Source organism: Entelurus aequoreus, linkage group LG19, assembly GCF_033978785.1.
Source record: "Entelurus aequoreus isolate RoL-2023_Sb linkage group LG19, RoL_Eaeq_v1.1, whole genome shotgun sequence".
Taxonomy (NCBI): Eukaryota; Metazoa; Chordata; class Actinopteri; order Syngnathiformes; family Syngnathidae; genus Entelurus; species Entelurus aequoreus.
This window is the reverse complement of record NC_084749.1, coordinates 28559056-29119055: the sequence shown is the minus strand read 5'-3', so window position 1 is coordinate 29119055 and position 560000 is coordinate 28559056. Positions and strand designations below refer to the sequence as shown.

Sequence of the window (560000 nt, the reverse complement as noted above, 5' to 3'; positions counted from 1 at the left end):
AACCGCATGGCATCATATAACAAGCAACAATTCTTTATAAAGGCCTTTTTGTCCCTGAAGAAATAATTGTTTTTAAATTTCAAATGCATGTGCAGAAGACCTTAACCCAGATCAGGGCAAATAACAACCCGCCAGAGGTTTCCAAATATTTTTTTTTAGTGCAGTGCTGTTTTCAAATAACATAAATCTTGCACTCTCGAAAGTATTTCAATGGTTGGAATCTGCGCTTTTGATGGATATATACGAGTTATTGAAACACAGGTGTCAGGATCAGGAGCAGATTTATACAACAAAGTTGTGCGGAAAAGTGATATTATATCAAATTGTAGGTGTTTTTAACCTTTGCGTTCATATTTCACCGTGTTTGTTGCATTTTTGTTGTGTTTCGCTTGGATTGTAAAGATGTCCATCGAGGTGGTGTAAGATGTAAAAGAAGAGCGACGTTCAAATGTTGTTAATATTCAGTGTTTTATCGTTCATAGTTAATATTTTAAATCCCACATTCTTTATTTTTGTGTACATTCTGGGCGTCTCATTCAGTAAAAAAAAAGATGCAAAATTCCATTCCAATTTTTTGATGTGGCCTGTCATAACGTTTTTAGGCATTTATTCAGACATTATTGTGAGTTGTCGTATTAGTGTTTCTGAAAAAAAGGGACCCAAGCACACATACTGTGCAGCAGATTTTTACAGCTAAATATATATATCCACTATATTGCCAAAAGTATTTGGCCACCTGCCTTTACTCACATATGAACTTGAAGTGCCATCCCATGGAATTGTCCAAAATGTTTTGGTATACTGGAGCATTCAAAGTTCCTTTCACTGGAACTAAGGGGCCAAGCCCAACTCCTGAAAAACCAACCCCACACCATAATTCATCCTCCACCAAATTCACACTCGGCACAATGCAGTCCGAAATGTAGCGTTCTCCTGGCAACCTCCAAACCCGGACTGGTCCATCAGATTGCCAGATGGAAAAGCGTGATTCATCACTCCAGAGAATGCTCTAGAGTCCAGTGGCGACGTGCTTTTACACCTTGCATCCGACGCTTTGCATTGGACTTGGTGATGTATGGCTTAGATGCAGCTGCTTCGGCCATGGAAACCCATTCCATGAAGCTCTCTGCGTACTGTATGTGGGCTAATTGGAAGGTCACATGAAGGTTGGAGCTCTGTAGCAAGTGACTGTGCAGAAAGTCTTTGCACTATGCGCTTCAGCATCCACTGACCCCTCTCTGTCAGTTTACGTGGCCTACAACCTTGTGGCTGAGTTGCTGTTGTTCCCAAACTCTTCACTTTTCTTATAATAAAGTTGACTTTGGAATGTTTAGGAGCGAGGAAATTTCACAACTGGATTTGTTGCACAGGTGGCATCCTATGACAGTTCCACGCTGGAAATCACTGAGAGCGAGCCCCATTCTTTCACAAATGTTTGTGGAAACAGTCTCCATGCCTAAGTACTTGATTTTATACACCGGGCCAAGTGATTAGGACAACTGATTCTCATCATTTGGATGGGGTGGCCAGATACTTTTGGCTATATAGTATATATATATATATATATAATATAGTATATATATATATATATATATATATATATATAATTATATATATATATATATATATATATATATATATATATATATGTATATATATATATATATATATACACTACCGTTAAAAAGTTTGGGGTCACATTGAAATGTCCTTATTTTTGAAGGAAAAGCACTGTACTTTTCAATGAAGATAACTTGAAACTAGTCTTAACTTTAAAGAAATACACTCTATACATTGCTAATGTGGTAAAATGACTATTCTAGCTGCAAATGTCTGGTTTTTGGTGCAATATCTACATAGGTGTATAGAGGCCCATTTCCAGCAAACTATTACTCCGAGTGTTCTACATTGGCTCAGAAGGCTATTGATGATTAGAAAACCCTTGTGCAATCATGTTCACACATCTGAAAACAGTTCAGCTCGTTACAGAAGCTACAAAACTGACCTTCCTTTGAGCAGATTGAGTTTCTGGAGCATCACATTTGTGGGGTCAATTAAACGCTCAAAATGGCCAGAAAAAGAGAACTTTCATCTGAAACTCGACAGTCTATTCTTGTTCTTAGAAATGAAGGCTATTCCACAAAATTGTTTGGGTGACCCCAAACTTTTGAACGGTAGTGTATATATATATATATATATATATATATATATATATATATATATATATATATATATATATATATATATATATATATATATATATATATATATATATATATATATATATATATATATATATATATATATATATATATATATATACACACCGGCCCCCAGACACATTTATTTCTCTCAATATGGCCCCCGAGTCAAAATACTAAAGTGCCCTCCTTTAAAAGTATTTGAAAATGTATTTTTGTCTGTTCTTTTATTCTGAATGTGTACAGATAGAGCATAAGTGTGTCATCATGTTCTTTCAATGGACATCAAGATAAGCTGTTTGCTTAAAAATGTTTTTGCCTTGAAGTAAAAAAAGCCCCTTGCAAATGTCCATCATACTCACCTCAGTTAGAATACCCAGATGTTCATTTAGGGGAGACAATTATTCTAACCAAGGCTTGTAAACATTCTTCTAGAAGCCTATGAGAGATATTTAAAGAGACTCTCTCTCTCTCTCTTTTGGATTTGGCCTGAGGCAAGAGTTGGACTATTGACGCACAACTCTTTGAGAAGTTGCCTTTGCTTTACTTGCTCACGAAGAAATGTTACAACTCATAGGCAATAAAGCCAAATATTCCATTTGATACTGTCATAATGCACACAATGACATATACATCTTTGTTTTGGTCCTTTTTGAGGAAGTGTGTGTGTCACTTCACACTTCCTTCTTTTGTCCCACAGTGAAACTAAATACCCATTTATCCTTACCAGAGATTGTTTTCATCCTATTTCCAGAACCTGGTCATTTTGGGAAGGTTCGAAAACTAAACAATGCTGAGAGAGCAGGCTCTGGTTGCCCGTTTGATCCCTCTGTATGGATTGTTAAGGAAAAAAGAGGTCAAAATATTGTGTAGAAACCTTAATTACTTTAAAAGCCAGTACAATTTTTTTTTCAGCATTTCTCTCGTCTCTGTTCTTGTAGTACCGAGATGATTTCTAGTGTAGATACAAAAACAAGATGATTGCATGATAAAAATAGGAGGATAAACCATCTTGCCTGTGTGTGTGTGTGTGTGTGTGTGTGTGTGTGTGTGTGTGTGTGTGTGTGTGTGTGTGTGTGTGTGTGTGTGTGTGTGTGTGTGTGTGTGTGTGTGTGTGTGTGTGTGATTTTGCATTCTAGTGCAATCATCTGCAACAATATTTCCCGACCTTTATCATTGAACTCAGGGTTTGCACTTGAACTGGCAGCACGTTGTGATTGGTCGACTGTGCATGTGATCCAAGTTTGTGTCTATGTGTGGGCTAATACATTGCTGAAGTATATCTGGTTTGTCAGTAAAATACATAATTAGGCTTTACAAGCTATTCTCCCTCTCAAATTATTCCTTTTATTTTTCTGTCTGGCTGCCACTGCGCATGATGGGCCTGATGTACTATAGATTTGCATGTGAATGTATTGAAACACGTGCAAACTTGATAGCTCATGCAAAGCTGATCTAAGCTTTTGTGCAGAAGATTGTGTTGCTTTAATTAGTAAAATAGAAAGGGCAAACCGTTTAGCGTGTCTTAATGAATATGCGGACTATACAGGTATGATGATTATTAGAACACCCACAATACTGGGTGGATGTAATACAAATATAATAATTTAGCGCTTGCAATGTGATTTATCAAGATTGTTTTTCTGTCTAGAAAGTACGTGCAAACTGGCACAGTTACGCACAATTGGCTGTGAGGCGCTCGCAATGCAAGAGAATATCCAGTTTGTGTACGTGTCAACATATTTGGACTGTCAGAAATAGAAATATTAGACGTATTGTCTGTTCAGCAATATCATTTTTGAATTTGGCTGATTAAAATTAATTCTATTGATTTGTTTTGGTGTCTGCCGAAGCTTCGGCTTGGGGTTGGTTTTCACATAGGAGATATCTCCTATATGAAAACCAACTGTTTGCAAAATGCATTTTCTTGCTTCCAGGACCTTCCAAGTGTACCTTTTACGTGCTAAAAGTAGGTTCTATGGTAGGGATCGCACATCCCCTGGTCTGAGGTCAGGAGTCATTCCAAAGAACTGGTACTATTTGCTTTTTTAACTCTCAGAATCTTAAAATGTTGAACTCTGAATCTGCTATTACACCTATTGAACATCTCAAAATGTGTATTAGTCCTTCACAGACAACTTTATTTCATTATTGACTGATTTCCTAAGATGGAATGACAGATTTGAGAAACAGGAATGAAAGTAACAGTTTTTAGCATATATTAGCAAATACTTGCAATTTAGCCACATGGCATCTATGCTAATAGCATGTTAAAACTAATTACAAGTCAAAATTTGAGTTACAAGCATCCCCGCCATTAGTTTGTGTGACAAATGTGACAGTGAACCCAGTACAATCCGACCAAAACATTGGGTCTTACTTGCTAGCATTAGCTTATAGCTAGAGAGCCACATAACTTTGTTTTTTTAACTATTGGAAATGAGAAAGTAAATGAAGGACAATGCTGAGAAGAAGAAGAAGAAGCATATGATATGTATTGAATTAAACAAATACATCAAAAACGTGACTGAGCGTATCGCCAATTCGCCAAAGCAATTCGAGCGTATCACTGCTAGTCTCCACCATACTGAAGCAGAATGAATAACGCCAGCCGAGAATGTTAAAATAAAATCTAAACGGCAGACATTTATCGATGAAAATATAGAAAAGCTGATGATGGTGTGTTTGACGGAGAAGCAGCAGAAAGAGATACCGTAGAAGTCCACTCGCCAAGGTACATAATGTACAATATTATTACACTACTTCGTAAAACTATTACCAGCATGTTCTGATAGATTTGTTTTTCTAAATGTTAGTTTTTACTTTTAGAAGGCATCTTACATATTTAATTTGTTTTGGGGGGCCAAGCACCAATTAAATTGATTGATTGAAATTGATTAATTTCATTTGGCGACGTTGATTTGAATGTTTTGAGTTGAGAGAAACACGAAAAAAATTAAGCTCGTAAATTGTATACAAAAACATTTGAAGTTGTGGAATATTCCAAGTTTTTCAGAGTGTTAAGACAACAAGACTGTGTAAAACCCCGCAGACTCAAGTGTAATTTTTTAAATTTTGTTTTACTTTTGAAGAAAATTTTAAATATAGGAAAAGGAATAACACAAATATGTAAAAACAAACTATACAATATTTTAATTATTACCTTTCATGGGTAGTCTAATTTGAGGAAGCTAAGACAGGCAACACATGCTATTTTTCCAGTGTTCACGATAGTTTAAATTCATGTTTTAAATTTGATTAATTGAATATACAATCAGGTCAATGTGAAGGACATTTGGCTAATTAAAACAAATTATTCTACTGTTGATTTACTGTGCATGTATGCAAATGGAACTAATTTGGTGAAAGTGACTGCGTATGGTATCAGATCCAAAATGTTTATATTAGATCTATCTATCTATTAGGGCTGTGAACCTTTGGGCACCACACGATTCGATTCGATTCAGAATCGATTCTCGATTCAAAATGATTCTCGATTCAAAATCCATACTTTTAAATAACCTTTGGTGCCAGATCTAAGATTAACTAAATTCCTCCATAAAATAAGATAAACAGCTGTGATACATTTCCATCCATCCATTTTCTACCGCTTATTCCCTTCGGGGCCGCGGGGGACGCTGTAGCCTATCTCAGCTACAATCGGGCGGAAGGCGGGGTTCACCCTGGACAAGTCGCCACCTCATTGCAGGTGATACATTTCTATATTACTTAAAAGAAAACTGGTTTTGTTTAATAAAATTGTACCCAAACATTTAATAAAGTCAAATACAAATAAGGCAACAAGAGAAGTATCCCACACTTCTCTTTTCTAAAGTAAATCTGTAAAGCAGATATGGGCATATACATCAACAACATAATTCGCCTGGTTGGCTGGACAGGACAGATTTGATATATATTTTTTAAATACATTTTTCTGAATCGTTTAAGAATCGTTACAAATAAAAATCGCAATTCATTCGAAAACCAATTTTTTTATACTCCTAAATTTATTAAGCTGTCATTCTCTGTCAGTCATGTATTTATTATGTATCGTATAGTATTTCTTAAATTATAGCAATAACCATGTCACCCCGTCTTATTCTATTATATTTTTCTAAGTTCAGTTATGTCATACCGTAACTAGAGACTTACATGACGAGCAGCTATAACGCCTCTTGCTGCTTTGTAGCAATACCTCCATCATCATGTCTGTCCTCTAATCTGAAATAATTTAGAGGACAAGAGAAAGAGTGAATACAAGCGACCTTGACCACCTTTTGTTTCCCTCCTTTTCATTTCTCCTTGAGCAAAGGAGGCAGTAAGAAGAAGATGAAACATGGATTTAATTTGATATGATGCCCCTGCTCAGGGAATACTCCCCACTCTTTTTCTGTTTTGGCCTTGCTATCTCCGCAAATTGTCTTCGGTTTCTAGCAGAATAAAAGCTGCCCTTGGAATTAACGGCTTGTTTCTTCATTTCTATTTACATGAAATTTTAACATGATCTGCTTGGAGATCATGGTTAGCTTTTATGGGACAGACTGCAGCTGGTATTGCTTTAAAACTCTAAATTAGCGTCCGTTGAGATTAGCGCACAGTCTCGTCATTGTAGAGATGGATCAAAGTGTATACACTAAGCTTTCTCTTCTAGCCTTTAAGAGCTCCCTCTGATGCGTTTATTGCACAGAAACTAAGCAAACACTGTATAAATGTTTCAAATAAAGTATCCATTTCTTCTGTTGACCTTCATGGGTTCCCATTCATGTGTTCTCCCAGCGCCCAAAGACCCTGCAGAGCACCAAGTCCTGGGGGAGTAGATGCTATCCCACAAAAATGTTTGAGCCTCAACTCTCTTATGAGAAAGGATGGATCAATACTCTCTTCTTTGTGTGGACCTGCAGCCAGCAGATAAATAGTCAGGATCCATACAGTGGGGTGTTCTCAAATGTATAACAGCGCCATGCACTTGTAATGCAGCACTCTGAAAGAATAGCGAGAGAAACACTCTGGGGAACAGCAAAGAAGAGATTAGGGAGCATAATATTAAAGCACAATATGTAGTCCTTTTAACTTCCAATGACAATTTTAACAACCATTCTGCGCTTGCAAGGAGCTGAGGGGCTTGGTGGTGGTTGCTACATTTAAACAAGTGACTACATGTTTGTGCCCATTTGATGAGGATCAGGACCGGCCCCTAGCTTAAACACTCAGTGATTCCCAAACTATGGTACGCGTACCACTCCATCTTGTGGTACACCAAAGAACCACTTGATTCAAACATAGTGTTTTGGTTCAAACTTTGTGTAATGTTGCAGAGGCCAAATATATCAAATATACTTGTTAAATAAAACCTCTGCCTTGTTTTTAATGAATATTTAAACCTAATACGCTTCTCTATTTTAATGTTGGTCAATATGGTGGTACTGGGAGCGCCAAGTGATTTCTGAGGCGGGGTTTGCATGAATATGGCGACCAGTCACTTCAGAAGCTGATAATCACTGTGGTTATTGTGCTGTGCAGGTGTTTGCTTGTTTCTACTTTGATGGACTGAATTGCCGATACAATTATACATTGTTTCAGCGGTAAGTCAGCACGTCCTTTTTAATAGTTTTAGTTCGGTTTGGCAGCATCACGACAACGTTCAATCAAAAGCCCGTAGAGACAATTGCTAATTTAGCATTTCTTCGAACGCCGTTGTCTTGACCGATTTCTAAATCTTCTGTACTGTTTAAGTTTGTCTTGTAGCCGAACATTTTCCCTAAAGATATAATGTCTGCAGAACATTAGTTTTTTCATAGTTTTTGTATATTTTGGTATTTTGTCAACTTTTTACATTAAGACAGAAAGCGGCAACTTAGTTTTGAATGGGCTTCACTGCGGCAGGAGATATTGAACACTTTTCTTTCCTCAACCTATCAAACTTTTTTTTATAATCTTTTCATATGAACTTTGGACATCATCTGGAGTATAAACATGTGATTATTGAACATATTGGTTTGAACTGAACTGTAGTTGCCAATGTAGTTTATTTGTTTAATGTGCATACGCAGTGTTGCCAACTTGGTGACTTTCTCGCCAAATCTGGTGACTTTCCACCTTCTCCCAGCTACTTTTTTCTCAAAAGTGACTAGCGACGAATCTATATAAGCAAATATAAGCAGCACACAACTATTATTTTGAAAAATATTTTGTTTATTTATTGGCTACACTCTTCTGTAAGGCGCAAGTGTACACATTGAAACATGAACTTCTCACAAAGGTGCTTGTGTTGATTCACAAAGTTAACAAAAGAGAGTGCCTGTAACACGGCATACATGTAAAGCGACTTTGGGTACTTAGAAAAGCGCTATATAAATCCCAGGTATTATTATTATTATTATTATACAGTAGCCGACTCTCCTGCGCCAAATCGTCTTCTGCGTCGCGCGGCAGTCGAGCCTTTTGTGGCCCGTTAGTGGTGGTGGATTTCCGTCCTGTGCAGAGGCTGTTTACTTTATCGACTTCAACCGTTTTCGGCTTTGGAGCTGCTCTGTGTGCGTTCTAACGTTTTTTTCCCATGACGAGGGTGAGTCCATAATGCACTAAATGGCTGACTGAATGATTGTGTGAGTGCATTTGAATGAATGTGAACAATTTAATTGGTCCACCGTGACCCATTCTGCAATTTCATTGTGACAAGGCTTAATTTATGGGCGGCATGTGAAGATTGTGAACCTGGAAAAATCCATGAATTAGCTTTAGCATTGTACAAAGCACAGGGTTCAAAGCGTGGGGAAAAGGTAGCGGCTTACAGTCCCGAAATTACGGTAGTTTTGTCACATTTAGATTATTGTTCTGTTATTTGATCAAATATCACTGAAATAAACTTAAGCAAACTGCAGGTTGTTCAAAATAAAGCTGTTTGTGTCATCCTGTTTAGGACGAGTGTTAGACAAATGAATTGCCAGTTAACTGTAAAGGTCAGGCTCAAATATTCTAGTCTTAATTTTATTTGTAAAATTATTTTAACAATAAAGAAAGCCAATAATATTTAACACCAAACTGAAATTTTTCAGTGATATATTAATTAATATTCCACGCGTCAGTCAACGGAAAGACGTGTTTTGATACCTCCTCTAAAGTGTTTTGAAATTGTATACCCCAGGAAGAAAAGCTGCTGCTGTTGCAACAGCTATTGAGGATCCTAATAAACAAACCTACCTTTACAGTCAGTGTGTTACAAACTGTCTTACGTTGGACCCCAGATGCAGAGGGTGAAGCAGGCAGTGCACGTCAAAAAGGCTTCAATACCAAACAGTAATAAAAGTACAAAGAAAACACTAAGCAAAAACTAAGGGCGCTGGTACAAAAGGTGGATACAAAAATATACAACGTGCTCTAGAGTTAGCAAGCAGAATAAAGAAGCGACCAAGAGGTTAGTAATTAGCTTAGCTAGTAGCTTCGGGGAGACGCAGGGGATTCGAAATGTAGTCAGAAATAGAAACTGAAAAAACATAGAAAATTTAGGCAAAGGTAATCCAGATGCAAGTAGCAGCTATATACATGAAGAAAGATCTGGCGTCTCCCAGCTGCAGGTGTTTGGGTTAAGTAGCCCAAGTACCAATTAGTGTCTGGTGCGCTTAGATGTACTGCCCCCAGCTGGCGCGATGGCGTTTTCACGCAATAACAGAAACACAAAAGAGGTAAGAGGCGGGGCAACAACACACAAAATGGAAACACATGAGAACGTAACACTGTGTTTATGTTGTAGTGCCGTCTGTTCTTGTTTTTTGTTGTTATTCAAGGTTTAATAACTGGCAGGAGGAATTATTTCAACAATTCCACACCTCAATGGTAGCCCGTGAGTGTGCTTATAATATAATAATAAAGTCCACCATACAGACCGCTCATACTTGTCAAACAATACAGACTTCAGGTGTCAATCAAGTCCAAGTATAGAACAGATTACCAAGTGTGTGCTATTCAACCTGCACCTTATACTTCTTCATTTCTAGTGAAAATGATTACATTCACACAACAATAAAACACTAACAGTTACATGCTTCGAAAATAAGATTACGGATATACAGTAAAACCTTAAGTTAAGTTAAAAAAAATTGTATAGTGAAGCAGGGTCCTTTATAAGAATCAATATAAATAAGAATAATTGGTTCTAGCCTCGACAAAAGTCCCTATTTTAGAAAAAAATGCACACTTTGAAGACACTATAATGTGTACTGTATTTTTCGGACTATAAGTCGCAGTTTTTTTCATAGTTTGGCCGGGGGTGCGACTTATACTCAGGAGCGACTTATGTGTGAAATTATTAACACATTACGGTAAAATATCAAATAATATTATTCAGCTCATTCACGTAAGAGACTAGACGTATAAGATTTCATGGGATTTAGCGATTAGGAGTGACAGATTGTTTGGTAAACGTATAGCATGTTCTATTTGTTATAGTTATTTGACTTGACTCTCATGCTAGCATGCTAACATTAGCATACTAGCTTTTTTTCTCTCATTTTGCAGGTATACACGTAAGTCATTTTTGTGACTTGACTCTCATTATATCATGCTAACATTAGCATACTAGCTTTTTTTCACTCATTTTGCTGGTATACACTTAAGAGTCATATAGTTTGCTACTTCACTCTACCTTGTTAGAAAGCTAGCTTTTTTTTGTTTATTCTCTTACCATAATATGTTACGTTAACATACCAGGCACGTTCTCAGTTGGTTATTTATGCGTCATATAACGTACACTTATTCAGCCTGTTGTTCACTATTCTTTATTTATTCTAAATTGCCTTTCAAATGTCTATTCTTGGTGTTGGGTTTTATCAAATAAATTTCCCCAAAAAATGCGACTTATACTCCAGTGCGACTTATATATGTTTTTGTTCCTTCTTTATTATGCATTTTCGGCAGGTGCGACTTATACTTCGGTGCGACTTATACTCCGAAAAATACGGTATATATATACTGTATATAGGATTCAAGGAGTTTTATTTGTCATACACATTTGCACATATACGGGTCGAAATTTGGACTCAGGTCCCGGCAAGTATTAAGAAAGGCAGTAATAAATTGGCCATAAAGGAGAACGGTAATAAATAATAAATAGAAAATAACATAAGGTGCTTAACAAGAGGAAGGACCGAGATGAGTTGGCTAAAAACGCGGTGTGGAATGAGTGTCCCGGTACTGCCTTCTCCTTCATTGTAATAAAAGTCCGCTGTGGCCTCTTTTTCGGTCTCATCACAAATTAAAGACTTGCTGCGGAACAAAGCCCCCTTCGCTGATACAATCCTTGAACTGAAGGGGCCGCAATCCAGAGCTCAGTGGCCTTGTGGTTAGAGTGTCCGCCCTGAGACTGGAAGGTTGTGAGTTTACCAAAGATTATTAAAAAAAATGGGACCCATTACCTCCCTGCTTGGCACTCAGCATCAAGGGTTGGAATTGGGGGTTAAATCACCAAATGATTCCCGAGTGCGGCCACCGCTGCTGCTCACTGCTCCCCTAAACTCCCAGGGGGTGAACATGGGGATGGGTCAAATGCAGCAGACAAACTAGTGTGTGTGTGACAATCGTTGGGACTTTAACTTTAACTTAACAGAGGCTAACTAACTACAACACTAGCTCAAAGCGGTTGTCTAGCAACCCGAAGTATACAGCAGAACGATGAGAGTTTGGAACCATTTAAAGCATTTCTGATCACACAAAGTGATCTCCAAAACAGGCTGACAGCTCTGACTGGCGCAAGTTATGACAATTGTGGAAATAAACACGTTAGAAGTGCCCCTCGCCTTCCAAGTTCTTTAAAATGGCTAAGCCTGTGTGTACAGGATGTAACGTAGGGGGCCCGCCTCTTCAAAATGGCTGTGTCCACGAGTACAGGAAGTGATGTCATCAAAATGGCAGCCCTTGATGGCTTCAAGCAGCATGCAAAATGAATGAATGAAGCCTTCGTACGCCGAGACATGGTTCGCACACAGAGGCATTTGGCGCGATGTAAAGGTTTATAAACCGAAAAGGTCGCAAATAGAGGCGTCCGTAAATCAAGGTTCCACTGTATTTAGTCATGTTCAAACATATGTACACATCAGTGGCGGGCATACTTGCCAACTCTCCCGAATTTTCCGGGAGACTCCCGAATTTCAGTGTCTCTCCCGAAAATCTCCCGGGACAACCATTCTCCCGATTTCCAGCCGGACTTAAGGCACGCCCCCTCCAGGTCCGTGCGGACCTGAGTGAGGACAGCCTGTCGTCACGTCCGCTTGGCCAACCAAAAAGTAACCACAAAACACTATACCGTATCGTGTTCTGTGGTTACTTTTTGGTTGGCCAACGGTTTACGTTGTTTTGCGCACCCTAGCGGCAAGTGTGGGAGTCGGTTCTGAAGTATGAAGTAAAGAGACGTAACTTCGTCACCTCGCCTGGTTATTGACTCCAACCAAGAATATTACACTGCCCATACCTATGCTCCTTCAAAGGCTGTGCTACTGGCTGGAAAGCATTGCACTTTCAAATACAACAATGAGTAGAGAGGAGTGTTATGTGTGTATACGTGTAAATAAATGAACACTGAAATTCAAGTATTTATTTTATTTATATGTATATATATATATATATATAATAAAATACATACATATATATATATATATATATATATATATATATATATATATATATATATATATATATATATATATATATATATATATATATATATATAGCTAGAACTCACTGAAAGTCAAGTATTTATTTTAAATGTATATATACAGGTATATATATATATACAGGTATATATATATATATATATATATATATATATATATATATATATATATATATATATATATATATATATATATATATATATATATATATATATATATATGTCTTAATTAGATTATCCAAAAAATAGTGCTCGATACCGTGGTAGAACGCAATACATGTATGTGTGGGAAAAAAATCACAAGACTACTTCATCTCTACAGGCCTGTTTCATGAGGGGTTCCCTCAATCATCAGGAGATTTTAATAGAAGCATTCACATACCATGGTTTATACAGGGCACAGAACGGGTAGGTACAGGCAGGCGTAGGGGCGTGGTGATTGGCTCATGTGTTACCTAGGAGGTGTTTCCGTCTGTGACGGCATGCTGATACAATTTCGCTGCGCTTGTTGAGGGATGACAGGTCTGGGCGGTATATGATAAACTGTTTCTCTTTTAAGCATAGGTTGCATCTTTTATTACCACTGTTGTAAGGTGTGCTGAATGCAAGAATTTGCCATGTTATTGAATATTTAACATTATTGTCTTTGAAGTTCCAAATGTGCTTGCTGAGTTCTGTAGTATTCCGCAGGCTTTGGTTCCTGACCAAGCAATCCCCCCCCCCCCCCCCCCGTACCAAAAAGCACTTGATGAAAGCGGATACAACTTCACCCTCACCTATGAACCCACGCCAGGAAACCAACCAAAAAAGAGCAGAAAACGAAACAACATTATCTGGTACAACCCCCCATACAGCAAAAACGTCTCAACTAATATTGGGCACAAACTCCTCACTCTGATCGACAAACACTTCCCCAAAGGCAACACCCTAAGAAAAGTATTAATCAAGAACAGCATTAAATTGAGCTACAGCTGTATGAACAATATACGACAAATTATTTCAAATCACAACAAAGAAATTACAAAGGGGCCGTCTGCCCCTAGACAGAGCGACTCCAAAACCAACAAAGGCTGCAACTGTCGCAAGAAACCTGATTGCCCTCCACGGGGGGTGCTTACAAACATCAGTCGTTTACCAATCAAAGGTAACACGCAAGGACATTAACACATCTGACACGTATGTAGGATTAACCGAGGGAGAGTTCAAAGCTAGATGGAACAATCACAAGGCTTCTTTCAGGAACCAAAGCCTGCGGGATACTATAGAACTCAGCAAGCACATTTGGAACCTCAAAGACAATAATGTTGAATATTCAAAAACATGGCAAATTCTTGCATTCAGCACACCTTACAACAGTGGTAATAAAAGATGCAACCTATGCTTAAAAGAGAAACTGTTTATTATATACCGCCCAGACCTGTCATCCCTCAACAAGCGCAGCGAAATTGTATCAGCATGCCGTCACAGACGGAAACACCTCCTAGGTAACACATGAGCCAATCACCACGCCCCTACGCCTGCCTGTACCTACCCGTTCTGTGCCCTATATAAACCATGGTATGTGAATGTTTCTTTTAAAATCTCCTGATGATTGAGGGAACCCCTCATTAAACAGGCCTGTAGAGATGAAGTAGTCTTGTGATTTTTTTCCCACACATACATATAAGAAATACTTGAATTTCAGTGAATTCTAGCTAAAAATATACTCCTCCCCCCTTAACCCCGCCCCCGACCCCGCCCACCATTTTCTGGCGCATTTAAAAATCAATAAACCCGCATCAGCTATTAAAACATATCTTATGTGGTACTGTCAAAATTAAAATAGTAAAAAACATTTTTAAACGTGAAAAAATAAAGAAATCAAATATCTGAACTCACATCACCGGGACAGAGGAGCTAGCTTCTGGGGTTGGCTGACATGGTCTCACAAGATGTAGTTTCTCTTTAAAAATCCTTCTTGAAAATGGCCTTGCAAATATATTTGTTGTCTTGTCTAATTATAAAATATGCAGACGAGGCGTGTTGGCTGACTTCTTAAAGTTTACTCCACAAGGTGCTCATCAATTATATCCATGGCTACATTAACAACCTAAACGGGGCTACTGCGCATGTTCTTCACTACTGTGGCATTCTGGGTAATTAAGTTATTATGTTAACTGGCTTATAACATCACTATATATCTGCCTTAGGCCATCTAGAAGGCCTTACTGACAACAACGCGTGATCCGATTGGCTATTGCAACTGTCTATCACTGTATGTCCCCGTTCACTTACAGTGCACAGACGCCAGCATTGCTGAATCTGAAGGCTCTAGGCAGATTTGGTACAGCATGGCAACATAAGCTACCTGAATTCTGATTGGATAAAAACTCTATAAACTAAAACAACAGCGCTGGAAGGAGCATAATATGACATGAAGAAAATATGAATACTTTTAGATATTTAGGGAAAGTAAATAAAAAATTACTTTTATCTTTAATTATGATCCTGATTTCTGGTTATGTTAGGCCAGCAGAGAAGGCCTTGCTGGCCCTGATGGCACACCACTGGTAAACATAGACCGAGGAGTAGTGAGCATAACCCAATAGTTACAAGGTGGGCATCTCTTCAGTGCCCCAAGACAAAATGAGGTATAGTTGCCTTGCTCAAGGGCATCTGGGCTGTGACTATTTCACTTCACCTTGTCTATAAAAACCTGCGAAGAAATTGTCAAGAAACTTTATGCACTGCTAATTGGCCGTAGCTCATTAGTGCTCTCATTGTCATTCACAATAACACTGCACCACTTTTCACACTGCAGGGTTTGTACTCCCCAACTGGTTCAGATATTTAGACTGCTTAATATCCGCAGGGCCTCTGCGATGCATCTGTGGGTGTCTCTGATCAGCGCTGTGAATAGTTCAGACATAGCAATCCAAAAGAGAGCTGGGCTGACTTGCTGAGCAAACACGCACTTGCTTCTGATCTTGAATCATTTTGGCAAAAAAAAAAATATTGCATGATAAACTTGCCTTCGTTTTGTACAGAATTTAGACATATTTTGATTAGGCTCACAGAAAATCCCAAGGACTGCAGTTGTGATGAGATGAAGTTTTCATTTGTGTGTTTATAAAACTCCCAGTACATTAAATACAGTGGAGAAGAGGGGCTGCTGGGCACTTGTGGCAGCGTTATAATTAAATTATTTTATGATTTATAACTTGTGGGAGGTTGTTGGAAACCTCATTGCCTACAGTCTATATTTACAACCCTCCCCACATTTCATGTGCACTTTAGCACCAGCCATGTTAGTACCAAGAAGGACGGTTTAATTTGGCCACGGTATGATTTGGAATTGTAAATGGTAAGCTGTAAAAAGTGTCTGTGTCTTAAAAAGTTTCCAATGTGGAATGTTAATAGCAAAGCCATGGTATTTTAAAAATATGGCCAATTTTTTGTATCTTATCGATGCCAATCCATGAATTGACCGCAGTGTGTCTAACTCAGGGGTGCCCAGATTTTTTGCCTTCAAGGGCCAAAGAGAAAATGTGCCAGTGAAGTGAAGTGAATTATATTTATATAGCGCTTTTTCCCTAGTGACTCAAAGCGCTTTTACATAGTGAAACCCAATATCTAATAATAAAATAATAATAATGGATTCGATTTTATATTGCGCTTTTCTATTATTAGATACTCAAAGCGCTCACAGAGAAGTGGGAACCCATCATTTATTCACACCTGGTGGTGGTAAGCTACATTTGTAGCCACATCTGCCCTGGGGTGGACTGACGAAAGCGAGGCTGTCAGTTTGCGCCTACTACTCTATTGGATCCATACCCACATTTGTATTATCACCCAAAATTAATATAGAGAGTTGAAACAACATAAGAAAAGGTGTATTACATTTTAACAAAAGTGTAGATAGAACTATATAGAATTGAATCATATGTGCGCTGTATCAAACCTTATCGAAAATTTTAGAATAGATCGTTTTTTTAATCGTATCGTAACCCATGTATCTAGATGCGTATCGAATTGTCCATCACAAAGAAAGGTACAACATTAGATTGGTAGTTGATGGCATAATAACAGTGGCATGTTTAATAGTTAAAATGCATATTTCCATCTGATACACCATCAATAGGGATGGGTACCTTTCACATTTAAACCGATATGGTAGCAAGTCCCGGTACCTGGGAATCGATACTGTTACTAATTGCTGTACTTTTGTGTGTTAATGATTGTTAATTGTTTAAAAATTAAATAACATTTTATGTAACATTCAAAAAATAGCTAATTATAATAAGTGTGCTGTCCAGTTGTTATATCTTGTTTTCTTATTACATTTTTTATCTGCAAGTACTATACGATGGACTTTGCATGCAGTTGCACTTTAAGACGTTTAGATGGCAGTCGTGTATACAGTATGTTTCCTAGATAGGAAGTAGCCAGTGTCAGAGAGCTAAACATACCTAGTCTTATTTTGCACCCCACAAAGTCTTTACACTGTAAGTATTGTACTTATTACAGATTGTTTGATAGTAACGTGCATCTTAGTTGTAGTTTCAATTACCAAATCACCATGTAACATCACTAATGCTGATCAATTGCATGTACATATATTAGCATTAAGGTAGTGCAAAAGTGTAGGGTTACTTTACATTTGAGCGTTTTCTATCAGGCACCTGATAGAAAACACTATTTTCAATGCCAACAAAGCATTTTCAATGCTTTGTTGGCATTGAAAATTGCAACATTACCTGGAGGCAGTTTGGTTGAGTTGGCTCTGAGTCCTGCTCAAGTGATTTAGCCGATTTTTAGTCTGCAAATGGACATGACGTCACGAGCAATAAAGGTATCAAGATATGGCACCATTTGATTTTACGTGAATGGATGCCCAGTAGTACCAACGGAATTAGGTCAGTGCCTATAAAAGTACTGAATTTGTCTGGTATTGTCCACCATGAACCCCCTACTTATAATTCCTTCATTAAGGCAAAGGCTCCAAGTATTAGGCTGCAATATGGCAATATTCCATCTTGTTATATTTCCATCCCAGTAGACCCTGTGTTCTCATGCTATCACTCAAGACTTCAAATCTGTGTCTCCAGTCGAGAGCACAGCCTGTGGAAACTTCACATGAATTAAGTAGACACAACTAATCAGTGACCTTGGTGAAGGAATACTCACTTTAACTTCTGGTGGGTTGTACCAAAAGGGTTGTACAAAGGCCACCATGCATAAAACCAAACTCTAATTAAGCAAAGTCAAAAGTCAGTTTTGGGTTGTAGTATTATTTGGTGTCCCTGGGACAGAGTCAACTGTGTTTTGTATGCTCGTTCCTGTTAGTTCTTGTTTCCCCAAAATGTGTTGTATAATAATTCTGTTATCCGTTTACTCCATTGAGTTCTTTTTTCTATGTGCTCTCATTGTGCTAGTTCACAGTCTAGTTTAGTGTGGCTTTGTTACGTTTCTTGTTTATTGGGTTGCTACTTTGTCCTAGCGACCATTTGTCACTGTTGTTTTTTTGTTCCGCTTCTTTTGTACCCACGTCTTGTGCACCTTTAGTTCAATACATTTTGTTGATCAATATTTTTGTGGGTCCAACTATTCGGCTTTGTCGCCTTGTGACACATCTAGCTGGTGGTTTATGACCATGATATGCTTGGTTTGGTACAATATTGCTTAGTTCTGGAACATTGGTACTTGGGGTTGTAGCTCAGTGATCCCTGGCATCTTCACATCCCTTAATTTCCCTTGTGGGATTAATAACATCTACTGATTGGACACACTGTATTTCCCTGATGGGCAGAGCCTAGATTTATTGATTGTGAAGTACATAATCCAGGCTCCCGTCCAGGGGTTCAAAGAATAGTCTTTCAAATGACAGTGTTGTTTATTTACTTGTTTGCATGTGCATGGGATGTGAGTTAAGTTGTTTTAAAATCAGGCTGGTTTCTGTATTGCAGTATGTCTTTCATGCATCTTTCATTTGTCTATGGCGAGAGAACAGCACTGTTATTAGGACAACATTAGAGCCCAAATTTTAAATAGCTCAACATGTCATCAGTCGTTGATCTTTAGGGCTCTACTCAACATGTCATACATTTGTATTGGCCTATATGTTTATCCAAATTTTTGTTAACACATATACCTTTCATACTGTCCTATTTCTGCAGTATTGTTGCACAATGTGTTATAAAGCATGTTAATATAAAACATTTAAATATAAAGCATATTATATATATATATATATATATATATATATATATATATATATATATATATATATATATATATATATATATATATATATATATATATAATACATAGGCCAAAATGTCTTGTCACTGCCGTTTACAATAAACATTATTAACTCTCAACTACGTCAAAGTAATGCCGATCAACATTTTCCATTCAATTTTTTCCATATAAGTATGGATTACTGAAGAAACCTGGATCGGTGACGATCACAATGTAACAAAACCAACTATAGACCTGTTTCCTTACTTAAATGATTGAAAAATGGTTTAACAACAGATTGGACAAATTCATTAACAAAAGTGAAATACTTGCGGACAGCCAATACAGATACAGAGCAAACATCTCAACATCGATGGCATTAATCGCAATAATGGAAGAGATTACTAATGCAATGGTGATAAACAGTGTGCAGCTTCAGTGTTTATGGACCTAACTAAAGCATTTGACACAATTAACCATACTATCTTTGAACGGTATGGAATCAGAGGGTTGGTCTTGAACTGGGTAAGAAGTTTCTTGACCAACAGGAAGAAATATGAGAAGTTAGGCAAACACATGGGACCAAAATTGTTTAATCTCTATACAAACGACATTTGTAAAGTTACAAAGAACTTAGAGTTAGTACTATTCGCAGAAGACACGACTGCGTTTTATACAAATAACAGAAGAAATAAACAAATGAAAAAGATGGTTTGACAAACACAGACTATCTTTGAATCTTAGTAAAACTAAAATAATGCTATTTGGTAACAGTAGAAGAAAAAGTAAAAACAAAAAAATACAAATAGACAGCATAGACATTGAAAGGCTAAAATAAATCATATTTTTAGTTGCTGTAATAGATGATAAGATGAACTATGGACCACAGTGGAAACAAGCCTTTTGGCTTTTTGTGCCATCCATTTGCCTTTTTAAAGCATTACATGGATTCAATTCTTTAAGATGTCAATAAACTTCTCAATCAATCAAAAACTGGAAATCTCATAAAATATATAAACCATAAGGTGGCAAGAAAAGTGTCAATAATGAATAGAGCAAAAACATTTTTAGACCAAAAGTCACTTACTATTTTTGCTAGTGTTACCATATCTGAGGTTATTGTGTAGAAATATGGGGAAATAACTACAAAAGCATACTTTATTTACTAAACGAGTTACAAAAAAAGTCAGTTATAATACATAATGTGGACTATCGAGAACACTAAAACCCTTTATTTATTGAATCAAAATATTGACTTTCTATGATTTGGTGAATTTGTAAACAACTAAAATGATGTACAAAGCAAACTATAACCTGCTATCCAAGAATGTACAACAATTATTTTCAACAAAAGAGAAGAAATATAACATTAGGGAACATTTTTACTTAAAATATTTGTTTGCACTTTCAACACTTAAGAATTTCAGTGTATCAGTATGTGGAAATAAACTATGAAATGGATTAAGCAAATAAATCAAACATAGTACTAATATGATCCAGCTCAAGGCACTGTTCTAACTCCAAGTGTTTACAAATAATAAGTATCCTGATAACTATTTACTATTTATGTATTTAATATGTATTTACTTATTGATTTGTCTATTTATTTATTTATTTACTAATTTATTTATTTAATCGCTGTTGTGTTACAGATGAGTACAAACAAATGTGTATAACATTGTGATAAGCTCTGATTCTTCCTACTCATTTTCGGACATACTGTAATGAAAAACTGGAAATATGTGATGTATCATATTGTATTTGTATGCGTGTATGAAATAAACCAACACCATGACCATAATGTCGTTTTGTGCTGTTTTTTCTTCCACTGAAATAACATTTATTTTTCTGATCTGAGAAAATAGTACCTCCAGCACATAAATAGATGCTATTGACTGCCAAGTCCTCAAGAGCATTATTTTTTATAGTTTCCATTTTTTAAATGATATTCAACAGATATTTTGAAGCTCAAAATAACCTGTGTAAATTAAAGATGGCACGGGGATTTGGAAATAGCAAAACAATTGGATGTGAGAAACGTAGGGATGCAACTCTTACAATTACAGCCACTATCTACTGTAGGACTTGAACGTCATTTAATTTCCTTACAGCTCAATTAGTTTCAAATGCACAGAGTGATATCTCTTGAAAGTGTTTGTACTAAAGTCCCACAAAAGTAATGCATTCTTGCACTTATTGTCTGGCATTTTGATGATGGTTGCTGCATCATTGGACACAAAAGGGTCAATGACATTGAATGCAAACTGTGGGTTCAATTCCCACTCTGCGACAAAGTGAGCTCGGATAGGCTCCAAATGAATGTGTGTTGTCAATCAACGTCAACATAACACCTGGCACATATTTGACTATAACCATTTAGTCTCTAAATAGATACGTAAGCAAACTTGATCAACATAACACAGCATTAAAGCCACATATATGAAAGACCCATCTGTGAAATATTTCCTTTTGCGGTAAAACTTTTCCAAATACAATTTCCCACTTCCTACACACTTTAGTGCAGTGTCTAGTAGCAAGTAGCAAGTATGGGCTTTCTGTAGTTACAACCTCAAGTACCCTTACTCCCATGATACCACCTGGTAACTGCTGGGGTAAACTGCTTCTGAAAGGCAGTGATAGACAGAATGAGGTGAGTTGCATGGGGGCTTCATGCATAGAAGCTACAATATTAGGTACGCCAATAAAATGCTTCTGTCAGGCAATCTTTATATTTCATTGAACCGGCATTCGGTCAAGGGTATACAGTACAAATCTTCAAATTATACATCGTTAAAAACCTCTCTCACTGAATTTATGAATAGTATTTATGTGCCAAGCAGGAAAAAAGCAAGGCAATACATTATGTTTTAACTGCTTTTGTTAGCTGATTAGGTAGTTAGCAGATTACCAAAAATACAGACAATTGATAGATTGAGGAAATAATGTTGCATTGCTCTTGAACGGGGCTTTCCAGATCCGGCAGATGGAGCTGCGGTGCAAAACAGCTTGGTGTCATTTGATTACATTTTTACTGGAATAGACAGTAGCGCACAATAACTCAGGGTACATTCCACTGCAGGCTGGGATGTCCAATTGGAGATGTTTTGTCAAATCTGTTCTTTTTAGTGGCCGTTCACATTACAGAATTTTTTTTTATTTCCAATGTGAATGCAATCTGATCCGCATGTGGTCATCACGTCACAAGCACTGCAGTGTTTACGAAAGTAAACATGGCTTCTACTCTGGTCGGTTTCAAAACTCAATCAATCAATCAATCAATCAATGTTTATTTATATAGCCCTAAATCACAAGTGTCTCAAAGGGCTGCACAAGCCACAACGACATCCGCGGTACAGAGCCCACATAAGGGCAAGGAAAAACTCACAACCCCAATGGGACGTCGATGTGAATGACTATGAGAAACCTTGGAGAGGACCGCATATGTGGGTGCCCCCCCCAACCTTTCTAGGGGAGACCGGATGCAATGGACGTCGAGTGGGTCTGACATAATATTCTGAAAGTCCAGTCCATAGTAGATCTAACATAATAGTGAGAGTCCAGTCTGGCGCATTTGTGGCAATTTCAAGTATTTTGTGCAATCAAAGTCAACATTTTCTGAATCAAATTATTGCACATAGAAGATTAAGAAGGAAGAGGACAAGTATTTTGACTCTTGCAGTTTTACAGGATATTTTGCTTCGATGTCTTCTTGATGAGCGTGTTTGTGGACGAGCATTCGAAGACAGGAGTGGTAAAACTTTCACGTGAGTTCCTAAAGCACATTATTGTTTTCTGCTCAATTGTTAACAATTTATTTTGTAACCCTCTATTTTTTAAAATAATTATTAGGCTTATCGCTTTTAAATGAATGTGACCTGAGAGCAGTAGTGTTCATATTGAGGACGCATTGCATATACTGTATATCCGATTTATAGCCACATACGAAAGATATGAAAAGTTTGCACAGTTCACTCGGACATGAAAAAATACGATACAGGTCGCAAATGGGCAAAAACATCAAAATTGACCTGCAGTGTGAACAAGGTATGCTGATTAGCAAAGGCACTGAGGCAATACGTAACTTCAAGTTAGTTTGTAAAGATAAAGAACATTAGATAAAACCTGTTCATTGGATGTCATGTAATTCTGAAGATGTTCTAAATATTGTGGCTGGTGAGTGTGGAGAAGTAAGATTTTGGAAAATGATCAAGCCACTTTGTGTGCAAAATATCAAATGTTTGCAGGAAATTGGGTGTGCGGCCTTTTCTATGTCCATAAAAATTACCAAATTTTTTATACACTGGGTGATGGGGTGGGGGGTGGGGGAGTGCTGGAGTCCCAGCTGCAATCGGCAGAAGGCAGGGTACACACATTTTATGAGTCCCTGTTTTTGCAGTATATTTGATTAGTATTAATTTTTTTAATCATCCTGACCCAAGCCTTTATAATAATATTTGTGATTAACACATGGTTTCAAATCATTTGACAAGGTTTATTAGGTTAAACTGTTGGTAGGTTAGATTTATTTATTGGATATGATCAAAATCAAGAGTAAGATTACTAATTCAATGTTAATATTTGAGTGGGCCTTGGGCCCCTCTGTAGTGGAAAAGTTGGGCCTAAGGTCTAAAGCTTAAGAACACCTGATATAAGCAATACATGCAATTAATAAAACACCAATCACATGCACAAGTTTAATCAACCAAACAGATGCTATGAGTACATGCCATCAAAGATACTTCAAGATGTGTTCTGAGGCTGCCTGCCTATATTACACACCAATAATACTACACTATACTACAGGGGTCACCAACCTTTTTGAAACCAAGGGCTACTTCTTGGGTACTGATTAATGCGAAGGGCTACCAGTTAGATACACATTTAAATAAATTGCCAGAAGTAGCCAATTTGCTCAATTTACCTTTAACTCTGTTATTATTAATAATTAATGATATTTATCTTTGTGGAAACACTCATCATCTTAATGATTTCTCACAATAAATATATATAGAAACAGATAAATATCAATATGCAACACTTTATTTTTATATTTTCTCTAAGTGCACATTTTTCAAATTGAACATTTTCAAATGATCACTTCTAAGACAGTCTTGTGAAATCACAATATCCCATTTTAACTAGCTAGCCACTAACATTTTTTAACAAATCATGAATTACTTTGCACCATGTTTGTACAAATAATAAGTCATGTAAAATACAAAAGTAAACTCTCAAATTTTTAAATCATGTCACACTTTGAACTGGACACCAAATCTGTTATCTGTTTCTTTGTCAGTTAGTGGGAAGCCTGGCATTTCATGCTGTTAACTAGTGTGCTGTACTCTGGTGTGTAACTTGACACTGCAACTCTGAGTGAGTCTTGCAGATGTGCATCAGTGAGGCGTGTTCTGTGTTTGTTCTTGATGAAGTTCATGTCAGAAAAGGCTGATTCACAAAGATAAGATTTTTCCTCATTGTTTGCGGAACCTTCTTAATCTTTTGGACATATTTTCACAGCAATCTGGCCTTAAGCTTAATTATAATACATGTAAAATGTTAAGCATCGGAAATCTAAAGGGAACGTCCTTTCGTGCCTGTTTTGTGGACAGATGGACCAGTTAACATACGTGGTGTTGTTGTCCCAGAAAATCTGGAAGATCTAGGCTCAGTAAATTATGATAATCGACTAAGAAAACTGGACAAAATTATGCAATTATGGAAAGGGAAATCCCTAACCTTGTATGGTAAAATGTCTATTGCCAACTCGTTAATTATTCCTCAATTTATTTATTAGTTTTTGTCATTACCAGCTCCATCACAAAACTTTTTTAAGATTTATGAGCGGAGGGCCTTTGATTTTGTCTGGAACGGCAAACCAGAAAAGATTAAAAGAAAGGTTTTGTACAAAGAGTATGAATATGGGGGCCTGAAACTTCTCAACCTTGAAGCTATGTGTCTGTCTTTAAAAGCATCAATTGTTCCAAAGATGTATTTAAACATTGAGTGGTACACAAATGTCCTGTTGGACAAAAAACATGTACTGTATCAAAAGAAATTGTATCATTTTTTACAAGTGATCCCCTCCCAGAGAGTCTGCTGGGAAACATGGCGGGGTTCATAAAGGAAACAATCCACTCATAGTGGTGTTTTCAATTTTATGTGCCAGAAAAAAGAGACGATATTTTGCAGCAGTTAATATGGATGAACTCTAATATTGTAATAGATGGAAAGCCTTTCTTTTGGAAAAATATGTTTGAAAGAGGAATCATTTTTGTCAATGATATTATCAATGAGAATGGTAAAATTATGAACTATGATGAATTTAGAGCTATGTATGGTGATGCTTGCTCAAGCTTTTCATTTTATCAACTAACTGGAGTAATTGGGAAAAGATGGAAACAAATAATTAATTATGGAACTACTAAATTATTAGTTTGTAAACCTCTAATAAGAAATTCTAGTTGGCAAAAAGGAACTAAAATAAATAGAAAAATATATAATTTTTATTTAATAAAGAAATCTTTGAAGGCTGCCTCACACAACACAAATGGAAAATGGGAGGACTTTTTTGACTGCCCGTTGCCATGGGATGCCATATTCAAACTAATCTATAAAACCACTATCGATGTGCAAAATCGTTATTTTCGAATTAAAATTATTTATAACTTCTTACCCACAGGTAAGGTTTTTTTTTTTTTTTTAGAACAGGCCCGCGGGCGACTCATCTGGTCCTTACGGGCGACCTGGTGCCCGCGGGCACCGCGTTGGTGACCCCTGCTATACTACAAGAAATGTCAGTCAATATGACTTCCATATCCCTTTTTTTGTTCCTGCTGCTCTGTGAGCATGTGTGTTTTATATTACTCACATCGCTGACAAGCAGATGGATGGTTACTGCTGCAGTCACCACATCACACCATTTTCTCACTATAGTACTGCTGAGGTGAACAAACGATGCTGTCAATGTGAAAATCAAATAGCTAGCTTTGCAGCAAAGCTGAGCAACGGCTGGCAAGAACCACTCCAAATACTTAGTGCCCAAATTCACAAGCACAAATCGAAAGTTGCCATGGATGAGATCCTAAATTAATGGGAATGTGACTTTGCATGTTCTCCCCGTGACTGCGTGGGTGCCCTCCGGGTACTCCGGCTTCCTCCCACCTCCAAAGACATGCACCTGGGGATAGGTTGATTGGCAACATTAAATTGGCCCTAGTGTGTGAATGTGAGTGTGAATGTTGTCTGTCTATCTGTGTTGGCCCTGTGATGAGGTGGCGACTTGTCTAGGGTGTACCCTGCCTTCCGCCTGAAGCAGCTGAGATAGGCTCCAGCACCCCCGCGATCCCGAACGGGACAAGCGGTGGAAATGGATGGATGGAGGGTGTGCAAAACTGGAACATAAGCGCCCTATAATAAAGGAGCTGGTCGGATCTCTCGGTTAGGTAGCTCGCTGCAGTCAGCCAAATTTGTAAATACATCGATTACTGATATCTACTAATCGGTTTAATAACCGTCCATGTCCAAATAGCGATGCATCTAAAAATCTATTGTTTACCCCATCTCTAATGTATAACCTCCAGCAAATTTGTTGGCAGTGTAAAGACCAATGTTATAATATATAATGCTATAATGTAAAGTATATAATACAATACGATCCCTGTTTTTTTCTGATATCTGACCAATATCAATTTCGGATCGGACATCTCTAAAGCTTATAGTATTGTTACTGTATATTTGTTGAAATGCTGTGCTTTTTGGGGTTACTGTTACAAAAGACAGTCAAAACATTGATAAAAAAAATTCCAAAAACAACAAACTGAAAAAATAAAAACCTCAAAGAATCACAATTTTTGCAGAAAACTTCTTTTAAAAAGCTGCCCAGAAATCATGAATATTAAAGGGGACATATTATGTAAAACCAACTTTTCTTACATATTTGTACCGTTTTTGTGTATTAGGGATCTGCATAATGTTATGATCCGCTGCCCGGATCATATTCTGTTGGTTTTTGGACTCCCTCAGTTCCTGTTTTTTTTAGAAATAAATCATTTCCTACCTGCACGCTGTGTCCGAAGTCCGTCTGCATCCTGGGAGAACGAACCCCGCATCATCATGCGACCCGGTCGTCACAGTAGGAAGCCAGCCTGACTGACCGGAAAAGGCTGGAATAAATAGTGCTCTGATTAGTGCTTGGAAAACAGGTGAGCGTCCCGAACACCAATCAGAGACAGGTGAAAACAATAAGCACCCATGAAAACAGAAAACAAACCCAGGGGTGCACAAAAACAGGAACTGAGGGAGTCCAAAAACCAACAGAACATGATCCGGGCAGCGGATCATAACACATAAGTCCAAAAAATTTGGAATCAAACAATGGAGACATGGCGAAGATATTTATAAAACAATCTTGTCCTTCCTTCATACTTCCTCCAAAGGAGCCATTTGGAATTTGACCTATAGGCCATTGCTGACGTTAGCAAATATCTTCATATATGGTAGAGATTTACCTGAAGAGCTTTGCACGAGTCCACCATTGTAGCCCGACATTATAGTCAATAAGGTATTTTTTCTTCTTCTCTATCCTCTTGTTGTGGGGCAGGCTGGCTCCTACATGCACGTGCATCCTCCGCTGTTGCCATTTTTAATACAAAGTAGCGTATAGTTCTAACTTAGTAGCCAGTAGAACCGATATGGAAGCATTAAAAACTACAACATGGCTGATGGGGAGAAGTCTTAGTCGAAGTGAACCCACGTGAATAGCGGTTGAACGACGTTGTGTAAAACATAATTTATGCAAAATATTGACAAAGAACCAGCATTACATGTTATGTGGAGCACATGGAAGTATTTTAAATGTATAATAAATCATACTCTGACCCCTTTCAACTGCAACAATCACAATTAAAGTTTACAAAATCCTATAGGGGCTAAGTATAGCACAAGCACCAGCAAAAAGTATTGACATTGAATAGCTATCAAGCTGTAGTCCAATATTCAAAATGTCCTTGTCTGCCTGTAATTTATCCTTCCTGCCGCTTTTCAAGCTCCTTTCACCTCAACGAGACTCATTTTCACTGCTTTTGTATTCTACCACTGACATTCTCATCATCATTAACATCTTCTCTCTGTAATCAAAGGCTGTGTAACACCAGAAAACAACACAGTTTAAGGATATGGACCACTTACAGGACTGAGGCAATTGTGCTGAAGTCACATATTGGTAGAATGGACAAAGTGGAAGTGCTCCAGATTTTCTGTTCATGCATAATTCCTTGGCGTTTATCCCCGCTGTCAGCTTTCCAGCGGCACCACTGCTCTGTTGAGTAAAACTACTGTATTTGTGTGGTATTTTTTCCACTTGTAAAATGGGCTTTTTCTTCTTCTAAAGTAGAAGTTGCTGTGAAGAGACATGTTTACACCTCTGCAAATCGGATACGTGGAAACCACGTCTTAAGGGGGGGTTCTTTCAGGCTATTTTTATCAGTTTAAATGTGACCACACACACAACAGTATGAATGCTTTTCTTAAGAGCATGACTTTAAAAGAGAGTCATTATCCTGTTACGTAAGTACCACAGTCCCCACATCTTGATGATGGATTGCTTTGAGTCAGTTATGTGGCACCCATGCAAGGGAACCACAGTTTGGACAGAGAGTAGTGACTGATAAAAGTTCAGAAGTCCTTGCTCCATTTTGTAATATCCTATTCAGTCTACTAGACGGGGTGTAGCAGGGGGGAAGATCGGTTCGAAGGAGGTTTACAGAACAGAATCTGGTAATACAAGGTCTGGTGAACAGAGAAGGTGAAGTCAAAAAGAATAGAGGTTGTATTCAAAGAATCAACTGGATTTAAGTGGGGTTACTGCAAAGGGCATAGACTGTGAGAGCTGATGGCTGAGCTGAAGAAGGCTTGATTTTAGCACCTGGTTCTGCATGGTAATCAAACGGGGTAAGTGGCAGCAATTAAGTTCTTGATGCATGGCAGGGATATTTAGCTAAATTGTTTTGGGGGGCCACATTTCGAGACAGCTAAAGACCAGGAGGCCGGACTTCTCCCGTCACCATTAGTCTTATTCTGTACATTCCAGGGAACCAGCATCCTCTACAGTAGACAATTGATTATGGTCTATTTATTTTGTCAGTTACAGGAGCAGACTGTTTTTTAGGGACCTTCTGCAAAAAAGCTAGTCAAGATTAGGACTCGTGTTTTTCAAAATCTGAGGTTTTTTAATAGCCCAAATGATGAAAAAAAGAGGACCTCAAATGGAACCTAGAGAAACGTTACAAGTATAATGAAAGAAGTTGAACTAATGAATACTGACTGCATCTGAAGTAAACAAGCTACAGCAACATCTTACTTGCATAAATCCCATTACGAAAAAACAAATGTAACTGCCAAAAAGGAGAGGAATTAAAGGGGTGCCTTGAGGAATGCCTCAGTTATCTAGATCACAATTTAGGACACCGGTGTTCTATGTTTTCAAGCAAAGTTAAAATGCCAATGCAATAATCTGCTAATGTGTTTACAGTGGTCTAAGTCCCTCAATACAACAGGAGCACTCTAGTGTTTTCTACAAATTTGCTGCAAAAATGTTTTTCTCCCAAGTTTTGAACTGAACTCGGGAGCTCGTATGGTGTCATTCCCAGGCTGGATTTGGCCCCCGGGCAGCTAGTTAAATGGGTTTCATGTATGAGGTTGTCAACAGAAAGTCTGACTTCAACGCTGTCCTCTGAAGAAAATACACCCTTTTTTAAATTCGACTTTTTTTTATTTATCTTTAATGCTGGATTTTATTCTAATAGAACTGCTAATGACGGTGCTTCTGAAGGCTATTTTTCTTTCTTTATCACTCAAACTTTGAATATTTAGTTGGCCTACTGAAGGAAGCTTGGTGGCTCTTGTTCCTCATGCCAGTCCAATATTATGTTGCTGCTCCTTAAGCAGACAGCCTGCCTGCAAGGCTCGGCTGTGTTTGGTGTTCCCAGTGTGGAGGAATAGAAAACGGAGGAGGAGGACAAAAGAATAGAGATAAATACAGGTGGAGAGAGATGAATCTTTGCTTCATTGCTGCAGGCAGCTGTTGCACTATAATGCCAACAAACAAACCTCTTTCCTTGCACTTCATCTTTCAGATTAGTCTGACACTTGAGCTTTTCAAGGTAGGAAATCCAGAAATCTCAAGGAAGATAAACACCCAAGTGTGACAAACGAAAAGAGATGGGGCGTCTTTATTTTTGAGAACATGACGACAGAAGCTCAGCCGTCGCTCGAGCTGACGTCGACTGCAGGGTTTTCTTCTTTTCTTTTTGTGAATGTTTGCTCTCTTTCCTCAACTCACCTAAAAACCCTGAGTAGGAATGAGCAAAAGAGACTAAAGCATTGTTTTGTTTGCATGTTGTTGGCTGCGGACCAAACAAAAAATTCCCACAAAAGATTGTTTATTTACCAGGCGAAAGCCTATTTACTTTTAAAACTCCAACACTAATTAAATATTCCCAATGGGCCTGATAAATACAGTATGCTCTGTTTTGTATGAGCATCAATAACAATCTGTATTTGATTATATCAGGCCATGATCTATGATAATGTATGTTTACACTCTGCAGCTATGGTACAAATCTGGTTATGCGCGGTCTTCTCCTAGTAGCATTTTATCAAATATTTCTGATCACATTTACAGCCTTTTAAACTTCAAACTCCCTCTCCGGTTTTTACAAAGTTGAAATGTGTCTGAAATATTGAGACAAAGTCACAAACCAACACATTTTCTGATGAAAAATTGGACCCCAAGTTTCTCAGACTACAGTGGGGAGGGGACTCATACTGTATAGCCCCATTTGTCGCGGTCTACCTGACACATGAAACATGACAAATTTGGGGCCTTCACTATCCACTTGAGCCGCCAGATCGCAGTACAGTGTTGAATTCCTAAAATATTTTTGTGGCAATTCCAACTTTGACCACAGCTTAAGTTGCTATGTAGAGTGACACTTTCCATCATTTTCAGCAGAATGCATTGCAAAATGTAACCCCCCTCTTCCTCTCTCTGTTTGGTTTTATGAAATAATACTCATTAACTTAAAATTGTACAGATATACTAATTTTTGACATGAAATATTTACATGAAAAAAACAAAAACTACATTTTAGTATGATTAAGTGCATGGCTGAACAATAACTTGATTGTGGCTCTGGTCTGTTCTGTTCCACACAGACAGCTTCTTCCTGTATGGTTGAACTCAGTCAACCTTTGTGAGTGAGAGCCTACACAGGCTTCAAATGTGGCTATGATATCACTAATAATTATTATAGCAAAAAAACAACAACAACATGATTATTTCTGACCACAAAACAGATTTTTGTAACAGAGTTGCTATTGTGACCACTTACAAATGTTATGTTAACAAGATTAAAGATTGTAGTTACTATTGTACGTTTAATTACTAATGTGTGGCAGAGACGATGTGCAGCCAGATACATCTCTATCCAAATGGCAGTATTTTTTTAGTTGTCCCGACTAAAGTACACAAGGCTGGAGAAACCAGAGAACTGAGACGTTTTTACCATATACAGTAAAAAGGAAAACATCTGGACAAGTCTGAATGTCTGGGAGAAGTGGATGCAGGAACTGAGATTATGTGCCTTTTATGTGCATTCTCTTCTGTTCTCTGCAATAGGAGCCATTGTTTTGTATTTTACCCCATTGTAAGCCGCCACATGGGGACGGTGTGGCGCGGTTGGGAGAGTGGCCGTGCCAGCAACCCGAGGGTTCCTAGTTCAATCCCCACATTCTACCATCTTCGTCACGTCCGTTGTGTCCTTGAGCAAGACACTTCACCCTTGCTCCTGATGGGTCGTGGTTAGGGCCTTGCATGGCAGCTCCCGCCATCAGTGTGTGAATGTGTGTGTGAATGGGTGAATGTGGAAATACTGTCAAAGCGCTTTGAGTACCTTGAAGGTAGAAAAGCGCTATACAAGTATAACCCATTTACCATTTACATACTATGGACAAAAGACACTTGGCCATTACACCAACAGGGCCGTCATCGGGCTGTTAACTTGAAATATGGAGTGAAAAGACGTAGATTATGGTCACTATTCACGATAACTGGGGGTGGAAGTGGCTTGAGGAGGTGGAGCAGGTCATCCAGAAACAGGAGGGTTGGTGGTTCAAACCGTTTCCTCCATCCTGGTCACTGCTGTGACACTTCACCCACCTTGCCTCCAATGCAGCTCTCACTCTCTGTATAAATTAAAGTTAAAGTACCACTAATAGTCACACACACACACTAGGTGTGGTGAAATTACCCTCTGCATTTGACCCATCCCCTTGTTCCACCCCCCTGGGAGGTGAGGGGAGCAGTGAGCAGCAGCGGTGGCCGCACTCGGGAATCATTTTGGTGATTCAACCCCCAATTCCAACCCTTGATGCTGAGTGCCAAGCAGGGAGTTAATGGGTCCGAGTACAATTAATGTCTGTCGGTGGTTGGAGAGGCTGTTGGCCCAAGTTGGCAGGCACTGTCGCTACAAATAAAACCTTGGTAAAAGTGACAACGTGCACAAACCTAACTGCCGTATGACTGTCGTTGAATGAGTTGTGGACCGATCAAGTCTTCCGGTACCGCTCATGTAGCGACAGGCAGGTTTCCGTCAGTCTACAGATTTTTATTTTTTTATTCTGCTTAACGATTTGGTTGTTTAGCGATTCTCTTAGTCAGGGGTCTCAAACTCAATTTACCTGGGGGCCACTGGATGCAGAGTCTGGGTGAGGTTGGGCCGCAAGAAAAAATGTCTTAAAAAATATATTTTTAAATGTCTTTATTTTTATTTTCAACACAAAATAAAATCAAACTATAAATGAACAAAATGAGAATGAAGTAAATAAACCAGTCATAAGTAATAATAATAATAATAATTTGATTTCTCCAGTCAGCAACAATGTATACACATACTTACTGTTCACAGCAACTCCCCTCCTCCTTTTTGATTGGTCATGTTAAACGCCTATTGTCTCCTGGTCAGAGACAATCTGAGACAACATTTTATGTGTCCCTTCTGAAGAAGTAAGAGTCTTTTGGAAAAATGAATCAATATTAGTGCATTTTGTAATATACATGTTTTATCCTACAACCTATTTAACAACAACATTACCATTTATTATGATGTTATGTAAGCGTGTCATAACCATGATCTTTAAAAGGGGAGCTGCACTTTTTTTCTTTTTATTTTGTCTATCATGCACAATCCTTATTAGAGACAAGAACACATATGGTTTTCTTTTTTATGCATTCTAACTCGTAAAAAAACACTAGCAAGAGTCAAATAACAATGGATACAATCTATTCCGCCTATAAAGTGCTCTAAAAAACATCCCAAAACCTCCATCAACATTTTATAATCACGCTGTAAGTATATGTGTAATGTAATTACATGAACGTTCATAATAACATGTAATATTTACATATTTTGGTCAATTTAAGCATACGGCGGCTATTTCCTATTTCCTTCAACAAAATACAATAACTACTAATTATTGCAGACCTCATGAGAGCCAACAACGACTATTTTGGGACACATGATAATCCAGAACCTTATATTTTTGAGCCTGAATATAAGGAGGACAGGCTACAAGATTTAGAAGCTGAGTGGAAAAGTAGATCCATCAGGTAGCACTATTGCAAAGTGCTAAAGAAGAAATACAAACTACAAACATAATAAAACAATTACTTACTGTACAATGCACAATCCTCACGCAGGTAAAAAAAAAAAAAGTGGCCGCAAACGAGCGCCATTTCATGTCTTTCTCACTATCTCTGTGTCTAAGTTGAATGTCAAAGTTGACCAACTTCTCGGTTTATAGCCACAATCTTCTACTACACAAGTGTGGGAAATGATTTATAATCCAGCACAAACTTTTACCAACTCGGAGCTGATGCAGCAGCTCACCGGCTCAGTAAGTCTATAGCTGCTCACAGTGCCGCTAAAAGTAGTTCCTCTGCATTAGCACTTGTAATAACAATATCGCTAATACTTGGTTAATATGCAGGTCACGGCATATAAATGGGAGTGTTGTTGGCGGTTTTTGGATGTTTTTTCAAAGTGCTTTTTGGGCGCAATAGAGGACTTTCATCACATTGTTAGCCACCTCGCTGTATATTACAACTTAGAATCTATAAAAAAAGACACTTGAGTTCTGGTCTTACATAAGGATTGTGAATGACAGGTAAAATTCCAAAAAAAGATTCAGTTCCTCTTTAACAACACATTTAAAAAAAACTTGATGTCCTTAAGGATATATTATTTAGATAATACTACTTTATATGATAAAAGGTAGCTCATTTATCGATTCGCTGATGTCATAGTGCCAGTCGCGAGTGTGATGCCCTCACAATGTGATAACATTTGTGTGTATTATATTTATTTTTAAATGCACTTTACTTCATAAGGAATTATATAATGGGATATTCTGTCTAAACTTTAGACTCTAAAGACTACTCTTCTTCAGAAGGGACACAGTTCAACTTAAACAGGTCCCTCGGAATGGCTCTGTTAAAAAAAACACAAAAAAAAACAACCAACTGTGTTAACAGTGAAAAATCAGAAAGTGGGAGAATTGCATATAATCGAAACACTGGCAACCTGTTCTTAACAAGAACTGGTTTTCGATACCCACCCCTACTTATCACCAGCAGTATGTGACTATGGAGTAGATGAACAATGGGTTTTTCGGTGTAAAACGCCTTGGTTGTCCAGAAATCTAATTACTTAATAATAATAATTATAATTATTACAATTGTATCCTTACATGATTCCCTTAATAAATACATATGGAGGAAATTAAAGAGTTGGTCCCATCACTTTAGAGCTGTCACAGCTTCCATCACTTTAGAGCTGTCACAGCTTCCAGTCTTTTTGGATTTTTGTATATGGAAATTAATTATATCATTAATATTGGACAATAGATCTCACAGTTTCCATTCAATTTCATCCCAAAATACTTTAGTAGAGTCAAGGTCACATCTCTCAAATTCATCCAACTAACTAGAGTTGGTTTAGCTATACCAGCTCATACCAAAATAATGTATTCCCTTAATGTAAACATGTCACTAAGGAAATGAACCAGAAAAAGCTTGGTTCAAGTGTCACCTGCCCTGCGTCATTGCATTGCATGCATGAGAAGAATGCTTATTTCCTCGCAGGGTTCAAGTTGGTGTGAACGTTGCCTTTGGTTGCCCCTGACGCACACGCACATGCATGCATTCGCAAAGGTTCAGGTCATTTCCACCTGAGCAGTGAAGTGTGTTCGGTGTTCAGTTCAGGGGGCTTCTATTTCAATGTTTAAACAGCCTTTTCCCTCCCTGAAGCCCTTATCAGCAACTGGCCTTCCTCAGGATGTCTGCCAGTCCTGGCCCAGACTCACTCACACACACACACGCACACACACACACACAAAACATGCACGTGGTGGAAAATCTTAGTCATAGTTTAATTTGCTGTTTTCCTTCTAAAGCCATGTTAGTGATGGACATGTAGTAAAAACTCTTGAAATAGCTTTTTTTCATCCATCACTCTGGTTACACTGTGTTATCAACTGACTTATATACAACAATTATTTAAAAGGACTTTTTTTTTTAAATGGTCATTTGCCAAGTGCTGGTTTGTGGAAATCTTATTTACCATATTTTTCGGACTATAAGGCACACTTAAAATCCTTTCATTTTCTCAAGAATTGACAGGGCGCCTAATGTACATACTGTATTTTTCGGACTATAAGTCGCAGTTTTTTTCATAGTTTGGGGGTGCGACTTATACTCAGGAGCGACTTATGTGTGAAATTAACACATTACCGTAAAATATCAAATAACATTATTTAGCTCATTCACGTAAGAGACTAGACGTATAAGATTTCATGGGATTTAGCGATTAGGAGTGACAGATTGTTTGGTAAACGTATAGCATGTTCTATATGTTATACTTATTTGAATGACTCTTACCATAATATGTTGTGTTAACACACCAGGCACGTTCTCAGTTGGTTATTTATGCGTCATATAACGTACACTTACTCAGCCTGTTGTTCACTATTCTTTATTTATTTCAAATTGCCTTTCAAATGTCTATTCTTGGTGTTGGGTTTTATCAAATAAATTTCCCCAAAAAATGCGACTTATACTCCAGTGCGACTTACATATGTTTTTTTCCTTCTTTATTATGCATTTTCGGCCGGTGCGACTTATACTCCGAAGCGACTTCTACTCCGAAAAATACGGTACTAATTATAGGCTGTGCTTAACGACCTCGAAGCAATTTTATTTGGTACATGGTGTAATGATAAGTGTGACCAGTAGATGGCAATCACACCAGAGATATGTGTGGACTGCAAGTTGATGTCTGTTAAATAAATGACGCAAGCAACTACCCCTAAGCAAGCGAAACAAAAACTTTGATGTTTCATTGAGAATATAGAACATTACACACGGCGCTCTAAAATGTGTCAAAATGTTTTAGTACGACTTTGGTAAGCTAATAAGCCACACCGCATGATGGAATGCAGAACATTACGGCTACCGTAGTCAGATGTACTGTGCTTCAACATACGGATATTATTATGGTGTGTGCATAAGGATCTCAAAATGGCACCTCTTAGAAGACGTTTTACATGCGTTTTGTGTCGCAATACTATGTAAAACCAACTTTTCTTACCTATTGGTTGATGACATTATGAGGTCTGTGTTGACTAAACAGTGAAATGCCCCATGCTGGGTTTGCCACTACCAGGAAAAATTAACCATATAGCGTTTTTGAAAGGGGCTGCAGGAAGTGTTACACATTCTTATTTGTTCCAAACAGCTTTATTATTGATCTTTAACGGCAAAATCTATTTGATCTAAACGTTTACAACATCATATTTTACTACTGACGTATCTAAATTCAAGTAAAAAAAAGTCCAAGCCATGATCATGTAACCCCCCCTATTGGTATTGTACCTAAACAATCGCATAGAGTGTTTATACGACGGCCCGGCCCTGCTAATATCTCACTTGTAACCCTGCTACGGTACTCATATATACACGTACCAGTAGAAATTCTCGTCAAGACAGAAGATTGGATGATGCTTGCCCTCGCCAAAACTTCCTAAAAGAGTTATGCATTCAGGAAGTTATTTTTCAAAAGTGTGCATATGTGATGCGCCTGGAAGCAGTGCAAAACAAAGTGAAAGAAGAGGAAGTTAAGATTGTTGGGAGCATTTTTTAAATATTTACATCCTCCTCTGTCTTTGCTTGTTTTTATTCTGCAGGCAACAATTTAGTAGCATTTTGACCAAATGGGAATAGGGTGGAAAATAAAGTCTCTTCACATCCTTCCTTGGCATTCTTAGTGGGTAAACCAAATGATCATTTTATGTACTGGTGTTAATTGTAAATGTTAATTGCTTTACTATCCAGTCCTCCAGGATTTCATATGTTTTCTTAGCCCAACTATGCCTGAATTCACAGCAGCATTTTTTATTTTTTTTTTGCAATTTCTGTGTCTTTATTTTTTTTCAACTGCATTCCATCTGTGTATTATGTTACTAATTTGTAATGAATGTTATGTGAAAGCTATTTCTATGACAAATATGTTTGGCTTAAAACATTTTAACAATGCAGGTTAATGATTTTTAAACTCTTACATTAAATATCTCCCGTGCACAGACACGCACAAGCACATGCACAGTACACTCACACATTATCTGAGACGCAGACAAACAAGAACGCCTATTTTGACAAATGTAATAACTAGATAACTAGATCAACATTTTTGACCCACAACCCGGATCCCATTTTTTTGGCCTCAGATCGGATCTGTTTTCGAGTCCCGATTGGATACTATGACAATAGATTATAGAATTAAAAATGTGTTACACCAAGTAACTCAAGTTAACACATTAACACATTTGTATAAAGCATCCATCCACTCATTTTCTACCGCTTATCCCTTTCGGGGTCACGGGGGGTTGCTGGAGCCTATCTCATCTTATTAAATTTAAGACTGCGAGTATTGCTGTAAATCAGATCCATCCATCTTCTTCCGCTTAGCCAAAGTAAGGTCATAGACTTACTCCCTGAGTTTGTAAACAATAACCCAAAAATACATATTGTAATAATAAGAACAAGAAAATTATGCTTAGCCATTCCTTTTCCTGTAGTTCTTTAGTGATAATAACACTTGGGAGAAACTTAGTTTATTTACCGCCATAGTGGTGAGGATTGGTATTTTACAAGCGGGTTCGCACTGTGAATAGACAAAATTCGAGCCGGTGTTCTGCAAGACGCGCACCCTCCTGGAAATTATGCAACTCCTGCATGTGTGTAACAATGAGTTGTGTCTCTCTGAGTGGACGATAAACATATTTAAGAATTCACATAAGAATAATATGGCGCTTAGAAGCCAAAACAGAATTAAATGTTTCCTCTGCTAAGGAAAGTATATTGTTTGTCTATTTTTTTCTATTAATGCTGTGCTAAAAGATTTCAGTGTGTATAACTACTTTTTGAGCACATTCAACAATACTGTAATAACAATAAAAAACATGATCATTTTGGTCACAATAACCATAATACAACATTTTTATACCAGTACATCTCTAAAAAAAACATACAAAGTACCAAAGGGGGAAAAGAAACAATGACTTTGCAGCGCACGCTTTCTTTGCCCGAGTTGTTAGCAGGGAGGTAGTAATTTATGCAAGTCGAAAATAATTGCGGTGATTGGATAAAATTGCAGAAACGTGAATTGCCGCAAATTCCTGGATGGGTGGACTATCACTACATTGGCCTGAGTCCAACTTGCAAATCTTCACACAATTTAAAGAATCAGAACTGTGGCTCCACAAGTAGCAAAATAATAGAATATTTATGATTTTCAGTCACACCATCTGAAATTATGGTGTGTGTGAACTTTTAGAGTTGCCAGTAGAAACAGATTTTGTGTTCGTTTCACACTTTCACCCACTCAGCGTTGGAACATGCAAATATATCAAACTGCATCTGGCAACAGTTAGTGAGTTACATCTAAAAACGGCACAGTTCTTGTCTTGCAGACAGACATAACACAACGTAACCTAATTTGATGACTGAATGATTTTGGCCTGCAGTGACCACTTACAGTACCATTTATCATAATTGAATTCAGAAACCAAATTTACTTATTCAGCAGATGGTTTGTCGATTAATTGTGTCTTGCTCCAATGTTGAAACGTTTGTGAGCTGTGTAGTTGAAAAAAAGCATGTTTTGTTTTCACTTGGTCGTAATAAAACATATCCACACTGAACCCTGGGGTGCCAGACTATGACTAACACTGAACAGCTGATATACAGTACAACACTTTCAGCATGTTCTTTGTAGGATTGCTTACATTTAACTTCAGGGAAAATCCAAATGAGCCCAGGTTCTTGCCTCAGACACTTGACTGAGCACAAGCATACTTACGCACTAATTTTCGCAGTGCCTGCCAACCACCATGTGGTCTTTTTGTACTCAGGCAATGGGTCGATAAGAGGAACCCAGCCACCTGCAAGCTCCTCTCACATGAATTGCACCAGACTGTTTTAAGTAGTCTTTTTTCCACAGTCATGTGCTTTCTTAGGCTGCCTGTAAGCTTTTGCTTGATTGTATTGAATGGTCAAACCTCACTTTTCCTTTTGCTAGAAGTAAAGGTAGCTATTTTATTTCACTTTTATTTTCAGAATATTTTTGTGTAAATAGGAGAAACTGACTTTTTTGACTTACTCTTTTAAAAAGATTGTTTGTCGCTCTTATTTTCCAGGAAATGTCCCTTATTTTTACATGTTGACCAGTATAGCCAGGCATGGGTGAGTGACTTGGTGTGGAAAACCCTGACATAATGTTCTCAGTGCAGAACATGTGCCATGTTTGTGGAGTGTGTTACAGTGGTACATACTCCATTCCAAGGCTCTAGGTGACATCAAATTATTATTTTAATTGATTTTTTTTTCTAATAGCAAACAAATTGAAATTAAAATAATCCAGTAATTAGCTATGTTTACATGCACAACAAATTTAGCATCATCTCATTCACTTTTTGTGCCCCACACGATTATTTTTCTGCCGTCATTGTTTATGCAATTATTATTTTCATCAACTTTTTTTTTTACATTCGTGTTCAGAACTATCAACAATCCTGAGATTTCTTAAAGTTTCTAACAAGAAAGTTGGTTCAGCAACAGACACATTCTGCTTCCTTCCCGCCACGTTTGCTGCTCGGCGATAAACATTTGGCAGTCTGAAATGCAGAAACACATCACACTGATGTAGCAAACATGCGCAGTGAAAGTGATTTTACTCCAACCACGAAGACACCGTTCTGAATAACGGTCGGCATAAACCACCCTTCTCGTTCGGAATGAGACTTCTTTCTGAATGGACTGTATTTGACTAGAATCTTTCGTTTGTCATGTTTATATGGAGCATTTATAATCTCACGGGGCCTTTATTTTGATTATTTGTGCTCATGTATACATGGTTATTGTCACCATTAACTGTAAAGAGAAATTTCTAGTAACATCTTAACAGTCATACTTTCTTTGCTGGCAGTTACAGGTAGGTTAGGTTAAATTAGGTAACTTAGGTAAAAGTTAATCTGTCCTTAATACATGTTTTTTTTTTTTTTTAACTTGTCCACGTTTTTAGCTCTTGGTCAAAGGGCAGTTTAGCCTGTCTTTTGGTGTTAAGACCATGCATAGTGTCAATGACAGACCTCTGCATTGAATTGGATGCTGCAACATTTGGATTTGTTTAACCACAAGCTCGATGTAATCTTATTTTATCTCACAATATGGGGAAAGATTCAATAAAAGTGTGACTCTAAAAGTCCTAGGGGTTTCAGATGGGCTCTGATCCCCGCTGACAGGAGACAGTGCATGTGATCGAAAAGCGAGAAGCTTAACCCCCTGGGCCACATTACACCCTCTTTCAGTTGGCTGCACTAGATGAAAGAGGGCACGCTGATTTTATGTGTTGGATGTGCAGGCAGGATTTAGTCACAAAACATTCCTCATGCACGTCAACAGTTAATTTTAGAATACAAAACTGGATTCAAGAATAAGTTACATACTGAACATTGAGTCTTTTGGCCATGCAAAGTTGTTGAATTGTTGTACATGTTCAACACCGCCGACTATTACTCAATACTGCATTAAGCACAATCTAATATTCAAAGTTGAACACAATCCATTATGTAATGCTGGCTGATGTCCAAGTTGTTCTATTTTTAAATCAATGTTTCCCACAGGAAACGAACAACATAATTTTGTTCCAAGAACCTATATCAATAATACCGCCAATGTTTTTAGTTTATTTTAACATTTGTACCTCTCATACAAGTGTAAATTGAAGTTGTTTAATTATAATAAGTACAACTAAAATAAAGTATGACTACTTTCTGTTACATGCCTGTGAATATTGTCATTCATTAAGGTCAATGTATTCTCAGAACATTGACTTGATAACAGCTGGACTGTTCAGATTGTTTTAGAAGCCATTTTGCCTCTCCTCATTACTTCATGCGCACAGACTTAGATAATGGAGCTGTAGTCTGAGGGTCTGATGCAGGAGCATGAATTGATGAAGCCTGTTCAAATGACAGGCAACACGACTTCTAAGACAATCTGAACAGTCCAGTAGCAATCAAATCCATGCTTTGAGGATACTTACGTGAAATAGACGTGAAATCTAAGCTGTGTGCAGAGCAATATTTTTACCTCGTGCCGTGGTATCGGTATCCTAAGATTAATATGTGTTGACTGTCAAAAAAAGATGCTAGTCCCTTAGATGCTCAGAGAGCTAAAGTCTCAGAAGTTGTTTTGTGATGTCATGCTGGACAGTGGCTCGAACCCCGAGGTTTTCTTTGATTTTTAAGGTTCCACTGTCTTAATTTAAGTAATTTCTAAGTCGTCCCTCCATTTTATTCTGTAGTGTCATTGTGCACTGCAAATCTAAAATTGGTTTCCGGATTGTGCCTAATAGCCAGAACCAAACTAGACTCAGGCATTACTTTAAGTGTGCCACATAAACAAATGAATATTTCATGTAATTCATATTTCTATGCACCCTCCACTCTGCCTTGTACAGAAACTGCGTCTTTGCTTCCAGCCTGCCTTAGGGTTTTCTTTTTAAAAGTGATCTACACATTCTTCTAGTTGGAAATTACCACCACTTTTCATTCTGTGACCGAGCAGGAGACAGTGTAAATGTAGGACCATTAGCCTGGGCATCTTATTTAAAGCCTGTTAATTATTTACCTCATTTACTCCAGGAACCATCAGGGGCAGTCAGGGTTTAAGCATTAGACTACTTTCTGTTATCGAACTGAACATTGACATATTGAGAGTTTACTCATTACATAGAGATAGTATCTCCAAGAGCCAATGTGATGCCTTAAGAATTTGTTACATGTACAGGGAGTTGTGTGTCAATGTAGACATTGCTGCCTGAAAGTCCTTCAGTTATAATTAAACCGGTTGGCGAATGCTGGTTCATAATAACACGCACACGCACACACACTCGCACACACACACACACATCTATGAATGAACATGGTCATGTCTCTCCTGAGGTTATTTGCACTTGAGGAAAACCTCATCTTTCTGAGAGAGCTTTACACACTCACATCTACCTCTAGAAACACACATGTTCCACTGACATAAATATCAAGACATGGCTCGACACGTAGAGAATAATCTTTTGAATTGAAACCGTCTTAAAGGGGAACTGCCCTTTTTGGGGGGAATTTTGCTCATTATCCACAATTCCTATGTGAGACAAGAACGATAATGTCTGTGCATTCTAAAAGTAAAAAAAAAAATGCTGGTAAGAGGAGGCTAACAATGCAAGTAATAGGGATATGATTTATTCAACCTATAAAGCATGCTAAAAAAAAAACAACCTCCAACTCTGTTTTATATACATGCTGTAAGTATACAGTATATGTAATGTAGTAACAAGCACATCAATGACAGCATGTAATATTTTGGTAATTTTTTAAGCATTTAAGCCATAATTTCTTTCTTGGGTGCAATGATTTTACAGAGCAAATAGCAACGAACGCTACTTCCGTCAACAACAACACAGAGAGCACTTTCTATGTTTGCTACGGCTAATGTCAGACTTTGTAAGAGCTTTGGAGCATTATCATGTCGCACTATTGCGAAATGTTTCAAATAAGAATATAAAACAGTGACTTATAATGTCCGCTCTCACTGGGATGCCGACTGATGGGATGGTTGTATCTTACAGCGGTGGTGCTCTCCTTGAGCTGCTAAATTCAGAATCATCCTCACTCCTCAGATAAATATGCTTCCCTGCAATGTTGCTATGGTCTTATGCTGGGTTCCATTTGTTGAGAGCCATATAGTAATAGCGCTAATGATATTGGTAGCATGCAAAATTTTAAAGTTGACCAACTTCCCGGCTTAGTGCTACAGCCTTCTACTATACAGTTGAGATCCATCATTTATAATCTAGCATTAACTTTTACAAACTCAAAGGCAATACAGCAGAAGCAGCTCAACAGCCTTCTTCTCCTTTTTTTTTTATGGCGGATCGCAACCAACTTTATTAGAAGCTCAAGCTAGCTAGTAGCTTGTTACTCAGTAGTGGTCAGAGGAGCAGTGTGAGCAAGGTGATGTGTCACGACACCAGAAAATGAGTTCCTCAGTGATAGTTGTTACAATAACAATGTCGCAATAGCTTGGTTAATATGCAGGTCAGGACATGAAATGAAGGTTGGTTGGTGGATTTTTCGATGATTTTTTTATAGCACTTCATAGGTGTAATAGATGAATCCCAATCATACGCATTGCTAGCCGCCTCCTACTGGCAGTTTTTCACTATTAAAAACCCACATGAAATAATTGTGGATGAAGGCCAAAATTCTCCAAAAGTGCAGTTTGCCTTCGAATCTCATTTCTTCGTCATCCTTATGATTATTTAGGTGAGTCTACGTCGAAAGGCATTTTCTGTTCCAGTCTGACCCAGTGCACAAAGCAATTAGGTTCACAAAGGCATGGTTGGTTGGGTTTGGTGTGGAAGAACTTGAGCGCCTTGACTTCGACCCATTTAAAGACATATATGAGTCTGACCTCACAAATGTTCTTCTGGATGAACAAAAAAACAATTTCCCGCGGACACACTCCCAAATATTGTGCTGCCATGGTAGATCCGTGAATGAAAGCAAAGATATAACGTTGTTTCTACACTTTCCCACGCCCCTCAACAACTTCTGTCAACACCTCCACCCATTTCCCACCCATGTCGTTTTGGTTCCCTCCCCTCTTTTTTCACACATTTGGTCTGCACTGCAATGAAGACAGACAAGGTCTGATACTGATACTGCAGGTGTGGAGCTATGTGGCAGGTGAGAGGTCTACCCTTCATAAAATTATTTCCTTATTCTGACTCCGACCGTCCAATTTCATATCTTCTCACCCTATCAGTACCTTGACTGCTCTTCTCGTGATCATGTAAAATTTCATTTTTTTTCACCTTGCATGTTTTCCTCCAGACATCACCTCCATCTTTTCTCACTCCCTCTTTTACTCTTTGCTGGGTAGAGAATATAGGTCATGTGTTGCCTGGGATGAGTGAGAAATGGTGTGAAAGAGAGAATGGCTGTATAATTGTAGGTGAGAGATGTTTACTCTCACAGCTTTGGGAGGTGCCTGACTGCAGTACACACAGTGCAATAAGTGCACATTCTGTACCATTTTCTTTTTCCCTGAGTGTGTTATGGCCATGTATGTTTATACTTATGTGTGTCAGGTTTGTGCAACTTGAATCATGGAACTCTCGTACGGCAAAGATCAATAAACTGTGAAATAATGGTAATCACTTCCTGTCTGCTTTGCAGAATGGGCAGTGTGTACTGAGCTGCCATGGTCTGATATTTACACACCATGCTGGTGTGAGGTAGGCTCCTTATCACATCAGGAGGTCAAAGTAGGTCTGTGCGCTTGCATGTACACAAGTCTTATCTCATGGTCAAGTGTGGGAGAACTTGCTTGTAGATGTGCAGGTGGGCACATCTACATTGCATTCTCAACATACTGTAGATTGGTATGGTGTAGTGGTGTAATTGTATGGCTTCATTGCATACCTCGGTTTTAAGGCCATAGGGGAACCAAATGCAAAATTTAAAACAGTTTGATTTTTTGTTTAATTATTTTTGAAATGAAGCTAGAAAATGCACTTGCATAAAATTGTCACATAAAAAATACAGCATAGTCGAAAATGTAGTCCATGACTAGAAGAGGTGCATCACAATTCTGAATGTACACTTCCTGTCTCTCACTTGAAATGTGTACCAGGTGGGATATCGGTATGGAACTTTTTATTCAGTACAGCTTGGTACCGTTGCGAGCCGAATACAGTATGAATACATGTGTTTTGATAGACTCCTGGTAGTGAGACAAAACTATCTGAGTAATTTTGCATGGCATTAAAGGAATCTATAAATACTGCATATTATATAATAATAATAATAATACCTGAGATTTATATAGCGCTTTTCTAAGTACCCAAAGTCGCTTTACATGTTAAAAACCCATCATTCATTCACACCTGGTGGTGGTAAGCTACTTTCGTAGCCACAGCTGCCTCGGGGTAGACTGACGGAAGCGTGGCTGCCAATTTGCATAATGTCTACATTATGTGCACTGCAAAGGATTTGCCACTTGCCAAGACTTAAAATTGTATTTATGAAAATGTCCCTAGTTTTAAAAGCAACTTACTTATTTTTAGTCATTGAAATTGATCATAAACATAATTTTAGCATGAATAATTGTATTTTGTTTGTTCTAGTTTAAACATTTTAACATTGAGAACATAACTATTCAAATAAGATATTTTGGTTTTCCCCGCATAGAAAATATTGTTTAAAGATTCTGCAACATCCGCTGTCAGATGCTTGATTTAGGAATTGCACGTTCAATAATGCTTATTTTCAGAATAAAATACTTATTTTATCTTAAAAGTCCTGCTCATTTCTAGATATACAAATCTTAATTAAGGAAGTCTTATCGAGTAAGGGCCTCACCTGCCATCATGGAAAGAAAAAAAATGTAAAAAGAAAAAAAAATTATTAAATTGTTATATGTATCCAGTGATTATACTATAAAGTTATTTTCCATTCAACTTCATCAGTTTTAGATTATTTTTATTCAAAATCGCTGAATTTTCACATTTGCCGTTCAAATACTGAGAAGAGACGGTGCGGTGATCAGCAGCCAGTTGAGGCACGTCACTGCATTGTGCCTCAACATGGATTGCGGACTCGGCTAACTGCTCGCCTGCTGTGCAGTGAGACCGTATTGCTATATGAACTATATTATTCATTTCCATAGTTTAGTTAGCTGAGGTATATAATGTACAGTGTATTTTGTCAACAACTGTATGTGTGTAACGTATTTCTTGTGCTGAGTGATCATAAAACTGCTGCGAAGACACACTGGCTGAGGCTCGCCTCGCAGTGGCCCGCCTCCTTGTGCCGGTGCACCCCCGCCGTAGAAAACGGGGGGCGGGGGTCCATGTTATATCAACTAAAGCCCACACTTAAACTTTCCACGTGCAAGATTGAATCTGTTGTAACCTATTTTTATGGGCTTTCCTCTTTGTGATGTTAATTCCTGTTACACGCTGTTATACAGTATATGCCTTGCGCTCTTATTTTGAAGGCGCTAAGAGCGGAAGTGATGACACGTTGGAGTGGAGCGGAGGTTTTTGAAAGAAGGTAAATAAAGTGGTCCTCGTGTAAACTGGAGCCTCCGTGTTTATTATTTTGTAGTTTCATACAGTATATGTGACAATCATTGGTACTTTAATCTTAATCTTAATCTATATGCAACATTTATAAACCCTCGGTTACACTATTTAAAAAAGTTATTTAATAAGAAGCCAAAAAGTGCAAAAACAATAATGTTCGTGTTGGAGGAGTTGTGAATGACCGCAGGGCCACAACATTAGGTACACCTGCAGACTGCAGCACGGATTTCATATTTCATTCATTCACAACTCCTCCAACACGAACATTATTGTTTTTGCACTTTTTGGCTTCTTATTAAATAACTTTTTTAAATAGATTCAATCTTGCACATGGAAAGTTTAAGTGTGGGCTTTAGTTGATACAACACTCCCGTCAGGGGGTGCATTCTACGACGGGGGTGCATTAATCCAGCACAACAGCGCGGCATGGACTTCATTTATAAGTAAAGGTAAGACCATAATAACATTTTTTTTTATTAAATATGCTTTTTTGTGTGCTACAGTTTGTATGTGTAAAGTTAAAGTTAAGTTAAAGTACCAATGATTGTCACACACACACTAGGTGTGGTGAAATTTGTCCTCTGCATTTGACCCATCCCTTGATCACCCCCTGGGAGGTGAGGGGAGCAGTGGGCAGCAGCGGCACTGCGCCCGGGAATAATTTTTGGTGATTAAACTCCCAATTCCAACCCTTGATGCTGAGTGCCAAGCAGGGAAGAATGCTGGTATGAGCTTTTAAACATAACCCGTTAACTGCTGCCAATCAAATGGTGAATAAGATACTCTTTAGGGTTCATATGTTTGTAAATCTGACTGTGATGAAGTCAGTGCCTCACCAGCCATGAACCTCACCGCACGTCACTGGTTAGATGTAAATATAAACGGAATACAATGATTGGCAAATCATTTTCAACCCATATTCAGCTGAATATGCTACAAAAACAACATATTTGATGTTCAAACTGATAAACTTTTTTTTGTAAATAATCATTAACTTTAGAATTTGATGCCAGCAACATGTGACAAAGAAGTTGGGAAAGGTAGCAATAAATACTGATAAAGTTGAGGAATGCTCATCAAACACTTATTTGGAACATCCCACAGGTAAACAGGCAAATTGGGAACAGGTGGGTGCCATGATTGGGTATAAAAGTAGATTCCATGAAATGCTCAGTCATTCACAAACAAGGATGGGGCGAGGGTCACCACTTTGTCAACAAATGTGTGAGCAAATTGTTGAACAATTTAAGAAAAACCTTTGTCAACCAGCTATTGCAAGGAATTTAGGGATTTCACCATCTACGGTCCGTAATATCATCAAAGGGTTCAGAAAATCTGGAGAAATCACTGCACGTAAGCAGCTAAGCCCGTGACCTTTGATCCCTCAGGCTGTACTGCATCAACAAGCGACATCAGTGTGTAAATGATATCACCACATGAGCTCAGGAACACTTCAGAAACCCACTGTCAGTAACTACAGTTGGTCGCTACAAGTTAAAACTCTCCTATGCAAGGCGAAAACCGTTTATCAACAACACCCAGAAACGCCGTCGGCTTCGCTGGGCCTGAGCTCATCTAAGATGGACTGATACAAAGTGGAAAAGTGTTCTGTGGTCTGATGAGTCCACATTTCAAATTTTTTTTGGAAACTGTGGATGTCGTGTCCTCCGGACCAAAGAGGAAAAGAACCATCCGGATTGTTATAGGCGCAAAGTTGAAAAGCCAGCATCTGTGATGGTATGGGGGTGTATTAGTGCCCAAGACATGGGTAACTTACACATCTGTGAAGGCACCATTAATGCTGAAAGGTACATACAGGTTTTGGAGCAACAAATGTTGCCATCCAAGCAACGTTACCATGGACGTCCCTGCTTATTTCAGCAAGACAATGCCAAGCCACGTGTTACATCAACGTGGCTTCATAGTAAAAGAGTGCGGGTGCTAGACTGGCCTGCCTGTAGTCCAGACCTGTCTCCCATTGAAAATGTGTGGCGCATTATGAAGCCTAAAATACCACAACGGGACCCCCGGACTGTTGAACAACTTAAGCTGTACATCAAGCAAGAATGGGAAAGAATTCCACCTGAGAAGCTTAAAAAATGTGTCTCCTCAGTTCCCAAACGTTTACTGAGTGTTGTTAAAAGGAAAGGCCATGTAACACAGTGGTGAACATGCCCTTTCCAAACTACTTTGGCACGTGTTGCAGCCATGAAATTCTAAGTTAATTATTATTTGCAAAAAAAAAATAAAGTTGATGAGTTTGAACATCAAATATCTTGTCTTTATAGTGCATTCAATTGAATATGGGTTGAAAAGGATTTTCAAATACTTGTATTCCGTTTCTTTTTACATTTAACACAATTTCCCAACTCATATGGAAACGGGGTTTGTATATTTTGTCAGCTCTTTTTTGCAGTATAGTGGAGTAGTACAACACATTTTACGAATTAATTCCCTAAAAATAAACCAACAATTTTGTGTATAGAAACTTGCATGCATAATGCATGTTGTTTGGTCGTTCCCTGTAGAATCACCCTTGATGCCTTTTTAAAAGCTTGTGCTTTGCAGCAGTGCTGCTGTGAAAAGCAATTTCTAATCTGCACAGTTTACAGAGCACTGTATTTGGGTTTTTCTATGACTGTGACACTGAACTAGGGCCGATCTATTAAGGCCACAGTAATAATCGTCATTATTTTTGATTGATATTGTAATCACGATTAATTACTACTCAGTGGCCTAGTGGTTAGAGTGTCCGCCCTGAGATCGGTAGGTTGTGAGTTCAAACCCCGGCCGAGTCATACCAAAGACTATAAAAATGGGACCCATTACCTCCCTGCTTGGCACTCATCATCAAGGGTTGGAATTGGGGGTTAAATCACCAAAAAATTATTCCCGGGCGCGGCACCGCTGCTGCTCAGTGCTCCCCTCACCTCCCAGGGGGTGATCAAGGGGATAGGTCAAATGCAGAGGACAAATTTCACCACACCTAGTGTGTGTGTGACAATCATTGCTACTTTAACTTTACAGGATTATTCATTAATTTGAAAACATGAGTATTTATTGTACCACCAAAACTCAACTTTAAATATAGTAATAAAACAACAACTGGATATAAATTAGTAATGGATAAACCACAAACAGTTAAATAATAATAGCACTAACAATACATTTGAACACAATAGCAATATGAAAAACAATATAATTCAGTTTTTCCATTTTAATTGTTTTTAATTCAGTTTTTTTTTTACTTTTACACTTATTTTACCACCATGTGCTTTTTAGGTCAAATACAATTTAATAAAATGTTTGTTAACTAAATGCAAAAATCCTCACATGTATTGGTGATATTTGGGCAATTTTGACCTGTATTTTAGGTCAAAACATAATTATTTTGTAAATGTATCAATAAGCGCTTTGATTACATAATGCCTGTGCAAGGTACTGTTTTGAAACCTTTATTTTGTTCGCCCTGTTGTGAAAGGGGTGGGAGTGTACTGTGCTGTTTTTCTCAGCTTGACGATTAAAGAGGCGATTCACTTAAGGCTGCAAAAAAAAAAAAAAAAAGAGCGCCTCTCAAGTTGCAACCATTGTTTTTTTTAATTTTTTTTGCAACCATTGTTTGTATATTGATATTCATCAATGATGGCGTTCACAACACAAGCAGATGATATAGGTTTATGGATTGTTTTTGTTAGCTATAGCCTCATATTTTAGTTGGCGTTTAAAGTGACCGTCTTGACAATGTTTAGTTCAGGACGAGGGGGGTTGATTGAGCACTTTATGTCAACTTCCCTGATATTATTTTGTGTTTCTCAGCGAATTACGTTTTATTGGTCAATTATGTGACTCAGTCTGCATAATCACATGGGCTTATTTTTTTGTTGAGTTTGGTGATTATTGATTAGTAATACTAGCAATGTGTCAAATAAAATGGAACAACCACGTTGAGATCGAAAACTTCTAGTGGACATGCTCTTTTTTCACTCATTCGCTCCTCATCCGTTTCAAAGTCACAAGCTCCGGAATTTGCATGCATGTTGCACGGCCCAATAATAGTTTTTTTTGATCGTTATATTTTCATTATCATGAAAAGCCATAATCAAAATTAAAATTAAAATTTGATTAATTGTCCCAGACCTACACTGGACTATGGCCCTCTTGACACTGCACACCAAATCAGATTTTTTTTTGCCAGTCTAAACGCTCCAAAGTGCTTAAAATCTGATCATTTGGCATCAGATTCAGGCCACATCAGGAGGTAGCCTGAATCCGATTGGAATCTGATCTCTTCAAATGTGACTTCAGTCTAAACGCAATGAGACCTAAATGTGATTTTTTTCGTCAGCTTTGGGCGAGCTATGTCACTTGTGTGAGCCGGAAAAACGCAGTCGCCAGCGGAAATGGATATTTCATCACAACATCCGGTTTCGGTTTCTATTTAAAACGACCACATTTTCGGTACATGACTTGTCAATAGCGCACAAATAATAGGCTGGATGTAATATATGAATATATATTTTGATTCCGAAGAAATAGCGATTGTTGAAAACCGTAATTGACGCTGTGTTACGGTTGAAAAAATAAAGCTCCCGTAGATCTGCGCTGATGTCCGTGTCTCCTCTACTTAACAGCCATAAAAAGACTACAACACTCCCAAATATATTACACTATATACATCCATTCATACATTATATTACTTTCATCTACTTTCACGTAAAAAACACAATTGTTTAAGGTGTTGCGACTTTTATTTTATTTTGTAGTAGCAGCGACTTCCTCCCGTTCAACTTCCTTTGTTTTTACTTTATCGAAGTGCGCATGCAAGTGACGCCGGGTCTACATTGGGGCCCGTGCGCATTTACACTTGCAGTGTAAACAGTCAGCTGGAAAAAATCAGATCTGAAAAAAATCAAATTTGGGCCACTTTGGCCTGCAGTGTAAACGTATAGTCTCAGACAAGTTTCCCCTCAAATGGCTCATTTTCTATGACCAGGCTTGTGTTCTGATAAGGGTTTTATGTTGCGAATTCTTGTACCGGTCGTGCATAAGTGAGATCAGCTGAAACAATCAAATTAATAAGTGTACATTTTTAGATGTATTTATGGTGAGCTTTATTGACGATATGATCTGAAAAAAAAGAGTAGCGATGTGACGTTCGCAAACAAATTTAGTCTTTTTAACGGCTTTTTTAAGTGAACGATGAGAACAGATTCCCAGTTGTGAGCCATTTTTTATGCACATGCAAATTTAGCGTCTGCAATTGCCCACTGTGCACATGCGTGCCCCCCGACTAGCAACTGGTCTAGAAAATAAACTTAGCATGATTTGGGTTAACTTTTTTAAATACAATTTTTTTTATAGATTTTTACTAATAAAAATATTTATGTTTTTAGATATTATTTTTTTAATTACATTTTTTTCCCTTTATTTTTTTCTTATTAAGATTCACTTTTCGGGTTGACTGCACTACCGTTCACAATCATGAGAGACAAGAAGACAAAAACTTTTTTTTTTTTTTTAGAGATGTCCGATAATATCGGACTGCCGATATTATCGGCCTATAAATGCTTTAAAATGTAATATCGGAAATTATCGGTATTGGTTTCAAAAAGTAAAATTTATGACTTTTTAAGATGCCGCTGTACGGAATGGTACACGGACGTAGGGAGAAGTTCAGAGCAGTTGCGTCTTCCAGTCATACTTGCCAACACTCACAATTTTCCCGGGAGACTCCCGAATTTCAGTGCCCCTCCCGACAATCTCCCAGGGCAACCATTCTCCCGAATTTCTCCCAATTTCCACCCAGACAACAATATTGGGGGCGTGACTAAAGGCACTGCATTTGCGTGCCGGCCCAATCATATAATATCTTCGGCTTTTCACACACACAAGTGAATGCAAATCATACTTGGTCAACAGCCATACAGGTCACACTGAGGGTGACGTATAATCAACTTTAACACTGTTACAAATATGCGCCACACTGTGAACCCACACCAAACAAGAATGACAAACACATTTCGGGAGAACATCCACACCGTAACACAACATAAACACAACAGAACAAATACCCAGAACACCTTGCAGCACTAACTCTTCCGGGACGCTACAATATACACCCCCCGCTACCCCCCACCTCAACCTCCTCATGCACTCTGAGGGAGAGCATGTCCCAAATTCCAAGCTGCTGTTTTGAGGCATGTTAAAAAAAATAATGCACTTTGTGACTTCAATAATAAATATGGCAGTGCCATTTTGGCATTTTTTTCCATAACTTGAGTTGATTGATTTTGGAAAACCTTGATACATTGTTTAATGCATCCAGCGGGGCATCACAACAAACTTAGGCATAATAATGTGTTAATTCCACGACTGTATAGATCGGTATCGGTTGATATCGGAATCGGTAATTAAGAGTTGGACAATATCGGAATATCGGATATCGGCAAAAAAGCCATTATCGGACATGTCTAGTTTTATTGCTTTCTAACATATACAAATTGGCTCGTTCTTGGTGGCTAGCAATGCAGCTAATGGGAGCAATCAATTCTACCTCTAAATCACTTTAAAAATCCATTCAAAAACCGTCAACAATACTTAATTTACATTCCGTAACCTGTATTATAACCAAACTGTAGCGACATTTGTTATTGTAAGAGCCAACACAGAGGAACTCTTTTTCTAGCGTACTAACACACCAGCGTGCTACGGTATTAGCCCTAGAGGCTGACTACGGCAAGAGATAAGCGAGCTTCTACGTCAGCACAAAACGCGTTTTGAGTTTGTAATGCACAACACAATGCTATAAAACACCAATCTGTACTGACTGAAAAACATGAACAATCATATTACACTGTCTGTAAAATATTAGCCCACATTTCAGGTTTTTTTTGTGCACAGCTAGCCATCAAGCATACAGTATGTACTGTAGTTGTAATAACAAGCATGGCGTGCTGCGTATACCATGATCAATATAAAGTGACTCACCTGATGGACAGTTGTCTCTTTGGTCCAGCTGGCCGAGGACATTTTTTCCCGGTTAATTAAGCACGTACTCCATTTCTGTCTAAATAGCTTGGCTCCAAGTTCCACATTTTGCAGCTTTGATTCACTTTCACCTCTCTCTCGGCTTCCGTCTGCTCCAACGTCTCACTCTTCCTTCTAGAAGAAGCAGGAGAAGCAGTAGTCCATAAATTCAGATTCAAAAAGATAAGGTTGTCAATCTTTTTTTTCCCCAAAAATAGTTATTTTCGTTGTCTGTTACCAAGTCTGCCATGATTAGAACACACTTGCGTGTTTTTATCCGGACGGGGTTATTGCCAAAAGTCAGACGTGTAATGCTAGAGAAACGGAAATAGAGTCAAAATACGATAAATATTGTACATATTACATATTGTTATGAACGTGTCTGTTACTACATTATATATATACTTGCAGTGTGTATACAAAACGTTATTGGAGGGGTTTGAAGTTGTTTTAGAGGGCTTTAAAGACTACAACGGTGACTCCCATTAGCCGCATCTTCCAAGCGTTTTTTTAATCATCTTTAAAATCCCCACCCCCCAAAAGAAAGACGTGTATTCTTGTCTCTCATAATGCTTGTGAACGATAGGCATAATTCAGGAAAAAAAGTGCAGTTCCCCTTTAAGGAGCAGGAACAGATTTAGACAACGACAATGTCGGGCTGACCATGTATACCTTGTTTTTTTCTGCACGTATATATTTTATAGCAGCACACCATATTTGTCTTGTCCAAAGTGCCTGCATTCTTTAAATCCAAAATGGGTTAAACAATCCAAAATTAAATTATTGGACAGAAATGTTTGTATTTATTGTCAGTTACACACTAAGGTCTGATTTACAAAAGGTTTAAGTGTACTAAAACATGTGCAAACTTGATAGACCACGCAAAGCTGATCTACTAAGTGGATTGCGTCTCGTAAGTGAATAGAATAAGGCGTGCAATCCATTCTGCATCTCTGTCTTCATTAATATGTAGTCTATATGCTGATCATCAAAACGACCACAATGCTGGAAGGAGAAAATGCAATTATATTATTTAGTATGCACATTAATTGCATTCATCCGACCAAAACATCATTAAAAAGCGGTAAGTGTCATAAATATTCGCTAAAATAGACGGTTACAAAATAAATAGTTGACAACAGAGCAGAAAAGAGGTGAAAATAAAATGTTTTAGGAACTCATGTAAAAGTTCCACCATGCCTCCTCTTCCTTCTTAATCTTCTACACGCAATAAATTGGTTGTTGCAGTAAATTGGTTGTTGCAATAAATTGACTTTGATTGCACAAAATCCTTGAAATTGCCACAAATGCGCCAGTACTGAGGCCGACTAGAGTGGAAGCAATGTTTTCTTCCGTAAACACCGCATTGCGTGCGACGTCATGTTCGCATGCGGGTCAGATTGCATTCACATTAGAAACCACATTTATTTTGTAATGTGAACATCCACTAAAATGATCCGATGAGACAAAAGAAATCTGAATTGGACACCCGACCCTGCAGTGTGAACAAAGCCTTAGTATTTTTTTTATTGACGTTTGTTTTTTCACATAATATATGTATTTGGAGGTTAATTTGTGTCTTTATTATAAAACCTTTTTTGACGATGAATTTATGTAACTGAATTTTTTGCGTCTGAATTTTGTGAACTTTTATGCTGACAATTTCATTGAAAACAAATTTGTTAGCAAAATGCGTGTGTTAAAGAATTCAATCTTTTAAAATTCGGTGTATAAAAATTCAGTGTAATAAAATTGTGTATAACAATTCAGTGCTAGAAAAATGTGTTGAAAAATTTGCAGCTTCAAAAAGCTAGACTCACTTAAATTAAGACTGAAGCAATCGATCCTGTCTCAGACTCAGCCAATGAGGTGTCAAGTTTATAGTCACGTGACACGGGTCTTGCAAAACAGCATAAAAAAGGCAGTTACCTGGGCTACCTGGGGATAATACAACATAATTAACATTTTATTGCGGTCGGCTGGATATTTTCAAACTATAGAAATTCCAAAGGTTAGAATCTTTTATAATCGAGCAAGAAAAACAAATATGCAACAAACACGGCAAAACATAAACGCAAAGGGTAAAAAACATCCATATATTTGTAAAAATATAACTGTTCTGCAGAACTTTTTTGTAAAAATCTGCCTCCGTCTGACACTCGCTGCTTCGTAAACAAGCCCCGCCCACTGTGGCCCACTCTGTTCGTGCCGGTCTGCATGAAACAGAGCTTAGTATGTCACTCAAAAGTGCAGATTCTAACCATTGAAATCATTTAGTTAATTTGAAAAACTCCATAGCCGCATTGAAATGTTAATTATGTTGTATTATGCCCAGGTAGTCAAGTTAACTGCCTTTTTTCTGCTGTTTTGCCAAACCTGTGTCACGTGACTATAAACTTGACACCTCATTGGCTGGTTCTGAGAAATGATCGATTGATTCAGTCTTCCCTTACCGGAAGTGAGTCTTGCTTTTTGAAGCAGCAAATATTTCGACACTGAATTTTTCAGCCCTGAATTTTTATACATTGAATTTTGAGTGTGAATGTTGTCTGTCTATCTGTGTTGGCCCTGCGATGAGGTGGCGACTTGTCCAGGCTGTACCCCGCCTTCCGCCCGAATGCAGCTGAGATAGGCTCCAGCGACCCCCCGCGACCCCAAAAGGAACAAGCGGTAGAAAATGGATGGAAGGATGGAATTTTTATACACTGATTTTTAAATACACTTATTTTTTTACACTGAATTTTTTTACACTCAATTTTAAAACACTGAATTTTTGAACACGCATTTTGCTAACACGTTAGTTTTCAATGGAATTACCCTAATTTGATGTAAAAACATTTGCTCATAAAATTCAAATGCAAACATTTCAGTTACATAAATTCAGTGTCAAAAAAGGCTTTAAAGACACAAATTAACCATATTACTAACATACTGAATATCCTTTATGATAAACTTCTTGAAGTATGCATTTTTTGTGTCTTAAGCACAGCAGTGCAGCCCTTTAGTGGTAAAAAAAAACCCAAGAAAAAAAGTGGTGTCAAAGATGCACTGCATGACTGATTCTAAAATTCTCATAAAAAATGGTATATGTTTCCTGCTTGTTTGAAAACATAACAAAAGGCCACAGGTAGGAGCAAGATAACATAAGTGTGCAGTTAATGAGAGTCTCCATGGTAATGCACCGTATGGTACACGCAAAATCATTTAAATAAGGCCACTTTACAATTGCACATGCAGTCTGAGTAAACCACATGCAACATGCCCACTAATAGTACATACAATTTTATAGATTGCACACAATGTTTAGCACGAGATATTTGAATCTTAGTAAATCAGGCTTTAAGTATTTATTTTTAGTAATGATGTCACTTGAAACAATGCGTCAAGATGCAATGTCGAATTACATTAGTGACATATTTTTCAAATCAGTTTATTACATCGTGCAAGATTCTGACAACGCATCAGAATCAGATATTATTGTTTTTCACATCCTAAATTAGGTACCAACATATCTTCTCAACTCTCATCTCTAATTTTCAGGCACTGCTCGTGAGTGGCTTTGCATACTAATAAGCAATAGTACTTACTTCACTATGTTCATGGAGCTCCAAGGAGGAAAAGAAGCCTCGATGGCACTAGAGGTCCAGCTAAGAGGCTGGCTCTGTGCTCCACTTAATAATGGATGGCGGGTTACTTCCTTTATTGCTAATAAAAGCAGGCCCTCGTGCTGAATAGCTCAATAGGAGCGCAGTAAAGGAAGATGCTCACATTCTTTTGAGGAAATGAGATATCATGACATAGACTGATTAGTCTGAGAGAATATGGATATTAACACCAAGTCAAAAAGTGAATCTCACATATTTTACAGACTCACTACAGTGCGTGTGTGAAGTATGTCAATAATTAATTTCTTGATTCCTTAATCATTTCTATAGCTTACAGCTAATTAAATCCTCAAATGCAGTACCTTAAACAATTTGATGTATAGTACTGTGTGATTAGATGTACAGTGCATCCGGAAAGTATTCACAGTGCTTCAATTTTTCACGTTTTGTTATGTTACAGCCTTATTTCAAAATGAAATAATTTCATTTTTGTCCTCAAAATTATACACACCATAACCTATAATGACAACGTGAAACATTTGTTTTTAGAAATGTTTGCAAATTTTATAAAAATAAAAAACAAAAAAATTGCATGTACATAAATATTCACAGCCTTTGCCATGAAGCTCAAAAGCTCTGGTGAGCTCTATTTCGGATGAGCTCTGTATCAACTGATCATTCTTGGAATTTTCCTACAGCATAATTGGAGTCCATCTGTGGTAAATTCAGTTGGTTGGACATTATTTAGAAAGGCACACACCTGTCTATATATAAAGGTCCATACACTTGACAGTGCATGGCAAAGCACAAACCAAGAATGAAGTTGAAAGAATTGTCTGCAGACCTCTGAGACAGAATAGTCTCGAGGCACAAATCTGGGGAAGTGCACAGACAATGATTTGCTGCCTTGAAGGTCCCAATCAGAACAGTGGCCTCCATCATCCATAAACGGAGGAAGTTTGGAACCACCAGGACTCTTCCTAGAGGGCCGGCCGTCTAAACCAAGAAATCGGGGGAGAAGGTCCCTAGTCTGAGAGGTGACCAAGAACCTGATGGTCACTCTGTCAGAGCTACAGTATTCCTCTGTGGAGAGAGGAGAACTTTACAAAAGGACGGCCATCTCTGCAGCAATCCACCAATCAGGCATGTATGGTATAGTGGCCAGACGGAAGCCATTACTTCGTAAACATTTGCTAAAGTGTGCCTGAAAGACTCTCTGACCACGGGAAACAAAATTCTCTGGTCTGAAGAGATAAAGATTCTCTCTTTGGTGTAATTGCCAGGTGTCATGTTTGGAGGAAACCGGGGAGGGTAAGCAAATACCATCCCGACATTGAAGCATGGTGGTGGCAGCATCATGCCGTGGGGATGTTTTTCAGCAGCAGGAACTGGGAGATGAGTCAGAATCGAGGGAAAGATGAATGAAGCAATGTACAGAGAAGTCCTGGATGAAAACCTACTCTAGAAATCAGATTGGGGCGACGTTTCATCTTTCAGCATGACAATGACCCGAAGCAGACAGCCAAGATAGCAAAATAATGGCTTCAGGACAACTCTGTAAATGTTCTTCAGTGGCCCAGCCAGAGTAAAGCTTGAATCCGATTGAGCATCTCTGGAGAGATCTGAAAATGACTGCGCACCGACGCTTCCCATCAAACCTGATGGAGCTTAAGAGGTGCAGCAAACAGGAATGGGCGAAACTGCCCAAAGACAGGTGTGCCAAGGTTGTGGCATCGTATTCAAAAAGACTTGAGGCTGTAATTGTTATCAAAGGTGCATCAACAAAGGCTGTGAATACTTATGTAAATGTGATTTCTTAGTTTTTATTTTTAATTACTTGGCAAAAAACTGTTTCATAGTCATTATGTGGTATTGTGTGTAGAATTCTGAGAAAAAACAGTTCTCAAATTTACATCCTAATCTCCCACCTTAAAGGGACACATCTCTTGCTAAAATTAGAAAGAATTTGGAAGCAAAATTTGGCAAAGTTTTGGATGACAGCAACTGGAAATCTGCATTAATACAACTGATCCAGTTTAAAGTTGTCTATCACACCTACTTCACTAACTCTAAACTTTCTAAAATGTATGCCAATATTGCAGAAAAATTAAATAGATGTCACTTGACTCCTGTAAACATGACACACATGTTCTGGTCCTGTCCCTGTCTGAAAGCCTACTAGACTAATATTTTCAAAAAACCTTGCAGATGCACTAAATTTGAAGTTGACGCCTTGTGCAGAATTGTAGACTTAGACTTAAACAAACTTTAATGATCCACAAGGGAAATTGTTCCACACAATAGCTCAGTTACAAAGGATGGAAAGGATAAGGATGGGAAGGATAAGAATGAGAAGGATAGTGCATACAAGGGCACAAAAAGAGTTTGAAAACAAAAGGTATAAAGTAAACTAAAAATGTACCATAGTAGCAATATAACATACAGTATATGTAATATTTACATATTATATATACAGTATATAACATATACTGATATATTATATATATATATTATATATATATATATATATATATATATATATATATATATATATATATATATATATATATATATATATATATATATATATATATATATATATATTATATAATATATACAATATATAACACATCTCAATTACCATGTACAATAATATAAAGAGTAGATCCAGCAGAAAATATAAATTATAAACAAAGAGAGGTAGCTAACATAGAAGCGGTCAGGTAATAGACAAATATCATCTATTTTTTTATGACAAGTGATTGTACAGCTGGATGGAGTGCGGAATGAAGGAATTATTGAATCACACAGTGTGGGAACGAAGCTGAAGTAGCCTGTTGGAGTGTGAGCTCCAGCAAAACTCCCCCAAAATTAGGCAGGCTTTTAAGGATACTATCGCCTTTGCATCTTTCCTAGCTCATAGAAGGATTTTGTTACAGTGGAAATCACAGTTTGCCCCCAATAATCTGAGTGGTACACCCAAACAATTTGACTTCACCTTGGGCTGTATGATTAGTTACATAGCCAAATTAAAGACACTATAGGACAAATCTGACACTCACTGTTGACATTGAACATTTTAGATCACCTCAATTCCCTTATTTTTTGTTTTGATTAATTGACAGTGACACTTCTGAGGGTTCCTAGTTCGATCCCCGTCTTCTACCATCCTAGTCACGTCTGTTCTGTCCTTGAGCAAAACAATTCACCCTTGCTCCTGATGGGTCATGGTAGGGCCTTGCATGGTAGCTCCCACCATCAGTGTGTGTGAATGGGTGAATGTGGAAATAGTGTCAAAGCACTTTGAGTACCCTATAGGTAGAAAAGCACTATACAAGTATACCCCATTTACCATTTTACTTCTCTGTATGTTTTTATTTTTAGTGCGTTTGGGTATTTTCTATCTGCTCGTGGTGAAGAGAAAGGCTGTGGCAACATTTATCCGTTTTGCAATATAACTAAAACTATTCATACTAACTAAACCGTCCCATGTGTAATGTCTGTAGAAGAGTTTTCATACATATTTCTATCATAATGTAATTAGCTAATATGCTAACACATTTACGAGTGTCTGTGTTAGTATTATTAACTTACAATGGCATTCTGTTTGTCTTGTTTCAGTTTCATAAAGTCACCAAAACTCCACCGTGGCGTTATTGCGTCTGTTTAGCTGATAGGAGAGCTATTCCGCAGCTAGTGGGTCCATGACGATGACTTGGGGGGCAGCATGGCATAGTGGGTAGAGCGGCCGTGCAAGAAACCTGAGGTTTGCAGGTTCGCTCCCCGCCTCTTGACATCCAAATCGCTGCCGTTGTGTCCTTGGGCAGGACACTTCACCCTTGCCCCCGGTGCCGCTCACACTGGTGAATTAATGATGAATGAATGGTGGTGGTCGGAGGGGCCGTAGGCGTAAACGGGCAGCCTCGCTTCCGTCAGTCTACCCCAGGTGTGAATGAATGATGGGTTCTCACTTCTCTGTGAGCGCTTTGAGTATCTAACAATAGAAAAGCGCGATATAAAATCTAATACATTATTATTATTATTATTACTTCTGTTTTATTTGATTTGCCGTTTTACGACCGTGTTAAAGGCACCATTTGGAAAACAATTAAGGTATGCATTTACACTAGCAGTTGTTACTATATTATCCTCTCTAACTCTTATTAATCTACTTGTTCAATTCATTTTAATACATGTTTACTTTCTGCTGTAATGTGGTTGTAGCTAGCTGGCTTGTTCAACTTTTCTAAGCACTTATTTGTTTCTGTTGTTAAAGATAGCTTAGCTATCAGTATGCTTGCTCCTGGCTTGCTCTTGGTGTGTAACATGTTTAGCCTATAACTCCAATGATAATAACACTGGATAATGATACTTAAGATACCAAGAACTGCAGTTTATTTGCCGTAATGGAAGTGATTATTATTATCTCAGTGGAGCGGGTTCACACTGTGTATTGTGACACACTTAGCTGCTAGCTTCTTGTAGGGAATCAACGTTTGTGATCGATATTAAAAGGCACTAATCGGCAATGGCGAAAATCACAAAACTTGCCTGATACTGATCGGTGCCCGATCGATCAACTCATCCCATCGTGTACGTATGCATCGTAAGGAACAACTTTTGTAACCTGTCTTGAAATGGTTTTATTATAATATCTATGCGAAAAATACATACATACCACTATGGCGAGATACTGCAATATATCGCAATATGGATTTGAGGTCATATCGCATATCCTTACTTTTGGATGTTGCACAAGCTACTTAGTCTGGCAGTGCCTTTCAGCACAATTAATTGTTGGGCAGCACAAATAAAATTACATACTAATATCTTATTTCTCAAATAATGGAAATATTAGTCATTACAAAAGTAGTCGTCAGAAGCAGCATTACAAACAAGGTCCAATCAAATTGTGGCGTGATAATACAAGTAATTGAATGTGTTACATCTCAGGAGTTAGTTTAACTAGGTAGTGTTTATAGCACACAGGAACACTTGTGGACATTCCTGCATCGTTCAGACAGCAGTAGGATTTATTGTGTCTGTGATAAAGCCCTGCGGTGTGTATTCAGCTATATTTGAAATTCAGAACAGACAAAGAAGGTTGGATAACTCTGCTAGAAAAAAAAAGCAGCTCCGGTGCATTTGTTTACTCCCAGGCCACAACTGCAAAGACAATGAAATATGTCTTTTCAATGCTCATCGCTCAAACCGGGCTGAAATGTCAGCCTCATCTCTCTCTCCATAGGACAGCAATTACTTAAGTTGATTAAATGCAGAGGTAATAAAAGTGTTTGTTTACATGGGGCGTGAATTGTTGCTGTTTTAATGAATCGTCTGACCGAATGTCAAGCATAATCCTCGTTTTTTCTCTTGGAAATTAAATTTTGCAGCGATATGCCAGCTTTTCAAATACGATTGTGACTTGAAGTGACGGTTTCGCTGATATTCAGGAGATCAAGGAATCAAGGATATTGCGACAATAAGCTTTTTTGCATCATTATGCGTCTCAGCATTCCAGTCACATTTTGCTCAGCCACACTATCACATCTTTTCTCAAGTCAGAGGCCTCCCTCCACTCTCATATATTTTTCCTCATGTAGAACAAAAAATGAAAACCTTTAAGCCTGCAAAGACATACATCCTATGTATAATGTTATGTAGGAAACTTTAGTTTGAACAATAGAAAGACACATTTACAGTATTTTATTTCAGTGTTTGAGCATTGTTTTTGATACTGTGTTATTTTCACATTGTTAAGACATGATTAACACATTGTTTAAAGATTTTCTGAGGTTCCAACTATGGATGTCCAATACAACTTTTTCCACTTCTAATTCATTACCGATATTGGAGTTTAGAGTATTGTGCTTATACTGATATTAATCCCATACGACACAGGTATCAAACTCAAGGCCCTGGGGAGCGATCAACTCTTTATCTTTCTTACTAAAAGTATTCGTTCTTTAATTTTTGCCCAAAGAAATGTTGCATGTACTGCATGTGATTAAATGTTTTTTAACTTTTAATATTATCTGATCATGCAACAAACATTATATTAACATATTTGTTTGTTGAAATAAAAATAATTACTCTGACTCATGATTTTAAAGCAAGTTATCCACCAATTTATGCGTAAAAAAAACAAAACCAAACACATCTGCAATTTTGTACAAACTTTTATTACTATTTTATTGATCAAGTAAAATGACCAAGATAACAATGGTAGTTATGAAAAACACTAACCTTATGACAGATTTATAAATATGTAATGGAGTGTTAATTGGTTTTTGGTGACATGAATTCGTTACTTTCATAAGCACCGACCGAACTCCGTTGGTACTACTGGGTAGCGATTTATGTCAAATCAAACAGTGCCATATTTCGATACCATTGTTGCATGTGACGTCACGTACGTTTGCAGACTTGTCACGTCTGGTTGCAGCTTGTCGCATCCGATTGCAGACTAAACACAGGCTCAGGGAAACAATCACTCAAGCAGCACTGGCGGCGGACTCAGCCAAACTCCCTCTAAGTAATTCAACGTTCAACACCAAAAAAGCAAGTATTCTTGGTAGAAAACGCTCAAATGTAAAGTAAAGCTCCACTTTTTCAAAATGCGCTGGCTTGATGCTAAAAGTAATTTATACTGAATATGACATAGACAGGTTACTATTAGCATTAGTGGTTTTACATAGCGATTTCAACACATCCAATTTTGTTAATGAAAACTACAACTAATATGAATGTTACAATCAAACAACTGGTGTATAATAAGCACAGTACTTATAGTATAAACACATTGTAGGGCTCAACATAACACATTCAGCTTAATGGAAAAAACTACTTCCTCGTTAGACAACATATAAATAGCCTACACAGTCCTGTCTCGGAAGTTCAAATGCATTGCAAATGAGAGTCAATTGTAATTATAAATAATGATAAATGGGTTGTACTTGTATAGCGCTTTTCTACCTTCAAGGTACTCAAAGCGCTTTGACAGTATTTCCACATTCACCCATTCACACACACATTCACACACTGATGGCGGGAGCTGCCATGCAAGGCGCTAACCAGCAGCCATCAGGAGCAAGGGTGAAGTGTCTTGCCCAAGGACACAACGGACGTGACTAGGATGGTAGAAGGTGGGGATTGAACTCCAGTAACCAGCAACCCTCCGATTGCTGGCACGGCCACTCTACCCACTTCGCCACGCCGTCCCCATTTATCATAATAGCTTATTTTTAGATGTTACATTGAAAAAACACATGTTATTATCAAACAATTAACATGTATTTACACACACACACAAAAGTACCGAAAATGTGTACAATTGAGTACTGATATCAATTCCCAGGTACCGGTATTGATTCCCAGGTACCGGGAATTGGTATCATATCGGTTCAAATGTGAATCGTACCCATCCCTATTTTAATGGTCACAATCATTCATTAACTTAAGCACATGATGTGGACATGTTTGTTACTGGACACTTTCTAATACGCTTCTGCCTTGGAGACTTTGTATCTGCAAGTAATATGCAACGATAATTATTTCAAAACATTTTATATTGACAAATGTCATGTTCTAGACTGAAATATTGTTCGATTATAGTCATTACATACAGTTTGTCTAGCTTGTGTGCTATTTTGTGCTGAGCTGTTGTGTCTGCTATCTCATAACAGCCTATAGCCTACCACAGTAATTCTCAAACTGTGGTACGTGTACCACTAGTGGTATGCGGGCTCTATCTAGTGGTACGTCATAGATTTGATTCATTATTTAGGTAAAGTGTTTTATTTTCCTATATTCAAACACACTGTTAACACTGTGTGTAATGTTACAGAGGCCAAAAATATTAAATATAATTGTTAAATAAAACTATAGTGCTACTCTATTTTAATGTTGTTCATTATAGTGGTGAGCTAAGTGTTTTTTGAGGTGGTACTTGGGGAAAAAAGTTTCAGAACCGCTGTCCTACCACCGTGTTTACTTTTTGTAAATGACTTCATTAAAATACAAGAAAATACCGCACTTGTGTGCTTATTGGAGGACGTTGAGCTGTTTGCACAAGTAAACACGCTGCAGGACTGCTTGTACAGAAGCTTATTTTGCAAATTTTAGGTGAAAGCCGATATCATCCGTCACTTCTTTTTTTTTTGCTTATAACGGACTGGTTTCGAATATCAATATCGAATTGGGACACCCATAGTTCCAACTCAAAAAATTGGACAAAAGCCACTAACTAATTAAAGGCCCTGTGGATTATTTGGCTGCTGCATAATGAAGCCCATCAACAGAATTTGGTTTCTTGTTGTCTCAGTGAGATTGAGCAGGCCAGCTGTTGTGTAGCGTGGTACTCTTGTACAGGATTTGTACTACATAATACTGATTAAAGATGTCTATTATAAGAAGTTGAAGTAGAAAGAATTTGACAGAAGTAAGTGAAGTATATTAAACAAGAGTGTATGAGAACAAGTGGAATAAAATATGTGCACTGGTGGTCTATGAGGGATGTAATAGACTTCCAATTGATATACAGTACATTTTGCACTGGAACTTCATTGACCAAGACAAAGCTCGAATAGCTTGTGTGTAGCAATTACATTTAACATTTCAGACAAAGCATACACGCTGACAAAAGGTAATAATAACATTGCACGTACCACAGCGTTACCATAACAAGTCAGTCACCCATTAAAGACTGCTACTGGGTAAATTATAGGTTGTGTTAATTAAATGCTGCTAGATTGGCAGCGCGTTACAAAGTTAATTGAGGAATGAATAATGTTTACCTGTCAGAATAAAGGCTGTTCTTCAAGTACTTTAGTGGCATGCTGTATAACACAATAGGCATGAGCTTTAATTTGGAGTAGACATGTTAGCTATCACAAGTTTGCTCACACATGCACAATGTTGCTCGTGTTGGAGGAAAATATTCTTGTTTGAATGTTAATACATAGGGCTGATTTTTTTTTACTATACCTTCTTACAAAGAGTTACCAATCAAACTAAGCAGTCTGTGACTTGCAGGGTAAAAACTCCAGATACAGCGCAGGTGGTTCAAGCACAACCAATAACCACCTACTTTGTTGTTTGCAGCAAAATCTAACTACAGGTTTTGTAAAAGATAACAGTGTTTGTTTCAAATGGGAATGATGCAATGTAATAGTAAAAAAATATATAATAATTTGAAATCATTACTATTATGACTAACTTTACCTCAGTTGCCAATGATATAGTTCAAATACTGTGGTACCCTAGGTTTTTGTTAGTATTTTGTTCCAAAAGGTCCAAATCATAAAAAAACAAAAGGCAATTTTCCCATAAGAAATAATGTAAATTCTATTTACCCATCCAGACAACCAAAATATTCTTACGGAGAGAATAATTATAGTTTTATGTGAAGGGAATAAGCGGTAGAAAATGGATGGATGGATGGATGTAGAAAACAATGTGAAATACATATCAATGATGAACATTAAAACATTATTTTAACTTTCATAGAAGGCTCTTGTTTGCGAAGAGGGCAATGAAAGGAGAGGAGCGAGCTTGACGAACGGCACCTTTGTACTTTACTACGAGTACTTTTTTACATTTTATTGTGTTTCACCTTCTTTATCAAATTGCTGGTACTCACAACTTTCTTAGCCCCCAAGGTGGGTTATTTTGCAGTTGTACTCAATGAAAAAAAGCAGCGAGAGAGTCATCAACACTTGGATTTCTTTTCGTACTGACTTCTGCAGAATAATATGTAGGCAACCAACTAGTTTATTTTGTAAAATGTTTGGCCATGCTATAACCAGTGCTCTAAAAATTACATTTAAAAAGTTATTAATTATAGTTACTTGTTACTTTACCAAAAAAGTAAGTGAATTACTAACATAATTACTCTTTAATGAATGCAATTAGTTACTGAGGAAAGTAATTAGGTCGTTACTTAAAAAAAAAAATCTTTAATTATCTGGCATATGCATTTGAAAGATGTTTAATATAAGAACACAGTGTGCGGAGTATGTGCCTTTAAAAGGCGGGGCCTGTTACCTAATGACGTGTGACGTCATCGAGGGTTTCAACGTAGCTGTTTTTTTAGCTTTAGCTGTTAGCAGCGCACTTTGTCAGCTTTGACACCAGCTCTTTTGAATCTTTTCACCGGATTGTGTTACCTCTGCTTAGTAAAGAGATTGAATGTGCTTAGATGGCTGTTATATCTTCTTGTCAACAAACGGGGTATATTTTGGATGGCAAGTTTGTCACTTCAATCATTGATCTGTTGTTCAATATTCCAATTGTGTACTAGGGATGTCCCGATCCGATATTTGGATCGGATCGGCCGCCGTTATTTGCCAAAAAATGCATATCGGCAAGGCATGGGAAAATGCCGATCCAGATCCAGTTTTTCAAAAAAGTCCGGTCCGTGTTTTCCAACGCACCGATTTCTGCTGCTCCCTAATTTACGTTCCGCATTTTCCAGCACACCTTCAACACATACACAGGTCTGTGTCCTAACCGTTAAGACGGCCATGTGAATTAAAAGTTACCGGTAAAAATGTCAGCTGTCTCTGTGCGATATAGTAAATGACTATATGGTGATATTCGAGTATACCTTCTCACACAGTTGCTTTTAGCTGCCGGCATTACACGACAGGCTCTTCCCACTCCTTCTTGTGTCTCCTTCTCACAGACAGACAAGCGCACCTTTTACATACGTCACATACTGTCACGTCATATGTCACATACATATACGCCCTCGCGGAGCAGAGAGGTAGCAGCATGGCTAAAGTTAGCTGTGATGCTAGCGCAGCCGTGCGAGCGGTAATAATGAAGGAAGAATTAATTAATTCCCCAAAAAACAGCAGGGGGTCCATTGTCTGGCAGTGGTTTGGCTTCAAGTGGGAATATGTCGAACAGACAACCGTAATTTGTCAAGTGGGGGGCAAAAGCGTTGCTATAAAAAGTAGCATTACTGCTAATATGTAGCATCATTTGAAAAGTCCCCTGCTAGAAAATGAAGAGTGCTTGAAACTCCGCATGTCAACATCTCCATTGTGTATTATTCAAACTCACCTAATTCAGCTGGCTAGTTGTTATCAAGAGTACTAAAACCCTTTTCAACATGAATCTGACAATTAAGTAGGCTAAATAACTTTAAACTTTAATACATGCTCGGATAAGGCCAGTATCGGCCAGTATCGGTATCGGATCGGAAGTGCAAAAACAACATCGGTATCGGATCGGAAGTGCAAAAACCTGGATCGGGACATCCCTATTGTGTACGTGTGCGTATGTTGTTGTCTGTTGTGTCACCGTGTGATTATGCCTCTTGCTATTTGATATCAAGTTACTTTTAGTGCAGTGCTGCTTGTTGATTTCACTAGTAAAAATATATTTCCTGCATTGAACTTGCTGCACTTATGACGTTGTCTTGTCGTCGACATAAAACCACATCAAAAGTAGCGTGCCATGTACATCAAGCTATCGCTAACGGCGTTGTAATGGACTTAAAGGTGATTAATTAGATTACTCGTTACAAGTAAAAGTAACAGCCTTACTAACTAAAACTAGCTATAACCGAGACGGTTTAGAGAAAAATTAGGGAAATTTATTTCGGTCGAAAAGTCACAAGTTACATTACCAAACATCTTTGACAATGAAGGCATGACATGATTGCAACAATCCACATCTTGTGATATTAATTCGCTAAACTGGTAAACACAAAAAGTGTCTGTATGAAGGTTCTGACTCAGTCTTTTCGATTTTTTTAAAATTCTAAACCCTTTCCTCTTTAAAATCAGAATCATTAAAATGATCGCTTCAAATCACACTCCTCTCTCATGGTCCGTCCCATTTTCAAATTACGCAATAAAAATAACATGATTGGAAAATGGCCTCCAGTCGTTTTGTCGCTTACGTCAGCAAGCAATCATGACAGGTCTGACTGGTTGGCTAGGCCTATAAGAACAGCTGATAGGCAACACATCACAGTGGTCAGAAGACTGCAGATGACAGTAGAAACATGTCAGGTAACAAATCCATTTAATATACCGAAAATACTGTCTGACTTAAAAAGTATATAAATAAGAAGACCTAATGAACCTTTTGGAGCAGCAATCATGCAGGTTTTGGATCTACAGTAAATGTGGGCGAGCCAAAAAGTGTTTGAAAGTCAAAAGTCTGCCATCAGAAAACAAAGCCTAGAATTACTACCATGTCTGCTTAAATGGGAATTGTATCTGTATATATAGTTTTATGGCCCATAACTATGAAGTCACTGCCAAAATTTGCAGCATGATGATGTTGATATGATGAAAGCCAAAACTACCAAACTGAGCTATAGCACATATCACAGGGAAGTCGCAATAATACATCCACAAAAATATGGCTCTAACTGTTTTTAAGAATTGTTAATGTAACCATTGTGCAATATTAATCAAACTATCTGTGCAATACTATTGTATATATGCAAACTAAATGTACAATTCAGGATACGTTTTTTTCAGTTTTTATTCATTTAACTATATTTAAACTGCACTGCGGTAGAAAATGGATGGATGGATGGATGAATAGGATTTCACACAATTTTGTTGTACTCTCCACAACAGGGATAGTCAATTAAATTGTTTTGAGGGACACCTTTCTATAAAGCTAAGGACTCGGGGGGTCGGACTTCTCCCTTTACTATCAGTCTCTCTTTTGTGTTTTCCAGAGAAACAGCGTCCTTTACAGTAGACATTTGGTTTTCCATCCATGCATTTTCTACCGCTTGTCCCTTTTGGGGCCGCGGGGGGTGCTGGAGCCTATCTCAGCTGCATTCGGGTGGAAGGCGGGGTACACCCTGGACAAGTCGCCACCTTATCACAGGGCCAACACAGATAGACAGACAACATTCACACTCACATTCACACACTAGGGTCAATTTTTTAAACTATTTATTTTGTTTGTTTTTAAGAAACTGCTGTAAAAATGTGAGTCTCTCACAAGTTTATAGAACTGAACTCACAGGCCACCAGTTGAATAGCCCAAATTATGAAAAAGGGAGGACCTAAAATGGAACCTTGAGGAGCACTACTACTATAATTACAGAAATTAAACGAGTAACTAATGATTGCATCTGAATAAAATAAACTGCAGCAACACCTTAGTTACTTAAATCACATTACAAAAAAAAACAATGGTAACTGCCAAAAATGCGAGGAACGCCTATGTAAATCCCAAATTTGGCACCAGTGTTGTATGTTGGCTAACAAGGTTAAAATTGAAATTTTATTGACTGGCCATAGTATAGTTTGCACATGCTGTTTAGAGTTTGGTATTTGTTTCTTGGATCCATTACCTGCATTGTTAGCTGCCTCTTGCTAGCGTTTATTTATGATTTAGAATGCATGAAAAAGGGAAATACATATGTGTTCTTGTCTTACATATGTATTGTCAATGATAGCCAACATTCCAAAATAAGGTGCAGTTCTTCTTCAAGTTACTGTCCAGGATGATGCTTAAATACTTGACTTCATTCACTTCTTGGATGATTTCCTTTTTAATCTTGACCTGGAAACGCATGTGGATACAGTTTTTCAACGTAAAAAGTCAGATGGGATGACTCGAGCCCTTCAGAGATGTTCAATAAAGCCTGCATCAGATGGTCACCTGCCAGGCTGGCGGTGTCATCAGCGTACACATCTGGCAGTTAACATCTGGACAGCAGCTTGGTAGGTCAATAAAATATGTACAAACGTGTATATAGTGAACAACAATGGACCTAGAACAGACCCTTTCCGGTACGCCCATGCTGTTTGCGTTAATTTGTGACTTCGCCCCATTGATCCTGACGTATTGCTGCCTCAAACACCCCCCCCCCCCAGATTAAATAAAAATAATAATGTATTCTAAAAAAAATGTGTTACCTCATTAGCTGAAGCAGGGGGTGAGGAGTAGGGCTGCACGATTTTGTGGAAAAAAAAAACTAACGTATTTTTCGGACAATAAGGTGCACTTAAAATCCTTTATGTTTCACAAAATATCGACAGTGCGACTTATAAGTCGTGTGGACCGCAGGTTGGTGTCTGTTCAATAAATGACGCTAGCAAGTACCCGTAAGCAAGCAACACCAAAACTTTGATGTTTCATTGAGAACATAGAACATTACGCACAGCACTCAAAAATGTGTCAAAATGTTTTCGTATGACTTTGTTAAAAGCTACGAAGCCGCACCGCGTGATGGAATGCGGAGCAAAACGGCTACCGTAGTCATGCGTGCTGTGTTTCAACATACGAGTATTATTATGGTGTGTGTATAGGCAGCCCAAAATTGCACCTATTAGGAGACATTATCTGGCGTATTGTTTTGCAATATTATGCAAAACCAACTTTTAAATATAAATATAAAGTAGCGTACAGTTCTAACTTATGTCTGTCAGTAGAGTCGCTATAGAAGAGCTAAAAACTACTGGTACAACAAAGATGAAGGGTAGAAGATGTTGTCGAAGTGGAAGCATGTAAACAAAACGGCCCGAAGAGACGGTTAGAAAGCGACTTAATAATCAATGCAACATTTTGACCAAAGAACCACCATTACATGTTATGTAGACCACAAGAAAGTGTTTTAAATGTAAAAAGAAAAATTATAATATGACCCCATTATTGTGCCTTATAATCGGGTGCGCACTATGGCCTGAAAAAACGGTAATCCTGTTTTTTTCTCACCAAAATTGCGATTTGGTTTGCGATTTTTATATTTCACACACACAAATGCATAAAACGAACGAGTGACGGAAGACATGCTACTTTTAGACTGTCAATCAACATATCCTTGTCTCAAAGTACTACACATAAGAACAATATGCAATAATTTCCTCTAAAAAATATTTGGCTTTATGCAGACAGACTTAGGGCTTTTGTCTACATCACGCTCATAAACTGAAGAAGTAATCAATAACAACTATACAGTATTTATAATGTAATGTAATCATGATATATAATAATAATAATGCAAGTAAACATTTATTTATTTATATAAACTTTTACTGAAGAATTGTTCACCATAGTGCTGTAATTGGAAGATAAATAACTTTGTTGTCCTAATTAAATAAACAAACAATAACATTAAATGGACTTTCATTTCTGTAAATAAAAACTAAACGTAAACACATTTTAAACATCTTTAAGTGTTTTTTTTTCCAGTAGGAAAAACTAATGTTTTCTTTTTTGTTTGTTGCTATTACGTGATCACAGCATTCTCTCTCGTTTGTCCGTTTTGCTGGCATCATATTGGTAATTCGCAAGGCTCTCTGTCTGTGCTTCCTGTGCTTCTAGCTGAGTCGCTCTCTGCCCACCGAGACAAAAATTGTGAATGAATGAAAGGAGAGCTCACTGCGTTCAGTTAATTCTTCTGTTATATAAACATGCTCAGGTGCAGAGAGCGATGCACAGAGTGGGACGTCTTTCTCCCTTTTAGAAGCGGCAGACGAACAAACGCGAAGCTCCCCCAATCTGATTGGCGAACCTGACTGTCACTCAAATGCTGGTGACGGCAGAGAAAAATAATCGCACCAATTTAAATTTTAATGTTGATTCGATGTCAATTAATTGTGCAGCCCTAGTGAGGAGCCCCTCGCCTTATGGCTGAGATGTCTGAGATGTCTAAATAAGTACGTCAACCTCGGCCTAACCTCAAGATGCGGCCAGACTGCAAAACCCTGCAAAAAGAGGCTTCCAAACATGCGTGCAAGCTTATGCCAAAAAGCATGAACCTTATAATTTGATTCTTTGCCATTATAAAACATGAGTAGGCAACATTGCAACAACATGTATAAACCAAAAAAGGCAAATCTAATCACAGGTACCCTTTAAACTAATACCTCTATACCAGTTCTCCACTATTACAATTAATCAATACAATAGCTAATTTTCACCATTATCATTGAAAAGGGAGAATTTCCTGCTACAAATTGTGCAGTGGTCCCCACTCCATGAAGTATGTCCATTCAATTCGGCAACTGACATGAAAACACAGTCAGTTCCAAATATTGTATGGCAAACACTTTGCTTGATAGTGTTGATGCTAGTGTCTTTGTGCGTGTTGTCTCGGTATACAAGTGCTCTTGGACATATGCCACGTTCTTTCAACACCAGTACAGAGGGCATGTCAGCCGGGAGGATCGAAGGAAAAGAGGTGTAATGAGAGTGCAGTTAATAAGCTCCTACTGACAACAGGGTGTCATTAAATGTCATCAGCATAATTATTTGGAGGCTATTTTGAAGAGTAAACTACTAAATCATCGGAAAAACGGGCACTGGCAGTAGTTAATACAGAGCAATACAACCCCCATCAGGCACACATCAAACATAAACACATATTCAATTTTGCCTGGGCCAGTCCACCAGGAAGTAAGAAAATCATTAGTTATAATGGTCGCCTCTGTACAAGACATCGAATTAGCCTCATATGGTGACATAGTGCAGGCTCGACAGATGACAGAGCAACAGGAAATGGAATTGGCGAGTGCAGGCAGCAGACAGGAGGTAGGCGGTTAGACGAGAGAAAGCGAAAACAGGGGTAGGCTCAGGAGTGGCATCTGTACACATTCATATCTCGTACATGCAGAATAGCTTTACTGTTAACTTTGCCCCGCTGTCATTTTCACCGGGGTTCTCTATCTAATTAAGAAAACATGCATGCATGAATGCATTATGATATCTTGTTCACACGCTGTAGAGCTGCACGAGCAAACATGAGCTCATCAGTGCGCAAAAGGGTCAAACTGCAAAGCAAGGCCAGCAAAAATAATACTGTTTTTATACTTTATCACAGTTCTGACATGGGCCCAGTTAGTTATCTATGTTTATCTTTGTCCTAACATGAGAATGTAGGCAGCTTTGTACCATCGCTAACTCTCAGCCTGAAGAGGACACTAGCAAATTCAAACAATAAAGGTTGCATTGTTAGAACAGCTGCATTTTTTAATGAAAAAACGGTGGGCACCAACCACATACTGTAGGTTGGCAACATACTGGGAAAACAAAAAGCGTTTTTGTATTTTCATTCATCGTCCAGTGTCCATCTTATAAACTGCAACTTCTCAACCAATTTTAAGTATTCAGCAAACGCAGCAACATATCACAAGTCACATCACGGTCTGGTCAGCTGTTGCCAGACAAAAGCTAATGATGCCAATAAAATAATTAGCATATGCCATTGAAACTTGTTCAAAGGACCCATCTAATATCAGAATCACAACCTTTATTGTCATTATACAGCAGAGCTATTCAAGTGGCCGGAGGGAATCCGGCCCAGGAATGACACCATATCATACCAGTTCAAAACTTGGGAGACAAATATGTTTGCAGCAAATCCGTAAAAACAAAAAGAGTCCCTTTTGTAGAAAAAAAAGAATTATATATATATATATATATATATATATATATATATATATATATATATATATATATATATATATATATATATATATATATATATATATATATATACACACACATATATATGTGTGTGTGTGTATAAATAAAGTCATACACACACACACACACACACACATTATAAAAAAAATTATATATATATATATATATATATATATATATATATATATATATATATATATATATATATATATATATATATATATATATATATATATATATATATATATATATATATATATATATCCCTACATACATATCAGAGTCCCCCCCCCACTCCCCCAATTTTAAATCTACATGTGGCGGTGGAAGCGTGACTAGGGGGCGTGGTCAATGCAACATCATCATATATTTTGCATAATTGTTGATGATGCATATATATATACATAAATATATATTTAATAGGGGTGTGGGAAAAATCGATTCGAATTCGAATCGCGATTTTGACGTTGTGCGATTCAAAATCGATTCTTTTTTTTTTTTGTAATTTTTTTTTTTTTCATTAATCAATCCAACACAACAATACACAGCAATACCATAACAATGCAATCCAATTCCAAAACCAAACCCGACCCAGCAACACTCAGAACTGCAATAAACAGAGCAATTGAGAGGAGACACAAACACGACACAGAACAAACCAAAAGTACTGAAACAAAAATTAATATTATCAACAACAGTATCAATATTAGTTACTATTTCAACATAGCAGTGATTAAAAATCCCTCATTGACATTATCATTAGACATTAAAAAAAAAACAAAAAAAACAATAGTGTCACAGTGGCTTACACTTGCATCGCATCTCATAAGCTTGAAAAGACACTGTGTCCAATATTTTCACAAAGATAAAATAAGTCATATTTTTGGTTCATTTAATAGTTAAAACAAATTTACATTATTGCAATCAGTTGATAAAACATTGTCCTTTACAATTATAAAAGCTTTTTACAAAAATCTACTGCTCTGCTTGCATGTCAGCAGACTGGGGTAGATCCTGCTGAAATCCTATGCATTGAATGAATAGAAAATCGTTTTGAATCGGGAAAATATCGTTTTTGAATCGAGAATCACGTTGAATCGAAAAAAAATCGATTTTGAATCGAATCGTGACCCCAAGAATCGATATTGAATCGAATCGTGGGACACCCAAAGATTCGCAGCCCTAATATTTAATATATATATTTTTTATGCTAAAATTATTAAAAATAAGTCTGTGTTATTAGTAATTAGTATTAACATTTTTTGTTATATTTTGCCGTATTTTTTTAATAATTGTTGTTATTAAACAATGTAACACAGGCTGTATACCAGTGGCAGCGGATGGTCTTTCAAGTAGGGTAAGCTATTTTTCAGCTACTCTTTAAACAGGAGTACAGTCTCCAATAACAGATAAAAGATATAAAAATGCTAGATTTTACATAGAAAACTTCACTTAAAAAATGATAAATATCTCCATATCAAAAGGAACAACGGAATGAAGTTTAAAAAAATCCTTTGGCAGTGTTTTATGATTCAAGATTGAGGATTCGCTCAATTCGCTATCAATAAAAAAGGGATTCAGCCCAGACAGATCATCCAATCATCATGCGGAAGCCCGGCGACCCCCTTTCAAACACTCTTATTCTTCCGCTCAACGTTTGTGAGCGGGACAATAAGAGTATTTATCCAATGATTGTCTCGTTTGGCTGCAGCACTGTGACGCTACCACGTCTATGAAAAAAGTTGCGTAAACTTTCGACAAAGCAGCTGATTCTAAACAATAGTTAAACGCATCCTAACGCATTAATTAAATGCAAACACAAAATAACATATTTGACCACTTTTTTATATTTTAGGGGAAGCTGAACTCCCCTTGCAGTCTTTAGCAATCGCCACTGCTGTATATCTGGCATTACATGTTAAAACAACGCCGCGGGTAAGAGAAGTTGGCAAGTCAGATCCATAACTTCAGGACAGGGATTGGCTCTAAAGGCTGGGTGGGTCTGGCTAGAGTGCAAAGCAGAGCTGTGCGCGTCCCACCGCTGGAAAGCCACCGCCCCGTCGTCCAAGCCACCAGCCGCCAGAGCAAAGTTGCGGCCGCGCGGCAGCACCTTGCCATATCGCCGAGGCTCCAAACACTTGCGTGCGTCTTGCTTAAGATTGATCAAAGTTTTTCAGTGGCCCCATTTTCTGCGCATTACTAGTCAATAGTGCTTGAATAATTTAGGCGATATATAAATTCATACAATATATTACTTATTAAAAATCCTCATTTTTAAGGTGTGGCGGCTTCAATTTAGCCGTGGCCCCGCATCACGATCAGACAGATATGGGGAAACCCTGTATACATACATACATACCAACATACACACACACACACACACATATATATATACACATATATACCGTAATTTCCGGACTATAAGCCGCACCTGACTATAAGCCGCACCAGCTAAATTTAGGGGAAAATACAGATTGCTCCATATATAAGCCGCACCTGACTATAAGCCGCAGGGTTTTGATGTGTAATTACCGTAGTATATAGGGGTTCCATAGGGGTACCACGGAGGGGATTGTCGGGACAGAGATGACTGTTTGGGAACGCAAAGCGTCCCATTTATTAACGATAAATCTTTCAATCATTCAATCAAACTTTCACATCTTTGACATGGCGAACAGCATTCGTGCAGAGTACAAATAATACAACGGTGCAAAGTAATACAAAGTGCTCGCCTGTACGTTATCAAAATAACCAGCCTACCGGTATATGAAAAGTCAGTCTTTAATCATTGTGTCATCGTCTTCCTCCTGCGTACTAAAACCACCGAAATCCTCTTCGTCGGTGTCGGAGAAGAACAGGCCGTAAATAAGCCGCACCGTTGTATAAGCCGCAGGGACCAGAACGAGGGGAAAAAGTAGCGGCTTATAGTCCGGAAATTACGGTACATACATATATACACATATATACATAAACATATATATACAGAGGGCTTGCAATTAAGTTGGAATTAAGTTCCAAATAAATATTGATAAACTTTTAATCAAAATGTTGTAGTGACACTGGCTGCATTCACACCGAAATAATATGGATGTTTGTCCAATCATGTTTCTTATTGTGATTTTAGTTATAAGGGCAAGTCCTTTTTTGGTGAGCTTATCTAAAGCTCTTCCAATGCTGCCCAAATGAAACAAGAATCTACTGATGCTGTTAAGATGCTCATTAGGGAGGACTTTAATTAAGTGAGTCAACTTTTAAAATCCTCGGAGCAGCAAAGGTTCTTCATTTATTCTCTTGTTACAACTGTTCTTTTTTCTCTAAAGAGTATTTGGATTTATTCGTATTCTACTAAATCGCCAATTCATATCTCCTTCCTTTTTTTTACCTTTTTATCTCTCCTCCCCTTCTTCTCATTATGTACCTTTCTCTCACTCAGTAATGTTTTAATTAAAACAAGGTTTGTCATGTGTCCCCAGTATATAATTGCAATTATGATCAGCGTTTTTCAGCTCCCAAATTGGCTAATTAAGCCTTAAGGACAATTGAGCTCCAATCCCATTAAGTTCCAGGAGAAGTCTGGAATGCCTGTGTTCTTCCTCTCTTGGGACAGGAAGGACGAGCGGGTTAACGAACGGTTGCCACAGTAACAGTCACATGGTGTGACATCCTATGCAGGGCTGTCAGATATTAATCTCTAACAGAGACAACAATTGTGTTGCAGATCATCACTTCTTCCTATTAAGGTTGATCTGTGAAGATGGGGCAAAAGCCAAATAGAACTTGTCATACGACCTGTTTCAGCCCTTGCAGGTAGCAAGCTGTCAAATTGATTGATGACTTTACAGCCAGTGCAGTGCTTGCCTTGTAAAGGCCTTGCACAGCGCGGCATTACCAACACAGTCGTACATGCGGTTAACACGTCGGTCTAACAGCCATGTGATTATAGGTTTGAATCTCTGTTCAGGATTCTCTGTGTGAACTTAGCATGTTCTTCCTGTGCGTGTAAAGGTTAATTGCACTCTCACAATTCCTTACTGTATCTTTAAAAACATGTTATAGCATACTTAACAACGTATGCGAGAAATGAAGAGTGGGTTAAAAAAATCAAACCTCCATCACTCATATGTTGCATAACAGTAACTGAACCACTGAAATTATGCATCATTAATGCTTTGAAAAATGCATTGCGGTCAGCATTTTATCTTCTGCTCTCATATAGGGCAGGGACAATTGTCTAAATTTTATTAGTAGCATTAGTCTCCATATTAGGACGTTTTACATAAACCCGGAAAGGTAATGACTATTCTTGCTAAATTGCCTCCTATAATATTTCCCTTTTATGCAGCACCATGCTCACTGTATATTAAAATACATTGTAAAATCAAGCAGGCTATGTTTCTTGTTCTCTGCAAGAGGAACAAAAGTTGCCATTCATTTTGATGGGTCTGACTAGTTCTATGAATGGATACAATGATGTACTACACCTGTTAAACTATTATATAAAGTACATTATTTCACATAGTTTTGACATGATTTCATTTTATTTTGCCATGTTGTGTTATTTAAGTTGCTAAGCAAAAGCATGATTGGAATAGCTCAATGTCCAATAAATCTGTCATCAAAGCTTTAGCCTAAGTAACTTGGAAATGCAACTTATTTGTCTTTTTTTTTATATATATATTTCATGTTTCAAATTATTATTCTTTTTGATAATTATTGCTGCTTTTAATTAATTTGTATATTAAATTGTACATTAATTTATTTTCTCTTTTCTGTAGGCTGCAGAGTTGTCGATGACTGACATCCCTGCGTCCCACGATGGACAAAAAAAGTGGTGAGACTTTTTTTTTTTAAATAATGACTGTTGGAAATATGAATAATGTATGCAGCATAATATATATTTATTTATATGCTGTATCATGATGCATCATATGCTGTCGAGAAAAAAAGTAACTTTCTGTTTCTTGTATGGCCTAAAACAGGACAATAATCTATATGTTTTGGTGTAATCACTGCATGATAATTACTTCCCAGTAAGTAATATGGTTTTACATACCAGAGCAATTTGTTTTAGCGCCATCTGTACAACATGTCAATTGGATTTAAACGTATATCAATAATAATGTCAATCTGCAAATTAATCATGAAACATTGACAATGTTACTGTTCTATTCATCCATACCAGCCAATGGCTTTCAGACCAAGGCCAGTGAAGGTGGTGTTCAGAGAAAGCAACTGCCCTACTCAGTGGAAACTCCATATGGCTTCCACCTGGACTTGGATTTTCTCAAATACGTTGATGATATCGAAAAAGGCAATACCATCAAAAGAGTCCACATCCAGCGCAGGGTCAAGGGCCCACCCAAATTCAGTACTTTACCCAGAAACTTCAGTCTCCCAGGGCATGGGATCCGGCCAACCCCTAAAGACAGCCAGTGGTCTGGGACATCCACCTTAGGACCAAAACCTAAATCACGGTTAACAGAGGTTCACCAGATCTCTGAATTTAGAACAAATGAAGGAGGAATTTTGAGCCGGGGGACAGCTAGTCAGGGAACTAGTGTCGTTGCGGCTAAGGTCAGAGATGAAGGAGTTTTGGGGGCCCAGGGAATTGAAGATAAAACTATGGGCACTCAGAATCGCCCAAACCTGCTTCGAGCATCAAGTATGCCAATCACATTACAACAGCGGAAAGGTTCTGATTCAAGCAGTCCAGATCGTATTGTTGGAACACCAGAGAATGGCTCAACCGAAAACATGTTTAGAGCATCACCAGATGTAACAGAAAGAAGATCCGTTCCCCAAGAAAGAGTGGGAATTCACCAGCAGATCACAGTTGCATTAAAACGAGTCAGAGAGCTTGAAGAACAGGTCAAAACAATTCCTGAACTTAAAGCTCAGATTTGTTCACTGAGAATGGAGAGAGAGAAACTACTAAGTCAGCTTCAGTCTATAGAAAAGGCCCACATTTCCACATCGTCGTCTAAAATGGCTCTGTGTATTGATCCTGGAATAAACACCCAATCACATGCAACCAGACATAAAGAAGGTTTGAATTTGTCTCTGACACCACAAACAAATATACATTTGGAAACTTCAAAACATTTGACTACACAGCCACTAACTGAGAAAGGGAGACAGGGTATCGCACAGGCAGTAAATCAGAGATTGGTGAAAAGCTCATCAGCATGTGATGACATTTTTGAGCAGAGTTCTAATATGAAAGCAAATTTTTCAGACAAACAAAACGAGACAGTAGGTAGTCCAGTGGAACATGCATCACAGGAAGATGATAATGTAGTAAAAGGAGGGAATTTTGAGCGCCCAGCTAGTGACCAGAATTTGCATGATAAGCTGGTAACCCTCGAGGCTAAACTTCTTCAGGCTAGAGAAGAGCTGGAGAAAACTAATGGGCTGTTGAAAGAACAAATAACAGAAAACAAAATGAAAGAGGAGCGAATACTTCTAATGCGTGAGGGAGTTAGAGTAGAAGTGTCGCCAACGGAAACACAAATAAGGCCAAGAAGAGATAGTATAGACACTGGAACAGAGACTGAGAAAGTAGACTATTCCAACCAGGAGACAGAGACAGAAATACCTGGTACAGTTGATCAAGGAACAGATACTGAAAGAATATGTATTGAAGTGTGTGTCTCCAAATCAAGATCTGGAAGTATCGATCAGGGAACAGAGACTACCAGAGTAGACACTCATGACAAAATGACAGAGGTTGAGCCAAAATCTGCATCTGTTGGGCCCCAAAGGCCTATAGTCAACAGCATGGAACAGGGTACAGTAACTGAAAGAGCAGCCACTCAGGATCAGGTGACTAAAACACTAGTAGCCCGTAGGGTACACCAGGTCTTAGAAACAGAAGGAGAGACAGAGACAAACCATCCACAAAGACCAAGGGCCAGCAGTGTTGACAGAGGGACAGAGACAGAGAGGGTGGACACTGTAGACAGGGTGACAGAGATGGAGGTCGCACAGAGGATTGACCAACATACTGAGACAGAACTTGAAATACCACAAAACAACAAACCATCCAGAAATACTGAAGCTGATAGTCAGGTGAGAGAAAGTCCAGGCAGCCAGAGAGGTGAAGTTGATACCGTGGTCAGTGAAAGTATAAAAGACAACAATAGATTAAATGAAGGAATTCAGAAAGACCATGAAGACAATACAAATATGGTATTGCAAGTTGCTGGTGGAAATTATGTTGCAGCTAAAGAAGGTGTAGTTGAACAAACTCTGAGTTTAGAATTTGTAACTCAGCCTGAACCAAGTACAAGTCCAACAGGTGAAAATACAGAATCGGAAAATGAAATAAATCCTTTAAAAACTAACTCTGAATCAGAAGCAATCCCAAAAAGTCTTGAATTGCAGAAGGTTGCACAGACAACAACAAATACTTTGGATACTGCTACAGTAGCATCAGAAAGTGCCAATGTAAAGACAGAAGTTCCAGTAAGACCTCAAAGAGGTCGTAGGCCATCAGCAGATCAGGCACAGCAGACAATTTATCAACTTCAAACTGCTCCTGTTCGTCCCCGTAGGGGTTCTAGTGAAACTCAAAGTCAGCAGTCAAAGACAGTCAAAGAGTCTCAATCCCCAACAGAACTCTCTGAACCACTGATTAAACATGAATCGCCATCCCTGGGTCAGTCTGGGAACAACACCACACTACCATCTAATGAAAAACAATCTCAATCACAACCTCAAACTGAGATTCAGTGCTCATCTCTAATGTTTAAAGAGGCTCAAACTCGTCCCAAATCAATTCAAGCCCAGTCTAAAACTATAACTCCACGGGACTCAAAGGAGCTTGAAGCACCTAATAGAGCATCTAGTGTATCACAATCTTTAAGACGTGGATCTGGAGATAACCACACCGACCCAAAACGCCAGGGATTGGGTGAGGTCCAAACTCGGTCTCGAAGACGTTCTGAAGCGAGTCAATCCCTTCAGAAAGACCCTGAAGTCCGGAAATTACGGAGAGGCTCTAGTGAAACGGCACAGCTTCGGAGATCTGGTGAAGCCCTGGCCCCCCGCCATGACATTGTCGAGACGCAGCAAGTACGCAGAGGCTCAAGTGAGTCACCAACCTCACCTGCAGCTTTAGGTCAAGTTGTAACTCGGCTAACAGGGCTTCTGGGGGAGCAGTGGGCTCAGCTGGGAAGCAGCTCTGGAGCTCAACAGTCGGCTAGCCAGCAGGAGAGCCCCGGCACACAAAAACAGACGGCCGGGAAAGGAACAGAGGCAGGAAATGCAGCATCGCCCAAGCCTGTGGGGAAAGCTGCAACCACAGGGAAACCAGCAGGGAAACCTGGCCCTTCCAAAATGAGCTCAATTCAGAGTCAACTGGTCAGTTCCCTTAGTGTTCTTTCTGCCTTCTACTCACCAGGCCAGAAATCTGCCACTGCCAACAAGCAGCAAGAACAAAGTAAGTCTTTTTTTTAAAGTACATTCAAACATTGGTCAAAGTGATGCAATTGATAAGTTGCATTCATTCATTTATAAGAGAGTGTTTTAAAGGGGACCTATGACGATTTAATCTACATTTAAAACACTTCCTTATGGTCCAGATAATATGCATTTCATATGTGTCTGAATTAAAAACTTTTGATCAAAGCCGAGATTAATTGACAAATGAGCATTGATAAAAACTAATTAGCATTCTGATATCTGTAATGTTCCTGCAGTGATGTATCATAAATATTATACACGAGCCTCTCTTCGATGCGTAAAAACACTCTTTATATGTGTATTTGTTTGGACAGTTTAACAATTTAAGTGGACCCCGACTTAAACAAGTTGAAAAACTTATTCGGGTGTTACCATTTAGTGGTCAATTGTACGGAATATGTACTTCACTGTGCAACCTACTAATAAAAGTCTCAATCAATCAATCAATCAGTGCAATGGAGTGACAAAAGTGCACATATCAAATAAGCGATGCATTTCTCTCCTCCCTTGACGTCTCACAGTTCTGTTCATGGCTTGGAAGCTGGAGAACAGACTTGCTCTGTGCTATTGCACGCATATTTTATGTTCTGTGTTAATCTTAAATTCAGTGTTACAGCACAAAAGCTTTTAAATGTTTGTCTGTGGTGTGATCTACATAAGCTCTTTATCATTTAATTGTTTGTAAAGTTATTAATTTTGATTATGGTTGCAATTTACCAACATCTAGTCTTTTATATATCCTGCTAATAAAGTTTTCTTGTATTGGCAAAAGTAATCGACGAGAACTCCTAAGGTCTGGCTGCCTTTGAAGTCATTAGATTGCATTTTGATTTTGTAAACACAGTTGATTAAGTGAAAGGAAAGTTGAAATCATTCATCACATTATATGAAAAGACAATGCAATATATTCTAAAGTATGCTCCGACATCCACCTGCTGATGTTTTCGAAGTGATACAGCATTGATAAGCAATGGGGGTTGGTATCATAAGGGTTGTCAGAAAGCAGATCAGCAGCTCTTCAACAAATAGATGCAATTAATTTACAACATGATTCTAACCAGGACCCTCTGTTCTCTATACCTGTCAAGTCCTTAACATTTTAGCATGTTCACCTAACTCGCATTACCATGTTTTTTTTTAACAAATTTATCAAGATTTGCATAAACACACTTCAAAATCTTGTATAACATTTTGCCAGGTGGTAGAGGATCAGCTCCATATTAAATGTTTTATTTTAATTTCCTGTCATCAGCGTTTTACACACTTGTTTGGCGCTTGATAAATAAGCAAAATCTGGGAACAAAGAAGGAGTCTAAGATGGGTAAAAGGATGTTGTGTGCATGTGTGAAGTGACTGATTAATGGACGAATGGACTAACAGAAAAAATGTGTTTTGCAAACTTTTAAATCAGCCTGTCTTTTCATTTTCTGCACTACTCCCCAGGTCTCAAATCTATTATGAAGAAAAATGGGGTTGCTGACAAGCAGGGGAACAAGGGAACCAAGAAAAACCTGAAGTTTGTCGGGGTGAATGGAGGGTAAAATCACTTTAATCAGTGTCCAATCTGTGTGTGATTAATAGCCTAATGTGGGTTGCCCTATTGTGTTTATATGTCTGTAGTTGTTTTTGTGAGAGGTTGAGCTTGTCATTCTCTTATTCTGTCAACAATATTGCATGAGTACACCCAAACAGTTTATTATTCCTAACTGACTGCATTCCCTTGAATTGTCAGGGTTTGATGTTTTACATTCTGCTCCTTTATTTTGGTGTGTAGTACTCAGTAATTTCTCATTGCGAGAGGATATATTCGGAACAGGCTTTCCAGTTAAGGCACTAAACAAGCGAGAGATACAAATACAACACAAGCTTCACGCTGTTTTAGACTCCCTGTCATCTCTCCGTTACTCACAGATGCACAATAGACTGCACACTTCTGTGAATTGTGCCTCATAGCTGATACTACCATTGTCAAAAGAAAGTTTACAGTTACACGTGTTGCACGATGTAACTGAATGATGGCTCAATCTCACATAAAAAAACAAACAAATGTAAATTAGAATATGCTGTTTTATTTGGTTTAAAACATGTGCTTAAAGGAAACAATAGATGCAGATGTTTTTCCTTCATGCCAAGTTGAATTTTAGTTTAAAGCCAGTTCATGTGGCAAATACCGACTGGCAGCAGCAAATGTCTATTTCCAATTTGGATTCTCAGGAGCTGCAAAGGCCAGGTCATGGCATGAGGTGGTCTATCTCTAAACGCCCTAAAAAAATATCCCTAGTCAATCACAAGATGATTACGAATGGAGCATAGACCTGCAATTCAGACCAGGCCTGTTGCATAAAATGTAGTAACTGCATGTAAACTACTACTTAACAGCCACTTTGATTGTGTTTTTGGGGGTTAAAAGGGTACAAATAGATGCCTGGAACCTGGGGTGGAGTCCCCTTAATATATCTCAAAGTGAATTATATTTATATAGTGCTTTTCTCTAGTAACTCAAAGCGCTTTTACATAGTGAAACCCAATATCTAAGTTACATTCAAACCAGTGTGGGTGACACTGGGAGCAGGTGGGTAAAGTGTCTTGCCCAAGGACAAAACGGCAGTGACTAGGATGGCGGAAGCGGGGATCGAACCTGCAACCCTCAAGTTGCTGGCACGGCCACTCTACCAACCGAGCTATACCACCCTATAAAAGACTTTCTCCAATAAATTCCTTAGTGAAGCAAATCCACCACAAGATACAAATCCCGGTACCTTTCTGATGATATTACTACAAGTTGTGTTGTAGTAGTAATCGCAGTGGTATAAGTGGTCTATCCATCCATCTATTTTCTACATATATGTTGATGACGAACGAGTCAGCTGGAGCTTATCCCACCTGATTTTGGGGGAGAAGTGTACATGCTGTACTAGTCACCAGCCAATAAAAGGACAGATACAGTATATCAGTCCCTCCAGGAATTCACAATGTTGTGACCGCGCCAATTCACGCAAATCCAACTAATCCCTGCAAATTATGTGCAGCATTGCAGTTTTGTTCGATGCCTGCCGCAACCTCCCCACACATTTTGGCCAATCAGTCACTTTCGCCAATCAAATTTGTCTGAGTGGCGTTCAAATGCCATGTCAACTAATTAATTAAACTTTTGTTTATTTCTTGTATAGCAGGAACAGCAACTTGTAACAATGCATCAACTTTTTATTGTTCAAACGTCACAATTGTCATACTCCGGCACAGCTTAGACCTACTTTTGGTTTCTATGTACAGCGCTAAGCCTTCTCGGTAATGTAGTATATAAACAGTTACCAACACACCAGCGTAATAATTTCCTAGTTTACATGTATTTATATGTTTATTTAAGCGTTATTTATCTAGAATGGGGATTTAACAATAAATTGTGTTAATGATAACCACGGTAAAACTAGTTAGTATTACTGTTTTAAATTAATATTTTTGTTAAAAATTAATATTTGTATACTCTTGTACTTTGATAAACTCACAGACTGACTAGTGCCAGCTTGCTAGCTCAAACGCTAACATGAAAACAAGAGACATTAACATATTTTCCCAATATGAAACAATATACCCCAATCTAAACTTATATAAACACATTGTTGTCTGAGCAACTAAGCTATTCAATTATGCACCTTGAACCCAAAAGCTCTGCTCTCTAAGAACAGAGTGATTGTTCGATACTCAGAATACGAGTGTTTTTACAATGGGTTCAAGGACCGCTGAACAGAGTAGGATGCCACAACACACACCAGAACTAATAATAACAATAGATTTGATTTATTACGCAATTTTTATTTCAATGAATCTTAAAGTGCAACAGGACAAACCAATGTTTAAAACAATAAAAACTAAGCCATTAAAACAGATAAAATACTAAGACTAAAACTATCAGTGAAGCATAACTAATACAAAACATGCAAAGTAGTGGGTTCTAAAAGTGTGTTGATTTATTGTAGTCACTTAAAAAAATAACTTGGTCATAAGATTCCAGTGTATCTAGAAGTTATTTTTAAGCACATTCAAAAATATTGCGATAATTAATGATAACCGTGATCATTTTCGATAAGATAACCGTGATATGACATTTTAATATTGTTACATCCCTAATCCAGAGTAAGACAATTGCTTGGTTTTAAATTACGTCACTTCTGCCTCATTAAATAAGCATGGTGGTCAAGCCAGCGTCTGTTCTGTGCCCTGCGCTTGCGTTGTTTTTGGTTGTACAAACCGTTCAAATCGCAAAAAGGATGAAACTTTATTCAGAATTCCTTGAGAGTTAATCAAGAAGGGCGTAAGAGTGCAAGATTTTAAGAAACAGTGACGAAAAATGTAGCATGCACCCAGTCCAAGGGAGCAGATTCGAAGAATAAACATGTTTACGGTGAAACACATTTTTGCTACGAGTGTTTCGAAAAGCACCAGCTCGGCAAGTCTAAATAAAAGAAAGCAAATGTGAACATAACCTAAAATAGTTAAGATTTTACCAAAGGCAGCAATCATAAATGAAGCTTTCAGCACATACACAATGTTGACATCTATAGTTATATTGTGATAAAGACAGGAAAAAACATGTGTACTCGTAAACGGCACGTGCAAAAAAAACATTACTATAGATGCAAAGTTAAATCATGAAATGCAACCTTACTTGAGCAAAAAGGATGTATGATTTACCCGGGAAAGTCTTGATACCAATGTCTTTGACCCAGCCACACACATAGAAGTTATAGACCTCCCTGCTTTTCCGACTTTTCATCTGTTTTGTCATGTAGAATGATGTCTGTCGCACAAGATAGTTTGACTTGTCTGGGAATGTGATCGACAGATAATCCTTGATATCACTCGACAAATTTTTTTTTTCATAAAGTATAGGGATTTATTCCATTGCGTAGTTTGATTTATTGCTCGTATCTGCTTTTTGCAGGAAGATCTAGGTCGTTTGTGTACTCAGATAGTTTGCGCACAACAGCAATCTTGGCTTGGTTGACCACCAGAATTTTTCACTTCCAAGAAGAAGTCACGTAATGGAATACAATTAAGAACAGATTTTCATTTGCAATTCTGACTGAGCAAAGAGGCAACATTTAGTCAAAACAGATGTTGAAGTGTGATGACAATCTCATATTGCCTCTCAATTATCAACAACAATTATCGATAAAGATCGCTCACAACAGTTCACAAATCCTCTTATCATGCGGGGTAATGTGTTGGAACATAAATTATTGTTCAAGATGGACAAACACTTTTCAACTGTAAAATTAACATGGATAATGTCTGCATAATGTCTGACATGTCTGGGAGCAGACCATTCTGTCGTCTACAAAGGTGTAATTTCTGTAATTATGATTATTACTGTTATTAATTATAATTAAAATAGTCCAGTCATTTGACAGGACTATATAAATGTGCTTTTACTGCCATTTAGTGTCTACTTCTAAGGTATGTGCAATATAAAACGAGTAAAACATCAATACAGCATTTGATTTCCAATTTTTGTTGCAATCCTGTGCTTTTTATGTTAAGGTTACACTAAAAACAATATTGATTACAATTTCATAAAACAACAAGTTAATGTAACAGTATTGGGGGAAAAAAATGAAGCCTCGAAACATCGCAACTTTTGCTGCAATTTTCTGAAAAAGCTGTCACCAAATACTGTAAGGCATTTTAGGCCGCCACGATCACAAAAAAAGACAACGTGATCGAAAAACAATTCAAATACATTTTTTAAACCTATGGACCATTTGAGAATCTCCAAATACCGTGCATGGCTTTGGTATGTGGGAAGAAGTTGGAGAAAATGGTAAAGTTATTTAATTATTATTAGTTTTATTTTTAAAGCTGACATTCTGTTCTCACCTGATACCCGCTGGAATCCAGAATATGTTGTGGCTCCCGAATGTCTCATTGGTGTAAACCCTAAACCAAATAACCATGAATCAGTTGCACTCAAAATAAGACTCACAGGAGGTGCCCTCAACACACTCTCGGTCATTCACGCACACACACACACACACACACACACACACACACACACACACACACACACACACACACACACACACACACACACACACACACACACACACACACACACACACACACACACACACACACACACACACACACACACACACACACACACACACACACACACACACACACACACACACACACACACACACACACACACACACACACACACACACACACACACACACACTTGGCAACCTCCCCAGCTGCTTGTATCATTAGCTTTTTTCACTGAACAAGGCTGTGTTTTGTTTAACAGTGCACATGTGAGCACGTAAACATACCTTAACTAGATCTTTATTCATGTGTCTCACTGTGAAGGATGTTTTGGGTATGTGAGCCAAGATTGTGTTGAACAAGCATCTTGTTGTATATCCAAACTTGGCTCCTGTTGACTTTACGTTGATGGGTTCTATATTCGTTTAAGCAGATTCTGTGTCTCAGTGATGTGGTCATATGTTCAAAGCCTGTACACATGATTATATTTAGGAAAGACACATAAACTAAGCCCATGCCAGACAAAACATTATATGTCCAGCTAGATTTTAAAAGGAACCCCTGTGTTTTGATAGGTTGCCGTTATGATTTTTACATCCTTTTTGCCAGGTATGAGAGCACATCGAGCGAGGAGTCCAGTGGAGATGAGAAGGCAAAAGTGGATGTCGAAGAGGGTGACAGCTCAGAGGCTGAGGAAGAAAGAGGCAAGGAGCCTAACTCAGCAGAAAAGCCTGAGGAGGGAGCAGATGCACAGGAGAAAGATGCAGAAATCCTGTGTGGCGAAGAGGGTGCAGTGGCAGCAGAAAAGGAGAGTGAAAAAAAAGACCTGCTGGACCGAGAGAGCAGCCAGGAGCTCCTGGAGGAACCATCTGCAGGGTGAGATAGGAGAGTGAAAGAAGCAAGGCATTCAGCTGGAATTTTTACGGTGGACTTCAAATATTTTTGTAGTCATTCCAATTCCTGATTCTAAATAGGCACTAAATTATTGTTTACCTTGGCAACTAAAGCAATACCTCTTACCAAATTACTACTATTAGCAAATATCATGTTGACCTTTCTAATTGAGAAGGCCGCGTGATGTGTGAAGTAATGGAGGCCTCATACGAGAAGCCTGTTTACACACAGAGTTGCACTCGGTATTTTTATACACTCATCATAGGCATAAATTGTATATTGTTTTTGGCATATTGTTGATTATTTATTTGAGCCACTTTTTTCGAGGGTGGAATGATTGTAAATGTACAATTGAAATTGGGTACACGTTTAAAATTATTGTCAGATTAGGATTTACACCGAGTCTAAATGTTTTTTTTGTTTTTAGTCTATTTCATACAAATTTCAGAGCATGTTATGCAAAACGCAAATGTCCACTGCAGAGGATGCTGGTTCTGGGCAGCATATATACATTATTTACCCGACTATATTAAAAGGTGGTGAAGGTTTCCAGAAGAGGTTTACCAAAATTCGGTACTTTTATAAGTACCCACCGAAGTCTGTTGGTACTATCGGCAGTGGCGACTGTTGGTCTTTAAAATAAGAGAAGCTCATTTTCAGCTAATCTCTAAACACAACTACAGTCTTAAGTAACAGATAAGATATAAAGATGTTACATTTTACAAAGCAAACATCACTTAAAGGATCGTAAAATTCTCTATAACAACTCGAATGAAACTTAAAAAATGCTCTGGCAGTGGTTTATACAAAAGTATTTCAAGATCGGCAATTTGCAAATTTTGCTATCAATCAAAAAGGATTCAGCCTCAGACAGATCATCCAATCATCATGTGGAAGCTAAGCGTCGAGGCCAGCCGAAGCAAAGCCCACTTTCCATTCACTTCCAGAGATGTTGAGTGTCCGATGGGCGGGAAAAAGTTGAGCATTTATCCAATGAGCGTCTAGTTTGGCTGCAGTTGAACAACCCACTTTATTCTTCCCCTTTGAAATCAATGGACCCTCAGCGCCAACAAAAAAAAGTTAAATGCATTCTTGTGGATATTCAATTAATGGAATGGAAATCCAAAAGTACATATTTGACTACCCATTTGTTGGGCTTCCCTTACAGTCTTAATGCAATTGCCACTGGATTCATGTAAAATATTGGTGTGATATTTCGATACGTTTGTTGCACTTGACATCATGTCCGTTTGCACCCGAGGCACTGGCTTAAGCACTTGGTTTGAAAACAATCAACACTCAGAGCGCACACAGCCAGACTGCCTCTAGGTAATGTTACAATTTTCCATGCCAACAAAGCAAGAAAAGACACTCAAAAGTACAGTAAACGTCCACTTTTCAAAATGCTCCATGCTAATTTACAATGGATTTGCCATAGACATGCTACTGATTAGCATTGTGAGGCATGATTTATAATCTAAAATCAACATTTACCAGCTCAGAGTCGAAAGAGCAGCTCACCTGCTCGATATGTCAGCAGCTGCGTAAATGCACTTAAATTATTAATTTTTTGTCCTTAAAGGGAGAATGCACTTTTTTGGGGAATTTTGCCTATCTTTCACAATCATTATGAGAGACAAGAAGACAAAAGTTTTGTTTTTTTCTCGCTTTCTAACATTAAAAAACGGCTTGTTCTTGGTGGCAAGCAATGCTGCTAATTGGAGCAATCAATTCTACCTCTAAATCACTTCAGAAATGCATTCAAAAACCGTCAATACCTCATTTATGTTTTGTAACCTGTAAATAACCAAACTGTACCGACATTGTTATTGTAAGAGAGAACATTGAGGAACTCTATTTCTAGTGTACTAACACACCGGCGTGCTACGGTATTAACCGTAGAAGCTTACTACGGCAAGAGATAAACTAGCTTCTACATCAGCACAAAACACGTTTGAGTTTGTACTGCAAAACACTGCGAGTGTCTGAAAAGTATTAGCCCACATTTCATGTTTTGTTTGTACAAAGCTAGCCAGACAGTGTATGTACTGTAGTTGTAATAATACGCATGATGTGCGGTGTGTATCATGATTGATATAAAGTGTGACTCATTCGACGAACAGTTGTCTGTTTGGTCCAGCTGGTCGGGAACGTTTTTTCCTGTGGATATAGGTTAGCACTAAATTTTTGTTGAAATAGCTTGGCTTCAAGTTCCACATTTTGCAGCTTCGATTCTCTTTCACCTCACTCTCTCGGCTTCTATCTGCTCCAACGTCTCACTCTTCCTTCGTGCTGGCTTCTATAAGCAGTAGTTAATCCTCCATAAATTCAGATTCAAAAAGATAAGGTTGTGAATCCTCATTTGTCCAAAAAGTAATCTTCGTTGTTTGTTACAGAATCTGCCGTGATTAGAACACACTCACGTGTTTGTATCCGAAAGGGGGGATGTTGCCAGAAGTCAGACGTGCGCTGCTATGGAAATGGAAATAAATGTGCCAAATAATTTGTTTTGGCAATGATTAAAATGACCAAATAATGATAGAAATTGTACTTATTACAAATTGTTATGAACATGTCTGTTACTACATTATATACAGTATATACTTGCAGAGTGTATAAAAAACGTTGATGGATGTGAATCCCATTAGCCGCATCGTCCAAGCGTTTTTTTATCATCTTTAAAATCCCCAAAAAACAAAAAAATACATATTTGTTCTTGAATGATTGTGAACGAATTCCATGAAAAAAAGTGCAGTTCGCCATTAAAGTCTTCCTGTATCCGGGGACTTATTTTCTGAGATTGTAAAAAGTAAAAAAACAACAAAAATGTTTTTGTGATAATAGAAAATCGATTAATCACTTTAGTATCAATCATTTACTGATAAAATACTAGGTATCAGTGCTGTCAATATGTATCGATCGGCCCAACACTGTTTACATTCAAGAACTCTAGCTAAGCGGTTAGCATGGCTTATTGTAAACTCATACGGTGTGTAGTGTAGCATGTTTAGCTATTCCACATTTTCCAGTGATGATACCTCAAAGAAACATAGTTTATTTGCCACCATGGAGGCAAAGATTAGTTATTTAGAAATTGCACTGTGAAGGGATGTTAGCTTCTGGCGAAAATACTACATTATGTTAAGGACGCCTTTGTTCGCTTGTCACTGTCAAATTTGCGGGAAACAACTAGAATGTGTAATGAACATGTATTACCAATAAAAGCTATATTGTTGGCAAAATGTATATCATATAAGCCTACACAGAACAATGAGAACTAAAAAGAGAATTGTATATTTACACTAGTTCTCATTTCTCAACACATTTGTTGCGTTAATGCAGAACATGGAACATTGTGGAGTCTTATACACTTTAGGATTTTCATTTACTGTACATGAATTTGGGTCAGCAGAAAAACATTGTGGATATTCCTGTATATAAATCACTTATCACACATCCCATTGACGTTTATATGAGTCATTAGTGTACTTATTTGTGTTTATAATTTGTTTTTTTTAATTTGTTTAGACTTAGTAATAATATCTTTGTTCCACTATTAACTCTACCCTTTGTGACTTTGATGGATATCTTACCACCACATGTCCTCCACTTCACAATATATTCATGATCATTCTCAACACCAAAACTGGAAACAAAAACTCTCCAGAACTTGGCTTCCATCAGGATCGACTTTATTGTCCCCTCCTCCCTCCCTATTAGAGAGTCAGCACATTGTGCATTCATTTTTCAACCTGACAGCATCCTTGTCAGCTCCCATCCTGCCACATACTACCTTAAGTACTGTATAACTATAGCCTTGCTGGTGTACCAATCAAACTCTTGCGTAACCTACAGCTGGTCCCCGCTATGGTGCACATTACCCACATTCTCAAGAACCTGCCTCCCTCCCAGTCAAACAATACAGGATCCTTCTTTTCATAACCTTTCCACGGCTTAAACCTCTGTCCTCATCTATTCAACCCGTACTTTCTGTTGTTCTTCAAATCAAATGTATTTTTAAGTTGATCAACAACTTAACAAGTCTAATATAATGTCTTCTGCTCTTTGATTTCAGGGAGAAAGTTGACAAAGGATTTATAGATGCCTGCCTGTATGTAAAAGATCGTATGGAGGAGGTTACATCTCCAGATAAAGAAATGGTATGCACTACTGTAAGTCTCCTAAAGTTAAAGTGCCCTTCTAATGCTGACAACATTGGCACTTATTTTATAGTTCTGGACCTAAAAATGATGTCTACAGGTAAAAGTCCCATCAAAATAGACACAGTTTCAGACCATTTTGAAATGCCCACTTTTAGCTCCAGAATGTGAGCAGCCCTGCATTAGCCTGCTGATGTCACCTACAGAAGACTGGACGCAATTTCATATTGTCGAATATGTGTTTTGGCAGAATTTTCAACACAAATCATAATATTTATATGCAGATTTTAAAGGAATTATCAAATATTCATGCCAGATGCATTTTTGCTGGTTGGAGCAACACAACTACAAAAGGGTCAGCCTGCATACATTTCCAAATGATGGGAATATGAGGAGTGTATGGACCTCTCCAGTCAAACTGAACCGCGCAAAATGGGACGGACCAAGCAAGAGGAGTGCAGCCATCATTTCAATGATTTTATTATTATTATTGTAACCCATCCATACATCCATTTTTCTACCACTTGTCCCTTTCTGGGTCGTGGGGGTGCAGGTGCCATATTCACATATCTTTACAAAGCCAAAGAATAAAGAAAATAATTAAATAAATTAAAAAGTAACATCATGATATAGTTCAGTTTAACAATATTTATATACACTACCGTTCAAAAGTTTGGGGTCACATTGAAATGTCCTTATTTTTGAAGGAAAAGCACTGTACTTTTCAATGAAGATAACTTTAAACTAGTCTTAACTTTAAAGAAATACACTCTATACATTGCTAATGTGGTAAGTGACTATTCTAGCTGCAAATGTCTGGTTTTTGGTGGAATATCTACATAGGTGTATAGAGGCCCATTTCCAGCAACTATCACTTCAGTGTTCTAATGGTACAATGTGTTTGCTCATTGGCTCAGAAGGCTAATTGATGATTAGAAAACCCTTGTGCAATCATGTTCACACATCTGAAAACAGTTTAGCTCATTACAGAAGCTACAAAACTGACCTTCCTTTGAGCAGATTGAGTTTCTGGAGCATCACATACAGACATTACATTACAAATCAGTACAAATCAGTTCAAGCCCACCTAAAGCTTCAAAACACTAGAGCGTCAAATGCAAGTAGGTTATCAATGGGTTCCATCTTTTTTAAACAAATCAGTATTAAGATTCAATTTTGCCGTTATTTTCTCCATTGTATACATACACCTTAAAGGGGAACGTTGTATGCTTAAAATGATCAAAATACGTAAATATTACATCTGATTATAAATTTGCCTGTTCTTCATTACATATACTGTATACTTATGGTGTTTGGATGTTTTTCAGGGGCTTTATAGGCAGAATAGCGGTACTCCCATATGCTCCATTATAAGCGGACTTTTGATCGCATTTATGTACTATTTAGAATGCATAAAAAGAAAAATATACATAAGGATTGTAAATGATAGGCAAAATTCCAAAAAAGGGCAGCTCCCCTTTAACAAATCTCTCCTCCCATTGTCCTACTGTTAGAGCAAGTGGCTTATACCAAGATACAGTTACCTTTTTTCTTGCAATCAGCACAAGTACCCTTAAAATATACAATTTGTTTTTACTCATGTAGTCATCAGGGAGTGCTTCAAACACAAAGATCAGGGAGTCCAGGTCAATATATTTGTGGAGAATCTTATTTCACCCCAATTCTCTCACAAAATGTTTTGAGTTGTGGGCACTCCCAAAAGATGTGGGTGTGGTCTCCTATCATTCCACACTGCCTCAAGCACAAATTAGTTTTCGTCCTGTCAAATTCCGAAATCAAAAGCGACATTTTAAAATATCTCACATTTACCTTCCAACTAAATTCCTTTCATATTGGACTGTTGGTCAATTTGTGACCATTTTCACAAATTTGCTCCCACTCTTGTTCTTCAATCACAACATTTATCTCCAGTTTCCACTTTTCCCTGACACCAAGAACACTCCCTGATTAAACTGATTGCAAATACTACAGTTTTTTGTTCGCAATTTTGTTCTTTTGAGATCTTCAGGAAAAAAAATTCCAGATACATGGGTTGCTTTTGAAGAACAGGCTATTCTTTATGTGACATTAAATACTTTCTAAGCTGGAAAAACCTAAAAAAGCTCACTGCAGTCAAATCAAATTTCTCCTGAATTTGATTAAATGATTTCAGAATTCCCCCTTCAAACAAATCATTTATAAACTTGAGGCCCTTATTTCCCTATTCCCGGAACCGAGTATCCGACCTGCCCGATAAAAAGTCTATAACTTCAGAGATTTGTGTGGCTCTGGATCTCGACTGAGGGGATTGATCTTTTTTCTAATAGTACCGACAACTTTTGGGTGCAATTCATTTTAGGTATTTGGTCCATTTTCCTTTTGAGTAAAAAGCTAAAGCTTGCAGTGAAAATTCAGGGCATGAACTTTGTTCTAAAGTCAACCAATTGTTTACCCTGTGTAGTTAGGCTGCCCAATAGTATAAACTCAAGTCAAATGTGAATCAAGAGCAAAATCTGTGGAGAAACAGAAAGAAGAGCAGATTCGGCACTCAAACAACTAGAAAAGAATAGTCAGCCACTCGTACTCTATTTTGCGTCCTCTTCTATTGATGTTTTCCTCAGGACGCTTGAGGAAATGCTGAAAGAGCATTAGGGAACAGGCTATGGTGTCATTGGAAGAGAAGATAAAAGAGCAGGTATGTCCGAAAATAGCGATACGTTTATATTTGTTTTTTGCTCATTATGTTAATGTTAATCAATTTTGAAGTATTCATGGACCAGGGCAACAAAAACAAGCAATTAAGTCATCAATATAAAAGGTTTGATATTCCTTTATCCACACTGTTTATACTGTATGGGGAAATGTGCTCCACTTCTGTAGAGGGGGCAGCATATCAAGTCTGGTAATGGAAAGGGGGCGTTCTAAATAGTTATCGACCTATTACTCAAAAACTAATGGATATTATTGGAAATGACTGCCAGGTTCATTTTCAGGGGGAAAAATACCTTAAGAGAAATTGTTAGTGAAATTTCTGTCCTCTGGATGCAATGGGTCTTTTAAGATGTACAAATACTCCAATGAAAGACAGTTTAATTCAGTAGTCGATGTAGATTTACAAGACACGCTGTGCTGGAAACACTAGCCAGGTTGCACTTGCTGGAAGAAGATGTCTTGTCATGCTCCTTTCTTCACTAATTGGATTTTTGCAAATGTAATTAAAAAACGAATGTATTTTGAAGACAAAGCTTGAGCCTTTTTGAGAGGAATAATGTGCAGTAATATGGTTTACTAAGCAGGTTAATGACCAGCTGCTCTATGTAAAAAAGCTTTTTTTTTTTTTTTTTTAATACATATGTTTTCTCCCATTCCTCTGCTCTCAGCGTCAGGTTTTAGTGGTCCTCTATCAAGAGTGGTTCAAAGTTTCAAGTCAGAAAACCTCGCAAGCAGACACGGTCAGATCATACCTGCGCCAAGTTGGCTTAACCACACCCACTCTACTGCCGTATGTCGTCAACCTGACGGACGGTAACGGGAATATGGCCCTCCACTACAGTGTATCACATTCAAACTTCCCTGTGGTCAAACTTCTGCTGGATACAGGTGGGCTGCCTGTCACAGCACAGACAATTACCAGTTTGTGCCCGAGCACACATGCCAACCCTCCCACTAAGTATAAAATGTGCTTCTATTCAGGTCTTTGTGAGACAGACAACATAAACAAGGCGGGCTACACTCCAGTGATGCTGGCCGCACTCACGGCTGCTGAGAGTCCGGACGATTTGGAGGTTGCACAACAGCTGCTGCGACTTGGTGACGTTAATGCACGCTCAAGACAGGTGCGGTTCATTGCAACTCACATGCAGAGTGGTACCTCAACTTACGAGTACCTTAACAACTTACATGTCATTTTAAATAAGAGCTGTCTCTTGGCTTTTTGTTTTGCCTTAAGTTCAGGCTTGTGAGCACCCTTTCAGAAAAAAAGAGGAAAACTGATGAAGAAAAGAGGGACATTTCTATCTGCACAAAGTGCTGTCACACGAGCCCTGAAATACATTTTTGAAAATCAAGACTAAATTTCCTGCAATTGGGTGTATTTCTACACGATATTTTACCGTTTTTTTTCTCATCTACCAACCTCTTTTGGCTGTCCTTTTGACGCTGACATGTTCCATGTAATGTACCACAGAATGTTTTGTTTTTTAAGAAGATAATTTACTAACATTATTATCATTGAAAATGTAATGTAAAATTATATAACATGCATGCAAAGAACTCAGAAAGCGTTTCCCTTTTGGCAACTCTATCCCATAGCCACGCCCCCTCGGATAATATACTTCTGGTGTTGTGACCTCTGTTTACAGCCGTCATGTCAAAAATATACCCTCTCGCTGGCTACTAATAAATACTCTAGAACTACAACTACAACTAACAGTGTTCAGATTGTAATCATCCAAATATGATTAGCAACAAAGTAAAAACCCGGCAATGTTGTCACTCGCAACGCAGGCGACAAAAGCTAGCTAGATGATGTTAACTCTGCTAACAAGCGAGCTTGTTTCGGCGCCCCTGATTGTCTTCCTGTCCTGCAATTCAGTGCGGCGTGTAGGTAAGAGGAATAGTGGGTACCTGCGGCTGTGGCGAGCGTTCTACAAATTTTGTTTGGATCTCATGTTTTTAACATTTCATTGAAAAAACACGGAAGTGATATTTTGACGTGAAAATTAATGTTTAAAAACGCATTTTTGATGACATTTCACATGTCTGTAAGTAAGCCAGTAAAGTTGTATATGTAACAGGGTCTGTTTGAGCAATATGAGTTATTATGATGTTACACATTGATATTCCTGTTACACAAGAAACTTAACCGGTGAGTCAGCATTGTCAGTCTGAATCACACAAACTTTAGCCAGCATCTGCGTCATGCAGCCACACACGCCCAACGAACCTTTATCTATTAAAATATTAAGAAGCTGCAGATGCTGTGTTTGACATATTTCAGTTCTGTCTCCTCCTGATTAAACACACTGGACGGTGGAGCACTACCGAGCAGACATTGCTTGTTGTCAAGTCCGGTCCGTCACTCAAATACGTCTGTGTGCAACATAATCAGAAGTTTCCTAGTTCCTATTGATACACACCAGCTTGTAGGAAACACCTACAAAAGTCTGCTCTCCAAGGTGAACGCTGAACAATATTATTATTATCATGTTCGGGTTGCATAATAGCGAGAGTTGTGTTACCAAGATGCGGAAGGAAAGGCAGGAAGCAGCGTGCACGTATAGGTAGATTTAATCCTTCTTCAAGCGAGGCAAAAATACATGGAATCGTGCTGCTGGAAAGCGATCGTAAAGCAAAGCACAAAAACTTAAATCCTTTAGCAAAGCTAAGTATTAGGTAGCAAACCTCACATGTCAAACAGACAAATAGCAACAAACCTAAGCAGTAGCGTTTAGCATGTAGAACAAACACAATAAAAAAAACATAAAATACCGGCGCCGAGTGAATGGCGGGATCAAGTATATAGGGGGGCGTGACTAGTGTAGACAACAGGTTGGGACACTAATCACTTAAAGGCAGGTGCAGAGAACAGTGCTCAATAATGTGTCACGTCATAGCAGGACCACACACACAGGAAGAGATAACCAAAAAAGGACCACTAAAAAAAGAACAAAACACTAACATAGGGAAGAATAACAACAAAAACAACACAGGTCATAACAATTGCATTATTTCATAAAACTACTGTAGTTGTTGGTAAGTACATTCTATTATAATGTTTTTCACACAATACTGCTCACTGCTCCCCTCACCTTGGGTCAAATGCAGAGAATCATTTTGCCACACCTCATGTGTGTTTGACAATCATTGGTACTTTAACTTTAAATTTTTTATCCAAAAGTTTTTCTTTTAAAAAGCATTTTTATTGTTAAAATTGTGCTGTTTTGGGATTCATTTTAATGGGCAGGACTGACTGATTAGATATAGGAGTGATTTGAGTTACTGCACATACAATGCGGTAGAAAATAAGTTAATAGTTATGATCAATTTGTTTTTCTTAAACACACACAAGATATTTACATGCTATCTGACCCAAATTTAGTTACATACCTAAGGTCACATTTCAGCTAAGTCACATTTTAACTTCTCTTTAAACAATACCAGATTTTGTTCAGTCAAAGCAAAAACATATATGACCTAAGTTACAACCAAAGATCAAATTATAGAATTATCTTCTTATAGACTACCAAATTCACAATATAATCAATATTCAGACATTGTGCTACCACATTAAGATTTAATCAAAGTCACTTTTCTACTTTGTCCCTCTTTTGAGCCTTGTGACTTTTTTTTTTAAACCCTCCTGCATACTTGGAGCTTCACTTTTTATTTATATCTGACTCTTCCTCCAGACGGGTCAGACAGCGCTAATGCTCGCTGTGAGCCACGGGCGCCTTGCCATGGTGAAGCTGCTGCTGAGTTGTGGCGCAGATGTAAACGCTCAGGACGGCGAGGGCTCGACGGCCTTGATGTGTGCCAGTGAGCACGGCCACACTCACATTGCCCGCCTGCTGCTGGAGACAGGTCACTGCGACACCAGCCTCACAGATAAGGTGCCTTAACATTGACTTTATCACGACTGCAAATATGATATACAGTCTTGGTCAAAAGTTTACATACACTTGTAAAGAACATAATGTCATGGCTGTCTTGAGTTTCCAATAATTTCTACAAATCTTATTTTTTGTAAAAGAGTGATTGGAGCACATACTTGTTTGTCACAAAAACATTCATGAAGTTTGGTTATTTCATGAATTTATTATGGGTCTACTGTAAATGTGACAAAATCTGCCGGGTCAAACGTATACATACAGCAATGTTAATATTTGGTTACATGTCCTTTAACAAGTTTCACTGCAATAAGGCGCTTTTGGTAGCCACCCACAAGCTTCTGCCAAGCTTCTGGTTGAATTTTTTTACCACTCTTCCTGACAAAATTGGTGTTGGTTTTCTGACATGGACTTGTTTCTTCAGCATTGTCCACACGTTTAAGTCAGGACGGAAGGGAAGGCCATTCTGAAACCTTAATTCTAGCCTGATTTAGCCATTCCTTTACCACTTTTGGCGTGTGTTTGGGCTCATTGTCCTGTTGGAACACCCAACTGCGCCCAAGACCCAACCTCCGGGCTGATGATTTTAGGTTGTCCTGAAGAATTTGGAGGTAATCCTCCTTTTTCATTGTCCCATTTACTCTCTGTAAAGCACCAGTTCCATTGGCAGCAAAACAGGCCCAGAGCATAATACTACCACCACCATGCGTGACGGTAGGAATGGAGTTCCTGGGATTAAATGCCTCACCTTTTCTCCTCCAAACATATTGCTGGGTAATGTGGCCAAACAGATACATTTTTGTTTCATCTGGCATCACATGGACAAAGATAAGACCGTCTGGAGGAAAGTTCTGTGGTCAGATGAAACAAAAATGTGTATGTATGTAAACTTTTGACCAGGACTGTATTAGCTGTCAGATGATATAAAAGCCAGGCTGTGCTGAAAGTTACAGTAGTCCCTCGTTTATCGCTGTTAATTGGTACCGAACATGACCGCGATAAACACATTTGCACGAAGTAGAACTATTATTAAAAAGTCAAATGTTTTCATTGTTAAAGCATAAAAAACTGTTTACAACCTTCTAAATACTTGTAAAACTTTTTTAGAGCGCTCTTAAGAGGAAATAACACCCATATAGTCACCTTTACACTCATTTCAGTAGCCTTGGGTGTGTTCTACCCTAGATTACAGTACAAGCTGGTAGCCAGGAGGATCCTCCAAACGTCATTGCTATGGCTGTCACCCAGCCACTACAACACTGCCACGATATGGAAATACTTATTCACATCCTGGTTAATTCCTCTAAGTTAGGACGGCTTTCATGTGTTGAAACCACAGGTGTAAGTTGTCCTGCAAAACAGTCGCACAGCTATGATCATTACCTTTGCGGTTACTAGCATTCCGTCTCGTTAGCAATGCCTGTCCTGCATTGTCATTCCACATTGCTCACGCCAAATCTGTGTCACTGATTTCAAAGATGAAGTGCATCTTATATCAAGAGAGTTCATCTCCACTTTTCCCAGACAGTTGTTGAGAGCTGATAGCTAGTCCCACTGTTTTGATATCAGATATAAAGTCTGACCAATGTGGAGATGTCTTATTGATGAGGCAGAAGTTGAAGATGAAGTTCATCAAAAAGTTGTTCTGCCAAACTTGAGATTGCCACGGTGAAGATACAGTAGCGGCAAGATTAGCCGCTTGTGTTGTTGTTCAGTAGTTAAACCAGAAAGGGAAGTACTGCTATCTTTATTGATCACCACAATATAATCATAAAAAATAACAAATACTGCTTGATTATATAATACATAAATACAACTTAATTCAACACCTACTTTAGGCCAAAAACATGTAGAATATGCTTTAAAAAGTTACTGTACATTTCAAAGTTTGAAAGAAGAAAAAAGCCTGTGACGTAGTATATTTTAAGTGCAATGGAATATGGAGCGAGGGAAAACTGCACTCCTAAAAATATTCCACTATTGTCAACTAAACATGGGTCTTATTCTTATCCTGTGGGAGTCAACAAAACCCAAAACAGTAGTTTATGTACAATAATCCCACATAAACAAAAGTTTTCATGGCTTCACACATGAATTTTCTTTCTTTGACATGCATTATACAGTGTCTGTGCATGCATTAAACATGTACAGTAAACAACTCAAAAGATCATTGCAACATCTTAAAGTCAGCAAAAATTATTTCACCCCCCAGAGAAAACTAAATTATTTGGATCTAGCGAAGTAAACTACATTTATTAATAAACTGATAGTTTTATGATAATTTATTTAAATTATCCTTTAATTGGCCATATTTACTGGAATCATCACTTAAGTACAGTGGTGTGCCATCAGGGCCAGCAAGGCCTTCTCTGCTGGCCTAACATAACCAGAAATCATGATCATAATTAAAGATAAAAGTATTTTTTTATTTACTTTCCTTCAAAACGTATTCATATTCTCTTCATGTCATATTATGCTCCTTCCAGCGCTGTTGTTTTTAAGGTATAGAGTTTTTGTCCAATCAGAATTCAGCTAACTTATGTTGCCATGCTGTACGAAATATGCCCGTGGCCTTCAGAATCAACAATGCAGGTGTTGGGCACTGTAAGTGAACAGGAACATACAGTTGAGCTAGCCAATCAGATCACGAGTTGTTGTCAGTAAGGCCCTCTAGATGGCCTAAGGCAGATATATATTGTGATGTTTGAGCTAGGTAACATAAGAACTCCATTACCCAGCATGCCACAGTAGTGAAGAGCAAGCGCAGTGCCACGATTAGCCAGCAGGATGTTTTTGATGAGCACCTTGTGGAGTAAACTTTAAGAAGTCAGCCAACACGCCTTGTCTGCATCTTTTATGATTAGACAAGACTACACATATATTTGCAAGGCCATTTTCAAGAAGGATATTTAAAGAGAAACTACATCTTGTGAGACCTTGTCGGCCAACTTGGAAGCTCGAATGGTTTCTACAGATTGTGAGTTCAGATATTTTATTTATTTATTTTTTCACGTTTAAAATGTTTTTTGCAATTTTAATTTTGACTGTACCACATAAGACATGTTTTAATTACTGATGCGGGTTTATTGTTTTTTAAATGCGCCAGAAAATACCCAGATATGTTAAAGTTAAAGTTAAAGTACCAATGATAGTCACACACACACTAGGTGTGGCGAAATTATTCTCTGCATTTGACCCATCACCCTTGATCACCCCTTGGGAGGAGGCCGTGCCTGGGAATCATTTTTGGTGATTTAACCCCCAATTCCAACCTTTGATGCTGAGTGCCAAGCAGGGATGTACACTGTTGGTGGTGGTTCAATGACCAGTAGTGCGTACATGTGTTCCTGTAAAGCAAGGGTGTCAAACTCAAATACAGAGTGGGCCAAAATTTAAAACTGAACAAAGTCGTGGGCCAAGGTTGAACAAATTAACCTTTTAATAGGGACCCAAACAAGTTTTGCATTGAATATTGAACAAGCAAGGCTTATATAACTTTATAGTGACATGCAAAATCGAGTTTCAAATAATAATAATAATAATAATAAAAATATATCAATGGCATATCAAATACAATTTAAATAAAAATGTAATGCCTCTTTTCTATTTGCAGCCTTCTGAGGTAAATATCAACATTAACTTTTTCCACAGGCTGTTACATTTGAACATAAAATAACAATGAATAAACCAACCATTCAGGACTTTAAACTGCTCAGTTTGCAACACACTGATCTAATCTGATGTGCCCAAGCCAGATACCTGGCATCTTTTCTTGGATGCTAGTTCATTAATGTTGGGGCTTAGGCTTTGAGCTGAGGCAACCTTCATTATCGAACGAAGTTGTTCATCAGTCATTATATCTTGTAGTCCATCCGGACCACAGTCTTGGGGGCGTGCCTTAAAGCCACTGCCTTTAACGTCCTCTACGAGCTGTCGTCACGTCCGCTTTTCATCCATTCTAACAACGGGCCGGCCCAGTCACAAGATATGAGCGGATCCTGTACGCACAAACACGTGAATGCAAGGCATACTTGATCAACAGCGATACAGGTTACACTGAGAGTGGACATATAAACAACTTTAACACTGTTACAAATATGCGCCACACTGTGAACCCACACCAAACAAGAATGACAAACGCATTTCGGGAGAACATCCGCACCGTAACAAAACATAAACTCAGTGTAACCTGTATCGCTGTTGATCAAGAATGCGTTGCATTCACTTGTGAGTGCGTGCAGAAGCCGCACATATTATGTGACTGGGCCAGCACTCGTTGGACTGGATGAAAAGCGAACGTGACGATTTTCGGGAGGGGCACTGAAATTTGGGAGTCTCCCGGGAGGGTTGGCTAGTATGAGAATTAGCGGTGAATGCGGTGTTACCGTGGCACCGCCGCTGTAAATAATCGGCGGGCCAGCTCTAGTGTTAATTTGATATCGCCTTAAGGGCCAAGTGAAATTACACTGCGGGCCGGCCCGCGGGCCAGAGTTTGACACCCATGCTGTATAGTATTTCTGCAGTAATGGTCATGTGGTGACATCAATTATGGTATTTTGAGAGGTAATCATTGAAGTCGGACATCACTGAAATGCTATCCTTTACATGCATAACTTACTCAGCGGCCTAGTGGTTAGAGTGTCCGCCCTGAGATCGGTAGGTTGTGAGTTCAAACCCCGGCCGAGTCATACCAGAGACTACAAAAATGAGACCCATTACCTCCCTGCTTGGCACTCAGCATCATGGGTTCGAATTGGGGGTTAAATCACCAAAAATGATTCCCGGGCGCAGCCACCGCTGCTGCCCACTGCTCCCCACTGCTCCCCTCACCTCTCAGGGGGTGATCAAGGGTGATGGGTAAAATGCAGAGAATAATTTCGCCACACCTAGTGTGTGTGTGACAATCATTGGTACTTTACTTTAACTATAAATAATCTAGTACACAGGGAAAGCCTACAATTTAAAATTATTTAGAATGCATAAAGTATATACCAGATGTTTCGAACTCCGAACCACTCCGGAGTATAAGTCACCTCAGTCAAACAAATTCTTCCTGAAAAGAAGAAAAACATTATATGCTGTACTATAAGTCACATTTAGAAATAATGTATGTTTCTAATTTATTTTGATGTAACTTAACACATTGACAGTATATGTAAACTGTAGTGATATGTGCTGGGAATGCATATTACGTGGGGGTGCAGGACGGACCTCTATCTATGTAACACCACTACTGTTATGCCGGCGATTGTAAACAACCGAGCTAAAATAAAAAATGTTCCAGTCATAACTACCCAGTGTATTATACATACGAATAATACTTCATAAACTATATCAGCATACTTGCCAACCCTCCCGATTTTCCCGGGACACTCCCGAATTCAAATCAGCCTTCCCGGTAAGGTCTATTCAGGTGTACTGGAGAGGAGGCTACGCCGGATAGTCGAACCTCGGATTCAGGAGGAACAGTGTGGTTTTCGTCCTGGTCGTGGAACTGTGGACCAGCTCTATACTCTCGGCAGGGTCCTTGAGGGTGCATGTGAGTTTGCCCAACCAGTCTACATGTGTTTTGTGGACTTGGAGAAGGCATTCGACCGTGTACCCCGGGAAGTCCTGTGGGGAGTGGTCAGAGAGTATGGGGTAACGGACTGTCTCATTGTGGCGGTCCGCTCCCAGTGTCACAGCTTGGTCCGCATTGCCGGCAGTAAGTCGGACCCGTTTCCAGTGAGGGTTGGACTCCGCCAAGGCTGCCCTTTGTCACTGATTCTGTTCATAACCTTTATGGACAGAATTTCTCGGCGCAGTCAAGGCGTTGAGGGTATCTGGTTTGGTGGCTGCAGGATTAGGTCTCTGCTATTTGCAGATGATGTGGTCCTGATGGCTTCATCTGGCCAAGATCTTCAGCTCTCACTGGATCGGTTCGCAATCGAGTGTGAAGCGACTGGGATGGGAATCAGCACCTCCAAGTCAGAGTCCATGGTTCTCGCCCGGAAAAGGGTGGAGTGCCATCTCCGGGTTGGGGGGGAGACCCTGCCCCAAGTGGAGGAGTTCAAGTACCTCGGAGTCTTGTTCACGAGTGAGGGAAGAGTGGATCGTGAGATTGACAGGCGGATCGGTGCGGCGTCTTCAGTAATGCGGACGCTGTATCGATCCATTGTGGTGAAGAAGGAGCTGAGCCGGAAGGCAAAGCTCTCAATTTACCGGTCTATCTACGTTCCCATCCTCACCTGTGGTCATGAGCTTTGGGTCATGACCGAAAGGACAAGATCACGGGTACAAGCGGCTGAAATGAGTTTCCTCCGCCGGGTGGCGGGGCTCTCCCTTAGAGATAGGGTGAGAAGCTCTGTCATCCGGGGGGAGCTCAAAGTAAAGCCGCTGCTCCTCCACATCGAGAGGAGCCAGATGAGGTGGTCTGGGCATCTGGTCAGGATGCCACCCGAACGCCTCCCTAGGGAGGTGTTTCGGGCACGTCCGACCGGTAGGAGGCCACGGGGAAGACCCAGGACACATTGGGAAAACTATCTCTCCCGGCTGGCCTGGGAACGCCTCGGGATCCCCCGGGAGGAGCTGGACGAAGTGGCTGGGGAGAGAGAAGTCTGGGCTTCCCTGCTTAGGCTGCTGCCCCCGCGACCCGACCTCGGATAAGCGGAAGAAGATGCATGGATGGATGGACTCCCGAATTTCAGTGCCCCTCCCGAAAACTGGGGCAACCATTCTCCCGAATGTCTCCCGATTTACACCCGGACAACAATATTGGGGGCGTGCCTTAAAGGCACTGCCTTTAGCGCCCTCTGTCACCTGAAACCTTCACCCCTTAACAGCTGCATGCTGTCCAGGCGTCTGCTTTTCCTCCATATAAACAGCGTGCCGGCCCAGTCACATAATAATGTAGCATTGGACGGGTTTAACAATGGTCTTTACTCGAAGATGTCAAGAAATGCTGACACGTAGTATTATATTTTAACTGGCTTGATAATGATGTTAATTTCAAGCACACACACACACACACTCACACACAAGCAAATGCAAGGCATACTTGTTCAACAGCCATACATGTCACACTGACGGTGGCCGTATAAACAACTTTAACACTGTTACAATCTCAATCAATCAATCAAACAAATATGCGCCACACTGTCAACCCACACCAAACAAGAATGACAAACACATTTCGGGAGAACATCCGCACCGTAACAGAACATAAACACAACAGAACAAATACCCAGAATCCCTTGCAGCACTAACTCTTCCGGGACGCTGCAATAACATCTACGGCTTTTGGAGGTCTCAAGGTTGGCAAGTACGTATATCAGTGATTGTCAAATTGTGCACGGGGGCTCTGTCGAGTGGTAAGCCAAAGAATCACTTAATGAAACATTCAAACAGTGTTACTGTTCAAACTGTGTGTAACGTTTAGTTGACAAAATATTAAATATTCTTGTTAAATAAAACCTCTTCTTTGTTTTTAATGAATACTTAGGCAGACTACGCTACTGTATGTTAATGTTGGCCTCAATGGTGGTACTTGGAGAGCCGTGTGTTTTCAGAGGTGGTACTTGGGGAAAAATGTTTGAGAACCACCGCATTATACAACAGCACACAGAAACAACGGTTTGGTTATGTTAATATAACATATTAACAGTTCTTCAACAACATAATAGCATAACATACCTGGGAGACTGAATAGGCTAAATTGACATCGAGCAAGTTCACGAAACTCTGGATCTCTTTCAACATCACTTGAATCCATTCACTTCTTCCTCCTTGGTGTCAAACATGAGCAGCATATTGTTATCACAAGCTTAGAGCGCCCTCCTGTGGCCATAGCAGGTAGTGTTTACTCCTTGCTCCATGTTTGTCAGTGTGAAATAACGTTTTAAACGTATTAAATTGTATGCAGTTTCTTATATAAATATAAATCGCAAGACCTGCCAAACTATATTAAAAAAAAGGTGAATAATAGTCCGGAAAACAGTAGAATAACTAACTATTAATCAATTAAATACATTTTAAAAAGGCTTACTGCTACATTTTGTTGCTCTGATTAACCTTTTAATGAGTGTGGTGAATAAAAATTTAGAGTTTTTGTACGGCTGCTGCAATAGATCACACATGGCAGTGTGTATGGCAGCTAACAGTAGATATTTTCTTTTATATCTTTTTTTTTTTACAATGCACACATGTTAAAAGTGCAATTTAATTCAAATTCAAACAACTTTATTAATCCCTTAAGGGGCAATTCATTTTGAGCAGCAGGTTGTCGTGGTTCACAAAGCCTACACATGGCCCACAATAAATAAATAGTCAGAAAATACAATTTCAATGTTGATGTGCATTTATTAGAAAAACATATTCAGTCAGTTAAAAATGTTTCACTCAGTTTTTGCAAATCATGCTTCAAGGGCAATTATGCCAATTTCAATGATTACCTTTTTGCGTAGTACTTTTGAGGATAATGGTTTACAGCTAATTTAGTATCTCATACATTTTTTTTAAACATTGTCTAAAAGTTCATTATTGCTTGGTTGTATTCCAGCAAGGATCACATACAGAAAAATAGAAAAAAGCAGGGGCCACTTTCATACATTTTGTACATCAAAATCAATCAATATATGAAGAATTAAGGCGCAAAAACAGCAATTTTGAGCTGTGAGTACCACAAAATAGTTTTCACCATTCTCTGCCAAGAGGTAAAATGTAATTTTCAAAGAAACGTTGTTTGAAGTTGTTTATGCTGCAAAATTGGTACAAAATTATCAAAATTCAGTTTTTTTTGTAAGGAATGTGCATTTTTCAAATTGAGACAATAATTGTGCTTGTTAGAAACGATTAATTTGCAACCAGCATCAGCAGGATGGCTTTTCCATGAAAAGCTCCACAAAAATCAATGATTTACTACAAACAAGGAAAATAGATTTATCAGTTTTCGCGTCTTAACTCTTCATATGCTAATCTATTGCAGCAAAAATCTGCTGAAAATGATGAAAAGTGCCACTCTACACAGCAACTGACGTTCTCAAAGTTGGAATTGCCATAAAAAAATATTTTAAGATATTCAACACTGTACTGGTGGCTAAAGTGGACAATTCACTCCCAAAATTTGCCACGTTACATGTATCAGGTAAACTGAAATGAATGGAGCTATACGATTCCCCTTCCTACTGTCGTATAATATCTGATCCCTCCCCCTTGAGATATAGAATTGTTTTATTATTATTATTATTATTACTTATTTTGCCAAATACAACCTTTTTTAGGGCTTTAGCAAAATCGAAAACGTCCTTTTTGGGGGGGTTGCATTTTCTTTCTTAGTTTTTGGTGTTATTATCTAATCAGGGACATGTTTATTTTTGTCTGTAGAATGTGTCAGGTGCCAATAAAAAACAAGCCACGAGCTAAAAATGGAACCCGGGCGCGCACACCCCTGTTGTACACTTTTGATGGTTTGGCACATGAGCTGAATTGAACTCCTGAAATATCAATGAATGAATCAATTAAAGTTTACTTACATAACCCTTAGTCACAAATGTCTCAAAGGGCTGCACAAGCCACAACAACATCTTTGACTCAAATCCCACATCAGGGCAAGAAAAAAACTCAACCCAATGGGCACAATGAGAAACCTTGGAAAGGACCACAGATGTGGGGACCCCTTCTTGGGTGACCGGTGCAATGGATCAATCAATCAATCAAAGTTTATTTATATAGCCCTTAATCAAAAGTGTCTCAAAGGGCTGCACAAGCCACAACGACATCCTCAGCTCAGATCCCACATCAGGGCAAGAAAAAAACTCAACCCAATGGGATAACAATGAGAAACCTTGGAGTGTAGTGGAGACAAGTCAGCAGGGCAGAGACGTCCCCAACTGATGCACAGATTAGTGGTCCACCCCAGGTCCCGACTTGGAACAGCTAGCGCATCCTCCATGGTGGCTGATACGTGGTCACCTTATAACCTCTCCACGCAGGAGAGGGTGTCAGAGCAGAAAAGAGAGACAGAAGATCACCTGGTCTAAAAAGGGGGTCTATTTAAAGGCTAGAGTATACAAATGAGTTTTAAGATGGGACTTAAAGGCTTCTACTGAGGTAGCATCTCTAATTGTTACCGGGAGGGCATTCCAAAGTACTGGAGGCCCGAATAGAAAAAGCCCTAAATCCCGCAGACTTTTTTGGGGCTCTGGGAATCACTAATAAGCCGGAGTTCTTAGAACGCAGATTTCTTGGGGACTTATGGTAGAATACAATCAGCAAGATAGGATGGAGCTAGACCGTTTAGTATTTTATACCTAAGTAGTACAACTTTAAAGTTGCATTTTAAGTGCACAGGAAGCCAGTGCAGGTGAGCCAGTATAGGCGTAATATGATCAAACTTTCTTGTTCTTGTCAAAAGTCTAGCAGCGGCATTTTGTACCAACTGTAATCTTTTAATGCTAGATATAGGGAGACCCGAAAATAATACGTTACAGTAATCGAAACGAGACGATATTACGGAGATGAAAGAAGGCTGTTTTAGTAACACTCTTAATGTGTGACTCAAATGAGAGAGTTGGATCGAAGATATTACCCAGATTCTTTACGAAGTCGCTTTGTGTAATTTTTTGGTTGTCAAATGTTAAGGTGGTTTTATTAAATAAGTGCCGGTGTCTAGCAGTAGCGATAACCAGCATTTCCGTTTTCTTAGCGTTAAAATGCAAAAAGTTGTAAATGGGTTATACTTGTATAGCGCTTTCCTACCTTCAAGTTACTCACAGCGCTCTGACACTATTTCCACATTCACCCATTCACACACACATTCACACACTGATGGCGGGAGCTGCTATGCAAGGCACTAACCACTACTCATCAGGAGCAAGGGTGAAGTGTCTTGCTCAAGGACACAACCAACGTGACTAGGGTGGTAGAAGCCTGGGATCGGACCAGGAACCCTCAGGTTGCTGGCACGGCCACTCTTCCAACAGCGCTACGCTGCCCCTGAAATAAAGTAAATAAAACAACTTTTGCATAAAAGTTCGCCCTATGACTTCCTGTTTCAATATTAGAGGGGCGACGAGAACAATTATCTTATTTTCAAATGCAAATGTTAAGAAATAGAATTTCAGTATATTGAGATGCACCTGTGCTTTATATGTAATTGTGTCATAAGAATCATATTACATTCATATAACCATAATTATTTGTAATCTGCAATATTCTTTGATATTTACCAAGAAAGTATTGGCTGTGTAGTAACAGGCCTAAAACAGCTCAATGCTGCCACCTCATGGAGTAAAATAGCCACTGCAGTTTCCTTTAAAAAATATATATTTTAAAAGAAAATTGTGTTTTATGCTGTGTGTTTGCTCCAGAATGGACAGAATGCTCAGGAAGTGGCAGAGGGAGCCTCTCACCCAGACATCGTGGACCTCCTTAAGGGTCCACGGCAAGCATGAGCCAAGGAGACGTCTTCTCCAAACCAACACAGCTCATCATGGAGGAAAGCAGGTGCAAAGATAGCTGACAAGCCTCTCTCTGTCTCTCCCTGCATTCAGTATGTGATGTTTACCTGGAAGCCGTGCATACAGCTCGCAAATACACACCCCCCCAAGACCCGAACAATGCACGGCTACATTTCTTTTCCACGGCATTATTTTCATAGATAAATGCTGCATCTGCCAGGCCACTCAGTGATGGTCGCCTTGATTGACGTGGTCACGTGACAAATGAGAGAGCGACATGTAGCCAGAGGGACACTTGGATTAACTGCTGCTGCTTCTTCTTTATAATACTCTTCAATCAAAATAATAAGCACATGATCTACCTTTTAAATACGTATAGATATATATGTCAAATATTAACTTTTTTTCTCTCCATTGACATATGCGGACATAAGCCATTATTAACAACACATCCGACAACACCATTTTTTTTTACTATTTGTTATTTGTAATCTTTTTTGTGTAAATAGTCCTGTTGATGTGTAGGGGCCTATAGCTCATATACATAACAAATAATAGGAATAATAGTGATAAAGTAATATAATCCTGGTAGCATTTCCCAACACACATTTGACAACATTCAGTGTCTTATTTTTTAATTATATGTTTTCCCCCCACAGAAAAAGAATCACTGATGCCTCATTTTAACGTTTAAATAAACAAAGTTCATATAGTTATTAGTTACAGAATGGAATACTTTTCTAGACATGTTTTTTAAGTAAGAAGATTGTATTGTGCAGATGTTACTGCATGACAGTCGTGAAGCGAAACTTAACAACAGTATGTTGTAGTACTGTCTGACACCTTCAAATATTATATTTGTCTCCTACGCCTGTTTATTTTGTGAACACAAAACAATGCAAAATGTATGTCTGACTGGCTAATACATTCCCAAACAGCAGTTAGAATTATATACATACCGTACACACACACACACACATTATATATATATATATATATATATATATATATATATATATATATATATATATATATATATATATATATATATATATATATATATATATACATACATACATACATACATATATATATATACACATACGTATGCAGTAAGTCTTTTACACACATTTCTATACCTGCTTATACATATACTATTATGCATATTTACACACACACGTGTGTGTGTATACATATACACACACACACACACACACACACACACACACACACACACACACACACACACACACACACACATATATATATATATATATATATATATATATATATATATATATATATATATATATATATATATATCATACGTATGCAGTAAGTCTCTTACACACATTTATGTACCTGCTATATACATATACTTTTATGTATATATACATATATACACACATATATGTGTGTGTGTGTGTATATATATATGTATATACACACACACACACATTAAGTTAAAGTTGGGTGTGTATATATTAAAGTTAAAGTGCCAATGATTGTCACACACACACTAGGTGTGGTGAACTTTGTCCTCTGCATTCGACCCATCCCCTTGATCACCCCCTGGGAGGTGAGGGGAGCAGTGGGCAGCAGCGGTGCCGCGCCCAGGAATAATTTTTGGTGATTCCAATTCCAACCTTTGATGCTGAGTGCCAAGCAGGGAGGTAATGGGTCCCATTTTTATAGTCTTTGGTATGACATATGTGTATATACATAAAAGTATATGTATATAGCAGGTACAGAAATGTGTGTAAGAGACTTACTGCATACGTATGAAATATATATATATATATATATAAAATACAGTATATCACATAGGAGCTGACTTAAAACCTAAAAATCCCAAGTATAGTTAAAGTTGACTGTTAATGGTTATGAGATGATACCTTTCTATCATTCATATAGGGGTGGTAGGTATGGAGTTATGGTTATCTAGCAAGCCAATACTCCCCCAAAATGGCCAATTGTTTATAATTATTATTAGTCTCCTATTACAACAGCAGCCAAGGCAAAATAAGTCTTTTCGTAAAATTGCATTTTTATTCTCCAACTGTAATAGATATCTACTGTCATTCTGTGCTTCGTAACATTTGTGCTAATATGGAAACGTGTTAGACGTAAGGAGTTATTAACGTACGTCAAGTGTGTATGCTAATAATTGAAAACATATACTGTGAATACGAAAGTTATTTTCACACAATCACATAAATTGCACATGATGTACAACTCAAGACATTTTTTGTCAAGATTTTTTTTGTGCAGCAAAGCATAGAATTTGTTATGTTGTGTGCCATTAGGTCTACTGTACATGGAAATATGTATATGCTTAATCCAGTATGACCCAGATGTTACAGTAAGAAGGGTTTTGGCCAAACATTTGAAATGATATGGATAGCACGCAGGGTTAAATATATATTTATGTGTTCCTGTAATGCCAGCCAAACATGTGTACATGCAGCATTGTGAAAACTATATAGCCTCTACTGTCAAAACAATACTCTCGACAAATATGAAATATTTATTCTAAATGATATATTTTTTACCATATAAATAAATACACAATATATAAATATATATAGATTATATATGTAGATTATATATACAGTATATATACATAATATATATAAATTATATATATATGCATATACACATACAGTGTGTGTATATATACAGTATATATATACACACATACATAAATGTATGCATGGACGGTTATTCCAGGGGTTGAAATTTGGACCTGTCCAGTCGATGCAGATCCAAGATGGATTGACAGGTAGCAAAGTTTTGTTCAGGTGCCAGATGCTAAAGCTATAACAGAAAGCTATATTGAACTTATAGAAAAGGTTGACTCTAACGGAGTCAAATATAAATAATTGTATTATCTCAGCAGGTTTATATGTTGGAAAACAGATTGGTTTCAAAATAAATATATACAAATATGCCCTTTTGTCTGGTTTCATCATTTTGCCTATTTTTTGCATTGCTTTTTAGCTAGCCAAATATTTGTGAAAATATATATATTTGTGACTGTCTTTACTTTATGACAACACTTCCTGTTGTAAACCAACAATCCTTGGATGTATTTTACCTTTAAGTTTGAGTATTTATACAACAACTCATTGTTATAATGCTGTTACTTGGGAAGGAACAGCATTCTGTGTGTAATGTTACATTCGGCTAGTTTCAAGCGTGACCCCAGAATGCAGACACGGCAGGCATATCGCAGGTAAAAATTTATTTAACAACAACAACAACAAAGAAACAGCTGAGAAGTGCACAGGAAGCATAGGTTTTAGTTACAAAACATTGCAACACGTTGAGGAACACTGCAAAAGACTGCAACAATGCAAAACACAATGATGCAAAGCAGAATTGATGCATTTAAGTCAAGAGAGCAGAACGGAGCTGGCATATAACGCATCCTGATTGGCAACCAGGAACAGGTGTGTCCTGATTGCCAATCAGGGTCAGGTGAGGAAGCCATGGCTAAGACAGAAATGATGGCAAAAGGAGGCAAACAGGAAATTAAAAAAATAAAATAAGAGTGCTGTACAGGGTAAAAAACACCATATCAGAAACTAACACCAAGTGTCATGAGAGATCATGACATGTGTGCTATTACAAATAGTTTTTTATTTGATTATTTGATTTCCAATGTTACCTTGGAAAATTAGTGCTTAAAAGGGGAACTGCATCGTTCACAATCATTATGAAAAATCATTATGAAAAACATGACAACGGATGTATTAAAAAAAACAAAACATTTAATAGTAAATAAAGGTAAATAAAAGAGCCAATGGGAGGTCCTCTATTACGCCCATAAAACCCAATAAAAAACATCCAAAAAGCGCCAACAATACTCCCTTTACAATTTGTAATGTGAATATTAACCAAGTATTAGTGATATTGTTATTATAAGCGCTAACGCAGATAAACTATTTATAGCGGCGCCGTGATCACGAGCTTGCGTGCCTATGTTGACATGATCCACTGGTGAGCTGCTTCCTCGTTTCCTTGCTCATCAAACTTTCTTCGAGATCATAAACTTCTCCCCTGGATAGTAGAAGAACGAGGACGTGTTCCGACAAGTTGGTACACTTTGACAGCCAATTTTAGACCCGGCAATGGCGACTACGACACAAAAAGACGCTTGAAAAGATCCCCCTTTTCTTCTCCATATATATAAACATCCGAGCAGTCTGCCTCCTAATGACAGCTGACATTGCACAGTAAGTGATGTTTTATGTTTTTTGGCTCTCATGAAGTCTGCAGTGACCACTAATAAGTGATGATGTTAAAAAAAAAAAAGGCAAATGCTGTGATGCGTTTTTTTAAATGAATGAATGAAATAAGTTTATTTCGGCCATAAAATCAACCCTCAACCAATAACCATTTTGTGTGACAGTACAGTACAAATTATACATATATAACAATCATACACATTTACACACAAAAAGAAAAGAAAAGAAAAGAAAAAGCATGACCGAAAAAGGAATAGGCTGAAGCCAAAGCTTATATTTGCCTATCCTATACCTTCACTGAAAATAAGAAAAAAAAAAATCAATGGGATGAAAGTAATCGTTGCTATATTTTATAATTTTCAATTATTTCACCTTTCAATGTTTTCTTAAACCTTAACAAAGAAGTACATATCTTCAGCTCATCACTGAGCTTGTTCCACCACTTAACTCCTAAAACTGAAATACATTTGTATTTTGTATTTGTTCTTGCTTTACATATTTCAAAAACCAATATCCCCCGTAAATTATAGTTTTCTCCTCTTAATTGAAATAACCTAAGAATACAAGCTGGAACGCTGTTGTTCTTTACTCTAAACATAATGTCCATTGTTTTTAAAAACACAATATCTGAAAATTTTAACACATTAGAACTTATAAATAATGGATTGGTATGTTCATAGCAGCACGCTTTGTGTATTATTCTAATGATCCTTTTTTGAAGTTTAATTATTGGGTCTACGTTTGTTTTATAAACATTTCCCCAAACTTCAACACAATATGTTAAATATGGAAAAATAAAAGAATAATATAACATATGCAAACATTTCTTATTCAGCATGTGTTTTACTTTATAAAGAATAGCAATGGATTTGTATATTTTTCCCTTTATATATTCAATATGCGGTTTCCAACATAATTTATGATCAATTATTATTCCCTAGAATTTAGTTTCATATACTCTATCAATTTCCACTTGATTTAATTTAAATTTTGCTTCACAGTTTGTCCTTGCACCACTAAACACCATAAACTTAGTTTTCTTATCATTTAATGATAACTTATTAATATCAAACCATTTTTTTAGCTGAATCAACTCAACCTCTATTATCCTCAACACTTCCTTCAAGTCTTCTCCTGAACAATATACATTTGTATCATCTGCAAACATAATACATTTCAATTTATTAGACACTGAACAAATATCATTTAAATATAGTATAAATAACTTAGGTCCCAGTACAGAGCCTTGTGGCACCCCACAAGTTACTCTTCTTGGCTGTGATTTAGTCTTTTTAATTTCCACATATTGAGATCTATTGCTTAAATAACTATTTAACCACTGTTGTGAAACACCTCTTATGCCATAGTTTTCCAATTTTTGCAGAAGTAAGGAATGATCGATTGTGTCAAAAGCTTTACATAAGTCAATAAATACTCCAACGGTGTGTTGCTTCTTTTCTATTGCTGTAGCTAGGGATGTAGATCGATTACTCCTGAAGCCATACCGCTGATCATTCAGAAGCTCATGTTTGTCAATGAACTTATCAAGTCTATTTACAAATAATTTCTCAAGAATTTTTGCAAATTGAGGTAGTAGAGACACAGGTCTATAATTTGAGACCATGTGTTTATCACCATTTTTATGAATTGGAATAACTTTAGCAATTTTCATTTTGTCAGGAAAAGTTCCAGTTGATAAAGATTTATTACATATATAAGTAAACGGCTTCAGGACACAATCCACCACCTCTTTAACAAGTGACATATCCACGTTGCTACCATCGACAGATTTTTTGTTTTTAAACTTTCTGATCACTTCTAACACATCACTTTCACAAACTCCACCAAGAAACATTGAATTTTTAATGTCAGATACACGCTTTAACTTTTTCTCATCATTCATATTAAAATTAATATTTTTTGCCAAATTTGGGCCAACATTCACAAAAAACTTATTGAATTCCTCAGCTATTTCTTCTATATTTCCAATAATTGAGTTGTCATCTTTTATCAGATAAGCTGTAAAATCCTTTTTACTAGATTTTTTAATCATTGTATTAAGCACATTCCAGGTTTCAATGATATTATTTTTATGTTTATGCAGCAATTGTTCATAATAGTTTTTTTGTTGCAGCCTCATGATACATGTCAATCTGTTTTTATACTTTTTATATTTGTCCTCATTTTCTGTTGTTCGATGTTTAATAAATTCCTTGTAAAGCCTTTTTTTTTTTTTTTACAGGCTTTTACTAAACCCCCTGTTATCCATGGTTTCTCCCTCTTTTTAGTATTTTGCTTATATTCTCTCAATGGACAATGACGGTCATAAAGTGTCAGAAATATATCCAGGAATGTATCGTATGCTCCATTAGTATCCTCCACAAAAACATTTTGCCAATCCTGATTTAAAAGATCAGCCTTGAATGCCTTAACTGCTTCTGGTGATTTTATTCTAACAAAGTTATTTATTTGTCCTTTGGTTTGTAAGTTTTGCTCCTTGTTCATTTGAATCACTGTAAAGACAGGCAAGTGATCACTTACATCAGTCACTAAGAGTCCACTTTTTCTATTCCCATCAAATACATTTATAAAAATATTGTCAATCAGTGTTAAGCTGTCCTTTGTTATTCTGCTAGGTTTTACAATTAGTGGAAAAAAACTCAAGCTAAACATAAGATGAACAAAATCAGTGGTTTTCATGTGATCATTAAATTTCAACAAATCAATGTTGAAGTCACCACAAATCAAGATCACCTTATCATTATGTCTTTCATATAACTCAAACATTTTCTTATTAAATTGATCAATGCATGATCCTGGAGTTCTATAAATACAACTAATTAATTTGTTTTTGGATCTTTCAACACTGATTTCAATAGTTACACATTCCATCAGATTGTCAATAGCAGTTGTCATGTCAGCAATCAGCCTACATTTGAGAGAGGACATCACAAACAATACAACACCCCCTCCCCTTTTGTTCATCCTGTTTTGCCAAAACATTTCATATCCCTCTAATCCATCCAGTAATTCCTTACTATCACTCAACCAAGTCTCTGAAATTGCTATTATTGTAAACCTTTGCTGTATTTGTTTAAGATACTCTTTAATTTTGGAAAAGTTACTGTAAAGACTCCTGCTGTTGAAATGAATCACAGAAAAGCCTTCCATTTTAACATTTGAATTAAACTGTTTGTCAGTATAATACTCACAGTCCACATTAGAGTCCTGATAGAAGTGAATATCTGGGTCAATGTTATTTTCTAACTCATAGCATTTATGATCATGATAGTCAAAAGACTTGAATTTTGTGCAGCTCATTTGTTCTTCCATCATGTTGGTTGTCCACACAGTACACAATAAACAAGGAACATTTCCCCACTATTCCACTTGTTTATCATCATCATCTTTTTCATTGATATTGTTCAAGTTCCTTCAAGTCTCTGACCACTAATACCCTTGCTTGTTCTAGTGGACCATTCAATCTAATCATTACTTTACAGTTCCTTGTCCATGTGTCCTGGATTCGCTTTCCCTTTTTCAAGATCCTGGCCTGTCTTGCAATTTCTGCGTTTCTCTTTGTGAGATGCTCATTTACATATACTCCTGTGCCTTTCAATTTTTTTCCCAGCTTAAGCATTTCAATTTTATGTTTTCTACTCACAAAACGGATGATGATGTTGGATCTGTTGTTTTGTTTCAGTGGAATGGTGTAGCATGTAGCTATACTTGAACTGCATACAGGAATTCCTTTGTGATTGAAGAATTTGATGACTTGCTGCTCAAGCGTGTGCAGTTCACCTCTTGGTGCACCTTCTCCCTCCTTGTCACCTGCTGTGATCCTTGCATAGGAGCGGTGGCTGGTCTCAAGCCCAGAAATCACCAGGTCATCCATCCTCGAGTACTGCTCTAGATCGTCCACTCTTCTTTCAAGTTCTTCAATCTTCTTGTCTTTGTCTTTGATAATTGCCTTCAGCTGCTTAATTTCATCAATTAAGTCCAGAAGGCCCGTTTGCTGTTTTGCTACTTTACTCAGTTCCTCTGACATGAAATTCAGAGACTTTTTCACCTCCTCCATTTCTTCTGCTAACTTCTTAGTCGCCATTGTTTAGTGAGGAAAAGTACTTTTAGAATCCAGTTAATCTTTCAAAATACTTTCTGTTTCCAGGCAATCCAGTATTGATGGTGTGTCAGTGCATTGAAGCACATGTCATCAAAAAGTCTCCAACAAGTCCAAAATCCCAAAATCACAAAATGAATGTGTTATGGTTTGTATATATATATATATATATATATATATATATATATATATATATATATATATATATATATATATATATATATATATATATATATATATATATATATATATATACACACATAAACAATTATACTGTGACTATTCTTACTAGTGTGTCAATATATATATACACATACATACATACATAAACACACACACACACACATATACACACACACACATATATATATATATATATATATATATATATATATATATATATATATATATATATATATATATATATATATATATATATACACACATAAACAATTATACTGTGACTATTCTTACTAGTGTGTCAATATATATATACACATACATACATACATAAACACACACACACACACATATACACACACACACACATATATATATATATATATATATATATATATATATATATATATATATATATATATATATATATATATATATATATATATATATATATATATATATATATATATATATATATATATACTACCGTTCAAAAGTTTGGGGTCACCCAAACAATTTTGTGGAATAGCCTTCATTTCTAAGAACAAGAATTGACTGTCGAGTTTCAGATGAAAGTTCTCTTTTTCTGGCCATTTTGAGCGTTTAATTGACCCCACAAATGTGATGCTCCAGAAACTCAATCTGCTCAAAGGAAGGTCAGTTTTGTAGCTTCTGTAATTAGCTAAACTGTTTTAAGATGTGTGAACATGATTGCACAAGGGTTTTCTAATCATCAATTAGCCTTCTGAGCCAATGAGCAAACACATTGTACAATTAGAACACTGCAGTGATAGATGCTGGAAATGGGCCTCTATACACCTATGTAGATATTGCACCAAAAACCAGACATTTGCAGCTAGAATAGTCATTTACCACATTAGCAATGTATAGAGTGTATTTCTCTAAAGTTAAGACTAGTTTAAAGTTATCTTCATTGAAAAATAAGGACATTTTAATGTGACCCCAAACTTTTGAACGGTAGTGTATATATAAAACAATTATGTTACTATTAATACTGGTGTGTCAAATGTGGCTTTTGCAACAATTTCATTTGTTGCTCAAGATCAACAAAGTATTTATTTCACTGGTGTAAAATATATTCACTTTTATTTTTAATTCCATTTATTTATTATATTTGCTGCATTCATTTATTTTAACATTTTTAATGGTTTTATTCAATGTTTCGTTACTTTCTTATACTTTTTATTTACAAAATACATAATTCAAAAAACAATTACTACCAGAATAGCCTAAATAACATTGGACCTTCTTGATTTCGTTATTTTAACTACTACTTTTAAGTACTTTTTATATATGCTGTACGTCAGTTGTGAATCTTTGTTGTAATGACAAATCTAACCACAAGATGGGAGTGTTACAACGTGAATCCCGCCCACTATGCCACTCCCACAACTGGACAATTAAGATGACACATTTCCATATGAATGTATATTTTGTGCAGTCTTCTATTCAGACAAGAATCATACGCAACATTTAACAATAAACAGACATCAAGTGTCCGCTTTCACTACATTGAGTTGTTGGCCATCGCTTGCTTAGAATTAAGGCACGCATTCCCCAAACAACTCATTTGACAAAGTTGATCTGAGTACACAGGAATACCTTTCCACAACAACCAGATGGTTATTCATCAGAGCGAGGAGCGTGATCTACTCTGGACTGAAGTGGAGAAGAGGATGTTAGTGCTGTTATTTTTTTTTAGTTTCATCTGCAGTGATTGCATAAACACATGCAGCTTTCTAACAAAATCACTACTTCAGACACAAGAGAGAGGATGATGAGTCCAAATGAGTCCTCTCTTCAAAACAGGGTGCATATCTTCACTCCTGTGCTTGATTAATACTTCTAAGTAGTGCATTATGTCAGAAAATTGCACCAGTGGTACACTGATATTGTATAAGAATCATTTTAGATCCGTTATTCTCAAACTGTGCAGTGGTATGCCAAAAAAAAAATCACTGAATCAAATATTCAAACAAAGTGTTACTGTTCAAACTTTGTGTAATGTTACAGTGGACTAAAATAATAAATATACTTGTTAAGTAAAACTTCTGCCTTGGTTTTAATGAATATTTAGGCCTACTATGCTACTGTATTTTAGTGCGGTCGTTATGGTGGTACAAGTGTTATCTGAGGTGAGAAAAGTTTGAGAACCCCTCTCTTAGATGTAACCACACAAAACCTGTAGCGTCAGTCCAGATGACCAACTTTTCACTAACTTTATGTATTTTTTGCTCCTTAAAAATAATATGGCAGTCATTTCCTATCATATACATTTTTTTTTTGTACTATTAGAACTCCTTTCCATTACCAGACGTCATCTACTGAACTGGAGTCCATTTCCCCCATAGACAGTGTGTATAAAGACATGTAAAACTAATATTGTGATCACTTGATTGCATTGTTGCACTGCTCCATGATAACCACAAAAACGTTTTTGAGCAAAAAGAAAGAAAAAAAAAAGAATATCAAATAATTGCCATTTCGGACTTCCCTGCTCTTCCAGCTCCTCCTCCTTCCATAGACACCATAGCCAGTGTTTCCTCATGCTATTTCAGCATTTCCTTAAACATCTTCAGGAAAACATCAGTAGAAGAGGACTCAAAATAGCTTACCTTCTTTTCCTCTTGTTTTTGAGTGCCGAGTATGATCTTCTTTTTCCGTTTTCCCACAGGTTCTGACTAAGGATGTATACTGAGTAGAGATGTTCGATTAATATCGGACTGCAGATATCATCGGCCAATAAATGCTTAAAAATGTAATATCGGAAATTATCGGTATCGGTTTCAAAATTATCGGCATCGGTTTCAAAAAGTAAAATTTATGACTTTTTAAAATGCCGCTGTGTACACGGACATAGGGAGAAGTACAGAGCGGCAATAAACCTTAAAGGCACTGCCTTTGCGAGCCAGCCCGGTCACATAATATCTACGGCTTTTCACACACACAAGTGAATGCAAGGCATACTTGGTCAACAGCCATACAGGTCACACTGATGGTGGCCGTATAAACAACTTTAACACTGTTACAAATATGCGCCACACTGTGAACCCACACCAAACAAGAATGACAAACACATTTCGGGAGAACATCCGCACAATAACACAACATAAACACAACAGAACAAATACCCAGAACCCCTTGCAGCACTAACTCTTCCGGGACGCTACAATATACACCCCCCGCTATCCCCTACCCCCCCCCCCACTTCAACCCCGCCACCCCAACCCCGCCCACCTCAACCTCCTCATGCTCTCTCAGGGAGAGCATGTCCCAAATTCCAAGCTGCTGTTTTGAGGCATGTTAAAAAAAATGATGCACTTTATGACTTCCATAATAAATATGGCAGTGCCATGTTGGCATTTTTTTCCATAACTTGAGTTGATTTATTTTGGAAAACCTTGTTACATTGTTTAATGCATCCAGCGGGGCATCACAACAAAATTAGGCATAATAATGTGTTAATTCCACGACTGTACGTATATATCAGTATCTGTTGATATTGGAATCGGTAATTAAGAGTTGGACAATATCGGAATATCGGATATCGGCAAAAAAGCCATTATCGGACATCCCTAATACTGAGTACTGGTATTTTAAGGTACCGGTTGCTAATTGGGTAGGTCCAAGCGGACCGTGAAAATTCTGGACTAATGATACTGCTCTCTGTACTTACTGACTGTCGTAGTTATGACATGCACGGCTGTCACATTAATTCAGGTGTCATCGCAAAGCATAAAAAAAAAGATACAGCGGAACAGCCAATGGGAGTCGACCTTATACCGCCCCTCTTCCGGGAGGAATCATAGATTTACAGTTAATCTGAATCACGGACACATTCAATGTTTGCTAAAAACAGAATCTAAATGCGGAAAGTTGCGGAAATTGTCGTAATGTGACTGAGATGCTATCATTGAGAGAAAAAAGGGACACTTGACAGACACTCACCTCCATGGAGCCGTGCCAGCCAGGGGCCAGCCCTGCACCATGCACCCTTCTGGGGCCATGCAGGCCGTAGTCGAGGAGCACAGGGCAGACGTTCCTTCCAGGGTGGATGTTTTTGTCGGGGGTAAAACACTTCACTTTAGCCGTCAGTGGGTCTGCTCAGCTCCGCTTTCCGTTCAGAATTTGAGGCCGCTGATTCGTGACAATCTGGTTGCTTCATTATTTGTTTTGCAGGACGCAACTAGACCCGTTCATCACTCTACTGCGCAGTGCACGCGCTACCTCTCTCTCTCTTTACTCGCCCACTCACTCACTGATGTCACTCACACATTGCCATTCTCACAAACACACATACGGTGCTCTCATATGTTAACTAGCTCCCCTGCTGTGCACATGTAGATATATAACATGTACATACATAACATGTAGATACGTAGACGCGCACAAAGCTGCTTGGCTTGATGCCAAATATTAGCGGAGTTAAAACTGCCCAATTAGCGTCAAATAATGCAAGTGAAATGAATTTTGTAAAAAAATTGCTACAATTTGTGTTTTACCTGCTACATGTCTTATCTTTGTACATTTATCCATATTTTTGTTTTTAGTATTTACTAAACGATTTATTTTTCTTAAAGCACAGACCAGGAGTGGAAACCATAAATCATGAATAATTTCAATGTTTATCTATCAATCAATCCATCCATCCATCCATTTTCTACCGCTTGTCCCTTTTGGGGTCGTAGAGGGGTGCTGAAGCCTATCTCAGCTGCATTCAGGCGGAAGGCGGGGTACACCCTGGACAAGTCGCCACTTCATCACGGGGCCAACACAGATAGACAGACAACATTCACACTGACATTCACACACTAGGGCCAATTTAGTGTCGCCAATCAACCTATCCTCAGGTGCATATTTTTGGCGGTGGGAGGAAGCCGGAGTACCCGGAGGGAACCCACGCAGTCACGGGGAGAACATGCAAACTCCACACAGAAAGATGCCGAGCCCGGGATTGAACCCAGGACTAGTCAGGACCTTCGTATTGTGAGGCACATGCACTAACCCCTGTTCCACCGTGCTGCCCATCAATCAATGTTTATTTATATAGCCCTAAATCACAAGTTTCTCAAAGGGCTGCACAAGCCACTATGACATCCGCGGTACAGAGCCCACATAAGGGCAAGGAAAAATTCACCCCAGGGGGACGTCGATGTGAATGACTATGAGAAACCTTAGAGAGGACTGCATATGTGGGTAACCCCCCCCCCCCCCCCCCTCTAGGGGAAACCGAAAGCAATGGATGTCAAGTGGGTCTGAAATAATATTGTGAAAGTCCAGTCCATAGTTGATCTAACATAATAGTGAGAGTCCAGTCCATAGTGGGGCCAGCAGGAGACCATCCCGAGCGGAGACAGGTCAGCAGCGCAGAGATGTCCCCAACCGATGCACAGGCGAGCGGTCCACCCTGGGTCCCGGCTCTGGACAGCCAGCACTTCATCCATGGCCACCGGACCTGTGCACCCCCCCCCCGGCAGATCAACTGGTCTAAAAAGGGGGTCTATTTAAAGGCTAGAGTATACAAATTAGTTTTAAGATGGGACTTAAATGTTTCTACTGAGGTAGCATCTCTAACTGTTACCTGGAGGGCATTCCAGAGTACTGGAGCCCGAATAGAAAACGCTCTATAGCCCGCAGACTTTTTTTGGGCTCTAGGAATCACTAATAAGCCGGAGTTCTTTGAACGCAGATTTCTTGCCGGGACATATGGTACAATACAATCAGCAAGATAGGATGGAGCTAGCCCGTGTAGTATTTTATATGTAAGTAGTAAAACCTTAAAGTCACATCTTAAGTGCACAGGAAGCCAGTGCAGGTGAGCCAGTATAGGCGTAATATGATCAAACTTTCTGGTTCTTGTCTAGTCTAGCAGCCACATTTTGTACCAACTGTAATCTTTTAATGCTGGACATAGAGAGACCCGAAAATAATACGTTACAGTAATCGCGACGAGACGTAACGAACGCATGAATAATGATCTCAGCGTCGCTAGTGGACAAAATGGAACGAATTTTAGCGATATGACGGAGATGAAAGAAGGCTGTTTTAGTAACACTCTTAATGTGTGACTCAAACGAGAGAGTTGGGTCGAAGATAATACCCAGATTCTTTACCGAGTCGTCTTGTGTAATTGTCAAATTTTAAGGTGGTATTATAAAATAGTTGTCGGTGTCGAACAGGACCGATAATCAGCATTTCCGTTTTCTTGGCGTTGAGTTGCAAAAAGTTAGCGGACATCCATTGTTTGATTTCATTAAGACAGAGTAATTTAATATAATGTCAATAAAGCTTTTTGTTATAGTCCAATCTAATCCTTGATTATGGCAGACTATATTTAATATGGAAAATTGTAAACTGTTATTTGAGTGCAACAAGAAAAGCCCAATGTGTTTAATGGCCTTTAATTTATTTTTTAACCTTCTAAAATTGTACTTTGAGTGCAATAGGAAACATATGTTTAATGTATTGTAATATTTTCTGTTAAAATAAAGTTTTCATAGTTTCCTTTCTTTGGAAAAGTAACGAAAAGTATTGATATACATTTTGGTACTGGTACCAAATTATTGGTATCAGGACAACCCTAGTACCGACAAATACCGATACGGGTATGGTATCGATAAAATCTTAAGGATATACATCCCTAGTTCTGACCAAGTCTATCTCCCCTCAAAGGTGCTCCTAATTTTCAAAATCGCATGTGGCTTGAGCCTCTTCCATTATTTTATGCAAACTCTGACCAAAACCCTTTTTCTTAAAAACAATCTCTGAAAATTAGAAGATGCTACCGAAGCAGTTTCGATGCCCTGAGAATACAATATTCTGAAGAAATGGGACTTGTCACATTATGTTAATGTTTTAAGCATGTGTGAAATAAATTAAACATACTAAATTGTGGCTCTGGTGGAAATTAGTGCACCCTAACATGAGTACATTTATTCTTAATTAGATCTTTCAGTACAGAACATACTTTACAGGACAGAAACTGGTACATATTGTGGTACATATTAGGTAAGAGGCAGAAAGTGTAACTGTCTCATGTTATCATCACACGTCTATCGCATAAACAAATACAGTGCAGCCCAACATTTGGTCGAATTGTGACATTAAAATCAACCGTGAATTTGAATTGACTCCATTCCTCAGAATGTTGAATTGAAATTTGAATGACAGGATTTGCAATTCAGAGAAATAACTTTATAGTCAAGTAGCATGAAGAATTTGTCATGTTCAACAAAGCGGTTGGCTGCTTTTTTCTTACACTTTGGACCCTGCGGCCTATAAGATTGTGTGGCTAATTTATGGATTTTTCTTTACTGAGGGCCATAATAAAACGTTTATAAAACAAACAAAAAACAAGCAAAAACACTGAGAATGTGTTTTATTGTTTATCTATTGGACGAGTTTGCTCACTGCATGTGCTGCCGTGTGCTTCCATTTACCACACTGCAAAAACTGAAATCTAAGTAAGATTAAATATCTCAAATAAGGGTGATATTTGCTTATTTTCTGTCTGATAAGATAATTCTTCTCACTAAGCAGATTTTATGTTAGAGTGTTTTACTTGTTTTAAGGGTTTTGGTCCTAAATGATCTCAGTAAGATATTACAGCTTGTTGCTGAGATTTTATGACCTATATTGAGTAAAACATGCTTGAAACTAGAATATCAACTGATGCAAAGCTGTGTCATCAACACTCACAAGTATAAAACTACTTTTTTAAAGTAATAATTTCTCACTTCAAGCATTAAAAAAAAAATCATGATGCCGAGCGCATATCATTATGTCAAGATAATGACACTAGCATTTACTTAATTTAAGAATATTTTTCAACATATTGAGGAAAAAGGTCTCTTTTTTTCTACCAACAAAAGTGCACTTGTTATTAGTGAGAATATACTTATTTTAAGGTATTTTGGGGTTCATTGAGGTTAGTTAATTTTACTTGTTTTGGAAAGTCTTGACAAGCCAAATTTTCTTGTTCTATTGGCAGATAATTTTGCTTAGTTCAAATAAAATACCCCTAATTTTTGTACTTTTTTTCTTGTTTTTGAACACTGACTTTTTGCAGTGCAGTAGTGCTTTGAACATGAAGTACAATTGCCTTTAAGTCTTCCAGCCATCCAAAGCGTTTCTACTTGTATGGCTTCTTCATTCATAACTCCAAGCAACGTTTGTAAGTTTTACAATATAACTAAAACGGTTTATACTTACTAAACCGTCCCATGTGCGATGTCTGTAGGAGTGTGTTCATGCATATTGTATGTGCTATTGTAATGTAATGAAGCTAGCGTTGTTAGCATTAGCTAATTTGCTAATACAAGTGTCTGTGTTAGTATTATTAACTTACAATAGCCTTTTTTTGGTATTGTTTCAGTTCCACAAATTCCTCAGTTCACCAAAACGTCACCGTGGAGTTATTGAGTCTGTTTAGCTAATTGGAGAGCTAGCTTACACAGCCAGTGTGTCCATGACGATGACTTCTGTTTTGTTTGATCAGCCATTTTACTGATTGTTTGGAAACAATTAAGGTATATAAATAAGCATGTACAAAATTTTTTCCGCGTAAATAACTCATTTCACAGCGTATATATGTGCGGCTAATATATGGAAAACATATTTTTTCCCCCTAAAGTTTAGTGGGTGCAGCTAATATACCGCTATATATATACACATATATATTTAAGAAGGAAAAAATATTTCCCCAAATATTAGCACCTGACAATGTTGTGAAATTAGTCATTTAGACAGAAAGATTTTGTAAATGTTTATTTACATACCTTAATTGTTTCCAAACGACGTCTGTAACACGGCAGTAAAACTGCCGATCAAACAAAACAGAAGTCATCATTGGACCCATTAGCTGCGGAAGCTAGCTCTTTCATCAGCCTAACAGACTCTATACCAACACAGACACGTTTGGATGAATTTACGAAACAGAAATACAAAAAGAATGCCATTGTAAGTTAAGAATTTGATAATCTTACCAATGTTTGTAATGCTTGTTATGTGGTAGGTCTTTGTATTGCATGTCTAAGATCTTACTTTTTTCTGTATGTTTTAATGGATGTCCTGATCTTGCTGGCTGCAAAAGAGTACTAATAAAGTAACCCAACACAGCCACTTGTAAATGTGTTAGCATATTAGCTAATGCTAACAATGCTAGCTTGATTACATTACAATAGCACATACAAATATGCTTGAAACCACTCCTACGGACATCACACATGGGACGGTAAGAATTGTTTTTGTTATGTATACAGGGGGAGTAGTGTCGGCACAAGGGGGCGATGTCGTTCTATGATTTATTTTATATATACACAATATAATATATATAATAAAGAAACAATACTAACAGATAAACTAGAGAAAGGAGTGTGACCAAAAACCCAAGAGTGTGTATGGTGTAAGACTAAGTGTAGGAATTAATTGTTGAGTGTTACCAGAGTGATGAGTGAGGAAACCGACAAATCCAAAGGGGCTAGGCAGAGAAGGTCCGTGTCCAAGCGGGAGGTCGAGATCCAAGAGGCAGTCCGGGAAGCAGGGGGAGAAACGAGGAATGACGAGACGCACAGCTCGACACGTGGAACACAGGCAGAGGGACATCAACAGAAGGTTACGTTCTGGCCACGGATAGCAGGCTGAGCAGGCTCTTGAAGGCAGGACCTCTCATTAGCGCCAGGTGCGCAGATTGCCGGTGAATGATTACAGCTGCCGACTGCTGCAGGGCGGAGACGACCCTGGAAGTGCGCGGCCATGGGCGCATTACGAGCCGCGTTCCCAGAGGCACAACAAGCAGAGCGCAAAGATGGCCGTGACAGTTTTAGTTTTATTGAAAAACTAACAAATGTTGCTTGGAGTGATGAATGAGGAATCCAAACTTGAGTAGAAACGCTATGGACAACTAGAAGACATTGTCTGTCGAAAACTATTTGTTGAATTCAAAACATTACGGTCATTAGCGAAGAAAAATCTATAAATTAGCCGCACCTTTTTATAAGTATACTTGCCAACCTTGAGACCTCCGAATTCGGGAGATCGGGGGGGGGGTTTAGGGGGAAAGAGTATATTTTTAGCTAGAATTCACTGAAATTCAAGTTTTTTTATATTATATATTATTTATATTTCTTATATATATATATATATATATATATATATATATATATATATATATATATATATATATATATATATATATATATATATATATATATATATATATATTTATATATATAAAATAAATACTTGACTTTCAGTGAATTCTAGCTATATATATATACACACACCGTATTTTTCGGACTAAAAGTCGCTCAGGAGTATAAGTCGCACCGGCCAAAAATGCATAACAAAGAAGGAAAAAAACATATATAAGTCGCATTTTTGGGGGAAATGTATTTGATAAAACCCAACACCACGAATATAGACATTTGAAAGGCAATTTAAAATAAATAAAGATAAGTGAACAACAGGCTGAATAAGTGTACGTTATATGAGGCATAAATAACCAACTGAGAACGTGCCTGGTATGTTAACGTAACATATTATGGTAAGAGTCATTCAAATAACTATAACATAAAGAACATGCTATATGTTTACCAAACAATCTGTCACTCCTAATCGCTAAATCCCATGAAATCTTATACATCTAGTCTCTTACGTGAATGAACTAAATAATATTATTTGATATTTTACAGTAATGTGTTAATAATTTCACACATAAGTCGCTCCTGAGTATAAGTCCCACCCCCGGCCAAACTATGAAAAAAACTGCGTCTTATAGTCCGAAAAATATTATATATATATAAATAAAATAAATACTTTTCAGTGTTCATTTGTTAAAACATATACACACACATAACACTCCTCTACTCATTGTTGTATTTGAAAGTGCAATGCTTTGCAGCCAGTAGCACAGCCTTTGAAGGAGCATAGGTATGGGCAGCATTTGTGAAATTGAACTTGCAGGAAAGGAGTGAGTTTAGAGTTGAATTGTCCATCCTCGTTCTATTCTCTGTCACTCGTCGTCGCCATGACTGCCTCTTCTTTGTCTCCTTGTTGTGTGTGCAGTTGTGCACTCTCCAAAATCTGTAGATGTTATAACGTGACTGGGCCGGCACGCTGTGAAGGAAAAGCGGACGTGACGACAGGCTGTCCTCACTCAGGTCCGCACGGACCTGGAGGGGGCGTGCCTTAAACCCGGCTGGAAATCGGGAGGAATTCGGGAGAATGGTTGTCCTGGGAGATTTTCGGGAGAGGCACTGAAATTCGGGAGTCTCCCGGAAAATTCGGGAGTGTTGGCAAGTATGTTCAAAGCGTAGGAAAGAAGTAGTGGCTTATAGTCCAGAATTCACCGTATTAGATGTACTCCAAAGTTCCTGAGAGAAAGAGGAAGTCAAACCAGCAAATAAGGCAAGGAAATGTAAAATGCACGAGCACATGCAAGAGCGCCTCATTTGAATTGCAGATGTCTTGATGTTTCTCCATCTGCCGCCATCGAGAAGATGAGCCTTCCTCCTTGGGAGACTTTTTGGTAATTATCCGCTAATGGCACTTGGCCCGTCGACTCCTCCTCAAGTGCATATAGGCCTTCACACACGCACACACACTCACTCACCCAGATAGTAGACTCAAAAGCAAACGGTCTATAAATGCAGACAAACACGCGCAGGAAGACAAATAGATACACCAGCAAACATTAGTAAAATGCTAATGACACACATTATGCACGTAAAAACACACAAACACATACTTGGAAGCACAACGACAACGGTGTGTCTCCGCCACTCCATCTTCCCCCCTGGCTAATCTGTGCACATTTATTATCCAGCAGATAATGGAACTGTCGTCCAGGAGGCAGAGGAGGAAGGTGACAGAGACAACAGAGATGAAGCCGCCAGTTCGCTCGCTACACGTTAAAACATCAACTTTATTGCAACTTTTTATGACGCTACAAAAGTCGTGTTTTTAGCTAGGGTCACCTGAGCTGTGAGACAAAGTGACAAAACAGGTGAAGTGCTGGAGAGGAATAAATAAAACGGCTCCAAAGGCAGTGAGCTTAATTGCAAAATAGTAATGAAACACTCGAGCTGTTTTGTGTAATTGCTGCTCTCGTATAAAGAAATAATTAGCATATTAAATCCTGAGGTGAAACATCGGAATAAATGTTCAATAAATCTGGTTCATTAAGCCAGGATGAATGCAAAACCACAGCTTTTTTTTGTCACTAAGACAGGGGTGTCCAAACTTTTTCCACTGAGGGCCGCACACAGAAAAATTTAGCATGCGGGGGCCATTTTGATATTTTTAATTTTCAAACCATAACAAAATATATGGATTTTTTTTTTAACCTTTAGGTCTCAGTCATTAAAATGTTAAAAATAAGTCAAATTATTATTATTTTTTTTTAATTTAACGCTTACAGTAAATCTCTATACCTCTATATCAACTCCAGGTTGATAAAAAGTAAAAAACAAACAAAGACAACTTTTTTTATAGTAAAACTGTAAATATACAGTATTTAGTAATTAGAGCTCTAAAAGATCAATAATGCAGGACACCGTTAATTTTAATTATTTAATATTTTTGAGTAATCACAGTGAAAATATTAATAAAATCCCACTAAATATATTTGGGATCCAAAAAGTCCCCCACTCATAAAGTGATACATTTTTATTAGTTTTTTTTTACTTTCAACACTTAAGTTCCGAGATCTACTTCAGATATATCTGTCGATTTTAAGTTTGAACTATTATTTTGTTTGTTTTCATGCTCTTTTGTCAAATAAATATTTGATGTTTTTATATGGCAACCACACAATATATGCAATATTTTTTTCCACATAAAACATTTTAAAGTGACATTTTTGAAGTAATTGGAGCCATGAATAGGTCAACAATTCATTATAACATAGATTTTTTTGTCTTTTTTTTTTCGAGCAATGGCAAAAAAAAAGAAAAAGAAAGAAAGACAAAAGAAAAGAAAAAACAGCCTGCATGGCAGCTTTGTGTCAACATTGCAACTTTTTCTCGTTAGATTTCACCTCATTCCACTTTTTTAAATGTTTTTTTTTAATTTTTGCAATACTATCAATTTTGCAATTTTTGCAGAATGTGTGGCAGGCCGGTAAACAATTAGCTGCGCGCCGCAAATGACCCCCGGGCCGCACTTTGGACACCCCTGCACTAAGACATCTAACCAGCAGGGGCAGCAGAGAGCTGAATTTGTGGGTTATGTTTTTGGTTTTATTCTATTACTTTATTGTAGTGGTTCTCAAAAAACATATTTTCATTTTTTTTTATCAAGTCCCACTTCAGAAAACACTTGACTCTCCAAGTACCACCATAATGACCAACATTAAAATACATTAGCGTGGTAGGCCTAAGTATTCATGAAAAACAAGTACAGTCGTGATCAAAAGTTTACATACACTTGTAAAGAACATAATGTCATGGCTGTCTTGAGTTTCCAATAATTTCTACAACTTTTTTGTAAAAGAGTGATTGGAGCACATACTTGTTGGTGACAAAAAACATTCATGAAGTTTGGTTCTTTTATGAATGTATTATGGGTCTACTGAAAATGTGACCAAATCTGCTGGGTCAAAAGTATACATACAGCAATGTTAATATTTGGTCCCTTGGCAAGTTTCACTGCAATAAGGCGCTTTTGGTAGCCATCCACAAGCTTCTGGTTGAATTTTTGACCACTCCTCTTGACAAAATTGGTGCAGTTCAGCTAAATGTGTTGGTTTTCTGACATGGACTTGTTTCTTCAGCATTGTCCACACGTTTAAGTCAGGACTTTGGGAAGGCCATTCTAAAACCTTAATTCTAGCCTGATATAGCCATTCCTTTACCACTTTTGACGTGTGTTTGGGGTCATTGTCTTGTTGGAACGCCCAACCTCCGGGCTGATGATTTTAGGTTGTCCTGAAGAATTTGGAGGTAATCCTCCTTTTTCATTGTCCCATTTAAAGCACCAGTTCCATTGGCAGCAAAACAGGCCCAGAGCATAATACTACCACCCCCATGCTTGACGGTAGGGTTGGTGTTCCTGGGATTAAAGGCCTTACCTTTTCTCCTCCAAACATATTGCTGGGTATTGTGGCCAAACAGCTCAATTTTTGTATGTGTAATATTTTTGACGATGCACAATTATCAACAGTGATACTCCATATACAGTCTATTATCATTAGACTCCTGATGGAGCCCACGCACCACGAGTGATACACGTTGGGCTGTTGGATATATCGAGTTTGTAAGATGTATTGATATAGTTTTAAACAAGATATGAATTAAGATAATATCGTAATATCGATATAATTTATTTTAGGTTAAAATGACCAAACACCGCTTATTTGTTGTGTTTCTTGTTCTCCCCCGCCCCCCTCCACGGGCTACTAAACCCCTCCTCTTCCTCCTTCCAAGACGTGCTTGCCTGTATAAGAACATCCATGATTGGTTGGTTGTTTACTATGATGAGTCACGATTGGTTGAGATTAAGGCAAAACATTAGGGACAGGCCAATCAGAGGCAAGATAGGGCGGGTCATGGAACCAGGAAGGGAAATCCCAAATGACGACGAGAGAGTCGTAGAAGTGAAGAGGGAATATTCAAGCGGGCGATTTATATATTAAAAAAACTAGTGGAAGATGGCAGAGGGATTCTCTTCTTTAGATGTTTCTTTTAGCGACGTAGACGACGTCCAGGAAACCAGCAATGCATCTACTTGGCCACATTTGGACAAATGTATGCGTCTGGATAAAACATTCATTTGAGTTGTTTACCATGTAAGCCCAAATCAAAACTGTTCTCCAGTTGCCAAGCCGAGCATATTTCGTACGAGAGTGCTGCCAAAAATGTCAAAGTGAGGAAGATCATAGCCGCACAATTAAAGGCCTACTGAAATGAATTTTTTTTATTTAAACGGGGATAGCAGATCTATTCTATGTGTCATACTTGATCATTTCGCGATATTGCCATATTTTTGCTGAAAGGATTTAGTATAGAACAACGACGATAAAGATTGCAACTTTTGGTATCTGATAAAAAAAAGGCTTGCCCCTACCGGAAGTAGCGTGACGTAGTCAGTTGAACATATACGCAAAGTTCCCTATTGTTTATAATGATGGCCGCATGAAGTGAGAGAGATTCGGACCGAGAAAGCGACAATTTCCCCATTAATTTGAGCGAGGATGAAAGATTTGTGGATGAGTAAAGTGCAAGTGAAGGACTAGTGGGGAGTTGAAGCTATTCAGATAGGGAAGATGCTGTGAGAGCCGGGGGTGACCTGATATTCAGCTGGGAATGACTACAACAGTAAATAAACACAAGACATATATATATACTCTATTAGCCACAACACAACCAGGCTTATATTTAATATGCCACAAATTAATCCTGCATAAAAACACCTGCGTGTTTGTTATGCTAGCTCCTAGCTCCTCTGCTAGCTCCTAGCTCCATAGAACACGCCAATACAATTCAAACACCTGATCAACACACACAATCACTCAGCCCAAAAGACCGTTCACCTAACCCAAGGTTCATAAAGCTTATATATTTTTAAAAAGTTACGTACATACGCAAAAAAAAGTTGCGCACATACGGTCAAGCGATCAAATGTTTAGAAGCCAAAGCTGCATACTCACAGTAGCACGTCTGCGTCTTTGTCATCCAAATCAAAGTAATCCTGGTAAGAGTCTGTGTTGTCCCAGTTCTCTACAGGCGTCTGTGTATCGAAGTCAAAAGTCCTCCTGGTTAGAGTCTCTGTTATCCGAGTTCTTCCATCTTGACTGCATCTTTCGGGAATGTAAACAAAGAAGCGCCGGCTGTGTACTGTTGTTGCTGACTACGTTCGAAAAATACGTCCATTTCGCACCGACAACTTTCTTCTTTGCTTGCTCAGCTTCCTTCTCCATAATGCAATGAACATGATTGCAACAGATTCACGAACACAGATGTCCAGAATACTGTGGAATTATGAAATGAAAACAGAGCTTTTTCGTATTGGCTTCAATGTGGAAGGCATACCCGTGTTCGCCGGTCTACGTCACGCGCATACGTCATCCTCAGAGGCGTTTCGAACTGGAAGTTTAGCGGCAAATTTAAAATGTCACTTTATAAGTTAACCCGGCCGTATTGGCATGTGTTATAATGTTAAGATTTCATCATTGATATATAAACTATCAGACTGCGTGGTCGGTAGTAGTGGGTTTCAGTAGGCCTTTAAGTAAAGTCACTTACTTGGCGCTGACCGGAACGGTACGTGTGTGACAGTCCATTACATCGTCCACTGGGAATTAAAAAGTGCCTGCAAATTAATTTTTTATCTGAGTTTTATTTGCACAGCTATGTTATTTATTTTACCTAGAAATAATATTTTTCCATTTTATTAATGTTATGTAATTCTGTGCTACTTAAACAGTTTATTTTGTGTGCTGTTAATACCCATCTTGACTAACTGGGTTAATAAAAGTGCCACTGACTGTTTACAGTACACTTGTCATTCACTTCAATTTCACTGAATCTCACTCAAAAATTAATATCTTTATATGTAGACTTTCACCGAAACATATATCGAGATATATATTGAATATCGAGTTTAAGTAAAAATATATCGAGATACACTTTTTCGTCCTTTTCGCCCAGCCCTAATACACGTACCACAGTTTAAGAATCACTGCTTTGTTGTATTAGTTTGGTACTTAAATTTTCATAAACCCCACTTTTTGAAAGTTTAATTGCATTGACAATATGACAAATCCATAACTTGATGCAGTGGTTCTCAATTATTTTCTGTTATGTCACCCTTTGGGCATATTAATGTTTTTATGCCGCTACCTCCAACCCCGAACTGAAATACAGAACTATTAAGAACTTTATGATATTTATTTATGTGTCAAGATAGTTGTTGACCAGCACTTGCTCCAAATAAAATGGGTTCTCCAAAACAAGATTCACATGTGAATTGTGATTCCTATTTAGTCTAAATCTACTGTATATCGATTCATAGTTTTCAAGAATTAATTTAAAGAAAAATTAAATATTTATATACTGTACATACATACAGTATATATATATATATACATATATATATATATATATATATATATATATATATATATATATATATATATATATATATGTACATATATATGTATATATATATTTAAATATGTATATATATATATATACTATTTAGTCTAAATCTACTGTATATCGATTCATAGTTTTCAAGAATTAATTTGAAGAAAAATGTAATATTTATATACTGTACATACATACAGTATATATATATATATATATATATATATATATATATATATATATATATATATATATATATATATATATATATATATATATATATATATATATTTATATATGTATATATATATATATATATATTTATATATGTATATATATATTTATATATGTATATATATATATATATATATATATATATATATATATATATATATATATATATATATATATATATATATATATATATATATATATATATAGTACAGGCCGACATTTTGGACACAACTTCTCATTCAATGCGTTTTCTTTATTTTCATGACTATTTACATTGTAGATTGTCACTGAAAGCATCAACACTATGACACCTGGGAAGTGAAAGCCATTTCAGGTGACTACCTCTTGAAGCTCACCGAGAGAATGCCAAGAGTGTGCGAAACAGTAATCAGAGCAAAGGGTGACTATTTTGAAGAAACTAGAATATAAAACATGTTTTCAGTTATTCCACCTTTTTTGTTAAGTACTGTACATAACTCCACATGTGTTCATTCATAGTTTTGATGCTTTCAGTGACAATCTACAATGTAAATAGTCATGAAAATAAAGAAAACACATTGAATGAGAAGCTGTGTCCAAACTTTTGTACACACACACATATCTATATATATATATCTATATATATATAGATATATATATATATAGATAGATATATATAGATATATATATATATATATATATATATGTCCTTTAATCTTAAAAAAAATATAACAAAATTTAAGCGACATTATTAGGCCATCTCCGCACTTACTCGCTGTACGTGTATGACAAATGTACACCTGTAACCAGTTTTATAAAGGTGTTACTATAATTCATATATCAAATAATATATTACCAAAATCCGATCCAATCAATCTGAATTGAATGTTCACCCCAGGAATCGAAATCAAATCAGTAGTTCTTGTAAGATTCCCATCCCTTCCAAATAAAGAGCTTTAGACTTACTGTATTCACATTAAACCCAAAGGATGTCACTTCCTCATATTTCCCGGTCAGCCTGTAAATTAATATGATCACTGCTGCCACCTAGCTGGAGGATCGTGTATTGTTCAAGCATGAAATAAGCTGGTAATATCTGAAGTGGCCTGGCCTCTCGTGGCCTCTCTGACGCCTCGTCGAACCCATCCCCATCTTTAACTACCCAAAGCTGGTGTTCATAGGTGAGGGTAGGAATCAGAATCAGAATCAGAATAGTTTTATTGCCATTGTTTGAGAACGGGTTCACAAACTAGGAATTTTTCTTGGTGCAATCATGCAACATAAAACACATATAACACATATTTGGTAATAAAAAGAGCTGTAACTGAGCTATCAGATAGACTTAGAAGGAATTCAAAGAGCTACTGTTAGGAGTTATTGTTCATTTGCCTGATGGCCGAGGGGAAAAAACTGTTCAGGTGGCGGGAGGTGTGGGTCTGGATGGAGCGTAGTCTCCTGCCTGATGGGAGAGGTGAGAATAGTTTGTGTCCAGGGTGAGAAGAGTCAGCTGTGATCCGACCCACACGCCTCCTGGTCCTGGAGGAGAACAAGTCCTGGAGGGATGGGAGCTTGCAGCCAATCACCTTCTCAGCAGCACGTACGATGCGCTGCAGTCTATTCTTATCCTGGACTGTGGCGCCGGAGAACCACACTGTGATGGAGGAGGTCAGGATGGACTCTATGATGGCTGAGTAAAACTGCACCAGCATCTCGGTCGGCACCTTAGGTTTCCTCAGCTGCCGCAGGAAGTACAGCCTCTGCTGGGCCTTCTTGATGAGGGAGCTGATGGTCGGCTCCCACTTGAGGTCCTGGGTGATGGTGGTGCCCAAGAAACGGAAGGAGTCCACAATGGGGACGGGGGTGGAAGAGTCAATCAGGGTGAGGGGGATGGTGGGGCTGTGACTTTCCTGAAGTCCATGATCATCTCCACTGTTAGAGTGACCAGTAAATCTGCGAACATTTATCCATGAAAATATGGAAAAGCTGCTGACATTATTATTAAATTACTCCATTAAACTGCTGTAGTTGTTAATACTACATTTCATTGCATTGTTTTTGACACAATATTTCTTATTTAGAAGTATACTAGTATACTACATATTTTATATGTTCATGCACCTTTTTAAATTGTTTACATTTAAAATGATCTCTATACTGTACACTTATATTGTTACATTATATACTATATTGTAATCAGGATGCTTTGTGAGCCAGCCCTGTTCTCTGCTGGAAAATGTTGCTTTGTACTCGACATGCTGCATAGCTTTCCTTATGCTTTTCCTTATCATGAGTATTACTTGCACTTTGCCTGCTCTCCCTGCATCCTGGGGTCCAGACCAAGACAACTACTACTGATTGCGGATTTGAGGCAAAAAGGAGAAGCATTCCACAGCAGACTGTTTTACAAATTTAATATATCAATATATAGAGATATTTATGAACAGCTTGATTTCATAGAAACGTGAGTGAGACCATTTTGGCATACAGTACAGATATTCCATGTAAGTACATAAGTTGCTAAGGTTTTAAACTTCCACAGCCCTTACTCCCACCAACCCACCAACAAATTAACCCCAGACTGTCCTCCTACAGACACAGAACGACAGAAAGTGAAAGCATACGGAAGCACAAAACAAGGCACCAATAAATTAAAAGGACACACCCCCTTTGAAAAATTCACCCACAACAACAACAGAACCTATTCAAACAGAATTAAATACAGCATCGAAACATAAAACTCTGCAATCCTGTTAAAAAGCAAACGGAAGAGACAACAGGAAAAAACGTCAAATAAAAACACTTTGGCAGATTATTAATTTTTAGTTACAATCAAGTAGTAAAGAAATCCAGTGTTCTTGTGTACAAATAAATTCAAATAGTCTACACTTGTCCCCCCCCTGGAGGTTTTATGTACATTTTTTTATTTTTCTTTTTTTTTTTTTACAGATACATTTAAAACACTATCAAAAAGTTGTATGAAAAATTATTTACAAGTCATAATTCCAAATGGACCACCTCACCCCCCTCCGCTCCCCTCCTAAGAGCAACATCTCTTTACACAGTGCAGAAGGCTTCTTGAAAAGTTTTTGTGCAACAAACAGCATAAAAAAAATGTCCACTGTAGGATGCATGGAGCCCCCGACTCTTTTACTTACTATAATTCATTACATGTTTTTTTTTTTTGTCAAATTGGTAGAAAACAGAAGGTAAACATTGGAAAATCACTAACATAGCAGAAATAAAGTTCATTTCATGGTCCAAAATGTGGCGAGTGTCCTTTCTAAGTGCTTCCTCGTTGGGAAAGAACCCCTGTGTGGGTTCTTGTGTTTTTGGGATTGTATACCTTGATGATAGCGCTAGCCCCTGAAAAGCAAAGATGTCGATGCTCGGGATGAAAGATGGGACGGCAAGAGAGATGAGGGTCACGGAAATATGGGAGCATCGAAGCAAGACTAAAAAAAAAAAAAAAAAGGAATAAAACAAAGAAGATGCTGATGTTGCGTTTTAAGGGTGCATGCAGTTAAGATGTGGTGAACGTGTCAAAGTTGTCAGAAAGCATTCAGTGATTGGATGATCTGCTTGGAAGACTGACTGCAAGAGTGCAAAGACCACAACAAAGATGAGCAAGTGGGAGAATTTTCAGACCTGGGAGCAAAAATCAAGAACACTTTAGAATTAGTATTTGGTGTCATTAGAAAAACTTACGTTGACAACTAAAACTAAAAAGTTATGTCCAATCAGTAAGAAACTGTTAACTCGGGGTGTTGGGATGCGAGAGTAGAGTGCAGCAAAGCAGTGTCTTACATGGGAGTTTAAACTAGACTTTGTGTGGCCCTAAACAACATTTTGTTAGTGGCCCCATTTTGGTTTTGAATATTACATATTTATTATTATTAACATCATTAGACTTCTGAAGGGCCAACAACCCCTGGAAACCTAACCGCCCCACATACACACACAGTTTGTTTACATGCATGCGCTAAACAACTAATTATAGACTTAACTGACTCTTTAAAACACATCTCCAAGATTTTGTATAGAACAAAATGTGATAAGGTTTTTAACTTTTCAAAGATGGGATTATCATTAGTGGATAATAATACATTATTATTATAATTATCATTAGTCCATCTACTAGGGCGGGGGTCAGCAACCCGTGGCTCTTTTTTGCCGCCCTAGCGGCTTCCTGGACCTCTTTCAGAGATGTGTGAAAATGGAAAAAGATGAAGAAAACAATATATTTTCTGTCAGAGAACAAACATGACACAAACCTTCCTAATTGTTAGAAATCCCTGTTTATGTTATACATGCTTCACTGATGAGGATTTGGCGAATACTAGTTTCAGCAATACTTGAACTCATCGTAGTTTGTTTCTATGTACAACTTTCTCCGATGCTGCCACAGAAAGACGTGTTTTATGCCACTCCTTCTTTGTCTCATTTTGTCCACCAAACGTTTTATGCTGTTCGTGAATGCACAAAGGTGAGCTTTGCTGATTTTATTGATTTGCTGGAGTGCTTATCAGGCATATTTGGTCAATCCATGACCGCAAGCTAATCCATGCTAACATGCTATTTAGGCTAGCTGTATGTACATATTGCATCATTATGCCTCATTTGTAGGTATATTTGAGCTCATTTAATTTCCTTTACCTATGTCCTCTGTGTATTAAATTTATTTTTGCATGTCTCATGACACATAATCTGTATGTAATATTGGCGGCATTTCTCATAGTTGTGTGCCATGTTGTTCCAGACCACAGCAAACGTTACCCAGCGTGCAAAGATTGTAATAAATACATTAATAGAAGAGAGCCTGCCGTTTCCTTTAACTTGGACACACACATCTATACCTTTGGCCATTCTGAGCCAGTCATTTCCATGTGAGAAGTCTCCATTTTACTAATGTTTTCCAATGTTGCAGAAATGTGTAGAATAAAAATTGAAATACAACATTTCTGTCAACGAAGATTGACAGAATCTTCGTTGACAATATATTAGCCTACTATATATTGATAGTAGGCTAATATAGCTAATATAGACACTTACATCATGTGTTGCCTTCATTATAACAATTTTATTTTTTTGCGGCTCCAGACACATTTTTATTTTTTATTTTTGGTCCAATATGGCTCTTTCAACATTTTGGGTTGCTGACCCCTGTACTAGGGAAACTAAGGACACCTCTGTTTCAAACTTTAATCAAGGGTCCTTGAACGCACCACAATTATGTTCGAGGAGTTGCAAAAATGAAACGTAAACATGCCACAAATATATACGTTGTGTGTGATTGCTTATGACGTCTTTGTTGAGCCAACCAGGGTGTAGATTGTGTTACTAATTCCGCAATTGATTTGAATAACCTTACAATTGATTTTATCTTACCTTTTTATGACATTGTATTTTATTACTGATGGATTAAATGGGAAAAAAAACTAAACAACTTTAAGTATTTACAAAAGCCCAGGCCATGATCATGTGCTCTTCCTGTTGATTGTGGCCCTAAACAACAGCACTTCTTGACACAGGGAAGCTCAATCTATAATTAATAATAAATATTGTTGAAAGTCATCAATAGGAGACATGGTTGTACGCATGATTTAGTATAATTGAATCCAGGAATATTCTTTAACACATATTATCTCATCAAAGGATGCACGACAAGTTAGAGAAGTAATGTGCCGTATCAGCAGCGATCGTGTTTACTCGCTCTGGCGGTTCAAAGTACCAGTAGAAAGTCATCGGGGCAATTACTGCAATATTCACTGGGCATTCAAGTCGATCCAATGGCTCTGAAACATTTCTGCCGCAAGAAAGAGGAAGGAAAAGTCGCTTTTCAAATAGTTTACACTTCCCCGGCTCTCAAGCTTGGAAATCTAATCAGAGCTTGTTTCATGTCTGAGGGCTTACTCGCCTTTTTATACAAAACATCGAACTGAACAGTTAGTGAGAAAGCAAAGGATGGATACTTTTCACATTTGAATCGATACCGGTACTTGACTTTACTCATGTTCAGTACTTTTTATGTGTTGATAAATGTTCATGTGTTTAATAATACAATATTTTTTATTCTTTAACATTTAACAATTAACTGATAACTGTAGTGTCCAGTTGTTATATCTCATTTTCTTACACTTCTGAGTCTCATTTGCAAGTATTATAGTAGTAATTCCAAGACGTTAGATGGCAGTAGTGTACAGGCTATGGCAGAGCCGCGTATAGAGAGAGTATGGCCAACTCGGTTTCAAAGTTGGTAGCAAACATGGTGCCCTGTAGAGAGAGTACGCCGAGAGGATCTTCAAATCAGGGGTGTCCAAACTTTTTGACTGGGGGGCCGCTTTGGGTTAAAAAAATTTGGCCGGGGGACGAAAGCCGACTGCATGCAAAGTATATATATATATATATATATTAGGGATGATGTTCGAAACCGGTTCTCCCGGTTGTTCGATAAGAAAAGAACCGATTCCATGGACTCAAATCCCTTTTTGAGAACCGGTTCCCTTTATCGAGGCCACTATAGTAAAGAAAAAGAGTTGGTTCTTTATTCGAATCCCTGGGAACGAATCCCTTCCCACAGGAAATGCCCTGTGGGACGGCAATGTTATGCCCATTTGATTGTAGACTCTTACTGACACCTTGTGGCGATATGAAAATACTATGCGTCATTCGTTGGGCACTTCCGGGTTGGCGACGTCTGTTCAGTTCATGAGACAATTGAGAAGTAAACAAGTTGTGTTAGCTCTTACAAGCCTTGGAAAAGATACGTCTGTAAGTAAACTGTTTAACTTGTTTATCTAACTCAATATTAAGGTGGAAAGTGGTTAAATTTGATACTAAAATTTTTATTGAAAAACGATTTTTGTGCACTGTTTCAATGGATGTTTTGAGGACTTAAAATGGCTGCCAGTCGTGTATTTCCACCATCGAAATAGTTTCAACACTCAGAATTTTTTTTTGATGATAGTACTGTATATTTGTGTGAAGCTAATATTTACATATTGTGTATTAAATTTTAGTATGTTAATTGAATCACATAGCTTATACATTTGTCATTGTGTGTATTTCAGTAAAAAAATAAAAATAAAATAACAGTCCAGTGCAAGACAAAAGTAAAGATAGGAAAAGAAAGCAAGATCAACAACAATAAAGAGCCTAAATAGATTAATCTGCTTTGGAACTTTATTAGACGTCTTGGATTGTTTGTTAGCTGTCTGCCTGTGTGTGTAGTTAGTATGTTCCAATAGCAGCAGAAGTGCACTTTTTGGAGAGCTGTATTATTTTCAGTTTTGTGCCCAAGGGACGGATTTTATTTAACACTATATTATTATTTATACACCTATAGTGATCACAGAGACAGGTTTTTTTTGTGTTACTGTATATATTTGTTTTTCTGAAAAATCCCACTTAATATACTTTGAGTAACAACAGTCAATATTTTTTTATTTTTATTTTTTTAGGGGGGGTAACAGTCAATATTTATTTATTTATTTTATTTTATTTTTTTTCTTATAAAACCAAATATTGTGTTTTTTTTCCATATACAACAACCTATCTGGATTCGATAAGAGAATCGATAAGGAATCAGTTCGATAAGAGGATTCGATAATGGGCTCGAACTCGATAATTTCTTATCAAACATCATCCCTAATATAGATGTGTGTGTATATATATATATATATATATATATATATATATATATATATATATATATATATATATATATATATATATATATATATATATATATATATATATATATATATATATATATATAAATGTGTGTACGTGTGTTTACATATTATAATAATATAATGGATGTACAATTATTATTTATAATAATTAAATATTGAGAGTATGTGAAAGTACAACTCCTACCTTCTTTACTTATGCGACAACCTTTTTAAAGCTTTGTAATCCACCAGAAATATCAAGCAGCTAAAAGTCAAACATGGATAAGTGTGGAGAGAGTGTTTTGCATTTTTCCCATCATGCCTTGCAATGGAATTAAATGGGTGTAATTTCACATTTTTTATGGGTATGGGAGTTTTTTTCCCCACAAACTTCAGTGGGCAGGTTGTGTTATGTGTGACTGTGTGTGTTGACTTTTTGTGCTGGTGGAATTTTTTTCTGCACAATGACTAGGAAAGGTTGTTTGGATTGGGTCATATAAGTAAATGCTGTGCTTGTGATGTCAAGAAAATACACATCGTGGACACTGATTTCAGTTTATCACACTGTCCACAAAAATGTGACAATTTGACACCTGTCAGACCGCTGGATATTTAAATTTAAAGGTGCCATATGTAATAATTTAATGTCAAGTCATCATTAAATGGCCCTAATATGTCAAAAGGCATTAATAAATCATGTTCTTTTTATAACTGATAACGGTAGTTCAGCCGGGATATGCTCATTTCCAAATGAGATTTCCTGCCCCGTGGGCCACATTTAGTTTGGACACCACTGTTCTAAATGTTTGGTCAAAGACCCCTCATGTGTCAGGGAGTAGTCTTTGCCATTAAGCTGGATTTAGTCTTTTGTTGCGCCCTGAAAAGTGTTTATACTGTAAGTATGATATTTATTATGCACCTGCGGTAACGTGCTTCTTAGATGTAGTTTTCATTACCAAATTTGGAAGTGTTAAAAAATCCCCATGCAAAATCGCTAATGCCAATTAAACAGTAGCATTTTGGAAAGGTGGCGCCTTACTGTATGTTCGAGTGTTTACTATCAGGCATAGTTGGCTTTGTTGGCATGGAAAAGTAACATTGCCTAGAGGCAATCCGACTGAGTTTTATCTGAGTGCTGCTTGAGTGCTTGTTTCGGCACCAAGTGTATGAGCCGGTCGAGTCGGTAACCAGACGTGACATTACGTGCAAAAAAGGTTTTGAAATATAAAACTACCAAATTTGGTAACCATTCCGATGTAGAGCAGATAGTTGATAGAAGACTATGGGAGTAAAGGTCTATGAAACCAAACGTTTCACTCTGAGCAACAGTTGACTCATCCTCAAAAAACGGTAGGAGTCAGCACTTATCCCCATTGCATTCTGTCCAAATATCAGATAATAACAATTTCATCCAACTACTCGAGTTATTCGGTATTTTCTTATAATTGTTGTATTAATTATGTTTTTGTACGTGCAGCTTTTCGTATGATTCAGGTTTTGATTAATATCTTTGCCACAATTTTTGGAAAGGAAAAAAGTGAGTGTGAAGCACAGTGCTGAGAAGTTGATGATATTAAAGAAATTAAAGAACGGAATCATCAAAAACATGACTAAGCGGGTAACTAGTTCACTAGTTACAGCTGCGTGAGCCAGCTCGTATGACGACTGATTTTAAAATAAAAACAACTTTCAAAGCATGTCAATATTTACGTGCAGTAGCAAAGGGTTGAATATGTGCTAAAACAAGTCATGCTAAGAAAATGAACTATGAAAATCAATGATGGTTATAATTAATACATTAATTGGCTTACTGCTCAGCCTCATAAGGCTTCATAACGAATGTGTTCAGGATCACACTTGGTTTCAAAAGCTATACTCTTAGCACACAGCCCTTCCCTTGGCCTTAAAGGAGAACTAGGACAGCACTTAATTGAGGTAAACACGCAAAACCGAAGGTCAATAAAATGGATCATGGGGAGAATTGGCATTCAACTTGCATAATAGGACTGCAAAATAAGCCACCATGGGGTCAAATAAAGTTGAGTGCCAGCACTTTGATAAAGAAGGTGAGACAAACTATTGAATTCAGTAAGTGAAGTGAATTATATTTATATAGCGCTTTTCTCTAGTGAATCAAAGCGCTTTTACATAGTGAAACCCAATATCTAAGTTACATTTAAACCACTGTGGGTGGCACTGGGAGCAGGTGGGTAAAGTGTCTTCCCCAAGGACACAACGGCGGTGACTAGGATGGCGGAAGCGGTAATCGAACCTGGAACCCTGAAGTTGCTGGCACGGCCACTCTACCAACCGAGCTATGCTTCCCCGTAAAGAACTCTCAATTCCTCATTTGTCACTCATCGCCATTTTTGCCAACAAGAGTTTCTGATAAAGTAAAAGTTATGTTAAATGTTAATTTTCTTTGTCATGTATGTTTTTGCATTGTTTTTTGCATGAAAAACTATAATTATGATAACTCATTATCCTTCTATGCCACATCAATATGGAATGCACCCCCAACAGGTGTAAAAGAAAGTGCATCTCTATCATCCTTCAAAACCGCACTAAAACACCTCCAGGCAACTTCAACCCTTGACTAACACCCTCCCCTTTCCACATCCCACCTCCCCGGATTGTAAATAACCAAATGTAAATAATCAAATGTATTTTGTAATGTATATACTTGTTCTTATGCTATCTGAACTCACTATGTTCTCTGCTCGCTGTACATATCCTACCAAGTCAGACCTACACTGTTTCAATGTCCATTTCTCTGATGATGCAATTGTTGATGACTGAAGTGCTGTTATCAACCAAACCCTCCTCATCCCACCCCCTGGATTGTAAATAATGTAAATAATTCAATGTATATACTCTGATGATTAACTTGTGTGATGACTGTATTATGCTGATAGTATATATTTGTACCATGAATTGATTTACGTGGACCCCGACTTAAACAAGTTGAAAAACTTATTCGGGTGTTACCATTTAGTGGTCAACTGTACGGAATATGTACTGTACTGTGCAACCTACTAATAAAAGTTTCAATCAATCAATCAATCAAATTATTCTCCATGAAATGTGTTTTGTGTTAATATTTAAATCGTATTTACTTTATTTCTTTTGGGAAAATTTATTATTTCGTTTTTGTTGTACATTTTGGAACAAACACCAAGGTACCACTGTATTCCATTTTAATACTGTATATAATATATATACACAGTACAGGCCAAAAGTTTGGACACACCTTCTCATTTCAATGTGTTTTCTTTATTGTTATGACTTTTTACATTGTAGTTTGTCACTAAAGACATCAAAACTATGACACCTGTGAAGTGAAAACCATTTCTTGAAGCTCATCGAGAGAATGCCAAGAGTGTGCGAAAAAGTAATCAGAGCAAAGGGTGGCTATTTTGAAGAAACTAGAATATAAAACATGTTTTCAGTTATTTAACCTTTTTTTGTTAAGTACATAACTCCACATGTGTTCATTCATAGTTTTGATGCCTTCACTGACAATCTACAATGTAAATAGTCATGGAAATAAAGAAAACGCATTGAATGAGAAGGTGTGTCCAAACTTTTGGCCTGTACTGTATGTCAGTTTTCCTAATATTTGACTTGTTCCTTGCCTCGATGGCTGAGAGGATGTTGTTCTCAAGTACAAATAAATCTTATATCTTTGTACTCGATATGTGATGTTTAATTCAATATGGCGCTTTATTGTGATCCCATGATACTTGCATTGTGCACTACTCCACTTTACTTTTATTTTAATCCTTAATTGGCTTTCCACATTCCCCGCCTTCAGGCTTGAACCATCATCTACAATAGCAGCGGCGCAGACAAGCAAACAGAAAGTAAATAAAAACACTGAGTGAGAATAAGCAAACAACCTCAAGTTCATGGTAACCATGTGTGCGTACATCTGACGCCAACACGGAGGATTACTCATAATTGTTATTTTCTGCCTTGCTGCGTTTTGCCTTGAAGCTCCAGCCTCTGGTGGAATAAATCCTTGTAGTCACATCAAAAAATAAAATAGCTCCTTTCTTACTCTTCCACCCTAAAAATCACCTGCAAACAGCCACACCAATCCCTACCTTGTCATGTTCACAGCTTACTTCTCCTATATTTAGCTTTGCTTCTTAAGGACAACACGCAAAGTAGAGATAGAGGTGCAGTGCCGGATCTAAGGATTTAGTGGCCCAATTTCGGCCCTTAATATTACTATTACCGTATTTTGCGGACTATAAGCCGCTACTTTTTTTCCCCCAGTTTAAACCGTGCGGCTAATAAAACACTGTGGCTAATTTATGGATTTTTCTTCACTAACAGCCATGATGTTTTGTATTCAACAATAATTTCATATTACACTGACAGAGACACAGAAATGGTGTGTTATTGTTTGTGCTATGGGACCATATTTTGAACGAGTTCGCTCACTGCAGGTGCTGCGAGTTGAAAATGTACTTCCTGTTTCGCTCCTTGAACCGGAAGTAGTTGTCCATAGCATTTCTGCTTGTATGGATTCTTCATTCATCACTCCTAGCAACGTTTGTAAGTTTTACAATACAACTAAAACAATTCATACTTACTAAACCATGTGAAGTCTGTCGGAGTGTTTCTATGCATATTTTTTTACGTGCTATCGTGATGTAATCAAGCTAGCGTCGTTAACATTAGCGAATATGCTCACATGTTTACAAGTTAGTATTATTAACTTACAATGGCATTCTTTTTGTATTGTTTCAGTTTCGTTAATTCGCCAAAACGTCATCGTGGCGTTATTGAGTCTGTTGAGCTGATTGTAGAGCAGGGGTGCCCGCAGGTAATTTTTTAACGGCCCCACGGCACATTTTAAAAACACGATTGAAAATGTTTTAAAACGTAAAAAGTGGTATAAAAGTGCAAACAGGTGAAATGTAACAAGAAAATGTTGCAATGTTTACTCTAATAACACGAAGCTGCCATGCAGGCTGTTTCTTTCTTTAAAAAATAATAATGTATCAAAATCAATGTCATTATGAATTATTGAAGGCTCCAATTACGTCACGTTAAATATTGCACTTTGAGATATCTTTTGGGGAAAATGTAGCATATTTTGTTCAAAAAGGAGATTGCGCTTCTCAATGTGATTCAAGATGGAGTGCCAAACCCAAAAAAAGTAATCCAGTAAATGTTTCAAAAATGTTTGAAAAGGTAGCACATCCCAAAATTAAGACTAGTAGGACAAAATACTCACATTTCACTTGATTTATTGCTCACATCAAAGCATATTTTGTGTTTGCCATATAAAAAACTGAGCTGTTTTTTTAAAGAAGGGCCTAAAACGAACAAACAAAAAACAAACAACAATAAAACTTATAATTGACGAATAGATCTGAAGTTGATCTCGAGATTATTGTGTTAAAAGTAAACAGTAAAAAAAATGTATATATTTTTTTTTTTAACACTTTAATGAGTAGTACCCTTTTGGATCTCCAATAATTTTAGTGTGATTTGTTTTTAAGTGTCATTGCTCAAAAAATCAATGGTGTTATGAGTTATTGACCTTTTTAAGGCTCAAATTATTATATAATCTCAAATATTCCACTTTAAAAAAACTATTGGGTGAAAATATTGCATTTTTGTGTTTTTTCCATAAAAAAACTGGGTTTTCTTTGACAAAAAGAGCATACAACTTAAATATTTAGAAACATATTGAAAGATAGACCTAATGTTGATCTAGAGATTTAAAACTTGAATAATAATAATAATAATAATACTGAATAATGACACATTTTCTATATTTTTTTGACCAAAACCCTTTGGGGTCCCCGGGATCAAGCCTGAGTGGAGGCCTACATGTATATTTGTTATACATATATTGTATTGGTTTTTAAAATAACAAATATCAAAATGGCCCCCGCTTGCTTTGATTTGTCAGTGTGCGGCCCTCAGTGGAAAAAGTTTGGACACCCCAGTTGTAGAGCTAGCTTCCGCAGCTTGGTCCATGACGATGACTTCTGTTTTGTTTGATCAGCCGTTTTACTGCCGTGTGACATGCACCGTTTTGAAACAATTAAGGTATGTAAATAAACATTTACAAATATTATTCGTACTGGTATATTCCTGCGACTTATGGTGTAATATATACAAATATATTTATTTCTTCTAAAATGTGATGCATGCAGCTTAAATACTGGTGTGCTCTATACCCCGGAAAATACAGTAATGTTACCATTGGTCAAATTGACCTCTCAAAGCCTCCAAATGTCACTAGTAATACAAATAAACATTCAACAGTGCTGATGTAAATTGACATGAACATGGTCAGAGACTTTCTGATCATGTGGCTGTGGCCCCTAAACAATCGCATGGTGTCTTCATGCCAGGAGTCAGCCCTGCAGATGTGATGAAATAATCATAAACCTCTGACTAAAATGGCATTTGAGTCCAGTAGAAACCGGTCTAATGTGTATGCACGAGGATATGTTGGTTACATATTTTCAAGAGCAAACAAACAGTGGAACCTCGATTTACGAGCCCCTCATTGTACAAACTTTTTGATTGACAAACCACATAGCGAATAAAATACACTTTGTGGTACAAACCTTGTCTTCATACTTGCCACCCTTGAGACCTCCGAATTCGGGCGATGGGGGGAGGGGTGATTGAGGTGGGGGGTGGAGGGGGCAGATTTGAGTTGGGCGGGGTTTGGTGGTAGCGGGGGTGTATATTGTAGCGTCCCGGAAGAGTTAGTGCTGCAAGGGGTTCTGGGTATTTGTTCTGTTGTGTTTATGTTGTGTTACAGTGCGGATGTTCTCCCGAAATGTGTTTGTCATTCTTGTTTGGTGTGGGTTCACAGTGTGGCGCATATTTGTAACAGTGTTAAAGTTGTTTATACGGACACCCTTAGTGTGACCTGTATGACTGTTGATCAAGTATGCGTCGCATTCACTTATGTGTGTGTAAAAGCCGCATATATTATGTGACCGGGTCGGTACGCTGTTTGTATGGAGGAAAAGCGGACGTGACGACAGGTTGTAGAGGACGCTAAAGGCAGTGCTTTTAAGGCACGCCCACAATATTGTAGTCTGGGAGAAATCCGGAGAAATTCGGGAGAATGGTTGGCCCGGGAGATTTTCGGGAGGGGCACTGAAATTCGGGAGTCTCCCGGGAAAATCAGGAGGGTTGGCAAGCATGCTTGTCTTAGTGTACGAACTGTTCATCCACCCATTGTGCATCTTGCAGCGTGGCCATTTTGTGCCCGGCAGCACACTCACTGTGGACGGGCTGATCGATCTCTGGTGCTCATTCAGTCAGCATAATGCTGCTGTTAGCTACTGTGCTACTTATGTGCTTTTTACATGATTACTTTTTAGCCTTTTTACTGCATGTTTTTAGTTTTAATAGCCCGATATGAGTCCAAAGAAAGCAATAGTCAAGTGATGTGTGGTTTAATACAATCAGGAAGTATCCAAACTGCCTCCTCCAATCTCCCCCGACCTTCCCGCTGCGTAACAAAACTATTTACTGACAAGGTAAAGTGGATTTTAGTCTTCTTCCCTAATAATTGACTGCCAAAGTTAAGGAGTTTTGGGATTTCCAACAAGGCTAGTGACAGTGTGTGCGTTTTGGCAGTGCGGCTGCAAATGAGCAGCTTGTTGTTGTTTTGGCGTCATTATTAAATAGAAAGTTGATCCATCACCCTCTTGTTATGTTTGTTTGATATACTAAAATATGGACTATTGTTCAGGCTGTAACCCTCATTTTTACATTGTTACTAATTTGCTTCAATATACAAACTCTTCTATTTACAAACCAATTAAGTTCATAATTAGAGGTTCCACTGTAAAAAAATAAAATTATATATATATATATTTATAAAAAATGAGGAATTAAAATAATCGAAGATGACTTTCTCTGATAATGATGTTAGTTTGACAAAAGTCAATGTAAATGTGAGGACTGAGAGCGAGAGAGAAGAAGGGGCGGAGCACAGACTACTACACTAGGATTAGCGGAAGTAGTAGCGCCTACTGGTAGTAGCAAATGTTACTACAGCGTGAGAGGTAAGATTTACGGCTTGTACGTGTCATCCCTGCTCCTTAGGAGGCAATAGTGTCTCCTCTGCGCTGAGCCAGGCCTCATTGTGGAGGTGCGGATGGGGAGGGAGGAGGGGGTCAAGGTGAGGATGAACCCCCTCTTCAGGGATAACCATCATCCTCCAGACTGAGTGCCACACGCTGAAAACAGCAGATACAAAATGTTACAAATGCAAAAAAATAAAAATAAATAACGTTTACCTCCACCTCATTTGACCTTTCTCGTCTTTGTCCTATTTCTGGCTCTTTTTATTTGAGGAATGCTTCATGCTCGCCTTTGGCTGCAAAACAAAGCTAGCCTGATCTCTCTCTGCCTCTTTGACATGCCACATAGTGCCACAAGGTTGGTAAAATTAAAACAAAAAACCTCTCTGCCACCTTCTTGCCAGAAGCCATTTTTAAGTTATTTTAAAAATGACTCATCTGTGTGTGCACCTGCAACTCTGCTGTGTTTTTCCAGCCTGTCATCACACCAATGTATCTCAACGCATTCGCCGCCTTCCTCGCTGGAGCAGCACAAAGACATCTGGGTTACCATGCCAACTGATCAAAGCGCAAGACCCCCTTTCCCCCCACCCAATATTCTTTGTGGCTACCCTTCCCTACATGCTGTGCTACACTGACAACAAAAATGATACGAAATAATTGTCCTTACGGAGACTTGTGTTTCCACTGATTGTGCTTCCTCTTAGGGTGCACCCAGCACCAATAGGGTCATGGGGGCAGTATACTGTATAGCTTCCAAAAACTGGAGTTTCTACAAACCCCGTTTCCATATGAGTTGGGGAATTGTGTTAGATGTACATATAAACGGAATACAATGATTTGCAAATCATTTTCAACCCATATTCAGTTGAATATGCTACAAAGAAAACATATTTGATGTTCAAACTGATAAAAATTTTTTTGTTGTTGCAAATAATCATTAACTTTAGTATTTGATGCCAGCAACACGTGACAAAGAAGTTGGGAAAGGTGGCAATAAATACTGATAAAGTTGAGGAATGCTCATCAAACACTTATTTGGAACATCCCACAGGTGAACAGGCAAATTGGGAACAGGTGGGTGCCATGATTGGGTATAAAAGTAGATTCCATGAAATGCTCAGTCATTCACAAACAAGGATGGGGCGAGGGTCACCACTTTGTCAACAAATGCGTGAGCAAATTGTTGAACAGTTTAAGAAAAACCTTTCTCAACCAGCTATTGCAAGGAATTTAGGGATTTCACCATTTACGGTCCGTAATATCATCAAAGGGTTCAGAGAATTGGAGAAATCACTGCACGTAAGCAGCTAAGCCCGTGACCTTCGATCCCTCAGGCTGTACTGCATCAACAAGCGACATCAGTGTGTAAAGGTTATCACCACATGGGCTCAGGAACACTTCAGAAACCCACTGTCAGTAACTACAGTTGGTCGCTACATCTGTAAGTGCAAGTTAAAACTCTCCTATGCAAGGCGAAAACCGTTTATCAACAACACCCAGAAACGCCGTTGGCTTCGCTGGGCCTGAGCTCATCTAAGATGGACTGATACAAAGTGGAAAAGTGTTCTGTGGTCTGACGAGTCCACATTTCAAATTGTTTTTGGAAACTGTGGACGTCGTGTCCTCCGGACCAAAGAGGAAAAGAACCATCCGGATTGTTATAGGCGCAAAGTTGAAAAGCCAGCATCTGTGATGGTATGGGGGTGTATTAGTGCCCAAGACATGGGTAACTTACACATCTGTGAAGGCGCCATTAATGCTGAAAGGTACATACAGGTTTTGGAGAAACATATGTTGTCATCCAAGCAATGTTACCATGGACGCCCCTGCTTATTTCAGCAAGACAATGCCAAGCCACGTGTTACATCAATGTGGCTTCATAGTAAAAGAGTGCGGGTACTAGACTGGCCTGCCTGTAGTCCAGACCTGTCTCCCATTGAAAATGTGTGGCGCATTATGAAGCCTAAAATACCACAACCGAGACCCCCGGACTGTTGAACAACTTAAGCTGTACATCAAGCAAGAATGGGAAATAATTCCACCTGAGAAGCTTAAAAAATGTGTCTCCTCAGTTCCCAAACATTTACTGAGTGTTGTTAAAAGGAAAGGCCATGTAACACAGTGGTGAACATGCCCTTTCCCAACTACTCTGGCATGTGTTGCAGCCATGAAATTCTAAGTTAATTATTATTTGCAAAAAATAAATAAAGTTTATGAGTTTGAACATCAAATATCTTGTCTTTGTAGTGCATTCAATTGAATATGGGTTGAAAAGGATTTGCAAATCATTGTATTCCGTTTATATTTACATCTAACACAATTTCCCAACTTATATGGAAACAGGGTTTGTACATATGCGCCCCAAAATATGATAATTAGGTTCTGATTTGTGCTCCCTTTTTGTAGCAGTGTGACAAAAAGTTCACACACATGCAGGTTCTAGAAAGTGGAACATTGTGCTGTCTGTTGTTTTTCTTTGGTGACTTTGCCAATAATAGCCTGGCCAATGAATCAATATTAGATAGCACTGCAGAATCAATGGGTCTAAATGAATAAGTGATGTGTGTCAGTCTATTTTTCCCCATAAGATAGGCCTTGACAATGAAAAAAACATGTAAAAACAGACAAACATTGGAAAGGAAGTATGATGTCAAAAAATGTGTCATTGATTTGTGTGTATTATATGATCATGGTAGCATGGTATAGGGCTTTCCTGTGTAAGTATTTTCAGTTATTACTGCAACGTGGGAATGTCCTCGCTCTCATTTGCCACTGGATAACATCGGCGCCCCCGAGTACCAATGAGAGTTGCTGTCGCTGATGCCGCCCCCTAGAGGGAGCGCTATGAACGGCTGACTGTGGCTGCCACTCACTGCTGGGTAGACGTGACCGACGGACTCGCTGTGTCGGCCGATGTGGATCTCGTCGTCGTCGTCCTCCGTGGTCTTGCGGTAGACGGGGTTGTCGAAGTTCATGCTCTTCGTGTTCTTGCGCCGCCAGTTTCGCCAGACCAGGTAGGCGCCGGTGCAGAGCAACCCGATGACCACTGTGGCAAGGATAGGGACTGCATGTGTTTAACACACACACCACAACAAACACACGGCGGGAGCGTTAACACAGCCCAGGGGACACAGAGCGGCACTTTAAGCACTCAAACGTCACACACACAACTTTTGAGGGCTCATTGCTTTCTTTTTTCCCTTTTAAATACAGTAGGAAGGGGATTCATATTTACCTGACACATGAAACGTGACAAATTATGGGGGTGCCTTATCCACTTTACCCGCCAGATGGCAGTAGAGTGTTGAATATCTTAAAATGTGTTTTGTGGCAATTAGAGATGTCCGATAATGGCTTTCTTGCGGATATCCGATATTGTCCAACTCTTAATTACAGATTCCGATATCAACCGATACCGATATATACAGTCGTGGAATTAACACATTATTATGCCTAATTTTGTTGTGATTCCCCGCTGGATGCATTAAACAATGTAACAAGATTTTCCAAAATAAATCAACTCAAGTTATGGAAAAAAATGCCAACATGGCACTGCCATATTTATTATTGAAGTCACAAAGTGCATTCTTTTTTTTAATATGCCTCAAAACAGCAGCTTGGAATTTGAGACATGCTCTCTCTGAGAGAGCATGAGGAGGTTGAGGTGGGCGGGGAGTGTAGGGGGGTAGCGGGGGGTGTATTATGTAGCGTCCCGGAAGAATTAGTGCTGCAAGGGGTTCTGGCTATTTGTTTTGTTATGTTTATGTTGTGTTACGGTGCGGATGTTCTCCCGAAATGTGTTTGTCATTCTTGTTTGGTGTGGGTTCACAGTGTGGCGCATATTTGTAACAGTGTTAAAGTTGTTTATACGGTCACCCTCAGTGTGACCTGTATGGCTGTTGACCAAGTACGCCTTGCATTCACTTGTGTGTGTGTGAAAAGCCATAGATATTATGTGATTGGGCCGGCACGCAAAGGAAGTGCCTTTAAGGTTTATTGGCGCTCTGTACTTCTCCCTACGTCCGTGTACACAGCGGCGTTTTAAAAAGTCATAAATGTAACTTTTTGAAACCGATACCGATAATTTCCGATATTATATTTTGAAGCATTTATCGGCCGATAATAACGGCAGTCTGATATTATCGGACATCTCTAGTGGCAATTCCAACTTTGACCAGGGTGTCAGTTGCCATTTAGAGCGACACTTTCTATTATTTCCAGCAGACTGCAATGCAAACAAATTAACCCCCCCATTCCTCTCATGGAAGATGCACCTAGGAATGGAGCCATATGAATCCATTCACTACTGTATTTAATTAAATTCGAGATCACTTTTTATGAAAAGTCAATGCACTTTAATTAAAAAAATCTTGTTTGGAAGCTAAAGGTAACACAACAAGTTTCATACTAATACGCCATCATTTCTAATAATTACAGATATTGTTCAGCATCTACAATATCCAATCAATATAGTTAGTGACCAGTTAGGTTAGTCTTGGTGAAATACCATCACCTTACTATTTGCAAAAGGACCTGCAGGCTGAAAAAGTGAATCTCTACCTTGAAAGAAAGAAAACAATAAGCCGTCATATGATACAACAATGTATGCACATATGCATTCACCTTCAGGCTACATATCAACTCACAAACACAGAAATATCAATGCACATTCATTCATCATTATTATTCAGTCCCTCCAGGAATTTGCAATGTCGCAGAAATGTAGCTAAACCCTGCACATTTATGCATCCTGATCATTTTATCCAATACATACAAATATACCGCAAATTCGACATTGACAGTTTGTGTCATCATTTTGACGCAGGTTTACTTACATTGGACGATGCAGATGTGCACTTTTATTTCCCCCTTTAGTATGTTGTATGTTGAGATAATGGCTTCAGCCATCTTCAATTGCACAACAACACCAAATTTTCACAATACAGTGGTACCTCAACTTAAGAGTGCCCCAACTTAAGAGTGTTTTGAAATAAGAGCGGTCTCTCGGCTAATTGTTGTGCTTTAAGTTGCAAGCAAACATTTGATTTACTAGCATCCCGCCATTGGTCAGCTTAGCGAATGTCACAGTGAACCCCGTAAGATACGACCGAAACATCTGGTCTGACTCACTACCATTAGCTTAGCTAGAGATCGACATAACTTTGGTTTACAACCATTGGGAGGAAAAAAGTGAGTGACGAACAGTGCTGAGAAGATGAAGTGGATGATATTCCTTAAATTAAATAAACACATCATTAAAAATATGCGGGTGCAGCAGACTTGGCGAAGCAATTTCAGCATACACACTGCTAGTCTCCACTTTACTTAAGCAGACTATGAGTCTTACTCCAGTTAAGATTGTTAAAATAATATCTAAAAGGCAGACATTTATCCATAAAAATATGGAAAAGCTGCCGAGGGTTTGACGGGGAAGCAGCTGGAAGGAGATATTGAACATTATTATTATTGTCAGAAAAACTGTATGTAAATTATCAAAAAACTTTCCGTTCTCTTAGTTCCCAGTAAACAGATGAAAGCTGTCTTTGTTGCACCAAGTCAAAGGCTTGGAAAATTACATTGTGTACGATGGGAGGAGAAGGGAGGGGGTTTATCTATTGTGATCCAAGATTTGCCCGAACTCAATCCAGGAACAGCCCAAGCCCGAGGCATCTTTTTCTTTTGTGTTAATGTGACCAAAAACAATGTTTGTTTACATACCCCCATTCCTTTAGAAACAGCTGATGTTATGTAAACAGGGAATATCCAAATAAAGGAGGAGATGTGAACCTTTGTCTGGCAGAGCATGGGTGACACTGTAAGAGGTTACAGGTCGACACGTTTCTCCTCAATTGAGCCAAATTGAATTCTGTCTGTTTATTTCCTTGCTTCTTGTCTTGTTTAATAGATGTCATCGATGTTTGAACCTGACAATTATATTACTTGATAAAACTACTGGAGTTGTTGTCGTATATTCTATTACATTTTTTTTGTTTTATACAATGTTTGTCATCTAAAAGTTCCTTTTTTTCCTTTTTATAAAATAAAATAAAACAAAACAAATACATTAATTAAGTTTAATTAAAATTGTGCCATTGTTGTCGTATATTCTATTAAATTTTTTTTGTTTTATACAATGTTTCTCATCTAAAAGTTCCTTTTTTTCCTTTTTATAAAATAAAATAAAACAAAACAAATACATTAATTAAGTTTAATTAAAATTGTGCCATTTTCATAGGGCCTAACACTAATGAAATGTATTTGAATTATTTTCAATGGAAAACGCTAATTTGAGATACAAATGTTTGGAGTTAAGAACTCAGAATTAAGCTCGGAAGTTGAGGTACTGCTGTACTTCAGAAAATACACACAATTCATATTATGGTATCCTAGAAGGCACATTCACTTGAGAAACTTACAAGAGAATGTTACAGTCATCCCATTTGTCAACAAATGTTACAGCTAAAGCTTGCGTAAGATGTTTGCATGGATTGTTTTGCAGCGTGTGCAACATTGTGTAAACACAAGCAAAGTTATTGCTTGACTGCTACTTTTCAAGCACAAAACATGCCCAGAGTCACACAAGAGGTGAACAATGACTGAAACTGTCCACATTGAGATCCAATGCATGTACCATAACTTAAAAATAAAGTGTGAATGTGGAAAACGTAACTGAAATTAGTCATTCTTGTTTGTCTGCTTGTGTGAGTACGCATGCTTCTCTGTACTGGGATTATTAGTGAGTATGTGTAAAAATGATCAACATGTTGTGTTTGTTGTTTTAATATTTTAAACCCACCCCCAACATATTTGTCCTAACAAATTGGTAAAAATCACAAGCTAATGCAATGTTATTAAAAAAATATTTTGCCCAACTTGCGCAAAACAGGTATTTTACTGTAATGTCGGCAAAACAAAACAAATTCTGCAAAATTCTGGAGGAACTGATTAATAAAATACAATGCAATTGAACTTAAAGACACATTCACACCACCTGCATGGGATGGAAGAAAACAGTTCATCATTCTGTAATTAATCATTGCGATCCTGATTTAAAAATGTTTCCACAATAGAAGCGTAAAGTCTGTGTTTAGGATGTGGTTTCTCATTTTAGACTAGCCTCTGCCCAAATCAAAGACTATCTTAAGTAGAGATTGGTACCTTTTACATATAAATCAACACGGTACCATTTCCCAGCATCTGGGAATCCATAGCGGTACTTGTGTGTGTTCAAATGTATTAATAAATCTTAACTCAGATGTTTTTATTTATCCAACGTTAACACTCAGCTGTGCAGTCCAGGTGTTATAGTTTGTTGTCTTACACTGTTAAGTCTCAATAACAAGTGTTTTATATTATTCTTAGCATGAAGTTGCAATTCCAAGATGTTAGATGCCTATAGTGTAAATGCTTACCCAGGAAGTAGTCTTTGCCATAAAGTGTTTATACTTTTAAGTACTGTATTTATTACACAACAGCTGTTTGATTGTAACTTGCATCGAGGTTGTAGTTTTGATGACCAAATTTGGAGGTGTTGAAATTGCCATGTAAAATCGCTAATGCTTATCTTTAGCATGTCTATGGCAAATCCAATGTGAATTAGCATCAAGCTAGCACATTTTTAAAAGTGGAACCCGGCCGTACTTTTTAGTGCCTTTGTAATTGTAACATTACCTAAAGGCAGTCCGACACAGGGCTTGACTGCTTGTATCCTAGCCAAATGCTCGAGCTAGTGCCAAGTTTGAAAACTGGACGTGACGTGACGTGCAAAAAAAGTTATCGAAATATGACACCGTTTGATTTTATGGGAATCGGAACTCGGTAGTACCGATGGACTTCGGTCAGTACTTTTACAAGTACCAAATTTGGTACCCATCTTTAATGTTTAAGTACAAGTAGAGTGGAAAATCAAGTTGACTTTATACGCTTAATTGTGTTTCATTGGGAAGGGACAAGCGGTAGAAAATGGATGGATGGATGGATGTATCCATTAAACCATATCCAATTGTATTTCCAATTCGCAAAGTATGTGAAAATACAGTTTAAACATCACAAAATGTGTGATGCCATTTTGAATAATCCACTCCAGGTGTTTTCAACAATTTCTGTAGATTCGGGGTGGGATGACATCACCATGGGAATGATTCTGCACTCTGACCTTATCAGATTAGTCATGCTAAAATTAGAATGACATGTGCTTTCTATCATTGTATCATGATGGGGCGGTATAGCTCAGTTGGTAGAGTGGCCTTGCCAGCAACTTGAGGGTTTCAGGTCCGATCCCCGCTTCCGCCATCCTAGTCACTGTCGTTGTGTCCTTGGGCAAGACACTTTACCCACCTGCTCCCAGTGCCACCCACACTGGTTTAAATGTAACTTAGATATTGGGTTTCACTATGTAAAAGCGCTTTGAGTCACTAGAGAAAAGCGCTATATAAATATAATTCACTTCACATTTACAAACCCTATTTAAGACATGAACACATATGTTTTCCTTTTTTTAATGCATTCTACGTCATGAATAAATAAATAAATAAAAAGGCCTGAGCAATATGACCTGAAAATATAATCTCTGATTTTCCCCTGTTTTTTAAGGAAACCAATGAATACAAACGGCACAGGTAATTAAAAACAAGTTTTGCTTTTATTTGATCAAAGACTATTAGTTTAAATGACACTGCATACACTGAATCATACTCTTAACTAAATTCTAATGTGTATAATGTTGTTTTTAGACCAAAAATAAATTTGACTTTTTATGCAATCATTTTCAAAGAACTATATTAAGAGGTTCCTCTTGGAGGCAATACTTCTGCTTGAATAAAATACTTGTAGCATTGTATATTGCATGAAAATAAATAATAATCTCCAACATTGAGATTAATAAAGTGTTAACCTAAAACTGCTGTTTTGAATAAAATAGTAATGTAAATAAAAATGTAGTATTGTAAATTGTATGTAAATAAATAATCAAGTAAAACATTGAGACAATTATATAATTTTATTAGATAGATAAACTCAAGCTTTTCCCCGAAGTGTCCAGGGCTCTTTGTTAGTGTGCACAATGTTAAAGACAATGCACACTGCATTGCACATCTATCACATCACTATATTGATGATGAAATGTGTTATAATTCCACAAGAGTTTTACAGCAGCACACACGCGTACGAGCTGTCTGGTTTAAAAATGTGCAGAGCGACTGCTTTAGGGATCGTCCTGTGCATTGTTCTCCACACTTTTTATGGTAGCCGGTGTAAATAATTTCGCCACAGTAAGATGCTTCTTAGGTGGAGTTTTTGTTGCGGTCTTGTTCGCCTCGTAAAGGGTTGCATTTCCCCCACTCGTCCTGATGCTGTTTCAGATGCTGGAATGAGTTTGTTGTGCTGCTGCCTATTTTAAAGAAACGTTGTAGCGTGCAGTTACTTGTTCTACGGATGTTGCTGCAAATCTAAAGCACTGGCAACACTTGTCTTTTCTTTGGAATAAACGTATTGCTCTCATTACCATTAGCCATGGTGTTGCTAGGCTTGTGGATCTCCGCGAAGGAAGTAGTGAAGTGAAATGTACTATATTTTATATAGCTCTTTTCTCTAGTGAAAGCGCTTTATATAGTGAAACCCATTATCTCAGTTACATTTAAACCAGTGTGGGTGGCACTGGGAGCAGGTGGGTAAAGTATCTTGCCCAAGGACACAACGGCAGTGACTAGGATGGCAACCCTCAACTTGCTGGCACGGCCGCTCTACCAACCGAGACACGCTGCCAAAAGATTTTTTTTCTCCAAATTGCAACAAAAAACTCGAATTTATCGATTAAATCGATATATCGCCCAGTCCTGTGAATAAATAAATAAAAAGTCTGCAAACAATGGAGTCAATGACAACTCTATTCAGCCCATAAGACTCTCTAAGTTAACATCCAATACTCTATTTACATATTGGGACCTGAATATTACCCAAAGACAAACTATTTTTAGTGGCATATTGATAACAGTCTGAGAGCTAACTATAGCTTATGCTGCAGCATTGATTATAAATCATGCATCTCATCTGGATATTAGGAGGATTTAGCCATGAATCTAGAAGTTGTTCATCTGTGACATTCAATCCATACCCGAAGATGGAGACAAACACACGACAACTGAAGACAGTGTTTGCAGGCAGCAACTTTTCCTCGTTAACCCTTTGTGTGCATCATGATTAATTATTCATCTAAACGGGAAGACATGGACATTGTATCAGTCGTCATCGCAGTGAGAGCAGACATTGTACAGTAAGTGCTAATTGTATCATGTTCGTAGTTTGTATTTCTTGTTTAGCACTTTGCATGCTTAGTGTTTCACTAAAGCTGGATTTGTTTAGCACACGGCTTTGAAAATGTGTAATCATGGTTGGCGCTCACAAAGTCTGCATGATTTACATTGTTGTTGATGGGGAAGGATCTGTGGTTCCTACCTCTACGTCACACCATCACGTGTCTGGCTTGCTCATCATCTCTCAAAATGGTTTGAGAATCTCTGTGCGATTGAAACTATTTTGATTATCTACTTACTCACAATCTTTGTCAGTCTAAATCAGATATCCATAGCTTCGATATGGAGGCTACTGGTTTTTCCATTCTACTGGTACTCTAAGACTACTTGATGATGCTGTTCAAATGATGATTGAGAACAGAGTGCTGGTTCTCTGGAGTGTTAGAGATGAGCTCAGTCTCCCCCCCCCCTAATTACTATGGGTACACTGCAGTACCTGTAGTGGGAAGATAAAGGCATGTGACATGAATAGTACAAAATGTGTCAATAAGGAGGGATAAAAAGATTAACATGCGCTAATATGTCCGTCCATAAATTAATTCCCATCCATTGAAATTGCTGACCGACTAAGATGAAACCCTATAATAATCTTTGATACTCTCTCTAATGTATGTTCATTGGATACAGAAAAACAAAGAAAACACATCAGCTTTTGCCACATTTGGAACATTTTACTCCAATTAGAGAGAAACAAACTGCAGACTTTGTAAATGGTGATTATAGTAGGCGGGCAGATTCCCCTCGAGGAAGTGTGGGTGGGCGCGGTTCAATAATGGATGGCAGTGCAGAAGTAGGGTACAGAAATCTGGCCCTTGTAGACCTGTGACAATAATTAGTGTTTCAAAGCTGCCAAAAATGCAGAATGAGGGGATTTATTGCCTCAATGAATAGCACGAGAAACAGATGAGCAGGGGTTAATAATCTCGGGGGTTGTTATAATGAACTGAGCTGATATCTCAATTGTGGAGAGGAGGGAAAAATAGCAGTACAATGTTTGAGAGCTGCCATTGTGCTCAATATTGGAGATGCAAGATGTTTCAGGCATATGCTGATCCTTTAAGGCCAGCAGACTTCTCACTTTGAGTCCATGAAATTGGACTTTCACTTTAATCACAGCGAGTGGAATAGAGAAAATACTACGCCTCATAGGTTGAGTGACTGCTGGAAACGCCAAAGTATTTGCACACCACCTGCACATTGGGATGTGGACTTAAAAATAACAGTTTTGCTCCCATTTTCCACAAAATGAAGTAACCATTTATGGTGGTAACAGAAGGCATTAGATTAGGCATTCGGATATACAAGTGAATATTTGACTCTTGTGCAAAGGTTTGCTTATTCCAGCAATTAGATTTACAAGGTGAAACTAATATATGACAGATTAATAACATGCAACTCAAGATATTTCAAGCCTTCTTTTGATGTACCTTATTTTCCGGGCCATAGAGTGCACCGGATAATAAGGCGCACTGCCGATGAATGGTCTATTTTCAATCTTTTTTCATATATAAGGCGCACCAGATTATAGGACGCATTAAAGGAGTCATATTATTTTTTTTTTTCTAAATTGAAAACATTTCCTTGTGGTCTTTTATTTGTCGGTCAAATGTACATACTTTCTTAATCCAGCACATGACCATTATGAAACAGCAACACAGTATCAGTGCAGTGTCAATTACCTATCCCTGGTATATACCCTATGGCTTATAAAACGGTGCGGTTAATTTATGGATTTTTATTCGCTAACGGCCATGTTTTATATGCAACAAATAGTTTTCATATTACACCGACAGACACTGAAAAGGTGTGCTATTGTTTGTGCTATTGTGCCATCTTTTGTTCGTTCACTGGAGATTGAAAATGTACTTCCTTTTTCGTGCCTTGAAACGGAAGTATAACAGTCTACAGCGTTTCTGCTCAGAAGGATTCTTCATTCATCACTCCAAGCAACGTTTGTAAGTTTTCCAATAACTAAAACAATCCATACTTACTAAACCGTCCAATGTGTAATGTCTGTAGGAGTGTTTTCATGCATATTTGTACGCGTTTTTGTAACGTAATCAAGCTTGCGTCGTTAGCATTAGCGAATATGCTAACACATTTACAAGTGTCACAGTGTTAGTATTATTAACACACAATGGCATTCTTTTAGTATTGTTTTAATCTCGTAAATTTACCAAAACGTCACTGTGGAGTTATTGAGTCTCTTTAGCTGATTGGAGAGCTAGCTTCCGCAGCTAGTGGGTCCATAAGGATGACTTCTGTTTTGTTTGATCAGCCATTTTACTGCTTTTTACAGGCGCCGTTTGGAAAAAAATAAGGTATGCAAATCTATCCATCCATCCATTTTCTACCGATTGTCCCTCTCGGGGTCGCGGGGGACTGAAGCCTATTCCAGCTGCGTTCGGCCAGCTCATCGCAAGGCCATATAAACATTTACACATATCTTTCATACCGATATAGTCGTGGTCAAAAGTTTACATACACTTGTAAAGAACATAATGTCATGGCTGTCTTGAGTTTCCAATAATTTCTACAACTCTTATTTTTTTTGTGATAAAGTGATTGGAGCACATACTTGTTGGTCACAAAAAACATTCATGAAGTTTGGTTCTTTTATGAATTTATTATGGGTCTACTGAAAATGTGATCAAATCTGCTTTGTCAAAAGTATACATACAGCAATGTTAATACTTGGTTACATTTGGTTACACTTTTGGATGGATGGATGGTAGCCATCCACAAGCTTCTGGCAAGCTCCTGGTTGAATTTTTGACCACTCCTCTTGACAAAATTTGTTGGTTTTCTGACATGGACTTGTTTCTTCAGCATTGTCCACAAGTGTAAGTCAGGACTTTGGGAAAGCCATTGTAAAACTTAAATTCTAGCCTGATTTAGCCACTCCTTTACCACTTTTGACGTGTGTTTGGGGTCATGGTCCTGTTGGAACACCCAACTGTGCCCAAGACCCAACCTCCGGGCTGATGATTTTAGGTTGTCCTGAAGAATTTGGAGGTAATCCTCATTTTTCATTGTCCCATTTACTCTCTGTAAAGCACCAGTTCCATTGGCAGCAAAATTGTTCCTGGGATTAAAGCCCTCACCTTTTCTCCTCCAAACATATTGCTGGGTATTGTGGCCAAACAGCTCCATTTTTGTTTAATCTGACCACAGAACCTTCGTCCAGAAGGTCTTATATTTGTCCATGTGATGTCAGAGGTTGGGTCTTGGGGGCAGTTGGGTGTTCCAACAGGACAATGACCCCAAACACACATCAAAAGTGGTAAAGGAATGGCTAAATCAGGCTAGAATTAAGGTTTTAGAATGGCCTTCCCAAAGTCCTGACTTAAACGTGTGGACAATGCTGAAGAAACAAGTCCATGTCAGAAAACCAACACATTTAGCTGAAATGCACCAATTTTGTCAAGAGGAGTGGTCAAAAATTCAACCAGAAGCTTGCCAGAAGCTTGTGGATGGCTACCAAAAGCGCCTTATTGTAGTGAAACTTGCCAAGGGACGTGTAACTAAATATTAACATTGCTGTATGTATACTTTTGACCCAGCAGATTTGGTCACATTTTCAGTAGACCCATAATAAATTCATAAAAGAACCAAACTTCATGAATGTTTTTTGTGACCAACAAGTATGTGCTCCAATCACTCTATCACAAAAAAACAAGAGTTGTAGAAATTATTGGAAACTCAAGACAGCCATGACATTATGTTCTTTACAAGTGTATGTAAACTTTTGACCACGACTCTATATCGATATGAAAGATATGTGTAAATGTTCATATGGCCTTGCGATGAGCTGGCCGAACGCAGCTGGAATAGGCTTCAGTCCCCCGCGACCCCGAGAGGGACAATCGGTAGAAAATGGATGGATGGATAGATTTGCATACCTTATTTTTTTCCAAACGGCGCCTGTAAAAAGCAGTAAAATGGCTGATCAAACAAAACAGAAGTCATCCTTATGGACCCACTAGCTGCGGAAGCTAGCTCTCCAATCAGCTAAAGAGACTCAATAACTCCACAGTGACGTTTTGGTAAATTTACGAGATTAAAACAATACTAAAAGAATGCCATTGTGTGTTAATAATACTAACACTGTGACACTTGTAAATGTGTTAGCATATTCGCTTATGCTAACGACGCAAGCTTGATTACGTTACAAAAACGCGTACAAATATGCATGAAAACACTCCTACAGACATTACACATTGGACGGTTTAGTAAGTATGGATTGTATGTCAACTTTTGACCACGACTGTAAATCTGTGGCTTTAGTCCAGTGCACCTAATATACGGTATGTAAAAATATTTTTTTCTTTTAAAATTTGGTGCGTGCGGCTTAATAATTTTTTTGTACTTAGTGTGTGGAAATATAGGAGTCAAAACAAAAGCGTATTTAGTTTTGTTCAGGGTTTTTCATGTGGTGGTTTTATGCACTAAGCTGACATTGTTGGAGCTCAAATAAGAACTTAAAATAAAAGCAGAACTACAACACCCCTCCCCCCAAAATCAATTTTCATTTGGCCTTTTAGCTGCCTTATCCATTTCAAAATCTGATTTCCAGCAAATTGACAATCTGGGTTCAAGAACTGGGTCATGACACACGATGGATTGCTGTGGGAACACACTGTAGGCTCAGAGTGGCTTTGTAGCCGGTCAAAATGTGATGAGAAAGCATAAACTGAATTGCCCACATGCTGGAAACCTTTTAATGATGACATAAAGTGAACATTACAAAGGCCACCAGACTGACTGTCCTATAATGGCTTATTCTTACCATGGGCCTGGGGGCTGTATTATAGAATAATAGCACAGCGTTTTATAAATATGTTTCTGCTACAACCCCTAGATGTTATGTCTTTAAAACCACAAATTAAGTCATATTAATCCAGCAGGTGGACTCATCAAGACTTTTTAAGTCACACTCATGCACACACACACAGATACACGTGACTATCACACAACAATCATAGAAGAAGCCAGGAGGGAAAGCAGGCAAGCAAAAAAAGCAAACAACACAGTTAGAAGTGGAGATAACTCACCGATAGGAATGACTATCCCCAAGACGGCGACTGTGATGTTGTTGCCTATGAGGTAGTGATCACTCGCAGCTGACAAGGAGGAGCAAGAGAGAAGGAAACACAACTTAGCCCAAAGTTCTTTTCAAACACATCCCCCAAGACCTTGCTAGAGCGAAATAAAAGCATGTTGCAGCAGGGAAGCATCGTTTTGGAAACGTGTGCAATAAACTGCACGAGTGATGGCAGATGTTATCATTTTATTCTAAATGGTATTTTTTCTTTCATTTATTGCATGCTTCTTTTTTTTTCTAAATTTAGTCACAAAAATATAGTAATGTGCAAAACTCTTAGGCTACCACTATATGTATTAGGGGTGTCCTAATTCGACTTTTCCACTTCTGATACGATATGGATATTGGACCCTTGAGTGTTGACCGATACTGATATTAACCTGATACGATCTACGTATCAGGTTATGTGATTGTAAAGTGCATCTTAGATGTAGTTTATGATATTATTTTGTAGGGTGGAATGTTAGAACAGATTTGATCAAATGAGTTTATTCAGAGTTAGAGACCAATGGTAGGTATGAAAAACGCTAAACTTATGGCAGATTTATGCTTCTTAAGTGGAGTGTTGATTTGTGTTTGGCAACCACACTTGCCAACCTTGAGACCTCCGAATTCGGGAGATGGGGGGGGGGGGGGGGGGAGGGTAGCGGGGGTGTATATTGTAGCGTCCCAGAAGAGTTAGTGCTGCAAGGAGTTATGGGTATTTGTTCTGTTGTGTTTATGTTGTGTTACGGTGCGGATGTTCTTCCGAAATGTGTTTGTCATTCTTGTTTGGTGTGGGTTCACAGTGTGGTGCATATTTCTAACAGTGTTAAAGTTGTTTATACGGTCACCCTCAGTGTGACCTGTATGGCTGTTGATCAAGTATGCGTTGCATTCACCTATGTGTATGTTAAAGCCGCATATATATTGTGTGTCTGTATGTATGGAGGAAAAGCGGACGTGACTACAGGTTGCAGAGGACACTAAAGGAAAGCGCCTTTAAGGCACGCCCCCAATATTGTTATTCGGGTTGAAATCGGGAGAAATTCGGGAGTCTCCCGAAAAAATCGGGAGGGTTGGCAAGTATGTTGGCAACACATAGTGATCATTAAATTAGGGTCATTACAGGGAGTTGAATGACTCTGTTGCTGTTTACTTTCTAATAAACTTCTCCGCCTTGTATCTGTAAGTAATATGTAACTATAATTATTTGATACCTGTTTGTATTGACATGAGAAGTTTTAGACTGCAATATTTATTCATACGTCCTATTATTTCGTACGTCTGTTGTGTAGCTGCTAGCTCCTGTAGCTTACAGCCTAACATTTTTACCTTTTGTAGATGACTTCACTAAGTACAAGAAAAGACCAACCTTAACATATAGATGTTTACTAGCTCTCTAGCTTTACACAAGTAAATGCGCTGCAGGACTGTTTGAATCTGAGATTATATCGAACACTTTGGATGCAAGCTGATATCATCTGATACTTGTTTTTTTGCTGATATCTGACCAATATTTAATATCAATATAGGATCGGTACACCCCCAATTTGTATTGTTTTGATCAACGTCCCTTAAAATAACATTCGTGGTTTGGTTGTAGAGCGGCCGTGCCAGCAACTTGAGGGTTCCATGTTCGATCCTCGCTTCCCATCCTTGTCACTGCCGTTGTGTCCTTGGGCAAGACGCTGCCACCTGCTCCCAGTGCCACCCGCACTGATTTAAATGTAGCTTAAAGATGTAGATAATGGCTTTCACTATGTAAAGAGAGAGTCTCTAGAAAAAAGCACTGTATAAATATAATTCACTTCACTACATCTTCTGCCCTCACTGTGCGTTCATATACACAGCTATGCGGCAAGCTAAACACTCTTCAAGCCGTGTAAAACTGTAAAACAATACAAATGTACTCTTGGTTACATGTTTACAAACAAAGATAAGCTCTATTGACATTATTTTATACCTGTTTACCAAACAGGTACAAAACTAAACATTCCCTAATCACATAACTAGACAAATAAACTTACAGATTGTGCTTCTTGATTAGCAAACCAAAAAGGATGGAGGAAGATTGAATTTAGCTGCCTTCACAATTCACTGCAGTCATCAAAATGGCCGCTTCAATGTTTACAACAGTATTTGTTGACTGGGGACAAATCAACATTACAAGTAGAGGGTGCTAATAACAGCTAATTACAAACCACACTGAAATATGTCACACTGTCAGTTCACACCGTTCTTGTTCTTGCATCCTTCAGAATTAATTTGTGATACTTTACAGGCCCCTACTAAATTGGTTAACTTACGACATGTATCATAGACGTGGATTCTGCTGGTTTTCTCTTTCCTCCTACTATCCAAAGGCCTGCAGCGTTTATAGCGCCTTCCCATTCACAGGTGTCAGTGGTAAGCTCTCTGAGGATAGTCTGCCCACGAATACTGACCGGTGCAGCAAATCCTAGGGGGTCAAACAAGCTGTTGATGGTCGAAAGTACACCACGTCGTGTGAAAAGCTTCTCATCCACTGCTACATTAAAGATTAAATTGTCTGTAAGTAGATCCCATCTCAGACCTAGACTATGTTGTAGTGGAGGAGAATCCTGACCAATGTCAAGGTCTCGTAGGCCTTTAGCGAGGTCTTCTCCTGGAAAAGCTTTCATGACATCTGACACGTCGGAACTGATTTTGTGGAGTCTGAGGTTTGACTGGGCTAACATGTCTTGTGTCCTTTTCAGCACGTCAATGATTTCAGCCCATCGTCCACATAGAAATTACGTTCCAAGAAGCGTCGAGTTTCAGCACCAAACTCTTGCTCTCCTTCCATGGCAGTCCTCCTTCACCCATACTTTGCCACCGCTGGCGAAGGGCTGTTGCCGAACATGTAGACCGTGGATCATGGTCACGAAACCACAAGAACCTAAGGTAGTCACAATGATCTTCTCTGACCAATAAGCTGTAGAGCATCTGCTGAATGTCAAACATAATGGCAACTGGTTCACTTCTAAATGACTGTAGGACCCCAATCAGACTGTTGTTTGAATCTGGACCTTGGAGCAACGCATCGTTCAAAGCGAAGTGGTTGTGCTGTGCATTTGAGTCGAACACAACCCTGATCTGTCCCGGCTTTCTGGGGTGATAGATTCTAAAGCTTGGTAGGTACCAACCCACTTAGTCCTCTTCCAGTGCAGGTGCAACTTCCGCATGATCGTTACGAACAATCTTCTTCATGAAGTCCACGAAGTAATCGATGGTAATTGATGGTATTCTTTGTTATGGATTTTGGGGAAATTCTTTAGTCCCGTGAAAAAAGATGCTTCAATAGCCTTGGGAGAACCGTAACTCTCATATAACCGCTGCCACACCATTGTCAGGTCGTTAGCATGCTCTACTTTTAATTCGTTTTGCATGTTGCAGTGCATCTTCACAAAGCCACTTGATTAGTAGATCAAGCTCTTCACTTGGTTTAAGCTTCAACCCCTCAACTGCATTGCAGAAGATAGCTTTCAAAGACAGGTATTTTTCTGGTCGATTGTCGAACATCTCTAGCCCCGATCAATTTAGGTCACGGCCAGCTAGGTAGGTGACAAGATCAGAAATGTCATTAGGTGTGCTTAGAGGCCCCTGTGATCGATCAGTTTTGTTGCTGCAGTGTGGTAGATGATCGTAAGCAGTTAACTGGGTGAGACTTGTGGGCTGGTTCCCATGTTGGGTTGGAATTTGAAGGGGTTGTGAGCTGCTAATTTGAGCCTGGCAATGACATTTTGAGATTGTGTGAGGTGCAAAACATCTGATGCTTGAGGTGCATGTAAGGCCCTTTTATACTATCTTCTTGGTATGCGGCTGCTTCGAACACTTGTGCAGCCGCTAACAAAGCTTCGGCTTCACCTTCCTCTTAATGCGTTTAATGTGGCATCCACACAGGCTTTTTCAACTGTTATCTTTATTTGCCGCTTCGCATATGTAGCTTTTACACGTGCAGCTTCAGCCCTTGCCCTTTTGCGGCGATGCTGACATTAGCACAAACATTTACATCATAATATCATCAAATAAAGAAAACATATTGCTGCACTTAACATTACCTTGTAATCAAATCATCTTACTGTTTCTTTTGGACTATAAGACTCTACTTTTTCCCCATGCTTTGAACTCTGCGCTTAGAACCTGTAGATTTTCCAGGTTCACAAGCTTCACATGCCGCCAATAAATTTAGCCTCGTCACATCAGACCAATGAAATTGCTGAAACCGGTCAAGGCGGACCAATGAAATTGTTGTTGTTGAATCAAATACACTCACACAGTCATTCAGTCAGCCATTTAGTGCTTTATGGACTCACCCTCATCATGTAGACAAAAAACAACAAAATGTGCACGACCCGGAAGTGTGTACATATGCGACTTATATATGAGTGCAGCCAAAATTTGTACAAAATAACATTTGTACAAAAATTATGTTGGGTGCTGCTTATATTTAGGTGCGCTCTATGGCCCAGAAATTACGGTAGTTTTCTGAACTTTTTAGCCAACTACTCCTGCAGAAAGTATTGCGGTTCATTCCCTTTCCTCTCACTCTAAGCCCCGGCAAGTTACAGTAGTATAAACCTTTGGTTCAAATCCTGCTTCAATCTTTCTAATTAACAGCAGCCTAGCCATTAGGAAGACTGAAATGAAGGCCCTAATGAAGTCTCATGAGAAGATTAACAGAAGTGACAACAGTAATAGTAGCCCTGCATTCTGATGCTACTCAAGTAACTGAACCACACTCTCAATTGGACAAGACTCAGTTGTCTTTAGAGAGATAGCACACAATTAAAATAATTGCAAAAAATTGTTATTTATCACTTACTGTTATGAAACATAATTGACCGTAAAGCTACGGTTCATGAATATTCTCATTCATCCTGGTGAATGTATTGACAGGGCAATGGATCGATCGTAACTGGACTGTTGAGGTTGTCTTAAAAAAAAGTTTGAAGGAGAAGTCTCATCCAAGCACGCTTCATTAGTTCATGCTCAAAAACTAGATATGACTCATTGGTACCAATTTATGGTACTATTGTGTGTGTTCACATGGTAATACATGCTCATTTGTTGAATACTAAAATTTCATGTTGTTGTTTAACATTTAACACTGAGCTGATAATCATAACTGTGCTGTCTTGTTTTCTTCCACTTCTGAGTCTCATCCATTTCAGTTTGTCCTTAGTGTGACAATACAACAAGTTGAAAGTGCTGGTCTTATCTTTTGTTGAGTCATACAAAGTGTTTATACTGTAGTATCACACTTTTTGAAGCCCTTTTGATTGTAACGTGCATCTTAGTTGTAGTTTTCATTACCACATTTGAAGATGTTGAAATCGCCATGTAAAATTGCTAAAGCTAATCAATAGGATGTATATGGCATATACAATATAAATGAGCATTAAGTTCACACATTTTGAAAACTGGAGCCTTACTTTTGCTTGCTTTGTTGGTGTCGAAAACTGCAAATTTACCTAGAGGCAGTGTTCTACAAATATGCCTATTTCCCTGCTAAGTGCTTGAGTCTACAACCGGACGTGATGTCATGTGCGACAACGGTATCTAAATAAGATATGTTTTTTATTTGACATGAATTGTTACCTGGCAGTACCGACGGAATTCAGTTCGGTACCTTTACAAGTATTGAATTTGGTACCCATCCAAAGATAAGATAACTCTAGCTGAGGGGACGTGGTTTCACTAGTTTGCAATGTAGACCTTTGCCAATCAACAACAGTCGTTTAGGTGGCATCCCCCTCGTTAGACTGTAGTTCTACATCTCAAAAAAGCAAAACCATTCTTGATTGAGGGGTTACCACGACCTTAGAGGACAAATACTTTGGATCCAATGCCATCACCTCAAACTATAGCGCTCATCAGTCTAGTTTTTGACCAAAAACTGATGGAGCTTGCTTGTATGAGAGACGGAAAGAGTTCCAAGATAACCTAAACAGTCCAGTTGTGATCGATTGAATGCCATGAGGATACATTGAACTGGATCAATGAGAATATTCATATTCATAGACAAATTCATAGACATTCATGACAAAGGGAAACGTCTATGTGTTTCTTAACTGTTTTGTCATCAGTTGAAAATCCACTATTGTAAGGAAACAAAAGCAAGACATATCGAAATATAATTGCTTATTTAAGACACTAAACTAAACAGTTATGTAAAGGCACCATTTAATTCAATGAACTTAATGAGATTGAAAAGCAAGAAGACAAATGCATGCATGCACATTCCTAGACAACTGCAATATATTCCACAGGGCATGCAGTGTGCATCTAAACGTCAACAAAAAAAAATTCAGCACAAATTAAACAATAGTGTTTTCAAATAAATTATACTATACATCCCTAGGTCTGTTAATCCAATGAATATTGCATGTTCTTACTATTTTATATTGTTAAAATTGAATTAATCAAAGTCATGTATACAGTCCAACACAGCAATAGAACATTTATCTCAGAGGAACATTTAAAGTGGAAGCTCAGCGAATAGTTGTTTTTTTTACACGTTTTATTACGAGCATCAGCGAAGAGGAACATTTAGATTTGTAAGTGCATATGTGCCATGTGTAAAAGCTGCAGTTTATCTTTCCTCTTCTCCCCCACGCAACAATCCTGAGGCTTTATCTCCTTACAAAACGCCAGCCGCCTCTCTCAGCGCACGTGTAACAGCTGACTTGACAGAGCGCACTGAGTTGGAAATTATAACACATGGCCCGTAGGTATGGAGACATGACTTGTTCTTGCCCCATTTTCTGCTCTGTATCTGCTGCAGCTCTCGTCTGGAGCGCTTATAGATTAGGAGCGAGGAAAAAAAAACATGACCAAAAAGTTAAAAGGCAAATCATCGTTTTCTTTAATTCCCTTCAAAACCACTTTTGCCCCATTAACCACGGTATTTTTCATGCTCATAATGGCTGACTTTTATACCTAAGCAATCAATACTGTGAGGCTTTTTAGCAGCGCTTGACTGCCATGTTTGTTTTTAAAGGGGACCTATGATGATTCTAATCTACATGTATTGGATATGCTTTGGTGAAAATGTAAAAAACAAAAAAAATGTGTAAACACAGACATGTCTATTTTATAGACATCAGAGCAGGCGGAAGGGCATGAGATGAGAGGGATTATTCTGCTCTTGCTTTTTGTTGGTTAGTTTAGCAGATAGCTAACATGATATAATCCTTGATGAAAAAAAGAGTCCCAAGCGTCTAGTGTAGTTTAGGTCTTTTTAGTGAAGGATCAATCGTATATTTTGTAAAACTGTGAACAAAAACACAAACAAACATTTTACATTCAGCATACGTCTATATACAACATACATGTTTACGTAGCATCCAAACCAACAAAATGCTGCCAGTAATTAGCTTTAAACAATGGGCACAAATATCTTACTAAAGCAGTCTTAAACTGAAAATGCACAAATAATGTGTCACAATATACATATGCATGTTACATTCTCATAAACTTACAGGTTTAGACCTTCAAAGTCTTCAAAGTCGAAAAGAAAGCTTAAAGCCTGCAGTACGTCCTGTTTGTTTGACATCTGCTCTCAACTGTTCTCTACTGCTCTCTGAAACACACCCTCACTAAGCTGACTACGGCAAGACAGGAGGGTCAAAATAGAACACAAACTGCAAAACTGATTTCCACCACTAGGTGTCTTAGAAAATAACATTGTGGGGCATAACACTCCCCGTCTGGTATTTTAAGATACCACTATGTCTTTTTACTGAGGAGCAGTACGACCTCTGAAACGGGTCTGGAATAAACCTTAGGGGTACCCTGTTTGATGATCTTCACATTCACTTTTCGAATCATTCCGTCACGGCTGGGGAAGGTTTCCTCAATGATGCCGGTGGGCCACTCATTCCTCTTTACTTGAGTGTCTTTGAGGAGTACCACATCGCCTACTTGCAAGTTTGGTCTTTCTGACTTCCACTTCCTGCGTGGCTGAAGGGTCGCCAAGTACTCTTGTCTCCAACGTTTCCAGAAAGTTTCGGCTAGACTTTGAACTTGCCTCCATTGCTTGTTATAGAGATCTTTCAGATCCATGTTCCCTAGAGGAGCAGATACTGGATCAGTCTTTTGAGTAAGCAACATTGCGGGCGTGAGATCTGCTGGCATGTCAGGATCAGACGATACTGGAACTAGAGGCCTTGCATTCATGATTGCCATGATTTCACTCATGAGTGTCACAAGTACCTCGTGGGAGAGGCGACAGTTGTCCTTAAGCAACATAGCATCCAAAATGCGGCGTGCAATGCCGATCATCCTTTCCCACACACCTCCCATATGAGAGGAATGTGGCGGATTGAATATCCAGGTACAGCCTTTGTCCTGCAAGTGAGCTTTCAACTGCGGGTCTTCAGAGTTTATTTGCAGTTCTCTGCAAGCTCCAATAAAGTTTGTGCCTTGATCGGAACGCAGGAGTCTCACAGGCCCTCTGATGGCGGTGAATCTCCTTAAGGCATTAATGAAACTGGAGGTTGACATTGTCTCTATGAGCTCGATGTGTACCGCTCGTGTACTCAGACAGGTGAACATGACTGCCCAGCATTTATTCTCTGCATATCCACCTCTTGTCCTGCGCGCTGAGATGGTCCAAGGCCCAAAGACGTCCAGTCCTACGTTCGTGAAAGGAGGTTTCAAGGTAAGTCTATCCGCAGGTAAGTTAGACATTTTCTGTTTTTCAAGCTTTCCTCTCATTCTTTTGCAGGTGACACATTTGTTTATCACACTTGACACAAGTCTCTTACTTCCTGTTATCCACAGTCCAGCTGTCCGAACTGCGCCTTCAGTGAAGTGTCTGCCTTGATGGGCCACTTGTTCGTGGTAGTATCGTACCAACAAGGTAGATATGTGATTGTCTTTTGGAAGAATGATCGGATGCTTTTCTTCCCAGGTCATGTCTGCTGATGAATTCCGACCTCCGACTCTCAGCAATCCTTCATCGTCAAAGATGGGATCCAAACTCTTCAGCGGACTGTGTCGAGACAACTCTTCACCCTTTGCTAGGCTTTTCATTTCCTCTTTGTACACATCTTGTTGTGTTGTTTTCAATATGACCAGTCTTGCTTGACGGAGTTCATCTTTTCTCTGGATACCGTCTGAAGTTTTCCAGAAGACTCTAGTCTTTTGGACAAGCTTGGCTATTGCTCGAGTAAGAGATTTCCAGCTGGAGAATCTTTCAAACCGGTGAGAGCCAATAAGTCCACTTGTGGCTTTCGTAGCATAGGTTGAAACGTGAGGGCGAACTTCTACATCAGTCTCAGGATGCAGAAGGTTAAATGCCTCTGGCTGTGGAACTTCATCTACTTCTGGATTTCTTAGAAAAGCTGGACCTGTCAGCCAGTTGGTATCTGGTAGGAGAGCCGCTGAGACAGACCTAGATCCGTGATCTGCAGGATTAAGTTTGGTGTTGATGTAGTGCCATTGCTCTGGGGTAGAGGACCTTCTTATTCTTGTCACTCTGTTTGCCACGTAGACATAGAAGTTTCTGGACACATTATGTATGTAGCCCAGTACGATCTTGCTGTCTGTGTAGAACTTGACTTTGTGAATCTCTACATCGATGTCATCCATTATCGTCTCTGCAATTTCCACCGCCAAGACGGCTGTACACAATTCCAAACGAGGGACAGTGTGAGCAGGACGTGGAGCCAGCTTGGATTTCCCCATGATAAACCCGACATGGCTGTGTCCTTCTGTATCGAATGCCCTGAGGTATGCTACAGCTGATATAGCCATAGTTGATGCATCTGAGAACACACGAATCTCTCTGTATACTGTGGCGAGCAGAGAAACAGAGATGTAGGTTCTCTGGATCTGGAGCTGCATAAGTTCCTTCAGGGAATCTTTCCAGTCATTCCACTGGATTGCTTTGTCTTCTGGTAGCGGAGTGTCCCAATCATACTCTTCTGTGGAGACATCTCTCACGAGTGCCTTGCCCTGAACTGTGACAGGTGCCACGAACCCCAAGGGATCATAGAGACTGTTGACCACTGAAAGGATTCCCCTTCTTGTAAATGGCTTTTCTTTGTCAGACACACAGAAGGAGAAACTGTCTGTTTGAAGGTCCCATCTGAGGCCTAAACTGCGTTGGAGTGGTAGTGGATCAGATGTCAGGTCGAGATCCTTAAGGCCTTTGGCAAGGTCTTCTGGGGGGAAAGCATCCAAAACAGTGTTGCTGTTAGATGCTATCTTATGTAGCCTGATGCTTGACTGTGCCAACATCTCCCTTGCATTTGACAGTACGGTGATGGTTTCCTCAGCATTGGAGAATGATGCAAGCCCATCATCTACATAGAAGTTCCTCATTATGAACTGCTTGGCATCTGTACCATGTTCTCTCTCTCCCTCTTCAGCTGCCCTTCTCAAGCCATAAATGGCCACAGCTAGCGAAGGGCTGTTACCGAACACATGCACCGTCATTCGGTATTCAGTCACTGGTTTTGTGAAGTCGTTGTCTTCGGACCACAAGAATCTTAGAAAGTCACAGTGTTCTTTCCAGACTGTGAAACAGTAAAACATCTGCTGTATGTCGGTGGACACTGCAACCGGCTCTCTGCGGAAGCGAATAAGGACTCCAAGAAGGGTATTATTCAGGTCTGGTCCTTTCAAGAGGACGTTGTTGAGGGAAATGCCTCCGTGTTTAGCACTAGAATCAAACACCACGCGTATTTGATCCAGCTTTTGAGGGTGATAGACACCAAAGGTTGGTAAGTACCAGCACTCTTGCTTCTCCTTCAATGGTGGAGCTAGCTCTGCTTGTCCTGACTCAAATATTTTCTGCATGAACTCTGTGTATTGTTCTTTCATAACTGGCTTTCTTTCCAGTGTGCGACATAGAGATGACAGTCGTTTTGCCGCTTGCTCTCTATTGTTCGGCAGACGTTGTCTTGGGAAACGGAATGGTAAGGGTGCTACCCAGGTGTTAGCATCATTCATGTAGACATTGTTGTCCATGATCTCAAGGAAGGCTTTGTCATCAATAGACCATGCTATTTTTTCATCCTCCTTTGTCCTCTCAAATATGTTGCTTCCAAGTTCATCAGTGTCATCTTCCAGGAGACCTGTCTCTTTACGTGACCTTGGTGTGTTCTTGTCGAACTTTTCTTTCACATGAATAACACTTGTACATGGACTCAGGAACGACGTCCGTCCATTAGGTAGGACATTGGTCCTATAGACATTAATGCTGCTTGGCTTGTGGACTCCCTTTAGACATACGTCTCCGACAATGACCCAGCCGAGGTCCAATTTCTGAGCATATGGTGCATTGTTGGGTCCATTGTACTGTCTACGTACTTTGTGTACACGTAGGATGTCTCTGCCGAGAAGCATGACAATATCTGCGTCAGGATCTATAGCTGGTATTTTATCTACCACTGGCTTGAGGTGCGGATAATGATGTGCTATTTCTGCTGAGGGGATCTCTGCACGGTCATCGGGCATCATATCACACTCAATTAATGTTGGCAGTGGGATCTGTACACTGCCATCTATTGACTCTACAATAAGATTATTTGCGCATCTTCCTGATGTTTCCATGACCCCTGCACATGTTTTAAGGGTGTAAGGAGTGGCACCTGATCCAATGCCAAACAGGTCAAATAGCTCACTCTTGGCCAGCGACCTGTTACTCTGCTCATCGAGGACAGCATATGCTTTAACAGCTTTCTCTCGTTGACTTGCAGGGTATACACGGACCAAGCATATTTTGGAGCATGATCGGGCGCCAACTGCCTTCCCGCACACCTCCGTGCATTTTGACTTGACCTCTGGAGGCTCTTTCTCGTCTCGCTCCCCGCCTTGATCTTTGATGACAGCAGAGCTCTCTGGTTTTCTTACTGCTGGGCCAGGGTGTAAAGCAGTTGGGTGCCTACTACTGTCACACTCTTTGCACTGCACAGTTTTATCACAGTCCTTGGCAAAGTGTCTTGTTGAGGCGCAACACTTGAAACAGATGTGTTTCTCTTTGAGGTAGGCTATCCGTTCCTCTAAGCTCTTGTTGCGGAAGCCATAACATTTTCTTAGAGGATGGGGCTTATTATGTAAAGGACACACTCTGTCTGGATCTTCAACCCTTTTCTCCTCCTTGTTTTGCTTGCCTGCATCTGCTTTGGACACATCAGTTTTTCTGGTGAACACAGATTGTTTGATTTCTTTCTGTAGTTTATCTGTCCTGTTTGAACCACCATCAAGCTCAGAAAAGCTGGGGTCATTTCGTATCTTTGCTTGATCTTGAATAAACTTTACAAAGACGTGAAAAGGAGGATATCGAACTTGAAAGTCTTCCTTATATTTCGAGCCAACTGAGATCCACTTCTCCTGAAGGTATATAGGGAGCTTCTGCGCTATAGGAGTGACTCCCCGGGGAGTGTTGAGGTAAGAAAGTCCAGGTAGGAATCCATCTCTTCTTGCTGCTTCCAGCTCTAGCAATAGATCTCCTAGTTCCTGTAATTTTTGGTTGTCCTTATTTGCAATCCTTGGAAATTCCTCTAACCTCTTCAACATAGCATCTTCAATGATTTCAGCTGACCCATAGCATTCCTCCAGCCTCTTCCACAACATTGAGAGTCCTTCTTTAGCTTCATGGATGTGGGCTGAACGGATTCGTTTGGCCAACTCTGCAGACTTTGGTCCCAGCCACTTGGACATTAAATCTAACTCCTGGCTGTAGGTGAGGTTCAAGCTGCCAATGGCATTGATAAAGGAAGCCTTCCATGCCCAGTAGTTCTCAGGTTTATCATCAAACATCAGGAGACCAGTGCTAATTATTTCTTTGCGAATGAGGTATTGGTCTAAGTTTGATTGATCACGTGGGGGCATGTAGTTAAATGCACCTTGGTGGCTAGGCTGCTGGTCTCGGGGGCGTGCGAAGTGAAGTTGGTGGGTGAAATATCTTTCTTGAGGGAATTTCCCAGGACTTCCACGGCGTTGTCGGCTGTGGGTGGTGGGTCTGCTCTGGCGTTCCTCTTGCCATTTGTGCAAAAAATTAAAGAGTTGCTTTTTTCTGAACAACTGCTTACATCCATACCGTGCATTTCCATATCACCGTTGTCCATGTATTGCTGGCACTTTGGTGATAAGACGTAATCACTGTTGTCCATGTACTGCTGGCGCTCTGGTGAATAAAGGGCTTTTTGTATTGGATGCCGGAGTTGTTGCTGACCATGATGTTGTTGCACATATTCCCTAGTGCGTTGCTGTGAGGAATAGGGAGCCAGACCTGTTACACTTTGCCTTGAAGGCTCCCCAACTTCATCCTCATAGGCTTCCAAGACTTCAGCCTCAGCGCATGCTGCTGCAGCAGCAGTCCGTACCTTCAGCGCGTCAAGGCTAGCTTGTACTTCAGCTGCGCTACAATGCTGTTCAGCTTCAATCTCCGCTTTTTTCTTTGTTTGTTCAGCTTCGATCTCCGCTTTTTTCTTTGATTGTTCAGCTTCAATCCGTGCCTGCTCGATTTGCATGTCTGCTTGTCTTTGCGCAAATGTAGCCATGATTCTTGCAGCTTCGGCTCTGGCTCGTGCTCTGACAACCAAACCGTGTGATCCATGACTAGAGCTGCCAGAGTGATTAGTACGACTGGAGCGTTCAGAAGGTGCACCTCGATCATCCATGATATGTTGTTGAATGTCTTTCTGGTCTGCAGTTGTAATGGCTCACTTTCCTTTGTAAGCAGACTGAATGTTAAGCCTTTTTACTATTCTGCTCTTGCTTTTTGTTGGTTAGCTTAGCAGATAGCTAACATGATATAATCCTTGATGAAAAAAAGAGTCCCAAGCATCTAGTGTAGTTTAGGTCTTTTTAGTGAAGGATCAATCGTATATTTTGTAAAACTGTGAACAAAAACACATAAACAAACATTTTACATTCAGCATACGTCTATATACAACATACATGTTTACGTAGCATCCAAACCAACAAAATGCTGCCAGTAATTAGCTTTAAACAATGGGCACAAATATCTTACTAAAGCAGTCTTAAACTGAAAATGCACAACTAATGTGTCACAATATACATATGCATGTTACATTCTCATAAACTTACAGGTTTAGACCTTCAAAGTCGAAAAGAAAGCTTAAAGCCTGCAGTACGTCCTGTTTGTTTGACATCTGCTCTCAACTGTTCTCTACTGCTCTCTGAAACACACCCTCACTAGAGAGACAGGAGGGTCAAAATACAACACACACTGCAAAACTGATTTCCACCACTAGGTGTCTTAGAAAATAACATTGTGGGGCGGCGTGGCGAAGTTGGTAGAGTGACCGTGCCAGCAATCGCAGGGTTGCTGGTTACTGGGGTTCAATCCCCACCTTCTACCATCCTAGTCACGTCCGTTGTGTCCTTGGGCAAGACACTTCACCCTTTGCCTCTGATGGCTGTTGGTTAGCGCCTTGCATGGCAGCTCCCGCCATCAGTGTGTGAATGTGTGTGTGAATGGGTGAATGTGGAAATACTGTCAAAGCGCTTTGAATACCTTGAAGGTAGAAAAGCGCTATACAAGTATAACCCATTTATCATTTATTTATTTATAACAGGGATATTAGGTACCCTTTAAGCTCTCTTCATATTTTTTGAGACTCTAACATGACTCATTTAAAGTATTTTCTCTGTACAGTTTTTCATACACCTCCGTTTTAGTTTAGTCAGTGACTCAATTACCGCACGTTTTAAAACAATCGACATCGGCTGTGGAATAAGCCGCAATGGGGTCAAAAAAGGCTGCGAGTCACGAATAAGGTGAGAAACAATGAATTCAAGAAATAACTCGTAGGGATGCACGATTAATTGAGATCGAGTTTTTAATTAGTGCAATAGTTGACCGCAAGATGATGACGTTTTTGTCGCCCGCTGTCACCGGCATTTGAGTGACAGACATGTTTGCCACTGAACGCTGTGATCCCTCCCTTCAGTCATTCACAATCATCGCCATGGTGAGTGGAGCGCCAGCTTTACACACACTGGAAGCCCATACAGCCTCGCTACTCGTGACTCGCCAGTGTTGCTAAGTAAAAAAAAGTTAGGAGAAGAAAAATATGATTACAAAGCCATATGTCCCATCGTGGTAATATTTCAGCTTCAAATCGGATACGCAATATACGTCCATCAGCATGGACAAACAAGAGGGAATGCTGTGATCATGTGATGGCAACAAACACAAAGACAACTTCACCTTGTTTTTCCAACTGGAAAAAAAAGCACTTTAAGATGTTCAATATTTATTTAAGTAAAATTATTGCTTACGGAAATTAGAGTCTATTGTTTTGTTTTTTTAATTTATTTTGGACAAGTAAAAGTTATTTACTTTCCAATTCCAGTACAATGGTAAACAATTCTACAGTAATATCCTTTTAAATAGTAACTACCATTTTTATATATTATAATAACATTACATTACAAGCATTGCATAGTTTCTATCGATTACTTCTTCAGTTTATGAAGAAGTGCACTTTTTTTTATTTTATTTAGCAATAATAATTTCACAATCATGAGAGACAAGAACACGTGTCTCCCATTTGCTGCATTGCCAGCTACCAAGAACAAGCCAATTAATACAAATTAGAATGCAAAAACATTTTTTTAATCTTTTTGTCCCTCATACGGATTGTGAACGATAGGCAAAATTCCATAAAAAGTGAAGTTCCCCTTTAAGAGCATGATGTAGACAAAAGCTCTGAGTCTGTCTGCAAAAAGCCAAATATGTTTTAAAGTAAATTATTGCATTTGTTCTGTGTGGCACCTTGAGGCAAGAATATGTTGACTGACAATTTAAAAGTAACAGGTCTTCCTTCACTCGTTATTTTTGCACGTTTATACATTTTCTTGTATAAAATATAAACATCGCAAATCGAATCGCAATTTTGGAGATAAAATAGCAATTTTTTTTTTTTCTCTCAAAATTTTGCAGCCCTTTTTAGGATCCCACTAGACAGTTTGGACATTATTATTAGTTCCCTGTATTTTGTATTATCTCCTGTCCAGTGCTATTATTTTTTGTCCCACTTATTGTCTGCTTGCGTTTCTCAGTTATTTTACCTTGAAACCTCTCCACTTTCCCCTGTATGTAACGAATTTCACTTGGCAACATAGCTTCCCCTATGATTCCTATGTCTGGTTACTTGTGCACTTCCCTGCTGTGCTACTTTTGTGTTTTCTCTCATAAAACAGTTTTTACCTACACTTTGCCTGCTGTCTCTGCATCCTGGGATCCTGACAAACAACACCAAAGAGATTGTAACGCAGCTAAGTACAAATGTGCCACCCAGGTGGATGTCCCCTCCCATCCTCCCCCATTGCCTTCTTTGCCAACCAGAGTGTTTAATAAGGGTGAATGTGACGATAAATGTTAATGTATCCACTTAATTTGTCCTTCATATAAATATTGTTGTAGAACTATAATTATTCTCTATAAAACAGTGTTGTGTGTTAACATATTAGGTTTCAGAAACGGATTAATTGGATATGAATTATTTTCAAAAGGGAAAATAATTATTGCTTTTCAACAAACCCTTTGGAACGGCTTAATGATAAAAACCAAGGTAACACTATATTTTCAATATTGACTTTTTTGTCTTTCCATCCAAGTATCACACATGCAACTCCAAGTTTCACCACTTTTCATTATGCTTCTTGATTATTATTAGTATTATTTGCTGATCAAAAGAACTGCAGTGCCCCTAAGCCAGGGGTGTCCAAACTTTTTCCACTGAGGGCCGCACATTGAAAAAGGGGCCATTTTGATATTTTTTATTTTAAAAACCAATACAATATATGTATAAAAAAATATACATTTAGGCTTCCACTCAGGGTTGATCCCGGGGATCCCAAAGGGTTTTGGTCCAAAAATTAAAAAATGTGCCATTATTCAGTATTATTATTTGTGTTATTATTTAAGTTTTTAAATCTCTAGATCAACATTAGGTCTATCTGTCAATATAACATTTTTTAAAGATTTAAATTGTATGCTCTTTTTGTCAAAGAAAATCCTTTTTTTTAATGAAAAAAACACAACATATGCAATAATTTCACCCAATAAAATTTTTAAGTGGGATATTTGAAAGATTATATAATAATTGGAGCCTTAAAAAGGTCAATTACTCATAACACCATTGATTTTAATTCATTCATTATTAATTTTTGAGCAATTACACTTAAAAACTAATCACACTACAATTGTAGGGGATCCAAAAGGGTCCTACTCATTAAAGTGTTAAAAAATAAATTATAATTTTTTTTTTTTTACTGTTTACTTTTAACACAATAATCTCGATCAACTTCAGATCTATCTGTCAATTATAAGTTGTATTGTTGTTTATGTTTTTTGTTTGTTCGTTTTAGGCCCTTCTTAAAAAAAAACAGCAATTTTTTTTATTTTTTGGGGACGGCGTGGCGAAGTTGGTAGAGTGGCCGTGCCAGCAATCGGAGGGTTGCTGGTTACTGGGGTTCAATCCCCACCTTCTACCATCCTAGTCACGTCTGTTGTGTCCTTGGGCAAGACACTTCACCCTTGCTCCTGATGACTGCTGGTAGCGCCTTGCATTGCAGCTCCCTCCATCAGTGTGTGAATGTGTGTGTGAATGGGTGAATGTGGAAATACTGTCAAAGCGCTTTGAGTACCTTGAAGGTAGAAAAGCGCTATACAAGTATAACCCATTTATCATTATCATTTACATGGCAAACACAAAATATGCAACATTTTCCCCCAAAAAATATCTCAAAATATTTAATGTGACGTAATTGGAGCCTTGAATAGGTCAATAATTCAAAATGACATTGATTTTGATTCATTATTATTTTTTAAAGAAAAAAACAGCCTACATGGCAGCTTTGTGTGATTAGAGTAAACATTGCTACATTTTCTTGTTACATTTCACCTGTTTGCTCTTTAAATACCACTTTTAATGTTTTTTATTTTTTTCAATCGTATTTTTAAAATGTGCCGTGGGGCCGTTAAAAAATGACCTGCGGGCCGCAAATGGCCCCCGGGCCGCACTTTGGACACCCCTCCCCTAAGCAGACAAGATCCTGGCAGTTATTACTGCTTATTTAATATTAGTTTTGTGTAATCATTGTAGATTGCATGTATATTATTGTGTGCAGTTACTGCAGGTTGTATCTGTGAATACTGCACTAACTGTAGCTGCTAGATGAGCGCCTCATCTAGTAGCAATATCCTTTTGACTATCAGTGTCCTCTGCAGTGGACATTTGTTCGTGGTCTATTTCTTTTGTTAGAGTTACACATATTGTATGGATGTCTACTGCAGAGGATGCTGGTGCTCAGGCAGATATGTTACGTACTTTTGCTCAGTGGAGGACCCTGAAGATAGCATACTGACCCACAAGGTACACTGGACATAAACTAGTTTTCATATAATAAGAGAAAACCTTAGTGTTAATAAATGTACAAAAGCACTGATTTATGCAAAAGCTCCTGATTGCATGATATTTGAGGCACTGTTGTTTATTAGTTTTGTTTTATGTTGCTCTTCTGGATGTTTCTCCTCCCCCTGAGCACAATTAAATCTTAGTGCCTTATAAAACACTGTTCATGCTGTCATAAAGCACTCTCATTGCTTGACTAAGAAACTGTAAAGTGGTGTTTTTCTGGCAATGCTGGCGATCTGTACTCGAACGCTGCCAGTTTTAGGGTGTGTGAGTGAGTGGATGAAGTGAGGATGGGAGCAGGGAGAGGAAGACAAAAAGAGATGCTGTCAAAAAGTGAGCGAGGACAAAGTGGCGGGAGGTGAACAGCGAGAGCGGTGGGGACTGCCGTTAGTTAGATCTGACAGCTCTGTTACACCCTGCTCATGAGGGACCCACGGCAGGCTGGCTTAGCGACTCACTCGTGCGTGACAGCGTGTAAGCGTGGGTGTGAGAAAGAAAAAGACTTGAGATAAATACAAAAAAATTGAATTGATGGTTTGAGATACAACTGAAGGGAAAGACAGAAGATGGGGAAAGTACTTGAGAAGGTGTTTCCCTGCTGTGGTAATGGTGAGTAGCAGCATACATAGCTGGAGTGGCTGCAGAGCATCTCTCACACACACACACACACACGTACACACACAGCATGCATTCACACACAGCATGCATTCACACACAAATGCATGCCCTATGCATCAAACTTGCTCAGAGTGATCCTTACCTCTATGGGAGAGGTTGGCGTTGCTCTCCCGCTGAATGCTGCTGGGAGCCACTGGGCCCAGTAAGGGCGTTTTAGTGGGCGTCGACGTCTGACTGGTGCTGCTGAAACTGGCCGTCTTTGGACTTATGGAAGCAGGTGTTTGATGGGGCTCAGTGGAAGTGGCCCTGGGGCTCTGAGTGGGTTCGCTTGATTCCAGATGCACGGTTGTGGTGGCGAGTGTGGTGGAAGCAGCAGCAGTAGTGGTTGATGTTGTTGTTGGCGCAGCGGTGGTGGGAACTTGTGTGGTTTTTGTTGTTGTGCTGGGCGTGCCGGTTGTGGCAGCGGTCGTAGTGGTGGTGGTCGGAACTGCTGTTGTGGTTGTTCTTGCGCGGACTGCTCAGCAGAAAAAGAAGTTAGAAATATTATATTTGGCAACAATTAGATTGTACTTCTCTGAATAAATGTCAAGAAAGTTGTACACATAACTAACCTAATTTAGGCAATACAGTGTTCCCTTTTCACTTTGCGGCTCACTTACTATGATCTCAGTGCGCAGTGGAAGTACCATTGAGTACATTGACAATTTAGTACCCATTTAAATGTTCATGCAAACATTGCATGGGTTTTATAGTGTATGATTAGTTTTAAGAGTATCTGGAATGTTTGTAAGTGTGTGTGAAAGCTGTGTGGAGGGCTTATAAAGACTCGCGCTTGTCCGGCTGCAGCAAGCAGCTGCAATCAAACACCGGCAATCAACACACCTGAGGCTGATCAGGAGACCTGCCTTTATAAGCCTGCACAACCTGCTATCCAAGGCCAGAACTTAGTCATCTGTTCCTGTACAGTAAGTGATCATCTAGCTCTATGCACTCTTGCTCTCTATGTGTGTTCTTCCCCCCCCCGTTGTGTTGAACTGTCTCGTGTCCTCCTTGTCGTCCTCCCTGCAGCCTGCCTTCGTTCCCACGTTACGAGATGAGTGTCTCGTCTTCCTGCATTCCCTCTGCTTCCCTGGCTGCCTCTTGGATCTCGACCTCCTGCCTGGACACAGACCTTTGACGCCTCTATTGCCCCCGACTACCTGCCTTCCTCACGGACCTTCGAACCTGCCTTTCCCCTCTAGGACTTCCGCTCAACACTCCCGGTAACACACACCAGTTAATTCCCACACATAGTCACACACCATACCCTTTTGGATTAGTCACACTCCATTCTCTAGTTTATTGATATTGTTATTTGTTATTTATATACAGTATATAGTATATATATATATATACATATATAAATAGAGCTTATACGCCGTCCCTCCTGTCTGTGCCGTCTCCTTCCGCCTGTACAAATAACAAAATTCATATAATAAATACTGACTCTACTTTGCGAAAATTCCCCTACCACACTGGCGTCTGGAAAGTAACCCCCCGCCATAATCGAAGGAACACTGTATAGCTTAAATAATGACAGGTGTGTAGAGTTGAGTCTCTAATGGCGGATGGCAGAAATAAAATGAGTAGTCAACGTAATCCCTACTTTATCAAATTACGAAATTCTGTACTTTTATAGGCACCGACCGAATTCTGTCCATACTACCGGGTATCGATTAATGTGAAATCAATATCTATAATACCTTTTGTTTAATCTGACATTATGGCCCGTTTCAGACGTGGCCGGTTCAAACACTTGGCGGGGAAACAAGCACTCAAACTGCAATCAAAGCGGACTCAGTTGGACTGCTTCAAGGTAATGTTACAATTTTCAATGCCAACAGATGCCTGATAGAAAATACTCAAGCTTACAGTAAGGCTGCACTTTTCAAAAAAACGCTAAATGCTACTGATTAGCATCAGCGATTTTACGTGGCAATTTCTACACATTTCAATTTGGTAATGAAAACTACAACAAAGATGCACACTACAATCAAACAGCTGATGGGTAATAAGTACAATACTTATAGTTTGAACACTTTGTAGGGCGCAACAAAAGACAACTTTCAGCTTATGGGCAAAGACTACTCCCTGACTCGGCAGCACATGGTAGTTTATACACTACTGCCATCTAACAATTGAAACTAAGGGCAAAACTTACTTTGTAATACTTGCAAATGACAATCAGAAGTGTAAGAAATTAAGTTATTATCAGCTCACTGTTAAGGGTTAAATAAAAACATATATTTTATAATCAAACAAATTTGTATTTATCAAAACATGAACACACACAAACGTACCAAAAATCGGTACCGCTGAGTGCCAGTATCACTACCCAGCAGGTACTCTTTGTACTCTCTTGATTCAAACGTGAAAGATACCCATCCCCAAGTAAAACTTTATTAAATTGCTCCTGGTATGCCAAACATACAGTATGCATAACCATGTCCAGAAAGCCACCATATATTGACAGTGGCATGAACTGTTTGTATTGTAATATATTAATTTTGTCTGATATGAATTTTGTCCGAAACTTACTTGTGGCACAGCGCCTCATATCAGGTCCCAGCTCCATGCCATCAGGACAGGCACAGGTATATTTGGGCGAGTGGTCTGTGATCTGAGGCGCCTTCAAACAGAGGTACTCACAGCCGCCATTGGGTAAAGTGCCCGTGTTACAGGTGTCAGGGGCTAGGACACACAAACAAAATCAGGTTAAATGAATGTTCCACTTTAGTGTGTATATAAGTATATACACATAATACAGTAAGTGAAACATAACACATCAAATGTTTCAAATCAAATAATGTATCACATAAATTCCCAAATTCCGCTGACAAGCTGTATTCATCATTTTCTAAATGTTCAGTCCTTTTCCCTACTTTGTAGCGCAATGCAACATCTCAAAACAATGTTTGGCGGATGAATGCTAGGCTTTGGAAATACCGTAGAGCAGATTTCTCACGGGAAAGGAACATTAAGAATTAAAGATCAGCCCTACTTTGGTCAGTAGCATCAGCATTAAAGTATAATCGGAAACACCAGCAACGCAGAGCAGAGCAGTGAAGGAAGCAACCATGCAGGGGTTCTTCAAAGGGTCTTTTGAATATTTGCATTTTAATCATTCAAACTTCAGTAGTGCTTTTAGGAGACTTTATTATTAGATTAATAAAGAGATACTGCTGAGAACACACAAATGAGCTAATTTGGCACATTGTGTATTTCGTACATAAAAACAAAATACAATGATTTACAAATCCTTTTCAACTTATATTCAATTGAATAGGCTGTGAATTTTATTTAATGTTCAAGCTGAGAAACCAACATTTTTTTTGCAAATAATCATTAACTTCGAATTAAATGGCAGCAACATGTTGCAAAAAAGTTGGCAAAGGGGCATTTTTACCACTGTGTTACATGGCCTTTCCTTTTAACAACACTCAGTAAACGTTTGGGAACTGAGGAGACCAATTTTTTAAGGTTTTCAGGTGGAATTCTTTCCCATTCTTGCTTGATGTACAGCTTAAGTTGTTCAACAGTCCGGGGTCTCCGTTGTGGTATTTTAGGCTTCATAATGCGCCACACATTTTTAACGGGAGACAGGTCTGGACTACAGGCAGGCCAGTCTGGTACCCACACTCTTTTACTAGGAAGCCACGCTGTTGTAACACGTGGCTTGGCATTGTCTTGCTGAAATAAGCAGGGGCGTCCATGATAACGTTGCTTGGATGGCAACATATGTTTCTCTAAAACCTGTATGTACCTTTCAGCATTAGTGGTGCCTTCACAGATGTGTAAGTTACCCATGCCTTGGGCACTAATACACCCCCATACATCACAGATGCTGGCTTTTCAACTTTGCGCCTATAACAATCTGGATGGTTTTTTTCCTATTCGGTCCGGAGGACACGACGTCCACAGTTTCCAAAAATAATTTGAAATGTGGACTCATCAGACCACAGAACACTTTTCCACTTTGCATCAGTTCATCCTAGATGAGCTCGGGCAGCGTTTCTGGGTGTTGTTGATAAATGGTTTTCGCTTTGCATTGTAGAGTTTTAACTTGCACTTACATTTGTAGCGACAAACTGTAGTTACTGACAGTGGTTTTCTGAAGTGTTCCTGAGTCCATGTGGTGATATCCTTTACACACTGATGTCGCTTTTTGATGCAGTACCGCCTGAAGGATCGAAGGTCCGTAATATCATCGCTTACGTGCAGTGATTTCTCCAGATTCTCTGAACCTTTTAATGATATTACGGAGCGTAGATGGTGAAATCCCTAAGTTCCTTGCAATAGCTGGTTGAGAAATGTTGTTCTTAAACTGTTCGACTATTTGCTCACGCATTTGTTGACAAAGTGGTGACCCTCGCCCCATCCTTGTTTGTGAATGACTGAGCATTTCATGGAAGCTGCTTTTATACCCAATCATGGCACCCACCTGTTCCCAGTTAGCCTGTTCACCTGTGGGATGTTCCAAATAAGTGTTTGATGAGCATTCCTCAACTTTATCAGTCTTTTTTGCCACTTGTACCAGCTTTTTTGAAACATGTTGCAGGCATCAAATTCCAAATGAGCTAATATTTGCAAATATAAAAACGTTTTCCAGTTCGAACGTTAAGTATCGTGTCTTTGCAGTATATTCAATTGAATATAGGTTGAAAAGGATTTGCAAATCATTGTATTCTGTTTTTATTTACGATTTACACAAAGTGCCAACTTCACTGGTTTTGGGGTTTGTATGTACATTTTCCAATCAAGGTCAGCAATTATAATTTACTGTAACAATACGCACAGATCAATAGAGACACGCATAAAATGCTTTAAAGGGGGACCTTTTATGATTTTCCTCTTCTCTGACTAATATATGTTATGTTTGATACTGGTGTTAAACAATCCGAATGCATCAAATCATAAGGTTCATGCATTAGGGCGTGAGCTTGCACGCACACCACAAGGAAGTGTTTAAACTGTAGATTAGAAGGATCATACGTCGCCTTTAAGCCCAGCAGCTGTTGTGTTTAATTGTGTGTTGATGATTTCACGCTGTGTGTCCAGCTAAGGTGCTGGCAACTGCATGGCTTGAGCGATCTGTCTTAGTTACTTGCAGACAGACAGTAGGCTGTTTGTGGTCCTAAACAAGATTTTGTTTGTGGCCCCATTTCGCTCGGGGCTATAGTGCTGACTGCAGGCCAGGTGAGTATTGTAATAGTCGTCCCTTGCCACATCGCACTTGAAAAGCGGACTATGTGGGTTGTATTTAATTTCTTGAGGGCTTTCATAATGATAAAAACCCTATTTAGAAGGTCATAAACCATATTTGTCATTCTCTAGCAATGACATTATTCAATATATGAATAATTTCTCCTTCGCGGAAATTCATATACCACGACCAGGCCCATGACCAATTAACAACGATAAACGAGGATTTACTGTATCATGCCTGATGACCAAAAGTAGTTTTGGTTAGAGGAGCCCGTGTGTGTGCATAAAAGACACAACCAACAACAATGTATCATGGAGAAGCTTGCTGAAAAGGAAGCATGGACGAATAGAACAGACAAGTCATTGTATTGTCTGCTCGTGGAAAACAAACATCCTAATCTACGATTTGACTCCCTCGAATGGCCTTGACGCTGTGAACAACAGGAACAGGCTGTTCTGAAAACACCCCCGAGGACACCTCAATGATGGACGCTTTTGACCTCTCCCCCTCCTCAACGACACCTGGAGTCTAACTTTTGCCTCAGTCTATGAACATTACATCATCACACCCAAGACAATGGCCACATATACACACACACACACACACACACACACACACACACACACACACACACACACACACACACACCCTCCCCCACTCCATGCCTTCACCACCGTTTGTTTCCCCTCGGGGTGATGGTCGGCTGGCAGCGCTTCATAGCAGCAGTCGCCCTCCAGGGCCCCAACTCCCCGCCCCTCTGTTGCGAGTTGTCGTGCTTAAATGTAACGTGTTTATGTGTGCATTGCATGGAGGTTTTTCCCCACTCCAGACTAGGCCCCCTTAGGAGCCCAGTCTAGATTGTATTTACTCATCTTCTTCCCCAGCATTTGACCTTTTTCTTATCTTTTACGGGGCGCCTTTGTAACCCTGTACAATGTTTTTTTGTCTAATCTTGAACGGGTTTGTGCTGAAAACATAGTTTCGTTGTACTTGTGCAATGACAATAAAGTCCTATCCTCTCCTATCCTAATGCAAGTCAAGTACATTTACAATTAGATATTAGGAAATAATGAAGTATTAATATTTTGCATGTCAAGATGAAATGATTTGTATTTACTATGAATAATTACATATGAGCAATAAACACAAATAATACATTGACAACTACAATCCTGTTCAATAAAACATGTTCAATAGTCATGTGTTTATATTCCAAATAATGTATAAAGTTAATATGAAACGATAAAACAATATGTTGATAGGGCCAAGGGGGAAAATAGTGTTCGATATCTCCTACCGCAGTGAAGCCAATTCAAAACTGATACGCCACTTTTGCATTAATTGAAAAAGTAAACAAAGCAGGAAAAGGTTTGGCCAAAAAAAAACAGTACGGCACTTTTAGAAATACAATGATGGCGTTTGAAACAATGCTAAATTTGTAATTATCTCTGTTGGCTTTTGACTGAACACAGCCATCATGTTGTTAAACCATCCATCCATCCATCCATTGTCTACCGCTTGTCCCTATATAAAACTATTACAATGGACATGTTGACTCATCCCTGAATAGACGTTTAGCAGAAACAAGGTATATTTGTATTCATGAGGTATATTCAGTCCATCACAGTAGAAACAAGCCAACACATGCAGAGCACGACAACAACAATCATGATCAGCTACTAAAGTGACCAGTCGCCATAATCTAGTTGTTGCGTAAACAACCGTAAAGAGTGTTTATGCCAGGGGCCGGCCCTGCTTACATGTCACTAATAAACTGTGTTTTGATTTTGTTCTAGATAAATGGAGGCAGAAAAATAACTGACCACAGTATTTACAATATATAACCTGAAAAAACCCACACTAATACGTGTTATCCAGTCACTGAATCATAACTTTGCTTGATGATAGAAGATGAAGATGGTCTGCCAAAACTTTACTTTGGATTTCAACACTCAAATAAAATATTTACATCCCCAAAAAAACAGAGACTGAAAAAACCGCGTTGCTCATGTCATGTAGAGATGCACCACATATAGGTCAGGTTGTGGTCGTTTCTGCCTCTTATGTGCAGTTTTAGGGAGCAGTGCATTAGAGAATTCATGTGATGTACTTGGAAAAAGCAACATCAGTCACGCGACATTAAAAGCTGCAGACACACCTGGGCCTCGGTTACAGTGTTTCAGTGACTCTACACTTTTACATTTTCTGTATTGGAACTTGGAAGTGCAGACAAATGGTAAAATAGAAGGCAAGGATGCAAAGAAACAAAGACAGGAAAGATACTGAAACATAATATAACAACATGCTACAGAAGCTATGATAGCCTCAGTGTCCTAAAAATGTCATCTCTCGTGTCTCCCCACAACTAAAATGTGGAACATGTGCTTCGATGCAATCTAGTTGCAAAAAATAATACGAAAGAAAAGAATGCATAACAAAAAGGACAGTTGTACCAATGACTTCAAGGTAAAATCCTAAGCCATCGACTGAAATATACGTATTTGTGTGCATTTTGGAATTAGTTCAAACCTGGGCAAAATACGACCCACGGACCATGCGAGGCCTTTTAAGCTTTTAAATCCAGCCCACCGGATGTTTCCAAATTATTTTTCCTTAAATCTTCAACATCAAAGCTGTAGTAGGATTTGCAATGCTACTTTCAAATGACTATGTTTTGAACTATCGAAAGTATTCCAATGGCAACATGCACCTGGGGATAGGTTGATTGGCAAACACTAAATTGGCCCTAGAGTGTGAATGTGAGTGTGAATGTTGTCTGTCTATCTGTTGTCTGGCCCTGTGATGAGGTGGCGACTTGTCCAGGGTGTACCCCGCCTTCCGCCCGAGTGTAGCTGGGATAGGTAGGCTCCAGGGACAAGCGGTTGAAAATGGATGGATGGAAGGGTTACTGACAGTGTTGGGTTAGTTACTGAAAACCAGTCACTAGTTACAATTACTAGTTACTTTATTTCAAAAGTAACTCAGTTACTAACTCAGTTACTTACACCAAAAAGTAATGCGTTACTGTGAAAAGTAACTATTTAGTTACTTCTTTTCCCCCCCCTTTTTTTAAGGCTCCCATTAATGCCCTTTAAGCCTTCATTTCAGTACTGTTATTGCACTGGAGAATAATACAATCTGTTGATCAACTTGACATGCATTTGCATCACTGAACTCAGAAAGCAATGTGGTCTACATACAACACACAAAGACAAAGATATGTTTCAAAGGGCCAATTTATTTCAGGCCAGAAAAAATGGACAAAACTATTTTAAATAGCTGCAACATAATGGCACTTTAACTTTAACTCTAAGTAGATAGGATCTTTGATCCAAGACACAACTTACATTTAACTAAAATGTTATTTTCTTTGTGCTCGACAAAAGAAAAGTATTGAGAATGTCTCCATGTTAAAAAACTCAACTTCTGGCTTCGCCATGATGTCTTGTTAGTTGTTATGAGAGTAGCGTATGTGTGTGTGTGTGGCCCTTTAAGATATGACAGCATGAGAGGTGAGTGACGTCAGTGAGTGAGTGGGCGAGAGAGGTGAGGGAGCGGCGACAGTGAGTGTGCGGAGGTGCTCTAGCTTGGTGGATGGCTGCGTGCAATAAAGTCACAAAGTTGCAACAAACCGCCGGGCTCGTCATTCACCCTCAGCTGTAAAGACCCTCTTCCTGGTAAAGTGAAGGTTGTTAGACCCGAAGTACGGCTCTGGAGGAACGTCTCCCCTGCGGGGAGGCGGGCTTTCTGTGGGTGGGGGAAAGCACGCCTCTTCTTTTCCACCGGAGCGCTCCAATAAAACACACTCAGATCTTCCGTTTCTAGCCGATACTATATACAAATAACGTAAAATAACGCAGTAACGCATCATGCAGTAACTGTAACTGAGTTACTGTATATAAAAAAATAACGCGTTAGATTACTACTTACCGCCGAAACTAATCCAACACTCAACACTGGTTACTGAAGCAAGAAAGTCAGCGCTTTTTAGTGACATACAGTACTGTTAATTACGGTAATCACCGGGACTGCGTCACAGCTGCAGCAAGAAGACGAGGCTTGGTGGGTAGGGTATGTTTACAGAGCAAGCAGCAAGAGCTATCGTATATGCCGTGTTTGTCATATTTTTGCTGTGTGTTTGATTGATTGCATGTCGAGGAGGTCGTCTGGGAAGTGAACGAGGGACGTTCTTACAATATTTAATGTTTAATCGCTCATAATTCATATAATACATCCTGCATTCTTTACACACTTACATTCTTGGTGTCTTATTCAATAAAAACTAACATTTTATAAATACATACCAGTTACTCTGTGATTGGAACCATTCATTAAATGACTGTCTACTGCGAATCCTGTTTAGCTGTAGCTAAATTGGAGCCCTAAGCAGAATTTAGTTTTGAGCCCCTTTCCCATTACAAATATGTTTTTATTTATTTATGTGAAATTATTTTTATACTTCACTTTATACTTAAAGCTTAAATTTAATTTCTTAATGCGACAAAGTGGACAAAATGATGGAATGGATTAAGTAATGAAGTTAAACATTGTACTGATATGATCCAGTTTAAGAGGTTGTTCAAATGAATAGTGCTTACAGAGTACAAAGAAGAAGAATTATGAGAATTACTTTCAACTAGGGATGTCCGATAATGGCTTTTTGCCGATATCTGATATTCCGATATTGTCCAACTCTTTAATTACCGATACCGATATCAACCGATACCGATATCAACCGATATATGCAGTCGTGGAATTAACACATTATTATGCCTAATTTGGACAACCAGGTATGGTGAAGATAAGGTACTTTTAAAAAAAATTAGTAAAATAAGATAAATAAATTAAAAACATTTTCTTGAATAAAAAAGAAAGTACAACAATATAAAAACAGTTACATAGAAACTAGTAATGAATGAAAATTAGTAAAATTAACTGTTAAAGGTTAGTACTATTAGTGGACCAGCAGCACGCACAATCATGTGTGCTTACGGACTGTATCCCTTGCAGGCTGTATTGATATATATTGATATATAATGTAGGAACCAGAATATTACCGGTAATAACAGAAAGAAACAACCCTTTTGTGTGAATGAGTGTAAATGGGGGAGGGAGGTTTTTTGGGTTGGTGCACTAATTGTAAGTGTATCTTGTATTTTTTATGTTGATTTAATTTAAAAAAAAAAACCCCCCAAAAAAAAGAAAAAAGATAACGATAATAAAAAAAACGATACCGATAATTTCCGATATTACATTTTAACGCATATATCGGCCGATAATATCGGCAGGCCGATATTATCGGACATCTCTACTTTCAACCTTATTGAAAATAAGATATACTTAATCTCAGTGTGTTAATAATAACTGAATTAATTAATGACATATTACAAAACTGTTGTATATACTAATTCACAGATGTCATTCTATTATAAAAAGGTCAGTAAATGATGTATGTATTTGTAAACGCTCTGAAGTGGGAAAGGGGTAGGATTAAATAAGCTTTGCTTCTTCCTACTCCTTTTCGGACATGATGTAAAGTGAATGATATGAAATTGTGTGATGTATTATGCTGTAAGTGTGTTCATGTTCGAAATAAACAAAAGAAAGAAAGAAAGAGAGAAAGAAAGAAAGAAATCCAAGTTTGACCTGAACTTTTCTGCTTTTACTGATACTTTTTTAAATCTTCGCTTGTATTCCTATTTTCTGTTCTTATTGGGTCTTTTTTGTGCTGTCCTTCTCCTGTGTTGGTGAGCCAAAGAAAATGTACCACCGAGGTAGACCATAAGATTTATTGTATTCTAATGAGATATTTTTGTTTTGTAGTAAAACAGATAAAAAAATTTTTTTTCAAAAATTAATTTTTTTGTGTGCAAAATTTTCTTTAAAATTATAAACTAGGGTTGTACGGTATTCCGGTACTAGTAAAGTACCGCAGTACTAATTAATCAAAAACGGTACTATACTCTGTTTGAAAAATACCGGTTCCCTTTATTTTTATTTTTGAACAGGCATGAGTGTGCGCCGTTGTCACGTCGAGACTTTGCTGGTTTTACGGGCAGAGGACAATCACGGAGTACTTACAAGCAGACACAGTGTGTCGACAGAAAAGGGAGAATGGATACATTTTGGCTTAAAAATTTACGATAAAGCTATAACACTGAAATGACTCTCTACAAGAGGTGGTTTAAAACATGGCTAGCTGGCTAGCGGCTAACATCCATCCCGAGTCGGCAGTGTTTTAGCTACTTCTAAATCACTAATCCTCGCCTCCATGGAGACTAATAAAGTAAGTTTCTTACAAGTATCATCCCTGCAGGACGAGGAATAGCTAAACATGCTTCACTACACACCGTAGGCGGATATAATAGCTCACTGGCGTCATCGCTAACAAACACTAGCGCTCCTCAATGTAAACAAATGCCATGGGTGGATCTCCACGGACATCCACTGTAATGATACCAAGTACAGGAGCGTATCTAGTCGACACTACAATGCTTACATCGATATTTTTTATCGTCACAAAACTTTTTTCCTTTTTTAAAATGTATATTATGTTTATAAACTCAAGGAATATGTCCAATGTATGATCCTGAAACTACTTGGTATCGGGTCGAGACCTAAATTTGTGGTATCATCCAAAACTTATGTAAAATATTCAAACAACAGAATAATATGTGTTTATTACATTTTACCAGAAGTGTAGATGGAACATATTAAAATGAAAAATAACCAACAGTAAATGAACAAGTAGATTAATAATCATTTTTTACAGCTTGTCTCTCATAATTTTGAAAAAAATAATAGAATGGGCAATGACACAATATGTTACTGCATACGTCAGCAGCCAAATTAGGAGCCTTTGTTTGCTTACTTACTACTAAAAGACAAGTTGTCTAGTATGTTCATTATTTTATTTAAGGCCACAATTGTTTTTTGGTTGCAATAAGAAACAAATGTTTAATGTACCGTAAGATTTTTTGTTAAAATAAAGCCAATAATGCCATTTTTGTGGTCCCCTTTATTTAGAAAAGTATCAAAGAGCATTGAAAAGCATTGAAATACATTCTGGTACCGGTATCAAAATATTGGTATCGGGACAACCTTACTATAAACAATATTTGCATACATTCCTCTCACATCTTTGGCCCGGATTCGATCCCAGTATAGCTGTTTTCTAGCCCAGCACTAACACTGTGTACCACAGGGGATAATGAGGACATTTGTGGAAATATCCCATTGTATTCTTATCAGTGACACAGCATGTAATGGCCTGAAATATGTTTGTAGTGAAAGTTAATTTTATTCATTAATTGACATTTTACACGCGCTTCTTGGGGGTCACCATGTCTTTGCAAAAATAGTTTAGCTAAATGAAAACGGGATGAAAGGTAAAATAAGGAAGGGACAGAATTTAGTTCGGAATAATTTGAGAAGGCTTACGGAGTTAATTTAGTCTTGTCGAACATAGTAGTTGCTTGGCATGCATGTTTAATTGCTGTGATATGTCTTTGAGCAGAAGTCTTGGATTTATAATGAGACAACGCAATTAATTCCCTACTGACGAGAGCGCTTTGAGCTTTGATTGAGGGCAGGAAACGAGGCATGAAAATATAAATGCTAATTGTCGTATGCCAGGGTGCAAAGGACCATGGTAATTCATAAACAACAGAATGTTTGTTAACGAAAATTTTGCACCCATTTGTTGGAAAAAAAGCAAGCACAGTGGACACACAAATACGCATGTACACAAGAGTGTGTTAAAAAGTGGTTGCACAGTGCTAAAATCTAATGCTGTACACAATTTATCCTGAAAGAAATGAGAAATATCATATTACCGTATTTTTCGGAGTATAAATCGCTCCGGAGTATAAGTCGCACCGGCCGAAAATGCATAATTAAGAAGGAAAAAAACATATATAAGTCACACTGGAGTATAAGTCGCATTTTTGGGGGAAATTTATTTGATAAAACCCAACACCAAGAATAGACATTTGAAAGGCAATTTAAAATACATAAAGAATAGTGAACAACAGGCTGAATAAGTGTACGTTATATGACGCATAAATAACCAACTGAGAACGTGCCTGGTATGTTAACGTAACATATTATGGTAAGAGTCATTCAAATAACTATAACATATAGAACATGCTATACGTTTACCAAACAATCTGTCACTCCTAATCACTAAATCCCATGAAATCTTATACGTCTAGTCTCTTACGTGAATGAGCTACATAATATTATTTGATATTTTACGGTAATGTGTTAATAATTTCACACATAAGTCGCACACCCGGCCAAACTATGAAAAAAACTGCGACTTATGGTCCGAAAAATACGGTATATTATTATCCCCAGATATGACCAAAGTAACTCGCCAAGCAAATATTATTAGCAGTAGGCAATCATCGCAAACATGAATCGTAAGTTTATGTAATCATCGTTTGGATAGAAAAAGGCACCGTATTATGTCATATATGCGTAGCAAAGCATGGCTGGCCTACCCTTTGGCTGCCTGCGTTCATGGAACACCACCAGGTCCAGAGGGTTATTGAGGTGCTCAGCTACCTTCGCCACATCATTCCCCGTCAGGCGGTTGGCGCTGTAAATTGCTTCATCCTCCAGGTCGGTCCAGTATATGCGATCCTAGACAGAGAAGTTAGGAAATTAGTGATTTTTTAAATTTGTTTATTTTTTATTAAATTTGCAAAATTTAAAAAAAAATACTTTTCACATTGTCATTATGGCATGTCGTCTGTATAATTTTGAGGACGCAAATTAATTAATTTTATTTTAGAATAAGGCTGTAACATAAAATGTGGAAACATTGAAGAGCTGTGAATACTCTCTGAATGTACTGTAATGGACTGTCAGAAATAGAAATATTATAAATATTGTCAATTTAGCAATATATTTTTATAATTGTGTAGCTACCAGATGACTTAAGGGTCAGATTCAAACAAATTCAATTAATTTTTTTTGGTGTCCGGTGACATTTTTTTTTCTTTCATATTGGGCATACAGTGTATTATCAATATATCTCAGATCTGAAACAAACTGGCACCATCCAGAGCACACTTACGGCGTGCTAATAAATAGGTTATGTTACCTAGATTGCGCTTCTGTATCGCCCATAAAAGGTGGTTCAGATTCTATTTGTCAGCCGCACATGATGTCATGAATGTGGAGTGTCTCCATGGTGATAGCTGGTATAGTACAAGCAAAAACCTCATTTAAATAGGGCGGTCTGCACCACTCTTGCACTTGTATCAATCACGCACGCAGTCTTAGTAAATCACCCACCACACGCCCACTAAATGTAGTCACAATTTTTCACTTTGTGCATGCTATTTAGCAATTTTTATTTCGATCTTCGCAGATCAGACCCTAAGTAGGTCTATAATTCAACGACTTGCTGGGGTCTAAAACATAAAAGTGGCTGGTGTATTGAAGTGGTTCCAATTCTATATTATATGTATCTCAGGGGGGTTTGCTCATAGCTGTGATCTAAGATCTTTATTCAGTGGACTTAACCTTCCTGCGCTGCTTCTAAATTCTACCCTTTTCACTTTACTCACATGACAGCAATGCTGACACATAAAGCAATACATATCTATGTTGATATTTCTCAGCGGGCAACTTTCTCTGCTTCTGTCAGCTGAAATTTAATCCTCCTTTTCCCTCATTTATCATATCATGATTCAGCCATGCGTTATTACCTTGAAAGCTGCAAATATCAATACGACCCCTTAAAGAATGCAAGCATCAGAGCATCTAGTTCATTGAACGATTCTTCAGAACATTTCTGAGACCGTGTCTGTTCAACTGGTCTATGGTTCCCAAGGCCATGCTAGTCCATTTAAACCAGGGGTGTCCAAACTTTTTCCACTGAGGGCCGCACACGGAAAAATTAAAGCATGTGGGGGCCATTTTGATATTTTTCATTTTCAAACCATAACAAAATATATGCATTTTTTTTATTGATTTTACCTTTAGGGATCTCGGGGACCATAAAGGGTCTCAGTCATTAAAATGTTAAAAATAAGTCAGATTATTATTTTTTTTAAATTATTTAACGCTTACAGTAAATCTCTATATCAACTTCAAGTTGATATAAAGTAATACAAATTAAAAAAAATGTTTTATGGCTTTCTGTCAAAAACAACTTAGTTTTTTTTATAGTAAAACTGAAATATGCAGTATTTAGTAATTAGAGCCCTAAAAGATCAATAATGCAGGACACCCTTGATTTTAATTATTTCATATTTTTGAGTAATCACAGTGAAAAGATAAATAAAAAATCACTAAATATATTTGGGATCCAAAAGGTGCCCCATTCATAAAGTGATACATTTTTATTAGGTTTTTCTTTTACTTTCAACACTTAAGTTATGAGATCAACTTCAGATATATCTGTCGATTTTATGCTGGAACTATTTTTTTTTTTTTTATGCGCTTTTGTCAAAGAAAACTTTTTTGTTTTTATATGGCTACTACACAATATATGCAATATTTACCACATAAAACATTTTAAAGTGAAATATTTGAAGTAATTGGAGCCCTGAAAATAATTCATTATAACATGGATTTTTTGTCATTATTTTATTTTTTTGAGCAATGGCAAAAAAATAAAAATGAAGACAGACAAAAGAAAAAAAAACAGCCTGCATGGCAGCTTTTGTGTCAACATTGCAACTTTTTCTCGTTAGATTTCACCTCATTCCACTTTTTTTAATGTTCTTTTTTATTTTTACAATAGTATTTCCAGAATGTGTGGCGGGCTGGTAAACAATTAGCTGCGGGCCGCAAATGGCCCCCGGACCGCACTTTGGACACCCCTGATCTAAACGGAAGTATCATCTAACAGGCCTTGATGATTGTCATTCTGTCTCAGATCTGCTTGGTTTCTGGATGTTTGTGACTGGCACATCTGTCAGCTTGTGGTACCACATGTATTCTATTTCAGGCCAGAAACACAAATAAACTTCCATTTAGGATATTTAGGAGGCACCATTTACATGCAATCCTTCTTTGACCGAACAAAAATGATTGGTGATGTCGAGTTGATTTGATTACCTCTCACCTTAGTACAGGAATGGCTTGACTGACAGGTATGCTCAATTCTCTACGATTATCAAACATGCCACTTAAAGTTGACTCGTGGCAGAAAGCTTTTCCCTGATGGTGAATTTTATGCCAATACATTCTGATCATTTTAACAGTAGATTTCTCATATTAGGGCCTTTTTTTTATTATAATTTAATTTCTAAAAATGTAATTTTCATTCTGCTGTGGATCTTACATTGCACACAGAGAATCACACACCAAGCAGGCATGTTAGCGAGATATTTTGGTGCCTTGCTCAGAAGAAGACTAGAATCTCACCAACAACTAGTGTTATCTTTTGTCCTTGAGCAGGCACTTTGTGGTTATGAAGCCCGAGTCCTGAGAGACTGTACTTCCGCTTCTCATACGAAATGATAAGGACTTCCTTCTTGATAGTTTGGTTAAATATGCAGAAGCATTGCACTATAATACGTTTGTAAGTAAAAAGTTTCCATATTGACTTTTTCTAGTGTGTACCGTATTTTTCGGACTATAAGTCACAGTTTTTTTCATAATTTGGCCGGGGGTGCGACTTATACTCAGGAGCGACTTATACTCCGAAAAATACGGTAATGCTTATTGAAACCTGTTAAAATCATGTTTTGTGACTTTTGGAAGAACCTGTGCCTTTAGTTTTCCATCTTCTTGTCAATGTTTATTCCTATTAGAGATGTGCCGATCTTCAATTGGATACTGAACATAATTGGACAATTTTCGTGAAAAAGTACGTTATCGTCATTGCCGATTAATACTTTTTAATGTTGATCACAACGCTGATCCCATTTGGCTCAAACCATATTTATCATTTTCTGTCCCGTGGCTGACAAGCAGCTCGTAATTAATGACACCCTCATGAATGATACCCTTATGGGTATCATCTGATGGCTACTGCACTGCATGTGGACTTCGATAAAAACTGCTGCACTTTATATACTTCTGCACTTTGTAACTCACATGCCCTCTATGTATTGTACTTGTATTTTAAATTGTTCATCATTATGTAATGTCAATATTGTTGTGTATTTTCAATCCTGTGTAATTTAATTGTGGATGTTAGATGCACCATAAAAGGACTACAGATGGAAATTAGCATGTTTCTAGATCTGGTGCAGCCATCTTCTTAATGTAACTGCACATTGTCCTTCAAAAAAACAAGTACAAATACAAATGTGTCTTCATACACAGTGTGGAGCCGCTCTCTTAAGCTAATGTTAATTACCTCCATCCATCCATCCATTTTCTACCGCTTATTCCCTTTGAGGTCGCGGGGGGCGCTGGAGCCTATCTCAGCTACAATCGGGCGGAAGGCGGGGTACACCCTGGACAAGTTGCCACCTCATCACAGGGCCAACACCTCCATTACGGGAAAATAAACTGCATTTCTTAGTGTCTTAAGTAACATTATCACTGTATTATCACCGAAGGACGAGACTAAACATGATACACACCGAGAGCAAAGCAGGTGCAGGCGTGCTAATAGCGAAGCTAACTGCTAAGCTGGCTTTGAACTAAAAAAAAAAAAGTGCTTAGTAAAGTTTAAGAAGTGGAGATGGAAGCGTGTTAAAGCAGAAAGTAAGCAGATATTAACAGGAAATTAACAAGTACTTAAATAAAAGTCTAGAGTACTGTTGTCAAACTCAAGGTCCGGGGACCAGATCTGGTCTGCCACATCATTATATGTGGCCCGTGAAATCCTGGAGATAATATCCGTCAATAAAGTACTTCATCTTTTGTCACTGAATGTGTTCGTTTTTTTCAAATTTGACGGAAAAATGATGTGTACAGTAGTGCAGCATGTTTTAAACTTTAATATTATCTTAACACTAAGGCTGAAGCTTAGAGGTGACAGAGCTTTCGCCGCTGCTGCTCCCAAGCTCTGGAACGACCTACCTCTGAGTGTTAGACAAGCCTCCTCTCTTCCTGTTTTTAAATCTCTCTTAAAAACATACTTTTATTCCATGGCTTTTAACACTGAGTGATATCCATCCTGCAATGGCGCCCCATAATACACCTGCTGTGAACCTGTTTTTATGTTTTATTTATTTTATTTATGTATTTTTTATCGTGTTCTGTTTGTGTTGTGTTGTGTTTGCTCGGTACTCGTATTATCTTTTATGTATTTTTTATCGTGTTCTGTTTGTGTTGTGTTGTGTTTGCTCGGTACTCGTATTATCTTTTAACCTGCCCATTGTACAGCACTTTGGCTACCCCTGTGGTAAATTTTAAATGTGCTTTATAAATAAAGTTGATTTGATTTGATCATGCAACAGATATTACTATTATCATACATTCCAAATATTTTGCATTAAAATAAAAATAAACACATAAATATCTTTAAATATCTGGCAAACTTAAGATTTCTAGTTATCCATCAAATTTTACATTAAAAATGTAAATTTTACAGTAAAAACTGTTATTCGACCATAAAAAAACAGTAATATACTGTAAAAAAAAAACACTCTACATTTTACGGTGAAATTCCGGCGAATGAGCTGCCAGTTTTTTACCCGAAAATGTCCAGCATTTTTTTACACTGTGCTTAAAAAAATATACAATAATCAAATGCATAAGCAATTGTGTAATATTATCACAAGGCGAATCCTTACACATTTATATTCATGTATTATTCTATATCACATGCGGTCCTCTAAGAGCAGCCATAACTGCGATGTGGCCCTCAATGAAGATAGTAGTTTTTGATTTTGTTTAGGTATTGTGTACAACTGACTTTGTTTTTCTCATATAATTTTATGTAATAAAATCATTTGGAACATGTTTCACTGTTGTGCTGACATTGTTCAACTATCAATAGCACTCACCATAAATCAATGGAAACATTTACAGTCAATACATGTGATCTGTATCGGCCACTCTCCCTCATGGATGATCGGATCATATCATTCCTGTTGTCTATTTTCCCTGCTTTCTTCTTTCTTTTCCCCCTTTACCAAGATCCCCTCCAGTCAATCAGATAGAAGATAAAAAGTAATTCGATGAGAGTGAAGATTAGACAAGGGAAAAAAAAACGACAACATTATTTTTTATATGTTTCTACCATCTAGATTTCCTCAGGGCTTGGTGTGGTGGCAAGGGGTAGACATAACCTGCACAGGTTAATATTTCTCTGTGTGGTTTGTTCAGAGACGGAGGCGTTTTCAGACACTGTATGCTTCTTCTTTAGAATAAAGAAATATAAAACCCTGATGACAAAATTAATCCTAAGCGTCACAAGGAATAAACACATTGAAATAAATACACTGTAAAAAGTTAGTGTTCAAAAACAAGGGAAAAAAATACAAAAAATAGGGGTATTTTACTTGAACTAAGCAAAATTATCTGCCAATAGAACAAGAAAATTTGGCTTCTTAAGACTTTCCAAAACAAGTAAAATTAGCTAACCTCAATGAACCCAAAAATACCTTAAAATAAGTATATTCTCACTAATAACAAGTGGACTTTTCTTGATAGAAAAAAAAGAGACCTTTTTGCTCAATATGTTGAAAAATATTCATAAATGAAGTAAATGCTAGTGCCATTATCTTGACATAATGATATGCGCTCGGCATTACATTTCTTGAAACCAGCAAACTTATACTAAAAACGAGTTTATTTTTCTTAATGGAAAGGCAACAAGGCAACCGTTTGTTACTCTCGGGGTTTCCTAGCCGCTCAGGCAAATCATATTGTCTAAAAATGCATTTTTCCATCGATAACGTGACATCATCGCGCCAAGTGCGTGCTCTTTCAGTCAATTAGTGCGCATATATACAGCCCGGGGCCTGGCCAAAACATTTTTATTTGTAATTTTGAAGAATTCATCTGAATGTGCATGAACTATTTCTGTTCAAAATTGTTAGAAATGTCACATGTTAAATGTTTAAATATTAACGGTCAGTTTACTATACTGTGCCAACTGTACTACTCTATGAGTACGTGTTTTCTATTGTTTCATTGAAAATAAAACAGAAAAGTCAATTTGGCTGTCATCCGTTTTAATTATGAGACACAATTGTGTCAAAGTCATGATTTTTTTTTCATGCTTGAAATAATTAATTATTACTTTAAAAAAGCAGTTTTATACTTGAGTGTTGATGACACAGCTTTGCAACAGTTGATATTCTAGTTTCAAGCATGTTTTACTCAATATGGGTCATAAAATCTCAGCAACAAGCTGTAATATCTTACTGAGATAATTTAGGACCAAAACCCTTAAAACAAGTAAAAGACTCTAACATAAAATCTGCTTAGTGAGAAGAATGATCTTATCAGACAGAAAATAAGCAAATATCACCCTTATTTGAGATATTTGATCTTACTTAGATTTCAGTTTTTGCATATTGATTTGATCTTATTGAGCACAGAGATTATTATTAAAAAACAAACTACTATAGTAGAGGTTGGTGACAGTAATTACATCATATACATTTATTATGCATTAGATTATTTTCTTATTCTCACAATTCAGTGTGTTCTTTTGTTTGAGTGTGACAGCCATTGGTAGTGTAGTCTTTCACATAGCTGACTTACGTGGACACAGTTCATAGACTGAAGGGTAATTATAACCTGAGAATTCTTGATGTGGGGTCTATGTAAAATGGAGGGATGGATGACTTAGTATTACGATCTTAAATATGATTTTGTGTTTCTAAAACTAACCTTAAATCGAAAGATTTTTTAAAATCTAAGTTAAGGCATCATCCAAGCTTCGGTCTATCGGAACATGAACTGCATGCTGAGGGATTTTTAATTTGGTTTATATGTTAAGCAGAACGGCTCAAACACAAAAAGGTGATTAATCATCAGATATGAACCTGGTTGCCTGCAACACTGGTCTCTCCCAAATACTCTTAGCAGCCAAACACGCACACACTCAGTAGGACATGATGGATGCCAGCTCTTTTCTTTCAATTTTCAAAGTGTGTGCAGCAAAACGAGAAATGAAGAAAGTACTTCCCACTGATCACATTTCACCCCCTCCATCTTCGCTCTGCTCTCTGCACAATTCCTTCTAGACTTCCGATGTATTCTTGATTGGCTTTCATTGCTTTAACTTAGTGTCATTTATTCTTCTGGTCAGGCTCTTTTCTTCTTAAAAGATACCTTTTATGTTTGAATTTATTTGGAGTTATATTTTCTTGGCCACATTGACTCATCTTCTTATCCTCTTGATCACATCGTATCTTCTAGGAACACTCACCAATGTCTTTTTTTGTACCTTATTTTCCAGACTATAAGCCGCTACTTTTTTTCCAACGCTTTGAACCCTGCTGCTTACGAAACGGTGTGGCTAATTTATGGATTTTTCTTTGCTAACGGCCTCAATGTTTTGTATTCAGCAGATAGTTTTCATGAAAATACTAAAAAGGTGTGTTATTGTTTGTGCTATGGCACCATCTTTTGGACATGTTTTCTTACTGCAGGTGCTGTGGGTTGACAATGTACTTCCTGGTTCGTGCCCAAAGTATATTCGTCCATAGCTTTTCTGATCAAAAGGATTCTTCATTCATCAGTCCAAGCAACGTTTATAAGTTTTACAATATAACTAAAACTACTCATACTTACTAAACCGTCCCATGTGTGATGTCTGTAGGAGTGTTTTCATGCATATTTGTACACGCTATCGTAATGTAATCAAGCTAGTGTCGTTAACATTAGCTAATATGCTAACACATTTACGGGTGTCTGTGTTAGTATTATTAACTAACTATGGCAATCTTTTAAAAAATGGGACCCATGACCTCCCTGCTTGGCACTCAGCATCAAGGGTTGGAATTGGGGGTTAAATCACCAAAATGATTCCCGAGCGTGGCCACAGCTGCTGCTCACTGCTCCCCTCACCTCCCAGGGGGTGGAACAAAGGGGTTTGGTCAAATGCAGAGGGTAATTTCACCACAACTAGTGTGTGTGTGATTATCAGTGGTACTTTAACTTTTTGTATTGTTTCATGTGCAAACAAATGCCTTACGCAATATTTTTTAAAATAAGGTTATGTGTCTCTTTTGTTGAGAAGAATTGTTGCACATTTTTGGATCGCAGGTTATAGTTTGTGTGAGCATAATTTTAGCTGTTGACAAATTCACCAGATCATTGAATTTCAATAGTTTTGATTCAATAAATAAAGGGTTTGAATGTTCTTAATCACTGACATTAGGCCTGATTTACCAAGATCCAAATATCACCCGCTAAACAGCAGGTGCAATCTATAAAACTGCATGTACTATTAGTGGGCGTGTTGCGCGCGATTTACTAAAACTGCGTGTGTAATTGAAAAATGGTGCAGACAGCCTTATTTAAATGAGCATTTTGCATGTACTGTATAGGGCATCACCACGGAGACACTCTCCTTTACTGCAAATTCATATTATCATGCTGCATTTTGCTCTGTTTTCAAACATGCATGGACCACTTTTATTGGGCATTTTAGAAGCAGTTGTGCAGTGCATCTACAATGAACCCACTTTTGACAATTTTTTTTGGTGAGAGGGTGCACTTACTCCACTTGAGACGCAGAAAAAATGCATACATAATTTTTTTTTTTTCATGAAAGAAATATTTTCTAATATATATTCTACTGTATGTGAAAAAACGAACATCAGTAACAAAATACTTGAGTACACCAAAATGCATCAATTGAATGTATTTTATTCAGCTCCATATATCCTCTCGTAGCTATAAAATTATAAAAGAATGTTGCTGAATAGACGATATGGCTAATATTTTCTATTTCTGACCGTCCAAAATGCTGAAAGACACATGTAGGACTGAGTATTCTCGTCTGTCTTTGCAGTGCAAGCACAGTTATGAGTGTTGAGAGATCCCATTGTGTGTGCTAAATAATTATATTTGCATTTTCTTCTTCCAGTATTGTGGGCATTTTGATGATCAGCATATATTTTGCATATTCACAAAGACAGAAATGCAAAATTGATTGCACGCCTTATTCTGCTCACTTAAGAGACACATTCCACTTTGCACACGTTTGGTAGATCAGCTTTGCTATAAAGTTTGCACATGTTTTAGTACCCACAAAATGTTTGTAAATCATTTCCTCTAACTCACCTTTTTTTAAACAGTTTTTTTCTTTTTTGTTTCCCCCAATATTTCTACATATTTTAGAAATTACCCTGATATCATCACACGTCATGTTGACTCCTAGTCATATTTTAAGAGATATCACACAAAAAATACCGATTCTTAGCCTCATTTCTATAGTTCTTTACCTCAAAGACTGTGAGGGCAAAGGGGTGTCCCAAGTGGTGCTGGGAGGACAGCAGAACCCTGCGGTTGTCTCCATTAAAATCCACACTGGACAGCAGGTGCAGCTTGGAGTCCACCCAGTAGAGACGCCTATTGGACAAGTCTGGAAACATGAAAAAAATGAGCTATTCATTAGAGGATATCCAAGGAGAAATGTACAAAGAGGAGTGGTGAAAAAGGGGACAAGGTCATTTCCAATGAAAATAAATAGGGTGAGAAGTTTATGAATGCAATGGCCAAGTAGCACACCATCAATCTTACTGAAAGCCGAGGCCCATGCACGAGGAAAACACTGATGTGATTATAATACTGTAATGCCGCTTGACCTCTCTGAATAGGGAGCTAAGGGGGAATATACAGTATGTGTACTTTACCTGCAAACTGATTAGGCCTGCTGGGTGTTTGGGCACGTTCGCTTTTCAATTTTCAGAACTGTTTACTTTAGTACTTACAGTGTACTGCTATGTGGACTCTGTGAGGCTTTGGTGAGCTTGACATTTAACAGAATCGTTTCTACCTGATGATATTCTCAGTGTTGGTGTACCTTTTCAGCTCAGTAATTTAAGGGGGCCATAATGACTAGATACCGTAGGTGAAGTGAACACATTTGAGTTGGAAATTATATTTTCTCAGCCAACACTGGCCCATTTCATCAGATACTGTACTGTGCCATGCCGACTTGTCTTTCTTTTGAATAGAAACACAATTATAAAATACAAAAACAGAATGGTGGGGGAACATGTTCATTAAAAACACATTGCATAAACAGAACCATGTGTTACGTTTTTATGTTGGCGTTGTTGTTTTGGACTCCAGGATGCAGAGCAAGAAAGGCAAAGTACTGCAGGCAAGAAGTCAATTTAATTGGAAAACACAGGTGGAGCAAAAATCTAGTGCAGCGTGGAAGTGCACAGAGGACAAACACTTGTCAAGGTGCAAAGCAAAGAACAGAGTGATCCGGGAACAGGTGAAACTAAATAAGCTACATTAAATAATGGAAAACAGGTGTGCTGGCAGGAAACTGAGCTGAACGTGTCAAACGGAGCAAAACAAGAAGTCCAACTATCCAACCAGTAGAACCAAACTAAGAGCACCAAGACAGGAAATGATACAAACACAGGAAAATGTCAAAACAAGGTAAACACTTTCACATGGGATGATGACACCATGGTGATTATGGTTCCAAGAAACCAAGAATAAGTATTTATTATTTTTATTATTATCATTATTTCAAACTTTTCATATACCTACAGTTCATACATGTTTTGACCCAGTGGTTGCTATTCATAGTTATGGAATGTCATATCTTAAAGGGGCTGTTTGCAACCTTTATGCAGAGGCCTACAGGGCGCAAACTTTACAGAGTGTTGTAAGCATTATATCTTGACCTCTTCTCTTCTATCTCCCCCACTTAACTTGCACATGTGTCACAACTGTGCTGAACTGGGCTTTTATTTGGTTCTATTTGCAGTACAGTGCCTTTCATTAATTTATTGCAACAAAATTATCTAAGAACTGAGGCTCTAATTCTGTGTATTCAACACGACTGCAAAGTTACACCAACAACAATATTATTTTTAAATGACAGAATTAATCACACTTGAGAATTATAATCTTTGTAAAGGCATCATATTTTACCCATCCTCATTAGATTGTGGTCGGTAAGCCTTGCCGACCTTTACTTTCCTGACTAAACTGATAAGTTTGCCACTCTGTATGAAATCAGAGACCGTAGAAAAACAATCTACCCCTGTTCCCAGCTGTATACAGCTCAGAAAAAGAATTTGTTTTCATAAGTATGTTGTGACCTCTCAATTCCACAGAGTGTGGCAACTCAATGACTCTGTTTCTCCACAGGCAAGGGCACTGGGAAAAAATTGGCTTCTGCCGCAAAGGGAGTTGAAAGCGATAATGGGAGGTATCGACAGAACAGTGCGTCTGGCGTATTAATTCTAAGGTCCATATTTGTTGGCTTGATAGATGAGAGCCAGACATGAAGGGAGCTCCAGATGTTTCTTCTCAAAAATCCCGCCTCATGTAGGCCCTTTCATGGTGTTGACTGTCCTTCAACTATATTGCCAAAGAAACAGACTAATTTCCCCTTCTTAGATTGCCTTATATTTTTTCTATGTTCTCCCTTCAATTCAGTTTAGAGGCTGCATTCCCTTATGAGGGTCATTGTTGAGCTGGAGCCTACTTTCAACGAAAAGCGATGTACAGTGGAACCTCGATTTACGTACCCCTAATTATACGAACTTTACGATTTATGAACCAAAGACTGAATAAAAATACGCTTTGTTTTAAAGTGTACGAACATTTCATCCACCCATTGTGTACCTGCAGCGCAACCACTGGCGGCGGGTTTATTGATCTCCGTCAGCATAGCTACTTTGTGTGCATTTAAGTGTTTTTTTAGCCTTTTTACAGCATGTTTCTAGTTTTGATAGCCTAATATGAGTCCAAATAAAGTAATGTACAAGCAATGTGTGGTTTGAAACATTCAGGAAGTATCCACAGCGTTGTCAACGCTGCCTCCTCCCACCGCCCCTCCCTTCTGCTGCATGCCAAAAAGATTAAAGGCCTACTGAAATGCGATTTTCTTATTTAAACGGGGATAGCAGGTCCATTCTATGTGTCATACTTGATCATTTCGCGATATTGCCATATTTTTGCTGAAAGGATTTAGTAGAGAACATCGATGATAAAGTTCGCAACTTTTGGTCGCTGAAAAAAAAGCCTTGCCTGCACCGGAAGTAGCGTGACGTCACAGGTTGTGGAGCTCCTCACATCTGCACATTGTTTACAATCATGGCCACCAGCAGCGAGAGCGATTCGGACCGAGAAAGCGACAATTTCCCCATTAATTTGAGCGAGGATGAAAGATTTGTGGATGAGGAAAGTGAGAGTGAAGGACTAGAGGGCAGTGGAAGTGATTCAGATAGGGAAGATGCTGTGAGAGGCGGGTGGGACCTGATATTCAGCTGGGAATGACTAAAACAGTAAATAAACACAAGACATATATATACTCTATTAGCCACAACACAACCAGGCTTATATTTAATATGCCACAAATTAATCCCGCAAAACAAACACCTCCCCCCTCCCGTCCATATAACCCGCCAATACAACTCAAACACCTGCACAACACACTCAATCCCACAGCCCAAAGTACCGTTCACCTCCCCAAAGTTCATACAGCACATATATTTCCCCAAAGTTACGTACGTGACATGCACATAGCGGCACGCACGTACGGGCAAGTCATCAAATGTTTGGAAGCCGCAGCTGCGTACTGCGTTACACATACAAATTAAACAAAATGCTTATGGCAACATTCTGGTTGCGTAGTCATGGTACCGCATCTGTGTATCCAACTCAAAGTCCTCCTGATAACAGTCTCTGTTGTCCCAGTTCTCCACAAGCCAATGGTAAAGCTTGACTGTCATCTTTCGGGAATGTAAACAATGAAACACCGGCTACGTGTTTGTGTTGCTGCAGCCGGCCGCTAATACACCGCTTCCCACCCACAGCTTTCTTCTTTGCTGTCTCCATTGTTCATTGAACAAATTGCAAAATATTCACCAACACAGATGTCCAGAATACTGTGGAATTTTGCAATGAAAACAGACGACTTAATAGCTGGCCACAATGCTGTCCCAAAATGTCCTCTACAATCCGTGACGTCACGCGCAGACGTCATCATTCCAAGACGTTTTCAGCAGGATAATTTGCACGAAATTTAAAATTGCACTTTAGTAATCTAACCCGGCCGTATTGGCATGTGTTGCAATGTTAAGATTTCATCATTGATATATAAACTATCAGACTGCATGGTCAGTAGTAGTGGGTTTCAGTAGGTCTTTACCAAAATTTACCAACAAGGTAAAGTTTGATTTAAAAAAAAATCCTAATCCTTGTAGCAACCTGCCTGTTAAAGGGTTATGGTTAGTTTTGTGATTTTAAAATATGTGCACCACAGGGCTAGTGACGATGTGTCTACGTGTCAGGGCAGCTGAAAATGAGGACAGTTCAGCTAGTTGTTGTTTTGGCTTTGTTATTAAATAGAAAGTTAAATATATCCCCCCCTTGCTATGTTTGGTATACTGTACTGTGTAGTGCTTATTGATTTGTAAGCAAACAAACTTTTACTAAAATATGGACTTTTGTCGAGGCTGGGACACATAATTCATGTTTACATTGTTTCTTGAGGAGAAATTTGCTTTAAAATGCTAATTTTAGGATTTATGAACCCTGTTCAAAAACGAATTAGGTTTCTAAATCGAGGTTCCACTGTATTATACACCCTGGACTGATTCAATCACAGGCCACGAATAGACAATCAACCATTCACCATTCAGTCTCCAATTAACCTAACATGCATGGATTTGTGATGAAGGAGGAGCACTCCAACCCCACAAAGATATGACCAAGAATGGATTCCAACCTTCAATCTCCTGACTGGGAGAATGAAATCCTTTCCTATTCATGTTTTCTGCAATTCTTTACCTAGGGTTATTCCATTTGGCCATTCGATGTGCTCAGACACCAGAACTTGTCGATCCACTCCATTCATCCCAGCTTTTTCAATCTTGGCCTGATCTCCCCAGTCGGACCAATACAAAAATCTGTGAAATAATACACAAAAACATTTGTTATTATTTGAACATGTTCATAGAGTACAAAAACAACATTCCATCAAGACAGCTTCAGCACCTCTTACAATCTTTTCTAACGACAGCGTTACACTGATGATATTTCTGATTGCACACTTCACAAAGAGTGGGAGAATAATATCACTATGACATAATTGCAATAGCTCCATCATATGAGCAAAACATGTCAATGTCTAAGTAAATGGCTTCCCGCGGTGGCATGACACCTAGTCATTACAGCCAGAGACTAAAAATACTAAGTTAATGGTCGACTACTTCGCAGCTTCCGCTGTTCCTGCAAGAGTTTTTTTTTTTACAAGATTTTGGAGTGTGATTGGGAATTGAAGAACATTTGTGAAGTCATAGGTCACAGTTACTTACTCAATGCAACTGAGGAAGACCTAACCTCAAAATATTTTTTTGTTTGCATTGAAGGACTGCAGCACTTTTAGTATGCTTAAAGTGCCTTGACTTGCATTTCATGAAAGAAAGCTGCCATTCGAATAATATGTCATCACTATTATCCGTCTAAATCAACCATGCCATTATTCTCCGCTGTGTATGACACAGAGAGAGTAGAGTGCTACCATTTGCATATATTTCACACTAGTGTAGAGATAGTGATGGCTTCATGTCAATATGTGAGACAAATATATAAAATGGGGATATATTGTACTTTGTGAGCTGCTAACAGTGGGATGCTGCGCTATTTCGTTTCAAGTTATGATTCTTAAACTAAACTATTGACCTTTTAGGCATGATTTTCTTTTCTAACAGTGGTGCACATATAGCATAAATAATATATTCATAAATAGGAATGTTTTGATCAATATTTTCGGCCTCCGATCCTGATTCGATTTTTTGGCCTTTGATTTTGAGTTGAAATCCGATAAGACAATGGTTTATGGTTTGAGTTTATTTCAAACATGCATACAATTACATGTTTCATCACAATTTTCAGTTTCTCTTTTCAACATGTAAGAAGAAGCAGAGTTTATTTAATCTACCCCTTTTACATTTCATATCAATTGCAACACTTTAGTTCACTTCCTGTTCTCAATTTGTTCACACTCTACTCCATAAATGAACCAATTCTAAAAATAAATAAACAGTGAAGTAAGTTGTATTTTATATAGTGAGATGAATAAGATTATCAATAAATTCAAAATGTTTATCAAGATTCTTTTTCTTTGTACTTTGTAAACTCTTTGAGTTCGAACAGTTTCTTAAACTGGATTATATTAGTACATTGTTTAATTTCTTAACCTAATCCATTCCATAATTTAATTCCACATACTGATATACTAAAGGTTGTGAGTGTTGTACGTTTGTGCATACAGATCGTTTAAGTTCCATTTTTCTTATTAGTAGTTTATAGCAGTGGTGCCCAACCACCGGTCCGAGTACCGGGCCACACAAGAAATTAAAAAAATATATATAAAAATACATTTTTTATTTTTATTTTTTTAAAATTAAATCAACATTAAAAACACAAGTTACACTTACAATTAGTGCACTAACCCAAAAAACATCCTTCCCCCTATTTACACTCTTTCTGTTATTAATATTTCTGGTTCCTACATTATATATCAATATAGATCAATACAGTCAGCAGGGATACAGTCCGTAAGCACACATGATTGTATTTTTTAATGACAAAAAAATAAAAAAAATAATACCATACCCCCACACGGTCCGTGGGACAAATTTTCAAGCGTTGACCGGTCCGCAGTTACAAAAAGGTTGGGGACCACTGGTTTATAGAACTGGAAGTGTTTTATAGCAGGTAACCAAAGTAAACATAATAACGCATATATAAAGTGTATCTTATTAAAAATAACGTGTTGAAATTGTGGTATTGAATGCTACATACAATTTTTTTAACAATATAGAGTGGCTAACGCATGACTAAACAAAAGCAAAAACTACTGTTGTTTCCCATTTAAAACATTTGGGCTTTGCCTACAAAGCCTTCCTGTATTTAGAGACTTACTCCCTGAGTTTGTAAACTGTTGTATGTAAATTGTTTGTAATCCATCCATCCATCCATCTATTTTCTACCGCCTGTCCCTTTTGGGGTAATAAGAACAATAAAAATAATATTATCAATCAAATCCCTTCAGTATAATTTTTTATACTGATACTATACTAGGTACCGATAATATCGACATTTGGATCGGTCAGTCCTATTTTACATTGAATGTAGCTTCTTGTGTCGTCCTGCTCTGTGAGTGTGTAGCATGCTTAGCCATTCCTTGTCCTCTTGTCCTCCAGTTATATTTTTATACTTGGAAGACCTTCCTGGAATTCATGCAACTCTTGCATGTGTGTAACTACGTATCCGGAAATGCAATTGTGTCACTCCCAAGCAGGCATCCCTTTTGAAAGAATCTTTTACGTGAATATAATTCTTAGCCATGTAAACAATGGGACACAGCTGCGGTAAAGAGGCAAATATCGTCCTTCGGATCGGAACATTTCTATTCAATTATAAGTTTTGGGCACAGACTTAATTTAAATATCAATACCTTTTATTCTAATACAAAATTTGGGAACTTCTACAAAGGGAGAAACAAAGATGTTAGTTCACAGAGCATTACTTAAAAACACAAGCAACAACACAGTTGGCTGACAAAGTTGACTGATAGCCAACTATTTAAGGAACTTGAGTAAGAAGTAAGATTATCTATACAGTATATAGGCATGTCTATGAAAGTTTCTCATTCATCCAGGTCATTGCGATCGTTTGAATGCCCTGAAATATATAGGCCTTGGCCAAATATGTCAAAGTATTTATGTGGCTTTGAGAGGTGTATCTTTACCCTTCATTGTGTTGTTTATATGTAGTACTAGAGTTGCATAGCAAGTCATGACATCAAAATCCACTTGAAGGTAACACTTGGTAATTGCAAGAAAACTACTTTGAACAAAATACTTTTTACACCTCATCAACACTCTACCTGCACAACCTTACCCTTGATGTGGGTCGACTGTGATGGCCCTGGGCTCGCTCAACTCTGTGACGATGAGCATTTTCCTCTTGCTGCCATCTCCCGTGGCCACCGATATGCTCTTGTTGCCCGAGTCGGTCCAGTAGATGTTCTTATGAACCCAGTCAACAGCCAGCCCTTCGGGGGAGTGGAGCGCTTCAATCAGCGTCACCTGCTGCGAAGAGTCATTGGCTTTGTTGATGTACGCACTAGGGGAAGTACAAGAAGACAATGTGTCGGTAAGTCAGCAAAGTTATACTTGCTAGACTTTGTGTGAAAATGATTGAGTGCAGGCAACATATGAATACGAACTTGTAGTCTTTGCAGATAATGTCAAGGACACCCAAACCTGACACCTCTATCACAACCTCATTCTTCCCACCAAACAGCCGCTCACAGAGAGAATGAATCTGTCTACTTCTATCTGCAGCTTACAAATCAACCAGACTACTTCTCTGTTTTTGTCATTCTCTGCTCAGCGTCTTTTCAATTTATTTGAATCCTTCGTTCTGCCTTCTGCGTGCCGTCTACCTGTTCCCTACCTCCTCTTGTTTTGCCTTGCTTCCTCAACTCTTTCATTTGTGACAGGCCTACAGACAAAGCACATTACTTTCCTCTCCACTTGCGTGCTATGAAAAAAGACATCCTTGTTTAAAGGTTGGCAGAGGCAATGCCCCACTTTACACCCCATTTTCTCATGTTTACTGGGGAAGAAAGTTGCAGTACTGATACTTAAGTCAAGTTGGTACTTTTGAAATTCCTTGCTAATCGAGTAAACAGTTACTGTAGACATCAACCCTAACTTTATACCTTAATAGACTACAGTGGGATCTTGGTTTTCATACAACCTGGTTTTCACAGTACCGTATTTTTCGGACTATAAGTCACAGTTTTTTTCAGTTTGGCCGGGGGTGCGACTTATACTCAGGAGCGACTTATTTGTGAAATTATTAACACATTACTGTAAAATATCAAATAATATTATTTAGCTCATTCACGTAAGAGACTAGACGTATAAGATTTCATGGGATTTAGCGATTAGGAGTGACAGATTGTTTGGTAAACGTATAGCATGTTCTATATGTTATAGTTATTTGAATGACTCTTACCATAATATGTTACGTTAACATACCAGGCACGTTCTCAGTTGGTTATTTATGCGTCATATAACGTACACTTATTCAGCCTGTTGTTCACTATTCTTTATTTATTTCAAATTGCCTTTCAAATGTCTATTCTTGGTGTTGGGTTTTATCAAATACATTTCCCCAAAAAATGCGACTTATACTCCAGTGCGACTTATATGTTTTTTTCCTTCTTTGTTATGCATTTTCGGCCGGTGTGACTTATACTCCGGTGCGACTTATACTCCGAAAAATACGGTACTTACTACTAAAAGACAAGTTGTCTAGTATGTTCATTATTTTATTTAAGGCCAACATTGTTTTTTGGTTGCAATAAGAAACATATGTTTAATGTACCGTAAGATTTTTTGTTAAAATAAAGCCAATAATGCAATTTTTGTGGTCCCCTTTATTTAGAAAAGTATCGAAAAGCATTGAAATACATTGAAATACCGGTATCAAAATATTGGTATCGGGACAACCTTACTATAAACAATATTTGCATACATTCCTCTTACATCTTTGGCCCGGATTCGATCCCAGTATAGCCGTTTTCTAGCCCAGCACTAACACTGTTGTTCACTATTCTTTATGTATCTTAAATTGCCTTTCAAATGTCTATTCTTGGTGTTGGGTTTTATCAAATAAATTTCCCCCAAAAATGCGACTTATACTCTAGTGTGATTTATATATGTTTTTTTCCTTCTTTATTATGCATTTTCGGCAGGTGCGACTTATACTCCGGTGCGACTTTAACTCCGAAAAATACGGTACTCGGTTTTCGTCAGAAAATATTGTCACGTTGTTGTTATTTATTGCATTGCACCAAACAAACTAATCTGTATCATTCTGTGGGATCATGTGCCCAAACCAAGAATATTGGATAGCGGTTCTTTTAAAGGGGTCATATTTTGTACATTTAAAACACTTCCTTGTGGTTTACATAACATGTAATGGTGGTTCTTCGGTCAAAATTTTGCATAGATTATGTGTCTTCAAGCCGCTTTCTGACAGTCTCTTCAGGATGCGCCATTTTGTGGACAATCTAATTTAAGTGCCTCTACTTCGACAGTGTCTTGTTCTCCTCAGCCATGCTGTAGTTTTCAGCGCTTCCATATGGAGTCTACTAACAGATATAAGTTCGAACTGTATGCTACTTCAGTGTTTCCCACACATTCATTTATTTGTGGCGGCCCGCCACGAAAGAATCACGTCCACCACAAATAAAAAAAATAAAAATAAAAAAAATAAATAAAAATGTTTATTTTTTATTTTTTTGTCCTGTCCAGCTTCTCAGGCAAATCATATAGCAGATGTAGATGCCCATATCGGCTGTTCAGATTTACTTTACAAAAGAGAAGTGTAGGATACTTCTCTTGTTGCCTTATTTGTATTTGACTTTATTAAATGTATTTATATTATCATTTGGTGCAGCCGGGCCGGAGCAGGAGGGGATAGAAAGAGAGAAAAAAGAAGACAGAGGGGGGAATTGTGGGGACAAGAGGGGGATTAGACAGAGAGACAAAAAAAACAACAGCAAACACAACAACAACAACAACAATAGTTTAACATCAGCAAATACGACATGTACAAATATGATGGTAAAAGTAATAGCAAATAAGCAGTTAGCGAAAATAAAAAACAATACAGAAATGACAATGAGCATTATTACACTACAAATGGAGCAATACAAATACCAATAGAAATAGCGCTATTGATAATGAACAATACCAATACTTTACCTTTATTATCAACAATACAGTTGTTCAAATGCAACAATACATATATGTAATGATAACTTGAGATACGAAAGAATGCAGAAAAAAGGAGGGGAAGAAAGAGAAGCAACCTATATTAACCTTGCACATTGTTATAGTAACAATAGGTTAAGCTTTGTCAGTGTGCCATGTGTTACCCAGTTTACCCTAGGGCAACAACGTTAATATATGTTTGATGAAACGTGATTTTGTGCATGAGTGTATGTATGCATATGTACTTGTATATGTACAGAATGTGTATAAGTGTTTGTACAGTGAGTGTATATATACAGTATGTGTATATGTATGTTTGTACAGTGAATGTATATGTACAGTATGTGTATGTGTATGTTTGTACATTTAGTATGCACTAATTAAAGGGGCAGAGCTTTAAGAGACATTTTAGCTTTTATATTTTATAAGATATATTTTTTGTAAGAACCACAATTAATAAATATAATCCAGTGAATAACTTATTGTTCAAATCTGTATATAAATATGTACATAAAGTGTTGTAATTATATTGTAAAATGGATGGATGGATGAACGTTTAAAACAAAACTGTTATTATTAATTAGTAAGTATACAATTTTTTAGCCTTTTTAGAGAAAATCATATCATTGTAGTAAATTATGCAAATTACTTGAAGATGTCATGGTGACCACGCCCATAGCCACGCCCCCACCGCCACAAGTATCTCGGCAGTTTATGGGAAACACTGTACTTTGTATTAAAAATGGCAACAGCGGAGGATGCATGTGCATGTACGAGCCAGTCTGCCCCACAACAAGAGGATAGAGAAAAAGAAGGAACTTATTAACGCCAACGTCAGACTACAATGGCTGATTTTATGGAGATATCCGCTACTGTCCAAGGACAGAGCAAAAACGGCTCGTTTGGAGGAAGTATGGAAAAAAAGGCAAGATTATTTTGCAAATATTTCAGCCATGCCTCCATGGTTTGAATTAAAATTTTCGGGACTTATGCAGAAACCAATCACACAAAAGCAGGTACCATTAGGCTAGAAAAGTTGGTTTTGCCTAAAAGGTCCCTTGAAGATTTTTGGCTTTTCAGGCATACAAGTAAAACTGTTACAATGTTGGATACTTTGATTACTGCCTCAAATCACAAGGTTCATACATTGTGACGTGAGTTCGCACGCAGTTCTGGATGCTGCCACCCGCGGTGATATGCAATCTTTTTTTAAGATTAGCTACAATGTGACGTCACTGTGAGGTGGACATACTTTACATTAAGATTAAGATTAAAGATTAAAGTACCAATGATTGTCACACACACATTAGATGTGGTGAAATTTGTCCTCTGCATTTCACCCATCCTCTTGGGGAGCAGTGGGCAGCAGCGGCGCCGCACCCGGGAATCATTTTGGTGATTTAACCCCCAACTCCAACCCTTGATGCTGAGTGCCAAGCAGGGAGGAAACGGGTCCCATTTTTATAGTCTTTGGTATGATTCGGCTGGGATTTGAACTCCAACCTTAAGTATAAGCAATCAGCCAGTGGGAAGAAGAGGAGCTCTTTGGGTGTTATTCTTTCTTGTCAAATGCGCTCCGATTTGTTCTGATTCGCTTGCTTTAGAAAATAAATAGAAAAAAAGTGTTTTGTCTAAACAACAACGGTTTTTGTCAAGATGGACCAGTATGAAATTGGATCAGTACTAAATTGGATTAGCCGCAGCTAAACTCAGAGGGGAAAAAGACGGCGATATTATGACTTAGTTTGATTAAACAAAAGATAAGGGAGTATAAAGCATACTTGCCAACCCTCCCGTTTTTAGCGGGAGAATCCCGATATTCAGCGCCTCTCCCGACAACCTCCCGACAGAGATTTTCTCCCGACAAACTCCCGGTATTCAGCCGAAGCTGGAGGCCACGCCCCCCCCCAAAAAAGTCTGCCGCAGCTGCGATTGGACCCCTGACCAGCCTCCGGGTACAAGTACTGGAGTACCAATTGCTTGCCAGGGAAGATTTTCCCCAGGAAGCAAGGATTGACCGGTTTTGGGCCATACTAGGGAGAGATGGAAGATTCCACACTCGTGCATTTGATGAAAGCACTTTTGTGCGTGCCACACAGCAATGCATCATCAGAGAGGGTCAGCATGGTTAGAAAAATAGTGACAGAGAATAGAAAGAGAATGGACAATTCAACCCTTAACAAAGCATTGTACTTTCAAGTACAACAATGAGTAGATGAGTGTTGTGTGTGTGTGTGTGTGTAAATAAATGAACACTAAAATTCAAGTATTTCTTTTATTTATATATATAATAAAATATATATATATATATATATATATATATATATATATATATATATATATATATATATATATATATATATATATATATATATATATATATATATATATAGCTAGAATTCACTGAAAGTCAAGTATTTATATATATATATGTATATATATGAAATACTTGAGTTGGTGAATTCTAGCTGTAAATATACTCTCCTCTTAACCACGCCCCTAACCACGCCCCCCGCACCAACCACACCCGCGACCAAGGGCCCTCCCCCACCTCCCGATATTGGAGGTCTCAAGGTTGGCAAGTATGGTATAAAGTATTATTTTCATCCAATTTTGGCATGTGCACAATAACACCAAAGTGCGATATGCCGTGACATAAATGCTGCTCAAAACATCTTTTTTTTATGCAGCTCTGTATTGATCTGAGAATGGGCAGGTGTTAATTCGACCGGGTGAATCAATATAATGTTTATGAAGATTATTTTTTATTCTGTCTGGAAATAAAAATAGTTGCGGCTTGTCTTCAAGATATATATTTAAACAGTGTACGTTTTCAAATGATATATTATTATACGTTTGGAGAGGGTGGGGCGTGGTTTCATTTGCAATCTTGGAAAGCCTCCAGAAACGAACATCTTGCAGACATATGCAAAAAGTAGGTCATGAATGTTCTGTGGAGCAAAAGTTACGCAAAATCTACACCAGGGGTCCCCAAACTTTTTGACTTGGGGGCCGCATTGGGTTAAAACAATTTGGCTGTATAAATATATATTCCTCACGCACTAATAGACTGAAAGAGCGCACTTGCCGCACGCTTAATGCATTTTTAGACAATATGATTTGCCTGAGCGGCTAGGAGACACCGAGAGTAACAAGCAGTAGAAAATGGATTAGAAAGGACAAATTTAAAAAAATAATATTAAAAAAAATAATGATAACTATTTTTTTTTTCCTTGGGACTTCCCGCGGGCCGGATTTTGGACGCTGGCGGGCCGTAGTTTGGAGACACCTGATCTACAATGCATATTATCTGGACCACAAGGAAGTGTTTTAAATGTAGATTTAAATCATTACAGGTCCCCTTCACTGTTGGGACTTTATAAATAGAGTGCAGCAAGGGCATACTTGCCAACCCTCCCGATTTTTCCGGGAGACTCACGAATTTCAGTGCCCCTCCCAAAAATCTCCCGGGGCAACCATTCTCCCGAATTTCTCCCGATTTTCATACGGACAACAATATTAAGGGCGTGCCATGATGGCATTGCCTTTAGCGTCCTCTAAATCATGTCGTCGCGTCCGCTTTTTCTCCATACAAACAGCGTGCCGACCCAGTCACATGTTGTATGCGGCTTCTACAGACACACGGAAGTGACTGCAAGACATACTTGATCAACAGCAATACAGGTCACACTGAGGGTGGACGTATAAACAACTTTAACACTGTTACAAATATGCGCCACACTGTGAACCCACACCAAACAAGAATGACAAACACATTTCGGGAGAACATCCGCACCGTAACACAACATAAACACAACAGAACAAATACCCAGAATCCCTTGCAGCCCTAACTCTTATGGGCTACAATATACACCCCCGCTACCACCACACCCCGCCCCCTCCCCCCACCACCCCCCCTCCCCATCTCCCGAATTCGGAGGTCTCAAGGTTGGCAAGTATGAGCAAGGGAATCATGTATTCATTTTTATTATGTGTGGGTGGTTTATTTCTTTCTTTCTGTTTAGTGTTAACATTTTTGGGTGTGCAGAACAGAATAATTGCTGTTGCATTATTTCTTATGGAACAAATAGATTGGGTTTTTGCACAGTTCGTTTTTTATCTGAGCATTTGTAACAGAATACAGTGCAACCTCAATTTACGAACCCCTTTATACGCAAACATTTTGATTTACAAACTTTTACGCCCAAATGCAGCTGAGATAGGCTCCAGCACCCCCCGCGACCCCAAAAGGGACAAGCGGTAGTAAATGGATGGATGGATAGATAAGCTAAATATTCCTCTGTGTGCGAATGCTTTACTCAGTGTGCGAATGCTTTACTCAGGCGCCTGCAGGCAAGAAAAAAGGGCGAAACATTGTTGGGGAGGCGGAGCCTTCCATGTCACTTGCTGTGCAGGAGAAGTCATGTCCCAACACTCCAGCATATTAAGTGTGCCTTTTTAATTTTTTTTTTTTACTTTTGTCAATTTTGATAACTCAATAAGAGTCCCGATAACTCAACACACCAGCATAAAAAGAAGGAACAAATCGCTGTGGAATATTGTTCTTATGGGGAACTTTGCTTCACTATACTTCTTTTCTTTTCTTTTCTACTCTGCTCCGGGGTGGACCGCTAGCCTGTCCATCAGATGGGGACATCTCTACGCTGCTGACCCGTCTCCACTCGGGATGGTTCCCGCTGGCCCCACCATGGACTGGACTTTCGCTGATGTGTTGGACTTTCACAATATTATGTCAGACCCACTCGACACCGAGGATGTCGTTGTGGCTTGTACAGCCCTTTGAGACACTTGTGATTTAGGGCTATATAAATAAACATTGATTGATTGATTGATTGACTATACAAACTTTTCGATTTACGACCCATATCCAAGAACCAATTAGTTTCGCAAATCGAGGTTGCACCGTATAAATATAAAATATACTGAACAGAAATATAAACGCGAGACTTTTGTTTTTGCTCCCATTTTTCATGAGTTAAAAACAAAGATGTAAAACTTTTACTTTTTACACAAAATACCTATTCCTCTCAAATATTGTCCACAAATCTGTCTAAATCAGTGTTAGTGAGTACACATAATCCATCTCGCCTCACAGTTGTGGCATATTAAGATGCATGATTATTGCACAGGTGTGCCTTAAGCTGCCCACAATAAAAGGCCACTAATAAATGTGCAGTTTTGCTTTATTTAGGGTCTGGGGGGTTAAAAGCAGTCAGTATCTGGTGTGACCACCATTTGCCTTACGCAGGCAGAAGTGTTGCGTTTATACTTTTGTTCAGTATAGGTATTACTGTATGTTAAAACACTATATAATGCTATCACTATATAAATCTGGCCTCAATATGGTCTGGACTATGACATTATTACCCATATCCACTCGGCATCTATTACACCGGTCCCCCGGGGAGGTGATCGGTGCCCCGATGTGGGATCGGATCAGAGGATGTCGTTATGGTTTGTGCAGCCCTTTGAGACATTTCTGGTTAAGGGCTACATAAATAATCTGTGATTGATTGATTGATATCAAAGTTTTGTTTTCAGAAAATGTAAATTCAAAGACTGGAAGAAACCTTTTAGATGAAATAACACATTTCTCTAATTCTCTTCGTTTTCATTGCTGCAATCCGTGTGTGGTGTACGGTATTTGTGTGCCTGGGCATGTGCACAGATGTGCTTGCATGTGTCAGAACCTGGGTGGAAGTAGTGGGAAGGGCCTTTTATCTTCTCAAATGAGCCATATGGTCTCTCTCTAATTTTACTGCCTCAATAATCACGATCATTATTCATCAGCATGCACATACACAGGCACACAACTCCATTGTAAATGTGTGTATATCTGTAGAGGACAAACAACTCCACCTTAACTGTCGGAAGGTACCAAAACCCTCCAGCTGTGACTGACAAAATACACACCTACAAAACCACACCATGCTGACAGAATGGCAGGTTGTGATACTCAGTAGATAATATAACTCAGTAAAAACAGCATAATATGACAGTATCAAATAACAATAATATTATTGGCTTTTGTATGCAGGGGCATCGAAGTGTAGGGGTAAGTGGGAATGTTTTACTACGGCCCCAAGCACAAGGGGGCGTTGGGCTTTTGTTGTTTTTGTTTGAAAGTTTTTTTTCTGCCATTTGAACATGAAAGTTTTCAAAAGATGCCATACATTTTTATATACAATTAATATAGCTGTGAAAGTTAAATATTAAGGTTGCTTGATTTAAATGAACATCTAAGATAGGGGTGGCCAAACTACAGCCCGCGGGCCAAATGCAAGCCGCCAACGTCTTCAAACTGGCCCGTGAGACACCACCAGTCTAATAAGGAATCTTACCAAAAGGGAGTTTGCATTGGTTTCAATAATCTGACAATGTTAATGCTGCGGATTTGTATTTCAAACCACCTCGGATACTATATCCTCTTGAAAATGAGAGTCAAGAACGCACAATGGACATTCACAGTGACTTTTATCTCCACGACAATACACCGACAAAACACTTTAGCTACGGAGCTAACGTGATAGCATCGTGCTTAAATGCATATAGAAACAAAATAAATAAATCCCTGACTGGAAGGATAGACAGAAGATCAACAATACTATTAAACCATGGACATGTAAATACACGGTTAATGCTTTCCAGCCTGGCGAAGGTTAACAATGCTGTTGCTAACGATGCCATTGAAGCTAACTTAGCAACCAGACCTCACAGAGTTATGCTAAAAACATTAGCTATCCACCTACGCCAGCCAGCCCTGCTCATCAACACCCGTGCTCACCTGCGTTCCAGCGATAGACGGTGCGACGAAGGACTTCACCCGATCACAGATGCGGTCGGCGAGACGGAGGAAGTTAAGGTGAATTCGCCGGCTAACGCGTCTGCAATCCATCTCTGTCTTCCTGGTTGTCTTGCTGTAGTCCGCCGCTAATACACTGATCCCACCTACAACTTTCTTCTTTGCAGTCTTCATTGTTCATTAAACAAATTGCAAAAGATTCACCAACACAGATGTCCAGAATACTGTGGAATTTTGAAATGAAAACAGAGCTTTTTTGTATTGTATTCAATGGGGTACCAATACTTCCGCATCAACTGATTCCGTCACACGCATACGTCATCATATCTAGATGTTTTCAACCGGAAGTGTGGCGGGAAATTTAAAATTGCAATTTATAAGTTAACCCAGCTGTATTGGCATGTGTTGCAATGTTAAGATTTCATCATTGCTATAGAAACTATCAGACTGCGTGGTCGGTAGTAGTGGGTTTCAGTAGGCCTTTAATATCCAATTATATTATCAATTATATATCCATTATATTATTATTAATAATATTAATAATAATAATAATAATAAATATATATATATATATATATATATATATATATATATTTAATTATATATATATATTGGTATATATATACATGTATATACCAATGCAGCCCCCGAAATCAAAAAGTTAGGACACCCCTGGTCTAAGACTACCTACACCCCATAATCAAAAATACGAAAGGGTTTGTTTCACCTGGATAGTAGCAAACCCAATTTCACTCAACACAGACGTCATAACATCAGCAAAGCTCACCTTTAAGCATTCACACACAGCACCAACATTTTGGATCAAGGATGAGGTGATAGAAGGTAAAAACAAAATAAATATATATGTGGCAGTATAGGAGAAGGTTATGTTTACATTTTACTTTGGCATTTCATTGCCCATAACTGTGGTGCATTCAAAGACCCTCAATTAAAGTTAGAAACCGGTGTCATTAAGTTTTAAAGACACACAGAGACTTAACTCCCAGGAGATGCACTACCTATACAATCATGATAATAATCATGTATTAGGATGTGTTTTGGGTGTCTCTACTTAACACTCTGAAGAAAAGGAAAACTTGACAGATTTATAATCGAATATAGTGAATCACGATTAAAAACAATATATGGTTAACTAAATTCATACTCTGGCCACTTTATATTGAATTTTTTGGCAACAATCTTTTTTAAACAAAACCAAATCATTTAGGGGGGTTATGCAAATATGTTCTAGATATGTTAATCCCTCCACTCCGGGTTGGGGAGGAGATCTTGCCCCAAGTGGAGGAGTTCAAGTACCTTGGAGTCTTGTTCACGAGTGAGGGAAGAGTGGATCGTGAGATCGACAGGCGGATCGGTGCGGCGTCTTCAGTAATGCGGACGCTGTATCGATCCGTTGTGGTGAAGAAGGAGCTGAGCCGGAAGGCAAAGCTCTCAATTTACCGGTCGATCTACGTTCCCATCCTCACTTATGGCCATGAACTTTGGGTTATGACCGAAAGGACAAGATCACGGGTACAAACGGCCGAAATGAGTTTCCTCCGCCGGGTGGCGGGGCTCTCCCTTAGAGATAGGGTGAGAAGCTCTGTCATCCAGCGGGAGCTCAAAGTAAAGCCGCTGCTCCTCCACATCGAGAGGAGCCAGATGAGGTGGTTCAGACATCTGGTCAGGATGCCACCCGAATGCCTCCCTAGGGAGGTGTTTAGGGCACGTCCGACCGATAGGAGGCAACGGGGAAGACCCAGGACACGTTGGGAAGACTATGTCTCCCGGCTGGCCTGGGAACGCCTCGGGATCCCCTGGGAAGAGCTGGACGAAGTGGCTGGGGAGAGGGAAGTCTGGGCTTCCCTGCTTAGGCTGCTGCCCCCGCGACCCGACCTCGGATAAGCGGAAGAAGATGGATGGATGGATGGATGGATATGTTAATCCCAACTTTAAAAAGCAAAAAACATAATTAAGGTTTTTGTATGTGTTTTAAAAGCTTGTTTTTAACAAAACAATGCAATAATTTATTTTTAGTGCATGTAAACAAAACAAGTCTGTGTGTGAAGTGTTGATGTCGGGTTTAGTGTGGGATGGGGGGCCCTTTAGGAGACTTGTGTATGTGGGCCTATAATTTGATGCCACGCCCAAGTCCATCCATCCATCCATCCATTTTCTACCGCTTATCCCTCATCGCAGGGCCAACACAGATAGACAGACAACATTCACACTCACATGCACACACTAGGGCCAATCAACCTATCCCCAGGTGCATGTCCCTAGTTATTATATAATGAGACACAAAATTACAGTAAGAGATACACAAGGACTTTTTAAAGAGACTCTTTTTCCGCTCAATATACAGTTGATGCTGTGCCGAGCAGAATTCAGAATAAATGTTCTTTGCAAGCGTAACAATAATGTCAGTTTGAGTCAATACCTGTATATTTTCCGATGATATAGATCACACCAGAACATCTTATTGATGGCCACGTCCACATCCAGCGCCACGGCGTTCTTCAGTGTAGGAACCACTTGTGTGTATTCACTCTTCAGCAGGTCAATGCGACGGATCTCATGGCGGTTGGTGAACATTAAGTATGGACTCTTTCCTGATGGAGGTAATAGAACAGTTACTATGATGGTGAGGAGTGGTGAATCCTAAAACAGCAACCTAAACAAAAAATACATTGTCGTAGATGTATACCTTTCAAATACATAAAAAATGCGTTGGTATTAGAATGTACATTTTTTTGTAGTTTTGTTTTTAAAGATCCATGTGTAAATAATAAAAGCAAACAGTGGTCTTGGTTCTCCCTCTTTAAACTCTTAACATACAGTATGTATATTTAATGATGTGAGTATTAATAAATCATCTAAATAAACCATTAAAAGAAAAATATAGTCCTGACATGGACCCAGAGAAGCTTTTGGCACTACCAAAGCTGTACACTTAATTATTCATGCAATTACACTGTACTTCAGCAGGAAGAAGAAAAAAAAAACAAGTCAGGGGGTCCAAACTAAAAGCAACAAAAGAAGTCAATTTAACAAATACATTGTTTTATTTTGAGAATTTGGGTATTTCTTTTGACTGAATTACAGTAGAATGTGTCGGGAGAGTGAAAGGAGAAAAGGAGCCAAACAACTGTTCTATTTTCAGTATGTAAAAATGTGTTTCTGGGTTGCCCTCCTCAAGTTCATACATCATTTGTTGGTCACGAGAACATTCGTAACATAGGGGATTTGTGTCAGCAGTCTGAAGCTCGGCATGATTCAAGGATTAGGAATGCTAAAATCTGTGTTTTATTCTGACTATTCCTATCATCCATGAGTGTGATCTACCAATACCAATACCGATCACAAGTATCAACTGTACATTGTCTAATACAGGGGTCGGGAACCTATGGCTTTCGAGCCAGATGTGGCTCTTTTGATGACTGCATCTGGCTCTCAGATAAATCTTAGCTGACATTGCTTGACACGATAAGTAATGAATAATTTCGCTGGTAATCACAGTGTTAAAAATAACGTTCAAAATATAAAATATTCTCATGCATTTTAATCCATCCACCCGTTTTCTACCATACCTGTTCAACAAGTCGCATTAATGGTAAGAAGTATTTGATTTATTATTGGTTAGCTTCAGAATAACAATGTTATTCTGAGACTTATAGTACTCTAAAAATGTTGGTCTTACTTAAAAATGCACGTATTTAGTTGTATTCAGTGTTTAATAATATTATATAGCTCTCAGGGAAATACATTTTAAAATATTTGGCTTTCATGGCTCTCTCAGCCAAAAAGGTTCCCGACCCCTGGTCTAATATATTTATTGTGAGTACTATTAACAGTTTAACAATATCAAACCCATATTTAAACTTGTTCCTTACTGTCTTTTATTACAAACAATTATTTTCCAAAAATAAAGTCTATAGTACACAGTAACTAAACAAAAGTAAAAACTGTTACTCCAGTGTTTTTTAACCATAGGTCGCGAGCGCTCCCAGAGGGCCGCCCAAAACTATCTTTATAGTACACTTTTCCGCCACTTGTGACAGTAATGACAATATCAAACAAACACAAGAAGTCTGGAGCTAAAGTCATAGAGAAGTTTCTTAACCGCAAAAATTATGACTAAAGTTGTGACGCTGTATTTTAATTTGCACCAGTTTAGCTAAGAAACATATCAATTTAGTTTATTTATTATAAGACCAAAATTGCAGGTACATGTAATTTTCTTCAGTTATCTATTAATCCCTTCTTATGCAGTATCTTGGTTAGTACTTATTTTTATAATCAGTCTGACCTAAGCCTAAGCCTTAATATGTTAAATAATCATCTTTGTGATTAAACATGCTTTTATATAAATTGACAAGGCTGCACACTGTAAGTAGGTTAGATATAATTATTGAATACAATTAAAATCACATGCAAAATTACTAATATAGTGTTAATATTTGAGTGGCGGAAACATTTTGTGGCTGGTGTGTGTGTTGTAAATGATCTGTCTCTCACAGAATGATGCTACGTAGCCACAACATTGTCTATCACGGTTACACAAACAGCAACACAGTTGACCTTTCCTCTTAGGTTCTACTTTGTTCATTGTAAGTGATTGCATTTCCAGACAATATCGATCGCTGAAACAGTTTGAATCTGCAAAAAATAGGTTGTTGGTATGCAAATCAATAAACTAATATCAGGCAAATCAGTGCAAATGGGCTTTCATGGATGAGGTTATGGGGAGGATGTTAGAACTACATGTAGACACAACCTCATTAATATGGAGCTGACATTCTTTAAACCCCGGCTCATCCATCAAAAGTATGATTTGTCACACGATAATACAGACTCCAACAGTACCTTGTGACACTGTGGTTTACGTCATCAGACACGTACTTGTACTTGTACGTGTGCTTTGTGATGTACGGTTTACATGCAGTGTCCACAATTACACTAAAGATATGTCCTTGGGAAAGCAAACTGAAGGTGCTTCTTTATTTATGTTCTACACATGCAGCAATTGGACTTCAAATAAAAGAATGGAAGTTTACTTCAGGCCCCAAGGTCCAATTTATACAAATAGTTCCCACAGGGCTAATTATTGGACTTGGGGTAACTTTGAGCAATAACGGTACAGATATAGTATGGTCCCAAGCTATAAAAGGCATGGCTATAAAAGCCAAAGCACCTTCTAGGATACCATTGAATTGCTGAGTTCCATATGACATTACATCCGTTATTCTTCTTCGCGGCTTAAGGTCAACCAGCTTGAGCAGAACACTAAAACAAGTGAGAGAGAGTGTAGAGTTTGAGCAGAAAAGGCCGTATTGCTGTTTTGTTCTTGGCTGTTCCAGTCATTCAAATAGAGAGAGATAGGAAGGATCTTTCATAGAGTCCCGAAAGCAGTCGTTAGTAAAGGTAATAAAATCAGAGGAAAAAACAAAAGTGCTTGGAAGGAAATGGCTCTTAAAAATATCACTTTCATCATCTTTGTGGAATACAATCGGACATGGTTGTGTCTGCAGCGATCACTTTGTAAAATGTTTGATTGAACATTTGATTTGTTTGAGAGACTTTCTCTAATGCAATCACGTTTATTCTCTACTATATTAGTAGTGTTTAAGAACAGTATTAAATGTAAAGAAAGGACAAAAGATCACATTAGTTTGTGTTTTTTTTTGTGGTTTCTATGCCTAAATATAATTAAGAACACCTGATTGTGCAATTAAACGAACGTCATGTTAAGTCCTAGTAATAAATATTGTGATTATTGGTACAATCCAATGTCTTTTCATTGTCGATTTTCTCAACATAAACTAAAAGCTTAGTTATTGTTGTGGTGCAGGAAAGACAAGTGCTTTAATCGACACAGTTGACCACATTGTAGCGTCTTTGATGCTATTAGTTAGCATCAAGACAATAGTCTTAATAGTATTAATGAGTTAGATTAAAACATCTCTCGTAGGCTCAACAGCATATACTGAATCTTGATATCGTTAGCAAACATTGCTGAACAACAGGGACATCTATAGCTAAATAATGAGACAAAATATGAATTTCACACCATAAACACAACTGCTGATGAGACTAATATTTGTAGCAGAAAATCAACTGCAACCAAACTTATCCTTTGTCTCATTAGCGTCACGATCACAGCAGCACGGCACTCACTATGTCAATCAGATACGTTACTTACCGATGATAGAATAAATCCAACTTTGTCTCATTAATGCTTAATTTTGGACCATGCAGATGTAAAGACATGATGTGCCTTCAAGCTTCTGTTCTCTAAATCGTTGTGAGTGTCAAATCAAGTGCAATCTTAGCGAGCCTTAACATTTTGGTAATGATAAATGGTTTAAATCTTTAAAAAATATTTTTCTTAAGAGTGCCACTCCATCCTATTTTAAAAATATTTGTTTCATGTTCGCTTGTATATTTGCCTCTGAATCTTTGAAAATTTGCCCAAATCTGCACTGATGCAGGTAAATAAACAGTAGCATAATGGGACTCTAGACCATCGCCTGAAACCTGGAAGTGACTCTCGGTCACGTGATTGCAACCCAGCATTTGACAAGTCATTATACTCCTAAAGTTACAATAGTTAATTTTAGGAGTGTACGATATGGACATTTAAAATAATGCTGCTGCGATTATTCGACTGCCTTTTTTTTGTCGATGCGTCTTTTTACAGTTGCCCGCCTATTTGTTTTTAGTCTCATGGTTAGCGGAAGGTTAGCTAGTGCGGCTAACTGAAGTATGTCCATTATCAGCGCTACTTTCAGTTACCAATTCTCACCGCCACGGTGGGAAATTAACTAAATTTCTTACAATTTCTTAGTAGCATTATCACTGGAGGACTCGCGAAACATGCGACACACCAAGTAAGCTAGAGCAGAAAGCCATGCTAACCACTGAACTAGCTTGAATGTGTAGTAACTGAACAGAAGTTAAAATAAGTCTAGCTGAAACCACGTAGAGCCAAGTTACCAGCTATGGTATAAACCAGGGGTCGGCAACCCAAAATGTTGAAAGAGCCATATTGGACCAAAAAAACAAAAACAAATCTGTCTGGAGCCGCAAAAAATTAAAAGCCATATTACATGTGTCATGAGATATACATTTAATTAAGAGGACTTAAAGGAAACTAAATTAGCTCAAATATAGCTACAAATTAGGCATACTGATGCAATATGTACATATAGCTAGCCTAAATAGCATGTTAGCATCGATTAGCTTGCAGTCATGCAGTGACCAAATATGTCTGATTAGCACTCCACACAAGTCAATAACATCAACAAAACTCACCTTTGTGCACTCATGTACAACGTTAAAAGTGTGGTGGACAAAATGAGACAGAAAAAGAAGTGGCATAAAACACGTCCTAGAAAGTCGGAGAAAGTTATGCATGTAAACAGACTATACGGTGAGTTCAAGGACCGCCAAAATAAGTAGGACAAAACGGCGCTCGCCAAATACTTGAATCAGTGAAGCATATTTAATATAAACAGTGTGATTTATAACAATTACGGAGGTTTGTGTCATGTTTGTCCTCCTACAGAAACCATACTAAAACAAAAAAAATTATTTTTTTTCCCCCTCATCTTTTTCCATTCTTCATACATTTTTGAAAAATCTCCAGAGAGCCACTAGGGCGGCGCTAAAGAGCCGCATGCGGCTCTAGAGCCGCGGGTTGCCGACCCCCGGTATAAACAGAACATTTTTCGGTTTATTGACAGTTGGTAAGTTTGGCAAAACTTCAATAGAACTGTATTGACCTGAAAGTACAGTGTTGTACATTCTTGTTAATGTTCTTAGTCTATTTGCATTATGACAGCAATTTCTAGTTTAGCTTTTATGTTCCACTCTCGGCAAGCAGTAGTACATTTAAAATTGAACAAAAAAACCCCTAAGACACTGTACAAAAAAATGTGCAGTGAAACGCCCAGCTAGTAAAATGTACGACCAGTATTAAAAATGTATGGTGGCAAATATGTTGCATTGTAAATACTGCAATTATGTTCTATTAGACCCTGTGATGAGGTGGCGACCTGTCCAGGGTGTACCCGGCCTACCGCCCGAATGCAGCTGAGATAGGCTCCAGCGACCCCAAAAGGGACAAGCGGTAGAAAATGGATGGATGGACGGATGTTCTTTTAGCTACTATAAACGTTGTTTGTTGCATATTGTCCATAATCAATGTGACGACGGGGTTTTCGCTTACTGCGGGGTCGTTCTCCCAGGAAGGCAAAAGGACGACTCCGGACAGGACTTGCAGGTAGGAACATGATTTAATTTTAAGAAACAATCAACGATGTACAAAACAGAAAACAACCCGAAGACAAGCGTGCCTATCGCACTTGGAAGCTAAGGCAAAAACTTAGGACATGAAACTATAGACATGAATCTCATGAAACTGTGGCATGAAACAAACACAAAACTGTGGCATGAAACAACTAGCATTAACTATGGCATAGAACAAACACAAAACTGTGGCATGAAACCAATACGAAACTGTGGCATGGCAAAACTAAGACTTATGTAGTCCAGGCATGAGGCAAACAACTAATGGCGCCAGGACGACTGACTGGCAAAGGCAGGCTTAAATAGTCCTCTGATTAGCAGAAGGTGCACGTCCCGAACACCAGAGGCAGGTGAAAATCATAAGTAGCCATGGTAACTAAAACAAACTCAGGTGTCAAACAGGAACTAAAAGAGTCCAAAACTAACAGAACATAACAAAAACATGATCCGGACCACAGATCATGACAAAAAATACCCATTACAATTAGGCCGCCCTATTTTAATGAGGATATTGTGTGTCCTCATTAAAATGGACACACAATGACTGACTGTGTCCATGGCTGTCACCATGGACACAGTCATTTCCCTCCATGTTATCATGCTCCTACAGGAGTTTTGCTATGTTTTGAAGCATGCATCAGTGCGCTGAAGGTGCACTCTGGAATGATCAGAACGCAAGAACATGCATATTGTGAGATATTTTTTTATATATAGGGAAACAATAATATATTTCCTTAAGAGTTGTACGGTATACTGGTACTAATAAAGCACAGCTGTACCAATGAATTGGAAACTGTACCATACTGCCTTTGAAAAATACCGGTATTTTAATTTCATCCGCAGGCTGCCGTCCTGCGGTGACGTTGCTGACCAGAGGAACATGTTGAGTGTGTCGGAGCGCACACCAGCAGAAACAGTGATGAGAGGAAAACTGGCAAATAAAGGCAATTCTACTGGTAAATAGAGAGGGTGCGCGAAGCGTAACGTGGAGGTGTTTGGGCTTCAAAATGATCAATCAAGGTGACTCTTTAAATACGGAAGCGCCACGCTGCAAGCAGTGCTTTAAAACATGCCTCGCCAAAGGTGGTAAGACCACCTGCTCTCGAAATTTAACATTTAAATTAATTAAATTAAATAACAATAATCCAGAGCTGCACAACAAATGTAAAGGTAATGTTAACTAGCTCCCCTGCTGTGCACATATAGATACGTAAACACGCACGCAGCTGTTTAGCTTGATGCCACATATTAGCGGGGTCAAAACCACTCACGTAGCAGCAGTTACTGTAACGCCGTTATTTTCAGCGGTAACTAGTAGTCTAACGCGTTATTTTTTATATTCAGTAACTCAGTTAGCGTTACTACATGATACGTTACTGCGTTATCTTACGTTATTTTTATGTAGTATCGGCTAGAAACAGAAGATCTGAGTGTTTTTTTGGAGCGCCGCGGTGTCGTCTTTCTGTGTCACAAGGAAAAGAAGAGGCGCGCTCTGTGTGGGTGGTGGCGGGTCTGTGTTTACATCATGGCGGAGCCAGAAGTCGAGTTTCTTAACATGGAGATATTCCACTACTTTTTTTTTGTCGAGCACAAAGAAAAGAACATTTTAGTTAAATGTATGTTGTGTCTTGGATCAAAGATCCTATCTACTGCCCAAAACAGCAATTCAAATCTGCTGAAACAGCTACAAAAGCAACATGCTTCGACAAAGCTAGTAAAGAGAGACACACTTCACCTCCACCTCCAACAGCGGCTGGATTTTAACGGAAGGACTGCTAGCCAGGACAACATTGATAGAGCCATTGCAGCGTGTGTGCTAGAAGACATGCAGGCTATTTCTACAGTGGAGTCACCCGATTTCAGGCAGCTGGACACAGTGGACAGTGAGTACATAAACATGGAAACCAAGCTACAGAAAACACTCAAAACTCTGCCTCTGTTCATCATTCAGCACTGAAGGTACACACACTCTGTCAATTCTCTTACATACTCTTTCATTCTAGACTTCTAGAGTGCTTGATTATCACATCACTCTAAATGTATAGACTATAAAGTTCACAAACATAAAGAGGGATCCTAGTGGGCCAGGCCAATCTTTCCTTATCTCTAAACTAAAACTGGGGAAATGCGTAGAGTGTTCTGGGCTTCAGTACAGTGTTGATCTCATGAAGACATAATTTTATTTCCGAATTCCTTGAGAGAAAAAAAAAAGCCTGCTTAGGCTTTGTGTATGTCATGTGTGCCTTCCTTGGGTGAAGCCAGGTTTACATCTATGTTGTGACATGTTGTTATGCTGTTTGTTACTTATGTATGTTATGTTGCAGCTATTTAAAATAGTTTTGTCAATTTGTTCGGGCCTGAAATAAATTGGCCCTTTGAAACATATCTTTGTCTTTGTGTGTTGTATGGAGACCACATTGCTTAGCAGAGTTCAGTGATACAAATGCATGTCAAGTTGATCAACAGATTGTATTCTTCTCCAGTGCAATAACAGTACTGAAATGAAAGCTAAAAGAGCATTAATGGGAGCTTTTAAAAAAAGAAGAAGAAAAAAATAAGTAACTAAATAGTTACTTTTCACAATAACGCATTACTTTTTGGTGTAAGTAACTGAGTTAGTAACTGAGTTACTTTCTAAATAAAGTAACTAGTAACTGTAACTAGTTACTGGTTTTCAGTAACTAACCCAACACTGCGTAGCGCACACTAATGCAAGTGAAATGACTGAATTGTGTAACAAATTGCTACAATTAGTGTTTTAGCTTAGTCTTTAACAATGTGTGTTTTACCTGCTCCATGTCTAATCTGTGTACTTTTAGTTATAGTATTGATTTCAGTATTTACTGATGATTTTATTTGCCTTAAAGCAAAGAACAAAAGTGGCAACAGTAATCATGAAGCATTTAATATATCAAACTATTCTATTTTAACCTAATCTTAGATAATGGCAGACTACATGTAATATATACACTTGTTCTTTGAGTGCAATAAGAAAAGCCTAGTGTGTTTAGAGCCTTTTAATTTTTGTTTTAAAACTGTTTTTGAGTGCAATAAGAACCATATGTGTTACGTTCTGGGTGCATGGTGCGGCGGGTTTTTGTTCTCCCAAGATGCAAAGGACGAAAACCGGACAGGACTTGCAGGTAAAGACATGATTTAATTATCAAATAACACAACACTGGTATAAAACACAAAACAACCCGACAGGACGAGATGCCGAGCGCACCGGAAGCTAAGGCTAACACTTAGCACAGATAGTATCTACTGGCAGGAGTTAGGAACCGAGAACAAACCTACGTGGCAGTCGCGGGATGCAAAACAAAGAAGCCAGGACGACTGACTGAGAAGGCAGGCTTTAAATAATAATGTCAATGATGACCAACAGGTGCGTGTCGGGAACCCCAGCGGCAGGTGAACGTAATTAGTTACTATGGTAACCAAACTCAGAGGTGCTAAACAGATACTAAGAAGGAGTCCAAGACTAGCAGAAAAACACAAATGACTATGAAACAAACAGAAATATGATCCGGGCAGCGGATCATAACAGTACCCCCCCCCCTTAAGGGGCAGATCCCAGATGTCCCCTGGAAAAACTAAACCCCCCCCACCCCCGACTACAAGGCAGTTCACAAGTCAAGGGAGGGAGGAGGGAGGAATTGGCGGAGGGTCGCCAGGCCACGTGTCCCCGAATCCAACGGGGATGAGTCAGGTGGCGGCGGCGAATGGAACGCCGCTGCCGCAGGCAAGGCGGGCGACCACGGAAAGGCTACATTTGTGGCCGCCAAGAAGGTGGGCGTGATTTGCGCCAGAAGTTCAGCAGCCGGAGAGTTCTATGACAAAGTCTTGGGTGTCGCTGCTGTTTGCGCCAAAGGCGTCCATAAAAAGTCCATAGACGAGGAGATGGCCGGCGCCGTGGTGCGGCTCGCCGGACACGAGGAGGTGGGCGGCGCCGAGGTGCGGCCCGCCGGGCACGAGGATGTGGGCACGTCGTCGACGAAGCAGGCGTGGGAGGCGTCGTCGCCATGGAAGCAAGAGGCGTCGCCGTGGAAGCAGGAGGAGGAGGCGTCGCCGTGGAAGCAGGAGGAGTCGACGTCGCCACGGCAGCAGGAGTCGCTGTCGTCGCCGTGGCAGCAGCAGGAGTCGCTGTCGTCGCCGTGGCAGCAGCAGGAGTCGCTGTCGTCGCCGTGGCAGCAGCAGGAGTCGCTGTCGCCGCCGCGGCAGCAGGAGTCGCTGTCGCCGCCGTGGCAGCAGGAGTCGCTGTCGTCGCCGTGGCAGCAGGAGTCACTGTCGTCGCCGTGGCCGCAGGAGTCGCTGTCGTCGCCGTGGCCACAGGTGCTGGTGCGGAAACCAGTCTGGGGTCAGGTGCTGGTGCGGAAACCAGTCTGGGGTCAGGTGCTGGTGCGGAAACCAGTCTGGGGTCAGGTGCTGGTGCGGAAACCAGTCTGGGGTCAGGTGCTGGTTGTAATTTAGGCGGAGGCGGCCTGGCCGGGGGTTGCGGCTTGGCAGGGCGCAGCTGTGCTACCTCTCTAGCACAGCTCCCAGCACTAGCCCCCCCCTCAAGAAGCGGATCCCAGACGCGTTCTGTGCAGTCTGGAACCGTCTTTCAGTGTTTGGATGGGAGGAGGTGAGGATGGGGGTACGCTCCTCCCCTTTTGATTGTTCAAAAAGTCTATTCACCCCCCCACACTTTAGACCGGGTGGGAGCAATAGTCACGGGGGGCGGAGCCAAAGTCACTGGGGCGGAGCTTGAAGAACAGAAGGCTGGGACTGAAAACATCTACATTTAGAAAAAATCTTCTCATAAGGATTAATTCTAGAAAAAAAATCTTTAGAGGGTGGCTGACAAAGGGAGTAAACACAATCTAAAAACAAATCTTGGTCTATGACGTCATCACTAGTGGGCGGGATGACGTCATCGCAAGTAAGCAGCGTACTGTCAACAGCGCGGGTCTCCCTCTGGCTCCTAGCCCAGTTGGAAAATTGTTTGGTACCAACATGAATGGATTTACCAAACATCAGATGGGAAGACTGGGCTGCTCTTGGCGTGCTGCTGTCCGGAGGAGGAGTCTTCGGGAGCGACGCGTCTTGACGGCGAGGCGAAGACTTTCTGCTGTCCAATGCGGGAGAACGACTTGCTGGCTTCTTTTCTGTCACGTTCTGGGTGCATGGTGCGGCGGGATTTTTGTTCTCCCAAGATGCAAAGGACGAAAACCGGACAGGACTTGCAGGTAAAGACATGATTTAATTATCAAATAACACAAAACTGGTATAAAACAGAAAACAACCGGACAGGACGAGGTGCCGAGCGCACCGGAAGCTAAGGCTAACACTTAGCACAGATAGTATCTACTAGCAGGAGTTAGGAACCGAGAACAAACCTACGTGGCAGTCGCGGGATGCAAAACAAAGAAGCCAGGACGACTGACTGAGAAGGCAGGCTTTAAATAATAATGTCAATGATGACCAACAGGTGCGTGTCGGGAACCCCAGCGGCAGGTGAACGTGATTAGTTACTATGGTAACCAAACTCAGAGGTGCTAAACAGATACTAAGAAGGAGTCCAAGACTAGCAGAAAAGCACAAATGAATATAAAACAAACAGAAATATGATCCGGGCAGCGGATCATAACACATATGTTTATTGTATTGTAAGATTTTTAATTAAAATGAAGCCAAAAGTTTAAAAAAATCAGTCCCCTTTAATTTGAAAAGTATCAAAAAGTATCGAAATACATTTTGGTACCGATACCAAAATATTGGCATCGGGATAACTCTCCATCTCCTATATTAAAAAACTAGTAGACATCGTTTCTGCTGTCTCCAAATCAGTTCTAAAGTCATTAATCAGCTCAAAGATTGAATTTCTGCACAGATGACATGTCTAATATTATCACTGTATATACATCTGAGAAAAAGCATGAAAGATTATCTCTCTCCATTGTATGTAATATTGTACTGATTGCCTTTTTCTAACTGCGGTGCATGCTTTTGTGTGGCAGTTTACAGACACAAAACAGGTTTAGTCTTGATAGATCACATTGTCAGAGCAAAATGATTATTTTTGCATCCCCTCCTCTACGGGTGTGGGTGTTCAAATAATCTGCATATATTCTGCACATACATGAAAACAGACACTCTAAATGGATTTTGCTCATTTGAGGGATGCAATCGTCTGTGCACAAGCTTAGTAGATCAGCTTTGCGTAAGCTATAAAGTTTGATCATACTTTAATACACACAAACTTTTAGTAGATCAGGTCCAACATGTACTATAGTTGTCTTGAATATTTTCGAGCTGTTTTTAGTTCCACACATTCACAGTCAATGAATGTGACTGAAAGACTACGCTACATATGCTAAGCTAGTGTTCCTTAACTGTTGGGCCACAAGCAAATATCTGTGGTCCGTATGGGCCGAAGCGGTATTCAGTTGTAATATACTTTTCCACCACTTGTGGTAGTAATGATTGTATCAAACAAGCAGAAGAAGTCTGGAGCTAAAGTCATAGAGAAGTTTTTTTAAGCGCAAAAAGTATGACTAAAGAGATGAAGCTGTATTTTCATTTCCCCCTAATTTTATTGACAGTTTAGTTAAAAAACATATTCATTACTAATATAGTGTATTAAAGCACAACATAATTGTATGTACATTTATTTTTCGTCAGTTATTTATAAGTCCCTTCTTGTGTAGGAAGTACTTATTTTTTCTGATCAGCCTGGCCTAAGCCTAAGGTTTATGTGTTAATGTACCCTAAGATTTTGTGTTACAATAAAGCCAATAATGCACATTTTTTGTGGTCCCACTTTATTTAGAAAAATACGGAAAAGTATCAAAATAATTTTGGTACCGGTACTAAATAATAATCTTTGTGACTAACACATGGTTTCCTATTATTTGAAAATGTTACACACTGCAAGTAGGTTAGATATATTTACTGAATATGAATAAAAGAGTAAGAATACTATTTCAGTGTTAATATTTGAGTGGGCCCCCGGGCCCTTCTGTAGCAGAAAAGTTGGGTCTTGAGGTTAAGGTTAAGAATCCCCATGCTAAGCTAAACAATTGTTACATTTTGAATTTAAACTAAATAATGTAACGCTATAAGTATAACTGCTACTTATAGACGTAGTATTAATTTAGGCTTTTTAAATTAATAACACATACCAATAAATAATATAATACAAAATAAGTAATCTTATTCAAATGTAATGCATACAGTAATACAAAATAAATAATCTTATTAGATGATACAAATATATTACAAGTAGCTTACTACTTTCATAAATATAGTTGCATTTAAAAAAAAAAAAAAAGAAGCTAGTTCGTGTCAAAATGCATTTCGGCATTTACTGTAGTTGCACACTACTCTGAGCACTGTTGTGCTTCAAATACAATAAAATTAACCTAATGTACATTGGAGGAAGTCGTTTTCACTTAGCAATTAGGGAATAATGCAGCAATTACCCTCACTGCGGAAAGCAAATAGAAAGATGTTCAGTTGGATTCCGGCATCTCAACAAACATACAGCTTAGTGAAAGAACACCAACAGAAAAAAGCCAGAAAGCCATTCCACAACCTGCACTCCATTGTGCAGGCTTGTACTATTTCTTGCTTTTCATCATGCAATAAAAGAAGATATTTTTGCCTGACAGTCAAGAAGAAATACCCTCTGCGTAAAATGTTTAAATAGCTCAGTGAGTGGCTGCATTAAGCGTCACACCTTGCTATTAAAGCTGAACACAGTGCACCTGATCATAAACAATCAGTCAGCCTCATCTACACAGTCTCTCTACCATGATTGAGACTGTTTTATATTTCGGATTGGGCCTGCATAATAATACTTTAGATACATCTAACATAGTAAGTATTATAATAATACAATTTGCTGCAGTCGCTAATCATCCATCACCCGGGCGACCTGTTTGGGTAGGGACTCACAGGTTGGCCTCACATCAATAAAGTCAAAATAAAAATGACATATTAATGAGTCTGATAATTCGCATACCAGTGGGACCGCTGACAGAGTGTTTAACAATTCGGTGTGCACCCATAAAGTTTCGTTGGATTACCCCAGTGAAGCTTTGAATGCTCCTTTAGTGCTCAAATGCTGCCCATTGCTCCTGAGTGTCACTAGTGAGTCATTACCATGGTCATTACCGTGATGGCTTGGATCAGGGATGTCCAAAGTGGTCATTTTCGGCTTGCAGGTCGTTTTTTATTGGCCCTCGGCATATTCTAAAAATACAATTAATTCATTATTTAAGAGCTGTATTATTAGATGCGACACTAATTTGCCTTGAAAATAGCTTAGAATATATCTACCTAAAACAGGGGTGTCCAAAGTGCGGCCCGGGGGCCATTTGCGGCCCGCAGCTAATTGTTTACCGGCCCGCCACACATTCTGGAAATTAAGGCTGAAACGACACGTCGACCAAGTCGACATCATCGGTTACGTAAATAGGTCGACGCCGTTTTTGTGCGTCGACGCGTCGCATATTTACGTCACACTACCGTCATGGCGGAGCGCAAAGCAGACTGTGCGAGCGAGGGGGAAAAAGCACGCCAAAAGTCGTCAAAAGTGTGGGAGTATTTCAATACAAAGCCTAATAATGTTGTTGTAGGCACACTGTGTCGAGCGGAAATGGCCTATCATAGCAGCACAACGGCTATGAACGAACATTTGAAAAGAAAACCATCAACTCGTCAATCGTCCGCGTTAGCATACGTTGTCATCATTACACAAAAACATGAATGTGTCATTTGTATCTGCTAGGGGTGTAACGGTACGTGTTTTGTATTGAACCGTTTCGGTACGGGGCTTTCGGTTCGGTACGGGGGTGTACCGAACGAGTTTCTAAGCTAAAGCTAACTTTAGCTGCTAAAGTCTTAACAAGCTGCTTTGCTCCTTCTGCCTCTGTCTCGTCAGCACGCAGCATTGTCCCACCCACACAACCATCTGATTGGTACACACAAAGCATTATCAGCCAATCAGCAGTGCGTATTCAAAACGTTACCAGCCAATCAGCAGTGCGTATTCAGAGCGCATGTAGTCAGCGCTTCAGCGTCTAGCAGATAGGTGTTTAGCAGTTGAGCATCAGGCAGCGGACTCTCCCCAAATGATAACAAACACCTCCCAGTCAACTACTAGTAACATCACTATGAGCCCGTTGACCTTCTAGAAACTTAAACTGCAGCTCAGCTCACTCGCAGTCCTGGTTTGAGGTGAAGGCTAATTACCTCTCAGTTCCAGCCACATCGACCCCTTCTGAGCGTAGACATGCTAACCTTTCTTCATTACAACTGTTAGTCACTCACTGGAATGAGTAGAATTGGTTATTGTGTACTGTGTTGGACTGGATGTTTATTTTGCACATTTTAAAAGCAATACTTAATGTTTACAGTGCTCCAGAATATTTAGATTGGCACTTTTTTGTATTGGATGTTTATCTTTATTTTTGCACATTTTAGCAAATAAGCAATACTTTCACTTTTGTTGAAATGTTTACACTGTTGTTACAGAATATTTCGTTTTTCACTTTTTTGTATTGGATGTTTATCTTTATTTTTGCACATTTTAAAGCAAAATAAGCAATACTTTTACTTTTGAAATGCTTATACTATTGCAGAATATTAAGATTTGCACTGGATGTTTACTTTTATATTTGCACATTAAAAAGCAAATAAGCTACTTTTAATTTTGTTAAATGTTAAAAGTTTTAAATGTTTACATTGTTACAGAATATTTTGTCATGTTGTTGTCAATGTTGACTGAGTGGCCATACTTTTTTTTGTTTGTAAATAAAAGCCATGCCTTTTGAAAAAACTGGCCTACAATTATTTTTTCATCTTCATTTTAAATAAAATAAAATAAAAAATAATCGGTAAAAGGAAAAATAACCTATAGATTAATCGAAAAAAAATCTATAGATCAACAGATTAATCGAAAAAAATAATCTATAGATTAATCGATAGAAAAATAATCGTACTGGAAATGCTATTTCAAAAATTCCAAAAAACATTAAAAAAGTGGAATGAGGTGAAATCTAACTAGAAAAGTTGCAATGTTGACACAAGGCTGTTTTTTTTTCTTTTTTTGCCATTGTAAAAAAAAAAAAATCAATGTTATAATGAATTATTGACCTATTCAAGCCTCCAATTATTTAAAATATTTCACTTTAAAATGTTTTATGTGGAAAATATTGCATATATTGTGTGGTTGCCGTACAAAAACATCAACGTTTTATTTGACAAAAGAGCATAAAACAAACAAAATAATAGTTAAAACGTAAAATGGACAGATATATCTGAAGTTGATCTCGTAACTTAAGTGTTGAAAGTAAAAAAAAAACTAATGTATCACTTTATAAGTGGGGCACCTTTTGGATCCCAAATATATTTAATGGGATTTTATTTATCTTTTCACTGTGATTACTCAAAAATATTAATTAATTAAAATCAATGGTGTCCTGCATTATTGATCTTTTTAAGGCTCTAATTACTTCACATCAAACATTGCTTTCTGCATGTTTTGGGCAGTGGGGGAAATACTGCATATTTCAGTTTTATTATAAAAACAAAGTTGTCGTTGACAGAAAAGGAATAAAACCTTTTATTTTTATTTTTTAACTTTATATCAACTGACGTTGATATACAGTTGAGATTTACTGTAAGCGTTAAATAAATTTAAAAAAATAATAATTTGACTTGTTTTTAACATTTTAATGACTAAAGTAAATCTGATATGGGCATCTACATCAACTATATGATTTGCATGAGAAGGTGGACAGGACAACAACAAAAAAACATTTTAATGACTTAGACCCTTTATGGTCCCCGGGAGCCCTAAAGGTAAAAAAGACAAAAAAATAATCCATATATTTTGTTATGGTTTGATTATGAAAAATATCAAAATGGCCCAAGCATGCTTTAATTTTTCCGTGTGCGCCCCTCAGTGGAAAAAGTTTGGACACCCCTGACCTAAAACATTTGATTGTTTTCTATCATTAAAAAGTGGCCTTTGCATCCTTTAATTTTCCTGTATGCAGTTCTCCATGCAAAAGGTGACTTACATGAAAAGAATAATTGTGTGTAACTCAAATGAAATATATGTACATGACAATAAAGACACATGTTTGTGGTGTCAGTTTAATTGGCCAATGCATTGACCATTCGGTTTATTTGATCCTTTATTCAGTTTTATGCTTTAGCCTGTATTACTGCAGTACATAATTAACACACACACACACACACACACACACACACACACACACACACACACACACACACACACACACACACACACACACACACACACACACACACACACACACACACACACACACACACACACACACACACACACACACACACACACACACACACACACACACACACATTTTATTTTCTTCTAGTTGTGTCATGCATCTGGTGCAACAACTTGCACTGTAATTAGGAAATATAAATATCCATCCATCCATTTTCTACCGCTTGTCCCTTTCAGGGTCGCGGGGGGTGCTGGAGCCTATCTCAGCTGCATTCGGGCGACCTCATCACAGGGCCATCACAGATAGACATACAACATTCACATGATTACATTTTTTTTTTCCCAGTGCCTTTTCTTCCAAGTCTTCGAATTATTATTTTCTCGGCCTTACGCTAATACAAATTCACACCAAAAAAGGCAGTAATCAGTTGTGTTTTTATACCACTTAAACTTAGTAAGGATGAGGGCTTGTTTTTGGTGTTTTCTCATTACCGCCCTGATTCTTTCAGTAATGACTTAACCTTAGACAGATGGCCGCAATCACTGCTAATACAATTTACTTTGTCTTTGCACCATGTTAAATTTACAATGGAACTAAACCAGTTAACGGTTCCATTCTCACAATAAGACAAAGTGGTCATTGCAACACATTTTTAACCTTTACAATATGCATGAATTTCACCACTAAAAAGCTTTTATCATTCCCTGAAAAAAAACTAAACCTTACAATTAGGGGTGTACTGATCTGATTATATTATGGGTCTGATTTCAACCAAAAAAGTGCATACCGTATTTCCTTGAATTGGCGCAGGGAATATAGTATTCGCACGTCTAGAATTACAGCCGGGTCAAACTCGTTTCTCAAAATAATTAACGCATGCTTGGCCTTATCGCCGGTTCATTATTAACGCCGGATCAAATTCGTTTAGCAAAATATTAATTTTATTAACGCATGTCTAGAATTTTCGCCGGGTCAAACTCGTTTCGCAAAATAATTAGCATATGCTTAGAACTTCCTCCGGGTCAAACTCGTGACGTCACGAGTGACGCTTTACCTGTCCTCCTTTTCAAAATAGAGGAAGCTGATTTCAATAGTTTGAAATCGCACAAAGGCAAAAAGATTAAGAGCTATTCAGTAGGATTTAAGGTCCAAGCTAAAAAGAACAGTAAGCAGCTATGTTTTATTAATATACCGTAGCTGCGTGTGTCAAATATTATGAATCATTAAATGACTTTTGGTGGTAGAGGGCGCTAGTGATCCGTCTTGCGACTGCTGGTACTCGGCAGCAGAAGAAGTGGCAGCAAGAGATCGTTTTTTTCCCCCTCGCCTTGACTTTTAACAAGGAGGATTACATATCTAAAATAAAACAGTTTTCTAAACTGGACTTTCAATCGAAGCAGGAGGTAATAATTAAAGGAATATCTCCATCGAGACAAAGAGACTTTTAAAACTGAAGAAAAATAATACTTCTACAAACAAGTTTGTAATGATAGTGTTTGACCACATGGTGGTAGTAAGAGTCTACAAATGACTAGGAACCAATATATACCGTACTATGTGTCAGGTAGGACTCTTCAGAGAGGAACACACCTTGTACGCACGAGTGTTGAAGTAGCGTTGTTAATATGTGATCGTGATTAAAAGACAGTTCTACAAGTCATCCAACGATGTCTTATTTAAAAACAATAACATGGTACCAGGAGTGAAGAAGGACAGATACTATGTCGCAATTGTCGCAGTTTGCTGAGGTTCCAGAGACTGTTTCAAACCAAGCAACAGCTGAGTCCGATGTTTCATCTACACCTACTGACTTTGAAACAATGCCAATGCAGCACAGGAATGAAGATGTGACTGACGATCCTGAACCTGTGTACAGAAGAAACCAATAATAACATAACAAAGTCATCGATGCTTTTGGTCAGAAGGAGCTGCGCATGGACTTAATTTATAAGTAAAGGTAAGACCATAATAACGTTTTTTTTTATTAAATGTGCTTTTCATGATGGTATGCTTACATCACACTCAAAGCGCACGCCTAAATTTACCGCATTCTTTTTGGTAAACGCCGGAGTGAGAAGAGGCTTTAAAATAATTACCGCATGCACGGCCATCCCGCCGGTTTCCGGTAAACGCCGGAGTGACAGGAGGTTTTAAATTAATTAGCGCCCCTGCGGCTATTCAAGGAAATACGGTATTAGCAACAGGCTAACAATGCAGGTAATGGGGATTTGATCTAATCCGCCTATAAAGCCCTCTAAAAAAATAACCAACCCAAAGCTGTTTTATATAGTACATGCTGTAATTATGTATGTAATGTAGTAACCTAAATAATAAATATAACTCGTTTGAGGTGCTCACTTTGAGGTTTGTCACACCGCTGCCTCTCCACCTGGCTGTTATCTACCTCCCCCCTGGGCCCTATCCGGACTTCATCAGTGAATTCTCAGAGTTTGTTGCCGATCTAGTGACGCACGCCGACAATATAATCATAATGGGGGACTTTAATATCCATATGAATACCCCATCGGACCCTCCATGCGTGGCGCTCCAGACTATAATTGATAGCTGTGGTCTTACACAAATAATAAATGAACCCACGCATCGCAACGGTAATACGATAGATCTGGTGCTTGTCAGGGGTGTCACCACCTCTAAAGTTACGATACTCCCATACACTAAAGTAATGTCCGATCATTACCTTATAAAATTCGAAGTTCTGACTCATTGTCAACAAACTAATAATAATAATAATAACTACTATAGCAGCCGCAACATTAATGCTGCCACAACGACGACTCTTACTGACCTACTGCCTTCGGTAATGGCACCATTTCCAAATGATGTGGGCTCTATTGATAACCTCACTAACAACTTTAATGACGCCCTGCGCGACACCATTGATAGTGTAGCACCGCTAAAGCTAAAAAGGGCCCCTAAAAGGCGTACCCCATGGTTTACAGAAGAAACTAAAGCCCAGAAAGTATCATGTAGAAAGCTGGAACGCAAATGGCGTGCGACTAAACTTGAGGTTTTCCATCAAGCATGGAGTGATAGTTTAATAACTTATAAACGCATGCTTACCTCAGCTAAAGCTAAATATTACTAAAATCTCATCCACCTCAACAAAAATGATCCTAAATTTCTGTTTAGTACAGAAGCATCGCTAACCCAACAAGGGACTCCTCCCAGTAGCTCCACCCACTCAGCAGATGACTTTATGAATTTCTTTAATAAGAAAATTGAAGTCATTAGAAAAGAGATTAAAGACAATGCATCTCAGCTACAACTGGGTTCTATTAACACAAATACGACTGTATATACGACGGACACTGCCCTCCAAAATAGTTTCTCTCTCTTTGATGAAATAACATTGGAGGAATTGTCAAAATGTGTAAATGGGACAAAACAAACAACATGTTTACTTGACCCAATTCCTGGGAAACGTATAAAGGAGCTTTTTGTTTTATTAGGTCCATCAGTGTTAAATATTATAAACTTATCACTTTCCTCTGGCACTGTTCCCCTAGCATTCAAAAACGCGGTTATTCATCCTCTACTCAAAAGACCTAACCTCGATCCTGATCTCATGGTGAACTACCGGCCGGTGTCCCACCTTCCGTTTATCTCGAAAATCCTCGAAAAAATTGTAGCACAGCAGCTAAATGAACACTTAGCGTCTAACAATCTCTGTGAACCTTTTCAGTCTGGTTTCAGGGCAAATCACTCTACGGAGACAGCCCTCGCAAAAATGACTAATGATCTATTGCTAACGATGGATTCTGATGCGTCATCTATGTTGCTGCTTCTTGATCTTAGCGCCGCTTTCGATACTGTTGATCATAATATTTTATTAGAGCGTATCAAAACGCGTATTGGGATGACAGACTTAGCCTTGTCTTGGTTTAACTCTTATCTTACTGACAGGATGCAGTGTGTCTCCCATAACAATGTGACCTCGGACTATGTTAAGGTAACGCGCGGAGTTCCCCAGGGTTCGGTTCTTGGCCCTGCACTCTTTAGTATTTACATGCTGCCGCTAGGTGACATCATACGCAAATACGGTGTTAGCTTTCACTGTTATGCGGATGACACCCAACTCTACATGCCCCTAAAGCTGACCAACACGCCGGATTGTAGTCAGCTGGAGGCGTGTCTTAATGAAATTAAACAATGGATGTCCGCTAATGTTTTGCAACTCAATGCTAAGAAAACGGAAATGCTGATTATCGGTCCTGCTCAGCACCGACATCTATTTAATAATACCACCTTAACATTTGACAACCAAACAATTACACAAGGCGACTCGGTAAAGAATCTGGGTATTATCTTCGACCCAACTCTCTCGTTTGAGTCACACATTAAGAGTGTTACTAAAACGGCCTTCTTTCATCTCCGTAATATCGCTAAAATTCGTTCCATTTTGTCCACAAGCGGTGCTGAGATCATTATCCATGCGTTCGTTACATCTCGTCTCGATTACTGTAACGTTTTGTTTTCGGGCCTCCCTATGTCTAGCATTAAAAGATTACAGTTGGTACAAAATGCGGCTGCTAGACTTTTGACAAAAACAAGAAAGTTTGATCATATTACGCCTATACTGGCTCACTTGCACTGGCTTCCTGTGCACCTAAGATGCGACTTTAAGGTTTTACTACTTACGTATAAAATACTACACGGTCAAGCTCCTGCCTATCTTGCCGATTGTATTGTACCATATGTCCCGGCAAGAAATCTGCGTTCAAAGAACTCCGGCTTATTAGTGATTCCCAGAGCCCAAAAAAAGTCTGCGGGCTATAGAGCGTTTTCTATTCGGGCTCCAGTACTCTGGAATGCCCTCCCGGTAACAGTTAGAGATGCTACCTCAGTAGAAGCATTTAAGTCTCATCTTAAAACTCATTTGTATACTCTAGCCTTTAAATAGACTCCCTTTTTAGACCAGTTGATCTGCCGTTTCTTTTCTTTTCTTTTCTACTCTGCTCCCAACCCGGGGTGGACCGCTAGCCTGTTCATCGGATGGGGACATCTCTACGCTGCTGACCCGTCTCCGCTCGGGATGGTTCCTGCTGGCCCCACCATAGACTGGACTTTCGCTGATGTGTTGGACTTTCACAATATTATGTCAGACCCACTCGACATCCATTGCTTTCGGTCTCCCCTAGAGGGGGGGGGGGGGGGGGGGGGTTGACCCACATATGCGGTCCTCTCCAAGGTTTCTCATAGTCATTCACATTGACGTCCCACTGGGGTGAATTTTCCTTGCCCGTATGTGGGCTCTGTACAGAGGATGTCGTTGTGGCTTGTACAGCCCTTTGAGACACTTGTGATTTAGGGCTATATAAATAAACATTGATTGATTGAGTAACAGGCACATTCATAATATTAATAATGTATTATTTGCCATATCTTGGACTTTGCCGCAACTTTTTGGGTCATAATTATTTCACAGAGGCAACGGTCACTATTTCCTACAACAATAACAACAAGTATTAATCATAGCAGACTTCATGAGAGCTAAAAAGGAACTACTTTGGAACAAATGATGATCCAGAACCTTATATTTTTGAGCCTGAATATAAGGAGGATGAGCTACACATTGTGATGAACAGATCCAGCTCTAGTAAAACACTAAACATCACGTAGCAGTATTGCTAAGCGCTAAACAAAAAATAAAAATGTACGTACACAACAAAATATTAGACATGTCCGATAATATCGGACTGCCGATATTATCAGCCGATAAATGCTTTAAAATGTAATATCGGAAATTATCGGTATCTGTTTCAAAAAGTAAAATTAATGACTTTTTAAAACGCCGCTGTTTACACGGACGTAAGGAGAAGTACAGAGCGCCAATAAACCTTAAAGGCACTGCCTTTGCGTGCCGGCCAAGTCACATAATATCTACGGCTTTTCACACGCACAAGTGAATGCAAGGCATACTTGGTCAACAGCCATACAGGTCACACAGAGGGTGACGGTATAAACAACTTTAACACTGTTACAAATATGCGCCACACCGTGAACCCACACCAAACAAGAATCCATCCATCCATCCATTTTCTACCGCTTATTCCCTTCGGGGTCGCGGGGGGTGCTGGAGCCTATCTCAGCTACAATCGGGCGGAAGGCGGGGTACACCCTGGACAAGTCGCCACCTCATCCCAGGGCCAACACAGATAGACAGACAACATTCACACTCACATTCACACACTAGGGCCAATTTAGTGTTGCCAATCAACCTATCAACACATTTCGGGAGAACATCCGCACCGTAACACAACATAAACACAACAGAACAAATACCCAGAACCCCTTGCAGCACTAACTCTTCCGGGACGCTACAATATACCCCCCCTCTACTCCTTAACCCCCCCGCCCACCTCAACCCTACCCCCCCAACCCTGCCCACCTCAACCTCCTCATGCTCTCTCAGGGAGAGCATGTCCCAAATTCCAAGCTGCTGTTTTGAGGCATGTTAAAAAAAATAATGCACTTTGTGACTTCAATGATAAATATGGCAGTGCCATGTTGGCATTTTTTTCCATAACTTGAGTTGATTTATTTTGGAAAAACTTGTTACATTGTTTAATGCATCCAGCGGGGCATCACAACAAAATTAGGCATAATAATGTGTTAATTCCACGACTGTATATATATCGGTATCGGTAATTAAGAGTTGGACAATATCGGCAAAAAAGCCATTATCGGACATCTCTACAAAATATCTTACTGTACAAAGGGACGCCGACTGATGATATGTTTGTATCTTTTAGCACAAGCCTAGTCTTCCCCTTTTAGATGATTATTCATTATAATTCTCACTCCTCAGGTAAAAAAGTGGGAGCAAACGAGCATGTTGTTACGTCTGTCTAGCGATGTCTTCATGTGTAAAATTTAATTTCAAATGTAACCAAATTCTTAGCTTATGGCCACAACCTTTTACTATCCAGGTCTAAGGTATGATTTATAATCTAGCACAAACCTTTGACAACTCAGAAGCGATGCAGCAGCCCAAATTGTAAATGGTAAATGGTCTGTATTTATATGGCACTTTACTATACATGGAATGATGCCCAAAGTGCTTTACATTCAAGCGCTCCTCCAAGGTTTCTCATTGTCATCCCATTAGGTTGAGTTTTTTCTTGCCCTGATGTGGGATCTGAGCCGAGGATGTCGTTGTGGCTTGTGCAGCCCTTTGAGACACTCATGATTTAGGGCTATATAAGTAAACTTTGATTGATTGATTGACATTGTAATGCACACTAACCCAGTCACACACATTTAGACTAACCCATTCACACACATTTACACACTGATGGCGGAAGCTGCCATGCGCCTTGCTAACCACGACCCATCAGGAGCAAGGGTTAAGTGTCTTGCCCAAGGACACAACGGCTTGGAACCCTCAAGCTGCTGGCACGGCCGCTCTACCGTCTGCGCCAAGCCGCACACCATTAAATAGATTATATAGTTGGTCATTACCGACATAATATCCTCTTTACTGTTTTTTAAACAAGTTGTTAAATCATTATTTTAAAATAAAAGATAACCTTCTTGGCAGATACAGCCGTCCTTATGTTATTTCTTATTGAGTTGTGATTTATAAGAATTCAAATTAAATCTGAGTGTATTGGTATGAGTAAGGCAATGTGGGTCTACTAAAAAACAACTTGTATTGTGCATTTTCAAGTTTTTCTTAGCTCCAGCGAGCATTCAACTATGTCATTGCTACTTCAGGAAGCAGGCACTTTTTTTTTTTTTTTTAAATTACAGGACAAGGAGTGTTTACCCAGGCCAACGCAGCCAGCAGACCCTGCCTTTGCCCTTTAGCGAACAGACAGTGGCTTCCAACAACATCCTTTCCTTCACACCCCAGGGAGAAGAGACGCAGCTGGCTGTAAACTTTTCATTAGTGGAGACCACAGAAAAAAAGACGGCAAATGTTTATCTTTACACAGACTGCTGAGCGGGGCCTGCATATAAAGCAAGTATTCTCTTTTCAGGGGGTCCCCATAGATATACAAGTGGAGGACGGAATCTGGTAGTAGCTAGGGCTGTCGGAAATAAAGGGTAAATGTTGTATTGTCTGTACTTTGGTGCGGATGAGCATCCAGTATGAGTGCATGTGTTTGATGACTGACTTACCCACAGCTTTGCAGGTCTTGGAGGCAGGGTCCATCTCGTAACCTTCATAGCACTCACACTTATAATCCCCTTTGTAATTGATGCAGATTTGACTGCAGGCTTCTGGGTTCTCGCATTCATCGATGTCTGTAGAGAGCAGAGACAGACTGTTAGGAGTATGAAAGCAAAATTTGGAGTATGCATAAGAAGCCATGAATGGTAACTGCACATGTATTTATTCATGCACAGTGCATGATCAATAGCAATTACAGTGCAATGTTGTCGAAACTTGCTGATAGTACATTCAGCAAGGATTTAATATGCGAGTCACCGTTTGCCAATAATAAAGTTTAGCATTTCTGGTGAATAATACAGTATATGCACAGAATTATGGTGGAGGAGAAAGGTCACAACAAATGCCGCAACGACTATCAGCCACGACACAATTGCAAAACTCACAACAAATGCACACAGCAACACAGCACAAATTGTAAAGGGATTTTACCATATTTTTCGGACTATAAGTCACAGTTTTTTTCATAGTTTGGCCGGGGGTGCGACTTATACTCAGGAGCGACTTATGTGTGAAATTATTAACACATTACCGTAAAATATCAAATAATATTATTTATCTCATTCACGTAAGAGACTAGACGTATAAGATTTCATGGGATTTAGCGATTAGGAGTGACAGATTGTTTGGTAAACGTATAGCATTGTTAGGATCCGCTGCTCGGATCACAATTTGTTTACACTTTAGCGTCACGTGTTTGTTTCTGTTGCCATGACTGCAGATTTTACTCACCTGCCTCTGATCAGCGTTCGGGACGCGCACCTGTTGCCCGAGCACTGATCAGAGGGCTATTTAGTCTTTGCCCGGGCCTCACTCGGGCTGGCTTCCTAGTTTGTTCTCATGCAACAGCTGACGACCACTTTGCTTCCTGCTAGCTCTCATGCTAGATTATTTTGCTTGCTAGCTCCCATGCTAGTCGTTTTTGTTTTTCTCTTGTCTGATTTAGTTCTAAGATAAATCATTTTTCTACCTGCAAGCTGTGTCCGAGCCCGTCTGCATCCTTGGGAGAACACCTCGCACCACGATGCGACCAGGTCGTCTCAAGCATGTTCTATATGTTATAGTTATTTGAATGACTCTTACCATAATATGTTACGTTAACATACCAGGCACGTTCTCAGTTGGTTATTTATGCGTCATATAACGTACACTTATTCAGCCTGTTGTTCACTATTCTTTCATTATTTCAAATTGCCTTTCAAATGTCTATTCTTGGTGTTGGGTTTTATCAAATAAATTTCCCCAAAAAATGCGACTTATACTCCAGTGCGACTTATATATGTTTTTTTCCTTCTTTATTATGCATTTTCGGCGGTGCGGCTTATACTCCGGTGCGACTTATAGTTCGAAAATTACGGTGCTTATATAGAGCTTTTCTACCTTTAAGCTTCTCAAAGTGCTTTGACACTACAAACACATTCAGCGCTTTGTGTTTCAATATGTAGGGTTCAACTATGAATTAGTTGGAATGCGGGGTTAAACATTTTTTCCCCAAAATGTCCAACCTTAGTTCAGTTTATAAACCAATACAAATCTGTGATTTTCTGTTTTTCAACCCAAAACAAAGACTGTTTTGGGTTGGGCTCTCTGGGTGGCTGGGGCCGTACTCTGGCTCCCGCACACACCGGGAGTCAAATATATTGTACATACAAGTACACATATATACTCACGTACAAACAATTATTCAGACATATATACATAAATACGCTCCCACATACATACACAAATATAGTACATACCTACATACCGGTACTCAAAGTTTGTACATCCACACGCACATTCACTGTACAAACATCCATATACACATACTGTACATACACAAGTACATATACATACATATAATCACGTTTCATCAAACATATATTAACGTTGTTGCCCTAGGGAAAACTGGGTAACACATGGCACACTGACAAAGCTTAACCTATTGTTACTATAACAATCTACAAGGTTAATATAGTTGGCTTCTCTTTCTTCCCCTCCATTTATCTGCTTTCTTTTGTATTTCAAGTTATCATTACATATATGTATTGTTGCATTTGAAACAATTGTATAGTTGATAATGGAGGTAATTATTGTTATTATTCATTATCAATAGTGCTATTTCTATTGGTATTTGTATTGCTCCATTTGTAGTGTAATAATGCTCATTGTCATTTCTGTATTATTTATTTCACTAACTGCTTCTTTGCTATCACTTTTACCATCATATTTGTACATATCCTATTTGCTGATGTTGTTCTGTTGTTGTTGTTGTTGTTGTGTTTTCTGTTGTTGTCTCTCTCTTATCCCCCCTTTTTTCTCTTTCTATCCTCTCCTGCACCAAATAAAAAAAAACAAAAAAAACGGATTTTCTATATATATATAGTATACTGTATATACATATTGATGTGTTGTAGCTTTATGTTAGGCTGACCATATTCTGAAATCCCAAAAAGAGGACACATACTGTATATGCGTGCCAAGGCGGGCAGCACGCCAAGGCCGGGACTAAGTGAAAATTTGCCAATGATACTCGAACTTGCTTTATAAAATATAGTATTTTTTCTCCTCTGTTGACAGCAGTGTTGGTGCTAGGAATTTTCAAAATCTCAAGTCATAAAAATGGGGTCCCACAGTAAATTTTTGGGGTCCCACTTTTTTGTAAGCGTTTTGAAAACAAATGATAAACGTATGCATTATCCTGTTATATCTCACATTCTATATTGTGTTTTGGAAAAAGGTTGTCATAAACGTTACTCAATTCATTAAAAGAAATAATAAAAAAAGAAGACAAAAGTGTATACATATGTAAATGTATTCAGTTATAAACATTCATTCACTTTCTTCTTTCCTTCACGGATGTAAACTTTAACACTGCTGGTAGTTTTTTCTATGTTTTTATTTAATAAGTTGTAGTAGTTTTGTCTATGTTTTTATTGAAAAAGTTGTAGGTGTATTTATTTCAGTATAAAAGAGTAAAAAGTGTTTTGCTTCGGTCATGAAATGATGATAATGGTGTGCCAGGGCATACATACATTTTATATTTAACGCTTAAATCTCTGGAGTCTACATCAACTTCAGATCTATTCCTCATTTCAAAATGTTTTAGTTTTTTTAATGTTGTTTTTTTGTTTGTTTGTTTTCCGCCCTGTTTTTTATGGCAAACACACAAAATATGCAAAATTACACCAGAAATATTTTTCAAAGTGCAATATTTGATGTGACGTAATCGGAACCTTGGATAGGTCAATAATTCATAATAACATTGATTTTGAATCAATATTATGTTTTGAGCAATGACAGTTTGAAAGAAAAAAAAACAGCTTTGTTTTATTAGTCAACATTGCAACTTTTTCTAAATTACATTTCACCTTTACACTTTTTTATTTCACTTTTGTTATGTTTTGTTTATTTTAATAGTATTTTTAGAATGTGCCGTGGGCCTTTAAAACATTAGCTGTGGGCCGCAAATGGTAAAGAAAAAAAAAAAAGTGCGTCCTTTCTGATTTCAATGCGTTAAAAAGACACAAAAAGTGTGTTAACGCCAACACTGCTTGATAGTATAACAAAATAAGTCACACTTATACTCTGTAACATTCCCAGTTTTGGAAAAAAGTGCAGAGGTAGAAATATTCAAATTAACCTCTAAATTGTAATTTCCCATCTGGGATTAATAAAGTATTTCTGATTCTGATTGTTTATATATATATATAAATATATAAGGTGGGTGGGTGGGTGGGGGTGTATATTGTAACGTCCCGGAAGAGTTAGTGCTGCAAGGGGTTCTGGGTATTTGTTCTGTTGTGTTTATGTTGTGTTACGGTGCGGATGTTCTCCCGAAATGTGTTTGTCATTCTTGTTTGGTGTGGGTTCACAGTGTGGCACATATTAGTAACAGTGTTAAAGTTGTTTATACGGTCACCCTCAGTGTGACCTGTATGGCTGTTGACCAAGTATGCATTGCATTCACTTGTGTGTGTGAAAAGCCATAGAAATGATGTGACTGGACCGGCACGCAAAGGCAGTGCCTTTAAGGCACGCCCTCTATTGTAGTCTGGAGGGAAATCGGGAGAATTTCGGGAGAATGGTTGCCCCGGGAGATTTTCGAGGGGGACACTGACATTCGGGAGTCTCCCGGGAAAATCGGGAGGGTTGGCAAGTACGTCAATCAATCCACTCCCTCGCTCTCTCACTCTCTCTGTCTCTGCCCCTCCCTCACGAATGCTGCTGCACACCTTCACAATTTGTTATGTTTTTAACCCCTTTTCAACCCTGGACGTACATTGAAAATACACGCAACCCTGACTCAAAATGCCGGACATTTGAGGCATTTAAGAAACCATGCCCGGACAGCCCCGCAAAAGAGGACATGTCCGGGGAAAAGAGGACGTATGGTCAGTCTACTTTATGTTGACTTGTGGCATAAAGTTGTTGGCTTTATGTTGACCTGCAGTGGTGTAAAGTTGTTGTGTTGTGGCTTTATGTTGTGTTGCGGTGTATAGTTGTTGTATTGTGGCGTAAAGTTGTTGTGTTATGGCTTTATGTTGATTTGTTGTGGCGCAAAGTTGTTGTGTTGTGGTTTTATGTTGATATATTGTGGCTTAACATTGTTGTGTTGTGGCTTTATGTTGTGGTATGGCAGAAAGTTGCCGTGTTGTGGCTCTATGTTTATTTGTTGCGGTGTAAAGTTGTTTTGTTCTGGCTTCATGTTGATGTGTTGTAGCTTTATGTTGACTTGTGGTGTAAAGTTGTTGTGTTGTGGCTTTATGTCGATGTGTTGTGGCATAACGTTGTTATGGTGTGGCTTTATGTTGATGTCTTGTGGCCATTGACAGAATAGAGTGAAATGGCCATAAACCGTATAGAAATAAAGACAATTCTTACATGAAGTAGCCATTCAATGAAAAGATGCTATGTCATTTAGCAGGATTTAGTTTGTTTAGTCAAGCAAACAAAAGAAAAACAAACATTACTTAACTTCTCCTGGGTTGCAAATTGGTCATATTATAGTAAATCCATTTTATGGCAATATAGGAAAGGATTGTGCAATAACGGTTGGAATATTTAACACTTTGCATGTGAGTGTGTTTTTTTTTTTATCTTTACCGCCACAAGTCTTTTTGTCCAGAAGTTTGTACCCAGATGGACAGTCACAAACAAAACCAATTCTCTGGTCCCTGCAGATGTGGGAGCAGCCACCGTTGTTGTCGGCACACTCGTTCAGGCCTGCAGACAGAATGGCAGAAGGAGCAAGGCAGATTTAATGACACAACAGTGGCACACAATAAAACAGCGAGTCAAAACTTAAAGTTGAGAGTTAAGATCATTCGTGAGGGTACAGGAAAATGTTGATCCACAATAAACAGACTTGGAAATGGGGAATAAAAGAGCTGTAGTTCCACGAGGGCATGCTAGTGTTTATGTTCATAACCCACAAATTACCCTCTGACACATTAGTTGAACCCATGCATTCAATTCCCACCCACAATTGTTTCCACATTCTGCTCCCTTCATATGCTTCATCCTCTTGTTTAATTCTCCCCACTTCCCACCTTTGCACGTCCTTTTTCTATTGTATCTGTTTCAAAGTCTCCATTTATCCCCTTGTCTTTCAGCTGCCCCCGGGGGAGTGTGGAGAGATCACTGCAGAAAGCTAAAGCTGGTACTTCATTACCGGTTTAGATTAAAGATTTAAGCTTCAAGGCTACAGGTACTGCGGAGAAACATTTAAGCTGGGAGACGCTGCGTGAATAGAAACAGAGAAAGGAGCAAATGAATATCTTCAGACATTTTAAACATGGTATGAACAAGCAGGCATCTTGCAATAAATTAATAAAAAACATGCAAAATGAGTACAGCTGAAGTACTCTGCAAGTCTTTTCCTAGCTGTCATTTTGACATTTTAAAGCAGTAAGTAGTAGGACAGATACACGTATAACATGGCTTGATATTTACACTTTTTTAACAGGCAGGAGTTGTGTACTGCACTGAGTGACATTCTAAACGTAAATGGTCCCTATGGGAGAGGTGTCAGAAAAGTTCCAGGATTGTTTTTGTGGATTACATTGTTTGACGTGAGGAACACAAGCCTCAAACAAAAACATTACACTTTGGGCCTGATCGACTAAAGCAGGGGTGTCAAACTCATTTTAGATCGGGGGCCACATTGAGAAAAATCTACTTCCAAGTGGGCCAGACTGGTAAAATCACAGCACGATAACTTAAAAACAAAGACAACTATTTTTCAGATTGTTTTCTTGGTTGCGTAAGCTCTGCTTTTTAATGTCTTTAATGTCCTTTTTGTTCTTTGATGTTTCCCTCTTACACACATGGCTAAGATGTTTTTATTTTCTTCCTTGGCCTCAGTCTGGACCCCCTCTCCAGGGGCCCAGGCATAGACTGATTTTTTTTTCTCACCCACCCCTTCCTCCCTGTTTCTCACCTTTTTTGTAAGGGGCGCCGGAAGTTGGCAGACCCGTCAGCGATCCTGTTCTGTCTCCCTGTAATGTTTGTCCGCTCTTGAATGGGATTGTGCTGAAAATCTTAATTTCCCCTCGGGGATTATTAAAGTATTTCTGATTCTGATTCTGATTCTGATTTGTTTAGAAATAGAACAAGCACATTCTGAAAATGTACAAATCATAACGTTGTTGTTTTGTTTTTTTACCCTTACATGTTGCGGTTAATAGTATTCTATCTTTATTTGTCGTTATTTATACTTTCTAAATAAATGATGGGATAATGTTCATCAGTCAACTCATTGGTGTTAATTTTTTTTAATGTAGTTTGCTCATTTTCCTCAACGGTGCACTAACATCATGTGGTTTATTTTTTTTTTTACATATGTAGCATAATCTACAAAGATGCAAATAATTGCTATTGCGACATCTACTGCACACATTTAGGACAGCTGTTTATTTCATTAAAACATTTCTGCTCATTTTTATACTGCGCAAACTCATCCCGTGGGCTGGATAAAACCTGTACGGGCCGTACGTTTGACACCCCTGGACTAAAAGTTTGCGGGGGCGGTCTTCCCGTCCGGTTGCGGGGGGTCTCCGGGCCCCTCGGGCGGGGCGTCCCGCCTTTCTGTCCGTGTGGGGTGTGGTCTCTCGCTGGCTTGGGGTCTGGCTGCCCCCTGTTTTTCTCGTGCCTTGTCCTCTGCCGGGTGCGTCTGTCTGCGGCCTGCTGCTGGCCCTTGTGGGCGGCACGGTGGGCCAGGCTCTGGGGTTCCTGTCGCTGTCCGGCTTGGCTGCGTGGGGGCGGTGGCCCCTGGTTCCCTGGGCACCACACCTACTGTTTGTGGGATGGGCTCTCGGGGAGGCTGGGGTCGTACTCTGGCTCCCGCACACACTGGGAGTCAAATGTATTGTACATGCAAATTCACATATACTCACACACATACATACACACATACATAGGTACCTACGCTCCCACATACATATACAAATAAATACAGTACATATTTACACACTCAAAGTTCGTACATCCACACGCACATTCATTATACAAACATACTGTATACACATACTGTACATATACATTCACTGTAAAAACATACATATACACATACTGTACATATACATTCACTGTACAAACACACACAAACACATACTACACATAAATTCACTGTACAAACACACACATACATATACTGTACATATACATTCACTGTACAAACACACACATACATATACTGTACATATACATTCACTGTACAAACACACATTTACACATACTGTACTTATACATTCACTGTTCAAACACACATACTGTATACACATACTGTACATATACATTCGCTGTACACACATATACACATACTGTACATATACATTCACTGTACAAGCACACATACACATACTGTACATATACAAGTACATATGCACACATACACTCATGCACATAATCACGTTTCATCAAACATATATTAACGTTGTTGCCCTAGGATAAACTGGGTATAACACATGGCACACTGACAAAGCTTAACCTATTGTTACTATAACAATCTACAAGGTTAAGGTTGCTTCTCTTTCTTCCCCTCCATTTTTCTGCATTCTTTCGTATCTCAAGTTATCATTACGTATATGTATTGTTGCATTTGAACAATTGTATTGTTGATAATAAAGGTAAAGTACTGGTATTGTTTATTATCAATAGCACTATTTCTATTGGTATTCATATTGCTCCATTTTTAGTGTAATAATGCTCATTGTCATTTCTGTATTTTTTTTTTTTTTTAATTTTCGCTAACTGCTTATTTGCTATTACTTTTACCATCATATTTGTACATGTCGTATTTGCTGATGTTGCTCTGTTGTTGCTGTTGTTGTGTTTGCTGTTGTTGTTTTTGTCTCTCTGTCTAATCCCCCTCTTGTCCCCACAATTCCCCCCTCTGTCTTCCTTTTTCTCTCTTTCTATCCCCTCCTGCTCCGGCCCGGCTGCACCAAATGATAATATAAATACATTTAATAAAGTCAAAATACAAGTAAGGCAACAAGAGAAGTATCCTACACTTCTCTTTTGTAAAGTAAATCTGAACAGCCGATATGGGCATCTACATCTGCTATATGATTTGCCCGAGAAGCTGGGCAGGACATTTAAAAAAAAAAAAAAAAAAAGAAAAAAAAAAAAAAAAAAAAAAAAGTTTGCGTGTATTAAAACGTGATCAAGCTTGATAGCGCAAGCAAATCCAATGTATAATGGTTGTGTGCAGAGGACTGGGTCTCTTAAAGGCCTACTGAAATTATTTTTTTAAAATTTAAACGGGGATAGCAGATCCATTCTATGTGTCATACTTGATCATTTCGCGATATTGCCGTATTTTTGCTGAAAGGATTTAGTAGAGAACATCGATGATAAAGTTCACAACTTTTGGTCGCTGATAAAAAAAGCCTTGCCTGTAACGGAAGTCGCGTGATGTCGCAGGTTGAAAGGCTCCTCACATTTCCCCATTGTTTACACCAGCAGCGAGAGCGATTCGGACCGAGAAAGTGACGATTACCCCATTAATTTGAGCGAGGATGAAAGATTTGTGGATGAGGAACGTGAGAGTGAAGGACTAGAGTGCAGTGCACGACGTATCTTTTTTCGCTCTGACCGTAACTTAGGTACAAGGGCTCATTGGATTCCACACTTTCTCCTTTTTCTATTGTGGATCACGGATTTGTATTTTAAACCACCTCGGATACTATATCCTCTTGAAAATGAGAGTCGAGAACGCGAAATGGACATTCACAGTGACTTTTATCTCCACGACAATACATCGGCGAAGCACTTTAGCAACGGAGCTAACGTGATAGCATCGTGCTTAAATGCAGATAGAAACAAAAGAAATAAGCCCCTGACTGGAAGGATAGACAGAAGATCAACAATACTACTATCAGGAGACACCGAACCAAACACTACACCTGTAACCACACGGTTAATGCTGTGCCGCCTGTCGAAGCATAGCAATGCTGTTGCTAACGACGCCATTGAAGCTAACTTAGCTACGGGACCTCGTCAGAGCTATGATAAAAACATTAGCACTCCACCTACGCCAGCCCTCATCTGCTCATCAACACCCGTGCTCACCTGCGTTCCAGCGATCGACAGCGCGACGAAGGACTTCACCCGATCATCGATGCGGTCGGCGGCTAGCGTCGGATATCGCGTCTGCTATCCAACTCAAAGTCCTCCTGGTTGTGTTGCTGCAGCCAGCCGCTAATACACTGATACCACCTACAGCTTTCTTCTTTGCAGTCTCCATTGTTCATTAAACAAATTGCAAAAGATTCACCAACACAGATGTCCAGAATACTGTGGAATTTTGCGATGAAAACAGAGCTGTTTGTATTGGGATACAATGTGTCCGAATACTTCCGTTTCAACCATTGACGTCACGCGCAAATGTCATCATACCTAGACGTTTTCAAGCGGAAGTTTCCCGGGAAATTTAAAATTGCACTTTATAAGTTATCCCGGCCGTATTGGCATGTGTTGCAATGTTAAGATTTCCTCATTGATATATAAACTATCAGACTGCGTGGTCGGTAGTAGTGGGTTTCAGTAGGCCTTTAAATGAGCAAAATAAAGACCGCAATCCTTTAGCGTGTCTGTCTTCATGTATATGCAAAATATATGCTGATCATCAGAATGCTCACAATACTGAGAGCAGGAGATGCAAATATAATCATTTAGTACTCGCACTGTGATTTATCAAGACTAAAACTGCTCTGTGGGTGCTATTTTGCATCTATATTTAGCAGTTCATACAAACTGACACGGACGAAAAATGAGGGAAATAATATTCTTTGTGTACGTGTCAACATATTTGGGTTGTCAGAAATAAAAATATTAGACGTAAGGTCTGGTCAGCAATATAATTTTATAATTTTATAGCTGCTGGATGACTAAAAAGGCTGATTAAAACACATTTATTTGATTCTGATTTTGGTGACTGCTGGCGTTCTCTTTTTAACGGGGTTTGTTTTTTGATATAGGAAATATATATTTTAAAATATAATATAAATCCTATATGGAAAAAAACGATATGTGCTTATACACAGTTTTGGATGGGTTTTGAAATCTGGCTACGACAAGATGCCACAACGAGGTGCACATATTTATTTGGACATTAAGTCAAGCTCTCAGCCGGCAGGGTAACCCCCCTCTCTGCTTTAGGCTATGACAAAACACAAACATTTTGAATACATTATTATTTCAATCTACAGTAAACTTGGCATGTGCACAACACTGCACTGCGACATACAGTGACATAAATGCTGATAAAAACAGATTTTTTTAATGCAAACTCAAACACAATTATTTAACCAAAACCTAAAACTACTAGGGTCAAAATTATTAGCCCTCCTGATTCTGATAGCAGTATTGTGTCCTTTTTGCTGGGTTGCAATCTTGTGTTATAGTTATAGTTGTGTTATAGTCTCGCACACATCTCCTCAGCAATCCCAGCCTATTCTTCTTTGGCAAACCTCTCAAGGTCCCTCAGATTTGACGGCCTTCTGCCGTCTTCAATTCTCCCCAAAGATTCCTGATGGGATTCAAGTCAGGTCTTTGTGTCGGCCAGACAATAACATTCACTTTGGCCTTCTGGAAGTACTTATTTACCAGGAGTGATGTATATTTTGGGCCGACCCATACCCAGTTTTGCTGCTGACTGCTTGAGGTTTTCCTCCAAGGTCTTCAAATATCCTCCTTTCTTCAGGATTCCTTCCACCTTGACAAGAATCCCAGTTCTAAATGCATTGACGTGTTCCCACAGCATAATGCTCCTACCACCATGCTTCACTGTGGTGACCATGTTCATGACCATGCATTGACGTGTTCCCACAGCATAATGCTCCTACCACCATGCTTCACTGTGGTGACCATGTTCATGACCATGGGTTGCATTCCTCTCCCTTCTTTCTCCAAACATAAGCACACTGCAAAAACTGAAATCTAAGTAAGATGAAATATCTCAAATAAGGGTGATATTTGCTCATTTTCTGTCTGATAAGATAATTCTTCTCACTAAGCAGATTTTATGTTAGAGTGTTTTACTTGTTTTAAGGGTTTTGGTCCTAAATGATCTCAGTAAGATATTACAGCTTGTTGCTGAGATTTTATGACCTATATTGAGTAAAACATGCTTGAAACTAAAATATATATTGTTGCAAAGCTGTGTCATCAACACTCACAAGTATAAAACTACTTTTTTTAAAGTAATAATTTCTTATTTCAAGCATGAAAAAAAAATCATGATTTTGACAAAATTGTGTCTCATAATTAAAACAGATGACAGCCAAATGGACTTTGCTGTTTTATTTTCAATGAAACAATAGAAAATACGTACTCATAGAGTAGTAGAGTTGGCACAGTACAGTAAACGGACAGTTAATATTTAAACATTTAACATGTGACATTTTAAACAATTTTGAACAGAGACAGTTCATGCACATTCAGATAAATTCTTCAAAATGACAATTTAAAAAAATTTGGCCGGGGGCCGGGCTGTATATATGCGCACTAATTGACTGAAAGAGCATGCACTTGGCGCGATGATGTCATGTTGTCGATGGAAAAATGCATTTTTAGATTTGCCTGAGCGGCTAGTAGAAGCGGTTGCCTTGTTGCCTTTCCATTAAGAACAATAAATTAGTTTTTAGTATAAGTTTGTTGGTTTCAAGAAATGTAATGCCGAGCGCATATCATTATGTCAAGATAAAGGCACTAGCATTTACTTAATTTAAGAATATTTTTCTACATATTGAGCAAAAAGGTCTCTTTTTTTTTTCTACCAAGAAAAGTGCACTTGTTATTAGTGAGAATATACTTATTTTAAGGTATTTTTGGATTCATTGAGGTTAGCTAATTTTACTTGTTTTGGAAAGTCTTGACAAGCCAAATTTTTCTTGTTCTATTGGCAGGTAATTTTGCTGAGTTCAAATAAAATACCCCTAATTCTTTTTTTTTTTTTTCTAGTTTTAGAACACTGACTTTTTGCAGTGCAGTGTCTCGATGGCCAAAGAGCTCTAGTTATGTTTGAACTAACAAAGGATATGCTTATAGTATACATAGTCTTTCTCTAGGTTGTCCTTTGTATACTTCAGTCTGGCTCAAAGGTGTCTTTATTGCAGAAGTGGACTTTTTCTTGGTCTGCAGCCTCGCAGTCCATTCCTAGGCTCCAGTGATTGTCTTCTTTGAGACTACAATTCCAGACTTGGCCAAGTCATTCACTAGTGTCGTGGCATTTGTTCTGAGGTCATGACACATCTTTCACTGGCTTTATTTCCACAGTCTTTGAAATATTTCCTTTCCTACCTCTGTCAGGCTTGTTTTGTACCATGTGGCTGCCTTTGAATATCTTGATGATACTTCTCACTCCAGTTCTTGACACTAGACAACGCTGTGATAACCTTGTGTAACCATCTTCTTCTTAGTGTGCATCAATGATTATTTTCCTTAAGGCTAAACTGATTTATTTCGTTTTTGGCATGATGCTTTCTGAGTACTGAATCATCCAGCGTGAACGGAATCTTCTGCTCTGCGCTACAGGTCTCACTTACAGAGTCAGTGTTCACTAGTGACTTCAATTAGGTTTGATTAATCAGAGAACATTGCTTCCAACAATTGAAGTCTTTCAGACTCATGGGGGCTAATGATTTTGACTGGTAATTTTTGTTTTTTGTGAAACAACTTCCTGTGTGCAAAAAACTATTTGAAGCATCCAAAATGAAAGTAGGATGCTTGGAAAAGATGTGTTAAAAATTAATTGCTATATATAACAGCACAATAATGAAATGTTCATGTGGGATGGGCAAATAATTCTGTCCTTAAAGGCCTACTGAAATGATTTTTTTTTATTTAAACGGGAATAGCAGATCCATTCTATGTGTCATACTTGATCATTTCGCGATATTGCCATATTTTTGCTGAAAGGATTTAGTAGAGAAAATCGACGATAAAGTTCACAACTTTTGCTCGCTGATAAAAAAGCCTTGCCTGTACCGGAAGTAGCGTGACGTCACAGGAGCTAGTATTTCTCACAATTCCCCGTTGTTTACAATGGAGCGAGAGATTCGGAGCGACAAAGCGATGATTACCCCATTAATTTGAGCGAGGATGAAAGATTCGTAGATGAGGAACGTTACAGTGAAGGACTGGAGAGGCAGTGATGGACGTATCTTTTTTCGCTCTGACCGTAACTTAGGTACAAGCTGGCTCATTGGATTCCACACTCTCTCCTTTTTCTATTGTGGATCACGGATTTGTATTTTAAACCACCTCGGATACTATATCCTCTTGAAAATGAGAGTCGAGAATGCGAAATGGACATTTAAAGTGACCTTTATCTCCAAGACAAAACATCGGTGACACACTTAGCTACTGAGCTAACGTGATAGCATCGTTCTCAAATGAAGATAGAAACAAAATAAATAAACCCCTGACTGGAAGGATAGACAGAAGATCAACAATACTATTAAACCATGTACATGTAACTACACGGTTAAAAATTCTCAGCCTGGTAAGGCTTAACAATGTTGTTGCTAACGACGCTAAGGCTAATTTAGCAACTTAGCAACCGTACCTCACAGAACTATGATAAAAACATTAGCGCTCCACCTACGCCAGCCAGCCCTCATCTTCCCATCAACAGCCGTGCTCACCTGCGTTCCAGCGATCGACGGCGCGACGAAGGACTTAATCCGTGGGTTTGGCGGCAAGCATCGGCTAGGCGTAGTAAGTAGTCCTTGTTGTGTTGCTGTAAGTATTGTACTTAGCCGCTAATACACTGATCGATCCCACCTACAACGTTCTTCTTTGCAGCCTCCATTGTTCATTAAACAAATTGCAAAAGATTCACCAACACAGACGTCCAAAATACTGTGGAATTTTGTCGAAGAAAACAAGAGGTTTCTGTATCGGGTCCGATGGGGTCCAACCACTTCCGTGGATTTTAAATCATATCCAAAGGAGTTTTTCAACCGGAAGTGTGGCGGGAATTTTAAAATTGCACTTTATAAGTTAACCCGGCCGTATTGGCATGTGTTTCAATGTTAAGATTTCATCATTGATGTATAAACTATCAGACTGCGTGGTCGGTAGTAGTGGGTTTCAGTAGGCCTTTAAATGTGTGTGTGTGTATCACACAATATATATATATATATATATATATATATATATATATATATATATATATATATATATATATATATATATATATATATATATATATATATATATATATATATATATATATATATATATATATATATATATATATATTAGGGCTGTGAATCTTTGGGTGTCCCACGATTCGATATCAATTCTTAGGGTCACGATTCGAATCAAAATCGATTTTTTTTTCAATTCAACACGATTCTCGATTCAAAAACGATTTTTTCCCGATTCAAAACAATTCTCTATTCATTCAATACATAGGATTTCAGCAGGATCTACCCCAGTCTGCTGACATGCAAGCAGAGTAGTAGATTTTTGTAAAAAAACATTTATAATTGTAAAGGACAATGTTTTATCAACTGATTGCAATAATGTAAATTTGTTTTAACTATTAAATGAACCAAAAATATGACTTATTTTATCTTTGTGAAAATATTGGACACAGTGTGTTGTCAAGCTTATGAGATGCGATGCAAGTGTAAGCCACTGTGACACTATTGTTCTTTTTTTTTTTTTTTAATAAATGTCTAATGATAATGTCAATGAGGGATATTTAATCACTGCTATGTTGAAATTGTAACTAATATTGATACTGTTGTTGATAATATTAGTTTTTGTTTCACTACTTTTGGTTTGTTCTGTGTCGTGTTTGTGTCTCCTCTCAATTGCTCTGTTTATTGCAGTTCTGAGTGTTGCTGGGTCGGGTTTGGTTTTGGCATTGGATTGCATTGTTATAGTATTGCTGTGTATTGTTTTGTTGGATTAATTAATAAAAAAAATATATATATATATTTTTTAAATAAATAAAAATGTTTTGGTTTTTTTAAATCGATTTTTTTAAAATGAGAATCGATTCTGAATCGCACAAGGTGAGAATCGTGATTCGAATTCGAATCGATTTTTTCCCTCACCCCTAATATATATATATATATATATATATATTACACATATTTATATATATACACATATTTGTATGTATACATATTTATATATATATATATATATATATACACATATTTATATATATATAAATATATATATATATACACATATATACACAAATATAGACACACGCATATTTATATATATACACACATATATACAGTATATATATATATATATATATATATATATATATATATATATTTATATATATACACACATATATACAGTATGTATATATATATATATATATATATATATATATATATATATATATATATATATATATATATATATATATATATATATATATATATATATATATTGCATTAGCAATCTGGAAACACCTCCAGAAATGGAGGTGTCTGTGTTGCAAACAGACTCAAAAAGCAGGTTATAAATGTGATTGAGGAGCAAAATGTACACCAACACATATCCAATAGTTATTATCTAGACCACAAGGAAGTGTTTTGAATGTTGATTAAAATCATCATACAGGTATTTCCTACACAGTTTAAATGTGGTCTTAGTTTTTTTCCCTGGGTAACTTGCATATTTTGCCCTTCTTTACAGCTCTACTCCCATTTAAATTGTTTCTCGTATTTTCCTGTACTTTATCTTTAATTAAAAAGAAACCCCCCGGCAACACTCGTAAACATCGGCGTAACACATCATGTCGCAGATAAAGTCAGGCCTTCAAAATAAACGCACGCTGGCAAAATAACAAGGTTGCACCACAGAAGTCAGTCGGGCGTTTCCACCAGCACATCCCCACAGACTGGAAATATACCTTCATTTCTCAGCATTTTCAGAAAATGTCCCGTATTTTCAAATGCAAATGTTGACAGCTGCGTTCTTCTGGAAGGAATAATTGCAGATGCTGAAATAATTATGTGGTTTCAGGACAATGTGATGATGGTGAATATCTATCAGCCGATACATCATACAAGCCCCAAATGTGGGTATTTATACATGCAGATGTAATTTAGCATGAACATTTCATGACCCTGTATACTTTTTCTCCACTGCAGCGCCGTTGGCATTGACTGGGATGTTAGATCCGTGCTTGAAGCTTGCTAAAGGCTAATTATCGATGGTGTGTGGATAATCTGTGTGGCTCCTAATGGGCAATGTAGTCTGATCACATTTCCGTGTCTAAGCTCGCACTAGAGGGCACAGGCGCTTGGCTCTTTGATCATAACAACCCAGTTGAGAAATGTCCTGATTTAGTCTGCCTTGATCAAAATAAGCTCCTCTTATCAGCAAGAGTGACCGCCCACATTAAAAGAAGTTGATGATGCCTGGAAGTGAATGTGTTAATCAGTAGCACTACACTGGCTCGGGTATACATGAAGCGCCACGACCTCTCAGGATAATTGAGTATTTGCATGACTGTTTGTATTTGCTGCAAGGAGACAGGATCTTACCGCACTCCTTCATGGGTTCATCAGACCAGTCCTTGCAGTCTTTTACGTTGTTACACACCTTGCTGCTGTCGATACACTCCCCGTTCTTACAGCGAAACTGCCTTGGCCCCTCGCACTTTGTAACTGTCAACACACACGTAATATCCAGTTTTATGGTGATGCACAAATAAACCAGGCGTAAAACAGGCCAGCCAAAAAGTCACTTTTTTAAGCTGAGTAAATGCTTCATAAAGGTTATTTTATTGCTTTTTGTATTTTTGAATGCAATGTTTATGGGAAAATAGGATTTGGTGTAGCAAAACAACAGAAATACAATACATAATATTGTTTTATTTGTTAAGAACACTTTACATTTGGTTTGTGTCTGGAGCCCACACAAATGCAAAAAATAGCACCATAAAATATCATGTGCTATATTAATTTTTGTCCAACCATGACCTTTTTAAGCTGATTTATCACACTTATGCCTTTGGATTAATCGCAGTAAATTACTAGCATGCAACATTTTAAAAAGACATCAATATACTGACAGAAATGCAATTTTATTGTCATATTGTCATACGCAAACATTTTTTAAATGTTTTACTTGACTGTACATCATTTATTTATTTAAAACTTGCTAACAGTTTTATCTAAAGTTCTGGGTGTATTTGTAACCAAGGACTGTTTTCACTGCTGGACTCTAGAAAGAGGTTCCGCAGCCTCCGAAGCAGAACCTCCAGGTTCTGTAACAGCTTCTTCCCTCAGGCCGTAAGACTTCTGAACGCATCATAATTAAATTATCCCCTCAACTCCCCCCAAAATGGATTAACTCGCTGGAATAAAAAAGACAATATAACATTCATCCATAAACGTGGATGCATGTGAAAAAGTGCAATATATTTATCAGTACAGTAATCTATTTATTTATTTATATATATGTATTTAGTTTATATATATATATATTTATATATTATGTATATATATTTATTTATTTATATATGCACCTTATTGCTTTTTTATCCTGCACTACCATGAGCTTATGTAACAAAATTTCGTTCTTATCTGTGCTGTAAAGTTCAAATTTGAATGACAATAAAAAGGAAGTCTAAGTCTAAGTATTTTGAAGAGAAACTTTCCAGCGAACACTTTGCAGTGACTTTTGACTTGCCCTAATCACTGACCCAAAAGCAACCTACTCCGCCTTTAAGGTAACCATTGGCAGTTCGGGTAAAAGGAGCATGGGCGGTCTGAATAAATTACGTGATTAATCGCACGTGTTAACACGTTAACTTTGACAGCCTTAATAATAATATAATGTTACAAAAAAAAAAGAGTAAAACAGTGGTTAATGACAAACCAGTCTTGTTCCCATGTGTAATGTGCATGCTCAGGTGTTCATCTTATGTTGATTGTTTCATTGTCAATATTTATTGTAAGTCATAGTCATGTACACATGATATTGTCTATACATGTGTGCCTGTTAGGGCAACAGATGAAATGTTGCTATTGTAGCTAATTCTGGCATATTTACGGTGATGCTTTGCGCATTTGTTGCTCAATATGCATTGTCCTAATCAAACAAAGCTATTCAATTAATCCAATATAGTAATGCTGTCTGAGAAAGAGCCAATCAGTGGCCACGATACTGAACAGCCTGCTAACATTTGGTTTGGTCTCATCTAGTGGCCAATACAACCGTAGTATTTTTACTTCATTAAGCCATTTTGTGTTTGAAAATGCCTAATTTGGGCAAACGTGTAAAATATGCTTAAAAAATACTTCCCCCTCCCAAAACAATGTGGCGAAGCTGCAATATATGAAGTGAAATGTGGCGAGGCCTAACTGTACACAATAGAAGAAAAACATGTTGTAAACATATCCAAACTGGAGTAGAAAGAAGCACAAGAGTATAAGATGATCCAATCCTACCCCTTTAAAACTGTTGATAATCGGTTTACTTCTGTTTTGTTTTCTTTTATATCACAGTATACGGTATCCCGCAAACCAAATGAGGACAAGCAGTAAACAAAATGGATGTATACACATTTATGTACAGTATTCATATAATGAAAGATGTTCTCAAATACAATTGTTCATTATATGTATATTAACATGAACACGTTACCTAACTGTGCTGAACTGGGCTTTTATTTGGTTTGGTTTTCTGTCATCGTTTTTACTTTGATATATATATATATATATATATATATATATATATATATATATATATATATATATATATATATATATATATATATATATATATATATATATATATGCACACCAGGACCACAATGTATTGTATGGTTTTATTTTATTATATTATATTCAGAATATATGGAAATCAGCACCTCCAAGTCCGAGTCCATGGTTCTCGCCCGGAAAAGGGTGGAGTGCCATCTCCGGGTTGGGGAGGAGATCTTGCCCCAAGTGGAGGAGTTCAAGTACCTCGGAGTCTTGTTCACGAGTGAGGGAAGAGTGGATTGTGAGATCGACAGGCGGATCGGTGCGGTGTCTTCAGTAATGCGGACGCTGTATCGATCCGTTGTGGTAAAGAAGGAGCTGAGCCGGAAGGCAAAGCTCTCAATTTACCGGTCGATCTACGTTCCCATCCTCACCTATGGTCATGAGCTTTGGGTTATGACCGAAAGGACAAGATCACGGGTACAAGCGGCCGAAATGAGTTTCCTCCGCTGGGTGGCGGGGCTCTCCCTTAGAGATAGGGTGAGAAGCTCTGTCATCCGGGAGGAGCTCAAAGTAAAGCCGCTGCTCCTCCACATCGAGAGGAGCCAGATGAGGTGGTTCGGGCATCTGGTCAGGATGCCACCCAAATGCCTCCCTATGGAGGTGTTTCGGGCACGTCCGACCGGTAGGAGGCCACGGGGAAGACCCAGGACACGTTGGGAAGACTATGTCTCCCGGCTGGCCTGGGAACGCCTCGGGATCCCCCGGGAGGAGCTGGACAGAGTGGCTACGGAGATGGAAGTCTGGGCTTCCCTGCTTAGGCTGCTGCCCCCGCGACCCGACCTTGGATAAGCGGAATAAGATGGATGGATATTCAAAATATATTCCTAATCATTTCTGCTATTTATAACCTACTCCATTTATATCCTAATCTATTTAAAAATACTATGTACATACTAACATTTTTGTGTTACTCTGTGGGCTAAATCTGGGATGACAAGAACTAAATATTGGTATGACAATAAAGTTCCTTGAATTCTTGAATATGTACACAAAACACAAATACCGTATCATGAATGACAACAATGCAGTATAATGTAATGCTGATATTTAGTTTCACCCCTACTTAAAAGGGAAACAGAGCCTTCCTAGATCGTCTTACTGATGATACCAAGTTCGTATGTTCAATGACATTTTGAAGGTTTGTTTTACCTTGCATTTTTTATGCTCAAAACATTTATTTTTATTTGTTTATTATATCTGTCTGTTTCGCCATATGCATTCTTTAAATGTAAAACCAGATGACGACGCTAACCAGTGAAGCCAAGTGCAGTCATGTGTTACTTTTTTTTATAGGGCTTACATATTTCATAGATACATTTTAAGGGTAGCTCAAGAGAGATAAGGGACTACAAAATACAAATGCAAGTACAAGAGTATGTCACTATTTATCGCATGCGATTTTAGGACATGCTTTATCTAAGTGGCATTATTCTTCTTTATTTTCTGTGGCGTGCTTCTTACCGTTGACACAGCCGGCTTCATCACTGTAGTCTGGACAGTCGTGAACTTTATTACACTGTTTGGTGCCGTGGATACAGGAACCATCGCCACACTGGAACTCATCAGGTCGACACGTGAGCACGGCTGGAGGAACATAACACAGACAAATGGTAAAGTTAGCAACACATTTTACTAGAGATGTCCGATAATATCGGACCGCCAATATCATCGGCCGATAAATGCTTTAGAATGTAATATCGGAAATTATCGGTATCGGTTTAAAAATAATCGGTATCGGTTTCTAAAAGTAAAATGTATGACTTTTTAAAACGCAGCTATACACGGACGTAGGGAGTAGTACAGAGCGCCAATAAACCTTAAAGGCACTGCCTTTGCGTGCCGGCACAATCACATAATATCTACGGCTTTTCACACACACAAGTGAATGCCATGCATACTTGGTCAACAGCCATACAGGTCACACTGAGGGTGCTCGTATAAACAATTAACACTGTTACAAATATGCGCCACACTGTGAACCCACACCAAACAAGAATGACAAAAACATTTCGGGAGAACATCCGCACCGTAACACAACAGAACAAATACCCAGAACCCCTTGCAACACTAACTCTTCCGGGATGCTACAATATACACCCCCCGCTACTCCCTACCTCCTCACCCAACCCCCCCCCCCCCAACCCCCCCACGCCCCCCAGCCCACCTCAACTTCCTCATGCTCTCTCAGCGAGAGCATGTCCCAAATTCCAAGCTGCTGTTTTGAGGCATGTTAAAAAAAAAAAAAGCACTTTGTGACTTCAATAATAAATATGGCAGTGCCATGTTGGCGTTTTTTTCCATAACTTGAATTGATTTATTTTGGAAAACCTTGTTACATTGTTTAATGCATCCAGCGGGGCATCACAACAAAATTAGGCATACCGTATTTTTGGGATTATAAATCGCAGGTTTTTTCATAGTTTGGCCGGGGGTGCGACTTATACTCCGGCGCGACTTATGTGTGAAATTATTAACACATTACTGTAAAATATCAAATAATATTATTTATCTCATTCACGTAAGAGACTAGGCGTATATCAGCAATCGTCACACACACACGTCAACCAATAAAAATGTGTCGGGGGCGGGTCATGGCAGAAGTGCATTGTGAAAAAAAAGATGCTACCTGCTACTACTTCCATACCTATGAAAATTGATCATTTCAACATTGGCGGTAACTTATAAAAAACTGAGGATTTTCTGAACAAAAATGGCACCGAAAAGGAAATCATATGCTGCAGGTTACAAGCTGGAAGTAGTGAAATAAGCAGTAGAAAACGGCAATCGAGCAGCAGAAAGAAAGTTTGGAGTAAGCGAGAAACTTGTAAGGGACTGGCGAAAAATTTCCCCAAAGTGCGACTTATATATGTTTTTTTCCTTCTTTATTATGCATTTTTGGCCGGTGCGACTTATAATCAGAAAAATACGGTAATAATGTGTTAATTCCACGACTGTATATATCGGTATCGGTTGATATCGGAATCGGTAATTAAGAGTTGGACAATATCGGAATATCGGCAAAAAAGCCATTATCGGACATCTCTACATTTTACATTTGTTATTGAAGATTTGTATTCACTTTAAATAAATCATTATTACAGTTGGGAAGGGATTCATATGGCCCTTTTCCTGGGTGGTTCTCGCGAGAGAGGAAAGGCGGGGTTAATCATTTTGCAACGCAGTCTGTTGAAAACGATGGAAAGTGCCATTCTACATAGCAACTGATGCTTTGGTCAAAGTGGGAATTGCCACAAAACACATTTTGAGGTATTCAAAACTCCCCCATTCGTCACGTTTCATGTGTCAGGTAAACTGTGATCAATGGGGCCTTATGAATCCTCTTCCAACTGTATTATCAGGCATATAACCGGGCCTGCTCCAACAGCAAAGGGGATGTTCATTAAATTGATTACCTCTTTAACTTGCTGTTTAATTATTCAGACATGGTGTTTGGGAGATGTCTCTGCCATGGGAGGCGAACATAATCGATTCTTATACAAACTGTACTTCCATGAAAAGGCAAAGCTGTAGGGTTAAAAGGTGTCCCAATATTTCAATACGTGTGTCTATTAGTGTCTATTAGTACCAGTTTAGCATAGACATTCAGAAAGGCTGGATGAACATTGTGGGATATGTACACTTGTGTTAAGATGTCCTCAGTCTCTTGCCAAACTGGACGCGAGCTCAGCTGATTAAAGCCAATCACCAAGAAAAATACTCATCATCCTTTCATGGTTATTTATTACCTGCTGATTGTATTAATCAATTATTTTGATTAACATTGCCTTGCTTCCAGCAAAATCTGTTTTTTATTTTGTTGCACATATCTCATTTGTATCCAATATGCGTAGTTTGCATTAGAAATAACTCATTCCTAGGTCGTGAAATAAAATACAACCGAAAAAAGGGGATATATTTCTGCAATTATTAAAGTTCAAAGAGACGCAGCAGGGGAGAACAAGGTGCATATGCGCAGTGATTATCTCATTGCTCGTTTTACAGCTCTCCTAGCTTAGGCAATCATTTTAAACTAATACATATCATTTGGCACGTACCTCCAACCTCCCCCAACTAATGCAACTATTATGAGCAGGCTTTTAGACACAGTTACAATTATACCATCATTAATTTGCAATCTGGGTTACTTAAGCCATGTTTTGAACCACAACCCAAACACCAAAAAAACAAAAAAACAAAAACAAAAAACATCACAGGTTGTTCATTAGTCAAAATTATTTTGTATTTGTCAAAACAGATAATACACAATTGATATAACAATAAAAAAAGATTTGTTTGATGACTACACACTACAAACATGGCAGATGGGGTCCGGTATTGTGCAATTAGTTCTCCATTTGATGTTATGAGTGCAGGTATGTTGGCCACATCTGCTACATGACACTCAGTCCCCTGCGTCGATCTTTGTCTTTGGGAGTTTTTCATGTTGCGTGAGGCTGCCATCATCTCCACGAACGGTGAAGAGGACACCAGATGGGCTTTATGCTTCATCAAAGGACCTCCCACTCGTGCACATACAGTACAACAAACACACACTGTTACACAAGCACTATCGGCTTCACTGCTTTTCCAGATACTGCAGTTGCATGGCAACCCAAATCTGGCATCATAATGACAAAGTTAGCATTGAGCTTTCTTCAATCCATTGGGAACCCAACAAGAGTCATTACATTTTCCTATTAAATGCTCCAACATCTACTGTAATTGGGGCTGAGTACTGGCTTCACAATATGTATCATCATAAGATACAGTACTATATAATCATTACTTTCTGTGTTTTGGTTTTCGGTCAATGTTTTTTTTATTTCAGTGCACCCCTAATTAACATTGGATAGAGCACACAAATTGAAACTTTTAAAAAAGCTCCAAAGGGGTCAGTGCCCAACCAGCCATAAACTTCATTGCAAATAGGGCTGCAACTAACAACTAATTTGAAAATCCATTAATCTGTCGATTATTACTTCCATTAATCGATTGATAATCGGATAAAAGAGACAAACTACATTTCTATCCTTTCCAGTATTTTATTGAAAAAAAAACAGCATACTGGCACCATACTTATTTTGATTATTGTTTCTCAGCTGTTTGTAAATGTTGCCGTTTATAAATAAAGGTTTATAAAAAAAATCAAAAAAAATAAATACATAAAAAGTAGCCTCTGCGCATGCGCATAGCATAGATCCAACGAATCGATGACTAAATTAATCGCCAACTATTTTTATAATCGATTTTAATCGATTTAATCGATTAGTTGTTGCAGCCTAATTGCAAGTCACTAAATATGTCCTATGACTAAATCTACTTTTTCATTACAATGAACTAGTGTTGTCCCGATACCAATATTTTGGTACGAGTACCAAAATAATTTTGATACTTTTCTGTACTTTTTGATACTTTTTCTAAATAAAGGGGACCACAAAAAATGTCATAATTCGCTTTATTTTAACAAACAATCTTAGGGTACATTAAACATATGTTTATTATTGCAAGTTTGTCCTTAAATAAAATAGTGAACATACAAGACAACTTGTCTTTTAGTAGTAAGTAAGCAAACAAAGGCTCCTAATTTAGTCTGCTGACGTATGCAGTAACATATTGTGTCATTTATCATTCCATTATTTTGTCAAAATTATTAAGGACAAGAGGTAGAAAACGAATTATTAATCTACTCGTTCATTTACTGTTAATATCTGCTTACTTTCTCTTTTAACATGTTCTATCTACACTTCTGTTAAAATGTCATAAAATCATTTTAAAATCATTTATTCTTCTATTGTTTGGATGCTTTACATTAGTTTTGGATGATATCACAACTTTGGGTATCAATCCGATACCAAGTAGTTACAGAATCATACATTGGTCATATTCAAAGTCCTCATGTGTCCAGGGACACATTTCCTGAGTTTATAAACATAATATAAATTAAAAAAAAACGAAAAAAGATGTTGTGATGCCAAAAAATATCGACGTAATCATAGTAGTATCGACTAGATATGCTACTGTACTTGGTATCATTACAGTGGATGTTAGGTGTAGATCCACCAATCGCATTTGTTTACATTTTGACGCTGGTGAGCTACGGTGTGTAGTGAAGCATGTTTAGCTATTCCTTGTCCTGCAGGGATGATACTTGTAAGAAACTTACCGTATTTTCCGCACTACACGGCGCACCTAAAAACCTCCAATTTTCTCAAAAGCTGACAGTGCGCCTTATAATCCAGTGCGCCTTATATATGGACCAATATTGAGCCACAACAAACCTAAACTTCATTTTCATAAAGTTTAGGTCTCGCAACTACGGTAAACAGCCGCCAACTTCTTTTTCCTCGTAGAAGAAGCGCTTCTAACCCAAAAATGGCTCCTACTAAGAGACACGCTTAAGACGCAGAGTTTAAACTTAAGACGATCAGTCACGCAGTAGAACACGGGAATAGAGCAGCAGTGAGAGAATTTAACATAAACGAATCAATGGTGTTTAATCCGGACACTGAAGAAGAAGAATTGGAGGGATTCGTGAATGAGGAATAACTTCATAAAGTGAGCTTTACGTGTTTATTTTGTGTGTTGTGTTGTGTGACATTAACGTTTGAGCAACGTTGAGTTATTGATATATTGTTATTGCTCTGCACTATTTGGAGTGTTACTATATTGTGATTGCACTAACGTTTGATTTACCGTAACAGTGTCACTGTTTTTTACATGTTTATTGAATCAGGGAAAAGTTCCCCTCTACTATGTGATGCAAATGTTGCACTACTTGTTATACCTTGCTGTTGTTAAAAGATAAACAAAACACCACGTCACTGACTTTACCTCGGGGAAAATAATAAAACAGCTGTTTATTCATTTTGGGAGTGAACAGAGTTGTCAGAACGCTGGTTAGTAATCTATTAATAAAGTTTGACTGACCTATCTGACTGTTTTGTTGACATTCCCTTTAGCGCAGCTCCATCTAATGGATGCATAACGTAACCCCAGCCTCTACTGTAGCGTCTATTCTATGCGCCTTATAATCCGGTGCGCCTTATATATGAACAAAGTTTTGAAATATGCCATTCATTGAAGGTGCGCCTTATAATCCGGTGCGCCTTATAGTGCGGAAAAAATGCGGTACTTTATTTGTCGCCATGGAGGCGAGCATTAGTAATTTAGAAGTAGCTAAAAACACTGCTGACTGCGAATGGACGTTCGCCGCTAGCTAGCTAGCCATGACTTAAAGCACCTCTTCCGGTGGGTTTCAGTGTTAAAACTTCACCTTTATCGTTAGTTTTTAAGCCAAAATGCATCCGTTCTCCCTTTTCTGTCTACACACTGTGTCTGCTTGCAAGTACTCCGTGATTGTGTGCCGCCGAACATGCTCGTCTGCTCATAAACCAGCAATGTCATGACGTGACGACGACGGGGTCGCGGGGGGTATAGTACAGTATCGAATATGATTCATTAGTATCGCGGTTCTATACTAATACCGGTATACCGTACAACCCTACAATGAACACAAAAGTCTACTTACGACAGTTTGACTCATCGGATTTGTCCTTGCAGTCTGCGTCTCCATCACATTTCCAGTTGATACGGACACACTCTCCGCTCCCGCACTGGAACTCGTTCACCATGCACCGAGGTTTCTGGGGTTCGGTCCTCCTGCTGCAGCGCTCCATGGATTCGTCCGACTTATCCTTGCAGTCTGGGTCCCCATCACAGCTCCACAGTGCCGGGATACATTCCGAGTCATTGCAGCGGAATTCGTGCTGGTCGCAGCTGGGGACCGAGCACTTTTCTTCATCACTGCCGTCTCCACAGTCGTCGTCGCCATCGCAGACGAAGATCGGCGCTATGCACTTTCCGTTACGGCATTGGAAATCCTTGGAGGGACAGGCCTTGGCATCTGCAGGCACAGAAACATGGAGCAAGCAGAGGGAGTGAATATTAAATGGCAATGTTTTTGATGAAATACAAGGTGTAAATGAGCCTAAGTACTTTTTTTTAAACTTTATGGGGACAGTTTATATTCATATTCATATTCGAGACGAACTACAACAGATGGTGAGTCTCAGACACAAAGGGCCTGAGCTACTAAAATCCAAATACCACACAATAAACAGTTAGCAAACTATTACATTGTGTGTATTATTAGTTGGTGTGTGATCTACGTACGAAGACAAGGCAACTTGTGCAGACCGCCTCATTTAAATGAGGTTTTGCGTGTACTACGCAGCGTTCACCATGGAAACACTCATTTACTGCACATTCATATTACTATGCTCTTACCTGTGGCGTTATTTTTGGACATTTACAACATAACAATGAACCCACTTTTTTTTAGCGTGCTGAAGGTGCGCTCTTGGAAGATGCTTGTAATAACTGTGTATGCGCGCTGGAATGTTTCAGACGCAAGAAAATGCATATTGCAAAACTTTTTTTTTCATATAGGAGATATGCCAATAACAAAAGTCATTAAACAGGCCGGCAGGCACCAAACGAATAGATTGAATTTGTTTTGATCAGCCTCATATGTCATCCAGTGGCTGAATAATTAGAAAATGATATTGCGACCCTGAGAGGGGAAAGCAGTAGAAAATGGATGGATGGATATCAGAATCAGAATCAGATATACTTTATTAATCCCCAAGGAGAATTGCTAAATATTATTATTATTTTTGACAGTCCAAATATGTTGATTCACATACGTAGGACAGAGCTGCGGAGCCATCACCTGTTTTCTCAAAGCCATTTCTGCACAACTGCCAGCTTGCATGTCCTTTCTAGATGTTTTGATAAATCACACTGCGTGTGCTAAATGACTATATGTGCATTTTCTACTCCCAGTATTCAGGGAGTTGCGATAATCAGCATATTTTCTGCATATTCATGAAGACAAATCATCCATCCATCCATTTCTACCGCTTATTCCTTTTGGGGTCGCATCAGCTGTCCCCTATACCGGTCCGTGACGCATTTGCTACCAGGCCGCACAAAATATAAAATAATTTATAAATAAACACATTTTCTTCGACTTAACATTCACCTGTCCCACTAGACCAGGGGTCCCCAAACTTTTTGACTCGGGGGCCGCATTGGGTTAAAACAATTTGGCATGGCTGTAATTAAATTATATATATATATATATAAATATATATATATACACATGGTACAGGCCAAAAGTTTGGACACACCTTCTCATCTTCTCAATGAGTTTTCTTTATTTTCATGACTATTTACATTGTAGATTGTCACTGAAGGCATCAAAACTATGAATGAACACATGTGGAGTTATGTACTTAACAAAAAAAGGTGAAATAACTAAAAACATGTTTTATATTCTAGTTTCTTCAAAATAGCCACCTTTTGCTCTGATTACTGCTTTGCACACTCTTGGCATTCTCTCGATGAGCTTCAAGAGGCAGTCTCCTGAAATGGTTTTCACTTCACAGGTGTCATTGTTTTGATGCCTTCAGTGACAATCTATAAGGTAAATAGTCTTGAAAATAAAGAAAATGCATTACAATTAGAAGGTGTGTCCAAACTTTTGGCCTGTACTGTATGGAAATGGATCGGAAAGGACAGATTTGAATAAAAAAATAAAAATAAAATAAAAATAAATAAATATATATATATATATATATATATATATATATATATATATATATATATATATATATATATATATATATATATATATATATATATATATATATATATATATATATAAATATATAGTTTTTTAATTTAAACTTGAGACTTCCCGAGGGCCGGATTTTGGACGCTGGCGGGCCGGATCCGGTTTGGGGACCCCTGCACTAGACACAACAATAAGCTTGTTTATAGATGTATTAGAAAACTCCCGATAGGAAGTTGCAGTTTGATATATTATTTATATCTTTGTTACATGGGACAATGCACATCAATCAACATATACAATGTAAATGTGTATGCTCCAGATTATAGCCAAGGACTGATTTCCATCTCATCACCACTAATTTAGCGTTATTGTGACTTGTATTTTTCATGCACTTATTATTGCTGTATTTATCTCCCACACGGAAGGCCGGTCCGTGAAAACAACGCCTACATTAAACCAAAAAGGTTGGGGACCTCTGCGCTAAATGGATTGCCCTCCTTACATTGCTCACTTAAGAGATGCAATCTTCTGCGAACACGTTTAGTAGATCAGCTTTGCGTGCGCTATTAAGTTTGCACATGTGTTAACCTTTAGTATATCAGGCCGAAAAGGTACATTCAACTATACAGCCATGCGTCCCAATACTTTTGTTCATACATTGCAAGCTGATCTTTATTTAGACAACTTTTTGCCAACTTCTCCCATCTTCAACTTAAATTAAGTTTGCGCTCGTGCTCCTCTTAGAAGCTGACTCTAGAAGCATGTGGGAGTCGATAAGAGAAATGTGCAAGTTGAAGGACAGATAGTTAACTTATCAGAGCATACATTAAAACTCATTGGGGAGGCTGAAATATCGGCAGTAATAAGCTCGTCCCTCCATCTTAGCTGGGAAATTTTGGTTAATGAGCACAGGGAACATTTTCTCATTCCTCTCAGTCTTTGAGTGTCTCATGCAAGTCTAAGGACTCTGATCTTTCGTCAACATGGTGACAGATTAAAGATATGTTAAATACTGCACAAAGGGGAAACAAACAAAAATCTACTAAACTACAAAGCGCCAAGATGCCAACCTTCAGACAAATATTATACCACATAAACACATTAAGTGAATGTGACAGTTAATAATAGTTGGGTGCAGTTGAGAGTCTGGAGCAGTGGTTCTTAACCTTGTTGGAGGTACCGAACCCCACCAGTTTCATATGCACATTCACCGAACCCTTCTTTAGTGAAAAATAAATACAACTTTTTTTCAAATTCAAGACAAAGTTATGTTTTTGGTAACACTTTGGTATGGGGAACATGTTCTAAGTAACAACGACTTAATTTAGAGTTATTTGGACACTAGGGGAACATATTCTAAGTAATAAAGACTTAATTTAGAGTTATTTTGTTAGGGTTAGGGTCGCGGTTAGAGGGTTAGGGTTATAATAAGGCCATGCCGAATAAGGCATTAATAAGTACTTAATAATGACTAGTTAAGAGCCAATATGTTGCTAATTTGTATGTTAATAAGCAACTAATTATTGGTGAATATGTTCCCCATACTAAAGTGTTACCATGTTTTTTTTACTGGTGCACAAAATTAACCGTGCATGAACATCACCTTGTTCAAAAAACAAAACCAACAAAGTGCATAAACTCACAACAAATTACACACCTGCAAATCAGTAATCAATCAATCTGTAATATGCCAATAGGGAGAAGTTTTTATTTACACAATGAGTGGGTGTGTTTTGGCCTCCGCCGAACCCCTGAGGCCGACTCACCGAACCCCTAGGGTTCGATCGAACCCAGGTTAAGAACCACTGGTCTGGAGGGTCACAGATGGGTACAGGCCCCAATTGAACTGTCATGTGTTATGACTCAGGAGATTGTACACAATAGTCTGCATGTCCTAGTTTATTACGCCTCTAAAATATTTCATTAAATATTGCTGGGATAATCATAAATCATCATTACTAATTACTAAGGGTGCATGATAATTATCAGACGGATAATCATCGGATCAAGATCAAGAATTATGACGTCACACTGATATTTTGATAACATTATAAAAATAGCACCGATAACAGATATGTTTCAATACTATGTGGGTTAAGGTGAACAAATCAAGCGCTCCTACTTAGTAGGAACTCTTTGTCACTACACGATCGGTACCGGAAGACACGATCGTTTTACGCGTGTGCAAATACTACGTCACTTATTGGACTGGCAATTTTTTTTTACGACGGTCGTTCTGCGACGTCACGTTCACTGATATTTTAATGTTTTATTCATGTTTTGTACAAAACCAGTGAAGTTGGTACGTTGTGTAAATCGTAAATAAAAACAGAATACAAGGATTTGCAAATCCTTTTCAACTTATATTCAATTGGATGCACTGCAAAGACAATATATTTTCTTGCAAATAATCATTAACTTACAATTTAATGGCAGCAACACAAAAGTTGGCACATGGTTTTTTTTTTACCAATGTGTTACATGGCCTTTCCTTTTAACAACACTCAGTAAACGTTTGGGAACTGAGGAGACCAATTTTTGAAGCTTTTCAGGTGGAATTATTTCCCATTCTTGCTTGATGTACAGTTTAAGTTGTTCAACAGTCCGGGGGTCTCTGTTGTTGTATTTTAGGCTTCATAATGCGCCACACATTTTCAATGGGAGACAGGTCTGGACTACAGGCAGGCCATTCTCGTACCCGCACTCTTTTACTATGAAGCCACGCTGTTGTAACACGTGCAGAATGTGGCTTGGCATTGTCTTGCTGAAATAAGCAGGGGTGTCAATTAAAAAGACATTGCTTGGATGGCAACATATGTTGCTCCAAAACCTGTATCTACCTTTCAGCATTAATGGTGCCTTCACAGATGTGTAAGTTACCCATACCTTGGGCACTAATACACCCCCATACCATCACAGATGCTGGCTTTTCAACTTTGCGTCTATATCTATATCTATATATCTTTGGTCCGGAGGACTTGACGTCCACAGTTTCCAAAATCAATTTGAAATGTGGACTTATCAGACCACAGAACACTTTTCCACTTTGCATCAGTCTATCTTAGATGAGCTCGGGCCCAGCGAAGCCGGCTGCGTTTCTGGGTGTTGTTGATACATGGCTTTCACTTTGCATAGTAGAGTTTTAACTTGCACTTACAGATTTAACGACGGACTGTAGTTGCTGACAGTGATTTTCTGAAGTGTTCCTGATCCCATGTGGTGATATCCTTTACACACTGATGTCGGTTTTTGATACAGTACCGCCTGAGGGATTGAAGGTCACGAGCATTCAATGTTGGTTTTCAGCTTTCCCGCCTACGTGCAGTGATTTCTCCAGATTCACTGAACCTTTTGATGATATTACAGACCGTAGATGGTGAAATCCCTAAATTCCTTGCAAAAGCTCGTTGAGAAATGTTGTTCTTAAATTGTTCGACAATTTGCTCACGCATTTGTTGACAAAGTGGTGACCCTCGCCCCATCCTTGTTTGTGAATGACTGAGCATTTAATGAAGCTGCTTTTATACCCAATCATGGCACCCACCTGTTCCCAATTAGCCTGTTCACCTGTGGGATGTTCCAAATAAGTGTTTGATGAGCATTCCTCAACTGTCTGTCTTTTTTGCCACTTGTGCCAGCTTTTTTGAAACATGTTGCAGGCATCAAATTCAAAATGAGCTAATATTTGCAAAAAATAACAAAGATTACCAGTTCAAACGTTAAGTATCTTGTCTTTGCAGTCTATTCAATTGAATATAGGTTGAAAATGATTTGCAAATCATTGTATTTTGTTTTTATTTACGATTTACACAACGTGCCAACTTCACTGGTTTTGTATATAAAAATAGCTTACCTAGGAGTAAAATGGACCAAGAATATAAACATTAACAAGAAGAAGATTAAAAAAAACAAAACCTTGGAGTATTATTGCCACAATTTCAACCACTTTCACTCTTCTGTCATTGCAATAAATGACGCATGGGGACGCCATTAACCCCGATCGCGGTTTTTTTTTTTTTCTCAATAAGGCCCTTTCTGTTACTTAAATCTATATCTGCGACCTAACAAAAAATAGACTTTTAAATGATTAGTAATGTGAATTGATGTAAATAAAGTAGTAAAAAAAAGATTGGTTTCTTTGCCATTTAAGGCTGCTGAGCACATCGTTCAGGTTGCTATACGGATCTGTACAGTTTCAAAATAAATGTATTCTTAAGTAAAGTTTGTTTCGTTTGAAATATTTCACATGACATTGTTATTTAAATAAAGAATACAAAAAAAATATGGTAACAGTGAACTCGGAGAACACGAACATAACCGCCGTAAATCAGTCAAAAAATAAGTGATGTTGTCTTAGCGCATGCATTGACCGATCGTGTCTTCCTGAACCGATCATGTAGTGACCAAGTACATCGACTACAGAAGACATTTAATGTTACGCCCCTTTAGGGAACGCCCACAGCGGTGACGACAGGGGAAGTGAAATCTGTCCTAATGGAACGTCCACCATAGCACTGACAACGCAAGAGTGGATACTGGATTTGTAACGTGATCCAAGATGGTTGATACAACACTTGTGAACAGGGGCGCCGAAAAGGGGGGGTAAAGGAGACGGATTCTAGGGGCCCATGATGGAGGGGGGCCCAGAGAGGCCCCTAATGATGATGAAATTATAATACAGGGGGCCCTGTAAAGATTATTTTCATGGGGCCCAAAATCCCTAGCGGCGCCCCTGCTTGTGAATATACAAAATTTTGCCTATCCAAACTAGGAAGTAATATGATAAATAAACAGCTTATGGTGGTTTTAATTCCACTTGTTGTTCGTGCATTTTAATCAAGTGAGAATTGCTAATTTGTACCGGTCATTGCGCACCTCGCAATTTAGCAACTATAAATAAGACATATTTAATAATGTAGGATTAATAAACGATCATTTATAAACTATTAAAAAGCTATTAGAGGTTTAATGATGTAGTTAGACTGCAAAATAAGACTTAAGGCTCAGTATATCATCGATATGTGGTTTTATTTGGTCTGTGTCTTTAGCTGACATGAAATAATGTGGAAATGTGTATTTCTGCACATTTTATTGCTTACTGTGTTTAACTCAAGACAAACTTTATACTTGTTCTGTCTAAAGCAGGGGTGCCCAAACTTTTTCCACTGAGGGCCGCAAACTGAAAAATCAAAGCAAGCAGGGGCCATTTTGATATTTTTTATTTAAAAAAACAATACAATATATGTATAAAGAATATACATTTAGGCCTCCACTCAAGCTTGATCCCAAAGGGTTTTGGTAAAAAAAATATAAAAAATGTGTCATTATTCAGTATTATTATTATTATTATTATTCAAGTTTTAAATCTCTAGATAAACATTTGGTCTATCTGTCAATATAACGTTTTTAAAGGTTTAAGTTGTATGCTCTTTTTGTCAAAGAAAACCCAGTTTTTTTATGGAAAAAACACAAAATATGCAATATTTTCACCCAATCAAATTTTTAAGTGGAATATTTGACATTATATAATAATTGGAGCCTAAAAAAGGTCAATAACTCATAACACCATTGTTTTTAATTCATTATTATTTTTTGAGCAATGACACTTAAAAACAGGAAGGGTCCTACTCATTAAAGTGTTAAAAAATAGATTATAAATTTTTTTTACTGTTTACTTTTAACACAATAATCTCAACTTCAGATCTATCCGCCAATTATACATTTTATTGTTGTTTATGTTTTTCGTTTGTTCGTTTGAGGCCCTTCTTTAAAAAAAAAAAAGCTCAGTTTTTTATATGGCAAATACAAAACATGCAACATTTTCCCCAAAAAATATCTCATAGTGGAATATTTAATATGACATAATTGGAGCCTTGAATAGGTCAATAATTAATAATGACATTGATTTTGAGTCATTATTATTTTTTAAAGAAAGAAACAGCCTGCATGGCAGCTTTGTGTTATTAGAGTAAACATTGCAACATTTTCTTGTTACATTTCACCTGTTTGCTCTTTTATACCATTTTTTATGTTTTTAATTTTTTCCAATAGTATTTTTAAAATGTGCCGTGGGGCCATTAAAAATTGACCTGCGGGCCGCAAATGGCCCCCGGGCCGCACTTTGGACACCCCTGGTCTAAAGTGTCATCATTCGGCGTATATATTTAACTGCATGGAGGTAGGCTGTGGGGTCTTAATGTTGAACATTTATGGCATTCAATTGTTGTATTAGGCATGTATAAATGCATTTGCATTCATTACATTAAGGCTTTGTAGGGTATATCTGTAAAATAAGTAACAAAGGTGGATCCAAAATAAAGTAATTGTTTTAAAGTGATTCGTGTTGTGTCTTGTTTAAATTATTATTCTAATTATGTCCATCTTGATTGTGTAGGTTGAGAATTCAGTTCATTGGTGCTTGTTTGAGTTAAATATTTTCAAATGTCAAACTTGCACATTTTTCCTCTTACAGCGTGAAACAACAATGTTTTGTGATGGACTAACACCACAACTGGCAAAAATAGATTTGGACACCTTCCAGTGTACATTTTGCCCAGTGTACATACATACCCACCATTTTGGTGGGTATGTACATCATAATATGACCCATTTAAAAAATAGACACAACCTATTACCAATCCAAACGTCACAGTAGTCACTTGATTGACATACACTGCAACCGAGAGTCTTGTAAGATGACCAATGGCTGCTGTGAGTTCAGTATCATCAATCAATGTTTATTTATATAGCCCTAAATCACAAGTGTCTCAAAGGGCTGTACAAGCCACAACGACATCCTCGGTACAGAGCCCACATACGGGCAAGGAAAAACTCACCCCAGTGGGACGTCGGTGAATGACTATGAGAAACCTTGGAGAGGACCGCATATGTGGGTAACCCCCCCCCCCCCCTCTAGGGGAGACCGAAAGCAATGGATGTCGAGTGGGTCTGACATAACATTGTGAAAGTCCAAAAAAAAAAAGACAAGCATGAAAGGCGAGAAATAAGTTTAATTTGACACAAGTTCTCTCCCCCAAACACTTGTCGTCAAACGCACAACAAAAGTGCTGCTCCATCCTCAATCAATCAATGAAAGTGTATTTGTACAGGCTGTAGTCACAGTCTTTAAAACCATTCTGCCTGTGTAAAGAAAATAAGGTTCTCAGGAAACTAGCTTGCTTATTACGTATTCATTTAGGAAAGTGACAAAGCTGATGGAGGGCCAGATTATGAAAATGCATCATTCAAGAGACTTGTGGTTATTAAGACAGCAAAATGGCACATTGAGAATGTTTAACCATTCATTTGAACATACTTGAGCTCTGTAAATGTTCATTTCAGGAGATGGCTCGACAAGCCAAACACCTAAAAACATGTAGCTAGTTTCTTGCTTTTAGATTTTATACACAGGACAAAAGCTTATGGCTACATCCTTAAATGAATTTGTAACAAATATCAAAACAAAATTCATATGATAATGAACCATGAACCATCTGTCTTACTATTTTTGCAGGTAGTCCTCATTGGAGACATTCAGTCTCCTTAGGAAAAGGAGACCTTCTTGTTAGAGATGTCCGACAATATCGGCAGGCCGATATTATATTTAAATGCTTTAAAATGTAATATCGGAAATTATCGGTATCGTTTTTTTTTATTATCGGTATCATTTTTTTTTTTAATTAAATCAACATAAAAAACACAAGATACACTTACAATTAGTACAACAACCCCAAAAAACCTCCCTCCCCCATTCACACAAAAGGGTTGTTTCTTTCTGTTATTAATATTCTGGTTCCTATATTATATATCAATATATATCAATACAGTCTGCAAGGGATACAGTCCGTAAGCACACATGATTGTGCGTGCTGCTGGTCCACTAATAGTACTAACCTTTAACAGTTAATTTTACTCATTTTCATTAATTACTAGTTTCTATGTAACTGTTTTTATATTGTTTTACTTTCTTTTTTATTCAAGAAAATGTTTTAAATGTATTCATCTTATTTTATTTTATTAATTTTTTAAAAAAGGACCTTATCTTCACCATACCTGGTTGTCCAAATTAGGCATAATAATGTGTTGATTCCACGACTGTATATATCGGTATCGGTTGATATCCGATACCGATATATACAGTCGTGGAATTAACACATTATTATGCCTAAATTTGTTGTGATGCTGGATGCATTAAACAATGTAACAAGGTTTTCCAAAATAAATCAACTCAAGTTATGGAAAAAAATGCCAACATGGCACTGCCATATCTATTATTGAAGTCACAAAGTGCATGCCTCAAAACAGCAGTTTGGAATTTGGGACATGCTCTCCCTGAGAGAGCATGAGGAGGTTGAGGTGGGGGCGGGGTTGAGGTGTGTGTGTGTGGGGGGGATTAGCGGGGGGGCGGGGGGGGGCGGGGGGTGTATATTGTAGCATCCCGGAAGAGTTAATGCTGCAAGGGGTTCTGGGTATTTGTTCTGTTGTGTTTATGTTGTGTTACGGTGCGGATGTTCTCTCGAAATGTGTTTGTCATTCTTGTTTGGTGTGGGTTCACAGTGTGGCGCATATTTGTAACAGTGTTAAAGTTGTTTATACGGCCACCCTCAGTGTGACCTGTATGGCTGTTGACCAAGTTTGCCTTGCCATCACTTGTGTGTGTGAAAAGCCGTAGATATTATGTAATTGGGGCGGCACACAAAGGCAGTGCCTTTAAGGTTTATTGGCGCTCTGTACTTCTCCCTACCACCGTGTACACGGCGGCGTTTTAAAAAGTCATAAATTTTACTTTTTGAAACAGATACCGATAACTTTGAAACCGATATCGATAATTATTATCGGACATATTAATTGTTAATGAAAAATATATTTGTCCAAGAGTTTATATTGTTTGTTGTTCTACTACACAGTGTCCATATAGGCGTTTTCTCTTTTTAATGACGGCTATTAACCTCAAGATTAGGTTTACAGGGTTTATGAGTGGTTGACACATGGATTCTAGTATCTTACCAACTTCATTCAAGAAGAGACTCCGAACTGGAGAGGGCTCCAACACGACATTTGTTGGAAACTCTAATACTACATCGTCCTCTTTATGACTCCAAACAATGTTGACAAATAAAGGAGTAATGGGAGATTTTAATGAACAACACAAATCTTGAAAAAAATTCATACTGAGGCACAGTTTTCGACAAACTCTAATACAGGGGTCGGGAACCTTTTTGGCTGAGAGAGCCATGAAAGTCAAATATTTTAATATTTATTTTTGTGAGAGCTGTATAATATTTTTTAACAATGAATAGAACTAAATGAGTGCATTTTTAAGTAAGACCAACATTTTTAGAGTATAATAAGTCTCTTATCTTACCATTAATGCGACTTCTGGTGCTGCATGGTTTTGCTGATGGCTTTGCAGTCTGGTTGATACGTGGTTATTTTCAACACTGTGATTACCAGCGGAATTATTCATTACTTATCGTGTTAAGCAATGTCAGCTAAGATTTATCAGAGAGCCAGATGCAGTCATCAAAAGAGCCACATCTGGCTCTAGAGCCATAGGTTCCCTACCCCTGCTCTATTAGTTGGTAAAGCTGTCACATGTAAAATTAATACTTCTGGACTCGCAATTGACAGCCAAGAGGCTTCATATTTGCTCGAGCAAGGAAAATTGGACAGTGTCAAGAAGTGGTAAGTAAGGTCACTGGCAGCTAGTTGGAACTTTCAAATGTTTTCTACACACTACAAGCCTTGTTTGAAAGTTGAATACGCAAATAAGTCTGAATCATTTGAGCCGGGTTGTGAATTGTAAAACATTCAGAGGGGATGAAGTAAAGTAAAGGTTTGTACTGAACCCTGAAAGTAACAAAATACATGATTTAGCTCTTTAGTGGGTTCAAAGTGGTGTAAAAATACAACAATTGAAGTGTGATGACAGCATAAATAAAATAAATAAATAAAGGGATTGAATGTTTTCAGGTGCAAACTCTGCATCTTCCGTTGTCGCCCCTGTGGGTGGCCCCTTTCAGCAAAACCCTTCTCGTAGTGACAGCCCTAATTTCTTAAACTTGCCGGAGCTCACAAAGTAAACAAATATAGCTTCCGTCGGTTGTGCGGCATTTCGTTTGTTCCTTTCCGAAGAAGACATCCCGCGTGACGCCTGCACCAAACACAACGTGATGAAGAAATAAAGACACAGGCTTTGGTATATCAAACCTTATCATCCAGCATTCATGCCTCGAAAGCCTATTAAGACGCTTCCAATGGCAAAGAAACTGCATCCCAAAGAGAGCCTCGAAGAAAAGCCGTTGGCCATTCTCATTGCTGCAGGGTACGAAGAGTGCAAAAGGGGCCGTAGGCCAAAACTGTAATATATATGCGCAGCTGCGCCAGAAGCTAACACATAAAACCGCTATTTTTTGGATATACTGTACATTTGCAAGCATAATACGACGTGATCGCCACACTTATAGATAGAAATAAGCATAGAAGATTACTCATTTTTGGATATGCTGTTAGCTCTACCTCAGTAGTGATGTCATATTTGGTTAGGACAAATCTACAAGCACAGTTCTTCATATACTATACACATTTGTTTACCCCCAGGAGTGCATAGACCACAGTTAAATCTACATTTAAAAAAAGGATATATATAAATAAGTTATTTGCTGTCTGTATTGGTATCGGCTTGAAAAAAAATATTGTGCATCCCCACTGATTACGCTTTCTTGCAGAGCTGACGTTTTCAAGATACGAGTATCAATTGGTCATCATTAAACGCAGAGTGAAACATTTCAAGAATGTATTTCTGAATGAATATATTTTACAACTACTTAGGGTTGCGCAATATAGACAATATACAATACAAATTATATCAATTTGGCGCAAATTTGACAGCATCCTCGACGCAATGTAGCATATATATATATATATATATATATATATATATATATATATATATATATATATATATATATATATATATATATATATATATATATATATATATATATATATATATGATTTTAAGATACATCCTCAGATGCACTGGGACACATCCTCAGTGATGTGCCTGAGATCACCGGGGGTTTCGGGTCTTTCAACATCATACCCCGTCCCTCAGGTGACCCAGCCAGGGTTGATCAAACCCCAGCTTGTGTCCCAGTAGCATTGGCCCACAGTTCGCTCCTCCTGATCCAAAGCCATCTAGAGGCTCTCTCTGCTGCTTCCATGGTGGTCTTGATGGCCTTCCTTTTCCTATCACCTGTGATGCCAAGTAGTGTGAACACCTTACACAGTGAGCGGCCAGCAAAGCCTCTACACCCCACTTCGATGGGCTCACAGCGTGCCCTCCAGCCTCCTCTGCGGCATTGCTCGACTAGCTCCTGGTACTTTGACCGCTTCCGCTCGTTTGCCTCCTCTATGCGATCTTCCCAAGGAACTGTCAGCTCTATCAGTAGCACCTGCCGTGAAGATACTGATGTAAGCAAGATGTCTGGCCTCAACAAAGTTGTTGTAACATAGTCTGGAAACTTGAGCTGCTTGCCCAAGTCCACTCGAAGATCCCAGTCCAATGCTGAGGTGAGGAGCCCGGCTGCTGGTTTGAGCTGTGACTGTGGCTGCTCTCCAGCCCTGACAAAGGCAATTCTCCTATTGCCAAGTTGTTGTTTGCTGCTGTTGTTTTTGGCCACGGCTATAGCTATGGCTTCAGCAAAGGTCTTCAGCACTTGGTCGTGCCGCCAGCGGTAGCGGCCCTCCCCCAGAGCTTTAGAGCAGCTGCTTAGGATGTGCTCCAGCGAGCCTTTCCTGGAGCACAGCACACAGGCTGGAGAGTCAATCATGCCCCAGAGATGGAGATTGGCTGGACTGGGTAGGACGTCGTAGACAGCTTAAACCATGAACTTAATGCGCTGGGGTTCAGCCAGCCTGATCTCAGACCAGGTCACCCTCCTCTCCAGTGCACCCTCCCACCTTCTCCATGCTCCCTGCTGCTGCATACCCACCATCCTGCTGTTTCGTTCCTCCTCAAACTCTGCACGCACCTCCTTCAGGACTAGCTGGCGTTTGTCTTTACCACGTGCCTTCTCATAGTAAGGTTGGGGGAAGGCTCCCAGCCCAGCACGGCCTGTTGCCACCGTGCCCACCAGGGCCCTATGTCTCAGCTGAGACTCAGCAACCTCCAGGCTTTCCTGAGCCCTCCACTTCCTGCCAGTTCGCACCACGATGCCTGCTGATGCCACTTTAGAGTCCTTGGAGTCACGATAAAGCAAAGCCTTTCGAGTGCGAAAGACCCTGAACTCCTCATCCAGGCTACTGAAGGGGAGCTGGAGCTTGTTGGTCTTCCCATACAGTGCTGTGCTGCACAGGCTGCGTGGAAAGCCCATCCATCGGCGGAGGTAGCTGCTGATCTTCCTCTCCAGAATCTCCACTGTTGACAGAGGAACCTCATACAACAACAGAGGCCAGAGTATCCGGGGTAAGACGCCATGCTGGTAAATCCACGCCTTAAACCGGCCAGGTAAGCCAGACTTGTCTACAGCCGATAACCACGTCTCCAGTTCCTTGATGGTTGTTTGGATTGCTGCAGTATCCCTGAGACTACAGTCGAAAACCTTGCCCAGGCTCTTGACCGGTTTCTCTGTGATAGATGGGATTGCTGTGCCATCCACGAAGAAGCGGAACTTATCTGCCAGTTTTCCCTTCTTCAGAACCATCGACCTGGATTTAGTTGGTTTAAAGCTCATTCTTGCCCAGGAGATGAGCTTTTTCAGGCCCTGGAGTATCCATCTAGCGCCGGGCACTGATGTAGTTGTGACAGTGAGATCATCCATAAAGGCTCTGATGGGGGGCTGTCGAGTTCCAGACTTCGACAGAGGGCCTCTGCATTCCGTTTCAGCTGCCTTGACTACCATGTTCATGGCTAGGGCAAAGAGGCAAACTGAGATTGTACACCCAGTTACAATGCCTTTTTCAAGCCTGTGCCAATCTGATGTTATGCTCCCGGAAGTGACCCTGAGCCTGAAGTTCCCGTAGTAGTTCAGGATGAGGTCTTTGATCTTCTTGGGTACATGGTGTATATATACAGTATATATACATATATATACATATATGTATATACATACATATATACATATATATATATATATATACAGTATATACACATACTGTATATACATATATCTACATATATATACATATATCTACATATTATATATATATATATATATATATATATATATATATATATATATATATATATATATATATATATATATATATATATACACATACTGTATATACATATATATACACATACTGTATATACATATATACATATATATATATATATACACATACTGTATATACATATATACATATATATATATATATATATATATATATATATATATATATACACACATATATACATATATATATACACACATATATACATATATATATACACACATACAGTATACATATATATACACATATATACATATATATATATACATATATATATACACATTATATCTATATATCTATATATCTATATATCTATATATATATATATATATATATATATATATATATATATATATATATATATATATATATATATATATATATATATATTTAAGCATTGGTAATGGTATAATGCCCCTGTAACTATTTGGTATTGGATCGATCAATACCAAAATGTGTAGTATCGCCTAACAAAGTATCCAAAAAAACAAAAGTGTAGATAGAAAAATGTTACAACATAAAGTAAAAAGCTATTAACAGTCAGTTAGCAAGTAGATTAATAGTTTTTGAGAAAATAATAACTGGAAATGATGCAGTATGTTTATGTCAGCAGCTAAATTAATAGCCTTTATAACCATTTTTAAATAATCATATTTATTTGCCAAATAATAAATTGTGGTGTATACATCTATTGTAAGAAGCTGCAATATATATTGATTTATAGATTTACAACTTATAAAAACCCCCAAATTCGCTTCAATCAAAAAAGTAACTGCACACATTTCATGAGCCTTTAATTGTTTCTAATTTACTTTAATTAACTTTCTACGACATTCAAGTTCATGAAGATGCAGGAGAAAGAACGGCTCGCAAACTAATGACTCTCACTATTGCAGATTGGTTCACAATGTTCACTTAAAAGAGCAGTTGAAAATACTCGACTTGTTCGCAAACATCACATCTCGACCGGGCAACCACTCCCTGAGAAGTTGAGGTATATCTCATTTAAATGTCTTGCTTTTTCTTTAGCTTTTTTTGAAGGTTACTAAATGTGTGATGGAAACCATTGAGCCTGAAATTTAACTTTCTTCTCTGATATCCTGTGTGTCTTTATTAGCACGATTGCCTCAAACTATTATGGATCTATTATGTGGATTACCTGCCACAGTCTCAAATACCTCTTTGTTTACATAATTACAGTTATGCATTTCTTTAAAAGCAATTGTACCAAACTGTTACACTTTTGCAGGGCTGACCAACATAGCCAATTAGCTCTTGTTTTCTCTTTCACCTACCCACACAGATTGCACTCATGATAAGGAGCTATTGGATTCCCTGCTTACTATTACGGATAGCATGCTAATCATCCTGACTCAGATAAAGGTAATTGAATTAACACGAGAATATAAACAACATCAAGTGTTAGGTGTGGAACACTTATAATAAAAATAGTTAAGTGGGCTTTCACTGATTCATAATTTGCATTTCAATAGTTTTTTCCATGAAATGAGCCAGGTGTCTTAGTTACTGTATATAGATGTTTCTTGTTCATGTAGAATTTCCATTGGGATTCGAAAACCCAGGTGACAGTTTCTTGAACGTATTCTTGCAATTTAAATAACATCAACTTTAGGTACAGATCACTCATGCAATCCTTTCAACATAAGTATGCAGCATCATTTAAAAATGCCACTTTGTCATAGAAAAACTGAATACATTTTCCGCAAAAAATGGGTGTTTTTTTGTATTATAATTAGTGTATGGATGCAAAAACAGGTGCTCAGGGAGGCACACAGAGGTTTAATTCACTCACGTTTGCATAAGTAGAACAATCCTCTCCTACCTACACTAACAGCAGGCAGCAACAGGTGGGTTCTAACATGAATTTAAACAGAATACATGATCAAATAAGAATAAAAAAGAGATGAATGTTTGTAGAAAAAATGTGAAAAAGAATATTAATATACTATTATTTAAAGTGATTTTTGTAGAGTGTGTATACAATTCTAGAATGCGAAAAAATGTAGCAGGATGCTTGATTCAATACCTACATTGAGTACATTCATTTTATAATTTAAAATAGAAATACTTGGGTTATAGATCACCACAACATAACACACCTGGCATCCAATACATGCAGCATAATGTAACAACAAACTAGTTATTTTTTTAATTATTCACCTCACACTGTCAAGTGTACAGGCTATGAATCCACTTTATACCTCAGGTGAGGCCGGGGGTGGATTTAATTATCTATAAGTGGATGTCAGCAGCCTGTTCTACAAGGAGGTAATATAGCGTTCCGCATATTTGTCCCCAAGCCGGCTAACAGTGAAGGGCTAATAGATGAAACAGGGAGATAGCGTAAATTTCAGTGAACTTGATCTCAAGGACAACTTTTAAATGCTTTGGCACAGGGTGTATTTAGCACAGGGGTGTCAAACTGGTTTTCATTGAGGGCCACGTCACAGTTGTGAATCATTTATGGATTTGCCTATGCATTTTATTATTAAATACCGTATTTCCTTGAATTGCCGCCGGGAATATAGTATTCGCCTGCCTAGAATTACAGCCGGGTCAAACTCGTTTCCCAAAATAATTAGCGCATGCTTGGCACTTCCGCCGGGTCAAATATGAGTCATTAATTGACTCCCGCCTCTTGGTGGTAGAGGGCGCTAGTGATCCTTCTTGCGACTACCAATACTGCAGAAGACCGGTGCTGCAGAAGAAGACAACAAGCAGCAAGCGTGAGTAGCGATTGTTTGCTTGCACTTTTACCATGGAGGATTACATATCTAAAATAAAACGGTTTTCTAAACTGGACTTTCAATCGAAGCAGGAGGTAATAATTAAAGGAATATCTCCAGAGACTTTTAGAACTGAAGAAAGATAAGGAAGACTGCCTTTGATCAGAAGCAGCTGCACATGGACATCATTTAAAAGTAAAGGTAAGACCATAATAACGTTTTTTTAAAAATTAAATGTGCTTTTCATGATAAGGTAAGCGCCTGAGTGAGAAGAGGTTTTAAAATAATTAGCGCATGCTTGCCCATCCCGCATGCTTTTGGTAAGCGCAGGAGTGAGAAGAGGTTTTAAATTAATTGGCGCCCCGGCGGCTATTCAAGGAAATACGGTATATAAACAATATGTATACTTCACAGTAACTTTTTGGTCACCATATTTTTAAATGTAAAATCTACAAACATTATATTACAGTAGATGGGGAAAATAACACCCACTTTTTATATACCATTTTAAAATGGTACCACTGTTATTTTACGGTAAAATACTGGCAGTTTAGTTGCCAGAATCTTACTGTAAAATTGAATGTAGTTTGTTCAACATATTACTGTAAATAGAAAAACAGTTCCACTGTTTTTTTTTTATTCTGGCAACTGAGCTGCCAGTTTGTTACCGTAAAATAACTGTCGTGCCATTTTTCCCATTTACAGTAACAACAACCGTAGATTTTACAGGTAAAAAAAAAGACAGCGTAGTCGGCAACATTTTATAGTAAAAACAGTGGTAGAGTTTTTTTCAATTTACAGTTTTCAATGGAATATGCTGTAAAAAAAACAACAATGTAATTTTAACGTAAAATCTATTGTCCTTTTTACAGTGTACAATTTGATGGATAACTTGCTTTGAAACCATAAGTCAAGCAGATATTGAAATATTTATTTTTATTTGAACAAATACAAATGTGTGGAAAGTATGGTAATATATTATTTGTTGCAATATTGCATAATATTAACATTTAAAAAGGTATGCAATTTCATGCAGTGCATATACTGTATATATAGTTTTTTGTCAACATTAAAAGAACAAATACATTTAGTACGAAGAGATAAGGTACTTTATTGATGCATATTTTCCTAGGCGTTCGCGGGCCATATACAATGATGTGACGGGCCAGATACGGCCCCCGGGCCTTGAGTTTGACAACTGTGATTTAGCATCTCTTTATATGGCAAATATAAATGCAAGGACGCTATCTTTGCGAAAAAGGATACAGGTGCACATGTAACGTGTTGGATAAAAATAGTGTTCTGATATGCATGCAACTGGTTTAATGTTTCTAGAGCATGGAATTCAATCACAGCCTGACTTAACATGTCATTAAGGGAACCAAGGGCTAAGTAGCGTATTCTTATATTGCGCACATGTCCCTTCCTCTCAGTGTACCACCTGTGCTTGCAATAAAACAAGATCAAAGACAAGAGGTGAGCTCACGCTTTCATAATAGCTAGCACCTGATCATCGGTTTACTGGCTTAATGTCCTGGCGAAGTTGGTAGAGTGGCCCTGCCAGCAATCGGAGGGTTGCTGGTTACTGGGGTTCAATCCCCACCTTCTACCATCCTAGTCACGTCCGTTGTGTCCATGGGCAAGACACTTCACCCTTGCTCCTGATGGCTGCTGGTTAGCGCCTTGCATGGCAGCTCCCGCCATCAGTGTGTGAATGTGTGTGTGAATGGGTGAATGTGGAAATACTGTCAAAGCGCTTTGAGTACCTTGAAGGTAGAAAAGCGCTATACAAGTATAACCCATTTATCATTATTTATTTTACGTTCTGAAATATAAATAACCATGTCTGTTTTTGCATGGAGGATATAGAAGAAAACGTAGCTCTGTTCCAATTGATACAAAGTGATATTTATTTATTCGACATAGTCGACAATAAAATTTGTCGCGGACAAATTAATCTGTCGATAATAGTCAGTGACGCCATTGCTCGTGGTTTTTTGTATCAAACACGTGAAAGTTACCCCTGATTTACACAGGATGCGGAACGGCAGCGAAACGTAGCTCCGTGGAAAAACAAATTGCCTTTATATTGATGATATTATCATATATATCTGATTTATGACACCAAAAGACTGACAACGTTTGCAAATAAATAGATATGATCAAAATATTATCAATCACACGGAGATTCCTGAGTCGTTTTGAGAGTTATTGAGGAATCCAGTCACGTGATGACGTAGCGTTAGAAACCACAGATCCCTTTCCCATCAACAACAATGTTAATCAAGCAGACTTTGTGAGAGCCAACAAAGATTTTATATATCAGCAATAAGTTTTAAAAGACGAGTGCTAAACAAATGCAGTTCTATTGTTCTATTCTATTGCTGCCGATATTATCGGACGATAAATGCTTTAAAATGTAATATCAGAAATGATCGGTATCGGTTCGGAAATGATCTGTATCGGTTTCAAAAAGTAAAATTTATGACTTTTTAAAATGCCACTGCACGGAGTGGTACACGGACGTAGGGAAAGTACAGAGCGCCAATAAACCTTAAAGGCACTGCGTTTGCGTGCCGGCCCAATCACATAATATCTACGGCTTTTCACACACACGGTATAGCTCGGTTGGTAGAGCGGCCGTGCCAGCAACTTGAGGGTTGCAGGTTCGATCCCCGCTTCCGCCATCCTAGTCACTGCCGTTGTGTCCTTGGGCAAGACACTTTACCCACCTGCTCCCAGTGCCACCCACACTGGTTTAAATGTAACTTAGATATTGGGTTTCACAATGTAAAGCGCTTTGAGTCACTTGAGAAAAAGCGCTATATAAATGTAATTCACTTCACTTCACAAGTGAATGCAAGGCATACTTGGTCAACAGCCATACAGGTCACACTGAGGGTAGTCGTATAAACAACTTTAACACTGTTACAAATATGCGCCACACTGTGAACCCACACCAAACAAGAATGACAAACACATTTCGGGAGAACATCCGCACCGTAACACAACATAAACACAACAGAACAAATACCCAGAACCCCTTGCAGCACTAACTCTTCCGGGACGCTACAATATACACCTCCCGCTACCCCCTAAAATCCCCCCCCCCCCAACCCCGCCCACCTCAACCTCCTCATGCTCTCTCAGGGAGAGCATGTCCCAAATTCCAAACTGCTGTTTTGAGGCATGTTAAAAAAAATAATGCACTTTGTGAAGTGAGTGAAGTGAAGTGAATTACATTTATATAGCGCTTTTTCTCAAGTGACTCAAAGCGCTTTACATTGAGAAACCCAATATCTAAGTTACATTTAAACCAGTGTGGGTGGCACTGGGAGCAGGTGGGTAAAGTGTCTTGCCCAAGGACACAACGGCAGTGACTAGGATGGCGGAAGCGGGGATTGAACCTGCAACCGTCAAGTTGCTGGCACGGCTGCTCTACCAACCGAGCTATACCGCCCCCATATATACCGTGACTTCAATAATAAATATGGCAGTGCCATGTTGGCATTTTTTTTCCAAAACTTGAGTTGATTTATTTTGGAAAACCTTGTTACATTGTTTAATGCATCCAGCGGAGCATCACAAAATTAGGCATAATAATGTGTTAATTCCACGACTGTATATATCGGTATCGGTTGATATCGCAATCAGTAATTAAGAGTTGGACAATATCGGAATATCGGATATCGGCAAAAAAGCCATTATCGGGCATCTCTAATTAGCAGCATTGCTAGGTGCTAAACATACAAAGTATCCATAATAAAACAAACACTTACTGTAATATTTCCATTCTCCCTGAAATGCCGACCGAGGGGACGCTTACATAATTCCATTTAGATAAAGATTCAATCGCAATCCTCACGAAGGGTTAACAAGTTGTTGCAACTAGCGTCTTTATGTGTACTTTTCAAATATCTGAAACTTAAAAAGTCGACCAGCCTGTCGGTCTACTACCAGGTGAGAGATGCATGAATTGTAATGTAGAATTTACTTTTAGCAAGTTTGAAACAAAGCAGAAGCAGCCGTCGGCCCAGTATGTCAACAATAGTGAAGTGAAGTGAATTATATTTATATAGCGCTTTTCTCTAGTGACTCAAAGCGCTTTACATCGTGAAACCCAATACCCAAGGTACATTTTTAAACCAGTGTGGGTGGCACTGGGAGCAGGTGGGTAAAGTGTCTTGCCCAAGGACACAACGGCAGTGACTAGGATGGCAGAAGCGGGGATCGAACCTGGAACCCTCAAGTTGCTGGCACGGCCACTCTACCAACTGAGCTATACCGCCCCCAATAGCAGTGTAAGCTAGCATTAGTTCACTGCTATCAATGCACCACTAAAATAGGCCGTCTGCCTTGGCGTTTATAATAACAACATCACTCATATTTGGTTAATTTTCAGGTTATGACCTGTAAAAGGAGTATTGTTGGCGATTTATGGATGTTTATTAGAGGGTATAATGGGCGCAATAAAGGTCCCTCGATCTGTTGACTAAATATTTAGCTATTTATTTCTGATTTTGAATGCATAAAAAAGCCAAGTACATGAATATATATAAACAGCACATTTCTTTCCATTTTTTGGGGTATTTCCAGTGTGACTGATCTGATAATATGGTCAGAATCCAGAAGCGTAATTACAGTAACAAAGAGTCTACAGAAACTGCTGAAGGTATTATTTCAAAATGAAACAAAATTAAGCATATCAAGTCAACTCGTTTTTCCACTCTACTGGTACTTTAAGGAACATCAAGTACAATCGTTTCGTATCATGACAAATTATACAGTACTCTATTTGGATTTTGCCAGCATTTAAATGGCATTCCAAATCATCATTGACCCACTTTATTACGGCTGCAAAAGGCTTGAGCAGGTTTTTTTGTGGCAGATACACCCTAAACGTAGAAGCATTAATTTGCTCACTTTACTAAATGGTTTAAAAGGAATGTGATGTGCATAAAGACAATCCTTGTGTGTGTGTGTGTGCTTAGGTGGATGCATGTGTGCTAAAGTGTCTGAGAAAGACAGCGATTTACTGTTTAGCGTAAGCAACATGGCATTGAGTTAGTCTCAAGGTTTTTTTTTATTGAATGTGAATCAGTGCTTTGTCAACATTAGATATTTGAAACAACAATGTAGGACACACACACGCACACACGCATGTGTAACATTACTGAAAACTGCTATTTAGCAGTAATTAAAGGCCTACTGAAATGAAATGTTCTTATTTAAACGGGGATAGCAGGTCCATTCTATGTGTCATACTTGATCATTTCGCGATATTGCCATATTTTTGCTGAAAGGATTTAGTAGAGAACATCGACGATAAAGTTCGCAACTTTTGGTCGCTGATAAAAAAAGCCTTGCCTGTACCGGAAGTAGCGTGACGTCACAGGTTGTGGAGCTCCTCACATCTGCACATTGTTTACAATCATGGCCACCAGCAGCGAGAGCGATTCGGACCGAGAAATCGACGATCAACCCATTAATTTGAGCAAGGATGAAAGATTTGTGGGTGAGGAAAGTGAGAGTGAAAGACTAGAGGGCAGTGGAAGCGATTAAGATAGGAAAGATGCTGTGAGAGGCGGGTGGGACCTGATATTCAGCTGGGAATGACTAAAACAGTAAATAAACACAAGACATATATATACTCTATTAGCCACAACACAACCAGGCTTATATTTAATATGCCACAAATTAATACCGCATAACAAACACCTCCCCCCTCCCATCCATATAACCCACCAATACAACTCAAACACCCGCACAACACACTCAATCCCACAGCCCAAAGTACCATTCACCTCCGTAAAGTTCATACAGCACATATATTTCCCCAAAGTTACGTACGTGACATGCACATAGCGGCACGCACGGACGGGCAAGCGATCAAATGTTTGGAAGCCAAAGCTGCGTACTCACGGTAGCGCGTCTGCTATCCAACTCAAAGTCCTCCTGGTTGTGTTGCTGCAGCTAGCCGCTAAACACCGATCCCACCTACATTTCTTCTTTGCTCTCTTCATTGTTCATTAAACAAATTGCAAAAGATTCACCAACACAGATGTCCAGAATACTGTGGAATTTTGCGATGAAAACAGACGACTTAATAGCTGGCCACAATGGTGTCCCAATATGTCCGCACAATCTGTGACGTCACGCGCAAATATCATCATACCGAGACGTTTTCAGCAGAATATTTCACGGGAAATTTAAAATTGCACTTTACTAATCTAACTCGGCCGTATTGGCATGTGTTGCAATGTTAAGATTTCATCATTGATATATAAACTATCCGACTGCGTGGTCGGTAGTAGTGGGTTTCAGTAGGCCTTTAAGTTGTCTGCAACTCCAACTACCATATATAGAAGGATGGAAAATTCTGAATGTGAATCATACTTTAAGATAATAATGTTTTATAATCATGCTGTATGAAAATGTCATCCTAAGGAACACTAAACCAGATTTTGTGTTTGTTTTGTTTTTGTTTTTTCACTTAGACATCTTCAGAATGGATCTGACTATCATTTAAAAAGGTTTCCCTTTAGGGGACCTGATTTATTGTCCCCATACCGTTAGAGGTCCCCTAAAGGTGACTGTGTAAACAGAGCGATGTCCCCATTAAGTAAGCATTGCCAGAACACAAGTACACGCACACACACACACACACACACACACACACACACACACACACACACACACACACACACACACACACACACACACACACACACACACACACACACACACACACACACACACACACACACACACACACACACACACACACACACACACTTTTTTTTACTGGAATGTGGAAAAACACAGAGAAGTTGAATATCAAAAGGAATTTATGACTGGTTGACAAACAAAATTATTTTTAGTGTCCAGCATCTTTGGCAAATGTTGCTTATCAGCTACGGAGCCAACTACACTTTTCTGGAACACTGGTGGAGGAGTGCCATCATTATCATCAACGTGTCATTTTTGGGTATAATTTGTAACACATATAAAACGTGTGTTTGAAAATTCTGAACTATGTTATGACTTTGTAATTTGTTTTTGAAAGATTATACCACAAGCATTTTGTATTTTGCCTTAAATATTTAAAATTATTTGTAAACTACCCCACATCAACTGCTCTAGAGTGCTCCACTATTGGTGAAACCGCGCTGAAGTTACTCTTTCTACAGTGCAACCTATTGTAGGAGTAAATTACATTCCACTTTTTCTTTGTTACTGTTAACTTTGGGCAGTCCTTATCAACAGTGGGACAAATCAAAAATTAAGCCTATTACTCACATTTGTAGGCTTCTCTTTGTTTTCTGCCATTGGTTTTAGCACGGACAGTGTAATGTTGGACATTTTTCCTCTCCCTTGATATCCTAGGCAGGTCCCTGAGCTGACTTCATTTAGGGGACTCTGCCGCCCTCACACTTGGCCCTTCGCCCCTACCTAATGGAGAATCCGGACACCACTTGATTGACGAGAAAGCGCAATCTTTGCGCATTCAAACAGGTAACTACCGTATTTTCCAGACTATAGACCAGGAGTCCCCAAACCTTTTGACTCTGGGGCGCATTGGGATGAAAACATTTGGCCGGTGGACGGGCTGTATCTATACAGTCGTGGTCAAAAGTTTACATACACTTGTAAAGAACATAATGTCATGGCTGTGTTGAGTTTCCAATACTTTCTACAACTCTTATTTTTTTGTGATAGAGTGATTGGAGCACATACTTGTGTGTCACAAAAAACATTCATGAAGTTTGGTTCTTTTATAAATTTATTATAGGTCTACTGAAAATGTGACTGAATCTGCTGGGTCAAAAGTATACATACAGCAATGTTAATATTTGGTTACATGTCCCTTGGCAAGTTTCACTGCAATAAGGCGCTTTTGGTAGCCATCCACAAGCTTCTGGTTGAATTTTTGACCACTCCTCTTGACAAAATTGGTGCAGTTCAGCTAAATTTGTTGGTTTTCTGACATGGACTTGTTTCTTCAGCATTGTCCACACGTTTAAGTCAGGACTTTGCGAAGGCCATTCTGAAACTTTAATTGTAGCCTGATTTAGCCATTCCTTTACCACTTTTGACGTGTGTTTGGGGTCATTGTCTTGTTGGAACACCCAACTGCGCCCAAGACCCAACCTCCGGGCTGATGATTTTAGATTGTCCTGAAGAATTTGGAGGTAATCCTCCTTTTTTTTTGTTCCATTTACTCTCTGTAAAGCACCAGTTCCATTGGCAGCAAAACAGGCCCAGAGCATAATACTAACACTTCCATGTTTGACGGTAGGGATGATGTTCCTGGGATTAAAGGCCTCACCTTTTCTCCTCCAAACATATTGCTGGGTATTGTGGCCAAACAGCTCAATTTTTGTTTCATCTGACCACACAACTTTCCTCCAGAAGGTCTTATCTTTGTCCATGTGATGTCAGATGAAACAAAAATTGAGCTGTTTGGCCACAAATTCGTCCAAAAGATGGCGCCAAAGCACGAACACACCTTTTCAGTCTCTGTGTCGATGTTACTACTATGTAAGTTCGTTGTATACAAAACATTATGGCCGTTAGCGAATTCAAATCCATAGATCAGCCGCACCTTTGTATGAGCTGCAGGATTCAAATCCTGGGAAAAAAGTAGCGGCTTATAGTCCGGAAAATACAGTAAGAATATTACATAGAAGATAACTAGTGAGCAGAAGTGAGGTCCAGTGGACAGCGCTTCCATGTCGCGGCAAAAAAAAAAAATGGTGTCAAAATCTAAGAGTTGCAGGGAAAGCAAAGCTGGCTTTGTGGCTCAGATGCTAGTTTTCTGTGTAAAAGAGGCTAAAGAGTCAGCCGTCTGCCATTTCCTTTAATTCACTGGATTATTAAAGCATATTTATCTATTGTATAAATGCAATGCAATGACATACTTGACTCTGCGAGTGTTTATATGTGTGTGACTGTGTCAGGTGTAATCAGTTCGATGACGTATGGATAGATGTTGCATCTCGTCTGTTTGGCACAAGTTTTAAAGGCCTACTGAAACCCACTACTACCGACCACGCAGTCTGATAGTTTATATATCAATGATGAAATCTTAACATTGCAACACATGCCAATACGGCCGGGTTAGATTAGTAAAGGGCAATTTTAAATTTCCCGCGAAATATTCTGCTGAAAACGTCTCGGTATGATGACGTTTGCGCGTGACGTCACGGATTGTGCGCACATATTGAGACATCATTGTGGCCAGCTATTAAGTCGTCTGTTTTCATCGCAAAATTCCACAGTATTCTGGACATCTGTGTTGGTGAATCTTTTGCAATTTGTTTAATGAACAATGAAGACAACAAAGAAGAAAGCTGTAGGTGGGATCGGTGTATTAGCGGCTGGCTACAGCAACACAACCAGGAGGACTTTGAGTTGGTTAGCAGACGCGCTACCGTGAGTACAGCTTTGGCTTCCAAACATTTGATCGCTTGCCCGTACGTGCGTGCTGCTAAGTGCATGTCACATACGTAACTTTACGTATGAACTTTACGGAGATGAACGGTACTTTGGGTTGTGGGATTGAGTGTGTTGTGCGGGAATTTGATTTGTATTGGTGGGTTATATGGACGGGAGGGAGGAGGTGTTTGTTATGCGGATTAATTTGTGGCATATTAAATATAAGCCTGGTTGTGTTGTGGCTAATAGAGTATATATATGTCTTGTGTTTATTTACTGTTTTAGTCATTCCCAGCTGAATATCAGGTCCCACCCGCCTCTCACAGCATCTTCCCTATCTGAATGGCTTCCACTACCCTCTAGTCCTTCACTCTCACTTTCCTCATCCACAAATCTTTCATCCTCGCTCAAATTAATGAGGTAATCGTCGCTTTCTCGGTCCGAATCGCTCTCGCTGCTGCTGGCCATGATTGTAAACAATGTGCAGATGTGAGGCGCTCCACAACCTGTGACGTCACGCTACTTCCGGTACAGGCAAGGCTTTTTTATCAGCGACCAAAAGTTGCGAACTTTATCATCGATGTTCCCTACTAAATCCTTTTAGCAAAAATATGGCAATATCGCGAAATGATCAAGTATGACACATAGAATGGACCTGCTATCCCCGTTTAAATAAGAACATTTCATTTCAGTAGGCCTTTAAACCTTGGTTGAGCCATCCTATCTTTCATGTCCAGGTGATCCTGACTCAGGATGCATGGATAGTAATGATCTTTATAGGACTATTGTGCAGATAGATGCGGTTTGAACTTAAAACAAAAGTGGAACAGCCTCTGGGTGCATATGAGCCTGCTTGTGATCCATGCTCCATTACATTCCACCCACGCACACAGGGAGAGCAGTCAAAGGATTGTAAATGAAGGAGGATGTAATGGGAAAAACCTCAACATAAGAGGCTGCAGACACCTCTACAAAAAGAAAGAAGCAAAATCCCAAAGCAGTTATTTTTCATGTGGGTGGACTCTTCTTGCTTTTCTTTGGTCGGCTATTAAATGATAGAGTAGAGGTTGTATTTAGTGTGAACCAAGCAGCATTATTTTCTTGTGAGTATTGTTTACATTCATTTTATTCTCTGCTCACCTTTTTGTTTCCACCCAGAACGGCACACACAAACACATATACACACGCAGGGACTCAACACTTCTCTGCCCTGCCATAAAACACCAACAAACATATATCCCTGGCGGGCATCGATCCTGTAGCGGCTTTCTGTAATGTAACATAGCACAAGTGATGTGAAAAGAGCAACAGGTCCCCAGAGCCCACAGGAGTCTCTCGGAGTACACACCTCTCTCTGTCTGACTGGTTGTCTCTATGTTTCTGTTTAGCCCACTTTCACCCAAAGAGTCAAACCTACTTGCAAGCACATACACTGTAGCGAAATAATTCAGAGTGAAAGAAAGCAAATAAACAGTTCTTGACCACTGCAGTGCACATATCCTGATAAAGACAACAGAACATCGCTATTTCAGGGAAGTCTTGAATGATTCGTGGCATTCACACTACAAAAACTGAAATCTAAGTAAGATTAAATATCTCAAATAAGGGTGATATTTGCTTATTTTCTGTCTGATAAGATAATTCTTCTCACTAAGCAGATTTCATGTTAGTGTCTTACTTGTTTTAAGGGTTTTGGTCCTAAATTATCTCAGTAAGATATTACAACTTGTTGCTGAGATTTTATGACCTATATTGAGTAAAACATGCTTGAAACTAGAATATCAACTGTTGCAAAACTTTGTCATCAACACTCACAAGTATAAAACTACTTTTTTAAAGTAATAATTACTTATTCCAAGCATGAAAAAAAAAAATCATGACTTTGACACAATTGTGTCTCATAATTAAAACGGATGACGGCCAAAGGGACTTTGCTGTTTTATTTTCAATGAAACAATAGAAAATACGTACTCATATAGTAGTACAGTTGGCACAGTACAGTAAACTGAAAGTTAATATTTAAACATTTAACATGTGACATTTCTAACAATTTTGAACAGAAATAGTTCATGCACATTCAGATAAATTCTTCAAAATTACAATTAAAACATTTTTGGCCGGGTGCCAGGCTGTATATATGCGCACTAATTGACTGAAAGAGCACGCACTTGGCGCGATGATGTCATGTTATCGATGGAAAAATGCATTTTTAGACCATATGATTTGCCTGAGCGGCTAGGAGACCCCGAGAGTAACAAGCGGTTGCCTTTCCATTAAGAACAATAAATTAGTTTTTAATATAAGTTTGCTGGTTTCAATAAATGTAATGCCAAGCGCATATCATTATGTCAAGATAATGGCACTAGCATTTACTTAATTTAAGAATATTTTTCAACATATTGAGCAAAAAGGTCTCATATTTTTTTTTTCTACCAAGAAAAGCGCACTTGTTATTAGTGAGAATATACTTATTTTAAGGTATTTTTGTGTTCATTGAAGTTAGCTAATTTGACTTGTTTTGGAAAGTCTTGACAAGCCAAATTTTGCTTTTCTATTGGCGGATAATTTTGCTTAGTTCAATTAAAATACCCCTCATTTTTGTATTTTTTTTTCTTGTTTTTCAACACTGACTTTTTGCAGTGCACACTCACATTCAAATTAGGGAATTTTAATGAACCTGACGTACATGCTTGTGAACCAAGGGAGGAAGCCATAGTACCTAAGAAAACTCACACTAGCACAGGGAGAATAGGCAATGCAAACCCAAAACCTTGCCCCTCTGAAGCTCTGCCACGTTGATGGCAAGAGGCTTGACCTGGAAAGGTTCTTGGCAGTAGTCCAGATACACAGTAGGTCAAATCAGTAAGTGCTCAGTTTTCGAGCTCTATTGCATTTATAGGCATATGGTTAGCATATGGCAGTAGCTTACCCTGGAGAATTCGGCTCGGGGCAGATAGTTCGAATCCTGCTGTTAATTTAGAACTTTAATACAACTGTAGAGCTGCTATTGAGGAAGGCAATTGACTGTAAACTCAGCTCAAGACAATATTGTCTTACTTTTGTATATGAATCTCAGGTTGATCCAACTTCAATCAATCAATCAATCAATCAATCAAAGTTTACTTATATAGCCCTTAATCACAGAAGTCTCAAAGGGCTGCACAAGCCACAATGACATACTCGGCTAAAATCCCACATCAGGGCAAGAAAAACTCAACCCAATGGGAACAACGAGAAACCTTGGAAGCGACCGCAGATGTGGTGATCCCCCGCTGGGTGACCGGTGCAACGGATGCCGAGTGTATACGGTTAATAATGTGAGAGTCCAGTCCATAGTGGGGCCAGCAAGGGATCCTCTTGCATGTAGACACGTCGGGGTGCAGAGACGTCAACGACTGATGCATAAGGAGTGGTCACCCCGGGTCCCGACTTCATGTGAAAATCCAATCCATTGGGAGACCAGCAGGGGATCATCTTGAATGGAGAGAGGTCAGCAGCGCAGAGACGTCACCAACTGATGCAAAGAGGAATGGTCCATCCTGGGTCCTGACTTTGAACAGCTTCCGTTAATATTCCTCAAGACAATTTGAAATGAGGCTAAGCTGTGTGTGTAGCCTCCAAGTGCCTTTATGCACACCCTACAATGTCTGGGCATGCTCCCGATCACCCAATAGATGTTCTCTAAAGGGATTTCTTTCCAGACCCGGATCAAGGCATTAGTAATTTTTGAAGAGTCTGTGGTGGTGCAACATGGCAACATGATGTCCCAGACATGCTTTATTGGATTCAGGTTTGGTTGGGGATTGGGCAGGCCAAGCCATAGCATCGGTGTCTTTGTCCTACTCTTGTCACATGAGTCTAACCATTGACAAAGCATCAGAAGAAACCCAGGGACCATTGCATCAGCATATGGTCGTACAATGGGTCTGCTATAGTCTCATCGACACCTAGTGAACCAATCTACTTAAACTTGTTGGCACATGGTGGTTGGTGCAGCCCTCCAAGGATATGCCTTCCCTGACCATCACTGACCCACCGCCAAACTGGTTTTGCCAGGGGACGTTGCAGGTAGCAGAACGTTGAGCAGAAACACACACATTAGTGACATGTTGGAGGTAATTTTTTAGTTTTTTTACGGCACTCCTCCTCATACTTGCCAACCTTGAGACCTTAGATTTCGGGAGATTGAGTGGGCGGGGGGGTTTTGAGGTGGGCGGGGTAGGGGGGGCGGGGGTGTATATTGTAGCCCGGAAGAGTTAGGGATGCAAGGGATTCTGGGTATTTGTTCTGCTGTGTTTATGTTGTGTTACGGTGCGGATGTTCTCCCGAAATGTCTTTGTCATTCTTGTTTGGTGTGGGTTCACGGTGTGGCGCATATTTGTAACAGTGTTAAAGTTGTTTATACGGTCACCCTCAGTGTGACCTGTATGGCTGTTGATCAAGTATGTCTTGCAGTCACTTTCGTGCGTATGCAGAAGCCGCATACAACATGTGACTTGGCCGGCACGCTGTTTGTATGGTGAAAAAGCTGACGCGTCGACAGGTTGTAGAGGACGCTAAAGGCGGGTGCCATCACGGCACGCCCTTAATATTGTTGTCCGGGTGAAAATCGGGAGAAATTCGGGAGAATGGTTGCCCCGGGAGATTATCGGGAGGGGCACTGAAATTCGGGAGTCTCCCGGAAAAATCGGGAGGGTTGGCAAGTATGCTCCTCCTGTTCCTCCTCATTAAAAAAAAGACCTAGCGGTCCTTCTACTGGGTTGTCCTCATACAGCCTCCTCCACATCTCCTGGTGTACTTAGTACCTCATCCATGCTCTTGACACTCCTGGGAGAGACAAAAAACCTCTGTGGCACAGCATGCATTAATGTGTCATCTTTGCTGAGCTGCCAACTTCTGTTGGTTGCAGAAAGTGCCTCAAAACCTGTACTGGCAAGAGCACTGGCAACATGCAAACGTGCCAAAACATCAGCTGGAAAGAATGAAAAGGTAAAGGATAGGGAAATGGTATGTCTACAACCTGGAAAACTATTTTTTTTAGCAGGGTCGTCTTGCTAATTGGCTCTAATTTCCACCTGCTGTCGGTTCCATTTGCAAACATTTGCAATTACTGTTGCTTCCAAAACTGGACAAGTTGATGTCCTAGGAGTCTGATTATTCAGTACAAGAGTTAGCTGTGTTTGTTCACCAAATATGAGACAAGAACACATTTTGTTACCTTTTCTGTGCATCCTAAATAGTGAAAAACTTCAAGTACAAGGCGGCTAACAATGCAGTTATTGGGGAGTCATATATTCTGCCTATAAAATTGTGTAATAAAATATTAAAAAACCGCCATTTATATGCCGTGACCTGCTATATTAACTATAGCGACATTGTTATTGTAAGAGCTAACATAGAGGAACTACTTTTCTGGCCTTTGGCTTTGCTCACACTGCTCCTACAGTTATCATGAATGTGCCTGTTACTACATTACATACAAACTTTCAGCAAGTATAAAAAAATGTTGGAGATTTTTGGATGGTTTTCAGAGTGCTTCATATGCTGAGTAGATTACCTATTTACCAGCATTATTAGCCGCCTCGTACTAACAGTTTTTTTTAGTATTTAAAAAGCACATAAGTATGTTCTTGTCTCACATAAGGATTGTAAATGACGGGGAAAAAAAACAGTTCCCCTATAAACTTTAAATTTAACATGTCATGCCATGGACAGACGCCTTTTGCTTTTAAATAATTCAGATTCAATAGGCTCGACTGTTCAGGGATCCAGTGGTGTGCCGTCAGGACCAGCAAGGCCTTCTCTGCTGGCCTAACATAACCAGAAATGATGATCATAATTAAAGATACATTTTTTATTCACTTTCCCTAAATATCTAAAAGTATTCATATTCTCTTCATGTCATATTATGATCCTTCCAGCGCTGTTGTTTTTAGGTTATAGAGTTTTTATCCAATCAGAATTCAGCTGGCTTATGTTGCCATGCTGTACGAAATCTGCCAGAGGCCTTCAAAATCAACAATGCGGGCGTCTGTGCACTGTAAGTGAACGGGGACATACAGTTGATAGATAATTGCGATATTGTCAGTAAGGCCTTCTCGATGGCCTAAGGCAGATATATAGTGACGTTATGAGCTAGGTAACATAATAACTCCATTACCCAGCATGCCACAGTAGTGAAGAGCATGCGCAGTAGCCCCGTTTAGGTTGTTGAATGTAGCCATGCCGGCAGCTGGATATAATTGATGAGCACCTTGTGGAGTAAACTTTAAGAAGTCAGCCAACACGCCTCGTCTGCATCTTTTATGATTAGACAAGACGACACATATATTTGCAAGGCTATTTTCAAGAAGGCTATTTAAAGAGAAACTACATCTTGTGAGACCATGGCGGCCAACCCCGGAAGCTAGCTCAGCTATCGATGAAATGTGAGATGAGATATTTAAATTCTTAATTTTTTCACGTTTAAAATGTTTTTTGCAATTTTAATTTTGACAGTACCACATAAGATATGTTTTAATTGCTGATGCGGGTTTATTGATTGTTAAATGTGCCAGAAAACAACCCGTTTTGTACACTGCCCAGTAGTGTGTGAATGTGTTTCTCTATAGCAGGGGTGCCCATTACGTCGATCGCGAGCTACCGGTCGATCGCGGAGGGTGTGTCAGTCGATCGCCAACTAGGCGTTGAAAAAGTAGTCCTAAAAATTAGCGATCAGAAATCTTCACTATGACGTCACTTTCGTCACTTGATTGACATTCACGGCACCCGAGGGTCTTGTGAGATGACGCTGGCTGCTGCCAGCTCAGTGTGAAGGAAAAAACAGACCGTCAGGGAGGCGAGAAACAGTTTTTATTTCAACCATACCTCCTGTCAAAAGCCTAAAGACTGACCACATAGTTCCTGTCTTCACAATAAAAGCGCTGCTCTATCGTGCCAAAATAAGAGTCTCAGAAAGCTGGCGTGCACAAGCCACAGAGTTTTCCGCCAATGTATTTCTTGTAAAGTGTATAAAAAGGAGTATGGAAGCTGGACAAATAAGATGCCAAAAACCAACCACTTTCATGTGGTATTGGACAGAAAGGAGGACTTCTTTTCTTCTCCATTAAAAAATGTGGACGTTTTCAGCACTACCGTCTGATTCCAATCAATGCAAGTCATCAGAATCAGGTAATACACCAACTTATATTCTTGTCTTCAAGAAAGAAAGGAATCTATATGTGTTAAACATGTTTGTATTATCATTAAACACCTTTTAACTTGTTAACAAAAACGTCTCTTTTAGAAATAAATAAATATAAATTATATATATCAATGAGGTAGATCCCTTCGACTTGGTCATTTAAAAAGTAGCTCGCCTGCTGAAAAGTGTGGGCACCCCTGCTCTATAGTATTTTGTGTAGATTTGCGTCAGCCTGCGACACACGTTTCTTTCAGCACGGCGTGGTGCCAGGCAGGTGGCTGTTGCAAACAAAAGAAATACCTGTGCAAGCAGACATTCTCAAACTTGAACAACATCAAATCCAAATACTGCACCCACCTCACATAAGAGCTTGCAGCGTAACATAGCTAATATAGACACTTACATCATGTGTTGTTTTCATTATAAGACTTATATAAGGCTTGATTTCATTATAAGACTTGTATAAGGCTTTTAATTTTTGCGGCTCCTGAAATATTTTCTTTTGTGTCCAATATGGCACTTTGAACATTTTGGGGGACCGACCCCTGAACTAGAGTAAATATACAAAAAACAATAGCTGTGAATTGTTTTATCCATTATGCTTTCACTGGGTGTAGATGAAACTCAGGGTATAGGAAACAACTTACTTCTTTGAAAGACATCAGAAAGTCAAACTGTGTCAAAACTGACAATTCACCATAGTTTTGATATGACAGAAATTAACTTGAAAGAAATAATTATGCAGCCCTTCAAGTGGACTTTTAAGTCTTTAGCTTTGAGGTGATTTTACCCCCCAAATGTCAGATGTGCTTTCATCCCTTTTACCTTTAAATGATAGATCAAACGGTGATCCACACAGGTTTTAATCTTGGCACAATTCCCAGAAGTCCCTCACACATACACGTTCAAAACAAGGCAGAAAATCAATCATCATCCAGACCTTCATGAATTATTTTACAGCTTGATTTTCTCCTGCTCACATAGGTCAGGTAGATGAGAGGTAATAAAGTGATCATATCATCTCTGATTGCCCTTTGTGTCTATGGATAGAGATGAAAAGGAATAAGTAAGGCACTTATATATTTTCTATGTGGCTGGGATGGAAAAGGAGTACGGGGGGACTTGATATACTTGCGAAAACAATGATTTTGCCTTCTGTGTGGAACTTTCAAAACTTTGAATTGTAGTGTGTTTTCATAAGACTTTTGCAAAACACAGAACAATATTCAAATGTGAGGACATCGTTAAACATTCGTCATTTCTCCAATGTTCTCACCTGCGGCACAGTGCTCTTCATCGGCCCCATTCTCACAGTCTATTTCTCCATCGCATCGCCATGACAACGAGACACACTTGCTGGCAGTCCCGCCACATTCAAACTTCTCTGGTGGACAGGTCTGTCGGCCTGGATTGAAGAGTGAAGGAAAAGTCAGTCAATCGAACTCTCAGGTAGATCGGTTATTTTGCGGCTCCAATTGATCGTCGCTCAAAAGGTCTGAAGGTTCTCAACAACAAAATAACCTCATCGTGTAGATCAGGTGTGTCAAACGTACGGCCCGAGTGCCGGATCAGGCTCACGAACAGGTTTTAATCGGCCCGCGGGATGAGTTTGCTAAGTATAAAAATGAGCCGAAATTTTTGAATGAAAGAAACTGCTGTTCTAAATGTGTCCACTAGATGTCGCAATAGCAATTCTTTGTATCTTTGTAGATGATGCTACATACAGTATGTACAAAATAAACCACATGATGTTAGTACATCGGTCGAGGAAAATTATCAAACTACATAAATAACATCCTTGTGGTGGTAGATGTTGTCAGTGCTGCCTGCAGGAGCAAAGGTCACCGCCTCTGTCCATGGTGCTGAGGACAGAGGCGGTGACCTTGTTAAAACGTGCACGCTTGGCTCTTGTGCCGTGTCTACAGTGGAGCTGCTAGGAAGCGACTTCCACAATCCTGTAATTTGATTTTGATATAATTTTTTTATCTTGATAGATTGAAAATTAACACCAATGAGTTCACTGATGAACATTATCACATAATTATAAATAATAAATTATTAACCGCAACACATAAGTGTAAAAAAAAACCTAACAACATTATGACTTGTACATTTGTGCTAGTTCTATTTTTAAACAAAGAAAACATTCTAAAGTTGTCTTTATTTTTGAATTATCGTGCCGTGATTTTACCAGTCCGGCCCACTTCGGAGTACATTTTTCTCCATGTGGCCCCCGATCTAAAATAAGTTTGACACCCCTGGTGTAGATGAACCACAAACCAAGGGCCGTAACACCAAATTATGGGCCCCCACACTTAAGACTCCTGAAATGTCTCCCATACCACCCTAAACCCAATGTCACCGCCACATACACACACACTTGGTATGTTACATGCACTAAAAAAACTCAATTATTGCATGGATATTTGGATTTTGATTGTTAACAGCTTTTTAAAAATGAATGTCAACACATTTATTAGGTTTTTGGCTTTTTAACGATGGGATAAACATATCTAAAACAAAAAAAAACATTGAATAATTGTTTTGTAAAAAAAATAATTGAAAACAATTGCCAACAAATTCAATATGAAGTGGCCAGCATATTAATTTAAATCATCATACAACCTGTCATAATTAACATAAATAATTATGTGGTAGAAAATGGATGGATGATTTTTTTTTTACTTCAGAGTGAAAAGTAGAGATTTGCTGATTCAAGTAGTATTACCATAGGTGGATAAAACAAATCATGATAATACATCATTATTAATATGATTTTATTATTATTATTATTATTATTATTCTCATGTGAGTTAAGTCCCGCCCGATCTTTAAAAAACTAGTGACGCCTCTGTAATTAACTTTAATCGTGGGTCTTTGAATGCACCACAATGAGATGCACATGTGAAATTTGTTTATAACTTTCTCCTATGCTAACACATATGCAGATGTGTTATATTTTTACCTTAATTCTTGTTTCAAAATGCTGGTGCTGTGTGAATGCTTAAAAGCGAGCATTGATGTTATGACATTTGCAGTGTTGGGACTAACGTGTTACTGTAACACCGTTAGTTTCGGCGGTAACTAGTAATCTGACGCGTTATTTTTTATAATCAGTAACTCAGTTACCGTTACTACATGATGCGTTATTGCGTTATTTTACGTTATTTTTTATGTAGTATCGGCTAGAAACAGAAGATCTGAGTGTGTTTTATTGCAGCGCTGCGGTGGAAAAGAAGAGGCGTGCTTTGTGTGGGTGGGGGGGGGGGCTCCCAGACCGTAGTTGAGGGGCGCAGGGGACACGTTCCTCCAGGGCCTATGTACTTCGGGTCTAACAACCTTCACTTTACCCGGAAGAGTGTTGCAGCGCGGATTTGAACCCAAGATTTTCCCTCAGCAAGATCACACTCCCTGTCTGGCAGCATGTCAGGACACGCCCCCGCCGATTGCATCACGCCCTCTCTTCGCCGCAGCTGCAGGCGGTTAGTCATCAGCACACCTGGCAGTAATCAAGAGGACAGCATAAGAACCAGTCACTCCTTGGGACCTACGCCGGAACGTCGTTAACTCTTGTAGTAAGCATTACGTCTCTGGCTTCCCTCTCGTTGTCCTCGCATTGCTTTTGTCTTTTGCCCCTTTTTGTCTTGTTGACTTATGTCCCTTGTTCTCCTTGCAGTTGCCTCTCTCAATCCTCCATCACTCGTTTTGGACTTGGACATTGTTGCTTTCCGCCTGCCTTCGACCACCTGCCTGTCCCCGGATCTCCCTTGTGCCTACCCTCTTGGTCAGACAAACTTTTCATCCATCACGCATGTACAACATCCTCTTGAATTATTTACATGGTTAATTCTACACTTAATCCTGCAACCAACACTTAGAGTAGCATACACATCCCACACAATCATCAAAGGTTACAATAAACCTGGTAACCTTAAGCTCTTCGTGGTGTTGTCTCCTTCCAACCCTCACGTACATAACAAAGAGGGTCTTTACAGCTGAGGGTGAATGACGAGGCCGGCGGTTTGTTGCAACTTTGTGACTTTATTGGACGCAGCCATCTACCAAGCTAGAGCACCTGCACACACTCACTGTCGCCGGTCCCTCACTTCTCTCGCCCACTCACTCACCGACGTCACTCACCTCCCATGCTGTCATATCTTAAAGGGCCACACACACACACACATACGCTACTCTCATAACAACTAACATGACATCATGGTGAAGCCAGACGTCGAGTGTCTTAACATGGAGACATTCTCACTACTTTTCTTTTGTCGAGCACAAAGAGAAGAACATTTTAGTTAAATGTAAGTTGTGTCTAGGATCAAAGATCCTATCTACTTAAAGTTAAAGTGCCATTATGTTGCAGCTATTTAAAATAGTTTTGTCAATTTGTTCTGGCCTGAAATAAATTGGCCCTTTGAAACCTATCTTTGTCTTTGTGTGTTGTATGTAGACCACATTGCTTAGCAGAGTTCATGGGTGCAAATGCATGTCAAGTTGATCAACAGATTGTATTATTCTCCAGTGCAATAACAGTATTGAAATTAAGTCTAAAGGGGCATTAATGGGAGCCTTAAAAGAAAAAGGGGAAAAAAATAAGTAACTTAATAGTTACTTTTCACAGTAACACATTACTTTTTGGTGTAAGTAACTGAGTTAGTAACTGAGTTACTTTTGAAATAAAGTAACTAGTAACTGGTTTTCAGTAACTAACCCAACACTGGACATTTGTGTTGAGTGAAGTGTTTGAAGTTAGGTTTGCCGCTATCCAGTTCATCCAATTCATATTTTTGACATAGTGTGTAGGTAGTCAGGGTTTTCCCCTACGTGTAATTGATTGTGGCGGCTAGCCACAGCAAAATAAAAGCCGCCACACCTTAAAATGTTGTTTTTTTAACGTGAAAACAAATTAAAATAATATATTGTACGAATGGATATAAAAAGTATTATTTGCGCACTATTGACTAACGATGCACATAAAATTTGGCCGAAAAAAGACTTTGATCACTGAAACAGCACTGCTGTAACCGCATGATGTGATGACGTAAGCCAGTGTTTTTCAACCACCTTGCCGCGGCACACTGGTGTGCCGTTAGATACAGTCTGGTGTGCCGTGGGAGATTATGTCATTTCACCTAATTGGGTTAAAAATATTTTTTGCAAACCAGTAATTATAATCCGAAAATAATGGGCCGTTGTTGATTGTCTGTGCTGTCTGGAGCTTGGCAGAGTAACCGTGTAATACTCTTCCATATCAGTAGGTGGCAGCAGGGAGTTAATTGCTTTGTCGTGATCACAATATGCAGACGACAGAGGGAGGCAGCGTGCAGGTCAAAAGGTATCTAATGCTTAAACCAAAAATAAACAGAAGGCGAGTGCTGCTAAGAGTGTAATACTCTTCCATATCAGTAGGTGGCAGCCGGTAGCTAATTACTTTGTAGATGTCGGAAACAGCGGGAGGCAGCGTGCAGGTAAAAATGTGTCTAATGCTTAAACTAAAAATAAACAAAAAGGTGAGTGCCCTTAAGAAAAGGCAATGAAAGTTATGGAAGGCTATGCAGAACAAAACTAAAACTGAACTGGCTACAAAGTAAACAAAAACAGAATGCTGGACGGCAGCAAAGACTTACAGCGTGTGGAGCAGAGAAGGCATCCACAAAGTACATCCGAACATGACATGACAACCAACAATGTCAAAGCAGGTGTGGGGAATAGTGCTCAGGGAAGAAATGAAACTGCTACAGGAAAATACCAACAAAACAGGAAAAGCCACCAAAAGACAAGAACTAAAACACTACACACAGGAAAACACAAAAAAAACCTCTAAATAAGTCACGGCGTGATGTGACAGGTCGTGACAGTACACCTACTTTGAGACAAGAGCTATAGTGATGCATGCTTGGTTATGGTTTGAATTCATATCCAACACTTGCGGGAACAACTTTTTATTGTCAATATCGGCTGCCGAGTTTCATTTTTAATGTTTTCTGTTGGTGGTGTGCCGCCGCATTTTTTCAATGAAAAAAATGTGCCTTGGCTCAAAAAAGGTTGAAAAACACTGACGTAAGCAATACACGAGTGATTGACTGGCGTGCAGGCAGCATGTCTGCAACGTGAATGTACTTTAATATAGCCAAGATAAACCGACAGCGAATGTGCAATGTGAAAATATAAAGAGGACAGTGGTGGCTTTTAAGGAGAGAAAAAGCAGCAGCGTGAAGCAAGCGTGATGTCAGGCTCGCTGTTTGTCGCGGACATCGAGCGAAAGAAGTAAAGAGTCTCTAAACACAAGAACAGTCTCAAATAGCCCCCCAAAAATGTGCCAGATTTGTTGATAGTTGTTTTTGATCAAGAAAAAGTCACCAAAAGGATTGAAAAATTCTCAAGAAAGTACATTTTATAATAAGCAGCAACAATTGAAAAATAGAGAAAAAATGTTACTACTGTACTAATAAATGTTAACACAACTTGGCTGTCTATAGAACATTATTTTTACCTTTTTGAAGAAAATATATGTATCAATGCAGATTATGCAAATTATATGATGACATATTAACCCCCCTACCCCTGGGGTAACCCTAGTAGTCTTAAGAAATTCTTCATTCGATTCAAGCAAACTCATTATTGATCTTTCACAGCTATATTAATTTATGACATATTTTTTGGTATTACTCATATAAAAAAATCTTCAAACTTGACCAATCAAGCCTCCCTGTGCTTGGGGCCCTGGTACAACATCCCAAGTTACCCCACTATTTCGACGCCTCTGCCCAAACCGAAAGAGCAAAAAAATGGGGATGTGTCCAGAAATGATGCAAGTATGTTTACAGTATGATTTGTGTCCAAAAAGAACACACTGGCCGTGTCCATCAGTCTTACAATATTCAAGTAAGAGCAGGCCTCATTTCCACCTTGCTCGATTTGACTGAATGTCTACAAAAATATGTCTTGGCTTTGGATAAAAATCAGGTGGGAGTGTAGAAACTCAAGATTGTTTTTGTTACGCACACACTTTATAACTTGCTTACCTCTGATAAAGATCTACTGTGCAATATGTTTTTTTTAACATTTTATTATGTTTTTAAATCTTAAATTGTTTTCTTTATTGTTGTTGTCTTAACACTATTTCATGTAGGTTTGTTTTAAAAGCACTGAGCTGGATTGCTGTCCAATTTCGTTGTTTCCATACAATGACAATAAAGGTATTCTGACATGCATGCACATAAACACACAACATGAATTATGTATCAATGATATCCCTCTAGGCAAAACCCCATTACAGTAGACATGACCACTGCGCCAATATATCATGACACACGCACACGCACACGTACACACACACACACACACACACACACACACACACACACACACACACACACACACACACACACACACACACACACACACACACACACACACACACACACACACACACACACACACACAAACACACACACACACACGCATGCTCACACGCTTTAAAACCAACGGCACAAGGCCCCAGATGACAATTTTGCAGAATGCCAAACACAACTTCATCAATAATACATTTTGACCACTCGCATGCTCCTTAGGAACTAGTGGTGAATGCTTAAAGCAAACACGGGTCAAATGTTCCTCTTAGGTTATTTCAGTCTCATCCTTTGATTTTATTAATCATTGTTTCCTCCTGCTTTAGTTTAAGAAGACGTCTGTTTTCTCCTCTTGTTGCTCTAGAAAGCTGTTCTCTAATGCCCACCTCAATTGTACATGACTGAAAAATGACTCCACCTTAACTATTAAACCTTGTCCGTGCAAAAATACACATTAAAGATGCATAATAACACAGTCAAAAGTGATAATTGTAACAACAAATCACCAAAATGATTCCCGGGCGCGGCGCCGCTGCTGCCCACTGCTCCCCAAGGGGATGGAACAAATGCAGAGGACAAATTTCACCACATCTAGTGTGTGTGTGACAATCATTGGTACTTTAATCTTTAATCTTAATCTTAACAACAAGGCATGCTGGGAAACACTTTCTTCACAGACTTGCCGACTCCTCTCAATTTAGCAGATTAGTATCAGAAATTGCTTGTCTATCGACATTCCGAAGATACCATCCATCCATCCATCTTCTTCCGCTTATCCGAGGTCGGGTCGCGGGGGCAGCAGCCTAAGCAGGGAAGCCCAGACTTCCCTCTCCTCAGCCACTTCGTCCAGCTCTTCCCGGGGGATCCCGAGGCGTTCCCAGGCCAGCCGTGAGTCATAGTCTTCCCAACGTGTCGTGGGTCTTCCCCGTGGCCTCCTATCGGTCGGACGTGCCCTAAACACCTCCCTAGGGAGGCGTTCGGGTGGCATCCTGACCAGATACCCGAACCACCTCATCTGGCTCCTCTCGATGTGGAGGAGCAGCGGCTTTACTTTGAGCTCCTCCCGGATGGCAGAGCTTCTCACCCTATCTCTAAGGGAGAGCCCCGCCACCCGGCGGAGGAAACGAATTTCGTCTGTTTGTACCCGTGATCTTGTCCTTTCGGTCATAACCCAAAGGTGAGGATGGGAACGTAGATCGACCGGTAATTTGAGAGATTTATCAGCTCCTTCTTCACCACAACGGATCGATCCAGCGTCCGCATTACTGAAGACGCCGCACCAATCCGCCTGTCGATCTCACGATCCACTCTTCCCTCACTCGTGAACAAGACTCCCAGGTATTTAAACTCCTCCACTTGGGGCAGGGTCTCCTCCCCAACCCGGAGATGGCACTCCACCCTTTTCCGGGCGAGAACCATGGACTCGGACTTGGAGGTGCTGATTCTCATCCCAGTCGCTTCACACTCGGCTGCGAACCGATCCAGTGAGAGCTGAAGATCTTGGCCAGATGAAGCCATCGGGACCACATCATCTGCAAAAAGAGACCTAATCCTGCAGCCACCAAACCGGATCCCCTCAACGCCCTGACTGCGCCTAGAAATTATGTCCATAAAAGTTATGAACAGAATCGGTGAAGATAGATTCCGAAGATAAAAATCTCTCAAATTGTGTGATTTTTGTATGTTACTATCTTGTAGCTTTTGCCTGAATGTTAAAAGGATGACGAGGAAATGGTCGATCAAAAATCACTTTATTGAAACAAGCAACAACAGTTGTCTCAACGTGCACACATCAAACCGTTCTCCTCGTTTATTTTCCCCACTCTCAGTCCGCTCACCAGTCATGATGCATTTATGGACTCTTAGACTGTCGGAAAATATAACTTTTCAAGCGGGAACGAACAAAGACGAACAGATATTTTCAAAAATGCAGATTTTTCCCCAGATATTGTTGTGTTAAAAACAAAGCTCATCTACACAAGTGGACTTAAAAACAAAGTATGTCAACATTAAAACACATTTAGTGGCTGTAATGAACATTTTGAGAGAGAGTAGGTGCACAATCCAAAGTGTGCTTTAAATGAACACTCCTGTGAAGATAGAAAATAGGCAAGCACAAACATACACTATATTGCCAAAAGTATTTGGCCACCTGCCTTGACTCACATATGAACTTGAAGTGCCATCCCATTCCTAACCCATAGGGTTCAATATGATGTCGGTCCACCTTTTGCAGCTATTACAGCTTCAACTCTTCTGGGAAGGCTGTCCACAAGGTTGCGGAGTGTGTTTATAGGAATTTCCGACCATTCTTCCAAAAGCGCATTGGTGAGGTCACACACTGATGTTGGTTGAGAAGGCCTGGCTCTCAGTCTGCATTCTAATTCATCCCAAAGGTGTTCTATCGGGTTCAGGTCAGGACTCTGTGCAGGTCAGTCAAGTTCATCCACACCAGACTTTGTCATCCATGTCTTTATGGACTTTGCTTTGTGCACTGGTGCACAGTCATGTTGGAAGAGGAAGGGGCCCGCTCCAAACTGTTCCCACAAGGTTGGGAGCATGGAATTGTCCAAAATGTTTTGGTATCCTGGAGCATTCAAAGTTCCTTTCACTTGAACTAAGGGGCCAAGTCCAACTCCTGAAAAACAACCCCACACCATAATTCCTCCTCCACCAAATTTCACACTCGGCACATTAATGCAGTCCGAAATGTACCGTTCTCCTGGCAGCCTCCAAACCCAGACTCGTTCATCAGATTGCAAGATGGAAAAGCGTGATTCATCACTCCAGAGAAGGCGTCTCCACTGCTCTAGAGTCCAGTGGCGATGTGCTTTACACCACTGCATCCCACGCTTTGCATTGGACTTGGAGCTGTATGGCTTAGATACAGCTGATCAGCCATGGAAATCCATTCCATGAAGCTCTCTGCGTACTGTACGTGGGCTAAATGGAAGGCCACCTGTGGCCGAGCCAAGTGATTAGGACACCTGATTCTGATCATTTGGATGGGTGGCCAAAAACTTTTGGCAATATAGTGTAGTTACCGCTGCTAAGGGTTTGTGTGTACTGTTAGAAAAAGATGCACATAGCAATTATTTAGCACTCATAATGGGATTTATTAGGACTAGAACTGATCTGTGGCTGCTGTTTTGCGTCTATATTAAGCACATTTGAAAACTATGCGCAAACTGGCACAGTTACGCACAAAGGGCAATGAGAAAAGAGGCGATCCCACCACAAAGACAGGCGATGGACAGAGAAACCACTGTCCTACAAGTGTGTGTGTGTTAACATATTTGGACTGTCTTTAATAAAACATATAAACATGTGGTCTATTAAGCAATATCAGGTTTATTATTCTATAGCTGCTGGATGACTTAAAGGATAATTTGGAGTTTTGCCCATGGTTCACAATAATTATGTCAGGGTTTCTTCAGGTACCAGCAAATCTAATTTAATGCCATTTTTAATGCCACGTAAAAAAATATATGTAAATGTCCGACCCCATATGGTTATTATATGTAGTCAAAAGCTTCCAATTGTCTGTATACACAAACAATTGTAAGTATTTGACAATGATAATTTTGATTAGTTGAAAAGTTTACATTAATTGTTACTATCTAGTGAATTAGAATTGCCCGCAAGACTGTCCAGGGTGTACCCCGCCTTCCGCTCAAGTGTAGCTGGGATAGACTCCAGCCCCCAGAGGGACAAGCAGTAGAAAACGGATGGATGGATGGACTGTTTCATTTAAGAATGTATTTGTATTTATTTATTTTTCTGTAGTAGCATCCAGTGTTCTTACTTTGTGCGTGGTCGTAGACAATAGCAAAATAAAAGGTTCAATCAAATTAAAGGAGAACTGAACTTAAGCCCTTTAAATAAAAATAAAATGTTGAATTAGTTGATCAATAAAATACACTCAGAACCAGAAGTCATTTTTAAATTGCATTTCTCATGCATTTTTTTCTTTTTCTTCTCTCATGCTGTAAAAAAGCATATAGTCTGAAAGTATGACTTATAATAGCCACAAACTGGAGGATATGTTAGGGATACAATTTTAAAAAATAGCTAAAAGGTTTTATGGAATAATAAATAAACATCATACTAGGAATGCAAATAATGCATGTGTTTGGAAATGGATGATTGATTTAAACTAGAGATGTCCGATAATATCGGCAGTGCAATATTATCGGCCGATGCTTTAAAATGTAAAATCGGAAATTATCGGTATCGGTTTCAAAAAGTAAAATGTATTACTTTTTAAAACGCCGCTGTACGAGGGAGAAGTACAGAGCGGAAATAAACCTTAAAGGCACTGCCTTTGCATGCCGGCCCAATCACATAATATCTACGGCTTTTCACACACACAAGTGAATGCAAGGCATACTTGGTATACAGCCATACAGGTCACACTGAAGGTAGCCGCATAAACAACTTTAACACTGTTACAAATATGTGCCACACTGTGAACCCACACTAAAGAAGAATGACAAACACATTTCGGGAGAACATCCGTAACGTAACAGAACATAAACACAACAGAACAAATACCCAGAACCCCTTGCAGCACTAACTCTTCCGGGACGCTACAATATACACCCCCCCCCCCCACACACATCAACCCGCCCGCTCACCTCAACCTCCTCATAGTCTCTCTCAGGGAGAGCATGTCCCAAATTCCAAGCTGCTGTTTTGAGGCATGTTAAAAAAAATAATGCACTTTGTGACTTCAATAATAAATATGGCAGTGCCATGTTGGCATTTTTTTCCATAACTTGAGTTGATTTATTTTGGAAAACCTTGTTACATTGTTTAATGCATCCAGCGGGGCATCACAACAAATGTAGGCATAATCATGTGTTATAAATGATAAATGGGTTATACTTGTATAGCGCTTTTCTACCTTCAAGGTACTCAAAGCGCTTTGACAGTATTTCCACATTCACCCATTCACACACACATTCACACACTGATGTCGGGAGCTGCCATGCAAGGCGCTAACCAGCAGCCATCAGGAGCAAGGGTGAAGTGTCTTGCCCAAGGACACAACGGACGTGACTAGGATGGTAGAAGGTGGGGATTGAACCCCAGTAACCAGCAACCCTCCGATTGCTGGCACGGCCACTCTACCAACTTCGCCACGCCGCCCCTTTAAATGTAGGCATAATAATGTGTTAATTCCACGACTGTATATATCGGTATCGGTAATTAAGAGTTGGACAATATTGGAATATCGGATATCGGTAAAAAAGCCATTATCGGACATCTCTAGTTTTTTTAAATTATTTGTGCCGCCGTATGGAAAATATGGAAATATTACATGTTATTATGAATGTGCCGGTTACTACATTACATATATATACTTTTTCAAATGTTCTTGTAATCAGACTATATTTTCGGTATATTAGATGGAATCTTTACCTACAATAACCTTTGAAAAAGTATATGAATACGAAGACAAAATGAACCTTTTTGAGCAACATTACATACATACTTTTACAATGTGTAAATAAAACCTTGATGAAAGTGTTTGAATGTATTTTTGAACGCTTTATAGGCAGCATAGAGCGACTTCCATTGGCTCCATTATAAGCAAAATGTTGCTTGCATTTAGTTACTCGTTAGAATGCAAAAAAAAGAAGAAAAACATGTGTTTTTGTCATACATAAAGATTGTGAGTGCAAAACTCCAAAGAAAGTGCAGTTCCACTTTAAGGGGCTGATTAAAACAAATTTAATTTGGATCGATGGATGGATGTTATATATATACTATGTATAATTTTTTTATTTTATTTTTTTTATTCATTTATTAATTGTTTTCTTATGCAGAAGGAGATACATTGTTACATATCTCCCATAGGAAAAACAAAACTAAAACTTAATATAAAATGCATTTTTAGCACAAACCCGCCGTTAGTGTCGGCGTCTCCCAGAGTGCACCTTCAGCATGCTTAAAGTTTTGTAGTAGATCACACTGCAGGACTTGGCTGCTGCATGTTTCAAAACACGCCACAGAGCGGAACATGATAACATGATCACCCGCAACACACCCACTAATAGCACACACAATTTTACAGTTTGCACACACTGTTTAGCGCGTGTTATTTGGATCTAGATCAGGCCCTAAGAGTTCAGGCCATTATGTCACTTGTGATTTAGGGCTATATAAATAAACATTGATTGATTGATTGATTGATTGATTGATGTGTGAGTGGTTGTCAGTTGCATTTTAAACAATGCTATTGATCAGACTTTTGATGGGCTGCCCATCGACTCAAGTCTGGAATTCCTGATTGCAACCCTGTTGCCTAAAGTAAATATAAAATAAATGTTGCATATTGTATATTTAGGTGATTATATTCATAGAATACGGCCTGCAGAAAACAAAAAGGGGGTCATGTAGGAGGGAGATTTACATTCCATTAGTAAAGAAAAAGCATGTGATGCTGAACTCCCACAAGGATGTTTGATTGTGTTCTCCCTAAATGTAAATCATAAAATTAAAACATTTATCATATCTTAGTAAATGCCTACAAAAAAATATGTACAATATTTCTACCTGTCATTGAATGATTCATGCAACATGCACTGTTCCATCTGGAGGAAAACAAAAAGGAAAACATGGCCAGAATAACAATATGTTATCATCAGTCATATAAATATCCTATAGTATCTTCTAGAGTTTGTGTTGAACTGATCCCCTAAATATGTCTTCAAAACACACTTGTAAATGCTCTTGCTTTCTCTAAACAACGATTGCAGTGTTCTTGTACACCTGGAATACTTAATGAGTGAAAAGTGACCTGAAATCCTATTTCATTGAGGAATCAGGCTACATTGACTACAGTATAAGCAATCACTCACCATAACATTATCACTACAATCTAATGGCATCCCATCAAATGCTGAAACAAAAATGATGTTTTTAAAAGAAACAATGCTCAGATTTAATTTACTATGTGAGACATTAGGTCAATGAATATTATCAAAATATTATCAAATAACAACACCGTTCTCATCTACACCGAGCAATGTACTCTAAGTATTGTTGTGGACATTGTTGTGCAGCGTTAGGAATAACAGCGTTATTGTTTTATAGTAGCAGGTAATCTAACTAATTACAAGCCTGTTACTGTTGTTAACAGTGAAACAGTGACGTGGTATTGTAACATCTCAAGAGAAACAAAGTGTTTTTTTTTCTTTTCTTAATTCTGACCTTAACACGTCAACAACACTCAGGACTGTTCAGTTCGAATACCGTACATAATGGCTAAGTTGAGTTTCAAAGCGGAATTTTATTTTTTACCTGTTTTCACACTATTTGTGTAAAAGTGGAAACATTTGTGACTCAAACTTGGATTTATTTGATGCATATTATGGACTAAATGTAATTAATCACAAACATATTACTGGGTATTGTGGCCAAACAGCTCAATTTTTGTTTCATCTGACCACAGAACTTTCCTCCAGAAGGTCTTATCTTTGTCCGTGTGATGTCAGATGAAACAAAGATTTAGCTGTTTGGCCACAATACCCAGCAATATGTTTGGAGGAGAAAAGGTGGGACCTTTAATCCCAGGAACACCACTCCTACCGTCAAGCATGGTGGTGGTGGTATTATGCTCTGGGCCTGTTTTGCTGCCAATGGAACTGGTGCTTTACAGAGAGTAAATGGGACAATGAAAAAGGAGGATTACCTCCAAATTCTTCAGGACAACCTAAAATCATCAGCCCGGAGGTTGGGTCTTGGGCGCAGTTGGGTGTTCCAAAAGGACAATATAATAGAATAAAATAGAATGGACTTTATTGTCATTATATTTGGATATAACGAGATTAAGGACTCCAACTTAAGGTGCGGTAGTGGAAAAAAATATGGGGTAAAAATAAATAAATAAATAATAAATTACACAACAGGCAAAAAAGAAAAAAACTAACAATTGAAATAGACTACTATCCAATAAGAATAATAAGCAATCCTGTACAATATACAAAACACTATAGAAATACAAAATACTGTACAATATACAGAACAAGACAAGAGCACCGGAGTAATAAATAACAATCAGTGTCGGACGTATTGTGACCCCAAACACACGTCAAAAGTGGTAAAGGAATGGCTAAATCCGGCAAGAATTAAGGTTTTAGAATGGCCTTCCCAAAGTCCTGACTTAAACGTGTGGACAATGCTGAAGAAACAAGTCCATGTCAGAAAACCAACACATTTAGCTGAACTGCACCAATTTTGTCAAGAGGAGTGGTCAAAAATTCAACCAGAAGCTTGTGGATGGCTACCAAAAGTGTCTTGTTGCAGTGGAACATGTAACCAAATATTAACATTGCTGTATGTATACTTTTGACCCAGCAGATTTGCTCAGTAGACCCATAATGAATTCATAAAAGAACCAAACTTCATGAAAGTATTTTGGGACAAACAAGTATGTGCTCCAATCACTCTATCACAAAAAAAGAACAGTTGTAGAAATTATTGGAAACTCAACGCAGCCATGACATTAAGTTCTTTACAAGTGTATGTAAACTTTTGATTGTTACACATACATACATACATACATACATAAATACATATATAAGTTAGGTCAGGAAAAAACACAGACTATTTCATCCCTACAAGCCTGTTTCGCAGGTTTCTCTGCTCTTCAGGGGATTTTGAGCCCTGTATAACAGATAAACCACAGAAACCTTGACTATATATATATATATATATATATATATATATATATATATATATATATATATATATATATATATATATATATATATATATATATATATATATATATGTATATTGTTCAATGATGTATAATAATACATTTAACACAATTAAAACATAAATTAACACATTTCCTGCCACAACTCCAGCCCTGTATTGAGCTCAGTATGTCTGCCTTTCAAGACCAGTGCAATAATAACATTACACGCCACAATTTTAAGGGGAGTTTGGCATCCTATTATCAGACAGGGCAGGAAGGGGATAGGAATATGTTTGCAGTAACCTTTCATATGAAGCACCCTGTTATTTATTAATTGATATTTCACACACGCCTCTTCACGTAAAATAGGGAGAGGCGTTGTATAAATCTTTAATTTACATTACGCCTCTCCGTCCCCAACAATTAATAATTTCCCTGGTAGATAGTAACATTCACGAAGGAGTATTCCTGTTTCTATTGTGATTACATTTTGGGGAAAGTAGCTAGGAAATGTAACTAATTACTTTTTTCAAGAAATGTTCCCCACACTGTTGCTGTGTAACCCTGGATGCTAATAGTATATTGTGTACTAATAGATTGGTGGGAGTCCATCATGCAGGTTGCACTAACCTTGAAATAAACTTAATTGACATTTTACAGCAAGGTCAACCGATGAATTTGCTTCATCTGTTGTTACTCAGCAGACACTGAATAAAATTATTACATTTGAACAATCTTGGGAAGCAGTTTAGAATTCACGCAGGGGATTTTAAATAAAGTTTGTCTGGTCGTGAGGTCAAAAAACTCATTTAACGCTTAAGGCTCGATGCGGTCTGTTTTAGTCAAACAATGAAATGTGGTAAGGATTTGTTATTCTCCTCACACGGCCTGACTAAGTGACTATAATGTGCAGGGTGTGTAGGGGTGGACGGAGCTCAGCGTCGTATGCTAATGCACTTTTGATTAACTACCTTCTTAATTTCCCTTCACGGGGAGGGCGGGGATTGGTGCGTTTCAGCATGACACTGCGGCCGCTCTGCTGCAGCCTCCTTGGCATCTAAGCTGGCCTGGCTGCTGATTGATTTAGACAGTTCATAGCCTCACAGTCTAATGCACAGATAATTTATTTAACATGAGGTGTGTGTTTGAGGCTGGCAGGTAATATACGTTGCCCTTGACTCACTATCTGTCACAGTAAGACACCTTGTCAACGGAAAGGCACATGTGAGAAATATATGGGATAATTTAACACATAATAAATGAATTTACCAGGCTTTACCATCACAAATGACTCCAACATAGACTCTATGTGAATAAACAGTCAGTCCACACTTCATATAGCTAAACCTCAGTTTACAAAAAAAAAATGTCTTACGTACATGTTAAGGAATTATGTAACATTGATATAATACTCTATAGCAGTGCTATTCAACTGACGGCCCGTGAAGGAAATCATACCGGCCCCAGAGTTCAGTTTAAAATTTGTGAGACCGACATTTTTGCAGCAAATTTCTAAAAACTGTAGCGTGCTGCTGTTGTATAGAGGAACTTGGACCTCTGCAAACACATTGGCACATCCTTGCATTGTACCATTGCTAGTAAACATAGAACACTGGGGTCCAAACATGTGATTTACATAACTGAGGCGTTCCTCAAGGCACCCCTTTAAGTCCTCTCTTTTTTGGAAGTTATTTTTGTAATGTGATTTACAAACCCCGTTTCCATATGAGTTGGGAAATTGTGTTAGATGTAAATATAAACGGAATACAATGATTTGCAAATCCTTTTCAACCCATATTCAATTGAATGCACTACAAAAACAAGATATTTGATGTTCAAACTCATAAACTTTTTTTTTTTTTTTGTGCAAATAATAATTAACTTAGAATTTCATGGCTGCAACACGTGCCAAAGTAGTTGGGAAAGGGCATGTTCACCACTGTGTTACATGGCCTTTCCTTTTAACAACACTCAGTAAACGTTTGGGAACTGAGGAGACACATTTTTGAAGCTTCTCAGGTGGAATTCTTTCCCATTCTTGCTTGATGTACAGCTTAAGTTGTTCAACAGTCCAGGGGTCTCCGTTGTGGTATTTTAGGCTTCATAATGCGCCACACATTTTCAATGGGAGACAGGTCTGGACTACAGGCAGGCCAGTCTAGTACCCGCACTCTTTTACTATGAAGCCACGTTGATGTAACACGTGGCTTGGCATTGTCTTGCTGAAATAAGCAGGGGCGTCCATGGTAACGTTGCTTGGATGGCAACATGTTGCTCCAAAACCTGTATGTACCTTTCAGCATTAATGGCGCCTTCACAGATGTGCAAGTTACCCATGTCTTGGGCACTAATACACCCCCATACCATCACAGATGCTGGCTTTTCAACTTTGTGCCTATAACAATCCGGATGGTTCTTTTCCTCTTTGTTCCGGAGGACACGACGTCCACAGTTTCCCCAAAAAATTTGAAATGTGGACTCGTCAGACCACAGAACACTTTTCCACTTTGTATCAGTCCATCTTAGATGAGCTCAGGCCCAGCGAAGCCGACTGCGTTTCTGGGTGTTGTTGATAAACAGTTTTCGCCTTGCATAGCATAGTTTTAACTTGCACTGACAGATGTAGCAACCAACTCTAGTTACTGACAGTGGGTTTCTGAAGTGTTCCTGAGCGCCACGTGGTGATATCCTTTACACACTGATGTCGCTTGTTGATGCAGTACAGCCTGAGGGATGGAATGTCACAGGCTTAGCTGCTTACGTGCAGTGATTTCTCCAGATTCTCTGAACCCTTTGATGATATTACGGACCGTAGATGGTGAAATCCCTAAATTCCTTGCAATAGCTGGTTGAGAAAGGTTTTTCTTAAACTGTTCAACAATTTGCTCACGCATTTGTTGACAAAGTGGTGACCCTCGCCCCATCCTTGTTTGTGAATGACTGAGCATTTCATGGAATCTACTTTTATACCCAATCATGGCACCCACCTGTTCCCAATTTGCCTGTTCACCTGTGGGATGTTCCAAATAAGTGTTTGATGAGCATTCCTCAACTTTATCAGTATTTATTGCCACCTTTCCCAACTTCTTTGTCACGTGTTGCTGGCATCAAATTCTAAAGTTAATGATTATTTGAAAAAAAAAAAAATGTTTATCAGTTTGAACATCAAATATGTTGTCTTTGTAGCATATTCAACTGAATATGGGTTGAAAATGATTTGCAAATCATTGTATTCCGTTTATATTTACATCTAACACAATTTCCCAACTTATATGGAAACGGGGTTTGTATGTAACAAGGTTTTGCTGTAGCTTCATCAGATGCAGTCACTAGTCATTTGTTCAACTTTACTTATACTAGCGGTGTTCCTCAAGGTTCTATTTTAGGTCCTCTCTTTTTCATCTTTTGGGCTATTTAACTGGTGGCCCGTGAGTTCAGTTAAAAAAAAAAAAAACATGTTAGAGACTCTCATTTTTGCAGAAGGCCTTTAAAAACACTAGAACACTCCTGTAACTCCAAATACAGTAGACCAAAATCAAATTAATACTGACACTGGTTATCCGTTATGGACAAAATAAGACTAATAGCGAAGGGGACAGTCCGGCCCCCCAGTCCTTACCTTTTTGGAAATGCAGCTTCCAAACTAATTTAGTTGAATATACCTGCGCTGTAGCATTGTTTAGTGTAGTGTGTAGGATTGTATGTTATACCGATATTAGTATGGTACCGCGGTACTAATGAATCATATTCGGTACTATAACGCCTCTGAAAAGTACTGGTCCACCACCCCCCCGCACTCCCGTCGTCGTCACGTCGTGTCATTGCTGGTTTACGAGCAGACGAGCATGTTCGGTAGCGCACAATCACAGACTACTTACAAGCAGACACAGTGTGTAGACAGAAAAGGGAGAACGGACGCATTTTGGCTTAAAAACGAACGATAAAGGTGAAGTTATAACACTGAAACGACCACCGGAAGAGTTGCTTTAAGACTGGCTAGCTAGCTAACGGCTAAAGTCCAGCCCCAGTCTGCAGTGTTTTAGCTACTTCTAAATCACTAATCCTCGCCTCCATGGTGACAAATAAAGTATGTTTCTTACAAGTATCATCCCTGCAGGACGAGCAATAGCTAAACATGTTTCACTACACACCAGCTAGCTCACCAGCGTCAAAATGTAAACAAACACCATTAGTGGATCTACACCTGACATCCACTGTAATAATACCAAGTACAGGCACGTACTGTATCTAGTCGATACTACTATGATTATATCGATATTTTTTGGCATCACAACATCTTCTTCCGTTTTAATTTTTTTTTATATTATGTTTATAAACTCAGGAAATATGTCCCTGGACACATGCAGGCTTTGAATATGACCAATGTATGATCCTGTAACGACTTTGTATCAGATTGATACCCAAATGTGTGGTTTTATCCAAAACTAATGTGAAGCATCCAAACAGAAGAATAAATGATTATTACATTTTAACAGAAGTGTAGACAGAACATGTTAAAAAAGAAAGTAAACAGATACTAACAGTAAATGAACAAGTAGATTAATAATTCATTTTCTACCACTTGTCTTTAATAATGTTGACAAAATAATAGAACGGAAAATGACAATATGTTACTGCATATGTCAGCAGGCTAAATTAGGAGCCTTTGTTTGTTCACTTACTAATAGAAAACAAGTTGTCATGTATGTTCACTATTTAAGGACAAACTTGCAATAAGAAACATATGTTCAATGTACCCGAAGATTTTTTGTTCAAATAAAGCCAATAATGTTGTGATCCGCTGCGCGAATCGCGTTCTGTTTGGGTTTTCGGGTCACTTGTGTTTTTCTGTTAGTCTTGGTCTCCTTATAGTTCCTGTTTATGCACCTCTGAGTTGGTTACCATAGAAACGTATTACTTTCACCTGCCGCTTGTGTTCCCGAAGCGCACCTGGTTGTCATCACTGACATTATTATTGAAGCCTGCCTTCCCAGTCAGTCTGTCTTGCTTCCTAGTTTGTTTCCATACAACAGATGACGACTTTTGTTTCCTGCTCTGAACCTTCTAGCTCCCACGCTAAAGGCTCTGTTTACCTTCTAGCTCCCACGCTAGCTCCTTTTGTGTCTGCCTTAAGTGCTATCCGCCACCACGGCCTTCAATTTCACTGCTATGCCGACGACACACAACTATACCTTTCCACCACGACCATCACCCCAGCCACCCACTCCACCCTCACCACCTGCCTCACAGACATAAAAACCTGGATGCAAAAAAACTTTCTAAAACTCAACTGCAACAAATCTGAAATAATTACCATTGGCCCCGACTCCCTCACTCGCTCCACTCAGGACTTTTCATTAAACATCGACGGCTCCCTTGTCACTACCTCCACCCACATCCGCAATGTAGGTGTAATCTTCGACCCTACCCTCTCATTCCTCCCCCACGTAAACCACATCACCAAAACTGCATTCTTCCACCTCAGAAAAATTGCCCGTCTCCGGCCCTCCCTCACATCCTCTGCTGCCGAAACCCTCATCCACGCCTTCATCTCATCCCGGCTAGACTATTGCAACAGCATCCTCTACGGCATCACTTCCAAAACCCTCAATAAACTGCAATATGTCCAGAACTCCGCTGCCCGCCTGCTCACCGGAACCCGCTCCAGAGAGCACATCACACCTGTCCTTCATGACCTCCACTGGCTGCCTGTCGAATACAGAATCCCCTTTAAAATACTCCTCACCACCTACAAGGCACTCCATAACCTGGCTCCACCCTACCTCTCTGACCTCCTCCAGCCACACGTCCCGTCCCGTTCCCTCAGGTCTAGTGATGCTGGCCTCCTGGAGGTCCCCAAGACCAGGCGCCAAACCTGGGGCGACAGGGCCTTCTCCGTGGCTGCCCCCTCTCTCTGGAACGCTCTCCCCAGGCACATCAGAGATGCCCCCTCCCTCCCTACCTTCAAAACCACCCTAAAAACTCACCTCTTCACATTAGCCTTTCCAAACTGACCCTGCCCTTGGTGTTTCTTTATTATTTTTCTTTTTTCTTTTCTTAGTTTCTTTTCCTAATAAAGTTGTTTTAATCCCCCCCCCCCACACACACGTGTAAAGCGACTTTGGGTATTTAGAAAAGCGCTATATAAATCCCAGGTATTATTATTATTATTATTATTATTTATTTCTTAAATAAATCATTTCTTACCTGCAAGCTGTGTCCGAAGCCCGTCTGCATTCCTGGGACAACAACACCCGCATCACGATGTCGTCACAAATAATGCAATTATTTGTGGTTCCCTTTTATTTAGAAAAAGTATCGAAAAGTACCGATAAGTATCGAAATAATTTTGGTACCGGTGCCAAAATATTGGTATCGGGACAACACTAGTGTAGTGGTATGCAGACATATACAAATATTGAGACAATCAGATTAGGGTATGCAACAAAAAAAAATTCTGGTTAGTGGAATAAAAAAAACCTGATTCTGATTATGACATTAAAAGATGCACTAAGAGCAACTGCTACTCCAAGAACGCGCATCATTTGGTTCAGGAATTGCAGTTAATGCAGTACGAGCAAAGGGTTCCTTATAGAAGGTAGTAACTTTATAAGGACAAGACCATGGAGGTTTGAGTGCTTTTGTGTGTTCATCAATGATTACAGAGGTATGGATCAGCAATTATTCACTTGCTAAAGACTTAAGTCAAACGGTTTGATAATCTGCAGTGGCTCGTATTGTCATGGTGATGCTTGTTAACCTCATTTATGAGCTGTGCTCTATTTTTAAATGCTTGCTAAGGAATAGGTGCGGGTCGTACGTGTGTTAATGTAGAGTTTTTGTAAGTGGTAATTCCCTTGCATGCAACATACATTAGGTTGTCATTATTTATAAAGTGCAGATTACTAGTTTTAAACACATCGTGGAAAACCATCATGCATGTTTGTAAGAGCAAGTTTTTCCCCACTTTCAACTTGCACACTTAAAGCATCATTTCACAGGAGGGTTAATAGCTGCCAACCTAATAAATGGATTGAACAATCTGCCACATGGCGTGGTAATTCTAATGTCACAGGTCAGCGGCACTTTTCCAAAACATATGCTGGTAGTCTGTAAAGCAATGGATTGCGATGCACGCTCTAGTCTGGAACATATGTATTCAAATCAAGACATTATAACGTTATACTGGATGTATTTGCTATTTTGAAGAAAACGTGTGTCTGGAGAAAGCAGGTATAACAAAACCAATGCATGCATGAGTGTTCAGCGCTGGTATTGGATTGCATGTGTTTGTTTTGTACGTACAACCACTATATACTGAAAAATGCATTCATGTGCATGGCTGAGCATGAATACTGCAGGTTGCTTATTCACGTGGGGACATATTTTAGGCGTGACTGTTTATTTTGCATAGCCCCTGTATTTCACTCTGTGATGGAAACATTTGACAAAAAACAGAAATGGATTAAAGTATAAAGTTGACTGAGCAAATAACTCAAGCAACGTGCTAATATGATTGGTTTTAAGAAACAGTTTAAACTTAAAGTCTTAAAGTACAAGGTCAAATCTGGAACTTTGATAATAAATATGGTATATGCAACAATCTACTGTATAAGCCTGTGTTTATGTGGATTACCATTCCTTGATAATATATCATTTATTTGAATGTATTTATTATTATTTAGCATGTATGTACACATTTATGTTACATATTGAATACAGGGAGTGAGTATTAGTTATAGCTGTGAAATAGAAAAAAATATATTAAATACATTCTGCAATTTAGGTCTCCTATTTGGACATGTTAACTTTTGTGTGACACTGTAAATATGTGCTGTATTATTGTGTAATCTTGTTTCTATAATCAAAATGAACTCGCACTGTCAAATTATTTTTTAAAGATCAGATAAGTCACACTTTTGAATTTGCATAAACCGTTATTAATCACAGGTTATAATTTGCTGGGATAATTTAAAAGAACTTAAAACCCAATATTATTTTTTATGTTTTACACGTCATTTGTTTGCTACAAACTTGGTAACAGATTTTTTGTAAAGTACCATTTGGGTGTATTTTGAAGTGAAATTTCACCAGTCGGAGTCTCCTCACTCATCTTTGCACTGGCATATGTATTGACCTGATCACTGACCGTATAACCACCTTTCAGGTAACCATCCACGGTTAAGGTCAAGGAGCATTTCCGGTCAAAATAAATTGCACTAATAAGACCATTATTTACTTTTTACTTTTTAAATTTGATCTCAATTATGTACACTGCTGCTGGAATTTTAATTTTCCTGAGGGAACTCTCCTGAAGGAATCAATAAAGTACTATCCATCTATCTATCTATCTAAGCTGCGTATGCACATTATTGCAAACCTTTCTTTGTGCTAACTTGTTACTTTTAACAGCTCCAAAATAAACAAGAAGATAGTAACAAAGAATTACAATTAATTCATACATTTGCAATCATGTTGTATTTGTTTCCTACAGTACATCCGGAAAGTATTCACAGCGCTTAACTTTTTCCACATTTTGTTATGTTACAGCCTTATTCCGAAATGTAATAAATTCACACCCTATAATGACAATGTGAATTAAAAAAATAAAAAATACAAATGTATTAAAAATAAAAAACTGAAAAAATACACTCAAGTATTCACAGCATTTGCACAATACTTTGTTGATGCACCTTTGGCAGCAATTACAGACTCAAGTCCTTTTGAATACGATGCCACAAGCTTGGCACACCTATCTTTAGGCAGTTTCGCCCAGTTCTATTTGCAGCACCTCTCAGCATCAGGTTGGATGGGAAGTGTTTTTTTTTTCATCCAGGATTTCTCTGTACATTGCTGCATTCTGACTAGTCTCCCAGTTCCTGCCGCTGAAAAACATCCCCACAGCATGATGCTGCCACCACCATGTTTCACTGTAGGGATGGTATTGGTCTGTTGATGAGCGGTGCCTGGTTTCCTCCAAATATGATGCCTGGTAGTCACGCCACAGTTCAATATTTGTCTCATCAGACCAAATCAATTTGTTTCTCGTGGTCAGAGTATTCCAGGTACATTTTGGCTTCCGTCTGGCCACTCTACCATACAGGCCTGATTAGTGGATTGCTGCAGAGATGGTTGTCCTTCTGGGCGGTTCTCCTCTCTCCACAGAGGAATGATGTAGCTCTGACAGAGTGACCATCTGGTTCTTAGTGACTATCTGGTTCTTAGTCACCTCCCAGACTAGACTAAGATGAATGCAGCAATGTACAGAGGTCCTGGACGAAAACCACTGCTTGCCATCCAACCTGATGCTGAGCGGGGCTGCAAAGAGGAATGGGTTAAACTGTGCCAAGTTGTGGCATCATGTTCAAAAAGACTTTAGGCTGTAATTGCTGCCAAAGGTGCATCAACAAAGTATTGAGCAAAGGCTGTGACTACTATTTTTTTATTTTTCAATAATTTTTGCAAAATTTAAAAAACACATTTTTTATATTGTTATTATGGAACATTTTCTGTTGAATTTTGAGGACAAAAAAATAATTAATTTTGGAATAAGGTTGTAACATAAAATGTGGAAAAAGTGAAGCGCTGTGTAAACTTTCCGGATGCACTAAATGAACTGAAGTATAATCCATACAAACTGTGGCGTTATATGCAGAGCATACCTAAATTATTCAACACGTCTTCAAATTATTGCAGTCAAACTATTATTTTTTTTTAAATCTGATGAAATTACTCACGGTAAATTACTCGCTTGCATAATCTGAACTGAAAACAGACCCCAATGACACAAATACAATTTTAGTTAACATCAATTGTATGATTTATCTGCATTAATACATCAGTAACGCCATATTTTTTGTGATTAATTTGCATTTACACATTATTGAGACAACATTTGTTGTATTCCTTAACGAGTTTACTTTATATATACGCAGTCACATTTAAGAGGGATTGTGAGAAGTGTAGTACATCGCACACAGGCAAAGTGACAATAAAAATCCTGCCTTGAATGTTGCTGTGTCACCAGCTCCCCCTTCCTTTTGTCCTTCCAATTGTGAAATCCAATTTACCCAAAGCGCAAATGCGGCTACTATCAGATTACATTTTAAATTAAGGTTACTGTTGATTAGAGGCTTTCATTGGAACACTGATCTCCATTTATCAATGTTTGGTTTTAAGGAGATTGAGAGTGTGCTTGAGACTGAAGTCATCAAAGTCAGAATAGATGCATGCCTCAAATGCAGACGTGTAGAGAAAAAAATAATTCTTAAAGGGGAACTGCACTCTTTTTGGAATTTTGCCTATTGTTCACAATCATTATGAGAGACAAGAACACGTGTTTTTTTTTGTGTTTTTTGTAGGATTTTAAAGTTTACAAAAACACAGGATAAGTTGTAAGATTCCTTTGTGCTTGCACATACTTGAGAGTGTTTGGTGATGACTGGTGGAATGGTGGATGGGTGTTTTTGTTAAAGATGATAAACACTTGGAAGATGTGGCTAATGCGAGTCACAGTTGTAGCCTTCAAAGCCCTCTAAAACAACTTCAAAACCCTCCATCAAACGCTTCATACACACAAGTATATATATAATGTAGTAACAAGTCTATATATAGTCTATATATAATGTAGTAACACACACAATCATACCAATATGCAATATGTACAATATTTACCACATTTTGGTCATTTGAATCATCACCAAGACTGTTTTTTTCAGCGCATTGATATTGTTTCCATAGCAGCACACTTCCGACTTCTGGCAACAAATGTTTGTTTCTATTCCTGGAAACAAAGGAGTGTGTGTGTTTTAATCATTGCAGACTTGGGTAACTGACAACAAAGATGACTATTTTTGGACAAATGAGGATTCACAACCTTATCTTTTTGAAGCTGACTATATGGAGGATGAACTACTGCTTGTAGAAGCCAGCACAAAGGAACGGTGAGACGGTGGAGCAGACGGAAGACGAGAGAGTGAGGTCATGTGACTCAAAGCTGCAAAATGTGGAACTTGAAGCCAAGCTATTTCGCCATTAATGGAGTGCTTACCCAAATAAACTGGAAATAATATCCCCGAACAGCTGAGCCAAACGCACAACTGTCCATCGATTGAGTCACACTTTAATATTGTTCATAATACATGCAGCACATCACCGTACAACAACAGTGCATAGCATACGGACGGCGTGGCGAAGTTGGTAGAGTGGCTGTGCCAGCAATCGGAGTGTTGCTGGTTACTGGGGTTCAATCCCCACGTTCTACCTTCCTAGTCACATCCGTTGTGTCCTTGGGCAAGACACTTCACCCTTTGCCTCTGATGGCTGCTGGTTAGCGCCTTGCATGGCAGCTCCCGCCATCAGTGTGTGAATGTGTGTGTGAATGGGTGAATGTGGAAATACTGTCAAAGCGCTTTGAGTACCTTGAAGGTAGAAAAGCGCTATACAAGTATAACCCATTTATCATTATTTATCATACGCTGTCTGGCTAGCTGTGTACAAACAAAACATGAAATACCATACCATACCAACTTTATTTATAAAGCCCTTTAAAAACAACCACAGTTGAAGAACAAAGGGCTGTACACCACAAAGAAATACAGGCAAAGGACAGACTAAAAAATTAAATTTAAAACAGAAGTAAAATACACATTGAAAAAGCAAATACAAATTACCCTAAAATCAATTTGTTAGATAAAATACAGTTGAAAAGTTAAAAAAAGTTAAACAAGTTAAAAACAGTTTAAAGTCTCATGCTGGGTTAAAAGCCAGTGAATAAAAATGTGGGCTAATACTTTACAGATACTGTAATATTATTGTTCATGTTTTTCAGTCAGTACAGATCGGTGTCTTATCGCATTGTGTTGTGCATTACAAACTCAAACAAGTTTCTCGTTGAAGTAGAAGCTAGCTAATCTTTTTCCGGAGCTAGCTTTTACAGCCAATGTCAAAGCATGTCGGTGTGTTAGTACGCTAGAAAAATATTTCCTCAGTGTTCGCTCCTACAATAACAATGTCGCAACAGCTTGGTTATTATACAGGTTACGGAACGTAAATAAAGTATTTTTGAGAGTTTTTTTTAATGCATTTTAAAGTGATTTAGAGGTATAATTGATTGTTTCGATTAGCTGCATTACTAGCCACCAAGAACGAGCCGATTTTTACATGTTAGAAAGCGGAAAAAAAACACCCCAACAAATTATTCTTGTTCCTCATAAGGATTGTTAACAATAGGCAAAAAAAAAGAAAAAAGAAAAATGCATTTCCCCTTTAGAAAATAACTAAAGTCGTAAACCATAAAATGGATGATGCAGTAGAGGTTGAGACAACAACAGCAGATGGTGAAATACTGTGTATTGCTGAATACCAGTTCTCACCAAGTGTTATAGCTCTAGGATCAGTGTGTAGCTGAAGGATTGATAAAAGAGGCATTGTGATATTTGATAATGTGGAACCATTAGTAGAGTTTAGACCAGTGGTCTGCCAGTGCCTCTGGGGGGTAAGAAAAAGAGCACAAGACAGCGTACCACTTCTGCCCATGGCTAGTGCTGCATCTCCATCCATCCATCTTCAACCGCTTATCCGGAATCGGGTCGCGGGGACAGCAGCTCCAGCAGAGACCCCCAGACTTCCCTCTCCAGAGCAACATTTGCGACTTCCTCCTGGGGAATTCCGAAGCGTTCCCAGGCCAGAGAGGAGATGTAATCCCCCCATCTGGTCCTTGGCCTGCCGCGGGGCCTCCTCCCAGTGGGACGTGCAACGAGGACCTCCCTAGGGAGACGCTCGTGAGGCATCCGCACGAGATGCCCGAACCACCTAAGCTGGCTCCTTTCCAAGCGAAGGAGCAGCGGCTCTACTCCGAGTCTCTCTCGGGTGACTGCACTTCTCACCCTATCTCTAAGGGAGATGCCAGCCACCCTTCTGAGGAAACTCATTTCGGCCGCTTGTAGCCGCGATCTTATTCTTTCGGTCATTACCCACACTTCATGACCATAGGTGAGAGTAGGAATGTAGATAGCTCGGTAGACCGAGAGCTTTGCCTTCTGGCTCAGCTCCCGTTTCGTCACAACAGTGCGGCAGAGAGACTGCAATACTGCCCCAGCTGCTCCGATTCTCCGGCTGATTTCCTTCTCCATCTTTCCCTCACTCGTGAACAAGACCCCGAGATACTTAAACTCCTCCACCTGGGACAGAGTCCTGTCCCCTACCCGGACTGTACAAACCATCGGTTTCCTGCTGAGAACCATGGCCTCAGATTTGGAGATGCTGATCCTCATTCCAGCCGCTGAACACTCGGCTGCGAACCGATCCAGTGAGAGCTGAAGGTCACGAACCGAAGGTGCCATCAGGACCACATCATCTGCAAACAGCAGTGATGCAACCTTTAGCCCCCCGAGACGTATACCCTCTCCGCCATGGCCACGACTCCGCCTAGAAATCCTGTCCATGAAAATCACAAACAGGATAGGTGACAGAGCGCAGCCCTGGCGGAGACCAACCCCCACTGGAAACGGATCCGACTTACATCCAAGCACCCGGACACAACTCTCGCTTTGGTTGTACAGAGATTGGATGGCCCTCAGCAGGGTTCCCCTCACTCCGTACTCCCTCAGCACCTCCCACAAGACCTCCCGAGGGACGCGGTCATACGCCTTCTCCAAATCCACAAAACACATGTAGACTGGATAGGCATACTCCCAGGCCCTCTCCAGGATTCCCGCAAGCGTAAAGAGTTGGTCAGTTGTTCCACGACCAGGACGGAATCCACATTGCTCCTCTTGAATCTGAGGTTCGACTATCGGCCGGACCCTCCTTTCCAGTACCTTGGCGTAAACTTTCCCAGGGAGGCTGAGTAGTGTGATACCCATGTAATTAGCACACACCCTCTGGTCCCCCTTTTTGAAAAGGGGAACCACCACCCCAGTCTGCCACTCCCTCGGCACTGTCCCAGACTTCCACGCAATGTTGAAAAGGCGTATCAACCAAGACAGCCCATCAACACCCAGAGCCTTCAGCATTTCTGGACGGATCTCGTCAACCCCCGGAGCTTTACCACCGTGGAGTTGTCTAACTACCTCAGTGACTTCACTCCGAGAGATCGACGTCGATCCCCCATCATCCTCAGGCCCTGCTCCTATCAGGGAGGGTGTGTCTGATGTAGTTGGGTTCAGGAGTTCCTCAAAGTGCTCTTTCCAACGCCCCACGACTTCCTCACTTGAAGTCAGCAAAGTCCCATCCTTGCCGTACACAGCTTGGATGGTTCCCTGCTTCCCCCTCCTGAGGTGCCGTATGGTCTTCCAGAACAGCTTTGGTGCCGCCCGATAGTCCTTCTCCATGGATTCCCCGAACTGCTCCCACACCCTCTGCTTAGCCTCGTCCACAGCCACGGCCGCTGCCCTTCGGGCCCGTCGGTACCTTGCAACTGCCTCCGGAGTCCCCTGGGATAACATACCCCGGTAGGACTCCTTCTTCAGTCGGACGGCTTCCCTGACCACCACTGTCCACCAGGGTGTTCGAGGGTTACCGCCCCTTGAGGCACCTAAGACCTTCTGGCCACAGCTCGCATCTGCAGCTTTAGCAATAGAGGCTTTGAACATTGCCCATTCCTGTTCAATGTCCCCAACCTCCACAGGGATGGCAGAGAAGTCCCGCCGGAGGTGGGAGTTGAAGTCCTTCCGGACAGAGGACTCCTCCAAACGTTCCCAGTTCACCCGCACTACACGCTTGGGTTTGCCAGGTCTGTCCAGAGGTTTCCCCCGCCATCTAACCCAACTCACCACCAGATGGTGATCAGTTGACAGTTCAGCCCCTCTCTTCACCCGAGTGTCCAAAACATACGGCCTCAGATCAGCTGATACGATTACAAAATCGATCATTGATCTTTGGCCTAGGGTGCTCTGGTACCAGGTACACCTATGAGCATCCTTATGCTTGAACATGGTGTTTGTTATCGCAAGTCCGTGACTAGCACAGAAGTCCAGTAACAATCCACCACTCAGGTTCAGATCAGGGAGACCGTTCCTCCCAATCACGCCAGTCCAAGTATCACTGTCATTGCCCACGTGCGCGTTGAAGTCCCCCAGCAAGACTATGGAATCCCCTACCGGCGCCCCATACAGGACCCCATGCAAGGTATCCAAGAAGGCTGAATACTCTGAACTCCTGTTTGGTGCGTATGCACAAACAACAGTCAGAGTTTTCCCCCCTCCAACCCTAAGGCGAAGGGAGGCGACCCTCTTGTCCACTGGGGTGAACTCCAACGTACAGGCACTCAGCCGGGGACTCGTGAGTATCCCCACACCCGCCTGTGCCCTCACACCCTGAGCAACTCCAGAAGTGAACAAGGTCCATCCCTTGTCCAGGAGTGTGGTTTCAGAGCCCTTGCTATGCGTAGAGGTAAGCCCCACCAGATCCAACCGGTAGCGCTCCACCTCTCGCACCAGCTCAGGCTCCTTCCCCACCAGCGTAGAGACGTTCCACGTCCCGAAAGTCAGCCTCTGCTGCCCCGAATTGGTCCGTCCGGAGCCTCCACTTTCACCGCGATCCACTTGGCAGCGCACCCGACCCCACTGGTTCCGACCGCGGGTGGTGGGCCCACGTGGCAGAGAAGATGGTGTGTCCACGTAGCTTCTTCGGGCTGTGCCCGGCCGGGCTCCGTGGCAAGCCCGGCCACCAGGCGCTCGCTGACGAGCCCTACCTCCGGGCCTAGCTCCGGAGGAGGGCCCCGGGCTTCCTCCGGGCCGGGTAACGCATCCTCTTTTAGTATAGTTCATGGGGGGTATCGTAACCCTGATGGGGGGGGCATTCGGGTGCTACACCTTGCCCAAGGGTGACCCGGAACTATGTAAGGCAGGGGCGTTCAACTCCCTGAGGCTTAATACAAGCCCACATACCTTTGTGCTGCATCTCAACCGACTATAAAGTCAAAATGTCACTCAAATTCCTCTGTGGATTGTTTCCAAGAAGCACTAGAGGCCATTAAGATTAAAATGTGTCAACAAATTATATTGAACACAAAAACAAGTTGATATGTAAGGGTCAAGTATTCTCCACAGTATTTTCTAAATTCTTCTTGAAACTTCAAAGTAGCTGCAAATGGGGCTACAATACAAAACATGCTTCAGGGTCAGTGGATAATAAATTATTATGGTTTTTGTTTAGTACATAAAAATAGGGATCTAGTGTTGGTATCGGGTTACGATACCAACATGATTCACAGTTTGGAAATGTCCAATCCAAACGACGCCAGAACATTCAGAAAATACATGTACATACATGTATTGACACCAACCTGATCATGTCACAAATAGATAGCCATTATATGGAAAACACTGCTTAAAGTAAATGTCTGTTTGTTTTCACAAGAGTGGGATTTTTCCTGTTGTTCTGAGTTCCTTTTCTTACTTTATATTTACCTCATGTTGCTTTTTGGGACACACATGCATACATTCACACATATCATTGTTGCCTGTAGAGAGGAGTTTATAACAAACCCTTACAGACTGAAGAATAATTACAGCAATATTAAAGTTGTGTTATCAAAAGTATTGCCAATATCCAAATTCAGGTATACTGATCAGATCGTAATTGAAAAAGATGTGGATTGGTGGATTCCTACATAAAATATTTTTAGGTTGAGTTTTTGTTTGCCATTGAAATACATTAAATGTAACATTTACATTTATTTGTTTTAAGTGATATGTGAAGCCTTAACAATAGACTAGATCATACTCTAGCAAATTCCTGACAAGATTCAATGCACTTAGATTGCTAATATTACCAGAGAGACATGATTAATCAGATAATACAAGACAACAACGTAAGGAAAATGCGCAGAAGAAACCCTGAGATGTCTACAGGAGATTGACAGAGAAAGAGATGACCTTTAGTTGATATAGTAATAATTGCTTCATCATCCATAATTTATGAGTCAATCACACGCACGCGCACACACAGACAATATACGTGTTCGGATTGACTTCACACTAGATTAAACTGTAATGTACAAATTTTAAATGTTATTTCTTTCTTTCCCAAAATCAAATAAATAACATCTGAAAAAGTAAGAAAACCACATGATCGATGTGCATACGGAGATGTAAATTTCCCACAGGTCAACTGGATTTTTCCTGGTTGATCTTGTGACTCATGACCACCCTGCATGTGCATACGTAAGTGTGTGTGTGTGTGTGTGTGTGTGTGTGTGTGTGTGTGTGTGTGTGTGTGTGAGAGAGTGAGAGAGAGAAAGAGCTCGAGAGAGTAATAGAGAGAGTGAGATAGAAAGAGAAAGAGAGAGAGAGAGAAAGAGAGAGAGAGGCCACCTGGGAAATTATGCATGCCACTGGATCAAGCATGAAATTGAAACCATCAGACAATGCAACTCACTGGATCCTTCATGTTTATATTTGAAAATAATTAAGTAGCCCAACATGTTGCCGCATGCTTTAAAAGCTCACCTTAGTTTTGACTCATGCACACAAAGACAAGGATGGAAAATCCACCTCGCCAAACATGGACATGGCAACAAATACATATAAAACATGTATATAGTTCATTGGTTTGCAAACCACAACACAAAAATCTCCCCATATTGTTAATGGTTACTGCAATTGTTAATGCAATTATAGTAAATCTGATCATGAACTTGCAGAATGATGCAACAAAACAGCCTCTAACCATGAATAAATACATATGCGTTTTCTATGTTTATTATTTAGAACCACAATAACCAGACCATGGGTGACTTTTATAAAGCAAATTACCACCAGAGGAGCACAAGTTCAAAACGTATAAAAGTGTTGCGTATCCAGGGAACACCAGCCTACTCATTCACACATTGCATTGTTGCTGGAGCAAGTCTGAAAGGGCTTGAGCTCCAAAAGGCAGGTTCTGGACTATGAACAATGGAATATCAGTACACAATGTCAGCGACAATGTCCAAACAAAAATACAGGACTTGGGGTTTTTGTGTCATACACCCACCTGGTACAACATTAGGTAAACCTCAGACCGTAATTCAAATTCTGCAGTGATTTGGGAGCTGGCCATGGTGCTGAATAGAATGAACACATTACAATTCATTTCTATATGTTTTTTTAACTTGTGGCATTTGACTGTAAAGATACTAACATTCCACAGCAATCAGTGACTTCAGCAAATTATAATTATTAATTATATTGCTGCGGATCTCAGGACATTTCCCTAACGTTTAAAGGGGACCATGATGAATTTTGTGTTTTCTTACTTGTTCATGTTGGTATAATTTTGGACAAATGTGCAAAATGCTGTGACATAAATGCTTCTAATAGCAGCTATTTTGATGCAGATTCTGAATTGATCGAGTGTGCAAGTGTACTTAATGTTGTGACCGGGTGAATGTATATAATGTTTATGAAGTTAATTTCCGAACATGCCAGGAACATAATTGTTGTGACGACTTCAGACTTCAAGATAGATATTCAAACGGTGTATTTTTCAAAAGATAAATGGTGATACTTTTGGGAACTGTGGGGCGTGGTTTCATTTGCAATCTGGGAATGCCTCCAGAAGCAAACATCTTGCAGACAGACTATAAAAACAGGTTGTAAAAAGTGACTGTGGAGCAAAATTTAGTCGAAATGTACACCCAAGCATATCTAATACATACTATTTAGACCACAAAGAAAAGTTTTAAATGTAGATTAACATCATCCGAGGTCGCCTTTAAAGGACTGGCCTGAAGTAGCTTGAGATATTCTTTCGTTAATGGGTCTCTGACAAATACCTGAAAAGTATGCCATGATTATGCATTTGATGACTTTTTTAAATTGTTTTTACAAAGTGCCAAAACAGCAAATTAATTATATAAATGTTTGATTTGAACAACTAAAAACCACATGTATCCATCCATTTTATTTACCATTTATCCTCTTCAGGGTTACAGGTAAACTTGAACCTATCCCAGCTGACATTGGGAACTAAAAAAACAACAATTACATGAACCACATTTGAGTATACATTACAGATTAGTGTTGTCCCAATACCAATATTTTGGTACCTGTCCCGGTAACAAATGTATGTTGATACTTTTCTTAATAAAGGGGACCACAAAAAATCGCATTACTGGCTTTATTTAACAACAAATCTTAGGGTACATTAAACATGTTTCTTATTGCAATTTAGTCCTTAAATAAAATAGTGAATATACAAGACAACTTGTCTTTTAGTAGTAAGTAAACAAACAAAGGCTCCTAATTTAGTTGGCTGACATATGCAGTAACATATTGTGTCATTTTCCATTCTATTATTTTGTCAACATTATTAAGGACAAGTGGTAGAAAATGAATTATTAATCTACTTGTTCATTTACTGTTAATATCTGCTTACTTTCTCTCTTAATATGTTCTATCTACACTTCTCTTAAAATGTAATAATCATTGATTCTTCTGTTGTTTGATACTTTACATTAATTTTGGATGATACCATACATTTGGGTATCAATCCGATACCAAGTAGTTACAGGATCATACATTGGTCATATTCAAAGTCCTCATGTGTCCAGAGACATATTTCCTGAGTTTATAAAAATAATATACATTTTAAAAAAACGAAAGAAGATGTGATGCCAAAAAATATCGACGTAATAATAGTAGTATCAACTAGAGTGAGTGTGTGTGTGTGTGTGTGTGGGGGGGTATAGAGGCGGTATAGTACCGAAAATGATTCATTAGTATCGCGGTACTATACTATTACAGATTGGTGAACTTTTGTATAAAACAAAAATAATTATCTGGAGTTGACATCATGGTGAAAAAAATATGGTTTCACTACAATAGGCAAGTTCACAAAATCTAATATTCACATCTTATTACTAGTTTGTGACACAGCTTTGGTTCAGAGTACATTTTTAACACTCTTGAATACCATGTAGCTCAATAATCCAACATTTGGTATTTTTTGTGATTTTTGGGTTTTGTAGTGTTCACTTGTTACTGTCATCTTGGCCATTGTTCTGTTTTTCACCTGTTTTTTCTGTTTCTAGACCTTGCTCCTGATGAGGGGGCGGAGCTGGGAGTCACACCTGAAACTGATCACGCCATTAGGCTTTCCTAAGCAGTGTGCTGCATTTGTTTGTTGTGGAGACTGTGTGTGTGAGGGTTGTAAGGAGGAAGAGTGTTGAACATTAGGTGTAATAAATATGAGAGACACAGAGGTGTGTTGAAGAGAAGACTAACAGATATACAGCAGGTATACATGAATTAACAATGGCTGGCGTGTTAAACACGTGGAATAGGAAACATGTGAGGGCACTATTGGGAGTTTTTGAAGAGCTGAGGGTTATATTATAGGATTTAAGGCATAATGGGGGTTAGGAAGAGGTGGGTTAAAAGATAGAGGAGGTGAGTGTGGGTAAAGGGCTGGATAGGTATTTTAATGTATTTTTTGTTTGAAGTTTTTTGTGAAATTGGGATTTTGATTGTGAACTACTGTCTGACCCACACTACGGAGCAGAGGGTGGCAGTAATGCACCATTAAGCTAGACGCCAACCGCTGTAAAACACAAAGAAGAAAAAAGTGGAGGAAGAGGAAGAAAAATAAAAGTTTATTGTGTATTGTTGCTTGGATTTTCTGACCTTCTTGCTCCCTTGCCTCTGTTTTTGTTTCCAGTTTGTTGTTGCTACTTTGATCTGGCTTCATGCCACATTTTTTGTTACCCTTTCCTAAGCCGTGTTGCTTCGTTTTTGTTTTGGACTATTTACTGTTTAATCCGAGTCTTTTGCCTCCGATGTATACTGTGTATGTACTAGTGTTGTCCCGGTACCAATATTTTAGTACCGGTACCAAAATGTATTTCGATACTTTTCGGTACTTTTCTAAATAAGGGGGACCACAAAAATGGCATTATTGGCTTTATTTTAACAAACAAATCTTACGGTACTTTAAACATATGTTTCTTTTTGCAATCGAAGAACAATTTTGACCTTAAATAAAATAATGAACATACAAGACAACTTTTCTTTTAGTAGTAAGTAAACAAACAAAGGCTCCTAATTTGTCTGCTGACATATGCAGTAACATATTGTGTCATTTATCATTCTATTTTGTCAAAATTATGAGGGACAAGCTGTAAAAATGGATTATTAATCCACTTGTTCATTTACTGTTAATATCTGGTTATTTTCTGTTTCAACATCTTCCATATACACTTCTGTTAAAAATGTAATAATCCACTTGTTCATTTACTGTTAATATCTGCTTACTTTCTCTTTTAACATGTTCTATCTACACTTCTGTTAAAAATGTAATAATCATTTATTCTTCTGTTGTTTGATACTTTACATTAGCTTTGGATGATACCACAAATGTATGTATCGATCCGATACCAAGTTGTTACAGGATCATACATTGGTCATATTCAAAGTCCTCATGTGTCCAGGGGGACATATTTCCTGAGTTTATAAACATAATATGAATTTTATAAAAAAGGAAAAAAGATTTTGTGACGAAAAAAAACATCGATGTAATCATAGTAGTATCGACTAGATACGCTATTGTACTTGGTATCATTATAGTGGATGTTAGGTGTAGATCCACCCATGGCATTTGTTTACATTCAGGGTGCTCGCTTGCTGTTAGCGGTTAGCTATTGTATCCTCCTATTTTTAAATTTTCCTGAGGGAACTCTCCTGAAGGAATCAATAAAGTACTATCTATCCTACGGTGTGTAGTGAAGCATGTTTAGCTATTCCTCATCCTGCAGGGATGATACTTGTAAGAAACTTACTTTATTTGTCGCCATGGAGGCGAGGATTAGTGATTTAGAAATACGTAGCTAAAACACTGCAGACTGCGAATGGACGTTCGCCGCTATCTAGCTAGCCATGTCTTAAAGCACCTCTTCCTGAGGGCGTTTCAGTGTTATAACTTCACCTTTATCGTTAGTTTTTAGGCCAAAATGCGTCCGTTCTCCCTTTTCTGTCTACACACCGTGTCTGCTTGTAAGTACTCCGTGATTGAGCGCGGTCGAACATGCTCCTCTGCTCGCAAAACCGGTATTTTTCAAACAAAGTATAGTACCATTTTTTATTCATTAGTACCGCGATACTGTACCAGTACCGGTAAACCATACAACCCTAGTATGTACCCAGGGGTACTAGGTCTGAAGAACAGGGTTTTTTGCACTTCAAAGATCTTTCCGCTAACAACTTATTAGCACTGTATTAGAATTACACACAAACGCTGAATACATCTAAATGGTTGAAAGTGTAAGTGTAGGAAAGATTTAGTCATCTTTAATAGGCATGAGATGGCCCAAACTTGCAAACAGGGAAACGTTGCACAGATGATAGCAGTGTAAATGAACTTGCACAGCACGACAGAGTTGACCTACAAACAGAGGAGGTTCTGGTGGAAAGAAACTTTCTTGCCTGGAAAACAGGGGCTGGATGTCCACCCAAATATATGTTGTGTGTACACTACCTCTTTGATTCACACTTGATGCACTTGCAAGATTTTTTTTGCTGACAACTTGTTGTTATTGTACTAGAATTACACAGAGATACTGAAGAAATCGAAATGGTTAAAAAGTAATATTGTTAGTCCGTTAAGCTATTAAAGTTAATTAAGTTTCAGTAGCACACCTATACTGCAAAGCTGTAGTAGTGTGCTTTGCTTACACTGCAAAAACTGAAATCTAAGTAAGATGAAATATCTCAAATAAGGGTGATATTTGCTTATTTTCTGTCTGATAAGATAATTCTTCTCACTAAGCAGATTTTATGTTAGAGTGTTTTATTTGTTTTAAGTGTTTTAGTTCTTAATTATCTCAGTAAGATATTACAGCTTGTAGCTGAGATTTGATGACCTATATTGAGTAAAACATGCTTGAAACTAGAATATCAACTGTTGCAAAGCTGTGTCATCAACACTCACAAGTATAAAACTACTTTTTTAAAGTACCGGTAATCATTTCTTATTTCAAGCATGAAATAAAAAATCATGACTTTGACACAATTGTGTCTCATAATTAAAACAGATGATAGCCAAATGGACTTTGCGGTTTTATTTTCAATGAAACAATAGAAAATATGTACTCTTATTGTAGTACAGTTGGCACAGTACAGTAAACCGACAGTTAATATTTAAACATTTGACATTTCAAACTATTTTGAACAGCAATAGTTCATGCACATTCAGATCAATTCTTCAAAATTACAATAAAAAAAAAATTGGCCGTGGGCCGGGCTGTAAATATATATATATATATATATATATATATATATATATATATATATATATATATATATATATATATATATATACAGTGTTTACCACACATTCATTTATTTGTGGCGGCCCGCCACGAAAGAATTACGTCCGCCAGAAATAAAAAAAAAAATTTTTTTTTAAAAATACAAAAAAATATATATATATATATATATATTTTTTTTTTTTTTTGTCCTGTCCAGCTTCTCAGGCAAATCATATAGTTGATGTAGATGCCCATATAGGCTGTTCAGATTTACTTAACAAAACAGAAGTGTAGGATACTTCTCTTGTTGCCTTATTTGTATTTGACCACTACTGTTTTCTGTTTATTTGTTACTGACTGTGGCAGGACACCTCTGCCTCTGTTTCACTTTATGTTGCTGGTAAATAATATGGTTGTAGTAGTAGGCTAAAGTTAAATTATTTAGTATGCATTAATTAAAGGGGCGGAGCTTTAAGAGACATTTTAGCTTTTATATTTTATAAGATATATTTTTTGTAAGAACCACAATTAATAAATATATTTCAGTGAATAACTTATTGTTCAAATCTGTATATAAATATGTACACAAAGTGTTGTAATTATATTGTAAAATGGATGATGGATGGATGGATGGACGTTTAAAACAAAACTGTTATTATTAATTAGTAAGTATACATTTTTTGAGCCTTTTTATAGAAAATCATATTGTAGTAAATTATGCAAATTACTGGATGATGTCATGGTGACCAAGCCCATAGCCACGCCCTCACCGCCACAGGTATCTTGGCAGTTTATGGGAAACACTGATATATATATGTATATATATATATATATATATATATATATATATATATATACAGTATATATTCCTTGCGCACTAGTTGACTGAAAGAGCACGCACTTGGCGCGATGATGTCATGTTATCGATGGGAAAATGCATTTTTAGACAATATGATTTGCCTGAGCGGCTAGTAGACCCCGAGAGTAACAAGCGGTTGCCTTTTGCCTTTCCATTAAGAACAATAAACTAGTTTTTAGTATAAGTTTGCTGGTTTCAAGACATGTAATGCCGAGCGCATATCATTATGTCAAAATAATGGCACTAGCATTTACTTAATTAAAGACTATTTTTCAACAAATTGAGAAAAAGGGTCTCGTATTTGTTTTTTCTATCAAGAAAAGTACACTTGTTAATAGTGAGAATATACTTATTTTAAGGTATTTTGGGGTTCATTGAGGTTAGCTAACTTTACTTGTTTTGGAACGTCTTGACAAGCCAAATTTTCTTGTTTTATTGGCAGATAATTTTGCTTAGTTCGAATAAAATACCCCTAATTTTTGTATTTTTTTTCTTGTTTTTGAACACTGACTTCTTTCAGTGTACCATACGGTATAGAAGTTATTTTTCTGTCAGCAATATTATAGACATTATTATTATGAGCTTTAGTGTCATGATGCGACTTCAGTGTGACCTCTCCTGCGCTCTGGTCGCATAATGGCAAATAATGACGACGCTTATCATAAGCGTTTTTTGCTCAACCTGCGTCCACGCCGGTGTGTCCTAAGATTTCCCCTAATAAAAGGACTTTGCATATTGGGGTCACATTGCAATCTGCCATGCCACACCATAAAAGTTATATCCTTTTCGAGGTGTTTAATTGCAGTGTGTGAGATTGTGGCTGTGTTGGCCTCCGTGCTGTTTTCAGAGGCATTGCCTTAAGTCTTTAGTTAATCAGCAGTCAACCAGAGGTTTTAGGGATCAGCGCATCGATTCCACCCTGGCAAATCAATGTAATCAAAGGCTTTACTTAAGCTGAACTCAGATCACAAAGTGGTGACTGTACAGCAGAGTGGACAGAGCAGAGGCTTAAATACAACATGGTGAGGTTATAGAAAAGTTCCTATTGCTGTATTAAAAATGGGTTATAGATAGGGGGGAAAAGGAATATACTGTACAAGGGAATGTGAAATGGCAGCAATGAGGCATTACAGAATTTAATGCAGGATGCGATGACGGCTGCAGCGCTCACATATTTGGATGGTATAAAAAAATAAAGAGCCAACAAGAGACTGTAAGAAGGCGTTCACGTACATGAACGAAGGAACACAAAAATGTGACGCCTGATCGTATCAAACAAAAACTTGGTTCATAGAAGATGAAGCTTATGCGGGACGGCAGTATTGATGTCTTGTTTGCTGCCGTTTCTGCTACTGCTGCATGGGGTCTTGGCTCGTCAACGTTATTCTACATTATAAATCACGCCTCTCAGTTGAATAATAGGAGGATTTATGATAACAGGTGTGGCTCCGTTGGAAGAAAAGTAAAGTTAAAAGTTAAAGTACCAATGAGTGTCACTCACACTCTAGGTGTGGTGAAATGTGTCCTCTGCATTTGACCCATCCCCTTGTTCACCCCCTGGGAGGTGAGGGGAGCAGTGAGCAGCAGCGGTGGCCGTCCCCGGGAATATTTTTTGGTGATTTAACCCCCAATTCCAACCCTTGATGCTGAGTACCAAGCAGGGAGGTAATGGGTCCCATTTTTATAGTCCTTGGTATGACTCGGCTGGGGTTTGAACTCACGACCTACCGATCTCAGGGCATACGCTCTAACCACTAGGCCACTGAGTAGAGCGGCTGTGCAGGTTTCATCCCTGCTTCTTCTTAAAAATCTAGATAATGGGTTTCACGATGTAAAGCGCTTTAAGTAAGAGAGGAAAGCACTATATAAATATAATTCACTTAGCCATGAATCTAGAGGTTGTTCATCTGTGACATTCAATTCATACCCAGGGATGGAGACAAACACACGACAGTGTCAGGAACTTTTTTTTTTACCTTTTGTGTGGAATAAAACTAATTCTTTAACCTAAACGGGAAGATATGGACATTTTATCAGTCGTCACCACTGTAAGAGCAGACAGCGTACAGTAGGTGATCGTATGTTTGTAGTTTGTATTCCTTGTTTAGCACGTAGCAAAACTGCTACATGATGCTTAATGTTTCACTAAGGCTGGCTCGGTTTAGCAGAGCTTCTAAAACTTGTATCTCATCCTCCTTATATTCAGGATATACAATCTAAGGTTCTGGACCATCATTTGTCCCAAAGTAGGCGTTATTGGCTCCCACAATTTCTGCATAATTTGCATTGTTGTTGTGGGGAAGGGATCTGTGATTCCTACCTCTACGTCACGCAACCACGTGACTGGCTGGCTCATTATTTCTCAAAATGGCTCAGGAATCTCTGTGAGATTGATACTATTTTGATCATATTTACTTGCAAACTTTGTATGTCTTTCGGTGTCATACACCAAATATACAGGTAAATGATAATAGTTTCAATATAGAGGCAACTTGTTTTTCCACTCTACTGGTATTTTAAATTCCCGTTTAGATGAAGAATGAATCATACTCCTCACGAAGAAAAGGGGGTGAAACCAAGCGTTTTCGTGTCTTTCTTGCCATGTTCGGGTCTAAATTGGTTGTCACAGTGTACCAACCTGTCGTATTATGTCTTCATCTTTCTACTATCAAGGTGAGAGGCATTATTTATGATCTAAAATAAACTCCCACAAGCTCTGATTCAAGAAAGCAGCTCACCAGCCAATGATGTCAACGTAGCCACACAAGCTTCTGTAAATAGTTTGTCTGTGTTAGCGCTTATAATACCAATATCACTAATAGTTGGTTAATATTGAAGACAAAATGTAAATGGAGTATTGATGGCGGTTTTTGGATGGTTATTTATCGGTTTTTGGATGGTTATTTATCGAGTTTTATGGAAGGAATAGAGGACCTCCTATTGACTCCGCTGTAAGCAGACTTTTATTTGCGTTTATTTATGAGTTACAACACATACAAAAATACATTATCGTTTTGTCTTTCATAATGATTGTGAACAATAGGCAAAATACAAAAAAGTGCAATTCCTCTTTAAAAGTAAGATAACTTTTCAAAATGTGCTAGCTCGACGCTAATTGACATTAGATTTGCCATAGACAAGCTGCTGATTAGCGAATACAACACCTCTAAGGTAATGAAAACCACAACTAAGATGTACGTTACAATCAAACAGCTGGTATTTATTAAATACACTACTTACAATATAAACATGTTTTAGGCCACAACAAAAGACAACAAAATGGCACATTCAACCTAATGGCAAAGACTATTCCCTGACCAGGCAACACACTGTAGTTTACACACTACCGCGATTTAATGTATTGGAATTGCAACTGCAAACGCTACTATATGATATTTGCAAATTAGACTCAAAAGTGTAATATATATATATATATATATATATATATATATATATATATATATATATATATATATATATATATTACCAGCTCACTGTTCAATAAAAAATACAAAGATTTCAATATTTTGAAAAATAAATATTAATATATTTATTGACACATGAACACACACACAAGTAGGATTAAAACATTTAAAAAACGTATCCATCCCCTGATCAAAACACTGTTTGGTTCAAATTGGAACTTTACAGGGACTGTAAGTCTGTAAAATTTGGTCAAGATTGGTTAAAAAACATGGCTACCATCGAGTCAAACACATTTTTTATATGTCATTAACCACTTGTCTAATGTTTAAACATTTGATTATCTATATTACAAATATGCTACCATGTCATATAAAGTATTTTAAGCGCAACCCACAGGGTGTGCCATAAATGTCATTAACCGTGATGGAGTGTCCTATTTTTTTACAAGACTGTGAATGTCAACACTGGCAGCATCTGACCTTGGTAAGATATGATAGTACTTAACTACACATCAACTAATCTGTATTTGAACTCTAAAATGACTCACGATTCAACTTTGGAATGAATATTAAACACAAGCATGTATTGCAGGAATGAACACATACAGACACACCATTTGCAAATCAAAATTATTATTTTGACAATCTTCAAAAGACTCTTTGATCACCTCATGCTAGTAAAACTTGCAAATCTTACAGATGGCCTGTGGTCACAGCCATATGAAGTTGTGTGATAAGACAGTTCTGCGACTTATCTGAGGAGGAAACACTGGTTATATGAGGTTAACTCTGAAAAGTAAATATCTTTAATGAGGTATCGAGATTAAATTGCAATACCTCCGAACCCATACATCTCTAGCTACGTTCACACTGCAGGGTCGGATGTCCAATTCAGATTTTTTTTGGTCAAATTCGATCTTTTTATGTGGCCATTCACATTGTAAAAAAAAATTGATTTCTAATGTGAATGCAATCTGACTTGCATGCGAATCTGACGTCGCACACACTGCAGTGTTTACAGAAGTAAACACGACTTACACTCTAGCCTATCTCAGTACCGGCGCATTTGTTTCAATTTCAAGGATTTTGTACAATCAAAGTAAACATTTTCTGAACCAAATTATTGCGCGTAGAATATCAAGCAGGAAGACGACAAGTATTTTGGCTCTCGCAGTTTTACGGGATGTTATGCTTAGATTTCTGCTTGAAGAGCGTGTCTGTGGGTGAGCAGTCTCAGTAACAAGGGGTGGAACCTTCACGAGAGTTCCTAAAGCATTATTTGTCCAGTTTTCTGCTTCGTTGTCAAATATTTAGTTTGTAACCGTCTATTTTGGTAAATAATTATGACGCTTATTGTTTTTTGATGACGTTCTGGACAGATGAATGTGACCTGAGCGTGGGATGTCATACATATCGGATTTATTTTCAAATACAAAAGAGGCCTGGGTCGGATATGAAAACATCAGAATGGTACATTCACACTGATATGAAAAAATTGCATAGTAATACTTGTATCTCTGACTACGGTAGCCATAATGGGCCGACAATCCATCAGGCGGTGCGGCTTCAAAGTCATACTAAAACATTTTGACAGATTTTTGAGTGCCGTGTGTAATGTTTGTTATTTTCAATGGAACATTTTAAAGTTTTGGTGTTTACTGGTGTCATATTGCAGTCTACATGTATCTCTTATGTGTGACTACCATCTACTGGTCACACTTATCATTACACCATGTACCAAATAAAATTGCTGTGAGGTCTGTTAGCACAACCAGAATTATTCCGTATATTTGGTTATGAGGCGCACTGTCGATTTTTGAGAAAATTAAAGGATTTTAAGTGTGCATTATAGTCCGAAAAATACAGTATAAAAATAATTTGACAGAATATTAACTTTTGGATTTAATAATATATTTTTATTACTTCTGTTGCCCTTGAATGATGATCAATTAAATGTAAAGGTTATGCAAGAGAAATATATTATGTATATGCTCATTGCTCTCAAATTCATGACACCACAGTGCTGAATAACCCCTGACCAATGTTGAGGAGAACCTTTATCGCAGCGTCTGACCTTATTTTTTCTTTTATAATTGCAGCAGTCAGCTTTTGAATGAAACTGTTAGATGTGACTTATTTGAGGACCTTGAATTACGTCTATGCACTACAGAAGTGGTTCTCAAACCTTTTTCATTAAATACGACCTCAGAAAACACTTGGCTCTCCAAGTACCCCCATAATGGCCAACATTAAAGGCCTACTGAAATGAAATGTTCTTATTTAAACGGGGATAGCAGATCCATTCTGTGTCATACTTGATCATTTCGCGATATTGCCATATTTTTGCTGGAAGGATTTAGTAGAGAACATCGATGATAAAGTTCGCAACTTTTGGTCGCTGATAAAAAAAAGCCTTGCCTGTACCGGAAGTAGCGTGACGTCGCAGGTTAAAAGGCTCCTCACATTTCCCCATTGTTTACGCCAGCAGCGAGAGCGATTTGGACCGAGAAAGCGACAATTACCCCATTAATTTGAGCGAGGATGAAAGATTTTTGGATGAGGAACGGGAGAGTGAAGGACTAGAGTGCAGTGCAGGACGTATCTTTTTTCGCTCTGACCGTAACTTAGGTACAAGCTGGCTCATTGGATTCTACACTTTCTCCTTTTTCTATTGTGGATCGCGGATTTGTATTTTAAACCACCTCGGATACTATATCCTCTTGAAAATGAGAGTCGAGAACGCGAATTGGACATTCACAGTGACTTTTATCTCCACAACAATAAATCGGCAAAGCACTTTAGCTACGGAGCTAACGTGATAGCATTGTGCTTAAAAGCATATAGAAACAAAAGAAATAAGCCCCTGACTGGAAGGATAGACAGAAGATCAACAATACTACGTGGCGAAGTTGGTAGAGTGGCTGTGCCACCAATCGGAGTGTTGCTGGTTACTGGGGTTCAATTCCCACCTTCTACCATCCTAGTCACGTCCGTTGTGTCCTTGGGCAAGACACTTCACCTTTTGCCTCTGATGGCTGCTGGTTAGCGCCGTGCATGGCAGCTCCCGCCATCAGTGTGTGAATGTGTGTGTGAATGGGTAAATGTGGAAATACTGTCAAAGCGCTTTGAGTACCTTGAAGGTAGAAAAGCGCTATACAAGTATAACCCATTTATCATTATTATTTAAACCCTGAACCTGTAACCACACGGTTAATGCTGTACCGCCTGACGAAGCCTAGCAATGCTGTTGCTAACGACGCCATTGAAGCTAACTTAGCTACGGGACCTCGACAGAGCTATGCTAAAAACATTAGCTCTCCACCTACGCCAGCCCTCATCTGCTCATCAACACCCGTGCTCACCTGCGTTCCAGCGATCGACGGCGCGACGAAGGACTTCACCCTATCATCGATGCGGTCGGCGGCTAGCGTCGGATAGCGCGTCTGCTATCCAACTCAAAGTCCTCCTGGTTGTGTTGCTGCAGCCAGCCGCTAATACACCGATCCCACCTACAGCTTTCTTCTTTGCAGTCTCCATTGTTCATTAAACAAATTGCAAAAGATTCACCAACACAGATGTCCAGAATACTGTGGAATTTTGCGATGAAAACAGAGCTGTTTGTATTGGGATACAATGTGTCCGAATACTTCCGCTTCAACCATTGACGTCACGCGCAAATGTCATCATACCTAGACGTTTTCAACCGGAAGTTTCCCGGGAAATTTAAAATTGCACTTTATAAGTTAACCCAGCCGTATTGGCATGTGTTGCAATGTTAAGATTTCATCATTGACATATAAACTATCAGACTGTGTGGTCGGTAGTAGTGGGTTTCAGTAGGCCTTTAAAACAAGGCAGAGGTTTTATATTAACAAGTATATTTCATACGTTTGGCCACTGTAACATTACGCACAATGCATAAACATAATCAACAATGCCGCTCCATATACAGGACATATTTAAAGACTTATTTGGCATACCACGAGATGGAGCCCACGTACCACAGTTTACGGAGTCATGTATAAAGAGAGAATGGCCAACTCAGTTTCAGGCAATCTTCTCAATGATTGGTCAAAAGGCACTCATGTGACTACAGGGTGCCAAGACTACAGCCAACTTTAAGCTGATCCTGTGTGTTTGCGGTGCTTCCTTGTTAGTTTTTGGACGCGTAAAAATGCCCTGTTGTGCAGCATGAGGCTGCTCTATCCGTGGGAATTGTGGAAAGCTTTTACATCGCTTTCCCCACAACTCGCAGAGAAGACAATTTGAGGGCCTGCTGCGTCAAATACGGCCGCAAAATAATTTTTTGACGAAATAAAAGCATATTTTATTGTACGATTATGAGCTGGAGTATGTTTAGAACTAAACATAGGCATATTATTTTGGTTTATTTCATCAGAAAAACTAACTTCAAATCGACAGTAATTGTACTCATCTGTTGTCTGTTGGTGTCTGTTTAGTTGGCCAGACTCTCTTTATACACGACTCTTGACAGTTTGAGAATCACTGCACTAAAGTATAATGAAGGCTATCAACATTTGCTACAATTGACGTAGACCAGACACTCTCCAAATGGTGCAATTATGTATACTGAAAATCCCAAATGCAAAAGTCCCATTGGGCCTGTAATTCTAAAACCATGATTAAATGGACAAGGACAAGCCTGGGATTCATTGGACTGAATATGATTTATTTATGTGCAGGCCTTAGCAATACTCCCTGGAATATTAGAATCACAAAACACTACACATAACTTTATGTCATTGTTCACTTTGTAACCTAAAGAAATTATCTTATAATTGCATGTTCACATTTGGTGAAGGCAACTAAAGTCTCTTCTGCCCGCAGTTGTCATGAAAAAACTGTATATCGAGATCCAGGTGGAACAAAACAACTAGCAGTAATGTACTAGGGTGGTGTGAATTCTGCAAGAAAAAGGTATGCAGGCAGAAAATTGGGACATGCAATCCAAACAACCTTGAAAGCTCTTTGTGCCGAAGGGACAGCATCTGTGTCTGAGTTGGTTAAACATTGTGTTTGTGTGCGTGCGTGCATACTTGAATGTTAATTGTGCAGGTCAACGAGCAGCGGGTCCTGGCGTGTGCCTTGCCCTCCATTTAAAGCATATAGACAGTTTTAATATATAGTTGTTTTTTTATTGTTATTGAGTACATGTTGCCTAAAATAAGCAAATTGGTCATAAAATACATAATACAGTTGGGGCCTAAACAACTAAAAGTACTGTAAAACCTGTGCAAATTTTATAGTGCTGGTAAAGCTTCTGCGCAGAGTTTTGTTTCTCTTAAATGAGCTAATTAATGACAATATGAAAACTATACATTTAAAATGTGTGTATACACCGTATTTTCCGGACTAAAGAGCACACTGGTATATAAGCCTCACCCACTTAATTTTAGAAGAAAAAATATATTGTTCCATATATTAGCTGCACCGGACTACAACCCACAAATATATACATTAAGTTATTTTGACATACAAATTTGTAAACGTGTATTTACATACCTTAATTGTTTCGAAATGGTGTCAATACATACATACACATATCTACATAACATACATACAAATATATACATACACATGTGTATATATATACAGTAACTATATATATATATATCTATCTATATATATATATATATATATATATAGATAGATATATATATGTGTATACATACACGTGTGTGTGTGTGTACCGTATTTTTCGGACTATAAGTCGCACCGGCCAAAAATGCATAATAAAGAAGGAAAAAAACATATATAAGTCGCACTGGAGTATAAGCCGCATTTTTTGTGGAAATGTATTTGATAAAACCCAACACCAAGAATAGACATTTGAAAGGCAATTTAAAATACATAAAGAATAGTGAACAACAGGCTGAATAAGTGTACGTTATATGACGCATAAATAACCAACTGAGAACGTGCCTGGTATGTTAACGTAACATATTATGGTAAGAGTCATTCAAATAACTATAACATATAGAACAGGGGTCACCAACCTTTTTGAAACCAAGGGCTACTTCTTGGGTACTGATTAACGCGAAGGGCTACCAGTTAGATACACACTTAAATAAATTGCCAGAAGTAGCCAATTTGCTCAATTTACCTTTAACTCTGTTATTATTAATAATTAATGATATTTATCTTTGTGGAAACACTGATCCTCTTAATGATTTCTCACAATAAATATATATAGAAACAGATAAATATCAATATGCAACACTTTATTTTTATATTTTCTCTAAGTGCACATTTTTCAAATTGAACATATTCAAATGATCACTTCTAAGACAGTCTTGTGAAATCACAATATCCCATTTTAACTAGCTAGCCACTAACATTTTTTAACAAATCATGAATTACTTTGCACCATGTTTGTACAAATAATAACTCATGTAAAATACAAAAGTAAACTCTCAAATTTTTAAATCATGTCACACTTTGAACTGGACACCAAATCTGTTATCTGTTTCTTTGTCAGTTAGTGGGAAGCCTGGCATTGCATGCTGTTAACTAGTGTGTTGTACTCTGGTGTGTAACTTGACACTGCAACTCTGAGTGAGTCTTGCAGATGTGCATCAGTGAGGCGTGTTCTGTGTTTGTTCTTGATGAAGTTCATGTCAGAAAAGACTGATTCACAAAGATAAGATTTTTCCTCATTGTTTGTGGAACCTTCTTAATCTTTTGGACATATTTTCACAGCAATCTGGCCTTAAGCTTAATTATGATAAATGTAAAATGTTAAGGATCGGAAATCTAAAGGGAACGTCCTTTCGAATGGAATGCAAAGTGCCTGTTTTGTGGACAGATGGACCAGTTAACATACTTGGTGTTGTTTTCCCAGAAAATCTGGAAGATCTAGGCTCAGTAAATTATGATCATCGACTAAGAAAGCTGGACAAAATTATGCAATTATGGAAAGGGAAATCCCTAACCTTGTATGGTAAAATGTCTATTGCCAACTCGTTAATTATTCCTCAATTTATTTATTTGTTTTTGTCATTACCAGCTCCATCACAAAACTTTTTTAAGATATATGAGCGGAGGGTCTTCGATTTTGTCTGGAACGGCAAACCAGAAAAGATTAAAAGAAAGGTTTTGTACAAAGAGTATGAATATGGGGGACTGAAACTTCTCAACCTTGAAGCTATGTGTCTGTCTTTAAAAGCATCAATTGTTCCAAAGATGTATTTAAACATTGAGTGGTACACAAATGTCCTGTTGGACAAAAAACATGTACTGTATCAAAAGAAATTGTAGCTGCCTCGGTGCTTTCGTGCGCTCTGTTTTGTTTGTTTTTGTACATAAATTACCAAATATGTGTTATATGTGTTTTATGTCGCACGTTTGCACCAAGAAAAATTCCTAGTTTGTGAACCCGTTCTCAAACAATGGCAATAAAACTATTCTGATTCTGATTCTGATCCTTTTTTACAAGTGATCCCCTCCCAGAGAGTCTGCTGGGAAACATGGCGGGGTTCATAAAGGAAACAATCCACTCATAGTGGTGTTTTCAATTTTATGTGCCAGAAAAAAGAGACGATATTTTGCAGCAGTTAATATGGATGAACTCTAATATTGTAATAGATGGAAAGCCTTTCTTTTGGAAAAATATGTTTGAAAGAGGAATCATTTTTGTCAATGATATTATCAATGAGAATGGTAAAATTATGAAGTATGATGAATTTAGAGCTATGTATGGTGATGCTTGCTCAAGCTTTTCATTTTATCAACTAACTGGAGTAATTGGGAAAAGATGGAAACAAATAATTAATTATGGAACTGCTAAATTATTAGTTTGTAAACCTCTAATAAGAAATTGTAGTTGGCAAAAAGGAACTAAAATAAATAGAAAAATATATAATTTCTATTTAATAAAGAAATCTTTGAAGGCTGCCTCATACAACACAAATGGAAAATGGGAGGACTTTTTTGACTGCCCGTTGCCATGGGATGCCATATTCAAACTAATCTATAAAACCACTATCGATGTGCAAAATCGTTATTTTCAAATTAAAATTATTTATAACTTCTTACCCACAGGGAAAATGTTAAAATTATGGAATATGACAGAGTCAGATGATTGCCGATTTTGTTGTCAGGAGCCTGAATCCACCCTGCATTTGTTTTGGTATTGTCATATTGTGTCTTTGTTTTGGGTGGAAGTTAAAAAAATGTGTTTAAGGATTGGTTTGTTTATGAAGCTTAATGTGGTTTCTGTTATTTTAGGAGAGTTCATTGACAATCATGATTTAGTCAATTTAATTATAGTACTCGGTAAAATGTTTATTTTTAAGGCCAAAAACAGATATTCACTTAGTATTACTTTCTTTAAAACATTTATTCAGTATTTTCTAACTTTAGAAAGTTACATGGTTGAAAACGATAATGATGCCAAAAAACATTTAAAAAAAAGATGAGAAGTCCTCAAAGGCTTATTTTGAAAGTATAATTATTATTATTAAATTCTTACTATTATTTATTTATTTATTTTTATTGTAATTACTTATGGAGTTTATTGTGAAAAAATTGTGAACAGGAAGTGAACAAAAAGTTTTGCAACTGTTATGTAAAGAAAAGGGGTAGGATTAAATAAGCTCTGCTTCTTCCTACTCCTTTTCGAACATGTTGAAAAGAAACTGGAAATTGTGATGTATCATGTTGTATGCTTGCATGTTCGAAATAAACTCAAACTCAAACTCAAACTCTAATTATGTTTATAGATTATATGATATCTGCTGTTGTGTTCCCTAATTTGAGTGACCTGGACATAATCTGGACTGTACATAAATGCTTATTTTGAAAATTTAATTTTGTTTATAAATTATATGCAATCTGTTGTGTTCCCTAATTTTTTTCTGTGTACATGAATGAAGTTGTGTGTTGCTGAGTCCGACTTGGACATTATCTGGACTGGGCCTGGTTTAAAAAACCCTTTAAACAAATCCAATTTCATTGACAACCTGGTCTGTTGAAGATAAGGCCCTTTTTAAAAAAATAAAATAAAATAAGATAAATAAATAAAAAACATTTTCTTGGATAAAAAAGAAAGTAAAACAATATAAAAATAATTACATAAAAAATAGTAATTAATGAAAATGTTAGTGGACCAGCAGCCTATACAATCATGTATGCTTCAGGGACTGTGTCCCTTGCAGATGTGTTGTCTATGTTGTGGGAACCAGAATATTGGTAGCAGAAAGAAATAACCCCTTTTGTGTGAGTGGGTGTGGATGAGTGTGCATGGGGGAGGTTGTTTGGGTTGATGCACTGATTTAAAGTGTATCTTGTGTTTTTTCTATGTAGATTTAATTTAAAAAAAAAAAATTTTTTTTTTTTTTTTTTTTTTTTTTTTAGAACAGGCCCGCGGGCGACTCATCTGGTCCTTACGGGCGACCTGGTGCCCGCGGGCACCGCGTTGGTGACCCCTGATTATAGAACATGCTATATGTTTACCAAAGAATATGTCACTCCTAATCGCTAAATCCCATGAAATCTTATACATCCAGTCTCTTACGTGAATGAGCTAAATAATATTATTTGATATTTTACGGTAATGTGTTAATAATTTCACACATAAGTCGCTCCTCAGTATAAGTCGCACCCCCGGCCAAACTATGAAAAAAACTGCGACTTATAGTCCAAAAAATACGGTATAGGTATACTGTATATATATATATATATATATATATATATATATATATATATATATATATATATATATATATATATATATATATATATATATATATATATATATATGTATATCTATATACACAGTATGCATACATATATACTAGGGCTGGGCGATATATTGAATATACTCGATATATCGCGGGTTTGTCTCTGTGTGATATAGAAAATGACTATATCGTGATATTTGAGTATACGTTCTCACGCAGTTGCTTTTAGCTGCGGGCATTATACTACAGGCGTTTCTCACTCTTTCTTGTCTCTCCTTCTCACAGAGACATAAAACAAGCGCACCTTGCTACATACGTCACATAGTGTCGCGCATGCAACGTCATAAGCTCTCGCGGAGCAGAGAGGTAGCGGCATGGGTAACGTTAGCTGTGGTGCTAGCGGAGTGGTGCGAGTGGTAATAGGAGAGAGAGAAAGAAGGTGCGAATCTGGTAACAAATGAAGGAAGAATAATTAATTCCCAAGAAAAACAGCAGGGGTTCCATCGTCTGGCGGTGGTTTGGCTTCAAGTGGGAATATGTTGAACAGACAACCGTACAGTCAAGTATGCGGCAAAATTGTTGCTACAAAAAGTGGCATTACTGCTAATTTGTAGCATCATTTGAAAAGTCACCCGCTAGAGAATGAAGAGTGCTTGAAACTCCGCATGTCAACATCTCCGTTTGGTGCCACACCAACAAAATGCCGAAGCAACTATTTCCAGATCAACACCGTATGAAACAATAGTCAACAACAGAATCAGATAACGTCCGCAGGAACCTACCACATAGTGAAGGACATACACTATTTGATTTCCTATTATGCAGCTCATTTTTATTTGACAGTTATTGAAATATCTTGTGTGACATCATGCACAAAAGTGCACTTTATTTGTTTTAAACTATTGTAGTGGCGTTCTGTACAAAAACTGCACTTTAATTTAGTGTTGTTTTGATAGGTCATCTTAGTGACATCATGCACAAAAGTGCACTTTATTTGTTTTAAACTATTGTAGTGGCGTTCTGTAGAAAAAGTGCACTTTAATTTAATGTTGTTTTGATAAGTCATCTTAGTGACATCATGCACAAAAGTGCACTCATAGCTTGTTTTAAAATGTCTCTGACAATATTGCACTTTCTGTTTTGGAAATGACATGAATGTTTGTGCCACTGCTTAATAACTGTTTAATAAATACACTTTTGGTAAATTGACTTAGTTGTGATTTCCCTCTCTGCATGAACGTTTAAAATGAGCATGTATTAATGCAGTATGAACAAGAATGTTTTAATGTAGACACATAGAATCATCATACCGCTGTGATTATATGCATCAAGTGTTCATTCAAGGCTAAGGCAACATATCGAGATATATATCGTGTATCGTGACATGGCCTAAAAATATGGAGATATTAATAAAAGCCCATATTGCCCAGCCCTAATTCATACACACTCACACATATAAATATACTGAATATGTACATATTGTGCACACACACACACACACACACACACACACACACACACACACACACGCACACACGCACACTTTCAGGGTTTCTTCTTAATGAAATTGAATCTGGCGCGCCGCTACGGCATTTTATTACTGCCACACTTTGAGAATAAGGTTTTTTTTTAATTTAAAATTAAAGTAATATAATGTATTGTAGCCCCCAGAAGATATCACACAAAGTCTGATGCTATTCTTAACTTTAATTCCCAATCTTATGACGACAAACAGCACAATTCTAACAGGTTTTGCCTCCCGTACAACACTTCCGTCTCCATGCTTCCCTGGAGACACAACAATACTTCCTTATTCTCTGCCAATCACATTTCAGGTGCAGACGGTGTGTTTGGAAACATGGGAAAAATTGACATCAAATCCAAGCCACACAAACATTAAACATTTACACCAGCTGGTCGTTACAGTATGAATTGATATATATAGCCTATTATTTGCGCACTATTGACAAGTGATGTACCGAAAACTCGACCATCAAAAAACGACTTTGATTGCCGAAAACTGCGCTGCCAAAACCGGATGTAAACAAAATGCAGGCAATTGTCTGGAGCGTCGTCAGCATGTCTGCAATGTTGACAGAATGTTAATATATCCCGAATATACCCGCGGACAGCCATCTACAAAACGTGCAAATATTAAGAGGACAGTGGCGGCTTTTAAAAAGAGAAAGTACAACTGGAGCAACAGTGCAAAGCAAACGTGACATCATGCTCGCTGCAGCTTGCCTTACGTCGACATTGAGGGGTAGAAGTAGTCTCTAAACACGACTACATTTTATAACACCATAAAAAGATGCTAGATTTGTTGCAAGATGTTTTAATAAATAAACAAATAAACTCATTTAAAGTCACTAGACTCAACAAAGTAAAAAGCAGCAACAATTGAAAATATGGCAAAACCATACATTTGAGCCTGTTTAAAGAAACACATATCATAACAACAAATGTTGCTATTTACTCGATGGTGTCATGGCAACCACACCCATAACCACGCCCCTGACCACGTCCCCACCGCCACAGGCATTTTGGCAGTCTAAGGGAAACCCTGATATATATATATATATATATATATATATATATATATATATATATATATATATATATATATATATATATATATATATATATATATATATATATATATACTACCGTTCAAAAGTTTGGGGTCACATTGAAATGTCCTTATTTTTGAAGGAAAAGCACCGTACTTTTCAATGAAGATAACTTTAAACTAGTCTTAACTTTAAAGAAATACACTCTATACATTGCTAATGTGGTAAGTGACTATTCTAGCTGCAAATGTCTGGTTTTTGGTGCAATATCTACATAGGTGTATAGAGGCCCATTTCCAGCAAAGTTCTAATGGTACAATGTGTTTGCTCATTGGCTCAGAAGGCTAATTGATGATTAGAAAACCCTTGTGCAATCATGTTCACACATCTGAAAACAGTTTAGCTCGTTACAGAAGCTACACAACTGACCTTCCTTTGAGCAGATTGAGTTTCTGGAGCATCACATTTGTGGGCTCAATTAAACGCTCAAAATGGCCAGAAAAAGAGAACTTTCATCTGAAACTGGACAGTCTATTCTTGTTCTTAGAAATGAAGGCTATTCCACAAAATTGTTTGGGTGACTATATATATATAAATATATATATATATACACACACAGTCGTTGTCAAAAGTTTACTTTCACTTGTAAAGAACATAATGTCATGGCTGTCTTGAGTTTCCTTTTTTTTTACAACTCTTATTTATTTGTGATAGAGTGATTGGAGCACATACTTGTTGGTCACAAAAAAAAATCATGAAGTTTGGTTCTTTTATGAATTTATTATGGGTCTACTGAAAATGTGAGCAAATCTGTTGGGTCAAAAGTATACATACAGCAATGTTATAATTTGGTTACATGTCCCTTGGCAAGTTTCACTGCAATAAGGCGCTTTTGGTAGCCATCCACAAGCTTCTGGTTGAATTTTTGACCACTCCTCTTGAGAAAATTGGTGCAATTCAGCTAAATAGGTTGGTTTTCTGACATGTACTTGTTTCTTCAGCATTGTCCACACGTTGAAGTCAGGACTTTGGGAAGGCCATTCTAAAACCTTAATTCTAGCCTGATTTAGGCATGCCTTTACCACTTTTGACGTGTGTTTGGGGTCATTGTCCTGTTGGAACACCTAACTGCGCCCAAGACCCAACCTCCGGGCTGAGGATTTTAGGTTGTCCTGAAGAATTTGGAGGTAATCCTCCTTTTTCATTTTTCCATTTAGTCTCTGTAAAGCACCAGTCCCATTGGCAACAAAAAAGGTCCAGGGCATATTACTACCACCACAATGCTGACGGTACGATTGGTGTTCCTGAGGATTCCTGGGATTAAAGGCCTGACCTTTTCTCCTCCAAACACACTGCTGGGTATTTTCGCCAAACAGCTCAATTTTTGTTTAATCTGACCACATAACTTTCCTCCAGAAGGTCTTATCTTTGTCCATGTGATGCACCACTTTTGTCAGGAGGAGTGGTCAAAAATTCAACCAGAAGCTTGCCAGAAGTTTGTGGATGGCTACCAAAAGCGCCTTATTGCAGTGAAACGTGCCAAGGGACATGTAACCAAATATTAACAATACTGTATGTATACTTTTGACCTAGCATATTTTGTCACATTTTCAGTAGACCCATAATAAATTCATGAAAGAACCAAACTTCATGAATGTTTTTTGTCACCAACAAGTATGTGCTCCAATCACTCTATCACAAAAAAATAACAGTTGTAGAAATTATTGAAAACTCAAGACAGCCATGACATTATGTCCTTTACAAGTGTATGTAAACTTTTGACCACGACTGTATATATATATATATATATATATATATACACATATATATATATGTATACATATATATAAGTGTGTGTGTGTGCGTACACACACACACACACACACACACACACACACACACACACACACACACACACACACACACACACACACACACACACACACACACACACACACACACACACACACACACACACACACACACACACACACAGGCGTGTGACATAAAAACACAAAAAAGGAAGTGACCAAAGAAAGTATTTCTAAAAATACAGTACATGTGTTTTGCTTTTCATGTTGTTTGCGCACATATATCATGGCCAGTTATGAAATACACCTCACCACCACCACACACACAGACATTTTATTAGAAGTTGTGTTAAAACATCTCTGCCTTTACAAATATAATAATCAACCACGTTGCTACTTGCTTGCCCAGTCAATGTATACTTGTCTATTTGTTGTATGTTTAGAGAGCTAACAAATGCCAAGGACAAATTCCTTGTATATGCAAGTATACTTGGCCAAATAAACCTGATTCTAAATGTGAGCTTGACACTGCAGGAGGTAATATTTCAACAAAATGTTGTTGCTATAGTTTGCACTGTCGGAAGACTCTTTGACAAGGGCCTCTTTGCAGGATCTAATGATGTGTCTTAACCAGATATTAAAATACATTCTATATACATTTTATTAAATCATTTACTCCAGTATCTACAAACTTCTAAATGTTGCGTGTAGAATTACGCTTTTTTATATAAAATAAGTAGGGATGTCCGATAATGGCTTTTTGCCGATATCCGATAATGTCCAACTCTTTAATTACCGATACCGATATCAACCGATACCGATATCAACCGATACCGATATCAATTGATACCGATATATATAGTCGTGGAATTAACACATTATTATGCCTAATTTGGTCAACCAGATATGGTGAAGATATAAGGTCCTTTTTAAAAAATAAAATAAAATAAAATAAGATAAATCAATTAAAAACATTTTCTTGAATAAAAAAAGAAAGTAAAACAATATAATAACAGTTACATAGAAACTAGTAATTAATGAAAATGAGTAAAATTAACTGTTAAAGGTTAGTACTATTAGTGGACCAGCAGCACGCACAATCATGTGTGCTTACGGACTGTATCCCTTGCAGACTGTATTGATATATATTGATATATAATGTAGGAACCAGAATATTAATAACAGAAAGAAACAACCCTTTTGTGTGAATGAGTGTAAATGGGGAGGGAGGTTTTTTGGGTTGGTGCACTAATTGTAAGTGTATCTTGTGATTTTTTTAATAAAAATAAAAAAATGAAATAAAAACGATACCGATAATAAAAAAAACGATACCGATCATTTCCGATATTACATTTTAAAGCATTTATCGGCTGATAACATCGGCAGGCTGATATTATCGGACATCTCTAAAAACAAGTATCATAATTAGGGGTGCTTGTGCGATTAAACAATTACATATGCAGTTTGAGTAGGATGTGCGTGCACATACTGAATGTGTGTGTGTGAGTGTGTGTGTATGTGTGTGTGTGTGTGTGTGTGTGTGTGTGTGAAGTCACCTCCCAGACTGTGTGCATGGCCTATACCCTGTCTGTTGACATCCATGTCTTTGTAACGTTGTTTGTTTCCATGCGTTTGTCACAGCGTGTCTGCTCAGCTACTTACTGCAGATTGCGTCAGCCTCATCAGAACCATCTGCACACTCCTGTTCTCCATCACAGCGCCACCTAGCGGGAACACACTGTCCGTTTTTGCAGGCAAAGTCTGTGGTTGCACATGTCTTCTTGGCTGTTGAGACAAGGGGAAACACATTAATGGGTGTGGAGCTCAGATGATTGAGTTAAATACATGTATTTAGCCATTGGATGTGACGGACACAATGTTAAGTGCAACTTGTGTTATATATAACGAAAGATATGCGACAGAACACCAGAGAGAACTTTTCTGATTCACCTATCCTACTAACAGTGAGTGTCCTCTGCAGTGGGCTTTTGTGGTTTGCATAACAGTGCTTTTTGGTACCAAAATCTGTAACTCTGACAGAATAAATACACCAAAAACAAATGCAGAGGACGGTGGTTCTCAGGAAGATATAATAAAACCCTGAATCAATCACAAATGCCTTCGTTCTAAAGTTAGTTTGCAAAACGAGAGAAAACTGATTCATTGGCGGACGATAATTACGAAAATTGAACTTTTCTGATGCTGACAACATTGGCACTTATTTCATGGTTTTGGACTTTAAAATGATGTATCCAGGTAAAATTGACCTCAAAATAGACAGTACTGATTAGGGATGTCCGATAATATCGGACTGACGATATTATCGGCCGATAAATGCTTTAAAATGTAATATCGGAAATGATCGGTATCGGTTTCAAAATGATCGGTATCGGTTTCAAAAAGTAAAATTCATGACTTATTAAAACGCCGCTGTGTACACGGATGTAGCGAGAAGTACAGAGCGCCAATAAACCTTAAAGGCACTGCCTTTGCGTGCCGGCCCAATCACATAATATCTACGGCTTTTGACACACAAGTGAATGCAAGCCATACTTGATCAACAGCCATACAGGTCACACTGAGGGTGACCGTATAAACAACTTTAACACTGTTACAAATATGCGCCACACTGTGAACCCACACCAATCAAGAATGACAAACACATTTTGGGAGAACATCCGCACCGTAACACAACATAAACACAACAGAACACAACAGAAGGTGTTCTGGGTAAATACCCAGAACACCTTGCAGCACTAACTCTTCCGGGACGCTACAATATACACCCCCCCCCCCCCCCCCCCCCCACAAACACACACCTCAACTTCGCCCCCCCCAACCTGGGGGGGGCATGTTAAAAAAAATAATGCACTTTGTGACTTCAATAATAAATATGGCAGTGCCATATTTGCACTTTTTTCCATAACTTGAGTTGAAGTTGTTCTCTTATTTTGGAAAACCTTGTTACATTGTTTAATGCATCCAGCGGGGCATCACAACAAAATTAGGCATAATATTGTGTTAATTCCACAACTGTATATATCGGTATCGGTATTGGTAATTAAGAGTTGGCCAATATCGGAATATCGGATATTGGCAAAAAAGTCATTATCGGACATCTCTAGTACTGATTTAAGGCTTCTTTTCTAACGAGTTTCAGCACATTTTGGAAAGCCTACTTTCAGCTCCACGACACGGACAGGTCTGCTTCAGCCTTCTCACGCCACCTTCTGGACTGGGGGCAATTTTGTATTGCATAATTTGTGTTTAGGTAGCATCTTTATCCCAATTCAAGATATTGCCAAGCAACATTTTTAAAGGAATTAGCAAATATGGCTTCCAGATGCATTGGTGCAGGTTGTAGCAATACAACAAAGGAGGAGGTTAGCCTTCGTACATTTCCAAATGATGGGAATATAAGAGAAAGTATGGATCTCTCCAGTCAAATTGATGCACGTAAAATGAGACGGACTAAGCGAGAGGAGTGTAATTTGCAGTGATCGTTTTAATAATTCTGACTTTGAAGAAGAAGGGTTTTGGTCCAAAAAATGTATGGATAAATGAAAAGACTCAAGCTAAATGCAATCCCAAAAATGAGGAGCACCCTCAAATGGGAAAAGACTGAGTCAGAACCTGCGTAATATTAGAGAAAGAAGAGAAGACCCAGAACTCAAAATTATGTTTGATATTTTGCATCCTCTTCTACTAATGTTTTACTCAAGATGCTTGAGGAAATGCTGAAAGAGCATGAGGAAACACAAGCTACGGTGGAAGAGGAGTTGGAAGAGCAGGCACGTTCGGAAATGGTGATTGTTTTTTTATCGATTTGCTCATAATGTTGATATCAGTTTTGAAGTAATCATGGACCAGATTGACACAAACATGCAATTAAAACAATATTAGTATTGCATGCCTTTATCCGCACTGTCTAGGCGGGAAAATGGGAATTGTTATTCTATCCATTCATCCATTTTCTACCGCTTTTCCCTTTTGGGGTCGTGGGGGGTGCTGGAGCCTATCTATTTGTTGGTATATTAATTTATACATACCGTATTTTAGCTATATTTTGATTAGAATGATGAATGAAAATGTTGCCTAGAGTTGTGTCATTGTAAAGGTCTGCATAGGTGCAACAGCATTTGACATTTGCTGTTCTTTATCACAAAGTTTAGACTGATTTCAGCCAAGTAATGAACTACATGTTGCCTCTCCAGCTTCATGGTGCAATTAACCTTTAAATTACAAATCTTCTAAACGATCGATTAATCAATTATTACACCCATCCCTAGCTAAAAGACTTGATGAATACGCTCTAATGTATAGACACTCAATTGAGGACCTATTTCAGGCAAGTTGTAATTTACACACATGTTGTTTTCTACATTCTAAGTCATGAGTAGTAGCAGTGTGGGTCTAGGAAGGATACGTTCATGGAAAACACAGAAAAGACAGAGAAAAATGAGAGACGAAAAGAACTGAGGGGCGGAGGAAAAAAGTATGAGAAATAACAGGAGATATGGATTGTCCTTCACATTGTTGTGATCTGCAAAGAGCTAAAAACCGCCGCATGTCAGGAAAGAATGACACAGGCCGTTAATCAGTGAGCGGAGTTTGAACAGCCATGAGTGCGCGGAGAATACTTGAAAGTCCACATGCAACGGTGTGAGTGCATTCGTCTGTGTGAAACAGAGTAAGGTGGACAGATAAAATATTGGTCTTGTGAAGAGATAAAAAGCCCCTTCAGTTTCTCAATAGGCAGGAAATTATTCAGGAGAAAAGACCAGAATACAACAACTACATTTAACACAGGCTGTGAATACAACATTGTCCCCCATTTTTCCTTAAAAGTCGATGTTTCAGGTGTGTATCAAAACATTTGTTTCATTGGCGATATCGTACGATTGAGTCTACTTTGACCCAAAAACTGACATTTTTTGCATTTTATATTTTCCATCATTGTCAAGTCACTTCAATTTGAAGGTTAGAGGGCGGAAATTTGGCCAAATAGTTTTGAATAAGTTTTTGCAAATGTATTCTAAATTTATAGATGTATCGATAATCATTTAATATACACTTAGACCCTTTTCCCCATTTTGGTTGCCATTGACACCCATTGTAAAACATATATTTCAATATTCTCAAAAACCTGACATCTTATAGTGCTTTTACCACAAATGCTGAATGGAAACGTCTCCCTTCGAAATACGAGGAAAAATTGTTTTGGGTGTAATTACACCTCTCAACCCTAGTTAATGCGAGAGACATATTATTCATACAGAGTGTTTTTGCATTGTTGTTTATTTAAATTGAAAAATCTGCCAACAAACGATTGAAATGCAGTGATCAATGACCGTGGTGGGTTGGTTTTGCTACAGTGAGGTGTGTGAATGTGTTTATGAAGACATTTTCTGTAGATTGTGTGTATATGTGCAAAGGCACCACATATTTTTTTGTGTCTACAGTCCAAACACATAATTTCCCCATTGTGAGATGATTACAGTCATCTTCCATCCATCCATCCATTTTCTACTGCTTGTCTCTTACGGGGTCGCGTGGGGGTGCTCAGCTGCACACGGGCGGAAGGCGGGATACACTCTGGACAAGTCGCCACCTTATCCTAAATAAACTAGATGATGAGAGATGATGTGGTTATCTAACTTGAAATGCATAAAGTATTCGTTATTTACTGTACTTTAAAACAAACGTTCAGTTTCACCAAAAATATTGATGCCATTATTTATTTTTCTTTGTTATTTACTAGGGGTGTAACGGTGCACAAAAATTTCGGTTCGGTAAGTACCTCGGTTTAGAGGTCATGGTTCGGTTCATTTTCGGTCCAGTAAGAAAACAACAAAACATACATTTTTGGGTTATTTATTTACCAAATTTGCAAAATCTTCCACTAAAAATATTTTTCTTAGTGGAATATTCGATGTGAAGTAATCGGAACCTTGGATAGGTCATTAATTCATAATAACATTGATTTTGATTCAATATTATGTTTTGAGCAATGACAGTTTGAAAGAAAAAAAAAACAGCTTTGTTTTATTAGTCAACCTAGCAACTTTTTCTAAAGTACATTTAACCTTTAAGCTTTTTATTCCACTTTTGTTATGTTTTTGTTTATTTTAATAGTATTTTTAGAATGTGCCGTGGGCCTTTAAAACATTAGCTGTGGGCCGCAAATGGCCTCCGGGGCACACTTTTGACACCCCTGCTATAGATAATAAAAAAATTTAACCTGATAAATCTATGGATAAAAAGCAGAGCCTGGTGGCGCATGTGCGTTTATCATAACTCTCGCTCTCTCTGTCTCTGCCCCTCCCTCACTAATGCTGCTGCGCGCACAATTTGTTTTGTTTTTAACCCTTTCTCAACCCTGAACGTACATTGAAAATACACGCAACCCTAACTCGAAATGCCGGACATTTGAGGCAATTAAGAAATTCCGCCCTGACAGCTCCGCAAAAGAGGACATGTCCGGTGAAAAGAGGACGTATGGTCAGTCTATCTTAGCCCGTTAGCTGCTAGCATGCCGCTAACGGGCTACGATAGACTGACACGTTAGTGTGTTGTGCCAAGTGTTACGCTACTTAATATGTCCGTGTGGAAACTCGTTCGGTACACCTCGGAACCGAACCGGAACCCCCATACCGAAACGGTTCAATACAAATACACGCACCGTTACACCCCTATTATTTACCTTTGCGTGCAAATGTGAATATATTTTGTGTGTGTGTGTGTCTGTAAAAATTACAAAAAATGACTAAAACCTTTTAGCAGAGTGCATCAACGAGCAAACCCTGCAAGTAGAAAAAAAACATGCTTTCTCAGAGCCAGTGTTTGTATAGCTCCTCTCTTCATTCATTGGACGTGAGACTGAGAAGGTTCATGCAGGGGAATGTTTGAAGTAAGATAAACTTGTCAAAATTTCCGTCAGCTCATTATAGTCAAATAATGGACTACAATGCAAAAGGGGCTGTGGAACACTTAGACCAGGTAAGCACAATTATGCTTCAATTCTTTGTTATTTTATTTATGTTAGTCTAAATAGTAGTGTATTGTCTTTATTTATATGTTGGCTAGTTGTGGATTGGTTTTTTGGTATTCTTAGATACCAGAGGAAAGGAAGGAGGAATTTTTACTATCACTGTCACTGTATAATGTATCATTATTTGAAATAAAGTACATTGTTTTTGTATCAAAGCAATAAAAGGATGTTTTTCAACTGATGTAATCTGATCTTCTTTTGCAGGTCTGTGCCACTTACTTCTGCCACTGAAAGTAACGCAGGTGGCCCGCAAGATATACATGTCATGCTACAATGCATATGTACTTTTTACGTCTGTGGATCGTAAATGGAACAGCACCAGGTGCTACAGGAGCCGTCTATTTTTGGAGGACGTTGGGAGAGCGCTCATTGCCCTAGCAGTGGAGAGGAGACGGCGTCTCCCGAGGGAACAATGAATGTTTGTTCTTGCCTGATGGTAACGCAGGCAGTGCTTCTTGTGCCTCCTGCACAAAGGAATGGCGAACTAGTGCACCAAATGTGAAAGGTTTATTTGTAAACAGCAGAAGAAATCTGTCTGTGACTTTTGTTAATAAATACAGTATAAGTATCATTGTATAGCTCACGTTGAAAGTGTTGTTCTGTTCATGTTCTCTTGTGTTCAAATAAAACTGATGGTTTGTGTTTTTGTTACCATGTTTGTTGAGTTTTTGGTCAATTGATATTGCATCACAATCAGTGTTACGAATTATTACCATTTCAAGGGTGCTGATATCTACAGTGCATCCGGAAAGTATTCACAACACTTCACTTTTTCCACATTTTGTTATGCTACAGCCTTATTCCAATATGAATAAATCCATTTTGCCCTCAAAATACTACAGACAATACCTATATTGACAATGTGAAAAACTTATTAAAAATAAACACCCCCCGCGACCTCGAAAGGGACAAGCGGTAGAAAATGGATGGATTAAAAATAAACGTAATAAAAAAATTAAAAAATCACATGTACATAAGTATTCATAGTATTTGCTCAATACTTTGTTGATGCACCTTTGGAAGCAAATACAGCCTCAAGTATTTTTGAATACGATGCCACAAGCTTGGCACACATATCCTTGGGCAATTTTGCCCATTCCTCTTTCCAGCATCTCCATCAGATTGGATGGGAAGTGTTGGTTGTCATCTAGGATGTCTTTGTACATTGCTGCATTTATATTTTCCTCTATCCTGAATAGTCTACCAGTTCCTGTCACTGACAAACATCCCCACAGCATGATGCTGCCACCACCATGCTTCACAGTAGGGATATTATTGGGCTGGTGATGAGTGGTGCTTGGTTTCCTCCAAACTCGATGGCTGGTATTTATGCCAAAGTGTTAAATGTTTGTCTCGTCAGACCAGATCATTTTGTTTCTCGTGGTTTGAGAGTCTTTCGGGTGCATTTTGGCAAACTTGTTACTAGGTAATGGCTGCCCCCTGGCCACTATACCATACAGGCCTGATTGGTGGATTGCTGCAGAGATGGTTGTCCTTCTGGAAGGTTCTCTTCTCTCCAAAAAGGAATGCTGTAGCTGTGACAGAGTGACCATCGGGTTCTTGGTCACCTCCCTGACTAGACTAAGATGAATGCAGCAATGTACAGAGACATCCTGAATGATCAATCAACACTTCCCATCCAACCTGACGGAGCTAGAGAGGTGCTGCAAAGAGAAATGGGAAAAACTGCCCAAAGATACTGAAGGTGTGCCAAGCTTATGGCATCATATTCAAAAGACTTGAGGCTGTAATTGCTGCCAAAGGTAAGTATTGCCAAGTATTAAGCAAAGGCTGTGATTTGTTTTTGTTTTTTTATTTGAATAAATTTGAATTAAAATAACACATCTTTATGGGGTATTTATTGTCTGTAGAATTTTGAGGACAAAAATTAATGTATTCCATTTTGGAATAAGGGTGTAACATAACTACATTTGGAAAAAGTGAAGCCCCGTGAATACGTTTCGCATGCACAGGAATGTCAAATATTCCACTTTGCAAAAACAGAATAAAACATAAAAGCCATTTTAAAAATAATAAAACCTTAATATGTATGTGTAGGTCTGAAGCTGCTGAAAAATGTGAAACGTTTAAAGTTGAATAAAAAAATCCTATATAAATAACTTAACACTTTTATGAGTGTTTTCAGCTAATAAGGGATAGTGTACGTTTTTTGGAAAAAACGGTCATTGTTCCAAAATAATAAGGGATCAAAACTAGTGTTGTTATGAATCATTGACCTATTATAGGCTTTAATTACCACATCTGAAGTTTCCCAATTTCCAACTTGTTTTTGGAAATATTGCATATTTTGTGTTTCCCATATTTAGTTCCCTTTTTTTTTCTTTTTTTTTAAGAGCATAAAACATACAAAAAACATTTCAAATATATAAAAACGTTATATCTACAGATAGTTTTGTAGCAGTTGAAGAATGTAAAGCTTTTAAATTAAAAAAATATGTATACATATGATTTACACACGCATGTCCGTTTTTTGTCTCTTATAAGTTTAACATCGTTTTAAAATTAGGTCGACTCAAGGGTTAAAGGCACAACTTACAGTTCCACTAAGGGCCTGATTATATAAAAAAACAAAAGAAAGAAAGCACAAATGTAAAGTTTTTTTTGTTGCTTTTTTACAAATTAAACTTTATGGATCTATGTATCTTGTATCTTGAGTGACACAGCATGTACATATATAATGTGCTCCGTGATTGCACGTCTTTCAATTTCATCAGCTGTTTGAACAGGAAGAACAATGACAATTCTACTTTAAGAGCTGCTTTTAATAGTTTGTGTTTGAAGACGTGTAAACAAGAGCCATTTTTATTTTATTTTCTCATGTAAACAGCACCTGACGGGTTTGATTATAAATATATGTACCGTATTTTTCAGACTATAAGTCGCAGCAACAATTGGTACTATACTCAGGAGCGACTTATGTGTGAAATTATTAACACATTACCGTAAAATATCAAATAATATTATTTAGCTCATTCACGTAAGAGACTAGACGTATAAGATTTCATGGGATTTAGCGATTAGGAGTGACAGATTGTTTGGTAAACGTATAGCATGTTCTATATGTTATAGTTATTTGAATGACTCTTACCATAATATGTTACGTTAACATACCAGGCACGTTCTCAGTTGGTTATTTGTGCGTCATATAACGTACACTTATTCAGCCTGTTGTTCACTATTCTTTATTTATTTTAAATTGCCTTTCAAATGTCTATTCTTGGTGTTGGGTTTTATCAAATCAATTTCCCCCAAAAATGCGACTTATACTCCAGTGCGATTTATATATGTTTTTTTCCTTCCTTATTATGCATTTTCGGCCGGTGCGACTTATACTCCGGAGCGACTTATACTCCGAAAAATACGGTACATAAAACACAGAAAGAATGTAGCAAAGTTCCATTTTTTGACCAGAAAAAAAAACAGGATTTATGAACAGTGCTACCTCAACATAAGAATGTTTTGAGATAAGAGGTAACTTGTATGCTTTAAGTTGCAAGCAAAAATGTACAAGCATCGCTGCCATTAGTTGGCTTAGCAAATGTCACAGTCAACTCTGTAAGATCCACCCAAAACATCTGGTTACTTGCTCGTATCAACATATAGTTAAAGATGGACATAACTATACATTCTAGCCATTGAAGGGAGAAAGTGAGTGTGAAGGACAGTGCTGAGAAGTGGATGATATTTATTGAATTAAAGAAATAAATCATCAAAAACAAGACCCGGCGAGTAAATACTGTATATTATCATACCATTCTTTCATAAAACTACTGTAGTTGTTGCATTCCATACATTTTCTTTTTTCATAGAATATTTCCTATCTAAACGCTTTTTAATTTTTAAAGACATGTTACATGTTAAAATTTAATTCCATTTCATTTCAATGTGCGATGTTGACTCCGTCGCAGTAAAAATTAAGCACACAAACTGAGCTACTACTGTATTTACTTATTACAATGACCTTGTTAAAAACGCCATGTTTGATATTTGACACAATAAAAAAAACATCAACGTAATGTATTACATGATAACGTAAGGTGAGCATGTTTCTTCTCTTACACGGAATGGCCCTTAAGACGTTTGCTGTGCCGTTCTTTTCCTGGTGCCAACCAAGCAATAAATTAACTTTCTTTTCCAGGCTTCAGAAAGAAAATAAGAAGTCAAATACAGCCAATCATTCATTGGACAAAGGCAGAGAATTGCTCAAAAAAGACAAACGCTTCATGTAGAAAAGATAGCAGTGAATTCTGAACATCCTGGTTTCACAATGCAATAGCTGTCATCTCCTACTTGTAAACAACTACTTCACTGCGGTTATACGGTCTCTCTTGTGTGTGTCTGCACACTCTCATAATACATCTGTTTACACCTTCACTAGAGACATGTATCTGTTACTTGTTTTAAAAAAACACACACAATTTCTAACTTCTACGAGAAATAAGGAGAGTCTTTGTTTTGCTCACTTTGCTTTGTTGGGAATTAATGTTAGGAGCTGACACAAGCTGTTTTGTAGAATAATCATCCACATTTTGCAGTGGATTTTAAAAGTGCAGTGAATTTTGATGCAGTATTTAATACATGAATAGTATGATCAATCCACACACAAACTGGCTCAAAGAAAATCCTTAATTATGTTCGATACCTGGTAGCACACTAACTCTCATCACATGACCCCTTGAACCAATATTGGTGTTCAATGTGTGAACCAAGAACACTACCGCACTGTACTGATAGGCGCATCAATGGATTGGTTCAGGTCTGGTGACGGCACATTGACTTGGTTTAAAAATAGGAATATTTCATTAAAAGTGGCCAAGCTAGTTTAAGGTCAAAGGTCATATACCAAAGTTTCCCCAACATGTAATTGATTCTGGTGGTCTGACACAGCAAAATAAAAGCCGCCACACCTTAAAACTGAGAGGTTTTATTTTACATGAACAATAATTTAAGTAATTTAAAGAGATGTCCGATAAATGCTTTAAAATGTAGTATCGGAAATGATCGGTATCGGTTTCTAAATTATCGGTATCGGTTTCAAAAAGTAAAATGTATGACTTTTTAAAACGCCGCTGTGTACACGGACGTAGGGAGAAGTACAGAGCGCCAATAAACCTTAAAGGCACTGCCTTTGCGTGCCGGCCCAGTCACATAATATCTACGGCTTTTCACACACGAGTGAATGCAATGCATACTTGGTCAACAGCCATACAGGTCACACTGAGGGTAGCCATATAAACAACTTTAACACTGTTACAAATATGCGTGACACTGTGAACCCACACCAAACAAGAATGACAAACACATTTCGGGAGAACATCCGCACCGTAACACAACATAAACACAACAGAACAAATACCCAGAACCCCTTGCAGCACTAACTCTTCCGGGACGCTGCAATATACATCCCCGCTACCCCCAACCCCCTCCCCCACACACACACACCTCAACCTCCTCATGCTCTCTCAGGGAGAGCATGTCCCAAATTCCAAACTGCTGTTCTGAGGCATGTTAAAAAAAATAATGCACTTTGGAACTTCAATAATAAATATGGCAGTGCCATGTTGGCATTTTTTTCCATAACTTGAGTTGATTTATTTTGGAAAACCTTGTTACATTGTTTAATGCATCCAGCGGGGCATCACAACAAAATTAGGCATAATAATGTGTTAATTCCACGACTGTATATATCGATATCGGTTGATATCGGAATCAGTAATTAAGAGTTGGACAATATCCGTATATTGGATATCGGCAAAAAAGCCATTATCGGACATCTCAAGTAATTTATAAACCTACTTTATAAACCTACTATTGACTAGTGATTATGGATGGGAATCGAAAAAAACGGCTCTTGTTCAGAACCGCTTTCCAGTTGATCAATTCCTTGGAATCGCTTGCCATTCTTTCCACACGATTCCCTAAACGGACCCTGCGGGTAGGGATGACGGCATTGCGCAATGTGCGTAGTGACGTCAGACAGCAACATGGCGGTGCCCGGGCAGAAGAAGCGCATCGAAGTTTGCCAACATTTTACAAAAAAATGTTGCAACAGCGCTACTTGTAAACATTCCAAGGTTGCTATTTCGTCAAAGGGAGGACATACGAGCAATATGCAGAAACATTTGAACATACAGCATGCAATGAATGTCGTGTTTTTGAACCGCGCCGATCTCATCCCAGGAAGCAGCAATGATCTGGCGTAAATACAACAGGTACTAATACTGTCTATAAAGTTTGATCATATTACGCCTATACTGGCTCACCTGCACTGGCTTCCTGTGCACTTAAGATGTGACTTCAGGGTTTTACTACTTACGTATAAAATACTAAAGGGTCTAGCTCCATCCTATCTTGCTGATTGTATTGTACCATATGTCCCGGCAAGAAATCTGTGTTCTAAGAACTCCGGGCTTATTAGTGATTCCCAGAGCCCAAAAAAATTCTGCGGGCTTTAGAGCGTTTTCTATTCGGGCTCCAGTACTCTGGAATGCCCTCCTGGTAACAATTAGAGGTCCTACCTCAGTAAAAGCGTTTAAGTCCCATCTTAAAACTCATTTGTATACGCTAGCCTTTAAATAGACCCCCCTTTTAGACCAGTTGATCTGCCGTCTCTTTTCTGCTCTGCCCCTCTCTCCTGCGTGGAGAGGTTATTAGGTGACCACAAATGTTGCGCTAGCTGTTCCAAAGTCGGGACCCGGGGTGGATCACTCCTCTGTGCATCAGTTGGGGACGTCTCTGCGCTGCTGACTTGTCTCCACTCAAGATGATCCCCTGCTGGCCCCACTATGGACTGGACTCTCACACTATTAACTAGGTCCACTCGACGTCCATTGCACCGGTCGCCCTATATGGTATAAACTCATTACATGCAAAGTGAGATATATCAAGCCTTTACTTATTATCATTTTTGATGATCATGGCTTACAGTTTTGTTTTGTTTTAAAAAAAAACAACATTTTCTTGGATTTAAAATTCAAGATTTTCATAATCTGTAAGCAATAAACATCAACATTGTATTAAAATAAAGCTTGAAATATCTTGTGTTGCAAGTTATGACCGTGTCCCTCGGGAAGTCCTGTGGGGAGTGCTCAGAGAGTTTGGGGTATCGGACTGTCTGATTGTCGCGGTCCGCTCCCTGTATGATCAGTGTCAGAGCTTGGTCCGCATTGCCGGCAGTAAGTCGGACCCGTTTCCAGTAAGGGTTGGACTCCGCCAAGGCTGCCCTTTGTCACCGATTATGTTCATAACTTTTATGGACAGAATTTGTAGGCGCAGTCAGGGCGTTGAGGGGATCCGGTTTGGTGGCTGCAGGATTAGGTCTCTGCTTTTTGCAGATGATGTGGTCCTGATGGCTTCATCTGGCCAGGATCTTCAGCTCTCACTGGATCGGTTCGCAGCCGAGTGTGAAGAGACTGGGATGAGAATCAGCACCTCCAAATCCAAGTCCATGGTTCTCGCCCGGAAAAGGGTGGAGTGCCATCTCCGGGTTGGGGAGGAGACCCTGCCCCAAGTGGAGGAGTTCAAGTACCTCGGAGTCTTGTTCACGAGTGAGGGAAGAGTGGATTATGAGATCGACAGGCGGATCGGTGCGGCGTCTTCAGTAATGCGGACGCTGTATCGATCCGTTGTGGTGAAGAAGGAGCTGAGCCGGAAGGCAAAGCTCTCAATTTAACGGTCGATCTACGTTCCCATCCTCACCTCTGGTCATGAGCTTTGGGTTATGACCGAAAGGGCAAGATCACGGGTATAAGCGGCCGAAATGAGTTTCCTCCGCCGGGTGGTGGGGCTCTCCCTTAGAGATAGGGTGAGAAGCTCTGCCATCCGGGAGGAGCTCAAAGTAAAGCCGCTGCTCCTCCACATCGAGAGGAGCCAGATGAAGTGGTTCGGGCATCTGGTCAGGATGCCACCCGAATGCCTCTCTAGGGAGGTGTTTAGGGAACGTCCGACCAGTAGGAGGCCATGAGGAAGACCCAGGACACGTTGGGAAGACTATGTCTGGCCTGGGAACGCCTCAGGATCCCCCGACAGGAGCTAGACGAAGTGGCTGGGGAGAGGGAGGTCTGGGCTTTCCTGCTTAGGCTGCTGCCCCCGCGACCCGACCTCGGATAAGCGGAAAAAGATGGACGGATGGATGGCCAGTTATGAGCCAATGTCATTATATTAGTTTCACCTTGTATATATAAACAAACCTTTGGACGGTATATTTGCTAGGCAGATGACAAAGATTCTTAAAAGTTTTAAAATGTTACGAAATGTTACATTCTTGTTTAATTTCCACGTGTTTTATTTTGTTATATTCTACAGAAAATTGTTTTTTAATTTATTTTCAAAAGTATTTTTCTATGCCATGTGCCTCTTAAGACCTCACTATTGGCTTTGTAAGGTCATGTTAGCTCTAAACAAAACTGATGCAAATCCATCTTTTTGTTATCGTTTTTTCCCAAATAAGAATTGATAAGTGAACCAATAAAGAAACAAATTGTTAAGCGGAATCAAAAGGGGAATTGGAACCGGAAACATCTTACTAATTCCCATCCCTACTAATGATGCACAAAAACTGTTTGAAAAAAGACTTTGATCACCGAAACAGCACTGCTAAAACAGGATGTTGTGATGATGTAGGCAAGACGTAAGAGAGGGAGCATGTCTGCATTGTGGACGTACTTTAATACATCAAAGATATACACAATGTGCAATGCGCAAATATAAAGAGGATTGGAGAAGTCTCTAGAAACTTAGAACATTCTCAAAAAAGTGCAGCCTGTGTTGTTACATTGTACTAAAAGGAGCAACAATTGGAAAATAGAGCAAAACTGTATCGGAAAAAATGTAGGTTAATACTAATAACAGATTTGATTTTAAATGTATGTATGTTTTTTAAGTATTTACTGTATATGCATCAACACGGATTAAACAAATTACATGATCTACATGACATCCTGTTAAACACGGACACACAACACTTTTAGCCACACCCACATCGCACATCGCCATATGTATAGTGTAAGTATAGTATAATGTACGTCCATGATTAGTTTTTTTCCTTATATCAGTGCATCATGCTTTCAGTCGTGTTTTAGGATTTCATTGCAAATTTTATTATAGAACAGGCACAACCCCCAAAACAATAAATACGGTGATTTTAAGCATGCATCCATGGCCTCATATCAAAGATGGACTGAGCAATGCAAAAGCTGATGCTGACTGATTTTAATGTAAATGAGCCAAAGGCCTTCTTGGTGATGTCAGGTACTCAGACTTGACCCGCATTGATTTACTAAACAGTCAGACATCGATATCATCACTGTTACACACATAGACAAAAACATAGCTAGACACTTCCTCCCCTTTGCCCCAATTCCAACCCGACACTTCAATCACATCACACAATCAGACATGTATTCCCCTGAGCTGGGTCATCGTTTTAATGAACAGCTATCAATCGGAAAAACAGCCCACCCCACACACACTAAAACCGACACTACATCTGCACGTTGACTGAACAAAGCTCAGCACAGATGGCTGAGAGAATACGGAGGGTGGTCCTGTCTTTAAATGCTGATGTGTGACAGCAGTGAATATCGTAGTATTGAGAATCACTGGCGACAGTAAGAATTAGGGACGAGCGATACGGGCCAAAATCTATATTGCAAAATATATTGCATTTTCTAGCAATAACATATATCACAATATGGTTATGAATGTTCTCATTCATCCAGGTCATTGTCATCTCAGGGCATTCAATCAATCGCAACTGGACTCTTTGGTTTGTCTTGGAAGACGTTTTGCTGCTCATCCGGGTAGGCTTCATCAGTTCGTGCTCATAGACTTTCATACTTCTGTTAAAATGTAAAACATTAGTTTTGGGCGAGACTACAAATTTCGGTATCAATCCAATAAGAAGTTACAGGGGCGGTAGTGGCCATACCAATGCTGATATTGATACTTCCAATTTTTAAGATCAGTGAACGATTACATTTTTGATCACCATTATAATCAGAAATAAACGAAGGATGGCGGTGTACAATATTAAATATTTATTTGATTATTCCCCTTATTTTATTTAAAGCCAATCGCCAGAAAGACCGCGTCGCACACAGGAAGTGACGTCAGAAAGAACGCGCCACAGCCAGCTTCATAATAAAGCGGTTTTGTTACTCGGAGCTAACCACTGGAAATATGGAGGCGAGTCATCTAGACATGCCCGTGTTTCTCCTTCTACATGTACAGATGCTTGTGGAAATCACACATGAATACCTTAAGAGAAAGCGATTGCAGCTATTTCGGATACAACACTTCTCAGACGGCAAGAGAACTTTCCAACGTCTAGGTCAACTGTGATTCTACTTACCGAAAAACTTTGTCCATTTGTCGCAGGTGAGACAAGGAGAATGCGGGCTCCCGCGATGTGATAAAAAAAGGTAGCGTGTGCTTTGTATTACCTGGCCGTCAAGGGAAGACTGCGGAAAACACCAAATTATTTTGGACTGGCAAAGCAGACGGTATCAGTTATTGTCCGCCATGTATGTCGCGGACTCAACGTCTAGGTCCAGAGTATTTAAGTCACCAAAAACAAATGAACAATGAAGGTGAAGGCAAAAGAGTGAGGAGTGTCCTGACCAGATATCTAGATCCCTAGATTGATTGATGTAAAATGTTCTTTATCACATTGTTTACTTTCACGTGTCCATCAAAGATTTTATTAATTTATGATGGCTCAGGTGTGATTCACTACAATAGGGCCCCACAGCACACTGGATTACAGTTAATTGAAATACCACAACACTGGATATTGTTCAGATAAATAAAATTTAATCTAAGAATTTACACACAAAGCAACACTGGAGGTGACTATGGCGTGCACATTTCCCGCGCATGCGTACTACGTCGTGTTGCGCCGGCGGATGGAGGGGGGGAGGGGGTCTTAAACGACCATTGTGTGTGTGTGGACAAGGATAGGTGGGATTTACCCTGGATAACCTTAGTGTAAAAGGGGCCTTAGAAGCGGCTTCGTACTTTGGAGGGACATTAGCAGTAGAGATGTCCGATAATATCGGCCTGCCGATATTATTGGCCGATAAATGCTTTAAAATGTAATATCGAAAATTATCGGTATTGTTTTTTTTATTATCGGTATCGTTTTTTAAAAAAATTTAATTAAATTATTTTTAAAAATTAAATCAACATAAAAAACACAAGATACACTTACAATTAGTGCACCAACCCAAAAAACCTCCCTCCCCCATTCACACTCATTCACACAAAAGGGTTGTTTCTTTCTGTTATTAATATTCTGGTTCCTACATTATATATCAATATATATCAATACAGTCTGCAAGGGATACACATGATTGTGCGTGCTGCTGGTCCACTAATAGTACTAACCTTTAACAGTTAATTTGACTCATTTTCATTAATTACTAGTTTCAATGTAACTGTTTTTATATTGTTTTACTTTATTTTTTATTCAAGAAAATGTTTTTAATGTATTTATCTTATTTTATTGTATTTTTTTTTTTTAAAAAGGACCTTATCGATTGATTGATTGATCTTCACCATACCTGGTTGTCCAAATTAGGCATAATAATGTGTTAATTCCACGACTGTATATATCGGTATCGGTTGTTATCGGTATCGGTAATTAAGAGTTGGACAATATTGGAATATCGGATATCGGCAAAAAAGCAATTATCGGACATCCCTAATAATAATGTGTTAATTCCACGACTGTATACATCGGTATCGGTTGATATCGGTATTGGTAATTAAAGAGTTGGACAATATCGGAATATCGGATATCGGCAAAAAGCCAATATCGGACATCCCTAATTAGCAGCACTCGCTAGCGAGGATGCATTTGTTGCAGTCAGATATTTGTATGACACGGCATTATGATGATATAATGATAGTATTAAACGCTCTATCATGATATAATGATAGTATTAAAAGCTCTATGATCAGCAAAATGTTTATCATTGATATCGTATATTGTCTATATCAGGGGTCACCAACCTTTTTGAAACCAAGAGCTACTTCTTGGGTACTGATTAATGCGAAGGGCTACCAGTTTTATACACACTTAAATGAATTGCCAGAAATAGCCAATTTGCTCAATTTACCTTTAACTCTATGTTATTATTAATAATTAATGATATTTACACTTAATTAATCGGTTTAAAAGAGGAGAAAACACGAAACAAATGACAATTAATTTTGAAACATAGTTTATCTTCAATTTTGACTCTTTAAAATTCAAAATTCAACTGAAAAAAAGAAGAGAAAAACTAGCTAATTCGAATCTTTAAAAAAAAAAAAAAAAAAAAATTTATGGAACATCATTAGTAATTTTTCCTGATTAAAATTAATTTTAGAATTTTGATGACATGTTTTAAAAAGGTTAAAATCCAATCTACACTTTGTTAGAATATATAACAAATTGGACCAAGCTATATTTCTAACAAAGACAAATCATTATTTCTTCTAGATTTTCCAGAACAAACATTTTAAAAGAAATTCAAAAGACTTTGAAATAAGATTTAAATTTGATTTTACAGATTTTCTAGATTTGCCAGAATAATTGTTTTGAATTTTAATCATAATAAGTTTGAAGAAATATTTCACAAATATTCTTCGTCGAAAAAACAGAAGCTAAAATGAAGAATTAAATTAAAATGTATTTATTATTCTTTACAATAAAAACAATAAATTTACTTGAACATTGATTTAAATTGTCAGGAAAGAAGAGGAAGGAATTTAAAAGGTATATGTGTTTAAAAATCCTAAAATAATTTTTAAGGTTGTATTTTTTCTCTAAAATTGTCTTTCTGAAAGTTATAAGAAGCAAAGTAAAACATTAATGAATTTATTTAAACAAGTGAAGACCAAGTCTTTAAAATATTTTCTTGGATTTTCAAATTCTATTTGAGTTTTGTCTCTCTTAGAATTAAAAATGTCGGGCAAAGCGAGACCAGCTTGCTAGTAAATAAATAAAAAGTAAAAAATAAAGGCAGCTCACTGGTAAGTGCTGCTATTTTTAGAACAGGCCAGCGGGCTACTCATCTGGTCCTTACGGGCTACCTGGTGCCCGCGTTGGTGACCCCTGGTCTATATCGAGCAACCTTAGTAAGAATTGTGTCACATTGCCTCCATCTTATTTAACTCTTGTTTTATTTTCCTTTTTTTTCTTTCTTCAGAGTACTTGAAATCATAGTTGGACCCATGTATTAACATTGTACAAATATATAGTGTACATCTGAAGCTTCCAGTCTGCCTGCAGAGGTCAGGAGACCCCTCTCATTACAGACTGCAGATGAATGACACTCTCAATGACCTGCAAGTCCTCATACATAGAATGCAGACATACACACACCGCACACACACACACACATGTCCCACTGGGGCCATAGAACCAAATAAACTGGGGTAGGGGGCTACATTGTGCTATGAGTCTTCCCCTTCCCCCATATTACTCTCTCATGCATTAAACAATATTATTGGTGTTTGAAAACATGTTCTCTCATGATAGCATTCTTAAGTTTGACAGTGTGAATATTAATTGAAAAACAATTACCCCAATGCTTTTTTATTAAATAAAAATTATTAATAATGTTGATGTAGGGAGCAATTTTATTTGCACATCCTAACAAGCTCTCTTGATAACAAAACAGTTATATTTCTATAATTATGCATTGTGTCATTTTTTAGTGGAACTGGCAGAAGCAAGGGAGGTTTTAGCCCCCTCTAAAAAACAAAAAAAAATGTTTTTAACAAGCAAACAAATGTTCCTGCTGGTTGTATGAATTGACGCTCACTGTGAGCCTTGTAATTCCTCTTTGCTGTACCATCGCCATTCATGTCCCAAACTGCACACACGCAGCGCACTGCTGGTCAAATTACCACTGGGCTTATTATCAGAAATCATGCACCTGCTGAATGGATGGGCAGTGTGTGTGTGGGGGGTGGGGGGGTGGGGGAATCCCACTGAGCATCAGCAGACAAAAGAGAGAAAGAATGATCTTTATGCTGACAAGAAAAAAAAAAAAAAAGCTTTAAAATTCCAAATGGCTCGAGCTTGGAAGCAATAGGGACCCCTGGAAAGGTCACCAGGCATCAGAGAATTTGTGAATTATACACACACACACACACAAAAAAATCATTAAGCATTCCTGTTTGAAACAGATTCAAAGGATGCTGCAGAAGGATTTTTTTCCAAGGTGAAAAATACAAAGGGAATCTGCTACAAGCTGCTACTTTGCATACCTTAGGCTTGCCAGAGGTGAGTGTGGATCTGTGATTGTTGTTTGTGACAAACTGACCCCGCCTCTTTCTGATCTCTTTGTTGCACAACAAAATGTTGTGCAAAGGCTCCATTTTTAGTCTTCTCTGCCACGCTCATTTGATCGTTCCTTAGCATCGCCTCTTCTCTTCACATTTTGGCACACCCTCTCTCTCCTGCACTCCCTCCTTTGTTTGCTTGGCAAGTAGCCAGGTGGACTTTCCTTTGTCTGCTTGTTTATTAATGCTAAGGTTTAAAAATACATTTCAAGAATATATTGGATGAAGGAATTACGTTTAGCATGAAAGATACCCACTCAATTTGTATGTAATGTAAAAAGAAGGAGTGTGTTGCCTTTAACAGAGGCTCCCCTTTACATTATTATTTAATATTTGGTGCAAAATATTGGTGAACAATTTAGATTAGTATAGTTTTTTCACCAAATATACAATTTCGATGACATTAGTATAAGGTTTTACCTTATACCAGTATTAGTATAGTACCGCAATACTAATTAATCATATTCGGCTCTAAAAAGTACCGGTCCCCCACCCGTCGTGTCATGTAGACCAATGTTTTTCAACCACTGTGCCGCGGAACACTAGTGTGCCGTGGGATACAGTCTGGTGTGCCGTGGGAGATTATCTAATTTCACCTATTTGGGTTAAAAATATTTTTTGCAAACCAGTAATTATAGTCTGCAAATTATGTGTTGTTGTTGAGTGGTCGGTGCTGTTTAGAGCTTGGCAGAGTAACTGTGTAATACTCTTCCATATCAGTAGGTGGCAGCCGGTAGCTAATTAATTTGTAGATGTCGGAAACAGCGGGAGGCAGCGTGCAGGTAAAAATGTGTCTAATGCTTAAACTAAAAATAAACAAAAAGGTGAGTGCCCTTAAGAAAAGGCAATGAAAGTTATGGAAGGCTATGCAGAACAAAACTAAAACTGAACTGGCTACAAAGTAAACAAAAACAGAATGCCGGACGACAGCAAAGACTTACTGTGGAGCAAAGACGGCATCCACAATGTACATCCGAACATGAAATCACAATCAACAATGTCCCCACTAAGAAGGATAAAAACAACCGAAATATTCTTGATTGCTAAAACAAAGTAGATGCGGGGAATATCGCTCAAAGGAAGACATGAAACTGCTACAGGAAAACACCAAAAAAAGAGAAAAAGCCACTAAAATAGGAGCGCAAGACAAGAGCTAAAACACTACACACAGGAAAACAGCAACAAACTCAAAATACGTCACGGCGTGATGTGACAGGTTGTGTCAGTACACCTACTTTGAGACAAGAGCTATATTGATGCATGCTTGGTTATGCTTTCAATTCATATCCAACAATTGCGACAACAAATTTTTACTGTCAACTGAGTTTCATTTTTTAATGATTTCTGCTGGTGGTGTGCCTCCAGATTTTTTCAACGCAAAAAATGTGCCTTGGCTCAAAAAAGGTTGAAAAACACTGATGTAGACAAGCATGTTCCGCAGTGCACACACACACACACACACACACACACACACACACACACACACACACACACACACACACACACACACACACACACACACACACACACACACACACACACACACACACACACACACACACACACACACACACACACACACACACACACACACACACACACACAGAGAGTACTTACAAGCAGACAGTGTGTAGACAGAAAAGGGAGAACGAACAAATTTTGGCTTAATAATTGACGATAAAGGTGAAGTTTTAACACTGAAACACCCTCAGGAAGAGGTGCTTTAAGACATAGCTAGCTAGCTAGCGGCTAATACCCATCCGCAGTCAGCAGTGATATAACCACTTCTAAATCACTAATCCTTGTCTCAATGGTGACTAGTGAAATACATGTATTTCAAATCTTATCACTGTAGGACGAGTGGTAGCTGTACATGCTTCACTACACATCACTGACCAATAACATTGATGAGATAAATCAAGATTTCACTACGTCCGATTATTAATTCTGACAATCATCCTGACTTAGAACACACTGCCCCCATGTGAATGAAGTGAATACTTAGTCAACAGCCATACATGTCACGCTAAGGGTGGCCGTATGAACAACGCCAACACTGTCATAATAATGTGCCATATAGTGAAACCACACTAAACAACAAACACATTTTGAATTCCCAGAATTCCCTGCAGCATTAACTCTTCCGGAATGCTACAATATAAACAAACGCCATTGGTGGATCTACACCCAACATCCACTGTAATGATACCAAGTACAATAGCGTATCTAGTCGATACTACTGTGATTACATCAATAAATATTAGCATCGCAAAATCTTTTTTTGTTTTTTTAAAATTCATATTATGTTTATAAACTCAGGAAATATGTCCCTGGAGACATGAGGACTTTGAATATGACCAATGTCTGATCCTGTAACTACTTGGTATTGGATCGGTTATCCGTAAATTTGTGGTATCATCCAAAACTAATGTAAAGTATCAAACGACAGAAGAATAAGTGATTATTACATTTTAACAGAAGTGTAGATAGAACATGTTAAAAGAGAAAGTAACCAGATATTAGCAGTAAATGAACAAGTAGATTAATCATTCATTTTCTACCATCCATCCATCCATCCATTTTCTACAGCTTATGCCCTTCGGGGTCGCAGGGGGCGCTGGAGCCTATCTCAGCTACAATCGGGCGGAAGGCGGGGTACACCCTGGACAAGTCGCCACCTCATCGCAGGGCCAACACAGAACACTTGTCCTTAATAATTTTGACAAAATAATAGAATGGAAAATAACACAATATGTTACTGCATAATATGTTCACAATTGTATTTAGTCTTTGTTTACTTATTACTAAAAGACAAGTTGTCTTGTATGTTCACAATTTTATTTAAGGACAAACTTGCAGTAAGAAACATATGTTTAATGTACTCTAAGATTTTTTTGTTAAAATAAAGCCAATAACAATATTTTTTGTGGTTCCCTTTATCTACAAAAGTACCGAAAAATAACGAAATGCATTTTGGTACCGGTACCAAAATAATGGTATCGGGACAACACTACATTAGTGTCACTACTAGTCTTGCAACAACCTACTACACAAACAAGTCAGAGCAGACTGATCAGTGGGTTTCATTTTAAAATCTCAATATCCTTAACAACGGTCAAGGCTAGAGCTGCACAAAATAATCGGTTAATTTAACTTAAAAAAGATTTAAAAAATAGTTCTAACCACCGAAATTAAAAAAGAAAAAGGTTCCAATGAGGCAAGTATAACCGTAGTGTGCTGTATGTGGGTAAGGGTGAGCAAATCAAGCACCCCTGTTCCCATACTTGCCATGCAGTAAGCTGGCGTCGACCCTGTGGGACTTCTTTACTTTCTGCGTGATCTTTGCACAAACTGTTCTGCAAACAATGCGCAAAGTGGGACAAAAAATCAGGCCTCAACACATCAAAACGTATCAGCTACCTGCAGCGCCAGCATCGCTACAACAGTCTTAAAAGCCTGTTGGGCTGTTAAAGAAACTGCCCCATAGCCAGCCACAAAGAAAAGCCTGGGGCTTGTTCTTATCCCCACTGTGTTTGGAAAAGTACAAAAAGTTTGCCAGAGATGACCCGAGGGCTAAAGCCAGTTGTGATTTTATCTTGGAAATGATGGTGCTAGACGACCGGCAGCACATTTTTTACAGTTGATACTGGCTTTTGTCAGGACTCAATTTACAGGTACAAGTGTGCACAAACTACAGTTAAATCTAAATGTAAAAAATAACAGTAATCGGTTAATGATGCTGAAAAGCAGGAAGTTATAGTGATCGGTTTGAAAAAAAAAGTGTCTATTCCCATGATTTACTATATTTTTTTTGGTTGTAGCTTTTATGAAACCATTATAAACAACACATCTAGACTAGTGGTCAAAGTCACCATTTACAGTAACTCGAGAAAAAAATAGTCATAGTTAAAGTACCACTGATAGTCACACATTCACTAGGTGTGGTGAAATTACCCTCTGCATTTGACCCATGGGAGGTGAGGGGAGCAGTGAGCAGCAGCAGCAGCGGTGGCCGTGTTCAGGAATCATTTTGGTGACTTAACCCTCAATTCCAACCCTTGATGCTGAGTGCCAAGCAGGGAGGTAATTTTTATAGTATTTGGCATGACTCGGCCGGGGTTTGAACTCACAACCTACCAATCTCAGGGCGGACACTCTAACCACAGGGCCACTGAGCAGGCCTAGTAGGTCCCAATCAACTTTGTTGACCTCCGATCTTAGCTGATTTTGAGTCCTGATGCGATACTTCACATTTGATTACAGAACTGAAAATGTTTTACAGCAAATAACTAAAGTAAACACAATTTTAGAAAGTTTATCTTAATACATTTAGAATTTACTAGTATTAGTATGTAGGAAAAAAATCTAAATATGACCCCTTTACATTGACACTTTAGCGGTGAGCTTCTTGTGTCGTCCTGCGCTGTGTGTGCGTAGCGTGCTTAGCCATTCCTTTTTCTCAAGTGACTATTGCCATGTGGACATGGAGAACATTTATTTAATCTTATCATCATTCGGATTAGAATGATACTGTGTACATGGACCCTAAAAAATAGATTTGATTATGACGTGCATTTTCATGCATGATACCTTAAAAGGGGAACTAATTACAACGAGTGTTCACTTCCACAGGAACCACATGGGTTAGCCTACTCTATACAGTATTTACAACCTTACTAGTGTTCACTTCATAGCCACAGATGGTTCATCTAGTTATTGGCATTATTTACACATTAGTTTGGTTCATTCACACATTACTTTGACATGTTTGCTTTGATGGCTCTGACATGAGCCTTCCTGGCAAATTTCTGAGCAGCTTACATTTTCCTTTTTGTTTCTGCTTTTGTGGATTCTGCCTTGGATTTTACACCCAATTTCTGTCTCTTTGACTCTCTTTCCACTTCTAACTGCTCCAAATGCAAAAATCACAAAGAGTACAAACAATGTTTATTATATAAGCTAATTTTCTTTATCTGAATAGTGTCATTTTCTGTGGTCTGGATTATGTTTTGTTATTTTTTGTTAGTTATTGGACTCTTTTAGTTCCTGTTTGCGCTTCCTTGTTTGTTTTGTCACCATGGCGACTCATTAGTTTTCACCTGTCTCATATGTTGGAGACACGCACCTGTTCTAATGATGAGACTACTATTTAAGCCTGACGTTGCCAGTTAGTCGGCCTGGCGACATTGTTCATTTCATGTTCTGTACATTGATTGTTTCATGCTCTTTCCTTGCCATAGTTTGATGCTCGTTCCATGCCTGGTCAAAGTAAGTTTTGTTTATTCATGCCACAGTTAGCAAGTTTTTTGTTTCATGTCCATAGTTTATGCTAAGTCTTAGCTTTTGTATCCTGCGTTAAGTTGTGTCTTCGCCTTGTGCACCTTTTTGTTTTCACCTTTTTTGAATCAAGATTAAATCATGTTTTTACCTGCTTGGCTTGTCCAGACTAGTCCGTTTGCTTCCCGGGAAAACAATCCTTGCAGTAAACTGCGTAAAACTCCACGTCATGACAAATAGCCATTTGTGATTTATAGCATGGAATAACAAATATCTTTCAGTCGTTTTGTTATGTTTCAAAATGATTCAACTATTCAATGTCAAAATATAAACAGCAGAAATAATTAACAAAATGTGAGCTAGTGTCTTGTTCTAAAACACCAATGAAAATGAAATTTAGCAATTAGACAGGCTATACTGTAGCAAAAGTCATCACATGTCTGCCACAATCATCCATCCATCCATCCATTTTCTAACGCTTGTCCCGTTCGGGGTCGCGGAGGGTGATGGAGCCTATCTCAACTGCATTCGGGCGGAAGGCTGGGTACACCCTGGACAAGTCGCCACCTCATCACAGGGCCAACACAGATAGACAGACAACATTCACACTCACATTCACACACTAGGGCCAATTTAGTGTTGCCAATCAATCTATCCCCAGGTGCATGTTTTTGGAGGTGGGAGGAAGCCGGAGTACCCGGAGGGAACCCACGCAGTCACGGGGAGAATCATGTGTGTTCTTAAATGTGTATTCCACGTCTTCCATGTTGAGAGTAGTTTTGATTTGGGCTTACATACAACAAAAATGAATGTGTTGTGCATTGTTTTATCCAGGCGCATACATTTGTCCAAATGTGGCCAACTAGACACATTGTGGGTTTCCTGGATGTCGTCTACATCGCTAAAAAAAAAATCTAAGGAAGAGAATCCCTTTGCCATCTGCACACTAGTTTTCTTTAAATATATAAATTGCCCGCTTGAATATTGCCTCTTCTCTTCTCCGACTCTCTCGTCATCATTTGGGATGTCTGTTGTGATTTCCCTTCCTGGTTCCATGACCCGCCCTATCTTGCCTCTGATTGGCCGGTCGGTAATATTTTGCCCTAATTTTAACCAATCGTGAATCATCATAGTAAACTAACCTACCAATCATGGATTTTCTTATACATAAACCAACCATCATCATTGACGTTTCCCGTATATTTCGTCCTCTGCCCGTGGAGTTGCTTCGCTACATAGCTTCGATTTTTAAGTTAATCATTTTTAATAAAAAAATCGTAGTTTTTACCACTGGATTATCAAAAACCGTACTCATTATGGGAAAACCGTAGTTATTAGCAGGTATGGCAAAGAGACGGATCAAGATTTTAGCACACATTGTAGGTCGGAAAAAAACGGGAAATAATTGTTTATATTTTTACAGAGATAAAAAAGACGGATTTCCGGCTACAGACGGAAAAATCACATGCCTGACATAGCCAATGATACTGAACTAAGTTTATTTTTCATGGTGTCTAGGATCTTAAAAGCGTTTTCGCACTGTAGATAGAGGACACGTTTGTCACAGCTTGCGCTCAAATTCAAGCTTGTGTTCTGGCACAACACACACCCTCCTGAAATCCACGCAACTCTTGCATGTGTTTAGCAAGGAATATAGAAATGTAATTGTGTCTTCTTGAGTTTGAATCACTTTTGAAGGAATATTTTGCATCAGTACATCTTTAACCATGAAAGAACTGGGACACAGCTATAGTAGAGATTGTCTAGCCTCGGCAGTTCATTAGCCGATCGTTGATCAGCTAAAAAAGGCAAATATCGTTTCTGATCCGATCTGACGATCAAGACATCTCTAGTAACAAGTCATTAAAAACACACAGATCACCGGCCTATTCCTAAACTTAATCACAGAATCACTTGCAAGAAACAAATAAACAAACTGACCTGGATTTAGCTGTGGCTCAGCATCACCATGGTCATGGATGACCTAAAGTAACCTTCCTGTGTTTTTCTTAATCATTGTGGGCATAAAGGGCATGTTTGGGATATAACAACGCTCCCACTTCTTCCTGCTGCATGTTTCCCAGTCACCTAGGTGTATCCAGGGTTACCCCAAGCCACCGGAATACAAATACACACACACACACACACACACACACACACACACACACACACACACACACACACACACACACACACACACACACACACACACACACACACACACACACACACACACACACACACACACACACACACACACACACACACACACACACACACACACACACACACACACACACACACACACACACACACACACACCACACTAGCCTGTCTTCTATCCGGATCCGCAGTGTCCCACACCAACTCTCTTCAATAACAGACCGTCTTATTGACAGCGACCGTCACAAGGGACTTTTTGTTCATTTTTAAAGGGGAACTGCACTTTTTTAATGGAATCACAAAGACATGACAACGGATGTATTTTTTTTCAATGCATTGTAACTCCTAAATAAATCTAAATAAAAGTCCGCTTACAACGCAGCCAACGGGAGGTCACCTATTCCGCCCATAAAACCCAATGAATACCCATCCAAAAACTGCCAAAAATACTCCATTTACATTTCATGACTTGGATATAAGTAATGGTGATATTGTTATAAGCGCTAACGCAGATAAACTATAGCGGCGCCGTGATCACTGATGTGTGCCTATATTGACATCATCGTTTGGTAAGCTACTTCCTAGCTGTATTCCCACATATTTGTCAACTTTGACAGCCAATTTAGATCGGAGAAGGGCAAGAACAACACGAAAAGTCGTTTGGTTCCACCACCCTTTTCTTCATTGTTCATCTAAACAAGAATGTAACCGGATTCTATCAATCGGCATCCTAATGACAACAGACATTGTACAGTAAGTGATACTTTATTATGTTGGTTGGCTCTCATGATGTCTGTAGTAAGTAATCAGTGATGTTGGGAAAAAAGCGAACGTTGTGATGCGTTTCTTAAAATAATGCGCCGCATATATTTACAATACCTACATATGAAATGTTATTATAAATGTGTACATTACTACATTATATATATATACTCACAGTGTGTATATAAAACAATGGGCTTTTAAAGGCACAATAGAGCGACACTCTTAGGCTCTACACAACAACTTTATCAAATTGCTTCTATAAGCCTCATTTGCAGGATCACCACCCAGCTTTACACGGCAAAGAAAAGGTAAGAGATAATAACTTAGGTAAATAATGTCGGACAATGGTGGCAAGTTACTTCATGAATAATTAAGTTGGTAGAGCATTAAATATAAATGTGTCACTTACAAGTAGCTCAGCATTTTGTCAGCGTAAACAAACTGCAACGGTAGCATACTCCTGTCATTCAGTGACCATTTAATGTTAGAGATTGCTTCTTCCTGTCTATGTTGGATAAACTATACTTTGTGTGTTAATAGAGCAGGTGTAAAACAGTAACATAACACCAGGAGTAGTAGAATAACAGCACTATACAATGGGATCTAATTATGTGCATTCAATTTATCATTAACAGCATGACATAGATGATAAAAAAATTATAAATAGTCATAGATGACAGTTGATAACAATAAAACTCGAGTTTATACCTACATGAGTAACATTTTCCCCCTGGGGATCAATAAAGTTAGTCGTAGTCTTATATTAATTATTTATAATTATTTTTGTTTATAGTTATTATTTTGTTATGTTATTTTAATGGTATTTGATTGCTGTTTTTTCCATAAAAAATAATAACTGCACATCAAAATATCTCGGGAATATGTGATATTATACATTTTTTATTGTGAAATTAATTAATGCATAATAATTGTGATAATCGAGAAACCTTGAGTATTACTTAGACTATAATCGTATAGTCAAAATATAAGATTGAATTGAATTGAAATTAATTATATTTATATAGTGACTCAAAGCACTTTACATAGTGAAACCCAATATCTAAGTTACATTTAGACCAGTGTGGGTGGCACTGGGAGCAGGTGGGTAAAGTGTCTTGCCCAAGGACACAACGGAAGTGACTAGGTTGGCGGAAGCGGGGATCGAACCTGGAACCCTAAGTTGCTGGCACAGCCACTCTACCAACCGAGCAGTACCGCCCCAAGATTGTTGCATCCCTATTCCCAGGTACTGGAAATTGGTACAGTATTGAATCAAATGTGAAAGGTACCCCTCCCTGGACCCTCTCTGCAGGGGCCCAGGCTTAGACTGATTTTTTTTTTTCTCACCCCCCCAGCGTTTACCTGTTTCTCACCTTTTTTGTAAGAGGTGCCGGAAGTTGGCAGACCCGTCAGTGATCCTGTTCTGTTTCCCTGTAATGTTTGTCTGATCTTGAATGGGATTGTGCTAAAAATCTTAATTTCCCCTTGGGGATTAATAAAGTATTTCTGATTCAGATTCTGATCCATACCTATTACTTAATTAATTCTGAGTGAAATAAAGCATCTTTTTTTTTGGTTATATCGACACCGGTGCGACTATGGAGTTTTGGAACCCATCCTTTGTGGTAAAACGTAAAACCACATCACATACCATCATCATTGTCAGAATAATTGTATCTAAATTATCACAAAACTTTGTGTTTCAATAAGATCCTACCAAGCAGAAGGCTTGTAAAACTCCACTGTGTAGGATGGGACGCAACATGAAGGTGTTCTGTTTCTTTGATGTATTGTAATCAACAGAAAGATATTGTCTTGACCCGAGATCTACAAAGCGAAGAGGAAGCAGGACCTGACTCCCCTACAGGGACCTCTTCTTTGAACTGTTTTACAACCTTTTCTGTGAACTGTTTACGACCTTTTCTTTGAACTGTTCTGTAACCAAAGGCGATGCCATGTAATCAGGGAAAGTCCAAATAAAAGACGAGGCGTACAATCTTTCGTCAAGGTTGACATTGTGCAAGGGTACAGTGTCTACGCTTCTCTCCTCAATTGAGCCAAATTGTATTCTTTCTCTGTTTAATTCATTGCTTCTTGTCTTGTTTAATAGATGTCATCAGTGTTTGAACCTGGCAATCATCATCATACAAAAAATGCAATGGACAATATTAACATATAATTTAGAAAAATGTGTAATAAGTAGGGCTGTCAAAGCTGACACGTTATAAGTTTATTTAATGGCACATATTTTTTTGACAAGCAATTTACACGCCCTTTTCCTTATTAACCCTCGGGCATTGGCGTAGGAAAATTGACTGTGTTCACTGGTTACTGATGGGCCACAAGCAGGAAAATAGCAAGCAGAAATTGACAAAGATAATGGTACATTATGAAAATACCAAGTCCAAAGCCATGGCAAGTAGTTCTCCTGACAAGACAAGACTATTTTTCGTGCTGAGCCGTCTTAACTAGAGTCAGGTCCGTCATCAAACCATGTCAAGACAACTTCTCAAACCAGTCACACACTTTCGGCTTTAAAATAAAAGTGCTATGCTTTACATCCGGTCTACCTACAAAAACAAAATAAAAATGTCTTCGATTGCAATCATGCTGTGTCAAAGATGTTTTGTAATGTAATACGTGATATATGTACCTAAATAAATGCTAGTACATCAACTGAGAATATACAGTAGGGTTGGGATTTTTTGTGGCAGGTTGAAATAAAGTGTATATTCTTTTATAACATGTTCTGGTTGTCACTTACAGAATGATTAGCAGGCTGAATACTTTATTATATTATTAAATTGAGAAAGTTAGGACATTGTCAAACAGACATATGAATACTTGTACAACACATAATGTACAGAATATCCGAAGCATTTATTCAAGTAAAAATATCACTGATTACGTTACCAAGCATCTTTGACATTTCAAACCATGATTGTAGCAATTCACATTTTGTGTAATTAATGTCTGCAATTGGTATCTGAACATGGAAGAGTAGCTTCTCTCCTTTGACTGCAAGTGCTCCTCCAGCAGGAATACAAATTCTGTATTCCTACAAAATACAAAATCTGTCAAGACACCAACACACTTTTGTTTTTGTTTTTTTAATGCCATCAAAAGTGTGTTAATGTCCTTTTTGCGTTGAGCTGTTTAAAGGCCTACTGAAATGATTTTTTAAAATTTAAACGGGGATAGCAGATCCATTCTATGTGTCATACTTCATCATTTCGCGATATTGCCATATTTTTGCTGAAAGGATTTAGTAGAGAAAATCGACGATAAAGTTCACAACTTTTGGTCGCTGATAAAAAAAGCCTTGCCTGTACCGGAAGTAGCGTGACGTCGCAGGTTTGAAGGCTCCTCACATTTCCCCATTGTTTACAATGCAGCGAGAGCGATTCGGACCGAGAAAGCGACGATTACCCCATTAATTTGAGCGAGGATGAAAGATTTGTGGATGAGGATCGTCAGAGTGAAGGACTAGAGTGCAGTGCAGGACATATCTTGTTTCGCTCTGACCGTAACTTAGGTACAAGGGTTCATTGGATTCCACACTTTCTCCTTTTTCTATTGTGGATCACAGATTTGTATTTTAAACCACCTCGGATACTATATCCTCTTGAAAATGAGAGTCGAGAACGCGAAATTGACATTCACAGTGACTTTTATATCCATGACAATACATCGGCGAAGCTCTTTAGCTACGGAGCTAACGTGATAGCATCGGGCTTAAATGCAGATAGAAACAAAATAAATAAACCCCTGACTGGAAGGATAGACAGCAAATCAACAATACTATTAAACCATGGACATGTAACTACACGGTTAATGCTTTCCAGTCTGGCGAAGCTTAACAATGCTGTTGCTAACGACGCCATTGAAGCTAACTTAGCAACGGGACCTCACAGAGCTATGCTAAAAACATTACCTATCCACCTACGCCAGCTCTCATCTGCTCATCAACACCCGTGTTCACCTGCGTTCCAGCGATCGACGGAGCGACGAAGGATTTCACCCGATCATAGATGCGGTCGGCGGCCTGGAGACGGAGGAAGTCAAGGTAAGGTCGGCGGCTAGCGCGTCTGCTATCCATCTCAAAGTCCTCCTGGTTGTGTTGCTGCAGCCAGCCGATAATACACCGATCCCACCTACAACTTTCTTCTTTGCAGTCTTCATTGTTCATTAAACAAATTGCAAAAGATTCGCCAACACAGATGTCCAGAATACTGTGGAATTTTGAGATGAAAACAGAGATTTTTGTATTGGATTCAATGGGGTCCGAATAATTCCGTTTCAACGATTGACATCACGCGCATACGTCATCATACATAGACGTTTTCAACCGGAAGTTTCGCGGGAAATTTAAAATTGCACTTTATAAGTTAACCCGGCCGTATTGGCATGTGCTGCAATGTTAAGATTTCATCATTGATATATAAACTATCAGACTGCGTGGTCGGTAGTAGTGAGTTTCAGTAGGTCTTTAAAAAAGCAGAATGTTTAAAAAACATTTAATTAAAGCAAACTAATTGCCGTGTCATATCAAAAACTTGAAATATTACACTTAATGATGAAAAAATTATACCTCTGCAATTATCGTAATTAATTTTGAGTTAACTATGAACAAAATGCTAATAAATATTTCAATTGTTTGACAGCCCTAGTAATAAGAAGAACAAAAGCCAAGGGAGTGTCAATGAAAAAAGACTCCTCACAGGTACTCTTGGCTGCACAACACAATGGTGGAAATACTGCTGGCTGAAGCAGACAAGAGCGATGCCATGAGGGTGGCGGGTGAAGGGCAGAGGGTGGCTGTCTGTTGGTGATGAGGCTGGCAGGTTCTGGAAGCAGCAGCTTTTTTTTTTTTTTGGTGGCAACAACAAAGCCAACCTCTTCATAGCCATCCAGAGATGCAAATTGCTCTTCATCAAAGTTTCACACTCGGCTTCCACCAAACAAAATGTGAATGCCAGCTACTTGGCAAGAACTCAATGTCCATTCTCATCCTCCGTCTACTTTGACTGTTGTAACTGGCAGCAAGGTGAGCACACTCGTTCTCTCGCATACTAGTCACATATTCACAAAAACTTGGCATCTGCTGCCGCAGAAGCACTTTGCTATACGCCCTAAGGGCTAGCTTTCTTTTCCACGGGCTGTTTTTTTTTTTTTGTGTCTCTGCTTCAAATCTGTCAAGGCATCAGCCATCCCTGTCAGCGTTAAGACCTGATCAGCTTCACCCCAAAGGACAATACCATGGGGTGTGCACAAAACAATACACACAAAATCACGTGCTCGTGTTACACTGGATGCAGAGACTGATCGTATTCAGTTATTCGCTCTCCTATAATCATCGCTACTTTGCCACCAGCAACATAAAGAAAAGAAGACAGGCTAAGCTCTCTGGTTTACAGCGATAACGCCGCAGTTTTAACCTTACACAAGACTGTCTTTCAATCATTTGGAGAGACATTTTTTATAGCTGAGCTAACAGGTCATATAGCCTATAAACCACATTTGCATTTTTGGAGTGCATCCCTGGATGAAGACGTTTTTCATTCCTCTGTGTCTTTGTGAGAGTTTCTATGTCCTCAATTACAACCCAAAAGTCCTGCTTAGCTTGAAATTTAGAATATTTTATTTAGGAGTGCATAATAATAATTATATTGAGTTGAGTTGAGTTTGTGTTTATTTCGAACATGCATGCATACAACAATTTCCAGTTTCTCTAGTCAACATGTTCGAAAAGGAGTAGGAAGAAACAGATCTTATTTAATCCTACCCCTTTTCCTTTACGTAGCAGTTGCTAAAACTTTTGTTCACTTCCTGTTCTCAATTTATTCACAATATACTCCATAAGTAATAACAATAAAAAATAAATGAATAAATGAATAATAATTAGTGAAGTAAGTTATATTTAATATGGTGAGATGAGTAAGATTATCTAGAAAATGAATGGATGGATGAAATTAATTCAGAATGTTTATCATGGTTCTTCTTCTTTGTACTTTGCGGACGCTTTAAATTTAAAGAGTTTCTTGAAGTGGATCACATTAGTACATTGTTTGATTTATTTGCTTAATTAATTCCATAAATTAATTCCACATTCTGATATATTGAAGGTCTTAAGTGTTGTACGTGACACAAATGTTTTAAATTGCATTTTTCTCTAAGATTATATTTCTCATACTTGCCAACCCTCCCGAAATTTCCGGGAGACTCCCGAATTTCAGTGCCTCTCCCGAAAATCTCCCGGTGCTACCATTCTACCGGAATAAAAATTCTGTGGTGGCACACATTATTCAACTACATTAAGGAGAAACCCTGACAAAAGTATGTTAATTACACGTTTGTTTAACTTGAATGTCAAACAATGCCATTAAAAATGTAAGACTTGCACATTTATGTAAAAATAACAATAAAACATTTTTTTTTCATTTTTAAGTACAGTACTGGTTTGTGCACCGTTTTTAACGTATCAATACCAATACCAATCCCTAATCAGGGTATAAGCTTCACTGATTTATTAATGTGATGTTAGCTCTACCATAGTAGTGATGTCATATTTGATTAGGACAAATTCACAAGCACGGTTTGTCAAATCCACCTTTGTTTGACTCTCTTACCTCCAGGTGCGCACAAACTCAGATCTAAATTAAAAAAATAATGCAAAAGTTGTCGAAGCAGGAAGTTATTGGTATCAAAATCATCTTGAAAAAAGTGTTTTTATGCATCCCCAATGTTATTGTCCTTATTTCACAAATGTCTACACTTATGTTTATTTCACTAATAAGTAGGTATTGTGTAATGTCCGATTTTGATTGTATGTTGACACAATTATACCTCTTGCTTTAAATCAGTATTTTTCCCATTTACCATAAAATTGAAACCACACACGGGCAAATGACATAAAGAAATGAATTGTTCAAGGCCCTGTAAAAAAAAAGAAAAAAAAAAGAAGAAAAAAAAGAAAAACACATAAGAAGCTGACATGTGTGTAACTAATAGATCCTTTCAACCAAAAGGACCCCGGAACTCAGGGGCCCCCTTTAACTAAATCTGCAAAGCCAAAGTTCCTCTTTATAATCTTGTGGTGGGAGGCAGTAACGTTTGCATGCTGGGTTGGAGCCATCTTTGGTTACTTTATCGAAACTGCTGAGACTATCCTAATTAGGCAGATAGCAGAAATTTGAAACATGCATCAGTTTTCATCGTGATCAATGTCAAACAGTAAGTAGATGAATTAAAAAAAGAATATCATCTGAATGTTCTTTAAAAGCTCTTAGGCATCACTTAATGCTTAAAATGTCACTTTATTTTGGTTCTCATTTTAAATTGGTCCATGTTTCTAAAATTATTGAAAAAATATTTAATCACAGATTAGACAAATTCATAAACAAGAGTGCAACACTCGCACAGAACCAATACGGATTTCGAGCTAAAATCTCATCATCAATGGCATTAATCAAAATAACAGAAGAGATTACCAATGCAATAGATAGTAAAACAGTATTCATGGATCTAACAAAAGCATTTGACACAATCATAATATCATAATCCATAAATTACAACTGTATGGCATCAGAGGGCTGGTCTTGAACTGGATTAGAAGCTACTTAACCAACAGAAAGCAATACGTTAAGCTAGGCAAAAACATGTCATCAGAGTTGGAAATATCTTGTGGTGTACCCCAGGGATCAATATTGGGACCCAAATTGTTTAACCTCCATATAAACATTTGCAAAAGTTACAAAAAACTTACAGTTAGTACTTTTTGCGGATGATATGATGGCTTTTTGTTCAGGAGTGAACACACAGAAGCTAATACAAATAATAACAGAAGAAATTAATACATTAAAGAGAAGGTTTGACAAAAACAGACTATCCTTAAATCTCAAGAAAACTAAAATAATGCTATTTGGTAACAGTCAAAGAGAAAGTCAAACACAAATACAAATAAAGTGGATATTGATAGAGTAAAATAAATCAAATTTTTAGGTGTAATAATAAATGATAAAATGAAGTGGAAATCTCATGTAAAAAATATACAACATAAAGTAGCAAGAAACACATCAATAATGAATAAAGCAAAATATGTACTTGACCAAAATCCCTTCATGTTCTCTACTGCTTGCTAGTGTTACCATGTCCGAGTTATTGTGCAGAAAATTCGGGAAACAACTACAAAAGTACACTTCATTCACTAACGGTGTGACAAAAAAGATCAGTTAGAATAATACATAATGTTGGATATAGAGAACATACAAACCCTTTATTTGTTAAATCAAACATATTGAAATTTAATGATTTGGTGATTTGGTGCAAACAGCTAAAATTGTTAGTACGTGGACAATGGCGGCGCAAATTACTGCGCGGATTGCTTTCCCAGGATGCAAAACAACTAGACTGGACTTGGCTTGAAGGTAAATACATCTTTTATTTTTACACTAACAAAAGACTCTCACAAGGTGAAAGTACATACTTGGCTAAGACAACAAAACTAGCAATTGGGCAAAAACTATGGACGTGAAACAAATAAACACTTACTGTGACATAAGCAGAACAAAAACTTACGTGGCATGGCAAGAAGCGTAAACGATGGAATAAGCAGGGCATGAAAATGACAGAGGTAAACAGAGTTAATGTCGCCAGGCTGACCAACAGAAAAAGACAGGTTTTAAATAACAGTGACATGATTGGTGACAGGTGTGTGAGTCCAAACGTGGAACAGGTGAAACTAATGGGTAACCATGGAAACAAGACAAGGGAGTGAAAAAGCAGGAACTAAAAAGAGTCCAAAAACCAAACAGAACATAACTTAAACAAAACATGATCCCAGACATGACAAAAATGATGTACAAACCGAACTATAACCTGCTACCCAAGAATGTACAACAATTCTTCCCAACAAAAGAGAAGAAATACAAGCTTTGAGAAAAATCTAATTTAAAACATTTGTATGCACGTACAACACTTAAAACCTTTAGTATATCAGTATGTGGAATAAAGTATGGAATAGATTAAGCAAAGAAGTTAAACAATGTCCAGAGTCCAGAGGCTGTTCAAACTAAAATTGTTTACGAAGTACAAGGAAAACAAAATTTGATGAACATCTTGAACCGGATTCACTTCATATGTGAACCGTAACTGACTTAACTATTAAGAGATCCGTTGTATTCATTGATGTGTAAATTGTGTTACAAAATGAGAACAGGAAGTGAATATGTGCTACTTAAATTGCTATGAATTGGAAAAAGGGTAGGATTAAATAAGCTTGGCTTCTTCCTACTCCTTTTCGAATATGTTGTAAAGAGAAATGTAAATGAGGAAACTATATGATATGTCACTTGTAATTGCATACATGTTCGAAATACATTTAAATCAACCAACCGATGATAGTTAGATAGTTTTTTTTTTTAAGTTTTGGATGCCGCCATGTGGTACCAGTGATGGCAAGACAAACACACAAATGATAACAAAATGGGAAAAGGGTCATATTATATTAGAGCATTTTCTATGGGTTTTCTATTGTTTTGAACTTACAAACAACCTGGGAAATAACCATTAACCAGTGTCACAGAATTAACTTCAGAGATTACCTCTATACGATTTCAAAGTGTTACAATTTGGGTGCAGCAAAATCCTCTTTGCCAGGCCTTCATTGAAGTTTCAGCGTCAATCAGAAAGAACCTTAGTAAATAAAGTTTGAGTTGATTTCTAAGGGTTGTATACTGCAGTCTGTTAGGATACCATGAATTAGGTCAAAACTAAAGCAATGTCAATAAAATGTATGTTTTACTGCGTCGCTAGCACAGGATGTTGTAAAGAATGCGGCTTCAATCTTAAATGATCTATCCTCTCTTTGTTAGGTGTGCCTGTGACCAGATTATACGTAAGAACAATATGGGACTGGTCATTTATCATATGCCCTCAGTTATTGTCTATATCCGTGACTGAATAAAGTATGAATACGGTGGAGGCGTTTCTAATTAGTATTCTTTAGAATGCCTGTGAACAGACAGGCCCGCTATCAAAAAGCAAGGAAGTCCTTATTCAGGCACTGAGCGTGTGTGTGTGGGTGAGGAGGACGAGACAGCAGAGTCCTGTCTACCATGTAAACAAACCTTTAAAGATCACATTTACAATGGTGCACTGTTTAGTATTCTAAGTAATGACTTATCTTGAATGTCTTTAAGATTAAAAAAATATTTGATACACTGCCTTATCAGTCCCTCCAGGATTATGCCAGTTTTTTTGATGATCATTACAGCCTAAAATGCCAAACTTTTCTGTAAGTTTTTCAGAAAGTTGCAGCAAAAGTTGTAATGTGATACAAACTTATGATTTTAAACGTAACCTAAAAAGCACAGGGTTTGAAAATACAAACAAACTGGAAAACAAACACTGTATTGATGTTTTATTGGTTTTATATCAGACCGATTTAAAAGTAGACACTAGATGGCAATAAAAACATAAACAGAGCTCATTGTCAAATTACTATTTTAATTCATTATAAGGAACAATAGTTGCAATGAACTAGAACATTTTGATGGGCCTGCTATCTGTGCCCTGGACCTCTGGCTGGGGGTCGCCGGAAGCCGCCGTACTTATTAGATGGTGCCGAGTGTCTGAATCCGTGAGTTGTAGGTGTAACTGTACAAAACGAGCCACAGAGCTAACCTAGCATGTTCACATAAAAATGCTAACACACAGCATGTGTGCTAACTAGAGATGTCCGATAATATCGGACTGCCGATATTATCGGCCGATAAATGCTTTAAAATGTGATATCGGAAATTATCGGTATCGGTTTCAAAAAGTAAAATGTATGACTTTTTAAAACGCCGCTGTACGGAGTGGTACACGGACGTAGGGAGAAGTACAGAGCGCCAATAAACCTTAAAGGCACTGCCTTTGCGTGCCGGCCCAATCACATAATATCTACGGCTTTTCACACACACAAGTGAATGCCATGCATACTTGGTCAACAGCCATACAGGTCACACTGAGGGTGACCGTATAAACAACTTTAACACTGTTACAAATATGCGCCACACTGTGAACCCACACCAAACAAGAATGACAAACACATTTCAGGAGAACATCCGCACCGTAACAAAACATAAACACAACATAACAAATACCCAAAACCCCTTGCAGCACTAACTCTTCCAGGATGCTACAATATACACTGTAATATTAGCATGCCAACGTTGGCATCCTAACAGTTTACAAGTAGCACGTACGAAGTTATATGACTCTGGGGTAAACACTTGCAAAACTAGTTCAAAAAGTTAGCGTGCTAATTTTAGCATGCTAGCAAGCTAACGTTAGCATGCTATCAGTTAGCATGTGTCACATACCAAGTTATATTACTGTAAGGTGTATGGCGGTCTAATTAACAATGAATTATAAATTACAGAAAGAAACACCACCAAATGATCCCTTTCTTTTGCCGTCCACGTTGTAGACAAGTTTATTTTACACTTAAAAAGTGTTTGTCTATCTTAAACGTACATTTTTGTTCGAACAGATTTACCCATGCATGTTGAATATTTGTGAACGGTTGAGAGCGAACTACAATGCTATTTTTTGATGGTAAATGAGTGACAATGAAATAATATCATCACACATCAACATCTCTGTCATGTCAATGCTGCCTCTTTAATAGGTCAGCATTTCTAATGAAAATATGTCCTTAATTGCCTTATAAATACTTTTTTTTCCCTCAAAGCTCGACAGTGCACCTTAAAACCCGGTGCGCCTAATGTAAGGAATACGTTTGGTTGAGCCTACCCACCTCAAAGCGATTTCATTTGGTACATGGTGTAATGATAAGTGTGATCAGTAGATGGCAGTCAAACAAACATAAGAGATAAGTGTAGCCTGCACTATGATGGGTCTCAAGTAAACAACACCAACATGTTATATGTGCCATTGAAAATATAGAACATTACACATGGTGTTTAAAAATCTATCAAAATGTTTTAGTACGACTTTGGTGAGCTATGAAGCCGCACCGCTCGAAGGATAGTCGGCGCATTAAACATACGAGTATTATTATGGTGTGTGTATAAGGTAAGACATTATCTGGCGTTTTGTTTTCGCAATATTATGCAAAAGCAAGTTTTCTACCTTCTGGTACCTGCTGATCTGTTGCCATTTCCGATATAAAGTAGTGTAAAGTTCTTACTTATATCTGTCAGTAAACTCGCCATGAAAGCGCTAAAACATACCGGTGTAGTGAGTTTAATTATTCACCCAAGGAACTTTAGTTATTAGAGTTCCAGTCGGACGTTTTTTCACGAGAACACATTTCAGGTGTGGTTGTTTCCGGATGAGGAGAGTCTGAATGTCATTAAAACAGTTAGCTCCATCTTTTGACACTTCTTCCACTCCCGTCCTTGCACGCTACACCGCTACAACAAAGATGACGGGGAGAAGACGCTGCCGAAGGTGAGCCACGTAAATAAGACCGCCCACAAAACGGCGCATCCGGAAGTGACTGTCAGAAAGCGGCTTGAAGATGATCTGTAAAACATAATCTATGCAACATTTTGACCAAAGAACCACCATTACATGTTATGTAGACCACAAGGAAGTGTTTTACATTTAGAAAAAAATTATAATAATATGACTCCTTTAATGCACCCTATAATCCGGTGCGCCTAATATATGAAAAAAGATAAAAAAATAGACCATTCATCGGCAGTGCGCCTTATAATCTGGTGAGCCCTATGGTCCGGAAAATACGGTAATTGTTGCAACCTGAACTACTACCATTTGTCACATATTTCTAACAGAATGTAATGTATTTGATTTTGTATTAAACAGAATCCATCTAGTATCACCCAAAGAATGTTCTTTGAAGCCATTATTTTGCTGTCCACCATATTGCCATTTTCATCTGTCTAATTCTTTTCTCTCTCCGTACAAAAGAGCTTTTTTGTGGCCCCAGTCACTGGTACTGCTCGGCTTGGGCCTTTTACACCTGATGGATAGGACGCCCACAGGAATTGACGAGGCGCTGATAAAGGGCAGGCATGAACAAGTGTGGGCTTTAGTTTCTTTTTGACCTTCAGAGAAATAATATAGAATTCAGTCATAGATTAAATTCTTTCCAACAACCAAAGACCCCCACATATTTGCTGTAAAGCAGCATAGCTTGCTGATAGAGTCGAACAACAGAAACTCATACACAAAGCAGCTAGAATAGAGAAAATGTAAAGCCAATAATTGCATTATTGCATATATGATGCAGCTAGTTGAGTTTGTGAATTACTAAATGGTCAGTTTGGTCACAAAGGCGATAAAACATTTGTACAAGACATATGCTGAGCGAATTTTTGGCTCCACTTTATGAAATGGCACATGCTGCTTAATGCAAAGTTGCAAAGCTGCTTCCTGAGCATCAAAGTGCTCCTGAGAACGCCATCGAAACGCTAAACTGAAGCAATGACCACACAAAAAATGCATACTTTCAAAAACGCTCATCCATCCATCCATTTTAAGTTAAGTTAAAGTTCCAATGATAGTCACACACACACTCGGTGTGGTGAAATTTGTCCTCTGCATTTGACCCATCCTCTTGTTCACCCCCTGAGAGGTGAGGGGACCAGTGAGCAACAGCGGTGGCCACGCCCGGGAATAATTTTTTGGACAACATTCACACTCACATTCACACACTAGGGCCAATTTAGTGTTGCCAATTAACCTATCCCCAGCTCATGTGGTATTAAAAACATCTCCACTCACATAAGTGTGAGTGGAGATTAGTGATGTTTTTATTATTTTTTTCCTGTATTGTGTAGTTATAATTATATGCTTTTACTTGTAATTGTATTGAATTGTGGACCCCAGGAAGACTAGTGGGTTGTTGAGGCAACCAGCTAATGGGGATCCTTAATAAACATCTAAATCAAAATCAAATAAGTGGCATGTCCAAACAATCTGTGCACAAAAAAAACAACCATTCTGTCGTGCACATTTAGTCCAACCAGGAGCCCAAAAAGATCAGCCACAGCTGGCACTCGCGATTATAACGCCATTGCCCGAAATAAAACCAACACCTGCAAGTCCTTAACTCCATGTTCTGTAGTTGAATAAGGTTTAAAGTATCGTATTTTTCTGAGTATAAGTTGCTCCGGAGTATAAGTCGCACCCGCCGAAAATGCATAATAAAGAAGGAAAAAAACATATATAAGTCTCACTGGAGTATAAGTCACATTTTTGGGGGAAATGTATTTGATAAAACCCAACACCAAGAATAGACATTTGAAAGGCAATTTAAAATAAATAAAGAATAGTGAACAACAGGCTGAATAAGTGTACGTTATATGACACATAAATAACCAACTGAGAACGTGCCTGGTATGTTAACGTAACATATTATGGTAAGAGTCATTCAAATAACTATAACATATAGAACATGCTATACGTTTACCAAACAATCTGTCACTCCTAATCGCTAAATCCCATGAAATCTTATACATCTAGTCTCTTACGTGAATGAGCTAAATAATATTATTTGATATTTTACGGTACTGTATTAATAATTTCACACATAAGTCGCTCCTGAGTATAAGACGCACCCCCGGCCAAACTATGAAAAAAACTGCGACTTATAGTCAGAAAAATACGGTATATGAGATGATGCCACACATTTGTTATGACACAAACCCCAATTTACACACAAATGCAGTTTTTTTTCTCCACTATGAGCACAGTTTATAAGTGGCTCAATTTTTAAAGACAAAACAATGTTTGTTTGGCCAAAAACATACGTTTTTAAAATATACAGTTATGGTCAAAAGTTTACATACACTTGTAAAGAACATGATGTCAATAATGTCTTGAGTTTCCAATAACCACAGAACCTTCCTCCAGAAGGTCTTATCTGTGTCCATGTGATGTCAGATGAAACAAAAATTGAGCTGTTTGGCCACAATACCCAGCAATATGTTTGGAGGAGAAAAGGTGAGGCCTTTAATCCCAGGAACACCAAGCCTACCATCAAGCATGGTGGTGGTAGTATTATTGTTACGGTGGGGTTGCAGCTAACTGCGAGGTTTGTTCTCCCAGGATGCAAACGGACGACTCCTGACAAGACTTGCAGGTAGGAACATTATTTAATCGTAAATTAACAATCAAAGAGGTACAAAACAGAAAACAAACCGACGGAAAAAGGTGCCGATCGCACCTGAAGCTAAGGCTACTACTTAGCACAGACTAGAGGTCACTAGCAGGGGCTAGGAGACAAGCAAAACTTACGTAACAGTAGCGTGACTCAAACAAAGAAGCCAGACCGACTGACTGGCAAAGGCAGGCTTAAATAATGTCTCTAACTAATACGTAGCCATGGTAACAAACTCAGAGGTGCATAAACAGGAATTAAAGGAGTCCAAAACTAACAGAAAACACAAGTGACTCGAAAAACTTAGACTATGATCCGGGCAGCGGATCATAACAATTATGCTCTGGGCCTGTTTTGCTGCCAATGGAACTGGTGCTTTACAGAGAGTAAATGTGACAATGAAAAAGGAGGATTACCTCCAAATTCTCCAGGACAACCTAAAATCATCAGCCCGGAGTTTGGGTCTTGGGCGCAGTTGGGTGTTCCAATAGGACAATGACCCCAAAAGCATGTCAAAAGTGGTAAAGGAATGTCTAAATCAGGCTAGAATTAAGGGTATTAGAATGGCCTTCCCAAAGTCCTGACTTAAACGTGTGGACAATGCTGAAGAAACAAGTACATGTCAGAAAACCAACAAATTTAGCTGAACTGCACCAATTTTGTCAAGAGGAGTGGTCAAAAATTCAACCAGAAGCTTGTGGATGGCTACCAAAAGCACCTTAATGCAGTGAAACTTGCCAAGGGACATGTAACCAAATATTAACATTGCTGTATGTATACTTTTGACCCAGCCAATTTGGTCACATTTTCAGTAGACCCATAATAAATTCATAAAAGAACCAAACTTCATGAATGTTTTTTGTGACAAACAAGTATGTGCTCCAATCACTCTATCACAAAAAATAAGAGTTGTAGAAATGATTGGAAACTCAAGACAGCCATGACATTATGTTCTTTACAAGTGTATGTAAACTTTTGACCACGACTGATTGTTTGTGTGGACATGGCCTGAGACAAAAGTTTGTCGTGTTGCAAGTCATCTATATGCAGCATGATGTTATCTCTGAATTACAAAAACATTGTCAGTCCCAACTATTTAAAAATACATATTTCAACTTTTAAGAGAACATTTGCCAAATATGGTATACAATAGCTTTTACAATAGCCTTGTGTGCACTCAACCAATCGCTTCTAGACAATCAAACAATTTAAACAGACTTCATACAACCTGCAGTGCCAATATACGAACAGACGCACACACACACTCCAGAGGGTGAATATGCTTTAAGAAAAAGATTGGCTATGTCATCTGCCTCAGTGTGTATTGTCCCACACTCATTTGTATGGAGGCTAATGTCATTCTAACCTTCATGCTGTGCACGGCGGTAAGATAGTATCAGCATAAAACTGTTATAGTGAAAAGCCAATTATCCTCTCAAATACACACCAAGAGCAGAATTCCAGCAATAAAAAGTAAAAAAATATTTCCCTTCTTCCCAATTCCGTTTATATCAAGTACATAAAAAATTAATAACATTGTATCAGTCGTCTTAACTGTAGATTTTCCAAGTTGATACAAATTCTAGCAGCACTTTTGAAAAGTGCTATGCAATTCTTCAATCTTTAACACCATCTATTGTAACCAAACAGACAAACGGTAAACAATGGGAATAAAGACCACAGGCTAGTGTTCTCCCGATACCAATATTTTGGTACCAGTACTAAAATTATGTTGATACTTTTTGGTACTTTTCTAAAAAAAGGGCACCACAAAAAATTGCATTATTGGCTTTATTTTAACAAAAGATATTACGGTACATTAAACAAATGTTTCTTATTGCAAGTTTGTCCCTAAATAAAATAGTGAACATACAAGACAACATGTCTTTTATTAGTAAGTAATAGAGATGCGCGGTTTGCGGACACAACCGCGGACTCCGCGGATAATCCGCGGGTCGGGCGGATGCATGACGAAAAAAATAGATTTTAAATAGTTTCGGGCGGGTGGCGGTTGAACCAATTCAGAAAAAAAAAATACATAGTTAAATGTTGTTATCCACATACGAAAAACGAGCAGCACTCTTTAAAACAGGCAATTATTCATCAGGCACTGCTGCAGCTGTCACGCCAAATGTCTTCCCGCTGTCACGCCAAATTTATTCCCCCTACAAAAACATCCCCCCCCCCATTTACTTCCGGGGCTGCGTCCAATAAAATCACAAAGTTGCCGGGGGTCCTTAAGCGGCACGCGACTGTCCTGTTTCGCGCCTGTACAAAAAAACAACAATAATCGATTTCTTCAGATTCCAGCAGCTGTCAAAGACGAAGTATCCTTCCAGCAACGGGCAGTCAAAGCCGAAGTGCTATCGATCGCTGTCAATGACGTAAGAGGAAACATGACCACGGAAGTAAATGGGGGGGGGGGGGGGGGGGGGGGTTTGTAGGGGAAAGAAATTTGGCGTGACACCGCCTACAAAAGCCTTCCACCCCATTTACTTCCGGGGCTGCGTCCAATAAAGTCACAAAGTTGCCGGGGGTCCTTAACACGCACGCGACTGTCCTGTTTCGCGCCTGTACAAAAAAACAAATAATCGATTTCTTCGAATTCCAGCAGCTGTCAAAGACGAAGTATCCTTCCAGCGACGGGCAGTCAAAGCCAAAGTGCTATCGATCGCTGTCAATGACCACGGAAGTAAATGGGGGTGGGGGAAGGTTTTTGTAGGGGGAAGAAATTTGGCGTGACAGCTGCAGCAGTGCCTGATGAATAATTGCCTGTTTCAAAGAGTGCCGCTCGTTTTTAGTATGTGGGTAACAACATTTAACTATGTATTTTTTGGCACGCATTGAATGTCTCTGCTGCATTGGATCAGTCTCCTTTCTTTAACAGGAATGCCTTGCATCGTCTATATTAGATATATAACAACGGGTGGGTGGCGGGCGGTTGTGGTTTGATAAAATGTTAGTTCGGGTGGATGGCGGGTGGATGACGACTTTTGTGATGCGGTTGCGGATGAAATAATTGCCTATCCGCGCATCTCTAGTAAGTAAGCAAACAAAGGCTCCTAATTAGTCTGCTGACATATGCAGTAACATATTGTGTCATTTTCCATTCTATTATTTTGTCAACATTATTAAGGACAAGTGGTAGAAAATGAATTATTAATATACTTGTTCATTTACTGTTAATATCTGCTTACTTTCTCGTTTAACATGTTCTATCTACACTTCTGTTAAAATGTAATAATCATTAATTTTTCTGTTGTTTGATACTTTACATTAGTTTTGGATAGAGATGTCCGATAATATCGGACTGCCGATTAATCGGCCGATAAATGCTTTAAAATGTAATATCAAAAATGATCGGTATCGGTTTAAAAATGATCGGTATCAGTTTCAAAAAGTAAAGTTTATGACTTTTTAAAACGCTGCTGTGTACACGGACGTAGGGAGAAGTACAGAGCGCCAATAAATCTTAAAGGCACTGCCTTTGCGTGCCGGCCCAGTCACATAATATCTACGGCTTTTCACACACACAAGTGAATGCAAATCATACTTGGTCAACAGCCATACAGGTCACACTGAGGGTAGCCGTATAAACAACTTTAACAATGTTACAAATATGCGCCACACTGCGAACCCACACCAAACAAGAATGACAAACACATTTCGGGAGAACATCCGCACTGTAACACAAGATAAACACAACAGAACAAATGACCAGAACCCCTTGCAGCACTAACTCTTCCGGGACGCTACAATATACACCCCCCGCTAACCCCCGCGCCCCCCACCTCAACCCCGCCCCCGCAACCCCGCCCACCTCAACCTGCTCATGCTCTCCCAGGGAGAGCATGTCCCAAATTCCAAGCTGCTGTTTTGAGGCATGTTAAAAAAAATAATGCACTTTGTGACTTCAATAATAAATATGGCAGTGCCATGTTGGCATTTTTTTCCATAACTTGAGTTGATTTATTTTGGAAAACCTTGTTACATTGTTTAATGCATCCAGCGGGGCATCACAACCAAATTAGGCACAATAATGTGTTAAATCCACGACTGTATATATCGGTATCAGTTGATATCGGAATCGGTAATTAAGAGTTCGACAATATCAGAATATCGGATATCGGCAAAAAAGCCATTATTGGACATCTCTAGTTTTGGATGATACCACAAATTTGGGTATCAATCCGATACCAAGTCGTTACAGGATCATACATTGGTCATATTGAAAGTCCTCATGTGTCCAGGGACATATTCCCTGAGTTTATAAACATAATATACATTTTTTTTAAACGAAAGAAGGTGTTCTGATGCCAAAAAATGTCAACGTAATCATAGTATCGACTAAATACGTTCCTGTACTTGGTATCATTACAGTGGACGTTAGGTGTAGATCCACCAATGGCGTTTGTTTACATGTTGACGCCGGTGAGCTACGGTGTGTAGTGAAGCATGTTTAGCTATTTCTCGTCCTGTAGGGACGATACTTGTAAGAAACATACTGTATTTGTCGCCATGGAGGCGAGGATTAGTGATTTAGAAGTAGCTAAAACACTGCAGACTGCGAATGGACGTTCGCTGCTAGCTAGCTAGCTATGTTTTAAAGCACCTCTTCCGGTGGGCGTTTCAGTGTTATAACTTCACCTTTATCGTTAGTTTTTAAGCCAAAATGTGTCCGTTCTCCCTTTTCTGTCTACACACTGTGTCTGCTTGTAAGTACTCTGTGATTGTGCACTGCCGAACATGCTCGTCTGCTCGTAAACCAGCAATGGCACGACGTGACGACGACGGAGGCGCGGGGGACTGGTACTTTTCAGAGGCGGTATAGTACTGAATATGATTCATTAGTATCGCGGTACTATACTAATATCGGTATACCATACAACCCTACCACAGGCAAACCAAGCATGGGCATAATAAGGGGGTCATGAGGCCCAGAATTACTTGCTTTTAAAAAAATAAATATGACAAACTATGACTGGACAAGGAAGCTTTTTTTTTTTTTTGCCTACATGGGTCACAAAACAATGTAGGTGCACTTTGAAGTATTTTATACATGTTTATGCATTGGTGTTTTACTCTCTGACTTGTTTCCACAAATGCAAAAGAACATGAAAAATTATTTAAAAAATTGAAAGTAAATATAATTACTTTTTTTTTTTTTTAAAAAAAGCTTTGCGAGTCTTCTGTATCTCTGATGTTGCAGTTGTTAAACGTCTCAAATGGGGTTGCACCGATTGATTAAAATCGATTAAAAAAATGCAATTTATATTCTGTTGCTCCGATTAATTGTTTAGTTAGTGTAACTAATGAACATTGATAAAATGCAGACTGCAGGGATTACCTGGAATGCGAACATAGTTACTGCATGGTGTGGGGATGCGGTCATCTGTGTGGGCGGGCGGCAAACAGCGGAGAAGTTATGCATTATTTTTTTATTAACGCAAACATTTAAAACGAGCAATTTCAATGTTAATGATGTGCATTTTTTTAAGGAAAAAAAACCTAATTGATATATTACTGGATTACCAAAATATTCAATAGCTGCAGTCCTGGTATCAATGATTTGGCTGTATTGTCTGCTTTCTGTGCTGCTGCAGTGGTGTCTGGCTGCTGGGGCAAGCAATCCAGTGTGTCTTGGGTGCTTTTCTATGTCTCGTCTCGATGTCCATGATTGACAGTTTAGCATGTTTTTGATTGGACACACACACGGATGTGGAACTCAAATGAAAGAGAACGGCCGTGCGTCCCACTCCCCCATCATGCCCGCTTGATAGCCCTGACGATACGGCCTAAAAGTCTAATCTCAAAGTTTTTCACAAAAAATTGGATTTACGATTGTATTTCCTCCCTACTTTTTAAAGAAACCAATGAATACAAATGGCATAGATCAGAGGTCGCCAACCCGTCGATCTTTGGAACACTAAAGATCGCATAAATATTAGGAAAAATATATATATATCAATATGACATCAGTGACACCTCCCACCCAGAGAGTGAATAACAGACCAGCAAACAAGCACACATTTTAACCCCTGAACACGCCCGCACGCCTCGCCTCTCTCTCTCTTCAGCCTCTCATCCTCCGCTCTCGACACCGCAGCCAAACCCTCCGAGCACATTTCACCCGCTCGTCTCGCAAACGCACAATTCACGACCTGTTAATAAATCATCGAGCTGCAACAATGAATTAAGGCTGACTGTTGGAACACATCGGACATTTTCTAGTATCTTCCTGCATGCGAGGACTTGCATTTTGGAAATGCATCATTAGAAAGGCGCCCACACTTTCTGGGCAGCAATCAACCGGCTTCCTCCCTCCGGCAATGCAATGCTCTGCTGGAAGTTCTGCCACGTCCTCCACAAACCGTAAGGTTCCGTAAAGGCGAGAGGGCCGTGGGGACTCGCCATCATCGGTCTGAGGCCTGTTATTCGCACAGTTTTCATCCTCATTGCTCGCCTGCAAGAGGAAGCTAACAAGCAAAATACTAGTGTCCGTGAACATTGCTCCAAAGAATAGATTTTGTGTTGATTTATATACAAAAGTAAACATAGACATGTATTAAAGGCCTACTGAAACCCACTACTACCGACCATGCAGTCTGATAGTTTATATATCAATGATGAAATCTTAACATTGCAACACATGCCAATACGGCCGGGTTAACTTATAAAGTGCAATTTTAAATTTCCCGCGAAATATCCGGCTGAAAACTTCTCGGTATGATGACGTCACGGGTTGAAGCAGACATTTTGGAATAGCACGGTGGCCAGCTTAAGTCGTCTGTTTTCACCACATAATTCCACAGTATTCTGGACATCTGTGTTGGTGAATCTTTTGCAATTTGTTTAATAAACAATGGAGACAGCAAAGAAGAAAGCTGTAGGTGGGATCGGTGTATTAGCGGCTGGCTACAGCAACACAACCAGGAGGACTTTGAGTTGGATAGCAGACGCGCTATCCGACGCTAGCCGCCGACCACAACGATGATCGGGTGAAGTCCTTCGTCGCGCCGTCGATCGCTGGAACACAGGTGAGCACGGGTGGTGATGAGCAGATGAGGGCTGGCGTAGGTGAAGAGCTAATGTTTTTAGCATAGCTCTGTCGAAGTCCCGTAGCTAAGTTAGCTTCAATGGCGTCGTTAGCAACAGCATTGGTAGGCTTCGCCAGGCTGGACAGCATTAACCGTGTGGTTACAGGTCCAGGGTTTGGTTCGGTGTCTCCTGATAGTAGAAGTAATAATAGTATTGTTGATCTTCTGTCTATCCTTCCAGTCAGGGGCATGTTTCTTCTGTTTCTATCCGCAGTTAAGCACGATGCTATCACGTTAGCTCCGAAGCTAAATTGTTTCGCCGATGTATTGTCGTGGAGATAAAAGTCACTGTGAATGTCCATTTCGCGTTCTCGACTGTCATTTTCAAGAGGATATAGTATCCGAAGTGGTTTAAAATAGAAATCCGTGATCCACAATAGAAAAAGGAGAAAGTGTGGAATCCAATGAGCCCTTGTACCTAAGTTACGGTCAGAGCGAAAAAAGATACACCCTGGCGTCTTGCACTGCACTCTAATCCTTCACTGTCACTTTCCTCATCCACAGATGTTTCATCCTCGCTCAAATTAATGGGGTAATCGTCGCTTTCTCGGTCCGAATCGCTCTCGCTGCTGGTGTAAACAATGTGCAGATGTGAGGTGCTCTTCAACCTGTGACGTCACGCTACTTCCGGTACAGGCAAGGCTTTTTTTATCAGCGACCAAAAGTTGCGAACTTTATCGTCGATATTCTCTACTAAATCCTTTCAGCAAAAATATGGCAATATCGCAAAATTATCAAGTATGACACATAGAATGGATCTGCTATCATCCTCTGTAGCAACTGACTGTGCAGAAAGTCTTGCACTATGCGCTTCAGCATCCGCTGACCCCTCTCTGTCAGTTTATGTGGCCTATCACTTGGCTGACTTGCTGTTGTTCCCAAACTCTTCACTTTTCTTATAATAAAGTTGACTTCGGAATATTTAGGAGCGAGGAAATTTCACGACTGGATCGTGTGACACAAGACACAAGATCTCGGCACATCCCTACTACTCACAAAAAAGCTAGGGACAAAATCCCAGGATGAAGCTAAAATAGACCACCTCTACAGCCAAATCCAACCTGACCCTTAAACTCCTGAACACGCATTTCCAAACGCGCAGTGCTCCAGCACCACCTGCACATCCCGCTGTCCTCCAACGAGTAGACGAATGGCAAAACCCACAAGGGTGTGTGATCCATGACTGGACCAATATATCTGATGGTTCAACCAGAATTGGAATTTAAACAGTGGTTTTCATCATACCTCACACATTTTCACACCATAAAATAGTGCTAAAGGTTGTGGACAATGTCAAACACGAACATAAATTCACAAGAGAAGGAAATGAAGTTCTGGAACTAAAGGCATCTATAAAACCCAAACGAACACATGCACTTCTTGACACACTATCCCTTGTTCACTGGAAAATTCCCCTCTTTCAGCCGTTGTATTCTTGGGAAAAGCTTATGGATCTTAATTGTATTACCTGGGAGCATCAAGAAGCCGCTCCCAAACCTGGTGAGTGAACACCAGAAATGGAATTTTGATCTGACAGATGAGAGAATAATCCTTCCCTGACACTCTGAAGCTAGTTTGTCTTCCCTCCCCACACTCTTTTTGACAAAGGCAGAATTCTCATTGCAGTACAATTATGGAAACGTCTCTACGTTTGTGCAATTAGATGCAAACAGTTCAGTTAATTAAACTGTTTCCACGTTAACGTTTGTATCGGTGAAGTGGGAATCCTTGCAGTTGCTATGTGGTAAGTGTGTAATAAATGGAAGTGGTAATGAACTTGATGCATTCCTAATGAATAGATTGGTGTGACCAGACCGTTAAATTGTGTAATTTAATTGTAGAACAATGTTGTGTTCAATTCTTTGTTTTAGGACCTGTCCATGACAACCCCCAATGAATATGGAGCTAAATCATGGTCACAAGTTTTGTACTTGAAAAAATTTATGTTGAAACCATAAGTTTTTATGTTCAATTTTAAAACACACACCAGTGTATTCCAAATAAAAAGAAGTGAACACATTTTTTTCAGGTCGAATATAATTTTGATTCATACCAAAGGTTACTTTAAATGAATTATTATTTAGTTTAACATTTTCACTTTCATATATCCTGATATTTGAGCTTTGAGTTTTTTTCAGATTCAAATGGCGAGCGGATCAGGGTTCTGCCCGGAAATGGGATTGTGAAATATTTACTTGCTTATCTGGCATATTAAGTTGCTGCAGTTCTGCGTTTTGTCATTAGTGTTGTCTAAAACAGCTTTCATGTTTCAGCATTTCTTTAACGGGCTATCGCATACGGTAGCGTATAAGTGTCGGCTTGAAATTAATTAGTTCCTAAGTACCCTGAAGGCAACGTGATAGGAACATCACCTTATCCTTTTGCTGATTGAACTGTCATGAGGCCACGCCCCTTGCACAAGCATCGTGTAAATAAGGGGTCAAAAGACTGATTCTGAAAAAACATTTTAATCTAAAAAAAAATTTGTTGAATCTGAAAAAACTGTAAAAAATTAAATCTGAAATTTGAAATAAAACAAGCTCAATTGTCAAAATATATGAACGTGACAAATGAAAAAAGTGTGAATCAAAATTGTATTCAAACTGGGAAAAAAATTGTGTTCACTTATTTTTATTTGGCAAACGATGTATTTTTCAGAATTCAACATCAAAACTTGAACTTTCTGTTTCAAAGTTTTTTCTGTCAAGTACAATTTTTTTTTACCCTGATTGAGCACCATTAAAGAAGACTATTCTTTGTATCCAACAAAAAGCCATGTGTAGGTCCATTAAATGTTGATGCCAAGCAACCAACCACTAAACATGTAATAGTTTGGTTGGCATCCACTTTTTGATCGCTAATTTAATGTGAAAAAGGTGTGGCACTGAAGTGATATCATTTATTTACATTGTCTTTAAATTATTGAACTGTTGAAATAGTCCAAGCAAACATTTTCAAGAGAAATGTGAGATACAAAACATCCTTAATCATCCATCCGTCTTTGGAGGTGGGAGGAAGCCGGAGTACCCGGAGGGGAGAACAGGATCGAACCCAGGACCTTTGTATTGTGAGGCACACGCACTAACCCCTGTCCCACCGTGCATCCTCATCATTAATCAATATACAGTAAATGATAAAAATGTTGCCGATGCTAAGCGCTTTTAATACTATTGTTATATCGTGATGACACATTCTATGTGCAACAAGCAAACAAACCCATCCATTCATGCTTGCGACTAATATCCCTTCACAGTGCAAAGCCACAGTAATCCTAGCCTCCATGGCGGCAAATACACTATGTTTCTTAGAAGTATCATCACTGTATGACGAGGACGAGAAATATTGTAGCTACACATGCGACAACACACCGAAGATTGAAATATATGAAACCACAAGCTAGAGCTCTTGTATGTAAAGAGAGGTAGGTTGATACAAATATCAACAGTACAATACCATGATAGAATAGTGGTTAGATCGATATTTTTTTACTATCAAAAATATTCTGTCCTTGTTGTTATTGTTTACAAACTCAGGAAAACATCCCTGGATACAGGAGGGCTTTTAAGGTAAAAAAGCAGAACCCAAAGTAGGATATCATTAAAAACAAATATTGTTATTGTTACACCACCATCCTGTGTTTTTATGTGATAATAATTGTTATCAAAAATGAATCATTCAATGGTCTTGACAATTTTAATTATCAGCATTGGTGTGGCCAATACTGCATTTGGTATGGGTGGCAATCCAAAATTTGTAAAAAAAATCTCTGGAACACAAAGTATCCAGAGAGAAGAATACATGTTTAAGAAGTGTAGAGAGAACCATGTTACAACAGAAAATAACCACCTATTAACAGTAAATTAGCAAAGTTAAGTTAAAAGTTAAAGTACCACTGATAGTCACACACACACACTAGGTGTGGTGAAATTACCCTCTGCATTTGACCCATCCCCTTGTTCCACCCCCTGGGAGGTGAGGGGAGCAGTTAGCAGCAGCGGTGGCCGCGCTCGGGAATCATTTTGGTGATTTAACCCCCAATTGCAACCCTTGATGCTGAGTGCCAAGCAGGGAGGTAATGGGTCCCATTTTTATAGTCTTTGGTATGACTCGGCCGGGGTTTGAACTCACGATCTCAGGGCAGACACTCTAACCACAAGGCCACTGAGCAGGTAGAGTAATAAGAGGTTGAGAAAATAATACAACAGGAAATTACGGTATGCAATATTTTACCGCATACGTCAGCAGCTAAATTATAAGTGTTTGTAACTTGTTTTGAAATGGTATGTATATGTGATGTATGTTGTTATCGCAGGAAGCCCTTATATATCACGGTATAGATACAATACATCCCTAGTGAGGAGTATGAAAAGGACCCATAGTTTAGTAGAAGTGTACCAAAATAAGGAGTTGGTTGGAAACGGGATTAGAAGCAATGAGTAAGGCGTGAGAGAAACATTTGGGAGGGTTCAACTTTGAACTCCTTGCCTTCTTCCCAAAACAAAGGGCAGCCATTGTCCTGACCAAAGGCCTTTAAGTCAGTGTCAACCCCCTTGTCCACCCTATCCAACCCAGCCTGACAAGTATAGGATTGAACTCTTAGATTAATGTTGGTCCCCTTTCTGTCCCTAGCACTGGCTCAGGACTTTATAAATGTCCCCTCCCCAGCACTTAGATGAAACCCCCCCACAAACACACACACACACCCTCCCCTCGTTGGCAAACGTGCACAAATAACGGGCCACAGAATGAAACTTAATTTGTAAACACAAGCTACTGAATTTAAGTCTGATGCCAAACATGAGTATGAAACATAACTTTTAAGTAGGGATGCTCTGTGAGTGAGATCAGCCGGTACCTATACAGATATAAGTATTAACTGTACATTTCTATTTATTCATGGTGAGTGCTATTGTCAGTTAAACAATATCAACACAAACTAACACTAACACAAATTCGGTCCCTATACAATCGGGACATGAGTCTGGTTCGCAATGCCGATAGTAAGTTAGACATGTTCACAGTAAACCTTGGACTCCGCTATAACTGCCCCTTGTCACCGGTCCTGTTCATTATTTTTATGGACAGAATTTTTAGGTGCAGTCATGGTGTGGAGGGTTTCCAGTTTGGTGACCAGATGATCGCATCTCTGCTTTTTGCAGATGATGTGGTCCTGTTGGGGTCATCAGGCTGGGACCTTTAGCGTTCACTGGGACAGTTTAGAGCCGAGTGCGAAGCAGCTGCAATGAGGATCAGCACATCCAGAGCTGATGCTATGGCTCTCAGTCGGAAAAGGGTGCACTGCACCCCCGAGTAGGGAGTAAACTTCTCAAGTGGAGGAGTTCAAGTATCTTGGGGTCTTGTTCAGGAATGAGGGAGTGAGGAAAAAATGGAACGGGAGATTGACAGACGGATTGGTGCAGCGTCGGCAGTGATGCAATCACTGTACTGGTCTGTTGTGCTGAAGAAGGCGCTGAGCCAGAAGGCGAAGCACTCAATTTACCGTTCAGTCTACGTTCCTACCCTCACCTTATGGTCACAAGTTTTGGGAAATGACCGAAAGGACAAGGTCGCGAATACAAGTGGGAGAAATTAGTTTTCTCCGCAGGATATATAGGATCCCCACAGAGGCTCCAGGAGAGGCTCAGAGTAGGGCCGCTGCTCCTTCACGTATAGAGGAGCCAGCTGAAGTGGCTCAGGCATCTACTATAGATGTCTCCTTGACTCCTCCCTGGTGAGGTGTTTTGGGCATGTCCAGCCGGGAGGAGGCCTTGGGGCAGACCTAGGACATGCTGGAGGGACTATGTCTATGTCTAGAGGGGACAGGGTCGTCTGGGCATCTCTGCCTATACTGCTGCCCTGCGATTTGGATAAGTGGCGGAAATTGGCTTGGATGGATCACAACAACTACAGAGCATTCTATATATAAAACACAGTTAAAAAAAAAACTGTCTTTTTCTTTAAAGTTATTTTAATGGCGCTAATCTTTCTAACGCACAATTAAGACCTTTTTCACACACCTAGTCACACATTAAGAGTGTTACTAAAACGCCCTTCTTTCATCCCCGTAATATCGCTAAAATTTGTTCCATTTTGTCCACTAGCGACGCTGAGATCTCTATTCATGCGTTCGTTACGTCTCGTCTCGAGTAATGTTACGTATTATTTTCGGGTCTCCCTGTGTCTAGCATTAAAAGATTACAGTTGGTACAAAATGTGGCTGCTAGACTTCTGACAAGAACAAGAAAGTTTGATCATAGTACGCCTATACTGGCTCACCTACGCACTTAAGATGTGACTTTAAGGTTTTACTACTTACGTATAAAATACTACACGGTCTAGCTCAGGGGTGGGCAATTAATTTTTACCGGGGGCCGCATGAGCAACCCGAGCACTGCTGGAGGGCCACACTGACAATATTTCAATTAAATTTTGCTCAAATTATTTTTGATATACCGTAAGATAGATAATAATAATAATAATAATATTTTCATTTAACCTAACTTATCTTTATACAAAAGCAGATGGCTTTTGATGGTTTTATTTCTAACACTTTCTTACACAACACTTCCTGATGTACATTACAATACAAAAATGTCAATTTCTGTCACTTTATCCTGCATCCTCTTTGTTGTAGAACCTTTATTTAACCAGATAAGAAAACGTTGTGAACGTAGCACGCCTGTAAGGTGATTGGCGAAGAAGGAGTAAGCGTTGCTGTTGCGGAAATGAGGAGTGAGGATTGGTTTTCCTTTTGGAAAGAACGAGATAAGTTGAGCTGTGTTAGTATAGCATGCTCAATAAAAGTTTAAAAAGTGCATCAGACTTGGTGTGCACTTCTTCTGGACGCTACAATTGATGTCAGAAGTGGGATGAAATGCCTCCCAGTTCGCCTTGCCATCAAACCTGGGAGTCTTCATTGAGGGCGGAATTCCCCCCGTGGCAAGCAGCGTGGCTGCACCTGTAAACACTCTCTCTCTCTCTCTCTCTCTCACTTTGCGGCGAGCTCCTCACGTGGCACGTACCTCCCGATGACGTAGCACACAAACAGTGCAGTATGCGCAAAGTTTTTCTTCTGACACCAATTGTAGCGTCCAGAAGAAGTGCACATCAAGTCTGACGCTCTTTTTAAACTTTTATTGAGCAAGCTATACTAACACAGCTCAACATATCTCGTTCCTTCCACACGCACGTCTCCTCACTCCTCATTTACGCAACTCAAGAAGACAACATCTACTTCAGCAGGTCGTTACACTATATTCTTTAAACACAGCAACGTGTGTACCACAAATAAGCACACTGCTTTACCTTTACTTGGCAGTCCATGTCTTGTTGAAAACACGCCATTCGTCATCAACTTTTCTCTTTTTAGCGTCTCGGGGATAACCGGGCATCACTTGTCGCTGTGCGCCTTCCCTCACAGGACATACGCACATATAACACTTTTCAAAATAAAAGCAGCACAGTTGTATTGCACGCAGGACAAAGATGTTTTTTTTAATTTATTTTGTAATTTGAGATTTCCGCTGCGTGCACGAGCATACATCCACACGGAAGTAATACAAATAACGCTTTTCAAAACAAAAGCAGCACCGTTGTATTGCACACTCGAAATAGATGCTTTTTAAAATTTATTTTGTAATTTATAATTGGCCTCACGCGGGCCGGACAGGGACGTACAAAGGGCCGGATGCGGCCCGCGGGCCGCACAATGCCCAGGTCTGGTCTAGCTCCATCCTATCTTGCCTATTGTATTGTACCATATGTCCTGGCAAGGAATCTGCGTTCAAAGAACTCCGGCTTATTAGTGATCTGTACCACGGATGTCGTTGTGGCTTGTGCAGCCCTTTGAGACACTTGTGATTTAGGGCTATATAAATAAACATTGATTGATTGATTGATTGATTGATTGATTTTTGACCCTTGGTCGATTCCGTAGCATGGCGAAATGTAACGTCGTTCAGTTACTGTTGAGCCACAAGCTCACAAATAGCAAGCAGAAATGCACAAAGAAAAGGGGGAAATTATGGAAATCTTAGATCTAAAGCCATGGCAATTATTTCTCCCGACAAGACAAGACTTTGATCGCCTAAAATGACGACATTGAAGTGAACGCCTGCTTGCGCGCTTTGGCGCTTGTAGAGAGGAGGACCTTTACATTACAGTTGAGTGCATCGATAACATAAAATGTAGCCTGTTACACTAACTGCTTTAGTAAGATGAAATAAAAGCTCAATAAAAAAAGACGGTAGACAGGAAGTCTATAGTATTTTTTTTAATCTGAGACTTTTACGTCGTCAAAACATGTCAAGACACCTCTTCTCATACCAATCACACACTTCTGGCTTCAAAATAATAGCGTTATTGGTCGCATTCGGTCTTATTACCATAACAAAATGAAAAATTGTGTTACATTACGATCATGCTTTGTCAAAGTTGTTTTGTAATGTAATCTGTGATATTTCTACCTAAATTAATGTGTCTGGCAGATTGAAATAAAGTATATATTAATTCATAACCTGTTTTGATTGATAGTCCGCAATTACATAATGTTTAGCAGGCTGAATATTGCATTTTAATAATAAATAGACAAGGTTTAAACATTGTCATGCAGAGATATAAATACAATTAACTTGTATTGTACAGGATATAAAAGCATTTATTCGGGTAAAAATATCACATTTTACATTACCAAACATCTTTGACAATTAAAGCATAATTATAACTATCCCCATTTTGAGTTACTAATGCATGAAACTTGTATCTAAATATGGTTTAGCTCCTCTCCTCTGCATGCAATTGCTCTTACGGCAGGAATACAAATTCTGTATTCCTACAAAATACAACAAAGCTATCTAATTGTCCAGTTTTGGTAAAAAAAATAAATGGAAATGATCTGTCTGGGATACACTTATTAATGACAAAACATATCTATCTGCAATTAATCGCAGTTAGTTTTAAGTTTACTTTGAACAAACAGTGATTAATGGCGATTAAATATTTTAATCATTTTACAGCCCTAATATGTATGTCAGGCTGCTGACATATGCAGTAACACACGGCATTGATATATAAAATAGATACGTGCATACAAAGCAAATAGCAAAGGGACGTGCCTACTTGGCTAACATGCATCTTTTGAAACTTAGCCCGCAATCCTAGGTCACCGTAAGCACGCGGCTCACATGTGTCATATTTACCCATTTATATCTATGGCTCACATTGCTGTCACACTATGTGGATATTATTCCCTCTCCTGACTAATTAATCTACTGGCTAATGTTGTCTTCTTAGCGGTTTACACTCTGTTGTATTGCGGTCCCAGTTATATCATTGTTATTGATATTTGGACGACTCGTCCAGGGTGTACCCCGCCTTCCGCCCCGAGTGTAGCTGCGATAGGCTCCAGCACCCCCTGCAACCCCAAAAGGGACATGCGGTAGAAAATGGATGGATGGATCATTGGACCAAATTATTTTTTAAAAAGGAGCACATTTTTTATACTTTGCTTTTTATTTTACTTATAAAGTCCAGCACTTAAATTTCGACCTGTTGTTCCGTAGAGCCAAACAGTGAACGTAAGAGGGTTGAAAAGAAAAGATAAGAGCGGTGAAGGACTACGATCCATTTGAAAAAATCCAAAAAACTGCCATAGTGTCGAGGTGACTTTTCCTGTTTTATCAACAAGTTTTTTGCTTTCTGCAGCACTCATTTTTATTGTCTCTTCTCGCTACATGCAGAGGATCAACAGCGATACAGCAAGATGGCGCAACCAAACTTAATAGTTGATACTGTTACGCGATTGAGCATTTTTTTTAAAAGATTGAAAATGGAAAAAGACGGGGGAAAAATATTTTTTTTGTTTTAGTTATGTTTTTTGTTTGAGGACAAACATGACACAAACCTTCCCAATTGTTAGAATGCCCAATGTTTAATATGTTTGTGTGTATGCTTCACTGATGAGAGTATTTGGTGAACATCGTTTTGTCCTACTAATTTCGGCTGTTCTTGAACTCACCATAGTGTGGACTGTGACGCAACAGTTTGTTTACATGTAAAATCTTCCACTCCTTGTTTGTCTCATTTTGTCCACCAAAAGTTTCATGCTGTGCATGAATGCACAAAAGTGCACTTTGTTGATGTTATTAACTTGTTGGGGTGCTAATCAGGCTTATTTGGTCAGTGCATGACTGCAAGCTAATTCATTCTAACATGATATTTAGGCTAGCTGTATGTACATAGTTCATCATTACGCCTCATTTGTAGCTATATTTGAGCTCATTTAATATCCTTTACTTGTATCCTCTTTGTATATAATTTAGTTTTGCATTTCAGATAGTTGTTTGTGTGCCATGTTGTTCCAGACCACAGCAAACATTACCTAGCTTTCCAAAGTTTGTAATAAATCTATTAAAAGAAGACAGCCTGCCGTTTCCTTTAAATAGGACACAAACATCTATACCTTTGGCCATTAAAATCCAGTAATTTCCAGGAGTTTTCTCACCTTCTGAGTCGCCTCTGATTTACTAATAGTTTCTAATGTTGTAAAAATGTGTAGAATAAATATTACATTTCAACATTTCTGTCAACGAAGATTTGCTTCAGCCTGCGACACACAATCATTTTGATAGTAGGCTGTTATAGCTAATATAGACACTTACGTCATGTGTTGCCTTCATTATAACACTTATATACAGCTTTTCATTTTTTGCGGCTCCAGACAGATTTGTTTTTTGTATTTTTGGTCCAATATGGCTCTTTCAACGTTTTTGGTTGCCGACCCCTGGTTTAGGGTGTCCCTCCCACTGCAGTACCTTTGTTCATGCAACCAACTTTCATGCGTTCCACTTTCTTACGACCCCAAAAAAATTACATATGCATCGAACACATTTTTTATTGATATCAGTTACATGTCTATCGCGATTTATACCGATACCATTTTATTGGCCCTGCCTTCTCGTCTCCTGTGTTTTTTCTTCATGTCTGTCCGTGCTAGTTCTGCATTTTAGAACCTTCTGTAATACTTAATTTGACATACATAAATCAATATTTCAACGTTTGTCCATCAATTTAGATACATCTATATCCGAATCACAATGCATGAACCTATTGTCTTCCCCTTCGCTATTTGTAAAAGTCAGAATGTTTGATTCAACCCCTGTTTTAGATCTTCTAGTTCTCAAAAAAGGTTATCATGGTGAAAAGTGCAAATGTCCAAGGAGGCTGAAGAGAATGTAAAAGTATAAAATGAATATTAAGAGAGAAAAAGGTGGTGAGTGCAGCAGGAACACTTTAGGTTCTTATGAAAAGAAGGTCAAACAATTCAATTGTCCAATTATCTACTGATCAGATGTGAACAGTGACATGAAAGGAGACGAGGAGAAAGATTGTCCATAGCCATCTCACGCATAAATTGGGGCTGTTTTTAAAAGAAAGTAAAACCAAAACCTAAGAGGGCTGAGGGATGAAGAGCCACAAATTGCATCACACTATTCCAGCTATCGCTGATGGGAGCGCAAATAACTTTTTTTGAAATCCTGTGTGATATAAAAGATTGAAGGGCTCTCCTCAAACTGAACCAAAAACATCAGAGGGGAAAAAACAACAAAAAGGTTGAGCACAAAAGAAAAAGGGCAGTATACTGTACCATTCGATCACACTATCAATTCATTGGTAAAGAGTTAGACAGTGAGGATGTCTTTGTTAAAACTTTATATAGTTGCCTGACAGGTAATAATGAAAGTGCGCAATAAGCTTCCCCACTAATGGTAGAGGGAGATAAACTCGTTTCTTTTACTGCACTGCGAGACAAATAGTCTCATTACTCCTGATTGAAACTGAAGGGGGAGTTTATTACAGAGAAATACCAGCAAGATCCATCTTGAATAATGTAAACTGCCTCAGTCAACATCATGCATATGGAAGTCCACTTCACTCTTTCTAATACAAATGTCAAGGTTTTTGTCTGGCAATATTGAAAGTCTGCATGAAATAAAACAGGTCTTTTGGAGTAGAGCAGAGCTCTATCGAATGACTGCAAATTGCACTGTGCTTATAATAAATGTCATTTATTTTTATTTCCAAATCTATTCTTTCTGCTTCTGATTCTATAAGCACAGTAAAGTATTTATTATCTAAACAAGTGGTTCTCAAACTTTTTTTTTTAGCAAGTTCCACCTCAGAAAAAACTTGGTTCTCCAAGTACCAACGTAATGAACAACATTAAAATACAGGAGCGTAGTGGGCCTGCATATTAATTAAAAACAATGCAGAGGTTTAATTTAACAAGTATGTTTATACACACAGTTTGAGCAGTAACACTCTGTTTGCATATAGGAAAATAAAACACTGTACTTTAATCAAGTGATTCTTTGGCGTACAACTCACTATATAGGCGAATCACTGATCTAAACAAATCATTTTAGCAAGGATGTTTAAAGCTTGTATTTGTTATTCCCCGTGACTGAAATGATGGTAAAAGGCAAGAATAAGGTTAATAAACTAAAAGTTAAACTGAAATAGTCCATGATTTTGGGTGTCAATCACCAATCAGTGTATGATCAGGTAAAAGAGCAATGTCTAATGAAATAATTTCTGTATTTACAACATACAGTTTGAGTATCACTAAAAGCATTCTGAACACATAAAAAAAACTACAGTATGCAAGGGTTAAATATATACATAAAATATTCCAATAATGCAATTTTTATTTTATGGAGTTATTTCTGTTTTTTCATTTGTTTTTAACAACACATTCACATTATTATTTTAATATGACAAACATATTTGATTAGGTGCTGTCCAAACTGCAGCAATTCATGGTCCGCAGCTAAATTTTAAACGGCCCGTGACACATTCTAAAAACGCTTTTACCTCATTTTTTTTGTTTTTCTTTTTTTACTTAAAAACTGCAATAAGAGAGCAGTTATAATGTAACGGGTGCAAGTTGAAATGTTGACACTGACAACAGGAATCAGATGTCCAGGCTGTTTTTTTCCCCTTAAAAATGTCTATATATTGTATTTGTTTTAAAAAAGAAAACTACAATGGCCTCAGGATCTTGTAATTTTTCAGGGTGCGGCCCTCAGTGGAAAAGATTTGGACACCGTTTGATTATATAGTTAGTCTGATGTGTCTTTTTCCATTTCCCAGTCTTTGTGTTAGAATTAATAAAACAAATTGCAGGACATTAAATAAAAATATATATTTTCATATAAATGTGTAAAAAGTTATAAGTTAGTACAGTTAGACATTGGAATTGATATGTTTTGAAGGTCAATGAAGGCACCTTTGTTATGTGTGACAGGTGAAAAACAGAGAAAAAGATTGTGAATGACTGACGAGAGGGTTCTCTCTGTAAAATTAATTCTTCTATTGGCAGTATTCACCTGCGGTCGTGTCCAGCTCATTAACACTAGAAGTCCCAGCATTTTTCCGTCTACCTAGAAGACCCAGAGAGGGGTCATTTGGCCCGACGCTTTTCCCGAATACACTAATCACTCATTTTGTTATGGTAATGAGGCTGTTAGGGGCAGTTTGTCTAGGTAGACAGAAAAATTATACATGTGGGAAATGCCGAAAGGAGCAATGGCAGTGCCAGGATTGTGAGTGACTGCTCAAATGTATGTCAGTCACGTTTACATGGACATGGTTTTTCATTCTTTGTAAATATGCTTTTTTCTTTGTAAATTTTTTTTTTTAAAACTATTTTTGGCACACAAAAATAACAATTGCTTCTGCAACAACCCTCCACACCAAAACTGGGAAAACAGTTGCTTTTTCATTCTTTGTAAATATGTTTTGTTTTGTATTTTTTTAACAATAAATGTCAGAGTGTTGATCCCTTCATTCTGTTGATCCTTGCAAAAACACACACAACCTACCTCAGAACTAAAGCTTGAGCTGTAAGGTCCCCTCCCCCACACAGGCTCAAGTGGCCCCCTGCCGTGTGCCACTAACAGCCACATTTTCATAACAAAAGGAGTGTCCACAGGGGGGACTAGGGGTCAAATGACCCTCTTGTGTGTTTTCTAGGTAAAAATGTCAATTGACCCTTCTCTGGGACTTCGCGTGTTAATTATGCTCGAAATGGTGGGCCATCGAGGGTCTGTTGCTTTTCTCAAAGAAAAAAGCCCTATGCTTGCATTGTTTAGGTTCTTGGAAGCGTTTCAATCGTGAAAAGTTTCTTCAGATTTCCTCGAGAGGTAATCAAGAAGGGCGAAAGATGTCAAGATTTCACAAAAGACGACAAGAAACAGGGCGAGCACTCCAGACCAAGGTAGCAAAGTCGAAGAATGCACAAGTTTGCAGTGATCACTTCGTTAAAGGTTTGTTTGATATAGTTTTAACGTTTAGTATTTCACATTGAAGTATTATATTGATATTATTTATATTATATCTTGTTTCAATGTATTTTTGCAGTTTTGCAAGTGTTTTGTGAAGCATACTCGTAAACGGCACGTGCAATAATAAGGCAACAAAAATGGGTGTAGACGCAAAGTTAAATCATGAAATGCTACCTTACCCGAGCAAAAACTATGCATGCTTTATCTGGGAGAGTCTGATAGCAGTTTCTCTGACCCAGCCACACACTAAGAAGTTGTAAACCTCCATGCTTTTCCAAATGTATCTGTTTTATCGTGTAGAATGACGTCTGGAGCACCAGATAGTTTGACATGTCTGGGAACGTGACCGACATATAATTCTTGAGATCACTCGACAAATCTTTTTTGATAACTTATTGGAATAGATTCCATTGAATAGTTGTTGTTTTTTGGTATCTTTTATTAATGGTTAGGTCTAGGCCCCTTGCGTACTCAGACAGTTTGCTGCACAGTAGCCATATTGGTTTGGTTGCCCACCACTTTGTTTACTTTCATCCAACAGTCACGTGACTGAATACAACCTATTAAACAAACGTGCGCAAGGGCTGAGAGCGATTCACAGAGTGAACACTCTTTCACCCTGTTTTGAAGCAAAATACGAAGAAAACGAACACACAAAACAGACGTGGAAAGTTATCGAGTTTATTTTCATTCATTGTTAATTGCCTTCCCGGTAAGGTCTATTTGGGTGTACTGGAGAGGAGGCTACGCCGGATAGTCGAACCTCGGATTCAGGAGGAACAGTGTGGTTTTCGTCCTGGTCGTGGAACTGTGGACCAGCTTTATACTCTCGGCAGGGTCCTTGAGGGTGCATGGGAGTTTGCCCAACCAGTCTACATGTGCTTTGTGGACTTGGAGAAGGCATTCGACCGTGTCCCTCGGGAGGTCCTGTGGGGAGTGCTCAGAGAGTATGGGGTATCAGACTGTCTGATTGTGGCTGCCCGTTCCCTGTACGATCAGTGTCAGAGCTTGGTCCGCATTGCCGGCAGTAAGTCGGACACATTTCCGGTGAGGGTTGGACTCCGCCAAGGCTGCCCTTTGTCACCGATTCTGTTCATAACTTTTATGGACAGAATTTCTAGGCGCAGTCAAGGCGTTGAGGGGATCCGGTTTGGTGGCTGCAGGATTAGGTCTCTGCTTTTTGCAGATGATGTGGTCCTGATGGCTTCATCTGGCCAGGATCTTCAGCTCTCACTGGATCGGTTCGCAGCCGAGTGTGAAGTGACTGGGATGGGAATCAGCACCTCCAAGTCCGAGTCCATGGTTCTTGCCCGGAGAAGGGTGGAGTGCCATCTCCGGGTTGGGGAGGAGACCCTGCCCCAAGTGGAGGAGTTCAAGTACCTAGGAGTCTTGTTCACGAGTGAGGGAAAAGTGGATCGTGAGCTTGACAGGCGGATCGGTGAGGCGTCTTCAGTAATGCAGACGCTGTATCGATCCGTTGTGGTGAAGAAGGAGCTGAGCCGGAAGGCATAGCTCTCAATTTACTGGTCAAACTACGTTCCCATCCTCACCTATGGTCATGAGCTTTGGGTTATGACCGAAAGGACAAGATCATGGGTACAGGCGGCCGAAATGAGTTTCCTCCGCCAGGTGGCGGGGCTCTCCCTTAGAGATAGGGTGAGAAGCTCTGCCATTCGGGGGGAGCTCAAAGTAAAGCCACTGCTCCTCCACATCGAGAGGAGCCAGATGAGGTGGTTCGGGCATCTGGTCAGGATGCCACCCGAACGCCTCCCTCGGGAGGTGTTTAGGGCACGTCCAACCGATAGGATGCCACAGGGAAGACCCAGGACACGTTGGGAAGACTATGTCTCCCGGCTGGCCTGGGAACGCCTCGGGATCCCCCGGGAGGAGCTGGACGAAGTGGCTGGGGAGAGGGAGGTCTGGGCTTCCCTGCTTGGGCTGCTGCCCCCGCGACCCGACCTCAGATTGGCGGAAGAGGATGGATGGATGGATGTTCGATTGACTTATGGAATATATCGGTCTAGGTCTAACGTAGCCAACAGTTGGCATGCAAATGCTTAATCCCTATTGCCGTGTCTGAGTCTCATACTGTATTTTGTGCATTTCAATCCGTAAATTGGACAGTTTAAAGTATTTCACCGATTGCATATTAATGATAATTTTGGGCCCATCCAATCAGTACGGATCAAACCAGTGGAGAGTCTACCAATATAAAAAAGACATTTAGTTTTAAAAACATGGACAAAGTTACAGTTTTTCAAGCGAACACAGAGGTACCACCTTGAGATATGCACGTTGATGTACACAGAGTTTGAAAGGGTGTATTTATGTGTAATAAAAACAGAAAGATGCTCAACTGTTTTTCCCCCGTCTGCGGTATACACAACTATAAATAAACATATTTACAAAGAGAATGGCATTTTATGAAACAGGCCTTTGTAGCTCCTGAATAGCAAAAAACAAACTTTGATCTGGTTTTAGTAATCATTGCACTCAGTCATTTTTGCCATCATGATAAATTCCCTTCGAGGCAAAAAGAGAGCTCTTTTATGTCAAAACATACCATTCTATTGGGAAGATTGGTATAACATGTAATATATATATATGTATATATATATGTATTTTATTTTATTTTTTATTTTATGTTTTTGAATGTGCTTTAATCCTACTTCTAAAGGTGAAAATCATGTGTCCAAAAATCTCATGCTTCAATGTGATGTTTGATTGATCAAGATTGGTTTCAAAAGATTCCCCCTCTGGCCAATTTTTTTTTAAAGTGTTTCATGTGGGAATCCAACATCATTTTTATGGACTTCAAAGGAGCACACAGAGCAAAAACTGACCAAGAAGACTCAACGTTCACTTGCCAGAAGTTAAATCTTCAATAACAACAGCAAAGACAACAACACATTCTGTTAATTGACTTATTTGTGTAATTAAAGACGGTTTAATTGAAAAATAATCAATAACATGGCAAGGTAACAAGGGAGGTCAATATGTCAGAGGATACAGTGTCAGATCAGCAGAAAACTCATCTTGAAGGATATTTCACCGGAATCCGCCTATTCCATCAATCCAGATAATATGCTAAAAAAATATTGTGTTGTGTTTTTTGTAGTGCTAAACAAGCTTTTCTGCTGCCTAGTTAATATTCTAACGGCTTAATATATCGTATTGCAGGACACAGTATTTCCTATATTGACAGAAGGCAGCTTACAGAGCTCAATTCAAATCGATCTGTTTTAGTGATGCTTAGGCATGACTGTGCTGAAGCGCGGAGTGGGCTGAGAGAACGGTACGAGAAGCCAGGCATTCACTCTGAGTGAGATGTGACTTTCTTCCCTAGCAATGTCGCGACAGCAGCAGAAATCTCATTTCATGACTCGATGTCATGTTGGCTAAAGCACATGGCTCAAAGCCTATCCCCGGTAAAGCTCTAAGGAGACTGGGGTGTTAGCATTTAACCAGCTACGGCTGAAGACGCGGGAGGTGAGTTAAGGAAATGAAAAACTGTATGGTGGCATTAAGGTCGACGGGACGGCAAACAGACAAACATCTGACAACAGAAGCATTAGTGGTGGTGGGTTCCACTGAAGCCATCATAACAGCTTTTTGATTGAAAAAAAGGTTTCCCGTTTTGTAAATTCTTCATTTGAACATGGTTTCTAGATGTGTTTGGTATGAGGGGACATTTTCAAAACGAGGTCATTACTAGTTTTAACTGTGCCGTTACTCACATTTCATTTCCTTCCTATCCATAAAAAATAATTGTGTTGTATAGTTAGTAGAGATGCGCGGTTTGCGGACACAACCGCGGAGTCCGCGGATAATCCGCGGGTCGGGCGGATGCATGACGAAAAAAATTGATTTTAAATAGATTCGGGCGGGTGGCGGTTGAACAAATTCAGAAAAAAAAATACATAGTTAAATGTTGTTACCCACATACGAAAAACGAGCAGCACTCTTTGAAACAGGCAATTATTCATCAGGCACTGCTGCAGCTGTCACGCCAAATGTCTTACCCCTACAAAAGCCTTCCCCCCATTTACTTCCGGGGCTGCGTCCAATAAAGTCACAAAGTTGCCGGGGGTCCTTAACCCGCACGCGACTGTCCTGTTTCGCGCCTGTACAAAAAAAAACAATAATCGATTTCTTCAGATTCCAGCAGCTGTCAAAGACGAAGTATCCTTCCAGCGATGGGCAGCCAAAGCCAAAGTGCTATCTATCGCTGTCAATGACGGAAACATGACCACGGAAGTAAACGGGGGGATTTGTAGGGGGAAGAAATTTGGCGCACACCACAACAGAAGAAGAAGAAAAAAATAAAAAGATGGCAACGCCAGCTGCAAACGTGGTACGCGACAAACTAAAAAAGGGAATACTAAAGACCAGGGAAAAAAATAACAATAATAGTCAACACTTTCTTAATGGAAATGACAATAATATTATAATAATGATAAATAATATTATCACGCATTATTATCTCTTAGCCTCTAATGCGTGGCCAAGAGATATTAATGCGTGGCACGCATCGAATGTCTCTGCTGCATTGGATCAGTCTCCTTTCTTTAACAGGAATGTCTTGCATCGTCTATATTAGATATATAACAACGGGTGGGTGGCGGGCGGTTGTGGTTTTGATAAAATGTTAGCTTGGCGACGACTTTTGTGATGCGGTTGCGGATGAAATAATTGCCTATCCACGCATCTCTAATAGTTAGGGTTGACATTGTCTCCACCTATGATCTAACACAGGGGTGTCAAACTCATTTTAGCATGGAGGGAATTCTATTCCCAGGTAAAATCATGGCGTAATAACTTACAAATACAACTACAACAACTTCAGATTGTTTCCTTTGTTTTATTTTGGCCCAAAACAGAACAAGCACATTCTGAAAATGTACATATAACAAATAATCTTCTTGACTTCAAGTTAGTTGAAAATTCTGAGGAAAAAAATTGGTGCAATTTAAAAAACACCATGAAAAACATAATTAATCTAGACTTAATTTCAGTGTATCTACAAAGAAATTAAACTAAATCACAGCCCATCTCGGATTGAAAAAAACCCTAAATAAAGTATAATTAAAAACTCTTCAAAGTATCAACTACCTCATTTGTCATTTCTACATATCAATTATGTGCTAACTCAACAAACCAACTGAAGTAGAAACTATTCAAGGGAGCTCAGTTACTCCTGCCTTCGAGGCATCACTGTGTTAGATAGAAAAATAAAAGCTGTGCAATGCGTGAACAATTTCAACAAACCAAAAATAAAAACTTTAGAGACTGACAGGATTGCAGTAAGTCACACACTGTTCACTTTCTTTAAATGTGCACAATCAAGACAATCATTTTCGCAGAACTATATCAATGTGCAGTGTCTCATGCAGCATTTTTAGTGGGGTTACTAATTGTTTATTTTACTCCTGTTTGTTTTACGTTAGGTCAAGTGGGAGGAGTTGCAGCCTCGCTTTACGGTGTACCTCTTGCTTGGTATGCTTGCTCGCCCCGGTATAAACTATTTGCTTGCCTAACAGAATTGCTATTGCGACATCCGGTGGACACATTTAGAACAGCAGCTTCCTTAATTTAAAAATGCATCTCTATTTTACACTTTGCAAACTCATCTCACGGGCCGAATTGACGCTGTTCGCGGGCATGATCCAGCCCGCAGGCCGCATGTTTGACATCCCTGCTCTAACAAAATACCATTGTTCTGTTAACTCCTATTTACCTAAAATATCTTCTGTTTTCCAGACTGATATTAATGCGTGGTGTGTACAATTATGAGCTAGATTAATACAAGTCTACCACATGTTGAATAGTTTTCGTTTCCTTGCAAATCCTACTGACCAACACAGACCAAACCCTTGAGGTACTGTAGAACTTATTATCATTGAAATGTGAATTATAATGAGCACTCAGCATGTGCCTTAACCTGCTCAGACAGCAGGACAATCCTGCAGCAGCTCTTCCCTGCAGCAACAACTTTCCCCTGTGGTGGCTTAATAGCTTATGTTAAGAGCGCTGTCCTTGGTTGCTGGTGTGCCATGCACCCAAATTGAAAAATAGTTTGTGAGAAGTATCTTGACAGAAAACTCAGTGTGATGATGCACTTTAAAAATGTGAATTGTATGCAAAAAAAAAAAAAACTATTCAGTAACATGACAAACATGCTTCAAATAGTGTTCTTATCCGATGCGCACACATTGTTACTGTTGGTAAAAGTGGTCAAGGACACATGCTCTGTACTTTGCAATGGCTTCTTCCTTGAATTCAATAGTGTTTCTCACCTTAGTTATCAAATTACTGGCACGCTTGTTATATTAAAAAACACACGAACGACGACTGTGTTTTCAGACAACTTTGTTTAAGTTAACTCATGCATTCATATGCGTGCATGAGACAGCTTTACAGCACGACACGCCATACTGTCGTGATTCTACAGCAACACAGTCGCCCTTTCCAGCACCGGAAAATACAACGTATAACTAATCTGAGACCAAGCAGCTCTGGTAGGTCTCATAACGCGAGCAATTTGCATTTTTGACCACGAGCAGGCTCCATTTTTATATAAACCTTACTAGAGATGTCCGATAATATCGGCCTGCCGATATTATCGGCCGATAAATGCTTTAAAATGTAATATCGGAAATTATCGGTATCGGTTTTGTTATCGGTGTGGTTTTAATTTTTTTAAATTAAATCAACATAAAAAACAAGATACACTTACAATTAGTACACCAACCCAAAAAACATCCCTCCCCCATTTACACTCATTCACACAAAAAGGGTTGTTTCTTTCTGTTATTAATATTCTGGTTCCTACATTATATATCAATATATATCAATACAGTCTGCAGGGATACAGTCCGTAAGCACACATGATTGTGCGTGCTGCTGGTCCACTAATAGTACTAACCTTTAACAGTTAATTTTACTCATTTTCATTAATTACTAGTTTCTATGTAACGGTTTTTATATTGTTTTATTTTCTTTTTTATTCAAGAAAATGTTTAATTTATTTATCTTATTTTATTTTTATTTTTATTTTTAAAAAAGGACCTTATCTTCACCATACCTGGTTGTCCAAATTAGGCATAGTAATGTGTTAATTCCACGAATGTATATATTGGTATCGGTTGATATCGGTATCGGTTGATATCAGTATCGGTAATTAAGAGTTGGACAATATCAAAATATCGGATATCGGCAAAAAGCCATTATCGGACATCCCTAACCCTTACCTACACTTACCGTTAAAAATAGGTACCAAATTCTGTACTTCTATAGTTACCGACCGAATTCTGTTGGTACTATTCACTTAAAATTCAAAAGTGCCTTATGTTGATGCGCATGTTGCACGTGACATCACGTCAGCAACCGGCTCAAACACTTGGCTGGCAAACAAGCCCTCAAGTAGCACTCAGAACTGTCTCAAGCTAATGTTGCCATTTTCCATCCCAACAAAGAAAGTATGCCTAAAAGAAAACACTGAAACGTAAAGTAAGACTGTTGATGCCATTTGATATTGGATGTGCCATAAACATGCTACTGATTAGCATTAGCGATTTTACATGGCTATTTTAACACCCCCAAATTTCAGTTCAATTCAGTTCAGTTTCAGTTTATTTCGAAGATGCATACGATCCAATGTAATGCATCACATATTTCCAGTTGTTTCATTACAGCATGTCCAAAAAGGAGTGGGAAGAAGCAGAGCTTATTTAATCCTACCCCTTTTCATTCCATTGCAATTTTATCCCATTTCCTTGTTCCCTGTAACAGAACAGTGAATAAATAAATAATAAATGAATACACCATAGTAAGTAAACAAATATTAAATACATAAATAATCTTTATCTCAAAAGAAAAAAAAAGAAATAATTGGTAATTAAAACTACAAATAAAATGCATGTTACAACCAAACTTACACTATAACTGTTATGCCTTGGCGAGAATGAGGACTAGGTGCAGAAGGGGGACAATTGACACAGGCTTTATTTAAACAGGTCTCTTTGAAATCCCTTTGAACAGAGTGATTAAAACAAAGCGGCTACAAAATCTAGCTTTGATACATTAGTAACAAAAGACATATAGGCATAAGGCCATAAACGGAAAATCACTCCATAGGGAGGAAAAAGGCAACAGCAAAATAACACACAAATCTAATAACAAAAAAAACAACAACCTATGATTAGCTACAAAAAGGTAACTTACTCATGCAGAGGAGACAAGAAACTATAAACAGAAAGTAAGCTATAAAGAGCTGAGATAACTACAAACTAAAGCGCTCCAAGAGGAGGAAAAAAGGAAGGCAAGGCATCATGAAATAACACACAAAAAGAACTTGACCAAAAACTTTAGCAAACAAAAATCAGTCTTTCTCAGAGGAAACAAAGAAATCAATAAATAAGGCAAGGCAATACTTAGCAACTTGGTTCGAGACTGTGGACGAATGCTGGAGGCACGTGACGAGACAATATACTCTGGCAACAAGACAGGGGAGACGAGGACTATATACACATGAGGGAGGGTGACACAGGTGGGCACAATCAGGCAATCAGGAGAGACATCAGACCAGTGACACAGGAGGAAGGGCAAGTGGCCTGAAACGAGAGGATTAGACTTTTCAAAATAAAACAGGAAGTGTGCCAGACAACCCCAAAACAGGACTTCCCTCACCACGGTGTGACAATAACACCTTTAAGGACGCAACATAAGACTACTGTAAATCCCAGTCCCACCCACACTGATGGAACTGGGAGTATGATGTAAATAATGGGTTTCACTATGTAAAGCGCTTTGAGTCACTAGAGAAAAAGCGCTATATAAATATAGTTCACTTCACACACACACACACACACACACACACACACACACACACACACACACACACACACACACACACACACACACACACACACACACACACACATGTATATATATATATATATATATATATATATATATATATATATATATATATATATATATGTTTTTTGTGGCAAAATTAATTTTCCCACAAATCCAACATTTGAATGCAGAAAGACAATACATTTAACAACTACTGTACTTCACTTTTAAGCCAACAACTTTTAGGAAAAGAGCCTTTCTTTAAAGTCACTAGAGGAGTTTGAATTGGTTGCCTCGGAAAAACTAAGATGATGCAATGCTTGGTGTTTTCCTATGGCCCTAAGAGATTAAAGAGGCAATATAAAAATCATTCAAAAGTGAAACTTATCATTACTTTATACCTTCACACAATCATACTGTAATTCAGTCTGGTTTGGAGGGTGTTCTGTTTCAGTCCTCAGTCCTTTTACTAACTTATGTCTGTAAGATAAAAAAAAAAAAGAAAGTTGTTTACTTTTCCATTACAAAACGAATATTCTAATTGTTGTTTTGACAATTCCACACCCAAAATTTTTCACACCCCAAATTAGTCTATATTTTCTTAATTGAGTGTGTCAGCCATGACAGGATCACAATGCAGTGGATGATCACTGCATTCCATCATACAGTGTTGCTTTCAATCCCTCCTTTCCCATCCATGGCTCCAGTGAACACTAATCTAATCTCTTTGATGGGATGATCTTGAGGTGGAAGTCCAAATATTTTAGAGCGAAAAAGATTAGATGTGTAAAGAAAATCGCCTTTGCATTCATGTGACAAAGTACATTATAGGATAATTCCTCCATTTTATTCTCTTATTTTATATTTGAGCGCCAGCATGGTATGTAGGCTGTTTTGTTTTGGGTGCAGACTATCTTTGGGTTCAGAAAAAGGTAGGATTTGCCATTACACAATTACATTCAAAATGAGAATGTAGCATTTTGTGCATCTAAAAAAAACATGCACACTAACTAAAAATACTGAACAACCTCTAGTATAGTTCAGACAGCAGGTTTGTGTATTCAAAATAGGTGTGACACACTTGCAGATTGAGGTCAGAACAGATGTGTCATGAGATTATTTTTTGCATGACTGTGCTTTGATGCAGACATGTATAAACGTGTGTGTGTGTGTGTGTGTGTGTGTGTGTGTGTGTGTGTGTGTGTGTGTGTGTGTGTGTGTGTGTGTGTGTGTGTGTGTGTGTGTGTGTGTGTGTGTGTCTATGGCCGTACCTATAACGGGCCACGGGAGCCCCGAGGACTAGATGTAGTCATCGTTCTTGTCATTACTGTTTAAATAAAAACACAACCTGGAAAAGATTAAACATGCAACTGCCTTATGTTTATGGTGCAGTTTAACCAGTTTGAGTCATTAAACTGGTTTCTTCTACAGGTCGTAACACTGACAGCCAGCCCTGAATCCCAAACTGTACTTACAGCACTTATATATGAATATACAGTAGCAATATTCTAAACCTAAAACAAGAAGCTGAAGGAGTGTGAGGGACAGAAAGTCTTCGCTAAAAATGGAGTCAACGGAAGTCTTTAAACTGCATGCCCACCAGGCTCCTGACAGCATGGATGACTGCTGTGACCTTGTCTTAGTATTCGAGTATTCATCAGTTACAGTAGTTCATTTATGCACAGACATTCTGGTCTAAAGATTCACAGCACAGTCAAGAATCCATGCTTGGAGCAATTGAATATGTTAATTTGTCTAAAGTCTACATGCTGTCATTGCATTTTTTCCCCCACAATTTTACGATGTTATACAGTAATACTAAGTAATAATGCAGCATACTTTGAGGAAAAGGAGGGATACAGTGGTACATAGTGTTGCTGGATGTAGATCAGTGTCAAACCACTGGTCGAAGGACTGGTACCGGTCTGTAACGCATTTTCTACCGGGCTGCACAGAAAGATTAAATAATTTATTAACGACTGCCTTTTCTCTGACTTAACTTTCACCTGTCCCACTCGACACGCCAATAAACATGTTTATAGATGTACAATAAAACTCCTCATAGGAAGTTGCCATTTGGTATATTTCTTATAACTTAATGACATGATACAATGCACATTAATGAACATATAAAATATAAATGTGACAGATTGTAGCCAAAGGCTGATTTCCATCTGCAGTCCCCAGCAGGTTGATGGTATGGAGTACCATCAACCAAAGAAACAAGCCCCGGGCTCCCACTAATTAAGCGTTATGTTGAGTTGTATTGTTCACGCACTTATTTTTGCTGTATTTATCTGCCACACATGGAAGGCCAGTCCTTGATAATAGTGCCTACATTAAAGCCTGTCTGTGGTACAAAAAAGGTTGGGGACGCCTGATGTAGATAATATCCCAATTAATTATATAAATGTGTCTGATGATGATTTTAATTCTATCACCGTATTGTGAACATACCTTCTGAATAACTAATCCTAGCTTCCATGGCTGCAAAATAAATGTTTCTTACAAGTCACTGGAGGACTTAAGGACAAAAACTGCTAAAAATGCTAAACCACACATTGTAGGAGAAAGCAAGAAGCCATGCTAACTGCTAAGGTACATCTCTTGAATGTAGATAGGTTCAACAGTAATGATACCAAGCATAGTGCATATATGGTCGTCAATCGTACAGTAAATAGATCAAAACATGTTTTAGCATAACAATTGTTGTGTTTGGTTGTTTTTGTTTATATTTACAAACTTAGGAAAAAGTCCCCAGACATAGGCGGACTTATAGGGCAAAAAACTAAACGATTAAATTCAGAGCCAATCGAAGTTTTTACTTCTGTTTAGTTATTTTACATTATTGACTTTATTCGAGGAAATAAGGAAATTATTTAAATATTTAATTGACATTGTTACACCACCTTCCTGTGTTTTTTTCTGGTTATAATTGTGATCAAAAATTGAATCATTCAATCATCTTGAAAATGTTAAGTATCAGTATCGACATGGCATGAACAATACTGCCCCTATAACTACTTGGTATTGGATCGATATACAAATTTATAGTATCAGTTAAAGTAGCCAAGTTAAAGTAGCCACACAACAGAATAGTATTTATTAAATTTTAACAGAAGTGTAGATAAAACCATGTTACAACAGAAAGTAACCAGCTATTAACAGTAAATTAGCAAGTAGATCAACAATAGTTTTGAGAAAATGTGATGTCTCATATCCATCAATCTATCCATTTTCTACCGCTTGTCCCGTTCGGGGTCCCGGGGAGTGCTGGAGCCTATCTCAGCTGCATTCGGGCGGAAGGCGGGGTAAACCCTGGACAAGTCGCCACCTCATCACAGGGCCAACACAGATAGACAGACAACATTCACACTCACATTCACACACTAGGGCCAATTTAGTGTTGCCAATCAACCTATCCCCAGGTGCATGTCTTTGGAGGTGCGAGGAAGCCGGAGTACCCGGAGGGAACCCACGCAGTCACGGGGAGAACATGCAAACTCCACACAGAAAGATCCCGAGCGCAGGATTGAACCCAGGACCTTCGTATTGTGAGGCAGACGCACGAACCTCTCTGCCACCGTGCTGCCTATCATGTATACCAAATAATACACCCCGATATATGTTATTGCAAGAAACTGCGATATAGATTTTAGGCCATATCACCCATCCCTAGCGGAACCTTGGTTTTTAGTACCATTTTTAAAAAAGCCGGACGAAGACTGAATTGTACAAAAACCGAATCACATTTTTGCAAATCCATCTAATACCCCATTTAAACCCATTTTATAGATACATTAGTTTTAAATGCAATTTATATGCAAGATACATATAAATGACAAATAAAATTGCTGTATGAACATTTAACATGCTTGTCTGTTGCTGGTGTGAAAGCATGGAATTCGCTAAACAAAGACTTAAAAAGTTGCAAGAATATCTTTGAATTTAAAAAGACTTACAAAAAGAGACAACTGGAATTATATCAAACTGATTTTTGATTTTGATTGGACGTGTCATTGTGAAAATGCTTAAACGAAAATTAAAAAGTATGTTGGTAATCGGGTGTTGGTGGAGGGAACAGTTATAAAGTCATCTAAAATAATTTGTGTTAAATAGGGGGCAGAAAAATAGAATATTATTCTTCCATCTGCTCCTTTCTGATCATGGAATTGTATAAGAAACATAAAAACAATGAAAGTGTGAACTGTACATGGCTTGTATATGCATTTTCATGAAAGGAATAAAAATAAATGATGAAAAATTATGATGATGAACATCACGTCTATTAGAGACACTTTTTGGCAATTATGGCGATGGGCGGGAAAGAAGAAGAGGACTCACATACTTCGTTACAATTTCTTTTTTCAACAGCGTTTCTCACTTTCTTTATCAAAGTTCTGGCACTCACAACTTTCTCTGGATTTAAGGTAGCTTACTTAGCACCTGTACTTAATAAAAAGAAGCACAGACACTGAGCCACCAATAAATGATACGCAGGTATATGGACATTTGTTACGCGCAACGTTTGGCCATACGATAACCGAAACGGTATACTATATCCAGTGCAACTTTTTTGTAGTGTGCCATTTGGATGAAAGACGTCCGTGTTGACGTAAAAAGGTAGAGTCATGGACCGATTCTTTGATGCATTACAATTGGAATGTGGAAGAGTCTGAATCAAAAACAAAATTGTCCAAATATTGATTATTTATATATGTTCAATAAAGTAATACAGACGTTTCTACAATGAAGATCTGGTACAGACACTCAAGGATATTTAATTATTTTAAGATTTAGCAGGCTCATACAGTTCTCATGCATCTACTCTTCTATTCATATCTATGATGTGCGCACTCACATCCAAAAAACATAAATGACGCTATCCCTAATACGACAGCACATGTGATTGGTATCAGAATTGGTATCGGCCGAACTCACTCAATGCTCAGAATCGGCATCATAAAACCCTGATCGGAAACATCCCTACAATATAATAATTAACAATCTAATAAAATTATACAATAGTATAATATATAATAATCCGCGGGCTATAGAGTGTTTTCTGTTTGGGCTCCAGTACTCTGGAATGTCCTCCCAGTAACAGTTAGAGATGCTACCTCAGTAGAAGGTATTTAAGTTTTAAAACTCATTTGTATACGCTAGCCTTTAAATAGATCCCCTTTTTAGACCAGTTGATCTGCCGTATCTTTTCTGCTCGGCCACCCTCTCCTGTGTGGAGAAGTTATTAAGTGACCACAACTGATGCGCTAGCTGTTCAAAGTCGGGACCTGGGGTGGACCACTCATTTGTGCATCAGTTGGGGACGTCTCTGCACTGCTGACATGTATCCACTCAAGATGATCTCCTGCTGGCCCCACTATGGACTGGACTCTCACACTATCAACTAGATCCACTCGACATACATTGCACCGGTCATCTGCGGTCCCCCTCAAGGTTTCTTATTGTATCCCATTGGGTTGAGTTTTTTCTTGCCCTGATGTGGGATCTGAGCCGATGATGTCGTTGTGGCTCGTGCAGCCCTTTGAGACACTTGTGATTAAGGGCTATATATATAAACTTTGATTGACTGATTGATTATTAAAGATGCATACATAATGAATTTATTATCAAATTGTGAGGTGCCCAAAGATTCCCACCTCTAGTCATTTTAAAAAAAAAATCAGAATCAGAATCAACTTTATTGGCCAACACACAAGGAATTTGACTTGGTAGAGTGCACTCTCTTTTCACAGTACCGTAGCGGCCATAGAATTTTTATGAAAACATGTTGCTACTTGATATCTCAAATTCTATAAGTGCTCCTAAGATGATGTTGCATTTTAACATTCTCTGCTTGTTTGCCTTCTATCTAGGTCTGTTATGCACTGTTTGAACATTAAATCCATCTACATGTTCTACGATAACTGCCATCCTGAACTCATTTGCAGCATTGATGTGAAATGATTTTAACAATCTAGCATATGCAGAACTGGAAAAAAAAGAGTAATATACACGTCTCCATCACAGGTGGGAATGAACAACGACAGCATTATCTGACATCAAAACAGATGAGCCGTCAGCAAGCTTTATGAGTGTGTGAAGAAATGAGCACAGACAGGGACGGATGCTCGCTGTTTATGTGTCTCTGAGGAGAAGGTGGTGGATGAGGGGAAAGACGAGGCAAACATGAGACGAGAGACATGATTAGAGATACGATGCAAAAAGGGAGGGCATCATGGGGGGGATGGGGAGAGAGGTAATATGCTGCAGGTATCCTTGCGAAACCAATTTGTGTTGCATCAAGATTAGCGGGCGATAGCGTCTCCTCATTTCCCTTTTGGAAGGTTTTACCGTACACCTCACTCTCCACTACAAAGCCCTCGATGGAGAACAAGCGGTGAGCGGAGAACGGAAAGGCAAACGTGTAGATGGCGTGATCTGTGATCCCCTGGCAAGATTACAGCAAAGAAACATGACAAGCATGGTAACTAGGAATATGAAATCATAGCACAAAGTAAGTTATTTTCATTCAATTTGAAACAAAAATGCACATCTGTACTGTATAGTATCATACAGTATTGTGCTGCACAGTAAGACATCAAAGTTTAATTGCAACTGCTTCAGAATTGGGTCACTGGAGTGGCAAGTTCAAAAAGAATACAGAAAATACATCATATGGAGAGAAAGAAGCTGCTTTTGGAATGCCTTTAACTGAAGTCAGAAATACTGTATGTGAGGATTTAAAATGTATCATATTTTACATTTATATACACTACCGTTCAAAAGTTTGGGGTCACATTGAAATGTCCTTATTTTTGAAGGAAAAGCACTGTACTTTTCAATGAAGATAACTTTAAACTAGTCTTAACTTTAAAGAAATACACTCTATGCATTGCTAATGTGGTAAATGACTATTCTAGCTGCAAATGTCTGGTTTTTGGTGCAATATCTACATAGGTGTATAGAGGCCCATTTCCAGCAACTATCACTCCAGTGTTCTAATGGTACAATGTGTTTGCTCATTGGCTCAGAAGGCTAATTGATGATTAGAAAACCCTTGTGCAATCATGTTCACACATCTGAAAACAGTTTAGCTCGTTACAGAAGCTACAAAACTGACCTTCCTTTGAGCAGATTGAGTTTCTGGAGCATCACATTTGTGGGGTCAATTAAATGCTCAAAATGGCCAGAAAAAGATAACTTTCATCTGAAACTCGACAGTCTATTCTTGTTCTTAGAAATTAAGGCTATTCCACAAAATTGTTTGGGTGACCCCAAACTTTTGAACGGTAGTGTATTTTTTGTAAACAAAAACAAAAACGACCAAAACAATGACTTTGTAATTATAACAAGAAAAAGAAAATATCAATCTAACCATTTTATTATGGTTTCTATACAGATATTTATTTTAGGTATCGATCGTATTGACACCTCGATCAATACCTAAAATAAATACCTGTATGAGGGCTGGGCGATATGGCTGAAAACTATATCACAATATAGTTTTTTATATTGATCGATATTCATAATTATTTATACTTTGTATGACTTATTTAAGCCTGCCAATAAATACAGTAAAACAATTTACAACTTACCAAGAGTGCTATTTATCAGTGGAGAGAGTATCTGGTAGCCAGGTAGGATGAGTGTGGACCAGGTAATAAATAATTAAAGTAGATTTGAAGGTAGTTACAGATTTGAGACGCTAGATGGCAGTAGTGTAAAAGCTATTGAACACTCCACAGTAGTTTGGGAAGCAACTAATTAAACCGACACATTGGAATTGTCAGGATGTTCCCGCACCGTCTCATTAAAACCAACAAAACTAAAGACAAGTTTCTGTTATTGAGTTGATATATCAATACATCAGTTTCTCTACTCACTCCATGCAGAGAATACACGGAAAGACGGTGCAACCACACTAGTGTTATGAGAGTAGCGTATGTGTGTGTGTGCTCCTTTAAGAATGGCAGTGTGTTGAGTGAGTGACGTCAGTGAGTAGAGGGAGTGGTAGCTTGCAGCAGTAGTAGCGACCAAATTGTCACGAATTGACGGCCTCGTCACTTTGACACGAAAGCAGAGCTTAGCAGACCCATTGTCGGGTAAAGTGAAGGGTGTTACCCTCAACGAAAACATTGGCCCTGGACGTTCCGGAACGTCTCCCCTGCACTCTTCAACTACGGTCTGGGACCGGAAAGGTGTAGTTGATACTGTTACGTGATTGGCTGTTAGTGTGTCCCTCCCATTGCTCAGTGAATACTGTTAACTGACTGGCTGTTAGCGTGTCCCTCCCTTTGCTCATTAACACTTGTTCCTGTGTTCCCAAAGCGCGAGTGACTTAATGAAACAAATCTTGCTTCATAATTTCTGGTTACATTCAAATGTATATCGAATATTATAACACATTTTAAATTGATATCAATTATGTGTCTATTGCGATACATATTGATATTATATTATCTGCACAGTCCTAATCTATACACCCCTGTGTTACTATGGATCTTTAACAGTTAGCTTCTTGTGTCGTCCTGCTCGGTATGTTTGTGTAGCCATTTCTTTTCCTCGAGTCCACCAGTGATAACGATAATGGGAAAAAAACATTTATTGTCCACCACGGTGGTAAGGATTGGTATCTTAGAAGTGGATTCACACTGTGGATAGACGATGATTGCTCTTAAATTTGAGTCGGTTTTCTGGCTCAACAGACACAGCTCTCTTGGAATTCGTGCAACTCCTGCTTGTGTGTAACTAGGAATCTGTAAATGTAATTATGTCTCCTAGAGCGTGCATCCTTTTGGAAATATTATTTCACATTAGTACAATCTTTAGACATGTAAACACTAGGACACAGCTGTGGTAAAGTTTAAATATACTTGTGAAGAACATAATGTCATGGCTGTCTTGAGTTTCCAATATTTTCTACAACTCTTATTTTTTTTGTGATAGAGTGATTGGAGCACATGCTTGTTGGTCACAAAAACATTCATGAAGTTTGGTTCTTTTATTAATTTATTATGGGTCTACTGAAAATGTGACAAATCTGCCGCGTCAAAAGTATACATACAGCAATGTTAATATTTGGTTACATGTCCCTTGGCAAGTTTCACTGCAATAAGGCACTTTTGGTAGCCATCCACAAGCTTCTGGTTGAATTTTTGACCATTCCTCTTGACAAAATTGGTGCAGTTCAGCTAAATGTGTTGGTTTTCTGACATGGACTTGTTTCTTCAGCATTGTCCACACGTTTAAGTCAGGGCTTTAATACCATTCTAAAACCTTAAGTCTAGCTGATTTAGCCATTCCTTTACCACTTTTGACGTGTGTTTGGGGTCATTGTCCTGTTGGAACACCCAACTGCGCCTAACACGCAACCTCCGGGCTGATGATTTTAGGTTGTCCTGAAGAATTTGGGGGTAATCCTCATTTTTCATTGTTCCATTTACTCTCTGTAAAGCACCAGTTCCATTGGCAGAAAAACAGGCCCAGAGCATAATACTACCACCACCATGCTTGACTGTAGTACTTGGTGTTCCTGACATCACATGGACAAAGATAAGACCTTCTGGAGGAAAGTTCTGTGGTCAGATGAAACAAAAATTTTGCTGTTTGGCCACAATACACAGCAATATGTTTGGAGGAGAAAAGGTGAGGCCTTTAATCCCAGGAACACCACCCCTACCGTCAGCATTATGGTGGTAGTATTATGCTCTGGGCCTGTTTTGCTGCCAATGGAACTGGTGCTGTGCACAGAGTTAATGGGACAATGAAAAAGGAGGATTACCTCCAAATTCTTCAGGACAATCTAAAACCATCAGCCCGGACGTTGGGCGCAGTTGGGTGTTCCAACAAGAGAATGACCCCAAACACACGTCAAAAGTGGTAAAGGAATGGCTAAATCAGGCTAGAATTAAGGTTTTAGAATGGGCTTCCCAAAGTCCTGACTTAAACGTGTGGACAATGCTGAAGAAACAAGTCCATGTCAGAAAACCAACACATTTAGCTGAACTGCACCAATTTTGTCAAGAGGAGTGGTCAAAAATTCAACCAGAAGCTTGCCAGAAACTTGTGGATGGCTACCAAAAGCGCCTTATTGCAGTGAAACTTGCCAAGGGACATGTAACCAAATATTAACATTGCTGTATGTATACTTTTGACCCAGCAGATTTGGTCACAAATAGTAGACCCATTAAAATTTCATAAAAGAAACAAACTTCATGAATGTTTTTGTGACCAACAAGTATGTGCTCCAATCACTATCACAAAAGAAAAAGCAGTTGTAGAAATTATTGGAAAATCAAGACAGCCATGACATTATGTTCTTTACAAGTGTATGTAAACTTTTGACCACGACTGTATATATGGCATACGTACGGCAAGTAAGCATTATCCGCAAGAATTTGCACCGGCTTAGGAGCACCGAAAGTGCATAAACCTATTTCTCATTACAATCGGACAAGGATCCCAGTTATATGCAGGGCGACGCTGAATTACTTGTGTATGCTGAATCCAAATTATTAAACATCATCAATTATGCATTTATCTAACATCGGTATTACAAACCTCCATAATTGATGTGTACACAAGTCATACATAATGCATCTGTGTGCTGCCATGGCCTCTTATTAAGGGGGAACTAGTGACACAAGCAGAGACCAAATTAAAAGGCTTCAGAAGTCGCATGGATAGGTCCCATATTACATTTAGGGACTGATCTATTAAGTACCACAGCATGTGTTAACTATAAGATTGTGTGAACTATAAGTGGGGGTGTTGCGTGTGATCTACTACAACTGATAACGGGTGCAGACCGCCCTATTTAAATAAGGTTTTTGCGTATACTATGTGGCTTTCACCATGAAAACACTTAATCATTCACTGCGAATTCATGTAATCATGCTCCTTCCTGGGGTGTTTTGCTATGTTTTCAAACGAGCAGCAGACAAATACCACTTTTTTCTGAACATTTTAGAAGCAGTCTTGCAGTGCATCTACAATGGAACACACTTTTTTAGCACGCTGAAGGTGTGCTCATGGAAGATACTGGCACTAACGGGGAGCTGGAAAGTTCCATCCACAAGAAAATGCACATTGCAATATTTTTTTTTGTATATACAAAGTAGATCAAAAACATTAGCATACGATCGCCTCCTTTCTCATAGCCATTTCTGTGCAACTACCAGTTCGCATGTCCTTTCGAGACGTAGGCCTGGGCCGTTATTCGATAAGCTAATTAACCGACGATAAATGAAAATTTAATTTGGTAAGTTTTCCAGCGTCGATAAATCGGCATGTGCTAGCTTCAAGAGCATTCCCAAGAGCATTCATGCTTTTTGGCACTTTAAGCGGCTACGTGCGTTTGCACCAGAGCGGAAGGAAAAGAAGGGGGTGAGTTATCTTGTCTTCATTAAGTGTTTTTGAGTGTTTATGCAGCGACACGGGGCCTAGTTAGCATGTAGCAGCTAACATGGACAAAACAAAATGATCACAAAACCAAATGCCACCGCACCAGTGTGGGAATATTTCAGTTTAAACCTTTGGGACAAGATGAGCCTATGTACACCGAGAAGCCAGTTTGCCGAATGTGCGTGACTACGACAAACCTGCACACCCACTTGAAACACAACCACTCAATATTCCACACTCACTTGGCACTCACTTCGCGTTTGGTGAACAAGCCAGGTCAGTGTAAACAAAACAGTGCAACATGTGTGCTCACAGAAATTGTGAGCGCACAGCTTTTTCTTTAAAGTACTGTCATGTTGTCATGTCGGTGTTCATCACTCGGAATCTGCCAATCTTTTAAATTTTGTTTTGCATATGACCTGTTAATACATCTGTTTAAACTATAATGTGTATTTTGTTACTTTGCACTTTTGTTTAAGAAGGTCCTAACTTGATTGCCAGTTAAGTAATGTACAACTCATCATCTGACTGCATTGTTCAATATTGAAGAGCAACATTGTTTGTCAATACTTTATTTAGGGATTGTATTTGTTAGCGTATTTTCCGGACGAGAAGGCACACTTAAAATTATTTTTTTTTTTATTCTCAAAACTTGACGGTGTGCCTAATGTACGGAATAATTCTGGTTTTGCTTCCGACCTCGAAGCAGTTTTATTTGGTACATGGGGTAATGATTAGTGTGACCAGTAGATGGCAGTCAAACATAAGAGATACGTGTAGACTGCAATATGATGACAATAGGACTCAAAGTAAACAACACCAACATTTGATATGTTTCATTGAAAATATAAAACATTACACACGGCGCTCAAAAATGTATCAAAATGTTTTAGTATGACTTTGGTAAGCTATGAAGCCGCACCGCTTGATGGATTGTACTGTGCTTCAACATATGAGTATTATTATGGTGTGTGTATAAGGTAAGACATTATCTGGCATTTTGTTTAGCAATATTATGCAAAAGCAACTTTTCTTACCTTCTGGTACCTGTTGGTATCTGCATAAATCCTGAAAAATTGTGCGTGTCCGCCTTTGTAGTCTGTGGCGACACCGTAGTCGATAAGCTTCTTTTTTTCTATCTTCTTGTTATGGGACATTCATCCTCCGCTGTTACCATTTTTAATATAAAGTAGTGTAAAGTTCTTACTTATATCTGTCAATAAACTTGCCATGAAAACGCTAAAACATACCGGTGTAGTGAGTTTACATTATTCACCCAAGGAACTTTAGTTATTAGAGAGTTCCAGTCGGACGGTTTTTCACGGGATACGTGTCCGTCGTTGAGGTTGTTTCCGGATGAGAAGATGCTGCTCTGTTATTGATTTAAGTCTGGATGTCATTAAAACAGTTAGCTCTATCTTTTGACACTTCTTCCATTCCCATCCTTGCACGCTACACCGCTACAACAAAGATGATGGGGAGAAAACGCTGTCGAAGGTGAGCCACGTAAATAAGACCGCCCACAAAACTGTGCATTCGGAAGAGACTGTCGGAAAGCGGCTTGAAGATGATCTGTAAAACATAATCTATGTAACATTTTGACCAAAGAACCACCATTACATGTTATGTAGACCACAGGGAAGTGTTTTCAATTTAGAAAAAAATAAAAATAATATGACTCCTATAATGCGCCCTATAATCCGGTGCGCCTAATATATGAAACAAGATCGAAAATAGACTATTCATCGGCAGTGTGCCTTATAATCTGTTGCGCCCTATGGTCCGGAAAATATGGTACTATGGTTGTGCATATTTGAGGCCCTCCCGGCCCCTAACCCCTCCTTAAGATATGGTATTGCTTTTGGTTGTAGTTTTCATTCAAGTGCAAAATGTTGCTAACAGACAAGGTATATTTTAATGTTATTTGTTTGTTTTATTTAACTTGGAGATTTAAACATTTTTATTCCAATTACAACGTTAAAATACACATGCATTATTATTATGTATTATCATTACATCAATGATTGATTTGGTCTCATAAAAATAATGGCAATAATATCGTTTATCTGCAATAATTTTTAGGTCAATATATCGTCGAGCAAAATGTGTGATTGGCCCAGGCCTACTAAATATAGACGTAAAAGAGATCCCGCAATTGAGTTTTAGTCTTGATAAATCACACTGCATGTGCTAAATAACTAAATTTGCATTTCCTTGTCCTAATACTGTGGGTGTTTTGAAGATCAGCATATATTCTGTATATACATGAACACAGACAGGCTAAATCAGGGGTGTCAAACTCATTTTAGATCGGGGGCCACATGGAGAAAAATCTACTCCAAAGTGGGCCGGACTGGTAAAATTAAAGCACGATAACTTGAAAATAAAGACAACTTCAGATTGTTTTCTTTGTTTAAAAATAGAACAAGCACATTCTGAAAATGTACAAATCATAATGCTGTTGTTTTTTTTTAAAACTTACATGTTGCGGTTAACAGTATCTTTATTTGTCGTTATTTATACTTTCTGAATAAATTATGTGATAATGTTCATCAGTCAACTAATTGGTGTTAATTGTCAATCTGTAAAGATAAAAAAATAATATAAAAATCTAATTACAGGATATTATTTATGTAGTTTGCTCATTTTCCTCGAATGAGGTGGTGTGTTATTTTTTTTATTTTTTTTACAAAGGTAGCATAATCTGCAAAGATACAAATAATTGCTTTTGCGACATCTAGTGGACACATTTAGAACAGCAGTTTCTTTAATTCAAAAATTTCGGCTCATTTTCATACTTAGCAAACTCATCCCGCGTGCCGGATAAAACCTGTTCGCGGGCCTGATCCGGCCCGCGGGCCGTACATTCGACACCCCTAAGCTAAATGGTTTGTACGCCTTGTTCTGCTCACTAAAGATACGCAATCCTCTGCGAACTAGTTTAGCAGAAGAGCTTTGTATGCTACCAAGTTTGAACATGATTAGAGATGTCCGATAATGGCTTTTTTGCCAATATCCGATATTCCGATATTGTCCAACTCTTAATTACCGATTTCGATACCAACCGATACCAATATATACAGTCGTGGAATTAACACATTATTGTGCCTAATTTTGTTGTGATGCCCTGCTGGATGCATTAAACAATTTAACAAGGTTTTCCAAAATAAATCAACTCAAGTTATGGAAAAAAATGCCAACATGCACTGCCATATTTATTATTGAAGTCACAAAGTGCATTATTTGTTTTAACATGCCTCAAAACAGCAGCTTGGAATTTGGGACATGCTCTCCCCGAGAGAGCATGAGGAGGTTGAGGTGGGCGGGGTTGGGGGGGCGGGGTTGAGGTGTGTGTATATTGTATCGTCCCGGAAAAGTTAGTGCTGCAAGGGGTTCTGGGTATTTGTTCTGTTGTGTTTATGTTGTGTTACGGTGCGGATGTTCTCCCGAAATGTGTTTGTCATTCTTGTTTGGTGTGGGTTCACAGTGTGGCGCATATTTGTAACAGTGTTAAAGTTGTTTATACGGACACCCTCGATAATTTCCGATATTACATTTTAAAGCATTTATCGGTCGATATCGGCAGTATATCGGACATCTCTGAACATGATTTAATAAACGGACACCTTTAGTAGATCAGGCCTTAAGTGTCGGCCAGTGCTCTGTTCATTATGTAACATTACTCTTTGATTGAATTTGAGCAATCCTATAGTTCAAAAAAGAAACACAGGCCTCTTTGACAGCCTTTAACAGCAGTACCAAAGTATATTTGAGAAACTTTTCCTGCTTGCAATCGCATAGCAAAATGACGTAATGTAATTTTTGTCTAGTGCTTCTTTCTTTAAAATGTACAGCTATTTCTGTCTAGTGCTCTTTGAGGAGGAATCAAAAGGACCGCGTGAGAGCTTGTACTTCACAACATGTGGAGCATCGTTTGCTGTGCTGCATATCTCTTTAACTGCTTAGCATACTTTTTAGGAATCACACCACCTCCCACATTCACTCAAAAAGCGAGCAAGTGGGAGTCACATTGAAGCCACAGTGCGGGAGTGAAGGTTCTAGATAAAGGCTCACATAGAAGTATCAAGATTAAATTGCGGCAGTCAATAGGAATGATAAAAACATTTTGGCACAGTGTTTGTGACAATTTTGCGAAAAATCATTAAGAAATGTAAGTTAAATATGTGTACTTGTATTTGTACTACGAGCTGATGCGTGCACAGGTTTGTGATAGCTGCATCAGCCAAGCCAATTATTGTGTACGGAGTATCTCAAACTAGCAGGCTTTATGTGAGAGAGCTCTTAACTCACAGCACTTGTTTCAACACAATATTTAAACATGTTATCTATTTGCTTTAATTACATACAATTGTTTGATCAAAACAAAGTCAATAATACAAAGTAACTTAAAAGTAAAAACTGCTATCTAATACTCATTTAAATAATTGCGTGTTTGCCCTCAAAGTGCTACTGTGTCCAAAAAAAGTTTATAAACAATAACAAAAAAAAAAAAAAAACATGGTGTGGAGGGGGGCGTGGTCTGCGGGCCTGCCGCGGAGCGGGGTGTGTAAGGACTGGCCTTGAAGCCAGCGGCAGGTGAGTAGATTGCCCAGCTGGGGCTGGTTAACTAATCACCTGTCGCCTTTATTAGCAGCAGCCGGGCCGAGACACGTGGTTGGAGATGGAGCCAGGGAGAGTGACACGCACAGAGACATGAAAAGCAGAGACACGCCGGACTGAAAAGTCCGAGATATATATTGCTGGAAAGCAAACCATACTGCTGTATGAAAATAAAAGACTTGATCCAACCTGTCTACCGGGCTCCCGAAGATCTGTCGGCATCAGGAGAACCCACCACAAGAGGGAAACCTCTACACATGTTCTTGACATAAATACAAATATTGACCAAATCGCTCTAGAATTGATCATATACTGATACTACCCTTGGTATCAACACCACCAATTTATGAATTGATCCGCCCTCCTCTTATGTGTAGTGTTCGGACAGCCACAAATCATGCTGACACACCAACATTTGTTGATATATTATCCTCTCTATAGACTCTTTAGAATCTACTTATTCATTTCCTGTTAATTACTGCTTACTTTCTGCTGTAATGCAGTTCCATCTACACTACTCAAACGTTACTTAGTACCTGTACCTATTTATTGGTGCTGCTTCGAGCTAGCTTAGTAGCTACCTTAGCTATTAGTGTGCCTGCTCCTGCCTAGCTCTCGGTGCCCAACATGTTTAGCCTCGTCCACCAGTTATAATTGAGATTAAAGGCCTACTGAAACCCACTACTACCGACCATGCAGTCTGATAGTTTATATATCAATGATGAAATCTTAACATTGCAACACATGCCAATACGGCCGGGTTAGATTAGTAAAGTGCAATTTTAAATTTCCCACGAAATATTCTGCTGAAAACGTCTCGGTATGATGACTTTTGCGCTTGACGTCACGGATTGTAGCAGACATATTGGAACACCATTATGGCCAGCTATTAAGTCGTCTGTTTTCATCGCAAAATTCCACAGTATTCTGGACATCTGTGTTGGTGAATCTTTTGCAATTTGTTTAATGAACAATGAAGACAGCAAAGAAGAAAGCTGTAAGTGGGAAGCGGTGTATTAGCGGCCGGCTGCAGCAACACAACCAGGAGGACTTTGAGTTGGATAGCAGACGCGCTACCGTGAGTATGCAGCTTAGGCTTCCAAACGCTTGATCGCTTGCCTGTACGTGCGTGCCGCTATGTGCATGTCACGTATGTAACTTTGGGGACTTTGGGGAAATATATGTACTGTATGAACTTTACGGAGGTGAACAGTACTTTGGGCTGTGGGATTGAGTGTGTTGTGCGGGTGTTTTTATATGGACGGGAGGAGGGAAGTGTTTGTTATGCGGATTAATTTGTGGCATATTAAATATAAGCCTGGTTGTGTTGTGGCTAATAGAGTATATATATGTCTTGTGTTTATTTACTATTTTAGTAATTCCATAGCTGAATATCAGGCCCCACCCGCCTCTCACAGCATCTTCCCTATCTGAATCGCTTCCACTGCCCTCTAATCCTTCACTCTCACTATCCTCATCCACAAATCTTTCATCCTCGCTCAAATTAATGGGGTAATCGTCGCTTTCTCGGTCCAAATCGCTCTCGCTGCTGGTGGCCATGATTGTAAACAATGTGCAGATGTGAGGCGCTCCACAACCTGTGACGTCACGCTACTTCCGGTACAGGCAAGGCTTTTTTTATCAGCGACCAAAAGTTGCGAACTTTATCGTCGATGTTCTCTACTAAATCCTTTCAGCAAAAATATGGCAATATCGCAAAATGATTAAGTATGACACATAGAATGGACCTGCTATCCCTGTTTAAATAAGAAAATGTCATTTCAGTAGGCCTTTAATGTTTTGCAGTTTATTTGACGTACAGGAGGTGATTATCATCAACTAAAGGGAGCAGCTTCACATTGTGTATGGAGACACACAGCTGCTAGCTGCTTGTCAGTCAGGGCACTAAAAATAATGTCAGCCAGAGGGGATCGGCGTTTGTGATTGGCATTACAAGGCATGTATCGAAAATGGCAAATTGGGGATCACATACTTTTTCACAAAAATTGTACGATACTGATCGCTGACCGGTGGATCGGCATTCGGCACATCCCTAAACAAAACTAATGTTGGCTCGGAGAGGCTCTAGTCATAGTGTTAATGAATGATGTATTCGCCTATTGTTTTTAATATGGCCTGGTAGTGTTTAACCTTTGACAATAATCTTAAAATAATGACAATAATCTTAAAAACAATACACATACTGGCTGGATATGGAAAGGCTTATTGTATGGTGAATTCAACTTGAGTCCTTCAATAGTAGTTTGAGCAGCGCAGAGAGGTTGTCTTTGTGTTTCATTACTTGCCATACAGCTCTTCAACCCTTGTGAACAGTACTGGGCCCATTGCCTTTATAAGCCTTCATTACCAGTTAAAAAGACGAAGAAGGGGGAGGAAGGATATAGAAAGAGACAAAGTGCAAATAGGAAGCAAGAGAATAAGGAAAAAGAAAAACCCCACTCTTAAAGTTGCGAGTCATTATGTTCTGCCCATTGACTTGTGAGACTGCCTACCACTTCAACTGCTCTTTCTCCATTTTCAGAGTCTCGTTACACAAGTCCTGGGAAAGTCCAGGAGCCAAATGTTATGTTTTAGGGTTTCTTGTGGTGTTGGAACAAATTCCTTCATAGTACTGAAAAAGCCACTGCATCACCACAAAAAATTCAGCTTGAAAGTGATTTGTTGCTCCAGACTTACCATACAACTAAACCTGTTAGACACAGTCCTAAAGTGTGTCTGGGCTGCGAGACACTCTTCATCCAGGCCACACAACAGGACGGAAATATGGTAATACTTAAATACAGCTTCTCAAATGAATACATGCATGGGCGATCACACCCTGAATATCATCACACTAGATATGATGCGCTTGCTGTGCTTGTGCTTAAGTATTCAGACATTTTGCAAAAATAGATCTGTAAGCCAAACTTAGGTGCATCATTGATCGTTATTACATTGCATGCAGCTTTATCCAAGCAAGAAAACTCTCTCTTCTTTATGAAAAAAGTCATTCTTCACTTCCACAACTTATAAATACAGCTATTAAGTTCCTGGAAGCACTCATACTACATCTATAAGCGCAGTGATACGACTATATAAATGCCTATTGGCTTCCACATAACACTGGTCTCATAGTACAATTAAAGTTTATTGAGTAGATCAATGCATCAACAACAGTTTGTTTAGACAATGTAAAGAAGTCACATGAGTACCTGGAGCTGATCAGTGCCTGTTGGAGACCAGGGGCCGTACTTATCAAGCTTCTTAGAGTGCCATTTTACACTTAAGTCCTGAGAATTTGCGAAATTTAGTCCTACTCTCAAACTTAAGAATAAAAGCTTTTTATCAACGTTCTTAAGTCTAAGAATCACTCCTACTCGATATTTAAGAGACCTTCAGAGGTGTCTTAAGTGGTTAGGAGTTGCCAGCAGGGGATGGCACTGAGGCGAGAGAGACGTGCGCAAACGTTCAGGGAGCGGAAGGATGTCCTGGCTTTGTTTGATGACGAGCAGCTGATCAAACGGTATCGTTTAGACAGAGCGGGTATTATTTTTGTCACAGATTTAATAATTTTCGATTCCATGTTGATTTCTGCATGTGGCTGCAGTGGGCTAGTATATATAGAGCCACCCACACCAGTTTCAGATTAGTTGCCTAATTAATGAATTGGAAAGAAAATGTTATGAGAGTAGCGTGTGTGTGTGTGTGTGTGTGTGTGTGTGTGTGTGTGTGTGTGTGTGTGTGTGGCCCTTTAATAGGTGACAGCATGTGAGGTGAGTGACGTCAGTGAGTGTGTGGGCGAGAGAAGAGAGGGAGCGGTAGCGTGAGTGCGGGAGGGGACTAGTTTGTTTTGTGTTGGATTGGCTTTGTGCAAGCAATCAATAAAGCAAGATTTGCAACTAATCGCCGGACTCATCATTCACCCTAAAGTCGTCCGCTGTGGAGACCCACACCCGGGTAAAGTGAAGGGTGTTGCCCCGAGCATACATCCTGGAGAAATGTCTCCCCTGCGCTCTTCGACTACGGTCTGGGAGCAGAAAGTAGGAAAGGTGCAACAAAAAGGAAACATTTATTTTTGATTCATTGCCAATATTGTTTGTTTGTTTTGTATTATTTTGTAGTTTATTGTCAAAATATACACTCCCATTGTCCACTTAAATATCCATCCATCCATCCATCCATCCATCCATCCATCCATCCATCCATCCATCCATTTCCTACCGCTTATTCCCTTCGGGGTCGCGGGGGGCGCTGGAGCCTATCTCAGCTACCACTTGGGGGACGGCGTGGCGATGTTGGTAGAGTGGCCGTGCCAGCAATCGGAGGGTTGCTGGTTACTGGGGTTCAATCCCCACCTTCTACCATCCTAGTCACGTCCGTTGTGTCCTTGGGCAAGACACTTCACCCTTGCTCCTGATGGGTGCTGGTAACGCCTTGCATGGCAGCTCCCTCCATCAGTGTGTGAATGTGTTTGTGAATGGGTGAATGTGGAAATACTGTCAAAGCGCTTTGAGTACCTTGAAGGTAGAAAAGCGCTAAACAAGTATAACCCATTTATCATTTATCATTTACCACTTAAATATTTCTAAGATATTTCTTTATTCTTAGACAAGGGATTCCCTTCCGTGATTGGTCATTTCTATGGACACAGAAATGACGTCACCTAAAATTCCGTTTACGGCACATAGTAATGTCGTAATTCAGCTCTGAGTGTGACACTTAAGATTCAGTCCTACACTTCGCTGAAAGTGTGAGTAAGACGCTTGATAACTAACTTTTAAGTGCAGCTTTCAGCGAAGAATTTCTTTACTCTCAAGTCAACTCTTAGCAGACTTCTTAGGAGTAATTCTAAGAAGCTTGATAAATACGGCCCCAGAAAAGATAATATATTGCAGAACCCACTGGCTATAATACAAACACAAAAATGTAAAGAAATGTGTCTACAAACCGTGTTGGATGTTGTACATTGAATGGTGAATGACTTATTATTAATTAAAAAAATAACTATATTTACAATTTCTGACTTATTCATCTATGGAAGCATCTGCAAAGGTTGTTATTACTATTGAAACAAAATCCAAAAACCGCCAATAACTTTTTTAGCTATCTGTAACGGAATGAAGTACATGTTATTATTTATACATTGACTATTGTCATAGCTATAACATACAATCCTTTTTTTTTAATGTAATGACAGCCCTCTGGACATGAAATAACACCTACATTTACACTCGTAAAAAGGCGTAACTAGATGCTGCATAAGCCCGAGCCAATAAGAGGCCCCCGATACTGAACAGCCCGCTCTAATTAGTTCGGTCTCATCTAGGAGCCAATACTACCGTACTATATGGTTGGGCCATATGTCCTAAACTCTTTATCGTGAGATATATTGCAGCCTTCTGCGATAACGATATATATTATTTAGTCTATAGATGATAACAGAACAAAGTCTAAAAAAAAAAGGTTAGAAAGGCTCCTAAATTAGTTGGTGACGTATGTTCTAACATGTCATTTTCGGTTGAATTATTTTCTCAAAACTTTTATTAATCTACTTGTTAACTTAATGTTAATATCTGGTTACTTTGTATTATAACATGATTATATCTATACTTTTGTTAAAATACAATAAGCGCTTATTATTTTGATGTTTCAATAGTTTATATTAGTTTGGGGCGATACTACAAATTAGTTAAAGTTAAAGTACCAATGATTGTCACACACACACTAGGTGTGGTGAAATTTGTCCTCTGCATTTGACCCATCCCCTTGTTCACCCCCTGAGAGGTGAGGGGAGCAGTGGGCAGCAGCGGTGCCGCGCCCGGGAATCATTTTTGGTGATTTAACCCCCAATTCCAACCCTTGATGCAGAGTGCCAAGCAGGGAGGTATTGGGTCCCATTAGGAATACACAACTAATAGACATCAAGGTTTTAATTAATGCGATAAATAACCGCTAAGGTAACTTTTTTCCCACTCACCAGCATTTGAGTGACTGACATGTTCGCCAATCAGATTTGCTGAGCCTCGCATTTGTTCGTCTCTCCCTGCAAAGGTCAGAGGTCCCACTATCACTATACAATCTTTGTCTGGGTGGGCAGAGCGCGAGGCGCCAGCTTTACACAAAAGTAACAAAAGTTAGGAGGAAAAAGATACGAGTACAAAGCCAAATGTACTGTTGCGGTAATATTTCAGCTTCAAATTGGATAGGCAATATACGTCCACAAGAGAGAATGCTGTGATCAACAAACAAAAAGACAATCTGACCTTGTTTTTCCAACTGGGGAAAAAGCACTTTAGGATGTTCAATGTTTATTTAAGTTACATTTTTGCTTACAGAAATGAGCCCATTTTATTTTGTTGTTTATTTATTTATTTGAGATAGTTATTTACCTTCCAATTACAGTACAAATGGTAAACAATTCTACCGTAAAGAGAAATACAACTTTATATCTTTTTAAATGGTTACTTGCATTAATATATTACAATAAAAGTAATAAAATAGAATTCCAAGTGAAAAAGTCGTTTTTTGTTGCAGCAACATTCCCTCATTAAGGTATTGTTTATTCAAGTGCAAAATAATGACAGTAAATATGTAGGCTATGTTTCTGGAACTCTGGACAGGATATAATGCACAGCAATTTTATTGTGGAGGCTGGAAATGTGCGCTTGTTTTTTTTCTGCCGCATTTGACAACAGTGATGCGTTCAGGGATGTTTGTAAAGTGAAGTACCGGTTGTCTCTCAAATTACAGCTGCCACCCATTCTTCATAGGGAGTTTGCAGCTTATCACCACATTAGCAGTGACCTTACAAGACTCTCAGTTACAAATATACCGTAATTTCCGGACTATAAGCCGCACCTGACTATAAGCCGCACCAGCTAAATTTAGGGGAAAATACAGATTGCTCCATATATAAGCCGCACCCGATTATAAGCCGCAGGGTTTTGATGTGTAATTACCGTAGTATATAGGGGTTCCTGCTACCACGGAGGGGATAGTCGGGACAGAGATGACTGTTTGGGAACGCAAAGCGTCCCATTTATTAACAATAAATCTTTCAATCATTCAATCAAACTTTCACATCTTTGACATGGCAAACAGCATTCGTGCAGAGTACAAATAATACAACGGTGCAAAGTAATACAAAGTGCTCGCCTGTACGTTATCAAAATAACCAGCCTACCCGTATATGAAAAGTCAGTCTTTAATCATGGTGTCATCGTCTTCCTCCTGCGTACTAAAACCACCGAAATCCTCTTCGTCGATGTCGGAGAAGAACAGGCCATAAATAAGCCGCACCCTTGTATAAGCCGCAGGGACCAGAACGAGGGGAAAAATTAGCGGCTTATTGTCCGGAAATTACGGTAATCAATATGAATGACAGTTTCAGACGGTTGTTTCCGTTGCATGACCATTACGTAGTTGGGTTCGCTTCGAGCACAGTGACTGCGGAAATCTTGAAATGAAAATCAACACAAGTCTTCATGACTCGCAGCTAATCGTTTGGTAATGCTGGTAAGTCCCTTAGTTTATTTTGTTTTGCTCCGAATGTCTTGTTGTTGGAAGCTAATTGCATAGTGTGAAACCGCTGTGGCTACCTCGCGTAAAAGACTACCCGAGGATCGAGTCTGGGTGGATAAGGTAATTGCTATTACACTTTGTAAATCGATATTACAAAATTTGAACGAAATCAATCCATAATCACATCGATTATTTTACCCAGCCCTACTAATATTTGTACAGAATACTGAAGTTGGATTGTTGCTTAAACGCAAAAAAAATTGGGGAATGAACAAGGTCCCTTGAGCACACAAAGCCTTGAGGGTAGAGATGGAAATGGCACAAACAATGCCTGGATGGGGTAGAAAGTGTGCTTTCACATTCAATCCGTAAAGCAGCAACGGCAGTTCTTGCGATTCGACTAATAGTGTCTGCGTTTCATTTCAAGGAGAAAATACAGGCCTGGAGCACTGAATACAACCTTCTCTCACTGGGGGTGCATCTACAGGAAGTGGATGAGATGTAGGACGGGGAACAGTAACAAGGCAGAACTATCAAGATCACTTGCACCTCATCACCCCCTCGCCCTTCTCTTTGTCGCTCACCCTTTAACCAACACCCTCCCGAGACACGGTAAGTCATTACCGCAGACCACACTTGGGTAATTGGGGCAAAGGATAGGAGAACAATCAAAGTGAAGAAAGGTGCTGCGCTGACATGACATGTTTTGAATTTTTTTAAGCTTAGTGGCTAGAATCAACTTTAAAGTGGTGATCAGGCATACACCTGTGCTGTATCTACTGTCTATCAGATTGTTAAATGGGTAATTGAATCCTCTACTTGGTATGGACTCTGATAATTTTCACAAAATGAAACTGTGTATGCAATTTAATGGCTTGGATAAAAAAAAAAAAATACAGTATATATATATATATATATATATATATATATATATATATATATATATATATATATATATATATATATATATATATATATATTTATATATATATATACCAGGGATATTCAACTGAATTGTTTTGGCGGCCACATTTCCAGAAAGCTGAGGATCGGACTTCTCCCTTCACTATTAGTCTTATTTTGTGTACATCAGAGAATCAACGTCCTCAACATTTAAAGGGGAACTGCACTTTTGGGGGAATTTTGCCTATCGTTCACAATCATTATGAGAGACAAGAACACGCATGTCTTTTAAAAAATTTTTTTAACGATTTTAAAGATAATAAAAAACGCTTGAATATGCGGCTAATGGGAGTCACCATTGTAGCCTTCAAAGCCCTCTGGCAACGTTTTAAATATACACACTGCAAGTTTATACATAATGTAGCAACAGACACGTTTATAACATTATGTAATATGTTCAATATTTACCGTATTTTGATCATGTTAATAATTTCCGGGACTGATTTCTTCCGCCCATTAATTTCGGTTGCCATAGCAGCGCACAACTGACTTCCGGCAACAACTTGTGTTCCTACTTCGGGAATCAAACCCAAGTGTGTTTTCTAATCATGGCAGACTTTGTAAAAGACAACAAAGACAACTATTTTTGGACAAAAGAGGATTCACAACCTTATACTTTAAAAAAGCTAACAGGGTTCGTACACCTTTTCCATGGCCAAATTCAAGCACTTTTTAAGGACTTTCAAGATCAATTTTCCTGCTTTTCCAGGACCCTTCAAAAGGCGAAAACCAGTGTGAATAAATCCATAGCCTTGTTGTTTGAGGTCACTAAATGCTGTCTGTAGGAAAAATACGGAAAATTGGTGTTTGCAAACCTGTCTTCATTTGTGTTGTTTATCAAATGTCTTGTTCTTTTTCTTACTTACAGCAGTCAATGACATTGAACAGCATGGATTGATTCACACCGTATTTGTCCTTGTAAACTGCATAACGTGATATGAATACACGCACCCTCAAAATTTCAATTTCACTCATGTATTAACAAAACTGTTCCACATAATATAAGGATAATAAATTATTGTTTCACAACACCTCAGTCACCTGTCATTAAGCATATCTAGCCTTATAACTGTGGCTATGATAAGAAATTAACAAAAAGACAAAAGTTAACTTATTTTGCTTTTTTTGAGGTCGCCAGACAAGTTAAGTAGACAACAAAAATAAAAGAGCAAGAAATGCATACAACCATGTGTAAAAACTACACAATCATTCATATTAACTCAGCTCTAAGTTGTGAAAAAGGTTACAAATTATACATTTCATGACATTTACTGTACAAGCAAGTCCAATAATAGACTAATAATTTCCATCCAATGTTCATTAAAACGACAACCTCCCGGCATGATTGACCAATGCACCACTGTCCTCGTATATACGGCTCTGGCATGACAACAACCTAATGTAAGGGCTCGTGCAAAGCCAACAGATCAAGCGTGTAGCTTTCATTTTTAAGAAAACATATTTAATTTTTTTCCATTTTATAATTATAAAATTGAGTCAGACTGCCCAGAAATATGATGAACATTTCCAAGCATTTACAAGCACTTCACCCAAAATTCAAGCATTTTTCAAACCTTGAAAACACAAAATTAAAATCCAAGCAGAGAGTGAGGTGAAAGCGACAACGTTATAAATATGGAACTTGGAGCCAAGCTATTTGGACAAAGATGGATTGCTTACCAAAAGTCAACAGAAAATGTCCCCGGCCAGTTGGAACAGACGAACAACTGTCTATGGAGTGAGTCACACTATATATCGACCATGCGTGTTATTACAACTACAGTACATACGCTGTCTGGCCAGCTTAGCTGTGTACAAACAAAACATGAAATGTTGGCTTATACTTTACAATTTACTGTAATATGGACAAGCGGTAGAAAACGGATGGATAGATGGATGATTGTTCATGTTTTTCAGTCAGTACAGATTGGTGTCCTATCGCAGTGTTGTGCATTACATACTCAAATGTGTTTTGTGTTGTCATAGAAGCTAGCTCATCTCTTGCCAGAGTTAGCTTTTACGGCTAATATCGTAGCATGGTGATGTGTTACTACGCTACAAAAAGAGTTCCTCGGTGTTCACTTTTACAATAACAATGTTGCTACAACTTTGTTATTAAACGGGTTGCAGAAGGTAAAATAAATATGGTTGACAATTTTCGAATGCATTTTTAAAGTGATTTAGCGGTAGAATTGATTGCTCCTTTTATCTGCATTGCTAGCCACCTACAACGAGCCAATTTTTATTTTAAAAAGCGGAAAAAAATAAAACCTTTTGTTTTCTTGTCTCTCATAAAGAAGTGTACTTCCCCTTTTATTTTTGTCTATATTGTCAGGAGCGCTCAGCGGTTTTTAAGGACATACTGCATAAAAGCTATTCAAAGATAATTTCTCTGACAGAATTCTTTTTTTTTTTTTTTAAGAATTTGCTGCAAAAATGTGAAACTCAAGTTTGTTTCATTTTTGCAGCCACCAGTTGAATAGCCCAACTTATGAAAAAGAGAGGACCTAACATGGAACCTTGAGGAACACTACTAGTATATCTAAAGAACAAATGACTACTGACTGCATCTGAAGTAAAAAAGCCACAGCAACATGTTAGTTAAATTAATAACATGAAGAAAAATAACTGCCAAAATAGAGAAAACTTAAAGGGGTGCCTTGAGGAATGCCTGAGTCTATGTCACAAGTTTGGACCCCCAGTGTTACAGTGGTCCAAGCTACTCTGTATAACAGGGATACCCTAATGTTTTAGGAATTCGCAACAAAAAATGTTGTCTCCCAAGTTTTGAACTCAACTTGACGGTCGTTATGGTGTCATTCCAGAGTCGCCAGTTAAATAGCCCTGCTGTTTACAGTATGTATAACGAAGAGGATATTTTGGAAAATTTTGAATTGATCTGATTTTGATCTCTATTCATTATTTATTAATATATAAAAATGGCAAGGAACCAATATTGTGTATGCATTGAAAAGACACCAAAAAGTGTACAGAAGTAGAAACAAAGCTGATAGCAGACCTACTGTATAGTATCTGCAAGGAACTAACTACAGTACAGTACTATGTAAAAATTTTAACTTGTTTTAGCTTCTAAGAATGTTGTCATTTAAACAATTCCCAGAAATCCCAGAGGGTAATAAGAAGAACAATGGTTCCTGATGATAATGCACGCATGATGAAGTCGAATTAAATCCGGTTAATGGTCCAATGTTTCCATTTGTTTTAATAAACTCAATGCTGCATACAAGAATACACCTTTAGAGGTGAATATATAACATTTAAAAATAGGTATAATACGTTTTTTTTGTTGTATGAGGAAAACACCCAACACTCTCGTTTTGGTTACCATTGAAGGGATTTCTTGCACATGCCGGCATACAAAAACCTTTGTGCTCTTGCTCTTGGGGGAATTGTGCACGCTCATCCATAAATCTCATCTTAATCCTAATTCATTAGTCATATTAGCAGATGCAGTAGTTTATATCGAGGCATCTTTATTCAAAAACGGACATTAGGTTCCTAGAATAGAAACTGCAAGCAAACTACACATTCAGTATTTGTTTAATACATACAATCACACATTCAGACTGAACAGATGTCAATATTACTAAAAAATGAGATGGTGGAGATAAATTAGGGGTTATTATTGTAAAATGATGCATAATTTTACCATAATGTGTTTTTATTTATGTCTTTAAAATATATTGCAATTTTCACAATTATCACACCACAAAGCACCCGAGTTGTCATGTTTGATTTACCGCAGTGATGTATCCTAACTTAGCCAAGAGTTTCAATTATATCACAATTATATTTGTGTTTAATTGGACCTGTTTCTCATTTCAGAATGAATGCGGTCGGATGATGCAGGCATTTATTACATATTCTAGCTGTCAGTGCAATACACAGTACCGGCGGAGAAACTGAGGAGCGCAGCAAGCCAATTTGACGGCTAAATAACAACACGGCAGCTGCAAAGCCCAAGTTAATGTATGTGGATGGCTCTTGTTATGATCTGGGAGAAACAACAACAAAATATATTACGCTGAATATATGAAGGCAAATCACAAAAAACATCATTGACTGGATGAGAGAATTGGACACACTGATGAATGCGGTAAACGAGAGTGTAGTCACTTTAATAAGTTTGCAATTGAATATGTTTATATCTTTATGACTATCACTCTTCTTCTTGATGTAGATATGAGGGTAACTCCTTTTCAGATGTGAAAGTACAATGCATGACGTAAGGCTGGGCGATATATCGAGTTTGTAAAATATTGATTGATTGATTGAGACTTTTATTAGTAGATTGCACAGTACAGTACATATTCTGTACAATTGACCACTAAATGGTAACACCCGAATACGTTTTTCAACTTGTTTAAGTCAGGGTCCACGTATATATCGATATAGTTTTAAACAAAATATGAGTTAAGAAAATATTGTAATATCAATATAATTTATTTCACGTTAAAATTACCAAACGCCGCTTATTTGTTGTGTTCCTTGTTCTCCCCCACTCCCCTTCCATGGGCTCCTGAACCCCTCCCCTTCCTCCTTCCAAGACGTGCTTGCACGTATAAGAACATCCATGATTGGTTGGTTGTTTACTATGATGAGTCACGATTGGTTAGGGACAGGCCAATCAGAGGCAAGATAGGGCGTACGTGTGTGACAGTCCATTACATCGTCGACTGGGAATTAAAAAGTGCCTGCCTGCAAATGTATTTATTTTTTATCCAAGTTTGATACATTTTGTATTATTTGCACAGCTATGTTATTTATTTTACGTAGAAAGAATATTTTTCTATTTTATTTATGTTATATAGTTCCGTGCTACTTAAACAGTTTATTTTCTGTGCTGTTAATACCCATTTTGACTAACTGGGTTAATAAAAGTGACTGTTTACAGTACAGTAGAGTACATTCACTTCAATTTTACTGAATATCTTTATATGTATACTTTCACCGAAAAATATATCGAGATATGTATCGAATATCGAGTTTAAGTTAAAATATATCGAGATATACTTTTTCGTCCATATCGCCCAGCCCTCGAATGACGTAGTATGACTTTAAAGGCCTACTGAAACCCACTACTACCGACCACGCAGTCTGATAGTTTATATATCAATGATGAAATCTTGACATTGCAACTAGGAATGTCCGATAATGGCTTTTTGCCGATATCCGATATTCCGATATTGTCCAACTCTTTAATTACTGATACCGATATCAACCGATACCGATATCAACCAATATATGCAGTCGTGGAATTAACACATTATTATGCTTAATTTGGACAACCATGTATGGTGAAGATAAGGTACATTTTAAAAAAAAATAAAAAATAAGATAACTAAATTAAAAACATTTTCTTGAATAAAAAAGAAAGTAAAACAATATAAAAACAGTTACATAGAAACTAGTAATTAATGAAAATGAGTAAAATTAACTGTTAAAGGTTAGTACTATTAGTGGACCAGCAGCACGCACAATCATGTGTGCTTACGGACTGTATCCCTTGCAGACTGTATTGATATATATTGATATATAATGTAGGAACCAGAATATTGGTAACAGAAAGAAATGGGGGGAGGGAGGTTTTTTTGGGTTGGTGCACTAATTGTAAGTGTATCTTGTGTTTTTTATGTTGATTTAATAAAAATAAATAAATCAAAAAATTTAAAAAAACGATACAGATAATAAAAAAACCGATACCGATAATTTACGATATTACATTTTAACGCATTTATCGGCCGATATTATCGGACATCCCTAATTGCAACACATGCCAATACGGCCGGGTTAACTTATAAAGTGCAATTTTAAATTTCCCGCTGAACTTCCGGTTGGAAACGTCTATGTATGATGCGTATGCGCGTGACGTCACGACGGCAACGGAAGTATTCGTACCCAATGTGTCACCATACAAACTGCTCTGTTTTCATCGAACAATTCCACAGTATTCTGGACATCTGTGTTGGTGAATCTTTTGCAATTTGTTTAATGAACAATGGAGATTGCAAAGAAGAAAGTTGTAGGTGGGATCGGTGTATTAGCGGCTGGCTGTAGCAACACAACCAGGAGGACTTACTTGGATAGCAGACGCCTAGCCGATGCTAGCCGCCAACCGCATCTGTGATCGGGTGAAGTCCTTCGTCGCGCCGTCGATCGCTGGAACGCAGCTGCATTCGAGCATTTCATAATTATTGCTCCTATTTTTTTTCTGTGCTATTACATGTTTTATTTAGTAACACCTGTGCTCCTAGTGAAAAAGCTAAGCGTACAGCCCTGAGCACGTTCATTTCACAGACACATCACAACGTTCGCGGTTTCCTTCAACAACAACTGCTACTGCTAATCATGGCAGACTTCATGAGAGCCAACAACGATTACTTTGGGACAAATTATGATCCAAAAGCTTGAATTTTTTATCCTAAATATAAGAGGTTTTAGAAGCTGAATGATAAGCAGGTCCATCAGGTAGCATTATTGCTAAGTGCTGAACAAGAAATACAAACTATGAACAGAGTGAAATAAATCACTTACTGTAAAATGTCTGCTCTGACTGTGATGCTGACTGATAACATGCTCATATCTTCCCGGTTGGATTAAGAATTATTCATAATACAAACACAGGTAGAAAAAACAAAAAAGTGGCAGCAAACCTGAGTCTTTTAGTGTATTTCTCGCCATCTCTAGGTATAATTTGAATATAAAAGTTGACCAAATTGTCGGTATACGGTAAATACTTTCTACTATAACAGCGAGAGGCAGGATTTATAATCTAGCATAAACTTGTATCAACTCAGAGGCGATGCAACAGTTTATCGGCTCAGTATAGCAATAGTTGCAGATAAACTTGTTATCTATCTGTGATCAATGCACGGCAAAAGTAGTACCTCAGTGTTAGCGCTTATAATAATATAGTTAATACTTGGTTAATATTCAGGTAACGGCATGTAAATAGAGTATTGGTTTTCAGATGTTTTTTAGTGGGCTTAATGATGCGATAGATGTAACGACGTAATGACTGCCATTAGCTTCATTATGCCGTGTGTCACAAATTAGAATGCATAAAAAGAGAAAAACATGTGCACTTGTCTTATACGGAGAATGTGAATTATAGGCAAAATTCCAATAAAAAGTGCAGTTCTTCTTTAAGAACTTAATGAATTATCTTTATTGTCATTGTACATGTACAATGAAATTGAAATGCAAGACCCGAGCTGCTACATGTAATAAAATACTAAAACCCTGTAACAACCACTGAGACATTAAATAGACATAAAACGTGAATGTTCAGAGTAGTTGTAGAATATCCAAATAACCAGTAGGTAATCTGGGCATCTATATTCACATAGAGGTAGGTGTGGATCTAAACAAATTGTGAGAATATATACATATTGCACGGGGATTAACCATGGATGTAAACATAAATTTCACTTGAGAATCTTTTTTTTTTCTACACCCTTTGTAGAGATGGCATCCTCCATGCACTGGTTTGCTCTGCAGGCAAACTGACAGGGGTCCAGGACTGCCTCCTCGAAGCACTTTAAGTGATGGGGGATGAGTGCCACTGGATGATAGTCATTCAGGCAGCTGATGTTTTTCTTTTTCGGAACCTACTGTAAATAATTGTGGAGCTTTTAACTATGCCACCAAGTTTGTTTGGTTTCAGTAAATATTTCTTGTAGCTCAGATCAGAGTTTCATTTGCAACATTCCCATTTTTTTATGCAACAAAATTCAAGTTCTGACAATTTTTCTTATGAGTTAAGTACAACTGAGTACCGTGAAGTTCACAGATTTCACGCTGGCTGTCCATAGCTGGAGTTACGGATAGATCCCACAGCGCCTTATCCGTACCTCCAATAATCACGTTTGTGCATAATTGAATCTTAGTCTGGCATGGGACAAATATGGGTCAGCCAGGAAACACCTGATATTTAACCGTGAGAAGTCTAGACTTGCTCAAAAAGAGTAGTCTGCACAGCACAGCACAAAAATACAAAAATGCCATTTTATGACCAGTTTTTGCTAACATATGGTAAAATCCTGTACATTTACATTACTAAAAGAAAACAAAGGTATCCAAATGATGATGAAAGTGCCTACAGTTCTGATTCTGATTCAATGATAAACTATTCACAAATGCAAATATTAAATGAGACCTATGGTGATTCTAATCTACATTTAACACACTTATTTGTGGTCCGGATCATTGACTTTGGACAAAGAATCACTTTATTCAAACACAATGATACCGTTCAAACATGTATATAATATTACAGAGGCCAAACATATTAAATATACTTGTTAAATAAAACCTCTGCCTTGTTTTTAATGAATATTTAGGCCTATTACGCTACTGTATTATAAAGTTGGTCATTATGGGAGTACATGGAGAGTCAAGTGTTTTCTGAGGTGGTACTTGGTGAAAAAAAGTTTAAGGAACTTGTGTAAAATGTTGAGGACAAAAAAAACACGATAGTATTTATTTTATATTTATTTATTTATTCAAGCAGGTGAGATAGCATGGCAAGGGAGGCTGCAACAAACAGTCTCGACACAAGAGAACAGAACATAGAGGAGGGGCCCACATAAATATGTGTGTCAATCCATGAAATCAAAAGTTGCACAATGTTTAAAAAGACTGTAAAAGCAAAAAGCGGTCAGACACATCCAAAACTGCTTGCAGGCTCACATCCAAATACATTCATGATTTGATGCTTTAGCATTGTTTAATACGAGTATCCAACATTGAAACAAAATGTATAAGTCAACATTGTAACAACATTTATAAGTCAAAAAGAGGAAAATAATCATAGGTCCCCTTTAAACAGAAATTATCATTTGTTAATACAATAAACCCATGTGTAGGGATGAAAATCAAATCACCGGTTCTGAATAAGAACCGGTTCCAATGTATAAGTCTTTGGCTGCTATTTCATCAAGGAAAACATACGAGTAATATACTAAAATATTTGAACACACAGCATGCAATAACTAAAAATTAATGTCGTGTTTTTGAACCATGCTGTACTTATCCCAGGCAGCAGTCCTCTGACGTAAATACAGCAGGTACTAATACTGCCTATAATGTTAGCGATATTACTTATTAAATTGAAATGAATGCCTTCTCATTTAGATGAGCGAGGCGAGACATATTCTGGCTGGTTTCAAAGCGGGCAGTAATGGCTCGAGTTCACGTCTGCTGCCAGCTTTCACCCCGGCAGGGTAGTGAAGTGAATTATATTTATATAGCACTTTTATCTAGTGACCTAAAGCGCTTTACATAGTGAAACCCATTATCTAATTTACATTTTTAAACCGGTGTGGGTGGCACAGGGAGCAGGTGGGTGAAGTGTCTTGCCCAAGGACAAAACAGCTGTGACTAGGATGGCAGAAGCAGGGATCGAACCTAGAACCCTAAGGTTACTGGAGAAGAGTACCACTCAGCCAGGAACGACAAATGTCACTTTGCAGTGAATCAGTTTGTGGTCAAAAGCTTTCAACAATTTGCCACATAAATGCCCCTTCAGAAGGTTAATATTTAATTGTAGTCAGAGAAAAGTTGCATGATTTCTTCCAACCACATTTTCACTCTCATACAACTTGAATATCGTATAAAAGTTCATTTATGTCAGCAATTCAACTTCAAATATGAAACTATAAGGTAATTCATTACATACAAACTGAGATATGTCAAGCCTTTATTTATTATATTTTTGATGATCATAGTTTACAGTTTAACAAAAAAAAAAGTTTTACTTGGTTACTTATTTGCATACAATGTATAATACTACATTTTATTTACAGAAGTACTTTATTCAAAACAGAAGTTTTAAATTTTCCCTTTATTGTGAATGCTGGAGATAATTATGTATTTGCATGCAATGTGCAATGCTATATTTTTGTTTACAGAAGTATTTTTTTAAGCCAGAAGTATTGTTTCCCAAAGTAAGCTCTTAATTTAATTATTTGAAAATTATTCCATAAAAAGCACAAAATATATCTGGTGTAAAAAGAACAACGTTATTCAAATTAGAATGTTGCTAAGAGTAGGATGCAGTTTTTGATCAAATAAAAGAAAAACTTGTTTTGAATTATATCTGCCATTTCAATGCTTGTTTGTTTTTTTAAAGTAAAGAAAACAATCGTAATGAATCTTAAACAATTTTTTTTTGGAAAACAACTGATTTTATTAAATATGGTCGTATAGGCCGGCTTTCTTATTTACACTGAACACAAATGTTGACACACTGATATTGAACTGGAGCCTTTTCTTTGTCTTATTCACGTGGTAATGTCAAATAACCTAGAATAAATTTAATAAAGGCAACCAATAAAAGATAATGACTTGTATATATCCGCCATATCTGTCAATGTCATTTGTTAATTGGAATAAATTGTACAAGAGCAATAAAATGAAAATATAGAGGCATTAGCTTCTTGTCACACTGCGCCAATAAAATGTACGTGTGCAAACATGTAGATTCACCCCTTATGATCTATCATCATTACGGTGCAGTGTCAGGGGTTTGCTGGGAGGAGGGACAAAGTGTGTCAAATCGTTCCGCTAGATCTATAATAAGCAGCATCATGAGCCAAGAACTACTGTGCTACTAGACAGGACAAAACAAATGATGCAACACATGAGGTAAAACAATAAAGGAAGACTAAAAAGAGATAAGCATGGCCTTCATCGTGAGGTTAAAGGATTAAAAAAAGTTGCTGAGTGGTATGTCAGGCGTTGAAATAGAGGTCAGTATCTATTTTCTGGGTGGCTGGATCATTAAAAATTATGGGGAAGGAGTGGATGTGAGCTAAAAGGTGCAAAAAGCATCACTTGTGATATTGTCACTGAATTGTTACTTGGAAAAACAATTCTCATTTGACCGCCACCTCCTCCATGGACGTGAACCCTCAGCCCAACGTCTGAAGTCAAGGAGAAGCTTCCTCAGCAATGTCCAGCCCCTAACAACATCTTGGGGAAAAACCAGACTCCAGCTATGGACACAAAGACTAGAGAAAGACCCCACTCCTATTGACATAGGAATCTGAAGTCTTCTGAAGACCTGCCCCCCCCGGGTCGGAAATGCCATGGGTCCAGTGGAAGACACTAAACCGCCTGAGAACAGGAATGGGGCGATCAAAGGCTGCTATGGCCAGATGGGGCTACAAAACCGGTCCAACCACCTGCGAATGCAGAGAAGAGGACCATACGATGCAGCACTGCCTTGTCTGTCCTCTGCTACCCAACCATCCATCAATCCATCCATTTTCTACCGCTTATTCACCTTCGGGGTCGCGGGGGGCGATGGAGCCTATCTCAGCTATAATCGGGCGGAAGGCGGGGTACACCCTGGACAAGTCGCCACCTCATCGCAGGGCCAACACAGATAGACAGACAACATTCACACTCACATTCACACACTAGGGCCAATTTAGTGTTGCCAATCAACCTATCCCCAGGTGCATGTCTTTGGAGGTGGGAGGAAGCCGGAGTACCCGGAGGGAACCCACGCAGTCACGGGGAGAACATGCAAACTCCACACAGAAAGATCCCGAGGCCGGGATTGAACTCACGACTACTCAGGACCTTCGTATTGTGAGGCAGACGCACTAACCCCTCTACCACCGTGCTGCCAGTGCAGCTTAAAAGATCTCGCAGAGTTCAACGACAATGCAAAAGACTGTGTAAAGAAATAGGAAACTGTCATACAACCACATGCTTCAAAGACACGAAAATAATAAGAAGAATGGTCATTTGATAGAGGAGTTATCCAAGTTTTAATGTGTTACAATTTCACCGTTGTGGTCATATAATCCTTTAGGCGCCGTTCAATTGTAGGAAGACCACGTGTTTAACAAGATAAGCTTGTTAAAGGTTATGTAAATTTTGATTTAAAAGCAGCTAAATATTTCAATATTAATGTGAATAAAATAATTATTACTTACATTTCAATTGCACAGGCAGACCCATGTTTAAAAAAGATTTGTTTTAGTGGTTTAATTCAACACTTGCCAGAACATCTACCCAGATCCATGCCAAGGATTAGTGACTGAAAGAGAGAGCCATCTGACATCTGATTGGAGTATCCTTACTCCCTCCAACTGGTACCCTATGATCAAACATGGGGGTTGTTGAGTGGGTGTACACCTGTGTGTGTGTGTGTGTTTATGTATGTATGTGTGTGTGTGTGTGTGTGTGTGTGTGTGTGTGTGTGTGTGTGTGTGTGTGTGTGTGTGTTAGTGTAGTTATGGCATTGGGGTGAAGATTAACAACCATTGTTGCGCTACACATGTCCAGTAATCCTCAACATTGTCCGCTTCATTATTGCACTAAGTTCCTGCCACAATCCATGCTGAGAAAACAAGCAGAGTTGTGCAATTTTAAAAGATTTGATGTGGATTGACTACATATTCAATATCAATTGAGAGGCATGGAGTCCCATTATATCTCATTGTGTTATGTACTTATCATGCCCTTAATTGTTTAAAAATAATAATTCAAAATGGAGAAAACAAATCCATAAAGTGATGTAATTGCATCACCTTGTTCCTTTCAAACATCATTTCTCAATTACTACAATTAATTTGAGCCAATTTGCCCATGTGATATTTCCTCCCTTGCCTTAAACTCGACATGCATGTTACACTACATATAGCAACATTTCTCACTGCACTAAGTATACTGAATATGAAATCTTCAGCATTGATGCAACAGCTGACTATCAGATCCAGAGCACCTCAAAGAAATACCTTTTGTGTGCCTTATTTTAATGGAAGCTTCTTTAATCAGTGACTACTAAGTTTCATTACTTTGGAAGAAACTGGGTTATCTTAATAGGCTCCAACTTATAAAAGCAATGGTTGTACTTAATAGTCACAGCACTGTGTACACCTTTCTCTCCAGCTCCCAGTGCCTCATTGAGATGGATGACAGACAATGAGCCTGATTCCTATATAGAGTTGAATTAGCATGGAAGGAGAGGCGACCTTCATTAAGGGATTGTGATTTGTCTCAACTGATAAGGCTCTGGCCAAGGAGGAGACAAGCGGCACATCGATCCAACACAATGAGCACACTGTGACACACTGGAGCCACGGCGTAGATTAACACTTACTGAAAGGTAAATCAGACGAGGAAGCGGGATACTGCAGGGGGAGACAGAATAGTGGCGATAAGGGAGGAATGAAGGGGACAGTCAATCTGAAGGATAGACAACATTTGACACAAGGAGCAGAGGGAATGGAGAAGGGCAAAATCAAAAGGGTATGAAAGAAGAATGACACTCCATTGACGGTCGACCCCCAGCAAGGCCAAATAATTGAACCTTGAAAATATCCTGTTTTGTCCGAAGAAGTATGGATTGTTCACTGAAACTTGAAGGCAGACTTAAGAAAAATACAACAAATATATACTAGTGCTGTCAAAGTTAAATCACAATTATCGCAGTAATCATGTAAAAAAGCAGGTTTTAATAATAATGGATTAGATTTATATAGTGCTTTTCTAGATACTCAAAGCGCTTCACAGAGAAGTGAGAACCCATTCATTCACACCTGGTGGTGGTAAGCTACTTTCGTAGCCACAGCTGCCCTGGGGTAGACTGACGGAAGCGTGGCTGCCAGTTTGCGCCAACGGCCCCTCTGACCACCACCTATCATTCATTCACCAGTGTGAGCGGCACCTGGGGCAAGGGTGAAGTGTCCTGCCCAAGGACACAACGGCAGCGATTTGGATGGTAAGAGGCGGGGGGGCGAACCTACAACCCTCAGGTTTCTGACACGGGCGCTCTACCCACTACGCTAGGGGTGTCCAAACTTTTTCCACTGAGGGCCGCATTCTGAAAAATCAAAGCAAGCAGGGTCCATTTTGATATTTTTTATTTTAAAAACCAATACAATATATGTATAAAAAATATACATTTAGGCCTCCACTCAGGCTTGATCCCGGGGACCCCAAAGGGTTTTGGTCAAAAAAATATTAAAAATGTGTCATTATTCAGTATTATTATTTTTATTATTATTCAAGTTTTAAATCTCTAGATCAACATTAGGTCTATCTTTCAATATAACGGTTTTAAAGATTTAAGTTGTATGCTCTTGTTGTCAAAGAAAACCCTGTTTTTTTATGGAAAAATTACAAAATATGCAATATTTTCACACACTAAAATTTTTAAGTGGAATATTTGAGATTATATAATAATTGGAGCCTTAAAAAGGTCAATAACTCATAACAACATTGATTTTAATTCATCATTATTTTTTGAGCAATGACACTTAAAAACAAATCACACATTATTGGGGATCCAAATAATTATAGTGTTAAAAAATAAATTACTTTTTTTTTTACTGTTTACTTTTAACACAATAATCTCGAGATCAACTTCAGATCTATCCGTCAATTATACGTTTTATTGTTGTTTATGTTTTTCGTTTGTTCGTTTTAGGCCCTTCTTTATAAAAAACAGCTCAGTTTTTTATATGGCAAACACAAAATATGCAACATTTTCCCCCAAAATATCTCAGATGTGATGTAATTGGAGCCTTGAATATGTCAATAATTCATAATGACATTGAAGAAAGAAACAGCCTGCATGGCAGCTTTGTGTTATTAGAGTATACATTGCGACATTTTCTTGTTACATTTCACCTGTTTGCTCTTTTATACCACTTATCATATTTTTAATTGTTTTCAATCGTATTTTTAAAATGTGCCGTGGGGCTGTTAAAAAATGACCTGTGGGCCACAAATGGCCCCCGGGCCGCACTTTGGACACCCCTGCACTACGCCATGCCGCCCCATTTTGACAGCACATGCCTCTTTACCTTAAACACGGATGGTTACTTGAAAGGCGGCGCAGGTTGCTATAGGGTCAGTGATCAGCTCAATATAAACACAAGTTCAGGGTTGTCAATTTTTGTTTCATTTGACCACAGAACTTTCCTCCAGAAGGTCTTATCTTTGTCCATGTGATGTCAGACGAAACAAAAATTGACCTGTTTGGCCATAATACCCAGCAATATGTTTGGAGGACAAAAGGTGAGGCCTTTAATCCCAGGAACACCACTCCTACCGTCAAGCATGGCGGTAGTAGTATTATGCTCTGGGCCTGTTTTGCTGCCAATGGGACTGGTGCTTTACAGAGAGTAAATGGAACAATGAAAAAGGAGGATTACCCCCAAATTCTTCAGGACAACCTAAAATCATCAGCCCGGAGGTTGGGTCGTGGGCGCAGTTGGGTGTTCCAACAGGACAAAGATCCCAAACACACGTCAAAAGTGGTAGAGAAATGGTTAAATCAGGCTAGAAAATGATTCCCGGGCGCGGCGCCGCTGCTGCCCACTGCTCCCCAAGGGGATGGGACAAATGCAGAGGACACATTTCGCCACATCTAGTGTGTGTGTGACAATCATTGGTACTTTAATCTTTAATCTTAATTAAGGTTTTAGAATGGCCTTACCAAAGTCCTGACTTAAACATGTGGACAATGCTGAAGAAACAAGTCCATGTCAGAAAACCAACACATTTAGCTGAACTGCACCAATTTTGTCAAGAGGAGTGGTCAAAAATTCAACCAAAAGCTTGCCAGAAGCTTGTGGGTGGCTATCAAAAGCGCAGTGAAACTTGCCAAGAGACATGTAACCAAATATTAACATTGCTGTATGTATACTTTTGACCCAGCAGATTTGGTCACATTTTCATTAGACCCATAATCAATTCATAAAAGAACCAAACTTCATGAATGTTTTTTGTGACAAACAAGTATGTGCTCCAATTACTCTTTCACAAAAAAATATTATTGAAAACTCAAGACAGCCATGACATTATGTTCTTTACAAGTGTATGTAAACTTTTAAACGCAACTGTATTTACAATTTGTGGAAGCCTGTCACAGATTTGGCACTTCCGGTTCTCCCTCGCTCATAAACAAATTAGAAAGGAACAATGGTTTACCAGAAAATAAGGCGTAGCAAAAATGAGCTGTGATCCACCTCAGCGACTTTCCTATATTAAGCGAGTAGAGGTACATATATTAAATGTAGTGCCGTGCATTTATTTGGTAATCAAATACAAGCGATCAAAAAAATGTCCGCTGTGCGAGTGAGAGCGTAGACCCGCCGCTACAAGCCCAGGGAGTGTGCATTACAACGGCGTGTAGAAAACATACAGAAGTGTGCAACCCTACCTTTATCATTTCTATAAATGCTAAGAAAACACAGCTTAGGGACTCTCGCCTGTCGTTTGGCAACACTTTGATCGTGACTGGTTTACTTATTTCGCCAGGAAGGCAACGTGTGGCCTGAGGACTATTTGCTGAATGCACCTCTCTTATTATGGGCCTTGGCATAGTGTAGAAATAAAAAAAAACCCACAAAACAGCAAGAATGGAAAAACAGAGCAAAAAGGTATAACGTAATGAGAAAATGCTCAAATGTTGATTTTAATATTGAATAAAACCCCCTATGATGTATCTTTAAATGTGAGCTTTTTTAGCCTATTTCATTACAAATTACATGATGTAGTCACGCTATCATCATATTAAAACAATATTGGGAAGAACATTGTTGGTTTTATATACTGAAAGGTTCCACACCACTGCTGTTCTTTTTAGAATATAAAATTGTAAATGATCTATATTTATAAAGTACCTGGAATGATACCCAAATTGCTTCACGTTATACATCACATTCATCCATTCACACACTGATGGCGGAAGCTGCCATGCAAGGTGCTAACCACGACCCATCAGAAGCAAGGGTACAGTGTCTTGCCCAAGGACACAACGGCCGTGACTAGGATGGCAGAGGCTGGAATCAAACATGGAACCCTCAGGTTGATGTTAGGCTGCTTGACTAGCGAAGTTCGCAACCTTTGAATTTCCTTGGATCTGGCTCGTCGCAATTATTGCGGTCTTGTTGTGTCAATCAGAGCGTGCAGTGAGACACCGCGAGCAATAATCCACCCACCCAGCTAATCGTCATCAGCGCATTTACAACCGCGTCATCATCCCCACCCCTTCTTTCTGCATGCAGCTGATGTGCGGCCGAAACCTGACACCTTGCGCTTCATTCAACCAAACTGTAGTAACGAGGTATTTCACATTTTCAGTAACAGCAATGGTGTTGCAACAATGGAAACATTAATTAATTAGATGGTTACTGAAAAAATAACGCCATCAATAAGTAATGAGAGTAGTGGAAATTAATAGGTACCGTTATCGGCAACTGAATTTTCTGGTAACGTGACATGACAAACCTACGCAAGTGCAAAGATGAGTGAGGAGACGCAGACCACTGTGCTCAGTAGCAATTTCGCTTCAAAATATACCCCGACGGGACTTTAGATATTTGCATACATTGCAGCAATGAGTCATCGTATTATCGATTATTATTGGTACAACAACAAGGAGTAGACGACAACTCCGGCAGAGTACACTAAATGCATAGATGTCAAAAAAAGTACTGCTTTTGTAGCAGCTGTGCTTAAATGCGGTTAGGCAAAATTCAAGTGTGAATAATCAGATTTTTTTAAATTAACTGACAGCACTCAATTGTACACCAATATATATACTCCTGAGGAAGAATCAACCTGTGTATCTATATTTGCACACATACCCAAAAGATAGATAAACAACACACTTGGACAATAAGGTTAAGACAACACCACAAAAGCAAACATTATATCCATAACATTATATCCAACATTACCGGTACATTACAGTTAATTTAGTCTTCTTATTGAATTATACATTAAGTTTCTTAAGACACAATTTAAAACTTGGCTGACTTCCTGCCACAGGTCCACAACACAATATACATAATACATTCATCCAATGGCCGCTGTTGGCCATCATCTATTTAAAATTGTATGTGCTCTGATTGTTTAGTGTTGTGTTGATTTCCCTGGGTGTGATATCCTAATGGGCCACTGTTAAAAACTGTTTTTTAACTCAGTTTTTCCTGCTCTTGTGTGACCGAAATCTATTCTATCTTTGATGGCAGCAGGTTGAACAAGTGCTGACCAGGGTGAGAGCTGTATGCCCAGATTTTCTTTGCTCTGCCAAGGCAGGGAGGTCAATAATCTTCTCCGCTGTCCTGGTCACCCTGTGCAGGGCCTTCCTGTCTGCAGCAGAACAGGCAGCAAACCACACTGTTACATAGTGCATTGATTAATCGTTGCAGCCCCACAAAGTATGTTGGTAAACCTCACTTATTGACGCCTAAAGAATTGCACTGGACAAACAGCTGATGGCTAGCATGCTTGACTGTCAATCTGTTAAGGGAGGCAGGTAACATCTCCTTGGGGAAAAATAATAAAAAGGTAAACATTTGAGAAAAATTCTGTCCAGTAGTAGAACACATTTTAAAAGGTATATGTACAGATATGTTTTTTTATGCACACATACGCTCATGCACATGATCACGTTTCATCAAACATATATTAACGTTGTTGCCCTAGGGTAAACTGGGTATAACACATGGCACACTGACAAAGCTTAACCTATTGTTACTATAACAATCTACAAGGTTAATGTAGGTTGCTTCTCTTTCTTCCCCTCCATTTTTCTGCATTCTTTAATATCTCAAGTTATCATTATGTATTTGTATTGTTGCATTTGAACAATTGTATTGTTGATAATAAAGGTAAAGTGTTGGTATTGTTTATTATCAATAGCACTATTTCTATTGGTATTCATATTGCTCCATTTTTAGTGTAATAATGCTCATTATCATTTCTGTATTATTTTTTATTTTCGCTAACTGCTTATTTGCTATTACTTTTACCATCATATTTTTACATGTCGTATTTGCTGATGTTGCTCTGTTGTTGTTGTTGTTGTGTTTGCTGTTGTTGTTTTTGTCTCTCTGTCTAATCCCCCTCTTGTCCCCACAATTCCCCCCTCTGTCTTCCTTTTTTTCTCTTTCTATCCCCTCCTGCTCCGGCCCGGCTGCACCAAATGATAATATAAATACATTTAATAAAGTCAAAATACAAATAAGGCAACAAGAGACGTATCCTACACTTCTCTTTTGTAAAGTAAATCTGAACAGCCGATATGGGCATCTACGTCAACTATATGATTTGCCTGAGAAGCTGGGTAGGACATAAAAATAAATAAATAAATAAATACGAAAAAAAAAGAGATGTTTTTTTTTCCAGTATCCATCTTTACATTTCATAAACATTACAAATGTACTATTTTTACTGCATAAAATAAACTGTGCGTGTGTGTGCACATTTCATGGCTATTGCTATGCTCTTTTAGTCAATTCAGCCAAAGTTGGATGGAGACTAGGCAGCATGCTACGCCTTTGCACTGCTGCTCAACCCACCCGTGCATGCGCACACACACACGGGATAATCAGCCATTTCCCCTCCCTCAGCACGATACTGCTGTGTCTATGAGTGCATCTAAATTTTCATGTGGGTTGATGGCTGGAAATCCCTCTCCATGCGACAGATGGCCTCACAAAGTAGAAGTTGACATGGGGGCAGCAAAGAGAGATTTTCGGGTTGTGATAACCTTCACACCTCCCAGGTTTTTTTTCAGGATGAGGGGCCTCCTCTTGAGCTGGGGACACACAAGATCCATACAAGTACACTTGCACGATGGACTGGGCACTGCGGCGATGACAAAACCAAGCCAACTGCAGCTAAAGTTGGCCTAAACAAAGCCAAGATAACACCACAAGCCTGTGCAATTACTTTTTAATGGAATGTAAACTAATATGGCAAATAGATCAAAGGAGTCCAGAATTAACTGCATGTAAATTCAATGTCAATTCATTTGTAATTGGGAAGAGAATGAAGAGGGGACAGATGGCAGCACAGAAGGGAAGGACAAGACAAATTGACACATTCAGCTGTGGTGCTTCTGCTCGCCGTTAGCTTTTTTTTTTTTTCCCCAGTAGTGTTCACAGCATAGCAAACCAACTACAATCCACATTTTAAATCCTGTAATGACATTCCAAGAATAGTAGCGTCTATTTGCGAATAATTATATATATATATATTTTATTTCAATGCACCAGGTACTGACTTTTGACAACCCCATTTAATATTCATTGAATCTGTCATTTTGGTCGTTTCACTTCGTTGTCTCTTCCCGGCAGTAAAAAAAAACTTCGCTTGACCAGGTAACATGAACATGATTACATCAAGTGATGAAATAGTCTGTAATATTACTGACTGGCTTCTGGTAACTGTTTTCAATTAGCCTGCCTGGTTCCCATGGTAGGCACAAGGGCATTTCATGATCAGACTCAGCAGACCATACTTAACAGCCACAGTTTGAGGGGATATCAACAATCCTGAATTAGTGATAGTGCAAATATAAACTGTTGGAACCTAAATAGGTTTTTGGTATGACATTAAAAATAATAGAGTTTTGTGGAACACTTAAAAGCTGTAGCTTGGGGTTGTGCGATATATCAATCAATGTTTATTTATATAGCCCTAAATCACAAGTGTCTCAAAGGGCTGCACAAGCCACAACGACATCCTCGGTACAGAGCCCACATAAGGGCAAGGAAAAACTCACAACTCAGTGGGATGTCGATGTGAATGACTATGAGAAACCTTGGAGAGGACCGCATATGTGGTTTTGTCGGATTATAATTGTGATGAAAAATGGAATCATTCAATTATATTGAAAATTTAAAGTATCAGTATATCAGAATTGGTATGGCCAATACTGCCCCTGTAACTACTTTGTACTAAATCAATACCCAAGTTTGTAGTATCACCCAAAACATATGTAAAGTAGCCAAACAACAGAAAGTCCATCCATTCATTCATTCATTCATTTTCTATCACTTGTCCCTCTCCGGGTCACGGGTGTGGCTGGAGCCTGTCCGTGCTTAGTGCATTTAAACAGAAAGTGGTCAGAAATGATTAATGACTTAACAAGTATATTATTGATATACATATTCAACCAAAAAAAGTAATATAACCAGAAATGATACAATGTTACAGCATATGTCAGCAGCCAAACTAGGAGCCTTTGTAACCCATTTTGAAATGCTTTTATTATCATTCATATACTAAATAAAATATTGTAATATATATCATTATCATAGGAGGCTGCAATATATATTGAGATATAGTTTTTAGGCCATATCGCCCATCCCTAGTGTAGCTTTTGTTTGTGCCTTTCCAATCTATCCGTAGCTAAGTGCCAAACTTTTCTGATGCATTTGCAGCATGTGGAATGCTTTCATCTAAAACTCTCCAAACCCAGGTGTAATCCTCAAATTGTCCTTACACTAACCCTATACTTCAATTATATGCCGATTTCTCATTTTTTAAAGTTTTTTTTTACATCACTATCTACGATTCAACACACTCTCTGTGGCTTTCCTCCCATCCATTCTCAATCTACTTTCTCCCTCTTTCATCTCTCCCTCGGTGTCTCTCCATTCTTCTGATGTTATGCCAATGTGCCAATGAGAAAGACGGAGAAGGAAGGGATGAATCTGGGTCACAGGAGGCCATGCATCTCAAGTCCCCACTCAGCAAATAAAAAGGAAATTGATCTGTGGCCGGCCTGCTCTTATTTTCACTTTAGGGCCCGGCCCATAGTGACGGTCTCACACACGCACACAAACGCTCAGTTGAGAGAGTCCATGGACACAGGCTTCATCCGCTTCTTAGATACACCATCATCTTGCAAAGCAGCAGGTGCATCCATGCTGAGTGCCCAAATGCAGCATCATGCAGACAAACAGTGGGTTTCATCCCTTTACTGCATTAATATCACACAGTTTTTGTGTGACAGATTTATTCTGTTCCACTTCCGATTTGTTGGGGTAAAATAAATGCTTTGGAAATTAAAGATGTAGCACTAGAAAATACATTTCTGTTAATATCAATTCCTTGCTCTTTTTTTTTTTTTGGCTCCAATATTGTGTCACCATTATTTATAATAATAATACCTGGGATTTATATAGCGCTTTTTCTAATTACCCAAAGTCGATTATTTTTCAGTTTAACATTTTTATGGTATCATGATGCAAGTGAAATAAATTGTTTGAGTTGTTCAGGGTCAAGTATGATTTTAGGTTACTGATACCTGCATTTAGTTGGTAATATTTTAAATGCAGGTCAGACAAAAAAAAAGTACTTGAACTTTTTTTACTAATAAGTATTGTGGATTGGCTCTGACAAAAATAGTACTTACAGTAAGTATACCACCAGGTGAAAAACATATGCAGTCTGCTGAAAATGATAGAAAGTGCCACTTTACAAAGCAACTGAGTATTTGTAAGATACTTAATCTACTGCCGTCTGGCGGCTAAAGTGGATAGTGCACTACTCCCCCCAATTTGTCGCGGTACTGTAACAAGGCATATGAATAATGGTCCGATTCGGTCTTAAAATGGTAATGGTCAGATACTGACTAAATCTACTGGCTCGGTTATCTGGAAAAAAAATATGAACATTTCAATCCAATGCAAAACCCCTAACTATTGAATGAAAGTCTACAGTGATTGTGCGACATGTCACAAATAGAGACGGAATAGCTGCAAAGTGAAGACATGCAAGAGCGCAGGGTTTCCCCTTAATGTTATTGAACGTGGCAGACCACCACGGCATTTGCATTACCGCCAGAGTTTGATAAAAGTTTTTTTTATTTTTTTACTTGAAAACAAATTAAAGTAATATAATACATTGTAGCTCCCAGAAGAAATTACAAAAAGTCAGATGCTATTTTAAATTTTTATAACCAATCTTACAAACAAACGGCACAATTCCAACAGGTTTTACCTCTCATGTAAACACCCAGAAAAAATTACAAAAAGTCAGATGCTATTTTTAATTTTTTATTTCCAATCTTATAACACACGGCACAATTCCAACAGGTGATGTACCGAAAACCCAACTACCAAAAAGGGACTTTGATCACCGGAAACAGCGCTGCCGAACCCGGATGTAAACAAGACGCACGCCATTGTCTGGACCGTTGTTAACCAAAATATTCCCGCAATCTACAAAATGTGTCAATATTAAGAGGACAGTGGCAGCTTTTAAGAAGAGACAGGTCAACTGAAGCAGCGCAAAGCCAATGTGACGTCATGCTCATTGCAGCTCGCCTCTTTCACCAAAGACATTGAGGGACAGAAGTAGAGTCTCTAAACACGAGTATATGTTATACTAACACCAGAAAAAGATTAGATTTGTTGCTACTAGTTTTTAATTAAAAAAAAAAGATAAAGTCATTAAAAGTCTCTAGAATAACGCTTGAAAAAATACATTGGACAACAAGCAACAACAATTGAAAATAATGGCAAAACGATATTAATATATATCTTAATATCAATTAAAGATAACTGATGTTTTTAAATGTATGTATACACTACCGTTCAAAAGTTTGGGGTCACCCAAACAATTTTGTGGAATAGCCTTAATTTCTAAGAACAAGAATGGACTGTCGAGTTTCAGATGAAAGTTCTCTTTTTCTGGCCATTTTGAGCGTTTAATTGACCCCACAAATGTGATGCTCGAGAAACTAAATCTGCTCAAAGGAAGGTCAGTTTTGTAGCTTCTGTAACGAGCTAAACTGTTTCCAGATGTGTGAACATGATTGCACAAGGGTTTTCTAATCATCAATTAGCCTTCTGAGCCAATGAGCAAACACATTGTACCATTAGAACACTGGAGTGATAGTTGCTGGAAATGGGCCTCTATACACCTATGTAGATATTGCACCAAAAAACAGACATTTGCAGCTAGAATAGTCATTTACCATATTAGCAATGTATAGAGTGTATTTCTTTAAAGTTAAGACTAGTTTAAAGTTATCTTCATTGAAAAGTACAGTGCTTTTCCTTCAAAAATAAGGACATTTCAATGTAACCCCAAATTTTGAACGGTAGTGTATATACATATATATTTCTTTAGCCTTTTTATCCAATCCAATTGACTTTATTTATATTGCACATTTCAAAAAACTAAAGTTTCACAAAGTGCTGCACAGGTGTTAAAACACCCATTTAGAAGCAGGATAAAACAACGGAGAGTCAATTGTAAAAAACACTGGTGAAAAAACATTTTAAAAGAAAATCATAACGACGTCATGGTGATCACGCCCATGACCCCACCGCCAAGGTATCTTGGCAGTCTAGAGGAAACCCTGAGAGCGTGAGTTAATTATCCAAGCCCTGCTGTAGATTCACTTTACATACATGAGGAAAGAAAAAAGCAAAGTAAAAATTGTGCAATGTCAGTGACATTTCAACACCATAAATTTGATCGACCATTAGCAAAAACAATTTAACTTTTACAACTTTTTTAGCATCAAACAGTGCCAAAAAGAAAGCTGAGCAGTGAGAATATTCTGTCAATCAACTGCTGCATTGAAAGCTCCACTAATTTACACTGTTTTGCTAAACTACATTTTCTCAGTGCATCTTCAACAAGTGTGAAAAGCGAGAGACTGTTCAGCAGTCTCCATTTTTATGGTTGAAAAGAGAAGCACACTGACAACTGAAAAGGCTGAAATGTTATTTCTGAAAAACAATCAGCCCATCATGTTGAAGTGTCTAAATATATCTTAAATTTGTGAGTGCCTTAAAGGGGAACTGAACTGATTTTGGAATGTTGCCTATCGTTCACAATCATTATGAAAAGACATGACAATTAATGTTTGTTTTTTTTGTTCTTTTTTAAATGAATATTAAATAAATGCGATGAAAAGTCAGCTTGCAATGGAGCTAATGTGAGCTGCTCTATTCTGCCTATAAAGCCCTTTAAAAAACATCCAAACACCTCCATTAGGGTTTTATATACATGCTGTAAGTATATATTTAATGTAGTGACAGGCAAATTTATAAGAACATTTAATATTTCTGTATTTAGATTGTTTTGATCTTTTTTTAAAAACAACATCACTGATTACTGCTCACTGCAGGAATCATGAGAGCAAACAAACATAACAAAACATCACTTCCTGTACAAGGTCTGCTGTCATTAGGATGCCGACTGCTAGGATGTTCATATTCCCATTTAAATGTGTCAAAATCCTCATGAAGAAAAGTGGGGTGGAACCAAGCGTCTTCTCGTGTAGTTCTCGCCATTTCTGGGTCTACATTGGCTGTCAAAGTGTACCAACTTGTTGGTATACATCCTCGTCCTTCTATTATCCTAGTGAGAGGCATGATTTATGATCTACAATAAAGTTTGACATGCGAAGAAACAAGGAAGCAGCTGATTAGTCGATCATGTCAACATTGGCACACAAGCTAGTGATCACGGCGCCGCTATAAATAGTTTGTCTGCGTTAGCGCTTATAATAACAATATCACCAATACTTGGTTAATATTCAAGTCACAAAAGGTATTGTTGACGTTTTTTGGATGTTTTTTTTATTGGATTTTATAGGCAAAATAGAGGAGCTTCCCATTTGCTCAGCTGTAAGCGGACTTATTTATGTTTATTTAAGAGTTAAAATGCTTTTTATTTTTTTGAAATGCATCCGCCGTCATGTCTTTCACAATGATTGTGAACGATAGGCAAAATTCCAAAAAAAGTGAAGTTGCCCTTTAAGAGGACAGGTACTGTGTTCCATTTTACGTTTCCAAGTGGATAAGGTATTATTTCTATGTTACGTTATAATTTGTTAAGTCATGGTCAACATGTCATTGAGAGCTATGCAACAGTGAGTGTAAAGTAGCTCATTCTACACTGAAATTACTCATTTGTTTTAAGACTCAGATTTAAACTAAAGTTTCGCTTTAATAAATTCTGTTTTTAATCTTTAAATGGTTCTGCTGGGTCTGGTGACCAATCAAAAGTGTCATTTAATATATTGTGGTTAATAAAGTTAAATAAAAAGTAGCAGCAACAGTAATGCATAACTATAGCCATGTTTTGGGCAATTTAATGTGTTTATTGCCTAGTTGGTACATGGTGTATTTAGGAATGGGTACTTCCTAAATCAGTAATCCATATCGAAAATCAACAGCGCCAATTTTGCGTACTTTTGTGTGTGTTCAACAGTTCAAACACTGAGCTGTGCTTTCTAGTTATCTTGTTTTTCTTACCTTCCTGTGTCTCATTTGCAAGTACTGTTGGGATGTAACCATAAACGGTAATATTGGTAACTACGGTAGACAGCCCGTAACTGGCATCCGGTGCACTTCAGGTGCGATTTTAAGGTGTTGTTACTTCTGTACAAAATACTAAACAGTCTAGCACCATCTTATCTTGCTGATTGTATTGTGCCGTATGTCCATTCCCGAAATATGCATTCAAAGAACGCCAGCTTGTTGGTAAATCCCAGAGCCCATAAAAAGTCTGCAGGCTCTAGAATGTTTTTTGTTTTCGGACTCTATCCTTCATTCAGTACTCCGAATGCCCTATCAGCAACAGTTAGAAATGCTATCTTGGTAGAAGCATTGAAGTCCCACCTTAAAACCCAATTTATATACTCAAGCTTTTAAATAGTTCCCTGTTTAAACCAGTTGACCTGTTCTGTTCTCCCTCTCTTGCATGGACAGGATACCAGGTGTCTATGGGTTATTTTTGGAGCTGTACCAGTCTGGAAAAGGGACAAGCTGTCCCAAGTTATGACCCGGGGTAAACCACTCTTCTATGCATCAGTTAGTCTCTGCGTTGTCGACTTGTCTACATGCAAGGTGTTCCCTCTACGACCCTCTGCTGGCTTCCTGATGGACTTGACTATTGAATTTTCATTAATGTAATAATTCATTAACTGTACCCACTTGGCATCCATTGGAGCCGGTCACCCAACAGGGGGGTCCCCACATCTGCAGCTCCTTCCTAAGGTTTCTTTTTCCCAGCAGAGGCTTTTGGAGTTTTTCCGTGTCCGGATGTGGGTTCAGATCAGGCACTTGTGATTACGGGGAATACAAATAAATTGTGATTGTGATTGATTGATAATGATTACTGCAATAATTTAGGTCACAAGAACCCTTATATGAAATGTGTTACATCATCCCTAGTTATATGGAAGACTTTGCATGCAGTTGCAATACCAAGACGTTACATTGCAGTAGCAAATAGACTACAGTGTGTTGACTTAGCCAGGAAGTAGTCTTTACAATGAATTTGAACGTGCCAGTGTTTTCTTTTGTTGAGCCATACAAAGTGTTTGTACAGTAAGTATTGTACTCATTAAACACAGCTGTTTGATTGTAACATGCATATTAGTTGTAGTTTTCATTACCAAATTTAGAGTAATTTAAATCACCATGTAAAATCGTTAATGCTATGGCAAATCCAGTATAAATTAGCATCAGGCTAGCACATTTACATTACTGTACATTTGAGGGCTTTATTCTTGCTTTGCTGGCATGGAAAATTGTATCATTACCTTGTGGGATTCCAACTGAGTCCGATCTGAATGCTGCTTGTTTTCTGGAAAAGTGTTTAAGCCTGTGCCAAGTCGGATACCAGACATGATGTCACGTGCCAAAAAATGTGTTGAAATATGCTACTGTAGGATTTTATGTGAAACGGTATCAGACAGTACAGACAAACTTTGGTCTGTACCTATAAAAGTACCAAAATTGAAACCCATCTCCAGGTATCGAGTCGGCTCTTATACAACTGTATGGGTTTCAGTATCAGACATGAATAAGAGGTATTGGACCATCCCTATATGCAGTATAACATTCCTTCTTTAGATACCTATCATCTTTTTAGAATTTCTACCTGCCTTGAAAAAAATAATCTTTAAATGTAGCAGATAAAGACAAATATTTGTTCCATTGGTTGTTTGAATACTAACGACTAAGGAGATGGTATACGGCTGCTACATGAAAAGTTAAGTCATCAGTTAAGTCTGTATAATATAGAACAGGGGAATATATAACAGCAACAGGATGCTATGGGAAGAATTAAGAACATTCTGGAAAGAGTATAAATCAACCAAGAAATTACTACAAGACAGGAATGAATAAAGACAAGTAATAAATACATGAGAAGGGAAGGGGCTTGGAGTACATGCAGTATTAATTGAGATTTCAAACACTCAGGGAAAAAACAGTGTTTATGAATACGGAAGTCTCACCAATATGTATGCAGTCTGGGGGGAAATATATTACAGTAATTTCCTCATTACAATTTCATTACCAGTCATCTATTTACTACCATGACTTATTTCAGTTAATTTGGCCAATTTCAGGAAATGGATGCTTTCTGCCTGATACAATTCCGGGTCCACCTCATCTGAACCCCGCATGTCCACTCTCCACTGCAACATTTTGGTTTACTCCTGTGGCTACCTGCACAAAATAGTGTTTTGCTTTGATTTACAAGCTACAGCACATCAGTTAATTTCGCTGTCACAGCAAAGAGCTATGTTGTCAAAATCAAGAAATATCTCTCCCTTGTGGAGGAAGTTGATTACAGAGTGTGCTGTGCAGTCTGGGGAAAAATTTAGACAGTTCGTCAATATGAACATTTCACCGGAGACGTACAAGAAGCTGTTTCTCGACACGCTGTGCTGCAAAATTACATGTATCATTGTGTCCGTGAACACTGGTGTTATTTATTTTTGGCTTTTTGTTATCAAAGCTTTCCAAGTCCACATCTTGATGCAAGTCATTTACCTTTCAGAACAAAGTCTGTTCACAAAAAAGTTTGCAGCCTTCCAAACCCTTAAATATTCATGTATTTGTATTTTTTTACTATACAAATTGTGATCCCACAAGGGAAAAGTCACTGTTGTGTACAGTATTTTGTACACCACTGTGGCCACACAGAAGACACACGTGCAAATGGTGATTGCACCCCTGCACTGAGATTTGCAGGCTCATGGGCAACTTGACAGTATCATCAGTCAATCAAAATGTTTTTATATAGCCCTTAATCACAAGTGTCTCAAAGGGCTGCACAGGCCACAGCGATCCCACATCAGGGCAAGAAAACACTCAACCCATTGGGCACAATGAGAATCCTTGAAAGGGAACGCAGAAATTTTGAAGAACTAGAGAATCATCCGTGGTCACCTGATAACCTGTCCACGCAGGAGAGGGGGGCAGAGCAGAGAAGAAACGAGACGGCAGATCAACTGGTCTAAACAGGGGGTCTACTTAAAGGCTAGAGTATACAAATTAGTTTTAAGATGGGACAAATGCTTCTACTGAGGTAGCAACTCTAACGGTTACCGGTAGAAAACGCTCTATAGCCCGCAGACATTTTTTAGGCTCTTGGAATCACGAATAAGCCGGAGTTCTTAGAGAACCCAGATTTCTGGCCGGGACATATGATTGATTGATTGATTGAGACTTTTATTAGTAGGTTGCACAGTGAAGTACATATTCCGTACAATTGACCACTAAATGGTAACACCCGAATAAGTTTTTCAACTTGTTTAAGTCGGGGTCCACTTAAATTGATTCATGATACAGATATATACTATCATATATACTATCATCATAATACAGTCATCACACAAGATAATCACATTGAATTATTTACATTATTTACAATCAGGAGTGTGGAGGGGGGGTGGGGTGGGGGGGGGGGGGGGTATGGACATCAAGTAGTGGACATAGAGAGAGAGAGAGAGAGAGAGAGAGAGAGAGAGAGAGAGAGAGAGAGATCAGAAGGCATAAGAAAAAGAATCTGCATTTGATTGTTTACATTTGATTATTAGCAATCCGGGGAGGGTGTTAGTTTAGGGTTGTAGCTGCCTGGAGGTGAACTTTTATAGCGGTTTTGAAGGAGGATAGAGATGCCCTTTCTTTTATACCTGTTGGGAGCGCATTCCACATTGATGTGGCATAGAAAGAGAATGAGTTAAGACCTTTGTTAGTTCGGAATCTGGGTTTAACGTGGTTAGTGGAGCACCCCCTGGTGTTGTGGTTATGGCGGTCATTTACGTTAAGGAAGTAGTTTGACATGTACTTCGGTATCAGGGAGGTGTAGCGGATTTTATAGACTAGGCTCAGTGCAAGTTGTTTAACTCTGTCCTCCACCTTGAGCCAGCCCACTTTAGAGAAGTGGGTAGGAGTGAGGTGGGATCTGGGGTGGAGGTCTAGAAGTAACCTGACTAGTTTGTTCTGAGATGTTTGGAGTTTAGATTTGAGGGTTTTGGAGGTGCTAGGGTACCAGGAGGTGCATGCGTAATCGAAAAAGGGTTGAACGAGAGTTCCCGCCAGAATCCTCAAGGTGCTTTTGTTGACCAGAGAGGAAATTCTGTAGAGAAATCTCGTTCGTTGGTTGACCTTTTTGATTACCTTGGTTGCCATTTTATCACAGGAAAGGTTAGCCTCTAGAATGGAACCTAGGTAGGTGACCTCATCTTTCCTGGTGATGACACTGTCACCTACTTTTATGGTGAAGTGATTGACTCTCTTAAGTTTGATGTGGGACCCAAACAGGATGGATTCTGTTTTACCCAAGTGTATGGATAGCTTGTTGTCAGCGAGCCAGGTGCAAGTTCTACAGAGCTCAGCACTGAGGATTTTCTCCACCTGTGACTTGTCCTTGCCGGATACCAGCAGGGCAGAGTCATCCGCAAACAAAAACAATTCACAGTCACATGCCGATGACATGTCGTTTATGTATATTAGGAACAGTAAAGGTCCCAATATACTGCCTTGGGGGACTCCACAGTTCACCGAGAGGGGGGGGGACACGGTGCCGTTCACCTCTACCACCTGCTCCCTCCCCTCCAAGTAAGACTGCATCCAGCTCCAAGAGGTTTTGTTAAATCCGATTGCTCTGAGCTTATCCAACAGTATAGCGTGGTTAACGGTGTCAAAGGCCTTCTGAAGGTCCAGCATGACCATGCCGCAGTATTTGCCCGCGTCCACCTCATGTTTGATGTGGTCGCTCAGATAGAGAAGGCATGTGTCAGTGGAGTGGTTAGTTCTGAAGCCGGATTGGAATTTGTACATGAGTTTATTAGTGGCAAGGTAACTATCGACCTGTTCATAAACTATTTTCTCCATTACTTTCGAAATGGAGCTGAGAATAGAAACAGGTCGGTAGTTGCCAGGTTCCAATTTGCTTCCTTTTTTAAAGAGGGGAGTTACTCTTGCTATCTTAAAATCTTTTGGTACTTGGCCTTGTGTAATTGATAGGTTTATTATGTGCGTGATGATCGGGGCAATGATGGAGGCAGAGTCCCTGAGGAATCTGGAGGGAATATTATCAAGGCCGGTGGCCTTGTTAGGGTGGAGCGCGCTCAATTTTTTAAACACCTCATCAGCTGTGACCATTTCTAATTTGAAATCATTGTTGGATACTCCTAGCTTTCTGTAGAAGGCTTTAATGTGTTCTACACCAAAGCGACCAGAGTGCTGTGCAACAATGTTTGAGGATTTACGAGATAAAGGGAAGTAATCAGTAGTCTGGAAGGAACTAGAATCTCGCCAATAACTAGTTGCAAATGTTTTTGTTCTAAGGGGGAATTTAATTAGGATCCAGCAGTTACTATTCCAAAGCCACTGAGATAGTGCCGCCCTGTAAAGCAGTACCTTGGTTTTTGTAGTTATTATTTGGTTATTAATCTGTCCAATTCATTATTCCAATTGATCCGTCTCGGACATAGGCGCCGATCTACATTTCTGGCAGTGGGTGCTTGGACGGGCGGTAAATCTGACTTTTCTGAGCATGGGCAGTTTTTGCTTGGTGGTGAGAAATAATTTTCCATCAATCCCACGTGGGTGCTTGGCATTGTCCGTGGATGCTCGGGCCCCGAAGCACCCACAGAATCGGCGCCTATGGTCTCGGACACCCAACGATATATGAGCAAAATATAGTGTGGAAAGTAATTAGTTTTACATGCAGAAAACAATGTGAACTGCTGTACATATAAATGAAATGGATAAATTAATATTTAACATTACTCTTACCTTAGATGACGACGAGACAGTGATGACCAGCAAGGAAGGAGAGAAAAGGCGACAGACGCAATCTTCATGTTTTGTGTTTGTTTTAAAAAAAAAAATTGCAATAGTGATTCTCACCTTCTTTATCAAGTTGTTGGTACACTTTTTTTGGCCCCGATGGTTGGTTATTCTGCAGTCAAACTCAATTAAAAAGTAAAGACTTGTGGTGTAATTGCGTTAGCTAGCATACAACTGCTGCTGTGTAGAAGTTAAACTAGAGCAAGTTAATGGGCTCGTTTCATAATAGACACATTGCGGAATAAGTTGGACTCCAGGGTTTCCTCTAATGTAATTGAATGTGGCTCGCCGCCACAGCATTTTCATTACCGCCACGCCATGAAAATAAGGTTGTTATTTTACTTGAAAACAAATTAAAGTTATATAATATATTGTAGCCCCCAGAAGAAATATCACAAAGTCAGACGCTATTTTTAACTTGTGTTAACATTTTTATGACAAACGGAACATTTCCAACAGGTTTTACTTCCCGTGCAAACACTTTCATCTCCGTGAGTTTGCTCTTCCCCAGACACCCAACAACACTTCCTTATTCTGCACCAATCACCTTTCAGGCACGGACGGTGTGTTTGCAAACACGGGAAAAAATGACATCAAATCCAAACCACATGAACATAAAACATTTACACCAGCTGGTCATTACAGTATGAATTTATATATACAGCTTATTATTTGCGCAATATTGACAAGTGATGTAACGAAAACTTGACCACTGAAAAAAAGACTTTGAATACCAAAAACCGTGCTAGCGAAACCGGATGTAAACAAAACGAGTGGAGTGTTGTTAGCATGTCTACAATGTTGACGTGATTTTAATATATTGCAGATAGACCCACGGACAACTATCTACAAAATGTGCAAATATTAAAAGGTTTAAGATTCATTTAATAAGAAACACTGCAACTAGAGCAACAGCGCGAAACAATTGTGATGCCTCTTTCGTAGAGGACATCAAGGGACAGAAGTATTCATCCATCCATCCATCCATTTTTTACCGATTGTCCCGTTCGGGATCGCGGGGGTACTGGAGCCTATCTCAGCTGCATTCGGGCGGAAGGCGGGGTACACCCTGGACAAGTTGCCACCTCATCGCAGGGCCAACACAGATAGACAGACAACATTCACACTCACCTTCACACACTAGGGCCAATTTAGTGTTGTCAGAAGTAGAGTCTCTAAACACGAGTACATACTATAATAACAACAGCAGAAGATGCCAGATTTGTTGCTCGTTGTTTTTATTTTAAAAAGTCATTAATAGTCTCTACACACTTAAAAAAATCTCAACAATGTATATTGTACAAAAAGCAACAACTGAAAATATTGCAAAACAATGAACAAATATATAAGTTAATACTAATTAGTAATAACAGATTTGTTTTGTAACTGTATGTATACATTTTTTGAGCCTTTTTAAAGAAAATCATATTCATCCATCCATCCATTTTCTACCGCTTGTCCCTTTCGGGGTCGCGGGGGGTGCTGGAGCCTATCTTAGCTGCATTCGGGCGGTAGGCGGGGTACACCCTGGACAAGTCGCCACCTCATCGCAGGGCCAACACAGATAGATCATCATAGCAATTATGCATACTACTCAATGACGTCATGGTGACCACATCCCTGACCACGCCCCCACATATATCTTTGCAGTCTAGGGAAAACCCTGGACTCATTAATAACGCTGCAAAACTGATGTAACTCCCAAGTCCACATTACAGTTTGCCAAACAAATGAGCCCTGCAGGATGCCGTAGTACAGTAGATCCATTCATCCATTTGCCCTTTCGGGTTCGCGGGGGGTGTTCACCGCCATTAATGGGGGTTACCTTATCTGGCCATCTGCAAAAAGCTGCAGCTTATTGATGAAATACAATGTTTTATTCTTGACACACACCTATGCCTTGCACCCCTTACCCAGCTGGATGTAGATGCACTCCTTAAATTTTGGAAGTATTAAAGTGATATATTTTCTAATACTTGCAATACAAATGTTGTCATTGATGTATTAGATGTATCTCCAGAACAACAAATGTCAACAAAGTTGGCTTTCAAAGCCAAACAAGCCACAGCGAGCAACACACACGTGTGGCGCCTTCTTACACAATCGTGTCTCCGTATTCCACATGTTGATGATCATACACTAACTCGTATTTACCTCGCTGCAAGTTTTGAGGCCGGATTTTAAGAAATACTGGCTGTCAGTGTAGCCAATACTGTTTTCGTTGAAACACAACACACCTGTGTTATGAACTAGGAAAGCACTTTGAGAGCGCAGACCTCTGCCAGGCCCTACCTCTCAATAGTAAAACAGTCCTGAATCCAGACGGTGCTCCGGATCACAATCAAAATGTAATCACTTGTTCCTCATCCCATTTCTGGTACAGAATATTAAATATACCTGTTAAATAAAACCTGTGCCTTGTTTTTAATGAATACTTAGGCCTACTACGCTACTGTATTTTAATATTGGTCATTATGGTGTTTTTTCACGTTTTTTCCGAGATGGTACTTGGGGGAAAAACTTTAAGAACCACTGGTATAAATGATCCTCATCAGCCCCAAAATGTATTGACTTGTTCCTTACCCATTTTCTGGCATTTCCAGAAAGTAGGATGCAAATCCATTCATACATTTTTCTATCTATAATAAAATAAACTTAGTGAGCACTTCTGTCAGTCAGCCACTATCTTTATCTCGGCGGGGCACTAGCACACGCGCACACACACACAGAAGAATAAACATGAGGTAATAACGTAGAAATTATCCGAATCAGGCCCAAAATTGAAACAGTTGTGTAAAAGGAAGTGACTCGTTCCTTATCCTATTTTGGGCATTTCATGAAGGTTCACTCATAACTGTTTAAGTTATATTTCTAACTAGGGCATATAACAATAAATGGTAATAATAAAAGGAGGACCTCAGGGTTGTGGAGAACGTTCCTGTTTTGAAGTGCAGGATTCAGGCCCACCTTTTTGATTTGGCTTTTATGTAATATTTATTAATTTTCTTGAAGTCATTCGTACTTGACTTTTTATCTTATTACTTATGCAAGATTTTGTTTAATTCTATGTATGTATTTTATTCATAAATTTACTGTATATTTATTTTCTTTGTTTTTTAATCTTTATATTTCTTACTTGTATTTTATCGTTTATCTCTAATCATGGTTCTTACTATTTTACAGGCTTTATTATTGTTACTTTCTAGTGTTCCTCAGAAGGAGCCATCTGCATCAGGGGTTATCGGCCGTGCTATGAGGGTGCTTTGTGTCAACGTCCTGGTGAACATGGTCTGATGCCCTCCTGGTGCAGATGGCTCCTTTGATAGTCTTTACTCACATGTCTCCTCTGTACTCAGCCACGCATTAATTTGTTCATATATGTGCATGTGTGTGTTTGTGTTTGGTATGTGTGAGTATGGCTGTGTGTGTGTGTGTGATAATAGAGGATCTGGGTCATTGGGGTATTGTTTTTAAGTCTGTAAAGCACTGAATTTAATTTATGTATGAAAATCGCTTTATAAATAAAGTTAGTTTTGATTTAATTTGAATAACCGTGATAAAACTCCCAACATTTAGTACTATTAATTTTAAATTGACATATCAAAAAAACGTGATCAATAACTGCACTTTGATCATCTTAAACTGTACAATTCACCAACAAAAGCTATATACAAAAGTTCTAATATTAAAACTGTACTACATTATAGTACAGTATATAACAGTAAAACACTAGTTTTCACAGTACAATACAATAGTAAAGGAGAAAATAAAGTACTTGTTTTTTTCTGGTGGCCCGACCTTGACATCATATTAGTATTCAAAACAATATGACGTGTGCGTTATTATTGTGTATGTACTTCATATCTAGTTAATAGATGAGGAAGATTTTTTGTTTCCATAATGATAATTGCCTGCTCAGTGGCCTTGTAGTTAGAGTGTCCGTGAGTTCAAACCCCGCCCGAGTCATACCAAAGACTATAAAAATGGGACCCATTACCTCCCTGCTTGGCACTCAGCATCAAGGGTTGGAATTGGGGGTTAAATCACCAAAATGATTCTCGCTGCTGCTCACTGCTTCCCTCACCTCCCAGGGGGTGGAACAAGGGGATGGGTCAAATGCAGAGGGTAATTTCCCCACACCTAGTTTGTGTGCGACTATCAGTGGTACTTTGACTTTTAACTTTAAAGGCCTACTGAAATTAGATCTTCTTATTTAAACGGGGATAGCAGATTCATTCTATGTGTCATACTTGATCATTTCGCGATATTGCCATATTTTTGCTGAAAGGATTTAGTAGAGAACATAGACGATAAAGTTTGCAACTTTTGGTCGCTGATAAAAAAGCCTTGCCTGTACCGGAAGTAGCGTGACGAAACAGGTTGTGGAGCTCCTCACATCTGCACATTGTTTACAATCATGGCCACAAGCAGCGAGAGCGATTCAGACCGAGAAAGCGACGATTTCCCCATTAATTTGAGCGAGGATGAAAGATTTGTGGATGAGGAAAGTGAGAGTGAAGGATTAGAGGGCAGTGGAAGCGATTCAGATAGGGTAGATGCTGTGAGAGGCGGGTGGGACCTGATATTCAGCTGAGAATGACTAAAACAGTAAATAAACACAAGACATATATATATTCTATTAGCCACAACACAACCAGGCTTATATTTAATATGCCACGAATTAATCCGCATAACAAACACCTCCCCCCTCCCGTCCATATAACCCGCCAATACAAATCAAACACCTGCACAACACACTCATTCCCACAGCCCAAAGTACCGTTCACCTCCGCAAAGTTCATACAGCACATATATTTCCCCAAAGTTACGTACGTGACATGCACATAGCGGCACGCACGTCCGGGCAAGCGATCAAAGGTTTGGAAGCCGCAGCTGCGTACTCACGGTACCGCGTATCCAACTCAAAGTCCTCCTGGTAAGATTCTCTGTTGTCCCATCTCCACAAGCATGCGTATCCAACTCAAAGTCCTCCTGGTAAGAGTCTCTGTTCTCCCAGTTCTCCACAGGCCAATGGTAAAGCTTGACTGTCATCGTTCTGGAATGTAAACAATGAAACACCGGCTACGACGTAGCCGCTACGTGTTTGTGTTGCTGCAGCCAGCCGCTAATACCCCGCTTCCCACCTACAGTTTTCTTCTTTGCTATCTCCATTGTTCATTAAACAAATTGCAATAGATTCACCAACACAGATGTCCAGAATACTGTGGAATTTTGCGATGAAAACAGACGACTTAATAGCTGGCCACAATGGTGTCCCAAAATGTCCGCTACAATCCGTGATGTCACGCGCAAACGTCATCATACCGAGACGTTTTCAGCAGGATATTTCGCGGGAAATTTAAAATTGCACTTTACTAATCTAACCCGGCCGTATTGGCATGTGTTGCAATGTTAAGGTTTCATCATTGATATATAAACTATCAGACTGCGCGGTCAGTAGTAGTGGGTTTTAGTAGGCCTTTAATAGTAGTAGTATCTATATCACAATCACAGCTTTGTTGTTCACCTTAGTTGTTGTTGTTTACAGCTGTTGCAGGCCTTCTTTACTCTTTTTCATGGTCACGTGACAGGGCGGCGACAGAGCGGGAAGAAGGCGTCGAGGTGGCTTCTTTGTCCGCACGTAAACATCAAGGTGCCGTTATCAGACTTTCCCACCCTGAACCTCGTTCTGAAAAACTCTCATTTCAGACCACTCACAACACTGTTTACGTGGGGACAAACGATACATTCCCTTACCGTTTCCACCAAAAAACTTTAATGTGGAGACAGGCCCTAAAAAACTAACAGTGAAGCATAAGACAGAATAGTGGGTTTTCTAACAGTGTGCCTATTTATTTTAGTTACTCACAAAAAATAACTTGCTCAAAATATTTCAGTGTGTGTGCGTACTTTTTAAGCACATTCAACAACACCGCAATGGTAATGAAAACCATGATAAATTTGGTCACGATAACCGTGATCTGAAACGTTCATATTGTTTTATTGCTAACTAAAAGACAAATCAACGTGAACGATCACATAACCTTCGAGCGGAGGCAATTGTATGCACAAATGTGCTGGGGCAGCATTTTGCCAGAGTTGGGCATTTCAGTGTAAGCAAGGTGGAATGATAGTGAACTTGTGCAGATTAGGTCTGTATCTGAACCAAGGTGGCTGTGTGTGTTCATGTGCATTAGTGTGTTGTCCCTCCCTAATCAAAGGCTGCATCAGTCCATTAAAAGACTGGGATCTGCAGGGGGAGCCAGGAATGGTAAGGGGCGTTTATTACCAACTCCAGGGTCGCTGCCTTAAAGACCCTCAAAGCTAATAACGCACACACACACACACACACACACACACACACACACACACACACACACACACACACACACACACACACACACACACACACACACACACACACACACACACACACACAACCTATAACCCTAACCCAATCTATAGATTCATCATCACAGTGATAGTAATTATACAATGCTCTCTCTAACATATAGTAACACATAACGCTATGGAAGTAATACAAGTATATTTTCACTGTTAACACGGAGACTTACCTATTAATTTTCTAATTTATGAATTTTCAAGCCCAAGTGCTCACATAGAACAGAATGATTAATATGTTAGTCCCTTGGCAGCTTTAGTTGTGTTATGTACCAATTTTGTTTTCAAAGCGCACATGAAGAAATGTGCACATTTTTGCACATACAATATGTTTTAATGGCATGGGTAAAATGTAAGGGTGGTACGATACAACTTTTTCCCTTCTGATACAATACCAATATTGGAGCCTTGAGTGTTCGTAAATACTGAAAATAACCCGATACCATATCAGCAGGAATCATAGTATATACTTATTTTGTAGTGTGCAAAGTTAAAAAAAAGGTTTGATGGCGTGAAACTACTCAGAGATCAATAATAGGTGTAAAAAACCCTACTCTGATAGCATAAAAGTAAATAATTTTACTATTTTGTAGTGTGGGATGTTAGAAAAAGGTTTGCTCAAGTGAAATTACTTAGAGAACAATAGTAGGTATGAACAAAAATAACCTTATGACATATGTAAGCTTTTAAAGTAGTGTTCATTTCTGTTTTGGCAACACCAAGTAGTCATAATAACTCATTGAATTACCGCAATTAATTGAGCGATCCAGACACGTCTTTAACAGTCGTCTGCCTTGGAGACTCTGTATGTGTAAGTAATATGCAACTATAATTACTTGGTAATTATGATTGGCAACACTAAATTGGCCCTAGTGTGTGAATGTGAGTGTGAATGTTGTCTGTGTTGGCCCTGAGATGAGGTGGCGACTTGTCCAGGGTGTACCCCGCCTTCCGCCCGGGTGCAGCTGGGATAGGCTCCAGCACCCCCCCCGACCCCGAGAAGTACAAGTGGTAAAAAAAAAAGAATGGATGAATGTTTGAATTTAAAAATGTGCTGTTTTAGACTGCAATATCGTTTAAATATGTATAGCTTGTGTGCTATTGTATGCTTAGCTGTTAGGCTATAGGCCACTAGGAGATAACATGTTTACCTTTTGTAAATTACTTCGCAAAAAAAATGTCAAACTATGTTCTTATTGGGGGACATTTACAGTAGATATTAATTGGCTGTCCAGCTTTGCACAAGTATACATGCTGCAGTATTGCTTGTATCAGAGATTATAGCGGACATTTCAGATGCAAGCCGATATCATCTGATAGATATATATATATATATATATATATATATATATATATATATATATATATATATATATATATATATATATATATATATATATATATATATATATATATATATATATATATATATATATATATATATATATACACATATATACATACAAATACATATATCTGATGTTGCCAAAAGGAAACCAGAAATGGAAAATGCAAAACAAGAGTCTGAGAGGAAACAACGAAAAGACAAAACATATTGTTGAATGGTGTAATATGTTTGAGCTTGATTTGAATGTTCACTTTATTTGGAGCAGTTAATAAACATACAGCATGTTCAATATATAGACTGTGTTTCCCACACATTCATTTATTTGTGGCGGCCCGCCACGAAAGAATTACGTCCGCCACAAATATTTTTTTATTTATTTATTTATTTATTTTTTTTAATTCCTGTCCAGCTTCTCAGGGAAATCATATAGTTGATGTAGATGCCCATACAGGCTGTTCAGATTTACTTTACAAAAGAAAAGTGTAGGATACTTCTCTTGTTGCCTTATTAATATTTGACCACTACTGTTTTCTGTTTATTTGTTACTGAATGTGGCAAGACACCTCTGCCTCTGTTTCACTTTATGTTGCTGGTAAATAATATGGTTGTAGTAGTAGGCTAAAGTTAAATTATTTAGTATGCACTAATTAAAGGGGCAGAGCTTTAAGAGACATTTTAGCTTTTATATTTTATAAGATATATTTTTTGTAAGAACCACAATTAATAAATATATTTCAGTGAATAACTTATTGTTCAAATCTGTATATAAATATGTACATAAACTGTTGAAGTTATATTGTAAAATGAATGGATGGATGGACGTTTAAAACAAAACTGTTATAATTAATTAGTAAGTTTACATTTTTTTAGCCTTTTTAGAGAAAATCATATCATTGTAGTAAATTATGCAAATTACTTGATGATGTCATGGTGGCCACGCCCATAGCCACGCCCCCACCGCCACAGGTATTTTGGCAGTTTATGGGAAATAATGATAGAATTGTGTCCTATCTTTTGAATTTGACCAATTCTGATTCTGATTTTGACTCTCAATTCTGAATCTTAAATATGCAGGGTCATCATAAAAGTTTGCATGGTTTCTCCACACAATGAATCTGAAGGCGTTTCATAAACTTTGTTGTTGTACAACCTCCTTTGCATGAAATTTCCAAATTTTTTTCCCCCCAAAGTTAAAAGGGTCTTATTACGGTATGCAAAACCAGCTATTCTTACCAAGATGTACCTGTTTTTGTGTATTTGGGATCCCCATAAGTATGAAACACTCCTGCCTGTTTCCAAACTTGCTCAAAACACGCCGTTTGGAATTTGTTTTAGTTACCTCTCCATATATGGTAGAGGCTGCTTTTTCATTGGCGACTATTTCTTCTTTATTGTTCAGCGGCTATTTCTTTCGCTTGGGCATCGAAACTCAGTTGGTTATTTCTTTGTTTTTTCTTTTTAGAATGCTGCCTATGAATGTCCTTTTGGACGGATGATCATTTATTAAAAATGTGTGCTTGTGAAGTTTTAACATGCTGCTTCAAATCAAATAAATCGATTGATTGATTGAAACTAAGAATAAAACGAAAAAAAATTGATAATAGAGAATTGGAATGTTAGTCCCGGTTCCCATTCAAGCTCGATACCTGACCCTAGTCTGGTCATTTATCTTTCTGTAAGTATAATATAGTAAAAATAGGCATGTTTCAGACAAAGTGGTACCTTGGTTTTAATTTTATATGATTTGGTTTTAGGCCAAAATGTTTGCGATTTTACCATACCACCCCATACCAACTTTATAGTACAATTAAACACGTTGGTGACTAAGTCTGAGCTTTTTTATTTGAGTGTGGCTGAAAATGACCCCCCTTAGAGCCAATAAATATGGAGAATTCAGTAATAGTCAAATCATAGTCAATGAGATCCTTAAAGGCTTACTGAAATGAAATGTTCTTATTTAAACGGGGATAGCAGGTCCATTCTATGTGTCATACTTGATCATTTCGCGATATTGCCATATTTTTGCTGAAAGGACTTAGTAGAGAACATAGACGATAAAGTTTGCAACTTTTGGTCGCTGATAAAAAAGCCTTGCCTGTACGTCACAGGTTGTGGAGCGCCTCACATCTGCACATTGTTAACAATCACGGCCAGCAGCAGCGAGAGCAATTCGGACCGAGAAAGCGACGATTACCCCATTAGTTTGAGCGAGGATGAAAGATTTGTGGATGAGGAAAGTGAGAGTGAAGGATTAGAGGGCAGTGGAAGCGATTCAGATAGGGAAGATGCTGTGAGAGGCGGGTGGGACCTGATATTCAGCTGGGAATGACTAAAACAGTAAATAAACACAAGACATATACATACTCTATTAGCCACAACACAACCAGGCTTATATTTAATATGCCACAAATTAATCTGCAAACAAACACCTCCCCCCCTCCCGTCCATATAACCCACCAATACAACTCAAACACCCGCACAACACACTCAATCCCACAGCCCAAAGTACCTTTCACCTCCGTAAAGTTCATACAGCACATATATTTCCCCAAAGTTATGTACGTGACATGCACATAGCGGCACGCACGGACGGGCAAGCGATCAAATGTTTGGAAGCCAAAGCTGTACTCACGGTAGCGCGTCTGCTATCCAACTCAAAGTCCTCCTGGTTGTGTTGCTGTAGCCAGCCGCTAATACACCAATCCCACCTACAGCTTTCTTCTTTGCTGTCTTCATTGTTCATTAAACAAATTGCAAAAGATTCACCAACACAGATGTCCAGAATACTGTGGAATTTTGCGATGAAAACAGACGACTTAATAGCTGGCCACAATGCTGTACCAATATGTCCGCACAATCCCTGACGTCACGCGCAAACGTCATCATACCGAGACGTTTTCAGCAGAATATTTCGCGGGAAATTTAAAATTAATTTACTAATCTAACCCGGCCGTATCGGGATGTGTTGCAATGTTAAGATTTCATCATTGATATATAAACTATCAGACTGCGTGGTCTGTAGTAGTGGGTTTCAGTAGGCCTTTAAGAGTCCATGTTTCCAGAATGTCACACAGTGGTGTGCCGTTAATGGTAGGTCTTGTCAAACAATCAAGTGAATTTTGGCATTTTGGCTTTTGTAATGGTGGAGATGGAATTGGCTCGCCCTGTGAGACCTACAAGCACTGCTTGCAATTTGCCACTGTTAATGTACCCAATTAAAATGTTTAATACATTTTTTAAAGCCAAAATAAATTATTATTATTATACTATTATGCATTCATCATGATGTTGACAGAATAGATTGGAATAGTTCCATTCATAAAAAAAAAGTGGTATTGTGGTACAATTTCCTTCCAATGTCAAGTGCCCTAGGTTACATTTATGAGAGCTATGTTTTACCACAAAGTAGACACATCACAAATCAAGTCTGTCAGTAATAAGGAATACAAACAATAGCAATTATTAGATATTTAAAGTATATAAAACCAAACTCCAAATGTAACACTGTAGGTGGCTATAATAACAACTGTAGCTTTGTAAAGTGTAAACAAGCAAATGTAAACATGCCTTTGTTTCTTTCTTGTTACCTGCCTTCCAACAAAACAACAGAGTCACTGCATTTTGACATCCCAACAGCCTCACTTCCTCGGCACATAGTTTGCCCTTGATGCAAATGCATACATCCCAGACGCAGCAGAGCAAGAATTGAAATGATGCCAAATATTCACAGAGGGAGGAAGAGAGAAGCTGTTACTGTGCTGTCAAAAAAACACACTATTAAAACAATCCTTTGCAGCACATAATTTACATAAAGCCTTCTGTACAAAATACAACTATACTTAGACAAAAGACTAGTAACTAATAAGCACGGTGAACAAATATATTCTCATCTCAGTGAAAAATTACAAATTGATGGATCGGATTGGGTTACATATGACAAATCTATATAGTAGATAATATCTTCACCTACAGTACCCCTACTGATGTCGGAGGAAAAGTCTGAATTGTTTAAAAGCAAGATGTTTATCGGAATATCATATACTGTCAATAACGCACACCGACCTGTGCTTGTTATATCCAGGTAGCGGGGACCTGTAATGTTTTTATTGAATATGCTTTGGTGTAGAGTTTGCGCCAATTTTGTTCCACAGGCACATTTATAACCCACTTTTTGCATATGCTAGATCAGGGGTCACCAACCTTTTTGAACCCAAGGGCTACTTCTTGGGTACTGATTAACGCGAAGGGCTACCAGTTTGATACACACTTAAATAAATTGCCAGAAATAGCCAATTTGCTCAATTTACCTTTAACTCTATGTTATTATTAATAATTAATGATATTTATCTTTGTGGAAACACTGATCATCTTAATGATTTCTCACAATAAATATATATAGAAACAGATAAATATCAATATGCAACACTTTATTTTTATATTTTCTCTAAGTGCACATTTTTCAAATTGAACATTTTCAAATGATCACTTCTTAGACAGTCTTGTGAAATCACAATATCCCATTTTAACTAGCTAGCCACTGACATTTTTTAACAAATCATGAATTACTTTGCACCATGTTTGTACAAATAATAACTCATGTAAAATACAAAGGTCAACTCTCCAATTTTTAAATAAATCATGCCACACTTTGAACTGGACACCAAATCTGTTATCTGTTTCTTTGTCAGTTAGTGGGAAGCCTGGCATTGCATGCTGTTAACTAGTGTGTTGTACTCTGGTGTGTAACTTGACACTGCAAATCTGAGTGAGTCTTGCAGATGTGCATCAGTGAGGCGTGTTCTGTGTTTGTTCTTGATGAAGTTCATGTCAGAAAAGGTTGATTCACAAAGATAAGTTGAACCAAACAGGCTTGCAACCTTCATAGCTGCTGCGCATACACCACTGTACTTTTCTGTGTCAACAAGGCACCAAAAGTTTGGTGCAGCCTGGTGGGCTTTGAGGTAGAGGTCATTTTGCAGTTTTACAATTTCCATCTCCACCTGTTCAGCATCCAGGCTGAATGTTGCACTTAACTGCTCAGCAATGCATGATATGTCCACGTTCATGAAAGGATTACAAATGAACGACACACATGGCTCAAGCTGATCCAGGTCACAAAACCTGTTCTCAAACTCTTGCTCAACTCTGTTTATGACCTGAGAGTACTTTTCTGCAACTTTGTCAAAAGCCTTAGATGCAGAAGCATTGTCTTTCAGCACCATCTGCACAGAGGGAAAGTGCAGCACTTTTTTTTCTCTGTAAATGTACAGAGAACAGGTTCATCTTAGCTTTAAATGCATTTAAAGCACTTATCATATCGGCGACAGTTTTACCTTTGCCTTGCAGCTCACAGTTCAAACTGTTCAGTTTTCCAGTAATGTCCGTTAAAAATGCAAGGTCAAGTATCCACTCAGTGTCCTCCAGCAGCACGGTGTCCTCACCTCTGGACTGCATGAACTCTTTGATTTCACCCAAAAGTGACAAAAAACGTTGCAAAATTTGTCCCCCGCTGAGCCATGGGATTTCTGTGTGTAGTAGCAGGTCACCATATTCAGCTGACAGCTCCTCCAAAAGTACCTTGGATGTTCTGTGCTGTTTAGCTCTGGAGCGGATGCTGTTTATGATCTTTACGACGGGAGTCATTGCGTGCTCAAAGCAGATCACTTTTGCACATAAGGCCTGCTGGTGTATGATGCAGTGGTACTGCAGAAAGTTTGGGAACTCTGGGTCTGCTTTACAGTGAGTAACAAATCCTGTGTGTCGGCCGATGATAGCAGAAGCCCCATCCGTAGTCACTGATACCAGCTTTTCCAGCGGCACCTTTTTTTCCACCAAAAACTCCTTCACTGCGTTATAAATGTCAACTCCCCTCGTATTTGTCTTCAGGGGCAGTAGTGTCAGAAGTTCTTCTTTTGTGGAGAAATCATCAAACACCATCCGGATAAAGACCATCAGCTGCGCCGTACTGCTGCGGTCCACCGACTTGTCACACTGGATGCTGAACCACCGGCACCTCGCCAGATCACGGTCCAGCTGGTCGGTCAAGTTCCCAGACATCGCAGACACTCTTCTTACCATTGTAGTTGCCCCGAGTTGAACATCAGAGAGACTGGAGAGTACATTGGTTCCATACTTCTCATCTTCAAGCACAGTTTTAGCAATTATCATCATTGCTTCTTTGACAACCTCCCCGTCTGTAAATGCCTTGTTTTTCTTCATCAATAATTGCGCAGCTCTAAACGAGGCTTCGGTTGCTTTTTGGGAGTTTTTAACCGGTCTAATGGAAAAAGACTGCTGTTTGCACAAAGCTGCCTTTAACTCGCGGGCTTTTTCTGCGTGCAGTGCACTGCCCGGTGGGTAGTTAGCATGGTAGCTTGTGTGACACGTAGTGAAATGTCTCTCCACATTGTGCCGCTTTGCTATTGCCCCAGTTGCCCCGCAAATTAAACACACGCAGGATCCTTTCATAGTGGTAAAAAAAACCTCTACCTCCCATTCGTCGTGAAAAAGTTATGTTTTCTTTCTTTTTTCTGACATTTTTTGGGGTAACTCTTCTCATATTCGCTGCGTTAGCTTGTTTGTAAGAGCGCAACAAACGCTACGTTTTGGTCATGCGCACAATACTGACCTTTGAACTATACTAGGTCAGAGTTCATTTATATTAAACACAAAACACTTTACATTTTAAGTGTTTATATGTATGTATATATATATATATATATATATATATATATATATATATATATATATATATATATATATATATATTGTCAATTGTAAGTTACATGTAAGTGTGATTTAAACAATAATAGCTAAATAAATATATATATATATATATATATATATATATATATATATATATATATATATATATATATATATATATATATATATATTGTCAATTGTAAGTTACATGTAAGTGTGATTTAAACAATAATAGCTAAATATATATATATATATATATATATATATATATATATATATATATATATATATATATATATATATAAAAATGGGTATTTCTGTCTGTCATTCCTTCGTAAAGTTAAATTTTGAAACAGTTTATTTTCAATTTCGACTCTTTAAAATTTAAAATTCAACCAAAAAAAAAGAGAAAAACTAGCTAATTCGAATCTTTTTGAAAAAATTAAAAAAATAATTTATGGAACATCATTAGTAATTTTTCCTGATTAAGATTAATTTTAGAATTTTGATGACATGTTTTAAATAGGTTAAAATCCAATCTGCACTTTGTTAGAATAATAAGAATTAATGTAAGAATTACAATTTATTTATTATTCTTTACAATAAAAAAAATTAATTTACTTGAACATTGATTTAAATTGTCAGGAAAGAAGAGGAAGGAATTTAAAAGGTAAACATGTATATGTGTTTAAAAATCCTAAAATCATTTTTAAGGTTGTATTTTTTTCTCTAAAATTGTCTTTCTAACAGTTAGAAGAAGCAAAGTAAAAAAAAAAATGGGAGCGACGCCGCAATTTAGCATAACGTGCGTGGAGCGCGCAGCTGTGGACAGTGCAATCACCCTCTCAGACCGTATAAAAGGGCGAGAGACGTGAACATCAAGGGAGGAGACGGAGAAAGACGGCGGACGGGAGGAAACCATCCTCTGCTGCCACGCAAACGACGGCGACGTGCTGCTGAAAAGCAGACGGTGGACGGGAGGAAACCATTCATGTGCTCACGTGAGAAAAAAGGCAGCTGCTGTAAAGCAGCAAAAGACTCTGTGATTGAAATAATAAAGAAGTCTAAACCGTCTTACGACAAGGTCTTCCCTGGATCGTCCTGAGAACCCACGCGACAGTTAGGACTGTCACACTAGTAAATAAATAAAATTTAAAAAATAGAGGCAGCTCACTGGTAAGTGCTGCTATTTGAGCTACTTTTAGAACCGGCCGGCGGGCGACTCATCTGGTCCTTGCGGGCGACCTGGTGCCCGCGGGCACCGCGTTGGTGACTCCTGTGCTAGATGATGTTTGTTTGTTGAGACATTCCAAGATTGCAAATTAAACCACACACCACTCTCCTCAAAAGTATTATAAGTTATCTTTTGAAAATGTACACTGTTTAATATATATCTTTAAGATGAACGTTATATCTTTAAGATGAACGTCACCACTATTTCATTCCAGACAAAAATAAACTTTATAAACTATAGATTTAACAATTAGGTACACCTGCACACTCTCGGATCAATACAGACCTGTATAAAAAAGCTGCTTTGAGCAGCATTTATGTCACTACATGTGGATGTTATTGTGCGCATGGCAAAATTATATGAAAATAACACTTTATCCTACCTTTTCTTGTGTTTATTCAAAATCAGCTGACCTCTTACAGAGCTCCACCCCTATGGCTGATAGCTTTAGTTAATGTCTAGATACAGTAAGTATGTCCACATTGCTGGGATGTCACATTATAGCCAAACTGTAACACCCCACGGGCAAAGGGATCCAAAACTGCATGCAAGCTTACGCCCAAATGCACGGACCTCATGGTTTCACACTTTGGCATTGTTTAACATGAGTATGCTATAATGTAACATTTGGGTTTGGCGAAATAAATGCTTCACTTCAGCCATAAACCCTTTCGGTCTGTAAAATTATACATTTATGAATTTATGGATGTAAAGTAGTTTTTGTTTATTTTATTGACCACTGATCGAAGAAATACTAATAAACTAAAACCAGCTACCAGCAGGCCCTCCTCTGGTACTGCGAACACCTGCACAGGCAAAATGGTAAGCACTGATCTCATTAAAAACTACCACCGCCTTAATAAACACAGCATACACTGCCGTTTGGTGTAATTTACTAAGTGACATGTAAATGTGTTATTTAAATGAATTAGCTGGGGGAGGTAGCTAACTTTGAAGTCATCCCCAAAGACCCTCTGGAGATTTGGTGCGGGTAAATTAATTCATCAACACACACCAAATGTTTTGTTACATTACAAATAACTTGAGGGATTAAACCCCCAGATTTTTCTGTTTGCATGTTTCATGCCAAAAGGAGTCTGTGCCTTTCGACGAGTTGTTTTTTTACTTTCCTACACTTGACTTAACTTACTAAAAATATATCTAAAAGTTGATTCAGGAGGGAAAAAAGGGGGGTCTACCATTGCAGAAAGAGACCAACTCCGAGTAGTTAGGAAGCTCATTATAACAGAAATAGCATTTTATTAGAACTACATACTTTTATTTAATGTTATAAAGAGAGACCTGTTTTTGCACAACAAAAGCGATTTTGTTAGATTTAAAAATGATTATGATAATTGGAAATGGCATGATCCTAATACAGTACAGATGTAAAATAGTCATATTCTGATTAGTTTTGCTGCCTTGTAGCTTGCTTTTCTGACCACCTCAAATAAGCCTGTGATCACCACAATGCAAGTAGTCACGCACCACCTATCACTTTAAGAAATGAATCCAATACAGATATTGGTTTTGGCGGAGTCAGGCTGGAACACAAAACTGCCTTTTCCCAAGTTATACAATTGTACAAAAAGTCTTAGAAGGATAGTAAATTCAAACGGACTAAGCAACCTAGCTTGCCATCTGCCATAGGAAGTTTGTCATGCATTCTAATGGATAAAGAGTATAACTTAATGTAGCTGCTTTACATTGTGAGGAATAAGGCGTTCACATAATTTGACATCGATCTCGCAGTCGAATTGTCTGATAATAAACCCATCTGTGGGATGAAGGCGAGTTAAGTATCTCAGGCCTCCCACCTCTCTTATTATATAAAATGTATTCATCTGCAAACAAGAATATTTTACAAATAGTGTTGGTAGGATGTTTCTACATGGCTCCTTGGGACACGCTGCAGTCAGACACAAAGCTTGCTGTGGCATCGTGCGTCTCCTGCCGGCTGAATTCCGCCGGTCATCCGCTGGAAATTGGACCTCTGCACTTCGAAGGAGTAGTGCTTCTTTTTCAAAAGGTATTGATCTTTTGTTATGACTTTTACTTCCTCTTTTGCGGACTCACTGCAGACCCCTCAGACCATGGTCACAAAGTGTTATAACTCCTCCCCTCCGGCAGGCGTTACAAATCATTGTACGCCAAAACAACCCATCATAAGAACAGTTTCTTCCGTCAGGCTATCAATCTGATGAACACTGTGAAATAAATCTGGAATTATTCTGTCACTGTGATTGTACTAACTCATGTTCATGTAATCATGTTTTTGATTTCCTCTATTCACTACTTCACTATTATTTACTAGCCATGCACAAATTCATTATTTAAGTACTTGTTTATATTTTTAGTTAATCTTTAATATCTATTTATAACAATGAACTAGAGAAACCAGTCAACCAAGCCAATTTCCTTGTGTGTTAAACATAATTGGCCAATAAAGCTGATTCTAATTCTGATTTAGTCAAATGTAATGTCTTCTTGGTTCTGCGCCAGCTGAGAACCTAACAAACTGTGATGTAATCTTTTTTTGAGCCTTAAAAATGTCGCAAATCAGATCATTTTGTTTATTTTAAAGAAAGACTACAGTGTTTCCCACACATTCATGTATTTGTGGCGGCCCGCCACGAAAGAATTACGTCCGCCACAAATAGATTTTTATTTTATTTATTGATTTAAATTTTTTTTTTTTTTTGTCCTGTCCAGCTTCTCAGGCAAATCATATAGTTGATGTAGATGCCCATATAGGCTGTTCAGATTTACTTTACAAAAGAGAAGTGTAGGATACTTCTCTTGTTGCCTTATTTGTATTTGACCACTACTGTTTTCTGTTTATTTGTTACTGACTGTGGCAGAACACCTCTGCCTCTGTTTCACTTTATGTTGCTGGTAAATAATATGGTTGTAGTAGTAGGCTAAAGTTAAATTATTTAGTATGCACTAATTAAAGGGGCAGAGCTTTAAGAGACATTTTAGCTTTTATATTTTATAAGATATATTTTTTGTAAGAACCACAATTAATAAATATATTTCAGTGAATAACTTATTGTTCAAATCTGTATATAAATATGTACATAAAGTGTTGTAATTATATTGTAAAATGGATGGATGGATGGACGTTTAAAACAAAACTGTTATTATTAATAAGTATACATTTTTTTAGCCTTTTTAGAGAAAATCATATTGTAGTAAATTATAATGATAATAAATAAATGATAAATGGGTTATACTTGTATAGCGCTTTTCTACCTTCAAGGTACTCAAAGCGCTTTGACAGTATTTCCACATTCACCCATTCACACACACATTCACACACTGATGGCGGGAGCTGCCATGCAAGGCGCTAACCAGCACCCATCAGGAGCAAGGGTGAAGTGTCTTGCCCAAGGACACAACGGACGTGACTAGGATGGTAGAAGGTGGGGATTGAACCTCAGTAACCAGCAACCCTCCGATTGCTGGCACGGCCACTCTACCAACTTCGCCACGCCGTCCCTAAATTATGCAAATTACTCGATGATGTCATGGTGACAACGCCCATAGCCACGCCCCCACCGCCACAGGTATTTTGGCAGTTTATGGGAAACACTGGACTATGTTGCTTTTTTTAATATAATTAAATGGGTACATATACGTGACAAAGCACATCCATGTGAAGTTACTGACACCTAGGCTACATTAACACTGCACCAATTCAGATTTTTTTGTCAAACCCGATCTTTTCAGTGGCTGTTTACATTACCAAAAAAAATTTGATTTCTAATGTGAATGCAATCTGACCTGCATGCAGACATGAAGTCATGATTTTGCACACACTGCAATATTTACAAAAGTAAACATTGCTTCAACTCTAATTGGTGTCAGTACTTGCGCATTTGTGGCAATTTCAAGGATTTTATGCAATCAAAGTCAACATTTTCTGAACCAAATTATTGCGTGTAGAACATTAAGAAGGAAGAGTACAAGTATCTTAATATATTACAGGATATTTTGCCTTGATGTTTGCTTGAAGAGAGTGTCTGTGGATGAGCAGTCGGAGACATGATTGGTGGAACTTTTACGTGAGCTCCTAAAACATTATTTCCAACTGTTTTTTGCTACATTGTCATCTACTTCGTAACAGTTTATTTTGCCGAATAATTATGATACTTATCGCGTTTTGATGACATTCTGGTCGGATGGGATGCGACCTGAGTGTGGGAGCGTTCACATTGAGGACGTGTCGCATGTATACTGTGTCCAATTTATTTCCACATACAAAAGAGGACTGGGTCATGTATGAAAAATTCGGAATGACTCTGTTCACACTGACATAGAAAAAAAATCAGATACAGGTCACATATGGGAAACAACAAAAATGCAATTGACCTGCAGTGTGGACACAGCCCCAGTGACCAGTCAGTATACACAACTACCCGGTACATATCATCATCAGCAGTTTTTTGTTTTTTTAATTCCCTCGATTCGAATGATTGTCGATGATGGGCAAAACCTAACGATTCAGAATCAGACTATGAAAATCCTTAGTCAAAGACAGCCCTAATAAGGACATACATTTGTCATCCATCCATTCATATTCTACCACTTGTCCCTCTCATGGTCGTTTTCATATGGAATAAAACATTTCACTAATTTTTTTAAATAAACAAAAATGTGAGTTTTCAGAGACCAGCATGTAATATGAGCCATCAGATTTATTCATGGCTTAAGGCAACAAGTCCTCAATTTAAAAAACACTATTTGCTTCTTCAAAAGGTCCTTGGAATGTTACTTGTTACTAGAAATTGGACACTATTAATCTTTTTCGTGTGTCTTTATAAAAAAAAAATGTTTTCCCTTTCTAAAATGCTAAAAAAAAAAAAAATGTTTCCGCTTAGATGAGGTCTCAAACTGGGTGCATTAGAATGTGGAAATCAATGGGTAACAAGGCATAAAAACTGGCAGATGGACCGTGGCAGACGGGACAACACCCCCCCCCCCCCCCCCACCGGCCCTTCCATTACAAAGCCAAAATAGAATTGTCTCAGTATTCTGGTTACTTCAATACTGTAAACATAAACTTAACTAAACATATAATGTTGCATTACCCTGCTCATCCTACCTTATTACTTCAACTGTTAAATATACCAATTTGTAAAATAAACATTTGAAGAGTGGTTTTATAGAAAAACATCACAGTCAACATTTTTTTAAATAATTTAAGGCATAGCAAAGGAAACTATGGCTCCATAGTTCCCCAAAACATCAATCACATTGTGAAAACCAGTTTAAGAAAAAAGGCTTTGAGCATTCATTAGTATGTCGTTTTGTGTTCATCTCTAATATCCACTGTACAATGTTCAAGAAAGAATATTTGTTTACGGCTAAAAATGTATCCACAATGTAGCTCCAGCAGCACCGTAACTCCGCGAGGGACAAGTGGTAGAAAATGGATGGATGTAAAAAAATATATATACATACAAAAACGGGCATAATTGCACTCACCAGTACTTTGTGGGAGTAAAGCATGACCTGGAATAACCATATTTGTATTTTTTTTTGGGAGGACCAAACTCAGGAAGAAACACACACACACACACACACAAACACCCCCGCATACAGAGATGGGGCCTCTCAGTCCCCATTGAGGTGTCACCCTGTTTTCAAGCACTGCATCCAATGACACATACTAGTTCATGGGGGAGGACGGCGAAGCAAATCAGAGAGCAAGAAAGGAACTTGTCCCTGGTTAAATACACTGAAAACATGCCAGGAAGTGACAGAGACAGCTAAAAGGGGAAACAAAAGTTGATGTTGAAGAAAGAAGTAAGTAAAACCGATTCAAGCGGTGTTCCTGACCACAATAAGGGTGCATTCACTAGGGCTGGGTATCATGGTCAGTTTCTCCAATTTGATTTCATTTCAATTCATAAGGTTTTAAACCGATTAAGAACGATTTTTCATTTTCTACCGCTTGTCCATTACGGGGTCGCGGGGGGTACTGGGGCCTATCCCAGCTGTACACGGACGGAAGGCGGAGTACACCCTGGACAAGTCGCCATCTCATCGCAGGGCAAACACACATAGACAACATTCACATTCACACATTCATGTTGCCAATCATCCATCCATCCATGTTCTACCGCTTATCCTTTTAGGGGTTGCGGGGGCTGCTGGAGCCTATCTCAGCTGCATTCGGGCGGTAGGCGGCGTACACCCTGGACAAGTTGCCAGCTCATCGCAGGGCCAACACAAATAGACAGACAACATTCACACTCACATTCACACACTCGGGCCAATTTAGTGTTGCCAATAAACCTATCCTCAGGTGCATGTCTTTGGAAGTGGTAGGAAGCCAGAGTACCCGGAGGGAACCCACGCAGTCACGGGGAGAACATGCAAACTCCACACAGAAAGATCCCGAGCGCAGGATCGAACCCAGGACCTTCGTATTGTGAGGCAGACGCACTAACCCCTCTTCCACCGTGCAGCTATACTTAATTAAAAATGCCTCAAATCTGTTATGAAATAGTGAAGTGTAGTTAATATAGCGCTTTTCTCTAGTGACTCAAAACGTTTACATGGTGAAACCCATTGTTTAAGTTACATTTAAACTAGTGTGGGTGGTACTGGGAGCAGGTGAGTAAAGTATCTTTCCCAAGGACAACGGCAGTGACTAGGATGGCGGAAGCAGAGTTCAAACCTGGAACCCTCAAGTTGCTGGCACAAATATATATATATATATATATATATATATATATATATATATATATATATATATATATATATATATATATATATATATATATATATATATATATATATATATATATATATATATATATATATATATATATATATATATATATATATATATATATATATTAGCTAGCAAAGATCACATCTATATATAAGATGGGTGTTTCCACACTTCTACCTTCAGTTTTGCCTCGTCGGCAAAATGTCAGTGCGCTATGATAATGTACGAAAGACATTACGTTTGAAAAATGTGTGTGTGTGTACTGTTCACTGAGAAAGAGAGATTGTGTGTGTCACACTAGTAATTTTTCTAATATTTGGCATGACTGAGTTGTGTATCATCAAAGCGTGACCTCTACCAACCTGCATTGGATGACAGCTAAAATCCCTTCAAGGTAATGCAACCGTTTTGAGGCTTATACTGTACGTCAGCAAAGCTTGTTTAAGCGGGAAATATGTCTTGTGTACCTACAACAACAGTCAGCATTAGCAAATGTGTCCAACTTTGATCAGTACCCTTTGTTTAAAGTCTTAAGAGAGTGGGGTTAAGAGTTGAGGTGTGAGGAACACAGAAGGGAAGATAAAAATTGAGGTGGCGCACAAGCTTATGAGAAGATATTTAGAAGAAATGCACATATTTAGAGTTCAGCATTGTTTCACCCAATGGTACAGAGAAGTTCATAGCGAGGTGTGTAGGCGGTATGATGACAGCAACCAAGTCATAAAACTAATAATCTGAAAGATGGTGAACCGGAAATTTAAAAAACACTTCAGTTTGTTAGTTGTGTAAATTCTGTCAGCATTGGTATAGTTTGTTTAATAAAAATGATAGAACATACAATTAGGCCTTGCAAAAGCTGTAGGTAAAATACCAGTGGGTATTAGTAGTCATATCTAAATGTGTTCAATTGCAGTGTTTTAATTTCAAAGTATTAAAATCACATTTACAATGGCCCCTCACACAAATGTTACCATAGAAGGATTGTAAACAGCTAATTTATGCCCACTTAACAAAGCAACAAGAGTCAGGATCCGCAGTATCTTAGTAATTTGCTCAAGCATACTTGAGTTATTTCAAAAGTTTGAGGTTCCCAAAAGCAAGGCACCGTGCACCGTTCCAAGGAAGACAGCTAATCGTTGTCTTTTTGCCTTTGTAAAAGGTTTGAAATATTCATTCTTTCCTTCAATCTAAAAAAATATTAAATTTACTACACTGCAGTGTAGTGTTGCACATCCTGCCATCGATGAGTAAGGTGTACACTAGGGCTCCACGATTTGGGCTGAAAAATCAAATACAGATATCCCGGTCTGAAACTTTAACAAAAAAAAAAAAAGACAACAGAAGGAAGCATACTCTATGGGCTTGTGGAGGCAGATCTAGCGAAGGCTTAGCCTTTTGTGATCGATTGTATTTCATTACCTAATAATGCCCGACACAAGACTCATTCCTCTCTTTCACCTTTAATACATACCTCTACTCGCTAAATGTAGCGACAAATTCGCAAAATTGGCAACAAAGATTCCTTCTGTTACATCTTATTCTCTGAGGTCTGTTTGGAAAATGAGTAACAATATACACCACCACAATAACATTATCATTTGTTGATGAGCAAGGGCAAATTCCGCATTTGTGGCCAATTTCCTTTGTTGTCACAAATAAATAAATATATGGGGAAGACTGATATGTGTGTTTGGGGAGCGCCACATGTCAATGGTGATCACTCTCGCAGAAAGGAGGAGTCTACAGGCATGCGAAATGATGGATAGGAAAAACGATATGACAATTTTCTTATTTTTATTGAGATTCTGATTTTAAATTCAAGAATCATGCAACCCTACACTATACACTTGTAAAGGTGGTAGCAGCGATATGAGATGTACAGTAGTTAGTACATGTATATTAGTATATGAGATGCTGTTTTTATGGTGTGCCACAATCCTACTGAGACGTGTGCATATTGCAGCTGGCATGGTGACAAAATGAAAAGCTTTTCTGCAATACATGTGCGTTTGCAGTTGGGTCAGTCCCTTCCACAGAGCAGACACACTTGACAGTCAAGGCAAGGCCACAGGCACAATTAACCAACAGTCGATAAATGGTTGACACTTGACAGACACATGAAATTGCAACTGCACATACAGCTCATTCATAAAAAAATCAAGGATGGTTTGCAGAAAGTGCCTTCAAACTAAAATTCAGCAGATGTATTACATCATCTTCAGAAGACCAGAACGCATAACCCGATAAAGCGCAGTAATGTTATGTTCAAATGTATATGTGCTGATTGTCTAAAAGATGGAGGGATAAATGATTATTGTACGAGTGTCTTCAGTTTCTTTTTAAACCCTTAAAGCTTCTTTTCATCCGCTTGTCAGCAGGTGTTCCGCTTGAATGTCTAGTCTCACAAATCTGAGAACAAACAAAGAAGTAAAACCACAGGCCAGAGACATACAAACACACCAAACGCTAGCTTCTGCTCGAACCAAATGTCTTATTTATGATCACAAAGGGGGTGAATTCTTTCTTTTAGAGAAATAAGATAAGCGAAATAAATCCAACCCGAAAATGTCCATGTAACAAATTTCAGATGATAGTATTGCCATCTTAAATTTGTAAAACCGTGATTAATTTCTGCACTTCGATAAACTCACGGCATGGTAGTGCTGCACAATTCATAAAACTTTGGCTACGGCTGCACATTTTTGAGAAAAGAAAAATAGATTTGTCTCTCCAAAATTGCGATTCGATTTGCCATTTTTAGATTTTATACATAAAAATGCCTAGAACTGTGAAAATAACAAGTGAAGGAAGACATGTTACTTTGAGACTGTCAATCAACATATTCTTGTCTCAATGTGCCACACATAGAACAATATGCAATCATTTACTTAAAAAGTTGACTTTATGCAGAAGGACTCAGAGCTTTTGTCTAAAACATGCTCTTAAAAACTGAATAAATAATAAATAAAAACTAGGCAGTGAGTTTAATGTATTGTAATCATAATATATAATAATAATGCAAGTAACTATTTGAAAGGATATAAACGTATTGCTCAATACTGTATAATTGTTTACTATTGTACTGTAATTGGAAAGTAAATAACATTTAGTTATCTTAAACAAAACTAAAATGGACTCTCATTTCTGTTAGCAAAAATGTACCTTAAATAAATATTGAATATCTTAAAGTGCTTTTTGTCCCAGTTGGAAAAACGAGGTCGGACCATCTGCGCATGTAAATAAATCCAGGGAATGCAGATGTGTAATTATGCATTTAAGTACACTTTTCAGGTGAGTGCAGTACAATTACATCCATCCATCCATCAATTTTCTACCGCTTGTCCTTTTCAGGGTCGCGGGGGGTGCTGGAACCTATCTCAATTGTTACACTAAATAACGGTGTATTTTCATATTTTGTCATTTAATATGCATGGTTTCACTACAAAAAATCAAATGCATGATGAAGACAACCAGGGGTGTCAAATGGATGAAGTGCAACATGCCTGTTTTTTTTTGGCCCTGAAAAAAAAGATTAAAATGGATAAATAGAGATAAAGACATGATTTAATGAGAAAAATAGTCAATGTTAATACTAATAAACAAACATTTTTAAATGCTGTCTTTAAATTAATGTATTATTGTATTACAAATTACATGAAGACATCACATTTAAGTGTCTTCCCCTACGTTTGCTTTTATCATTAAGAAACAATCTAAAACCTTTGCAAATCAAAACGGAAAAGGAACATTGTGTGTTTATTTAAACATAAAACAGCATTAAAATATTTCAGTGCGTGTTTAAGTACTTTTTAAGCACATGTAACAATACTGTAATAATGATAACCGTGATCAGTTTGGTCACAATAATCGTGATATGAAATTGTTGTATTAGATCCCTATGTCCATGTTTTACTATTGAGCTGGAAAGAAATACAAAAGATGAATACTGAACGGTGAATTTGGTTATACAGGAAATTAATGAAAAACAAAAGAGAAATCATGATAACACCTATCTACAACTCTCCATGTGACGTCTCAGAACTCCATCTTGGTCAAACTAGCGCACAGGTATTAGCAGTAATGTTTTATTCAACAACATTCTTAGCTGTTATTCCATGTCTCCCAAGCTGCCTATGCCAGGCAGAAGAGAGCACACTCAAAAACAAGATTACTGCAAATGTAAAAAATAAAATGGAGGCACATGGGTATATCCAGTTAATCTGGGATGTGGATTAATGCCATGATATTGTGTCAGACAGCTGACTTTGGGAATGGGGGGATCGCAGCAAAATCACAGGCACATTCACAAAAAGCAGCAACACATTGAATTGTAGGCACAAGCATAGATCTAACTAAAATGAGTAACTCAAGGTAATACGTTATGTAGAGAAGACATTGTTCTGATTTCTAAATGTGTCAGCAACTGTTAAGAAGATGTAACAGCAATGACTATGCATTCAACACAAACAATGCAACCAATTAATTGTCCTCACAAAAAGAACTGAGTTCCTTGCCTGCAAATGTCCAACTACTGTACATCAGTTTTATCTGTCTGTGGCTTTAAAGCAGCTATAAATCATTTCAGACATGACAGACATCTTGTATAGTTGCCAATAAATTTTAGTTTGCACCTCAATCACTGTGCCAACATGTTTCTTCTCTAGCAACTATATCAATAAACAGAGTGTTTATTTGAGGCGCTCGATGAACACAGCCGGGATGTGTAGTTAAATTGTCTAAAACAGAACAACAAAACAGAAATCACTAAATTGCATCTGAAGATATTACAGTAAATTGTATATTTGTTTATTTGGATGTGTCACTTGCAATGAAAGTTGTTATATAATCAGCATAGGAAATCAAACATGTTTCTATTAACCTGTGCATCTCACCCCCTGAGACACACACATACACACTCTCACTGTACCTGACCTTCATGTCAACACAAAGGCTAGATAGAAAGGTCTATCAGTTGCAGCGTGTTGGAGGATGAGATGGGAAGTGGACCTAAAACGACCAGCAGAATTACGCTGGATGGACAGAAATAAAGAATCGCCTTAGGCCAGCACTGACCTCTGCTAAAATAACACTGTTGCTGCTGCTGCTGCTTTGCACGGCTGCACCCAACACCTACCTATTCAGTATTGTTAGTTCGTAGCGTGTGATACTACGTTTGACAAAAGTGATGATGCGCTCACACATTTCGGCCTTCTTTTGTGACAGAATATTTTGTAGCATGTGTAAACCAGCAGAAATACAAACCTTGTTTCCATATGAGTTGGGAAATTGTGTTAGATGTAAATATAAACGGAATACAATGATTTGCAAATCATTTTCAATCCATATTCATTTGAATATGCTACAAAGACAACATATTTGATGTTCAAACTGATACATTTTTTTTTTTGTGCAAATAATCATTAACTTTAGAATTTGATGCCAGCAACACGTGACAAAGAAGTTGGGAAAGGTGGCAATAAATACTGATAAAGTTGAGGAATGCTCATCAAACACTTATTTGGAACATCCCACAGGTGAACAGGCAAATTGGGAACAGGTGGTTGCCATGTTTGGGTATAAAAGTAGATTCCATGAAATGCTCAGTCATTCACAAACAAGGATGGGGCGAGGGTCACCACTTTGTCAACAAATGCGTGAGCAAATTGTTGAACAGTTTAAAAAAAAACTTTCTCAACCAGCTATTGCAAGGAATTTAGGGATTTCACCATCTACGGTCCGTAATATCATCAAAGGGTTCAGAGAATCTGGAGAAATCACTGCACGTAAGCAGCTAAGCCCGAGACCTTCGATCCCTCAGGCTGTACTGCATCAACAAGCGACATCAGTGTGTAAAGGATATCACCACATGGGCTCAGGAACACTTCAGAAACCCACTGTCAGTAACTACAGTTGGTCGCTACATCTGTAAGTGCAAGTTAAAACTCTCCTATGCAAGGCGAAAACCGTTTATCAAGAACACCCAGAAACGCCGTCGGCTTCGCTGGGCCTGAACTCATCCAAGATGGACAGATACAAAGTGGAAAAGTGTTCTGTGGTCTGACGAGTCCACATTTCAAATTGTTTTGGGAAACTGTGGACGTCGTGTCCTCCGGACCAAAGAGGAAAAGAACCATCCGGATTGTTATAGGCGCAAAGTTGAAAAGCCAGCATCTGTGATGGTATGGGGGTGTATTAGTGCCCAAGACATGGGTAACTTACACATCTGTGAAGGCGCCATTAATGCTGAAAGGTACATACAGGTTTTGGAGCAACATATGTTGCCATCCAAGCAACGTTACCATGGACGCCCCTGCTTATTTCAGCAGGACGATGCCAAGCCAAATGTTACATCAACATGGCTTCATAGTAAAAGAGTGTGGGTACAAGACTGGCCTGCCTGTAGTCCAGACCTGTCTCCCATTGAAAATGCGTAGCGCATTATGAAGCCTAAAATACCATAACGGAGACCCCAGACTGTTGAACAACTTAAGCTGTACATCAAGCAAGAATGGGAAAGAATTCCACCTGAGAAGCTTAAAAAATGTGTCTCCTCAGTTCTCAAACGTTTAGTGAGTGTTGTTAAAAGGAAAGGCCATGTAACAGTGGTGAACATGCCCTTTCCCAACTACTTTGGCACGTGTTGCAGCCATGAAATTCTAAGTTAATTATTATTTGCAAAAAATAAAAAAAGTTTATGAGTTTGAACATCAAATATATTGTCTTTGTAGTGCATTCAATTGAATATGGGTTGAAAAGGATTTGCAAATCATTGTATTCTGTTTATATTTACATCTAACACAAATTTCCAACTCATATGGAAACGGGGTTTGTAGTTTTTCTTTCTTTTTTTAATGCTGATTAGGCAAAAAACATAACCAATGTATACAGTTTAAAAGGTTTAAGTATGTACTTACATGAAGGTCTTTCTAACATTGTACATGCTAAGTAATCGTGCATCAGGGAGTACAAAGTCTATATAAAATCGAATCCATTATTATTATTATTATTATTATTATAGGACACAGGTAAAGTCAGCCAGGGACAGACAAACTTGAGTCATTACAAAAACATAACTCATTTTTATCCCAACATTTCCTGGTGGTACAAGGGATGGACGGTATGGCCTAAAGTGTATATTGTGATGTATATTGCAGCCTCCTAATATAAATCAATCAAACAATCAATCAATGTTTATTTATATAGCCCTAAATCACAAGTGTCTCAAAGGGCTGTACAAGCTACAACGACATCCTCGGTACAGAGCCCACATACGGGCAAGGAATATAAAGAAAAACATAATGTATAATTTGGCATATATATGATAAAAGAACCATTTCAAAACGGGTTACAAAGGCTCTAAATAGCGGTAATCTATTTTAAAATCACTGATACTTGAACATTTCAAGATCAATGAAAGATTTACTTTTTGATCACAATTATAATCAGACAAAAACACGATGGTGGTGTAACAATATCAATTAAATATATAAGGGATTTCCAACTATTGGCTGTGATTTAAACCCTTTGATTTGTGCCCTGAATGCCCTCCTTTGTCCGGGGACTTACTATCAGAGTTTGAGAACAATAACAAAAATGACAAAAGATTTGTTGATAGGAAAAAATATCAATCCCTGTAGCATCGACCATACACAGGTATCATACTTGGTATCGTCACTGTCGATATTTGTATTGCACCGCCCACTCGTCCTCTAGTGATACTTGTGGGAAACAGGTTTTTTAGCCACCATGGAGGCAAGGATTGCTGACTTAGAAGCAGCTCTGCACTGTTGCACTGCTAGTGAAGACGCAACATTGCGTTGAGGACGTGGTCACTCCCTTGCCGCTGTCAAATTTGCCGGACGCAGCTAGAATGTGTCATCAACATGCATTATCGTGATATAATGATAGTATTGAAAGCTCTATCTTTGGCTAATTTTATATCAAAAATATTATGTATATCAAAAATATTAATTATATCGCGTAACTAAGGTGGTACATTTTGTATGACAAAAATCTGTGCCATAAATTTGTCCCGGTTCTTGTACACTGTCTCAGTTATTGTACGACAAAATATGAACAAACTAGTCTGTTTGCTCACGTATCATTCTGTATAAACGAGTGCCCAAACATTGAATCCCACGTGTTTGTGAGTCGGTCTTTGTGAAGAATGGATATTGGTTCTTTTTAAAAATTGGGACACTATAAACAGATTCTGGCTAGAGAATCATTTAATTATGTTTATTTGTGGAGTGTGTGTGTGTGTGTGTGTGTGTGTGTGTGTGTGTGTGTGTGTGTGTGTGTGTGTGTGTGTGTGTGTGTGTGTGTAGGTGTGTGTGTGTGTGTGTTTGGAGTGACATTCAGCGATACCGATATTGCAGCCTTGAGTATTGGCCGATACCTATATTTACTCTTATGACTGTTTTTAGTGTGGAATGTTAGAAATGGACATGTGGTAGTAGTGTTAGTGTTATTCTGTATTGTGTTTCCTGTAAAAGTGTACACTAAGCACTAGGGGTGTTTAAAAAAATTATATTTTTGAATGAATCGAGTTTCATATTTGTGAAGATTCTTTGATTAACAAAAAATATATATACTGTTTACATATTAGGGCTGTCAAACGATGAAAATATTTAATCACGATAATCGCATTGTTCATAGTTAACTATGAACAACGCAGATTTTTCATTATTAATAAGTGTACCCTCAACAGAAAATTGTCGGGGGGCTATCACAGCTGTAATCTGTGATATTTCTATCTCATAAATGCTTCTGATATTCTGTACATTACATGTTTTACAAGGTAATGGTCTTCATATTGCTGCATGAAAATGTTTTAACCTTCTCTCTTAATTAATAAAATGTGATATTCAGCCTGCAAATGATTCTGTAAGTGAGGACTCGACCAGAACAGGTCATAAAAGAATTTGCACAATATTCCAGCCATTTTTCCTATGGTCTGTGAACACACCGTGTCGGAGGAGAATGAACAAGTATCGTGTGCATAGGAGTGAAGCACAGAGGCAGATGTGTGTGCACGGAGGAAATACCCAGAATTGGGCCCAGTGTTATCATAAAATTGGCGATAAAAGCTAAAAAGATAGTCAGACTTTGTTTGCTGTCTTCTGGACGCTACAATACATTTTTTACTTTATTTTGTTAGGTGTGGCGGCTAAAATGAATTAAGGAGAAACCCTAAATGTAGTTGAACCGGATGTGTAGCGTAGTGCTTTTATTTTGAAGCCGGAAAAGTGTGTGATTGTTTTAAGAAAGTGTGTTGATATGTTTGATGTCGGATCGACTGTTTGCAATAAAAAAATTTAAAAAGGCTCCTTTCGACATCCAAACCGATCGTCTTTCATTTTTGTTGAGCTTTTATGTCATCTTACTTTTAATAAAGCAGTCGCAGTAACAATCTAAATGTTATGTTATCACCGCACCTTATTCGTAATCTGAACATGGAAGTGAAGCACCACCCACCTCTGAATGGCGCGCGCAGAGGCGTTTGCTGCAGGGATGTCGTCTCTTCTCACGGCAAGAAATAATCCTTTCTTGTAGGGAGTACAACTTGCCATGGCTTTGAACCTGATATTTCCATAAAGTAGACTTTATTTTGCCCATTTCTGCTCGCCTGTGGCTTATCAGTAGCAAGTGAACTGTAGCCAAGTTCCACCCGGGTAAAATTGTATTTAAAAAAAGAACAGTTATCTTTTAAGTAAGATAAACATGTATCAGATGTTTATTTTATGGAGGAATGTAGTTAATAATAAGATTGGCACACACTGTTATTAAAAAAGTATTGATTTTAAATCGAGAATAGTTTTGAAACGAGAATCGATTTAAAATCGAAATATTGACCAAAAGAATCGAATTTTGCGGTGCCCAAAGATTCACAATCCTACTTATCAAACGGTTGTTTCGTTACATTACATTAAAGCTAGCTCAGCGTTTAGCATGGATTCTCGTCTATTGCTCTGGCTCAGGTCAGGGTGTCGCATTCTTAGCTTTTCCTCGTCCTGCAGGGATACTTGCAGGAAATGTTGTTTATTTGCCGCCATGGAGGCAAAGATTAGAATCTTCTAGGAATGACTTTGCACTTTGTGTGGACATACTTTAGTCGCTTGCGTGCCAACTATGTGAGGAGGTTGCATTGCATTGACTACGCTTTGTTGCAGATGTTGTGATCACATGGGCTACACGCACTGCTGGATAGAATTACTGGAGTTTGAATTGGATTGACAATATTGGACTATAATATCGGAGATTTTAGACGCAGTCCGATATAATCCGATACTGTTTTTTTTTTTGTGCTGGTATCAGACATATCAATATTGGATCGGTACACCCTCTAGTTGTAGTTTATATGTTTAGAGAACACACACTGAACAATGAACAATCCTGTGTCGGTTTCCTTTTTTTTTTTTTTTTTTTAATTGGAGCAGAATCTATTAAACACTGAGCTCCCTGCGCTGTCCAGGTGATGAAGCTTTCAAGCACACTGTCCTTGTGAGTGTTAAGTGAATAGGTTTTGAAATATTATGTGATTTTCTTTTTTAAGACCTTTTGCAAAATAGGACAGACACCATGAGGCAAAAAAAAGTGCGAGCATTTTGAGTTTTTCCAATCTAGGGTATATCTATACACTTCTTGCCGCGACAGTCACGGCTTTAAGAATGTGTGTGCTTGTGTGTAATTGATTAAGCCAGTGGTCCCGGTGACCTCACACTTCCATTAGGAGTCTGACCTCAGCCCTGCATGTGTTCATGTGCGCGTGTGTGTATGTGTGTGTGTGTGTGTGTGCGTGTGTAGTGGTTGTGAAAGCCCATTATTACAATACCTTTCATGCCAAGAACTCCTCCATCTGCATTTTTATTATAACACTGTTGTATGTGTGATAGTGCGCGCGTTGGGGGTGTCGCGCTAACATGTAGTGTGGCGGCGTGAAATGTGTTGTGATGCCTCCTCCACGGGAAGCTGATGAGGACGCTGCCCCCCTTTGACCTGCACATGCTCATTGTCCTGATGTAGCTCAAACGGCCACACCGCAAATCATTATACTGTACATGCGCACACACGCATGCACAAACACGACTAAATAAAAAGTGAAGTTTGAAATAATAGCTTGTGCATTCCCTGAATCCGGCTCCAATATTTTTGATTACAACATGTCATAAGTGAGAGAATTAAAGATTGTTTACTATTTTATCACATTAAAAAGAGACTTAGTGTTTCATTATGTCAGTGTTATTGTCATACACTGTGTATATTCTGACAAATGAGGAGTCAAATTATTTGTTTTAATAAACATTTTAAAACGGATCGTAGGATCTCTTTTGGAATGTCCTGTTCCTTTAATAGATTTGTACTAAGCAGAATAACACTACCTGATTTTTTTGTGGATTTAGCTCCAAGCTCATACCATGTTTTTCTTCTTCAGGCTAATAGCCGCGGACAAGTAGTGCACTCCAATTTGCCTCAATTGCTTTAAGACATTATACATGAACATTTATTTTCACAAAACCAAATACTTCATAATTGGCAATGAATTGATTGTTATGCATATCACTATTGTTGCCACTCAGCCCCCTCTGATGTGGCAGAACACTGCGGAAATGCCGTTAGGAATCATTTTAGAAGTTGTTAATATTTTCTTCTTTTCATTCTCCTACTCAGATAAGCCAATCAATAGCTAATTAAATTGTTATTTAATCATTAGTCATCAAAATTGGTCTCTAGATGTTCCTGACAGTGTTGTGGGATATCAACGACAATTGAAATCTAACATCAGGTTTAGATGGATAATTTTTACTGTGGCACATTGGATTAGGCATGTTTAAATCCACTTAAATCCGCTGTCAAAATGATAAGGCCTCTTTCTGTATATACTGACTGAAATATAGGTCATACAAAGATATGCAGAGGAGGAGAGTTGCCATGTGTTTGTACATGTTTAGCAGTGCTGTATTCACTATAAAAGGAAGCACACAAATGCTCAAGAAGCCCCACCACCATCAACAGCGCGTTTTCGTTTCCCTGGGCAACCAGAGGAATCTACCGAAAGGGGAATGTTGAGAATAGAGGAGAGGATCTGGATGGGAAAGAGGAAAGAGTAATAGAAAGCACAAGGACATCCCAATCTTGTAAGATTTCCCAAACAGATACATACTGAATGCTCCATCATTACACACATACACACAATGACTGGTCAATTAAAGAGAAATCTCTTCTAGGGAGATTGTGGCTTTAGTAAAAATCTATATGTTTAATTCAATTAAGTTTCCACCAAAATAATAATAATACATTTTAAAAAAGTACTGAGGACATGAACATGAAACTGCAAGTTTAGGATATTTTTCACATGTTTAAATATTCAGTAGTTCTATTGCTGTGCACTCCCAACAAAAAGAAGCAATTATGAGAAAGTGATAAGAAGTTTGAGCAGGTATGTCCTAAATATTATGTTGCATGGACATGATTTGGAGGACAGGGGGGCAGCAGTGTTTGTCCACTGCACTGTTTAGCATCAAAAAATTATTTCATGCTATTGAATGGAGATAAGACAAACACTAGCGCCAGGAGGAAAACGCTTGTCAATTTAGACCGCCCACAAGCTCATTGATTGGCTTTCTGGGGCTACCTTCTTGCCAAATGTGACAATGATTGACAGCACGCAGCAGCTGACCAATCAGCGGTCAGATGTGATATAAGAGCGAGTTGGCCGGCACACAGCAATTTGAATCGCGTACAAGTAAGACAAATAAAAAATCCAAAAAAAGGGACTCTACTGCTGCACTCAAAAGGTAGTTTTGTTGTTGACTAGGCAATGGCTTAAGTATCACTCTTTTGTTTCAACGGACATGATTTGAATCCCAGCCAGGAAATACAATGTAAACATTAAACTAAATCATATGGCAATGTTGAAAAGCCAAGTAAAGATTATTTGTTTCATTCAGTTAATTGTGTTATTTCATACAAAAATAATGTATTTAACAATTTGTTTCCCATTTATATTACTCCAAAACATGCATTTAATCAGGGCTGCTACAATTAGGCGACATAATCAACTAAATTATAAAAATTCAAAGACAAAAATTGTATTGTCGACAGAGAATGTTGATCTCTAGAGTTTTATTCATTTAGGTAAATAAATTTAACTAAATAACCATAAACAGTGTTAAATAAAAATACCATTTGTTCACTTTAAATCTGTTGATTTTCCTTTCACTGTAGTTGTATACTTTGTCTAATAAAGTAAAACCATTAATTTGTTGTTACAATTGAATTTGCAACAATAGGTTTTAAAAATGAGTAGAAATCAAGTCACATACTCAACATCAAACTTAAACAGATCTTAAGCAATAGTCATTTGACTTGTCGAACAATCAAAAATATAATCACCTACTGGTCAACTATTCAAAATGAACGTTAGTTGCAGCCCTTTATCTAATCCCTTCAAACTCCCTGTATGCAAGTTAGTTGTGTACCCCCATTTCTGAAATCCATATTGCGTCCCTCTTATGTTGTGTCCAAACGTTTACATAGATAAAACAATTTTTTTTTCAATTTGCCACGCTGACCATTCTCCCAAATCACTCTTTCATCCATATGAGCTCTGTTTGCCATCCTCCTGTTCTTTTCAATCTAGACTTATTCCATCATGTCCCTGCCTCCTTCTGACCGTCCTCCTTTTTGCCTAGCCTTGCCAGTAATATTAGATTGCAAGGAGGCTGCACAGTGGTGGCATCTGTTAGAAGAGTTGGCACCGCGCCAGCTACTGAGCATCGCTCCGGCAACCAGGCTCACGCCACTGGATTTATCCCAGACCAACCCGTCAGCTGATGCTCATTCTGGGCATAAAAAAAAAAGAGTGGGCATAGCCTCTCTTGGATCTTTGGCACGGTTCGGTCACCCACAGGAAATGTGAAAATGGTGGGTGTTACAATGCTGGAAGGATGAAGAATCTTTTTAGGAACCTTAACCGTTCAAATAAGAGTGCAATAAGAAGTGGGAATAGGTTATATATGGATGCAACACAGCATACAGAACATTTGGAGGGTGCACCAAAAAAGGTAAATTCACAGCGAAAGAGAGAGAACCTCGGAGGAGAATATAATCACATGTCACACTTAAAGGAAAACGCCAAAAAGACACTTATTTAACCAGCACGGCTTAGTCGAATACTTCCAGTAACTCGTTCAACCAACAAGATGCATACCAATCAGTATCTGCAGTCAATGAAGCAATCATGAAAATGTCCCTGCAATCACATAAGTCCCACGACATTCAGCGACAACTGCCTTGGTGGGCGTGCAAGATGAGAGAAGGGCTGTGCTGGTGCCGAAGATAAGTGATGAATCAACCGGCCACTAATATAACTATTCAAGTAATTAGGACCGTGGCGAATTCATAAGCAATAATTACCCATCTGGTTGTCCGTGCAATTTCCTAAAGGCATTCAAAAGCACGGTAAGGGAAAATGACGTGCTTTGGTCCATTTCCCCACTTATTCCTTGAGAATATAAAGCTATATTTAATTTAATAATAACACTGGTGTCTGTATCTTACACTCTGATTACGAATACCCAACATGCACAAGCGACCTTGAGAGTATGAAAAGTAGTCACTTTCTGTTCATCCAGATCCAAAAAGCAATTTGTTGCATATAGTATTCCTCAGCAGACTGATAACATGACGCTTAACACATTTACAGTAGTACCTCAACTTAAGAGTGTTTATAAAAGCGGTCTCTCGGCTAATTGTTATGCTTTAAGTTGCAAGTCAAAATTAGAGTTTCAAGCATACCTGCCATTAATTGGCATAGCAAATGTCACAGTGCACCCCGTAAGATCCGCCCAAGATATTTGGTCTTGCTTGCTAGCTTTAGCTTATAGCTACATATAGACATAACTTTGTTTTTCTAAACCTGGGAAAGAAGAACTTCAGTGAAGGACAGTGCTAAAGTAGATGGTATTAATTGAATTAAGTAAGTAAAAAATCAAAAACATGACCGAGCGTGTTGCCAATTTGGCAAAGCAATTTGAGCGTAGAACTGCGAGTCTGCACCATACTAAAGCAGAATGAGTCAGACAAGAGTTTTAAAATAATAATTAAACAGTGGGCATTACCTGTCAAAAATATGGAGAAGCTGCTGATGGTGTGTTTGACAGACAAGCAGCTAGAAGGAGATAAGATAGAAGTCTACTCTCCATGGTAAATGCTGTACTCAAAACTACTACAGGTGTTAGAAGTATGTCTTATCTAAAAGTTTGTTTTTCTTTTCAAAAGGCATGTTACATGTTAAAAGTATTCTGTTTTGGGGAGCTAAGCACCAATTGATTTTAATAAGTTTCAATGGGACATACAAGAGTTTTGAGTCAAAAGTTCCATCACAAAACCAATTAAGCTTGTAAATTGAGGTACTACTGTAATTTAATCCCTGATCTTATTTCAGAAAAGAAACAACCGTTTTCCTGTGTGCAGGTGAGTGAATAGTAGTGGTGGCAATATCGCCGCACAGAAGCAGCAGCAAGGGACTAACAAGTTTTCCTGATGTGACCTAATGGGATCAAAACACATGTATAGTAAGAATGAAGCAAATTCCTAAAGCCATGTGACCAATGGTTTAGGTTGTGCAAGTCCTGCACTGATGTCTGCTGGGGCGCCCCAGCAAGAAAAGTAGATTATTCCCAACAAAACGTATTTAACATCCAGCAATGCAACCGCTTGATATCCATTATCAGCGTGAACAATGCCATGAAAAAAATGTTTGGGGGCTTTTACTCCGACGATTGTGTGTGTTTGTAACATACACGGGACGGCACACAATGGCATCATTATATTTGTGCACCAGTGCACATGACTGTCCAGGCTACTTACGACAATTCTCCTCGTCGCTGTTATCCGAGCAATCGTCATCATCGTCACATCTCCACGGGATTGGGATGCACCTCCCATTGTTGCACTTAAACTGCCCGGTTTCGCACTCCGATTCTGTATGAGTCCCTGTGTTGTGATAGGTCAAAACAAGAAAGAAAGTCAAGAAGTCTTGTTGTTTGCTAGCAGAATGAAATGTCATTGTATGTAATTACTGCATATATCATGGAAAAGTGTTTTTATTTGGTGGCAGGTTCTACTTTAGACACATTTAAATACCCTTCAGTGTGCACGCATGCAGCTCGTAGACCTGGGGTGCCCAAGCTTTTTGCTTCCAAGGGCCAAAGTGAAAATGTACCATTGGTCCGCGGGCCAAATTTTTACCATGGAACAGCACCACGAGCGAGGAATTTAGCCTCATACAAACATTCATAAATATGACGTCGTAGGGATTGTCAGGTTCAATAGATGGCAACTCGTTAGCCTGTAAACATCTTTTTTATAGCTTTTACGGTAAAAACCTGTCAGTTCCGTCACCAGAATGTTACTGTAAAATTGTTTCTTGATATTGATAACTGCTCAGTGGACTTGTGGTTCGAGTGTCCGCCCTGTGATTGGAAGGTTGTGAGTTTAAACCCCGGCCGAGTCATACCAAAGACTCTAAAAACGGCACCACTACCTCCCTGCTTGGCATTCAGCATCAAGGGTTGGAATTGGGGGTTAAATCACCAAAATGATTCCTGAGCACGGCCACCGCTGCTGCTCACTGCTCCCCTCACCTCCCAGAGGGGTGGAACAAGGGGATGGGTCAAATTCAGAGGGTAATTTCACCACACAGTCCAGGGTGTACCCCGCCTTACGCCCGAATGCAGCTAAGATAGGCTCCAGCACCCCCCGCGACCCCAAAAAGGGACAAGCGGTAGAAAATGGATGGATGGATAGTGTGTGTGTGTGTGTGTGTGTGTGTGTGTGTGTGTGTGTGTGTGTGTGTGTGTGTGTGTGTGTGTGTGTGTGTGTGTGTGTGTGTGTGTGACTATCAGTGGTACTTTCAAATTTAACTTTCTTACACCAAATTACTGTAAATTGAAAAACTGCGGCAATGTTGTTTTTACATTAGAATTCTGGTGACGGAGCTGCCAGAGTTTTACCGTAAAATCTATGGCATGTTTTTTTTTTTTTTTTTACAGTGAATTACTGTAAACTTAGTTTCATTGTTATTTTTATGGTAACTGAGCTGCCAGTTTTTTTTTACACTTTTAGTTTTTTCTCAGTGCGTTATTGTGAATGGAAAATAGTACCGCTGATGATTTTACAGTACATTTCTGGCAACTGAGCAACCAGGTTAGCACAGTAAAATCTACTGACTATTTCACAGTGTAGTCTTGTGGACATGCCATCAATGATTGTGCAGCTTGAAAGAGGTCAGTATAAATCAGTGGTGTGCCGTCAGGGCCAGCAAGGCCTTCTCTGCTGGCCTAACATAACCAGAAATCATGATCATAATTAAAGGAAAAAGTCATTTTTGTATTTACTTTACATAAATATCTAAAAGTATTCATATTCTCTTCATGTCATATTATGCTCCTTCCAGCGCTGTTGTTTTTGGTTAATAGAGTTCTTATCCAATCAGAATTCAGCTACCTTATGTTGCCATGATGTACGAAATCTGCCAGAGGCCTTCAGAATCAACAATGCGGTGTCCGTGCACTGTAAGTGAACAGGGACATACAGTTGACAGACAGTTGCGATAGCCAATCAGATCACGAGTTGTCAGTAAGTAGATGACCTAAGGCAGATATATAGTGATGTTCGGAGCTAGGTAACAATAACTACATTACCCAGCATGCCACAGTAGTGCAGAGCATGCGCTTAGCTAGAAGCGGGACTTTTGTGATGAGCACGCTGTGGAGTGAACTTTAAGAACTCAGCCAACATGCCTCATCTGCATCTTTTATGATTAGACAAGCCAACACATATTTGCAAGGCCACTTTCAAGGAGGATATTTAAAGAGAAACTACATCTTGTGAGACCATGTCAGCCAACCCCGGAAGCTCGAATGGTTTCTACAGATTGTGAGTTCAGATATGTTATTTCTTTATTTTTTCACGTTCAATATGTTTTTTGCAATTTTAATTTTGACAGTACCACATAAGATATGTTTTAATTGCTGATGCGGGTTTATTGATTTTTAAATCCATCCATCCATTGTCTACCGCTTGTCCCTTTCGGAGTTGCGGGGGGTGCTGGAGCCTCTCTCAGCTGCATCCGGGCGGAAGGCGGGATACACCCAGGACAAGTCGCCACCTCATTGCAGGGCCAACACAGATAGACAGACAGCATTCACACTCACATTCACACACTAGGGCCAATTTAGTGTTGCCAATCAACCTATCCCCAGGTGCATGTCTTTGGAGGTGGGAGGAAGCCAGAGTACCCGCAGGGAACCCACGCAGTCACGGGGAGATCATGCAAACTCCACACAGAAATAACCCGAGCCCGGGATTGAACTCAGGACCTCGTTTGGCACATGCACTAACCCTTGTGCCACCGTGCTGCCCATGATTTTTAAATGCGCCAGAAAAATAACCCGTTATGTACACCGTTGGTGGTGATTCAATGCCCAGTAGTGCGTAAATGTGTTTCTGTATAGTATTTCTCCAGCAATGGTCATGTGGTGACAAAAATTATGGTATTTTGAGAGGTAATTACTGAAGTCGGACATCACTGAAGGCCTAGGTGGGAAACGCATGGCCCGCCACTGGTATAAATCCATCCATCCATCCATCCATTTTCTGCCGCTTGTCCCTTTTGGGGTCGAGGGGGGTGCTGGAGCCTATCTCAACTGCATTCGGGCAGAAGGCGGGGTACACCCTGGACAAGTCGCCACCTCATCGCAGGGCCAACACAGATAGACAGACAACATTCACACACACATTCACACACTAGGGCAGTGGTTCTTAACTTTGTTGGAGGGACCGAACCCCACCAGTTTCATATGCGCATTCTCCGAACCCTTCTTTAGTGAAAAATAAAATGTTGTTTTTTTTCAAATTCAAGAAAAAGTAATATATTTTTTTACTGATGCGCAAAATGAACCGTGCATGAACATCACATTGTTCAAAGAACAAAACCAACACAGTGCATGAACTCACAACAAATTACACACCTTACCATGAATTGATTAACGTGGACCCCGACTTAAACAAGTTGAAAAACGTATCCGGGTGTTACCATTTAGTGGTCAATTGTACGGAATATGTACTGTACTGTGTAAACTGTACTGTTTCATATAATGTATTCTCTTCTTTGCAATCTACTAGTAAAAGTTTCAATCAATCAATCAAAAAACCTGCAAATCAGATGGAAAATTAGAGGGAACATTGTTTGGGGGTATCCATAATACGTCGATAGGGAGAAGTTTTTATTTACCCGATAAGTCGGATGTGTCTTTACCTCCGTGGCGGAGGCTCCGCCGAACCCCTGAGGCCGACTCACCGAAACCCTAGGGTTCGATCGAACCCAGGTTAAGAACCACTGCACTAGGGCCAATTTTAGTGTTGCCAATCAACCTATCCCCAGGTGCATGTTTTTGGCGGTGGGAGGAAGCCGGAGTACCCGGAGGGAACCCACGCAGTCACGGGGAGAACATGCAAACTCCACACAGAAAGATCCCGAGCCCGGGATTGAACGCAGGACTACTCAGGACCTTCGTATTGTGAGGCACATGCACTAACCCCTGTTCCACAGTGCTGCCCACTGGTATAAATGTGTATTTAAATTTGGTAGCCACCCTTGAAACGAAATGACAGGCCAAATTTGGTCCGCGGGCCACACTTTGGGCACCCCTGTCTTACGACCACCTTCCTTCAGCTGCATTGCTTAGATTGTGTTTATTGTGTCAGCGACGTGGAATTCTTCCAAACACCGCCACGCATCCCCAGCATACTGCATGTTAAACACGTGTTGTGTGTGGCGCCGCTTTAATGTCACCTGCTGTCACCACAAGGACGGGACAAAAGGCTCAGTTTTAAAATGTGTGTCACGGCTAGGAAATACGCGTAAAAAAACCCAACTTTCAACATCACCCCATCAGTCGCTCCCGGGGAGGTATAAAGTGTCCTACCTTTCGCGTAATGCAGCTCCATGAGCAGTAAATGAAACAGGACGAGCTTGCCGACTTCTGTCCACATCTTTAAATCCTCCGTTTGTGTTCATACAAGGGAGAATAAAAACCCCGCACGCTTTCTTCTGCGTGTTGTGTTGAAGGCTGTCCTTGCTTCAGCCCGAGTGGAATAGTGAATGTGTGTGATCCACTCGGCTGCCTCCTTTCTCTGCCTCCGTGCCTCGGCTGCACTTTGAATCAGTGACGTTTTTATGGGCGGGATAGAAGAACGGCGGTTGTGCAGTTAATTCAAGTTGTCGTTTGAAATACCAACATGTGAGCTTTTACTGCTGAGTCACGATGACGACGACTCATCTGGAATTATTTTTAATTACCACCCCTGGACTTATTTCGGTGTAAAACTTCAGGATGGGACAACCTCATGCACAAACTTGCATGAGGTGGCCAGTCGAACAGTTGTAAATAAGAACGGTAGGCTACATTCCATTCCTCCTTCTTTATCATTCTACTTTAGATTGGAAATGATATCAAAGGAACGGATACGGGCATCCATCACACTCACAGATTTCAGAATCAGAAATACCTTAAAGGCCTACTGAAATGAATTTTTTTTATTTAAACAGGGATAGCAGATCCATTCTATGTGTCATACTTAATCGTTTCGCGATATTGACATATTTTTGCTGAAAGGATTTAGTGGAGAACATCGACGATAAAGTTCGCAACTTTTGGTCGTGATGTCGCAGGTTGAAGGGCTCCTCACATTTCCCCATTGTTTACACCAGCAGCGAGAGCGATTCGGACAGAGACAGCGACGATCATCAATCAATCAATGTTTATTTATATAGCCCTAAATCACAAGTGTCTCAAAGGGCTGTACAAGCCACAACGACATCCTCGGTACAGAGCCCACATACGGGCAAGGAAAAAACTCACCCCAGTGGGACGTCGGTGAATGACTATGAGAAACCTTGGAGAGGACCGCATATGTGGGTAACCCCCCCCCTCTAGGGGAGACCGAAAGCAACGGATGTCGAGTGGGTCTGACATAACATTGTGAAAGTCCAGTCCACAGTGGATCCAACACATCAGCGGGAGTCCAGTCCACAGCGGGGCCAACAGGAAACCATCCCGAGCGGAGACGGGTCAGCAGCGCAGAGATGTCCCCAACCGATGCACAGGCTAGTGGTCCACCCGGGGTCCCGGCTCTGGACAGCCAGCACTTCATCCATGGCCACCGGACCTATGCGACTCCCCCTCGCAAGGGACAGGGGAGAAGAGGAGAGAAGAAAAGAAACGGCAGATCAACTGGTCTAAAAAAGGGGGGGTCTATTTAAAGGCTAGATTATACAAATGAGTTTTAAGATGGGACTTAAATGCTTCTACTGAGGTAGCATCTCTAACTGTTACCGGGAGGGCATTCCAGAGTACTGGAGCCCGAATAGAAAACGCTCTATAGCCCGCAGACTTTTTTTTGGCTCTGGGAATCACTAATAAGCCGGAGTTCTTTGAACGCAGATTTCTTGTCGGGACATATGGTACAATACAATCGGCGAGATAGGCTGGAGCTAAACCGTGTAATATTTTATACGTAAGTAGTAAAACCTTAAAGTCGCATCTTAAGTGCACAGGAAGCCAGTGCAAGTGAGCCAGTATAGGCGTAATATGATCAAACTTTCTTGTTTTTGTCAAAAGCCTTGCAGCCGCATTTTGTACCAACTGTAATCTTTTAATGCTAGACATAGGGAGGCCCGAAAATAATACGTTACAGTAATCGAGACGAGACGTAACGAACGCATGAATAATGATCTCAGCGTCGCTAGTGGACAAGATGGAACGAATTTTAGCGATATTACGGAGATGAAAGAAGGCCGTTTTAGTAACACTCTTAATGTGTGACTCAAACGAGAGAATTGGGTCGAAGATAATACCCAGATTCTTTACCGAGTCTCCTTGTTTAATTGTTTGGTTGTCAAATGTTAAGGTGGTATTATTAAATAGATGTTGGTGTCTAGCAGGACCGATAATCAGCATTTCCGTTTTCTTAGCGTTGAGTTGCAAAAAGTTAGCGGACATCCATTGTTTAATTTCATTAAGACACGCCTCCAGCTGACTACAGTGTTGGTCAGCTTTAGGGGCATGTAGAGTTGAGTGTCATCAGCATAACAGTGAAAGCTAACACCGTACTTGCGTATGATGTCACCCAGCGGCAGCATGTAAATACTAAAGAGTGCAGGGCCAAGAACCGAACCCTGGGGAACTCCGCACGTTACCTTGACATAGTCCGAGGTCACATTGTTATGGGAGACGCACTGCATCCTGTCAGTAAGATAAGAGTTAAACCAAGACAAGGCTAAGTCTGACATACCAATACGTGTTTTGATACGCTCTAATAAAATATTATGATCGACGGTATCGAAAGCGGCGCTAAGATCAAGAAGCAGCAACATAGATGACGCATCAGAATCCATCGTTAGCAATAGATCATTAGTCATTTTTGCGAGGGCTGTCTCCGTAGAGTGATTTGCCCTGAAACCGGATTGAAAAGGTTCACAGAGATTGTTAGTCACTAAGTGTTCATTTAGCTGCTGTGCAACAGTTTTTTCGAGAATTTTGGAAATAAACGGAAGGTGGGAGACCGGTCGGTAGTTTACCATGAGGTCAGGATCGAGGTTAGGTCTTTTGAGCAGAGGATGAATAACCGCTTTTTTGAATGCTAGGGGAACAGTGCCGGAGGAAAGTGATAAGTTTATAATATTTAACACTGATGGACCTAATAATACAAACAGTTCCTTGATAAGTTTCCCAGGAAGTGGGTCAAGTAAACATGTTGTTTGTTTTATCCCACTTACACGCTGTAATAATTCCTCTAATGTTATTTCATCAAAAATAGAGAGACTATTTTGGAGGGCAGTGTCCGTCGTATATACAGTCGTATTTGTGTTAATAGAACCCAGTTGTAGCTGGGATGCGTTGTCTTTAATCTCCTTTCTAATGAGTTCAATTTTCTTATTAAAGAAATTCATAAAATCATCTGCCGAGTGGGTGGAGCTACTGGGAGGAGTCCCTTGTTGGGTTAGCGATGCTACTGTACTAAAGAGAAATTTAGGATCGTTTTTGTTGAGGCGGATGAGATTTGAGTAGTATTTAGCTTTAGCTAAGGTAAGCATGCGTTTATAAGTTATTAAACTATCACTCCATGCTTGATGGAAAACCTCAAGTTTAGTCGCGCGCCATTTGCGTTCCAGTTTTCTACATGATAATTTATGAGCTCTAATTTCTTCTGTAAACCATGGGGTGCGCCTTTTAGGGGCCCTTTTTTGCTTTAGCGGTGCTATACTATCAATAATTTCGCGCAAGGCATCGTCAAAGTTGTTAGTGAGTTTATCAATAGAGCCGACATAATTTGGGAATGGTGCTATTACCGAAGGCAGTAGGTCAGCAAGAGTCATCGTTGTGGCAGCATTAATGTTGCGGCCGCTATAGCAGTTATTATTATTATTAGCTTGTTGACAAAGAGTCAAAACTTCAAATTTTATAAGGTAATGATCGGACATTACTTTAGTATATGGAAGTATCATAACTTTGGAGGTGGTGACACCCCTGACAAGCACTAGATCTATTGTATTACCGTTGCGATGCGTGGGTTCATGTATTATTTGTGTAAGACCACAGCTATCAATTATGGTTTGGAGCGCCACGCACTGAGGGTCCGATGGGGTATTCATATGGATATTAAAGTCCCCCATTATGATTATATTGTCGGCGTGCGTCACTAGATCAGCAACGAACTCTGAGAATTCACTGATAAAGTCCGAATAGGGCCCAGGGGGGCGGTAGATAACAGCCAGGTCGAGAGGTAGCGGTGTGACGGACCTCATAGTAAGCACCTCAAACGATTTATATTTATTATTTAGGTTAGGGGTAAGGTTGAAATTTTCATTGTATATTAGTGCGACACCCCCTCCCCTTTTAAGAGGGCGGGCAACATGCGCATTCGTATAGTTAGGAGGAGATGCCTCATTGAGCGCAAAAAATTTGTCCGGTTTGAGCCAGGTTTCGCTAAGACCAATGACGTTAAGATTGTTGTCTCTAATGACCTCATTAACCAATAACGCCTTGGGAGACAATGATCTTATGTTTAAAAAGCCCATATTATAGGTATTGGGCTGTTTTGACGAGTTTTTGTTAAGATTATCCGTAGTGGCAATATTAACAATGTTGCGTTTATTATGCGTAGTGCACTTTAAATAGTTTCGACCATATCTAGGAATTGATATGACGGGAATTTTCCGATTGTTTGCTTGGTGCTGCAATAGACTGGACATATCATAATTTGCCACCTCAGTAGAATGCATGTCCACCTCTGACACAGACACAACAGAAAAAACATTATGTGAATTGTGTATTATTCTAAGAGAATTGCTATGCGTACATGGATTATCCAGCCTGGCGCTGGCTAGTTCTAGCTTAACTGACTCCTCACCCGGACTAACAGACATTGTAATTGCCTGTGACCGGGCTTGCTCTAGTGTAGTCAGTCAAGTGAGACTTAAATAGTAGTCTATGTTTCTAGACAGGATGATGGCGCCTTCCTGGTTAGGGTGAAGGCCGTCTCTCATCAGCAAGCCTGGTTTGCCCCAGAAAGAGGGCCAGTTATCAATAAACGTTAGTCCCTGCGTCCTACAGTAGCTAGCCAACCACTTGTTAAGCGAGACTAATCTGCTATATCTCTCATCATTGCCTCTCGCAGGCAGGGGGCCAGAGACAATTACTCGATGCCTGGACATCTTTCTGGCGAGATCACAAGTCCTGGCTATGTTTCTCTTTGTAATCTCTGACTGTCTCATTCTAGTGTCATTGGAGCCAACGTGTACAACTATATTCGCATAATTAGTGGTGCGATTAGCCTGTCGTACGTGTTTACTAGGCCTGTTGCGAGTTAGCTCCCTAAGATTAGCTTCAATGTCAGGTGCTCTGGCCCCGGGGATACACTTTATTGTGGCTGGTTTGCTAAGCTTTATGTTTCGGGTGATGGAGTCCCCTATAACTAAGGTGTGGTGCCCGGTAGACTGGGGTGTAGGACTAGCTAAAGAGCTAAATCTATTATGCGTCTCAACCGGTACACCGTAGCTTGTAGGCCGCTTAGGACTGCTACAAGCTGGGCTAGTTAGCTCGCTACAGCTAACGCTAGCAGATGTGTCCGCAACATCTAAAGTTACGACATTACTCTGCTCTAACTGGCGGACACGGCCCTCTAGCAGAGCCAACCTCTCCGTGAGTATGGTGCAAGACGCACAGGAAGCCATTACTCACAGTGTTTTCTGTCACCGAGTGAAGTTCCTGCTGTCCTCAGGGAAGTGGTCGCGGTCTGTAGGAGTAGCTTCTTACTGACCGGCGCTGCCTTTCTCCGCGCTAGCTTAGCAGCTGGCTAGCTGAGGAAAGGGTGGTGGGACAGAGATCGGGTGATTTGCAAGTTAAATAGTACCACTAAAAATGTTTGAGAAGTGATAAAGAAAGCTGTAGAACAATTAAAAGCACACAGATAGAGCGCTACTTAGCTTTTTCGCAACAGCGAACAGACGGCGAGCAGTCACGCACGGTGAACCGGAACCGGAAGTGGTATATATATATATATATATACGATTACCCCATTAATTTGAGCGAGGATGAAAGATTTGTGGATGAGGAACGTGAGAGTGAAGGACTAGAGTGCAGTGCAGGACGTATCTTTTTTCGCTCTGACCGTAACACTTTCTCCTTTTTCTATTGTGGATCACGGATTTGTATTTTAAACCACCTCGGATACTATATCCTCTTGAAAATGAGAGTCGAGAACGCGAAATAGACATTCACAGTAACTTTTATCTCCACGACAATACATCGGTGAAGCACTTTAGCTACGGAGCTAACGTGATGGCATCGTGCTTTAATGCAGATAGAAACAAAAGAAATAAGCCCCTGACGAGAAGGATGGACAGAAGATCAACAATACTACTATCAGGAGACACTGAACCAAACACTGGACCTGTAACTACACGGTTAATGCTGTACCGCCAGTCGAAGCCTAGCAATGCTGTTGCTAACGACGCCATTGAAGCTAACTTAGCTACGGGACCTCGTCAGAGCTATGATAAAAACATTAGCGCTCCACCTACGCCAACCCTCATCTGCTCATCAACACCCGTGCTCACCTGCGTTCCAGCGATCGACGGCGCGACGAAGGACTTCACCCGATCATCGATGCGGTCGGCGGCTAGCGTCGGATAGCGCATCTGCTATCCAGCTCAAAGTCCCCCTGGTTGTGTTGCTGCAGCCAGCCGCTAATACACCGATCCCACCTACAGCTTTCTTCTTTGCAGTCTCCATTGTTCATTAAACAAATTGCAAAAGATTCACCAACACAGATGTCCAGAATACTGTGGAATTTTGCGATGAAAACAGACGCTGTTTGTTTTGTGATACAATGTGTCCGAATACTTCCGTTTCAACCATTGACGTCACGCACAAACGTCATCATACATAGACGTTTTCAACCGGAAGTTCCCCGGGAAATTTAAAATTGCACTTTATAAGTTAACCCGGCCGTATTGGCATGTGTTGCAATGTTAAGATTTCATCATTGATATATAAACTATCAGACTGCGTGGTCGGTAGTAGTGGGTTTCAGTAGGCCCTTAATAATTCCCGGGGGAAATTAAGATTTTCAGCACAATCCCATTCAAGAGCAAACAAACATTATAGGGAGACAGAACAGGATCGCTGACGGGTCTGCCAACTTCCGGCGCCCCTTACAAAAAAGGTGAGAAACAGGTAAATGCCGGGGGGGGGGGTTGATTGATTGATTGAAACTTTTATTAGTAGATTGCACAGTACCGTACATATTCCGTACAATTGACCACTAAATGGTAACACCTGATTAAGTTTTTCAACTTGTTTAAGTCCACTTAATCTACTCAGTGGCCTAGTGGTTAGAGTGTCCGCCCTGAGATCGGTAGGTTGTGAGTAGAGATAAATGCTTTTAAATGTAATATCGGAAATTATCGGTATCGTTTTTTTTATTATCGGTATCGGTTTTATTTTTTTAAATATTTTTTTATTTTAATTAAATCAACATAAAAAACACAAGATACACTTACAATTAGTGCACCAACCCAAAAAACCTCCCTCCCCCATTCACACTCATTCACACTCATTCACACAAAAGGGTTGTTTCTTTCTGTTATTAATATTCTGGTTCCTACATTATATATCAATATATATCAATACAGTCTGCAAGGGATACAGTCCGTAAGCACACATGATTGCTGGTCCACTAATAGTACTAACCTTTAACAGTTAATTTTACTCATTTTCATTAATTACTAGTTTCTATGTAACTGTTTTTATATTGTTTTACTTTCTTTTTTATTCTAGAAAATGTTTGAAATGTATTCATCTTATTTTATTTTGTTATTATTTTTAAAAAGGACCTTATCTTCACCATACCTGGTTGTCCAAATTAGGCATAATAATGTGTTAATTCCACAACTGTATATATCGGTATCGGTTGATATCGGTAATTAAAGAGTTGGACAATATCGGAATATCGGATATCGGCAAAAAGCCATTATCGGACATCCCTAGTTGTGAGTTCAAACCCCGGCCGAGTCATACCAAAGACTATAAAAATGGGACCCATTGCCTCCCTGCTTGGCACTCAGCATCAAGGGTTGGAATTGGGGGTTAAATCACCAAAAATTATTCCCGGGCGCGGCACCGCTGCTGCCCACTGCTCCCCTCACATCCCAGGGGGTGAACAAGGAAATGGGTCAAATACAGTGGACAAATTTCACCACACCTAGTGAGACAATCATTGGTAATTTAACTTAACTTAATCCATTCATGGTACAAATATATACTGTCAGCATAATACAGTCATCACACAAGTTAATCATCAGAGTATATACATTGAATTATTTACAATTGGGGAGGTGGGATGTGTAGGGGGTGGGGTTAGGTTGGGTTGCTATCAGCATATTTCAGTCATCAACAAGTTTATCATCTGAGAAATGGACATTGTAACAGTGTAGGTCTCACTTTGTAGGATATGAACATCGAGCAGTGAACATACTGAGCTCAGAAAGCATAGGAACAAGTATATACATTTGATTATTTACAGTCCGGGGAGGTGGGATGTGGTGTGGAGAGGGGGTTAAGCTAGGGTAACCTGACTCTCGCCAGATCCTTGTAGTTCGCTGAGCTCCACACAAGGATCTGGGAGTTCTCAATAGGAGATGTATTTCAGAAGGCGGGGCCTTGTAAAAAAAATCATTGTATGTGATTGGATAAACCACTTGTCCGTTATCTTGAATGACGTACTACTTCAACCACTCACATCGAAATGAACCCGTGACGCTGACGAGAGCGACGCTGGGAAATCCAAACCCGGCTGGAAAAAGAGCCAAAACATCCTTGCCACCAATAAATGCCTTCAAAACCGTTCTCTGTTCATCTTTTAAAGAATTAATATTCGATAGATTCGACAAAACAGTTGCAACAGCAGAATCAATGTCAGCACACGACTCCTCGCTGCGTGCCGCCATTGTTGTTTGAATCAAACAGTCGTTTCGGCGCTATGTCACATCTATGAAATCCCGCCTGGCGATCCTGATTGGTTCATTATTTTTTGCTATCTGGAAGGAGTTTGCAATGCCCTTGAGCCCAGATCCTTGTGTGGAGCTCAGCGAACTACAAGGAGGGTCTGGCGAGAGTCAGGTTGGGGGGTGAAAAAAAAAAAAAAATCAGTCTAAGCCTGGGCCCCTATAGAGGGGGTCCAGACTGAGGCCCTGTTTACACTAAGCCGGATAAGGTTATCCAGGGTAAATCACACCTAACCTTCTTTCTGACGTCACTTCCTCTCTAAACTCAGTTCGATCAATGAGTCCATTCAAAGCTAAGAGCCGGAGATTCAAGAAATACATGGCACACTTACCCGTGTAAAAAATTATCCAAGGTGGGGGACCTTAAACGATAGTTTAGTGTGGCTTAAACGGGGTTTAGGCTAAATAATTACTAATTTAAAGGGTTAACTTAGTGTAGACATGGCCTAAATAAGGCCCCGTTTACACTAAGCCGCTAAGGTTATCCAGGGTAAATCACACCTAACCTTATCCGTGTCCACACACAACACTGCCACCGTTTAAGACCCCCTCCGTCCTCCGTCCGCCGGCACGAGGTGACCTAGTACGCGTGTGCGGAAAATGCGCACGTCATAGTCACCTCTACTGTTGCTTTGTGTGCAAGTTGTTAAATTTAACTTATTTGAACAATATCCAGTGTTGTGGTATTTCAATTAACTGGAATCCAGTGTGCTGTGGGGCCCTATTGTAGTGAATCACACCTGAGCCATCATAAATTAATCACATTTTAATAAACACGTGAAAATACACAATGTGACAAAGAACATTTTACAACAATCAATCTAGTTATCTAGATATCTCGTCAGGACACTCCAATCTTTTGCCTTCACCTTCATTGTCCATTCGTTTTTGATGACTTTATATACTCTGGACCTAGAGGTCGAGTCTGCGACATACATGGCAAGACAATAACTGATACAGTCTGCTTTGCCAGTCCAAATGCATTCACCG

At 38.7% G+C, this 560000-nt stretch overlaps 3 protein-coding genes across 13 annotated transcripts in view; 1 reads left to right on the top strand and 2 right to left on the bottom strand.

Annotated features, from left to right (window-relative positions):
- Positions 1–108881, bottom strand: part of usp1 (ubiquitin specific peptidase 1) — a 201144-nt gene extending 92263 nt beyond the window's left edge. The window contains exons 1-2 of the mRNA XM_062028253.1: positions 108792–108881; positions 53892–54065 (exon numbers count right to left, since the gene is read on the bottom strand). The gene's annotated coding sequence lies outside the window, so the exon portion shown is untranslated. The remainder of the gene's footprint in view (positions 1–53891; positions 54066–108791) is intronic.
- The window catches only part of kank4 (KN motif and ankyrin repeat domains 4), a 185367-nt gene extending 71839 nt beyond the window's left edge, over positions 1–113528 (top strand). For 2 of the 4 annotated variants that reach the window (XM_062028248.1, XM_062028246.1), the window contains exons 2-10: positions 79723–79778; positions 80130–83387; positions 84854–84947; positions 90068–90334; positions 94428–94524; positions 97893–98112; positions 98206–98348; positions 100923–101123; positions 112466–113528. In XM_062028248.1, the coding sequence (XP_061884232.1) occupies positions 79763–79778; positions 80130–83387; positions 84854–84947; positions 90068–90334; positions 94428–94524; positions 97893–98112; positions 98206–98348; positions 100923–101123; positions 112466–112549 (4380 nt within the window). In that variant the 5' untranslated portion in view covers positions 79723–79762 and the 3' untranslated portion in view covers positions 112550–113528. Of the gene's footprint in view, positions 1–44443; positions 44503–79722; positions 79779–80129; positions 83388–84853; positions 84948–90067; positions 90335–94427; positions 94525–97892; positions 98113–98205; positions 98349–100922; positions 101124–112465 lie in introns of those variants that run through there. The other 2 variants (XM_062028247.1, XM_062028249.1) reach the window with 2 other exon arrangements.
- Positions 113529–139851: 26323 nt separating this feature from the next.
- Positions 139852–550588, bottom strand: lrp8 (low density lipoprotein receptor-related protein 8, apolipoprotein e receptor). 8 transcript variants are annotated; one of them, XM_062028225.1, is made up of 19 exons: positions 550369–550588; positions 546248–546373; positions 378144–378266; positions 320097–320225; positions 284105–284479; positions 278038–278160; positions 274348–274470; positions 262418–262537; positions 257281–257406; positions 232002–232173; positions 219848–220072; positions 216728–216846; positions 212185–212324; positions 202363–202504; positions 191191–191343; positions 188756–189127; positions 169539–169607; positions 157048–157238; positions 139852–140373 (listed from the first exon to the last, which is right to left on the bottom strand). In XM_062028225.1, the coding sequence occupies exons 1-19, from the start codon at positions 550433–550435 to the stop codon at positions 140356–140358; spliced, it is 2913 nt and encodes a 970-aa protein (XP_061884209.1). In that variant the 5' UTR covers positions 550436–550588; the 3' UTR covers positions 139852–140355. The 8 variants fall into 8 exon arrangements, with proteins under 8 accessions (XP_061884209.1, XP_061884206.1, XP_061884208.1 ...); XM_062028222.1 differs by lacking the exon at positions 139852–140373 and adding an exon at positions 149399–154327; XM_062028224.1 differs by lacking the exon at positions 139852–140373 and adding an exon at positions 149399–154327 and having other exon boundaries at positions 157048–157220.
- Positions 550589–560000: the final 9412 nt, after the last annotated feature.

Bases quoted from the DNA above. Each gene is read 5' to 3' on its own strand.
- lrp8 (XM_062028220.1), bottom strand. From the start codon at position 550,435: ATGTGGACAGAAGTCGGCAAGCTCGTCCTGTTTCATTTACTGCTCATG. The intron at 284,480-320,096 runs GTGAGAACATTG...CTGTGCCTGCAG, and splicing joins TGAAGAGCACTGTGCCGCAG to ATGCCAAGGCCTGTCCCTCC. The intron at 257,407-262,417 runs GTAAAGATAAAA...TGCTCTCTACAG, and splicing joins GGACAAAAAGACTTGTGGCG to ACATCGATGAATGCGAGAAC.